We start from the raw sequence: 576,716 nt of genomic DNA, 5'->3' as shown, positions 1-576,716 counted from the left end.
AAGATTTGGAGGGATTCATTTCATGGACTTTTATGATATCAGAGATTTATGTACACTTAATATGTTTTCAGTACCAACCATTAGGCCAAAGAATTTTGCATTAGATGAAAACTCTACCTTTACACATGAAACAGCTACATTTGTTTGGGATGCAGTTCCGTCTAACTCTACCGAGTTGAAAGGAAAGTTTGATGGATATGTTGTAAGTATTAGAATAATGAAAGTTATGATTTTTTTTTTTCCATAATTAAGAAAAAGTGTAATATGCATTTAATTTGTTGATTTCATGCATCTTTAAACAAAACCTCTTCTCCCTATTTATTCTCTTTAGAGAAGTGAACAATTTTCATATACATTACCAACCAGACCCAACCTGACACCCAAGCAGTCCCTGAGACTGTACCAGAATGCAAACCTAGCAGTCCCAGCAATCTCCCTGACTGCCTTCTGGGACTGCTATGTTCACTCATGTGTGAAAAAGGTTCATGGTGACATGATAGCTCCACCCTTTCCATACTCAAAATTTGCAAATTATCTGCTGTAGTTTCGTTTACTTTCACCAGAGAGGTTAAAATGTAAAAAATTAAAGAAAAGAACAGTTTTCATTTTAAATTTTTATGCCCCGCCATGAATATGGCCGGGGCATGTAGATTGTCATGTCTGTCTTTTGTCCTCCTGTCCTTCCTTTCGTCACCCTTTACATTTAGCTCAGTTCAAAGCTCAGTTTTAAAGAAACTATTCATGATAGTATAATCAAACTTCACAAGCTGATACATACTGAAGTAAGCAATTCAAATGCATCAACATTTTTTTACCTTGACCTTTCCTTTGACCTTGACCTCACTTTTCTCAAATTAGTGTTAAGCTCAGTTTTAAGTAAACCATTCAAGATATTTTTATCAAACTTTATATACTGATACATACTGATGAGAGCTATTCAACTGCATCAACATTTTTGACCTTGAACTTTTCTTTGACCTCACTTTTCTTAAATTAGTGTTAAGCTCAGTTTTAAATAAACCATTCAAGGTATTTTTATCAAACTTCATATGCTGATACATACTTACGAGAGCTATTCAACTCCATCAACATTTTTTGACCTTGATCTTTCCTTTGACCTTGACCTCACTTTTTAGGTCACCTGAGTCACTCAGGTGACCTGTTGCTATCTGTTTTCGTCCGTCGTCGTGCGGATGTACGTCATGCGTAAACTTTTCACATTTTCGACTTCTTCTCAAGAACCACTGGGTCAATTTTCACCATACTTGCCACAAAATTTCATTGGGAAAAGGTGATTCAAATTTGTTCAAATGAAGGGCCATGCCTTCTTCCAAGGGGAGATAATTAAGAATAAGTGAAAAATTAATGGTATCTTTTAAAAATCTTCTTCTCAAGAACCACTGGACCAGGTAAGATAAAACTTATATGGAAACATCCTCAGGTAGTGTAGACTCAAGTTTGTTAAAATCATAACCCCCAGGGGTAGGATGGGGCCACAGTGGACAATCAAAGTTTTACATAGAAATACATAGAAAAAATCTTTCAAAATCTTCTTCTCCAGAACCACTGGGCCAAGAAAGATGAAACTTAAGTGGAAACATCCTCTGGTAGTGTAGATTCAAGTTTGTTCAAATCCCCCAGGGGTAGGGCGGGACCACAATGGACGATCAAAGTTTTACATGGGAATGCATTGGAAAAATCTTCTCCAGAACTACTTCTCAGAAACTTTTCTTAAATTAGTGTTTAGCTCAGTTTTAAAGAAACCATTCAAGAGAGTATAATCAAACTTCATATGCTGATACATACTGAAGTAAGCTATTCAAATGCATCAAGATTTTTTTGACCTTGACCTTTCCTTTGACCTCACTTTTCTTAAATTAGTGTTTAGCTCAGTTTGGAAAAAACATTCAAGATAGTTTTATCAAACTTCATATGCTAATGCATAGTGATGTAAGCTTTTCAACTGAATCCACATTTTTTTACCTTGACCTTTCATTTGATCTTGACTTCACTTTTCTCAAATTAGTGTTTATAGCTCAGTTTTGGATAAATCATTCAAGATATTTTTATCAAACCATAATATGCTGATATGTATTAGTAAGAGCTATTCAACTGCATCAAAAACTTTTGACCTTGAACTTTTCTGTGACCTTGATGTCACTCTTCTTAAATTTGCATTTTGCTTATAATTGAAAGAAACTATTTAAGATATTTTTTTATGTAAGCTTATGCACTTGCACATAATTTGGTGAGAAATTATGATATTTATCCAATTTTTTAGATTTCAATTTTAAAGATATTCTCATCAAACTTCAATCACTAACACAAATTTTCATGTTGCATTGCTAATATACCCTCGGAGGGGCATTCATGTCATATGGACATATTTCTAGTAATTTGTAGGGATAGTTACTGAAAAAATGGGATTTTATGTACATGTGTAAACTGCCGACTTTGGAAGCTCATAGAACATTAAAAGTCTTCAAGGGCTGTAAACTTACAGCACTTGATCTAGAATTAATCAGAAAAATTTAAGTTGTTTTGGCAGTTTAAAAAACTCAAAGTTTGCAATTCTAAAAAAAGATAAACCTGTCATCACAGTTAGATATTCAGAATGACATACTGATTTAGATTTTTTTTAATTGAAAAAGATAATATCACACTAATTAAAAAAAACATTCAATGCTATTTTTTTCCACCTTCAAAATAAATTTAATAATTAATTAAATGTCCATGATATAAAATTATTTTACCATTCTTCCATCACATAACAATGTGAAAATTCATGAATTTATTTATCAATTGATTTTTAACTTATAAACAAGTTGTTAAAAAATGTATTGATTTTAAAAAAGTAAGCATTTGAAAAATATTGGGAAAAGAGTCTTATTTATTATTGGTTTTGTGTATGATTGAGAAATAAGAACGATATTGCCTTGCCAATTAATTAAAAGCCATATACATATATATGTCGTGAAGTATCAACACCTGAGGTTCCAATCACCACTGGGCATGCTTAACAGAGAGAGTCCTTGCATTTTATTTGAGTATCATTAATTGTTACACATCACTGAACATGCTGGTTAACAATGGCACTAACTTCAATCTTCATACTGCAAATATCCTTGCTTCAATAAACGATAAAAACTTATTTCTGGATTATTTAAATTGGAAGATAATCTGAGGCTACCATATTCACTTGCTTGAATTACATTGAAATGCTTATTCTTGAAATTAGTAAAATTGTTTTCTGTTACATAATAAGATTCTACCAATAATAAAATCGGTAAGTCGGTGAAAATTATCACAGGCCTGTTTAATCTTAGGATTTCGCCATATTTTCTATGGATTTTGAGTCCAAAATACGTCTAATGTTTTCTTATTATGAAAATACGGAAATCTGTTTTGATTTTAGCAGTTAATTTTCAATATGATCTGTCCCAGTTTGACGTTTTTTTTATCACTAAAAAATGAGATAGATTTCAAACACTTCAGTGATGTCAGGTTGCCAAAATGCGGTGGTTTAAAAAATGACAGAAACCCCTCGAAAGAAAGCAAGTTATGATGTTTTTCATTATTATTAAACCATGTTTTGGTAATCAGAAATGTAGTTGTTCTCTAGTAATAGATGTAAAATCGATGGAAAGTGAAATCTTATGGGCAAATGACAAATCTCACTAACAAATCTACTAAAAATACTGAGAGACAACAGTATGGGTAAACAGGTCTGTAATCATTTATTAGTCTGCAAAATTGAATAAAGAATTTTTCACAAGCTCCAACACCAATTAAAAATGCATTCAGAGTAATATGGAAATAGGCTTTGTTTTGTAATCCTAAAACCTATTTTTAGATAATTCTGGCATTAAAATACTGTAAAACGAGATTTTAGTGCACATGCAAGTGGGAATGCATTAGCGCAAATGAATTTTAGCACTTGCGCTTGTCATTAAAATATATAAATGTCATATTTTTTTCTTTGATCCACGTCCCGTATTTGATTTTGTGGTCACTCAAGCACGCAAACACAATAGCATTGATTTCTACCTCACGTACACAGGTAAACATTCATTCACTTTTCCGTGGTGTTGCAAGCACATGGACGTGACACAATGTTGATTTTAAACTTTTTTTGATAAAAGAAAATGTAAATGTACTTCAATAAATGATTATGGGATATCCACGCATTTTTTTCATATTAAAACCATGTATGAGTTGAAGGAAAGTTACTTGGATAAATGGTAAACATAATCAGGTATTGTCTGCAAGATCGATCACCAAGTTTGCTTGCATTGTTTACCTTGAGGTGATAGATAATTGACATGGTTAGAAGCCCAACTTTGAAGGTGCTAATGATAATTACTGGGTAACAACTAACAATAGTTTAATTCATAATTCTGCAGAACTTTCTCCATAAATCCTCCAGTTTACCAGTGCAAGTGTGTATACAAAAATACCCTACAACATTACAGGTTCCGGTTTACCTATTCATAAGAATTGCTTTGAACACAAAAAAGTTAAATATTTAGAAATCTGTTAGCACACAATAAATTTTAGCGTTCGGGGCCACTCATTCCAAACCATATCATGAGATATAGAGTGTGACAGATGGACAGACAGATAGACAGACACCGGGTAAAGTGATCCTTTAGAGCTGCTCTGCTCTGCAGGCAACACAAAAAGTAGATCACTGTGACCTTCTTCTTGATAAATTTGTTTTAAGGCCCAAGATCCATCAGCTTGCAAGGTTTGATGATTCCAAACCTCTCGGTATCTGTAATAATGACCTTAAATGTTTTGAAAATGATTAGCCATAAAATTCACAAAGCAGGTCATGGTGACTTACTTTTTGTTGACACACTTTAAGGCCTCATGATACATAAACTGACAAGTTTTGATTATCATAGATTTTAAAGTGTCCAAGATATGCATCAAAATCAAATTGAAAATGAATACTAGCAAAATTCAAAAAGTAGGTCACCATGACCAACTTTTGAGGCAACATGACATGAGGTCCTAAGATGCATCAACTGACAAGATTTGATAATCATAATCCTTATAGTTAGCAAAATATTGAAATTTTAACAAATCATCATTTTTGGTCAACTTTGATGTGAACTTGAAAACAATGTTGATGAAGTTGTAGTGATAGTTCTCATCACTATGTATCAGCACATTAGGATTGGTAAAAATATCTTGAAACAAGAGGGCCTTAACGGTCACCTGAGTATAATACAACAAGTTAGAGGATCCATAGAGTATAAAATGGACTGAAAGGTGAAGCTTTGTTGCCCAAAAGCAAGAAAAGAGGGTGATCAGGATCAACAAAATAATTAGTCTAGTGTTCATTAACAGTTCATAAATTAGGTTTCAATCTGTTCCCCATTTATCACTATTACCATACAGTATATAAACAAATTATCAGTGCTTCTGTACTATTTTAATTCCTTGTTGAAATCTTTTACATTGGACTCTCTTGGTCTTTGATGAACATTGAATAAGACAAGTTATTTTTGTCTCATTTTTATTTATCTATTACTTACAAGTCTACCTGATCATTAAAACTATGAAAGTACTTTTTGTATTATACGATAAAAAATCTTGCATAATTCTCTTATTCTATTAAGCTTTCAAGTATATTATTTACAGTGACTAATTATCAAAAGTAAATGGCAAAGGGGAATAACTCCTCTCAGTAGAATACAAATTAATAGAGCCCTGGCCAGGACCAGAAAACTTGACAAAATGGTCCAGATGTTCAAAAATCTTTATTAAAACTTTCACTCTTTTTGCCTCTGATATGCCCAGGTGCAGAGAAGATTTTCAAAGAAATAATGCATTTTTTACTACAGGTTCACTACATTATCAATAGAGCCCCCCCCCCCCCCCAAAAAAAAACGAGAAATACCAGAGCCTCTCACCCTGGGACCAGAAGTTTGCTCATCGTACATTTAAGTAATCACTTTGTTTATCTGATTAACATTAAGGAACAGACAGGATTATTTAACAGAATTAATGCGTTTTCACTATATTATTAAGAGCCCCACCCTTACACCAGCACATCTGACCCAGGGGTCATGCAATTCACTACTCTGGAAGAAGCAATCATGCTCATCATAACTATACACTTAGCTTCTTTGCTTTTTAACCAGAAGCAGAAAAGAATATTTTCAAAGAAATTTTGCTTTTTCACTATATAATCAATAGAGCCCCCCCCCCCTTTTCACCAGAACTCTTGATCCTGGGGCCATCAATTTCACAATTATGGAAGAGGTGCTTTTGCTCATAATAACTATATACTTGGTTAGTTTATTTGATACCAAGGAACAGAGAAGAAGATTTTCAAAGAATTAATGCATTTTCACTATATAATCAATAGAGCCCCGCCCTTACACCAGAACCCCTGACCCTGGGGCCATAAAATTCACAATTTTGGAAGAAGCTCTCTTGCTCATCATAACTATGTACTTAGTTACTTTATTTAATACCCAGGAACAGAGAAGAAGATTTTCAAAGAATTAATGCATTTTCACTATATAATCAATAGAGCCCCACCCTAACACCAGAACCCCTGACCCTGGGGCCATAAAATCCACAATTTTGGAAGAGGCACTCTTCATCATCATAACTATGTACTTAGTTACTTTATTTAATACCCAGGAGCAGAGAAGAAGATTTTCAAAGAATTAATGCATTTTCACTATATAATCAATTGAGCCCCCCCCCCCTTTTCATCAGAACCCTTGACCCTGGGGCCATAAAAATCACAATTTTGGAAGAAACAATCTTGAGTATCATTACTATGTACTTAGTTTGTTTAAATAATACCCAGGGGCACAGAAGAAGATTTTCAAAGAATTAATGCATTTTCTCTAAATAATCAAAAGAGCCCCGCCCTAACACCAGAACCGCTGACCCTGGGGCCATCAATTTCACAATTTTGGAAGAAGCTCTCTTGCTCATCATAACTATGTACTTAGTTACTTTATTTAATACCCAGGAACAGAGAAGAAGATTTTCAAAGAATTAATGCATTTTCACTATGGGTGAATTAAAAAAAAATGAAAACCGAACTGAATTTTTTTGGCAAAATTCAACGACTTATAACATATTTTTCACTTATATCATCATATTGCCAATGCATTCTAGTTTAAAATCCTGAATGTTGCAATAGAATAGACAATTGGATTAAAAAGTTTCAGAATTGTTAAAAGTAAACTTTCTTTTGAAAAAAGAAAATATCATTACACCTTAAAAGACTTTCTAAAATACATTATCACAAGAAATTATAGTTTTTTATGCTTCAAAATGGTAGAAGGGGTATAAATGATTAAATCTAGACCGTGAATGAGTATCTTCTCTTGTACATGTGTCAAAAAGTTGGCTTTTTGATTGTTATTTTACATTATTTTTTCAATTCTGGTTTGAAAAGTTTTAATATGAAAAAAATATGAAGCAATAAAATTCCCAAAAATTCACTTTTTTGTCCGTTCAAGTCAATTCTTTAAATATAAGCCAAAAAAAATTGGTATATACGAGTTCTCTTACAAAAAATACTAGATTTTGAAGTGACCCTATGTTACATTATTATGTTGCACTCCTGACATCTGATATGTATTTTATTTAACATTGTTTCAAAAATTATAACACACAATAACCCATTCTTACTTTATAAATCAATTTGTCGTGTTGATATTTTTCATCGTTTACAGCAGGTTTTTCATATTTTGAAGACCTTAAAACATGATTATTTGCAAAGTGTAATATATATAAATTGTATTAAAATATATGTGAAATGATGAAAACTATACCCTGAATTGACTGTAAAATTTCTGTAATTTGTTGATAGACATATTGTTTTGAACATCAAATAGTATCAAGCATTTTTTTTTCAACTTATTTTTTAGTAGAGATAGTTAAAAAGCATTGGTAATTATGAAGCAGTTTTGTTGCACTCCTGACTGCAGTAAAGTTTAAAATTAAAACCATAGAACACAAACATTCATAAAGTGTTGGCAACATCAAGTGGTAATGAAATTGTGCAATACTTATAGTCCAATACTTCATAATTAAAACAGAGGAAAGTATTTAAAATTCACATTTTATCTGGAACTATACCCTATTTTATGCCCAAAAACTAGCTTAAATGTATATTTAGAAGATAAAATATATTTTAAAGCATATTTTCCTTTAGAAGACGAACAAGTAACCCACCAGAAAAATTCTACTCATCATTTTTTCTTTATTTTTATTCTTATTGGATGATTTATAATTCTAACATATTTGTTGCACTCCTGACCAAAAGCATTGGGGCCTTTAAAGTAGAATTGTGAATGAAAATTACATAAGAACTTGTTCTGTTGTTTCAGTGAAGTTGAGAAGGAATTACTTGAATTTTATGACAATGTTTTAGTGTGTTTATTTTTAACGTTCATTAAAAAAATCACAAAAAAGATAAAAACACATCTGAATTGATAAAATTGAAAAAGGAAGGATTTTAATAATAAAATTGTCAACAATTTAGCTTTAAATTATACAAAAAGATCATTATTAATTAATGAATACTTCTAAGCATGAATAGAAGTCTTTTCGTCACACAACTTGAATCTTTAAAAAAATGTGTTGCACTCCTGACCATAGAAATATGGAACTGAAGCACAGACAAATCCTGTAATTGATAAATCTATTTGGTAAAAATGTTCTTTGTGTCTTTATTTTCCAAAATAAAAATCAGAAAATCATATACAGTCAAACTTGTATTAAGCAGTCACCTTTGGGAAGCAGACAAAGTGACCTCTTAACAGAGGTGACCTTTGAATACAGACTTTGAATTTGTCAAGATAGACAACTTTTTAAACTAAATAGTTGATGCATTTTTATGGTGGCAAAGTATTGGCATATATCAAAAAATTGACAAAGTACTGTCTTATCCTTTTTGTTTAATAGCATATATTATATTTAGCCCACAATTATTATATATATACAATCATTATATACATGTATATACATATAGAGTTCATGCAATTTTGAATGTCTTTTAATTTTTGAAAAAGTCACTTATATTTGTTTGCACTCCAGATTTGCACTTAATGTAGTCCTCTGTCATCATCTCATCAATATCTACAAGTTTTTCCAAAATCTTATGCCCATGAACACTTGCATACATTTTCATTTCTTCAACATGCTCACAGAATTTTTGTCGACAGATCACAGACTCACACTCTTCACTCTCTTCTACCTCTTGTTCCTCCTCTTCCTCTTCATTCATTTCCTCGATGATTTCTGAAGCTGGCCTGTCCCAGTCCTGTTTTCTGTTGTCACATGTTTCTACGCAGGCATCTATCCTAGTTAATTCCAAGAATTCACAACCAATAATTTCTCTTGACAGCTGTAGGACAGCAAGGGGGACATCATCATCATCATCATCATCATCCACATTCACTTCTGAATTTTAAGACTATATATATTTAACTATTTTCAGATACAAATTAGCTTAGAATTATGAAACTTTGTCTGATGATGCATTTTGGGTCCTTGCAGTTTGTCAACTGAAAAGTAGGTCACCATGACCTTCTTTTGGAATTTTATGGCTATATTTAAATATTTCAGATACTATTTGGCTTAGAATCTTCAGACTTTGTCAGTTGATGTATCTTTGGTCTTCGGAGTGTGTCAACTAAAAAGTAGGTTACCATGACCTACTTTTTGGATTTTATGGCTTAGAATCGTCAAACATTGTAAGTTGATGCATTTTGGGTCCTTGGAGTATTTCAATCAAAAAGAAGGTGTGGTTGATCTACTCCTTTAATATCATGACTATAATTTAATATTTCAGATACTAATTGGCTTAGAATCAACAAACTTTATCAATTTATATATCTTGGGTCTTTAGAATGTGTTAACTAAAATGTAGGATATGGTGACCGAGCTACTTTTGGAAATTCAAGGCAATATCTAAATATTTCAAATGATAAGAATCATCAGTTAATGTGTTTTAGGGTCTCTGAGTATGTTACCAAAAAGTAGGTCATCATGACCTTCTTTTGTCATTTCATGGTGATATTTTTATATATAACATAGTAAGAAGATTAGAATCATCAAACTTTGTCAGTTGATACACCGTGAGTTTTCAGAGTTTTAACCAAAATGTAGGTCACAATGACCTACTTTTGGAATTTCAAGGCTTTATCTAAATATATAGAATACTAGGAGGCTTCTTGTACAATTCATCGGAAGAGCGATTCAAAGGCCCTTGGGCCTCTTGTTATTAAACCTTATATGCCTATACATATTGATCAGAGCTGTTCAAATGCATCAACTTTTTTTACTTTTGCCTTTCTTTTGACCTTAATATCACTTATCTTAAAATGGTTTAAGCTCATTTTCAAAGAGTTGGTGCAAAGCATCCCTGGGTAAAGAAGGGCTAAGCCTCCTTCAAAGTGGGAAATAATCAAGAAAAGGCAAATAAAGGGTTGGGTCATTACAAAATCTTCTCAAGAACAATCAGACCAGAGAAGCTGAAACTTACTTGGAAGCTTCCTGAGGTATGAGTTTTTTTCACTGACCATGAGTGGCTAATTTGATAGGATGTGAGTTGAGTTTATTTGCTCAAGCACTATTGTTTTATTTAGTCTGCATGGTGATAGTGACAAAGGAGAGAGTACAAACAAGTAAATTGATCTACTTTTTGATTTGTTACTGAGTACTAGATTATTTTGTTGATCCCTAGGCATCTTAATTCTCTTGCTTTGGGGTAATTTATCTTCTAGGGGTGCTGGTGTTGGGGAGGGGGGTATTGATTTTAAAGTGAACTACATAAAAAAAATCATAATCCAAGAAATAAAACCTCTGTGGCCTTATCTACCCTTGTTTAGATCCCTTTAATTTTTATGTGAATGAAAGCTCTTGGTACAAGGATACTCTGTGATAAAGAGCAAGAGCCACTTAGGGCCTTTTCTGGCCCTGAGAATTTCTGAAAAATTGAAACTGCTCAGTTTTGGTTGAAAATGCAGTATTTATAGCTTGGACACTTGGGGACCATATATCTATTGAACATGACGTAATTTTCTCTCTAGTCAATGCATTATGACATCATAAAATGTGTCATTTTTCCCATATCCTGTAACTTCCCTTAAAATGGCCAAAAGTTGAGGTATTTTTTCAATATTTCATATAGAGCACAACCTCTGATCCAAAATATGCAATTACATAATGAAAGATCTGTTTCTGAGAATCACAAAACATGTTTTAATTTTTGGATCGTGGGCTGTGCTCATATTTTAATTCTTTGTTGAAGGTAGTCAAATACGAATGTTTTCTGCAAAATTCAAGAACATTGCATTTTCTCAAAGCCTGTTTTCCAATACATGGATTCTCAAAAAGAAAATTTGTTATAGGAAATGAAAGTACTAAGTCTCTACTTCATTTTGATATATGAAATGGGACAGAGGGTGATAGTCAATTGATTGATATAAGGACAGGGCCATTTTATGCATGAAGTGAACCTAGCTCTTTGAAGAAGATTGGCTAAGGGGTCTTGAGAAATGGTACACAATTTTTAACAAAACCTCTAAGGAACCACTGAATTAGAAAAGGCAAAACTTATATAAATGCTTTTTTTACAGTGTAGATTTAAATTTAGTTATTTTATGGCCCACAGTGTATAATGTGACTACGATGGGGTCCGACCAAACTTTTAAGTGCCATTGTTTAGATATAGGGGAAAATCTTTATAGGTCATTTTTAGAACAGCAAAGACATGATAGACAAATTTAGGCATTCTTAATTAAGTTCAGAATGCAGGCTTTTTTAAAATCCTGGACCCCAAGGGGTTGGTGCGATGGGACTTCAATTGGGATGCAAATCTTTCACTGGAAAAATGTATAAAGAAAAAAGCATGTTTATGAATGATCAGATTACTATTAGTACAATAAAAGCATTGTTCGTAAGTGCAGATCAAGAGAGTTTAAATCAGGCCCCCTTAGGGGAGGAGGGAGGGGCAAATTTTTCATAGGAAAATTTAAGAAAAAAAAGTGTTTAATTTTTTTTTTCTCAAGAACTGATGGCTTATGTTGATTGATATGCAAGCATCCTTAGGTAGTGCAGATTTAAGCTTAATTTCAACATCGATGGCATAAAAACATAAAAATGTTCAAAGAATCTTCTCAAGAATAGCAAAGCAATGGTTGCTCAGTACGCAGCTATGTTAAGGCTGTCCGAAGGCTTAATATGCATTAAAATATACATTTCATTTTGAGCTAGATTTTAATTTCAATTTGTAATATATGTATGAATTTGCAGTCAACTTGTGATAAGAGTGTAATCAGGTATTATAATAATGCATTTTTGTGATGTAACATGACTTTGTTGATCACGTGACGGACACTTATAAATTCCTAAATGTTGCACAAAAATCACATTGGCACAAGTGCAAAACAACATTATTGAGAAAAAATTGATCTTTGGTACATATAAAGTGCTGGGGGCAAGTCTGAATTTTAATTCTTGAGAAAATATTCCACGAGAAATTCAACTTACCAACGTACAAGGGGGCATTTTCAACTCTTTTTCACATTATCTGAGAATCAATGTTTTACAAGAGAATATTTAAGGAAAAAGATGCAAAAGTATACACATGAGTATTTAAATCCCAGTACAGTATATACCGTATAACGGGTATTTTCTGCGGTTGGAAATTTTTGCGATTTAACCCCAAAAAGGTTGCAAATTAATTTCTGCGTTTTCAATTTCTGCGGTTGCACTATACCGCAAAAATTTATTTACAGGGTATGATCATGCACTAAACTGTATGAATTATCAGAATGCTGTCTTGTTTACATTTTATAAATTCATTAAGACATACTGATCAAAGGTGCATGGAAACTGGTATTTAGCTATTAGGCTTAATTAAACTACTATCTTTTAGTTAGTTTTTGTAAAAATATTTCGAGTACCAATTGAAATAAATTAATGCAGTATAAGTCCACCCAAACAACAATACAAATCTTTATTCTAACAGTTTGATGCGATCTATTAAAATACTAGTATTTAAATATGTGTAGATAATGATAATAAATACATCCAAGCCATATTCTAAAATACATTTCTAGTTAACTGCCATCAAAATTAATTTGGTGTTTATATTTCAAGCTAAAACAAACAGTTGCATAATGAAGTACCCCAAAGTTGACGGTTAACAATGACAGGTGTCATGTGCATTGAGGCGTAACTAATCCTGTCAGTCTTATGCATTAGGTGAAATTCACAAGACAATCGAGCCACATTGTGTATACAAGCAGTAATTATTGTCTCAATATAAAACACGTTTAGAAAAGAAAAGCTACCATGTGTTGTTTGCAGCTATCGGAGTTTGGACTAATAATTGCGAAATAGGTAGTACATATGTACCTATTAATTATCGATTATTAATCGATTACATTTTTCAGTAATCGTGCCCATCCCTGACAGGTACAAGTAAAGATGTTTTTGTATCAACTTATTTAATTGATATTATTTACAGCTAGGGAGGTTTTGATTCAATATGTTTTGGACAAATCCTGACATCTAAAATCTTCGAATTTCGATGAAACCCGAATTTTCTCGCTATGAGGATGTGGCCACTCATGAGTCGATGCGGACGCATCGATTTTAAAAACCTTGCATTCCAAATAATTTTGCTGTGTCCAGTACACAGGTTCTTACGTTAATGAGAACCCTGTCAGACATACGCACCACTTGTCATAATTGCATATACAAAATATCTGAATGAATATTGAAAAAAATATTTTGCGATTGTAATTTTTGCGGATTTGTCCTATCCGCAAAATTCCGCAAAAATTGGACAACGGCAGAAAATAACCGTTATACGGTAGTTATATATTATAAAGAACTGAATTTGATATCAATTATTATGCAAGCTATACTGGATTTGTACTTTTTTTGTAGATTCGTTATTGGAAAAAAACAAGTCCTGGAATTCTAAAGAGAATAGAAATACCTGCTAGAGTTCTGAGTGTTGTTGATACAAATATGATTGAAACCCAAAGGATACGGGAAACAATACATAATCTTCCAGCTTTCTCAGAACTTCAACTTGATGTATTGGTGAAGAATACCCTGTTTGAGTCAAAGCCAAGTGATTTAATTGATCTTGTCACTCCAGAAGGAGGTAATATATAGATTTACAGGCCTCTAGGTGACCTCTAAAATTTAGGCATCAGCTGGCTCCTAATAAAAAAAAATTTAATCTCCAATGCAAATTTTTAATCGCCAGGCAAATTTGGCAAAATTTTCATAGGCGCCAACTTTAGAAGCTGATATTGACGAAGTAAGCACTCATGGGCAGGGGTGTGCAATTAAAAAATTCAAGTACTAGCCCACGGGCTAGTGTCAGCAATAAAGTTACTAGCCCTAAGTAAAAAGTTACTAGCCCAAATATAGAGGCAAAAATTAAAAACTAATATTGAAAAAAAAAGTTAATTGTTGAAAAAGTCAGGGTACTAACTAAAGGTAATTCTTTTTAAAATTAAAGTTTAATTCTTGCTTGTAAAATTTAATCATATATAAATTAATGATTATGATAGAAAATGAAAAAGAATTTAAATCTTCCCTTTTTCTGATCATTGCACTAGCTCATCTAAAACGAAGCAAAATCATTTTGTTTTCATCTTAAATCATTAAATACACTGGGAATATATTTTGTTTTTAACAATCTGGAAGACAAGCCCTTGTGTTAAAATAATTGACAATCTTAAGAGAAAATTTATTTCTTCAGATTTTTTTTTGTGTTCTTGAAAAGACAGAGAAGGTGATAAAGAAAACACAATTCATGTCCAATCCTAACTTTACAACTTCTTTTCTCCTCTTCAGAAAAAAAATGGTTGGGAAAATGATTATAGTTCCAGAATCTGATGAGCACCAAGTTGATTTAAAATGGTTGCCAATTTGGGGACTATTAGAGAAATTTTATGCACCAATCAAAAATTTTAGGACCATGGCAACTAAATTAATCACCAATCAGAGCTCAGGACTCTACATTAATATTTTTTCTTGTTTGTTCATTCATACAAGTCATAAGGAAAGTTATTTGTCTGAATTTTTACTTAACATTCAAAATTTTTACCAATAATGAGTTATTTGATTACTTCAAAATATTAATGTAAAGTCTATATTTTTTTCACCAACTTTATTTTATGATAAATTTACATATAACAAATAAAACTTAGAATTTGCATCATCTCGTCCTATATACATATGTAAGGCCAGATAAAAAAATATGTGTGGTTCCGATTACCCGACCGTCCCTATTTTACATCCCCGAACCTAAACTTTTTTCGGCAATTTTCATATTTTTTCCGGAATTTTCTCCAATTTCCATCATCGGCTCCAGTATTAGTTTTAGTTTAGCAATGGCAGCCTCCTTGCAAAACATTGTTTCAACACGTAGTGCAAGTGTTTAATAGTGTTAAATATGAAGCAAGAAAGCTAGCAGGATGCTTTTTTCCAGCGTCATGGGTTTTTTTTTGTTTTTTGTTTGTTGCTAACCAAAATTAAATAAATATGCCCAACAATGGCGAGATTCACTAATAGTTGCTCAGTTTAACCAGCACATGCTGATTAGCCCCTTTGTTTAAAACACACAAAGGTGTGAAGTCAGGATAGAAAAGCACTTCTCGCTTGAACGCACACAGCAGACCAGGTAAGATGCTTTTGGGAGTTGGGAGAAGATAAACATGAGAAAACATCATTTGATTTCATTGATTACGCAAGAATTAGCCAAAAGTGTAAGATAGATTAACTTGTAAATTATTAAATAATTTATATCAGGATCGTTTCTTTGAAACCGAAAGTAAAAAAAAAAATTTGATGAGGATAAGTGACAAACAAGACTGCTGATTTTACCTGAATAAAGTCAACATACACAGTACCAATATATATATATATATATATATATATATATATATATATATATATATATATATATATATATATATATTTATATTTATATATGAGAAATGAGCTTGGAAGTATGAAGTCTTCAATGAGGCAAAAAGTGTTCATTGTAAGAATTTAAAATTTTAACAATATTAAATTTTTATAATTCTCACACATGAAAGATTCTATGTCACCTTGCTTATGTGGTTATTTTGTTTTAAATATTACTGTACAAAGTACAGGTGTCACTTTCCTCTGACAGCTCTTAGCAGCTAGCTTGCTCTATGTCCATTTTCTATTTTATTGTTCTAAATTTATTCTTGAATAAAATAAAAATTACTCTGGATAAAAGTCATTAATTTCATAAAACATGGATTTCAAAAAGGATGTTCACCTCCAACTTCTTTTTTTACCAAAAAAATAAGATTATTTGTTTTTATTATTTTTGATTTAGGGGTGCCCCTACCAATGTTGACTAGTATATTTTCATGGCACATCTAAATACCACTTGCAAAGCAGTGATAGATATCATTTAGAAAAATTTTGATTGATTGATTGTTAGTTGTTTAATGTCCCTCTCAAAAATTTTTCACTCGTATGGAGACGCCACCACTTGCCGGTGGAGGGCTACAAATTTTGACCTATACTCGACACTATGGGCCATTAAGCAGCGAGGGACCTTTTTTCTGCCAGCACCTACTGGGACACAGAACTTTGGTTTATACGGTCTCATCCGAAGGACAGGTCTCTATGACCCGCAGTGGGATTCAAACCCGAGAAGTAAGGATCAACTCCTTACTCTTCGACTCTAGAGCAGACTCTCTAACCACTGGGCCATGCAGGCAAAAAATTTAGAAAATCATTTTGTAAAAAAAAAAAAAAAAAAAAAAAAAAAAAAATCCGACCTACCTACCCTAATTTTTTTGGAGGTGTAACTGGAACCACACATATTTTTTTTGTTTGGCCTAACAAATAAAACTTAGAATTTGCATCATATGTAATGAAAGCTAAATTAAAATAATAGAAAAACAAAAAACAAAGCGAATAGGTTCAACAACAAACATTAATTTGGCTTTTTCTCTTATTTATATAACCCTAGTCAGGGGTTTTCCTGGCTTTTTTTTGGGGGGGGGGGGGGGGGGGGGGGGTTCGGACCCACTCCCAATTCAAAAAATCAGCCATATTTTCCAAATATGGAATATTTTTTTCCCAATTATGTGTTCTTGAAAAATTTTAGAGAGTGCAGAAAGAAACAAGATATTTGTTTCCCTGCAAGACTTCTGAAAATCTCAACATGTGATGTATTATTGAGCTATAAAAATAAGTGATGCAACACCATCTGGTAAATCACCGACGGTGCTTAGCAATTAGTTATTAAATCACTTTTGTGTCATTTAAGTCAACTAAATCCTATACTGATCATAAAAAAGAATTAGTTATCATGAAAGTTGTCTATGGCTTACTGTGCAACTTGCTTGCATCATCTTATGATCTAAAAATAGTAAGGATTAAACTAATATGCCTAAATGCACAAAATCTGTCATCTAACTTTTTTTTTACTCTCCCATTAACACAGGCTTATTCAAGGAAATATTTTCATTTTATTTGTTACACGTAATGTTGCTGCACATAGAAAACAAATAATTTCCAAAATATTATTATACCCCATGCAACAAGTTGCGTGAGGTATAATGTTTTTGACTAGTCCGTCGGTCAGTGTGTCACTCAGTTCGTCAGTCCTGTTTTTTTGTCAGCACAACTCCTCATAAACCGCTGCACAGAATTTCATCAAACTTTGTAGATATTTAGCACACAATATGTAGATGTGCATATTACCAGGAAATTTCGATTCCTTTATTTTTTCTGGGAATTTCGGCACTTTTCAACTTAGATTTTTGGCCATATCTTGAATATAGAGATGAACAGTTTGTTAGTGCAACTCCTCTTAAACCGCTGCACAGAATTTTGTTAAACTTTGCAGATATTTAGGACACAATGTGTAGATATGCATATTACCAGGAAATTCCGATTCCATTATTTTTGCCTCAAGAGTTTTGCCTATTATTGAAGAAACTTTCCAGCTAGGTAATAAGGAAATCCACTGGAATCAGCTTTTGTAATGAAATTTTATGTGAAATATTTTATGACCTTAAAAGACCCCTATTGATTTTGAGATCAAAATATTAATGATGTAACACACACATACACACACACACAATATTGGATCATAAACAAATTGAAAACACTGAGGAATCTAAATAACATTTTGTCAGCATAACTCCTGCACTGAATTTCCTGATACTTTGTAGGTATTTCAGACATAATGTGTAGATTTGTATATTACCAAGAAATTTTGATTCCATTATTTATCTAGAAACTTCGAAAAAGGGAGGGCATATTGATTTGCTGCTGTTTGTCGGTCTGTCTGTCTGTCTGTCCATTCACCAAAAGTTTTCGTTCATTTTCTTTGCAGAGGTTGCACATACTGAAATGAAATTTGGTATACAGATTTATCATAAAAGTATCTAGGTCAAGATCTGTTTTGGATATGATGGAGCAATTTTTGACAGAGTTATGTCCCTTGGACTTTGAAAAATTCCAATTATTTGCAGTTTCCATTCATTTTCTTTGCAAAGGTTGCACACACTGAAATGAAGTTTGGTATACAGATTCTATAAGAATATCTAGGTCAACTTCTGTTTTGGGTACAATCAAGCAATTTTTGACAGAGTTATGCCCCTTGGAAAAATTCCAATTATTTGCAGTTTCCATTCATCTTCTCTCCAGAGGTTGCACACTTTGAAATGAAATTTGGTATACAGATTTATCATAAGAACATCTAGGTCAAGTTCTGTTTTGGGTACGATGGAGCAAATTTTGACAGAGTTATGCCCCTTGTACTTTGAAAAATTGCAGTTGTTTGCAGTTTCCATTCATTTTCTTCGCAGAGGTTGCACATCCCGAAACGAAATTTGGTATACAGATTTATCATAAGAATATATAGGTTAAGTTCTTTTTTAGATAGGATCAAGCAATTTTTGACAGAGTTATGCCCCTTGGACTTAGAAAAATTCCAATTATTGGGGGGGGGGGGGGCATAAGTGTTTCACAAACATCTCTTGTTTAATTTTGTTTTTTTATTCCAGTCATGAATGTAATAAACCTAAATGATGTTTTTTCTGTATTTTTATTATTATACAATTAAAAAAAATTATGCCCACTTCAAATTTTTTCTTTACATCAGTTGTGAATGGAATAAAACTTGATAATAATATTTTTTACTGAAATTTTTCATTATCCAATTAAAAATTATCATGTCCACTTACATTTTTTTAAATCAATCATGAAATCATAGGAATAAAACTAAACAAGTTTTTTTTCTGCAATATTTTTAATTATCCAATAATTTATAATGAAATGTATGGAGATAACAAACAGTATTCAAGCTCAAAAGTCCATTAAACAATACAAATTTTGGAGCAGAGCAAACATGGACCTCTAAAACATCAGAGGTGGGATCAGTTGCCATGGAGGAGTGAGCATCCTCTGCAGACCGGTCACACCCACCGTGTGCTCCTTGTCATGATTGGGAAATAACGGAAAAATCCATGGACAATTCAGTGTGTGAATATTGGCCTAACAATTAGTATGAAAAATGTCCATCAGCATTTGACTTAGTGATAAATTGTATTTGCTGACAAGGTCATTGTATCGACCATAGTACTTACGAAATGACAACTTTAAACAAGACTGGTGATATTCTTGTTTCATCAACTTGTTTGTCAATAACTTACCTCATTTTAGAAATTGTTCATACGTAGAGCATGCTTAACTGTCTTTATATCTATCTACAGCTGCTCACTCTATTGTAACACAGAACCTTTTGCCCCCTTTATTTTAATTTATTAGAGAAAATAACGAAATTGACCCTTTTTTTTTAATTTTCCCAATTTGAACATATTTTGCGTCAATTTTCCCAATTCTACAGACCCTGGACCCAATGTATAAATGGTAGGAAAACCCCTGCTAGTGTTCTTTTGTTACAGCTTTTTTACTGGCAACATTAATAATAATAATAATAATAATACTTTATTTAAAGAAGGTAACCTGGTTAGTGCATGCACTATTCTTCCCCAGGGCCTTCTAGATATTAAGTACAGATACATATAATTATATATATACAAATATACAAATTAACATATTGCAGTCCATATGATTACAGTCTCAGAAGTATGAATACAGAGTTTGTCTTTGTCCGATAATAATTAAATATAAATAAGAAACAATCATAAACACAAGTATTTAAATATAAATACATGTAGTAAATTGAAAAGAAAAAAAAATTATTGAAATATTTGCTCAGATATTTATTCGACGGCTAACAATGTAATTTTCTACCTTGCATTTAAAAGCTTGTAGAGACTGAGAAAGCCTGATTTGTTGTGGTAGTTTATTCCACAGATGTACACCTGAGTACTGAAAAGAGGTCTTAAATATGTTTGTATGGAATTTTGGTAATCTAAGATGGTAGTTTGATTCAGATCGCAGATTATAAGAAGTTGAAGAGTGAAATTCAAATAACTTACAAAGATATTCAGGAGTCATACCATTGAATATTTTGAATAATAAAATGTATTTGTATAGATCAACTAGCTCGTAAACTGTCAGCCAGCCAAGTTTCTCAAACAATGGTTTTGAAGAAGAATCAGGACTTGCATCGAGAATAATCCTAGCGGCCCTTTTTTGTAGTTTAAATATTCTTTCAATACTGTTTTGGGGTGCATTTCCCCAAACAGTCAAACAGTAATTAATTGAAGGTAGAATATATGCATTGTAGTACAGTTTTCTGGTATGTAAGGGAAGAAATTTTTTTATCTTGCGTAATGTAAATAACTTGTAGTTTAAGGTTTTGCAAACTGAGTCTACATGAACAGAGTACTGTAATTTATCATCAATGTGTATACCTAGAAGTTTCTCAGTCTCAACCATCTCAATTATTTTGTCTGAAGCATACAGTTGTAAGTTTGGATGGATTAGTTTGGATTTTCTCTGCTGCGTGCCCATTAACATACATTTTGTTTTATCTACATTCAATACCATTTGATTTTGAGAGCACCATTTTTCAATTTCACAAATATCTGAGTTCAACACATTTTCTAGATATTTTGGATTATGATTGTTAGTATGTAGAGTTACATCATCAGCAAACATGTCAACTTTTGAGTTTTTTACATGTAATGAAAGATCATTTATGTACAATAAAAATAAAAGCGGACCCAAAATTGAACCCTGCGGCACTCCTGCTGTGACGGGTAGGATATCGGAAAGACATGTTCCAATTTTTACACGTTGCGTCCTGCTATAAAGATACGATTTAAACCACTTAATAGCCAAATGGTCAAACCTGTAATGAATTAATTTCTGTAGAAGAATGTCATGATTTACTAAATCAAAAGCTTTACTGAAATCAATAAATGTAATACCAATTAGTTCACCACGATCCATTGCATTTAGCCAACTTTCTGTTAGTTTTGTGAGTGCAGTTTGACAAGAATGGAATTCTCTAAATCCTGATTGGGATTGTGTTAATAGATCAAAGACATTAGTAAACTGTTGTATTTGCTTAGCTACATGCTTTTCTATCAATTTTGATAGCGTTGGTAAGATAGAAATCAGACGATAATTATTAGGGTCAGCTTTGTCACCCTTCTTATAAATAGGTGTTACTTTAGCTTGTTTTAGATTTGTTGGAAAAATACCATTAAGTATGCTAGCATTAATAAGATGAGTTACAGGTTTATATATATATTTAGATGATGTTTTTAAAAGGTGCGGTCCAATGAAGTCAATGCCAGCTGATTTATTGATATTGAGGGAATTCAACATGTTTAGAACTTCATTTTGATCAATTTGTTGAATACCAAAAAAGATTTCATCTCCAAGCTTAGACTTTACAAAATTTTTCAATATACTAGGATCATATTGATGTTTAGGTAATTCAGAAAGAAGCTTTTTGGATACCTCCGTAAAATGGATATTGAAAGCATTCACTATATCCTGTAAGTCATCAACAATAGCACCGTTAGAAAACACATGAGAAGGAGTTAAGTTGTTTGATTTTGAGGATAATTGATTTAGATAATTCCACATTTCTTTTGGATTTGAACTTTTCTCAATTGCCGTTTTGTAGAATGAAGATTTTGCTTTGTCTATCAGAAGACTGACTTTGTTCCGATACAGTCTATAGTTTTCCATATCCCCTTCTTTGTGATAAAAGTCGCGCAAGTGTCTAGCATCATTGATTTCTTGTGTTAGCCATTTAGGTCGGATTTCGCTCTTTACTCGTTTCGTTTTAATTTGTGCATGTTTGTCAAGAACACTGTTGAATAATTCATAAAATTCTGTAAGTATTTCATTTGGATCATGCATTTGGAGGAGGTGATTAAAATTTACATCTTTCAAGTCTTGTAGGAAGTTTTTTTCATTGTCAGATCCATGCTTATAGGTATTTTAACAACAGGCCATGCAATATCAGAATTCTGTCGTCAAAGGATGACCCATGATTATTCTCTATACTAAATATACAATTTGAAAATTATTAATATATCTGTTAATTACCACTTTAATGGTATTCTCTTATATATAGGACATAAAGTAAAAAACATCTATTAATTTTACTTTTGTAACCACAGAAATGATATGCACTGATAAATATTTGCATGTCTTACAGATAAAGAAGGGGGTGTTAAATAGCTAGTGTCATAAAAATAAAGAATGATATACCCTTTACCATATCACATCCTTTAACAGCCCACGGCACCAATATCAGCAAATAGGGCCGAAGGTCTGAGGGCTGATACAGGGTATGATGTGGAAAAGGGTATGTCTATAAAATGTTTATAACATACTTGATAATAAAATACAGGACTAATCAACTTGAAATAAAATGCCAATTTATAAGCATGTGCTGAATACTGACATGTACATGTAGCTTATTATATCAAAGAACAGTTATTTGATTAAGAGAATGTGAACAAAAAATAGGTGTATTATCACAAGAACTGTTTTTTTAGCTCACCTGAGCCGAAGGCTCAAGTGAGCTTTCCTCAATAAAGAAAGTCCGGCATCTGTCTGTCGTCTGTAAACTTTTCACATTTTTGACTTCTCAAGAACCACTGGCCCAATTTCAACCAAACTTGCCACAAAGAATCTTTGGATGAATGGGATTCAAGTTTGTTCACAGAAAGTGCCACCCCCTCTTTCAAGGGGAGATCATTAAGAATTCGTGAATATTTGGTGGCATCTTTTAAAAATCTTCACAAGAACCACTGGGCAAGAAAAGATGAAACTTATATGAAAGCTTCATTACATACTGTAAATTCAAGTTTTTTTTTCATATTATGACCCTTGGGTATAGGGCAGTGCCACAAGAGGGGGTCAAAGTTTTACATAGGAATATATAGGAAATGTCTTTAAAAATCTTGTTCTCTAGAACGGCAAAGCCATAATTAGTCATATTATAACAGAAGTATCCTCAGGTAGTGTAGATTCAAGTTTGTTCAAATCATGACCCTCAGGGATAGGGCGGGGCCACAACAGTGGGTCAAAGTTTTACATAGGAATATATAGGTGTAACAGTTAAGGGGCAGTCAAATAAAACACATCGAAGACCTCAAATAATGGAATGACCTGACAACCCTTGGAATGGACTAGCCAAACCAAAGGGTATATAAGGCAAAGCTTTGGGGAAGCTTTGTCTTGGTCATTTGTCCGGCTACCATGTATGTCTAGTATTCTCAAACACTTCGAAACTATTCGACAGATTTCATATTCACAGTGATCCAGTGGTCAAAACATGCATGATTTGCACAATCTACAACTTGCATAGTGCTTCGAACAGTTACAAAAGCAAATGCAAACATTTGTTTTAAATGCAAGAATAAAAACTTGATTAGACTTTATAAAGATTCATAATTAGGACATTTTTTCTTCAGACAGTAATTGTTACGTAGGGGGGTAGCTGTTTCTGGGAAAACACAACGCACAGGGAGTAGCAAAATAGAATCGTATGTACTTAAGGATGTTTTTATGTGGGTTTTTTTCTGCCAATATCTTTTTATTTACTCGTAGATATCTATAAATCAATGTTTGGTTCCTTTATAATTTGCAGTTACGACAAGAAAAAGATTTTTTTCTTTGGCTTCATCAGTTCCAGAAAAAAAAAATCAGCGATATACTTCTGGATTATATATCATCACAGCACAGATGCTTGGGAACAGGACCCTCCCCCTCCCAAAAAATTCATTTACAATTTCCCGGGAAATGTTTGGGGGGGGGGGTCCTGTTCCCAAACATATGTACATTGGAGTACATGATTTACTTACATCACAAAAAAATCAAAAAGATCTCGAACCCTCACTTTCAATATTGAAGGTGTCTCCATGCTGGATCTGACCTACATTTTCCAGATGAGTGACCAGGTTAAAGTTTTTGGAGCAGGTCCATTCCTAAGTAACTATAAACCCTACTTGAACCAAACTTGCATGGACGATGCATCTAGGGATAGACACTACCAGACTTGCTTTCGGATGCTGGATCTGACCTACATTGTCCAAATGAGTAACCATGACAATGTATTTGGAGTAGCTCTATAATTATATGGCCTATTATGATTTAACTTGCATAGATGGTGCATTCCAGACTTGCTTTGGATGTAGGAAATGAAAGACATTTTCTTGATTAGTGAACAGGTTAAAGTTTTTGGAGCAGGTCAATTCCCAACGAACTATAAGACCTACTTACACAGAACTTGCATGAATATTGTTTTCAGGATGCACACTAACTATGAAGAAAATATGATGTGAGATTTGCATTACTTTTACTGATAACATTCGTTGAGGTGAGCTTCGTAATCTTTGATTACCTATGTTTTAATCAGAAAAAGGCAGATCTCTGATGCACCAGACCCACCCCTTGACTTTTTGGGAGGGGGCTTTTGTAAATTTTGTTTGTTTAACTTGTATATATACTCTCAATTTGGTCTAAGGTAACATTCATAATTAAATGAAATATTTATCATATTAAGTAACACACCTCAGGGCTCGACATTAATGCTTGACCGCTTGTCCGGTACCAGTAAAAAAAAAATTACAGACAAGTGAATATTCCTTGGTACTTGTCTGATTGGACAAGTGCATTTTAATGTGAAGAAGTCTCCAAATAATAAAAAGAACAACTGTTGAATATTTAGTTTACCACTACTTTAAAGACAGAAAAAGTACATAAAAACCAAACTTCAAACCCGTTATGGATCGCTATGTAATAGAGTTCATACTCGATCGAGATCGAAGTTCACTAATTGCATACTACTGCAAAGGCATGGAACGAAGTTTAGATTCTGTTTTATGTTGACAGCATTTATGTTATCAGGACAGAGAGTCTAGATAAAATTTTGTTTTATGTGTTTGTTGTATTTATTTTATAAATAACATCACGCACATATCATGGACTTTATTTTAGTTTATCAGTTGAAAGTATTAGATCTTTATTGAAAAATTTTCGGACAAGTGAAGTTGAAGTTTGGACAAGTAAATGTCTTGGTCACTTGTCTGAATGGACAAGTAGGAATAAAAGTTAACGCCTAGCCCTGCACCTTCAAACATGAACAACTTAATATGTTAAATGAGAATATTTGGGATATATAATATTGCGTTAATATACAATATATATATAGGAAAAATGCTGAAGAAGAGACTGAACTACACACTACCTCAAGCACTGGAAATGTATGTCTGTGATAAATAAAAGGAGTATAGTGTAAATACCATAAACCCTTAAATTGAACAGAACACATACAAAAATAGTTCTTCAGTATATACACTGTATACAGTTCTTCAGTATATGATAACCCCCCCCCCCCCCCTTTCACAGTTTCGTGAACACAGAGTAGCTGGTTGTTGAACCAGGCTCAGTAGAGGAAAACAGTATGTTTCCAAATACTTATTTCAATAAAGTAAGAATTTCACACTTTTAAAACTTGTAATTTTCTTGAAACTAATGTTTTAAATGCACCAACTAAAGAAATTAATATTCAATAAGATGTCTCTGACTATATTTGTATAGTTTTCCCCCGATTATCCATGCTGCATTTTAAACTGAAAGTTGACATAAACTGAACACAATGCAGGCACAGGAAATGTTCTTTTGCAGGCACACAGATTTTGAAAGGGGGTGGCCAGTAAAAAAAAAAAAGACAACTTACCTAAAAAATTTTGACAAGCAAAAAGAAATATATATATATATTTTGGTAGGGTGGATGGAGGTTCCAACTGCATTTCACAATCACATTTTATTGATACCATGATTTAACTATTGTGGTTTCATCATTATTCGTTGAACACCAATTTTTGTGCATTTCGTTGTTGAGTCGATCCAAGAAATCAAATGTTCATCGAAGCTTGGTGCCTCCATTTTGCTTTATGATAAACCTTTAAAAAGCTTCTTTCGACTATCATTAATAAATGTGAATACCCCCTCCCCTTTTCCCTCAACAAGTTGACTTATTTTATAACTGTATTTTATCATTTTAAGAATATTTAAGAAAAAAAAAGAAATACTATTAGATAATTATCTGTCATTTTTGACTCAATATGTTTAAATATTCTGCATGGAGATAAACAAAAAGCACGTAGATCTGTCAACACAGTGCATATACCAATCAATGGTATTACCCCAAAAGTTGATAATCAGTTGTAAATGTGTTTAATTATTCTCAAACAATCTAACTGTCCAACACAAATTATCACCTGCACAATGAAAACACAAATTACCGTGAAATAAAAATTCCGGTGGAAATAATTAATTTCTCTCTGTTCATAACAGGCTAAAAATCATACACATTATAACTGATAAACACAATGAACTTGTTTAAAAACTTCTTTTTTGTGAAACATGAGATAACAGGTATGTAAGTTGCGGAAGTCCTGCCATTTTGAAACCCTTCACGGCTTGTTTATCATCCGTATTGCTTGTTTATATAAGTGTGAAGTCGTATCCAGCAAGTGTGGATGTGTTTGTTTGGAGATCTACAAACAAGGGGGTCTGGATGTCAATGAAACAACATGCTGTGCATTTGAAAATAAGTCTCTAACACTGTTTTGTAAATTTAAGTACTAAACAATTTTTGTTACTTTTAATAGATAATAATTGTCACAATTAATTATCATCCGTATGTACGCCTTAAAGATAAAATTCAAATTGTCTTAATATTTTAAGATACTTGCACACCTTTCCCCCGAAACGTTGATTAAATTAAAGTCTATTTTAAATAATTTTTAATAATCTGTTTCAGTATCTGATATTTAATTGGACCATCGAGCTCATAATCTTACAATGGAGACAGTATTAATTAATACCTTGCCCTTTATTATTATACCATGTATATATTGCGTTGTAAACAATTGAAAGTTCCGACTTTGAAAATACAGATGAGTAAACATAAGTAATAAATTAAAGAGTTTTCACCTGTTAGTAATTGTTTTTAAATTTAATGTACTCTTAACATTTTAATTGTCATGAAGGTTCCCGCTGAAGCATACGGACAGAGAAAAAATGCAAAGGTGACAACTTTTTTTTTTGTATGACCAACCACGAATTTACTTATCCTCGAAACTGTGATTTTTAGCTCTTCTGAGCCAAAGGCTCAAAGAGCTAATGCTGTGGCCATTTGTACGGTGTGCGTAAACTTTTTAGAATATGGGCCATAACTCAAGAACCCCTTGGCCAATTATTGTCAAATATGTCACAGGGTATCCTTGGCCCAAGGGCTCCATTTATACTAAAACTAGGGTTGTGACCCTTAAACAAGTGGAGATAATTAGGAAAATAGAAACAAAAGTACTGGTTGCTAAAAATTCTTCTTCTCAAGAACCACTGGACAGATTATCACCAAACTTACACAAAAGGATGAGGATATGTTGTAGATTAAAATTTGCACAGGTATTTACCCTAGAGCAAAGGGCGTGGTCTCAAGGTCACTTCAAAGTTGACCAAAAATTACATTTTATTAAAATGCTGATATTTTGCTTCCTATAAGGACTAGGATCATCAAATCTTGTCAGTTGATGCATCTAAGGACCTCATATCATGGTGACTCAAAAGTAGGTCACGGTGACCTACTTTTTAAATTTTGCAGCCATTCTTTTTCAAAATGATTTAGAGGCATATTTTGAACAATTTACGGCCTATGATCATCAAACTTTGTCAGTTGATGTATCTTGGGTCCTTGGATTATGTCAACTAAAAAGTAGGTCACCTTGACCTACTTTTTGAATTTTATGGCTAATATTTTTCAAAACAATTAAGGTCATTAATTCGAATACCGAGAGGTTTACAATCATTAAATCTTGTAAGATGATGTATCTTGGGGCCATAAAACATATTTATTAAAAAGTAGGTCACAATGACTTACTTTTTGAACTTTGCAGGCATTAGATTTCAAAGCATTTAAGAGGCATAATTTGGACATTTTAAGGCCTATGATCTTAAAACTTTGTAAGTTGATGCATCTTGGGTCCTCAAAAAATGTCAACTGAAAAGTAGGTCACCGTGACCTACTTTTCAATTTATATGACTATAATTAAATATTTCAGGTACCAATTGGCTTAGAATCATCAAACTTTGTCAGTTGATGCATCTTGGGTCCTCGGAGTACAACAACTGAAAAGTAGGTCACCATGACCTACTTTTGAAATTTTATGGCTTTAATTAAATATATCAGGTACTAATTGGCTTAGAATCATCAGACTTTGTCAGTTGATGCATCTTGGGTCCTTGGAGTACAACAACTGAAAAGTAGGTCACTTTGACCTACTTATAAAATTTTATGGTTATAATTTTAAAAAATATTTTAGGTATTAATTGGCTTAGAATCATCAAACTTTGTTGATGGGTCCTCAGAGAAGTAGGTCACCATGACCAACTCTCAGGTACTAATTGGCTTAGAATCATCTTGGGTTCTCAGAGTGTGAATTTGAATTTGAAGGGTTTATCTAAATATACAGAGGCTTCAAATAGAAGTGATAGGTTGTACAGTTTATCAGAAGAGTGATTCAAGGCCCTTGGGCCTCTTGTTTTTTCTTTGACATAAACTACCTAACGGTACTTATTTTCAAATGCTGGAATTTGTGGAATTTGCCACTGCTTGACCGTACAGAAACCATATCAAATGTATAATGTTTGAAGTATACTCATGCAATTCACAGTAAGAGAACAATTGGTACATGGGTTCATTTCTACATATTGCTTATATTGAGTTTTATACCTGTTACATTGTAATAATATATAAAATCATCAAAATAAGTATGTCAAGAAAGCATACAGTGAAAGAAAAGTTGAATGTTAAAATGATGTACAATAGTGCGACTCCCCAATGCGTTGTGTTTTCCCAGAAACAACTCCCCCCTACGTAACAATTACTTTCTGAAGAGAAAATGTCCTAATTATGAATTTTTATAGAGTCTAGTCAAGTTTTAATTCCTGCATTTAGAACATAAACATGTGCTTTTGCTGTTTTAACTGTTCAAAGCCTTATGCAAGTCGTAGATTGTGCAAATCATGCATGTTTTGACCACTGGATCGCCGTGAATATGAAATCTGTCAAATAGTTCGAAGTGTTTGAGAAATGACCAAGTCAAAGCTTAACAATTGCTATTTTCCATGAGATATTTGTTTTTTGTGAATACATCTTACAAATACCAAAAAAAGATGTGACCTACATGTCTTCTGACTCCAAAGTGGTGAAAATATACTACCCCATATGCTGAAAACGCCTCCTCCATACCTTTTAGTGACTCCCCTGCGATACCCGTTGCATACTGTGAATTCTCGTCTTTAAAGTTGCACCCTTAGATTTCTATCCCTCTGGGGGGTGTCACATAATTTATGTTCCAGGTAATTTAGCGTTCCAGCCAGACTGCTAAATACCTATAATATTGGTTCTGGGCTAATAATAAATAAATGTTCTGGCACACTTAAGTTTGGTTCCAGCCATAATATAAGTTCTGGGCATCCAAGCACCTTTTTAAAAACTTTATACACAATTACAGTAAAACTCGGTTATAACGAAGTCACTGGGACCTGTGAAATTACTTCACTATATCTGTAATTTGTTATATCCGTATATTCGTAAAATTTATTTAGCTGGGAATCCAAGAAAACTTTGCTATATCTGTGAATTCGCAATATCCGTTTGGTACTAAACGAGTTTTACTGTAATATTTATAAATGAGTTGGATTTTTTCTTTCTCTTATCGGGTTATACGATGCAGCAGGATTTAAACTAGGGATGTCAAAATATATATTTTCCTTAGTCGATTATTCATTTGCATTATTCGAACAATAGTCGAATGTTCAGAACATTTTCTGAAAATAAAATTTTATTTCAAACTTCACTGATACATGATGTATTAATAACTCAAAACCTTTTAACTAAATCTTTTTAAAAAGTAACATCAAAATCAATGCAACGTATCACATGATTACAATATGTATATGCAATAGGAAACCCAATTCTCTAAAATGTATGATTTCCCCATCAATCAAATTCATAATACATGTAGTCAGTTTTTATTTTAGTGAGTATTGCCGATATTTTTTAAAATTTAAAGGTTATTAGATTGCTTTGGCTATGAAAATGTCCTTAACAGTTTAAAATGTAAGCGAATTGTTTTAACAATTATCGAAGAGTCAAAACATGACACAGCTATGGTTTGTTCCTTTCATTTGAGCAATCTTATAACAACAAAAGATAATTGGTAAATGGTATAAGGTCAAGTCCAATTAATAATTTTACAAACAAAGCTGAGTATATTGGTGGGTTGTTTATTAGAAAAACGACAAAGGCAGTTACTGACAATTAATTCTCGCAGTAGTGAAGCACTTATAATTACTGTACTTTCTATACATACATGGAAAATCAATCGTTTTTTTGGTGAGGAAAATTATCTTATCGACTGTCTCTGAGAAAAGGCGGTTTCTCAATTTTGTGATGAGAATTTCATCACTCTTTTATTGCATTTATTTAATTTTAATAATATTCGAATGTTGTTTCATTATTTCGATCATCGGTCCATTCGACTGATAGTCGAATAGTTGACTATATTCATTGACATCCCTAATTTAAACGTGTATAAATTTAGAAGAAGTCCCAAAATAGTACAGTCTTAATACCAATGCAATAATCCATGGAATTACACATTATCATTCTGTTTCTTTTAAAAAAAAAAGAAAGAAAGAAAATGTGAAACTTGTTTACATAGAATTACCCATATACCCCATCGTGTTGTTTTACGACTCCCTTCTTTCAATACAATATGCAGTCATGCGAATCACATGTATGCCATTTCCGCAATTTTAAAAGAGTTTTAGGGGTGTGTTCCTGTTTTGCACACATTTGATAATTAGGTATAGAATAATAGGGGTGAAGCATGTTTTGATAGCAATTATAGTCTGATTTCCATCTGGAATAAAAACTGACAAAACAAAATTTGCAGGGTTTCTGCTGCACACTCAAATAAAACGGCAAATGATTAAAGCCAATTCAAGCACAATTTTTGACATGACCTAAACGATCACACAATTGGTTTGTCAACAGTAGCAATGCAGCCACTATAAATTCACTTTTTATTTCATCATATCTTCCTTTTTTTTTAAATGGAGCTGTAGAGATTGTATTATTGATTTTACAGTACCATCAGAAGTTGAAAAACTTAGAGCAGAAAAGAGAGGTGAAAACTTCTTGGAACTAGGTTGGTTTATGCCTAAAAGAGTAAATGGAAAACTAAAGGAGTTTAAAATTAAGTATCAAAAAGGTGAGTTCTAATTTTCAATACTATGAGGATTAATTTATGCAGCCAGACATTTAAGGAAACTGTAAAAGAAAAAAAATAACTTGTGAAAACCAACATTTTATCAAGAAAAAATAGAACAAATATTCAAATTTTCAAATAAGTCTCAACAACATTATAAGCTTGTGTGGAGCACTTTACAGAGATTATTCTACAGGGTGCATTACATTATACTGCTACATTTTCAAAATAGTCATTATCGCTACAAATAGTATACATTACTTTGAATCTACATTTTAAGCTCTACTGGTCAGAGACCAGAAGAGCTTATGCGATAGTAAGGTGTCCGTTCCATCTGTCTGTCTGTCCGTCTGTCTGTAAACAATTTTTCAAAATGCTACTCCTCCTACAGTTTTGTTCTGATTTCAATATAACTTGGCACACAAATAGACTACACTAAGATACATAGTTCTGTGAATCTGTTTTTGATTTGGATGAACGGTGTTGCCATGGTTACTAAGAATAGAAATTTCTGAGAAATACTTTCAAAATGCTACTCCTCCTATAGTTTTGGTCTGATTTCAATATATAACTTGGCACACAAGTAAACTACACTAACATACATAATTCTGTGTATCGGTTTTTGATTTCAATGAACGGTGTTGCCATGGTTTCTAAAAATAGAAATTTCTGTGAAATACTTTCAAAACGTTACTCCTCCTACAGTTTTGGTCTGATTTCAATATAACTTGGCACATAAGTAGACTACACTAAGATACATAGTTTTGTATATTGGTTTTTGATTTGGATGAATGGTGTTGCCATGGTTACTAAAAATAGAAATTTCTGTGAAATACTTTCAAAACGCTACTCCTCCTACAGTTTTGGTCTGATTTCAATATAACTTGGACACAAATAGATTACACTGAGATACGTAATTCTGTGTATCCATTTATTGATTTTGGTGAAGTGTTGCCATGATTACAAAAAATAGAAATTTCTTTGATATACTTTCAAAACATTACTTCACCTACATTTTGGTCTGATTTTAATATAACATGGCATTCAAGTAGACTACACTGAGATACATAATTGTCTTTGTTGTTTTTCGATTTTGATGAATGATGTTGTCATGGTAGCTAAAATCAGAATTTCTCTAAAACTCTTATAAAAGGCTAATCCTTCTACAGTTTTGGTCTGATTGTAATTCATCTTGCCATAAAAAGAGAGGAAAACAAGGATTGTTATTTATTAATTGCTGTTGCAAAGTTTCAAGTCTTAGTGCTACTTTTCTCTTAATTTGTTATAAGTACAAAGTAATAGAGCTACAGTCTCAACAGAGACTTCTGGTTAAGTATACATTTCTGCTATGTTGCAATCACTATTGAAATAATGACCACTGTTGAAATAATTATTGTAATATCAGTGGAGATTGCATTTCAAAACAAAAAAGAGTTTGCAACAATTACTGAAATAATGTTCACTACTGAAATGATTATTTCAAAAGTGGTTGAGAATGAATTTCAAAACCAAATCCAAATTGCCACCTTGAAAACAATGAAAAAAATGTCCACTATTGAAGTAATTATATGTTATTTCATTAGTGGGTAAAAATGCATTTCAAAGCCAAAAACAATGCTGAAACCACTATAAAATATCGTTCACTATTGAAATAATTATTTCAATAATGGATGTTATTTCAGTAGAAGCTACAATGTAGTATTGACTTTGAAATGCATTCTCACCAGTTATTGGAACAATTCTTTCAATGTTTGACCAGCATGGTAGCCCAGTGATAGGGTGCTCGCTTCGTGATCAGGAGCCCTGGGTTCAATTCTCATTCGCCGCACCATGATAAACCCAAGATGTAAAAATAGGTAGTGACTGTTCTTCCGCCAACCGCCCTAGAAGTGAAAGTCACGGGTCTTTTGGATGAGACCTTAAAAACCGAGGTCCTGTGTCTCGGTTAAATTGGCACGATAAAGAATGCTCACTGCCCTGAGTGCCGAGTATAGGTCTAAATTTGAAGCCCTTCATGGGCATACAGTGACATCTCTATGTGGGTGAAAAATTATCAAATGAAACATTAAACAATATACAATCAATAAAGGTTCTAATTTTCAAACTGGATGCAATGTAACATTATTTTAAAGAGTGGGTCCTGGCACTTTTTGTGTATTTTTAAAATGTTAATGATATATATTTATTGGGCAATTCTGAAAATATATAACATGTAAAAACAAGATGTTTATGGTGTTTTGTTAATTAAAAATAAGAAAATTGTAATCGGTGAAATCTTCGGCTCATTCCGTAAAACGCACCTCCAGAGATCGGATGTGACGTCGCATGAAGAACACTAGGAAAGATGGTGCGTAAATGTGTAGTTGGTGGATGCAGCAATACCAACAGTAATTCCTCTCTGTCAATCAGACGAAACTGTAAGGAAAAAGTGGGATAGATTTGTGTCATCCATTCAGAAGGACTGGAAGCGTGGCATGGATACGTCTGTCATTTGCAGTGACCGCTTCATAGCCCCATCAGATTTTGAGGGATACCAACAGTGGCGGAGTGGTTTCAAAAAAAAGTTAACACTCAGGCCCAGGGCTGTACCAACCATCCGTTCCCCCTCATTGTCAAAGCCTGAACACCACCGACGTGCTGTACAAAAGCTCAATATATCAGGGGTAAGTTTTAAAATGTTTTGTAAACAGATAAATATTCGCAAATATTCATGTCACTAGGACCTAGCTGCAGAATTGTAGCTCTCCAAAAAATAACATATTGACAGACCGGAGATCAGATCGGATTGACAGGTCTGGTCGTCCATCCCAATTTTTTCAGACCAGAGAGGTACAGATCTGCAGTTAACTAGGACCCTAATTAAGATGTCCACTTCCATGAATGGAAAATACATATGCTTTAAACAGGTCCACTACAATCTCTTGATTCAGCTATATAGCTTGAAATAGCTATATAGCTTTATTAAGCTATTCAAAATAGCTTGATTTAGCTATTTATATGCAGTTTTTCACAAAAATGTTTTTTGTAAGAAATAGACAAAAAGTCCCAAGTATTTGATTAATCATATATGTACTATAGGCTATTAAAACAACAAGCAAAACTAGATGCTGTCATGAGACAGTAATACCCACACTAAGGTGTTTGCCTCTAAATGCACACTCCTTCATATTGGGCTTACCAAGGAAAAGCCAAAATAATTCTATAATTTACACAGTACATGTATTGGTCAGATCAAGCAAAAATGCTCAGGTGACCATGTGACCTATGAGCCTCTTACAGGTATTTCCTTTACTTAATTCATTACCAGTCTGAAATAACAGAATTTAATTAACGATGTAAATTAGGTTTTGATAAAAGGGGGATATAAATTTTTGGCCCATAATTGAACTTTTTAAATTATTTTTCTCAACAACAAATAATATTATTTTAGTACAAAGCGTTTTTAATGAAATTATCAAAATGTGCAAACTTTTTTTTAGTATTTAATTAGGCTAAAACCCTCTTGAAAAGCCATACCCAATCAATTTTGCCCCCCCCCCCCCCACACACACACACACACAATTTGCCTGTTTTTGGAAATAGGCCTAGATGGCAAAGTTATGTTAAAGACATCGTTTGTTATGATAATTTAAAATTTGTTCTTGTACTGTACATGTATGTGAACACCTTTTTGAAAATTTCTTCATCACATTGGGCTTGCGTCACCCTACTAGTACTAGTTATACCATTATCATTTTTAGATTGCTCATGCATTCGGCAAACCTTGGCTGATTCCGTCACCTTCATCAAACGTTAGAACGTTAGATAAGGTATGAATCGGCCGAGGTGTGCCGAGTGATTGCACATGGTGCAGTGTGGTGAAAACATCATTACATGTATATCAGTAGGAATTAATTCATTTTGTGTTTTAATTGGATTATATTTCATGAAGTTGACAGGACCTATGACAGTCGGTAAGTACAAATTTAAGTATAGATTGGGGTAAAATAAACCAAAATGCAAATGGTTAGGTTAAAGTTTAAAAAGGATCAAAGATCATCGGATGCCACAGTAGATGAATTTCACATTCTGAAGAGTTATCTCCCGTTGTCGACATTACATTCAATTACATGCACAGATCCAGGAATTTTTTCAGGGAGGTCCACACCTCAGTCAAAAAAATTTCCAGTCCAGAATTTCCTGTGAACCAAAAAAAACAAAAACAAAAACAAACAAACAAAATAAAAACAATGATGGTGGGGTCCGTTTTTTATGGGGGGGCGTCCAGTCATTTTAAAAATTTGTATTTGCTTCTGTAAATCAGAATAATCATAGTCCTATTTAAATAACTCTGCAAAGAGGGGGGGGGGGGCAATCTCCCTAGCCGCTCCCTGTCCCTGAAATGACAAATGGCCATGTGACTCCAAAAAAGTAGAAAACTTTTCCATTTGACTATGCATAATTTTGTTTCTTGTGTTATTATGTTATGTATATCTAATGGTTTAAGGTTATGAACCCCTAGAGGTCATCCCCACTCTCTTAATGAACTGGAAATGTTCACAATATGACTACATCAAATTAAATAAAAAGTGCATCAATGATAAGATTGCTTGACATTTCATTCATGAATTTGGGTCAGCCCATGTACCCTCCTAGAATTAGGAATGAAAATCATTCAAAGAGATGGACCATTAAACTATATGTATATATTCACATTTTTTATGTCAAAACAAAGTATTAGTTTGCATACATGAACAAACAGGGGTCTGGGAAGGGCCGAGGGGAAGGAGTTATCTCATTACGTCTTAATTGTGGAAAACTCCTAAAATGAATGTTAACCTCTTATCCGACTTGTACGTCTTCATTATTTTTAAGTGGTGGTGTCTCCATATGAGTGAAAAATTCCCGAGAGGGACATTTACATGTAACAACAAACAAACAAATGACTTAAAAAACACAATATACATGTACATGTTTATTAGTCAACAGATATACTTCTGGTCATATCTCTAGTTCTCCCTTGAATCAGAAATGATGATATAAATATTTTAAGAATGATTAAGAGTTGAAAAGGTTGTGCATCTTCAAATTGACTTAACCTAAGCTCTGTGGTTGAATTAGCTATACCACTTTAGCTTATTTTGCTACTCAAAGCACCTTAACATGCTTAAGATTAATTATTTTTAATCATACTGTTTTCTAAAATGTGCAGTTTTTTCAACATGGATACAAGTCATACATTTTCAGCTTTTTAAAACAATGCATGATAAAAAGAAACTGCTTTTCAAATACTGTAACTCTTTCCAAGTACTTGTGATCATAAGTTTTTAGCTCACTTGAGTTTTTCTGGTTTTCTGATCACATTTTGTCTGTCATCCATCTGTCGCTCTGTAAACTTTTCACATTTCTGTCTTTTTCACTAGAACCACTGGGCCAATTTTAACCAACCTTGCCACAAAGCATCTTCGGGTAAAGGGGATTCAAGATTGTTCAAATGAAGGGTCACACCCTATTTCAAGGGGAGATAATCAAGAATTAGTGAAAATTTGGTAGTATCATTTAAAAAAGTTGAAACTTTCTTTTACATAGACTTATGTAGATTCAAATTTGTTCAAATTATGACCCACTGGGGTAGGGTGGGGCCACATATGGGGATCCAAAGATTTACATAGAAAAATGCAGGGGATTTTTTCCATCATAAATCTTCTTCTCAAGAACAGCAAGGGCATTATTGTCCCCCATTTTCGCGAAAGGGACCTAGGGGACATTAAATCTCATTTGTCTGTCAGTCTGTCTGTTTGTCAGTCTGTCCATCTGTCACAATAGATTTAACCTTGGTCATAACTTTTGAATAATAAGAGATAGGGCTTTCATATTTCATATGTCAGGGCTCGACATTAAAGCTTGTCCGCTTGTCCGGTACCAGTGAAAAAAAATTACGGACAAGTGAATATTGCTGGGCACTTGTCCGATTGGACAAGTGCATTTTAATGTAAAGGAGTCTCTAAATAATTAAAAAAAAACGACTGTTGAAAGTTAATCGGTAGTTTCAAGACGGAAGCTGTACATAAAAACCGGACTTCGATCCCGATAGGGATCGCTATTAATTGAGTTCACATTCGATCGTGATCGAAGTTCACTAATTGCATACTACTGAAAAGGCATGAAACTTACGAACTTAACAAAGTTTGGTTCACTTGTGGACATTTATGTTGTTGTCAGACCAGAAAGACTAGATAAAATTTCGTTTTATGTGTTTGTTGTATTTATCAATACATGTAACATCACGAATCAATCAAGCACATGTCATGTGTAATGGACTTTATTTTAGTTTTCCAGTTGACAGTATTAGATATTTATTGAAAATTTTTCGGACAAGTGAAGTTGAAGTTCGGACAAGTAAATGTCTTGTTCACTTGTCCAAATGGACAAGTAGGAAAAAAAGTTAATGTCGAGCCCTGTATGTACATAACCTACTAGAACTTTCTAAATATACAAAGATCTTTGAAACCATGACCTTGAAGTTTGACCTACTTTTCAAAAAAATTAACATTATTTTAAATTGATCATTTTGAAAGAGAAAAGATAGGGCATTCATATCATACATGTATATTAAATGTGACAAGACCTTTCTAAATATATCATGACTTTTGACTCTGTGACATTGACCTTGAAGGGTCTACTTTCAAAAAAGTGATATTTCCTTATAATTTTTGATTGAGAAGAGATAGGACTTTCATATTTGACATGTACATTACCTGTAACAAGATGTTTCCGAGCATGCTATGATTTTTTACCCCTTGACCTTGATGTTTTACCTAATTTTCAAAAATTTTAACTTTGGTGATTACTTTTGAATGACATATGATAGGGCGTGCATATTTGAAACAATATCTCATAAATAATGGCATCCCATCCACTAGGACATGGAAAGCAGGGGACCACAATTCTTTGAATTTGCTTGTTAGTCATTTTGATATGGAAACATCCTCATATAGTGTAGTTTCAAGTTTTATATGCCCCACCATGAATGTGGCCGAGGCATATAGTGTTTGTCATGTCCGTCTTCCATCTTTCCATCCTTCCGTCTGTCCTTCTGTCGCACTTTGCTTTTAGCTCAGTTCAAAGCTCAGTTTCAAAGAAACCATCCAAGATATTTTTATCAAACTTCATATGCTGATAGATATAGATAAGAGCTATGCAACTGCATCAACACTTTTTTACCTTGACCTTTCCTTTTACCTTGACTTCACTTTTCTTTAAATTATTGTTTAGCTTAGTTTTAATGAAATCATTCAATTACTGTAATAAAACTTCATATGCTGATACATACTGATGTAAGCTTTTTAACTGCATCAACCTTTTTGACCTTGGCCTTTCCTTTGACCTTGACCTCACTTTTCTTAAATTAGTGTCTAGATCAGTTTTGAATAAACAATTCAAGACATATTTATCAAACTTCATATGCTGATACATACTGCTGAGAGCTATGATTATCAACTTTTTTGACCTTGACTTTTCCTTTGACCTTGACCTCACTTTTTTAAATTATTGTTTATCTACGTTTTAAATAAACCATTTATGATATTTTAATCAAACTTCATATGCTAATAGTAAATACATACTGATGTTAGCTTTTCAACTGCATCAACATTTTGACCTCAACCTTTCCTTTGACCTTGACCTCTCTTTTTTTAAATAAGTGTTAAGCTCAGTTTTAAATAAATCATTCAAGATATTTTTATCAAACCTAATATGCTGATATGTATCATTGAGAGCTATTCAACTGCATCAAAAACTTTTCACCTTGCACTTTCCTGTGTCCTTGTCCTCCCTTCTCTTTAATTTGTATTTTTCTAAGTTTTAAAGATACAATTTAAGATATTTTTATGTAAGCATGCACTTATACATAATTTGGTGAGAATTTATCATCTATATCCAATTGTTTTTAGATTTTAGTTTCAATTTTAAAGAAACTGTTCAAGATATTCTCATCAAACTTCATACACTCATACAAATTTTCATGTTGCATTAGTAATATACATTGGGCTGGGCATTCATGTCCTATGGACATATTTCTAGTTTTCAAATCATGACCTCCAAGGGTAGGGTCAGGCCACAAGAAGTTTTATATAGGAATAAAAGGGGAAAAAATCTTCAAAATTCTTCTTTTCAAGAACAACAAGAGCATGATTAATATGGAAACATTCTCAAGAAGTGTAGATTCAAGTCTGTACACATCACAAGTAGAGCTTTTGCAAAAAGCTTACCGTCTTTAGCAACAACCTTAAATAGTAAACTGACCTAAACCTATCAGGCTGTATAATTCTTGAAAATTCCTTGGCTTTGTATTTCTTCATTAGTTTTTTTCTGACATAAGCCCTACCAAGTGAAAAGTTAACAAATGCTCGACTGTCTCCGTAAACTACAACTCTGCTGTTGAGATCATTCGGCAAACCTCGGCTGATTCCGTCACCTTTGTGATATGTAGATGAGGTACATGTACGAATCAGCCGAGGTGTTGCCGAGTGCTGCCGAGATTAGGAAGACTGTGCAAAACAAAGGGGAAAAGAATACATACAAGCTATAAAGCTTGCATGCAATAAAGATAAATTCTGTCAATAATGAAAATATAGAAACATTTTTTTTTTAGTAATTGCTATAAAAAACTAGCATGTTAATTACTGCCAATTTCCACTGTTCATTTTGTCATATTTTTTTACGATTGAAAATCTTGAAAAATTGTTAAGTCGTACGAAAATTAGAGCATCAGAAAATTATCTCCCTTGCCTTGAACAGCATTTCAACCAATGAAATATTTGAAAATTTTCTCATCATGCAATTTCTACCAATCACAAAAGAGAGGAAGTGCATAGTCCTAAGACTGTAAAATACTTCAACTCTGTATACCGTCTTCCAAGGAAGACGGTAATGACCCTATGGGTTAGGGAGGGGCCATTTTTTCCTGCCCCTATTTGCCATCCACATGGAAATGCAAATTTTGAAACCATTTTACACATCCACAGGACAAAACCAATCATCTTCCAAATGATCATGATTTAAGGCTAATGCATAAAATATCAGGGAAGTTCTGGGAATCAGGGTGTTTAAACATGTTAAATATTTAGAAAAAAAAAATTGAACCCCATTTGACCCCCAGGGTGAAAATAAAAATTCCGAAACCTTACTGCACATCTACAGGACACCACCAAACATCTCCCAAAAGATGATTAGGCTACTGTGTAAAATGTAAGAGGAGTTCAGGGAACCAGGGGCTTTTTGCATAAAAAACATCATTTTTTCGACCCCATTTGACCCCCAGGGTGAAAATGAAAATTCCGAAACCTTACTGCACATCTACATGCCACCACCAACCATCTTCCAAAAGATGATTAGGCTACTGTGTAAAATGTAAGGGGAGTTCAGGGAACCAGGGGCTTTTTGCATAAAAAACGTCATTTTTCGACCCCCATTTGACCCCCAGGGTGAAAATGAAAATTCCAAAACCTTAATGCACATCTACATGACACCACCAAACATCTCCCAAAAGATGATAAGGCTACTGTGTAAAATGTTAGAGGAGTTCAGGAAACTAGGGGCTTTTTGCATAAAAAACGTCATTTTTCGACCCCCATTTGACCCCCAGGGTGAAAATGAAAATTCCGAAACCTTACTGCACATCTACATGACACCACCAAACATCTCCCAAAAGATGATAAGGCTACTGTGTAAAATGTAAGAGGAGTTCAGGGAACTAGGGGCTTTTTGCATAAAAAACGTCATTTTTCGACCCCCATTTGACCCCCAGGGTGAAAATGAAAATTCCGAAACCTTACTGCACATCTACATGACACCACCAAACATCTCCCAAAAGATGATTAGGCTACTGTGTAAAATGTAAGAGGAGTTTGAGAAAAGAAGAGTGTGACAGACGGATGGACGGACAGACATGAGTAACAACAATATACCCGAACTTTCTTTAGAAAGTGCGGGTATAATCAAAGATAGTTTTAACATATTGCAGCTTTTGAATACTTTTAAGCAAAAGAAGAAATTCCATTGTTTGAGTAACTGTACACTACCCTGTGTGCGTTGAGGCATGGATAAGTATGATTGCTTCTCATTGTACTGAATTATTACCAATCAATTATCTTGTTGACCATAATTTGCCTTCTTTATAATTTCATTGAAGAAGTAACTGTGTGGTCACAAATCAATTGCCCCAAAACTTTTAGAACTATGATTACAAAGTCTCTCAAGGAGACACAATTTGGTGAATGATTTTTACATGCATAATTATTTTCAGAAGAATTCAAGGTTGAATATTATCACTGCACCAAGGTGCAACTTTTTGTACATGCTGAAAAAATAACACATTTAAGAAAAAAGTGTGATAAAATAGCTTAAGGAGGGATTCTTCTCATATTTCTTGTATCTAAAAATTAATGAAATTTTCATAGATTCAAGAAGACATTATACTAAGTGATGGTATCAATAAAATTAAATTTGACCGTTTTATTTTAGAAGCAAGGTCACGTCAAGATCATTATCTTTTTCCTTGACATTAAAAATGAAAAATTACTGTTGCCAATCATGCGATGCCTACTTTTATCTCAAAAGATTAAATGTTTTTTTTTTTGCATGAAAAGATATTACCATATAGGGTCTAACAGATGATACTATCAAATTGACGCAAATAATTTAACTAAAATAGATATTGGCTAATCCGAATTTCCTCTATTTTTCTTAAATTTTTAGGATATATTGGTTATTTTTATATACTTCCTATATTTAAATTTTTCTGATTTTCACTTATGGTAAAGTTGTCATATAAAGATACAAAATGATACAAAAACAAAAAGTTTTGACCGTTGACTAAGAGAGAAAAAAACACTTTTAATTGATTTTTTGCTCAAATCTATACTTAGATTGGAAGCTTTTAAAGCTAATAAAATTGTAGTTTGTTTGGAAAATCATATTTATTTGATACATTTTAAAACTTTAGTCTATTATCATTAATTTTACTTACATTTGAAAATTTCTTTAAGTCTCTGATTGTTCATTTTTTTTTAAAAACTAAATTCATTGTTCTATAGTAATTTTGAGAAGCAGAAAAGGAGACTGATTTTTTCATATGCCACTGTTCCACCAAAAATATAGTCCCTGCTAGATTTCAAAGTCAGTTTACCATTTCTATTTAAAGTTGTACAAATATGATGAGGAAAGAAAAATATCATCTTTTAAATTCCTTACATCTAAATATATAAGACATACAAGCAAATATACTTTGAATATTTCATCTAGTCAGAAACCAGACAAGAATCCCTCCTTAATCAAGCTATTCTGAATAGCTTAATGAAGCTATATAGCTAAATAAAGCCTTATAGCTAAATCAAGAGATTATACTGGACCTGTTAAAAGCGTAATGGGGGCTCATATAGGTAGAAAACTCCAATGGAGGAGCCAGAACCTTGTCATCTAAAGGAAAAGTATTTACTATTCAAGCGGCAACTTCTACAGATCTTTCAGTTTTGCCCAAGATGTCATTTTCCAGTTTGTGGTGTTGTTGATAAGAGAGTTGGAACTTGCATTCATATAGTGCAGAAGTGCTCTGCATGTAACTTTGTCAATGGTTGGGCCAGTCAACCTTATATTGGAAAAATGCCAGCTGGAAATCTTCTTTCAGGTTCCATTTTATATTCTGGTAGTCTTAGCAAGTGCCTGCTAATGTTCAAGTTGTTGAATATAGCTTGTTTTGGACGCAGTACATTTTTTAGGTGAGTATTACTTTTAAATATATTAGAAACTTGATTGGTTTATAGTAGGGATGGCAATCGATTACAGAATTGCTAATCAGTTAACTGCAAGACGTTCTGACCAATTACCGGTTAATCGTATCAAATTGCACGTTTTCTTGACTATTGTTTTTCAGGTAGCTCTGTATATATACACAAATAGACCCAACTAAGACGATAGAAGTTAAAACATTCCATTAGTCTTGATTCTGGATCAGAAAAATACGGGTACATATTTTTTATTTAAATTTCAGTAGACAAGAAAAATTGAGAAAACCATGAAAAAAGCCTAAGAAATCTGATAACTTTCCAGAGCAGATCTCCCAAAAGTTTTTTCTGCATTTTCACTATGATAATCAAAACTACATGTGAACTCTATAGCCCTTAATTTACAATGTTTGTTTAATAATTACATGTAAATTGGATTGAAAACTGAAAACATCAAACACACCAATTTGCAGTGCTCAATGATTCAATGATTATACCCAACGCAACAAGTTGCGTGAGGTGTTTTTGACCCGTCAGTCAGTCAGTGTGTCAGTCAGTCAGTCAGTTCATCAGTCCTGTTTTTATACCCCATGCAACTTGTATAATGTTTTTGACACGTCCGTCAGTCAGTCAGTCCGTCAGTCCTGTTTTTTTGTCAGCACAACTCCTCATAAACCGCTGCACAGAATTTGGTCAAACTTTGCAGATATTTAGGACACAATGTGTAGATGTGCATATTACCAGGAAATTCCGATTCCTTTATTTTTTCTGGGAATTTCGGCACTTTTCAACTTAGATTTTTGGCCCTATCTTGAAGTTGGAAGTGAAGTTTGTTAGTGCAACTCCTCTTAAACCACTGCACAGAATTTGGTCAAACTTTGCAGATATTTAGTACACAGTGTGTAAATATGCATATTACCAGGAAATTCCGATTCCGTTATTTTCTGGGAATTTTGGCACTTTTCAACTTAGATTTTTGGCCATATCTTGAATATAGAGATGTACAGTTTGTTAGTGCAACTCCTCTTAAACCGCTGCACAGAATTTGGTTAAACTTTGCAGATATTTAGTACACAGTGTACAGATGTGAATATTACCAGGAAATTCCGATTCCATTATTTTTGCCTTAAGAGCTTTGCCTATTACTGAAGAAACTTTCCAGCTAGGTAATAAGGAAATCCACTGGAATCAGCTTTTGTAATGAAAGAATTTAATGTGAAATATTTTATGACCTTAAAAGACCCCTATTGATTTTGAGATCAAATTATTAATGATTTAACACACACACACACAAAATCTGGGATAGTTCTCACCCCCCCCCCCCCCCCCCTAAATATGGGTTTTTTTCCCTTAAATAATTTCATAAGTACAGTATATAAACAAATTCATATGACTACATCATAATTTTGTTTCTAAATAACAGTTTGTCAGCATAACTCCTGCACTGAAACAATTTCCTGAAACTTTGTAGGTATTTTAGACATAATGTATAGATTTGTATATTACCAAGAAATTTTGATTCCATTAATTATCTAGAAACTTCAGCCCAATTAAATTTGTAACATACAAAGATTTGAATGTCCTTATATGCAAGAAGTTTTGATGTGATGTTTTTTTGCAAGTAATGCCCCTTTTTGAATTATACTATATATTTAAAATGCACTGTGCTATTCATTACATGTTGCATTGTTGAGTTTTGGGGGAGCGTGGGGTATGTGAGCTTGCTCACTTTTTCTTTCATTATCATTACAGGACAGTCGGGGTAACGACATGGTGTTTTCACGGTAATTAACACTACATAAACTGACCAGTTACGCAACGGTCTCAATCTTGGAGATTCATAATTACATGTACGTCCAAATTCAATCCTTTAAATTCCAAATGATTATCCTTTGTGCAGAGATTTCTTTTTTTTTAAATAATTTTTTTTTTAAATGTGTTCAATTTAACAAAATAATATTTTATTTTTTCCGATTAACCAATTACAGATTTTCTAATTGATAGCCATCGTTCCAACCGAGTAATCAGTTAACCGGTTACAAATTGCCATCCCTAGTTTATAGTCATTGTCTAATCTGGGTCATTCATCAAGGTGATTGTTGATTTATCAATTAAATGTTGGAAGGTGGGGAGTGGGTGGGGGGTTTATACTATTTCACAATCACACTTTTTTAAACAGTCCAGTTCTAAGTTGTTAGGCATATCCTTGAAGATTAAAATTTAGAAATACATAGAATTTCCTTTGTGCATGTTGGTAACTTTTACAATATTTATGAACTTTATCTTCAGGCATCAACAACAGTATGTTCTACCAACAGTTGTGCTTCATTGGAGGCAGGCACAAAGATCTATCATTGCTGACTTAATGTCCACAGAACAGAGAGTTGGTGCTTGCTGGTGATGGACGCTCGGACAGCCCTGGTCATTGTGCTAAATATGTTGCATTCACTTTCATTGAAACCTAGCTGCAATAATGTAGTCCTCTTCGATTTTTTTTTGGGGGGGGGGGGGGGAGTGGGCTACAATTCCTTAGGATCTCTGTAATGGTGCAAGTGTGGGAGAGATTCACTACCGCACAGATTTCGGCTCAAATTATCAGTAAGTGGGTATTTTATTAACATATCCTACCTGAACTCATAAAATGTAATTATGCAAGACATGAATTGATTCAAAAATATACAGAACAATCCGTATATCGGTTATTTTTCACGTATGTCAACATCACAACTTGAATTTATCTGCCATGTTTACTGACCTTGATCAATTTTATTCTGGAACAACCAAAGAGAAATTGGAATCTAGGGGAGCGGATCGTTTAGGATTTCCCTTATTTTAAAGATACACATGCTTTAACTTGCGTCAGTTAAAAATAAAGTTGGAAATTTATTTATTTTGTTTACCAAATAAAGTTACGAAAATACTGTAAATTACACAATTGAAAATGAACGCATTAAAAAGATCTCAAATTATAATTTATTTTCCTTCTTGGAAATTAATGCCTCTATTTAAATTTATGCGTCATGTGACACCGTCTCTACTTTTAGATTGATAAACAAAAATGGCATAAAGAAAACGAGCTAGGTAGGCCGTTTGGTATACAAATGACTTTTGACATTGATGGCACACATCTAATGCTTAAAGATACTTATCTTGTAAAACAACCAGTATTAACCATCTACTCTGTAATGACAGATATTAACCTTTTATACATAATCGAAGTCAAATGCAACGTACCTCGTCCTCTATGATTTCCCACGGACATGCGTGTCTGTATACTGTTTATGCACTTCCTTCATCAATATTCATGAAAAAGCTGAATTCTTAATTGCAGATCTTGCTTAATTGTTATGTAATTACAATAACTTATTTAGTAAAACTTTGCGAAAAGTAATTATTTTTTATTACACTTCATGTTTCTCAAATCATTTCATCATTTTGTTTCACATAAAAAATCGCATTTATCAGTCTAGACGAACTCCAAAAACAGCATTTCCGGAAGTAAGAAATTGAGACAGAAAAAGACTCCAAAAAAAGTTCTTGCATGCGCAGACACACAAAAAAATGGCGATTTTTCAGCAAAAAATGATGGGTCTACAAAAACTGTCCGTGCAAAGTTTTGGGAAGTATGGCAATTATACCAGTACTCAGAAATGCTAAATAAAAGGCTTTGGAAGAGATCGTATTTGTCAGATTTTAGATTCTATTTGCAAATGATGAGATATTTACCTTCAAAGTCAACGTTTCAAGTCAGATCAATTACAGAGAAAATGATACGTTTTGAGAAGTAAATATGCATAATAAAAGATATATATATATATATATATATAAAATATATATATTTATATATGTGCAATGTTTCAAGTCAGATCAATTATGAGAGAAAATTAATATATGTTTGAGAATTAATTTTGCCTTAAAAAAAGGGAAATATATTTAAAATGGAACAATATATATTTTATCTGTTAAATTTTTTTACACATTTTACACATATATTATTATTTCAGTATTTTAATTGTGTTCAACATCTGAATTGAAAGCGTGAGTTCTCATCATCGTTATTTACCTATTTTTTTTATCAAATACGAACAGATATTATCATGAAAATATTTTTAAACCATTATCTATCAATTTGAAAACTTAAAAAAATCACTCTTTTAAAAAATTATAATGTCACAACAGGTCTTCTAAAAATGAACATGTTAATATCTCTGCTCCATGGTGAAAACTGCATTTTCTGATTAAATGAATACAATTTGGGTGTATTCAAAATAAAATTTAGGCATCTTTATTGTAGGAACGACATAAATTTTAAATCAAGGAGACAATATATTAATTAAAAAAATTAATTCTTACCGGCAGTATTGAATTCTATGTCATATATCCAAAATCACTATATAATGCAAGCGTTGGAAGTGATAAATAAGTCAATATCCATTATATAATTTTATAAGTTTAATTATTCATTCAACAAAAATTAAAATAAAGTCACAATGTACTAAATACAGAAATTTAGCAGTCGTATATTTGAGGAAAGCGAATGACTATTCATTCTTTGTTTACATCGGCCGCCATTTTGCCGCAATGCATGATGGAGCCAAAGACTTTTTTTGGAGTTCACGCCAGTTTTGGAGTTTGTCTAGACTGTTTATATAGCGTAATATATATCTTTAAGCATAAATATCACTGTTTATGAAAAAAATGTCACATGGAATGCTTTTATTTATTGATCTTTAGTGATATCATACAACACAAACATTTATCAACACCGACATTTACTTTATCAAGTGATTTTAAATTTCAAGTGCAAGTCTCTGTACATCATGCGAGAACTGTCATGGCTTCTGAGGAGAACGAATGGTAAACACGCAGATTTATTTTACTTGGTTTTCGTGTATAAAGGGCTATGATGTTGATATGAATAAAAATTCTGTCTTATTGGAAGTAAATTGAATGCAAAAACCATTTATTTTGCCTGCAGTCGACCGTATCTAAAAAATATATTTGCACCGTTACGGAGATGCAGTGGAATTGTAGCCCTCTCCTGAAAATATCAGATTAAAAAAAATCGGAGAGGGCTACATTATTGCAGGTAATTGAAACCAAGATCAACAAAGTTCTAGACATTCAACAAGTGCAGGTACTTTTATATGTTATGTTGATTTCTTTTTTTATCCTTTGTTTTAGTTTAGGAGGTAAAATTTTGATATTTTGAATTTATTCTGTTTGAATTTCTTATTTATAATTAGAGTTGTTGCTTGAGAATTTTTTGGTGGCACAAACTTGACATGTCAATCCAATGCTTAAATCTTTTCAGATAAATTTTTATTTCTATTGAAAACAATACATATGCATTGAATATATTGTTTATTTAATTCTAGGAAGGGTTTCTAAAATTGTCTATCAGTGAATGACGGAATAAGAATTATTAATATATATGTACAAAAGTCTCCAATCAAATTAAAAACTTGATGGCCATAACTCACTTTCAAATATAATGTATGTGCTAAAATAGCTTCAGCATAGATTCAGTTGTTAAATTTGAAAAAATTCAAAGAATTGTTGAAATTCAATATACTATTGAGCATCGTTGATTAAACTGAATGAATTAAAACTGTCATTTCATTCTTATCCTAGTTTTGGAGGGAAGGGGGGGGGGGGATGTAAAAAGTTATTTATTCTGGCTAGTAGAGTTTTGCCATCACTAGCCTAAATGGGCTTGTCCTGAAGTTTTTGGTGCATACTGTTTGTGTTGAAGAGGTTTTGGAATGATACTTAAACCTTTGTTTTTTTCCTAGACTTGTTTTTGTTCACCTTTATTTTCTGGAACAGCTACATGTATATCTTAATCAGGTATGTTTGTCTAAGTTATGCATGATTTCCTCTTGAGTGATTTGGAAGGACTACAGAATAGTTATTGCTATTTTTTTGAATAATGTGTATTTTTAAAAGTAAAAAAAAAAAAAATCAAGTTTCCTCCATTATTCATAAAGACATAATACATATAGAAGGAAAAATTTATTGAAGGTGTATTAGAATACATGTTTGATATTTGTTCTATTTTTTCTCAGAGTAATGAAGTTCCCAATAGTTCATGATGTGAGCATGAAGGATTAAAAAGAAGTGTTAGATTTCTGAAGGATGAGGGGTTGCAGTTAGACACCCTCATTACAGACAGACACAGACAGAATAACAAGTGGATAAAGGAAAACCTTGATGGAACAAACCACTTCTATGACATCTGGCATGTTGCCAAGGGTATGTACTTATAAATGAAGAAAAATTAAAGTGAACAGTATGGATATATTTAAATATTAGACATTTTTAAAAGTGGTGTGAAATATTTACATACAGGTATTATTTAAAATTAGATCCTTTGAGTTCAACGTATGAATTAAATTTGTAGGCACATGGAAAAAAACTGGATGCTTTGGCAAAGGTCAAGGATTGTAATGTTGGTAAATGGAAGCAGTCCATCACCAATAATATGTATTGGTCAGCAGGTTCTACACCAGATAACGATGGGGATATGATTGTTGCCAAGTGGGAGTCGGTTATCCAGCATGTGCAAAACATCCACACCAACCACCCAAATGCTCTTTTCCAAAGTAATGTCTTCATGATCCCCTGGAAGAAGATGATGAGCAGGAGATAGAGTGGCTTAATCCAAGTATTAATCTAATCAAATATCAATTTTTAACGTATTTAAATCATTCTGTAAAAAATTGTGTCAGTCATCCAGAATAAATCACAAATGAAAGAAATACACATTTATATATTGGAATTTTTAGCAAGCAAAGCCTTTGAACAATTGGAAAAGATTCTCTTAAACAAGACCCTCTTAAAAGACATTTCAAGACTTTCCAGTCAGGAGTAGACATCTTCCTTGGAGGCTTTTCATAGCTTGATACTCCATTTTGCTCCCAAGAATACAGCCTTTTCTTATCTTGGAATGTTATGTCGGTGAGTAAAATGCACTAGCACATTCTACCATCTAAGTAGCCATATGATGAACATCACTGTTTTAAAGCCAACTGGCACTTTCTATTATTTTGAATTGCTTATCATTGGCCTGTACAAACCAAGATAGATACTATGTGCTTTAATTAATTTGTGATTTTTTTTCCCAAAATAACCAGACTCTACTTGGCTGGACTCCATTATGATGAGAACTCTGATCATGACCAAATGTTCAACAGACAAGGTGAAGCTTCCTTCACCATCAGATACCCAAAAGGAAGGAAAGGACAAGCTGTTGTACATCCTGACAAAACTAAGCCTACTTATGGTATGGGATCATGTTAATGAAACTTTCAGTTGATCTTAAATACATGTATTCAATGTGTCAAGAATTATTTCATATAATAATAAAGAGTCCTCATTGTTGTGTTAAGCTACTATATCACCTGATATTTAAAAAAATTCATTATTGAAAGAAATAGTAAGCTGAAAAACTCTGTATTTCAGATTACGCCATGCATCTCCAACAAGAATTGGTTGATCAATATATGCAAGGGCCAAGCCAACTACCAGATTCCATCAGTAATCTACGTGCTAGGGTACCCAACTGTCTGTCAGCAAATGCAGATCAACCGGACAAGGCAGAGGCAGTGGAGATGTTTGTGTCCAGATATAATAGATGACACTTGAAACATTTATTTGTGTCTGTTAATTGTGATTTGTACTAATCTTACTTCATTGTTACAGCCACATAAAATTGTTAACATATTTTCACATAATGAGAATTTCATAGAAACCTTTGTGCTCAAGGCATGAATAAACATCTTGTTGAGTACCAAAACCAGTATGTACATGTATTTTATGCCTTTGAGGTCTGAGTTGTAAGAAGTTGTAAGAAGATTTTGTTAGCTCTTCTGAGCCAAAGGCTCAAAGAGCTAATGCTATGGCCAATTAAGCGGTGTGCATAAACTCTTTAGAATATGGACCATAACTCAAGAACCCCTTGGCCAATTATTGTCAAATTTGTCACGGGGTATCCTTGGCCCAAGGGCTCCCGTTTATACTTAAACTAGGGATGTGACCCTTAAACAAGTGGAGATAATTAGGAAAATAGAAAAAAAGTACTGGTTGCAAAAAAATCTTCTTCTCAAGAACCACTGGGCAGATTATCACCAAACTTACACACAAGGATGAGGATATGTTGTAGATTAAAATTTGCATGGGGATTTACCCTGGGGCAAGGGGCGTGGTCTCAAGGTCACTTCAAAGTTGACCAAAAATTACATTTTATTAAAATGTTGATATTTCGCTTACTATAAGAACTAGGATCATCAAATCTTTTCAGTTGATGCATCTAGGGACCTCATATCATGTTGACTCAAAAGTAGGTCATGGTGACCTACTTTTTAAATTTTGCGGCCATTCGTTTTCAAAATGATTTAGAGGCAGATTTTGAACAATTTTAGGCCTATGATCATCAAACTTTGTCAGTTGATGTATCTTGGGTCCTCGGAGTACGTCGACTAAAAAAGTCATCAAACTTTGTCAGTTGATGCATCTTGGGTCTTTCGAGTAGGTCGACTGAAAAGTTGGTCACCGTGACCTACTTTTGAAAAATTATGGTTTTAATTAAATATTTCAGGTACTAATTAGCTTAGTATCATCAAACTTTGTCAGTTGATGCATCTTAAATTGGGTCCGCAGAGTAAGTCGACTGAAAAGGAGGTCACTGTGACCTATTTTTGAAATTTTATGGCTTTATTTAAATACATCAGGTACTTGATTGTGATTGTGACTATGACCTACTTTCGAAATTTTATGGTTATAATTTTAAAAATATTTTAGGTATTAATTGGCTTAGAATCATCAAACTTAGTTGATGCATCTTGGGTCCTCAGAGAATGACAAGTGATAAGTAGGTCACCATGACCAACTCTCAGGTACTAATTAGCTTAGAATTATCTTGGGTTCTCAGAGTGTTTCATCTAAAATGTAGGTCATGATGACCTACCTTTAGAATTTCAAGGGTTTAACTAAATATACAGGATACTTAGAGGCTTCAAATAGAGGTGATAGGTTGTACAGTTTATCAGAAGAGCGATTCAAGGCCCTTGGGCCTCTTGTTGAGAAATGCTACACTGGACAGTTTTTTTGTTTTTCTTTTTTAATTGTTAGAATGACCTTACCTAGGTTTCTAGTTATTTGGCCACTCAAAGTTTTTGTATTGTCCATCATTTGCAGGAAATGCATTTCTAATGCGTGACATTACACAGGCTGGTAAAGGAGTATGGTTGTTCTTTCCCAGGAAACCCCAACACCACTAATTGACGATAAGCCACATATCTAAACTTCCTAAAATATTACACATTTTTTGTGAAGTTTGTGCCTTAAAATATAAAATGTGTTTGATATTCAACCATGGTTGAATGTTAATTCGTAATACGTATTTCATGGTATGGTTTTATTTATTAAGACAACACTCACTGATGCTGGAGTTTCTGTATCCCCATTCTTGTCGGTAAGCATAATAAGCTGTTTTTAGAACCCATGGATCTAAAAAAAACACTTTGAAATCCAGGATGTGATGTTATACAAATAAAATCTTGATTGGTCTGTTCGTTTCCTTCATTAATTTTAGCTTTTGTTTTATCACATTCTTGACAACAAAACCTGTTGTCTGGACATTCAGTAGGTTGACATGTTCCACATGTACACCTAAAATGCATAGATATTACTGGTTTCATTGCCGTATTGGGAGAGGGGTATTTTCTCTTTTTTAGGGATGAAATAAAGTTTTTAAAAAAATGTATGCTTGGAATTGCAAGAAATAAAATATTAACCGTTTACCAATTACTGCATGTACATGTAACAGACAGGAAAGTCTGAAAACCTGTGCAATTTGGCGATAATGGTTCATTTTGATTCATTACAACATGATATTTAATTGTTATTGCTGACTGACAGTGACCAAACTGTGATGTCACCATGCCTGGGTGCCCCCCCCCCCCTTTTGAGCATCTGTCTGAGCCTTGCTTTTTGACACAACACACAAAACCAATAGATAGTCAAGAAAATATTCCTTTTAGTCAAAGACTGGAATTCTGAATATTCCTTATACGTGTACATTTGTCAGTCAAATTAGGAATAACTACCTTGATTTGCATCTTTCTCTGCAAAATGATATTACGAAATCAATTCGTCTGATTGATGCATTGCCTTTATATTTTGCCATGTGGTTTTTATCATAGGCGATTGGTTTCAGGAGGGTGTATTTTGTGTATTGTGTTTTTTCTAGATGTGTCTGAATACTCTAACTTAAAAAACAAAAATTGCTGAAATTAGCAATTTTAAAAAAATATCATATTAGTATTATGATTTTTTGTATAAAAAATTGCCAATTTCAGTGATTTTTGTTCTTTATTTAAGAAGTAATCAGACAAACCGAAAAACCCACATACAATAATGTAATACACAAAATACACCCTCCTGAAACCAAGCGCCTAGAGTTCTTGTACATGTATGTATATGTAGGACGTATGTGTAGGTTGGTTCATAAGTATGAATTTGATGCTAAACAGGGAAAAATCTGAAGCATCTGAAATTCCTCTTAAGTTACCCCCAAAATACCAAAGGGCGTACAATGGAAAGGGGGCGGGGCAAGGGATCTGATGAATCTCGGACTAAAAAGAGCAAAGATGGTAATGCCTTGTTTTAAAATGAACTACAACATCAAGTTTATGGTATTGCTAATTTATTTGCAATAAGACGTAATTTAGACAAGCGCTTAGTCACTATAAACACAAACCATGAGAGATCATCCTCCTCTCTGAGTTGGACAGTATTCGGTCCGTCCATCCTTCCATCCATCTGTCCATCTGATATCTCTTGTCCGGAGTATATCTTCTATCTCCTTGGTCCAATCTGGCTCATACTTCACCCACAGAGTGTCTAAGGGTAAAGGGTTTGCAGTGACCTTGAACCATGTTTCTAGGTCTAAGGTTAAGGTCATAACAGAATTATATGAAAAATCCTTGTCCGGAGCTTATCTTCTCTCCTCTTGGTCCAATGTGGCTCATACTTCACTCACAGAGTGTCACTGGTCAGTGGATATGCAGTGACCTTGAAGGAAATTTCTGGATGAGGGTCAAGGTCCAAAATAGCCTCTCTGTTTAAATTCTTGTCTGGAGCATGTTTTCTCTCTCCTTGGCCCATCTGGCTCATACTTCACCCACAGAGTGCCTTTGGGTAAAGGGTGTGCAGTGACCTTGAACCATGTTTCTAGGTCTAAGGTTAAGGTCATAACAGAATTATATGAAAAATCCTTGTCCGGAGCATATCTTCTCTCCCCTTGGTCCAATGTGGCTCATACTTCACTCACAGAGTGAAACTGGTTAATGGATGTGCAATGGCCTTGAACAAAGTTTGTAGTTCAAGAGTCAAGGTCAAATATAGCCTCTCTGTTTAAAATCTTTGTTCGGTGCATAATTTCTTTTTCTTAAGTCCAGTCAGCCTCAAACTTTACCAATTGACTCAGGGTATGGAACATTTGTGATTTTCCTTCCATATTTTGATAGAGGATTTGCAACAATTTTTATAAAGAATATGCAATATTCGTGATTTTTGTGCCATTTTTTGATAGAGGGTATGGAGCACTCGTGATTTTCATGCCATTTTTTATTATAACAAGGATGACATAGTAGCCCTTTCGACTCAAACAACACATCCCATAATAGTATCAGTACACAAATGTTCCTCTTCAAAATAAACCCTTTTCAGCTACCTTACATTTTTCATGTTTGTTGCTGAAAGCGGGGCCCTTTGAGATGGCCACCATCTCAATGATATCTAGTTATAGGTCTTTATAAGATGTATGTTTAATTATGAGAACATATCCAGATAAAAGCCTGTGCAGTTCAATGAAGTAAAAAAGTGCCAGGACCCGCTCTTTAATTTTTTGAATACTTTCTTAACCACTTTTGAAGAGTTATTTCAATAGTAGTTCCTGTTTCAATAGTGGTTGCAATGAAGTGTTATTTTTGAAATGAACTCTCAATCATCATTGAATAGCTATTTCAATAGTAGTCATTATTTCAACAGTGATTACAGTGTGATATTGTCTTTGAAAAGTTCTTTCAACCACTATTGAAATAATTATGTCTCCCCTTCTCTATGTCTCCCCTTCTAAGGGGAGACATATTGTTTGTTGATTTTCTTCTTCTTCTTCATCCAAATTTTGTCCAGGCTGAAACTTAAATACCCTTTGACATTAAGACTTCAAACTTGGAATATAGATAGATGACATTAAGAAGGAGTGCACACCCCCCAAAATGTTTGACCTTGACCTATTTGTAAGGTTAAGGTCAATCTTTACATCAAAATAGAGTCCAGACCATAACTTGAGATCCCTTTGATATTAGGACTTCAAACTTGTAACAGAGAAAGAAGACATTGATACAAGATGCACTGCATCAGATTTTGACCTTGACCCCTTTCTTCCTTCAAGGTCAAATAGAGAAAAAAAACATAATTTGACCTTAACTTGAGAACCCTTTGACATTAAGATTCAAACTTGGAACATGCAGAGGTTGCATGAGGGAGGGGTGCATGTCATCATTTTTTTTTACCTTGATCAATTATTATAAGGTCAAGGTCAAGCTTTTATATCTGAATAGAGTCCAGGCCATAGCTTGAATGTCCTTTGATATTAGGACTTCAAACTTGTAACATAGAAAGAAGACATTGATACAAGATGCAACACACCAAAATTTTGACCTTGACCCCTTTCTTCCTTCAAGGTCAAATTAAGAAAAACAAGACCAGACCATAACTTAAGATCCTTTTGACATGAAGACTTGAAATTTTGTACACAGATTGAGGAATTTGAGCTGAGATGCACTGCATTATTATTTTTGACCCCAATTGTATTATTGCACTCGTTAATGTTGGTTAAGAAGGGGAGACATTTTTTTTTTATAAAAATTAGGGATGGCAACGAATATTCGAACATTCGAATATTCATTCAATGAGTTGATATTCGAATATGAATTTAAGATTCGAATATTCGGTGTTTTTCAGATTTCATAAAAAAAGTACTGTGATTGATAAATTTTGATTAGAACAGTGCTTGAATTATCCCTGTTTAATTTACTAGCGATCAAATTCGATCGCCTGATTTCTTCCATTACTTTCTTATCTTATAGATCTACTAAATTGCATGTATTTTGTTTTGAGTAAGGTGTTAAAGAATTGTACAATAATGCTTTATGTATAAAAGAAAACGTACTTTTATAGTTTTTTATTTGTAAGATACGATCGGATGTGAATCGAGGACAACAAAATGAAATCTTAGAATGTCTCAAAGGCGTGAAGAGTATAAATTAATTGATCATTGAATGAATAATTAATATTGTAAAGGGCTTAATTTCAGAATAAATGTGTAAATTACTTGATTATCTCGGGTTGTACATAATCCTGAGTATTATATTCATTATCGGGAAATTAGTTAATTAACTAGGAAAAATGTCTATGGAAATATTTGTTAACATTGTATCAAAGATTATAATCATACCTCTTATTAGGCAGATAATTGTAATTTATTAGACCTATTGAAATCTGAACAGTATACGACTATCTTGCCTTTTGTAAGACGACTCGTTCCTCAGTTGGAGCTACTATAAATACATGTTTCATTTGTTAAAATTATACTTTTCTACTTTTAAATCAATTATTTATTTCAAACATTCACAAATATCAAATGGAATTTCTTATTGTACACCTACAAAAGTTTTCATACAATTTTACTTCCAATATAAGTATTCCTATGCTAAACCTTTCCTGAGAGTAGGATGATGCATATTTGAAATAAGACGAATTTTATTAATTTTATCGAATATTCGAATATTTTCGAATACTTTCATTGAATATTCGAATATGAATTATTGACAAAATTGACATCCCTAATAAAAATCAATACCCACTAGCTACAATTTATTTCAATAGTGGTTGTTATTTCAATAGTGGGTACAATGTGGTGCTGTATTTGAAGTACACTCTCAATCACTATTTAAATCATTATTTTCTATAATGGTTGTTATTTCAAAAGTGGTTGCAACAATCCATTCCAATATTTAAAAAGAACAGGTAACATTTATCAGAAAACAAACTTTTTACCAGGAATAAACAAAGTTTGAAAAACTTACAGTGTTGTGTGTGACATTTGGGGCAAATAAACATGGCACTGAAAGGAGTTGCCTATCCTGTTGGTATATACAATGAAGCGCATTGAAGTGGTAAAATTTTTCTTTTGAATGGAAAGTTTGGGTCTTCCCTATCAAACGTCAATTTTTACAAAATGTCACGCCCATTTCTTTTAAAATGAGAAAGAAATATTCGTCGTAATGCCTTAAGATACCCCACTCTCTTTGAGTAGCAACATGAGTTACACTAAAATGGAGATTTTATGAAGTTAGGGAAGAGAGTTAATAGAGGACCCGTTTCTGTAAAACATGTATTGCAATGGATATGTGTACATAATTATGAATTTATCGTTTAATGGAGTACCACATGTTTCTATTGAACACGTGTTTACTCGGAGTTTATGTAGACTGTCAGTTTGATTGGCTATTGTATTTATAAGAATACCTGTTTCACAGGTATTGGAATGAACTATTTGACCTCTTTTTTCCTTTTTAAAGAAATGGGCGTGTCATTATCTGACGATCAACATTTTAAAGAAAGCCCAAAATGTTCCATTCAAACTGAAAATTTTACCACTTCAATGTGCCTCATTGTATGTCCCTGGTTCTATTTGATGAATTCTGACTTAGGTGACAATGAAAATATCCTTTTGATAAGATTTCTCATGCATTTGAGATAGAAATGTTTGTAGAAAAAGCAAACTTAAATAGAAACTTGACGACATAAAGAAAGTGTTTATTTCATTGATTATGTAAAAGTACCATATCTCATAATACTCAAGATATTGTCATCCATGGATCTTTTGTATCAGAAGGAGTTTATCTTAAATACAAGGCATATATTATTTAATCTGAAACATTATGCTGAGAGAAAAAAATGTTATACAATTGCCTGATAGCTTTTTTTCACAATTTAAAATATGTATTTTAAAAGTTAGTAATTAAATCAACCTTTTTTATAATAGTTACTGGTGGGATGATTGAAAAGGATGTTGAAGAAATGAAAAATATTGACTCGAATGTTGCGGCAATGGAAATGATTAAACACAGAATTGAAGGATTGGAACCAAACACACTTTACAGAGTAGTTGTTTTTGCCACAACAAGAGTTGGAGCTGGAAGAAAAACGTTTCTAGATGTTATGACAGCAGACAGAGCACGTATGTATTTAAGCATTGAATCATTATTTTTTAAAGATATAGTCTCTGAACTGCAATGGTGTGTGCAGACAAATTGAGTAACGCGCATTAGCGCATTATGAAAAGTTGTTCATGCACACCGTTGAAGTTATAAGACTATATTTAAAAAAGAAATAATGATTCAATGCTTATATTATATTTTTTTAAGTTCTTGCCTTGTCTGCAAATGTGATTTATGTTTTAAAATCCCTATATTATCCTTCAAGTAAGTTACAGTTAATGGAAGAGCCATTGCAACAGCTTCTGTTCAATGTGAGCGTGAATTTTGTGTTTCGCTTATGACATTGAATTTCCATGGCATTCAACGTTTGTGACATCAAAATAAAACACAGGCTTAACCGTTTAACCCCATGTCTGTGTTATGGTGCAGTAGCTTTCCACATATTTTATAAACAAAGTACATGTGGAATGTACATAAATATAATGATGCATTTACATGTACACTATGTTAACATTTCTCAGTGTATGTTGACTGAAAAAATGATAATTACATTTAAATATAAGATAACCCCCCCTTCTTCATTTTATTTTTGTCCCACTCCTGGTTTGACTATTTTAAAATGTTTTAAATGGAGCTATTGTAAAAATGGTAGATAACTTAGCAAATGTAGCTTTAAAGCTATTGTGCTTTATTATTCTTTCATGTTAAATACTAATATCTGATTGGTTAAGATGCATTTAACAATTCATGTTATTATACTTTCATGTTAAATACTAAAATCTAATTGGTTGAGATGCATTTAACAATCCGCAGTATTACCCTCAGAGTAAGCAACATACTTGACAATTGGAAACACAACAAAAATGTCACATGCGTGTAAATCATGCGCATACCGTTCACCATAGAATTCTCAAAAAGTCATTTGTGCTTTTGAAAGAAGCCAAAAAAAAATTGACGTCAATCAAACCTGTGTCTAATTTGGTTTAATTGAAAACAACAAAAAACAGACAAAAAATCCTTGTGAGGACAAAAATAATGAAACTTTTGATGATAAAGGACTTAATATAATATCAAACAAACAATAAAGAGGTCGGTAAATCTTTTTAGAATCTTTCTTATTGAGAAAAATGGAAGTGAGGAGTTTGAAAGCTTTCTAAATGTGAACTCATGCTTATGACGGTCGACAAATTTTTTGCTGAAATCCTAAATCAATGAGACATTCAGTAGGGTGAGTTAACCATGCATTGGACACAATTAACGTAGGACGCGGGTTTGCAGACCTTTTAAAAGTGTCCGAAAACATACCATGAAAATTAGCTATATGAATCCTCTACCTTCGTTTTACATTCTCTGAAAATTTTATAAAATTCGTCTGCATTGTTTTTGTGTAATTAATCTGGTGTCATAACATTTTCAACATTATTCTATTGAATTATATAGGGAAAACGTCATTTTTGGCTCGTTTTGAGGCAAGATTTTGTTTCAGAAAATATCAATAACTTTTAAATGGTGCAGACGAAATTGTTTCCCTTTTGGTAATTTAACACAGAAATGATTTGAAATACATCTATGTGAAAAAATTAATATGTCTTCGGGTTAGTTTTCTTGTAAATTAAATGTGGATAATTGCTTTTATATCGCAAAATGTAACATTTTTAAGGACGACGTCATAAAATATCACGACGTCACGCTTTACTTTGTGAATATCGATCCGGTATACAGTGCAGAAAAACAAGAAAAATAATTTTAAAAAGAAGAAATTCACATCTGTCTGTTTTCAAATGACCCATGAATCGTATCATAATACATTCAATTCAATACCAATGAAATGATTATTAGACAAATTTCTCTTCTTTAGTTCTTTGACATCTCACATTAGTGAAAATTCTCGCAAGGGACGCAAAACAACACCCTTTTCTTTATGTGTTGTTTTCTTGCCGTTTCTTTTCTTTTTGTTTTGTTTTCTTTTTTTCGTAGATTAGAAGTATATGTATCGTAACATTTGGCTTTGTATTTTTTTTTCAGCGTGCTGGCGAAAAGCGGCATCCTCTAAATATGAAATGTTTTATTTAGCACATTCAGCAAGGCACTCAAATCTACAATAACTTGTTAATACATGAATTTCCGCCAAATATCGGCCAGGTTAAATACAATATATTTTCAGCATACATTTAAAAAAAAATTACACACCGGAAGCTAGTTCCTATATGTTTTTCTTTTTTTTATTTTATTTTCTTTAATTAGAAATATAAAATAGTTAGTTTAAGAAGTATTTTATTCACGATATACAAAGAAGTATATACAATGAATATGGAATGAACAGCAGGCAAAAGTGGCCTATATTAGTTCTCTAGTTTTCTCTAGTTATGGAGAAATATAAAATAGTTACATATCATTCTCCATTTTTTTCACATTTTTGAAGCTAAAATGGATGAATTTTTTTTTTATTCTTTAAAAGAGCTACATTTAAACATAACGCTAATCTTATAATATTTTGAAACATTTAAATGCTTGCTACATACAACTGCTGCTTTAATGTACAAATTGTTTCTGTGGTATCATCACACGTCGTCGGCGTTTCTCCACTCTGTTCGTAAATTAAAAAAAAAAAGAGTATACCAAGAACTTAATCGTGCTTTTTCTGAAAAATCACAAATTTCTACTGGATTACTGATATATTTTTTAGTCCAATTTTTTGTTCATGAATTGTTCAATATTGTCAGCATTTTTGCAAAGCCTCGTATTTAAAATGATCGATAGAATTTATCCTCTGGTGAACAATTTTTATAGATACAGAGGCACATAATTTCAACCAAACATTAATTGACAAGTATGAAAAAAGTTATCAGACATTCTTGTGCGGCTTTTTCGCTAACCAAGGGTTTCCGGTCCTGACTCCGCCTTTATGGGGAGTGGAGTGGACCGAAAAACCTTGCATGCATGGATAGCGATAGTGAAGATGTTGAGGGGTGCAACCGCAAATTAGCTTTGTTTTCTGGTGTATAGTACATACATCCCCCAGTTTTAACGGGCCTGATGCACCTTTTTCTGTAGCACAATTAAACTCTAAAAATTCCTGTAATCTTTTTTAATAACACATAAGTGCCGCTCGCCCTGCTAAATGTTGCGATTTTAGACCTTTCATTTCTTCGTCGCAGTACTTTTACTATGTTCAAATCTCTGTGGTAAACTGGTAATAAATGCAAACTGTAACATTAATTCTTGATACAAGCACATTATATGTACCTGTATTTATACATATATTTACACTGAATTCCTTACCGATATTTCTCCATTGTTGCAAATAGCCCAAGCGATTTTTTTCACATACAGACAGAGGAGAAGTCAAAAATTAATCCTGATCTTGATTTTATGTAGTATACGTATAGGAATTTAAAAAATAAATAAATAAAACAATCGAACGAGACATTTCAAGAGGGGTAAATGGGACGAGAACCTAAAAAATAATTTTATATGACCTAATCGACAGGCAGATTTTTTTTACGATTGACTTTTCAATTTATAGAACATTACTTGTTGGACGTGGAAAGCAAAGTTGCAAATAAAATCTGTAGCTAACAGCATTGTAAGCCGTTATTTACAGGAGGTCAGTGACGCTCAAAAATTGTCTTTATCTTTCATAGTACCTTAGTAGTTTTTAATTTGTGATTAACTTGTAGGCCTAGATATGTTTTAAAAATGTCCTTCTAAAAAATTAAGTGTAAACTTTTGATGTAACAGGTGTATTTGCGATTGTTTACATAATAACTTCTTTATTAATAAAACAAACTGTTAAAATACGTTCAATGGGAAAAAATGTCAGTTTAAACGTGTCCATATTGTGATACCATTTGTAATCTCAATGTGATAACAAATCAATCGCATCTTCTCGGCCCTTTCGGCAAGCTCGGAAAACAAGCGGTTGTTTTTCGGCCTGTCGGAAAAGCCCGAGAATGAATAACCATTTTCTAATACTTCCGGTGTCGATCAAGTCTTCATTATCTGTGATAACTTAGTTTGTTCCATAAATAGTATAGCTAACACCAAATTATACGTTCCAACAAAGTAATATCTAAATATTGTATCGAATATTCAAATCGTGTAAGCCTTCATTATTTGTGATAAGTTTGTTCCTTAAAGTTTGTTCCTTAAATAATATGACACTAAACTATCAATTCCAACAAAAGTTATAGCTAACTCATGATATACCGAAGAATTCAATAAAAAAAAGTCATTGCAGATTTCTTTTTCATTATTGTGACGTCATAATCAAATGTGCACAAGAAAGTTGTCCAAATCATATAAATTGCGTACCCAGTTTTAACGACGTCAGCAAACCCGCGACCTACGTTAATACCTTGCTTCGGACAACTTTAAGCAGTAAACTTTCATTGAACCCAAGTCTCCCCGTGTTTTTACTTGTTTCTGTCTTGTTTCTGTCTTAAAGGTGAAGATTTAAACTTTTTAGTGATGCCAATTTTTATTTTCATTTGTGATAAAAATACCACAAGAATGGCCTTGAAATTATGTCATATTTTGCATCGATCATCAAAGGGGAGTGACCAGAATTTTACGATTTTGTAATTTTAAGATTTGTCATTCTTTTACATAGACTTAACGGAACGAGTCAGACCGAGGTAAAATTTGTCAAAGATTGATAATTTTAGAGAAATTTTTCAAAAATTTTACTTCAATGTTTGTTTAATATTTTTTAGAGTTGTTTTTTTACTAGTATGTTTATTTCACCATACATCAGACACAAATTAACCATGCATCGGACACTTTTCGATGCCTGGGTAATATCACTCCCATTTTCATATGAAACCCAAATGACAGCTGGTTTTTTTATGGAAATAGAAAATAAAAACTAAATTTTCATTGAAAATACAAGTTATTGATATATGATGACTAGAAATTGACTCAATTTATTTCTTTAAACTAGATGATGGTAACTTTGTCACTTAAACGCCGTGTAAATATGTTATTAAATTAAAAAAAAAATGCTTTGCAGATGTATGTATTTTATAGACCATTGATTCAAAGGCAAATACCTTTTTATATTAAATTTATTTATTTACTTTCTGAGTAATTAATATTTCCATTTTGTACCTTATAATTGCACTGCGTATAAAATAGAATTGCAGTTACAGGTTTTAAAAATAGTCTAATTTTGGTATTGATATAATACCATATAACGGGTATTTTTTACGTGCTGCTAATTTTTACGAGTTTTATAAATCCATGTAATTTAAATGCGTAAAATTTCATGAAAGTAAAAAAGCGCCTCGCATAAATTTTAAACATCGTACGTATGAGAGTAATGCTAATTGACATTCAGTTCAGTCCTGGAGACTATAGAATTAGTACTGTTGGTATTTTTGAGCACTTTTAAGTTGATCATCAATTTGGATCATACAGTTAAATCTTGATTAAATTGCATAAGTTATACAAACATTGTCAATTACCTGCTTACTCTATCTTTAGTACTTTTATGAGATGCATAATTTCTGATAAAGACTTAATTATTTCAGGTCTTCCAATTATACCCATTTTTTTAAGTCTTTGACACTTTCTTCTGGTTTATGTGCTTCAAATAAAAACTTTGACTTTTTAATACATAATAATACTGTCAATTAAATCATGATTGTTTGAGTTGTCTCTCTGTTTCCAGTAAAATCAAGATGAGCACCACCCTCTACCATTGGCTCATATATTCACCTCATCTTCGCTAGCCAAGGGTTTCTGATACGCTACTCTCCTCATAAGCCCTTGGCATACGGTGTTAAAAAAAGTTGGGATTTTTTTCTCAAGTTGTGATTGGAGTTGATCGACATCGTTCAACCAATCAGCAATTGTTTTTTGTAAATGACGATATTTGCGTTCGGGATATATCTTGACTCTTTAATATCGGTAATGTAAAACGCAAGTAAACAATGATCCGTAAGATAACATGCCATTCTATGAATAGCTATATGGTGTCATCCAATATCTAAAGCTACGTGCAAAATATGTGATTAAGAATCTATACTGAAGATGTAGATTTGCATTTTTACATGTTTAAATAACAAATTAACATATCTGGATACCTTCTTGTTAATTATTCTTTAAAAACAAAATTTTTTTTAAATACGCTTTTTATTTCTGTCGATGACACAATCTGTGCATACCTGGTAAGAATCATGATCGCATGACAAAAACAATCCCGTCTTTTGTCAGCACCATATGCCAAGGGTTTATGAGGAGAGTAGCGTATCAGAAACCCTTGGCTGAGCGAAGATGATATTCACCTCTGTCGTTGGTTCGCATATATCACAATGATAAGCACAGGAAATAGTGCGTTTGTATTAATTCATTATAAATAGATCCCTGCGGTAATGTTTGTCTTTTAAGGTAGATATTTCCTAAATAGATATAGAACTATTATTTTAATTTGAAATAATCCTCGGAATATCATGTTTTCTCCTTTTTTCAAAAATTTTGATGCAAGCCCATTGCAGAGGTGTCAGAGAGAGGAATGAACAACAACTCTGCATAGGAGATTGGACGAGCACGTGTTGTGCAACAATAATGATACCTAGCAATGTGTATTATAAAAAACAGGTATAAATAAAGGGCATATGGTATATAAAGGTAAATGAACAAACATATTATAATTTAGTGAATCATTATCACAGAAACAATTTCTTTTTTTTTACATCGGGTTGCTTAGACACATTTATTTGTAACTTTGTAAACGCATTCAAAAAGCTAACAATCATTAATCTGAAATTATACCTCTGATGATTTTAATTTTTACGGACATGCTCAATTCGTAAAAATTAAATGCATAAAAATTTAAATCATGCTATTTGAACCAAAATTCATAAAAATTTACAGCAGTATTAATAACCCGTTATACGGTAAAACAGTTGAAGTATATCAATTAGGGAGTCGGCAAGATTCCAGTTCCACTCAAGCAAGCCTATTTCCCTCAGCTGTGCCTTAGAAAATAGACTTGCTCTTGGGGAACAGGAATCTTGCTGACTCCCTCAAAGATATACTTTAACTGTATATACAGTAAAACTTGTCTAATCGGGCGACCAGTGGTTCCAAATTTTTTGGCCGAATTAGACAACATCCGGATTGGAGAAAATTGAACTGTTATAGCAAGTTAATAATTACATAGATATAAACAAAGAGTGGTAAATAAATACTTTATCAAAAGTGTCAATTTTTACATTTCACTTGAAAAAAAATCGTCCATTTCCGTTTGTTTTGAACTCTGTTTGTTCTTCAGAATTTTCATTTCTGTTCAAGTTTTTTATTCAGTATCGAAATATAATATCTCTTGGTCATTTATCAAATTTGAAAATCGTTAAATGTTTTAAACACACTCCAAAACCTCATTGTAGCTGTTAATATTATTTTGTTAGGGACAGATTCCTAATTAATTTCTTTCTTTTAAAATTAATATGTTTGAATATTTAGACACTGTATTTGTTAATTTCAAATGTTATACATGTAATGAATATTGAACCAAAATCTTCTGTCGCTATGGTCGTTGTAAACTAGCGACACAAAGGGAAGTAATTCGAATTGCACATTGTGCACGCAAAACGAAAGTAGAAAGGAGGTCATGGATAAGTTGTCAAGTTTTACTACAGACATGGTACACACAACCATCACTAACACTCATTCTTTTGTGAGTTTCCTCGCCTTACTTGAGCCATTAATGATTTCTTTTTTTATCACGTTTGTTAAAATCTAATCTGTCGATACAGGATAGATCATTAACGGGACAATAATTACCCCCATGCGAGACTTCTCTAATGACCAGTGGGCACAGGTAAAAATAAGTGGCCGGATTAGAGGAGATAATTTGTACTAATTATGAGCAGTTCTTTAAATAGCGGCCGGTTTACAGAATAGGCAAGATCCGGATTGAACAACATTTATTAAACATAAATTATAAAGAAAATTCAAGGGACTAAAACATTACGCCGGACTGAACAACATGCCGGAATGCACAACATCCGGATTCAACAAGTTTCACTGTAATAAAATGAATTTGTGCTGACGTGTCGATTGACAATGGTTTTCTTTGGGGTGTCAATTTCAACTGTTACCCTCAAAAAACATGCACTTTTTATAAAATGCTTGAACTATTGTAGGTCACCAAATTTTTACACCTTATTTATGATCAAGTCAATAGGTGTAAGCAATTTTCAAATAATTTTCATTATTGTTTAATATCCTTTTAATGGCAGTCTCATAATAAATGATAAAAATGGTTAAACCGAGTGAGATTTTAGCCAAGGGTACTTTCCTATAGGACAGCCTAAGGATAATTAAACTGATCTAAAATTCCAGGTTCATATAGCCTAGGTTGATTTACCATAGAATGGCCAGAGATTTTGCATACAATCCAAATATTCTGAAAGTAAGAAAACATATAGTTTGAAAAATCAGATGATTGCTGTCTCTCTGTTCATCTATCTGTTTGTAAACTTTCACATTTTGACTTCTTCTCAAGAAGCATTGGACTGATTTCAATCAAACTTGCCGCAAAATATCCTTGGGAAGAGGGGGTTCAAGTTAGTTCAAATGAAAGGCCACTCCTCTTTCCAAATGGAGATAATAATGAGTTGTAACATCTTCTCAAGAACCACTTGGCCAGGAAAGATGAAACTTAAATGGAAACACTCTCAGGTAGTGTAGATGCAAGTTTGTTCAAAACATGATCCTCAGGGGTAGGGAAGGGTCACAATTGGCTATCAAAGTTTAACATAGGAATACATACATTGTAGGAATAATCTTTAAATATCTTTAGAAGAACAGCAAAGCCATGTTTGGTCATATCTATAATGAAGCATCCTCAGGAAGTGTTGAGGCAATGCAGTGTGTAAATAATGGCCTAACAATTTGTATGAAGAAGTCAGTCAAGCATTCACTAAAAAGGTCATTGTATCAACCATAAAAGACAAGTGCACTTAAGCAATGCTTAATGGGCCCTTTTTCAATGCCATTTTACTTCAGAATATATTACCAAATTGTTCTTTTTTGGTAATAGTTAAACACAAGTAGATATTTCTAATTAAAAACATCACCTAAATCAGCATGGATGTGAAACAAATGAAGATTTTTAAATGTCTATAGATACCCAAAATCCGAAAAAGTCGTACCGAACCTATTTTGATTTTCGTTTATTTAAATCAAGGGGAGGAGATATTTAAATTGGACACTTGAACAATCTGACGGTGATCACTGATGGGCACGTTTTCCGAATGTTACTTCTTGCGCTATTTTACCTGAGAAAAAAAAATGAATGAAGTTTTATAGATGCCCGTAGCCATAGTGATCAAACTAAGAAATTTGCACGCTTGCATTTGAAATAATACAGTAAGTATTAACATTAGTTCCTTTAAATTTTAAAATGAAAAAAAGTGTATTTAGGTAGTTTTCAATACTGGTACCATTGTCTTGCATGAATGTGAAAAATGTTTGATGTTTTTATGTATGATGGACAATTTTGAAGACACTAAACTCTCCTAACCCTCCCGTGATTATAAAACCAAATACATACAAACTTCTCTATGCGACATGATTTGATATAATGATACAAAACGTGGCTATCTTTTACAGTGAGCACCTTTGAGGAATGTTTACTTGGGTAGAACTCACATGACTACCGGTATTTTAAATAATTTATTCCACGGGTGGGTTCAACAAAGGTCATACAGGTAAAAAGCTCTCACTTGCTATAGGAAAAACATTGAATTTTTCATACATTTTTAATATTTTAAGTACAAGCCTAATCTTGTACAAATTTCCTACTTCCACACAAGTTTTGTAAATGTATAATGCGTTTTTTGTCCCCCGCTTTCACTGAAAGTGGGGGATATTAATTTGGGTGTGTCTGTCCATCCGTCTGTCTGTATTTCTGTTTGTCTGTAACACTTTCATTTCCACGTGATATCTCGAGAACCCTTTGAGCTTTTGCAATGAAATTTTGTATGGCAATTCCCTATGGCCAAAAAAAAAGACCCTATTGATTTTGAGGTCAAAGGTCAAGGTCATAAATTCTGTCTGTTTTAACACTTTCGTTTCCGCGCGATATCTCACGAATTCATTGAGCTTTTGCAATGAAATTTTACATATTAACTCCCTGTGGCCTAAGGAAGACCCCTATTGATTTTGAGGTCAAAAGTTCAAAGTTCAAGGTCATAAATTCATACATTCCATCTGTGTGTAACACTTTCATTTCCGGGCGATATCTCAAGAAGCTTTTGAGCTTTTGCAATGAAATTTTATACCATAACTCCCTAGGGCCTGTCTTGCCCCTCTCAAAGTGTCCCACCCCATTTTTTTATTATTATTATTGTATTAAAAGTCGCTTGGCACTATTTTTAGCACAGGGGCATGTGGAGAGTTATTACATATAATACAGGTTGTTGGCAGACTTTATATTCTTATTACATCTATTAGAACTGTTTAGTAAAGGCTAAATTAGACACCATGTATTGTGTAAAATTTTGACAATATTGAACATGAATATAAACATTATATGTGACCTAATGTTTGCATTTAATTTGCTCTATAATCAAGTGCTTCAGTGGTCTAGGGGTATGACTCTCACTTGTGAAAGGTGCCGGGTTCAAATAACGGACGATCCCCCTTTTTTTTTTTGAATTTTTTTGGGGGGTATTTACTACATGATAGTATTCAGCATGTGAAATGAAAAAGTAATGACGTCTGGCTTGTACAAACTCATAAAATCATTATTACAGTGTGATAAATATTCTATATAAAAAGAATCTTCTGTACACATATTAAAGAATAAGCAATCAAATAAACAATCAAAGCTTTATATCCATATTTGCATTTTTATTTGCTTCAATATACACGTAAACATTTAATAATTCTACAAATCCAAGGGGGGAGGAGTCTGACCTCCCCCCCCCCCCTTCGATCTCGAAGTTCTCTATCTCTCGAACCAAGACCTGGGTCCCGTTACACACATTTCATTGGTTTTTACTGTCTATCTCTCGAAGTTTCGATTGCACGTGTGTACACACCAATCAAGCATAAAATTAATGCAGCTTGGACTTACCTGGATAACAGTGAACGCCTGGGGCTGGCATGGAGGTGTTAATTGGGTGTTTACATAGATGACACTATACCTGTGAGCATATCCGAGTGTTGATATAATTAATTGGCTATACATGTGTAATTGGTAAATTATAAACGGATTGCTTCACATTGCTTTATTTCGACTTGACAGCGAGACGATAATTTTTAGAAAATAATTTAAGAGACGTGTCAATAATTTTCCATAGATTATGAAATTTTATTAGAGTCTACATAATCCCAGTATGACAAACATTGCATAAGAAATCCTATCTCAAGAACTGAATACCTTTTTAATATGAGAAATGTGGTGAAGGACCTAATAAAGCCCGGGGGTAGCCACACCAACGATCGCTATTCAGGTTTCATGTAATTATGAAATGGGAACAAATAAATACTAAAACTTAAAAAGATCATTTTATTTATTCAAAATACGATCATTGTTGTTGAAATCGAGTGAATTACCTCTAAAATACGAATGAAAACGTGCAATGACATTATCAGCATATACTTCTGGTATTTATAATACCGGTAGTAGAACAATGATGACCGGAACTGAAAATTCCGGATTTTATTCACTTTCTATCTCTCGAACTGCTCAATCTCTCGAACTTTTCTTGCGGTCCCTTGAACTTCGAAAGATTGAGAGTCACCTGTATATGATTAAAGATTTGTATTTGTGCATGCAGAGTCAGTATCATATATGATTAAAAATTTGTATTTGTGCATGCAGAGTCAGTATTCTGAGTTATGTATGTTGTATGAATATTTTCAGCCCTCAGTCGTCCAATTGTGTATGTAGACCAACTTCCAGAGAAAAATGGTTTTAACATATCATGGAATTCTGTCAGTCCAGTCAACACTGTCAATATGAAAATATCAGGTATTCAATGATCTGTTAATTTTAAAACATTAATATTTCATCAAGAACCTTTATAACTGTTGTATACAATTGAGAATAAGGAACTATGATTTACCAAAGATATCTTTTTGACAGCAGTAACATAAAAAATCTGTATATAAAAAGCCAGGTTCATACACCCAAGAGTGATTTCTTGGAGGACAGTCTCAATGTAATAAAATAGATATAGAATTCCAGGGTCATAAAGCCAAGGGTGTTTTACTCTAGAGCATCCTCCATTTGCCCCCAGGGTGAAAACGAAAACTTTGAAACTTTAGTTACACATCAACAGGACACCACCAATCATTTTCCAAAACAGTTGGTTACCGGAAAAAATTCAAGAGGAGTTCAGAAAACCATGTTTTTTTGAAAAACTTTTTTTTTTATCCCCAGTCATCCCAAGGTGGAAATGAAAATTCCTAAAACATATTGCACATCTTAAGGACACTCCAAAATTTGATTGAACTACTGCAAAAAATATAAGAGGAAAATCAGCTACGGTCCCTGAAACGTTCTACTTTCCCACTTGAACAATGAATAAATGGCGAGAAAAGGCTGAATGAATGCAGAGCAAACAGTGAGCGAATGCAGAGTGAACGGTGTGTGAATTCTGAAGAAAATTTGATGAACAGTTAGCAAACGCAGAACAGAAACGGTGTGCAAACATGAGTGAACGGTGAACGAATGGTGAAAGCAAGATGAATGATATATTTGGAATGTCGCTGATCTTTTCCTTAAATTTTATGTATTCTGTTTTATTCTTTTGTCAGGTACACAAAAAAAACAAAGGAAAAAAACATAAATACATCTCCTAAATAAATAAATTTTGGAGTGCGGATATTACCATACCATGTTAAAATTTAACACTTTCAGAACAAATGAATAAATAATGCATGTATGAATGAACAGTGCTCCAAGTTGGGACTAAAATTAATTTTACGACTAGAAATCAAAACCAACTCGCATTTTTAGCTCACCTCAACGAAGTCGGTGTCGGCGTCAGCGTCCCAGGTTAAGGTTTTTGGAGCAGTTTTCTTTTCAAGTAGTTCTATGGCCTATATTAGTCAGAGATGCATGGAGGATGCTTCTAGTGTGTTTTATTGTACCAGTCAAGGTTTCAGATGCTGCAATTTCAGCTAAAGAATGACCAGGTTAATGTTTTTGGAGCAGGTTAAAGTTTTTGGAGCAGGTCTCATTTCCAAGTAACTGTAAGCCCTATATCGACCAAACTGGCATGGATGATACATCTAAGGATGCACACTACCGGACTTTAATTCGGATGCTGAATCTGACCTATATTTTATGGATGAGTGACCAAGTTAAAGTTTTTGGAGCTGATGTCATTTCCAAGTAACTATAAACCCTATATTGACCAAACTTGCATGGATGATACATCTAAGGATGTACAATACTGGACTTGCTTCGGATGCTGGATCTGACCTACATTTTCCGGATGAGTAACCAGGTTAAAGTTTTTGGAGCAGGTCTCATTTCCAAGTAACTATAAGCCCTATATTGACCAAAGTTGCATGGATGATACATCTAAGGATGCACACTACTGGACTTGCTTCGGATGCTGGATTTGACTTACATTTTCCGGATGAGTGACCAGGTTAAAGTTTTTGGAGCAGATGTCATTTCCAAGTAACTATAAACCCAATATTGACCAAACTTGCATGGATGATACATCTAAGGATTCACACTACTGGACTTGCTTCGGATGCTGGATCTGACCGACATTTTCCGGATGAGTAACCAGGTTAAAGTTTTTGGAGCAGATCTCATTTTCAAGTAACTATAAGGCTATCTGAACTAAACTTGCATGGATGATGCATCAAGGGACGAACAATCTCAAAACTTGCTTCGGATGCTGGATTTGACTTGCATTTTCTGGATGAGTGACAAGTTTTAAGTTTTCAGATAAGTCTATTCCCAAGTAACTGCAAGCCCTATCAGACCAAAATTGCATAAATGTTGCATCTAGGGATGCACACTCCTAGATCTAAGTTTAGTGTGGGACTTTGCCTTACTTAAAGACAACATTCCTTGAGGTGGGCTCTGTAATCTCTGATTACCTATGTTTGTGACTGAGAAAATTTGGGCCAGTGATTGTCCATTTTTATGATTGGGATTGAGATTACTTTTTCCAAGATTCTCTATCAAGACAATTTTTGAAGACATTCCTAAAACTTTGGTAAGCATTGCAAAGACAGATTAAGTATTGTTATGACAGCATGCTGCATAGAACGGCTGCCAAATACCTTTGAAAACCCAACCTTGTTAATGGAACATTTGGTCAATATTGCTTACATATCATCATGTTTTGGCGATATTAACAGCAACTGTTTAATAGGTTAGGTACATGAAAATAGTACATGTAATAAAGTAAATAAGAGAAACAGCTGGCAAAGTCCTATCTCGAAGTTTCCACCTGATGCACACATCAGTCAAACCAATTTCATTGGATTAAACTTTAATTCTAGGATAAAATCTCTTGTGTTCTAATGCTGTGTACAACCATGTGGGTGGTTCTATGTAATAACAATATTTAAGTGGTTCCTTCAGCCTAGCAAATTGTTTAGTCACAATAATAATTAAGTAATCTTTGATTTAAAAAAGACATTATACATGTACATATATGAGTGTTTGTTCTTTGCTTTTATTAAATACTTAACGTGTTATTCACAAAATGTTTTCACCATGGCAAGTGAAATATCTGTTGATGATGACCAGAAATTCTGAAATGGCAACCAAAAAAAATTTGGGTCGCCATTTAGCAACCTGATAGTAAGTGTGACTTGGAGCACTGATGAATAAATGAATATTAAATAAGTAAATCAAGGTTCCCACATTGTTAGCTCACCTGAGCTGAAAGCTGAAGTGAGCTTTTCTGATCACCTGTTGTCCGTCATCCTTCTCTCTGTCTGTCTGTCCGTCCGTCTGTAAACTTTTCACATTTTAAACTTCTCCTCAAGAACCACTGAACCAGTTTTGACTAAAGTTGGTACAAAGTATCCTTGGATGAAGGGAAGTTTAAATTGTTAAAATGAAGGGCCAAGCCCCCTTACAAGGGGAGATAATCAAGAAAAGACAAAAATAATGTGGGGTCATTAAAAAATCTTCTTCTCAAGAACCACTGGGCCAGAAAAGCTAAAACATGGAAGCATCCTGGGGAAGTGTAGATTCTAAATTGTTCATATCACGACCCCCAGGGGTAGGGTGGAGCCACACCTTACAGAAATTTCTGATAAGTGACTTATAAGTGGTTTATTCTTTTACTTATAAGTTGTTTATACTGGACTTATACTTCACTGATACATTTAACTTATAAGTGACTGATTAGTGACTCATTAGGATTTTATATGCAAATGAGGTGCTTGACTTATAAGCCAAGTATTAGCCACTTTTGCTTTATGCAAGTATAGTCACTTATAAGTGACTTATAAGTCAAGTATTAGCCCTTTATACTTTATCAAGTATGAGTCACTTATAAGTGAAGTACAGCACTGCCTCTAAGATCTTAATTTAGAACAGAGCTTCAAATCTTGCAGGGGTTGCATGATGTTCAAAGTTTTTTTTACATATATACATATGCATCTTCACCTGAGATAAAATAATTAAGTTAACATTTTATGAAGAAAAAAAAATTCCTCATATGACATTCTTTGATGATGCAAACTTTATATATTATTTCAGTTCACAAACAAAAATGTTTGACAAAAAGAAATCAATTAAGATTTAATGACCTTGAGGTTTCTTCAAATTTATGAAATCTGAAAGCAACTGAGTCAATTGATTCAAAATTTCAGGCAAAGGAAGTTAAAATAAAAAGATAATGTGAATAGAACCTACTTGTTGAACCTGATGTAAAGGCATACTCAAAATAAATTTGAAATCTCCAACAACATCCTTTCACAGAGACTAACTTAGTTTCAAATTCTTGTTGTTTATCTCTTTAGAGACAAAGTTTCTGATTGGTTAGCTTGAATACCCACAATGCAACTCAAGAGAAGTCTAGTATAGTGTAAAAATTCTAAGTCCACACTTATTCTGGCTAATACCATACTGATCTTCACTTATAAGTGAAGTATAAGTGAAATATTCACTGATATTTGGCTAATCTTCACTTATAAGTGAAGTATTAACAAAATCTGTTCCTCACTTATACTTACTTTGACTTATAGTACACTTATAAGTAAATTTCAAAACTTATAGGTGACTTATAAATGGCTTATAAATGAAGTATAAAACACATAAGTTTCTATTGTTTTTTTTCTGTAAGGGTGCAATGGGGAATCAAAGTTTTACATTGAAATATATCGGAAAAAACTTTAAAAATCTTCTCAAGAACCACTGGGCCAGAAAAGCTGAAACTTACATGGAAGCATCCTGGGGTAGTGTAGATTCTAAATTGTTCAAATCATAACCCCTGGGGGTAGAGTGGGGCCTCAATGGAGAATCAAAGTTTTACATTGAAATATATAGGAAAAATCTTTAATAATCTTGCAAGGAAGTATCCTGGGGTAATGTAACATTTAAATTGTTCAAATCATGACCCCCTGGGGGTAGGGTTGGGCCACAGTACGTATTACGAGGGGAAAATCTGTTGAAGAACAGCAGGGCCAAAGTTACTCAGGTGAGCGTTGTGGCCCATGGGCCTCTTGTCCTAATTAAGATGATACATGCAGATTAAGTATGCATGTTAATTATGTTTCTTACAATATTTTCTGCATATATTATGCACATGTATTATATTTAAATTAAGCTTTTCAATCACAGACGATTTATAGCTGTAAAACATTATAACTGATACCAAACTCTGTTGTTAAAATAGAGAAAATTATTCTGTAAAATAAATGTTTATTCTTATCTGGACTATGAAACCATTACAAATGTTGTAGCTTTTAGAAGGGAAAGAGATGACCGACTGATGGGATCATGTATCTCCATACAAAGACTACTCTGTGTAAAATAATAAAAAAAATCCAGTTAAAAATATTTTACAAAGGTGTGTGGGTGTTTTGCATATATACACATGTATTATAAAATTTTCATGCAGTAATTTATTAAATATTATACATAAAATTTTGGTGACATTTTATTTTGATGATAAAATATTGAGCAGACTTCTATCTTAAGATACTCCCTACCCCATGATTATATTCGGACAAGATGATACAAATAGGCATTTAAATTAATTGTTATAGATTTAAAGTCATATGCTGTCATAGTTTTGTATAAATTGTCATGTATACAGAGAGAGAGATTCTGTCAAGCCCTCCCCCCCCCCCCCCACCCCCCAATGCATGTACCTGTATTAAAGAAAAATTCCTAAGTTTTATTTTATTAATATATCAGGCAGTGAAAGTAACCATTCTTCATCAGCACATTGATTTGTTTGGCAGTCATCATCAGTTTTTAGCTCTACTGGTCAGAGATCAGAAGAGCTTATGCGATAGTAAGGTGTCCGTTGTCCATCCGTCTGTCTGTCTAGCTGTCTGTCTGTCTGTAAACAATTTTTAGCTCACCTGAGCTGAAAGTTCAAGTGAGCTCTTTTGATCACCTGTTGTCCGTCCTTCTGTCTGTCCGTCCGTCTGTAAACTTTTCACATTTTCAACTTCTTCTCAAGAACTACTGGACCAATTTTAACCAAACTTGGTAAAAAGCATCCTTGGGTAAATGGGAGTTTAAATTGTTAAAATGAAGGGCCATGTCCCCTTCAAAGGGGAGATAATCAAGAAAATAAAAAAATTGGGTGGGGTCATTAAAAAATCTTCTCAAGAACCACCAGGCCAGAAAAGCTGAAACTTACGTGGAAGCATCTTGGGATAGTGTAGATTCTAAATTGTTCAAATCATGACCTCTGGGGGGTAGGGCGGGGCCACAATAGGGAATCCAAGTTTTACATTGAAATATGCAGAAAAAATCTTTAAAAATCTTCTTCACATCGAAATATGTAATAAAGTCTTCTTCTCAAGAACCACTGGGCCAGAAAAGCTGAAACTTATGTGGAAGCATCCTGGGGTAGTGTAGATTCTAAATTGTTTAAATCATGACCCCTGGGGGTAGGGTGGGGCCACAATAAGTACTACAAGGGTGGATGGGGATCAGGTGAAAAATAGCAAGACCAAAGTTACTCAGGTGAGCATTGTGGCCCATGGGCCTCTTGTTCAAAATGCTACTCCTCATACAGCTTTGGTCTGATTTCAATATAACTTGGCACACAAGTAGACTACGCTAACATAGATAATTCTGTGTATCGTTTTTGATTTCAATGAAAGGTGTTGTCATGGTTACTAAAAATAGAAATTTCTGTGAAATACTTTCAAAATGCTACTCCTCCTACAGTTTTGGTCTGATTTCAATGTAACTTGGCACACAAGTAGACTACACTAAGATACATAATTCTGTATATCGGTTTTTGATTTCAATGAAAGGTGTTGTCATGGTTACTAAAAATAGAAATTTCTGTGAAATACTTTCAAAATGCTACTCCTCCTACAGTTTTGATCTGATTTCAATATAACTTGGCACACAAGCAGACTACACTAAGATAGGTAATTCTTAATATCAGTTTTTGATTTCAATGAAAGGTGTTGTCATGGTTACTAAAAATAGAAATTTCTGTGAAATACTTTCAAAATGCTACTCCTCCTACAGTTTTGGTCTGATTTCAATGTAACTTGGCACACAAGTAGACTACACTAAGATACATAATTCTGTATATCGGTTTTTGATTTCAATGAAAGGTGTTGTCATGGTTACTAAAAATAGAAATTTCTGTGAAATACTTTCAAAATGCTACTCCTCCTACAGTTTTGGTCTGATTTCAATATAACTTGGCACACAAGCAGACTACACTAAGATAGGTAATTCTTTATATCAGTTTTTGATTTCAATGAAAGGTGTTGTCCACTAACTAAAAATAGAAATTTCTTTGAAATACTTTAGAAATGGTACTCCTCCTACAGTTTTGGTCTGATTTCAATATAACTTGGCACACAAGTAGACTACACTAAGATACATAATTCTGTGTATCGGTTTTTGATTTCAATGAAAGGTGTTGTCTGGTTACTAAAAATAGAAATTTCTGTGAAATACTTTATAAATGGTACTCCTCCTACAGTTTTGGTCTGATTTCAATATAACTTGGCACACAAGTAGACTACACTAAGATACATAATTCTGTGTATCAGTTTTTGGTTTTGATGAACGGCGATGCCATGGATTCTAAAAATAGAAATATTTGTTAAATACATTCAAAAAAATGTTACTCCTCCTACAGTTTTGGTCTGATTTCAATATAACTTGGCACACAAGTAGATTACACTGAGATACATAATTCTGTATATCAATTTTTTTATTTTGGTGAAGTGTTGCCATGGTTACAAAAGAATTGAATTTCTTTGATATACTTTCAAAACTACTATGTCGCCTACAGTTTGGTCTGATTTCAATATAACGTGGCATGCAAGTAGACTACACAGAGATACATATTTATCTTAATTGTTTTTTGATTTTGATGAATGATGTTGCCTTGGTAACTAAAATTGAAATTTCTCTAAAATTCTTTTAAAGGGCTACTCCTTCTACAGTTATAGTCTGTTTGCAATACATCTTGCCACAAAAGAGAGTAAAAGAAGGATTATTATGGAACAGCAAGTTCCAAAGTTTCAAGTCCAAGTGCTACTTTTCCTTTGTTATAAGTAAAAACAAGTAGAGCTGCAGTCTTGACAGAGACTTCTGGTTATTTTCCTGCAAGTTAACGAACTCCGCATGCTTGTCCTGTCAATCAAAATCATTTGACACTGTGCTGCTGTGAAAGTCTCTTCACGCTGAAGGTGAAGTGCTAGTGTTTCCAAGAAGTTTAAAACATTTTTTTATCATTTCTAGATCTGATTTCTTTTAAAAAATAAATGTATAAAATACCTTGGACAAATAAACACTTGGAATGATTAAGCTGCATGAATTTGATACATACTCCCTGCCAATTTCAAATACCACCACCGGCACGTGTGATTGCTAGATGACTTTCTTAGATGCATGTATGTTTTGAGACTAAAATTTTTATGTCCCAAAATGCATTGACTGTTAGTTTAATGTGAAATAAAAATTTACTGCAAATACTGACTAACTGGCTGATTTACTCATGAAAAAAGGGGGCTTGATTTTTATTATAACGAATGGCAAACATATAAAGTTACAGTGAAGGAAGGATTTTTTTCTTTCTAACCATAGATTTTGATTATATACTGAAAGGAAAAAGAAATGCAGGGTAAAATTTTGCTGTGATTTAATGATAACTTTTTGCTTTGTATTTTCCAATACTGTTTTCTAACATTTAGACACATCTTTATTCAACAAGTTGAGCAAATTTCATTTGATTTTGATGAATAATTCAAGAGAAATTGAAACTCGTTTTACGGTACCTCCACAAAAGTGAAATCAAAAAGTAGTCATTATTTCCTGTGCCTCCCTTACACATCAGTCACAGCCTTAATGCTCCTGTGCATGGAGGTTTTCTGTGCATTTATCTTTCTCATAGGGATATTATCCAACCCTTCCAGGAAGGGTTTAGCCCTGTAGCATTTAGCTGATCAAGAGGAGCTGGGATATTCAGACACCTTCTTTCTACAGTCCGACCAGTTACTAGTAGTCTCACGAATGTTCATATGGAGACAAAAGTGGATTGTACGGGCACAGTTGAGTAGGTAAACAAGATTTTTTGCTAGAAAGTCTTGATATACCCCGATTACATTGGGTTGCAGTAAACATGCTGAAAAAAATAATCATAAAGCGCTCACCTGCGCATTTGAGATGAAACCACCATAAAGTTGACAAGCTTGCGCAATCAGTTCCTTCCAGTTTTGGGATAGAAGTAAAGATTGTGATTGCCTGCTGTATAAAAAGCTGTTTTGGTAGTAAAGACATCACGATTACACAGGTGGCAGTATTGATTTCCCCGTCTTGACATGGCCTAGTTACGCTCTGTCGTTCCCTTCACCGTTGGTCGGAAACCCTTCCATTCCTTCTCTGAGGACTGATAAGATGTCTTATGGTAGAAAATCAACAACAAACTCTACACTAAGCTATTGTTGCCTTTGTTAGTTATAAGATCATGCAATTTCCAGACAAGATTGAACTTCCGTCAGCTGTACCATTTTTTGCAAGAAATCAAAATTGACTTTAAATTGCGAAAAACAGTGTGTATACCTCCAGAGTATCAAATTGTATTGCAAAATTTGTTGACAAACCTGTCATTCTCATGTGCATTTGGTTTTTTACTACTTTCCCTATGTGACGCCATATCTTTTATGATTGAGTAATTTTGAACACCAGTTTAGGTGCAATGTAACCAAAAAAACCCTCAGACAAATTTTCATAATTTTCGGTCAAGCAGTAAAATAATTATTAAGGTCAGACGAGACGTTCCTCAAATATGTGTTTTGTATATCTTCGTATTGCATGGAAAATATTCAAAATAATAATTACCTTCTGATTTCTAAACTGGTTTCTAATTGTCTTTTAAAACTTGAAACACTAAAAAATGTTATATTGGCAAATTAATTTTTTTCCAAAAGGATTTTATAGGAAACAACATCCTCTGGTATCTCACACAAATGCCTGGTAAGGTACCTCAATTTTTTGTGAGTGAACATGTTAAAGTAGCAATACTTCAATGACGAAATCTTAGAAAAAATTATATATTATTGAGGAACGTATCGTCTGTCCTTAAATATAATGTTACCCTGCACTTCTTTTTCCTTTCTGTATATATGTAAAGTAAAAAAAAAAAGATTATATCCTTTCAGCTCAGCAAAATTTTGCTTTTTTAAGTGTATTACAATTTAAATAAATATTTTTTTAACCACATTATCAATGTACATCACTCCATAGATATTTAATCTGTAATACTATCTATAATTCTCAGAACTATAGTTCTGACATGTATTTCTATTGTAACTGAAACAAAATTGAGTTAGAAATGAATATCTTTTTAATTATGCTGCAGCTGGTTAATCAATCAATTTGGATTATTATCTCTCTATCAATGATTTGTCGTCTTTGACGTAACAACAAAATGTTGCTGCACTTGAAATACACATTGTATCTGTATATTGCTGTATTTAAATTTTATCTTTCAGCCCCATTCTTAATTAATATAATTACAAAAACATTTATTATTTTAGATTAATTTAATAAATAACCTAATAGTTAAGTTAAAATAATAATAAATATATTGTAGATATTTCTTTTTCATAAAATAATGATTCTTTAAACACGATATGTTTATTAGCTCTTCTTAGCCAAAGGCAAAAAGTAGGTCACTGTGACCTACTTTTTTTTTTAATTTTGCAGGCATATGTTTTCAAATTGGACACTTTAAGGCCTTATAATCACTGTAAATAATGTATTTGAAAAGTTAATAGAATAAGAAAATTATGCAAAAAAAAAATTTATTGTATAATACAAAAAGTAATTTCATAGTTTTAATGATCAGATAGACTTTGTAAGTAATAGATACATAAAATTGAGACAAAAATAACTTATTAAATGTTCATCAAAGACCAAGAGAGGCCAGTGTGAGAGGTTACAATTTGGGGTTAAAAATAGCACTAATAGTTTGTTAATAGTCTGCATGGTGATTGTGATATAGGGGGGACAGATTAGAACTTAATTTATGAGTTATTAATGAATACTAGACTAATTATTTCATTGATCCTGATCATCCTATTTCTCTTGTTTTGGACAGCAAAGCTTCATCTATCAGTTTATTTTATATCAATGGATCCTCTAAATTGTTGTAATATACTCAGGTGACCATAAAGGCTCTTGAGCCACTTGTATATAGCACTACTAGGGTAAAAATCATCAAACTTTGTGAGTTAAGGCATTTTGAGGTCTTTGAGTATGTTTATCAGAAAGTAAGTCCCTGTGACCTACTTTTGGAATCTCATGGCTATATCTGAATTTAAGAGAGTAAGGGGCTTTGAATCATCATACTTTGTTAGTTTGATTCATCTTGGGTTGTCAGTGTTTGTACCAAAATGTAGGTCATGATGACCTAATTTTAAAATTTCAAGGCTTTATCTAAATGTACAGGATACCATATACTGTGGAATCATCATTGTTCGTGGGGGATCAATGTTCGTGGATTTCGTGGGTCACCCTTTCCCATGAATTTACATCCCCACGAACAATTTTTTTTGTCAACATACTGATTAATTAAATCCACCAAATAAACGAGCTGCCCACGAAATTACATCCCCACGAACCAATAAAATTTTGCTTGCCCACGAACATTGACCCCCACGAATTTAAATGATTCCACAGTAGCAGATTTTTTTGGTGGGTGTAAAATTTAGCGTATTGCTTGGCTAAAGGTATGCCAGTAATTTTGGCGTAATTTATATTCGCGGACACATGGTTCCAACTCTCTGCAAAATAATACTTAAAAGAACACTGAATATTTTAGTGATTAAGATTTTAGCCGACTACTACCAAAACACCAAGATAAGCTAAAATAAGCACCCTGCTAAAATAATCCGCTATACTGTACTTAGAGGCTTCAAATAGAAGTGATAGGTTGTACAATTTCTCTGAAGAGCGATTCAAGGCCTTTGTTCTTGTTATTAAATTTTAAAACCTGTTTTTTTTCCCCATAAAATAATGATTCTTTAAACACAATATATTTATTATTAAATTTTAAAACCTGTAAACCCTTACTTACACATTTTTTAAAAAGATAACTACTTTCACTTTGGAGTTTTGAATGACAATGAAACCTGAAGAGTGAGTGAACGCTGAATGCAAGGTGAACGTAAAGTGAGCGAACACTGAACTTTTTGTGAATGTGAGCGCATCATGAATTAGCGTACCATTGTCTGCGCCAAAGCCGATAAAATATGAAGCCCGCTTTTTTAAGTACACATTCAGTATATAGGAAAAATCTGTAAAAATCTTTTTCTCAAGAACCATTTGACCAGGAAAGCTGAAAGTTATATGGAAGCTTCCTGGGGTAGTGTAGAATCTAAATTGTTTAAATCATGGCCTCTGGGGTTGGGTTGGGCCATAATAAGGAATTAAAGTTTTACATTGAAATATATAGGAAAAAATCTGTAAACGTTTTCTTCTAAAAAACCATTGGACCAGGAAAGTTGAAATTTATATGGAAGTGTCCTGAAGTAGTGTAGATTTTAAATTGTTCAAATCATTGCCCCCGGGGGTTGGGTGGGGCCACAACAGAGAATCAAAGTTTTACATTGAAATACATAGAAAAAATCTTCTTCTCAAGAACCACTGGACTAGGAAAGCTGAAACTTATTTGGAAGATTTTTGAGGTAGTGTAGATTTTTAGCTCTTCTGAACCAAAGGCTCAATGAGCTAATGCTATGGCCATTTGTGCGGTGTGCGTAAACTTTATAGAATATGGGCCATAACTCAAGAACCCCTTCGCCAATTATTGTCAAATTTGTCACAGGGTATACTTGGCTTAAGGGCTCCCATTTATACTAAAACTAGGGTTGTGACCCTTAAACAAGGGGAGATAATTAGGAAAATAGAAACAAAAGTACTGGTTGCTAAAAAATCTTCTCAAGAACCACTGGGCAGATTATCACCAAATTTACACAAAAGGATGAGGATATGCTGTAGATTTAAAATTGTTCAAGGCATCACCATGGGGCAGAGGACGTGGCATCAAGGTCATTTCAACGATTTCAAAGCATTTTAGAGACATATTTTGAACAATTTAAGGCCGATGATCATCAAACTTTGTCAGTTGATATATGTTGGGTCCTCAAGGTACTTCAACTAAAAAGTAGGTCACCTTGACCTACTTTTTGAACTTTATGGGTAATCTTTTTCAAAACAATTAAGGTCATTAATTCGAATACTGAGAGGTTTAGAATCATTGAATCTTGTAAGATGATGCATCTTGGGGCCATAAAACATATTTTTTAGGTCACCTGAGTCACTCAGGTGACCTATTGCTATCTGTTTTTGTCCATCGGCTTACGTCATGCAATGTGCGTTAACATTTGAACATTAGCTTCTTCTCTGAAACCGCTTAACCAATTTCAACCAAATTTGGCATATAGCATCTATGGGTGCAGGGGAACAAAAATTGTGAATTTCATGGTCCCTGCCCAACTGGGGCCTGAGGGGTGGGGCTAAAACCACCAAAATTACTGCAATTTTTAAAAATCTTCTTCTTTACTCCTGGACATCAAGCAGTCAAACTGTTGGCATGATTGTAATAAGCATTGAGCCCATTACCAAAATTGTGAATTTCATGGCCCCAGGGTCAGGGGTTCTGGTGCTAGGGTGGGGCTATATAGATCATAGAGTGAAAGTGCATAATTTCTTTGAAAATCTTCTTCTCTGCTCCTGGGTATTAAATAAAGTAACTAAGTACATAGTTATGATGAGCAAGAGTGCCTCTTCCAAAATTGTGAATTTCAGGGTCCCAGGGTCAGGGGTTCTGGTGTTAGGGCAGGGCTCTATTGACTATATAGTGAAAATGCATTAATTCTTTGAAAATCTTCTCTGCTCCTGGGTATTAAATAAAGTAACTAAGTACATAGTTATGATGAGCAAGAGTGCCTCTTCCAAAATTGTGAATTTCATGGTCCCAGGATCAGGGGTTCTGGTGTTAGGGCAGGGCTCTATTGACTATAAAGTGAAAATGCATTAATTCTTTGAAAATCTTCTCTGCTCCTGGGTATTAAATAAAGTAACTAAGTACATAGTTATGATGAGCAAGAGTGTCTTTTCCAAAATTATGAATTTCGTGGCCCCTGGATCAGGGGTTCTGGTGTTAGGGCAGGGCTCTATTGACTATATGGTGAAATTGCATCAATTCTTTGAAAATCTACCTCTGTTCTCCTGGATATTAAATAAAGTAACTAAGTACATAGTTATGATGAGCAAGAGTGCCTCTTCCAAAATTGTGAATTTCATGGCCCCTGGATCAGGGGTTCTGGTGTTAGGTCAGGGCTCTATTGACTATATAGTGAAATTGCATTAATTCTTTGAAAATCTACCTCTGTGCTCTTGGGTATTTAATAAAGTAACTAAGTACATAGTTATGATGAGCAAGAGTGCCTCTTTCAAAATTGTGAATTTCATGGCCCCAGGATCAGGGGTTCTGGTGTTAGGATAGGGCTCTATTGATGATGTTGTAAAAATACATAAATTCTTTCAAAATCTTCTTCTCTGCTCCTGGGTATTATTCAAAAAAAGGAGGTGCATGGTTATGATAAGGAAGAGTGCCTCTTCCAAAATTGTGAATTTCATGGCTCCTGGGTCAGGGGTTCTGGTGAAGGGGGGGGGGGGGGGGGACTCTGTTGATTATATAGTGAAAATGCATAATTTCTTTCAAAATATTTTTTTTCTACTACTGGTTATAAAGCAAAGAAACAAGTGTATAGTTATGATGAGCAAGGGTGCTTCTTCAAGAATTGTGAGTTCATGGCCCCTGGGTCAGTTGTTCTGGTGTAAGTGTGGGGCTTTAATTATTTAATAATATAGTGAAAATGCATTTCTTTGAAAATCTTCCATGCTTCTGGGCATATTCGAGGCAAACAGAGTAAACGTTTTAATATGCAAAGGTATTTTTACCAGAATTTTGAACTCCCTGGACCATTTAGTCAAGTGTTCTGGTCCTGGCCAGGGCTCTATTAACTTGTATTCTGCTGAGCAAAGTTATTCCCCTTTGCTATTCACCTTTGATAATTAATTACTGTAAACAATGTATTTCAAAGGTTAATAGAATATGAGAATTATGCAAGAATATTTATCGTATAATACAAAAAGTACTTTCATAGTTTTAATGATCAGGTAGACCTGGAAATAATAGATGAATAAATATGAGACAAAAATAACTTATCTTTTTAAATGTTTTTTAAAGGTCAAGAGAGGCCAATGTGAGAAGTAATAATATGGGGTTAAAAAATAGACATTTTGTTAATAGTCTGCATGGTAATAGTGATAAATGGGGAACAGATAGATACTAGACTAATTATTTTTTTGATGCCAATCATACTATTTTTCTTGCTTTTGGGCAACAAAGCTTCATTTATCAGTTTATGGATCCTCAAAATTGTTGTATTGTACTCAGGTGACCGTTAAGGCCCTTGGGCCTCTTGTTATAAAAAGTAGGTCACAGTGACTTACTTTTTGAAGTTTGCAGGCATTTGATTTCAAAGCATTTTTGAGGCATAATTTGGACATTTTAAGGCCTATGATCATAAAACTTTGTAAGTTGATGCATCTTGGGTCCTCAAAAAACGTCTACTGAAAAGTAGGTCACCGTGACCAATGTTTATATGGCTATAAATAAATATTTCATGTACTAATTGGCTTAGAATCATCAAACTTTGTCAGTTGATGCATCTTGGGTCCTCAAAGTATGTCATCTGAAAAGTAGGTCATTGTGACCTATTTTTGAAATTTTAGGGTTATGATTTTAAAAATATTTTAGATATTAATTGGCTTAGAATCATCATATTTATTTGATGCATCTTGGGTCCTCAGAGAATGACAGGTGATAAGTAGGTCACCATGACCAACTCTCAGGTACTAATTGGCTTAGAATCATTTTTGGTTCTCAGAATGTTTCATCTAAAATGTAGGTCAAGATGACCTCCCTTTGGAATTTCAAGGGTTTATCTAAATATACAGGATACTTAGAGGCTTCAAATAGAAGTTATAGGTTATACAGTTTATCAGAAGAGCGATTCAAGGCCCTTGGGCCTCTTGTAAATTATTCAATTCCTGGCCCCTGGGAGTCAGGCAGGGCCACAATAGTGATAATATACAGAAAAAAATCTTTAAAACTCCTTAAGAACCAATCCACAATGAATCATATTAATTTAGAAGCATCCTCTGGTATTTTAGATCTATTTTTGTTCAAATCATGGCTTTTGTATGTAGGGAGGGGCCACAAAAGGTGATCAAAAATACATGTATTTTGGAAAATCTGATCCAGAACAGCAGGGCTAAAGTGACTCATGTGAGCATTGTGGCCCATGGGCCTCTTGTTTTTATTGCCATTCAGCCCCCAGGGTGAAAATAAAAATTTTCAGAATCCTTTTGCATATGGTCAAGGCACCAATAATCATATTCCAAAACATGAGTCTTTTTTATAATTAGTGTGAATTTGGGTTTTTTTTTCTTTATTTTCTTGCAGGAGGAGCCTACAATGTGGTTAAAAAAAGCAATAGTTCCCAGAACTGGGTGCTTGTGACCGAAGGTTTAGAAGTAGGAAGAACTTACATAATCACAGTTACAGCAGAAGATAACTCGAGAAAAGCTACCAGTGAAGAAATAAAAGTCATTTTTTCAAGCATCAGTGAGTAATGACTATGTAAAAGCTAATTTATGTTAATTGTTAGTTTTTAGCTCACCTGAGCTGAAAGCTCAAGTGAGTTTTTCTGATCACATTTTGTCCGTTGTCCATCTGTCTGTAAACGTTTCACATTTTTGATCTCCTCTCCAGAACCACTGGGCCAATTTCAACCAAACTTGCCACAAAGCATTCTTGGGTGAAGGGAATTCAAGTTTGTTAAAATGAAGGTCCACACCCTCTTTCAAGAGGAGATAACTAAGAATTAGTGAAAATTTGGTGGTAAATCTTCTTCTCAAGTACCACTGAACCCCAAAAGTTGAAGCTTATACAAAACCCTCCTTACATAGTGTAGATTCAAGTTTTTCAAATCATGACCCACAGAGGTAGGGTGGGGCCACAATTGGGGATCAGATTTTTACATATGAATATATAAGAAAAAACCTTAACAAAACATTTTCTCAAAAACAACAAAGCCATAATCAATCATATTGATATGGAAATATTCCCAGATAGTGTAGATTCAGGTTTGTTCAAATCATGACCCCCATAGGTAGGGTGGGGCTACAATGGGTGATCAAAGTTTTACATAGGAATACATAGGAAAAATCTTTTAAAATCTTCACACCTCTGACTTCTGGTTGGTATTTTCACACCTCTGGCTGGTCATTACATGTACTACCACTCTGGCTAATGACAGTTATAATTCTTGCAATCAAAATGTGGCCTGTATCATGAGGGGAAATTGCCTATATTTCTTACATTCTGTTCTTAGAAAAGCGTCCACTTTCCTGTTTTCAGGGGTGTCCAGTTTTATTAGAATTTATGAGTTAAGAAATGTTAAGAGTTTTACTGGAACTTATAAATTCAGTATAGGGAGAACCAGTTTTCAGGAGGGCTGGTTTGGAGAAGTTTCATTGTATAAGTAACCGGAAGGGTGAACCAAGGAGATTTAGGAAAGAATAAAATAAAGAATTTCAGTGTGTTTCAAATATACACTTTTTTCTCAATAAGTCATGGAAATTTTGAATTTACGTCATTTTCCTATGTCATATCTAACATATGATGTCATGGATGATGAAAATATTTAATGCTTTTAAGTCTGCAGATATCCCCCTGATTTAGAGCATACTGTACGTGTACATAAATTGGCGTATTCAAAATTTAGCACAATCACTGGGTATGTAGTTGTTGGCGTAATCATGAATTAGCGCTACACATGTCCGTGCTGTGTGTTGTATATATGAATTATATGAATGAATATACGACATTTTCCTGATGTCATAGCAGTATTCATAGATTAGCGCATCATTGTCTGCGCCAAAGCCGCTAAAATATGAAGCCCTCTTTTTTAAGTACACAATACAATAATTATATATTTCTCTGTCAAAGTTTGATTTTGGGGGGCAAATATTGGTCATTACCGAATATAGTCCTTTGTTTAAATCATGACCCCGGGGGGTGTAGGGTGGGGCCACAATCAGCAATCAAAGATTTACAGAGGAATTCATAGGAAAAATCTTTTAAAAAAATGTTTTTCAGCAAAGCTATGATTAGTCATATTTATATGAAAGCATCCTCAGTAGTGTAGAATCAAAGAGCTAGGTTCACTTTATGCATAAAATGGCCCTGTAGATAGACCAATTTATTCACGAACACTTTATGTCCCATTCTCAACATCATTATAAAGTAGAGACTTAGTACTTTCATTTTGTATATGAAAGTTTCCTTTAAAGCGTCCAGATACTGGAAAACAGGTGGTGTGAAATTGCAATGTTGTTGAATTTTGCAGAATACATGTGTATTTGAGAACCTTTAATATAGAATTAAAATTTGAACACACCTCTCGATCCAAAAATTAAAATTTGTTTTATAATCTTCGTAAGCAGTTCTTTGTTAATATATTTGCACATTTTGGATCGGAGGTTGTGCTGTATACGAAATATTGAAAAATAGTATCATATTTTGGCTGTTTTTGGAGAAATATTCAGGATATGTGAATAATGACGCAATTTGTGACGTCATAATGCATTGACAAGCAGGAAAATTACGTCATTATTGGTAGAAATTCAGTCACCAAAGGTTTAAGTGATATTTAATGCCTTCACGACTAAAACAATGCAGTTTCATTTTTTCAGAAATTCACAGGGCCAAAAAATGCCATCAGTGACCATTGCTCTTTGTTCAAATCATGATCCCCGGGGGTAGGGTGGAGCCACAGGTGATCAAAGTTTTACATAGGAAAAATCTTTTAAAATCTTATTTAGAACAGGAAAGCCATGATTTGTCATAATAATATAGAAGCATCCTCAGGTAATGTAGATTCAAAGGACTATATTCTGTAGTGGCCAGTATCTGCCCCCAAAATAAAACTTTGATGGAGAAATCTTTAATTATGTTCTAAACCAGGTGGATATTTGTAGACTTCAAAGCATTAAATATTTTTATCAACTATGACATCATTAGTTAGATATGACGTCAATAAAATGACGTAAATTCCAAATTGCAATGATTTTGAGAGAAAATAGTGTATTTTATGTCGGTATTTTGATTGGAAATTATCGAGCGCAAGTCTGCTCAGACTAGATCTTTTGATATAATGTGTAGAATGATAATATCAATGAAATATGTGAATATGGTACCTGAGCAAGCTTGCGCTCTATAAATACTATAGTCAAAATTGAACAAACTCTGTGCATTTTGGCCTCTTTTTTTAAAAATAACGGAAATCCAAATAGTTTGTGACGTCACAGAGACAAGAAAAGCCAACTAATTTTTCCAATTTCATAATATATTGTCTTAATTTGGATTATTTTATACAATATATACACTTTTTCTCATTTCAAGAGATTTTCAAAATTTGACTATTATGGGGGCAGGAATACGCCCATACCGTATATAGTTCTTTGTTCAAATCATGTCCCCTTTTCTTGGAGTATAGAGGGGCCATAACAGGGGGTCATAGTTATACAAAGGAATAAAAAGGATATAGCAATGAAAATTTTATTCTCAAGAACAGAAAAGCTATTATTAGTCAAATTAATTCAGAAGCATCGTCAGGTAGTGAAGATTCATGTTTGTTTAAATCTTCCCCCGTACCACTTTTACATTAAAATTTTGTGCTCTTCTGAGCCAAAGGCTCAAAGAGCTAATGCTATGGCCATTTGTGTGGTGTGCATAAACTTTATAGAATATGGGCCATAACTCAAGAACCCCTTGGCCAATTATTGTCAAATTTGTCACAGGGTATATTTGGCCCAAGGGTTCTCGTTTTTGCTAAAACTTGGTTATGACCCTTAAACAAGGGAAGATTATTAGGAAAATAGAAACAAAAGTACTGGTTGCTAAAAAATCTTCTCAAGAACCACTGGGCAGATTATCACCAAACTTACACAAAAGGATGAGGATATGTTGAAGATTAAAAATTGTTCAAGGCATCACCCTGGGGCAGAGGGCGTGGTCTCAAGGTCACTTCAAAGTTGACAAAAAATTACATTTTATTAAAATGTTGATATTTTGCTTACTATAAGGACAAGGATCATCAAATCTTGTCAGCTGATGCATCTAAGGACCTCATATCATGTTGACTCAAAAGTAGGTCATGGTGACCTACTTTTTAAATTTTGTGGCCATTCTTTTTTAAAATGCTTTAGAGGCATATTTTGAACAATTTAAGGCCTATGATCATCAGACTTTGTCAGTTGATATATCTTGGGTCCTCGGAGTACGTCAACTATAAAGTAGGTCACCTTGACCTACTTTTTAGCTCACCTGAGCCAAAGGCTCAAGTGAGCTTTTCTGATCAAAATTTGTCCGTTGTCTTTCGTTGTTGTCGTCGTTGTTGTTGTTGTAAACTTTTCACATTTTCATCTTCTTCTCAAGAACCACTGGGCCAATTTCAACCAAACTTGCCACAAAGTATCCTTGGGTAAAGGGGATTCAAGTTTGTTCAAATGAAGGGCCACGCCCTCATTCAAGGGGAGATAATTAAGAATTAGTGAAAAAATAAATGCATCATTTAAAAATCTTCTTCTCAAGAACCATAGGGCCAGGAAAGATGAAACTCAAGTGGAAGCATCTTCAGGTAGTGTACATTCAAGTTTGTTCAAATCATGACCCCGGGGGTAGGGCGGGGCCACAATGGAGGATCAAAGTTTTAGATAGAAATATATAGGAAAAACCTTTAAAAATCTTCTTCTCAAGAACAGCAAAGCCGTGATGAGTCATATTTATATGGAAGCATCCTCGGGTAGCGTAGATTCAAGTTTGTTCAAACCATGACCCCCGGGGGTAGGGCAGGACCACAATGGAGGATCAAAGTTTTACATAGAAATATATAAGAAAAATCTTTAAAAATCTCCTTCTCAAGAACAGCAATGCCACGATGAGTCATATTTATATGGAAGCATCCTCAGGTAATGTAGATTCTATTTTGTTCAAAACATGACCCCCGGGGGTAGGGCGGGGCCACAATGGAGGATCAAAGTTTTACATAGAAATGTATAGGAAAAATCTTTAAAAATCTTCTCAGGAACAACAAAGTCATGATGAGTCATATTTATATGGAAGCATCCTTAGGTAGTGTAGATTCAAGTTTGTTCAAATCATGACCCCCGGGTTAGGGCGGGGCCACAATGGAGGATCAAAGTTTTACATAGAAATGTATAGGAAAAATCTTTAAAAATCTTCTTAAGAACAGCAGATTACCCCCCGGGTAATCTTTTCAATACTGAACTGATTTGTGCTTTTGCCTAGCCAATGTGCTCAAGTGAGCGATGTGGCCCATGGGCCTCTTGTTGAATTTTATGGCTGATCTTTTTCAAAACAATTAAGGTCATTAATTTGAATACTAACAGATGTTTAGAATCATTAAATCTTGTTGGGGCCATAAAACATGTTTATTTAAAAGTAAGTCACACTGACCTACTTTTTGAACTTTGCAGGCATTCGATTTCAAAGCGTTTTAGAGTCATAATTTGGACATTTTAAGGCCTATGATCATAAAACTTTTTAAGTTGATGCATCTTGGGTCCTCAAAAAACGTCAACTGAAAAGTAGGTCACCATGACCTACTTTTCAATTTATATGACTATAATTAAATATTTCAGGTACTAATTGGCTTAGAATCATAAAACTTTGTCAGTTGATGCATCTTGGGTCTTCAGAGTAGGTCAACTGAAAAGTAGGTCACCATGACCTACTTTTGAAAATTTATGCCTTTAATTAAATATTTTGGGTACTAATTGGCTTAGAATCATCAAAGGATCATTCTCTATAAGGCCGTTTTGCGGCCTACAATGACTTCAAATTTTCAAATAGTATTTTTTCCCTTAAAAACTGCATGAGTCAGTAGGCTAATGTTCCAATTTAATGATAAATGTTGATTGGTTAATGATACAAAAGTATTTGTTATGATATAGGGTCACAAAGTAAGGTACTATCGGTCCGTATTAGCATTAGGGTAATGGGAAAACTCAAGAGGGTTGGTGTGTTAGGTAACTCCTACACATGTCATAACCACCTTTAACCAACACCAAAATTTGCATGTAAACTTCTTATGAACATAAAAAGTGACTACCAAATTATCAACTTGGTTAAAGGTGGTTATGACATGTAAATAAAAACTTTTCGCTTCATTTTTACGATATTTGCAGGAAAAGCCAACTACTTACAATGAAGGATATCAGCTTATGTAGATTATTTCTTATTATAAACTTCCACTTAGAGTACATGTTTCTATTGATTTACTAAGAATTAATATAAGCCATGCATGTTTACTCAAAAAAGGTAAACTTTTTACTTAAAAAATCTAAAATCAAAGGACTGAAATGACTGGTTGTTATGAAATTACGTGAAGACAAGTCTCATTGAACTATCTGCTAGAAATAAAGAAATTTTTTTATAGACTATAAGACATGAATATAAGTTACTTATTATAATTATATTATTTATAAGGATAGTTTAGTTTATCTATGCTACTTCTTTGTATTTGTATTTCCTTAGGAGTACTGCATATTTGTTATTAGTTCTAGAAATGATAAAAGCTATTTTTGTTGTAGCGGGAAGATGCATTTGCTATTTGTGTTATAAACTTAATTTTTCTATGGGTACACATGTAACTTTTATAGATAGAGAATTACTGATGGGATGGTTTCATAATGGAAATTCTTGCCTCGACCTTTTAGAAGGACACTTTTCCGTATGAGTGACATAGGATCCATGTATTTTGTTAACTGGGTGTTGAGAGGACTCAATCTATTCATCACACTTCTTTGGTAGTATCAATATAAGTTATGAGAACAGTAGTTCTGTCTTAGAAAATAAAACGCCAAGGAGGAAAGGGGTTCCTAAATGTCACGTGATTGATAATTGAATGTTGCTTTACGTCATTTTAGAATTTTTCACCCAGATAAAAGAGATCATCCACTTAAGGTGAAGTGTCACAATTTTGATTTATGCATGGTTTCAGTATTGACCAACACCTACCGTGGGACAGGACCTCCTTCTTTAAGATAATATCCAAGAGTCCCATGACTTTTACTTTCAATGCTGAGGACTTAGCAAAGGAACTGTCACTACCCGTGTTAAACACCTTAGTTCTTGACGCAGCACGGAAAGAGAATTTAATTCTCAGGTTTCAAGAGTGCGAAAGGAGTGTCATCTCTTACGGTCCATTTTGTACCTGGGATGTTGTAGAACTCTGTTAGTCCATGGATATACTAAAACTTCTGATATGCGTAGTGGAAGGAACTGTTGAAAATCTACTCCATTTTATGGAGTGCCGTGGGGGGGGGGGGGGGGGGGGGGCTCGACTTTTATACATACATTTGTGTATTATAGTTAAGATAGCATTTTAAATTAAATATATTGTTTTACATGCGTAATTAAATTGAATCAAATCAACTCTTACGATGTTATTTCATTTTACGTCGATATATATATTTTTAATACAACCGTTCTGAGTTTTATGTACTGACTATTAACATGTACTTGCATTAATATTTTCATCCTGTAAATTAATGAATTCTTTATTTTTTTTTTTTTTTTTTTTTTTTTTTTTTTTTTTTTTTTGCAAATGTAGACTATATTTTATAAATTACAACTTAATTTTGATTTAATCACAAACAAAATTCATTCATTGCTTTAAACATTTGACACACAACTTTTATAGTTCAAAAGAAACTTAGAAATCTCATTTCTTGCATGGGCATTTTATGCGTAAAATAGGTACCACATCTATAGAAACAATACACAAGTACAATATAAACATATATGAAATAATACTTTTAATTAAATGCTAATTAAACATTTTTCAACATCGTACGAGGTGCATTTTGTAAAGATTTACATTCAAAATATGCAAAATGTGAATGCATCAAAATTCTTGCCATAAAAAAATATCTTTAGCCTTAAATTAAACAATCTTTGCTTTTATTACTTAAGCCTGATATGTTTCCGACATAAATAAACAATTTTTGATCATTTACATCTAGAAACATGCATGAAAACTTGATGTAAATAGACCTACCCTCAATTTTTCTTTACTTGACGGCCGTTTGTGATCTTTAAATCACGCGACTTAGGTGATCGATGTTGAAAAACAAACATCAAAATCATGAAATATAATGATTAAAGTTACATAAAATCACATTTTTAAGTGATTTTATCGTAGGCCGGAAAATGGCCTTATAGAGAATCATCCTTTGTCAGTTGATGCATCCTGGGTCCTTGGAGTACGACAACTGAAAAGTAGGTCACAGTGACCTACTTTTGAAATTTTATGGGTGTATTTAATATTTTTCAGGTACCATTTGGCTTAGAATCATCAAAATTTGTCAGTTGGTATATCTTGGGTCCTTGCAGTAGGTCGACTGAAAAGTAGGTCACCATGACCTACTTTTCAATTTACATGACTATAATTAAATATTTTGGGTACTAATTGGCTTAGAATCATCAAACTTTGTCAGTTGATGCATCTTGGGTCTTTGGAGAAAGTCAACTAAAGATTAGGTCACCATTGACCTACTTGTGAATCTTTATTTTCCATTATTAGCAAGTTTATTACCATGTTCATGTATTATTATTCAATGTCTATGTCTTGACCTATTATACAAGGAGAGGGTGTGCATAGGCTTTGCCTGTTGCCTAATCCTTATTGAATTACTCAATAAAATATGTTTAAATTAAATTAATGACCTACTTTTGAAAATTTATGGCTTTAATTAAATATTTCAGGAACTTATTGGCTTAAAATCATCAAACTTTGTCGGTTGATGCATCTTGAGTCCTTAAAGTAGGACAACTGAAAAGTAGGTCAACCTGACCTACTTTTGAAATTCTATAGCTGTATTTAATATTTTTCAGGTACTATTTGGCTTAGAATCATTAAAATTTGTCAGTTGGTATATCTTGGGTCCTCGCAGTAGGTCGACTGAAAAGTAGGTTACCATGACATACTTTTCAATTTATATGACTATAATTAAATATTTTGGGTAGTAATTGGCTTAGAATCATCAGACTTTGTTAGTTGATGCATCTTGGGTCTTCAGAGTAGGTCAACATACATGTAGGTCACTCTTACCTACTTTTGAAAATTTATGGCTTTAATTTAATATTTCAGGTACTAAAAACCATCAAACTTTGTCAACTAATACATCTTGGGTCTGCAGATTTAGTGGACTGAAAAGGAGGTCTTTGATTCCTATTTTTGAAATTTTATGGCTGTATTTAATATTTTTGGGTACTTACTGGCTTAGAATGAAACTAACAACTTGGCAGTTGATGCATCTTGGGTCCTCAAAGTATGTCATCTGAAAAGTTGGTCACTGTGACCTACTTTTGAAATTTTATGGTTATAATTTAAAAATATTTTAGGTATTAATTGACTTAGAATCATCAAACTTAGTTGATGCATCTTGGGTCCTCAGAGAATGACAAGTGATAAGTAGGTCACCATGACCAAATCTCAGGTACTAATTGGCTTAGAATCATCTTGGGTTCTCAGTGTGTTTCATCTAAAATGTAGGTCATGATGACCTACCTTTAGAATTTCAAGGGTTTATCTAAATATACAGGATACTTAGAGGCTTCAAATAAAAGTGATAGGTTGTACAGTTTATCAGAAGAGCAATTCAAGGCCCTTGGGCCTCTTGTTAGCTCTTCTGAGCCAAAGGCTCAAAGAACTAATGCTATGGCCATTTGTGCAGTGTGCGTAAACTTTTTTGAATATGAGCCATAACTCAAGAACCCCTTGGCCAATTATTGTCAAATTTGCCACAGGGTATCCTTGGCCCAAGCGCTCCCGTTTATTCTAAATCTAGGGTTGTGACCCTTAAACAAGGAGAGATAATTAGGTAAATAAAACCAAAGTACTGTTTGCTAAAAAATCTTCTTCTTAAGAACCACTGGGCAGATTATCACCAAACATGCACGAAAGGATGAGGATATATTGTAGATTAAAGGTCACAATGACCTAGTTGTGAGGTCGACCTACTCTGAAGACCCAAGATGCATCAACTAACAAAGTCTGATGATTCTAAGCCAATTAGTACCCAAAATATTAAATTATAGTCATATAAATTGAAAAGTATGTCATGGTAACCTACTTTTCAGTCGACCTACTCTCAGGTACTAATTGGCTTAGAATCATTTTGGATTCTCAGAGTATTTTATCTAAAATGTAGGTCATGATGACCCACTTTTGGAATTTCAAGGCTTTATTTAAATATACAGTATACTTAGAGGCTTCAAATAGAAGTGATACTGGTTGTACAATTTATCAGAAGAGCGGTTCAAGGCCCTCGGGCCTCTTGTTCAATGCTTAACTGATTTCTGCTTTTTCTTAGCCAAATTACTCAGGTGAGCGATGGGGCCCATGGGCCTATTGTTTCAGTGTTCTCAGATCCACCACTCATAAAAAGATGAATGCACAATTTTGAATTGCCACATCTTTCTCTATATTTGATGAGAGATAATGCTGTTGGTAGCTTGCAGTTATTTTTTATTGCAGGCTATCTAGCAATCCTAGAATTCTAAAAAGAAATTCTAATTTTTTTATGCAGCATATCACAGTTGATTCCATATGAGGCAGCTGGCAGAGTTAATTATCTGCCCAAACATTACACCCTGCACTACTTTGTTTAAACTGTATGCTCTGACAGCTTCATGCAAATCTTTCATAACGTGTTAGGCTGTCTAAAGTTTATTCTACGTTTAAAGTCACGCGCACGCATAGGTTTAGGAGAAATCCGTCTATTGAAAAAACAAACAATTCAGAATTTCATATATCCGTTCCGGTTTGGTTCTACATTTAGTGACTCAATTCTGCATCCCAAAGTGAAAGAAAATGTGCTTTGATACCGCAGTTGCCCGAGTCATGTCAGTAAGTTGGCGTCTTATAACAAGAAAACGGTGATTTAAACAGTATGGGATCATAAATGTAAGTAAAAATTAGTTGATTTTTTTTAATGTTTGTTTGTTTGTATGTTGTTTAACGTCCCTCTTGAGAATTTTTCACTCGTATGGAGATGCCACCACTTGCTGGTGGAGAGCTGCAAATTTTGTCCTATACTCGGCACTTACGGCCATTGAGCAGCGAGGGATCTTTTTCGTTCCAGCACCTACTGCGACAAGGGACCTCGGTTTTTACTGTCTCATCCGAAGGACCGGTCTCCACGTCCCACAGTGGGATTCGAACCCGCGACTCTAGAACAGACGCTCTAACCACTGCGCCATGCTGGCGACTTTTTTTAATGAGGTAATGACAAAGTCTCCTTTGTAGAGTTTTTTGTCAGTCAATAATTCACAGAATTTCAGTTCATGATTATTTGGCTCAACTATTCACTGCATTTGGAGAGAATTGCAGAGCTTTTTACTGAGAGTAGAGTGTGCCAGAAACCAAAGATTTACAATATACAGTGAAATGCATCAATTCAATTTTATTAGATAGTTTCATCTTTAGATATTTTTGAAAAAAAAAATTAAGGAACAATAAGTTGATTTCATCCTAAACATAGTATTCATGTACCTATACATGGCTAAAATTTTAAGGAAAGATAATATTAGTCATTGACATTTGAACAGGGAGAAGTTGCAAAGGATGGGGCCTTTCAAATGAAAGAGAGTAAGGAAGGGAGTTGGGGTATTCCAAGAAGTAAAGAATCCTATCATGTGGTAGAAGTCAAGGTTAAATAATTTTACAACTATGGTACAGGATATATACTTTTATATAGTGTTTGCACTTCCAAAACCAAATGCTAGCACTATGAGAAAAGAAATACAACAAAGTTCAATTTCAAGATATGTATTAAGTATTGTCATGATCATGATTTTAATTATAGATATCTATTAACTATTCCCACAGAAAGAAGCATTTTCCTACAGGATACCATGTATGTGGTGATATAAATCCAATGGACATACTACTAGGCCTAGTTACAAGTCACTCTTCTGCACATTCAGTCTACATTTATTGCTCACAAGAGGGTTCAAGCCAATATGAATTATAAGGAAAAACTCTCTGCTTGGAAAATTAGACTTAGATGTCAAATCCAATACTCTTATTAGTCAATAGTGTTTTTTGTGTACTGAATAGGTTAATTTGAATAAATTCACAATTGTTTGAAATTTTTGTTTGTTTATTTTTTTCCTCCCTCCCTTGTAGGTTTTGAATTTTAGAGGTGACGTTATACATAGAATTAACTTTGGACAGCCTTAAGGACCCTCTATACACCAGTGCAAAATGTTTTTTGGTCATGAGAAAATTATATTGAATAAAATTGTAAATATTGAGTTTATCAATTTAATTTTCAATATATGGTACGTGGCATTTACCTCCAGGAAAAATGTTCAAAGACAATCAAGTATCGATGAACAGAAATCACTATTGTTTACTTCCGTGGAGAAAATACATGCGAATAAAGTGTTCAATTAATTTATCTTGGATATTTAAAATGTTATGAATGCTTGAACTGATTACAAATTGAGTAATATACTGTAAATTTCAATTTATTGGAATTTAGATCTAAGGGCAGATCACTCTAACTGAAGAAAAATACCATAGGATCAGAACTCTTTACTGTGCAGTGTAGAGAGGGTTCTTAAGTACTATCAAACATTCTTTTGATGCATTTACCTTGAAAGGCGAATGTTTATACAGTAACATGGTGAATAAACTTTCATTTTGCTCTACATCCATAAGAATTTCATTTTAAAGTACATTTCCCTTAAGGGCAAAGTTTATTCATTCATTGGTGTTATGGAAAACAACAAAAATGTTGAAGGCAAATTGAATAAGGTGACCTAAAAACCTCTCTAAAATGTCAATTTTCAAACACCTGCAATTACATTGCATTACTGCAGTTTTGATTTGTGACATCATCATCTACCATAACCAGATGTATTTATACCCATATTTAAAGGTGCTTAGACACAGATTCGAAATTAATATTTACTCAAATTTTCTGTATAATTTCATGACTTATATGTTGCTATAGCATTTCATACAAAAATTTGATAAAAATCTTATTTTATCTGGAAGTTATTGAAACTTCGAATTTCTGGACGCGTTTGATAGACACATCCTTGCACATTCACAAATTTTAACTTTATCCTAATTACTTTAGAAAAGTAACAATTTTGTTGTTTATTAATGAAAAATATTAAAACTATAATGCAGAAATTTCAGAGTAGAAATGTAGAAAGCAAAATCCTTTCACCAGTATTGTCAGTCCGTGCTCAGTGGTGTGTGCAGAGTTTAACAATTGAACACACCTGGTGAAACGTAAACATTAACAACAACAGAGCTCGTGCCCTGTTTACAAAAACAGTTTACGTTTCACGGGTGTACTCAATTTGTTAAACTCTGTACACAACTACACAACTCTGAGCACGGGGTGACAATACTTAAGTGAGTGGGTTTTGCTTTCGCACATTTTTACTCTGAATTTTCTGGATTATAGATGTAATATTATTCATTAACACACAACAAAATTGCTACTTTTCTTAAGTATTAAGGATAAAGTTAAAAATTGTGAAAGTGCAAGGATGTGTTAATCAAATGCCTCCCAAAATTCGTAGTTTCAATAATTTCCAGATTAAATAAGATTTTTATTTTATTTTCATTTGATATGTTATAGCAACATATAAGTTGTGATATTATACAGAAAATTTGAGAAAATATAAACTTCAAATCTGTGTCTATACACCTTTAAGTCCACTCATCCTTTATGCAGTGTACCTTATTTTCATTACTCCTGAACTTCTGGGAGACAAGATACTTTAATATGATAATGATTAAAGAGTCCTCATTAAAATTTTGGTCACATGAGTCCAGAAATCCTTAGGAGGTGGATTACCTTAGAAACTCATAAAACAGGTGACTATCAAGGCCCATGGGTGTCTTGTTTAATCTTGTAGATAGCAATGGCCACTCCTTCTGTATTTATCTAGGAATATATTGTAATAGTTTATATTTATTTTTATTTTACAGCGCGTAACCGTAGAGGAGATGCAATATTCCAGGCAACTTGGTTTATAATTGTTATGGTGGCCATAGCCATTTTGATTTTAGTAATCATCATTGTGTGTTTACTGTTAAAAAGAAACAGAGGAGACAAATATAATGGTAGGTACAGTGAACAAGAGAATAAATAAATATTGTTTTTAGCTCACCTGACCAAAGGCTCCAGTGAGCTGTTCTGGTTGAAGATTATCTGGCATCTATCTGTGTATTTTATGTTTTCTGTAAACTTCTCACTTTTTGACCTGCTTCTCCAGTTTTATCTGGGCATATGTACAATTTTAGCTCACCAGAGCCGAAGGCTGAAGTAAGCTTTTCTGATCAAAAGGATGATGTGCCAAAACTATATCAGCTGTCCCTTTTTCTACAATGAATTACATGTATATTTATTTTATATATTTATTTTGATTCTTTAAACATTTAGAGTGAGTGAATAAGATGCCTTTTGAATAGTTTTAGTAGTTCCCACCCTTATAATTATGGGGGTTACTGCATTGTCTTTGATTTTTAGCTCTACTGGTCAGAAACAAGAAGAGCTTATGCAATAGTAAGGTGTCCGGCATCCGTCCTCCTGTATGTCTGACCGTCTGTCTGTAAACAATTTTTCAAAATGCTACTCCTCCTACAGTTTTGTTCTGATTTCAATATTACTTGGCACACATGTAGACTACACTAAGATATATAATTTAGTGCATTGGTTTTTAAATTTGATGAACAGTGTTGCCATGGTTACTAAAAAATAGAAATTTCTATGAAATTCCTTAAAACGCTACTCCTCCTACAGTTTTAATTTGATTTCAGTATAACTTGACACACAAGTAGACTACACTAAGATACATTATTTAGTCATACTTGTCAACTTTCCCGAATTTATCGGGAGTCTACCGATTTTGAACCCTCCCTACCGCATGTCTCCCGATATTTTTTTTAATTGCCGTTTCTACCGATTTTGAAAAAATCCGGATTTTTTACCTACTTCGGTTCGTAAAATACCGACAAGTCAACACATGCAGTGTTTATCAGTAGATAATCTGTTTATTGCCACTGATAACAGGTAATCAACAAGGTGTCAACTGTGCTACCGGATGTAATTGCAGTTGTAATTGCTCTCTATTATCATTAAAAGTGTATATTATCAAAGACAGAGATGCCAGATGTGGAAATTTTGCAAAAAGGACGGTAAATAACGATATGGATATACTTGATACTTTGCTGCAAATGAGTTTACAAGTACCTAAGACAAAACAATTCCTCCATAAACTATACAGTGATCTGGAAAGATGTGAACTACAGTACTCTATATTATTAATTAAATGAGGAAAGGGAAACAATTTCATGGTAGCTAATGAAGATTCTGCAGAGGGAACTCTGCAGATTATGAGATTCACGGGCAGTGACTTGGCAAATCCTGCATCAACATCAGCATATAAAAGCCCCTGAAACTGCAGAGCAACATGACAGTACCTTTAGAAGACTTTTTTTGAATTTACGCAGCTAAACAGGGTAATAAAGTTTCTGAATTTTAAAATATAAAATTAGCATATTAGAACATGACTACAATAATGATAGAGATTTTAAGAAAAAAAAATCATAAAGTACATTATAATGAGAGTAAAAGAAAGAATAGAGGATCTGAGAATCCATGTATTTCATTCATACTAGATTACACATGTTATTTTAAAGGATGAAAGTTTTGATTACTTCCAATTATTTCAATTTCAGATCTTTAAATCCAGGACACAGCTCTCTTGCTCCTTACTAGTGAGAAAAATCCATTCATCCATCATTTAAAAGCTGGAAACTCAGACTGTCTGCAGAACCTTATTAATTTTTCTAACTGCCAAGTTAAACTATGATATTTGCCATGAATATTATTCAAATTACACTCTTATGGGCATGAATACTATACAGTGAAGAACATAATTTTTTTTTATAATTTCAAAAAATTACATTTGGAACTCATAAACAATGTATGAATAGAAAGTTGTAAATTTTATAAATAAATAATATTTAAAAAATGTTTTTAATTGTCTGTTGTTTATTTTTGTTTTATAATACAGTGAAATGTGCGATTTTTCATTTACTAAAGGTCGTCACGCATTTTCTCCCCCAAAAAATTTTGGCCATGTTTAGTGCATTGGTTTTTAATTTTGATGAAAGGTGTTGCCATGGTTACTAAAAATAGAAATTTGGATGAAATTCTTTTAAAATGCTACTCCTCCTACAGTTTTGGTCTCATTTCAATATAACTTGGCACACAAGTAGACTACACTAGGATACATAACTTAGTGCATCAATTGTTGTCATGGTTACTAAAAATAGAAATTTCTCTGAAATTCCTTTAAAACGCTACTCCTACTATAGTTTTAGTCTGATTTCAAAAGTACTCAACACACCAGTAGACTACACTGAGATACATAATTCTGTTTATTGGTTTTTAGCTCACCTGAGCCAAAGGCTCAAGTGAGCTTTTCTGATCAAAATTTGTCCGTTGTCTGTCGTCGTTTGCGGCGGCGTAGATGTCATCCTTGTTGTCGTAAACTTTTCACATTTTCATCTTCTTCTCCAGAACTACTGGGCCAATATCAATCAAACTTGGCACAAAGTATCCTTGGATGAAGGGAATTCAAGTTTGTTCAAATGAAGGGCCACGCCCTCCTCCAAGAGGAGATAATTACGAAATAGCAAAAAATTAATGGCATTATTGAAAAATCTTCTCAAGAACCAATGGGCCAGAAAAGATGAAACTCATGTGGAATTATTGTCAGGTAGTGTAGATTCAAGTTTGTTCAAATCATGACCCCCGGGGGTAGGTAGGGGCCACAATGGACAATCAAAGTTTTACATATGAATATATAGGAAAAATTTTCAAAAATCTTCTTTTCAAAAACATCAAATCAATGATTGGTAATATTTATTTGGAAGCATCCTCAGGTGGTAGTAGATTCAAGTTTGTTCAAATCATGACCCCCGGGGTAGGGTGGGGCCAGAATGAACGATCAAAGTTTTACATAGGAATATATAGTAGAAATCTTTAAAAATCTTCTCAAGAACAGCAAAGCCATGGTTTGTCATATTTATATGGAAGCATCCTCATATAGTGTAGATTCAAGTTTGTTCAAATCATGACCTCCAGGGGTAGGGTGGGGCCACAATGAAAGTTCAAACTTGTAGAGAAAAAAGTCGCAGTCAGTCAAAAAATTATGGAAGCATCCTTAGTTAGTGTAGATTTAATTTTGTTCAAATCATAACAACCCTCCCCCCCCCACTCCCTTTTAGGGGTAGGTTGGGACCACTTATGCATTTAAGCTTTACAATACTAAACTGATTTGTTCCTTTTTTCCTAGCCACAGTGCTCAGGTGAGCGATTTGGCCCCTGGGCCTCTTATTGATTTTGGTAAAGTGTTGCCATGGTTACTAAAAATACAAATTTCTGTGAAATACATTCAAAATGCTGCTCTTTCTATAGTTTTGCTTTAATTTCAATGTAACTTGGCATGCAAATAGACTACACTGAGATACATAATTGTCTTTATCAGTTTTTTTTTTATTTTGATGAATGATGTTGCCATGCTTACTTAAATCAAAATTTCTGTTAAAATCTTTCAAAAGGTTATTCTTCCTACAGTTTAGTCTGATTGCAATAAATATTGCCACAAAAAGAGACTAAACCAAGGATCATTACTCTATTTATTGCTGTTGCAAAGTTTCAAGTCCAAGTGCTACTTTTAATTTCCTTTGTTATAAGTACAAACCAGTAGAGCTACAGTCTCGTCAGACACTTCTGGTTTTTAGACCCTATGGCAGCAAAAATCATCATGGTTTGTGACAATTAGTTGTTTATGAATAAAAATGAAAATAATGTGGAGCCTTAGTGCAATAGAGGAATATACCTGTCAAGACATTGAATAGATTTGGCTTGAGACCCATTTACATAATTCATGACAACATTTTCCAGTCGAGAATCAAAGTATACCAAATATACTTAAGGGAGTTGAACACTTAAACAAAACAGTTATGTAGCTAAGTAGATAATAATTATTTTATTAAAATATACTTTTTGTTTAGTTTTATTTTTTTAAATTGTTTGAATGAGTTTGTGTGTCAGTGAAGGGGGGATTAAAGGTTAGTGTGTTTTTAGTTCTACTGGTCAGAGACCAAAGGAGCTTATGTGATAGAAAGGTGTCTGTCATCCGTCCATCTGTCTCTCTGTCCGTCTGTCTGTAAACAATTTTTCAAATGCTCCTCTTCCTACAGTTTTGGTCCGATTCAATGTAACTTTGCTCACAGGTACACTTCACTTTGATACATGATTCTGTAAATGGGTTTTTGATTTCAATGAACGGTGTTGCCATGGTTACTAAAAATAGAAATTTTTGTAAAATACTTTCAAAACACTACTCCTCCTACAGTTTTGATCTGATTTCAGTTTAACTCAGGACACTAGTAGACTACACTAAGATACATAATTTTATATATCAGTTTTTGATTTCAATGAATGGTGTTGCCATGGTTACTAAAAATAGAAGTTTTTGTGAAGTACTTTCAAAACACTACTTCTCATTCAGTTTGGTCTGATTTTGATATAACTTGGCATGCAAGTAGACTACAATGAGATATATAATTGTTTTTATCGGTTTTTGATTTTGATGAAAGGTGTTTCCATGGTTACTAAAAATAGAAGAATGAGTGCACTTTGGAGTGTCATTTGGAACCTTTTCGACCACCATTTTAATCCTTGAATTAGACTATATTGCTAAATTAATCTTTGATTTTTGTGCATACATATGCGTTTGATATTTATACTTTAAATTTTTTGTTAAACATATTTCTATAATTCCACACAGTGTCATTGAAAATAACATGTATAAGCCTTAAATTCCGGAAATTTGAACTGGACTACTTTCGAATTTAAGGTACCCACAAATAAGCAGAGATATTTAAATCGCATGGAAGTGGAATGTAAACATTTGCACATTATTTCAAGATTGATTCCACAGTATGAATTTACATGGAGGAGAGAGAGGTTGTGTAGTTTCATGATTCACACAAATAATAAATGATTCATGGCCATACATATTGACCATTTTCATGATTCGTATCCATAAATTTGCTGCCTAGCACCGAATCAGCTCAATCTCAAGTTTTCTTATATATATATATATATATATATATATATATATATATATATATATATATATATATGTATTTAAAAAATGCCCCCCTTTTTTTAGCCGGGCTTTGCTGAAAGCAAAGTCCTGGCTGTAGGCATCGTGATCGACTGCCTTACTATAAATAGCACATGTTCAGAAAAGTAAACAAAAAGCCTAACAGCGTCAAAGCAGACGCTTCCAATAAACAAAATAGTCACATTGAAAGACGATACTTAAACAAATATTTTTTACATCTCAATCTACGGAATTGTTAATTGATCAATATTTTTGTTTGAGAATTAAATTGAAAGAGGAATTAGATATTTACTTTATTAGGGTAATCGTGATATAACAATTTGTGCACATACACTACTGAATGCATATTGTAAGCGAACTATTTTCAATAAGCGCGGGCTTTTCGACAGGTTGCCTATATTTCATATCGTTTTCGTCGATGTTATGTGAGTGGTTATATTCTCTGTTTTGTCTTTCAGCAAATAAATAGATAAGTAAATTGGAGTTTAAAGAATTAATTAATGTGCGTTATGCCTGAATTAGGTCGCCTGACAATTGTACATGGTGTATCTGGTGTATCTAGTCGGCGATAAAAGTACTGTTTGTTTGAAACTTTAAGAATATCTCTAAAAATATGTGCATTTCTTTAACTATGAATTACATAAATTATTAAACCAATATAAATATAATTTTTTTAAATAAATTTCTAATTCAAATATATCTAAAGAAAAATCAGCAAACCATATGGTTCAACATTCTTTTAAAAAAAAGTTTGGCAATTGACAGACAAACATTTTTTGTAAAAAATTAATTGTTTTCTTAAAAGTTAAAATTAGTGACCTTAAATGTTTAAATTAGTGACATTAAATAAAACAAATGACTTATATATTCTCCTCACTAGCCATATGTTATTGGTAGAATTAAAAAAAATTGTATGACATTTTTTGTTCGTTTACTGATATTATAGTATAATTAGTCTGAATTTACGTCCGTGATGCATGTATAAACAGCAAGCTCACTGACAATGTCGTGATATCTGTAATTGTTTTTTTAAGATCAGTATAGCATTAAGGTGTCTTGAATGGCAAGAAATTTAATGTAATAATGAATTTTAAAAACATCGGTGGTCATTTATCAGAATGATGTAATTTGGTACGATACCGTGTTAATTTCTGCTGATATTTTCAGGGTTGATCTTGTGAAAACGGCTTAACAGGAGACAATTTATTAAATTTTTCCTTTCAAAATAATTGCAAAAAGATGATGATTTTATGATTATATTAACGGCATAAAATAACAGCGAACACCGACTACTTGCAGCAAACAAGTGCGCCGCCATTACGAATTCGTAAAACAAAGAGACAGTTACGGATACTCGTAATTTTCTGAAAAAAAAATGTGTAGGAGGTCAGTCGGGTATAACCGGAAACAAACAATTTTTTTTTAGCCTAATGATGTATGTATGTAAATATTCATGAAGATTAATCTTACAGTTGTAATACTGGTAATGCTGTAATGTTTTCAATATATTACTACTCAAATAAATAAGTTAAAATTTGAATGCGTTTAAAGAAAAGGGTTTGAAAATACGGTATTACTTCGATAACCCTGAATGCAATTAAAATAACTTTCTCCTTTCTAATAAATAATTTCGAAAAAAAATCCTTATGATGGTTAAGATCTTGTGTTTGTTTGTTTGTATGTTGTTTAACGTCCCTCTCGAGAATTTTTTCACTCATATGGAGACACTACCACTTGCCGGTGGAGAGCTCCAAATTTTGTCCTATACTCGGCACTTACGGCCATTGAGCAGTGAGGGATCTTTTTCGTGCAAGCACCTATTGCGACACGGGACCTCGGTTTACATGGTCTCCACGTCCCACAGTGGGATTCGAACCCGCGACGTAAGGATTAACTTCTTACTTCGCGACTCTAGAGCAGACGCTCTTACCACTGCGCCACGCGAGCGGCTAAGATCTTGTGTAAAGGTGATGTAAATGAAGTTCAAAACTATTTGTTTTCTTTCATAATATGAAATAAACAATGCGATTCCATTTGGTTAATATTTTAATTTAATAGTATTAATTTAAATGACTGGGATAAAGATTTATATTCTGTGAAGCATGGAATATAAATAAATAAAAATGTAAACTTTAAGATAGAAATTTCATGTGAATATGTTTATGTATAATATATAAATTATTTATACCCATTTAACAATCAATTTAGCGTCGAAAATTTTTATGCTTACAAATTCAGATCAAATTTTTAGTGAAAAGTCAATGGTATGTTTTGAATGTGAAAATTTTGTTCGAGACTTCTCACCTTGGATTCATCTCGCATGTGCTCCCAAAGCGCTTTACAGTATATTGAGCGTGCGCGCGCATTCCAAAAAAAAGGTCTTAAAACACATGCAAGCTCTCAAGGGTGCTGGGAAATAAAAATCGTTTATGTTAATATATAATTAAAAGAAAACAACATATAAAAATGTTCATTAGTCTTTATCTAAGTACAACACATTATAATTTTTCAGAAAAAGTTGGTTAGTCTTTGCTTCAAAACTTCCTGTTCAGAATGAAGAGCCATCTATGTACGAGCCATAAAGACCTGAATACATCATGATTTTCTCAGGCAATGACCATTATGGCCGAACCTGGAACTAGAACTAGACTCATATTCATGTCATAAAGATTAGATAATTATAATTTTCGTGCAGCTGGTTTCCTAGAGGACCAAAAATAAAGAATATTTCTTTTCTGATTAATACAGGCATGTAGTATCATTATAAGAAAAAAGGAGAATTGTCCAAACCCGAAAATGCTATTCCGTTGGAGAAGGAGTAGGGGTGGGCTACAACTTACTTTCACATTTCGAATTTCATTAATTCATTACCAAATTACCGTACTTTTAATATGCTACAATAAAATGATGGTACAATCTAATTAAAATTAGACTATATCCATTTTGCTTTTAGTAAATCTGTTCGTCGCTCGTGATAAATACCTGGTTTATATTACGAAGAGTGAGATGAAAGTTCCAATTTAAATTTGATTGCGAAGAGTCAATCAACCTTTCAATGTACAATGTCCATTGTAAAAGTTTATGTTTGAAAAATGGTGACACCCCTAGCTCCTCCGATACTATATATGTGCCTGTATGAATCAGCAAAACCACTCAAAGTGCACTGTTACCATGCATAACCACTGTGAGCTTAATGTTTAGAAAGGTATAAATGTATTTTCATGAAAATATATCACCAAGTCCTATCCTGGGGTCTTAACGTTGGGTTCTGGACCGTAAATTATTGGTAGATGGGTTATTGTTAATCATAATCATACAAACTCTACCTGTTAAATATCAATGGTCAGAAAGAAAGATTTTCAAATATGTACTAATTTAGGATTAGACAATACACTCAAACATATTAAAGCCCGGCTTTCAGTACTTTGATTTTACTTTAGCTTTATCATTTTTCGTTTTATATTCTGAATGCTTTTCAATTCAAAAAGTGAATGTATGTATTCACATTTACATGACTTCGATGCCACACTTCATTTAATCATAATTCACTGTACATGTAATACATAGTAATACAAACATGTGTAGTGAAACAAAGTATACATGTATTACTCACGGTGATATTATTTTATTATATGTATGTATAGATAAACAACATTCAGAAATGAAATATAAAACTTTTACTAAAAAATTTGAGTTCCTAGGTTAACTTGAAAATTCCAAGAAATACAAACTATCTGTAAAGATTATGCACTTCATGTAATGCTATTGATGATGAATTTCAATTCTTTTTACAATGTAATTGTAATATACAAGAAAGGAATATACTTATAAAAACCATGCTAGATAATTATTGTTCCTCATTCTATCTTAAATCACCCATACAGAAACTTGAATATATACTTAGTCCAACACTTGAAGTTATACCGGCTGTTTGCGCTTTTATAAAACAATCATTAGAATTAAGAAATAAAAGGTCCACATCGGAGTAACATATATTGAGTAAATTACTTAAATTATGCCTATTGTTTATAAACATTCATTGTTCTCTGTTTTTTTTTTTTTTTTTTTTTTTTTTTTTTTTTTTGTATTGTATTACCTGACCCATATGGGTGTATTATGCAATAAAGAAATTATGAATGTAATTTAAATTAACACTTGATTGACGGAACAAGTATATTCGATACTAAAAAAAACATGGTCAAAGAAAATTCTACAACGTTACTATGTCGATAATCACTCGCTTATGTCTTCAATATCTGTTTCATTTCAGCAACCCAAATATTGTCAGGTATGATATAGTGTTTAGGGATATGTCTGTAGATGCCTGCAGACCATAATACAGAGGCAACATGAGCTAACACAGCTACCTACTAATCGTGCACCTCATTTGCACTGGCAATACCAGAATTTCCTTAAAAATTCCAAACAAAAAACACAATTAAGTGAAAGAGGACAAGGTAAACTTTAAGACCCTAGTAAAATTTTCGCAAAATTCTTCAATATTTTGAAGCTGGTACACACGGCGAGATTTGTAATATTATGCAAATATTATATTTGTACATGTATTATTATACTTTCCTGTACCCACGCTTATACATGTCTTATTAGATTGTTAATAGACTTTAGGTATTTTCTACGTGTTTCCCTCGCAATATTACTCTCTCTCTCTCAATAATGGAAAATGAGGTTCCATCAGCAGTATCTGTTATAGTATTATGCACTGCATTAAAACTGAAAAAACCATCACAATGGAAACAACGGTGGAACACTCATACATGTACTTGGTGAACATAATGCATCGCTAGATGAGGTGAGATGAGATGAGGTGAAAGAGAAGACCCCAGAAGTTATAAAAACTTCTGTAGAATAGATAATTTAATGCAGCATTTGAGCAACTTTTACAATCACATGTAGTTACTCCTTTTGATCTCCTTCCCTTAAAACATGTTTACTGCTAAAGTCAACCATTATGTACCATGTGCTTTTTTTTGTTATGATAAAAATAGGTTGACCCCAATGTGAGTACTTTTGATTGGTTTAAAAATGAAAGGTAAGCTAAGACTTGTATAAGAAATAGAGCATTGCCCCATTCTTAATACAGTTTTGTAAGATTCAAAAAATCTCATGATTCACTGTATTAAAAGTCTATACATAGTAAGATTTTGTACATAAATACAAAGTTTAACATAGGAATATATAGAAAAAAAATCTTTAACAATCTTATTCTCAAGGACAACAAAGCCATGATTAGTCATATTAATATGGAATCATCCTCAGGTATTGTAGATTCAAGTTTGTACAAATCATGACTCCTTGGGGTTGGGTGGGGCCACAATGGGGAATCAAAGTTTACAAAGGCATATATAAAAAAAAAATCTTTAAAAACTTCTTCTCAAGAACAACAAAGCCAGAATTAGTCATATTGATATGGAATCATCCTCAGGTAGTGTAGATTCAAGTTTGTTCAAGGCATCCTCCTGTAGTAGGGTGGGGCCATAATGGGGGATTAAAGTTTTACAAAAGAACATATACAGGTATAGGAAAAAATCTTATTCTCAAGAACAACAAAGCCATGATTAGTCATATTGATATGGAAGCATACTCAGGTAGTGTAAATTCAAGTATGTTCAAATCATGACACCCCCCACCCCTCAGCGGCACCTGGGGGTAGGGTATGCCTAGAACAGGTGATCAAAGCTTTACATGTGAATATATAGGAGAAGAAATCTGCTGACGAAGAACAGCAGGACCATATTGACTCAGGTAAGCATTGTGGCCCATGGGCCTCTTGTTGTGTATAAAACTCAGTTTTAAAGACTTGCATAAGCTTTTTAGCTCACCTGAGCCAAAGGCTCAAGTGAGCTTTTCTGATCGAAAGAGCAAGGGCCACTTTGGGCCTTTTTTGGCCCTGTGAATTTCTGAAAAACTAAAACTCCTTTGTTTCAGTTGATAAGGCAATAAAATATCACTTGAACCCTTGGTGACTGAACATCTATGCTTTATGATGTCAGGAATTATGTCATTATTCACATGTCCTGAATATTTCTTCAAAAATGGCCAAAAGATGATGTTATTTTTCAATATTTTGTTTACAGCACAACCTCTGATCCAAAATGCAAATATATAATGAAAGAACTGCTTATGAAGATTATAAAACATATTTTTTAATTTTCCTTCCCAAGTACAGTCCCTGAAACGTTCTACTTTCCCAATTGAATGGTGAACGAATGCTGAGCAAACGCAGAGTGAATGGTGAGTGAACGAGGTGAACGGTTGGTGAATGGTGAGAGAACGCAGAACGTGAATGGAGCACAAACGCAAGCGCAAAGTGAACGCTGAACTAACGGTGAATGCAAGATGAACAATTTATTCGGAATGTCTCCGATCTTTTCTCTGCTTTGTATGCATTCTATTTTATTCTATTGTAAGGTGCAAAAACTTCAATACATTTCCTAAATAAATTAATTTTGGAGTGCCGACATTAGCATACCATGTAAAAAAAAATGTTCTGAACACTTCCAGAACAAATAAATAAATGTTCCCACATTATCGTAAGAAAATATTACATGCACATTAAGTACGCTTATTAATTGTGTTGTTACAATATTTTCTGCACATATATATTATGTTTGAATTAAGCTGTTTAGTCACAAACGATTTATCACTGTTAAACATTGTTACTAATACATAGCTGTAGTCAAAGTAGAGAAAATTACAAGGATACATGTGTTTCCATACAGAGGCATGTACCTATATCAAGCAGAACATCCTAAGTTTTATTATTTTTTTGAATTTATCAGGCAGTGAAAAAAAACTATTCTTTATCAACATATCCATTGGTGTGGCAGTCATAATCGTTTTTTTTTTTACTGCTTCAAGTTCACACGAAGTCCACGTGCTTGTCCTGTCAATCAAAATCATTTGACACTGTGCTGCTGTAAGATTTGTAACGCAGAAGGTGAAATCTAGTGTTCCCAAGGAGTTTAAAACACATTTTTGATCATTAGCCCACCGGAGCCAAAGGCTCAAGTGAGCTTTTCTGATCAAAATTTGTCCGTTGTATGTCATCGTCATTGCTGTCGTAAACCTTTCACATTTTCATCTTCTTCTCAAGAACTACTGGGTCAATTTCAACCAAACTTGGCACAGAGTATCCTTGGGTGATGGGGATTCAATTTTGTTCAACTGAAGGGACACGCCTTCTTCCAAGGGAGATAATTGCGAATTCATGAAAAATTTATGGCATCTTTCAAAAATCTTTTTCTCATGAACCACTGTGTTAGAAAATATGAAACTTATGTGGAGGCATCCTCAGGTAGTGTACATTCAAGTTTGTTCAAATCATGACCCTCAGGGGTAGGGTTGGGCCACAGTGGGCAATCAAAGTTTTACATAGGAATACATAGGGAAAATCTTTAAAAATCTTCTCAAGAACTGCAAAGCCTTGATTGGTCATATTTATTTGGAAGCATCATCAGGTAGTGAAGATTTAAGTTTGTTCAAATCATGACCCCCGGGGGTAGGGTAGGGCCACAGTGGGCAATCAATGTTTTACATAGGAATACAAAGGGTGCATCTTTAAAAACCTTCTCAAGAACAGCAAAGCTTTGATTGGTCATATTTACAAGAAAGCATCCTCAGGTAGTGTAGATTCAAGTTTGTTCAAATCATGACCCCTGGGGGTAGGGTAGGACCACAATGGATGATCAAAGTTTTACATAGGAGTATATAAGAAAAATTTCAAAAAATCTTCTCAAGAACAACAAAGCTATGATTGGTCATATTTATATGAAAGCATCCTCAGGTGGTGTAGATTCAGATTTGATCAAATCATGACCTCCGGGTAGAGGGTTGGGCCATAATGGATGATCAAAGTTTTACATAGGAATATATAGGTGAAATCTTAAAAAATCTTCTTCTCAAGAACAGCAAATCCATGAATGGTCATATTTATATGGAAGCATCCTCAAATAGTGTAGATTCAAGTTTGATCAAATCATGACCCTCAGGGGTAGGTAGGGGCCACAATGAAAGTTTAAACTTGTAGGAAAATAGTCACAGTTAGTCATAACAAATATGTAAGCATCCTTAGTGTAGATTCAATTTAGGGATAAGTCGGGACCACTTATGCATTTAAGCATTGCAATACTAAACTGATTTTTGCTTTTTTCCTAGCTACAGTGCTCAGGTGAGTAATGTGGCCCCTGGGCCTCTTGTTTCTAGATCTTATTCCAACATTGCTCAATCAATCATTCAATCAATGAATAAAGAATAAAAAATAAATAAATAATACATAAACACTTGGAATAATTAAGCCGCATGAATTTGATCCTTGCCAATTCAAATCTCACCGTCGCCACGTGTATTTTTAACCACCATTGCTTAATGACTATCGTAGATACATGAACATTTATAAACTGAAATTTTAACGTCACAAAACGCATTGACTTCCTTTTTGATGTTAATACTGAAAATACTGACTAAGTGGCAAATTCAGGAAGGGGGGGGGGGGGGCTCTTAACTATATGGAATAGTAAACATATATATAGTTACAGTGATGAAATTTTTTTTCTCTCTCTTACAATAGACTTTTACTATATTTGTAAAGAAGAAAACCTTATACTCCTTTTTTTGTATTACAATTTAAACAAGAGGCCCATGGGCCACAACGCTCACCTGAGTCAATATGGCCCTGCTGTTCTACATCAGCAGATTTCTCCTATATATTCATATATAAAGCTTTGATCGCCTGTTCTAGGCATACCCTACCCCCAGGTGCCATGTTTTGAATGAAATTGAATATAAACCTTCTGAGGATGCTTCTATATTCATATAACTAATCATGGTTTTGCTGTTCTTTAAAACGGAATTTTAAAGATGTCTAACACCCTACCCGGGGAGGGGGGGGGGGGGGGGGGGGTTGAACAAACTTGAATGTACACTACCTGAGGATGATTCCATATCAATATGACTAATTGTGGCTTTGTTGTTCTTGAGAAAAAGATTTTTTTCTATATATTCCTATATAAAACTTTGATCCCTCATTGTGGCCCCACCCTACCCCCAGGGGTCATGATTTGAACAAACTTGAAACTACACTACTTGATAATGATTCCATATCAATATGACTAATTGTGGCTTTGTTGTTCTTGAGAAGAAGATTTTTAAAGATTTTCCCTATATATTCCTATATAAAAGTTTGATCCCTCATTGTGGCCCCACCCTACCCCCAGGGGTCATGATTTGAACAAACTTACATCGACACTACCTGAGGATGATTCCATATCAATATGACTAATTGTGGCTTTGTTGTTCTTGAGAAGAAGATTTTTAAAGAAATTTCCTATATATTCCTATGTAAAACTTTGATCCCCCATTGTGGCCCCACCCTACCCCCGGGGGTCATGATTTGAACAAACTTGAATCTACACTACCTGAGGATGATTCCATATCAATATGACTAATTGTGGCTTTGTTGTTCTTGAGAAGAAGATTTTTAAAGAAATTTCCTATATATTCCTATGTAAAAATTTGATCCCCCATTGTGGCCCCACCCTACCCCCAGGGGTCATGATTTGAACAAACTTGAATCTACACTACCTGAGGATGATTCCATATCAATATGACTAATTGTGGCTTTGTTGTTCTTGAGAAGAAGATTTTTAAAGATTTTTCCCTATGTATTCTTTTGTAAAACTTTGATCCCCCATTGTGGCCCCAATCTACCCCTGGGGGGTCATGATTTGAACAAACTTGAATTTACACTATGTAATGAAGGTTTCACATAATTTTAAACTTTTCTGGCTCAATGGTTCTTGAGAAGAAGAATTTTAAAAGAAGACACCAAATTTTCACCAATTCTTAATTATCTCCCCTTGGAAGAGGATGTGGCCCTTCATTTGAACAAACTTGAACCCCCTTAACCCAAGGATGCTTTGTGGCAAGTTTGGTTGAAATTGGCCCAGTAGTTCTGGAGAAGAAGTCGAAAATGTGAAAAGTTTACAGACGGACGGACGGACAGACAGATGGACAGACAGACAACTACAGACAAAATGTGATCAGAAAAGCTCTCTTGAGCTTTCAGCTCAAGTGAGCTAAAAAGTAATTTTTTAACCACACTATCAATGTACATTGCTCTGTAGATATTTAATCCATAATACTACAGCTGTATCTATAATTCTCAGAAATACTAGTAGTTGTAACATGTACATGTATTTTTATAAAAACAAAACAAGAAAAAAACATGTTAGATATGAATATTTTGGTAATTATGTATTCAGCAGTTGGTTTTTAAAGCAACCTGGATTATCATCTTTCTATCAATGATTTGTGGTCTTTGATATAATATCAAAATGTTGCAGCGCTGTATCCGTACAGGAATGTTGCCGTATTTAGATTTAATCTTGTAGCATCATACTAAATGAATATACTTCCAACAACATTTATTTTTAAGATTAATTTAATAAATAATCAACAGTTAAGTTAAAAAATAATAATAAATATTGGAGATATTTTTTTCCAGAAAATAATGATACTTTAAACCAGTAAACCCTTACTTTCATAATCTTTTTCCCTTTAAAAAGATAAGTCCTTTCACTTTGGAGTTCCAAATGACAATGAAGTCTGAATGATGAGTAAACGCTGAACGCAAGGTGAATGCAAAGTGAACAAATGGTGAACACTAACGGTGAACGTGAGCGCACGGTGAACAGTGAACGCAAAACTGTGAACAGTGAATGAACGGTGAGCAAACAGAAAAATGGGAAGTAGAACATTTCAGGGACTGTAATTATGAGCCCTCCCTGGACCAAACTTTGATAGATGATGCATCTAGGGATGGACACTACCAGACATGCTTCAAATGCTGAATCTGACCTACATTTTCTAGATGAGTGACAAGGTTAAAGTTTTTGGAGCAGGTCCATTACCAAGTAACTATAAGTCCTACCTGGACCAAACTTTCAAGGATGATGTATCTAGGGATGGACACTACCAGACTTGCTTAGAATGCTAGATCTGACCTACATTTTCCAAATGTGTGACCTGGTTAAAGTTTTTGGAGCAGGTGCACTCCAAAGTAATTATTAGCTCTACTTGGGCCAAACTTGCATGAATGAAGCATCTAGGAATGTGCACTACCCAACCTGCCTCAGATGCTGGATCTGACCTATATTTTAGCCATACTTTAACGAACTTGACATGGATGATGTAGCTAGGGATGGACACTTCAAGACTTGTTTGGGGTGCTGAATTTTACCTATGTTTTCCAGATGAGTGAACAGCGTAATGTTTTTTGGAGTAGCTCTAATAGTATAATTATATGGTCTATTATGATTAAACTTGCATGGATAATGCATCTAAGGATGAACACTTCCAGTCTTGCATCGCATGTTGGAACTGACCTATATTTTCTTGATTAGTGAACAGATTAGAGTTTTTAGAGCAGGTCCATTTCCAATTAACTATAAGTCCTACTGAAGCCAAACTTGGATGGATATTGATCTTGGGATGCACACTAACTAGAAAAAAAATATTATGTGAGATTTGCATTACTTATAGACAACATTATTTGAGGTGAGTTTTATAATATCTGATTACCTGTTTTATCTTCTTCTGAAGAGTCACTAGACCAATTTCAACCAAACTTAGAGTAACAGTATCCTTTGGGTAAAGGGGATACAAGTTTGTTCAAACGAAGGGCCACACCCTCTTCTAAGGAGAGATAATTAAGAAATAGTAAAAATCTTCTCAAGAACCACTGGACCAGAAAAGATGAAACTTAAGTAAAAGCTTTCTTAGGTAGTGTAGAGTCAAGTTTGTTCAATTCATGATCCCCAGGGGTAGGATGGGTCCACTTTTGGGGATCAAAGTTTTACTAAGGAATACTTAGGAAAAATCTTTAAAATTCTTCTTCCTAAGAACAGTAAAATAATGATTTGAAGAGCAGAGGAAATTCTGGTCGATACAATTGAACTACTGACTATCTTTAAAAGTAAATTTCCCTTGATTTTTGTCAGTTGATCGAATTGCTGAACTTAAAAAAGAAACTTAAGAATAGTAAAATACTTTTAGGGATGCCTTTAAATTCTTCTACAATACATTTACATCAGTTACATGTATGACTCACAGTGCCAACATAATTCTAGAGACGTGGCTCTCAATTAAAGACCATATGCAGTTGTATTTATAATTTTATTAAATTTGAAATAATAGAGAGGTTAAGCAGATGACCGTGTACGTCTACGTGTACGTGTAGCTAGGGAAATCCTCTAATTTACTGCGATTTACGTCATCAGTTTTGCATACCACGTAATTCTACAAGTTGTACACAACGTGTAAATTCATAAGTACACGGAGGTAAGAACTTGTAGCCTCTTAAACTGAAATAATAGAATATAAATATTTCAGGCTGTGTTTGTTATGATGTTGAGAGTTTATTACGTACATCTATGCATCTTCTTTAATCAAAGTCATAGAATTATTTGATACAAATGGATTGTAAAGTGACTTGATGAAATGACGTTTTACACATACAGGTACACGTACAGTTTGTTTAACAGAACACAATGTTAGTTACGGGTACTTGTAAAACACTTCTAGGTTTACACGTACACATAGACGCACACGGTCAAATGCTTAACCTCTCTATTATTTAAAAATACAACTATCAGTTATACGGGTTGTGTGGATGTGTGAAAACAAATTATTTGTCTTTGTTCTTTCATGCGTAGAGTCCAGCAAGGGTCTAGGCGATAACAAATTATTGATTATGCAAGGTGAAGCAAGACTAAGTGCCCTAATTAAGAGATTATTAAGTGCTCTGCCTTAAAAATTGAAAGACAGTAGTTTCAGTTATGTTCTGATTTTCTGATTATCACAGATCATACTGTGTCACAAAAATTTTTACAGTGTCGCATGCATAAAATCTGAATCTTTACCATGTCGGAGAAAATTTTACTGTGTCAGGGCTGACACAGTAAAACAGCTCATGGAGAACCCTGTATAGTATTCATAAATATTTTCTTTAACATTTATTTGTTACTTGCAGTACAAGAGAGAGAAAATTTACATGGTATCAAAAATGAAGAAATGAAGAAACCTATACCAAAAGGAGGCTTTGATGAAAAGTGAGTTTTTATAATATATTTTCAATTTCAACAAACTGATTAATAACTTCAGCAGTGGTCTATCACTGTAAATGGGAGTATTTACAATCTATTACATAAAATTCATAAATTAGTAGTAAACATGATATGCTTGGGGGGTGGGGGGGATGGGAGGGGGGGCTGCAGCAATACAGCAAAATCTATCAGAATAATTTACTGTTGATACTGAAAAATGAATGTAAAAGGTGTTGATATGTGGGAGGATATTTACACAATTTTTTTTCTAGGGTATTAAAGGTATAATTACCCCCAAGTGTAAATTTCCACATTTACAGTAATTGTATTAAAACGGTTTATCATTCATCTTGTTTTTAATAGTTGACAAGTTTTTTAGCTCACCTCAACGAAGTTGGGGGAGCTTGTGTAATACCCTCGGTGTCAACAGTATTTGGAGCAGTTTTCTTTTCAAGTACTTCTATGCCCTATATTAATCAGAGATGCATGGAGGATGCTTGTATTGTGTTTCATTGTACCAGTCAAGGTTTCAGATGCTGCAATTTTAGGTAAAGAATGACCAGATTAATGTTTTTGGAGCAGGTTAAAGTTTTTGGAGCAGATCTCACTTCCAAGTTACTAGAAGCCCTATATTGACCAAACTTGCATGGATGATACATCTAAGGATGTACACTACTGGGCTTGCTTTGGATGCTGGATCTGACCTAATATTCCAGAGGAATGACCAGGTTAAAGTTTTTGGAGCAGATCTCATTTCCAAGTAACTAGAAGGCCTATCTGAACCAAACTTGCATGGATGATGAATCAAGGGATGAACACTCTTAAACTTTGCTTCAGATGCTGGATTTGACTTACATTTTCTGGATGCAAGATTTTTGCAAAGTTATATGCTGAGGTCACAATAGCTGTATTAGCTTCCAGGGCTCATACTGATTATTTGTTTGTTTATTGTTGTTTAACATCCCTCTTGAGAATTTTTCACTCATATGGAGATGCCACCACTTGCCGGTGGAGAGCTGCAAATTTTAACCTACACTCGGCACTCAGGGCCACAGAGCAGTGAGGGATCTTTTTTGTCCCAGCACCTACTGCGACACAGGACCTCGGTTTTTGTTGTCTCATCCGAAGGACCGGTCTCCACGTCCCACAGTGGGATTCAAACCCGCGACGTAAGGATCAACTCCTTACTCCGCGACTCTAGAGCAAATGCTCTAACCACTGGGCCATGTGGGCTCATACTGATCCTGCAGGTCTGATATGGATCTGCAGGGCTGATACAGATTTATATCACACCCCTAGTAGATTAAACCTTTAAAAAAATATTTGTGATAATACACCTATTTTTATTTTGTTCACATTCTCCTAATTTTAAATGACTGTTCTTTGATATAATAAGCTACATGTAATTGTCAGTGCATGGTAATTTATTTGTATTTTTCTCAAGTTGATGTGTGCTGTATTTTATAGTATGTAATAAAGATAATAAAACAATAACATTTTCCACACCATAACCTGTATCAGCCCTTGAGAAATATCAGCCCTTGGGCCTTTGGCCCTCAGGCTGATGGTGGTGTCTCAGGCTGATAAAGGATGTGATATGGAAAAGGGGATGTTTTATTCTCTATATATTGAGCTGATTTTAATATACAAGTCCACCTTGATAATATCGATTCTGTACCACTTTATCTTTGTTGGAATTACAAACTTTCTAGGGAACCAGATTACTGTATAGGGGGAAAATAACTCGTGGTGTTAATATTCGCTATATTCACGGTATTAATAAATCCGTGAAATCAAGAAACAGTGGATAACTAAGTTTTCAATGACCTCCATTTTTTTTTAAATTTGAGAATATACTACTATAGGTATATATATGTACATGCAGCACATGGCCATTCAGTAATTACGAATAGCAATTATCAATTAATTATTTCAATTATCATGCTTTACTTTAATTCAAATCAGCAGATAATAACCTGTAATCATTGTAAAAAAGCTGTTTTACTAGCCAACGCTAAATGTTTCATCAATCAGAACACATGGGTCATGGGTTTTGATAACCCCTGCGTAACTAACGTTACTAAGTGTATTTATTACGTGCATTATCATGCATATTACTTTTTATCAACATTTTGGCTTTAAAAATATTATTCAAATAACTATCGAAGGTATGGAAGGATATTATTTCGTCGACCTACTTTAACACATTTATTATCGTCCAGTTGTTTTTCGCTCTGATGTGATATCCCTTCGGAAATAAGATCTTGGGATGTACATGCACTCATCGTAATAGAATATAGGAAAGTCATTAAATATATCGGCACTTTGTTTAATCTTCAATTAATTACTAAATAAAATCTAAACATTTTAAATAAACCTGCCCTGTTATTGTTCGTGAAGTGAATACATAACGCTTATTAATGTCGTTCTAGCTATGATATGGATTAAACAGATAAAGACAAGGTAATTTTTATTACTGAGTATATACCAATATCGCGAATTCAACCAACTGCGATCATGTCAGAGGAGAGGAAAATGCAAAAATTACAACCCGTGAAATTAATCCTCTATACAGTATACTTGCATGTATCAGTTAGGGATTAGTATTGCATATGTGATGCTCTCATATTACTTGTTCACCTTTTAGTGGCTTGGACAGACAAAACATATACTAAATTTTGGTTAGCTTGCTAGATAAGTCTTTCATTGATATTATTTTGAGAACTCATCAACACAAGTCATTTGGACTGATTGTAAGAGAGATCCCCCAGACATTCAAATTTTCTACTGGTTTGACTGACATATTAGGAAAACTATATTCCGTTGGTTGCAAAATGAAGTTTTTTATTTAATGTGCATATGTATATATAAGTCAATAACTTTCATATATTTTAGCTCACCTGAACCAAATGTTCAATTGAGCATTTCTAATCACCTGATTTCAAGCTAATTTGTTTGTTCGTCTGTTAACTGTTCACATTTCTGGCTTCTCCAGAGCCACCAGACCAATTTCAACTAACATTTCTACAATGCATCCTTGGGTAAAGGGAGTTAAAATTTTTTTCAAATGAAAGGTCATGCCCTATTAAAATAGGGTACAGTTAAGAAAATCCAAAAACAGCATGGGTTTATGAAATTATCTTCATTTCTAGGAACAAGGACCAGAAAAGACGAAACTTGAACATGAAATTTAAAACATCCTGACATAGAGTAGATTCTAGATTATTCAGATCTTGGCCCTCGAGGGAAGGGTGGGTCCATGATAGGAAGTAAAAGTTATACATAGGAATATATAGAAGAAATCAGGGCCATGATTAGTGATATTATCTTGAGCATCCTCAGGTAGTGTAGATACAAGCATGTTCAAATACTGTTCTTTTGGGGGGGGGGGGGGCATAATAGATCAAAATTTTTCAAAATAAATAGGAAAAATCTTTGAAATCGAAGTGTAATGTACATTGATGAATATCTAATATTTGTAAACAAGACTTTAACATTAGGTTTCAATTTCACAATTATTTATTTCAATTCAGCCATATAAAGTAAAAAATTTCAAGTGCTGCACAACTGAAAATCAAAGCACAAAATCCTGCTCTGCTACTCTAAGTTGAATTTTTAGTGAGTATCAAAGAATGAGTGGACTTAAAAATCCTCAAAAGTTTAGGTTGAAGTTTAATAAGTTATTTACATATTTCCATAATACAAATCACAAATACAAAATGTATTTTAACTGTGTGTTCTCATTACATGTATGAATATGAATATAAGAAATTCTTTTCAAGGAAAACCAACAAAAAATCTAAGACAAGGAACCCAAATTTTTTAAGCTCACCTGAGCCGAAAGCTCAAATCACATTTTGTCTGCAGTTCATTTGTCCATCTGGCTGTCTGTCTATCTGTCTGTAAACTTTTCACATTTTCGACTTCTTCTCCAGAACCACTGGTCCAATTTCAACAAGACTTGCCACAAAGGATCCTTGGATGAAGGAGATTCAAGTTTCTTCAGATGAAGAGCCACACCATCTTTTAAGAAGAGTTAATTAAGAATTAAAAGAAAATTTGGTTGCATCTTTAAAAAATCTTCTTCTCAAGAACCATTGGGCCAAAAAACTTTAAACTTATTTGAAACCTTCATTACATAGTGTACATTCAATTTTTTTTCAAATCATGACCCCCAGGGGTAGAATGGGGCCACAGTGGGTGATCAAAGTTTTACAGAAGAATATATAGGAAAAAATCTTGAAAAATCTTCTTCATAAGTACAACAAAGCCATGATTAGTCATATTAATATGGAAGCATCTTCAGGTAGTGTAGATTCAAGTTTGTTTAAATCATGACCCCAAGGGTAGGGTTGGTCCACAATGGGAGATCAAAGTTTTACATAGAAATAAATAGGAAAAATCTGCTGATGAAGAAGAACAAGGCCATATTGGGTGCAGCCCACTAATTGTTTTCCCAAAGGCAGCAATGTTAACGTTTCTTCACATAGCAATGTCCCTAATTTTCGTTCAGCAGTGATTGACCCCTCAAATTAAAGCACATCAAGTTGTCTTTCCTTGGTTAAAATCTCGAGGTGGCATGTCAGATTCGTTTTCCGGCAAAATGCGTCTGTCTGCGTTAACCTCTGAAAATGAAAGTGAAAGTAGGGGAATTCCAGACTTCTCACTGGTGTTATAATACATAAAATAATTCTGCTGATCTTCTTGATAAATTACATCTGCCAAGCTTTTTTGCAAGGGAACATACTCCTTATCAACATGTATGAGACTCAGTTTAATACATTATCACAGTTTTTTTTATTCAGGTCTGCAAATTAAGGAACTTGTAATTTTTTCTGCACTACTTTCTTCCCCTACCGATTCTAAAAATAATTAGAGGTATGTACCCTATTGACTCAGGTGAGCATTGTGGACCATTGGCCTCTTGTTTTTAATATCAATAGATAATGAGGGTCACACTAATTTCTTCAATGTGTTGCTACACAGTCAGTGCATGCTTAATTGGTTGTTCCTAAGAAAACTGTAGTTGGATACATGTATTCAACAACATAATGCCATATCAAAAGGAAATGAAGTGGAAAAACTTAAGCTTATACTTTTAAATTTTTACAGAAAACATGTTCAAAACAAAGTTGTGGCTTCCATTGTTATGACTGTCAACCTTGATTTTGCTTCGATTGACCTGTTGAATATTACAGTTCATCACGTGATGTCCAGCAGCAAGTGTACTTGTGAATACAATTATTCTTAAACATTACTTCATTCTAATTCAGATCTGAAAGCATGTTTGGTTGGTCTGCCCATTTGCAGAACTCAGTAAATCTGCTGTAATAACTCTGTTATAATTTTTGTGTCCTTACAATAATTACTAGAAAAATCCTTAAAGAGAGAGAGATGTTTAAATCATGACCATCAGGGATAGGGTGGACCACAATGGACAATCAAAAGTTATGCATGGGAATACATTGAAAAAATCTTTTAATATCTACTTCTTAAGAACAACAAAACCACAATTGACAATATGGAAGCAAAGTTTTACATAGGAATACATAGGAAAAATCTTCAAAAATCTTCTTTTCAAGAACAGTAAAGCCATGATTGGTCATATCTATATGCAAGCATCCTCAGGTAGTGAAGTTCAAGTTTGTTCAAATCATGACCCCCTGGGGTACAGTGCTGCTATCCTATAAGTTGACAATCCTATCCTATCCTATCGTGAATCCTGCATCCACAATCCTATCCTGTGATTTCAGTCTAATCCTATCCTATCCTATCCTGCTACTTTCAGTTTTTTAATATTTAGGAGTTGATTTGTCAAAACGAAAAAAAAAAATAAAATGACCATCACATAAAAATCAGTTATAATTGTGGATTTTATTTAATATGTTTAAATGATAAATATAATCGAGATCGACGTCCATTAATTCCCGACACCCCGCACGAATTAATTTTCGAGTACCCAGTTAAAATGTAAACAAAGGGACTGTATTAAATCATAGGCAAGTACTGATCTAGCGAATGTGTAAAGAAGGTAAGCTTTCAAAATAATTATAGAAAAAAAAATATAATCCAACTTTATTTTGATTTAATTTCACATACTAACGATGATCGAGAGACGTCACGGTATTTGCAATTTCTTTTCGAATTTATACACTTTGATAAATAAATGGGGTTAGAGAGGGGAAATCGTGGAAAAGGGGGGGGGGGGGGTAGGGGGGGAAACGACAACTAAGACTTCAGATACTTTTCTAATGTTATGATTATTAATAAGTAGACTAAACGAACAAAATTTAAGCTCTTTAAGAGCCATTCTCTGTAACGACTTGAACTTTTATATAGAAGCTGTGGCACGCATAGTCTCAGAATTTCTCCAAACTCTCTATGATAAAAGTCTTTGATACCGTAAACTCAAATCAGGCAGAAATTGGTTGCTACGTGACATGGTTACCATGGCAACACGTCCTAAAGTTTGAAAAATGGCATTTTTCAACATGTTCAGAGTCCCACAGTTAACGTTTGCAGCAAAGCAAACAAGTGGTAATGATTGTTTCTGAAAGTTGAAGGCCTGATGTCTTAAATGCATGATAAACATGTTTGGTAAATCAACTATTACATACGTTACTATGGAAACAAAGTATTCAAAAGTAATAATTTTGCTCATTTAATTTTATAACGTCATACACTTAAGAATAAAAAAAAATTATAGGTTGAAATATAAGCAAATAATAGACAAAAGATCATTGTTACATATACCATGGAAGAAATATGATATTTCTTATAGGTTGGCAATGGTTGCCATGGTTTTTATACCAAGAAGGGATTTTAAATTTACTCTCTTAGAGATTAAATCTAATCCTATCTTTTTAAAAAGCATATTTCTATATAACTAATGATCAATTTTTAAAGATGTTCATGTGATCCTAATTCTCACATTTCAAAAAATGCAATTTCAATTCTTTAAATAGAGCGTTGCTATGGAAATAAGCTGAAAAAATATGCATAAAAATCTGAAAAATATTCTGTTTCCTTGGATACGTACCCTTGTATGTAGATTCCCAAAACTTTTATGATTGGTAATTATGAACAACTAACCTGACTTTCAATTTTGACTGCCACCCAATCTCTAACTGGATGCAAAAAGCTGGAACATAGGGTTTAATATTGATATAAAATTTACAAAATCGAACATTTTCCCTTCTTGGTTACCATAGCAACAGTGTTGTATTTTTCAACAAACGTTATCAATATATGATATTCAACTTTAGTTTTACCAGATAAGTACTATTCAAGGTGAGTCAAATAATATGTTTTTTGAATAAAAGGTAAGTAAATTCCTAAGGCAGCAAATAAATATCACTTTAAACAACTGGTACATTGTTTCCATGGTTACACTGCAAAGTAACAATTAATCCCAATTTTTCTTATGTTATCGGTGTGGCAAGGTCCTAAGGATATATATGTGCCAGTCATGAAATTTATTGTTTTTCCTGAAGAAAGTAGCATTAACCCAATCTTAGCAACACATTTTGGATGGTTACACTGTGTTACCATGGCAACCATGAAAGTTATTTTTAGAATAATATTGCCAATACCTAATTACTTAAGGTCAAATATTTTTATTGTTTTTTCTTAGGTTGTTGATTGAGTTTGATCATTTAACACCTATCATTAGTGAATATTGAGCGTTTTTCTGCATTTTTCAGCATCTAAAATGTATTCCAAATGTACCCATGGTTACCACTTACTTAGAGATAAATTCTAAATAGTTTCTTTATAGCATAAATGGCAACAAGGTGTCAGGTTTTGGGGAGAATGGTTTGTTTGTTATTCTTATTCTTTATTAAGGCTTAATAAAAATTCAAAGTAGCTGAAAATCTCAATTTTTTCAACTTTTCTGGCTGTTACCATGGCAACCAAGACACATAGCAACGAAATTTTATTTGATATATGTTTCTGGTGTCAAGTTGTAATAATGGGCAAAGTTTCATCAAAATCGGTGACCATGCGTGGCAAAGAAGTTTAAGTGGTTACAGAGAATCGCTATTAATTATGGGAATCAGACTATTAATGTCTATACCTTCATGCGGGGAAGGTACAACACTGTATAATAACCGTACCCGTTGAAAATACAATTTCTCTACACATACTAAATAATGAAAAAAGGAGGATATGTTGGATGTTTTAACAGTTATGTTTCATGTAAAATTTATGCAAAACTATTTTTTCCTAAACTGTAAACTGAGCACCATGAAAAATAATACATGTATATATACATGTACCTAACTTAGATTTGATTCATACTCATGTAAATCCAGAAAGAAGATACATGTATGACAAGACCATAAACCGAGGACAGACATTTAGAATATCTTGACTTTTATTTATTAAACATGTAAAAAATAATTTAAATGTATAATTAAAATTTGCTTTAAAAATTTGCTTTTTAAAACAAGTTATTCTTGTTTGAGATGTTAAGTTCATCATTGTTTGAATTTGAATATTTTACAAACATGCAAAAACTTTATGTTTGCTAAATAAAAATCAAGATATTCAAAATGTTAAATTTTCTTATTTCACTTCACTTTGTTTTTAGTTTATGGTCAGTTCAGTGTCATACAAATGTATCTCAATAACCATATTTTTATGAGTGAGAATTCAATTTATGTTTAACAGAAAACATTTTCATATCTTCATAGTCAGATAAATTGACAGCAATAATTATTGCAGTGAACACACACATATTCCTTCGATTTCTTTCTTATAAAACATGTATATGAATTCACAGTAGTTTCAGTATTTATAAGACATATTTAAGTAAATTTTGTTTTTGACCTTGACATTTGATCTTGAATGTTATTCAGGGTCTAAATGAGGAACAAAAATGCTTGACCAAGTTGACAATATTTATTCAGGGTAATTGCCTCTTCAGTGTTAAATATATATATTTTGGGCCAAATAAATCTCATCTACAATTTTATTTATTTATCTACAATGTATAACAATTGAATGTTCCATTATGAGACAAATTCATCAAAGTATACATGTATATCATTGCCAAGCTCACAGATACATGTACATGAAATCTGTTTAAATTTAAGTTTATCAATGTCTTTTTTCTAATTGAATGATGTTTTACATGCATATGATTTCACCTGCTTGTCTGTCACTCAAATTGAATTTTAAATGTCAAAGTTTGTGTCAAAGAGCTAGTCATAAGTAACCGAACAGTTTCAAAATTGTCAACAATGCACAGAAAACAAATACTTCACACACCGATCTCCTTAATAAAAACATCATGATTTCAGACTCTAGGGGGCTCTTGTACAGTGGTTTGAACATCTTTCATATTTATTCCAGCAGCAGATGAGATGAACTGCAATATGTACATCAGCAAATATGCAGGATCATCCTAAAAAAAAAACAAACAATTATTATCATGATTATAACAATATATATACATGTAGATTGTGCAATTTTGTCATATACATTATACATTAAAACTGTATTTTATTGTGATTATCTTTCTCATTTCATGTACGACTGGCTGAATTTTACCTTTTTTCTCTCCCAGATTAATGTATTTCAAGAAATCAAGCAAACTCGAATCTTATACTGCAACTTCACAGTCATATCTTAATTAAACAATCATAATTTACTTGTAAATTGTAATTCATTTCATCTCATCAACTTGTTAACTAGTATGAGTACATTTGTTTGTTTTTTTTTTCTCTATTTTGAATTTTTCTGCTTGTATTAATCTATTTATGTTTTTTGTTTGTTTTCTTCTTTGCTTAAAATTTGAATAAGAAAAAATTATGAAAATACATAAAACATGATGATGACCATGATGACCAGAACAATAACATATTGTTTTCAGTTTTACTCTTTTTTTTTTTAAAAGAAGAAAAATCACTTATTCAGAGAATCTACAGAAACTTCATCTCAACTCAGATAATGATCTGTATGTATTATACTGATACCCATGCATAAACACGTTAATAATCATACCTACTTTTTAAATGTAAAATCCTTTTTCCTCACAAAATATTTTGATGAGGGCAGGCAAAACCAAGTATCATTCTCTGCAATGAATAATAATGAATGATTAATTTATAATTCATAACCCAGAATAGGTCATACATACAATGTACATGTAAGTGCTGAGTTGGCTTATAATACAATTTAAACAGTAGCATAAGAAATGATTCTGTCTTTAATTTATTATAATTGCACTCAAATTAAAAAAAAAAAATTAAACCACAGTAGGGCAATAATATAGTAATAACTAACTGAAAAAGGCATAATACATCTTATTGTTTTAGAACACACTGAATCATGACAGAGTATTTGTAAATTTTTAACCCCCTCCCTTTCCTACACTACCTATTTTTCCACACCCGATTTTTGTCTATATTATAATAGAATAAAATTTTGATAGCTCAAGTCATTATAACATTGTTTAAAGGGGGGAAATGTATAAACATGCACAGATATAAAGTGTGTAGTATACTTACATGTTCTTGCACCAAACAACTGCGATATCGATCTGTTCAAGTCCGCCGTTGGCGGTTTGTGTAGAATTCTCCAGACAAACAGAGCACATTTAACACAGTTACATGTTATTGAATTTTAAAACACGTAGGAATTGGCTTAATCATCTAAACATGCTGAAGAAAATAAGATCTCTTGATGTCCGAATACATGCGAAGATTCTTCCGGTGATCGTTCACGGTTAAATCGTACGCAATGTCACTCGAAGTTAATTATTAATTTGTGTTAAAATAAACAAAATATGTTTATATTCTATCGTAATTTTATAAATATTTCTTTTGTAAACGTTTTAAAACATATTCCGTTTTTGTAATTAATTCTGAAATATGAATCAACCTTTACTCGAATCTGATTGGCTGTAGGATACAGGATAGGATAGGATAGGATTGGATTAACTACTATATGTTTCTATCGTGAATCCTCAATCCTAAATCCTATCCAAACCCATCCCATGTCAACTTGTGGGATAGCAGCACTGTAGGGTGGGGCCACAATGGGTGATCAATGTTTTACATATTAGGAATACATAGGAAAAATCTTTAAAAATCTTCTTCTCAAGAACAGCAAAGCCATGATTGGTCATATTTATATGCAAGCATCCTCAGGTAGTGTAGATTCAAATTTGTTCAAATCATTACCCCTGGGGGTAGGGTGGGGCCACAATGGGGGGATCAAAGTTTTACATAGGAAAAATCAGCAACGGCCATTTTGTGTCATATTACAGTCAATTCTCGATAAACCACCACCTTTTGTTATTTAGAAATCATGATGGTATAACTAGTTTGGCGATGAATTGAATTCTGCCATATTAGTGGAAACAGGGTTACCGTTCCTTCATACAATAGAGTTACATGTATCTTTCTTATGTTTGAAATACACAGTTACCTTACTTGAGAGAAACACTATAAAACGTGTCGTATTTCTTTATTTTCGTAACATTTTAAAAACACATGAAAGAAAAATTTAAAAGACTTTTTTTAATGATAAAAACAACCAAAATCATAAAAAAGGAGATGTACAGGCATGTAAAACGAACCATTGTCATGTCATTCAAAATAACTTTCCAGTGTAGATTGTTTTAATCTTGCGACGGTGGCCTTTAAAATGAATTCTTGAATATAAAAACATTTTTCTAACACATCTTCATTGTTGAAACCCTCACAAAAACGCGTAACAATTTCTAAAGACTCTTTTGCTTCATTGAAGTGGGAAAAGTAGAGCCACTATCGTCATCATTCGACTCGTCAGCACAGGTAGTTTCATCCGATCTAGAGATAGAATCCAAGATCATGTCATCAATTAACGTTTCGCAGCTGACAACATTCTTGTCAAGTCCCATAAACTCTGCAACTGTTCACTGCATATCATCATCAATGTCCAATCTGCGATATGCCTCAGATATCAGATCTGGAAATTCGCTGTTCTGTGAGTCGGCAGTTGTTGTTAAATTATGACCATTGTGATCGTTCTCTGTCAGTCTGCTATGACGCCAACAGTTCTGAATCGTCGTCAGGCTAACTTCACCCCAAGCTGGTTTTACGAATCGTATTGCTTTGTCAAGAGGAACTATCAGTGGTAGACCCTCATCAATACACTGCATAAGATGTTCCACATAAAGAGTAGAATTAAAATCTTTGAAACATCTAGGTTGTAAGGATTTCCCAATGACGAATGGCTTCAATTTGTCAGTTCCATCTGCATTACACATCAGAGCTATAGTTATGCGATCCTTTGCTTTTTTAGTGCCCTTCAAATGTTCACTTGTGCAGAGAGAGCGATCAGGTAACATTCGATAAAACAAACCTGTTTCATTAATGTTATAAATGTCTTTCAAATCATAATTCTGTTAAATTATAACCCCATTAGTCTTAGTAAAGATCACAATATGGGTTATGGGTTCTTCATGGGAATAAAAAGGGGAGGGGGAATAAAATGTGTAAATAATCTTCCTCTGAAGAACAGCTGGGCCATGGTGACTCAAGTGAGCACTTCAGCCATGGGCCTCTTGTTTTGTGGCAACAGATGACCTAAATGATTTATATCATCATAGATAAGACATAAAATATATACAGAAATCCATGAAAAAGGAATAAAATAAATATCAGTCAAAAGTTGGTCAGATGTCTTGCTTTGCAAAAACACTTGTCAAGTATGTAGATCAAGACTATAGCTGCTAATTATTCCACTGGCTACAGATGCTAGAGAACAGATCACTAATCTTGCTGCCAGTTTTCCCTGCGTAGCTGCTAGGCTAGGATATTTAAGATCAAAGTGATAGATTGTGCCATATACCATTAACGTAAATCTGGAAATCTTTACATGGATTTATTTTTGCAAATCTATGTCAAAAAGCTGTTAATTAATTTTTACGTTCCAAAATTTTGCGAATTGTCATTGGCACTAAAATTTCTTGATTTCAGGTTTAGCCGTACTGCTTCCACATTGTTTACCATATTCATTTGCTTCAAAAGGGAGAGTGCCCACTGCCGAGTTATTCCATTGCAACCCCCCCCCCCCCCATTTCCTGTTTACAGCGTTCTGTCTTCACTAACACAACCCCTTTTGCTATGGCATAGATTATTCGACTATTTATTATACCACCCGCATCTCTAATTTATGTCACTAACTCCTGCACTTTCTTGTCCAGGTTTCCCCGAGCATTAATGGCCGACCCTATTTTATTCTTGGAAGTTCATCAATTTCAAGATTTAATTTTCTTTTTCGGACAGAAGTGTAAGTTTTTTCCGGTTTTGAACAGTAGATTTCTTTAAATTCAATTCACGAAAATGTTTTCAAGTTTTTGGTGTTCCATGCTGGTTAGCATATTTTGCCACTTTGGCTCAAATTTCCTCACTTAGTATCATAAACGACCTTCTCCTTTGTTTCGTCAGGGTTTCCTTATACACATTAACAATCTGTTGTGCAAGGGATTCATTGTTAGACAAAACAACTGGCCTCTCTTTCTTGGAGAAATAATTTAAAAGAGACATTGCCTGTCAAACCATCGGACGATATTGAATGTAGTGAAGGCACTCTCCACACACAGATTATCGTGGGTAATTAGCTTGTAGTATAAACAGGTTTCTTAAAATGACCACTGCTTACGTTCACCAGGTAAAATTAGACACCAGCTGTTAGCAAAATTTTTGTTTACATTTTTGTTGTTGATTTATTTTTAAGAAAAATATTTTTGTGAATGCAATGCAAGCGCAAATTGGCTAAAAATATATCTACAGTAAAAAATTTCCAGATTTACGGTATTTATGAACAAATGTTGACAATAGTGTTTCAGAATCGGACGGAAAACACTATCGATTATCGAATCGAATCGGAAACACCATTTCGATTCATAATCGAAAATAATTGGACATTTCAGATTACTTATGTTTCTTTTTATTTACATAATTAAAAGCCCTGTATTATGTTTTATAGTTATAGGCACTAGTGTCTAAATATAACTGATAAGTAAAAATGTAGGCCTGTATTTAAGTTTTAATGAATCTGCTGATATTTTACTATATTTATTAAAGGAAAGAATTACACTTACTTAAATTTCAGTCCAATACAAAGGAATTTTAGTTTTATATTATTATTAAACTGATAACTATGTAAACAAAGTGCTTCATTCGTTATGACATTAATCATGTTTATACTAAACTACTGATAAGATGATAAATTAATTTGTTTAAAAATTTTGATTTTTCAAAAGATAAATTTTCTTCTTTTTTTTTTTTTAATTTATTCCTGTTTATATAAAGAACAGTTCAACAAATTGTCTATCTTCTTAATGTTAATCATATTTGAATCTATCAGTTTATTCAGAGAAATAATTTAAATTGTATACACAGCCAGGGACCTATATACTAGTATATAGGTCCCTGACACAGCATATGGGTATGCACAATAAAAATACCAATACTTCTTGTGCATTCGTTTTATAGAATAAAAAAAAAACACTAGTTTTGTGTTTCACTTCTGACTGACCTATAATTGTTTAAACTGTAAAAAAAAATAATACACAGAATGTGAGTGGAAAGTTGAAAATATCGTTTCAAGTGTGAGAGCAGAGGAAATTCAGGTTAAAAGACGATGTTTTTGAGAGTGGTGCTCTTGATAGCTTTATTTCGTCGTCAGTTCTTTCGTTGCATAAAATAATTATGCCTTGCATTAATGGAAGGGAATTTTATTTAGATTTAGTCATTATTATATTTTTCAAAGCATTTTTACGAATCATTCACTGACTCAGTTTAATGCATTGTTTAGTACAGGCGAACGGACACATTGTATGTGTGCACATGGAAGATACATAAAAATAATCAGTGTGACTTTTTTGTACAAAAGAAAAGAAAGGAAACACTACCTAAAAAGATAATATATATTAAGATTTAGCATTATGCTTAAAGTAGCTATATATATAGCGACTATCGATTTTGGTGCTATGCTATCGATTGTCGGCATCGCCAACCTTTCAACGACGATTTTTCGATCGTCGGCGACTATCGCTGAATCACTAGTTGACAACGTCACATAAACGAACATAAACAGATGAGTTACAGGGAATGCTGTAGCCACAATAGGACACTAAATTTTGATATTAAAATAATAAAACTCACATTATTTTGCGATATTGCCCTAGGCTTTAACTACCAGTGCTTTAAACAGGTGACTCTTGGAATTGAACGATACAAGTTTTGTATTTAGGTTGTTGGGTCGGCTGTTCAAATATGGGGGATTTCACCTGGAAGCATTGTTTATATTTAAACATTTTATTTTTCTTTGTTTCAATTTATTTTTTAATAGCAACTGACAAGCCCAGATCATCAAAGTGAAACTTACTTTGGAAGACCAGGAAAAAAATGCTATGGCATCCATTCTTCACCCACACACACAGTTGCTTTCTCTAAATAGTAATTTGCATTCATAAGTGAATATCACTCTTTCTTATTCTCCTTCAACTCTCCAAAATCTTCAGATTGTTCATATTCTTCAGAATTCCAATTCTCTTTCTGAGAATCCTCCTATGGAAAGAACAAGGTTCACTTAGGAGCTTTTTTGGCCCTGTGAATTTCTGAAAAATAAAAAATGCTCAGTTTTAGTTGAAAATACATTAAATTTTACTTTGACCCTTGCTGACTGCATATCTATTAGAATTGACGTAATTTTCTTGCTAATTCATACATTATGATGTCATGAATTGCATCATTATGCCCAAATCCTGAAAAATTCTTCAAAAATGGCCAAAAACTTAATCTGTTTTCAATTTTTTGCATAGACCCCAACCTCTGATTTAAAATGTTGAATTATATAATGAAAATACTGTTTCAGAAAATTATAATCCATTTTTTATTTTTTTTGATCGCAGGATGGGCTCATATTTTAATCCTTTGCAGAAGGTGCTCAGATACACCCATTTTCGTAAAAATTCAAGAATATTACAATCACAAAGTTACTGTTTCAATATTTGGATTCAGAGAGGAAACTTTTTACAGGAAATGAAAGGACTGCGTCTCTACTTTATATTGGTGCTCAAAATGGGATATTGGGACTTGGTCAGTTAATTGGTATATTGACAGGGCCATTTTGTAGAGTTAGTGAACCTAGCTCTTACTTCCATACAACTGTCTCTTGACTATTCTTTGTGAAATGGAAGAATGCCTACCCTGATTGATAATAACGGTAATGCCAGCTAGGGAAACAGTCCCTCTGGTTTTCAGAACTCTTAAAAGTTTTCTAGTTTCAGGTTGTCAATTTTTTTCTTTCTGCCACTTCTTTTCCTTTTCCACTGAACCTCTATCTAAATAGCCTTGTACAACTGAAAGGATACTATTCCAAGGAATGTTCAACTCAAGGCCTATAGCTGCATATTTTTGTCCTGACAGATATTTGTCAACTAAGATTTGTTTCACAGGAGTAGAAAATTCTTTGCATTTCCCCATGTTTACAATCACGAGACCTGATGTCATATTTTACAAATGACATTATTGCTCCATAATGGAAATTGTTATTAGAGAGGTTGAGATCTTTAATTGATAAGCAACTTTGTAATATAATTTTTTTGGAGATATTCTCAATTTCAAAGTAAATTATATGAGATTTTTATCTTATTTTAAATTTGTACGTGTATACATACTTTGACGTACACATATGCGTTTTTGTAATTTGTTGAGATTTTAATGATGTAACACGATCAGTGACTCTGTTTCAACTATTTCGTGGTCTTATGACATCAGTTTGACTTCAGTAAGTAAATTAAACATGGTTAAAATAAGTGCTTGTGAAACTAAACATCATAAATAATGTACAACAATCACATTTTCACACATAAATTGACTAATTTTTGGGAGTTGAACTACATTCAATCTCCCTTGGTCATCGCACACTTTTCAGTAATTTGTATTGATTATATAGGGGCTGTCAGTGGGGCTTTTGTGTCAACTAATTTACTCCTGTGATATTCAATAGAAATTTTTATCAACATCCGCCATTTTAACAAGGCCCAACCTACTTGGTCTGCGCATACGTTTTAACGCAGCGTTTTCCAGACGCATCATAGTACCCTTGATTGCCGTCACAATTGAATACAATAACATCACGTTTAAAATGATGTCAATTATATTTCGCTGTTCTTGCATACCTGGTAGGTCTTGATTGTGCATGTCAAAAGCTCTCTAATTCCGGCATTTCTATCAATTATTGTGTTTTCATAAATAAATGTTTTAATTGATAAGCAACTTTGTAATATAATTTTTTTGGAGATATTCTCAATTTCAAAGTAAATTATATGAGATTTTTATCTTATTTTAATTTTTGGATTGAAAAACTAAGGTAACGAAATTTCAATCTAATATTTCTAAGCTCAGAACATACAAATATATATCCAAAGCTCAAAAATATTTACTGGTCCGTTTTCATAAGTTCAAACTAGATTGGGCCTCATTTAATAATCAAATACATGTAACTTTTCTGAACTAATTTAATTTTGATAAGTGATATGTAAGTAAATGTATTGATATTGTATTTATCCTACTTTGAATATTAGATTTTGATCACATTAATATTAATATTAATATTGAATGGTATAAAATTTCGTAAAGAACCTCATTTGTAGCGCAGTACCACCTATAAACACTGAAAAGGAAACAATTCCCTTACAGAAATTTCTGATAAATGACTTATGAGTGATTTATTCTTTTACTTATAAGTTGTTTATTCTGGACTTACACTTCACTGATACATTTAACTTATAAGTGAATGATAAGTGAATCATTAAGATTTTATATGCAAATGAGGTGCTTAACCTATAAGTGTCTTATAAGCCAAGTGTTAGCCACTTTTGCTTTATGCAAGTATAGTCACTTATAAGTGACTTATAAGTCAAGTATTAGCCCTTCATACTTTATCAAGTATTTTACATATACATATGCATCTGCACTTAAGATGAAATAATCAAGTTAACATTTTATGAAAAAAGAAATTCCCTCTCATATGACATTCTTTGATGATACAAACTTTATATTAAATTATTTCAGTTCACAAACAAAAATGTTGGACAAAAAGAAATCAATTAAGATTTAATGACCTTGAGGCTTCTTCAAATTTATGAAATCTGAAAGCAACTGAGTGAATTGATTCAAAATTTCAGCCAAAGGAAGTTAAAATACAAAGATGATGTGAATAGAATCTACTTGTTGTACGTGATGTGAAAGCATACTCAAAATAAATTTGAAATCTCTAACAACATCCTTTCACAGACACTAATATACTTTCAAATTCTTGTTGTTTATCTCTGCAGAGACAAAGTTTCTGATTGATTAGCTTGAATACCCACAATGCAACTCAAAAGAAGTCCAGTATGATGTAAAAATTCTAAGTCCACACTTATTCTGGCTAATACCATACTGATCTTCACTTATAAGTGAAGTGTAAGTGAAATATTCACTGATATGTGGCTAGTGAAGTATTAACAAAATCTGTTCCTCACTTATACTTACTTTGACTTATAGTACACTTATAAGTAAATTTCAAAACTTATAGGTGATGTATACGTTGCTTATAAGTGGAATATAAAACACTTACAAGTTTCTATTGGTTTTTCTGTAAGGGAAACAACTCAGCACAAGAGCTATTGACACAGTGGTGAGAAATATCTGACTATGGTGCATTGTCTGATGTGTAGTAGCTCTCAAAGCAATTTTATTCATATTTTTGTAGACAGCAATATTTGAATGCTTTTAAACAATATTTATTTGGTAATACTGATTGAAAAATGAAAGAATATAACATGGATTTGGATATGAACTAGATGAATTTCACGCAAGCGCAGGGAATTTAATTTTTACCACTGGTGACGGAACATTTCTAATAATATACAATGAAATATCAGTATCTCGAATTTGAAGGGACTCGGACAAAACTTCGAGATATCTGGGGGTTCAAGATATCCAAATCAGTAACTTCCCGTATGTTTGTATATAGTCATGTATAACACTTGTAGTCTTTGTTGTTAAGACTCAAGCATATTTGCAATAAATTTTAAGAAAAACTATGTTGTTGTTGTCTTTATCATGTATAATCATAATATAATCATAAAACAATTTAATACACATGCCTTATTGCAGTTGTCTGTAATACAGCAACGTTGCATTATCCAGGCCATGCTTACGTGCTTTCAAACATTAGCTTGGGATTATTTAAGATACGCAAGGTTTAGAAGGTGTTAATTAATAGCCACTGCTGAGAATGAGTAAAGTCATGACACCAGGTGGGTTCAGTAGACTCGAAATTCACTTTACTTAGTAAAATTAGGACTTAAGACCTTGAATATACTTTGACATAAGCGGGGTATTCAAGATTACCGTGTTGGAGATATCGTCAGTTTTTTTTTAATAATATATATAGAGAATACGGCCTGGAACAGTGATCGACTTCGACTTAAGCAGAGTATTCGAGATATCCCATGTTCGAGATACTGATATTTACCTATATCTGATAGTTATACTGATATGTTTGCTACATTTTTATAGCAGGAAAGAATACTTTAGATATATTCCACCTCCCTTATTTTGTTTGCTTTTTTTCTTCTTTTTGATTGCATCTAGCTCTAGAGCTCAAACATCATCTAGCTGGGGTTCAATTGAAATTGCTACCAAACTTTACGCAACTGAATGTGTCAGCTTATGCATCAATAGCAGTAAATCAATTTTTTTGAAAAAGTTCACAATGAATAAAGGCTTGAAATTAAAATTGCATCAATTGTATATACAATTATTTCTAATACAAAACAAAGATACTTTGTTTTCTCACAAGAAAAAGATGGTTGTTGCAGATGAATTTTTAAAGAAAGGATGCTTCAAATGACATGAATAACTTTTCAGAAGGATAACAATTACTGGTAATGTAACACAAACAACCCAATAGGCAGTAACATAATCAAAACATGAATATGAATACTAGAAGATTAAAAAGATTGAATTTTTAAATTGCAACATTACTTTTACAATCTTATAAACAATTTTAACATTAAAACTGAAGTTATTACTGTATTTCTCCATTTAATTTCCTTCAATTCGCAATATTCTGCATATCACACCCGATCATAATTCGATCGTAGTCATAATAGAGCAGAGTCATGGTTGTAGTTGAATAGATGCACTTAAACAATGCTTAGACATTGACAATTAGAATAATATTATATAAATTCATTTAAGCCTTCATATTTCTTCAACAGACTGAAAAGAGATGAGATTGATTGTTTGATGGTGTCTAGTCAATTCGAACCCTGCTCTGTTTGGGCCATGATGTAAGGCCCCAGACTATAATTGTGACATTTTGTTTAAAACTACAATTTTCTAATATATTGACGGTGCAACAGTTAGGGCGAGCGCAGATACCTTTCAGTTTGAATTTAGATCGGGCACGTGATATTTGCTACGTCTAGACTCTGACGTCATATGACGTCCTGTATGTATGTTGCACTACCAAAACAGAGTCTGATCAGTGCTTATTTTAATCAAGAACGTTTAATCTACTATTTATCTGCTATATATCCATTAAATCAAGGTGATTTTATTTTTTGTTGAATTTTTGTTGCTACCGCGAGAACATAATTTGCCACGAGATGCAATTCGCTAAGCATTATGGGACCACAGGTAACTGCAGAAAAAATTCATTTGGATGAATGTGCAAAGTCCGAATTTTCTCTTTGCCCAGGCATTGCTTTAAGAGCTCGCAGTGACGAGCGGCGCTTTGCACCGCTCGCTGCACTCGCTATTAGCTACCCGAGTCACTAAGTTGACCTATTGCTATTTCAAATTCAAAAAGATTTTTTGAAATTATTTTTCTTGTTCGACACCATTGAAGCCTAGCTTTCAGGCTTTTGATTTTATTTTTATTTTTTTTGTAAGTACATGAAAAAATAAGTGGTTAAACTATGAACAAATCACGTTTTACCTTGTTATACTTCCAAAAGTTCACACGATTGTTCTCGAAAAATCTTAACACTAAATATTCATGAGGTTTAGGTCACCTGAGTCATCTGAGTCGTATTTATATGGAAGCATCCTCAGGTAGTGTAGATTCAAGTTTGTTCAAATCATGACCCCCAGGGGTAGGGTGGGGCCACAGTGGACAATCAAAGGTTTACATAGAAATATATACTAGGAAAAATCTTTAAAAATCTTCTTCTCTGGAACAGCAAAGCCCTGATTGGTCATATTTATTTGGAATCATCCTCAGGTAGTGTAGATTCAAGTTTGTTCAAATCATGACCCCCGGGGGGTAGGGTGGGGTCACAATGGAGGATCAAAGTCTTACAAAGGAATTTATAGTAAAATTTCATCTCAAGAACTGCAAAGCCATGATTAGTCATTTTGATATGATCGAAGTTTTACATAGAAATACATAGAAAAAAATCTTCACAAATTTTCTTCTCCAGAACCACTAGGCCAAGAAAAATGAAACTTATCTGGAAACATCCTCAGGTAGTGTAGATTCAAGTTTGTTCAAATCATGACCCCCAGGGGTAGGGCAGGTCCACAATGGATGATCAAAGTTTTACATGGGAATACATTGGAAAAATCTTCTCCAGAACCACTGGGCCAAGAAAGATGAAATGTGGAAACATCTTCCTTAGTGTAGATTCAAGTTTGTTAAAACCATGATCCCCAGGGGTAGGGTGGGCCACAATGGGCAATGAAATATTTATATTGGAATATGTAGGAAAATCTTGAAAAATTTCTTTTCTCAAGAACAGCAAAGCCATGATTGGATATATTTACATGGATACATCCTCAGGTAGTATAGATTCAAGTTCAAATCATGACTCTGGACTCTGGGGATAGGGTGGGGCCACAATGGACAATCAAAGATTTACAAAAGCTCCATCAGTTTATTTTATACTCTATGAATCTTCTATGGATTGTTGTTTTATACTCAGGTGACCGTTAAGGCCCTTGGGCCTCTTGTTGTTTTTAGTCAAATTAGAATTATTTCTATAATCACAACTTAGGCACAAAACAAAGGATAAGTGGAAAGGATATTTTTTTTGTCCTTAAAATAAGGATAAATTTTCACATTCAGTAAAAAGTGAAAACATATTTGAATGCACCACTTTTATATCATAATTTGAACAACTTAATATTCACTGCAGGTTCTTTGTTATCATGCTCTAAAATTGTATTTTATTTTCATGTATCATTGAATAATTCGCCTCATTTTCCTTTTAAACATTGGGTTTGATGCCATATGACGTTCTATAAATTTCCTTCAAGACTAATGCCCTGTTCACACGGAGAGTTTAATTCGCAGTAAATTAATTGCGAAGTGAAATGATGCGAATTAAACTAATGCGAATTAAATTGTGTTCACACGACAGCTAATGTGAAGTAAACTAATGCGAATTATAATTTTATTTCTACAACATGGCTATTCAGTGAGGCTATTATGATGTCATTTACAAATCACGTCATATTGTGCAGAACAGATACATTTGACATAATGTCATAGTGTCTGTGCACATTTTAGTGATTAACATAATTTTCCTATGTTTTCCACTCAAAAATAGCACAAGTACCTATATTTGACCATCTACATGTGGCCTTTGACTTAATTCTGCCCTTATGCATGCATCAAAATTTAAATTCAAATTAGCTTCGCTTAGCGTTCAAACGGAGCTAATGCGAAGTAATTTAATGAGCAGTAAACTAATTTGAATTAAACTAATTCGCATTAAATTCTCCGTGTGAATGCGGATCAAATTTAATTGGCAGTAAGTTACGTTTAATTCGAATTAAACTCTCCGTGTGAACAGGGCATAAAAATCATGGACTGATGAAAACAATTTGTGCTTTTTAGCTCACCTGAGCCAAAGGCTCAAGTGAGCTTTTCTGATCACATTTTGTCTGTAGTCCGTCTGTCCGTCTGTCCGTCTGTCTGTCTGTCTGTCTGTCTGTCTGTCCGTCCGTCCGTCTGTAAACTTTTCACATTTTCGACTTCTTCTCAAGAACCACTGGGCCAATTTCAACCAAACTTGCCACAAAGTATCCTTGGGTGAAGGGGATTCAAGTTTGTTCAAATGAAGGGCCACACCCTCTTTCAAGGGGAGATAATGAAGAATTAGTCAAAAATTAATAGCATCTTTAAAAAATCTTCTTCTCAAGAACCACAAAGCCAGGGAAGATGAAACTCATGTGGAAGCATCCTCAGGTAGTGTAGATTCAAGTTTGTTCAAATCATGACCCCCGGGGGTAGGGCGGGGCCACAATGGAGGATCAAAGTTTTACATAGAAATATATAGGAAAAATCTTTAAAAATCTTCTTCTCAATAACAGCAAAGCCCTAATTGGTCATATTTATATGGAAGCATCCTCAGTTAGTGTAGATTCAAGTTTGTTCAAATCATGACCCCTGGGGGTAGGGCGGGGCCACAATGGAGGATCAAAGTTTTACATAGAAATATATAGGAAAAATCTTTAAAAATCTTCTTCTCAATAACAGCAAAGCCCTGATTGATCATATTTATGTGGAAGTATCCTCAGATAGTGTAGATTCAAGTTTGTTCAAATCATGACCCCCGGGGGTAGGGCGGGGCCACAATGGAGGATCAAATTTTACATAGAAATATATAGGAAAAACCTTTAAAAATCTTCTTCTCAAGAACAGCAAAGCCATGATGAGTCATATTGATATGGAAGCATCCTCAGGTAGTGTAGATTCAAGTTTGTTCAAATCATGACCCCCCGGGTAGGGCGGGGCCACAATGGAGGATCAAAGTTTTACATAGAAATATATAGGAAAAACCTTTAAAAATCTTCTTCTCAATAACAGCAAAGCCCTAATTGGTCATATTGATATGGAAGCATCCTCAGGTAGTGTAGATTCAAATTTGTCCAAATCATGACCCCTGGGGGTAGGGCGGGGCCACAATAGAGGATCAAAGTTTTACATAGAAATATATAGGAAAAATCTTTAAAAATCTTCTTCTCAAGAACAGCAAAGCCATGATGAGTCATATTTATATGGAAGTATCCTCAGATAGTGTAGATTCAAGTTTGTTCAAATCATGACCCCCCGGGTAGGGCGGGGCCACAATGGAGGATCAAAGTTTTACATAGAAATATATAGGAAAAACCTTTAAAAATCTTCTTCTCAATAACAGCAAAGCCCTAATTGGTCATATTGATATGGAAGCATCCTCAGGTAGTGTAGATTCAAGTTTGTTCAAATCATGACCCCCCGGGTAGGGCGGGGCCACAATGGAGGATCAAAGTTTTACATAGAAATATATAGGAAAAACCTTTAAAAATCTTCTTCTCAATAACAGCAAAGCCCTAATTGGTCATATTGATATGGAAGCATCCTCAGGTAGTGTAGATTCAAATTTGTCCAAATCATGACCCCTGGGGGTAGGGCGGGGCCACAATGGAGGATCAAAGTTTTACATAGAAATATATAGGAAAAATCTTTAAAAATCTTCTCAATAACAGCAAAGCCATGATGAGTCATATTTATATGGAAGCATCCTCAGGTAGTGTAGATTCAAGTTTGTTCAAATCATGACCCCCCGGGTAGGGCGGGGCCACAGTGGAGGATCAAAATTTTACATAGAAATATATAGGAAAAACCTTTAAAAATCTTCTTTCAAGAACAGCAAAGCCTTAATTGGTCATATTTATATGAAAGCATCCTCAGGTAGTGTAGATTCAAGTTTGTTCAAATCATGACTCCCGGGGGTAGGGCGGGGCCACAGTGGAGGATCAAAGTTTTACATAGAAATATATAGGAAAAACCTTTAAAAATCTTCTTCTCAAGAACAGCAAAGCCATGATGAGTCATATGGAAGCATCCTCAGGTAGTGTAAATTCAATTTTGTTCAAATGATGACCCCCGAGGGTAGGGTGGGGCCCAATAAGGGGATCGAAAGTTTTACATAGGAACATACAGAAAAAAAATTTCTTCTCAAGAACAGAAAAGCTATTGTTTAGTCATATTGATATGGAAGCATCCTCAGGTAGTGTAGATTCAAGTTTGTTCAAATGATGACCCCTGGGATAGGGAGGAGCCACAATGGGGGATCAAATTTTAAAGAGGAATATATGGGAATTTTTTAAAAAAATCTTCTCAAGTACAACAAAGCCATTTGTTAAAACAAATTATATATTGACATGGAAGCATCATCAGGTAGTTTAAAATTCAAGCCCCCCCCCCCCCCCCCAGTAATCTTTTCAATACTGAACTGATTTGTGCTTTTGCCTTGCCAATGTGCTCAGGTGAGCGATGTGGCCCATGGGCCTCTTGTTTAATAAATTATCACAAATTATTTTCTTCCACTGAAATCAAGTTTTGATTATATAGTTCAATAATTATGTTTTATAAAAAAAAAAAATTTGAGTGCTTTGTTGCAACCACTATTGAAATAACGACCTCTGTTGCAACCACTATTAAAATAATGACCACTATTGAAATAATTATTTCAATAGTGTTTGAGAGTGCATTTCAAAATCAAACACAGGTTGTAACCACTATTGAAATAATGTTCACTATTGAAAGAATTATTTCAATAAGGGTTGAAAGTGCATTTCAAAACCAAACATAGGTTGCAACCACTATTGAAATAACCATCACTATTGAAACAATAATTTCGGTTTTGAATGCATTTCAAAACCTTATAAACCAGGTTGTAACCACTATTGAAATAATGTACACTACTGAAATAAAGATTTCAATAGTGGTTAAGAAATGATTTTAATAGTTGCTGACAATGATTTCAATACCAAAACAACATTGCAAGCCTTATTGAAATATACCCACTATAGAAAAAAAAATATAAGGATAAATTGTTCATTACGTTTTCCAACATAATAAATTGATTTATTGAATTTTAAATATGATGTGTAATTTTGTTTTGCTTTCTTTTCTTAAAGTTACTATTAATACGCAAACATCTTTGATTTAAATTCAAACAGAGTATATATGCAAATGTTATATGCAAGCTTCCGCTTAATCTTGTCGACTTGGCGAAAACCAAAAATCAATCAATATATGCAAGTTTTAAGTGATTTTGTTATATAAGGTTCATTTTTGTCATTGATGTGGAAAGGAAATGATCATAAATACAGATAGTTGTAGAAATTAGAAATTATCTACATAAGAAAGAAGAAAGAAGATTGATATTATGTGTACAAACTTTCTGATGATTATATGGTTATTTCTAATAAAAAGAATATAGAATAGCTTGAAATTAATTCTCGCTCATATTCATGGGCTTGCCTACCCTACAAATATGATATGGATAGTAAATCTAACGTCTACTCGTCAAGACATTAAAAAACAAAACTTCAGGGAAGTTAGTATAAACATTATTACAATAGTGGGTGTTATTTCAATAGTGGTTACACGTATAAAACTGCTATTGAAATAATATCCACAATTGAAATAATTATTTCAATAGTGGTTGTTATTTCAATAGTGGGTGCATTGTTGCAACCACTATTGAAATAACGACCACTATTGAAAAAAAAAATTATCTCAATAGTGGTAGTGGGAAAAAAGTATTGTAGTGCAATTTTGTTATATCATTTGGAGAACATTTTAGACTCTGTACTTAAGCAAGCATTGTATAATTAAGCTCAATGTTATTATTTCAACTTGGTCTTGTATATCGGATATGAAATACCTTTTCACTCTCTTCACTGAAAATAAAATGTGTGATTCTTATTTAAGGATTTACTGTTCATGTTTATTAACTGAACAAGTGAAAATATTGAGTTTAATTTTTGATATATAAATGTATGCTTTCTTTTCTGTTATAGATATTACACTTAAAAGTATTTAAACGGAAACCTTTCTTATTAAGTAGAAACAACACAAATTAAAAGTATGCAGCTTTATATGTAATAATGTAATTATGTACATTCCTTGTGTTTATTGGAAAACTTCAAGCTTACAGTACATATAGTTGTCATAATTATTACTTTCATCAAAAAAGAAGATGGTGGCTATGTAAACATGTTTTATAATGGTAAATAATTTTGTTTGCAATGATCAAAATGATATTGAATAGACCAAGTAAAGTATATAACTGTATATTTGAAATATAAATCACAAAAAAGAAACATTTTCCATGTTGAATTACTTGCGTTATGAAATGACATCAACATGAACTTTGCTAAAGCATAACTAAATATTAGCGCTCTTTGACATCACAATAGTAATGTTGATTGTGTAATTGTATCTAAACAATGTTATGTCAAACTGTTGAATATTGAAAATGAAACTGGTAGAATTCATTTCTATGTTGTGATTTTTAAATAAAGAAAATGCGAATATTCGTGTAGATAAAAGGATTCTAAAGACAATATTAGTTCAATAGTAGATATTATTTTAATAGCGGTAGTATTAATGCAACCACTATTGAAATAACGATCACTAATGAAACAATTCTTTCAAAAGCGGACATTATTTCAATAGCGGTTTTATACGTGTGACCGCTGTTGAAATAACACCCACTATTGTAATAATGTTTATACTAACTTCCGTAGACATTTTTTTTTTTAAGCCTTGATGAGTAGACGGATTTACTATTCATGTCATATTTGTAGGGTAGGTACATGTAAGCCCATGAATATGAGTGAGACTTAAGTTCTAATCTATATTCTTTTTATCAAAAATAACCATATTTTCATCAGAAAGTTTGTACACATAGATATCAGTCTTCTTTCTTCTTTTTAATGCAGATATTGATCCTTTCCTTTCCAAATCAATGGCAAGATGAATCTTATATAACAAAATCACTTAAAAGTTGCATATATTGATTGATGTCTGTTGGTTTTCGCCGAGTCAGCAAGATTTAGCAGAAGCTTGCATATAAAATTTGCATACTTTTGTGAATTTCAGGTACGTCAGTTAAATCAAAGATGTCTGTGTATTAACGGTAATTTCTTGAAAAGAAAGGAAAACATAAAATCACACATCATATTTTAAATTCAATAAATTTTAATATGAAATATATTATGTTGGAAAACTTAATGAACAATTCATCCTTATATCTCTTTTTAGCTCACCTGAGCTGAAAGCTCAAGTGAGCTTTTCTGATCACCCGTTGTCCGTCGTCCGTCCGTCCGTCCGTCTGTCCGTCTGTCTGGAAACTTTTCACATTTTCGACTTCTTCTCAAGAACCACTGGGCCAATTTTAACCAAACTTGGTACAAAGCATCCTTGGGTGAAGGGGAGTTTAAATTGTTAAAATAAAGGGCCAAGTCCCCTTCAAAGGGGAGATAATCAAGAAAATACAAAAATTGGGTGGGGTCATTAAAAAATCTTCTTCTCAAGAACCACTTGGCCAGAAAAGCTGAAACTTTTATGGAAGCATCCTGGGGTAGTGTAGATTGTAAATTGTTCAAATCATGACCCCCAGGGGTAGGGCGGGGCCACAATAGGGAATCCAAGTTTTACATTGAAATATGTAGTAAAAATCTTTAAAAATCGTCTTCTCAAGAACCACTGGGCCAGAAAAGCTGAAACTTAAGTGGAAGCATCCCGGGGTAGTGTAGATTCTAAATTGTTCAAATCATGACCCCCGGGGGTAGGGCAGGGCCACAATAGGGAATCCAAGTTTTACATTGAAATATGTAGTAAAAATCTTTAAAAATCGTCTTCTCAAGAACCATTGGGGCCAGAAAAGCTGAAACTTATGTGGAAGCATCCTGGGGTAGAGTAGATTGTAAATTGTTCAAATCATGCCCCCCAGGGGTAGGGCGGGGCCACAATAGGGAATCCAAGTTTTATGTTGAAATATGCAGAAAAAGTCTTTAAAAATCTTCTCAAGAACCACTGGGCCAGAAAAGCTGAAACTTATGTGGTAGCATCCCGGGGTAGTGTAGATTCTAATTGTTCAAATCATGACCCCTGGGGGTAGGGCCAGGCCACAATAAGTACTACGGGGGGGGGGGGGGGGATCAGGTGAAAAACAGCAAGGCCAAGGTTACTAAGGTGAGCGCTGTGGCCCATGGGCCTCTTGTTCAATAGATGGGTTATTTCAATAAGGCCTGCAATGTGCTTTTGGTATTGAAATCATTGTCAGAAACTATTAAAATTATTATTTCAATCACTTTTGAAATCATTATTTCAATCACTATTAAAATATTTATTTCAATAGTGTACATTATTTCAATAGTGGTTACAACCTGGTGTAGGTTTTGAAATGCATTCAAAATCTCTATTGAAATAATTATTTCAATAGTGAACATTATTTCAATAGTGGTTCAATAGTGGTCATTGAAGTGGTTGCAACACAAGTTCCAACCACTATTGAAATAATGTTCACTATTGAAACAATGATTTTGATAGAGATTTTAATAATGATTTCAATAGTGATTGAAATGATTATCTAAATAGTTGCTGACAGTGATTTCAATATCAAAACCACATTGCAAGCCTTATTGAAATAAACTCGCTAATGAAAAAAATATGCAAGGATGAATTGTTCATTACGTTTTCCAACATAATTAGTTAATTTATTGAGTTTAAAATATGATGTGTAAATTTATGTTTTCCGTACTTTTCCAGAAATTACCATTAATACACGGACATCTTTGATTTAAGTGACGTACCTTAAATTCAAACAAAGTATGCAAATGTTAATGGAAGTTTCCGTTGAATCTGGCCGACTCGGTGAAAACCTAAAGACAATCAATCAATATATGGAAGTTTTAAGTAATTTTGTTATATAAGGTTCATCTTTGCCATTAATTTGGAAAGGAAGGAATCAGAAATACAGATATTTGTAGAATATATACATTAAACAGAACAAAGAATACTGATATCTATGTGTACAAACTTTCGGATGAAAATATGGTTAATTATTATTAAAAAAAGAATAAAGAATACAACTAAATTCTTGTATGTATTCATGGGCTTGCCTACACTACAAATATTGATAATCAAAGTAACGTCTATCTGTTAAGATATTAAAACAAAACTTACAGGAAGATAGTAATAAGCATTATTAAAATAGTGGGTTTTTTTCAATAGTGGTCACACGTATAAAAACGCCATTGAAATAATGTCTGCTATTGAAATACTTATTTCATTAGTGATAACTATTTCAATAGTACTACAGTTATTGAAATAATATCTACTACTGAAATAATTTTTTCAATAGTGGTCGTTATTTCAATAGTGGTTGCAACAATGCATCCACCATTGAAATAACGATCACTATTGAAATAATTATTTCAATAGTGGATATTATTTCTATAGCGGTTTTATGTGTGTATCCACTATTAAAATAACAACCTCTAATGTTATAACACTTATACTTAGTTTTCCTACGAATAGTTGATTTTAATGTATTGACGAGTAGAAACGTTGGATATACTATCCATATTAGTAGGGTAGGCAAGCCCATGAATATAAGCAAGAATATACTTCTATTCTATATCCTTTTGATTAAAAATAACCATGTTTTCATCAGAAAATTTGTACATTTATATATCACATAGATAGCTTCTTTCTTCTTTTAGTGTTGATATTCTAATTTCTGTATTTATAATCTTTTACTTCCCCAATTAATAATAAAGATGAACCTTATATAACAAAATTACTTAAAATTACTAGATCCGTTAAATCACAGATATCCGTGTATTAATAGTTTTTTCTACTCAGAATTAAAACATAAGATGACATATCATATTTTAAACTCAAAATATTAATTTATTAAGTTGGAAAACAAATTGAAGAATTTGTCCTTAATTTTTTTTCCAATAGTGGGATTATTTCAATGAGGCTTGCAATGTGGTTTTGATATTGAAATCATTGTCAGCAACCATTGAAATAATTGTTTCAATCACTATTGAAATCATTATTTCAATCACTATTGAAATCTTTATTTCAATAGTAAACATTATTTCAATAATGGTTGCAACAACTTAGGTTTTGAAATGCATTCAAACCTCTATTAAAATCATTGTTTCAATAGTGAATATTATTAGCTCACCTGAGCCAAAGGCTCAAGTGAGCTTTTCTGATCAAAATTTGTCCGTTGTCTGTCGTCGTTGTTGTTGTCGTTGGTGTTGGCGTTGTTGCCGTAAACTTTTCACATTTTCATCTTCTTCTCCAGAACTACTGGGCCAATTTCAACCAAACTTGCCACAAAGTATCCTTGGGTGAAGGGGATTCAAGTTTGTTCAAATAAAGGGCCACGCCCTCTTTAAAGGGGAGATAATAAAGAATTGGTGAAAAATTAATAGCATCTTTTAAAAATCTTCTTCTCAAGAACCACAGGGCCAGGAAAGATGAAACTCATGTGGAAGCATCCTCAGGTAGTGTAGATTCAAGTTTGTTCAAATCATGACCCCAGGGGGTAAGGCAGGGCCACAATAGAGGATCAAAGTTTTACATAGAAATATATAGAAAAAATCCTTAAAAATCTTCTTCTCAAGAACAGCAAAGCCCTGATGAGTCATATTTATGTGGAAGCATCCTCAGGTAGTGCAGATTCAAGTTTGTTCAAATCATGACCCCCAGGGGTAGGGCAGGGCCACAATGGAGGATCAAATTTTTATATAGAAATATATAGAAAAAATCTTTAAAAAATCTTCTTCTCAAGAACAGCAAAGCCCTGATGAGTCATATTTATATGGAAGCATCCTCAGGTAGTGTAGATTCAAGTTTGTTCAAATCATGACCCCCGGGGGGTAGGGTGGGGCCACAATAGAGGATCAAAGTTTTACATAGAAATATATAGGAAAAACCTTTAAAAATCTTCTTCTCAAGAACAGCAAAGCCCTGATGAGTCATATTTATATTGAAGCATCCTCAGGTAGAGTGGATTCAAGTTTGTTCAAATCATGACCCCCGGGGGTAGGGCGGGGCCACAATGGAGGATCAAAGTTTTACAAAGAAATATATAGGAAATTTTTTTTAAAATCTTCTTCTCAAGAACAGCAAAGCCCTGATGAGTCATATTTATGTGGAAGCATCCTCAGGTAGTGTAGATTCAATTTTGTTCAAATCATGACCCCCGAGGGGTAGGGCGGGGCCACAATAGGAAATCAAAGTTTTACATAGAAATATATAGGAAAAACCTTTAAAAATCTTTTTCTCAAGAACAGCAAAGCTATGATGAGTCATATTTCTATGGAAGCATCCTCAGGTAGTGTAGATTCAAGTTTGTTCAAATCATGACCCCCGGGGGTAGGGTGGGGCCACAATAGAGGATCAAAGTTTTACATAGAAATATATAGGAAAAAATCTTTAAAAATCTTCTTCTCAAGAACAGCAAAGCCCTGATGAGTCATATTTATATGGAAGCATCCTCAGGTAGTGTAGATTCAAGTTTGTTCAAATCATGACCCCCGGGGGTAGGGAGGAGCCACAATGGGGGATCAAATTTTTACAAAGGAATATATGGGAAAATTGTTTAAAAATCTTCTCAAGTACAACAAAGCCATTTGTTATATTGACATGGAAGCATCATCAGGTAGTTTAAGATTCACCCCCCTCACCTTCCCGGTAATCTTTTTAATACTGAACTGATTTGTACTTTTGCCTACCAAATGTCCTCAGGTGAGCGATGTGGCCCATGGGCCTGTTGTTTAATTAGTGGTTGCAACTGTGTTTGGTTTTGAAATGCACTTTTAACCACTATTGAAATAATTATTTCAAAAGTGAACGTTAGTTCAATAGTAGTTGCAACCTGTGTTGGGTTTTGAAATGCACTCTCAACCACTATTGAAATAATTATTTCAGTAGTGAACGTTATTTCAATAGTGGTTGCAACAGTGCTTGTTGTCATTTTCATTAAAAATTACAAGTAACTGATCCACCAACTGTTACCACTACTGCACTCTCTCTCTCTCTCTCTCTCTCTCTCTTTGTAATTTAAAAAAAAAAATTGTCTTTTGCTATTTTACCGCTGTTGATCGAAAACGAAAGTAGACACTTTTTACAATAATTACTATTCGAAAGAAGCCTTATTATAAATATAGTTTACAGATATCATTTTTTGTAACAAGAGAAATAAGTATGAATTCTGGTGCAGGTGTTTCGGGGTTTATTTGGATCAAAAATATTAATTTACAAGTAGAGGTGATTTGGTGGGGTTAGGATGGGGAACAGTAGGGGGGCACTGTTTTACATTAAAATGTATTTGGAACAAATCTGTAAAAAAAAAAAATCAAGAACCACTGGACCAGAAAATCTGAAATGTGGGTGAAAGCTTCCAGACATAATGTAGATTCTAAATTCTTCAAATCATTGTCCCTTGCATTAGAGTGAGGCCACAATAGGGGATCAAAGTTTTACATTTGATAATGTATGAACAAATCTTTCAAAATCTTCTATAATATAAGAATAACGGAACTAGAGAATATGAAACAGGTTCAAGCTCTCTGACATAATGCAGATTTTAAATTATCAATTCTTGGCCCCCAGAAGGGTGGGACCACAACAGTGCATCAAAGTTTTATATGGGACTATTTTAGAAAAAGAAATTAAAATCTTCCCAAGAACCACAATAGAAACCATTAGTATGCAAACATTTCTAAGTTGTGTGGATTCATATTTTTTTCAAATTATAGATCCTGAGTTAAAATTGGCTACAACTTAAATTTGAATGCATGTGTACAGGGAAAAAATTCTTAAGTAGGATTACTGCTAGGCATTGTTTATCAATATTATTTTATAGCTTCTCCATGTTATGTGCATACACAGACCCCCTAAGAGTAAGGTTTTGACCATGATATGGGGTTTGTTTGTTTTTTTTTTTTTTTTTTTTTTACAGGAATATATAGGGGGAAAATCTTTTGAAAATCTGAAAAAGAATAGCAGGGCTAAAGTTTCTCAGATGAGTGTTGTGGCCTATGGGTCTTTTGTTATTCTAATTCTTTTGAAATTATTTCTAAGGTTTGGCATTGTAACACTCTGAAAATATGCAACAGTTGATTTGTACTAAAATCTTGTTAAACACATTCAATCACTAGACCCGAATCCCAGTGATATCACTTCTAACTGAATTTACAGAATGTTCAATTCAGTACTTTCAGTACTTTGATTATTATAAAAGTTACACGTTTACACTCACATGTAGATGCCACTCTACAAGTTGTAGGAACACGTAGGAAACTTTTCATCACTAAAACTGATGACATAATACTCAAGGAATTTAGGGAATTCCCCTACTAGACATACACGTATGAAATTGCAACCTCTCTATTTAAAGAAGTAAGGCACTTGTATGGTATGACTATGTAATTATGATTGATTGACTGATTGTATGTTGTTTTACATCCCTTTTGAGAATTTTTTTTATTCACATAGATACATCACCATAAACTGATAAGGGATTTGAATTTAGACCTTAACTCAGCACTTCGGGCCATTGAGCAATAAGGGATCTTTATTGTGCCAATTCCTGCCATGACATGGTGCCTTGGTTTTTAAGGTCTCATTCTAAAGATTCCCCAACTTTCACTTCAAAGTGCTGAATGCTTGGCAAAAGAACAGTTGCTTCCTACTTTTAGCTCATCTGAACCGAAAGCTCTAGTGAGCTTTTCTGATCAAAATTTGTCCATTGTCTGTCATTGTTCGTCATTATTGTTGTCATCAACTTTATACAATTTTATTTTCTTTTCCTGAACCCCTGGGCCAATTTCAACCAAAGGCACAGTGTATCCATTGGTGAAGGGTATTCAAGTTTTTACAAATAAAGGGCCACTCGCTCTTCCTTGGAGACATAATTAAGAAAAATAATAAAAGCTTTTGTATAAGCTTTATGATGTAGTGTAGATTCATGTTTGTTCAAATCATGTTCCCCAGGGGTAGGATGGGGCTCCTATAGGTGATCAAGGGTTTAAATGGTTATATACAGGAAAAAAAATCTATAAAAATCCTTCTCATGATAAACAAAACCGTGATCAGTCATATTTATATGAAAGCATTTATGGGTAGTGTAAATTCAAGCTTGTTCAAATCATGAGCCAACCCCCTGGTAGGGTATGGCCATAATGGACAATCAAAGTTTTACATAGTGTAGATTCAAATTTGTTCACATCAGGACCCCCAGGGGTAGGGTGGGGCCACAATGGGTGATCAAAGTTTTACATAGGAATATATAGGAAAAATCTTTTCAAAATGCTACTCCTTTTCTGGTTTTGAAAAGTTGATGCCTTGGATTTCCATGACAAGTGGCTAAATCTCATGGCCTGAATCTTGGTGAGATGTAAATGATAAAAGGTGTAACCCCTCTGGTGATTAGCAATCTTTATGTTGATTCTGCTTGAAATAATTTGAAAAAAAAAAAAAAAAAAAAAAAAAAAAAAAAAAAAATTTTAGGTTTATAAAAATTGAAGGTTTTGTTGTTTACTATAATTAAGATGTACAACAATAATTTTTATTATTATGTACAATTTCCGATATATATAATGTTTCTTTTTCTTGGAAGGCTTGCAAGCTGGGACTTTGATGGAATCTGAGTCAAGTAGACATCACAAAACATGGTGATTTAAACATTATTTGTTGTTAATTTGAGTTATGTTTTTATACTCTGCCAACAAAGTGAATTCAACATGTTAATTAGATTGAATGTGGAAGGAATTTCCATTCTTTTTTAACCATAAATTTTAGATGTGCATTACAAAATTTAGCACCAATCAGCTATTTTTTCAAATAAATAAGAAATACATTGAAATAAAATATTTGAAACATTCTTTATTCATTCAATAATAGTAAACAAAAGTTACCTATTAGGTCAACCTATTAGCTCATTTAAGCTGAAGACTCAAGTTTTTCTGATCAAATTTGTTGATTGTCTGTTGTCATAGTCATCATTGTCATTGTTGTAAACTTTTCACATTTTCATCTTCTGCAGAGCAAATGGGCCAATTTCAACTAAACTCACCAAAAAGCATTCTTAGGTAGAGGGAATTTAGGATTGTACAGAAGAATGATCACAACCTATTCCAAGTGGAGAAAATAAAGAAATAGTGAAAAATCATTTAAATTCATTTTCTCCATAACCACTGTACTAGCTAGACAAGTAAAATTGATGCAAAGCGGCCGCAAGAATATATTTAGCAATTTATAGTATTTCCACAAGAGTCTAATTCAAAGTAGAAGAAGTATATGATTCATTTTTTATTGCAAAACTGTATGCTTGCCTTACTTTTTTGTCATTTTTATATTTAAATTTTCAGTGATCAATTGTTAAATATTAATCAAAATAAAATAATCATGGATATGAAAATTGGACTGAGATAAATAATTGGAATGTTTTATCATCAAATACTTTGATTTAAAGACAAAGGCAACAAATATCTAAAATTATTGATTATAAATGTCTGAATGCCCTCGGCACACCTCGGCCGATTCGTACCTCATCTAACCTCTGCTGTATCATGTAAACCTCCATTGAACTGGAGCAACTTTATACGCAATATGGCTGCGCCCTACATTTACACCTGCACAGTGTGCTGAATTCGATCCATTAACAAACATGTGATTATGTAAAGATACTAAGTGCATTTTTCTCGGTTTTATTCTTAGTGTTACCTAAATGCTCTTGAAAATTTTCAAAGTGTTATGTTTTCCCTAAGCGGAAAATAGGCAGCCTTATCATAAATGTTAAGCGGAAATGCATATCAAGTTTTTCTCATTCAGCCAGTACATACGAACTTCATGTGCTGATACCCTGGATCTTTGTCACGTGATAATGCAGATCAGTGATAGATAGGTTTCACAATAAATGTAAAGTGCAGAAAAAAATATCATTGTGTTATTTGCAACTAGTGTATCCGAAATAAAATTCACTTCTTAAATTAATTCCTATTTTTCAATTATTTTAGGCACTGTAATTAATATCCGGAAACTCAATGTGTTCATTTTTATATCTTACGCACGCCTATGTTGAGGAGCAGATCATGTAACAACATTTAATAAAATCATGCATTAATAAATATCTGATGAGAAATGAAAAACAAATTGAAAAGTAATAGCAACCATTTAAACTTCTAAAGTATTAAGCAAATTTTTAAAACTTTTATTTATTACTTTTATGTGTTTTCAATTAATATTATTATTCCAATGAAAAAGTAACATCTCATTTCCCCATGTGCACTTTCTAAAACAACCTCAAATAGATTGGCCGCTCCTGCGGCTGATAATAAGATAAAAATGGTGAAAGTTTCCTAGCATAGTATAGATTCAAGTTTGAATGTATGTGAAAAAATCTTTTAAAAATCCTCTTCCAAAGAATAGCTAATACATCCTTATCCTTGATCCTTAATTCTCTCTGTGCCAGGCCTAAACATCCCTCTTCCACTGGGGCCGGTCCGAGGCTGCACAGCATGCCATGTTCCATGACTTCCAGCCTGCATCATTTTGCTCCACCTCCACCATCCGCCGCCATGTTGTCTTGGGGCGGCCTCACTTCCTTCTCCCCTCAGGTGTCCACCCAAGGGCCACAACACAGTCATCTGTTGAGTCCTTCCTTAGCACATGGCCAATCCAATTCCATCTCTTCCTTCTCACCTCAACACTAATGTTTTCTGCTCCTGCCATCTCCAGAAATGTCTTGTTTAGGATATGCTGAAGCCATCTGACCTTGAGAATCCTTCTGAGGCACTTGGTCTGAAAGATGTTGATCCTCTTTTCCTCTGTCTTGGTAAGCTTCCAAGCCTCACATCCATATAACAATATGGAGAGGACCAGGCTCTTGAAGAGGAAGACTTTGATCTTTTGACTGATGTCTGTGGCCTTCCAGATGTTGGCTGTCCTCCTGAAAGATGAGCCAGCCAATGCTATCCTCTTCCTGGTGTCAGCAGTACCTCCACTGTCCTTGGTGACATTGGCGCCAAGGTAAGTTAAGCTGTCCACCTCTTCGGCTTCACTGTTTCCGACTATCAGGCTTGATTCACTCTTTTGCTTTTTATCTTCATCACTTTGCACTTCTTGGCATTCAGCTTCATCCCAACTTTTGCTGAGCTGTTTTCAGTTTTGTTGTCTTGAACTGAAGATGGTTCATTGTTGATGACAGAAGAGCAATGTCGTCCGCAAAGTCAAGGTCTTCAAGCATAGTGGTGAAGTCCCATCGAATTCCCGTTCTCTCTTCTCTGACTGTCTGTTGCATCTCCCAGTCTATCACCAGGAGGAACAAGAAACATGACATACAGCATCCTTGTTTGACACTGGTCATAACAGGGAAAGGGGCTGTGGTCTCATTGTCGTCAATTACAGAACACTGAAAATCATCATACAGGGCTTTGACCATCTTGATCAGTTTTTTTGAGTATTCCATATTTCTTCATGATGACCCAAAGTCTGTCTCTGTGCATCGAATCGAACGCTTTCTCAAAATGCACAAAATGGATGTACAGGGTAGCATCTCACTCATTGACTTGCTCAAGGATGTTCCTGAGGATGAAGATCTGATTGACAGTCCCTCTCCTTTTCTGGAACCCTACTTGTTCTTTCCTAAGGGTGTGTTCAACTCTGGCCTGTATTCTGTTGATGAGAATTCTGCTTAGTGCTTTGCTGGCTAGGGGCAGCAATGTCACCCCCTTCAGTTGCTGTAGTCCTGTAAGTTGCCTTTCTTGGGAATTTTGCAGATCAATCCCTTGGTCCATTCTATTGGCACCTTCTCCTCCTTTAGTTCCTGACTGGGCTGATCAAGGTCTGCCTTTAGCATTTCTGCTGTTATTTGATCTACTCCAGGGGCCTTCCCATTCCTGAAGCATCTTCAGTGCAGCCCTTATTTCCTGTGTAATGGGTGGCTCAACTGAAATGTCTAGCTCCTCACCCTCTTCATGCTCATCTTGTGGTGGTGACTCTGGACTGTCCCTATCGAGCACTTCCTCAAAGTGTTCCCTCCATCTGGTAAGCCTCTTTATTCTTAAACATCTCCCCATCCTTGCTTTTCACTGCTGCTGTTTGTCTATAACTTTTTCTTGTCACCTGCTTTACGATGCTGTACAATTCCTTCTGTCTCCCTTTCTCAGCCATTTTCTGTGCTCACTCAGCTTTCTCTCCCATTCACCTCCTCTTGTCCTCTTTCACACTTTTCTTGACTGTCTTTCTCCCTGTAAGTTTCCTTCAGTCTAGTCTTGACTCTTTCTGATTTTGTACAGTCTATCTTTGTCTTGATGTCTTTTCTTTCGTCTATCACCTTCCAGGTCTTTTTGCTGATCCAAGGCTTGCTTCTGCCTTTCCTGAAGCCAAGTATTTCCTCTGCTGAATTCACATAGGCCATTCTCTGCTGCTCACACATTTTCTCAATATCTTCAGTCTCTTCCTTGTGTTCTTTTAATTTCTTTCTCACGCAGTCATTGAACTTGGTTTTTTTTTCTTTGATTTTGAGGTTTCAACTTGTTCTTGTTCTTGTGTGTCGGTCCTCACTCGGTAGTGGTCTGTTGGCATCTGCTCCCCTCTGGACTTTGGTGTCAAGAACAGATCTTCACTGCCCACTAATGAGAAGGTGGTCAGTCTAGTTTTTTGCTATTCCATTAATAGACACCCATGTTGCTTTGTCGATATCTTTATGGGGGAACAGTGTTCCTGTGATTACAAGTCTTGGTCTGACAAAATTCACACAGTCTTTCTTCATTCTCATTTTGTATATCCAGTCCATGGATACCCATAGTTCTTTCGTACCTGTTATTATCACTCCCTACCTTGGTGTTGAGATCCCTCATGATAATTATGATGTCGTTCTTGTATCCATCCAAAGTCTCCTGTAGCTCCTGATAGAGTTGGTCCTTTTCTTCCTATTCCTTTTCAGTATGTGGTGCATAAGCTTGGATCACCGACACTCTTGTGCATTTTGTATAGAATCGTACTATTATGATTCTCATGCTGATGGGTGTCCATTCCATGAGTGATTTCACTGCCTGCTGGCTGATCATTATGGCAACTCCTCCATCATGCAATTCTTCATCCCCACTGTGTATGATGGTCTGGTCCGAGGCCAGTCTCATCCTCCCAGCTCCTGTCTATCTGCATTCACCGATTTTAAGAATGTCCAGCTGGTATCCTTCCATTTCTCGCAATCTGTGCTAAAGCTCTTCCTTTGTACATAGTTCACATAATCCAGTGTCCAATGGTGAGTATTTGTTTGGGTGTCACGAGGGATCTACTTGGACGCTGGGCTTCTCTAAGGCTTTCACCCCTTGTCGTCTTACTGCCACTGTTGGCAGTCCCTGCTTCACCCGGTCTTCTTTGCTCTTTAATGTCCATTTTTTCTGTAACTTTCATTTTTTCCGGGAGGAGGTAGTTGGCCTCCTGCCCAACCCTCAAGCTTGGAGTACCAGTGATTTTGTCAGGATGTCCTTCCCTTATGCTGCGTTGGCCCACAGCACCTTCTTCAATCTATCCTGTGCACCCCTCAATAGGTGAGGGATCCACTTTCCGCCACCCGGGGGATGCGCCTCCTAGCAGTGCAACCCCAGCCAAAAGTAAGCTAAGACATGATAAGTCATATTATTATACCCAAAGTTCCCCTTCTAAGGAGGAGATTCTTCAAAATTGTGTATCAGTTTATAATACTTTTAAAATTCCCAACAATCAAAATTAATTTGAATTACTATACGTATACTGGATTCCTAAACTTCATAAAAATCCTTACAAAGATACTTAATGAGTTCCAGTAAATGCTCTACCAAGCCTCTTTCCTTACTTTTCCGTAAAAGTTAACAGCAGTAAAGGAGAAACTTCAGGAGTACTGTACAACAGCATGTTTGAGAAGTTGTGTAGATCAAAAAAAAAACTCCAAGGAACTTTAAGAAAATTTTGAAATCACATAATTAACCAAAATCAATTTTATCAAAATGTAATACTTTTCAACACTTTACACAATCATTCCCCTTGATAAATGAGTGTTTCACAAAACATGTCACAATCGTAGCACTTATGATTAATGATTATGAGCAACTTATTGGAATTCTTCTGGCTAAGATGGTGTATTTATTAAAAATGTTTGAGAGAGAGAGAGAAAGAACAAAAGAGAGATTTTTGCGAAGTAAAAAAAAATCACCATTTTTCTTAGGCTTTAAAAAGAAATAAAAGGACAATAAGTCATTAGAAAAATAGTGTACTAAAAATGATAAAAATGGAACTCTTAAATTTACTTAGTTAATTTTGTCATTGGTCATTTGCAAAATTTTTTTGTTAAAAAACATTCTGATTGTACACACAAGTACTCTGAAGTTGATAATAAAAAGATGCTTGAGTTTCTGAATGACAATATCAATGTAGTTTTTGGAGATCAGGTCTTCGAACTATCTGTTGGAATTTCCATGGGTACCAATTATGCTCCATTATTAGCAGACCTATTTTATGAAACAGAATTTCTTTAAAAAAAATTAACATGAGAAGAAGAAAACACTTGTAGTGGCTTTAACTTGACATTTAGATATATCAACAACATATTATCAATTAACATCACTTACCTCCAATCCTATGTCAACTTGATATATCCCAGTGAACTTGAAATTAAAGATACCACAGAGTCTGACACATCTCTCATATACATGTATTTGGATATTTTACTAGAAAAATATGTCAATGGTAACCTAACAACAAACTTTATGATAAATGTGACAATTTTCTATCGTCAACTTCCCTTACTTGTGTAACAATATACCCTTATCACCTGCATGCATATGGGGTTTATGTCTTCCAGTTGATTTTGATACTCAAGAGCATGCTCTACTTGGGAACAATTTCTGAAATGAGGCAAGCTATTAACAAATATGTTGATGAAACAAGAATATTAAAAGTCTTGATTATAAAGTCATTAACTCACAAGTTCTATGATCGATACAATGACCCTGTAAGCAAGTAAATCTATCATTTAGTTGAATGCTCACTGACGTTTTTCATACTTATTCTAAGACCATTATTTAAGCACTCAGTTTTCTATGGAATATATTGAAAAAATCTTTAAAAATCTTCTTCTCAGTAACCACTGGACCAGAAAAAATGGAACATGCAAACTTTGTGAGGTAATTTTGATTATTCATTGATCAAATTATGTCCCCTGGGAGTTGGGTGGGGTCACAATAGGAAATCAAAGTATTACAAGAGAAAAATCTTATTAAGAACAGCAGGGCCAAAGTGACTCAGATGAGCGTTGTGGCCCATGTGCCTCTTTTTAATAGATATGGAGACTCCAAGGGTCCAAATGTAATTTGATTTATTTTCAACTAAAACTGAGCAGTTTTGAATTTTAGCTCACCTGAGCTGAAAGCTCAAGTGAGCTTTTCTGATCACATTTGGTCCATTGCCCATCTGTCTGTCTGTCTTTCTATAAACTTTTCACATTTTGAGCTTCTTCTTAAGACCTACTGGGCCAATTTCAACCAAACTCGTTAGAAAGCATCCATGGATACAGGGATTCAAGTTTGTTCAATTGAAGGGTCATGTCCTCTTTTAAGGGAAGTAGTTAAGAATTGGTGAAAGTTTAGTGACATCTTTTCAAAAATCTTCTCAAGAAAAGCTTCATTTCAGTGGTTCTTCTTCAGAAGATTTTTAAAATATGCCACCAAATTTTCACTAATTCTGAATTATCTCCCCTTGAAAGAGGACGTGGCTCTTCATTGGAACAAACTTGAATCCCATTCACCCAAGGATATTTTGTGACAAGTTTGATTGAAATTGGCCCAGTGGCTCTGGAGAATAAGTCGAAAATGTGAGAAGTTTACAGACCAGCGGACAGACGGACTACAGACAGAATGTGATTAGAAAAGCTCACTTGAGCTTTCAGCTCAGGTAAGCTAAAAACAAAATAAATTTTGTTCAAATCATGACTCCCAGAGGTAGGGTGGAGCCACAATGGGTGATCAAAGATTTACCTAGGATTATATACAGAAAATCTTAAAAAATCTTCTCAAGAACCATAGGAGGATCTAGCACCGGAGCCTCCCATGATTCAAATAATTAACTTTACATATATAGTAACACACATTCACACACAAATGATTTTTTTAGCTCGCCTGAGCTGAAAGCTCAAGTGAGCTTTTCTGATCACCCATTGTCTGTCGTCCATCTGTTCATCTGTAAACTTTTCACATTTTCAACTTCTCAAAAACCACTGGGCCAATTTTAACCAAACTTCGTACAAAGCATCCTTGAGTGAAGGGGAGTTTAAATTGTTAAAGGGCCAAGCCCCCACAGGCACCTTATTTTTCTTTTAATAAAAAAATTATACCCCTTACCTAATAATACACAAGGTACAAATCGGGTGCCATCTTGAATTTTTCTAGGTCGGTCACATCAACTTGTATTTTCGTCTGAAACTCTGTGAAATAAATTCCCTGCAACCATATCCTTTCTGTGGTCAGTCTTTCGAGGTCTCAACTTACGGACAGTGCAACCATAAGGGCACTTCACACTTGCAATATTAAAAATCTCTCATCAAATTGCATCTACTGCTTCAACAATCCGAGAAATTGCTTCAATTCTTCAATTTTTAAAGTGAAATGAACCAAATACAAATGAATGGTAACAAATAAGAAACTGATCATTTTGCATCTTTAAAAGTTTTTGAAGAGTTATCTGTCCCAGATGAAAAGAAAAAAAAATTAATTTTGTCAAAATATCTGTGATAAATGATTCATTTTATTTTAATATTTTAATAAAGAGAGATATAATGCATATTTTCACCAAGAGATTAGTATGAAATTCAAATTACTTTTTACAATATCTTAATAAAACATGCACTGCCCATAGACTTCAATGTAAAATTCAAGGTGCAATTTATTGGACAGTAATTAAAATTTTGTAAATTCCTTTGGTGGAGTATTTTCATTTCATAACACCTTCAAAATGCTACCATGATTAATCATTTCAGACTATTCATTTATGAGGCACAAAATATTGTTGTTATACATTGAATACCTTAACATGATTCTTATCTCATTGATTGTTTCCACTACACTGGAAAGTGTTTTCCTTTACTATTTCCAGCTGTCTAGCTATCAGATGCTGACCATATGAAAAGGTGAATTAATAGTACTGAAGAGAGTAAATAAAAACCAAAAAAATAATAATAAGTTAGATGTTATTGATAAATAAAATATGAAAAACATATTTATAAATGTGAAGAGTTGAGAAATCAAATTAATCGAAAAGCCGACAAAATTGAAATATTAAACGCATTTTTTCTTCACAAACAGAGAAAACAATGTGATATTCTGGTTTAAAAAGCAATGTTTCATTATGTTTTCTAATATTAATTAAATATGTATGACAGTTAATATTATTTCTATATTTACCTCATACTTTTAATTTTATTGTTGAGATTAAAAAAAAAAAAAATACAGATGTATCTATTCACTGTCTCAAATTTTCTTCGTATCATGATTAGACATAATATGACATAATATTCATTTCTGAAAAAGTAAGAAACGCTTCTTTCTTCAAACTATTTTCCATTTGCTGTTGTTAATGAAAATCAGTGGTGGGAATTTAAAAAAAATGATGAAATTTAGAGCAGAGGGATATTTCACCTTAAAGTCGAGGAGATGAATTTCAAGAGTCAATCCAAACGAAATAACATAAAATCCTCATTTCAATTAAAAGTCAAGAAATTGAATTTCAGGTGTGTCTAAATCAAGAAAATTGGTATATTTATTGTGCATGTTAATGATTATGAAAGACAATGAATTGAATTTCAAGAGTCAATAGAATTGAAATATCAAATGTGCTTGTTAATTTCGAAAATCAAGGAGTTGAATTTCAATAGTGGATAAATCAACAAAATTGAATTATGTAATATGCAAATAAATGAAAATAAAGGAGATGAAATTTAAGAGTGCCGTCACGAGAATAGGAACATACTGATGTGCATTGAAAATGTCAAATTATTGGTACTTGTATAGAGAGTTTGTCAATTTTAGAAAGCAGTGAAAATATTCAATGTGTATATTAATGAAATACCGGTAATTCAATTTGCGATGTTTAATAATTCACTACTTGTAATACTGTTGTAGGTTGGACCTTTTAGTTTGAGATATGTTTGTAAAAAGCTCTTTTGTTGTTGTTGTTGTTGTTTTTTTTGTTTTTTTTTTTTGTTTTTTTTTTTTTGTTTGTTTGTTTGTTTGGGTTTTTTTTTCTTTTTTTTTCTTTTTGTTTTGTTTTGTTTTGGGTTTTTTTGTTTATTTAGAAGTTGCTTTATTTCTGTAATATGATTTTAAAACAGATGTGCCATTTTTCCCCATTTGAAATATCTAGTCATTTTGATATACAATATTTCTTTTAAAAGATACCAAAACCTGTTCCCAGTAGTTTTAATGATGATATTCTGTGCTGTGTAACCATTTCAATGATGGTACTCTTTATTTTTTTATTTATTATTATTATTATTTATTTATTTGTTTATTTATTTATTTTTTGTAAATTTTGTAAATAAACAAATTATTTTGAAAGCTAAATTGTCATTTTACAAAAAATCCCAAAACTTAGTAGTATTATTCGTTTTCTATGCTCAAATGTTTGATATGTGATTAATTATTATGCATTCAAGTAGATATTTAAAAGAAAAACAAACATACGTGTTAAAAATACATTGTGGAAAAGGTGCAAATGAAATGATGAAATGTTGTGTTTTCTCAAATAAAACAAAAAAAAGAGATACATGTATTTTAATATTATAGTTTTCATCATTGCACATGGCATCACAATATTAATCATATCTTGTGAGGTTGTATCTCACATAACCCAAATTTGGATTAGAGACCTCAACTCATTTTAACATGACCATCAACTTGTAGCAGTACTTTGAGTACTTTGATTTATTTATGTTTTTTAATTTATTTTATTTTATTTATTTTGCTTGTCAACAAAATGCTGACCCCCCCCCCCCCCCCCGCATCCACCACTGAGAACAGTAGCAATGAGAGCAATGTTTATATGGAAGCATCCTCAGGTAGTGGGATTCAAGTATCTTCAAATCATGACCTCCGGACCTAGGGTGGGGACACAGTGGGCGATCAAAGTTTTACATAGGAATGTATAGGAAAATTCTTTTAAAAAAATTTCTTCTCAAGAACAGCAAAGAAATGATTACTCATATTTATATGGAAGCAATGCCATGCATTGTCGTGCAACATGTACTGATGGACGACAATTTGTGCAGTGAGGATAGGTACACATTGTCACCAGCGACAAAATGAACAGGACGACAAAATGTACCGTCACAATCATGCTGCATGTAATAGCATACGAGACATGTCAGAGTGATTTACACACCAATTACATTCACATGACTACCAAAAAAAAACAACAACAAAATTTTTAAGCAGCAATGTCTTGAAGCGACAATATGTGCAGTGAAGGTAAGGAACATAACGTCGCTAGCGACAAATTGTACATGTGTAACTTTTCAGCCGCCAATATGTACCGTTGGACGAAAATGTGTGCAGTGAGGGTAGGTATATATTGTCACCGACGACAATTTGTACAAAATGACACTATGTATCATCACAGACCTTCTACTTGTCTCCTGATTCTCGATAAGGGTAGATCAATTCATCAATTTTTCGGGAAAAAATATAACAAAATAATGCTGTCTGTTGCTAAAATCTAAGTCCAGAATTTTTTTTATTTTACACATATTTTTTTAAAGTGCATTAAGTATCTCCATGGTAAAAAATGTTGATTTACACTCTTTATGCACTTTGAAAAAAAATTTCAAAGTGCGTTGATTTTGTATCAAATTTAACACACACTTTGAAAAAAAAAAATTCAAAGTGCGTCATTTTTTTTTTCAAATTGCATTGTCACAAAGCATTTATAGGCTGTGTAGATTCAAGTCTGTTTTATTCATGACTCCTAGGGTTGGGATGGAGCTACAATAGCTGATTAAAGTCTTGCATGGGAATTTGATTCTCTCTCTCACTTTGTGTGTGTGTCTCTGTATGTACAATGGCATAAATTAAAATTTGTGAGATATACATTTTATTTCAGCTCAGAAAAGCAGCCATTGGCAGAAAACTCATTTGATGACATGGAGAAAAGAGCCATGGGAAGTGATAAAGACAGCTTGGAGGAATATGGAGATGTTGATCCCTCTAAATTTAATGAAGATGGCTCATTTATTGGTCAATATGGGAATCAACAAGCCACAACACCTTCTGAAGCTGCAGTCACTTCTGCTATGCATAATTTAATATAAAATTTCATTCATAACTCTCTGCTGCACACAAACAGTCAAATAATAGTATTCATTTAATTTGCAGAATATTCCCCATAAATGTATACTCATCAGAAAACTGTAAATGTTTATAATAATGTGTGTCGTAAATTAAGCAAAGGATGACTGCACTTAGGGACATGCGAAAATTGCGACAAAATAAACTTTCTGTAGTTCTGTAGTTCAATTATTCACTCAAAACCATGTAAATATATGGTACATGAGGACAATGAAAAATATTTACAGCATATAAAAATTCAGGTCAGATGTACAAGTATATGATATACGTATTCAGGAAATGAAAGTGAACGAGGACCAAAAAAAAGAAGAAAAAAGATAAATACATGTACATATAATAGATATAATAATGGTATAAATGAGGGGAAAAATCATGAAGGACAGACTAAATCATATATTTTTAATATAAATGTACAGAGTTTTTTCAGTGTCTTAGCATCTTGTTTTGTCAACAATTGAGAACATTTAAGTATATTTGGTCAAGTAGTGTTCATTAATATACTTTTTCCTAATGTTTGACAATGCAGTGCATTCAAGTATAAAATGGAATTCATCAGCAACGTGTTTGGTTTTACAAAGTGTACATAATCTTTCATTTAATGGTATACCTGCCCATCTTCCCAGCTCAACTGGTAGACGGTGATTAGAATTTTACAAGTATTTTTCTAAACTCTCATGGCAAAATACATAAATACTTCTCACATTCAAGATTTATTTTAAAAAGTTTATACACAACATCCTTGGATGAACTATTAATGTCAGCATGCCATTTTTTTGTATAAATTGATCCTGTAATCGTTGCTTTACAACAGTGGTAACCCAATCTTGATTAAGACTTATACAAAACTGTCCATTCCAAATATTAGATAGTCCGCAAGAATCGAAAATACGATGCACACAATCATTCCATGGATTCTTACCAAATTCAGATTGTGAATTAGAGATTAAATTTTTATATAAAATACATGAAGTTTTGTTTCCGGGGCTGTTAATTAATTTACACCAGTAAGAAACAATCCTGGAATAAACCAGAACAGATAATGGAAAGCGTCCCCTTTCACCATAAACCATAAAATTTGGAGTACTACTTTTCAAGTAGAGTATATGTTTCAAAAATTTTAAATGAACACGTTCAATAAATAATGTCTAGGTTTTCAAAACCCCAGATTTCACAACGCATTTTCGATTTTCAAAACGCATTTTTCTTTTAATTGCAGGAATCGTCAACATCTAATCTACAACTTTACGTAATCACATTAAATAAAAGTATGTATTTACGAAGTACGAGGCTGTTTTCAAAGGCGGTGGTCATCACAATTTCTTGAATCTCCGTACGATAATGAGGACGCCAACTTTTCCACTGACTTTATACATAAACAGCGCATTTTTGTCTATTGTTCTCCGTTTAACAGTAGTTGTTTATATGCATTTATAATGTTTTGTCTAAAGGAGATTAATAGACACACATGCGCTCATGTTTAAAAGAGAAAAAATTGCTTCCTACATTTGCTCTCTCTGTCGTAACCAAGGGCTGTGGCATGTTGAATATTATAATTCACTACTTGATTTCTTACGTCAGGTAACTCTGTGAATACTAAATTCCGTCACGTTACTTGTAAGGTAGCATGTTTTGTGCTAACTAGAACAATGTGTTCGAACACGTTGAATTGTCAGGCATCGATTCAAAATATTCTTTACTTACATGGACGTGGTCATATTGTTAATTTCGTTTTGAAACCATTGTAAGTAATGTACTTGTGTCATACAGAATAAAGGGGGAGATGGAAAAGAGTAATCTAGCTCGTATTTTATACATGTCATTGTTATTTATCTAGTCTAATTTTAGAACCATTCTTATAATGTAAGCTCCACCTCTCATGCATACCTAATGTTTAATCAAGGGCAGGTATAAGTGTTAATTCTCTATACATGTATTTGGAAATAGTAAGGTCGAAAACATGGAATTATTTTATTGTATTGACAGTCTAAAATCATTTTAACATTTAAAAATTTGGTGCCAAATTGACAGAATTCTTTGGTAAATATACAAAATTGAAATAAGGTTAAGATATAAAGGCAACAGAAGCGATGGAAAAAGACCCAAAACCCAGCGTTAAGTGCAGTTATCCTTTGTTGCAAAAAATCATATGCGTCAGGGTTACTTCCACCTAGATAATGTATTGTTGATGCTGAATAAAATATTTACAAAGATGTTGATTTATGGAGAATATTTCATTTGTAGTGTAAGTACCTCCATGCATTAATTTCCAGTATTTGTCCTTTACATTTGGCTGTCTATACTGCCTGTAAAGGATTAATTTGTGAATAGGATCTTTTGAAACCTCACAATTTTTGTGTTTGACACAGTCTTTCAATTAGTGGGTTTAAATATAATATTTTTTAGGAATATCACTGGTACCATTTCACTAACTATCTTACAAACCATGTGTAATGATTCCGGAATCTCAAGGTACGACCATGCGGAGTTCTCAATTAGTCACTGTTTACATCACGTGACATGAACTCCGCAGTCGTTCTACGGTTATTGTTGATGGGAATCAACCAAGGAGAGGAGACGAGAGTAAGTTTAGTAAATTAATATGTTAGACGGTGTGACCGTTAGTGAGGGCGGAGCAATCAAGAGAACTTTTCAACATTTTATTGTTTAAGAATAAATCAGTATTAAAATTCAATTGTACAGTAGTCAGTGTCAGAAAATCTTAACAAAGACCTCAGTCCTTTTAAAAGAATCTCTCTTACTTCAAATACTGCTGAATCAATTATTTTTTAAGACAGGCATTTTTATAGTTTGAAATTCAGCAGCAGTTTTCATTTTAACGTCATTTTTTTATGTGTTTGAAAAAGCCGCAATGTTTTTAAGTCAGCATCCTCATTTCGTCTCTAAAGTCCTGTATAGCATATATTTTGACATCATTTGAAATGTCTGTTTCCTAGAAAGATGGTTTTCATATGAGTATTTTTTAGCTCACCTGAGCTGAAAGCTCAAGTGAGCTTTTCTAATCACATTTTGTCTGTAGTCCGTCTGTCTGTCCGTCCGTCTGTAAACTTTTCACATTTCCAACTTCTTCTCCAGAACCACTGGGCCAATTTTAACCAAACTTGCCACAAAGCATCCTTGGGTGAAGGGGATTCAAGTTAGTTCAAATGAAGGGCCACGCCCTCATTCAAGGGGAGATAATTCAGATATAGTGAAAATTTGGTAGCATATTTTAAAAATCTTCTTCTCGAAAACCAATGGCCCAAAAAAGTTGAAACTTATAGGAAACCTTTGTTATATAGTGTAGATTCAAGTTTGTACAAATCATGACCCCCGGGGGTGGGGTGGGGCCACAATGGGGGATCAAAGTTTTCTATAGGAATATATAGGAAAAAACTTTAAAAATCTTCTTCTCAAGAGCAGCAAAGCCATGATTTGTTATACTGATATGGAAGCATCCTCAGGTATTGTAGATTCAAGTTTGTTCAAAACATGACCCCCTGGGGTTGGTAGGGATCACAATGGGGGATCAAAGTTTTACATAGAAATATATAGGAAAATATCTTTAAAAATCTTCTTCTCAAGAACAGCAAAGCCATGATTTGTCATATTAATATGGAAACATCCTCAGGTATTGTAGATTCAAGTTTCTTCAAATCATGACCCCTGGGGTTAGGGTGGGGCCACAATTGGGGATCAAAGTTTTACAGAGGAATATATAGGGAAAAAAATCTTCTCAAAAACAGCAAAGCCATGATTTGTTATATTGATATGTAAGCATCCTCAGATAGTGTAGATTCAAATTTGTTCAAATCATGACCCCTGGGGGTAGGGTGGGGCCACAAGGGGGGATCAAAGTTTTACATAGAAATATAGGAAAAAAACTTTAAAAATCTTCTTCTCAAGAACAGCAAAGCTATGTTTAGTCATATTGAAATGGAAGCATTCTCATGTATTGTAGATTCAAGTTTGTTCAAATCATGACCCCCAGAGGTAGTCGGGATCATAATGGGGGATCTAAGTTTAACATAGGAATATAAAGGAAAAAATCTTTGTCTCAAGAAAAGCAAAGCCATGTTTAGTCATATTGATATGGAAGCATCATCGGGTAGTGTAAATTAAATTTTGTTCCACTGATTACCCCTGGGGGTAGGGAGGAGCCACAATGGGGTATCAAATTTTTACAAAGGAATATATAGGAAAAAATCTTTAAAAATCTTCTACTCAAGAACAACAAAGCCATTTGTTATATTGATATGAAAGCATCCTCAGGTAGTTAAAAATTCAACCCCCCCCCCCAATGTAAACTTTTCAATACTGAATTGATTTGTGCTTTTTCCTAGCCATGTGTTCAGGTGAGCGATGAGGCCCGTGGGCCTCTTGTTTTTTAGCTCACTTGAGCTGAAAGAGGTGAGCTTTTCTGTTCACCCGTTGTCCATTGTCCATCCATCCGTCTGTAAACTTTTCACATTTTCAACTTCTCAAGAACCACTGGGTCAATTTTAACCAAACTTGGAACAAAGCATCCTACGGTGAAGGGGAATTTAAATTCTTAAAGTGAAGGGCCAAGTCCCCTTCAAAGGGGAGATAATCAAGAAAAGACAAAAATTGGGCGAGGTCATTAAAAAATCTTCTTCTCAAGAACCACTGGGCCAGAAAAGCTGAAACTTATGCAGAAACATCCTGGGGTAGTGTAAATTCTAATTTTTCAAATCATGACCCCTGGGGGTAGGGCGGGGCCACAATAAGTACTACAATTGGGGGGTGGAGGGGGGTCAGGTGAAAAACAGCAAGGCCAATGTTACTCAGGTGAGTGTTGTGGCCCATGGGGCTCCTGTTCAAAATCTTATGCACTAGTATTGGTGATTTTGGAGATTTTCTGTTTGTGTTGATTAGTTCAAAACATCCATAGAACCATTTTTAGAGGGAAAAAAACTGACAACTTGTATATAGATCCCTGTTAAGATATTTCATCATGAGTTGCCAGAGCATTCAAAATTACATATATGTAGTATAAAGGGGAAAGAGAGAGTGTGCCCTGGACCAGTCAAGTATTCAACCTACCCAGGCCCAAGAACTCTATAACGTTAACTCATTATTTGTCCAACAATAGTAAACAAATTTGCCTGGGCATCATTTCATATCTTTCACGACTACATGCATATTTAAAAACATCAATCTAGAAATATCAAGTCATTTAATTCTCATCTGTTACTCTGAGTACAAGGTCAAGACATCAATTTCAAGGAGGTACAATTGCCAGGAACCAGATCAGAAGATGAACTTGGGACCCAAACTACAGACAAATTATCTACCTCCTGGGTTATCAAGACACTTGGAAACTGATCATCTGATGAACACTAAGGCTGTGTTTCTTGAGGACTAAAAGCATCAGCATCGCAAAATTTCTGTCTTCTAAACATTTTTTGCAAGCAATGCATATATGATCAGGAACATATATATATGTCCCGGACTCTCTGTTATGAGATATATATATATATATATATATATATATATATATATATATATATATATATATATATATATATACATGTATATATATATATATATATATATATATATATATATATATATATATATATATATATATATATATATATATATATATATATATATATATTACATTAATTGGTTACCCAATGATTATTTTCTTAACTTAAATGGAAAAATTTAGATTTCACAGTTGCAGCTTTTTTTTTTTTAAACAAATCTGAATTAGTCTTTAGCACCCTCTAAAACTAACAAAAAAAGCAGGGAAAAAATCTTATCTTTTTTTTTTAAATATCTGGAAAAAAAATAATTCAATAAAAGTTTTTTCCGGGGAATAAAATTTTTGCCAATTGTTTATGTGAATATTATAATTTTAAAACCCAAACTTGTGAATAATAGGGTACACTTCTGGATATAATTTAATAGAATATTTATCGATGTATTGTCCCCTCTGCATCAAAGTAATTGATGTTTTGTGACATCCCTATAGACCACACAATATTAATAAATGATCATATACGGAAGCCTTAAAAAAGAAGAAGATATTTTTAGTGCTGCCAAGAAAACATTTATTAGCATAGAAAACTTTATTGATATGCATGTCAGGTGTATAGGTATACATACATTTATAGTAATATTCAGTTTAATTGCTGCAATTTTGAAGTCGTATACCTTTGAGTACCGGTATATATCTGTGTACATATGTATTTAGTTCAATTTACGGTTACATTTAGACTGAACGGCTACCTCTCGGTCCATTATACATCGTTTAACTTTGTTTTTCTCATATGATTTTGAACTTTATATTACAATTTTGTTTTAACTTACATGTAAATACATATACATGTTATAAGATTTTTCTTTTGACGGTGATCTTCAAGAAACTGCAATTTGACACTTAAAACAAAAAATAAAAATTTTTGAAAAAAAAAAAATCACAACAACAAAAATGAGATATATATAGACCTACGCCTGCAAAATATATTCCCTTCTTGATTCCTTATAGTCCTTCAGTAAAGCTTTCCACGGAATATTTAATTTTACCAATATAAAAAAAAATTTTAATGTCCGTTTTATCGCCAAATCACCTAACCCCGTCACTACCCTAACTCTGTCACTTTCGGGAAACTCCGCGCTGTTTGTAAACGAATTCGATTGTGACGTCATTTTTACATGCTGAAAAACTACAATCAATTGCCGAAAAATTATGACAGTAAAGTTCAAGAATGCATCAAAAATAAATAGAGGATATTCAATGTATTGTAGTTGGATATGGAATTTATTTCACAAGTGGGACAGGATTTTTTGATATTTTCACAAGTGCGAAGCACGAGTGAAAATATTTCTAAAAATCCTGTCTCATGAGTGAAATAAATTCCATATCCATGAACTACAAAACATTGAATTTTCTGTTTATTACATTTTCTTTGATTTTCCCTTTGCCTCTGTCTTTTCTAAACACAGTGTCATAGGCTGTGATGTCATAATTGAGCATTTGAGACGTCATATAGCTTATAGCAGTTGTGAGATTGAATAGGTAACATGGATTTTAACAAAATATTTGGGAAGAAATTGGCAGTTTTAGTCTCTATCAAGATGGTTTAGTTACTATCTCTATCTTATGGCAGGCCAACAATTTTTTAAACTTACTTTGATATTCTTTCACACTGTGAGAGAATATCACTTTGGTATCCTTTCACACTATGAGAGAATATCAGTTTTATTCAATAAATAAATCACAGTATTTCACTGATGAAAATATAATAAATAATAATTACACGTGCTCTATTGTATCTATCATATTTTATGTGAAATCAGTAAGCACTTTTTCCTTTATGCGCTATTCCATCGATACCTTCGACATGTGCGTCAATATGCTCATTTTTTTCATGTCAGTCGTATTTATGAAGGTCTTTGACAAAGGATTAATAAGACATATCATATTGCATATGGCTTAAAATATTTTATTTTTCGTCTCAATTTGCCCTAATACGCTACACGTTGGAGATAACGTAGCGTGACGTTATTACATATAAAATACGTTATATTAACGTTATCTTTTCTGTTGTTGATACGTATACTAAAATACAATTTAATACTATTTTAAATCTTTAGAACTAATTTTCTATGTTTACAAGTTTAAGATGAAGGGGAGAAAAAACCAAACTGGAAAAAAAATTATAATCAATTCGTTGACATATTGTAGAGGTCCCTGGTGACGGAGTTAGGGTTCAATGAACGTAATGTACACGGATGTGATACGCGTTCTATTTATAGTACCCGGTAGTTTTGTATAAGCCCAATAACTGATTTTTTTAAAACAGTTCTGAAAACAATGTTTAAGTTCATTACTAAGTGTAGCAAACAAGAAACAAATCAAAAAATAATAATTGAGAGAGTAACCTGGCGTGTTTTCCGCTTATGATGACGGAGTTTGGGTAGTAGGGGATAATTGTTCAAGATGAAAATTATACAATGTCACAAAAAAATCTTATACTTCTAGCTTGTTGTGTGTTGAGAATAATCCTGAAGACATTCGTAATTAGTTAATTTTATTAACAAATAAATTGGAGTTGTTTCCACCCTACAGTCTGATGAAAGGGGCCACGAAAAGATCCGCCCCCAATAGTGCATAGTACGCAGTCTAGACAGTGACGTCACGGGAATTCGTGAAACCGTTTTTTTTTTCCTCCGCAAAACAGTATTGTTTATTAAAAGTTGTACAAATCTGTTTTAAAAAAGAGATTACGCATAAGAAATATTAATTTTCTACAGAATGTTAAAAAAAAGTCGGCGGTTGCCGCTGATTTTCGTCAATGAATGACATCACATATCGGGTCTATGACGATCGATTGTTAGTTGAAAACGAAAGTAACAAGGATATGTACTGTAAAGGTGTTTTTGATTATTGGAATTGATAAAACTTCATTAACACAAGATTGGAATTAAAATTACGATTCAGCAGCATCTCGTTTATGCGATATTTGTCGCAAGATCCAAGATGGAAAAGACTACGGACGCCATATAACGTTAGGCGACAAGGTTCTCAATTCCATAGGTATTGTAATAAAAATATAGTTTTCAATAGAATTCAATATATTTTACATACGTACGTGTTACCTATAGGGAGAGCTTTGCTCTCACGGGCCCGAAGGGCCCGTGAGAGGGCTCCGCCCTCTATAACTTTTACAGTGATTATTCCTCGCCTGTTTTACAGTTTAGTGAGAGGATTTGGAAGACCATTTGAGGTTTTCCAAACCAGTTAAGGCCTGCCACGGAAAGGTTAATCTCCAGCACTGTCCATTAGAGGGGCTAGCCATAAGTATTGTGTTTCGTCTACATTGGCTAAACAGACCGTCGTCCAGGCTGCTATACTCACTGCCCGTCCTGAATAAGGCATCCTACAGTGAGTGTAGTGATTAAAGGGCTACCACAAATGAGTCATTATCAAAAACCGCAGAAATAAAATCTCAGGAAAATGAACAAATTTTTTGCATTGAAAAGTAATTTTTTTTTAATTGTTACAGAGAAACACATATCTGAAGAACACAAAAACACTAAACTCCCACCTAGAAATTATTTGATTTCAGAGTAACAAGAGATCAAAGAACTGGTTCACCTAAAATTTTGTCCTTCCTGTTACGATAAAATAACACAAGTTTCACTGTGAAGAGGTGCAAAAATAATTATAAAATTTGTTCAAACTAGATTGTGAAAGCATGACAAATAAAGAATCAGTAATATTTTTTCAATGAAACAGAAGCAACATAATTTTTACAAAGTTTTTAGAGACAATTTTCAACACTGAACAACATTTTGTTCAATATTTTCACCATTTTACAGTCATAAAAGTTGGTATGAAAAACAGCATGCACACATTTGATAAGAAATGGCATTTTAGATATACATGTAGATCCAATCTTTATATAATCATATATAAACAATATATTTTTATAATTATAGTGCATGTAACAGGAAAGACGGGCCCATAACAGGAAAGACAGTATTTTGCAAAAGACATGTCTCTCCTGTTACAGAATCCTAATTCTGGTTTAGAAATAATTGGAAAGTAAATACTGCATCAATTTCATAGTCTGAAATCTGTTAATATACTACAAAAATATAGATAAATCTAAAACAAGTCCATAAAAATATGACAGTGAAAGTTTTTTAATCTTTAAGTTAAGAAGTATAACAGGAAAGAACAGAACATGCAACAGGAGAGAAATTTTTGTGTATCTTAATCAAATTGTTCATTTTGTTACACACTGAATTTAGAAAATCCTGAAAATTAACACCGGTGTCCCAAATTAATGGTAATACTTTAAGTACAAGTTTAAGATATGGACAAATAGAGAACAAAAATAATAAATATTGACAACTGTAACAGGAAACTCTTTTCCTAATTTCAAAGTCTTGTAACTAGTAAATAAAAATGTTACATGTAAATTAAACATAATGTGAATTATTACTGAATTACATGTACAATACAAAAAAAAAACAAACAAACAAAAATCAGGATTTACATATAGAGAAGTGCTTGCTTATGCAAATATTAGCTTTTACAACTTAAAATGAAGTAACGGGAAAGACATTTTTTAGAGTTTTAAAAAGATTGAACTTCCATTTAAAATAAAAAAAAAAATTGAATTTGGAGAGGTATCTATCTTTTGTCTGTTTTCTTTTACCTATCTCAGAAGAAAACTTGCATTTTTCGCTGTTTTTACTAAATACTGTATCTAAAATATTAGTTTTTAAATAGTGTATGTATTTTTCCAGCAAATTTAAGTCTTTCTGTTTGATAAACCCAGGAATTTTCCACTTTATTTTGGGAATGGGGCCTAGCTAGGCCCTTGGAATTGGGAATTTAATGACATTTTATTACTGATTGGGAAGTTTTTGCAATTGGGAATGGGGCCTAAATTCCACCCTACACAGAAAAAGGAAAATCCCTGAAAACTGAGTAAAACTTTTGTTTAGGGATGGAAAAATATACTGCCTAAGTAACATAATTTATTGTGTCCTTCCTGTTACACTGAATAAAGTATGTATCGATATATTTATTAAATCATATTAAACTGATATTAAAAAGACGAAAAATGATTTTTAAAAAGAAGCTGTTTTTCCTTCAAAGATTATTTAAATGTAATATATGTGCTTAAAAGAAAACAAATCTCGTAAATTGTCCATTCTGTAACAATCTCTGTCTTTCCTGTTACAAACTTATATTAAGAAATCCTTTACTTGTATAAAGAAATTTTCTTTTTATTATTGAAAAAAAGAACAAAAATAGAATGAATATTAATATGAAAATAAAATTAAATCTGACAAATTAATAAAAGACCATATTTTTTCTGATTTTAAGAAAATTTGTCCATACTGTTATAATGTGTTATGTCTTTCCTGTTACAAAATAACATTTTATGTTTTAACATACATATCTGAACCAACAAATCCTCACTCAGGGTGTATTCCTTTCACATACTACTTTATTAAAAATTGTATGAAAATTAATTGCTAGATTAACGATAAGATAGGTCTCAAATCCTCATTTTATGTAATGTTAGTCTTTCCTGTTACAAAAATTGTCTTTACTGTTACAAATTAACACGTAACAGGATGGGCAATAACAGGATAGACAATTGCTCTATATTTAATTTGGTTCTTTATTTTCCTTATTGATTACCATACAAGCTGATGATGCAGTAGTTTTGAAACAAAATTTTAAAGTTATTTTGTTAGAAAAGTTACAATTTCTTAATTCCAATGTTAATGCTTATTTTCAATGTAACAGTAAGGACGTTTTTTTTTCTACTGAGTAAATCATACTTATATTTTGGACATTTTCTTCAAACCTATCAAATTTGAATGAAATGCATCAACAACTTGGTTTCATGTAAATGAAACTGAGGCTGATAATAAGTATGGAACCCAGAAAGGTTCAGTCTAAATATTTGTATTTTCTATTTTTTCATTAGCGTAACAGGAGAGACAAAAACTCGTGGGACACACATTTTAGTCTTGATATTTAATAAGAAAAGCATATTTACAAAATTTTTAGTGTTTGTATGGCATATGTCAAGAATAGTTTAAGGCATACAAGGCAGAAAATGAGAAAAAAATTAACTGGATTTGGCTATAAAACACTTGTAAATTCAACGCAAAGGAGTGTAGGACATCGCGAAATATGCCTGTATGCACATTTATATATACTTTTTTTCTCTAAATATATCATACAGCAGTAATATTAGTATTCTTTCAACTACAGAATAATGTATTCTAAATAGTAAAGTAAAAAAATTATAATTTTTACTTTCTATACTTTTTTATTGGCTTGTGACCAAAATTTTGGCGGATTTTGATAATGACTCATATACTGTCCGTCTTGAATAAGACATCCTACAGTATATGCGGTAATCCGAGGGCGACTGGTCTCCTGTGTCATTTATTTATAGTTTGCCTCTGATTATTATAGTGATTTACCATTTGATTATTGTTAATCTAGATAAGGTTAGAACACATTTGTATATTTCGGCAGTCCGCTTAAATCATACCAATTATTTTTGTCAGAAATTAAAATCAATTGATGTTAGAACATCTCAAAACCATGCAATTGACCAGGTACGATATCCCAGTGTTTTATGTAAATACGTTACAAAAATTTGGTGGCAGCGTTGGGATCGGCTTGTCATAAATGATGAAGTCCTGTATTGGAAATGGACTGATTTAATTACAAGGCAAGATATTCTACAAGCCATTGTGCCCAGTATTGAAGGGAGAACTGTGCTAAAGCATTACCATGATTATAGATTTCACAGTGACTTTTTCGTCTGTGAAGTTTGGGGAAATTAGCCTGGTAGGATAGCTACTCGCTTTTTCTACTGTAATGCTAAATTGGCAAAGAGAAACAATTCCGATTAAAGTTGAACGATGTTTATTGTAAAGTCAGCAGATAGAAAGTGTATTTTATAAAAGTTGTTACACAAAAAAAATTATAATAAACAGGTACAAGTAATTATCGAATAAACAATGTCAGATAAGTAAATAACTTTTGAAATAACCTGTAGCGAAACCCGCTAAGAGAAGGTATGATTACTAAAACAACAAATAAAGATCGATCAGTTACGTGAAATCAGTCATGCAAAGCGCTTACCAAAGTTTTTACAGTTACAAAAGTTAAAAATCAAAAGTAGACAACAAAATCAGAAAACTTACAAACATTTGACTCCAAAGACAATGTTTACAAAACTTCGGGAAAATTTAGTTACCTTCTCTGACTAGAGAGTTCCGAACAGGGAACATAATTCATAAGCGGTAAAATTAAATTGCCAAAAATTTATACAAATAGAAAAATTCCAAAAACACTATTTCGTGAGTAATTCAACAAAGAAATGATTGCTAGTAATGTAATTATATAATTTTAAACATTATTTGAACATTAAATGAAACCAGCAATTTGAAATTAATAAAACATTTCAGATATTTAAAAATGAAGTGTAAGCCAAATGAACAAAGTAATTTATCCTAATTCCGTCTCAAGAATACTTTATAGGAAATCATTAAAACATTAATTAAAAATAACTATAATGAAATTAAATCTAATCTTTAACTTTCAAATAAAATAACACAAGCTTACCTAAATTGGCAAAGAGAAACAATTCCGATTAAAGTTGAACGATGTTTATTGTAAAGTCAGCAGATAGAAAGTGAATTTGCTAAATTCACAATCTATCCGGACTCTACATCGGAATTGAACTCTTGACCAATCAGGAAGCTTGTTACAAAAATTACTACAGGTAAGTCGGCAATTTCTTTTGATAAGCTTGACACCGATTACTTACATTATCAAAGAGCCGAAAGGTGATGAAGTCAATTAGCTAAATTTCCGTTTTGAGTTTTTAACAATAGGAAGATTAGGTGAAGCCGAAACAAAATAAACAAGATTCTAAATCGTACAATTAATTTAATACCTGTGACATAGCAGTGTGTCAAGCCAATCTCGCAAAGAATTTGCCAACAAAAAGGCCGAAATAAAAAAAGAATTTTACAGTTTATTTAGTAGATAAAATAATTGTTTTGCAATCTGTCATGAGTAAATTGATTTCCGAAAGGTGACAGATTGCTCAAATTCCACATTTAATGGATTCAAGAAAGCGTATACTTTTTTGTGATACAGAAAAAAAAATAATTGATATTATTTTAAGAAAACATAATGAAATTAAACAAAATTGAAATTAAGAAAAAAGGAATTATCTTCATAAAAATTAAAACAAATTTAAGTGGTGGAGAATCCGGGTAGGATAGCTACTCGCTTTTTCTACTGTAATGCTAAATTGGCAAAGAGAAACAATTCCGATTAAAGTTGAACGATGTTTATTGTAAAGTCAGCAGATAGAAAGTGTATTTTATAAAAGTTGTTACACAAAAAAAATTATAATAAACAGGTACAAGTAATTATCGAATAAACAATGTCAGATAAGTAAATAACTTTTGAAATAACCTGTAGCGAAACCCGCTAAGAGAAGGTATGATTACTAAAACAACAAATAAAGATCGATCAGTTACGTGAAATCAGTCATGCAAAGCGCTTACCAAAGTTTTTACAGTTACAAAAGTTAAAAATCAAAAGTAGACAACAAAATCAGAAAACTTACAAACATTTGACTCCAAAGACAATGTTTACAAAACTTCGGGAAAATTTAGTTACCTTCTCTGACTAGAGAGTTCCGAACAGGGAACATAATTCATAAGCGGTAAAATTAAATTGCCAAAAATTTATACAAATAGAAAAATTCCAAAAACACTATTTCGTGAGTAATTCAACAAAGAAATGATTGCTAGTAATGTAATTATATAATTTTAAACATTATTTGAACATTAAATGAAACCAGCAATTTGAAATTAATAAAACATTTCAGATATTTAAAAATGAAGTGTAAGCCAAATGAACAAAGTAATTTATCCTAATTCCGTCTCAAGAATACTTTATAGGAAATCATTAAAACATTAATTAAAAATAACTATAATGAAATTAAATCTAATCTTTAACTTTCAAATAAAATAACACAAGCTTACCTAAATTGGCAAAGAGAAACAATTCCGATTAAAGTTGAACGATGTTTATTGTAAAGTCAGCAGATAGAAAGTGAATTTGCTAAATTCACAATCTATCCGGACTCTACATCGGAATTGAACTCTTGACCAATCAGGAAGCTTGTTACAAAAATTACTACAGGTAAGTCGGCAATTTCTTTTGATAAGCTTGACACCGATTACTTACATTATCAAAGAGCCGAAAGGTGATGAAGTCAATTAGCTAAATTTCCGTTTTGAGTTTTTAACAATAGGAAGATTAGGTGAAGCCGAAACAAAATAAACAAGATTCTAAATCGTACAATTAATTTAATACCTGTGACATAGCAGTGTGTCAAGCCAATCTCGCAAAGAATTTGCCAACAAAAAGGCCGAAATAAAAAAAGAATTTTACAGTTTATTTAGTAGATAAAATAATTGTTTTGCAATCTGTCATGAGTAAATTGATTTCCGAAAGGTGACAGATTGCTCAAATTCCACATTTAATGGATTCAAGAAAGCGTATACTTTTTTGTGATACAGAAAAAAAAATAATTGATATTATTTTAAGAAAACATAATGAAATTAAACAAAATTGAAATTAAGAAAAAAGGAATTATCTTCATAAAAATTAAAACAAATTTAAAATGTCAAATTGTAATGAATTAAAATTCATATAATATAACCTGTTATAGTTAGTTTTAAATTCTATGAATTCTAAAACTTTAATGTAACATAGATCTGCAGGCCATCAAACACTTGCCCGAATTCGTCAATCTTATTACAGGCCTGGTCTACAAAGAGATGTACATTTCTACATTGCTGGTTGTGAAGTATGTACTAGACGGAAAGCACCTATCCCAGGTAACAAGGCCCCAATGAAGTTGGTGTATTCTGGCTATCCATTTCGGAAAAATGAGTGAATTTGAAAAAAAAAAGGAGCATTCGTTGTAATTGTGCACATCGGTTTTTGTTTTTTGATTTTTGCGTTCAAAATGGCGCTAGAGAGGGGTCAAAAATTAGGACGCTTAAAAGAGCAAAAATTTGACATATTTTCCTTTGTATCTTCTAAACTAAAAATATGTTGTTAAGACATGTAGAATAAACAGTGCATAATTACAAGAGCTTGCATTGGACATAATTTGGGGAATTAGGGATCCAGGGCCCTTGAAAGTTTTTGCTTTATTACTCAAAAACGGTAAATATTTCGATATAATAGCTTTTCCTAAGAAACTTGTTGATTTCATGAAAATTTTATTCTGTTCAAGTATTGCAAAATATGTGAGTAGAAAGCTGGACCCGTAAACAGGTAACCGCTTTCATTCGGCAAGTGAACGAGAACTCGTTGTGCGTATAACTGAAATAAACTTGCTATATATTATATACCTGATTACAATGAACGTTAATATTCTTCTAAAATAAGTCTGTTTTTTTCTTTTCTGTGATTTTCTTACAAATTATTTAGTGATAACTTTCTTTTTGATTTCTTTCTTTATGAACAAGATAAAGAGAAAGAGAGATTGATAACTTTTCTTCATGTTATTCTTCGTTTTATAGTAAAACCAACAATTTACATCAAATAAAACTTTTAAGCATAAAATAATTCACGCCGTCTTACAGCACGAAGTTTACATGCACCACCGTCAGCTTTGTGTTTACAATTTACGTAACCCAGCCCTCGTTCACACCTGGGGCTCGTTTCTCAAAAAGGCCTACGACCAGGCGTAAGCTTAGTCCGGACTAAGTCAGTGACTAAACCCCAAAATCGGACTAAGTAGCGTTTCACAAAAAGGCGCAGACTTAGTCGAGACTAAAGTTAAGCTTAAATCTAGGCCTGCTCATGAGTAGGCGTAAGTTCTTAGTCTGTACACAACTTGAAAAAAGTAGCAAGTGTTTTGATCATAAAGAGATAACAGAATAATCATTTTGTACGTAAACGATATAATACCTATTCATGTACATATATGATATTCGAAAAATCGTGAAATATACAATTATTATGTAGTTAAATAGAAAGGTAGCAAACATCCAGCAAGAATGCATATTTTTTTCCGTAAAAAGGTTTGAGGAGCTAGAAATTTGTAAGAATTTTGAATTGTGAAACTGGGTGAGATATTAAGAAGTGTCCGAGTTTTTTTTAAAAAGCAAACACGCATAGTATCGGGGAGGGGGCTGCAACCCTCCCGCTTTTTCCAGTAATGGTGTTTTTAATAAAAATTGAAACGGAATTACTAGATGTAAAAGAGAAAGATAGTGATGTTGAAATTTGTACCTTTCCCGATCTAAATGAATCTGATCTCGACTGGAAATATATTAAATGAAAATATTTCAGAAATTTATAAAAATAATAGATTGCTTGCCTTTAATATGGATTACAAGAAATTGATTAAAACTAATTAAGCTTGTGCAAACTTTTATTGAGAATGCGTGTGCTAATGAATATGTTGTATATGCGTATTTTTACATGGACTGTGTAAATTATCATATCGATATCAATGTTATATTGTACGTCCAAAGTGTGATACATGTATTATAATTCATGTATCAGCTTGAATGCCAAGAAATCTAATTCAGTTAGAATTGATTATTCTGTTATGAAATTATAAATTCAATACAACTGATAAATTTTCAAAAATCTCTTATCCATATTTTAATAATACACATGTATATGATTTCATAATTGTTAACTTTTCCACAGGTCCGCAGAACGCGGTGGGGCCAGGGGCCCCCGGCCCTCAACTTTTTCTGAGTGAAGTATTTTGCTATGTTAAATTTTCCTTCAGATGCTGGTCCACCCCCCCCCCCCCCTCCACACAACACACTTTTTGTCGCTGTTAGGTCGAGCACTGGTAAATTGCATGACTTGGGCAGTTGATTAGCTTTTTGACTTGGCAAATTCCATGACTTGGACAGTTAATTAGGTTTTTGACTTGGACAGTTAATGGAGTTTTTTGGTCACATTAATTTGGGAAGTTGCCCTTCCCCTGCAACCCCACTTTTTGGTTGTTTAGGGTTTTTTTTTTTGGCTTGTCAGATTTTTTTTGGGGGGGGGCCTTCTTTTGAAACCATTGCTAAGAACCTGTTCCAGGCCTTTGCCACTACTTTATGTGTATTTATTTCAATGTAAAACATAAGTGAAAAGACGATATGGCTTATTTTCAAAGGAAAATTACTTCAGTAAAATTCTTCATGCTTAATCTATTCCAATTTTTCGCAAGTATGTATGCTATGTACATCGTTTGGGTTTTAATGTACGGTTGTATATTATCGAAATGTCACGATGGAGTACATGCAAGTTTATGTTTTTCTAACGTAATTTGTACCTATATAGATTTTTAAAAAATTATATGAGCATAAAAAATAATTATTTAATTTTACTACTTTGACCTTGAAAATGCAGATGTGTTTGCGTAATATATCTGTTTGAAAGATGTTGAAGAGAGAAAACATGCACACGCGCTAATGCTTTCAGTGCCTTACTTCTGTATTTAGGTTTAAGTTTGATATTAATTTGATCCGCCACATGTAATTGTAGTCTCTAAACCAAATAAAATACGATCTGCGCATGCTTAGTACTAAGCGGAGAGGTCTTAGTCTTAGGCCTAGTCTTACGCCGCTTTCTGAAACGCGATTTAGGCCCGTCTAAATTTTGGCGTAACTTACTTAGTCGGACTAACTTAGTCCCAAATCTACGACTTTTTGAGAAACGAGCCCCTGGGGCTCGTTTCTCAAAAAGGCCTACGACCGGGCGTAAGCTTAGTCCAGACTAAGTCAGTGACTAAACCCAAAAATCAGACTAAGCAGCGTTTCACAAAAACGCGCAGACTTTGTCGAGACTAAAGTTAAGCTTAAATCTACGCCCGCTCATGAGTAGGCGTAAGTTCTTAGTCTGTTCACAACTTGAAAAATGTGGCAAGTGTTTTGATCATAAAGAGATAAAAGAATAATTATTTTGTACGTATACGATATAATACCCAATATACCTATTCATGTACATATATGATATGCGAAAAATATGTGAAATTTTCAATTATTATTATGTAAGTAAATAGAAATAAGTAAAAATCCAGCGAGGATGCAGGCTTTTTTTCCGTAAAAAAAGGTTTGATGAGCTGGAAATTTGTAAGTAAGAATTTTGAATTGTGAAACTGGGTAAGATATTAAGAAGTGCCCGAGTTTTAACAAAAAAAAAAAAAAAAAAAAAGAGCAGGCACGCGTAGTTTAGGGGTGGGGCTGCAACCCTCCCGGTTTTTCAGTAATGGTGTTTTCTATTAAAAATCAAGTTGTAATTTAGGCTGACCTACACTTTCAGTATTTGTTTTCTCATACTGTCAAAGTTTGCCGAATATTTTGGCTAATCAATTACTTACCCTCTTCCCCATTTCCCCCACGCACTAATAATTTTTAATTTTTGAAATGGATAATGTTTCTGAGAAAAAAAATCCTCAAACAATATACATTTAATATATTTTCGATGATAAGAAATATTCGGTAATTATGCCATCAATTAAATTAATGCACCTTTTACCTTAATTCCCCCATTAAATGAATATAAAATTTATAGAACAGAAAAATATGAATTTGTAAAATGTTCTAGTAATTAATTATCTTAATAATCGTAATACTGTTTTCCCTATTTTAAAGTATGAACTGTCATGGCGTTTAAGATGTGCAGATCGGTCTATTTTTTTTTTTTTTTTAAATAGGTACTTGTTTTTAATTAATTTACAATCTATCGTACTTTTCTCAGAGGAATTTTTTTGAGAGTGTCCTTTAATCGATTTATGAACAGATAAACACTTTATATTACAAGCATTTGAAAAGAAAGTGGTCAATAACGTGTTAAAAATTGTTTTTATATTGTAAATGAGAAACATAGTTTCAAATTTGCTGTCATTTACTGCATTTTATATATCCTCTTTTCCCATAAATCGCATATATACTCAGAAAACATATCAAGAAGAAGAAATTTTGCTTATCTAAAATAATTATGAATATGAAAATCATGACTTGTTAATATCTTTAAATCTAGATAAAATCTTCAACCAGAATAATCAATTCAAACTGAATTAGATTTCTTGGCATTCAAGCTGCAACATGTATTACACTTTGGACATACATGTACAGTATAACATTGTTATCGATATGATAATTTACACAGTCCATGTATAAATACGCATATACAACATTTCCATTAGCACATGCATTCTCAATAAAGTTTTGCAAATTATTGCTTAATTATTTTTAATCAATTTCTTGTAATCCATATTACAGGCAAGCAATCTAATATTTTTATAAATTTCTGAAATATTTTCATTTAATATATTTCCAGTCGGGATCAGATTTATTTAGATCGGGAAAGGTACAAATTTCAACATCACCATATTTTTCTTTTAAACACCCAATTTTATGTTAACGCCCCCCAAATCTACCTAATTCAAGATCAATAATATACCGCCTGTCAATCATTAAAAAAACAATAGCTTCTGATTTGATTGACGGGCCAGCTACGTGGGCTACCTGATAATCTGAGTTTGCATGTTTTGAAAACAATTACCTAGTCACGCGTCAAACGCTTTCATGTGCCGCATGAATGGTCGCTTTGTATACACTATGGTTAAAAAAATCATGTCGCTGTTATATTGGTTGTTTATTTTTAAAAAATAATTGAGAGTAGATAATTAAACAGTGACTTCGTGATTTTTTTTTCAATCTCCACTGCTGTTTTGTACTTGTTAGCGGTATGACGTCCAAAATAACTGTAGAACTGTGTCCTACATTTTATTGTCAATATATGCTATTGTTCACTTCTTCTAAAACAAGTTTGGATAAACAAAACATTTAGAATATATGTTTAGTAATTTTTGTATATTTTTCTTTGAATTATACAATAATTTTCATCAATTGATATCTTTTCAAAACCCCTGGTAACACATGCTAATTTTTTGTCTACGAACATCTGATGGTACTGTTATCTTAAATTAAGAATATCTCGAAAAATTATCAGTAGGTAAGGTACGTTGCGTATGTCCTTAAGAGATTAATTCAATAATTAATAAACATTTTACAGGTGATTGAAAATTTGACTTATAAGTCTAAGTAGTTTGTTTCATGATCCTGCGGCCTGTTATGAAATTATAAATTCAATACAACTGATAAATTTTCAAAAATCTCTTATCCATATTTTAATAATATATGATTTCATAATTGTTTATTTTCCCACAGATCCGTAAAACGCGATGGGGCCAGGGGGCCCGGCCCTCCACTTTTTCTGAGTGTAGTATTTTGCTATATTAAATTTTCCTTCAGATCCTGGTTGCCCCCCCCCCCTCCCCTCCTCCCCACACACTGTAAGGTCGAGCACTGGCAAATTCCATAATTCTATGACTTGGAGAGTTGATTACATATAAGTTTTGACTTGGCAAATTTCATGACTTGGAGAGTTAATTAGGTTTTTTGACTTGGACAGTTAATGAAGTTTTTTTTTGTCACATTATTTTGGGAGATCTCCCTACCCCCGCAACCCCCACCTTTTGGTAGTTTAGGATTTTTGGTGGGCTTGTCAGATTTTTGGGGGAGAGGGTTCTCCCCTCACTTTTGAAACCGTTGCTACGAACCTATTCCAGGCCTTTCCCACTATATTTATTTTAATGTAAAAATAAGTGAAAAGACAATATGGCTTATTTCAAAGGAAAATTACTTCAGTAAAATTCTTCATGCTCATTGAATTCCAATTTTTGCAAGTACATGTGCTATGTACATCGCTTCGGTTTTAATGTACGATTGTATATCACAATCGAGTACATGCACGTTTAAGTTTTTCTATTGTAATTTGTACCTATATAGATTTTTTGAAATTTATCTGAGCATTCAAAGATATTTTTTTAATTTTAATGCTTTGACCTTGAAAATACGGATAGGTTTGCGTAATATATCTGTTTGAAAGATGTTGAAGAGCGAAAACATGCACGCGTGCTCATGCTTCCCGTGCCTTACTTCTGTATTTAGGTTTAAGTTTGATATTACTTTGATCCGCCACATGTAACTGTAGTCTCTAAACCAAATAAAATACGATCTGCGCATGCTTAGTACTTAGAGGAGAGGTCTTCGTCTTAGGCCTAGTCTTACGCCGCTTTCTGAAGCGCGATTTAGGCCCGTCTAAATTTTGGCGTAACTTCCTTAGTCGGACTAACTTAGGCTGAAATCTACGACTTTGAAATACTCGATTGACTAATTAAGCTTTTGCAAATCTTTACTGAGAATGTGTGTGCTAATGGAAATGTTGTATATGCGTATTTTTACATGGACTGTGTAAATTATCATATCGATATCAATGTTATACTGTATGTCCAAAGTGTAATACATGTATTATAATACATGTATCAGTTTGAATGCCAAGAAATTTAATTCAGTTAGAATTGATTGTTATGAAATTATAAATTCAATACAACTAATGAATTTCCAAAAATCTCTTATTCATATTTTAATAATATATGATTTCATAATTGTTAAATTATCCACAGGTCCGTAGAACGCGGTGGGACCAGGGGGCCCCGGCCCTCCACTTTTTCTGAGTGTAGTATTTTGCTATATTAAATTTTCCTTCAAATGCTGGTGCCAACCCCTCCCCCCATCCCATTTTGTCGCTGTAAGGTCGATCACTGATAAGTTCCATAATTCCATGACTTGGACAGTTAGTTAGGTTTTTCACTTGGACAGTTAATGAAGTTTTTTTTTTTTTGGGGGGGGGGGGTGGTCCTCAACTTTTGAAACCGTTGCTACGAACCTGTTCCAGGCCTTTGCCAATACCTTATGTGTATTTATCTTAATGTAAAACATAAGTGAAAAGACAACATGGCTTATTTTCAAAGGAAATTTTTTTCAGTAAAATTCTTTATGCTAAATGTACTCCAATTTTTCGCAAGTACGTATGCTATGTACAAAGTTTGGGTTTTAATGTACGATTGTATATCACAATGGAGTACATGCATGTTTATGTTTTTCTAATGTAATTTGTACCCATAAAGATTTTTTAAAATTTATCTGAGCGTACAAAAATAGTTATTTAATTTTTATGCTGTAACCTTGAAAATATGTATACAGATTGATTTGCATAATATATACATGTATGTTTGAAAGATGGCGAATAGAGAAAACATGCACGCGCACTAGTGCTATCCGTGCCTTACTTTTGTATTTAGGTTTAAATTCAATATTAATTTGATCCGCCACATATAATTGTAGTCTCTAAACCAAATGAAATACGATCTGCGCATGCTTAGTACTTAGCGGAGAGGTCTTAGTCTTAGGCCTAGTCTTACGCCGCTTTCTGAAACGCGATTTAGGCCCGTCTAAATTTTGGCGTAACTTCCTTAGTCGGACTTACTTAGGCTGAAATCTACGACTTTTTGAGAAACGAGCCCCTGGACGCGGAGATCAGCTACCCACCGTCATGAACAAAACAATCATTGGTGTTTATCACAACGAAAAATGAAAAATTAGGTTTGAAAACATTTCGAATTTTTATGCCCCGCCATGAATATGGCCGGAGCATGTAGTGTTTGTCATGTCCATCCTTCCGTCATTCTGCCTTTCCGTCTGTCCTTCCGTCACGCTTTGCGTTTAGCTCATTTCAAACCTCAGTTTCAAAGAAACTATTCAAGATATTTTTATCAAACTTTATATGCTGATATGTATTGATGAGAGCTATTTAAATGCCTCAACATTTTTTGACTTTGACCTTTCTTTTGACCTTGATCTCACTTTCCTTAAATTCATGTTTAGCTCAGACCTTTCTGAAAGATTTTCATGATATTAAATAGAAAAGAGGGTAGGTTGATAATCACAATCTACTTAATCTTCGCCTTTGTGATAACTTATGGCGAGGATTTTAGCTTAGCAGTGACATTTTTCCAAAATCGCCCGATACGCTGGTAGAAAAGAATGTGTAATATGTCTTCTACAACGACAAACCTTTGTTTACCTTATAAGGCTATTACTATTAAAGCGCACCGAGGGAAGAACCTACCACGAACAATTGACCAATCGTTGAATAAATAGCAACGTTTACTGGACAACTACGTGCTTATATTTTACTTCGAACACGCGGTTCAGGTCAATCAGTGGACTGCAAAAAACCAATTCGAAAAAAAAAAATCTGTTTTATGAAAAAAAAAAAAAAGTACAAAGATTAGAAACTATAAAAGATCTCACGAGTGTCTGTAATTTTTAGCTCACCTGAGTTGAAGGCTCAAGTGAGCTTTTCTGATCGAAATTTGTCCGTTGTCTGTCGTCGTCGTCGTCGTTGTCGTAAACTTTTCACATTTTCATCTTCTTCTCAAGAACCACTGGGCCAACTTCAACCAAACTTGCCAAAAAGTATTCTTGGGTAAAGGGGATTCAAATTTGTTCAAAAGAAGGGCCACGCCTTCTTCCAAGGGGACATAATTATGAATTCGTGAAAAATTAATTCCATCATTTCTTCTTAAGAATCGCAAAGCCATGATTGGTCATATTTGTATTGAAGCATCCTCAGGTAGATTCAAGTTTGTTCCAATCATGACCTTCGGGAGAAGAGTGGGGCCACAATGGGCGATCAAATTTTTTTAAATGAATACATAGGAAAAATCTTCTCAAGAACAGCAAAGCCATGATTGATCATATTTATATGGAGATGATCGAAGCATCCTCAGGTAGTGTAGATTCAAGTTTGTTCAAGTCATGACCCCGGGGATAGGTTGGGACCACAATGGGCGATCAAAGTTTTACATAGAAATACATAGGAAAAATCTTTAAAAATCTTCTTAAGAACAGCAAAGCCATGATTGGTCATATTTATATTGAAGCATCCTCAGGTAGTGTAGATTCAAGTTTGTTCCAATCATGACCCTCGGGGGAAGCGTAGGGCCACAATGGGCGATCAAACTTTTTTAAATGAATACATAGGAAAAATCTTCTCAAGAACAGCAAAGCCATGATTGATCATATTTATATGGAGATGATCGAAGCATCCTCAGGTAGTGTGGATTCAAGTTTATTCCAATCATGACCGCCGGGGGTAGGGTGGGGACACAATGGGTGATTAAAGTTTTACATAGGAATACATAGCAAAAATCTTTAAAAATCTTCTCAAGAACAGCAAAGCCATGATTGGTCATATTTATATAAAAGCATCCTCAGGAAGTATTTAATATTTTGGGGTACCATTTGGCTTAGAATCATCAAAAATTGTCAGTTGATGCATCTTGGGTCCTCGGAGTATGTTGACTGAAATGTAGGTCACTGTGACCTACTTTTGAAATTTTATGGCTTAATTTAAATATTTTTAGGCTAATTGGCTTAGAATCACCAAACTTTGTCAGTTGATGCATCTTGGGTCCTCAAAGTGTGTCATCTGAAAAATAGGTCACTGTGACCTACTTTGAAATTTTATAATTATAATTAAAAAAATATTTTAGGTATTAATTGGCTTAGAATCATCAAAATTTATTGATGCGTCTTGGGTCCCCAAAGAATGACAAGTGATAAGTAGGTCACCATGACCTACTCTCAGGTACTAATTGGCTTAGAATCATCTTGGGTTCTCAGAGTGTTTCATCTAAAATGTAGGTCATGATGACCTACCTTTGGAATTTCAAGGCTTTATCTATCACTTATTACCTATCACTTCTATTTGAAGCCTCTAAGTATCCTGTATATTTTATACAGGATACTTAGAGGTTTCAAATAGAAGTGATAGCTTGTACAGTTTATCAGAAGTATACTTTATCAGAAGAGTGATTCAAGGCCCTTGGGCCTCTTGTTTGTTATGTTGTTTTAACCAGAAAATGCCAGTTAAAAACATTAGCGCTTAAAGGATGAGGAAAGCAAGCGCCATCCCCTAGACATTTAAATGGACAACATTTTTTTACATTACAATATCCATGATCACATGTGTTTTTGGCCAGGGAACCCACCTGACAATTGTATTCATCAATAGCACAACAAAGGAAAACAGACACAAACTGCTTTACAGTATGGCTTTGAGAAACCTAGGGTTTCACGTTTATTTAACAATAGAATTGTTTGTAATTGTGAGCATGGAAATGAAAATGGACAGATTGCTTTCCATCTACAAAATGCAAGGGAAAACATTTCTTTTTGCCTTTCCGTTTGCCTTTATATTTGTTTTTTTCCCCAAACTCTAAGACCGCGGAACATTAACTGGCAAAATTGGAAATATGCAGCTTACGTCATTTCCATCTGTTACAGTCAAAACAAATGAAATGGGCGGGTACAATTCGACACAGACGTCCGAGAAAACATTGGATTGAAATCCCAGTTTGAAGTTCATTTTCAATCCACCTCAGCTGTTTTCAAACCTAAAGTGTGAATGTATGATCCAAAAGACAAATAATTTCCATTCCCAAATACATGTTGTTTGAAATGCATATTTATGTGAGTTTTTTAGCCTATAATTTTAAGGACACGTAAGAGTATAGAAGGCAGTGATTTTTTTTTTTTCAGGGGACGGCCATTTGATTCTAGAAAAGGGTGGGGGGGGGGTCAAAAATTGTGAAGTCAGATCATGCCTTCACATGACAGAATATACATGTATTCTAGGATGACAGGTGTCTTTTTTTTTTTATTTTGCCTTCACAGAAAAATGTTTAACAAACAAAAAAACAGGGAGGGATTGTTCAAACTAAACGAAAACTAACTTTCTTATTTATTTCCAAGATCGTTCAGCACCCCCCTCCCCCCCCCCCCCAACACACACATACACATACCAAACAGATATCAAATATTTGTCCCTTTATATTTCTTTAAATACACTGTACAGAAAATTCTGATTTATATAAATTTCAAACTATCTCCGAAATTGAAATTTTTTGTCTTCTGGGTCAATCAGTAACACTACATGCGTTCTAGAGTAGCTGAGGTGGATTGAAAATGAATTTCAAACTGGAATTTCAATCCAATGTTTTCCCGGACGTCCGTGTCGAATATTGTACCCACCCATTTCATTGTCTATCATTAAATCTTTTCACTGTAACAGATGCAAATGACGTAAGTTGCATATTTCCAATTTTGCCAGTTAATGTTCCGCGGTTTTAGTATCCGTAGTAACCCACGATGCAATTCAACTCATTCAGCTGAAATGTCAGTTTAAGCCATACTGATATCTCATTTGCTAATCCGACGCCAAAAACATAGCCCCAGTCCCCAGGCAAGTATGTTTGTCCAGAAAGAGTAACTGCAGAATATAATGACATAAAGAATACTAATTGAAGTTTGAATGAATTCAAGAGAGATTGAAGTACATTTCTATTATACAGTATATTATACTATATTATACAGTTGTGAAAACTGAAACGCAGCATAACTTTTCTGTTTACCATGTCTCCACGTGCTAGTCACTTCCTAGCCACATTTCCGTGAATAATTTACCTTATCTCGCTGAAGTCTCGCTAAATCTCGCCAGAGCTATTGCAGAGATATAGCGAACTTCTCGGGTTTTATTATTTGCAGTACACCGAAAAAAAAAAGGTTTCGAACACATTAGAAGGGGTGATATGTAGCCCCATACAGCTTGGGGTGTTTCGAAGCACGTGTGTACATGACCGCAGCCGAATACGCACTTGTTATATGTCAAATATTTTTATAACATGGTTTTCTTAGATGCAAGGGGTATGAAAGTAATGATTTGACAGAACTAATAAGCACACCCAGTTACCGGCAACTGGGACTGCCGATACAACTGGGACGACAGACGACAAAGTTGTTTTTCGCTATGACAGAGACTTAATTTTTATCATATTTTTGACTATTTTTAACATTCATTTACTAATATATGGTGGTTTCCCGTCTTGATCATACTATAAACTATTTTCCTGTAGAATATAAAACTATGATTTCTTATTGAAATAAAATAAGAACAGAATGAAGTTAAATTTCAATCGTCGTTGAAGAAAATTTGGTCAAATTGAGCTTATATTATTAAAACTGCACTCCACGGTCACATTTCTTGTTGTATATAATAAATTTAGGCTCTTAACGACATAATTAATAAGTGTGCCCCAAGTACTTGACTTCGGTTGATCAAGATATTTTGGCTGTCATGTACGGCAGACGGGACAAACAATGACAGCAGATTCAAAACAGAATTTAGCAATCGGAAACAGTGGATACGATTTTTAATAAAATATATATTTTCTGTATTAAGCTTCAAATTTCGGAAAAAATATTTTTGTTTTTTTGCTGTAAATATTGGTCGTATATATAATAGTTGCTATACGACAGTTACTGAATCAAACTTTTTAATTATTACCAACATGAACATGTTTTAAGACGGTCCATTGGTGTTTCAAGAGTCGCAAATTTTGTTTTCCAGCGAAACGGAACGAAAAACAGATATTTGGGACTGTAAAATATGGAAACAGGTAGTGTTCAAATATAATAAAGTTATTCCAATTTTTATGCACAGGGCTTATGTCATCATAAACTTGGGCTTTTGAATTTGCTGGTTTTAGCATTTCTGAAATACTGAAACATACAATTAAGAAATGAATGCTGTAAGTTTGATTCCTGGTGACCCTCTGGAGCCCGGTTTTATAATTTCTTTTGACAAAAACTTTTGTTAAGGAGTTCATTAATTCCTAAAAAGCATATAATATCTGCAAAATAAACTAAAGGCGATAGTTCTCGGACATGACAGCTATGGATGCACCATGCAAAGCATAACCCAGCTATCGTAGACTATGTAGATTTTATGAAGAAAAAAGAGAGATTAAAATGGTACTGTTGAGATAGGTGATTTTAAAAACATTATTGTAATATGAACAAATAAAATTGTGCTAAGTATTATTAGAAAAAATATTGATTGAAAGGTTATTTAAAGACATGTACCAAAGTCAGAATAACAGTTTTTTTTAGCTCATCTGAGCCGAAGGCTCAAGTGAGCTTTTCTGATCGAAATTTGTCCTTTGTCTGGCGTCGTCGTTGTAAAGTTTTCACATTTTCATCTTCTTTTCAAGAACCACTGTGCGAATTTCAACCAAACTTTCCACAAAAGTATCCTTGGGTAAAGGGGATTAAAGTTTGTTCAAATGAAGGCTCACGCCTTCTTCCAAGGAGAGATAATTATGAATTAGTGAAAAATTAATGGCATAATTTAAAAAAACTTCTTCTTAAGAACTAGAAAATATGAAACATATGGAAGCATCTCCAGGTAGTGTAGATTCAAGTTTGTTCAAATCATGACCCCCCATCCCCCCCCCCCCCCCCGGGGGGTAGGTTGGGGACGCAATGGGCGATCAAAGTTTTACCAAGGAATGCAAAGGAAAATCTTTAAAATTTTCTTCTCAAGAAAACCAAACCCATGTTTGGTCATATTTATATGGAAGCATTCTCAAGTAGTGTAGATTAAGTTTGTACAAATCATGACCCCTGGGGGTAGGGTGGGGTCATAGTGGGTGATCAAAATTTACATAGGAATACATAGGGAAAATCTTTTAAAACCTTCTTCTCAAGAGCGGCAGAGACATGATTGGCTATATTCATATGAAAGCATCCTCAGGTAGTGTAAATTCAAGTTTGTTCAAATCATGACCCCCGGGGGTAGGGTGGGGCCACAATGGGCGATCAAAGTTTTACATTGGAATACATAGGGAAAATCTTTAAAAATCTTCTTCTCAAGAACAGGAAATACATGGTTGGTCATATTAAAATGAAAGCATCGTCAGGTAATATAGATTCAAATGTGTTCAAATCATGACTCCCCAGGAGTATAGAGGGGCCATTACAGTGGATCATAGTAAAACAAAGAAATATAAAGGATATATCAATTTTCTTCTTAAGAACAGCAAAGCCATTATTTGTCATATTAATCCAAAAGCATCCTTAGGTCGTGTAGATTCAAGTTCGTTCAAATCGTAACCCCACCCCCAACCCCGACCACGTTTTTTAATTTTGTTTTATTTAAACTTCTCAATACTGAACTGATTTCTGCCTTTTTCCTAGCCAGAGTGTTCAGGTGAGCGATGCGGCCCATGGGCCTCTTGTTAGCTCTTCTGAGCATAGCTCAAGTGAGCGTTTCTGATCAAAGGGTGTCAAGCATCCGTCTCTTATGTTATCTGTCGTCTGTATTTATTTATTTTTTTTTTTTTTACATTTTCGACTTTTTTTCAAGAAACAGTTGGTCAATTTCAGCCAAACGACTTCAAATAAAGGACCATGCCCTCTTTCAAGGGGAGATAACTAAGGATAAGTGAAAAATTAATGGCACATGTTTTAAAAATCTTCTTCTCGAGAACGACTGGGCGAGAAAAGAGGAAAGTTATGTTAATTAAGGTGGTGTGGGATACAAAACGAAACTCCTCCTACATATTTACTTACCCAAATTAGGAGGAGTTAAAATACCCCCACCTTACAATGTTGAATTGTAATTTTAATACTTTTTTTTAATATTTTCGATGAGAAATACAAAAATGATTTTTTCGTATATAATTCTTTCTTCAATTGCTTTATATTATAGGCAGGAGTTTACTAATATAAAGTCTATATAAAAACAAAATGTCATAAAATTTGTCTTGGTATTTTTTTTTTTTTAGTTTTCAACAAAAAATAAGCGTAAAAAACTGGGAAAACTTTATTTCTTGAAAACAGACGGATAACATTTCATGAAAGTCTACAATTAGATTGTATCTTAATATGTTAGCAAAGTGAAATAAACAAATTGAAATATATATATATATATATATATATATATATATATATATATATATATATATATATATATATATATATATATATATATATATATATATATATATATATATATATATATTAGGGATGTCAAATCGGTCAATATTTGATATTCGGTTACTCGGACGATTTTCCGATCGAGTACCCGGGTACTCGTTAAAATTGTAAAATACAAATGTGTTAATTTTATTGAGACCAGTTAGGTCCTGTTAAGCCCCATCGATGATTCTTTTAACGCTTTCTATGCCTTACACAAACATCGAGCCAAAAGAAAATGATTTTTTGCACTAAATTTATTTATCAAATAAACACAAAAGACAACAATTAATACATCAATGATTAGAAATGGTCTATACGTGTAGTTCTTGTTTAGGAAGATGATTTCATCAACGCAAGAGGAAGACAATCTGTTACGCAGCTTTGCAATGAATAGACAAGTGCAAGAAATTATTTTAAAGAAAGAGTCGGTGTCGAGATCGCTAGATGTATATTATTTAATAAATACATGTATGTTGGTTGTTTCCCCCATACACACTATGTTTACTTTGCACAGCTAACTTTAAACATTTTTTGAAATCTGTAATTCTTTCCTAATGTTTTTTTTTTCACTTTTAAAGTGGTAGCGGCATCTCTCTGTATTTCCGAATTCGCTACCGTATAGGAACTAAATTATTTTAGGATAATAAACCCTAAATAAACGATGTGCATTAAATACTAATCATTAAAGCCATCCAAAAAAAAAAAAAAAGATAAATAAATAAATAACGGACCACAAAGGTGATAACAGCTGTGTACCAGGTGATTGGTCACGGTAATTACTGTATTTACAAGTACACAGCCACAGACAATTATGGGTATTCACTAGTGTGGGTGACGCTAATTACTAGATAACCATGGACAATTCATTTTGAAGTTGCATTTTTTGATAAGTTTTTGATAAAATAAAATGTTTTTTTCTTTGAAATATGAACAAAAATATACATCCGAGTAACCGAGTAGCAATTTTAGTATTCGATACTCGGACGTTCGATCGAGTACCCGGTTAACCGGGTACTCGTTTACATCCCTAATATATATATATATATATATATATATATATATATATATATATATATATATATATATATATATATATATATATATATATATATATATATATATATATATATATGGAAAATATAAAATGCATAAAAAAATTTCTGAATTAAAAGATCCGAGCGGAAGAGTTATCTTCTTTATTTTCCAAGGGTTGAAAAACCCTGGGTGCTTTTTCAGAAATGATGAGCATTTTCCCCAACATAAAAAAAATCGCACTTTGTTGTGGTAGTAGTTTCCAACTTTGTTTTGAAACTGTTTTGAAAATAATGCATGGACAATCGCTTTCCAGGACGTGTCTTGTTCAGAGCAATTCCATTCATCTAAAAGTTTTGGGATTATGTACAACAGCTAGTTGTTTGTGACCAAACAGTTACTTCTTGAATTAAGTAACAAAGAAAACCAGCTCTGATTAACGTGATAATTGATTGGTCATAATTTAGCACAATGTGAAGTAATCGCACACAAGGTGCTGTAAAGTTACTCAAACAATTGAAAGTGTTCAAAAGCAGCAATGTTTAAACTATCTTTTACAGGGGTTTGCTTTTTAGCTCACCTCGACGAAGTCGAGATGAGCGTCGAGATGAGCTTATGCTATACCCCGGCGTTGGCGTCGGCGTCCCGGTTAAAGTTTTTGGAGCAGGTCCATTCTCAAGTAACTATAAGCCCTACCTGGACCAAACTTGCATGGATGATGCATCTAGAGATGGACACTACCACACTTGCTTCGAATGCTGAATCTGACCCTGATTTTCCAGATGATTGAATTTTAGCTATATTTTAATCAAGTTAGCATGGATAATGTATCTTAGGATGGACACTTTCAGACTTATTTTAGATTCTGAATCTGACCTACATTTTCCAGATGAGTGACCAGGGTAATGTTTTGGAGTAGCTTTGTAATATTATGGCATGTTATGATTAAACTTGCATGGATGGTGCATCTAAAGATGAAAACTTCCAGACCAAAATTTTCTTGATTATTAAACAGGTTAAAAGTTTGTTGAGTGGGTCTATTTCCAAGTAACTATAAGTCCTTCTTAAAACAAACTTGTATAGATATTGATATTGGGATGAACACTCACTAGAAAAAAATATGATGTGGGATTTGCCTTACTTACAGATAACCGTCGTCGAGGTGAGCTTCGTAATCTTTGATTACCTATGTTTAAATGTCTGTAATACAAATATAAGTAAATTTAGATACTTTCGATTTTTGGTGGTCTACTTTTACTTAAAATGCCGACTTGTGAGAACATGCATTGAAATAGCTTCAGAGTATTCTTTTGAACGGTGAATCTAGAAATTTTGACGCGATAATAAGCACTCATGCTAATAAAAACAATACTTCAAACTGAAATATGTCATAACGTGAAGGTATCCCATACTACCTTAAAGCTTTATTGCATAGTGTAGATTCATTTTTTTTTCAAACCACGGCCCTCGAGGCTAGGGCGGGGCCACAATCGGTGATTAGAATTTTACATTAGAATATAATTATAGAAAAATTCCTTTTAAAATCGTCTACTCACGAACAACAAATCAAAGTTAAATTAATGTATTATAAGTATTAAATTAAAATATTAGAAACAGAGTTTTAAAAATACACAATTAGATTTAGTAATGTCCGTAAAAGCCGTAACGTTTGTCTCATAGTCATAGGTCTGTCTGTCTATTTAGTAAAGCGAGTTTATATGTCTAAATCAATGTTGTGCATTTTTTGCGTTGAACACAATACAAAAAATAATTATATTTTGTTTTATTTCATTTTGTTTTATTATATTTTGCGTTGTCCTCAACGCAAAAATTAAGTAACGCAAAATGTAACAACCAAAAAGTGCATTACATTTTGCGTTAATCCCAACGCAAAATGTAACAATCCAAAAATCGTGTTATTACATTTTGTGTTATTACATTCTGCGTTGATCTCGACTCAAAATGTTAACGCAAAATATAATAATCCCAGTTTATTACATTTTGCGTTGTTATTACATTTAGCATTGTAACAGGCCTCTTATTAAATCTTGAAATGTTCCAAGCTATAATTATCCTTTAAGTGATTCAAAAATATATGGTTGCTAAGTAGAACTCAACATTTTGGTTATGAGAACATCGAAATTTAAGTTAAAAATGTTACCGATTGCCATCATCTGTCGTCAGTGTTTGCCATGTTAACATCCATCTGCTGTTCAAGACAACCAAAAGATCTTGACCCACCAAAATCAAGCGCTCGCAGCACACTTATTAAACAACACAGACTATCCACATTTTGCAGTTATGTCGTTAAGAGTTGAAATTTATTATACACAACAAGAAATGTGGAATAGCAGTTTTAATTATACAAGCTTAGTTTGACCAAATTTTCTTGAACGACGATTGAAATTTAACTTTGTTCTGTTTTTATTTTGTTTTGATAAGAAATCATATTTTTACATTCTACAGGAAAATAGTTTATGATATGGTCAAGACAAAAAACCACCATACGTTAGTAAATGAATGTTATATATAGTCAAAAATATAAAAATCAGGTCTCTGTCATAGCGAAAAACAACTTTGCCGTCTGTCGTCCCAGTTGCATCGGCAGTCCCAGTTGCCGGTAATAGGGTGTGAATAAGACTAACCCTTGTATATACTTGATCATTGTTGATCCATTTATCATACAAATACGGACACATGTATTTGTGTGTACGTGCAAGTTATAAATTCCTTTTCCCTAGATTTGTTTATCATCATTATTATAGTGTGACGTCAGTATGTAAACAGGACGGTGTTTGTGGGGCTCCGATAATGTTTTGTGTTTTTTGAGTGATTTGACAAAGGATCTTCAGGAATGAGTGGATACTGAATTTATATAAGTTATGCAACTTAAATGTAACAAATCTTGGAAGAAAAAATTATTTAAAGGCAGAGATTTTTTTACCAGGTGGTAAATTCCAGGTGAGGGAGGGGCTTACTTTGTACAGGTGTGAATGTCTTGAGGGCTAGCAGTCTTCCTGTGGTCGTTTGTCTCCAAATCCCTATAGGAAATGATTAAATATACAGTAAAATACCCAAGAAGTCGAACTTCGTCTGTGTTGGAGATTTAAATGTAACAAATCTTGGAAGAAAAAATTATTTAAAGGCAGAGATTTTTTTACCAGGTGGTAAATTCCAGGTGAGGGAGGGGCTTACTTTGTACAGGTGTGAATGTCTTGAGGGCTAGCAGTCTTCCTGTGGTCGTTTGTCTCCAAATCCCTATAGGAAATGATTAAATATACAGTAAAATACCCAAGAAGTCGAACTTCGTCTGTGTTGGAGATTTAAATGTAACAAATCTTGGAAGAAAAAATTATTTAAAGGCAGAGATTTTTTTACCAGGTGGTAAATTCCAGGTGAGGGAGGGGCTTACTTTGTACAGGTGTGAATGTCTTGAGGGCTAGCAGTCTTCCTGTGGTCGTTTGTCTCCCAATCCCTACAGGAAATGATTAAATATACAGTAAAATACCCAAGAAGTCGAACTTCGTCTGTGTTGGGGATTTCGAAACGATTTTGAATTACAATGTAGAAGTAAAAAGTTGTAAATAAAATTCATCTCAACAATTCATATCGATTTTCCTTACGTCGGGGTTCGAATCCCACTGCGGGACGTGGAGACCGGTCCTTTGGATGAGACCGTATAAACCGAGGTCCCGTGTCGCAGTAGGTGCTGGCACGAAAAAGATCCCTCACTGCTCAATGGCCGTAAGTGCCGAGTATAGGACAAAATTTGCATTTCTCCACCGGCAAGTGGTGGCGTCTCCATATGAGTGAAAAATTCTTGAGAGGGACGTTAAACAACAATCAACAACAACCATATCGATTTTCTTTTGAATGTGTGTCAAAATATACCCATCTATTAAAAAAATTATCATTATTGAAAGTATTTTTGATCCCCGATTACGACAATATTTAGAGTTACTTGCCGTTTCGATGAAAAAATAGCGTACAGCGAAAAATTCGGAAAGACGCTTGGTTCCAAAGTGTTGAAAATATTAATAATAATTTTAAAAATCTAATACTATTAATTCACATATTAAAACTAAGAGCGTTTTAGATGTGAGTATATGTGTTTCAATCCAGTAACATGTCCCACCCGGCAAGAAATGCTGTGTTACAACGCAAAATGTAATACCAACGCAAAATGGAATAAACTGTGTTTATTACATTTTGCGTTATTATATTTTGCGCCGAGATCAACGCAGAATGTAATAACGCAAAATGTAATAACACAATTTTTGGATTATTACATTTTGCGTTATTACATTTTGCGTTGGGGTTAACAGATAATGCACTTTTGAGTTGTTACATTTTGCGTTACTTAATATATGATGAAATCAGACCTAATGTAAGAATTAGAATATGTTCATTTCTCCTTTTGTTTTCCGTTTATTTTCTTCATCCACTACTCAATTGAAAATTATTCTCAACCTAACTTACCAAAAAATATGTTTTTACATTTTGCGTTGTTGCATTTTGCTTAATCGCCACGCAAAATGCAATAATCCCGGTTTATTACATTTTGCGTCGTTATTACATTGTCCTCAACGAAAAAATTAATACGTTAATTAATTAATTAATAAGTAACGCAAAACGTAACAACCAAAAAGTGCATTATTACATTTTGCGTTAATCCCAACGCAAATGTAATAATCCAAATCGTGTTATTACATTTTGCGTTGTAACGATGCTGTGTAGAAAAAAAAACGCAATAATGTGCACAGGCAAAATGGGTACCGAATCAGACTTTATCCAATCATCTCCGAGATCCCATCTTTTATAAGGAAATATAGCCTTGATAGCTGCATTAAAAAAAAAACTCATTAGGTTTATCCTAACCTTTGTCACCATGTCTAAACATGCTTAAAAAGGTGTTGCTTATGAATACTTATCCGAATTACTAAGCAAAATATCAGTGACCATGTGCACGTAATTATGATTAGAAACATTTTTAAATTCAATTACATGACATTTTATGTTTAACATATTAAAATCAATATGTACGTCTAAATTCAAGTTTGAATAATGAATCAATTATACTGTAAATCGAAATTCACTTAGAAAAAGTTATTATACCAAAGTTTGATATATAATATCATGAAGAATATATATAGGATCTCGCATGATTTGTAGTTGGATATGATTTTTATCCAACGAGTTGTGTGTTTTTTTATCCCCGAGCCTTGGCGAGGGGATAAAAACACACAACGAGTTGGATAAAAGTCATATCCAAATACAAATCATGGGAGATTCTTTTTATCCCATGTTTAATACTTCACAACCAATGTTATACACTGTTTTATACAGGACTCCACTTTATTTTACTTCATCACTCTAACGCATTGTGGAATATGAACAAATTATCCAATGAGTCATATCCACGGGATAAAGGGGTAAACATGGGATAATATAATTATATCAAATACCAAAGGGATATATAATTATGTATTTATTTATTAAACTAAAATTTTTCCAAGTAATACAACCCCTTTATAGCATGTGCGGTAAATATCAAAGGATCGAAAGTTAATTTGAAGGTCGCAAGAGTGCCAAACAAGTGCACAGAGTATACACACAGGGACTAGTAGTAAATGTCAATCAAGTTCTAACACCCAGTGATGGACCTTAATGCTTTTGATTGACAGGGGTACGCTGACCAGGTAATTTTGAAGACGGTGCTTAAAATCTATTTGTGTCAACAATTTCCAAAACTTATTTCTATGATTGAGGTATGTCGGCATTTGAACACCTACTCACTACTCACTATTCACAAGCAAGACTTTGTTAGTACTTCAAAGATTCTAAGATACTGTGTTTATACATCGTGCACATCACTGTGGCCACTGAAAATATTGAACTGAACCCAAACGAGAAGCCAGACAGGGCAGTAGCGTTTTACTCTCTGATGATCTAAGCAAAAGCAAAAAGCCTGTCATTGACTCCTGAAGCTGTAAATGCAGTGGCCCCACCCGAACGCAAACTATGAACACCAAATTTTGTATAATTAAAAGATATACACGCTATAACTTGCGTCAGTTAAAAATAAAGTTGGAAATTTATTTATTTTGTTTAACAAATAAAGTTACGAAAATATTGTAAATTACACAATTGGAAATGAACGCATTATAAAGATCTCAAATTATAATTATTTATTATCCTACTAGGAAAGTAATGCTAAATTTAAATTCATGAATCATGTGACACCGTCGCTACTTTCAGATTGATAAACAAAAATGGCGTCAAGAAAACGAGGAAGGCCGTTTGGTATACAAAAAAGCTTTTGACATGGATGGCACACGTTTTTTTGTTTAAAGATACTTATCTTTGAAAACAACCGTTATTAACCATCTACTCTGTAATGACAGATATTAAATTTTATTCAAAATCGTGGTCAAAATGCAACGTACCTCGTTGTCTATGACTTCCGCGGAAATGCCTGTCTATATACTGTTTACGCACTTCCTTCATCAATATTCATGAATAGGATGAATTCTTAATTCCAGTTCTTGCTTAATTGTTTTGTAAATACAACGACTCATTTAGTAAAACTTTGTGGAAAGTAATTATTTTTTTATTACACATGTTTCTCAAATCATTTAATAATTTTGTTTCACATCAAAAATCACGTTATATAGCGTATATATCTTTTAAGCCTAAAGTTTTTAAAACAGACAAAATTTATCTTTTTCGAGTATAAGATAATGGTACATTATATTTTCTTAATTTTATAAATCCCAGACTTCTTACAGAATGACAGTTGCCTAAAAATATAATCAGTCGAATTTACCTCTATACCCGACATTTTCAGATATCTCCGCAGTAAATTATTTGGACAGTTAGGTGAATTCGTACGAGGAATTTAAACATTATTCCCTTTAAACATCCGTTTTGCTTTTTTCAATAAACAACTTTAGGTCTTATTCTTTAAATGTTACATGAGATCTCTGGATGTCAACAATCTCTGAAAAACGTAGAATTCCTGCGTAACTCAACGAAAAAAAAAATAAATAAAAAGGAACATGTACGTAAATCAAAAAGTGATGCCTGACTACTTCCAAATATTGAAACAACAGATGAAAGGATTTAAGGGATCCTTTAAGGATTTCGAGGATCCTTCTTTGTCACGGAATGACCAGTGTCTCGTAAGCAACCCTCCTTGTGTTTTTCACCAGAGTACAAATCGCAGGGATTTTTAAAATCCTGCCAGGTTATGTGCTCAAGTGATAGCATGCATGGCATCTATTTTAGAAGCAGTTTTATAAATTTCGAGCAATAAATATTAAATAAAGAGCCACACAAACATCTGTTGATAGTAAATTAGGGACTTGTGGGTCAAAGTTCTTGCACCATTTTATGAATCTGTCAAATGCGTACCTGTATTTTTTTCGTTGTGCTTTCAGCCCTAGCTTTTAGACAGTAGGAAGGTAGAAGTTCTGCCAGTTGTTGTAGCTACGGATCAATGAAAAAAGAGCCTTCCACCACTAAACTGAAAATATATCTGCAAATCGTATAACACAAAAACACATTCATTAACTTTAAGACACCCGAATAATTTAATCCTATCTGCAGTACCATTCCACCAGGACCATATCAATAATATTCAGAATTCTTTACAAAATCAAATCTTCTCGAATTAACTTTGCTTCAATTATCAAGCATCTAAATGTCAACAGAAAATCATCAAAAATTCCATCGAGACACTCCAGTCATCATAATTTATTAATTTACTAAGATAATCAGCTTTTTCATTAGCATTTTTTTTAGCCCATTGAACGTTAACTTTAATGTTGTGTGTTTTACAAAATTGAAATATGCTAAATGCAGAAATTTCATGCTACCCGACGATATCTTAAAATGTCTTTAAATCAAAATAAAGCCTGTTCAATAGCTTTCATTTCTCTCCACGCAGAACTCCTATGAACCTCTTGTTCATTCCACATCTGGTGAAACTTATGTTCGTCTACACCTACTGTACATGCCGTTGCTACAACATTACTAGCATCTGAATAAACAATTACACTTTCTTGGTTTTTATTAGTTTTCTGCTATTATAGACTCTGTATATTCTGTGACCAAAAATTCAATTTTCTCAGTGTATTTTCTTGAAATTTCAAATCGATTCTTGCATCCCAAGTTTTTCTTAACACTATCTCTATATAACAAAATCTAGTCATGAATATGCAAATATTTTCAAAAACAGAATGCAAAGAAATAACTTTTCCCGCACCCTTTGCCAGAAATCTTGCTGAAATATAATAAAGAAATAAAACTTGAAAACGTTTCTTCTACATCTTGTATTCTTCTTTCTGCAAGAGAAATATTGAATTTTACTGAATTCCATTATACCCAGCCGTTCGATTTCTTCTGCTAATAAAATTAATAAGCAGGCCTGCATCTTCCAAGGAGTTCTGTATGAAATCTGAAATACTCTCACATTTCTCATAAGTCTCAGCCATAGCTGAACCATCATTTAAGTATAATACTACTCTAATATTACACGCTTTCCAGTATCAAACCATAGATCTAAGGCACTCTGTAAAGACAAAAGGTGCACTTTAAAGGCCAAAAGGTAGGACAAGCAAAACAATAGTACTTGTCCTTCCACTGAAAACCTAAATATGTTTGGCATTCTTTACTAATATCGACTTAAGATCAAACTTTATGCAAAAACAGTTTTTCTCAAAATATTGCAGAGCTGTTTTGTAATCCTCAAATTTGATCTGTTCTTTCTTTACATACTTGTTTAAAATACTTACATTTAGAATAAGATGCTTTTTTCTCGGTTCTCCGCTACACTCCAAAAAGCTTGAAATGCACCTGTAATGGAAAATAGCCTCTGCGGACTCATTTGTTCTTCAGATACTCCCTGGGTGGATTCTGTTCAAAATTAATTTGATTACCATGCTCAATTATTCCTAAAATGTGATTATAAGTGCCTCCAAATGACGCATATAATATAATTTCTGTTTTCTGACATCCAAAAATAATTATAGATCAATGTATAATATTAGAAAAAACAGAGATTAAGGTTGGAAGATAGTTTTAATTTTCTTCAGTAATGTGTAAACGTGAAATACTTATGACACGACACTGTATGATTTAAAAAAAATTGAATCACACAACTTAGAACTGTTTGAATACTAATTGTTTCTATTGTGGTTCTTGGGAAGATTTTAGTTTCTTTTTCTAAAGCAGTTCCCTGTAAAATTTTGGTGCACTGTTGCGGCCCTATCCTAAACCTGGGGCCATGAATTGAATAATCTGTATTATGTCAGAAAGTTTCAACATAAGTTTCATATTTTTTTTCCAGTGATTCTAAATAGGAAAATTCTATAGAAGAGTTCCAAATACAATTTTAATCTAAAACATTAATCCCATATTGTGTCCCCATCCCTATCAAATTACCTCTACTTGTAAAGTAATATTTTTCTCCTAATAAACCCTGAAACGCCTGCACCAGAGTACGTACTTATTAGTCTAATGACAAAAGTTGATGTCTGTAAACTTAATTTATAATGAGGTTTCATCCAAATCGTAATTAGCGTAAAAAAATGTTTTTCAATCAACAGCGCTGAAATAGCTAGAGAGAGAGAGAGAGAGCAGTAGTGATAGCAATTGGCGGATCCAAGTTACTTGCATTTTTTTTATAAAAAGTAATTTTTGAACTTTTTAATCAAAACATGATTTCAATGAAATTCATTAAATTTGTGACAATATTTTTAAAAAAGCGCAAAATTGTTTTCGTCAGTCCCCGATCTAAAAGGCTTGAAGGAAATTTTTATGTCATATGGCATCAAACCGATTTTTAAAAGAAAAACGGGGCTATTTGTTATTCCATGATACATGAAAATAAAAAAAAAACTTTGAGAACATTTTGACAAAGAACCTGCAGTATACAATGTACATGTATAATATACAACAGGTGTCACTTATACAAACTTGCTATCAGTTATTTTTAATGAATATTGAATTGTTCAAATATGAAATAAAAGTAGTGCATGCCAATATAAATTCACTTTTTACTGAAAGTCGAAAAAATATCCTTAAAGATAAGGATATTTTTTCGACTTTCAGTAAAAAGTGAATTTATATTGGCAAAAACAAAAATCTTTTCCTGCACTTATCTTTTGTTTTGTAAGTTGTAATTAAAGAAATAACTCTAACTTTAAAAACCAAAAACTCATGAATATTTAGCGGAAGTATAACAAGGTTGTTCATAGTTTTACCACCTCAATCCTTGTTAAAAAAAATGTTTATTCAACAAATTATACTTTTTGGCCGCTGCTCTTCCTCTCTTGTGTCCCGATAAGGACAAAATAACCAGCTTTGCACACCTCTAATATGCACCCGTGAAATCTCTTGTTTACGACAATTACATACATAACCCTAGCCCTAATTATATGTCTAACTTACAATGATGCAATCCCTTATCATAACATTTTTCCTAATCCCCTTCCTGACATCAATAGTAGTCTCAACCACTAACCCTTATTCCTAAAACTTAATGACCCTTATCCTAAGAAAAACACTAGCACTAATTATATATCCAACTTACAATGATGCAAACCCTAATCATAACACTTTCCCTAATACTCTGGACATTTACAGTAGTCCTAACCCTAATTTTATTCCTAACCTAACTGACTCTTATTCTGAGCGCAGCCTTAGCCCTAATAATATATAACAATAATGCAAACTCTTACAATAACACTTTACTTAATCTTCATTCTGAAATTAACAGTTGTCCTAACCCTAAACATTTTTCTTAACTTAACTGACTATTATCCTAAGCATAATCCTAGCCCTAATTATATGTCTAACTTACAAAAATGCAAACCTTAATCTTTATCCTTACATTTACAGTAGTTTTTACCTTACCCTTATTCCTAACCCCAACTTACTCTTATCCGAAGCATAACCCTAGCCCTAATTATATATCTAACAACTTACAATGGTGTAAGCCCTGATCATAACACTTTCCCTCATCCCCATCCTGACATTGATAGTAGTCCTAATCCTAACCCTAATTCCTACTCTTAACTGACTCTTATACTTAGCATAACCCTAGCCCTTATTATATATCTAATTACACTTTTAATCATCAGCCAGACATTAACCCTAACCCTAACCCTAACCCTTATTCCTAACCCTAACAGACTCTTATCCTAAGCAAAACCCTAGTCATCATTATATTCCTAACCCTATCTGACTCATATTCTACCCTAGCCCTTTATATATCTCTAACTTACAATAATGCAAACCCTAATCATAACACTTGCCCCAATCTTCATCCTGAAACGAACAGTTGTCCTTTCCTAACCCTAACTGACTATTATCCCAAGCACAACCCTAGCCCTTATTATATTTCTGACTGACAATGATGCAAACCCTAATCATAACACTTGCCACAATCCTCATCCTGACATAAACAGTAGTCTGTACCCTAATCTTTATTCATTACCCTAAATGCCTCTAATCTTAGTCGTAACCCTAGTCCTTATTATATATCTAACACACTTTCCCTAATCCTCATCGTGACATTAATTCTAATCTAGACAATTACAGTAGTCCTAACCTTTACCCTTGTTCATAACCCTAAATGATTCTAATTCTAAGCATAACCCTTGCCATAATTATGTCTAACTTACAATGATGCAAACCCTTATCATAGCATTTTTTCTAATACTCATCCTGACTTTTACAACAGTCTTAACCCTAATCTTAATCCTTACCCTAACTGACTCTTATGCTAAGCATAACCCTAACCCTAATAATACAATGATGCAAACTCTCATCATAACACAATCCTCACTCTGACATTGGACTTTTGCGAGAAGCGTTGACTTTTACAATCGACGACTTACTTTTACACTGGGACAATATACGACAGCTCCTTTGCGATATAAATATTTAGCTTAACAGTGAATGAAACGATAAAAATTATGCATTCCAAAGCACATATTACGTTGTCTAGGGAGGGGAAGGAGAAACACCCTCTGCTAACCCCCTCCCTTCCCATTTGACCGACTACTCCCATTCCGGATCTTTTTTTCTTCCTTTATTTGATTCCTTCATAAAATAAGATTGAAAGGAAATATTATTCCTCACGAATAAGGTATTTTAAGTTATGTTATTCTACCTCCAATCATCTCTTGTGTTGATTGCATACAAGTAAATTGTGTAAGCGCCCGTAACACCATACCTATGACCACTAGTAAGGTTTTCCAATCTAGTATCAAGTCCGTACATCCGTACATGACACATGTTTAAATGTCAAAGTAAGCCGTCTAGTGTAAAAGTCAGTGCTTCTCGCAAAAGTCCATTAGTAGTAGTCCTAACCCTAACTGACACTTATCCTAAAGTATAGCCCTAGCCCTAATAATACATCTATCCTAATAATTATCCTAATCCTCATTCCTTTCCCTAACTGACTCTTATCCGAAGAATAACCCTAGCCCTAATATTGCAAACTTTGATCATAACACTTTCCCTCATCCTCATCCTAACATTTACAGTAGTCCTAACCGTAACCTTATTCCTAACCATTACTAACTCTTATCCTAAATATAACCCTAGTCTAATTATATATTTAACTTATAATGATGCAAACCCTAATCATAACACTTTCCCTAATCCTCATTCTTACATTAACAGTAGTCCTTATCCTAATCCTTATTTCTTACCGAGCAATTCCTTCTACAGACAACTAAATTATATATTTAAGACCTTCAAAAGATTATTATGTACTCTAATTTGAAAAATATTTCATACTTTTAATTTTGGGGTATTGGCATTTTTATTTTTGCACAAATTCGTTAATTTTGAAAAATAAGACTGATATATTTGTTCCTTGGACACGGAAAACAAATGACAGAAATATCATTTGTACCTAGAAAAAATAGCCCAAGGCATATGGAAAATATCCCTAGGGATTTTGAAAACGGTTTGGCTTTTAGGAAATTCTTAGAGCAATTCTTTCTACAGACACCTAAAATATATATTTAAGACCTTCAAAAGATTATTATGTTGTACCCCAATTTAAAAAATATTTCATACTTTTAATTTTGGGGTATTGACATTTTTTATTTTTGGACAAATTCGGTAATTTTGAAAAATAGGACTGATATATTTGTTCCTTGGACACGGTATACAAATGACAGATATATCATTTGTACCTTCAATTTTTCTGTATTTCCTGCAGGAAAAAGTATTGAAAAAAATAGCCCAAGGCATATGGAAAATATCCCCAGGGATTTTGAAAACGGTTTCGCTTTTCGGAAATTCTTAGAGCAATTCCTGCTACAGACAAGTAAATTATATATATACGACCTTCAAAGGATAATTATGTACTCCAATTTGAAAAATATTTCATACTTTTAATTTTGGGGTATTGGCATTTTTTATTTTTGGACAAATTCGGTAATAATGAAAAATAGGAATGTTATTTTTGTTCCTTGGACATGGTATACAAATGACAGATAGGCATATGGAAAGCAGCCCCAGGGATTTTGAAAACGGTTTCGCTTTTCGGAAATTCATAGAGCAATTCCTTCTACAGACACCTAACTTACATATTTAAGACCTTCAAAGGATTATTATGAACTTCAATTTGAAAAATATTTCATACTTTTAATTTTGGGGTATTGGCATTTTTTATTTTTGCACAAATTCGGTAATTTTGAAAAATAGGACTGATATTTTTGTTCCTTGGACATGGTATACAACTGACAGATATATCATTTGTATCTTCAATTTTTCTGTATTTCCTGCAGGAAAAAAGTATTAAAAAAATAGCCCAAGGCAAATGGAAAATTCCTTTTAATTTTTAAGAATTGTCATTTTTTATTTTTGAAGAAATACGGTAATTTTGAAAAATGGTGGAATATATTTGTTTCTGGGACATGACACACAGGTGACAAATATCTCATTTTTACCTTCAATTTTTCTGTATTTCCTGCAGGAAAAAAAGTATTGAAAAAATAGCCCAAGGCATATGGAAAATAGCCCCAGGGATTTTGAAAACGGTTTGGCTTTTAGGAAATTCTTAGAGCAATTCTTTCTACAGACACCTAAATTATATATTTAAGGCCTTCAAAAGATTATTATGTACTCCAATTTGAAAAATATTTCATACTTTTAATTTTGGGGTATTTGCATTTTTTATTTTTGGAGAAATTAGGTAATTTTGAAAAATAGGACTGATATATTTGTTCGTTGGACATGGGTATACAATTTTTCTGTATTTCCTGCTGGAAAAAAAGTATTGAAGAAAAAATAGCCCAAGGCATATGGAAAATAGCCACAGGGATCTTGAAAGCGGTTTCGCTTCTCGGAAATTCTTAGAGCAATTCCTTCTACAGACAAGTAAATTATATATTGAAGACCTTCAAAAGATTATTATGTACTCCAATTTGAAAAATATTTCATACTTTTTATTTTGGGGTATTGGCATCTTTTATTTTTGGACAAATTCGGTAATTTTGAAAAATAGGACTGATATTTTTGTTCCTTGGACATGGTATACAAATGACAGATGTATCATTTGTACCTTAAATTTTTTCTCTATTTCCTGCAGGAAAAAAGTATGAAAAAAGAGCAAAAGGCAAATGGAAAATAGCCCCAGGGATCTTGAAAACGGTTTGACTTGCAGGAAGCTCTTAGCCAAATTTCTTGTACAGAGAACTCAATTATATATATTTCAAAACTCCCAAATATTATTAGGTATTCCCATTTAAGAAATATTTCGTAAGTTTAATTTTCAAGAATTGTCATTTTTTTATTTTTGAAGAAATACTGTAATTTTGAAAAATGGTGCAATAAATTTGTTTCTGGGACATGACACACAGGTGACAAATATCTCAATTTTACCTTCATTTTTTCTGTATTTCCTGCAGGAAAAAAGTATTGACAAAATAGCAAAAAAAACGGCAAATGGAAAATAGCCCCAGGGATTTTGAAAACGGTTTTACAGACACATAAATTATATATTTAAGACCTTCAAAAGATTATTATGTACCCCAATTTGAAAAATATTTCATACTTTTAATTTTGGGGTATTGGTATTTTTTATTTTTGGACAAATTCGGTAATTTTTAAAAATAGGACTGATATTTTTTTTTTCCTTGGACACGGTATACAAATGACAGATATATCATTTGTACCTTCAATTTTTCTGTATTTCCTGCAGGAAAAAAGTATTGAAAAAATAGCCCAAGGCAAATGGAAAATTCCTTTTAATTTTTAAGAATTGTCATTTTTTATTTTTTGAAGAAATACGGTAATTTTGAAAAATGGTGGAATATATTTGTTTCTGGGACATGACACACAGGTGACAAATATCTCATTTTTACCTTCAATTTTTCTGTATTTCCTGCAGGAAAAAAGTACTGAAAAAATAGCCCAAGGCATATGGAAAATAGCCCCAGGGATTTTGAAAACGGTTTGGCTTTTAGGAAATTCTTAGAGCAATTCTTTCTACAGACACATAAATTATATATTTAAGGCCATCAAAGGATTATTATGTACTCCAATTTGAAAAATATTTCATACTTTTAATTTTGGGGTATTGGCATTTTTTATTTTTGGACAAATTCGGTAATTTTGAAAAAAGGACTGATATAATTGTTCCTTTGACATTTAAAAGTCAGAGTGTCGTTTATCTTTTTTTTTTCACAGAAATATTGCTGTTTATATTGACTCCATAACTAGGGCGGAGAAAGAAAGAGGGGGAAATTTGGCTCTAGTGTTAGATTTCCCTTCGGGGAAAATCCTACTGTGACACTACTCGTGATTAAGAAGATAAGTTTAAATAACTGTTTTATTATTTCAATCCAAAATGGTAAGTAACAAACAAAGGTTAAGATCAAAGTCAAAAGGTACTTAAAGTCTTTCTTAACAACAAGTGTTCTCCAAATGTCTCGGAGCCAAGGATGGTAAAAGGCTGCTGATAGCAAGTGCGCACCAGGTTTTATACTGGAGGGTACAGAACGAGTGTCACATACTTGAAAGCAGGAATCAGATCACATTTTAATGAATATTTAGTTCATCTTCATTGTTCCTCCCACCAAAGCGTTCTTAGGGTAGTTTTAATAAGCATGTTATTGTCATTTCCATATCAGAGAGGATCATGTGTGATCTATGTCCAGTCCGGCCACTAGATGCATAGGAGATATCATTACCAGATGCTGGTCAGTAGGGTGGTCAGCACATTCTTGCACATTGTCCGATTAATTAGAAGTACACATTAGTGTCTACTCCTGACCCTGTCAGCGTGTAGCGGATAATTAGTATACGGTAATAGTGTCCATTACCAATTAGTATCTTAGGATGAAAGCGCACTTAAGTATCAACAGATCATAAAGATAATCCTCATAAGAAAATAAGATAAATGCATTTATGAAAGTATACTGAATATTATTTCACAATAATAATTAATAAATTTAATATTTAAATGTATACTGTCATTGTGTTACACTACTCTAGGGTACAATTTCCGGAGGGAAGACTGGCTATGGGGGAAATCCTACTCTACAACACCGGTAAAATATCTCACCAGTAAAAAATCTTTTAGAAATGAAATATGCTGGATAAAAAAAAGAATGATTTAAAAAATAACACACAGTCAAATAACAATGCATATGACGCCAAGATTCGGGGGGGGGGGGGGGGAGAGGGGGGGCGGTGTTTGAATTTTTTGTATCAGTAAAGGGTGCGACTGCAACGCTTAATGATATACTTCTATGTGTATATATATATATATGTGTATATAATTTAATTTTGTTTGTATTCTAGCCTCTGATTGGTTAATATCCAAAAAGGAACACAAATTATTTCTGTATAACATCGTTTGGTATGGGGACACACACCCCTGACAACCAACTGAATCATCTGTATGCATACAATCCTCTCATTTCCAGTCCTCGGGATTCATGGAAAATTCCAGATTTAATAAATATACCTTTAACTTCAAATAATAATTCGATCTTACCACATGTAAACAAGCTGCTAGACCTATGTATCAGTTTTTACCTCCCTTCGCTTCCCATCACTTCCGTTACTTCCGTTACTACGGTTGTATTATTGAGCGGCAAATTTGAACTAATAAAAAGCAACGAAATTTTACACCCATAGTTATTTAATGATTTTAAAATTATGTGACGATGCGATTATAACTTCCAAGAAAATACTCGTCACTACATGTTTATGGTTCTTTATTCATGATATCCAAAAAGTTACATACAACTCGCTAAAACTCTAAATTCAGACTCGAAACTAACATACACACAAATCTCATCTCTTTCCCCCAAACTCCTCCCACATTTCTAAAGATAGCCAATGAAATGGAATAAAACAGAAATTGTAACATCAAAAGAAAGATGGTTGACATTAATTTAGGCCGAATTCTCAAGACAGGAAATGCTCAACCTTTTATCTCTACGCCGAAAGTAAAACTCACAATACGTCATTGATACTGTGGGACAGGAGGGGGAGAGATGTCAAATTGATAAATATAATACAGATGCTGAAACATCAAAGTAAACGTAAAATACATAAATTCATTCCTTGACAATTAAATTATAAGGAATGACTCTAATTCTTGGCCAAATTATTCGAGTATAACCTGGTTTGGGTCAGTTTACGCTGTTTATAATCCGCTTCGCGGATTATAAAGCGTAAACTGACCCAAATTAGGTTATACTCGAATTTGGCCAAGAATTAGAGTCGTTCCTAAAATATATGTATATACATACATATATTTATATATATGTATATTATATAACATATATGTATATTATATAACATATTGTAAGATTTTATGCATATTATGTGTTCAAGTTAATGCAATATTTGTACATTATCTAATACAGCAACTTTACGCTACCTTGATCTATTATGACGTCACAATGAACTTTTGCTTTTGGACGTTACCAGGTAACCTACCTGACATTTGTATAACTGCCTGAAGAGCCTAACATGGCGAAAGCGCTTGCAGAAAATATTTTGTGATTTTTTTGGATTTTTTATTTTTAATACACCCAGCAAAACTGTACTGGTTCTTCATTTTGTTTTTGAAATTATATATTGATCGGTACATGAATCCAGGATGTCACAAACCAGAGCTAAGACGGTAGCGGAATCTAACGGAATTGAACGGATTTTAGAAGAAATTTCAGAGAAAATTTCTACTTTTTGTAGTAAGTATGAGAATCTTACTACTGCAATTAGAGATATGGAGGAACTGAATCGCATTTTTCGAGAAGAAGTCCAAATTCTATTATCTATTAGGAGTGCTGACAACGATGGAAATATTATGGCACATACAGATAATTATGCGACTTATGCACAAGATATAATTCAACAATGGAATGAGATAAATCTTGAAAAGGAAGCTTACAAGAAGAGGAAACAGCTGAAAAGGGTATGGTTTAAACTTCTTAACCGAAACAAGCGTATTGGAATGCTATCAAGAATGAAAATCTTGCAGACACCAACGAAAGCTGGAAAAATGAAGAAATTGTTTTCCCCAGGAAATTTAGGATCAAAAACATCGACTCGGAATCCAGTGAAGAAACACAAATTAGAATTAATTTAGCACTGCAACGATTTGAGACGGAAATTACATTACTTCGACTGAGAGTTTCTAAATTCAAAAATCAGTTCGAAAATTGTGATAAAAACATGGCCGAAGAAATACGAAAATGCAGTAATGGCAAAATGGAAGAAAAACTTCTAGAGTTATGGCTTAAGGATGTGTCTAGAGAAGAGGAGAAATCACAAAAATTCTTGGAATCTAAAAAAATGTGGTTAGATCAATACAAAGAAATTACGGCAATGAAATAACCAAAACTGCCAATAAATCAAAACCAAAAAACAGGTCACCATGAAAAATTTCAGTAGAAAAACGAGAGACAACCTCCCGGAAAGAACATACAACAGATTTACCAACTCTAGATCTAGATCAAAGACACCTCAACAACGTCAGACATCATATGCAGATGCTGTAAAAAATGGCAATAAGTTACCTAAGCGAAATGCCGAACACAGAATACCAAACAACACACGAGGATTTACCTCAAAAAATCAAAACAATTATGCCCCGATCAGAGGAAGATTCAACAATATGAGAACCAATCTTATTGGCGGAAGACGACAAAATGGCGGCCCTCAAAATCAGCCATCACAGGATCATGAGATTAGAGAAAGACAGAACACAGCTCAAAATGCGAATAACAGAAAATATTTTTTAGGGACCACGCCAACCTCAAAGGACACGGAAAAAACAAGTGACTTTTCGTTTCAAGAATCATTAGAAAATAAATCAACAGGTCCCAAAATTATTAATCTCTCAAAGAGAGATTTAAATGACACTGAAAAAGAGATTTTAACACGGGGATTAAAATTTACACCAATACCAAACAGGGACGAAGTGGACTTAATTGCTGATACGGACGAGTTTTGTCGCAAATTACGTTTACGAGAATATTTTCAAAATTCTTCTTATGACGATGAATCACTTGCTAGAAACAAAAAAGGATTTAGACCACCAATAAACAGAGACAAATATTTAGAAGAATTTATAACATGCCTTAAGTCCTCCGCTCACTCTAATAAAGTAGAAACAAGGACAAAAAGTAATATATCTAAATCCCAACAAAATGCTATAAAGAATTTACGGAATGATTCATCTATAATTATAAAAAAAAAGCTGATAAAGGAGGCGCTGTTGTTATTATGGACAAACTCCATTACAAGGAAATGGTGTTAAACGAGCTTCAAAACTGTCGGTTTTATAGGAAATTAACCACTAACGAGCATCGTCACACAATGCTCAAAGTTGAGAAATTAACTAAAAAAATATGCCGACAACTTAACAAAAGATGAAATTGATTTCTTAACACATTTTGAGTTGAAGTCTAGTAATTTCTACGGATTACCAAAAGTCCACAAATCAAAGGAAATCCAAGAAGCAGTGAAAAATTGCAATAACACATATATTAAAATACCTCAACCAGCTGACCTTAAAATACGTCCAATCATCGCTGGACCTGCATCAAGCACTCAAAGACTGAGTAATTTATTGGACATATTATTGAAACCTCTATGCAAACTAATACCTAGCTTCGTAAGAGATGATATGGATTTCCTTAATTATATTCCTCAAAATGTAGACCCAAACACCATTCTCGTCAGCTTTGATGTAACAAGTTTGTACACAAATATCCCACATGCTTTAGGACTGGAAGCAGTAAGTTACTGGATAGACAAACATCCGGATATTATAAATGAACGATTCTCAAAGGAATTCATTTTAGAAGGACTTAAGTTAGTTCTAGAAAATAATCATTTCCACTTCAACAATGAGTTCTATCTACAAATAAAAGGAACAGCTATGGGGATAAAAAATGCTCCTTCATATGCAACCTTGGTGATGGGATACTTAGAAGATCAATTATATGGGAAAATACCGGAACTCTTTGATGACGACTTTGGTAACTATATTAGAAATAATTGGAAACGTTACCTAAACGACTGCTTCATATTTTGGACCAAGAGTGAAGAAGACTTAAATAAATTCCATTCACTTCTTAATAACCTCCATGATTCTTTACAATAGAAAAAAGTCGTGCGGAACTTCCATTTTTAGATCTTATTATAAAGAATGGATCCTGTATAACTACAGACTTATACTGTAAACCTACGAACACGCATCAGTATTTGGATTTTAGATAGTGCCATCCATCCCACGCAAAACGTAATATCCCGTTTAATTTAGCACGAAGAATTTGTACAATGATTACAGATAGAACCCTGCGTTTGGAGGAATTAAAAATATTTCTACGACGACAAAACTATCCAATTGATTTAATCAACGCTGGAATAGACAAGGCGTCCAAAATTCCAATAGAGAACATTAGAAATCCACGTCGTGTAGATGACACCACCGATGACGGGAAAATAGCCTTTGTTGTGACCCATAACCCACGAAACAGAAATATCCTTATGGACGCTAAAAGATTCTACCCAATTTTAGAACAATCGGAAAATATGAAAAGTTTAATACAACCATATGATATAATCAATAGTCGACGACAGGCACCCAATCTTAAAAAATTGTTAACCAATGCCCGTTTTACTACACAGGAGGAAATTCCAACCATTAAGAAAAGCTGAGATCCAAGATGCGGAACGTGTACATATTTAGAAGAGGGAAATAGAATCCAACTTAAATCAGGAATGGAAATTAGAACCAATTCACCAATGAACTGTAAATCCGAAAACGTTATCTACTGTGCAATCTGTCCGACGTGCAAAGAATTCTATATTGGACAAACTATAAAACTAAATGCCCGGGTTCGTGTACACAAACAACAAATTAAAGACCCTAGTGTGCGTAATACACCATGTTGTGAACATTTTGCAAAATGCGGCAAAGGAATATTTAAGATTTTCCCTTTTTATAAACTTCCCAATGAAAATGAAAATCTACTTTTGGCAAAAGAGGACTACTTTATCAAACTCTTTAAACCAAAGTTTAATCGAAAATGATGCATTATTATATAACATATTGTAAGATTTTACGCATATTATGTGTTCAAGTTAATGCAATATTTGTACATTATCTAATACGGCAACATTACGCTACATTGATCTATTATGACGTCACAATGAACTTTTGCTTTTGGACGTTACCAGTTAACCTACCTGACATTTGTATAACTGCCTGAAGAGCCTAACATGGCGAAAGCGCTTGCAGAAAATATTTTGTGATTTTTTTGGATTTTTTGTTGCTCTGTATTTGTGACGCTTAATGATATAATTCTATCATTAAGCGGCGATTTAGCATTAGTAGTTGAGAATGTCAACTATTAATGCAATCATATAATGGCATTAAGCGTTGCAATTGCAACGCTTAATGATATTTGTATCATTAAGCGCTTAATGATATTTGTATCATTAAGCGGCGTTTTATCATTAGAGGTTGCTACATTGCTTAAAGATTTTTTTTTTTTGGTTTTGTGAATAAAATTGGAGTGTGAATCACACTAACATATCTCATATGCTATTTCATGCAGCGTGATTGTTGTCCTGTTCCTATCCTCACTGTGCATATTGTCGTCCATCAGAACATGTCGCATAGCAATGCACGGCAATGATCCATATATATATATATGACTAATCATTGCTTTGCTGTTTTTGAGAAGATAATTTTTAAAGAATTTTTCCATATATTCCGATGTAAAACTTTGATCGCCCACTGTGGCCCCACCATACCCCAAGGAGTCACTATTTGAAGATACTTGAATCTACACTACCCAAGAATACTTCCATATAAACATCACTAATCACGGGCCTACTGCTGTTCCTCAGTGGTGGATTCAGAAATTTCAGAATGGAGGGGGAAGGGGTGCGGTTCAGAATTTTTTTTTGACAAGCAAAAAAAAAGTCATGTTGCATGTAAAGTTGTCTTACTATTTATGTTAAGTAAATAATTTATTTATGAAATTTTACAGGTGGACTAAATTGAGAATATATACAAGCTAAACAATAAAAAAACAGAATTTACAAAAGCAAAATAAAAATCAAACGACTGGGCGGGATGTGGTGGTGGGTGGGGGCTGGGGGGAGGGGGCGCCGGTGCTACATCTGTCTGGATTTTTGAGAAGATTTGTTAGAATTTCTGTATATATTCCTATGTAAAATTTTGAAAACACATTGTTGCCCCAACCTACCCCTGGGGTCATGATTTTAACAAAATTGATTTTTGTTTTTGAATTACGGTATCTTGACACATCATGATAGTGATGTACATCAATCCTGGACACAATTTTCTGACCAAAAAATTTTCTCCCTACATTACTGCGAGTAATGCTGTCTGTCTTCCTCCGTGCGTGTGTGTTTGTCAATTCCTTCCTTTCTCAAGTAAAATTTTCGTCAAAACAATATATCGACATCAATATATGCCGACCTTGACTGTACACATTGTCGCCAACGACAATATGTGCTGGTGCTTGACTGTATATTTTGTCGTTCATTATGCAGGAGGCGACAATATGTACCGATGGACGACTATATGTGCATTGAGGGAAGCTACATATTGTCACCGACGACAATATGTACAAAACGACAATATTTGCCGTCACAACCCCCCCCCCCCCTCTTCTTCCCCTCCCCCGCCCGGTGGTTTGATTTTTTTTCTGCCGATGGACAATATGTGCAGGGAGGGTAGGTTCATATTGTCGTCGACGACAATATGTACAAAACAGCAATAAGTACCGTCATAGTCCCCACCCTAATAAAAAAAAAATAAATAAGTAATATAGTGTATATAGGATAAATTCATGCCCAAGTTTTATTTCATGTTGATGCCACTGAATTGAACTTTTCTTGTATCTTCGCAAAAGAATTCATTCATGTCTCAGAGTCATTATTGATTACATTCACTTTTCTTGATTCTTCAAGTAAAAATAAGTTTGCTCAATTCAGACAAGCTTTTTAACAAAAATGGTAATTCTCTTCAAAGGTCCTTGTGCATTGCATTTACATCCTGGTAATTGATGTTTAGATTTCCATCTAGGTCAAGAAATTCTTCCAGTTCATAGTGACTTTGATTCTCAAGGAGCACATGGCGGGTATGATTGGTCAGAAGGGGATGCTCACTCCTCCATGTCACCTGATCCCACCTCTGATGTTTTTGGAGGTCCGTGTTTGCTCTGCTCACGATTTGTATTGTTTTAATGGACTTTGAGCTTGAATTCTGTTCGTTATCTCCAAATTTCATTCACAATATATATCTTATAAAAGTTGAAATGACTTACCAGACTTTCAAATCTACAATGTCGAAGTGTAGGAGGAATCTATATACCAAACTAAGATAGTACAGCAAAATTAATTGCTATTTATGTACACCAGGTACACGTATTAATTTGCAAAATTTCTGTTTCTCACAGAATACACCTGTCTATTTCCAGTCAGGGATGTTCTTTTTTTAGGTTATGGGTTAAAATAACCCAAAATTTCACAAGCGTAAAATAAAATAGGGTTAATTGAAAGATCAAAAATGTGAAAAGTGGTTTAAATTTCTAAATTAATTGAAATGATTTTTTTCTTTTTTATTTATTTATTTATTTATTTTGATAAAGTTAATATACTTTCGAGCAAAAGAGAAAGAGCATGAGAAATGTTACACATAGGTATTTGTATATAGACCCTATATGACATTATTGCAGTGTACTGACATGTAAATAATTTCGCTTGTTCATAAAATAAGCCTTATTCTATGGCACGCCGATTGCTTCAAAATTATTTTCTGCACAACGATCACGATTTTATACACGAGCTTGATGAAAAATATATACGAGTAAAATAAAAATGCACGTATCGGTAAAAATTGCACATAGTTTGAAAGATTTTAACACACACATAACGAAAAATACACGAATCCGAAATTTTTTACACGATTAGTGGGTATAAAATGCATAAACGTAAAATCAAAAACTGCACGAGCAGAGGAAACTAAAAGTTACACAAACAATTTTACTGCGCATACAGCTGCGCATATCATTATTATTCACATAGAATATTCATTGTGTTCTTGGTTTTCTGTACTCTTTATCTCTTCTTGAATGCTGGGTGTAATCAAGAGAAAATGGCGTTGACGACGATATGCATGTTTGTTTGCTTCTTTATTCCTTTGCTAAAACTCGATCCGATTTCTAGCTAATGCCAATCAAACGAATGAAGTGTTTTCTTGTGAACTGTGTGAAAAAAATTAAAAAGTTATTCGGAGATATTATATTTTTCTTATATTGACCGAGATCCTGGCCAAAATATGGAGGTATTATATGATGCCGGACATAAATTGTGACAAGAAAGAAATCGCGTGTTTGTGTTATAATGCGGGGGAAAAAGTACCATTGCATATGATGCACTCGACTCTGAACTAAAAGTAATACACAGCAAACTCTAAATTCCTAACGATAAACAGATCTTGCTTTAAAAAAATGATAGAATTATTAATAACAAAACTCTACTCAAATGATCCTGGCACCGGTAAAACTAATGACATTAGTGGCGGATCTGGTTCGTGGATTGATTGAGTCGCAACATCTGAATCTATGTATTTATTAAAGTTTCAAATCGTTGGTCGATAATGACACGTCAGAAATTTTAAAACATGGTGAATTACTAAATACATCTACGTACAATGTTACAAATAAGAAAATGGGAATGGACATTGTAATAAATAGAAAGAACATAGAACGCGTTTTATCGCTCTTGAAAAATGCAAATAAATCATATTCTTTATGGAGCTCGAGGTTTGACAAAGATTTTCCATGATAACAAATTTTCTTTACATTTCGAATTTGTATGCATAAAATTTTAATTATTATCCGAACACTTGTTTTTTTTAAAATAACACTTTTTTACCCAAAGATATAGTCATTATAAAAAGAACATGACTGTATAATTATAAAATGAAAATAATCTTCAATAACATTCAAGGAACATATTTGATACAAGCTCCACTTCTTAAAAGATTATTCATGTGCATATCTTACATTTTTGAAAATTCAGATTATGAGTTAAAAAGCCTTATCTATGCAATATGAATTTTGTACGTATATATGTACAAGTAATTAAAAAGTTTGCTTTATAGCAATATTGTACATGTGTATTGATGGCATCAACCAGGTCTTGTTTTTACTTCGAGCATGACGACGAATAAATATAAGAAAACATATGATGAATATAAACTTCAAGAAATTTTTGTTTTATTACCGTGTTCAAATTTATTATTTTCAAAATCTGCATTGAAAATAAATATGCATGTGTAGCCAAGTCCCAGCTAATTAAGTTCATCTTGTACATCTTCTTGAATTTGGTCTTACAGTAGGGGCCTGCCCCCCTTTTTTCCAAACATAACCTACTTCTATTGTAAATGTCCACTGAAAAGCTGGTTCCCCCCCCCCCCCCTTGTTGTAGGATAGTTTAAATCAAAGTAATTTCAAATTGGTATTATAATGTTTCATAAAACACAACATAAAATTAAGCTTTAATTTACATAAGTAAAACGACTGTATAATTTTTCTACAGTTTCATGGAGTTTTATGAAATCACAACACGTTGGTCAAAAGTTAAGACTACATGCACTACTTTGTTACATACATATATCAAAAAGTGAGATATGCGTTTCAATATTAAAATTTCAGTTGCGCAATTATTTGCTCGATTTTCTTTACTGTTGACTTCCAAAAAGTTTTTGGTCAAATTCCACAACCAAGATGATCGCAACATTGCTTCAAAATCTTTGTATGAATTGCCAGTAATCTTTAATCAAAAGGTATTATTGGTGTGAAATAGCTATAAATCGATTAGCGTACAGGTGTCTTTCGTTCCAGAATCAGCAGGGAGGGATCTCTGTATGAAAAGGTCACGCATGCACATCCTTGATTATTACCAAAAGTACACTCAGTGGGTGGTGGAGGAGAAGAGTTTGATTTGTTGTTAACTCTCTTGTATTATATCACATGTTGTTATTATTTATTTTAATTTAGGCCTATATGTCATTGTTTTAAACTTTCAAAAGAAATTGCTATATAGAGGAATTAACATAGACTAAAAAGAATCCAACAATTAAACACACAACTATAATATGCACCCCCACCCCCTTTTTTTACGTTATCTATACATGTATTCTTTGTAGAATGTTTTTTATTCGGGAGTATTCATATACTACAAGTTTAAGATTGTGTGCCTGTCAATTTATCTACATGTATGATATATGTTGTACATATTCTTGAGAGTCTAGCGGAATTTTAAAAGAATCTTTTTTTTTAAAAGATTACTAACACGTTACTTCTCCTTTTGTATTTATAGTGTGTTTCAAGCATCCAAACCACATTGAGCTGTTCTCTAATGAATATTAATGAAATGTGCGCAATGAGGATGCGTTGCGTATTATGTCGATGTTGTATTCTCACTCGTGCAGTTTTCGTTTTTTATGTTTGTGTAATTTTCTCACTATATCGTGTAAATATTTTGTTGATTGTGCAGTTTTTCAATAGTTTGTGTAAATTTCAATAACTTCGTGTATATTTTCCTCACTTTGTGTAAGTTTTTACTTACTCGTGTAATTTTTGTTTAAGGTCGTGCAGAAAATAATTTTTAAGCAATCGGCGTGCCATATTATTCTGTGGAATAATTTATTTTTAAAGTATCATTTTTAAAATTTAAAAAAAAACAACAACTTTTCGCTAGAATGATAACAGTCTTGTAAATATTTCATATTACAGGTATATTAAACCACAAAGCAACATATTTGGTCTTCGTTCGCAAAATGTATCACTTAGTTTTGTTTTAGAAGGAAATGGGCTGTTTCAACACCCCACTCCTCTCCAAAAATACTCAGTTTGCCCCAAACTAAATTTTAAAATTCTCTTATCCCCTTCGAATTCTGTTCTATCAACAGTGAACTAATTGTTGAGATAACTACATGAACAGCATTAGTGCAAAACGAAAAATAATAAACAAGCTATCTCAATTACACATCTAACAAAAATCAATCCTGTGTATACTATCAAAAGTGAAAGTAGATCATTTCTGCTGCAGTGTTGAGATATCTGCTGCTTTAGAACTTTTCACATAATAGAAATTCGTAAGCACATAATGCCCGCTGTGATAGTGTCTTCAACGCATAAGTACGTAAACATAACGGTGTTTACATCAATATCGGTATCAATCTGATAAACCTGTGTTCTCTGTATATACCAACAATTTACATGCATTTAAACGTCATAGGAAATGATTCTAAACACTAGGATTTCACTTTTTAAACCTAAAGCTATATTTGAGTAAGTAAAATTACGAGTACATTTTTTTGGTCCTTTTTTCTACTGAAAATAAAGGTGAAAACTATTCAATTGGTTACATTTCTTACCCGCTTATCGTTCTTCGTTTTGTGGTTTTATAACGTCACAAGAGCCCACTGATGTAACAAAGCATTATACTAATGTATTTCTACCATTTTCGTCGATTGTGTCTATGTTTTCAGGTGAGTTATCAATCATTCAGTTTGAACAAGTCGTTAATAAGGCACGGCAACTCAAAACTGAAGTTTTTTATCGGAGGAGGATCCTGATGAAGATCCTATATAAAATTACACTTCAAATAAGCTGCAACTTCGATTACTTACTCTACATCAAACCTTTAGAAACAAACAAAAATTTTCCATTAATGCCAATACAAAAAGGACTTCATCGCCATATATGACACGTATGTGGGGAATATCCCTAACGTGAATCCACATGCAAAATGAACACGGGGGCCAGTGGTATTGAAGTCCATAATAAGCGCGAACCACTGAAAATGTCAGCGTCTTTGAAGTTTCGTTTTCCCAGATCCGAATCACACATATTGCTGTATAAACGATAAGAATCCCTGAGTTTCTGACGTGATCGTATTCTTCTATAAAAATAAGGCCATTCCAAGTTTTTTCTCTGTTTAGCGTCCACCCATCTTTCAAAAACCTATCTGCCTATTCGCAAAAAACACACAGGCCAAAAATAAAGCACAGACTTTACAGTATTAAAAATGACACCATTCAAAGGATTTGATTTCATGAATCTATTTTTCTCATAGATATATCTTCCGTTTGGTAAAATCAAGGTATTAAATACTTGAAATATACATAATATGACATACTAGTGAGGATATAAATAAATGATTTCATTAAAGCAACTGCCCTGGTTATGAAAAATGAATTCATTCTCACTCTCACTCTCCCTTCCGATCACTCTATTTTTCTGTCAATAGATCGAAGTGCCAACGATGAAAATGATCACATTTTGACTGATGAAACATGCATACATCTTGCAAATATACAATGGAATTTTTAAAAAGAAAAACTATCCTGTTTGAAGATCGTATACAAGGGTTTAGCCATGATTATGATGTTCTTTAAAATTAAGCCGCAAAATGACATGATACTTTGTAAACATTTGCATAGCTTTGAACAGAGACTGAGCCTTACTAACGTCATATTAGGGATCAGATAAGCAACGTTAGTCAAAGTGAATTTTCACGACTGAGTAATTTTGATCGACTGTGCTGTAGCTGTCTTGCGTAAAAAATCCAAAAAACAATTTCAGACTTATTTTACCAGCTCAGATGAACGTATGCAAAACTCAATGTGTTAAGGTATTTGTCTCCTATGACCTTTAAACGTATGTCTGATTATTAGTCCCGTTGATATGGGACTCTTATATTGTCTTAGCATGATACTGTAGTTACATGCTTACCGTATACATTGTCATAATCACCATAATACCTTCAGCCTTTCTCTACAAACTGATGAACTGACGTATCTAAGCTATTTTAGTAGCGAGTTTCCTGTCTTAAAAAATTAGGATATATGCACTATTTTTTTATTCGCAATATCTGTAAATCCATTTTCTGTCATTTTTAACTTTACTCAATTTGTTGGTTAAAACTTTTTCCCCATTTTTACAACATACTGCATTTAAACAAGAACATGCCCTTGGCGGCTGTTTGTCAGTTGTATGTATTAATGCGCAACTCGCGCTAACTATGAGGAGTTGATAAAATCAACTCCTCCACGGAGAGAGTTTTTAAAAAAAAAATCCCCGGTCTCTTATAAGATGGGCTGTTACAACGCAAAATGTAATAACAACACAAAATGTAATAAACGGGGATTTTTACATTTTGCGTTATTACATTTTGCGTCGAGATCAGCGAAAAATGTAATAATGCAGAATGTATTACCCCATTTTTGGATTATTACATTTTGCGTTATTACATTTTGTGTTGGGGTTAACGCAACGCAGTACAGTTAAGGTGCCAAATAGAAATATCGGCGAATTTTTTTTAGACAGAAAATTCCTTTTTTACAATGATGAGCGATTCTTTTTAGGCCTTTACTATTATCGGACAAATGTAATGTGGTTGAAAACTACATGTTGAGGACGTTTAGATTTGTTATTTAGATCTGTCACGTAATGTGGCAGTCACGTGATTTTAGCCAATATACCTGCAGTATTGAGGTCATCTTTAAATTCCAATATTGCAAGTTAAAAATCTAAGTTTAATTTACGATAAATTTCAACAATCTTTGTAGTTTGTGAAAGTGCTGCGAACCTATATAGATTCTTCTACATAATTGGTAAAATTACATTTGTTAGACCGTATGTTGAATATTTTGCTGGTGAAGTACATTAAATGTAGATATAATTAATTCATTTGCAAGATTTCATCAGGTTCGCAGCACTTCTGAGTTTATGTATGAAAGCTTGTTGTAATTCATTGAGGGTATAAATGCCCTTGCAATATATCGATTTATTACGACCTTTACGACCCTTCAATGAATCTGCATACAAACGTACGGCAGTTTCACTTGTCTAGGGAATGTACTGGAAGTATATGAATAAAATCATACAATAGACATCGCATCCAAGTTAATGGCCCCCTTATATATCTGCAAATAATATTTTATTTAATTACAAAATACAATTTTCATTGTATAAAATATAATTTGATCCGCCTCTCACTGATGCAAACTGCGTCAAATTTTACGATGTGACGTCACATTGACAAGTGCATTGCGATCAGTGAATTGTTTATATATTGCTTTGTGGGATTTATCCAACGATAAAATACATGCAATAGTAAGTATTGATGTAGTTTAAAGATATCCAACAGTTTAAAATAGTGTATCATTTCATTTTGTGGTAATTTGAAGAACATGTATTTTTTTGTGATGTCGTAGTAAGCATTTCCCGTAAAAATTAGGTCCCGCCTCCTTATTGCGGCACAGAGACTCAAGTTAGGATGGGTTATTAGGGAGACTTGTCTTGATGGTCAACATATACCTCGTGACGTGAACGCTATGAAAACATATACCGAATTCAATGGACGTCCTACATCCATGGATCCTTGTGATAGTTATCTCCAGATAGACCATACCCTGGAAACCTCTTTGTTCAGAACAACGAGGGATGATAACAAGCCATCCACGTCTATAGAGGATCAACGCTTTCTGGGTCTCATGGACCTTGAGGATGAGACGAGATCAGAATCACAATTGGGTTGCGCCTTTACCATTTAAACACTCTTGGCCAACCCTTCCAAATAATCGTAAGCAAGCAGTTGACCGAGCACGGAACTTTGATGTATCTCTGCGGAAGGACCCAGTAAAACGTCAACATGCCCTTGAATTCATGCAAGCTCTATTGGTTAACGGACACGCAGAGAGGGCTTCTGAACCTGAACTCAACCGAGAATATTGATACTTGCCAATATTTGGAGTATATCACCCGCAGAAGAAAGATCGCATCAGAATGGTATTCGACTCATCTGCGAAATACCAAGGCATTTTCCTGAACAACGTCCTTATGACCGGATCTAACCTCATGAACAATTTGATAGAAGTTCTTCTTAGATTCCGATTAGAGAAAATTGGAGTGATTGCTGATCTGCAACAGATGTTCTACAGTTTTCTTGTACTCTCGCCTCATAGAGACTATTTAGGTTTTGTGTGGTATGAGGACAATAACATAACGAAACCTTTGGTGGATTACAGAATGAGGGTGCATGTTTTCGGTAATGGACCAAGTCCAGCTGTGGCAACACTTGATTATTGCAGATGTCGCAGAAAAGACTGCCGGCTCAGATGTCAAGGACTACATCTATCAAAACTTTTATGTGGATGATGCACTTTCATCCCACAAATCTGCCAAGGAGGCAATAACACTTCTCAAGAAGGCTAAAAACGCTCTCTAGGAAGAGGGAAACCTGCGTCTTCACAAATTATGTTCAAATTCCAGTGAAGTGTTGGCAGCATTCGACAAGGAAGATCTTGCGAAAGATTTAAAGGAACTCGACTTTGAATGTGATGACCTCCCAATTCAGCGGAGTTTATGAGTGTGTTGGAATTTAGAAAAGGACACTTTCACATTTTGTGTGACTTAGTGAAAAACTATTCACAAGACGTGGTGTTCTATCGATAATCAACGGTCTTTATGATCCTTTAGGATTTGCAACTCCTGTGATCATTGCAGGAAAGTTATTGTTACGAAAAGCTATGGCCCAACCACTTGAATGGGACCAACCCTTACCCGAGGAAATATGCAATAAATTTCAATCATGGAGGAACGAACAGCTTGAGCTCTCTTGAAGAAGTGAATATCCCTAGAACTTACTCTTTAGAGTCATCGCCTAACCGTGACCTGTTCATCTTTACAGATGCTTCTGAACAAGCTATTGCGGCTGTGGCATATGTTGTTACCACCACTAACGACGATCAGCATCACTTTGGATTTGTGCTTGGGAAAGCCAAAGTAGCTCCGAAACACGGTCACACTATACCACGACTCAAGTTGTGCGCTGCCTTACTAGGGACAAAAATCAGTGACATTATCAGGGACGAGCTTGGGATGGAATTTCATCAAGTGAAGTACTTTACTGACAGACAGCAAGGTCGTCTTAGGTTATATTGGAAACGAGACCAAGCAGTTTTACACATACGTAAGGAACCGTGTTGACAAAATACGAAAATCCTCAAGTCCTGACCAGGTGGGATATATACCGACAACACAAAACCCCTCGGATGAGCCTACAAGATCTATTTCTGCTTGAAATCTGCAGCAACGTCTGTGGTTGAATGGTCCAAGTTGTTCGTTTTCTCGACAGATTGAAGAAAATCGGCATGAATATCTGTTAGTGAACCCAGAAGAAGACAAAGATGTGAGATCCTTGAAAACTGATTTCAAGAGCAATGTTCTAGAGGAGAACCGTCCTATGGCAGACCATTTTGCGCAGTTTTCCACATGGAAAAGCCTAACCAGAGCAATCTGCACTTTAAAAACATTCATTCGCTTACGGACTATGGCCCCAAATCAAACTCTTGTATCGTCGGAAGAGGCTGAACATGCAATTATAAGAACTGTTCAGGAGCATTTCTTTTCAAAGGAAATTGAGGCTTTAAGAGATGGACTACCTCTTCACAAATCTAGCCATATTCTGCATCTTTCGCCCTATCTGGATGATAATGGACTTCTTTGCGTTGATGGAAGCTTAAAAGAATCAAAGTTATCGATATTACAGACGAACCCTGTTATTATCCCAAAGCACCATATTTCGGTCTTGATTGTCAGACATTTTCATGAAAGGATCAGTCACTAAGGGCGCCAAATGACAGAAGCCGCAGTCAGGAGTGCAGGATTTTGGTTGATTGGTGGGCGGCGATTTGTCAACTCACGTATTCATCACTGTGTGAAATGCAGGGGACTCAGAGGCTGTCGTGAGGAACAGAAGATGGCCGACCTTCCCTTTGATCGATTAGACCCTGCACCCCCGTTTACATATATAGGGATAAATGTTTTTGGCCCATGGACCATTGCAACCCGCAAGACTCGTGGAGGAGAAGTAAACTCTAAGCGATGGGCACTTCTCTGTACATGTTTGGTTGTGCGCGCTGTACATATTAAGCTGTTAGAAAAAATGTCTTCCTGTTTTATTAATGCATTCAGATGTTTTTGTGCTATTAGAGGAGAAGTGAAAAATCATCCATTCTGATCAGGGAACAAATTTTGTCGGCTCTACTGGAGATATGAATGCAAATGTCATCAGTGTAGATGATAGACCTATACGGGAGTACCTCTCGGAACATCGCATCAACTGGGTTTTTAACCCATCCCATGCCTCACACATGGGTGGGGTATGGGAGAGAATGATAGGCGTGGTGAGACGCATACTTGGACTCGTTGCTTTTGGATGTGAAGAACCTGACGCACGATGTATTGGCTACTCTCATGGCAGAAGTCTCATCATTATCAAAGCGACCCCATGTCTTATGACCCTGAGAGTCCATGCTTACTGACACCATCTCTTTACTGTAGCTGCCCAGACACAGCCAGTTAAACCCAGGTCAAACGCAATCCAAAAGGTCCAAAGAAAAACACCAGGAATCTGGTAGATCAGTGTTGTGTTGACACAAGTGGTAAAAGGCTGTAACAAACATAAAAACAGAACTAGAGCCGAGCTCGTTGCAGAGCAACGAATAGGTCTTCCGTTGGAGCAGTAACCTTGAGTCAAGGTCATGCCATATTCTAAGATGATAAATAATCTTTTAAGGGACTATCAACTTGCAATGCTTCGCCAGTAGAAAGACAATAAAATAATGTACACTTTCTATTTTGTGACCTTGAACTTGTCCAGATGACCTTGCGTCAAGCCATGACACACTCTGGTTATGACGCAAACCTATCTGTGTTACCGACTTGACAAGTTAACACATGTTCTTTCAGACCACACATCCAGTAAAAGCATCTTGTTCTTAGTGACGTTGAACTTGAGTCAAGGCCATGACACAGTCTGTATGATACCAACAATACCCATTCTGAGTGTTTCCAACTTGACAAGTTTACACATGTTTTTTTTCATTTCGTTTCCATATAGTTGTAATTTATTACTTTTAACTCGCTGGCTTCAAATTTTATTGTATATATGTTTTATGTCCAATTTCGATATTGAAAAAGGTCGGCATCTTTGAGTACGTGTACAAGGTGCATTACGTTACCCTATCACATCATGTTTTATAACGCAGACCATACATGTATATATAGTCAGCGTTATAAAAAAAGGTTAAAAAAAAACATTTTATTCATCAAAAATCTCTGCTTAATTATCTTTGCTGATTTCTTACAGAACTAGAGTGTTCCCAGGAACGCATGTGTCGCCTGCTTTTAGCTTCATTAAAGATGTAACTAAGTCTAAAAGTTATCAGCTATTTATTTGCTAAGGCATTGAATATAGTTCATGCCAAAAAAACAAAACAAAACAAAACAATCCAGGGATAGTAAGACTGCGATAGAATCTAACAATCAAATAGAAATGCAAATCCTTAACCCCTGAAAGCTAAAATGGATATTAATGAAATTTGAATAAATTTATTATAAATAATTATATATAAATTATTTAAGTATGTGATTTCGACAATCCTTCGAAAGAGGCTTCAGTCTTTCATATCAGCAATTGTCAGTCTACACCATCCATTTTGGAATATCGATCCCGTTTATTTTCATAGTACTTAAATTTCAGTTTTTGTGGTTTCTTTATTTCATACAGTGTCAAAATACATTGTCATGAGATCATAAACATGTATAACTGTTAATTATTAAACCCTGCCTCTGTAATTTCAAAAGACATAAGTTAAATTTAACCCTCCGAAGTATATTTTACAAAATAGGTCAAAGGTCAAGGTCAAGTGAACTGTAACGCTGGTATTTTTCAAAATGTTTTATGACAAACAGTGCACATTCTAAATAGCATAGACTTACCTCATAAATATCAAAAAGAAGTTGTATATCGGCATTATTGGTTATTTTGAAAAGTAGGTCAAAGGTCAAGTTCAAGGATATCTAGGTCGGAAGCCATGGAAAAATACAAAAGCCATAGTGTCAAGCTATATGTGCAAATTATCAAACCCATACCTCTTACATTTCTCGAGATATAAGGTGTGACAGACGGACGGACAGCAAGACAGACGCCAGGTAAATTGATCGCTAAATGCTGCTCTGCTCTGCAGGCGACACAAAAATGTTTGTTTGATTGTCTGTTTGTTGTTTAACGTCCCTTGAGCTGCCAGCATTTGCCAGTGGAGGGCTGCAAATTCAGACCTATACTCGACAAGCAAGGCCATTGAGCAGTGGGGGATTTTTTTTCATGCCGGCACCTACTGCTTAACGGGACCTCGGTTTATACGGCCTCATCCGAAGGACCATACTCCACGTTCTGTAGTGAAATTGTTTGTTTGTTTGTGTGTTAACGTCCCCGTCGATATTTTTCACTCATATGGAAAAACCACCACTTGCCGGTGGAGGGCTGTAAATTCCACACTCAAGGCCATTGAGCAGTGAGGGATTTTTTTCATCCCAGCACCTACTGCTACACGGGACCTCGGTTTTTACGGTCTCATCCGAAGGACCAGTCTCCACGTCCCGTAGCGGAATAGTTTGTTTGTTTGTGTGTTGTTTAACGTCCCACTCGAGATTTTTCACTCATATGGAAACGCCACCACTTGCCGGTGGAGGGCTGCAAATTCAGACCTATACTCGACACTCAAGGCCATTGAGCAGTGAGGGGTCTCTTTCGTCCCAGCATCTACTGCTACACGGGACCTCGGTTTATACGGTCTCATGCAAAGGACCGGTCTCCACGTCCCGCAGAGAGAGTCGAACCCACGACGTAAAGATTAACTCCTTACTCCGCGACTCTAGAGCAAACACTCACACCACTGCGCCACGCGGGCGACGTGGTGGTATTCGAAACCTCAACTACGAATCGTAGGGGTAGAAACATTTTGATAAATGTATTATCATTATGAAAATCATGTTCTGACTTAAGCCTGTAGAACTCAATTTCATTTTTTTTCTGGGACGGGGCACAAACAATCAAATTTTTTTGATATCTAAGCAAAAAAAAAAAAAAATAATAAAAACATAATTGCGGGGTGGGGGGGGGGGGGGCACGACCATATAGCTTTAAGCTATATAGTGACTAAGAAGGAATAACTTGTCATTTGTCAAAGTCTTTTACCTAAACTCTTCACTTTTAATTGTCAATGACAGATTCTTGTTACAAAGTGAAAAGTATACATTTATATGTAGTACAGCTATCCATCTCATATGAATAATCTATTAAATGAATCGTTTTATCCTAAAGGGAAAGTGAAATCTCAATCAAAATTTGTCACAAATACTGGACTCACTGATTAATTATAATATACATGTAAGAACGGATCGTCAATTAGGACTGCAGGTTTGATAAATTCACAGCATGCATCTTCAGCCTTAATTAAAACGTTGTTTCGAAATATTACACTGTATCTATAAAAGCGTAAAATTAGAATTGACCTAAAGAATATTTTACACCACAGGGGAAATGCTTCCGTGGCACCAGAAGTTTACAATTTTGATTGACAGGTGTAGCGCCGTGCATGGATTTCATGTAACTATGTACAAAAAAGAAATGAAGGGATCTAAAGAAAAAAGTTATTGTGATTGACATTGTAATTAAAACAGAGACAATTAACAGTAGTTTGGCTGTGCTGGCCTTTCTGACATTTGAAGTAAAGTTTAAGAATAACTTATCATTGAAATGAAGTTGTAAAAGTGTATTATCAATTATTTTCATTTTCATCATTAGATGTGCTAATAAGTTTGTTATATTCAAGTCCATGTATATGTACTCCTTGTACATTTTTTTTTTTTGAACCGCGCGTGCAAGTGTAATTAAATTATAAAAAGTTAACATACTTCTTAAATGCATGACATTTACGTTACACAGTTCTGGACATTAGAAATAATTAAGCTTATAGTGTTGGCGAAAACGATACATATTTTATCGTATACTAAAAATATGTATTACATAAAACATGTATTTTAAAAAATTCAGCACAATATAGCCTTTCAGATACTTATACATACAAAATCAGATTACATATAATATGAAATATTTTATTGAATATTATGATCTCTACTCTGTAAACAGGTGTGTTTTGAAGAGGACATTGAAGGCGAAAAGGGGCTCGAATAGCCGCCAGTTTTTTTTTTCTTCGGAAAGCTGTACAGTTATCTTGGACGACATATCGCGTACAAGTACAGTGTACAAAACAGCAGTGAAAATAAAAATAATGAAATCAAAGTTTAATTCTCTTCTCTCAATTATTTTGTGAAACATAATTACCAACAAATATATAAGTTTTTACCAGAGTGTATACAAAGCGACTTTTCAAGCGGTACATGAAAGCGTTTGATGCGTGACCAGGTACATGTAATTGCTTTCAAAACATGCAAACTCAGACTACAGTATCAGGTAGCGCAGATTGCTGGCCTGTCAATCAAATCAGCAGCTATTGTTTTATTTTTGTATGATTTTCGGGCGGTATGTTATCGATCTTAAGCTAGGTAGATTTTGTGGGCATTAATGGAAAATTGGGTGTTTAATAAAAAGCACATGTACTTGTCATATGCTGGAGTTACAAAACTATAGTCGACAGAGTTTTTCACATAGCATGTTAAAAGTTGGTGTAATCATAAAGATAGCTATTTTAAAAAGAAAATAATGTAAAAGTGTTTAGCAATGCATCTTATTGTTTTCAAAATATATCTCTTTTGAATTCTTTGTCTACAAACCTTGTGTGTCAAGTTAGAATTATCTGCAGAATTAACCACACGCAATGAATCTCCGAAATTAAACACATAATAACACATAATTGAGAAATATACATGTATGCAGTTTAAAGATTAGGATTCATGAAATCGGGGACCTTTATACGTCCTTAATAAAATGTTTTGGATTTAAATTAAATCAAATTAAGATAAGAATAAATTATTTAATTGAATGATCCGGTATGATTTAAAAAATAATTTTCCGTAAATCATTGTGTCAGCAAAAATGAATATAGAACGACAATGTTTTGTGTATGAGCACTAATAGCTGCTTCCTCGGCTACATAATTAGGTTACATATTAATTGTAAACAAACACAAAACCCGGGTATATGTGAAACGCAGTTTAATGCAGTTAAAGACTGATTTATTTTTTGCTAACTTTTTTTTTTTAAATTTAATATAGTGTATGTTTCAACATTAAACGACGAAAATATGTTTTGTTTACGAACGCAGGTCGCTGGTTCACACGCAATGGATCTCTTGTAATTTCGGCCACAATAATTTAATAAGTATATCACCAACATGACCAACATAGAAAAGATGACATAATTTGAAAGATCCGATTTGACTAAAAAAAAAAAAAAAAATTATCCGTACATAGTTGAGTTTGCAAAATAGATTTAGAACGGCAATGCCTGTTTAGTGTATGGCCATTGATCACTGGATCTAGGTCACGCGTGATCGGGGGATGGCCGGTTACGTAATTATAAACAAAAACAAAACCCCGAGACGTATTGAAAATGTGTGACTCAATAATTTGGAATGAAACCACAGAACACGTAAAAACTTATTTTAAAGTAGTATTAGTATTTATTTTGGATAGGTTTATCATTTATAGCAAGTTTATTTCAGTTATGCGCATAAAGATTTCACCTTCACTTGTCTAATGAAATTAGTTATCTGTATATGGGTCAAGCTTCTAGCTCATTTATTAAAAAAGATTCGAACAAAATAACAAGTTCACGAGATCAATAATATGTTAAAGAACAACTTTTTTAGCGACAGCTATATCGAAATATTTACCGTTTTTGAGTTATAAAACGAAAACTTTCAAGGACCCTAGATCCCTAATTTAAGGGACCAGCCCCTTTTTGGAGGTGCCAAATGAAAGACCTTTAAATTGTGCACAACTTTTATTCAACATGTTTTAACAAAATATTTTTAGTTTAAAAGATACATAGGAAAATATGTGTAAATTTTCGCGCTTTTAGGCGTTCTAATTTTTGACCCCTATCTAGCGCCATTTTCAACACAGAAATCAAAAAACAAAAATAGATGTGCACAACTTCAATGCTTCTATTATTTAAATTCGGTAGAATTTCTACTCCAGCTTTTGTAGTCTCGGAGCCTTTATCCGGAAATGAAGAGTCCTAAATTTTCGTTTAAAGGGAGATAACTCAAAAGCGGAAGTGGATTTTTGACATGTTTGACAACATTCTGATAGAGTTTTGTAACGTCTATAAACCCTGCAAATTTGAGCAAAATCCGTTGAGAAATGAGCGAGATATGAGGCCCCAAAGTTGGCGTCTAGAAAGGAGAAGAAAAAAAAAAAGAATAATAATCTTAACCATCAGAATCAGTAGAAGGTCTTCCGTTGTGACGGAAGACCTTAATTACAAAGATGAAATACAACAAACATTACTGAACTGTGTACATGATGTACATATGCATATTGACTAATAACCAAGTATCTGTATGACTAGATGACTAATAAGATGACTTTAAACACAGTATTGCGTTTAATACATAATGAGTTATTAATAATTACTCCTGATATACAAGACTTAAGACTCAACAACGACTGACGATCGACTTCATAAAATGACATGAATTTGATATAAATGCATAATCTGTTAATCTGCACTAGGCTTATACACGAAAGAGACAAATAACTGGACAAATCCATTTAATTCTATCAAAGATAAATACAGATATTGTATGATGAGAGAATAATGAAGGAATATTGAACAATTTTTGAACAATTTTGATTCATTTTAAACTAGTTAGAAATGCATTGCTATATAACGATGAAAGTGAAATGAACCAAATTCACATGACTCATAACATATAAGAAACTGGTCACTTTACAAATTAAAAGTTTATGAAGAATTAACTGCCCTTGTTACAAAGAAGAAAATTTTATTTCATATTATATTTTGATAACAAGAGGGTGTATGCATATTTTCACCAAGAGCTTTTTTTGAATTTCAAATTACTTTTTACAATACCTTGATAACATGCATTGCCCATAGACTTCAATGTAAAATTCAAAGTGCAATTAATTTCATACAGCGACCTTGACGGGGGTTCTATTACATCACCTTTTTATTGCATCGCGGGTCACTTACGGGTATCTATTTCAAATCACCATGTAAATTAGTCGGTAATATTCCAAAACGTCAAAAATAAAAAAAAAAAGAATTATTTTCTTGTTGATTTGTTCCTGTTTATTTATTAAATTATAAAAGACACACTCTGTAATCGCACTATAAAACAGTTTTTTCAGTGACGGATCATGAAGATAAGCAAATAATGGTTTCAGGAATTTTTTGTTTGTAAATTGTCTAGTAAATATAATTATGTTATATTTTTCTACCCATGTGTAATTTTTTCAATACAAAACAATGAACATTGAATAAGTAATACTTTAACGTAGGTCTTGGGGTTGGTGACATTCTAAAATACCATGAAAATTACATATATAAATCTCCTACTTTTATTGTACATTCTCTGAAACTTTTAAAAAATTCGTCTGCATTATTTTTGCGTTATTAAATCCCGAATATCGTTGTCGTAATATTCTATAGGGAAAAGATCTTTTTTTTTTTTTTTTTACTCGTTTTCAGGAAAGTTTTCTTTTCGAAAAATCTCAGTAACGAAATTGTTTCTCTTTTGGTCACTTCATACAGAGATGATTTCAGTTCTGTGTAAAAAAATTTCACATCTCAGAAAAAAAAATATGTATCCGACTTAGTTTTCTCGCAATTTCAAAGCAAATAATTGCTTTTACATTGCAAAATGTAACACTTTTAAGAATGACGCTATGAACTATCACGACGTCAAGGTTGATGTGAATACAGTCCAGTATAAAATGCAAAAAAAAAAAGGAAGCAAGAAATTTATTTTTATATAATTATCTAACGTAAAATTTATATTTAAAATAAGCACAGATGTATGAGTTATGAACCTGGGAATTTTTCAATTGTGATATACACGTATTTTTAAAATTTCCTTTATTCAAAAATAAAGTTAAAACTTTTGATAGAACAGCTGTAGTTTAGGGATTGTTTATATATTGACGGTTTATCCGTGTAACAAACTTAATTAAAAAACGTCAAAGGAAAAAAATAAACCATGCAGTTGCCACTTGTTTAGTGATACTGTTGTGGTCTCAAAGTGATGATAAAATAAACGCTTTCTAACGCACTCGATTTTCGAATATTATAAAAAATCGTTTGAAAAAATTTCTATCTGTTGTCTTGAAGAGATTTTTCAAAATTCTTTTTATTAATAGCTTATTTTTATGCTTTTATTTTACTCTTTGTGACGTTTTACAAGAAAAGACGTCCAAATCATATAGATTGCGAACTCAGTTATAACGTCAGTAAACCCGCAACCTATATTAATCTTTTAAAATTCTACTAGTAGGTTACCAAAAAAAAAAAAAAAAAAAAAAAAAAAAAAAAAATCGATGAATTGCATTGAATATTTTTTATTGACAAAAAGTCAAAAGGATTAGACACAAGTTCAAAAACTTATATATTCCTCTCCTAATATAACATTTTGTAAAAATGCCAAAATAGAATACATATATAAAATACATATTAGTAATAGAAAGAAAATACGAATTTTTTTAATGTACAAAATATATTTGCATGTACATTGGTAAAATAATATAAGTATTGTCACTTGTCCAACATGCTGTTCTAAGAATTGTAGCGACAGACACCTTAGCTTTTGCTGCAGCACTAGTTGCTGCTGATCGTGTACTAACTAGCCACAATGCTCAGATGAGCGATGTGCCGCCCCCCCCCCCCAAAAAAAACCATAAGGTTCAAGTGATGATACATAAGTCCTGAAAGTTTCACGAAAATCCACCGAGCCGTTTTCGAGAAATCGCGTGCACAAAATCCGTAAGAAAAAAAAAACAATAAAAGTGAACAAGAAACCTAAAATTAAAAGCTTTTTTTTTTTTTTGAAAAAACAACCACATTCACAGCATGAAGTTATCTCCCCCTATCAGTCCAGGTGATATAAAAAGGTTCCAAGAGCGGAAAAGCCCGAATTATTTATAAATTCAAAAGCTGGAAAATCAAAAAAAAAAAAAAAAGAAAAAGAAAAAAAGAAAAAGAAAAGGATCTTCCGGGCAAAATCCGAGTTAAAAAATCAAAGCAACAAAAGTAAAATGTTTATTTCTGATGATCGCACCCACTCTCGACAACAAATCATAACAAGCACTATCCAAGGCACGTTACTACAAAAAAAAAAAACTCATATTGGACCAACGATGTTAAGGACACTGTGAATTCGCCAAAAATCTTAATAAATCACCTCAGTTACATTACTTGCTTCCTTCCAGAAAATGATCACGACAATGATATAGCTGCAGATCTGAAAAAAAAATTGGGATGGACAACCAGAGAGCTACACTGCCAAACGTTGAAAAAAGTGTATATTTATTGCGCACAAAAAAATAAATAGTAAAGTATTTTCCCTAAAATATCAGAAAATACTTTTAAAAGAAAAAACAAAGCAGCAATGTTTATTCTTTAAATTCAAAGTATGGTTTTAAAGTGATTTACATACACATCGTTTAATTTTCTCAACAATGAAAGCATAGTATCAATACGTGAATATATGCGTTCAACACAGACTTCTTCTCCTGTGTATGTTACAAAATCATAAAAGGGTGCCCCATTTACCAGAAACTGACCTTGGACTTGAACCAGTAATAATGTGATCTTTTTAATGTGTATTTGGAGCCAGAAATTTCTAGGAAAAAATTGTTATTCACAGGCTTCTTTAAGAGTACAATCCCTTACTGAATATGGACATTTGATTTCAAGAATACCTGTTACAGATTGTTCACAGACGTTGGAATCAGGTGATGCACCAAAAAAGGGGAAAAGGGGATTTAGCCTAACATCATGTATATGGTTCCCAGAACTGTTTTTTCGTTAGATTATCAATATGATGTTGGAGCAGATTTAAACAATTTTTTGTCAAATGTATTGTTAATGAAGTTTCATTTATCTCCTTTTTTCTATTCATGATCAGTCCAAAATTTGAAGTAGTGATTTGCCCTTTCCTTTCAAGCAAACCATATTGCACTGTTGCTCTGGTCTTTGGTGCTCCGCTCGATATCTGCACACTTTTCAAAGGATCTATATACAAAGGACGACAAGGTATGGTAACGGCCGAATCTGGCCCCTTATTTGATGTAAAGATCAGAACACAGTTAAAATTGTGATAGTTTGAAGTTGAGAAATTAAAGTGATGCTTCTTTTAAAACCAGCACTAATTTTGATTCAAAGCTTACACGGAGGCCATAAAAGGGTGCAGAAGTAGGACAATTTCCCGAATTTCCTCAATTCTGGTGGAATTTCGTCAAATTTGAGATACTTTTCACTTCAGGAAACATAGAGCACGAGCTTGCCTGAGATTTTTATACATAAGATGCATCTGATACTAGTGTGTGAAATATATAAATTTGATAGATAGGCAAGCTTGTGCTCTATGTTTTCTGAAACAAGATGTGCTGTAAAATCAATGAAAATTTGCATAAAAATGAGAAAACTCGGAAATTAACATATTTTCTGACCTTCCTGTGACCTCTGTGTATCCCATAACTTAGAACTAATACTTATTTTGTGACAGGGGTGACAACAGGTTTTTATTGATAAACTGTTGCATCTTTCTAAAAGACACCCCAAACCAGGGGCCAAAAAGGGGTCTTAGCCTATCTTGACCTTTGCAATTTATTTATTAAACCATGTTCTTTTATTTCAGTGAGCAACAGCCTTGATATATTGGCTATGGCTGCTGAGAAGAGGAAGTTGTAGGCAACTATACTGTCCCTTAAAGAGGAAAACATCATGTGAAAATAGAAAATTAGTAGATGATTTACATAAACAATGTAATATGAGATTTGATAACTTGAAAACAAATGAATTTAAATCATATAGCAACATTTAATGTTATAAACCAGTTTTTAGTTCCAGCAGATAAGCATCAGTTGAAGAAATTTCAGTATGAAGGCTCAATTGTTATTTGTTTTAAAGACCCAATTTTTGTAATGTACGGTAACCTGAAGAGAGGGTTGGTCTTAGTTGTACTGGTGTTATTTACCTGGAGAACCCCAATACTCAAGATGTCAAAAATACCTATACAAATTGTAGTACACAGGAAGTCTGTCTTTGGTGATCAGGATGAACATTACGCGTTTTTCTCTAATTTTGAGAAACACTATTGTAAAAAAATTTTATATTTGATATAAAATTGGTTAACTTAACGTTTTCATCGATATCCTTTGAAGGAAAAAAATATTTAGAAATATCTTCTTTTATTAAGAAAAAAGTAAAATGAAAATAAAATCACGAGTGAACAATATAAAGCAATCATATCAGTATTTTTTAATCGTCTGTAAAATAAATCAGCATTCAATAAGTGTAAATATTGAAATAAAGAGATTTCATTTATCGTGTGGACAATTCGACATGTGCCATAACCAGAATATTATTTATTTTTCTGGCCAACAATCGTGTCCAAAGTATTCACCACTGTAATTTCCAGGATCCATATTGTTATGCCCTGTTCACAGATTTGTATTGTTTGTAGACTTTTTTTTAAAAAGATCGATCACTGTTCGTTATATTCAACATTTTTAATATACGAATAATTAAATATGTTAGAGGAAATTCGAACAATGTAACATTTCTTTCACCGAATGGAGTAAATTGATTTGTATTTTATAATCTGTTTGACTTTAATAACAAATTTTGCTAAAAATAGAACCTCGAATATCCGCCATAGTTTTTCTTCGGAAAGTTCTACAAATGAGTTTTCTTAGACGTCTTATCGCTTACTAGTTCGAAACAACAATGGAGATTGAAAAAAGAAATCATAAAGTCAATGTTTAATTGTCTACTCTCAATTATTTTTTGAAATTTAATTACCAAACATTATTACAGCGATTTGATTTTTTTTTTTTACCAGAGTGTATACATACAAAGCGACCATGCGGTACATGAAAGCGTTTTACGCGTGAACAGATAATTGTTTCCGAAACATGCAAACTCAGATTATAAGGAAGCACAGGTAGCTGGCCTGTCAATCAAATCTGTTTTTTTAATGATTGACAGGCGGTATATTATTGATCTCAAATTAGTCAATTTCTTCTCCCCAATTGGGGCCTCTGTATCAAATGAGATGATAAGGTTACCGCGTGGTTCATAGATAAGTTAGCGTGGTACAGAGCCAGACGTGTAAAATTTGTGACAAGGATTCGAGTTTTTTGTTTTTTTTCCATGGAATATAAATATATATTATTTTTGTTATCTGTCATTGAAAAAGTGTGTCATTTCATGACATTATAGCGTATTGAACGCTGTCTTTGCGTATTGAACGCTGGTTTTGCGTATTGAACGCAGCAAGTTTTTATGCGTATTGAACGCAATTAACTATGAGTACTAACTCTGAAAACACAACTTCACCTGTCCTGACTACGGGAGAAAAAGAAGGAGGAAGTGTAGAAATGGACAATTCCTCCATGTTGTCAATGCTAAAGGACATGCAGAATAGCATCGTCTCACTAACATCCTCAGTGTCGTCCCTACAGCAAAGAGGGAAAAAGCGCAAAGCAGAAACTGAAAGTAATCAGCCTGGACCGTCTAAGGCAAAAGATTTAAGTGACATTTCTTCTGACGAAGAAGACGTTGCCAAAGATGGATTTTCAGATCTAATTGATGACCAAGATGTGGAGGAAGAGTTTGATAACGACTCCATGTTAGACGAGTTGGCTGAATGTTTCGGGTCAGAAGAAAAATGTGGAGAGCCTATACATGAAAAACTGGCTAAAGTCACTAATGAGGGAGTTAGAGCAACTTTGAATGGGGAAAAAATAAAAGAAGTAAGTAAAAAATACAACAGGCCAAAGAATGTGCAGAACTTAGTTACACCAAAAATTAACGAAGAAATTCGTGTGCACCTAGGCCGCAAAATCCGCAATCAAGACATGCGGTTTCAAAGAACACAAGCACTCGTTGCGAAAGCCATGGTGCCACAGCTCCAACAGATAAATATGCTGTTGAATTCAAAACAAAAGGGAAACACTCCTTCAGTTAAAGACTTGACAGTCTTGGCGATGGACGGCCTGAAATTAATGACATACGTCTACTGTGATTTATCCAATAGGAGACGCGAACTGATTATTCAGCCTGAAAAGAACGAGGAGTTCCGGGTACTTTGCTCCAGAGAACATCAGGTAACGGATAAACTGTTTGGGGATGAATTGGGGAAAAAGGTGGAGGAAATTGCCAAAGCGAACAAGGTCGGATCTAAGATATCAGGCCACAACAAACAGGAAAAACGGAATTTTCAAAGCCGGAAACCATATCAACAAGGGCAAAAATCTTTTTCCTACAGTCCAAACTACAGAACCCAGTCTTTTTTAGGACAACGAACGACTCAGAATTACAAGAAAAAAACGTTCAACAAACAGTCCAAGAAGTAATCCAGGACCAATCTGTGTCAAAAAATGTGAGTGAATTTCAAAATTCATCAATCAATTTTATTGCAGGAAAAATTTCAAATTATTTTGAAAATTGGAAATTGATAACAAGTGATTCAAAAATTTTAGAATATGTGAAGGGTTATTCTATTGAATTTGACGATATACCTTATCAGAAGTCGATACCTAAACAAATTCAATTCAGTGAGGGTGATACGACAATAATTGACAAAGAAATACATGAAATGTTATCGAAGGAAATAATAGAACTTGTTCCTAACTCTGACATCAATGACGATGAGTTTATTTCAAATATTTTCATTAGACTCAAAAAAAACGGGAACATTAGAATTATTCTGAACCTGAAATGTTTGAACGAATACGTTGAGTATCATCATTTTAAAATGGAAACACTAGAAGCTGCAATTAATCTGGTGACCAATGATTGTTTTTTCGCGTCAATTGACTTAAAAGATGCATACTACTCCTGCAATGTGTCCAGAAAAGACAGAAAGTATTTAAGATTTCTCTGGAGGGACAAAAAGTATCAGTTTACCTGCTTAGCCGTGGGCTTAGCATCCGCTCCTCGGATTTTTACAAAAATGTTAAAACCCGTTTTTTCTACATTACGAAAACGCGGACATGCGAATGTGGCTTACATCGATGACTCTCTACTCATAAGTAAAACGGAAATGGAATGCAGAGAAAATGTTAAAGAAACTTCAAACATTTTAGACAGTCTGGGTTTAACAATTAACTGTGAAAAATCTGTTTTTCGTCCTACAAAATCTATTCAATTTCTTGGATTTGTAATTAACTCGGAACTTATGACTGTATCTCTTACAGAAGATCGAGCTAATTCAATTAAGGAAAAGTGTCGAGAAACTCTTAATCGGCGTCAAGTGACGATAAGAGAATTCGCGCAACTAATTGGGAAATTAGTGTCAAGCGAACCAGGTGTCAGATTTGCACCTCTTTATTATAAATCGCTCGAAATTGAGAAAGATAAACAGTTAAAGCAAAATGCAGGAAATTTTGAAGCAAAGATTATTATATCAAGCTCTAATAGAGAAACTATTGCATGGTGGATTGACAATGTTGATTTGTGCCCTCGTTATATCAATCATGAGACACCTTTATTGACCATTAAGACAGATAGTTCCATGTCTGGATGGGGTGCTTTCAATGAAAATAATGGCGAGTGTCTTCAGGGGTTGTGGTCAACTGAAGAAAAAGAAAATTACTTAATTACTTGGAGCTTAAAGCTGGGCTCATTGCTATATCATCATTTTGTGAAGAAATACACAATTGTCATGTAAAACTTTTCATGGACAACACAGTTGCAGTCACATACATTTCTAAAATGGGGGGAAAAATCGAATCGTTAAACAATTTAGCAAAAACTATCTGGGAATTCTGCATATCTAGAAATATATGGCTTTCTGCGAGTCATATTGCGGGTGTAGATAATACAGAGGCAGATTTTCTATCACGTCAGAAAAATGGTGATTTAGAATGGATGTTAAATAAAGATGTTTTCAACAGAGTGCAACAAATATTTGGGAGATTCGACATTGACTTATTTGCCTCAAAGTTTAACTTTCAATTTAAACCTTATGTATCTTATATGCCCGATAAAGGTGCTCAAGTAATAGACGCGTTCAGCATGGATTGGAATAATATATTCTGCTATATATTCTGTCCTTTCAGCGTACTGGGACGTGCTCTGCAAAAGATTACGAGAGACGGGACAGAGGCAGTAATCATCGCCCCAATCTGGCCAACCCAACCTTGGTTCCCACTGCTTCTACAGATGGTGTGCGAGAACAGTTACATTCTCCCAAATTATCAGAATCTACTGACGCTGCCGAACGACCCTCAGAAACGCCACCCATTGAGGAAAATGCGGTTGGGGGCCTTCCGTGTGTCGGGAAATTTTTCGAAGATAAAGGCATATCAAAAGACACTCAAACAATATTACTCTCATCTTGGCGAGAATCGACAAAGAAACAATATCGGCCATATATCGAAAAGTGGGTGTTATTTTGTCATAAAAGAAAAATTAATATTTTTGAAACAAATGTAAACAATGTCTTAACATACTTGACCGATTTATACAATGCTGGTTTAGGATACAGTGGTCTAAATACTGCCCGTAGTGCGTTGTCATCTTTTTTGCAATTCGATAGCGAACAAAACATTGGCACTCACCCCCTTGTACGTAGATTTATGAAAGGTGTATTTGTACTTAGACCAACTTTACCTAGATATAATGTAACTTGGGATGTAAATATTGTTTTAAAGTACTTGAAATCAATGTCAACATTATCATCTTTATCATTATTGCAATTGTCGCATAAATTACTTATGTTATTAGCATTATTGTCGGGTCAGCGTGGTCAAACGCTGCATTTAATTGACATTAGGAACATTTATGTAAGCGAAGCTTGTGTTAAAATAACAATAGGAGATTTACTTAAATCATCAAATTCCAGAAAACATTTGGGAGAATTAAATTTGTCAAGTTATGAAATAGACTGTGATTTGTGTGTGGTGAAAACAATGGATCATTATCTTCAGCGGACAAAACCTTTGCGGGCCTCAGTTTCACGTTTATTCATTACATCACAAAGGCCATTCAAGCCAGTGTCCAGGGATACTATCGGACGTTGGTTGAAAACTGTTATGCAGAAATCTGGCATCGACATTAATCTGTTTAAACCGCACAGCACGAGATCAGCCTCTACCAGCGCTGCGTGTGCGCTAAGAATTCCTGTGGACACGATAATAAGAACAGTAGGCTGGACAAGTGACTCTGTTTTCCGCAAATATTATAACAAGCCTGTTAGCTTGAATGTAGATATGAGTGAAAAACTGTTGGATAATTATAAATGTCATTGATTGTATCTATAGTGACATGCATATACATGTAAATACTTATGTGGGAATGTTTATATAAAAATATGTGAAGAGAATTTAATATTTTTATTTTTTCTGTTCATAATCTTACATAAATACATGTACCATTTCACGAATACACAAATTCGGATTCTAGCTCTAAAGTCTCATTTGATACAGAGGCCCCAATTGGGGAGAAGAAATTTAAAGGTTAAACGAGACTTACCTGGAAAGTGAAGTTTGACTGTAATTTCTTCGACCCAATTGGGTGCCGAGGGATCAAATGCCCAACCCTATTAAGTTTAATTTTAGTAACTGTTTTATCCCACCCGTTGTCACATGTATATACGAATCAAAATTTTTGTGCTCTGAAGTATGAACCACGCGGTAACCTTATCATCTCATTTGATCCCTCGGCACCCAATTGGGTCGAAGAAATTACAGTCAAACTTCACCTTCCAGGTAAGTCTCGTTTAACCTTTAAATTTGGGGGCATTAACGAAAAATTGGGTGTTTAAGCTTTCACAACGAACGCATATATATAGTTCATAGGTGACGTATTAGACTTGCATGCAAACGTCTTTCCTTGGACTTGGTACATGTATAAATATATTCATAATTTCCCAGAACGTTTAACAGTTCTGTTAATAATGATGTGATATATTTGAACCTGCGATATAAAAGGAATGGTTATTTAAGGGGGTGCCCTGTCCATCTCATTATGGTTTACACAGACAAACGAGTTTCTTGTAACTCAGTGATGGCATCTCTGTCTGTGTTTGACAAAACACAATTTTCTTCTATTTCTTTATTCAAAGTCGCAGTAGGTATGTCGGAATCTGAATCGTACCCGCTTACATGTACTTCTCCCCCTGTGTACATAACAACCATGGTAACAGAAAGTTAAATAATTAAAACGAAAGTTTCCTGATTTGTTTTTTTGTATTATTTTAAAATATCCCAATGTATTTTTTATTATTTCATTTTCATGTTCCCATACATTTATTTTATATTTGAAAAAAGGAAAACAAAAATATCGCGTCATTTCCATGCAGTTTGTGCAGCTAACAAAAATATATCCTTCATCGACAAGAAAAATTAGGACATAATGGTATTCCCTGTGATTTCCATTATAATTATGGATGCTTTTGATATATTTTTTCACTGTGACAGTTTTTTTTTTTTCATCCTTTAATCATAAAAAGGCTAACTGCGTTATCTATCCTGTCGCGTTCATAAAATGCACAAGTTTTTCTTTTCAAAGTACATTTAAAAAACTAGACTAAGTACTCGAAAAAAGATTTATATGCTTGTATTATTTTTTTTTAAAATAAATCCGAAGATTAAGAAAATGGTAACGCAATACTTAATTATTTGATTAATTATTCCTGCTACATGTAGAGACAATTTACTCTTTTTTGGACTGGCAGAGTACCGTGGAAATGGCAAGGAGAACTGTACAAACCTCATTAATGAATTCTGTGAAGCGGAACTGAATATATTTGGAATAAAGGCGAACATTGAGCGTGCCCATAGGATCGGAAGATATCTCAACAACAAAACAAGACCTATTGTTGTTAAATTCTCCAACTTCAGGATCAGGGAAAGTGTCAGGACATCTGCATACAAACTTAATCAAAGTACTGAAAGTACTGAAAGCAGGGCTTTAATTATTCGAATTTATAATCTAATCCGAAATTGGTACACATTTAAAAATCTTTCTTTCTGGCCATTGATATTTTACAGGTAGAGTCTGTATGAATATGATTAACAATAACCCATCTACCAATATTAAAATTAACGGTCCAGAACCCAACGGTTTAGACCCAAGATAGGACTTAGTTGGTCATATTTTTAATGAAAATACATTTGCAATGTATACCTTTCTGAAAATTAAGCTCACAATGGGTATACATGGTGACAGAGGTTTTGCTGATTAATACAGGCACATAGTATTGGGGGGAGCTATGGGCGTCACCATTTTTCAAACATAAACTTTTACAACGGAAAATGAACATTGAAAGGTTGATTGACTCTTTGCAATCGAATTTAAATTAGATTTCTTATCTCACTCTTCGTAAATTTACCGGGTATTTGTCACGAGCGACTGACAGGTTTACTAAAAGCAAAATGGATGGTCTATCTTTAATTAGATTGTACCCTTCATTTTGCGGTAGCATATTAAAATTACGGTAATTTGGTAATGTATTAATAAAATTCGAAATGTGAACGTAAGTTGGAACCCAACCCTACCCCTTGTCGCAAGGAATAGGGCAGTTTTCCTTTTTTTTCTTCTTTAAAAACGATCTACATGCCTGTATTTATCAGTGAAAAATATTCTTTATTTCTGGACCTCTAGGAAACCAGCTGCACGGAATTGATAATTATCTATTTTTTATGACATGAATACAAGTATGAGTCTAGTTCTAGTTCCAGGTTTGGCCAAAATGGTCATTGCCTGAGAAAATCATGATATATTCATGTCTTTATGGCTTGTTCATAGTGGGCTCTTCATTCTAAACAGGAAATTTTGAAGCAAAGACTAACCAACGATTTCTAAAAATATTGTGTTATACTTAGATAAAGACTAATGAACATTTTTATAGGTTTTATTTTTTTTAATTATTTATTTACATGAACGATTCTTTTATTTCCCAGCACAATTGAGAGCTTGTATGTGTTTTTAGACACTTTTTATTGAAAAGCACGCGCACGCTCAATATACTGTTAAGTGCTCTGGGAGCACATGCGAGATAAATCCAAGTGGAGAAGTCTCCAACAAAATTTTCACAAAACAAAGCATGGAGCTTTCGTTAAAAATTTTATCAGAATTTGTAAGCAAAGAAATTTTCAATGCTAAATTGATTGACCATTTATGGATATAAATAATCAATATGTACATACACATATTCACATGAAATTTCTATATTTACATTTTTATTTATTTCATATTACATGCATGCTCACAGAATATAAATCGTTAACCCAGTCATCTAAATTAAAAGTTTTTAATAAAAATATTAACCAAATGGAACTGCTTTGTGAACTTTATTTAAATCACCTTTACACAAGATATTAACCATCATAACGATTTTTGTACGAAATTATATTTAAAAGGAGAAAGTTATGTTAATTGCATTCAGAGTTATTGAAGCAAAACCGTATTTTCAAACCCTTTTCTTTAAACACATTCAAATTTTAACTTATTTGAGTAATATATTGAAAACACTGCCAGTATTACAACTGTAAGAATAATCCTGGGAATATTTACATACAAACATCATTATAATTCTAACATAGGAAAATATTTTTTTTTTTAATTCCAATCTTTTAAAAATGTTCAAATCTAAGGAAATTCAACGTTTAGGCCTCTCCATAAAAATCTGAATTCAAAAATGAACAAGTCCAAGATTGCTCTTAATATATATCGAAATGGTTAAATGCAAGTAAATTAATTTTTGCTGCTCTTTTTTTTAAAGTGTCAGCTTTTTAAAAAGACAACTCATTCATAAGATTTAATTTACATGTTAAGAAATAATTTCATGGTAGACTTTGAAAATAAAATTTCTCTGAATTTCTTTTTAATTTAAATGTTTTAACTGAACTTTCTTACATGATCATTGTCAAGAATTTCAAAATACTAGGTAATCATTTAACATACATGTGCAGATATTTTATGATTTTAAAATTTAATAAATTATACATGTATTTCCAAGGATTTCTCGCATATTTTCTATTCAATAAGAATTTTTTCTCATAACTTATAATTGACCCAGCAATTCAGTCTTAGAATAGTTAAAGTAATGCACATATTTTTAGAGATATTCTTTTAGTTTCAAACAAACAGTACTTTTATCGCCAACTACATGTAGATACACTGATACATTGAAAAGCGACTTCAGGCATAACTCATATTAATTCTTCAAATTCCAATTCACTTATCTATTATTTTGCTAAAAAATAAAACAGAGAATAAAAAATACAATCTACAGTGTACGGGAACAATTCCCTAGAGAAATTGTCGAGAGGCGGAAAGCCTTATTGCCCGTTCTGCAGATGGCGTTAGGACAAAACAAAAGAGCAGTGATGAAATACGACAAACTTTACATCGATGGTGAACTGTACAAAGGAGAGATGGGGGAGACTGGCAGAGATGAACACGAGGATGACGAGCCCGTGGAAACACTAACGCAGGGTGCTGGAAATTGGGGAGATGAGGCCTAGGGACAATTGGAGAATGATTTTGTGAAAATTATCAGCTGGAACATAAACGGAGGGTTTTCTTCTAAATTCAGTGATAAAAATTTTCGATACTATATTGTAATATGTGAGACCTTCATGTGCTAACTCTTTATATTGTTTACAATTAATTTATTCTGGATGGGAATTTACTATAATCATAGTACATGATTCTAAAGTGATTTATTAAGCTTAAACAGCATTTATTATGTCTTATTTTAACTCGGATTTGTTTTACAATACCTGCAGTATTACCGTTCGTGTTTTGACAACTTCCCCCATTTTCGATCATTTGTTTACAAATTTTATTCTCTAAATTTCTTCGTAAATACGGTAAAACAATCGTTTTAATTAAACTGCAGCTGTTTATAATTACCAGTTGTTGATGCAAGTTCAGTACCAGCGTATTCCTTTACCTTCATCTATGTGAAATCGTCATTTTACCGCTCGCGAACTTCTTGTGTACTTTACCATGCGTTTCTCTCGTCTGACTGACCGCTTCACTACTCATCTTGTCACTTGTGATTCTGCTGCCTGATTTTTCATTATTCAACCATGTTGTACATTATTTTTATCTTGAATTATTGTAATATGATGCTGACCACTATGATGGTGAACTATTGTCTTATTTTATCGATCTCATCGGCGCACTATATTGTGAAGTCATACTTCCGTATTTACATATATCGCTGCGCGCACTACTTTAGAAGGCGCCTAGATTCGAATCTTGATTTTTATAGTAATACTACGTAGTCCTGGATATTTTCATTTATTAAACTAATTACATTATTTAGTGTCCATATAATTAAAGTAATCCGGACAAGGTCTTGTAGTGTTCATTAAATGATTATTAAGGGTTGTAATTCAGCTTGTCCGGATATCGGGAATTGTTCGGAATTTCCATAGATCCGTACAGCGTTTGGATTGGTTATAAATTTTCCGGACAAAAAGGACAAACGCTGATTGGTCATAGAAGGTTATATATAGGACCCAGCTTCAGCATCTCGACACTCACTCTTGACTCTTCATCCCTTCGGGTTGTTTGGTTAGAACTAGAGAAAGTCCAAGGTATTCAAGATGATTAATCTTGTTGTGGATGATGCTAATTTTTATAAGGACTTGCGCGTCCGGACAGGATAGTTTTAAGAGTATAGAGATTATTCCAGTCATGTAGACCAGTATTTTATTGTTTACAGTTCGAGTTATTAATTAGGACTTATGACCGGAACATTTCTATGAGTCAGTCGTTTCCAAGTTCAGAAGTTTATTTGATAGTTTATGTCACGTTTATACATTTTAATAGTTGTCCGGATCGTTTGTTCGGATATCCAGAGTAGTTCTCACAGTTAAGTTCACTTAGGTTATTCTTGTCCGGAATGGCTTATCCGGATTTGGTAGTATTTGTTCGGATTAGCTTGAGCTGAAAATAAATTCATTTTGAGAGTATACACATATTCTGAATAGTTTACGCATATTTTCTTCATAAGTTAAGTGGCATTAGAGTTTAATATTAGGCACATCTAATAGTTTAGTACAGAGATAGTTTATTTGGATTTCCCAAATAGTTAGGGACTGTCCGGATCATCGCTTGTTGAATTATTAAATTTACAATAATTTACGCAATTAATTACGCAAAGTTGTTTTACTTTGAGTTCGAGAACAAGGAGTTGTTTGCAGATACTAGTTATAACAATAAATTAACTGTGTAATGTGGTCGCAAGACAAGTTCACCCCCCCCTTTTTTTTCGGGTCACCTATTGTCTGAATGGTCAGCATCTCATTCCTTGTTATTGTTCTCGATTGTTGCCATCCTAAATAAAAACTTGCTATGCCTGACAAAGGAGTTTTTATTTTGTGACAAGGGTCCGCTCGACTTGTTACAAACTGGTGTCAGAAGTGGGATTTTACATGTTTGTAATTTCCAGGATACGAACTCTCCTCAGTTGTTTCTTCTGTGTAGGGTAATTTTTGAAGTTTTGCTATGTTCTCTCTTTTAAGTATCTTCTTGTGATTGAGATCTCTGTTTGACGCAAAATGGCATCTCCTGATAATGAAGTTGTTCTAAATATACCACAAGACCAACAGAATGAGGTCGACCAGCTATCTGAGCATGAAGATGAATTTGATCTTGACCTAGATAGACGAGGTGGAGGTGACTGGCAACCTAGACCAGGTGCGAGAGGTTTAAATCTAAAACCGGAACCGTACAATGGTAGCGACGATTGGCAAGAATATATTTCACACTTTGAAGTTTGCGCTGAATTGGGAAGATGGGGTGACCATGACAAAGTATTAGCGCTAGCTGCATATCTACGGGGCCCTGCACGCACGTTCTACATTAGTCTACCTGTTGAATCTAGGCAACCCTATGCTGTCCTAGTTGACAAGCTTGAGCAAAGATTTGGAAGTTCCCGACAACAAAATCGCTGGCTTTCCAGATTTGAATCAAGGAGACGCACACCAAACGAATCTATAGCAGCTTTAGCCGACGATTTAAGGCAGATGTCACAGAAAGCCTATCCTAACCTGGATGCCCTGGCGCAAGAGGCGCTGTCCATTAACCAGCTCTATAAAAGTATATCATTAGAAATGAAGTGCCGTTGTATAGATAAAGACTGCCAGACGATTGCAGATGCTGTAGAAGTCATTGAGCGATATGAAGCTGTCCTAGGTGATGGTGAAAAACGGAAACAACCTGTCAGAGTCATTGGTGAAGAGAAGGATATCAGAAAAAGTCAGAGTGGTGCCAATGCAGTCCAGACGGAAGTGACAGATACTTTAAAGCAGATCCTCGCCAGGCTTGAAAAGCTAGAATCCGGACGGGCAGGGAAGTTTGGTGGAAGGCTGAATTCCAACAACAGAGAATGTTACATCTGTCACGCCCCTGACCACTTCATGAGAGATTGCCCTATGAACAAACAAAACTCTGACATGAGAAACAGATCTTACAATCCTAGCTGCAAGCAACAGAGAGCAACCAGTCAGGGAAACTTCAAACCGTCAGCTTACTAGGTCGAAGCTTGACGGAAGATACACATGAAAGGCCTACAGAAAATTTAGAATGGGATGAATACATCAGATTAGGACACATTGGTAAAACTGAAAAGAAATGGGATGATGGCCTTTATGTATCGGGGTTGGTGGGTGGTTTTCAAACAAATTTTTTAGTTGACACAGGTTCAACAGCTACAATCATTTCCAAGTATGTGTTTGACAGCATAGACCCTCATGTCAAGCCAAAGCTAAGGAAGGAAGAAAGGACACTGGTTGATGTTAACAACAGAGAAATTACAGTCTATGGTCATGCAGAAATTCCAGCAGTACTTGGTCCACTGAAGTGTAACCTTCCTGTGGTTGTTTGTGATGTGCTGAATGAAGGTATCCTGGGTCAAGATTTCCTGATGAAGAATGTACAGAAACTAGATCTGGGGAGAATGGTTCTGTGTACCCATGAAGGTGATATCAAGTGCTGGCTTGGAGGTGAAGCAAGTATGGTGTGCAGGGTGTCAGTCAAGGAGACGATGATCATTCCACCTGAAACAAAAGTAATCATTCCAATTTTAATACCTCAAGCAGAGCATTTAGCAGACTTTGGACTAGTAGAAACACCAGCAGCAATTTTCCAAGACAGAAACATCTCACTTGTCCCAGGAATCATAGACACCCGATCAACCACCCAACTGGCAGTAATTCTAAATTTTAGCAGCAACCCAGTTACCCTTTATCCAAATATGAAACTCGGCACTTGTGAGTCATTCTACGAACAGCCTTCTTCTCCAGACCAGTCATGCTGCAAGATCACAGAGTCTAAGAATCCTAATGATAACAACCCTAAACTGCCAGAATACCTTCTTGACCTTCTGCAACGTAGTTCCAAGCACCTGCAAAATGAAGAAACCATAAAGTTAAAGAACCTGCTAATTAAGTACCAGGACGTCTTTTCACAATCATCAGATGACCTTGGGAGAACAGATTTGGTACAGCACAGAATCAACACTGGTCCAGCAAATCCAATTAGACAGCCTCCTAGAAGATTACCTTTTGGCAAACGTGAGGTGGAGAAACAGGAGCTAGAAAAGATGCTGAAAAGAAATGTCATTGAACCATCAAATAGCGCATGGTCATCTCCTATTGTCCTGGTTACCAAGAAAGATGGTTCTACCAGATTTTGTGTCGATTATCGGAAACTGAATGATGTGACAGTCAAAGATGCCTACCCCTTACCACGCATAGATGAATGCCTTGATTCTTTATCAGAGTCAAAATGGTTTAGCTGTATGGACCTCAACTCTGGGTTTTGGCAGATTGGGATGGATCCAGCTGATAAACATAAAACAGCCTTTTCTACCAGCCAAGGTCTCTACCAATTCACTGTGATGCCATTTGGACTTGCCAACTCCCCCTCCACTTTCGAACGCTTGATGGAAGATGTATTTCGAGGTCTCCAGTGGCGCGAATGCCTGATTTATATTGACGATATTATTGTACCTGGAAAGACAGTTGAAGATACTTTGAGTAGATTAGAACATGTTTTCATGAGACTCCAGGCTGCCAATCTCAAGCTCAAACCTTCCAAGTGCTCTCTGTTCCAAAAAGAAATTAAAGTATTAGGACATGTAGTGTCAGAAAAAGGCATCCATACAGATCCAGACAAAACAAAAGCTGTTCAAGATTGGCCTATACCAGCCAGTGTTAAAGAAGTACGAAGCTTTCTGGGGTTATGTTCCTACTATAGGAGATTTGTACAGGGTTTCGCAGCAATTGCCCGACCTCTTCATTTGGTTTGTCAAAAAGATAAGAAATTTCAGTGGAACGAGGACTGCTCCAAGGCTTTCCAAAAACTCAAAGAAGTACTTGTTTCTCCTCCTATTTTGATTTATCCAATACCTGGCCAGAGTTTTATACTGGATACCGATGCAAGTAACATGGCAGTTGGAGCAGTGTTGTCTCAAATAGAAAATGACCAGGAAAAGGTAGTTTCATATTACAGTAAGGCACTAAATAAACATGAACAGTCTTACTGTACTACTCGCAAAGAGCTGCTAGCAGTTGTGTGTGCCCTTAAACATTTTCACCCATACCTGTATGGACAACCAGTACTCCTAAGAACAGACAATGCAGCAGTCAACTGGATGAGAAACTTGAAGAATCCTACAGGGCAGGTTGCCAGATGGCTACAAGAGCTAGGAACCTATAACCTTACAGTTGTCCATCGCCCAGGAATTAAGCACAACAATGCAGACGCCTTGTCCAGAAGACCCTGTAAAGTCTGTAAACACCAGCAAGACAATGATGCAGAAAACAACTCAGAAAATGAATCTAGCAAAGAAATTGACTGTAACAACAAAGATTTAGGTCATGTTTGTATTGTTACCAGAGGACAGCATAAAAATTCAGAACCCCCTGAATTTCCAAATACAGCTCTATTGCAAGGTTGGGAGCCAGACCAAATCCGTTTACTCCAGCTGCAAGACCAGTACATCTCGCCAATCATGACACTTATAGATGATGCCTCCAACAAACCTGTCTGGAATGATATTTCTCACCTTTCAAGTTCTGCAAAAACACTATGGAGACAATGGGATAGATTACAAATACAAGGTGGCATTTTATTCAGAATCTGGGAAGCTGATGACAAAGAAACCAAAATTCAGTTAGTTGTACCTTTAACAAAGCAGTCTGAAGTTATCAAATATTACCATGACATCCCATCTGCTGGTCATCTTGGCATTGAGAAAACCCTGGAAAGAATCAAAAATAGATTTTATTGGCCCAACATTAAGGAGTCTGTAGAAAAATACATAAGAACCTGTTCTAGATGTTCTGCTAGAAAGAACCCTGTCGACAAAAGAGTTGCTCCCCTTAGACAATATCTGGTTGGTGAGCCAATGGAAAGGATTGAGATTGACATCATGGGTCCACTTCCTCTATCCCTCCAAGGCAACAAGTATATACTGGTTGTCTGCGACTGTTTCACCAAGTGGACAGAGGCCTATGCAATACCCAATCAGGAGGCAGAAACAGTTGTCAAAGTCTTAGTCAATGAATTCCTTTGTCGTTTTGGCACTCCCCTCCAGATTCACTCTGACCAAGGGCGCAACTTCGAATCTCAGCTGTTTCAACAAATGTGTCAACTATTTCATATAGACAAAACCAGAACCACAAGTATGAGGCCCCAAAGTAATGGAAATATTGAACGTTTCAACCGTACCTTAGCAACAATGCTTACCATGTATTGTGAAAAAGAACAGAACAAATGGGATGAGTATCTACCTCAAGTTATGATGGCATACCGTTCCTCAGTTCACAGTAGCACACACTTTACGCCAAACATGATGGTATTTGGTAGGAACATCACCATGCCACTTGAAGCTGTTACATGTCTTCCAACCAATGAAACAGAGTCTGACACCCATGATTATATAGCCGATCTTCAAGCAAAACTTCACTCCGTCCATGAACTTGCTAGACAGAACCTGAAAACTAGTGCAGAACATCAAAAACGTTATTATGACATTAAAGCCAGTAAAAAGTCCCTTGATATTGGCCAGCTGGTGTGGCTATACGAACCTTTACAGAAAAAGGGGATTTGCAAGAAGTTATCTTGTCCATGGAGTGGTCCCTGCATTGTCCTTGAGAAAATTGACGATACAACGTATCGCATCAAAAGAAGCCCTAGAAAAGAAGCAAAATTATATCACATAGATCGCTTATCAGTGTATAGGGGGAGGGATGTGCCAGCATGGATAAGGAGGCTGCAGAGAGAAACTCAGGTCTTTTCTGCGCAGTAATTGAGTAATGTTTCTGGAAGGAATGTTTAGTATCCATTGTACCTGTGGGAGGAATTGTGTTTCTCCGCTACCGGGGCTTTGTGTAATTCCTGTTGAGACATTACAGGGGTAGATTTGGGAGCAGATTTTTCTTTTTATAAGTTGTTGTGTTTTTATCATGATGAAGTGAGGAGGATGCTAGTGTCTATGGATGGCACTGTGTGAAGGGTCGCGCCCTTGGTTGAGGATGCACAACTGGCCTGATCACCCAGGGTGTGCTCCTGCGGTTTTTTTTTGGTGACCATGAAGAATCCTTGAAGAGGATGTTGGGTCTGTATTTTGTTTCTATTTTTATTTTGGTGATATTTGATCTACGGGATCACTTGGTGTTTCATCTCCTCTGTTGTGGTATCTGCTATCTGCCTTAGGTATGTTGTGTTGTAAAATGTTTTACTTTTCCTTGTCCCGCTGGCCATCCCGTCAATATTTTATTAGTAATAGTAGGGTAGGGGGTGGATTTTAGAATGTTTTACTAGAATTAAATATGTATCTGCAGACGGCGTTGTTCTCAGCTCAGAATAATATACTGAGCCTGACAGATATTTTTATTTACCAGTTTTCAGCATGTCTTCTGCAATCTATGCCTGCTGGTTGTGCCCTGATAAGTTTAAAACCAACAGAGATCGCAAGAACCACCTGATTGCTCGGCCTCATGAGAGGATGCGCGTGATATGCCCATTGTGCCCTGTAAAGGACGGAAAGCGGGAAAAGTCTCTTCGGAGAATGGCAGATTTGAAGGTTCATGTCCTGGAGGCACATAAACAGGAGGGGAGATGGAAGGACGTGCCAGCAGACTTCTTCTCCGAGGCCAACGGATTCTGGTTTGCCCTACATCCACAGGATTACAAAAAACTGGTCCATCCCAATCCCTGGAGGAGTGAGGCAGCCACTAGGGCAAGGACAGAAATGATCACGTGGATCAGAAACAATGGGTTGAGCAGCAGAAGACTCAGGGAATTTGAACAGGGTTGGGAGGTAGGAAGAAGCTCATCTCTCACACCGGAGGAACATTTTAAGCCAGACTACTCAGAAGACTTAGAAGAAGATCCTAGTCCAGTGGTCAAGAAGCCGAGGGGGTACTCGCCATCAAAGCCTGAACTTGATGAGAAGTTTACCATCAAGGCAATCAACATTGAAGGTGGGCTGATCAGAGTGCACGTGATGTCAGTGGAAGATGAAGTGTTCAACATTGTGATGACATCAGAGGCAAGCCGCAATCCTCAGATATTATCATCAGTCATGAGGAAGTCCCAGAACATCCGCCCGGATCCATTTTTCCAACTTCCAACTCTGTTCACACCTGTTTCCTCACCTTCTCTTCTCAAGGAAATGTCCAAGTTGCTTGGTGTAGATGTCAATTTGATAGAATCTGTCAGGAAGGGATCCTCTCCACCAGTCTACGTCCCATCTAGGCCATCCTCCTGTTCTCAGTTGGATCTTCCAAAGCAAGCCGAAATGTCAACAAGTGAGGCCGCCACAGTTACACGACCTGCTTCTAGTAACATAGGGCCTCTAATTGCCATTCCAATAGGTACAAGTGAGCCCCAGGATGCAGATGTGCCACAAGACTCTTCTTCAGTGACATCTCAGCCTCTTGTTGACTCCACCCCTCCTGTTGCTGAGACTCCCATCCCATCTATCACATCTGAATCCAAGGAGACTGTAAAGAAGCCTCTGGACTCCACATCACTCCCTGGCACTGATCTTCCTGACTTGAAGGACTCTGTACTCTGGGAGTTTGCTGATCCTGTTGCTTTGTGTGGTTCCACCCGGCCATCTGTTTCTTTGATGCTGGAAGCTGAGGGCCCCCAGTCAGTCTCCAGTGGATCCAATGAGCTTCCAGCCTCCTCTGCTACCTCCCAGGTGTCACAGCTATCCTCTTTGGTGCCTCCATCCATTTCAGAGGAGACCTCGGAACACTCTGTTGCATTTGATTTCGTAACCACAGAGAGGGCTCGTGTTCTCTTGGAGTTTGGAGTAATGCCGCTTTTGTCAGCTGCCAGGAGGAATTGGCAAGGAGTGCCTCCATTTAACATCTCGTTGGAGGAAGCCACGATTACATGGCCGCCTGCTGGGTGGGAAACCTTTACACCAGACCAGAAGCTTCAGGTGTGGGAGTTTGCTGCCCTTTCACTTGAGACAAATGGCGTCCTCTCGGCAGACAGCTTCTCTATCTCTCGATCACAACTCCTTTCCAAATTCAATATGCTGTGTCTTCCAGGATCTGCAAAACCAACCATGTTACCTAAGGATGAGGTTGATCGCAAGCTGAAATTTTATAATTACAAGAAACTTTGTGATATTGCTGTCAAGGGATCTAGGTCTGCTGATGACATTGACTTTCTGACCATGATGGAGGCAGCTTCTCTGAAAAGATCCAAGAAATATGACTCTATCATTGATCAGATTAAGAAAAGGAATGTTCCTGTAAGGTTATCTTAAATGTACATACCCTAAAATTCAGGAGAATTTTGTATTTTTTTAAGTGGGGGGTGGTGTAATATGTGAGACCTTCATGTGCTAACTCTTTATATTGTTTACAATTAATTTATTCTGGATGGGAATTTACTATAATCATAGTACATGATTCTAAAGTGATTTATTAAGCTTAAACAGCATTTATTATGTCTTATTTTAACTCGGATTTGTTTTACAATACCTGCAGTATTACCGTTCGTGTTTTGACAACTTCCCCCATTTTCGATCATTTGTTTACAAATTTTATTCTCTAAATTTCTTCGTAAATACGGTAAAACAATCGTTTTAATTAAACTGCAGCTGTTTATAATTACCAGTTGTTGATGCAAGTTCAGTACCAGCGTATTCCTTTACCTTCATCTATGTGAAATCGTCATTTTACCGCTCGCGAACTTCTTGTGTACTTTACCATGCGTTTCTCTCGTCTGACTGACCGCTTCACTACTCATCTTGTCACTTGTGATTCTGCTGCCTGATTTTTCATTATTCAACCATGTTGTACATTATTTTTATCTTGAATTATTGTAATATGATGCTGACCACTATGATGGTGAACTATTGTCTTATTTTATCGATCTCATCGGCGCACTATATTGTGAAGTCATACTTCCGTATTTACATATATCGCTGCGCGCACTACTTTAGAAGGCGCCTAGATTCGAATCTTGATTTTTATAGTAATACTACGTAGTCCTGGATATTTTCATTTATTAAACTAATTACATTATTTAGTGTCCATATAATTAAAGTAATCCGGACAAGGTCTTGTAGTGTTCATTAAATGATTATTAAGGGTTGTAATTCAGCTTGTCCGGATATCGGGAATTGTTCGGAATTTCCATAGATCCGTACAGCGTTTGGATTGGTTATAAATTTTCCGGACAAAAAGGACAAACGCTGATTGGTCATAGAAGGTTATATATAGGACCCAGCTTCAGCATCTCGACACTCACTCTTGACTCTTCATCCCTTCGGGTTGTTTGGTTAGAACTAGAGAAAGTCCAAGGTATTCAAGATGATTAATCTTGTTGTGGATGATGCTAATTTTTATAAGGATTTGCGCGTCCGGACAGGATAGTTTTAAGAGTATAGAGATTATTCCAGTCATGTAGACCAGTATTTTATTGTTTACAGTTCGAGTTATTAATTAGGACTTATGACCGGAACATTTCTATGAGTCAGTCGTTTCCAAGTTCAGAAGTTTATTTGATAGTTTATGTCACGTTTATACATTTTAATAGTTGTCCGGATCGTTTGTTCGGATATCCAGAGTAGTTCTCACAGTTAAGTTCACTTAGGTTATTCTTGTCCGGAATGGCTTATCCGGATTTGGTAGTATTTGTTCGGATTAGCTTGAGCTGAAAATAAATTCATTTTGAGAGTATACACATATTCTGAATAGTTTACGCATATTTTCTTCATAAGTTAAGTGGCATTAGAGTTTAATATTAGGCACATCTAATAGTTTAGTACAGAGATAGTTTATTTGGATTTCCCAAATAGTTAGGGACTGTCCGGATCGTCGCTTGTTGAATTATTAAATTTACAATTATTTTTACGCAATTAATTACGCAAAGTTGTTTTACTTTGAGTTCGAGAACAAGGAGTTGTTTGCAGATACTAGTTATAACAATAAATTAACTGTGTAATGTGGTCGCAAGACAAGTTCACCCCCCCCCCTTTTTTTTCGGGTCACCTATTGTCTGAATGGTCAGCATCTCATTCCTTGTTATTGTTCTCGATTGTTGCCATCCTAAATAAAAACTTGTTATGCCTGACAAAGGAGTTTTTATTTTGTGACAAGGGTCCGCTCGACTTGTTACAATATTTTCTCTTATGACATCATCCTTTTAACAGAATGCTGGACTGAAAAGGAGTTTTCTGCTGATGTGGAAGGATTCTTTAGTTTTGTTTTCCCCCGAAAATTTTCAAAATCAAAACAAGGAGGTGGTTGTATTATTCTAATTCGTAAAAAATTTAAGCACTATGTATCTTTTCTTGAAAATATGTTTGACACTATAATATGGCTTAAGCTTGATAAATGTTTATTGCAAAGCCCTGAAGATATGTCTTTGGCCTGTGTGTATATACCACCAAGCATTCAACTTTCTATACCAAACTTATGATTGTGATATATTTAGTGATCTAACAAAATTGTTGATTATATGAATTTTGGGAAAGTCATGTTGATTGGTGACACTAATGCAAGAACCGCAAACGCAAATGATTTCATAATGCATGATATATTACATGATGATGTTTTGAGAGATTTAAGTGAAGTTTTATTTTATGGTTTCAATACACATATTCAAAGTAGAACAAACCCTGATATGGTCGTCAATGATTTGGGTAACAAGCTATTATCTTTATGTAAAAGTAGCGGACTAAGAATTTTAAATGGGCGACATAACCTGGGTATGGACGAAGATTATACATTTGTTGGACCAAGGGGCGTGAGTGTCGTAGATTATTTTATAACTACTCCCGATGTATTTTCACAAACTGATCAGTTTATTGTTGCAAATTTTACTATGTATTCCGATCATGCTCCTCTTCATATTAGATTGAAATCAAAAAAACATATTATATGTAATTCAGTTATGTATGGTGATAGTGAAAACCAACTGTCTTTCCAATTCGTTTGGAACCAGGACATGTTTTATCAAGCCCGGTCAGCTTTAATTGAGAATTCCGAAGAGCTTGAGTCATGTTTCAAAAAAAAACCGTGGGAGTCCCAGTCTAATATTGACGAATCGATCGATTTGTTTACATCACGTTTGACTGACCTTATGCGACCCTATTTTGAAATTAACAAAAGGACCCCAAAACCAGTTCATAATACAGGTGGAACAAGTTCTTATTCATGTTTGAAACCACCAGACAAACCTTGGTTCAATGTAGAACTCAGAGAAAAGCATAGGATATATCGTTCAGCACTCACCCGTTTTAATAATACGAAAAACAGTGTAAATCATTTGAATTTAATCGAGGCTAAAAGAAATTACAAACGTTTAGAGGCAAGACTTAAGCTCCAGTATTTACGGAAAGGAGGCGATTTACTGGATCATCTCCGTAAAGACAACTGAAAAATATTTTATAAGCATTTTCGAAAAAGAAAACAGAAATATACATCAATTGATTTGGAACTGTTCCGAAGGCATTTCGAATATTTATCTACATCTAGTACTAATATGAATAACGATACCCCAGTGGACACAGGAAATACTGTGTTTGAAGAATTAGATATTGAAATTTCCGAAAAAGAAATATCGGATGCTATAGATAGTCTTAAACGAGATAAATCTCATGGCCTTGATTATATTTTGAATGAATACTTTATAGAATTCAAGGATATATTTTTGCCATAGTTACATATTATTTTCCAATCGTATCTTAACATCTGGTTATTTTCCAACACAATGGTCTAAAGCTGTAATAGTTCCTGTTTTTAAGAAAGGTACCCTTACGACCCCAATAATTATCGAGGTATAAGTCTTATTTGTTGCTTTTGTAAATTGTTCACCTCAATACTGAATAGAAGGCTAATACTGTGGGCATCCTCTAATAGTGTTATTACAGATGCACAGTTTGGTTTTCAACCTATGTTAGGTACTACAGAAGCAATATTTGCACTACATTCATTGTCTTGTATCGCAAGCACTCCAAACTAAGAAACGATTTTACTGTTGTTTTGTTGATTATAAGAAGGCCTTTGACTCTATCATCAGGGAAAAATTATATAGAAAATTGAAGTATTATGGTATACAAGGGAAGCTACTTACAATTATTCGTTCCATGTATTCTAGAATTAGAACCTGTGTAAAATCTGATCGTATTTCTAATTTCGTTGAAAGTCATGTTGGTCTTTTACAAGGAGAAGTTTTATCTCCCATGTTGTTTGTATTGTACGTTAATGATCTTGAAAATGAGTTCATCAAACAGGGTAACACGCCTACTGAATTGCAGTTATTAAATCTCTATCTTTTAATGTATGCAGATGACATGGTATTGTTTTCAGAATCAATTAATGAATTACAAAGCATGTTAAATACACTACAATTATATACACATGAGTGGGGTCTAGATGTAAATGTATCAAAAACTAAAGTTGTTGTGTTTAATCAGAAATGGTGGGAAAGTCCGCACAAATGAAAAATGGCTTTATAACGGTGAAAATATAGAAATAGTGGACCAGTTTGTTTATCTAGGCATTGTGTTTAATTATAATTGTAAATTTTTTACTACTCTAAAACAATTAGCGACACAAGGTCGCAAAGCTATGTTTGCTCTTAAATCAACCATGAAACAGCTTTATTTAAACCATTGTACTTTGTTTTCTATTTTTGATACTTATGTGTGTAGCATTTTAAACTATGGATGTGAAGTTTGGGGATCCCACAAAGGCCAGGACATTGAAAAGGTTCATCTTGAGTTTTTACGATATGTACTTGGTTCCGTAAAACTACAAACACAACTATGTTGTATTTTGAGACAGGACGTATACCTATGTATCTTATTCGTATTTATCGAGTGTTTAAATTCTGGTTTAAATTATTGCAGTCTGAAAATTGTATATTAAGAGCTGCTTATGATTGGTCGTATTGTATTTGTGAAAATGATAAGCAAAATTATCATAGCTGGGCAAAATTTATTAAGGAGTAATTACATTGCTTAGGACTTGGTTATATGTGGAACAACCAGAGGAATTTAAACAGTCGTATTTGTTTGCCGATTATTCGGCAAATACTTAATGACCACTTTATACAAACCTTATATAGCAAAATGCAAATAGAATCAAAATGTTATATCTACAAACATTTAGTTGATAATTTTTGCTTCCAGTATTATTTACAACAATCAATACCAAAGCTGTACAAAAAATGTATTTCCAAAATGAGATTGTCCTCGCATACTCTATTTATTGAAACGGGTAGGCATAAAAATATACCAAGAGAAAAAAGATTCTGTAAAACATGTACTGCTGAAATTGAAGATGAATATCATTTTATACTATACGGTATTACGATCAAAGTTATTGAAATTGAAGATGAATATCATTTTATACTATACGGTATTACGATCAAAGTTATTGAAAAAGTATTATTAGTGTAGGCCATCCATGTACAAATTAATACAGTTACCCTTGCGCTTAGAAATGATTTAAACATATAATGTTGTGTCAATTGCTGACCTGGCTATTTATTATTATTTTAATATGACTATTATTACTATTTTTCATTAATCTACATGTATGTGTCATTCTCCATATAATCTATAAATACTGTTAACATGGGTTTATATGTATGTATATGATATAGATTTATAAGGACTGACCGTCCATTTTCCTCTCTTTTGTTATAATCTTGTAATACTGCTAAAAGACGTATGTCTTCTGCAATAAAGAAATTCAATTGAAATTCAATTGAAATGTAGGACTGACACAAAATTCGACAGGGATTTCTGATACAATGGGTGCGTACAATCGGGGCGCTGGACCAAAGACTATATTACTACATGTATATAATATATCTCCCAAAGCTATGGAGAATTCCTTGTATTACATGTTTATGGCTTAAACGTGTCGTACATTAACTCTTCTTCACAAATAATTAATTTAAAAAAAAAAAAAATCTGTTCCATATATCAAAAGAATCAGTTTGTTTTACACTGAGCTCATGAACGATTTCATTGTGCATGTAAAACGTCAAATGACGTCATAGTGCATTTTGTGTGTTTTACTCGTAAAAGTTCCAATATTCAACAACAAATATCTCTGTAACGGATGCACGTACCTTATAATGTCCGTAATAAAAATTTTAGGGAAAATCTAAGCTTTTAGGTTATGGCATTCATTTTAATTTTATTGTAAGTTGTAATTAATAAAAGCCAATAGTCAGTCATTTATGCGTAATTTTATCAATATCCTGCCATGATATGCAATATTCAGTTCAAAAAAAGATTTAGTTTCTTCTCTAGTTTCAGAAAATATCAATTGTTTTGTTGTATCCGAATTATTTACGAAACGCCAACAGTTGAATATCTGTGATGCTGAAAATGCGTCAAAAGGCGCACTTGGCCGTTAAGGGGTTAAAAATCTTCTCTGCTCCTAGCTATGACGAACAAGGGCATCTCTTCCAAAACTATTATTATCTTGGCCCATGGGTTCTGGTGTTAGGATGGGGCTCTATTGATCATATAATGAAAATGCATTAATTCTTTAAAAATCTTCTCTCACCCTGTATATAAAGCAGATAAACTTATTGCACGGTAAATTATGGTTATAATGTTCAATGGTGCCTCTTACAAGATTATGAACTTTGTGACCCCAGGGTGAGGGGGTTCTCCGGGAAGGGGGGGGGGGCTCCATTGTTTATACAGTGAAAGTGCATTATTTCTTTTAAAATCTTCATCTTTGCTCTTAGGTATTGAGCAGATAGAACAAATATAGAGTTATGATGAGCAAGGGCGCCTCTTCCAAAATTGTGAAATTTGTGGCAGGGTCAGGGGTTCTTGTGTTACATTGTAGGGCGGGGTTCTATTGATTAAATAGTGAAAGTGCATTATTCCTTTGAAATCTACTTCTCTGTCCCTAGCTATTTAGCAGATAAACCAAGTATATAGTTATGATGAGCTAGGGCAACTCTTTTAAAATTGTTATTATCTTGGCCCCAGAGATAGGGACTTTGGTATTAGGGTGGGGCTATATTGAATTTTTTGTGAAAATGGATTATTTCCTTGAAAATCTTCTTCTCTGCTCCTGGGCATCTACATGTAGGAGGTAAATAGGGTATAGAAAGTTGTAATAAGCAGGGAAATTTTTACCAGATTAGGAAATTCTGTGCCCTTTGGTCATTTTATTAATTTCTACAGGTGCTATTCACCTATAATAGTTAATCACTGTAAATAATGTAACTTAAAAGGTCAAATGAATAACAGAATTATACAAGAAATTTTCATGATATTTAATACAAAAGTACTTTCATAGTTTTTAATGGTCAGGAAAAGATTTGAATAATAGATAAATGAAAATGGTACAAAAATACCATATCTTTGTACAATTAATAATCTTTAAATATCAACAGAGGCCAATGCGAGGGGGACTGAAATGTGTTAACTGATAGTGCTCTAGAACTATTGTTTTGTTTGGACTAAACATGATTGCATGAGGATAGTGACAAATGGGGGAAAGTACAGGCAAATAAATAGATTGAGATTTGTTATTGAGTACTAAATTAATATTTTGCTGATTATCCTATTTCTCTTGGTTGTGGGCAACATAGCTTTATTTATCAGCTTATTTTGTTTTAATCTATGGATCGTTGCATTATCGTTAAGGCCCTTGGCCTCTTGTTTCATTTGCCCGATCATGACAATGAGCGCAAGGCGGGTGTGGTCGGTCGGCGGGGGTGTTTGTTCCTCCGTGGTGTCTAGTCCCGCCTCTGATGATTTAAGGAGGTATGTGTTTGATCTTCTCCAACTTTGTATTGTTTCAATGGACTTTGAAATTGAATACTGATCGTTACCTTCATATTTCATTATTTGTGTTATGATATAAACAATTGAAGTTGTAATGCAAGGTAAGATGAAATCATAAAATGAAATTTGTACTTTCAAACATAACTACAAATGGTAGGCTGCACCAGCGGCCGATAATATTAAATATTGTTTGAAAAAAGTTTAGCAGTTAAACATTTGTGAAGAGATTACGCTTATTAACATTTAAATTCTTATCAAAATTAAAGGAAAAATGTGTTAATTAATTTTATTTATGAATCATATCTACGAATTTGTGAAATGCCAGGATAGGATACTTGAAAAATTATTGAAGGGGCACAAAAAAGAACTTTCTTTATTCTTAGTAAAGAATATACTGGCAAAATTATTTGGAGGTAAGGGGTGAGGTTGGGCGTTCCACACATCTTATGGGCCTGACCAATTAACAATAAAAACATTACTTTCACGTCTGTGCTAATCTATTACAAAGCAGATAGATGTTTGTTTGTTGTTTAACGTCCCATTTCGTAGTTGTGTGGATTCAGTTTGCTTTTAAAATTATGGATCCTAGGTTAGACTTGACTAAAAATGGGATTAAAGTTGAATGTATGTGTACAGAAAAAAATCTTCATAATTGCAAGACATTATTGTTTTTTATTTTAAAGCTCCTCATTGTTGTGTAGATTTAGAGACCCCAGAGAGTTAAGATATCGCTATTTTTGATTTATGCGGACCAGTTCATACTTCATGTAAGAAGTCACGAAAATCAAAAGAAATGGGTGGTGTCTGGTCTTTGTCCAAGATAGAGCTTCTGGTAAAATCAGCGGCATTGAGCGGCATTTGTCTAAGACAGAGCTTCTGGTAAAGTCAGCGGCATTGAGTGGCATTTGTCTAACACAGAGCTTCTGATGAAGTCAGCGGCATTGAGCGGCATTTGTCCAACACAGAGCTTCTGGTTAAGTCAGTGGAATTGAGCAGCATTTGTCCAACACAGTGTATCTGGTAAAGTCAGCGGCATTGAACGGCATTTGTCCAAGACAGAGCTTCTTGTAAAGTCAGCGGCATTGAGTGGCATTTGTCCAACACAGAGCTTCTGGTAAAGTCAGCGGCATTTGTCCAACACAGTGCCTCTGGTAAAGTCAGCGGCATTGAGCGGCTTTGACCAGGACAGAGCTTCTGGTAAAGTCAGCGGCATTGAGCGGCATTTGTCCAACACAGGGTTTCTGGTGAAGTCAGCGGCATTGAGCAGCATTTGTCCAACACAGAGCTTCTGGTGAAGTCAGCGGCATTTGTCCAAGACAGAGCTTCTGGTAAAGTCAGCGGCATTGAGCGGCATTTGTCCAACACAGTGCCTCTGGTAAAGTCAGCGGCATTGAGCGGTATTTTTCTAAGACAGAGCTTCTGGTAAAGTCAGCGGCATTGAGCGGCATTTGTCCAACACAGAGCTTCTGGTAAAGTCAGTGGCATTGAGCGGCATTTGTCCAACACAGAGCTTCTGGTAAAGTCAGCGGCATTTAGGGGGCATTTGTCCAACACAGTGCCTCTGGTAAAGTCAGCAGCATTGAGTGCCATTTTTCCATGACAGAGCTTCTGGTAAAGTCAGCGGCATTGAGCGGCATTTGTCCAACACAGATCTTCTGGTAACTTCAGCGACATTGAGCGGCATTCATCCAACACACAGCTTCTACTTAAGTCCAACACGGTGCTTCTGCTTAAGTTAGTTGCAAAGTTTAAATAACTTATATGAAAAGTTGAACTTTTCTCAAAAAAAAGTTTTTATTCACTTTTGTACAATGAAAATTCTTTTGCCTTAAAAAGATTCACAGAAGGCCTGAAAAATTAATGTGTGCATAAATTATGTTTTGTTTAGACCAAGGATAGAAGAATCTGAAATACAATTAATTTTTTTTCTACTGATAGAATTACTTATAATTGACAGAAGGTTTACCATTCTATCTATGAAAGGTACTGTAAAGATATTTGTTTTTCTTAAATGGCAAGGATTTGATCATTAATTAGCATTTATGTTTTCCCCCTTTCTTTTGATCATATTTTCATTAGTATATAGATAATACAATAATATTAGATTAAACTGACTTCACTAAATAGCATAATTCTGGCCGGTTATTAGTCAAGAAGCATGCTAATTAAGCACTACAGTAATGGCAGTCAGATACATACTTATCACCAATGTGTGATTCTGTCCCAAAATCTTTGCAAGTGTTTAAAACCCAAAGATGATTAGGCACATACTGTTAATCATCTGGCTTCAATATTCAAATTTTCTAAGAAATGTAATCATTGATATTGCTTGATTATGACTATTAACTTAAGGGCATCCCATGCATAAGTAGCAAAAATATATCTTCGATCTTTAATTTTAAAATTAAGGAAAATATGTAAAGAGTCCATAAATTGAGGTACATTAGAAAAAGCTTTACCATGAGATTTGTTTCAAAATTATCATAAAAAAATAGATGTCTAACTTAGAGTCTATGGAATAATTAATGTCCCTCATTCAATACAAGTTAAACCACAAGTAAGAATGCCCCTTCCATATAAGGTCACTACATGAAGAATACCACTCAGTTTGTATTAATTCACTTCATAAACAATGCAGCTTATATTCCGTATAAGATCATTACATGAAGAAAGCTGCTTATTCCGTATAAAATCACTTCATGAAGAATGCCACTTATTCATTTATGGTCACTACATGCTGCTTATTCTGTATAAGGTCACTACATGAAGAATGCTGCTTATTCTGTATAAGGTCATTAGATGAAGAATACTGCTTATTCCGTATAAGGTCACTACACGAAGAATGCTGCTTATTCTGTATAAGGTCACTATATGAAGAATGCTGCTTATTCCGAAAAAGGTCACTACATGAAGAATGCTGCTTATTCCGTAGAAGGTCACTACATGAAGAATGCTGCCTATTCCGTATAAGGTCACTACAAGAAGAATGCTGCTTATTCCGTATAAGGTCCCTACATGAAGAATGTTGCTTATTCTGTATAGGTGACTACATGAAGAATGCCGTGCTGCTTATTCCATAAAAGGTCACTATATGAAGAATGCTGCTTATTATGTATAAGGTCACTACATGAAGAATGCTGCCTATTCCGTATAAGGTCACTACAAGAAGAATGCTGCTTATTCCGTATAAGGTCACTACATGAAGAATGTTGCTTATTCAGTATAGGTCACTACATGAAGAATGCTGCCTATTCCGTATAAGGTCACTACAAGAAGAATGCTGCTTATTCCGTATAAGGTCACTACATGAAGAATGTTGCTTATTCAGCATAGGTCACTACATGAAGAATGCTGCATATTCCGCTTATGGTCACTACATGAAGAATGGAGCTTATGCTGTATAAAGCTACTACATGAAGAATGCTGCATATTTAGTATAACTAAGATCACTACATAAAGAAAACCACTTATTCCATGTAAGGTCACTTTATTACTAATGCCACTTATTCCATATAAGGTCTTTACATGAAGAATGCCATTTATTCCGTAAAAGGTCACTACTTGAAGAATGCTGCTTATTCCGTATAAGGTCACTGCATGAAGAATGCCGCTGTATGTATAAGTTAATACATGAAGAATGCCGCTTATTCCGTAAAAGGTCACTATATGAAGAATGCTGCCTATTCCCTAAAAGGTCACTACATGAAGAATGCCGCTCATTATGTATAAGTCAATGCGTAAAGAATGCTGCTTATTCCGCTTATGGTCACTACATGAAGAATGCAGCTCATTCCATATAAGGTCACTACATGAAGAATGCCACTTATTCTATAAAAGGTCACTACATGAAGAATGCTGCTTATTCTGTTTATGATCACTACATGAAGAATGCTGCTCATTCTGTATAAGGTCACTACATGAGGAACACTGTTTATTCTGTATAAGGTCACGACTTGAAGAATGCTGCTTATTCTGTTTAAGGTCACTACATGAAGAATGCTGTCTATTCCGTATAAGGTCACTACATGAAGAATACTGCTTATTCCATATAAGGTCATTATATGAAGAATGCTGCTTATTCCATATAAGTTCACTACATCAAGAATGCTGCCCATTTCATATAAGGTCACTACCTGAAGAATGCTGCCTATTTCGTATAAGGTCACAACCTGAAGAATGCTGCTTATTCCTTATAAGGTCACTACATGGAGAATGCTACTTATTCCATATAAAGTCACTACATGGAGAATGCTGCTTATTCCGTATATGCTAATTACATGAAAAACCTGCTCATTCTGTTTATGGTCACTACATGAAGAATGCTGCTTATTCAGTATAAGATCATCCTAGAGGAGTTCCGATCGAGTATTCGATGAAGTGGTCATTAGCAGCGAGATGCAAGCGCCCTGCTGTTATTCACCTACTTCAACATCAAACAGATTCATTTTATAAAATAGTGACAATATTATCACGTGTTCTTAACAGATTTTTTAAAATGATTTACTAAACAATGGGGGTGAAATTGTTAAATTTCGCTTTTGTGATAATTTATGGTAAAGTTTTGAGCTCAATAGCGACTATTACGCCTCAGTCGCCCCTATGTTGATCCCCTAATTCATTAAACTGCATGGTTCAAAGTAAGCAGAACACCTCTTTCAGCTAGTTTTGTTCCATGACCCTTGCTTGCGATCGACGTTCAATACACATACATGTAGGTCATGATCTCATAGCCATTTGTTTACATTTTACCCTCGCTAAAATCGTTTGGAGCGTAGGGATACTTCTTTTGTTATTCCCACTCAAGAACTTGTATTTAGTGTTTGTAAATCCATGAAAACACTAACTTATTGCTTGGAAATCAAATAAAATACATTTTTGATCTTGTTTTGTAACCGAAATTCTGATTTCAATGCATGTATTAACAGAGGACTATATTTCTTAGTGAACTGATAAAAATTAAATATTTTTTAATATTTCCAATCAATCTTGCAAGTGCTATTGTTTGTACATATCAGCAACCTATCTCTGATTTGATTCTTGCTTTTTAAGGTGTCACGCGTTAACATCAAGGGTAGTGAATTGACCCGAACAGTGAAGATAAATAAAAAATGCAAATGGTAGTGATCAGAAGGGGGGGGGGGGGCATTGAAGCTGGTCAGCAGTCTCAAAAAATTAATGTCATCTGAATATCATCATGCTTTTACTTCTTTCTTTATAATTCTTACCTACAGAGTTGTCAAAAACACTTGGCCCTGTTGGTAAGGTCGTTAAAATATCTTACAAGACAAGAGGCCCAAGGGCCTTAAAGGTCACCTGTAGTATAACACAACAATTTACAGGATCCATAGACTCTGAGAATAAAATAAACTGATAGATGAAGCTTTGTTGCCCAAAACAAGAGAAAGAGGATGATCAGGATCAGTGAAATAATAGTCTAGTATTCAGTAACAACTCATACATTGAATTCTAATCTATTCCCCATTTAGCACTATCACCATGCAGACTATAAACACATTATTAGTTCGTCTGTACTAACTTTTAACCCATATTGTGACCTCTCACATTGGCCTCTCTTGGTCTTTGAAGAACATTTAATGTTATTTTTGTCTAATTCTTATTTATTTATTAGTTACAAGTCTACCTGATCATTAAAACTATGGAAGTACTTTTTGTATTATATAACAAAATTTTCTGCATAATTCTCTTATTCTAATAACTTTCAAATACATAACTTACAGTGATTAATTATCAAAAGTGAATGGCAAAGGGGAATAACTTCTCTCAGTTGAATACAAATTAATGGAGCCCTAGCCAGGACAAGAACACTTGACCAATTGGCCCTGATGTTCAAAAATCTGCTAAAAATATCCTCGCTAATTTTAAACTTTTGTTAAATTTACCTTCAATATGCCAAGGAGCAGAGAAGATTTTCAAAGAAATAATGCATTTTCACTACAGATTCAACACAGCCCTACACTAACACCCATGTCCCAGGGTCACGAAATTCACAAATTTGGTAGAGGTACCCTCATCATCATAATTATGCACTTAGTTGAAGATTTTCAAAGAATTAACTCATTATCAATATAGCCCCCCCCCCCCCCCCAAGTCCCAAGAAACACCAAAACCTAAGGACCACAAGTTTTAAAAAAAATTTCCGTTATTTCCCCAATCATGATAAGGAGTACACGGCAGGTGTGACCCATTGACAGGGGATGCTCACTCCTCCATGACACCTGATCCCACCTCTGAAGTTTTAGAGGTCCGTGTTTGCTCTGCTCTGAAGTTTTAGAGGTCCATGTTTGCTCTGCTCTTATTTTGTAATGTTTATTGGATTTTTGAGCTCGAATACTGTTCGTTATCTCCACATATTTCATGTAAGAAGCACAACTGTTCATCATAAATATGCACTTTGTTTATATGCTCAATGCTAAGGAGCAGGCAGGATTATTTAACAGAATTAATGCATTTTCACTATATTATCAATAGAGCCCCACCCTTACATCTGACTTAGGGGCCATGAAACTCAAAAATCTGAAATAAGCACTCTTGTTCATCATAACTATACACTTAGTTTCTTTGCTTTATCACCCGGAGCAGAAAAAATATTTTCAAAAATATTATGCTTTTTTCACCTTAAATAAATAGAGCCCCCCCCCCCCCCCCCCCAACCCTGGGACCATGAATTTCACAATTTTGAAAAAAAACATCCTTGTGTATCATAACCATGCACGTAGATTGTTTAAATAATATCCAGGAGCAGAAATTTTCAAAGAATTAATGCATTTTCACTATATAATCAATAGAGCCCTGCCCCAACACCAGAACCCTGACCCAGGGGCCACGAAATTCAATATTTTGGAAAAGGCATCAATGCTTATCATGACCATGCACTTAGTTTGTTCAATAAATACCCAGGAGCAGAGAATAAGATTTTCAAAGAATTAATGCATTTTCACTATATAATCAATAGAGCCCAGCCCTTACACCAGAACCCCTGACCAAAGGGCCATGAAATTCAAAATTTTGGAAAAAGAATCAATGCTTATCATAACCATGCACTTAGTTTGTTTAAATAATACCCAGGAGCAGAGAAAAAGATTTTCAAAGAATTAATGCATTTTCACTATTTAATCAATAGAGCCCCATCCTAACACCAGAACCCCTGACACAGGGACCATGAAATTCACAATTTTGAAAAAAAAAGCATCATTGCTTTTCATTACCATGCACTTAGTTTGTTTAAATAATACCCAGGAGATAAGAAGATTTTCAAAGAAATAATGCACTTTCACTATATGATCTATATAGCCCCACCCTACCACCGGAACTCCTGATCCTGGGGTCATCAATTTCACAATTTGGGAAGAGGCAACAATGTTCATCATAACTATGTACTTAGTTTATCTAATACCCATGAGCAGAGAAGAAGATTTTTCAAAGAATTAATGCATTTTCTCTATATAATCAAAAGAGCCCTGTCCTAACACCAGAACCCCTGACCCTGGAGCCATGAAATTAACAATTTTTGGAAGAGGCACTCTTGCTCATTATAACTATGTACTTAGTTCATTTAATACCCAGAAGCAGAGAAGATTTTCAAAGAATTAATGCATTTCACGGTATAATCATTTGAGCACTGCCCTAACACCAGAACCCCAGACCCAGGGGCCATGAAATTTACACTTTGGGAAGAGGCACTCTTGCTCTTCCTTACTATGTACTTAGTTACCCAGTTTGTTTAATACCCAGGAGCAGAGAAGCAGATTTTCAAAGAATTAATGCATTTTCACTATATAATCAATATAAAATCAACACCAGAACCCCTGACCTGGGGCCATGAGTTTCACAATTTTGGTAGAGGGTCCACGAAATTCACAATTTTTGTTCCCCTTCACCCATAGATGCTATATGCCAAAATTCGTTGAAATTAATTAAGTGGCTTCAGAGAAGAAGCTGAAAATGTTCAAATTTTAACGCACGACGGACGACAAAAACGGATAGCAGTAGGTCACCTGAGTCACTCAGGTGACCTAATAAAGCCTTGAAATTCCAAAAGTAGGTCAGCAAGGCAACAAGTGACAAAGTTTGATAATTCCAAGCCAATTAGTATCTGAAATATTTAAATTTAGCCATGATGTTTAAAACAAGAGGCCCAAGGGCCTTGAATCACTCTTCTGATAAACTGTACAACCTTCACTTCTATTTGAAGCCAATCCTGTATATTTAGATAAACCCTTGAAATTCCAATTCACACTCCAAGAACCCAAGATGATTCTAAGCCAATTAGTACCTGAGAGTTGGTCATGGTGACCTACTTCTCACTTGTCATTCTCTGAGGACCCATCAACTAAGTTTGATGATTCCATATAAGCCAATTAATACCTAATATATTTTTTTAAATTATAACCACAAAATTTTATAAGAAGGTCAAAGTGACCTACTTTTCAGTTGTTGTACTCCAAGGACCCAAGATGCATCAACTGACAAAGTTTGATGATTCTAAGCCAATTAGTACCCGGAAATATTTAATTAAAACCATAAATTTTTAAAAGTTGGTCACGGTGACCTTCTTTTCAGTTGTCGTACTTCGAGGACCCAAGATACATCGACTGACAAAGTTTGATGATTCTAAGGGAATAAGTACCGAAAATATTTAACTAAAGCCATAAATTTTTTAAAAGTAGGTCATGGTGACCTACTTTTCAGTTGTTGTACTCCGAGGACCCAAGATGCATCAACTGACAAAGTTTGATGATTCTAAGCCAATTAGCACCTGAAATATTTAATTATAGTCATATAAATTGAAAAGTAGGTCATGGTGACCTACTTTTCAGTTGACCTTTTTTGAGGAACTTACAAAGTTTTATGACCAAAGGCCTTAAAATGTTCAAATTATGCCTCTAAAAACGCTTTGAAATCTAATGCCTGCAAAGTTCAAAAAGTAGGTCACTGTGACCTACTTTTTAATAAATATGTTTTATGGCCCCAAGATGCATCATCTTGCAAGATTTAATGATTCTAAACCTCTCGGTATTCGAATTAATGACCTTAATTGTTTTGAAAAAGATTAGCCATAAAGTTCAAAAAGTAAGTCAAGGTGACCTACTTTTTAGTTGACATACTTCGGGGACCCAAGATACATCAACTGACAAAGTTTGATGATCATAGGCCTTAAATTGTTCAAAATATGCCTCGAAATCATTTTGAAAAAGAATAGCCGCAAAATTTAAAAAGTAGGTCACTGTGACCTACTTTTGAGTCAACATGATATGAGGTCCTTAGATGCATCAACTGACAAGATTTGATGATCCTAGTCTTTATAGTAAGCAAAATATCAACATTTTAATAAAATGTAATTTTTGGTCAACTTTGAAGTGACCTTGAGACCATGCCTTTTGCCCCAGCGTAAATCCCTGTGCAAATTTTAATCTACAACATATCCTCATCCTTTTTTGTAAGTTTGGTGATAATCTGTCCAGTGGTTCTTGAGAAGAAGATTTGTTAGCAACCAGTACTTTTGTTTCTATTTTCCTAATTATCTCCCCTTGTTTAAGGGTCACAACCCTAGTTTTAGTATAACAGGGAGCCGTGGGCCAAGGATACCCTGTGACAAATTTGACAATAATTGGCCGAGGGGTTCTTGAGTTATGGCCCATATTCTAAAAAGTTTACGCACACAGCCTTTGGCTCAGAAAAGCTAAAAATGAAAGAAAAAGTGAGCAAGTTCACATACCCCACGCTCCCCAAAAAAATCAACACGTAATGATTCGCACAGTGCACTTTAAATACACAGTATAATTCAAAAAGGGGCATTATTTGCAAAAAATCATCACATCAAAACTTCTTGCATATAAGGACATTCAAATCTTTGTACGTTACAAATTTAATTGGGCTGAAGTTTCTAGATAAATAATGGAATCAAAATTTCTTGGTAATATACAAATCTATACATTATGTCTGAAATACCTACAAAGTTTCAGGAAATTCAGTGCAGTAGTTATGCTGACAAACTGTTATTTAAATTCCTCAGTGAATTCGATTTGTTAATGAGTGCAAGTCCATGCCGAACACATGACAATTTACACATTTATATAATTGATGGAAACAAAATTATGATGTAGTCATATGAATTTGTTTATATACTGTTCTTATGAAATTATTTAACTCAAGGCAAAGCACCAATTGGTGGTGGTGGTGGGGGGGGGGGGGATGAGAACTATCCAAGATTTTGTGTGTGTGTGTGTGCTAAATCATTAATATTTTGATCTCAAAATCAATAGGGGTCTTTTAAGGTCATAAAATATTTCACATAAGATTTCATTACAAAAGCTTATTCCAGTGGATTTCCTTATTACCTAGCTGGAAAGTTTCTTCAATAATATGCAAAACTCTTAGGGCAAAAATAATGGAATCGGAATTTCCTAGTAATATGCACATCTACGCACTGTGTACTAAATATCTGCAAAGTTTGACCAAATTCTGTGCAGCGGTTTAAGAGGAGTTGCGCTGACAAACTGTTCATCTCCATGTTCAAGATATGGCCAAAAATCTAAGTTGAAAAGTGCAGAAATTCCCAGAAAAAATAAAGGAATTGGAAATTCCTTGTAATACGCACATCTACACATTGTGTCCTAAATATCTGCAAAGTTTGACCATATTCTGTGCAGCGGTTTAAGAGGAGTTGCGCTGACAAACTGTTCATCTCTAGTTCAAGACATGGCCAACAATCTAAGTTGAAAAGTGCCGAAATTCCCAGAAAAAATAAAGGAATTGAAATTTCTTGGTAATATGAACATCTAAGCATTGTGTCCTATATATCTGCAACGTTCGACAAAATTCTGTGCAGCGGTTTATGAGGAGTTGCACTGACAAACTGTTCATCTCTATATTCAAGATAAGGCCAAAAATCTAAGTTGAAAAGTGCAGGAATTCCCAGAAAAAAAAGGAATTGGAATTTCCTGGTAATATGCAGATCTACGCATTGTGTCCTAAATATCTGAGAAGTTTGACGAAATTCTGTGCAGCAGTTTATGAGGAGTTGCGCTGACAAAAAAACAGGACTGACGGACTGACTGACTGATGGATGGGGCAAAAACATTATACCCCCCACAACTTGTTGCGTGGGGTATAAAAAGTAGGTCACAGTGCCTAAATTTTTGGTTGATACACTCCGAGTACTCAAGATGCATCAACTGACAAAACTTGATGATTTTAAGCCAATTAGTAACTGAAATAGCCATCAAATTCCAAAAGTAGGACACAGTGACCTACTTTTTGGTTGAACACTCCAAAGATTCAAGATGCATCAACTGACAAATTTTGGTGATTGTAAGCCATCTGAAATATTTAAATTAAGCCATGAAATTGCAAAAGTAGGTCAAGGTGACCTACTTTCTGGTTGACACACTCCGAGGACTAAAGATGCATCAACTGACAAAGTTTGATGATCCTAAATTTCAAAGTGTCCCAAATAAGATCGCAGAATATTAACTGGCAAAATTGGAAATATGCAGCTTATGTCATTTCCATCTATTACAGTCAAAATATTTTATGATAGGCAATGGAATGGGCATGTACAATTTGATACAGATGTCCGAGAAAACATTGGATTGAAATTCTAGTTTGAAATTCATTTTTGATTCAATTACATACCAAATATGGTTTGACAATAAGACAATGGTATTAAGTCACCCTAGTGATACAGGTGACCTGATACTTGGTGATAAAAAATTCATAATTATTTCATTTATTTGAATTATTTCAATGGTAATTGTTTTTCATATATACATTTACCTACAGACATGATGTAATTTTTCTTTAAACATATATAATTTGCACATTTACAAAAATAACGTAAAAATACACTATATCTCTCTATATTCCTAGACTACTCTGGATATATCCAATCAAGGGCTTTCATTGTAACTTCATAACCCAGGAAACATGCCTGCAATAGACAAAAAATCTTCACTGAATAATTTGAATAGGTTCCGTACAAAGTTTAAACTTCTGAACATTTTCAGAGTAATGATCGCAGCAATGCAAATGTAATAATGACCATTTTAAATAGCTGAAGACCTAATCTCTTAAATACAGGATAAACATATTTTTAAAATCTGCTATAATTGCATATGTTGATATGGAAAAATAATATTTAAAAGTAATTATTTAATTCATTTAATTTTATAAATCATACATTCAAAAATGAAAGTAATTATATGTTGAAATAAGATCCATGTAACATTTACCAAGGACTAAATGTGATATTTCTTATTGGTTGGCAATGGATGCTCTTGTTTAAATACTGCAAAGGGATTTCAAAGTTTCTCTCTGTATGTTTAAGTCTAGTTTTGAATAGCACATTTTTATATAACTGGTGCTAAATTTTTAAAGGCATTGTTACAACGCAAAATGCAATAAACTGGGATCATTGCATTTTGCATTACCGTATATACTTGCCTATAAGTGGGTTGTATTTTCTAAGCTTAAATTAGAGGGATTGACTCGCTAAAATATCAATCTTTTTTATAACTCACGTATAAGTCGGATAAAGAGTTTTGGACCAAAGTTTACTCCCCAAAAAAACCCCTTATAGGCGAGTATATACGGTATTATATTTTGCGTCAAGATCAATGCAGAATGTAATAACACACAAGAGGTCCATGGACCACAGCGCTCACTGAGCACACTGGTTAGGAAGTCGGATAAAGAGTTTTGGACCAAAGTTTACTCCCCAAACTTTAACCTTGGCAATAACTTTTGAACAATTGGTGCTAGGGCTTTAATACTTCAAATGTGGAATCCTGATAAGACCTTTCTTTGGGTACCAACAACTTTGACCCTTTGACCTTGGAGTTTGACCTACTTTTGGAAAACTTTAACCTTGGCCATCACTTTTGAACAATTGATGCTAGGGCTTTCATATTTCACATGTGTAAACCTTGTGAAAATACCTTCCTTTGGATGCCAACAACTTTGACCCTTTTGACCTTGATATTGGAGTTTGACCTACTTTTGGAAAACTTTAACCTTGGCCATAACTTTTGAACGGTTGGTGCTAGGGTTTTCATACTTCACATTTGTAATTCTTGTGACAAGACCTTTCTTTGGATTCCAACAACTTTGACCCTTTGACCTTGGAGTTTGACCTACTTTTGGAAAACTTTTACCTTGGAAATAACTTTTGAACGATTGGTGCTTCAGCTTTCTTATGTCACCTGTGTATTTCTTGGGAGAATGCCTTTCCTTGGGCATCATTAATTTTGACCATTTGTCCTTGATCTTGATGTTTAACATACTTTTGAAAAAACTTTAACCTTTTCCATATCTACTCAATGATTGCTATTGGGCTTTCATATTTCACAGGTTTATTCCTCGAGATAACACCTTACTTTGGGTACCAACATATTTGATTTGCATTTAAGTAACCTTTGCTATAAGTTGCCATACGGGGGCATCAGTGTTTCACAAACACATCTTGTTTTCTTATGTACAGTAAAACTCGGTTATAACGAAGTCCTGGGGATCTGTGATTTTAATTCGCTATATCCGTAATTTGCTATATCCGTATGACGAATTCGTATAACTATATATAGCAAATTCGCAATATATACGTTTTCCTTCAAGTATTGCTACCGAATATGTTAGGGAAGCAATTATTACAAAACATGCCTTGGATAACTAAGGTTTTATTATGAATTGAATTTCATATACAAATACTTACCAAAAATAAGTCAGTTCAATATATCAAATTTTGAGATCTTTAAAAATTTGCTATAAAAGATGTCAATTTCATTATTTTTAACCTCTACGGGACTCAAAACCAGTTTGCTATATCTGTAAATTCGTCATAAAAGAGTTTGTTATAACTATAAAATTTAACAAAGAATTTTGCTGGGGATCCCGAAAAACTTTGCTACATCTGTGAATTCGCTATATCCGTGTTCATACTAAATGAGTTTTACTGTATTCCTATGTAAAACTCTGACTGGCCATTGGCCCCACCCTACCCATCGTAAATTTGAACAAATTTGAATCTACACTACGTGTGGATGCTCCTATAATAATATGACTAATCATGGCTTTGCTGTTCTTGAGCAGCAGATTTTTTCAAGATGATTCCTATATATTCTTATGCAAAACTTTGACCCTCTGTTGTGCCCCAACCCCTTGGGGGTCATTATTTGAACAAACTTGATTGCACAATACCTAAGGTTGCTTCTGTATATATATGACTAATAATAATGGCTTAGTTGTTCTTGAGAAGAAGATTTCAAAGATATTTCCTATGTAATGTGTGTGATCATGTTCTTACAAGGGACATATATATAGGTTTTCCTTTTACTTTGTCTGAGTTAATGATTGGACAGCTATGTCTGAGGGTATATCACATAGTAATTAAATTTTCTCTTTTATCTAGAGATTGGGGACTGGGTAAGGTACTACTTGCACCGTGTTTCTCCCTAGGTTCCCATTAATAGATAAGAACCAGTTGTCTCAATCCTCTTCAGATTTACTACACCCAGAACTTAAGTACTCAACAAAGATTGCATTGAAGTCTATGGAGCAATTTTTTAAAAATAAAAATTCAAATAATAAGAATATCAATAAATACTGTAGTGAAAACATAGGCAATCAGAGAATACAGAGCTCACCTCAACAAATGTTGTCTTTAAGTAAGATAAAGTCCCACACTAAACTAATAATCTAGTTGTGTGCATCCCTAGATACATTTATGCAATTTTGGTCTGATAGGGCTTGCAGTTACTTGGGAATGGACTTATCTAAAAACTTTAAACTAGTCACTCATGCAGAAAGTGTAAGTCAAATCCAGCATCTGAAGCAAGTTTGAGAGAGTTTGTCCCTTGATGCATCATCCATGCAAGTTTGTTTCAGATAGATACATAATTAATTGGAAATGAGATCTGCTCCAAAAACTTTAACCTGGTTACTCATCCCGAAAATATAGGTCAGATCCAGCATCCAAAGCAAGTCCAATAGTGTGCATCCTTAGATGTATCATCCATGCAAGTTTGGTCAATATAGGGCTTATACTTACTTGGAAATGAGATTTGCTCCAAAAGCTTGAACCTGGTCACTCATCTGGAAAATATAGGTCAAATTCAGCATCTGAAATAAGTCCAGTAGTGTGCATCCTTAGATGTATCATCCATACAAGTTTGGTCAACATAGGGCTTATACTTACTTATAAAGGAGCTCTACTCCAAAAACTTTAATCTGGTCACTCATCTGGAAAATATAGGTCAGATCCAGCATCCAAAGCAAGTCCAGTAGTGTGCATCCTAAGATGTATCATCCATTTAAGTTTGGTCAATATAGGGCTTATACTTACTTGGAAATGAGATCTGGTCCAAAAACTTTAACCTGGTCCAAAAACCTTAACCTGCTCCAAAAACATTAACCTGGTCATTCTTTAGCAGAAACTGCAGCATCTGAAACCTTGACTGGTACAATGAAATACACTAGAAGCATCCTCCATGCATCTCTGATTGATATAGGGCATAGAAGTACTTGAAAAGAAAACTGCTCCAAAAACTTTAACCTGAGATGCCATTCTTGAGAAGATTTTAAAAGATATTTCTTATATATTCCTATGTAAAACTTTGACCCCCTCTTTTGGCCCCATCCCATCCCCAGGGGTTATGATATGAACAAATTTGAATCTAGAGTATGTAATGAAGCTTTTACGTAAGATTCATCTCAGTGGTTTTTGAGAAGAAGATTTTTAAAAGATGCCACCAAATTTTTATGAATTCTTAATTATCTCCAATTGAAAGAGGGTGTGGCACTTACTGTGAACAAACTTGAAATTGGATCAGTGGTTCTTGAAAAGAAATTGAAAATGTGAAAAATTTACAGACGACAGACAGACGCCGCACACTCTTTGATCAGAAAAGCTCACTCGAGGCTTCGGAAACTTTTTAGGCTAATTACATTTTGCATTATTACAGATTGCATTGAGATTTATGCAGAATGTATTATAATGCAAAATCAGACTTTTTTAATATGATTTTTGGATTATTACATTTTGCATCATTATATTCTACCTTGATCTTGACACAAAGTGTAATAACGCACTGTTTGATTTTTATCTTTTGCACCATTTAATTTTGTGTTGAGGAAAACATAAAATGTAATCAAAACAAAATGTAGTATCACAAATTATAATAATTTTTTTTGTAGTATGTTGAACACAAAACTGATTTTAAACATACGTTTTACATTATACAATTAATTACCCCTTATGAAGTCGACATGGTGAAAAAAGGACCCGAAACCTGGCCAATGAGATGACCTGACCTGACTGAGGCTCTGTAGCAGCCAAGGTCAGGTCAGGTCAGCGAGTGGGCCAGGTCAATGGTCCATATTCCACCATGTTAAACTCATAACGGGTAATCAATTGTTTTATTATACCGATATAAGTTAAGACAATTTTTGTAGGCTTAATTACTAAAACAATAGGCCCAAGGGTCTTGAATCACTCTTCTGATCAACTGTACAACCTACCACATCTATTTGAAGCCTCTAAGTGTCCTGTATATTTAGATAAGCCTTGAAATTCCTAATGTAGGTCATCATGACCTACATTTTAGATTAAACACTCCAAGAACCGAAGATGATTCTAAGCCAATTAGCACCTGAGAATAGGTCATGGTGACCTACTTATCACTTGTCATTCTCTGAGAACCCAATATGCATCAACTAATTAAGTTTGATGATTCTAAGCCAATTAATACCTAAATTATTTAATTATAACCATAAAATTTCAAAAGTAGGTCACAGATTTAGGTAAAGGTGACCTACTTTTTAGTTGACTTACTATGAGGACCCAAGATGCATCAGCTGACAAAATTTGATGATCATAGGCCTTAAATTGTTCAAAATATGCCTTTAAATCATTTTGAAAAAGAATGGCCGCAAAATTTAACAAGAGGCCCATGGGCCACATTGCTCACCTGAGCACATTGGCTGGGGGGGGGGGGGGCTTGAATCTTAAACTACTTGATGATGCCTCCATGTCAATATCACAAATAGCTTTGTTGTACTTGAGTAGATTTTTTAGCTCACCTGAGCATAAGGCTCAAGTGAGCTTTTCTGATCACTTTTTGTCCAGCGTCCGTCTTTCTGCCTGTAAACTAATAACATTTTCGACTTCTTCTCAAGAACTACTGGGCCAATTTCAACCAAACTTGCCACAAAGTATCCTTGGGTGAAGGGGATTTAAGTTTGTTCAAATGAAGGGCCATGCTGTCTTTTAAGGGGATATAATAAAGAATTAGTGAAAAATTAAGAGTATCTTTTAAATATCTTCTTCTCATGAACCACAAGGCCAGGAAAGATGAAACTCATGTGGAAGCATCCTCAGGTAGTGTAGATTCAATTTTGTTCAAATCATGACCCCCGGGGGGTAGGGCGGGGCCACAATAATGGATCAAAGTTTTACAAATATATAGGAAAAACCTCTAAAAATCTTCTTCTCATGAACAGCAAAGCCATGATGAGTCATATTTATATGGAAGCATCCTCAAGTAGTGTAGATTCTATTTTGTTCAAATCATAACCCCCGAGGGGTAGGGTGGGGCCACAATGGAAGATCAAAGTCTTAAATAGAAATATGTAGGAAAATACCTTCTTCTTAAGAACTGCAAAGCCATGATTAGTCATTTTGATATGGAAACAAAAAAGGCTATATTTATTCATATTGATATGGAAGCATCCTCAGGTAGTGTAGATTCAAGTTTGTTCAAATGATGACCCCTGGGATAGGGAGGAGCCACAATGGGGGATCAAATTTTTACAAAGGAATATATGGGATTTTTAAAAAAAAAATCTTCTCAAGTACAACAAAGCCATTTGTTATATCAACATGGAAGCATCAACAGGTAGTTTAAAATTCAAGCCCCCCCCCCCCCATCCCCCAGTAATCTTTTCAATACTGAACTGATTTGTGCTTTTGCCTAGCCAATGTGCTCAGGTGAGCGATGCAGTCTATGGGCCTCTTGTTTTAAAAAATTCCTATATTTTCCTTTGTAAAAATATAATCCCCCATTGTGGCTCCTCCCTATCCCAGGGGTCATCATTTGAACAAACTTGAATCTACACTACCTGAGGATGCTTCCATATCAATATGAATAAACATAGCTTTTCTGTTCTTGAGAAGAATTTTTTTCCTATATGTTCCTATGTAAAATTTTTGATCCCCCATTTTGGCTCCACCCTATCCCCAGGGATGATCATTTTAACAAACTTGAATCTACACTACCTGAGGATGCTTTCATGTAAATATGACCAATCATAGCTTTGCTGTTCTTGTGAAGAAGATATTTTCCTATATATTCCTATGTAAGACTTTGATCCCCCATTGTGGCCCCACCCTACTCCCGGGGTTCATGATTTGAACAAAATAGAATCTACACTACCTGAGGATGCTTCCACGTAAATATGACCAATCATAGCTTTGCTGTTCCTGAGGAGATTTTTCCTATATATTTCTATGTAAAACTTTGATCCTCCATTGTGATCCCACCCTACCCCCGGGGGTCATGATTTGAACAAACTTGAATCTACACTACCTAAGGATGTTTCCACATGAGTTTCCTCTTTCCTGGCCCTGTGGTTCTTGAGAAGAAGATTTTTAAAAGATGCCATTAATTTTTCACTAATTTTTAATTATCTCCCCTTGGAAGAGGGCATGGCCCTTCATTTGAACAAACTTGATTTCCCTTTACCCAAGAATACTTTGTGGCAAGTTTGGTTGAAATTGGTCCAGTGGTTCTTGAGAAAAAGTCAAAAATATGAAAATTTTACAGATAGACAGATGGACTTATGGACAGATGGATGATGGACAAAATGCAATCAGAAAAGCTCTCTTGAGCCTTCAGCTCAGATGAGCTAAAAGTAGGTCACCATGACCTACTTTTGAGTCAACATGATATGAGGTCCTTAGATGCATCAACTGACAAGATTTTATGATCCTAGTTCTTATAGTAAGCAAAATATCAATATTTCAATAAAATGTAATTTTTGGTCAACTTTGAAGTGACCTTGAGACCATGCCTTTTGCCCCAGCGTAAATCCCTGTGCAAATTTTAATCTACAACATATCCTCATCCTTTTGTGTAAGTTTGGTGATAATCTGTCATTGGTTCTTGAGAAGAAGATTTTTTAGCAACCAGTACTCTTGGTTTTATTTACCTAGTATCTTCCCTTGTTTAAGGGTCACAACCCTAGTTTTAGTATAAACGGGAGCCCTTGGGCCAAGGATACCCTGTGACAAATTTGACAATAAGGGGTTCTTGAGTTATGCCCCATATTCTAAAAAGTTTACGCACACCACACAAATGGCCATAGCATTAGCTCTTTGAGCCTTTGGCTCAGAAGAGCTAATAATCAATTGTGTATTAGGCCTACAAACTGTTTTTACCAGTTTTCCATCGGGATCGGGGTTCGTTTGTGAAGTTCTTTACTTTTCACCTGCAAGTTGTAAGTTTTTGCACTGCCAATTTATCAAAACACTCCGTGATTTGTCAGTAACATACATTTTTATAAATTCTCAAACACCATTCACGAGTACAATGACAATCTGGTGCAAACATTTACTGTATAAAAAAGCTGAGTCTGCATTCATTGAATTTGACATTGTAATGAAAGTTTCAAAAACGATAATTTTTTATGATGCATCTTAAGTTCAATTGTATTCAGTATCATAAAAAGACTATACATATATTTATAATGGCATTTTTTTTTGTAATGAACAATCATTACTATATGCATAAATTTTTAATTTGAACTGAATTTAGATCAACAGAACATTTTTAGAGGTAATTATTTATACATGTAATGACCGGGTCATTATACCCCACTTGCAATGATTCCTAGGTCATTATTGCTGTAAACAGTACTTTTTGGAGTCATTATTGAGTTTTAAAAACTTCTTACAAGCCAATCAAATTTGAGTATTCTCAAAAGAGGTACATGTATAATAATATAAAATATGAATTGGTATTGTGCTAAGGGTTGGTTAGGGGTATGTAAGGTCCTTCATATCTTTTTCCTTTGTGACAAAAACTCAAAAATGAGATAATATGTCTTCACACAATAATACAAGATAATATTTTGATGCAAAGAATCAAATCGGCCACAAACGTTCCATGTACTGATCTTATGTCACATGATGCCTATGGTTTCTGCAGGCATGAATATAATAATGATGGACATCACAATAAATATGAAGTATTTAAAATTTATTGTTTTGTAATTTGCAACTGTCATAAATTCAAAACAAAATTAAGGAGGAATATTTTCTCAATTTTTATAAATACTGTTATTTTCAAGAAACTTGCGATCATATCAAGTTGCTTTTGAACATTATACACTCCTATGCTGGGGAGCACATTTAAGATTTTTTTTTTTTTTAAAATTATAAATTTAATATTTGATTGAAATTGACAAAAATTGAAATGCATTAATAAGAATAATTAAGAGATAATATAAAACTATTTTTAAAATTACATATTCATTACTTTAATGCATGCTATCAATAAATAATTTAAATTTGGTTGCAATGCTTCGATTGGATAAAAAATTAGTGTACATATTGTATAACCTGTGTTGCCTATGTCACAATGACTTACGTCAAAAATGTATCAATCTGCTTAACATTGCGTTTAAAATGTGTACAATTTGAAGGCATTTTTGAAGGAGAAATTGTCTTATTTTATACACTTAATGATGGAAAATTAAATTATAAGTAAGGCAAATCTCACATCATATTTTTTTTCTAGTCAGTATACATCCCAAGATCAATACCCATGCAAGTTTGGTTTAAGTAGGACTTGGAGTTACTTGGAAATAGACCTGCTCAAAAAAACTTTTAGCCTTTTTACTAATCAAGAAAACTTTGGTCAGTTCCAACATCCAAAGCAAGTCTGGAAGTTTTCATCCCAAGATGCATCATCTATGGAAGTTAAATCATAACAGACCGAAATTTTATACAGCTACTGCAAAAACATTACCCTGGTCACTCATTAGGGGTGGGACAATACACAGTTCTTGCGATACAATACGTATCTCGATACATATAACACGATACCATGCATATCTCGATATTATGATAAATTATTAAACTTTCTTTAAAAAAATTAGTATTTTATTTCCTTTTTTGTCTTGACAATAAATCAGCAAATTATTCTTAGACTATATCAAATAATATGTGCTTTGAAATTAATGCCTGAAGTTCATCAATTTCATTGACTAAAAATTTACAAAAACAATATCTATAAACAAGTTGTTTAGAAATAGTTCATCCCTACATGCATTGTCTATGTTTGATCCAGGTAGGGCTTAAAGTTACTTGGGAATGGACTTGCTCCTAAAACTTTAACCTGAATGCCGACATTAACGCGGATGCTGGGGGTGTAGCATAAGCTCATCTCAACTTCGTCGAAGTGAGCTAAAAATAACACCTTATTTCCCCATGTACACTTTTTAAAACAACCAGGAATTGATTGGCCACTGCTGCGGCTGATAACGAAAGTCACATGATATGCTGGATCATGAGCTTACACTTGCTTATATCAGTATAAAAAAGTTTCCAACACCCAAGAGAGCTGGCAAACAATGGCTGCGACTGTTTGGGCCAGCTGCATGATTTTGAAGCTTGTAAATAAAGCTGCTCAAAGAATGAGCAAACTGTCTTATTATCAAATAAAACAGGCCACCTTAGAGAAACCTACAAAGGAATCATAGAGTCAGAGAGACATAATTGCTGTAACAAAAAGAAATACTTAGTATGTGTCTATGCGAGGATGGGGATTAAAGGTGGGGGGTGGGGATAGGGCTTTAAATTAAAGGTAATCAGAGAATACAGAGCTCACCTCAACAAATGTTGTCTTTAAGTAAGGTAAAGTCCCACACTAAACTAATAATCTAGTAATGTGCATCCCTAGATGCAACATTTATGCAATTTTGGTCTGATAGGGCTTGCAGTTACTTGGGAATGGACTTATTTAAAAACTTTAAACTAGTCACTCACCCAGAAAATGTAAGTCAAATCCAGCATCTGAAGCAAGTTTGAGAGTGTTCATCAACTTGATTCATCATTCATGCAAGTTTGGTTCAGAGAGGCCTTATAGTTACTTGGAAATGAGATCTGCTCCAAAAACTTTAACCTGGTCACTTATCCGTAAAATATAGGTCAGATCCAGCATCCGAAGCAAGTCCAGTAAGGTGCATCCTTAGATGTATCATCCATGCAAGTTTGGTCAATATAAGGTTTATAGTTACTTGGAAATGAGATTTGCTCAAAAAATTTTAACCTGGTCACTCCTCTGGAAAATATAGGTCAGATCTAGCATTTGAAGCAAGTCCAGTAGTGTGCATCATTAGGTGTATTATCCATGCAAGTTTGGTCAATATAGGGCCTATAGTTACTTGGAAATGAGACCTGCTTCAAAAATTTTAACCTGCACCAAAAACTTTAACCTGCTCCAAAAACATTAACCTGGTCATTTAGCTGAAATTGCAGCATCTGAGACATTGACTGGTACAATGAAACAACTACAAGCATCTCTGATTGATATAGGGCATAGAAGTACTTGAAAAGAAAACTGCTCCAAAAACTTTATCCTGGGACGCCGACACCGAGAGTATTACATAAGCTCCCCCAACTTCGTTGAGGTGAGCTAAAAATTCAGACTAAATCAATGACATATCTAGAATATACAGATAAAAGAAGGCTGGTAATAGGGCCTGTTGATATGACATGAAATTGTTTTGAATGTATCTGAATATATCTAAAACTTTCCCAAAAATAAAGTCTCTTAGTTCTGTGGATCAAAAGTTATAAATAAGGTAAAGGTTTAATTATGATAATACTTGTATATACAGAATGACACATGGTCTGACAGGACTGAGTAAACATAGGTAATCAGAGATTACAGAACTCTTCTCAACAAATGTTGTCTTTGAGTAAGGCAAAGCCCCTCACTAAACTAATAATTAGGGATGTTAATTTTATTCGGACAGCTTAGTCGAATAGTCAGAGGCTTTAGTCGAATGATAGTCGAATATTCTTTGAAATTTAAATTAATTTTTCATGTTATTTTCACTATTTGTCTTCTATAAACTAGTTTCGCAATATCTAACCTACGCTATTACCATTATACAAGGAAGTTCTGAATCGTAAACATTTACGTAGTAATATAAATACATGTACATGTTTCCAATGTACTTGATTTCAAATATAATATTTACTGCACAATTTATCTAAATACAGGATATTAAACGCTCGCATTTGTCCTTTCTTTTCATAACGCTAGTACATGAACCCATTAACTGAAGCCATTTCTATGTGTCGTGACAGACCTGTGACTGGTAAACAATTAAAGCGTGCCTCTTATGAAAACAGAGAGGGCTTGCCATAAATTTTAATTATGAGATTTTTTGCAAACGATCAATAAAATCTTAAAATGACTGTATGACATTAACATCAGAAAGAAACATCGTTTTATTACGCTTATAACTGTCCCCATATATTTACAATTTTGTAACAATTGTTTATTTATTCTTTATGAATAGTTGCATTACATCAGATCTTATGGAATTGCAGGTTGAAACTTTTTAATTTTAATCTGCAAAACCAAACAATTCTTGAATGCCCTCTCCATTTACACAAATCAGAGGTAGAAAATCCTTGATAATCATGTTTGTGATAGCAACATTTTTCTTTCCAGCTTTGCTTTTTTGGCATTATTGTGGAGAACTTACTAGGAAAGTTTAAATGTGATATGTATATATGTTTGGTGGATTAGGCATGTTCCACTGCAGAATACAAGTTCAGTTTCACACAACCTTGATAACGTACTTTTAACTGTTTTTCCATCCTGACTTCTTTTAAAGTATGCCAAAACTGTAGATTTTGGAGGCATGTTTGCCGAACATAAGTCGACATACATATAATTTCCTTTGAACAGTTAAACCTTACCCTGATTTTTACTTACGAGACCATTGATCTGTAAATGAATGAAATGGGCGGATCCAAGTTTATTACCTTGAATTTAAAATTACTATTAGGAAACACATTTCTAACGAAATAACCGACTACAGAAATTTTAGTCTATAGTCGGTATGATCGAACGATAGTCGAGTACTCAAATATTTGTTGACATCCTTACTAATAATTGAATAATTTAGTAGTGTGCAACCCTAGATACATCATTTATGCAATTTTATGTGCATCCTTAGATAAATCTTCCATGCAGGTTTGGTCAACATAGGGCTTACAGTTTCTAGGTCTTGGACCTGCTCCAAAAAGTTTAACCTGGTCACTCACCTGGAAATTGTAGGTCAGATCCAGCATCTGAAGCAAGCCTGGCAGTGTGCATCCTTAGATGTATCATACATGTAAGCTTAGTCAATATAGTTACTTGGAATGATACCTGCTCCAAAAACATTAACCTGCTCCAAAAATATTAACCTGGTCATTCTTTAGCTGAAATTGCAGCATCTGAAACCTTGACTGGTACAATGAAACATATTAGAAGCATCCTCCATGCATCTCTGATTAATATAGGGTATAGAAGTACTTGGAAGGAAATCTGCTCTAAAAAACTTTAACCTGGGATGCTGACACCAGGGGTATATATACATATAGAGGATATTCAATGCTTTGTAGATGAATATGGAATTTCTTTCGCGAGTAGGACATGATTTTTTGATATTTTCACGAGTGTGAAGCACGAGTGAAAATATCAAAAAATCATGTCTCATGAGTGAAATAAATTCCATATTCATCTACAAAACATTTAATTTTCTGTTGATTACATTTTCTTAGATTTTCCCTTTCCCTCTGTCTATTCGTAGCACAATGTCATAGGCTGTGACGTAATAGTTGAATGGTTGAGACGTCATAGCTAAGTGATTGCGAGATTGAAATGTTGTAAACATGGATTTTTAACACATATTTGGAAAAACTTTGGCAGAATAACTATTAGTCTCTGTCAGGATGGCTCATTAACTTTATCTTATAACAGGCCAGGGATTTATTTAAAAACACTCTTCGTGAAGGGAACAAAAATCTTAAGTTAATTTTGCCACACTTCTAATATTTTTACACTGTGAGAATACCATGCTTTCACACGTCAGAATATCACTTTTATTCAGTAAATAAATTACAGTATTTCACTGTTGAAAATGTAATAAATACTATTATACATAAGCTAGCCCAAACTTCTTTGAGGTGAGCAAAAAACAATATGTCCCCATCTTCATTCTCAGGGCATAAAAAGAAATAAAAAACACTTGTTCTTAAACATAATTTCTATTGTCAATACCTAAATCAGCAATTTTTAGTAAATAAAACTTACAGCATTAGCTGGAAAAGCCCTCAGCATCACAGGAGTTACTCCTTTGTACAGAGCAAAAATGCCTTCATTTCTGAGAAGATGTTTAAAGACATCTCTGATACCATTAGGGTATGTACCTTCTGGAGCTACAACAAAATTCATTTTATAAAATAATTTCATTTTTTCACACATGTTTAATGTATAAAGAGCAATAGACCATTTTTCACTCATATAAAGATGTCACCATATACCGGTGAAGGGCTTCAAAGTTTGACCTTAAAGCTCTACTGACATCATAAAATAGCCGCGAATGTAAACAAACAACCGCCATACTTCGTCAATAGACGCCATATTAGGTGGTGTTCTATTGTTATTTGCTAACTCTGTATACACCTTATTCTTCGTCACGCGTCAATGCATTTCTCCAGTGACCAAGTACATTGTGTACCTCGAAGTGCCGGTGACTGTTTGTAGCCGTTACAGACCTATCGCGAATTTTGCAAGAGATACAGTTGCAACAAGACCAGAACACATCGTTATGGCATCCAATGTAAGAGAATTTCAGTAAATATATGCACAAAACACACAAGCACAACAAATATGAATGCTCACTTCCAAACGTGACCGACACCGCATGGTCACGCATGCAAACTCTAGGTCAATGAAACGTTTGTTTACGGTCAAGCGTTTCAAAGCATTGACTGGGGAGCAGTAATTATTTGTAAAATGAAAGAAAAGTACAATATTTGCATGAAAAGTGTACTTGTTTATCAATTTCACAAGGAAACAAAGTATAATTCCCCAAATTAAAAAAAAAACATCTACCTAAATTGCATATACGCAGTTTAAAACATAATGGGAGTTGGGGGGTATAGGGGTATATATTCTCAATGCTGGCTAAAAATGCAGTCATTTTTATAAAAGAGGTCAATTTTTTTTTCAGTTAACAATTTAATTCTGAAAGAATACCAGTACCATTCCTTCATTTATTTCTATACTTGAATGTGTAGTTGTGTGCCAAGAACCCAAAAAAAAAAAAAAAATAAAAAAAAAAAAAGGTAATGACATTTCCTAATTTTTTTATCATACATATGCCACATGCATCTTAGAAGTTTTGAGGACTGTTTTACATATGAAAAATTGCCTTTTTCAATGGAAAAGTAATTACTTGGACACATTCAGTAGGTAGTTTGGCAAACTTCTTGTGCAATTAACCCTGCTGTTCAAGATCTTTGATCAGTTGATAGGAACTTTTCCTGAACTTTAGAATATAGTTTTATTCCAGCAATTAAAAAACAAATTCATAAAAAAACAGCAAATCTTTTCTCTGTAGCTTTCTTACAGAAGTAAAAAAGTATCAAAGAAACAAACAATGTGCCCAGTTTGGCAATGAAAAAAATTCTCAGCCATAAATGATGCTCACAATATTTCAAGACTATTTATTTTCATCTATAAATGAACAGTTCCCCAGAAATTGTAAAGATCATTAAAATGTTAGGTAATTGACAATAAATTGAAAACTCTTCACTTAAATAAAAAAAATTGTGATACTGTAAGTTCATAAAAATTATTCACAATTTAATTCTGAAAGTTTAATACAGAAACAAAATGAAATTTTCATGCACATCTGTTTACAAATTGATTTCATATACATATACATATATATATATATAATTCTAGACCACTGTATTTGAAAAAATAAAATTTTTCCTATGTTACCTAAATTTAAACAAGGAAATATATATATTTCAATGGTTTTGACAAATTGAAAGTTATTTTAAAAATGTATTAATAATGAAAATAATAAGTACTATATATAAATTTTAAAAGTCAAATGAACCTATGAAAAATAAGTACACTGTACATGTACATGTATTATAAAAATTTACATTTAGCAGTGCTGTCCCTGTGAAAACAGAGGCAAATGTAAAAGCTGCCCATGCAAGAGAAGAGGTTGTACCAATTGCCGAAATCCCTGCTGTCAATTCAAAGAAAACACAAGTACGCAGGAAGTAAGTATGATGGATTGTTATCCTACACATAGGAGTGTTGGCTATCTGTTAATGTTATGATGTTCACCCTTCCTCTATGATAAGGTCCTCCTAAATCAGAATTGGTATACATGTATTTCGTAGATCTCACAATAACTATTACTGTTGTAGTCTGCTCGTTACCATCCTTATGCTAGTCAGAGCACACGCAATGTCAGCAGGGGACATCTTCCTAGCAGAAATCATTTGCTGGAGGCAGCAGCAAGTCCTGAAAACAGAGAGGACAGTCAGTTGGTTTCAACATTGCAAGTATGTACCAAAAATAAGTTATGCTTATCAAATGTTTAATACTTCTTGAAATTTTTTTAAAAGGGTTAAAGAATCATAAATTATATTTTACAATGAAATTATTTTCATCTAAATATATTAACCAAATGAACATATATCTCTTATGTTTCATTTTTCTCACTCTAAATTCTTTTATTACTATACTTGTAGGATATTGTGACACAAATGGATGAAGATGAAATGCGCCAAGTTTTGAAAAGAGCTATAGAGGCAGAACCAGATTTCATAAGATCTTACATCCAAGGTTCATTACAGTATGAAAACTCCAGTTCAGAAATTGCATGGTGTTTATGTGGAGGATGCAAAGTATTTGAGGATCCTCGCATGAACCTATGCTGTTGTCAATCTCCATGCATTACCACAAAACCAGAGTTTAGAAATCTGTGTTTGCGGCATGATGTGCTAGAGATTGCCAACATTCTGAATTGGAGTTTTCATACTAATCTTGAACCTTCGTTTGCCCCCTCTACCTTCCGGAACCAGGCATATCGTAATTTTGTTTTGTGGCAGCATGGTCCTCTTGGAGCAGGAAGGAGAGTTCCAGTGCCATCTTGTGTGACTGTGGCAGTTAGGAGGAGGTTTCCCCAACTAGATGGAGCGTACAGAGGCTATCATTCAGCTAATTCAGACTCTGAATAAAATCACTAGTTTTTAAAAACTTACCACACTTTTTTCTGCTTTTCATTTCTGAAAGTAAAAGCCTTGATCCAGGATTTTCTATGCCTGATAAATTGGCAGAGATGCTGTCAAGGTCTTTGGACTGCTTACTCCTTGTGTAACCTGCACAAGGACTCCCATATATTTCCTTCATGCATGTTACAATAAGTTCTAAAATTAAATTTAGAACATTACCTTTAATAACTTCATGATCAAGAAATTTTCATCAAATAAAGTAATAGCAGTACATGTAATCAGGAAAATTGAATGTAAAAAAAATCATATGAATTTACACTCTTATCCTAAAACAAAAAATTGTTATGTGCATGTATATACATGTACAATAATTTTGTTATAGTTTCAAAACATTCTAAAGGGAAATTGAAACAACTCAAAATAATTAAAATGTATATTGCATAAAATTTAATACTTGGAATGTATGTGTATTCTTTAATTGTCTTCTTTTCATATGCAACCCACTGCTTGGTTTTCCGTGAAAAGTGGGAATACACATGTGGTAAACCACTCTCTGTTACTGCTGGTAACCTATGAAGATGGTTGTTGTGATCCATAACAGCTAACATGTTTCTAATGCTGTAGGAGTCATAGCTGTAAGACACTCTTTTAGGAACATAGTGCAGGAGAGTATGGCTAAAAAAGTTCTCTATAGCCCAAGTTTGGCGACAGTTGACATAAAATGACATGCTTCCACACCATTCTCTGTTTGTAACAATTTTCCTAAAAGATTAACATACTACTTAAAGCTCAATCAAGAATGCAATAATATGTTTAGACTTTAGAGATATAAAGAGTTATGCATAGAAAACTTCCCAAAACACACCTTAGTTCCTGAAATCCTGATGAATTCCTTCCGAGCCATTTTTCATTTGAACATGAGTTTGTAGGGTGATGGCATCTACATTAATGGAAGCGTAATAAAATTTCTTTATGTCTATTCATACAACTATCTAATTCATATACATTGAGTTGAATGTGTGAAAGGTCATATGTGTTTGTGATAGATTGGTGAGGCTTCGAGTTGTATGAATGGTGGATATTTTATAGTGAGGAGTGTGTGAGTAGTTTTACCAGTTTGGTATCAGGTGCCCATGCTTGGCATCAAATGCACTAACTAGCTCACTCCCAATTATCCAAGTGGTCAACTAATTTTGCCAAGAACTCTATATACAAATACTGTGACAGAGTATATCATATCATTTTATGATCTGCTTAATGGAAGTGATGCACAATTTAATATTTAAAGGATTTTCCAATTACCTTCCTCCAGGCCAAAAGTGTTGGTTGGTGACATGATGAAGAATGCCAAACCACCTTTTTACTAATTTTTCAACTTTCCCTTTTGAAGTGCTACAGCAGTACCAAAAATGATTCACTACAGGTCGAATCCAAGGCAAAAGATCTTTATTTGCTGCCTTTTTAGCAATTTCTCCCAACATAAAGGCTAGTTTCTTGGCTTTGTGCCAGATGTCTAAACTGTGCTGAAGATGTTTATATGGATCTGTACCTGTCAAATATGCAATATTGGTTTACATGTACTTTTAATATTTATTATTAATTATTTATGTTTATCAAGATTTCTTTTAATTTAAATACTTTGATTGTAAAATGTCTAGCCTTGTAGGGTGTATGTAAATACAGTAAAACTTGTCTAACCTGGCTGCCACTGGTTCCAAAGAAACTGGCCATATAAGAATATATTCCGGATTAGACAATTAGTGAAGGGGACTTGATGTTTAAATCATTTTAGACAAAATTTTAGAATACACATCCAGATTAGACAAGTTTTATTGTACCAGTAATATGATAAAGGTTTACAGTTACATATTTCATTGATTTATTTTATGCTTTTATAAGTAATACTTTTAAATTACTGAAAATGCACTTACGCATTAAAGAAATAATATTTCTACTCGCATCTGAAATGATTTCCCACACTACATATGGTGAAGCACTAACAATATAATTGAGACCCCTCTCAATTAGAAGCCTCTCCATTTTGGGACTGTGCCGTCCAACCTCACGAGAATCCCCAATTTCCATATGTACAATGTTTCTGGAATGTATGTCCATAAAAACTGCTGTAGACTTGCTGGCACAGAAACCTTCAAAATTTTCTTCATTGTTAGTGTGGTAAAAATTTACTCAATAAGAAATGTGGTGAAAGTATATCAATCAACATACTCAAATTAAAAAAAAAGAACAAGAAGGCAAGAAGATTACAAGTTTACATTCAAAAGACAATATATATTGCTTTGCAACTTGTGCAATATATTCATTAAACTTTTTTTACAAGCACCACATAAGCATTAAAAGATACTATACCTGGGGTGTCATATCTTACATCCACAGCCAGGCTAAGAGGAATCTCTCTCAGATTTTCTGCAACTTTTTCCATGTGCTTTTTAAAAACTTTCTGCACAGCAACCTAATTCGCAAAACTACACTGTAGTGTAATAGCATATAAAATTTATGAAAGAACTGTATTTTACTATGTCCTTGATTTCAATTCATATCCCTGCATTGACTTTACATGAAACTTAAAAATTTTATTCTTTGCTTTTGCATATAATTTTTACCAAATATAATATGCCCAATATGAAGACAAAATTTTATCAAAAATTAATGCAGAAAATATTACAATAAATGAGATTTTTTTAAATGTAGAGAAAATCCATTCAAGCATTACTGGTAATACATACTCTGTACTGAAGTTGCATTCTGTAGAATTGTCTTGCTGATCCTATTGCAAGATTAATAAATTTGGCACCCATGGTAAACTGATCCCATGATGCCCCAGAGAGAAGAACCATGAGTTGCAGCAGGATTGCAGCAGCACTTCTCCCTCCATAAAATGGTGTAGAAATCCATTTTCCTACATGACCATTCTGACATACAAATGAAGTGGAAAATGTGAAATTCTGTTAAATATTACATGAAAAAGTGTATAGTTATATATATTTCTTATATTCAATTGATGCTTCTCTCTTTGTAAACTTTCCTTTTTCAAAGTTTCCCATAAACATCATTGATACATTTTTTTTCATTCTGTCTCCTTATAATATTGAAGGCTTATAATGTAGATTGTCATTTTTTCTTAACAAATCCTTTATTTAAATCATGAATTTCACTACCTGTTTATCATTTCTTTAAAGTATTTTACTTCATTATATCAATGCAATTAATAAAAAAAAAAATATAAATATGCTAATGTAAAGTAGGATTGAAGTTAGCCTCAATACCTCTTAGTCTAAATGTTCTTTTCATTACCCTGGTAAACTTTAGAAATGAGCTTCAAACTGGTGTGCAATACTTACTCTGCAGGTAAATTTATACTTTACTCCTGCAGCTATTTTCTCTGCTTCAACAACAGAAGAGGGGAGTATTGGTCCAACACACTCTTTGCAAGTGCTCCTTTTAATAAGGTCCAATATTTCCCTCTCTCCAACAATAAATCTTCTATCTGAAAGGATATCCACCTCCTCCTTGTCATATTCATCAGTATTCCTTGAATGAAAATTTAAAATACAATTTTTTAATAAGAGAAAATAATCAAATTTAAGATTTAAATCTTTTATGTTACATGCTACAAGCAATCTGTGATTCAAAACAAACAAACAAACAAAAAACACTGCAATTTTACAAGAATATTTTTTTACATTAGGGGGAACAAATCGCTGCATCCAGTTCCTAAGAATTTGAGACATCTTAATCATGTCAAAAGACAGTAAAATTGTAAAATTATTCCACTGTGTAGTAAATTGTATAGATTACATAATGTAGTAATTGCATAAATTTAAGGAATCACTGTCTAGTTTGTTGGGTATGCCAGGGCATCAACAATAGTTGGAAACGTCGAATATAATTTGCATAAAATGTTGTCTAATAGATTTAAATTACACGAGGCCTCCCAGGTCAATTTCAATAGTTCCTGCCCACTGACGTCAGACACAAAGACAGGCGCACAAGATTTACATGCATATTAGGCCTTCTTAGCTCCTGACCTTTTGCTTGGCGAAATTTACATTCCGGTAGAATTATCAAGAAATCAAGTCACATAACTTTCAAAGAGTTATCACAGAAAAAACAAATAGAAATGGAAATACAGTCATGCATGTAAATGTAAGTGACATTTTATATCAATGATTTTTACTGTGGGGTAAAAAATGAATGTTACATATTTTTTTCCTATCTTAGTTTTTCATTTACAGCAGATGCTATTTTTAGTTATAAAAAATCCTAAATTTGTTACTTATTTTGCATTACAGTGTTTGCCTTTCACAAACCTTGATATATCTTTCCACATCCCATATTCATCTTCTTCCTCCTCTTCTTCATCACTTTCACCATTGTCATCATCTTCATCACCAGAAGATCCAAATATCTCTTTCATGATCTCATTTATTTGCTCAGTATCCTGTATGCATGCATGTTTAAAAGACAATGACAGTATATTGACATTACTGTAATATTTACTTAGATAAATTATAATGCATGAAAGGCTGGTTTCTTTTTTTAAAAAGTCTCTCTTCAACAACACAAAAACAGACAAACAAATCCCATAATTATTTCTTTTTTTCATGAAATGGTAAAATGGATTGGGTTGTGCCACAACTGAATGCATGCGTTACATGTAACACAGCACTAGTAAATATATTATATGAAGGTAGTCAAGTCAGACAATGCATCTATCGCACTTGTATTAAAGAAAATGAATAAGAAACGATAAATGAATATTACTTGCTTGAAGATTAGCAGTGCACGGAAGCTTCAATATATCACTTTTGCATTCTAGATACTACTTACATGCTGTTCTTCCATTTCTTCATCTTCACAATTATTAGCATTGTCAGAAATATCGATGTCCATATTTCTGATACTCTAAAACAATATAAAACGCTTTTATTTTACAATTCGCTAATCCATCGTCACTTTTATTCGTGAACTACAATAATAATTGCTCCCCCGTGTTTACACATGTGCTTTTGGACCTACTTTCATTTTCACTCAACATTTTCCTCTGCGCATGGGCAAAACATAATACGGTCAGTCCGTGGTGAGTGCAGACGTTTGTCGGTCTGAGGTCCACATTACATACTCTTTACATAGTAAATATATTGTTTTTATTCGTAATTGAGTTTTTGAGATGCTTTTGCATATGCTCGTTTATCTTACCTTCGTGTTGGAAATTTACAACCAGGAACTTCAGTTTTTCAGTGCATGCACATGGACTGCACAAGCACCAACTTCTGTGACCGTGTAACTGCGTGTTGTCAGAGTTGCTCAACACCAAGAATGCTTTCAAAAGTATCTCAGAACTCGAGATACTTCGGAACTTTTTATTTTATTGAAAAATTCTTAGGTGTTTTACTAATAGGCCTTGGGTAATATCCGATGCGATTGGAACCGACTGACAAAATCAGTCGTGCGTGAGCTCACAACTGGGTAGTACTTGGTTAGCAGATAGTAGGGTTATCGAAAACTAATATGGCCGACTCCGATTTGGCATTTAAAAGACTTCAGTAGAGCTTTAAATCGGCACTAAGGGCCATTGAGCAGGGAGGGATCTTTATCGTGCCAACGCCTGCCATGACACGGGGCCTCAGTTTTTAAGGTCTCATCTGAAGGACCTGCAACTTTCACTTCAAAGTGCCGAATACATGGCGAAAGAACAGTTGCTACCCATTTTTTATCGACTTAGGTCAGTCGCAGCCGAGATTCGAACTCACGACCTCCCGATCACGGAGCAAGCACTCTACCGACTGAGCTACCGTGAAAGGTAGAATTGATTAAAATGTAGTGACATAAAAAAATGAAAAAAACAAGGGCATCGCAAAGCTGAGCATCCCCTTGCAAAGTGCATATAGATCTATAAATCAACGAAGCATTCAACATCGATCCCAATGCAAATTATGTCACTTCCATTTCGCACAAGGACAAACTAACACACACACACAAGTGCATTACTATATTCCCTACAACTTCATTGTGAGGGGTTAAAAATTTACATCAAAGTGTCATTTAACATCATATTCTTGTTGTAATACAGCATTTGATTGGATAAAAATTTACTTTATATTGTATAAACTTTGTTTCCTAAGTCACAATAATTTGCCTTAAAAATGTATTGATCCGCCTGACGTTACAAATAAATTTTGTACAATTTGAAATCATCTATATTAAATGAATGCATAAGGAATGAATTTAATAGCTTCTAATTTATACAGTATACTAGAAACTGTTTTGGAGCAGTTAACACTTTTTTTTATAAACAGCTTTTTAGTTTATAAGACATTTACTGCCCTAAACAGTTTATACCGTATGAATTTGGTAGCTATGAAATAGCCTAAAATATTCTCAGCATTATATTTTTTTTAATAAACACTTTTTAAAATAAACATTAAATAAACTTTTTTAATATTTCTTAAACTTTTTGACCAAAACTATTCATTCTTTTTATACAGCCTTCAGCTTTCAGAGTATCAGTAGCATATTTCTTGACCAATAACATGCCGGCTTAAAAGACAAATTAAAACCCATGTGACATCACCAGTATAAATACCAACTGCCATACTTCAATCACTGACATTTTTCTTGGCACACATAGTGTGGGTTTCAGGTATACTTTGAAATATTTTGTTTAAATTTTGAGTTAGACGAAGTCTAAAGTTCACGTGTTTTATACACATTTATTTTTCAGTGTGCTTATTGTTTCTCAGACTTGGTCTGGGTTTTTGACATGGTACACATGAATTTCAAGTTCTGTTGTGAAACGTATCCTATATACATGTCCTCACGAGAAAAATCTGACATCCTCTCAATTATGGCAGACTTGGGTGATGAGTATTTTGAGGAGTTTGATAGCGAGGACATTAGAAAGGTGGAGAAAAGACTCGCTTCTAAAATAAAAGAGATAAGAGCATTAGAATTTAGGGAACTGCAGGTTCTGCAATACAAAATGATAATGAACAAGGGCCCTCAACGTCGATGGCGAAGCTGTCCTCGGGTTGTAAAAAAGGTAGCAAACCTAAAGAGCTGGCATAATCATGTTATTCAATTCATGAATGGATTAAGTTTGATGTACACATTAACCTCATTACCTATATAAAACTGATTTTAATGATTAAAAGCATTAAAAAAATGATAAAAAGCATCATATAGTTAGACAAGACTTAAATTGACTTATCACAGAAAGCGAATTGAATAACATGAGTACCGTAAATCTGGAAATTTTTACGTCGATTTATTTTTGCGAATCTGGGTCAAAAAGCTGTTGATTAATTTTTACGTTTCAATTTTTTGCGAATTGACATTCATTGTGCTTAAATTAAAAAGTGCTTAAAATTTTCATAGCAGTTTATAAGTTTCGCATACGCATGTACATTGTACATACAATATTAAACGATGCCAACATTCAATAATCGGATTATGTACTTTCTATAAATTACACGTGTACATACAATACTAAACAATACGAATGTTCAACAATCAGATAAAAATATTAGAATTTACGAGATAAAACATCTAAACTATTTAAAGTTTTCATAACATTTAATAAATCATGCATGTACATAAAATAGTTATGTAAAACGATGTCAGCTTTAACAAACCTTCAGATAAAACTTTTGTTCTTAAATGGCTGGCCTCTCTTAGAGAAATAATTTAAAAAGAGACATACTGCCTGTCAAATCATCCGTGAAGTGAAGGCACTCTCATGCACGGATTATCACAGGTAATTAACTTGTTAGTATAAACAGGTTTCTTAAAACGACCACTGCTTATGAACACCTGTTCATCTTGTTAAAAATAGCAATTTTTTTGTTTTCATTCTTTTGTTGTTGATTTATTTTTAAGAAATATATTTTTGCGAATGCAATGCACGCGCAAATTTGCTAAAAATTTATCTACAGCAAAAATTTCCAGATTTACGGTATATATATACAGATGCAACATTATAAACATCTCTGAAAGGGGAGATTTTGCTATTTATTTCATACCTTTTATACGATACGAACAGTTTGAACAGTGAAATCCCAATAAGTTATTTAATACTGCATTTATTCCGTAAATGGCATACAAATTAATATGTCATATATGTGATAATTTTTAGACCCAAATACTGTACAGGAGTCTTTAAATACTGGAATTTGGGTGAAAATACTATACATTGTTCATCAAAAAACTTTACAAAAAAAATGTACAAAATATCGACCAAAAATCAATGGAAGCTAGAGGTTCATTTTTTATTAATAAATTTCAGATCAACCAACAAGTGTACCACTGCATGCAGTGTTATAATATTTAATTACTCATTTCAAGGAACTTTTGCAGTTTTTAGAATTTCAGCAATCCCAATGGTCAATGCTGAATTTGGTAAAAAGACTTCCATAGTACATGTAGTGTTAAATGCACGAGTCTGGGCATCTCCAGTCATCTGCATATTTTTTTCAATGATACTATTAGCATTTCTCTGTGTTAGAATGGACAATACTTATCCTGCTTATGCCTAAGCAGAGCAAAAAGAAAAGTCATGGCTTAAACTTCGTGTTGTTGTTACACTGTTGCTCTGATTATTGTTGTTTTCTTTTTGATTTTGTTCTACTGACTAAATTTTAACTACCGTATTTGGCTGAATATAATACGCACTTTCTTCCTGGAAAATGTTTACACCACAGTAAGATTTTTATAGTTTTTTCTTTCAGGTGAAACATGGCTATTGGACATATTGTAGTATTACCTAGAGACATGGGCAATTTCTTGTTGTTTATCGCTGTATTTAGAACTTCAGAAAATTATTGTTGGAATGTAGGCTTGTTGAAAATGTTATATTTATAATCTGTTGATAATGATCATCTGTTGTTAAAAGATATTAAAAACAAGTTACAATTAATTTGAGCTGCATATTCATTGTCTACGTGTAGGCCACCATTGACGATGTTATCTATAGATGTTCACGCATCCTTTGCCACGTGCTTGCGTAATCATAGTACACACGTACCGAATCAGACACTTAGTTGGAAAAAAAATATTTGAGCAATTTTATAATGAAGTACAACAATAGGCGCAAGGGCCTTAAATCACTCTTCTGATAAACTGTACAACCTATCACTTCTATTTGAAGCCTCTTAGTATCCTGTATACATTTATTTAGATACAGCCTTGAAATTCCAAAGGTAGGTCATCATGACCTACATTTTAGATGAAACCCTCTGAGAACCCAAAATGATTCTAAGCCAATTTGTACCTGAGAGTAGGTCACAGTGACCTACTTATCACTTGTCATTCTCTGAGGAGCCAAGATGCATCAACTAAGCCAATTAATACCTAAAAAAATTTTGAAAATTATAGCCATAAAATTTCAGATGACATTCTTTGAGGACCCAAGATGCATCAACTGACAAAGTTTGATTATTCTAAGCCAATAAGTACCTGATATATTTAAATATAGCCATAAAATTTCAAAAGTAGGTCACAGTGACCTATATTTCAGTCAACTTACTCCGAGGACCCAAGATGCATCAACTGACAAAGTTTGATGATTCTAAGCTAATTAATACCTGAAATATTTCATTATAGCCATATAAATTGAAAAGTAGGTCAGGGTGACCTACTTTTCAGTAGACGTACTCAGAGGACCCAAGATGCATCAACTGACAAAGTTTAATGATTCTAAGCCAAATAGTACATGAAGTATTTAATTAAAGCCATAAATTTTCAAAAGTAGGTCACGGTGACCTACTTTTCAGTCGACCTACTCCGAGGACCCAAGATGCATCAACTGACAAATTTTGATGATTCTAAGCCAAATAGTACCTGAAAAATATTAATTATAGCCATAAAATTTCAAAAGTAGATCAAGGTGACCTACTTTTCAGTTGTCATACTCCAAGAACCAAATATGCATCAACTGACAAAGTTTGATGATTCTAAGCCAATTAGTACCTGAAATATTTAAATAAAGCCATAAATTTTCAAAAATAGGTCACAGTGACCTACTTTTCAGTCGACTTACTCTGAAGACCCAAGATGCATCAACTGACAAAGTTTGATGATTCTAAGCCAATTAGTACCTGAAATATTTAATTATAGTCATAAAAATTGAAAAGTAGGTCGTGGTGACCTACTTTTCAGTCGACCTACTCTGAGTACCCAAGATACATCAACTGATAAATTTTGATGATTTTAAGCCAAACAGTACCCTAAATATTTAAATATAGCCATAAAATTTCAAAAGTAGGTCATGGTGACCTTCTTTTCAGTTGACATTTTTGGAGGACCCAAGATGCATCAACTGACAAAGTTTTATGATCATAAGCCTTAAAATGTCCAAAATATGTCTCTAAAATGATTTGAAATCGAATACCTGCAGAGTTCAAAAAGTAGGTCACTTTGACCTACTTTTTAACAAATATGTTTTATGGCCCCAAGATGCATCATCTTACAAGATTTAATGATTCTAAACCTCTTAGTTTTCAAATTAATGACCTTAAATATAATGTAAAAGATTAGCCATAAAATTCAAAAAGTAGGTCAAGGTGACCTACTTTTAGTTGACATACTCCAAGGACCAAAGATGCATCAACTGACAAAGTTTTATGATCATAAGCCTTAAAATGTCCAAAATATGTCTCTAAAATGATTTGAAATCGAATACCTGCAGAGTTCAAAAAGTAGGTCACTTTGACCTACTTTTTAACAAATATGTTTTATGGCCCCAAGATGCATCATCTTACAAGATTTAATGATTCTAAACCTCTTAGTTTTCAAATTAATGACCTTAAATATAATGTAAAAGATTAGCCATAAAATTCAAAAAGTAGGTCAAGGTGACCTACTTTTAGTTGACATACTCCAAGGAGCAAAGATGCATCAACTGACAAAGTTTTATGATCATAAGCCTTAAAATGTCCAAAATATGTCTCTAAAATGATTTGAAATTGAATACCTGCAGAGTTCAAAAAGTAGGTCACTTTGACCTACTTTTTAACAAATATGTTTTATGGCCCCAAGATGCATCATCTTACAAGATTTAATGATTCTAAACCTCTTAGTTTTCAAATTAATGACCTTAAATATAATGTAAAAGATTAGCCATAAAATTCAAAAAGTAGGTCAAGGTGACCTACTTTTAGTTGACATACTCTAAGGACCAAAGATGCATCAACTGACAAAATTTGATGATCATAGGCCTTATATTGTTCAAAATATGCCTTTAAATCATTTTGAAAAAAGATGGCCGCAAAATTTAAAAAGTAGGTCACCGTGACCTACTTTTGAGTCACATGATATGAGGTTCTTAGGTGCATCAATTGACAAGATTTGATGATCCTAGTCCTTATGGACTTTTGCGAGAAGCACTTTTACACTCGACGGCTTACTTTGACATTTAAATGTGTGTTATGTACGGAGGTAAGGAATTGATATTAGATTAAAAACCTTGCTTGTGGTCATAGGTATGGTGTTAAGGGCACTTACATGATTTACTGGTATGCAATCAACACAAGAGATGATGGGAGGTAAAATAACTTATTTTAAATTACCTTATTTGTACAGGGCAGTATTTCCTTTCAATCTCATTTTATGAAGGAATCAATTGCAAATAAGGAAGAAAAAACATTCCTGAAGAAAAAACTTTGCAGGAGTTGGTCAATATGGAAGGGAGGGGGTTTAGTATAGGGTATTTCACATTCCCCTCCCTAGACAACATAATATGTGTGTTGAAATGCCCGATGATTATCTTTGAATTAACTGTTAAGCTAAATATTTATATCGCAAAAGAGCTGCCGTATATTGTCCCAGTGTAAAAGTAAGTCATAGATTGTAAAAGTCAGCGCTTCCCGCAAAAGTCCTACAGTAAGCAAATTATCAACATTTTAATAAAATGTAATTTTTGGTCAACTTTGAAGTGGCCTTGAGACCACGCCCTTTGCCCCAGGGTAATGCCTTGAACAATTTTAATCTACAGTATATCTTTATCCTTGTATGTAAGTTTGGTAATAATCTGCCAATTGGTTCTTGAGAAGATTTTTTAGCAACCAGTACTTTTGTTTTTATTTTCCTAATTATCTCCTCTTGTTTAAGAGTCACAACCCTAGTTTTAGTGTTTAAGTATAAACGGGAGCCCTTGGGCCAAGGATACCTTGTGACAAATTTGACAATAATTGGCCAAGGGGTTCTTGAGTTATGGCCCATATTCTAACAAGAGGCCCAAGGGCCTTAACGATCACCTGAGTATAATACAACACTGTAAAGGATCCATAGAAGTATAAAACAAAATTAACTGATAGATGAAGCAATGTTGCCCAAGAATTTCAAAAATCTAGCAAAAATATCCTTGCTTTTTGTAGCGTGCTAGACAGAGTGATCTCCTTGGGGTCATACTTGGTTTGCCCAAGCCTTTAAGGGGTGATAATGGATGTAAAATATACAAATACAATAATCACTTGCCTATTGTGTAAGATATTAAATATATGTCAGTTGTCTAGTGCTAAAATTCAGTACACAGAGACTTGGCTATATAACGTTGCTATTTGCCACTTGTCACTGATTACAACAAGTCACCCTGGCTCTTTGTGGTTCTTTGTTCATTTTGATGAAGTGTAAAACAACTTTATGCAGTCTCTTGTCAACCTGGACTTTACCTGATAATAATTCATTCATTGTCAAACAGATCCCCATAGTGTAAACATACCATTTTCAATTTTTGCTAAATATATAAATAAACTTCGTCAATCTTTTATATTGCTTTCCAGGCAAGAATCTGACTTTGAGCATGCTTTGCTCATTTAAACCATTCATTTTTATTTTGTTTTTAAATATTTAACATTCTTTCTTGTATTCTCATTCAATCAAATTACCTGTTAATCAAATTATATACAAGGACTTTTTGATTAAAACAATCTAGCAAAGGTAAGTAACTCTCATTTGCTTCACTTATTACAATTGAGTACTCCATTTGCCTCCGAGATACCCAGGAGCAAAGAAAGGCAAATTTACTTACAAGAGGCCCAGAGGCCACATCACTCACCTGAGCACTCTGGCTAGGAAAAAGAAATTCAGTTCATTCTTGAAAAAAGTTTTGATATAAAAGTGGTTCAAAGGGGGGGGGGGGGAGGGAGGGGTTGATTTGAATTTGAATCTATATTTCAAAGGGACTATGCTGTTCTTAAGAAGACAATTTTTATTGATATATCATTTGTATTTCTTTGTATAACTATGATCCCCTGTTATGGCCCTTCTATTCTCCTGGGGGGTCATGATTTGAACAAAATTTGAATCTTCATTACCCGAGGATGCTTGCATTCAAATATGACTAATTATGGCTTTGCTGTTCTTGAGAAGATTTTAAAATGCTTGCTTTTTCCTATGTATTCCTATGTAAAACTCTGATCGCCCATTGTGGCCCCACCCTACCCCTGGGGGGTCATGATTTGAACAAACTTGAATCTTCACAACCTGAGGATGCACCCATATAAAAATGACCAATCATGGCTTTGTTGTTCTTGAGAAGAAGATTTTTACAAATTTTTCCTGTGTATTATATGTAAAACTTTGATTGCCCATTGTGGCCCCACCCTACCCCTGGGGGTCATGATTGGAACAAATTTGAACCTACACTACTTGAGGATGCTTCCATATAAATATGACCAATCAGGGCTTTGTTGTTCTTGAGAAGAAGATTTTTACAGATTTGTCCTCTGTATTCTTATTTAAAACTTTGATCGCCCATTGTGGCCCCACCCTATCCCATGGGGTTATGATTGGAAAAACTTGAACCTACACTACTTGAGGATGCTTCCATATAAATATGACTCATCATGGCTTTGCTGTTCTTGAGAAGAAGATTTTTAAAGATTTTTCCTATATATTCCTATGTAAAACTTTGATGGCCCATTGTGGCCCCACCCTACCCCTGGGGATCATGATTTGAACAAACTTGAATCTACACTACCTTAGAATGCTACCATATATATATGACCAATCATGGTTTTGTTGTTCTTGAGAAGAAGATTTTTTAAGTGTTTATCTATATATTCCTATGTAAAACTTTGATTGTGGCCCCACCCTACTCCCGGGGGTCAAGATTGGAACAAACTTGAATCTATACTACCTGAGGGTGCTTCCATATCAATATGACCAATCATGGGTTTGCTGTTCTTGAGAAGAAGATTTTTAAAGAATTTTTCTATATATTCCTATGTAAAACTCTGATTGCCCATTGTGACCCCACCCTACCCCCGGGGTCATAATTTTAACAAATTTGAATCTACACTACCTGAGGATGCTTCCATATAAGTTTCATATTTTCAAGCACAGTCATTCTTGAGAAGAATTTTTGAATGAAGCCATTAATTTTTCACGAATTCATGATTATCTCCCCTTGGAAGAAGGAGTGGCACTTCATTTGAACAAACTTGAATCCCCTTTACCCAAGGATACTTTGTGGCAAGTTTGGTTGAAATTGGCCGAGTGGTTCTTGAGAAGAAGATGGAAATGAGAAAAGTTTACAACAACAACAATGACAACGACGACACAAGGGACAAATTTCGATCAGAAAAGCTCACTTGAGCATTCAGCTCTGGTGACTTAATAATAATATTTAATACATTTACATTGACATTATTACATTTAGTTTGTTTACTACGTACTCAGAGGCAGAGGAGAAGATTTTCAGAGTATTAATGCGTTTTTCCTAATTAATCAATAGAGCCCCACCAAAGCCCCTGAACCCCTGACCCTGGGGCCATTAAATTCCCAATTTTAGAAGAGGCACTCTTTCTCATCATAACTATATACTTAGTCCATCAGCTTAATACCCAGGAGCAGAGGAGAAGATTTTCAAAGAATTAATACATTTTCATTATACATGTATAACCATTAGAGCCCCTCCCTATCACCAGAACCCTTGACCCTGGGGCCATGAAATTCATAATTTTACAAGAGGCACTCTTCCTGATCATAACTATGTAGTTATTTCATCAGCTTAATACCCAGGAGCAGAGGGTAAGATTTTTGAAGAAACAATGCATTTTCACTATATAATTATTAGAGCCCCGCCCTAACACCAGAACCCCTGACCCTGGCACCATGAAATTCACAATTTTGGGAGAAGCGGTTTTCCTCATTATATCTATGTACTTAGTTCATCTGCTTAGTACCCAGGAGCAGAGGAGAAGATTTTTAAAGAATTAATGCATTCTCACTATATAATCATTACAGCCCTGCCCTAACACCAGAACTCCTCACCCAGGGGCAATGAAATTCACAATTTTGGAAGAGGCACTCTTTTTCATCATAACTATGTACTTAGTTCATTGGCTTTATACCCAGGAGCAGAGGAGAAATTTTTTTCAAAAGAGGCCCATGGGCCACAATGCTCACCTGAGTGACTTTGGCCTTGTGGCCCCGCCCTACCCCCCCCCCCCCCCCCCCCCCCCCCCGGGTCATGATTTGAAAATCTACACTACCCCAGGATGCTTCCATTTCAGTTTCAGCTTTACTGGCCAAGTGATTCTTGAGAAGAAGATTTTTAAAGATTTTTTTCTACATACAGGTAAACTTTGTTATCTCAACATCGCTGGGACCATCGGAAAATGTCGAGATATCCGAGGTGTCGAGATATCAGAGTTGAGACTTGACGTCTAAGATTTCACTGTATAGCAAAACAGACAAGCTTATTATAATTATGTACGTGACTTCAATATAGACTGTAGCTCAACATATTTCAGAATTCCCTTTATTTTTATAAAAAATCTATTAAGAAGTTATTTTAAAAATCTTGTTTATAAGACGTGTTCTGTATCGAAATCTTTCTAAATTCACAAAGATTCAGCACAAAGTTACATCATTCGCGTGTAACTTGCCTTTTTGTCAGAACAGGATACGAAATGCGCTCTATAAATTTAGAACCATATAAAGTCGACATCCAATATACAGAAAAAATTAAATGCAGATTATTTTTTTCTTAATTCATTCAGGAAGAATGTACATTAAAATTAATTTTTTAAAGAGATTTGTGTATCTAAACTAACGTAGTGATGTTACAGAAGCATGAATTACGGCTGATTCGGTCAATCGTGTCGTTAATTGGATTGTTTCCTGTTGAATACATTTTAACTACAAAATATCATTGAAAAAACCTTTTAATTCCTTAGTTTGAATTATTCAGTGTGTTAGTTATTCATTGTAATTTAGTTACCATTTTCAAATTTAAAAGTTATGTTAGGTTTCGATATAAATAACCGTCTGTACATTTACACAGAATCGTGTAGATTTACTATGATATTACCCAAGCTGAACATTATGCAATTAACTTCTCAAAGACGCCGAGGGGGCTTGGGATTCACCTACAAACACAGTCTATAGAATTAATTATGCAGCATGCAGTCAAAACATGATTGTAAAGGTGTGAAATTTTGATGACGTCGAGATACCTGGAGTCGTCCGTGCATGACGAGTGACCCTATCTGACAAACAGTTAGGTTCAGCATAGCAGAAAATTGCCGATGTCGACATATACCAGGTAAATTTTGCTCTTGGAACTGTGAAAATACGTCGAGAAAACCCGGGTTGTCGACATTACCGAGGTCGACATATCAGAGTTTTTGCAAATCATTAATATAGTAAATACTGCCGGGACCGTGGAAGGACGTCGACATATCCCAGGTTGTCGACATATCTGATGTCGAGATACCGAAGTTTACCTGTATTTCAATGTAAAACTTGGATTCCCTATTGTGGCCCCGCCCTACCCCTGGGGTCATGATTAGAACAATTTAAAATCTACACTACTCCAGGATGGTTCCATATAAGTTTCAGCTTTTCTGGCCCAGTGGTTCTTGAGAAGAAGATTTTTTAAAGATTTTTACTTAATATCATAATGTAAAACTTGGATTCCCTATTGTGGCCCCACCCTACCCCCGGGGTTCTTGATTTAATCAATTTAGAATCAACACTACCCCAGGATGCTTGCACTTAAGTTTCAGCTTTTCTGGCCCAGTGGTTCTTGAAAAGAAGATTTTTTTCTATCCATTTCAATGTAAAACTTGGATTCCCTATTGTGGCCCTGTCCTACCCCTGGGGGTCATGGTTTGAACAATTTAGAATCTACACTATCCCAGGATGCTTCCATATAAGTTTCAGCTTTTCTGGCCCAGTGGTTCTTGAGAAGAAGATTTTTCAATGACCCCTTCCTATTTTTGTCTTTTCTTGATTATCTCATCTTGGAAGAAGGAGTGGCCCTTTATTTTAACAATTTAAACTCCCCTTCACCCAAAGATGCTTTGTACCAAGTTTGGTTAAAATTGGCCTGGTGATTCTTGAGAAGAAGTTGAAAATGTGAAAAGTTTACAGACAGAGGGATGGAAGACGGACAATGGGTGATCAGAAAAGCTCACTTGAGCTTTTAGCTCAGGTGAGCTAAAAATTACTGCATTTTTACTATATAATCCTGCCGAACACCAGAACCCCTGACCCAGGGGCCATGAAATTCACAATTTCAGAAGAGGCACCTTTCCTCATCATAACTATCCTTATTGTTTGTTTGCTTAATACCCTGAGCAGAGGAAAAGATTTTTTAAGAAATAATGCATTTTCACTAAATATTCAACAGAGCACTGCCCTAGCACCAGAACCCCTGACCCTGGGGCCATAAATTTCACAATTTTGGTAGAGGGCTCAATGCTTATTACAATCATGCCAACAGTTTGTCCAGGAGTAAAGAAGATTTTTAAAGATTGCATTAATTTTAGTGGTTTTGGCCCCACTCCTCAGGCCCCAGGGGGGGTAGGGACCATGAAATTCAAAATTCTTGTTCCCCTTCACCCATAGATGCTATATACCAAAATTGGTTGAAATTGGTTGAGCAGTTTCAGAGAAGAAGCTGGAAATGTTCAAATGTTAACGCACAATGCATGACAATGGATGAAACAGATAGCAATAGGTCACCTGAGTAAACTCAGGTGGCCTAAAAAGTTTACGCAGACCACACAAATGGCCAAAGCATTAGCTCTTTGATACTTTGGCTAAGAAGAGCTAATAAAGGATTAGGACATCTTTAAAAAAAATTGTTTGCTTGCCCTTTCTCAACTCAGGATATTCTAGAAATATGTCCATAGGACATGAATGCCCGCCGAGGGTATATTAGTAATGCAACATGAAAATTGTATTAGTGTATGAAATTTGATGAGAATATCTTGAATAGTTTCTTTAAAATTAAAATCTGAAAAGTTGGATATAGATGATAAATTCTCACTAAATTATGTATACTTGTAAGTGCATATGCTTACACAAATACAAATGGTTTCTTTAAAACTAAGCAAAATGCAATTTTAAGAAAGGTGAGGTCAAGGTCACAGGAAAGTTCAAGGTCAAACATTTTTTATGCAGTTGAATAGTTCTCACAAATATATATAAGCATATTAAGTTTGATAAAAATATTTTGAATGGTTTATTTAAAACTGAGCTTAACACTTATTTAAAATAAATGAAGTTAAGGTCAAAGGAAATGTTAAGGTCAAAAAATGTTGATGCAGTTGAAAAGCTTACATCAGTATGTATAAGCATATGAAGTTTGATAAAAATATTATGAATGGTTTCTTTAAATCAAAGTTAAACAGACATTGATAAACTTGAGGTCAAGGTCAAATGAAAGGTCAAGGTCAAAAATGTTGATACAGTTTAATTGCTTACATCAGTATGTATCAGCATATGAAGTTTGACACTAATTTAAGAAAAGTGAGGTCAAGGTCAAATGAAACATCAAGGTCAAAAAATGTTGATGCAGTTTAATAGCTTTCATCAGTATGTATCAGCATACAAAGTTTGATAAAAAATATCTTGAAGAGTTTCTTTAAAACTGAGCTAAACACTAATTTAAGAAAAGTGAGGTCAAGGTCAAAGGAAAGGTCAAGATCAAAAAATGTTGATGCAGTTGAATAGCTCTCATCAGTATGTATCAACATATGAAGTTTGATTACACTATCTTAAATGGTATCTTTAAAACTGAGCTAAAAGCTAATTTAAGAAAAGTGAGGTCAAGGTCAACTAGAAACTGTCCAAAAGGGACAAATACCCCCCACTGGGTTTTTCAGAGAAGGTACCAAATCACTAATGTTTTCTAGATGTGAGAGGTGTTCACAATTTGCTTAAACATTTAGAGTGAAAATTCAATTACTCATTATATTTTTTTAATGAATGAAACTAAGGTGCAGCCTAATAAAACATCAATACTAATAATTACAGTGTTTTTTATTACATTGAAAAATAATTTGCAACTACCTGTCATCTTTGTGAGACATGACACTCTGCAAATTGATTGTTGAAAAAAAAATATCATAATTAATTACACAAAATCAAATTGATCTTAATACCTTTATATCAAATTCATTTTAAAAATAAAAGGCTGGTTCCAGTAACTATGTATTTTGACAGACATAAATTACAATTAAGAGACTTAGACAACAGAGATCTTTATTTCTTTCTGCCCAATTCCCAGGAGATATAGATGTAGTGGTTTAGATTTCTATTTCATAGCCCTCGTTTCGTAAATTATATTTTGAAAGTATTTGTTGGTATTTCAGTCTGATAATTCTATTTACCTTATGTTTTCAGTTGTTACTTACATAAAACCTCTTTATTATTTGTCTTTTATAAGTTAGGACATGTGTTGACATTCCACATGTTTTACTTTTTAAACAGGAAGTGTCATCCATGTTGGGAGTCTTCCCATAGTACTTTTGGTAGCTGTGTTCTGATTGGTTAAGTTAGTTGTAGGATCTTTGATGTTTATTGGCTTTTATTTTTGGGCCTATAGCTAGGGCATTTAAAGCCGTGTTCGTGTAGTTTTCTTCACTTGGGTTGGGGAACACAACCTCATGGTTAGTTCCTCTTTACTGTGCTAAGAAAACCTCATGGTTTATGAGTACTATTTGATTAGTACCTTAGAGTGCTAAGAAAACCTCATGGTTTAACAGTACTCTAAGTCTTAGCTAGCTTTAGTTTCACATTTTTCACAAGTTCTAGGTTTTTGTTAGGATGTAGGTTTTATAGAGTTAATTTAGTTTTCCCCTTTCCAAGTCCAACCTGGTCTAGGGATTTGTAGATAACAGATATAATTTCTAGAACCACTATTCACTATTTATTATTTATTTTTGGTGTTGTTTATTTTCTGGGTTAGATATTTTTAGAGTCCAGATTTAGCTTTATTATTTTAAGTTCAATTCTAGAGCGTTGATTAGTAGAGTTCATATTGGGTGATGTAGCTCATTTCCCTTACATTTTTCCAAATCATTGACATTTATAGCAGTTTTTAATAGGATTTTTGACCTTTTTCATAAGTATGGAAGCTCAGTTGGGACATAAGTTATTTTCATAGGTTTTTCACATTCCTCCCTTTATTCTTGTTTAAATTTTGACTATTATTTATTATTTGTTATCATTTACAAAGGTTAATTCTCACTTTATTAAATTTATAAAACTTACCACTGTGTTTTTATTTAGCGTTGATCATAGTTCAGTTAACCCCTTACCTGGGTTGACAAAACATAACTGGAGATAGTTTACTGCTTTAAGCCAAGTTGGCTATTAACTTTGTTAAGTTATTCATTAAAGAGTTCTACTTCCGGTTACATAGATAAGACCTGCTTGATAAGAGATACCCTAACAGTTTCCCACACTGAACTCATTAATTAATCTTTAAGTGGATGCATGTCCACTCATTACTCCCAATGGACAAATGGATTTACACTATCTGCTGTGTAATGTAGAAACTGTTTTTAGTATTTTGTGATTTTTTTTTAGTTCTAATGAGTAGTTTTAAGCTGTAGTTCACATTTTTGTACAGATGTTCTAGATTCTATATCTCAAGCCTTATACATAAACCCAAAATGACTAAGTCAATGAAAATGAAAAAAAAAAACACCTGTAAAATGCAGAAAAATTATCAAATAATGTTGAAAATACCAGGTGCACATCTTCATATCATAAATAATAAGTGTACAAATTTTCATAGAAATCTATGCAATAGTCTCTGGGAACAGATCCGGACAAAACCACACAATAAAAATGAAAAAAAAAAACACCTGTAAAATGCAAAAAAATTATCCAATCATAATGAAAATATCAGGTGCACACCTTCATATGGCGTATAATAAGTGTACAAATTTTCAGACAAATCCTAGAAACAGTTTCCAAGAAATGGTCCGGACAAAATCTCATCTACAGACAGACGGACATGCTGATTCCAATTTAACCCCCCTAAACTTTGTTTGCAGGGGGTATAAAAATGTTGATGCAGTTGCATAGCCCTCATCAATATCTATCAGCATATGAAATTTGATGAGAATATCTTGGATAGTTTCTTTGAAACTGAGCTTTGAACTGAGCTAAACACAAAGCGCAATGGAAGGACAGACGGAAGGATGGAAGGACGGAAGCTGGACATGACAAACACTATATGCCCCAGCCATTTTCATGGCGGGGCATAAAAAGTTGGGTAGGTATTAGGGATGTCAACGAGTACTCGGTAAAACATCAAACATCCGAGTATCGGATACTAAAATTGGTACTCTGTTCTCAAATATATATTTTTTTCATATTTCAGAGTGCATATATTTATTAGAAACTTATCAAAAATGTGATTTATATATGCATTGTCCATGTTTATACTGTAATTAACATCATCTATGCCAGTTAATACTCGTTATCGCCTGTGGCTTTGTACATGTATATACAGTAATTACCATGACCAATCACAGCACACCATACACAGCTGTTCTAACCTCTTGTGACCCTAAGTTTTGGATGGCTCTAATTCTTTCTTTTCAATGAATAACGTTTAATTATGATCTATTATTTATCCTTAAATTATTTAATTAGCATACGGTAACGTAATTGGACATACATAGAAATACTGCTACTAAATCAAAAGTGAAGAAAAATTTTAAAATAAACCGAAGATTAAAAAAAAAAGTTTAAAGTCAGCTGTGCATAGTTATTTAGTGTAAACGGGGAAACAACCATATATTTAAGGAATTATTGTCTAGTCTATTGGGTTTGCCAGGGCATTAATGGCAGTTGGAAATGTGGGATAATTGATGCATAACGGGTGAAGTTGTAAATACAGTGGTTCCCGTTTTATCGAATAGTCAAGTTGTCAGCATAGTTTTATCCGAATAGCCGAAAATTAGAATAGCCGATTGCTCCATACCGAGTCCAAAGACAGATGTATAGAGCTACATGTATTGATAATACATCGTAGCTAGCAAATTTCAAGCTTGCACTTTTGTTTTCTTTAGACATGTTTACTTAATGACTTTACTAAAAATAATTTATTTCACTTACTTATGAATTTAATATGAAATTTTTTTTCAAATAAATTGACGTATAGAATATATTCTATGATAGTTATTGCCATCTTTCTTCAGCACATGTTTACATTCCTTCTTCGACGGTCGCCATTTTGGAAACGGAAGTAGACTAAATGCTTGACTAATAACCGTAAACTATTTTTCCCTGGATAGATTGTAAATTAAAAATAAACAAAAATATTAAATATACGTAATTGTTTCCTTTTGATTTGTTTCTTTAATACGGTTACATATTTTATACTGTGTGTGAGTTTACCAGTCTCGTTCTTGTCTGCTGAAGAGAGATTTTGAGAGCCATGTGGAGAAAGATGGTATGAATTTTGAGACGTATTTTTATAGAACGAGCCATTTGTGATTTTTACCATAAATTTTGCACTGAAAAGTGAATAAATATTAAGCCAATTGACCAAGTTAAACGATTGAATAGGTTTATTTCATTATCCATGCAAATTGTCATACTCAAGCTAATCAGTTCAATAATTAAAATTTCACGCCGAAAAAATTGCAAATAATTGTCATAATTAACAAGTGCATCATTGAACCCAAGCTGATCACCACAACTGTAATCAAAACATATCTATTTACTATGCCCACTATTGACACAGGTAAGGTGCCTGTGTGCGTCCAGGCGTAACTAATCCCCTCATTATCGTACTCAAGCCAGTCAAGGTAATTGGTGTCAAACTGTGTAAACAAAGGCTTCACATACGAAGTTGGAGGTGTGAACAAGGTGCTGATTATCAAAAAACACTATGATAGTCCAAATTTTTGTATCGGATAAAACGAAATTCCAGAATTTTTTCATCAGAATATCAGGTGAAATTATTAATAAATATATAAGAAATGGTTTTGTGCTCTGATATTATATTGAAATAGCCGAAATATTCGTTAAACCGCTATCCGATAAAATGGAAGCCACTGTATTGAGAAATCAAAATACTTTCAGAGTTACCACAGAGAAAACATTTAGAAATGTAAATAATATAAGACTCGTGTCACAACAATGTCCATTACCAAAGATATTCTCCTTCACTAGTCTAATCATTACAAAGTTGCGTCCTTCTCTTCCTTTGATCAAATAGTCTTCCTAAACAAGAACTGTAAAGCATTCGTAATTATTGGTGTATTAATTGTTCATGTCTTTTTTGTTTGTTTGATGCAAAAATTAAGTATTGTAGATTCCTGAATATACGCGAGGAATTAATTATCGCGTAATTACACGAGAAGCACTACTCGCGAAATAAAATCACTCGCTTTTATTTTTATGGTGCTTTAATGTATGTAAAATCTGTAGATAAATCACCCATTCGCAAATTATTGTTCTCGTGATTTGACGCCCTTGGGCCATTTCGCGATATTAAGTACTCGCGTAAAATAAGGAATCTACAGTACCCCAAAAATCATTTTGGTTGTGTTCGATGTTTATGTACATGCTTTATACCTGAAAGAAAACATCGATGGGGTAAACAAGTCTCAATAAAATCAACAAACTTTTACATGTATACACACTTTTTCCGAGTACCCGGGTACTTGATCAGAAAATAGTCTGAGTGACCAATTATTAAATACTGACAAATTTGACATCCCTAGAAGGTATGTAGGATTTTTAATTCAAAATTACTTATGAATATGAAGTTAAAATATTTCTTAAATGGGATAACAACAAGCTAATTCAGAGAATTTGTGTCCTCCGCTTAGGGAAAAAAGAAGAGCATGTTCAGTTCTGGGGGGTGGGGGTCAGATTCCCCCCCCCCCGGGATTTGTAGAATTATTAAATGTATATTGAAGCAAATAAAAAATGCCAGTATGGATATAAAGATTTGATTGCTTATTCTTTAAAATGTGTATAGAAGATTCTTTTTATATAGAATATTTATCACACTGTAATAATGATTTTATGAGTTTGTACACGCCAGATGTCATAACTTTTTCATTTCACATGTTGAATACTATCATTTAGCTAATAAAAAAAAAGAAAATGTCATCCGATACTTGAACCCGGGTCTCTCGCTTGCTATGCCAGCATCATACACCCAGACCACGGATGCACTTGATTTTACAGCAGATTAAATGCAAACAGTAGGTCTCATATAATGTTTATATTCATGTTCAATATTGTCAAAATTTTATACAATACATGTTGTCTAATTTAGCCTTTACTAAACAGTTCTAATAGATGTAATTAGAATATAAAGTCTGCTGACAACCTGTATTATACGTAATAACTCTCCACATGCCCCTGTGCTAAAAATAGTGCCAAGCGACTTTTAATACAATAAATAAACAATAAATAAAAAAAAAAAAAACGGGCGGGACACTTTTAGAGGGGAGAGAGAGGCCATAGGGAGTTATGGTATAAAATTTCATTGCAAAAGCTTCTTGAGATATTGCACGGAAACGAAAGTGTTACACAGAAGGAATTTATAAATTAACAACCTTCAACTTTGACCTTTTGACCTCAAAATCAATAGGGGTCTTCCTTAGGCCACAGGGAGTTGTTGTGTAAAATTTCATTGCAAAAACTCAAAGAATTCGCGAGATACAGCGCGGAAATGAAAGTGTTAAAACAGACAGAATTTATGAATTTATGACCTTGATCTTTGACCTTAAAATCAATAGGCCATAGGGAGTTGCTATGCAAAATTTCATTGCGAAAGCTCAAAGGGTTCTTGAGATATCCTGCAGAAACGAAAGTGTTACAGACAGACAGAAATACAGATGAACAGACAGACCCAAATTAATATCCCCCACTTCCAGTGAAAGCGGGGGACAAACCAGAAGTCTTTGATGAGACTGTAGTTCTACTGGTTTGTACTTAAAAGTAGCACTTGGACTTGAAACTTTGCAACAGCAATACATAGAATAATGATCCTTGGTGTAGTCTCTTTTTGTTTTATTGAGATTTTTGTATCATTAAGATTTATTGCAATCAGACTAAATCTATAGGAGGATTAGTCTTTTAAAAGAATTTTACAGAAATTTCAATTTTAGTAACCATGACAACATCATTCAACAAAATCAAAAAACAATAAAGACAATTTTGTATCATAGTGTAGTCTCCTTCTGTGCCAAGTTATACTGAAATCAAAACTGTAGGAGGAGTAGCGTTTTGAAAGTATTTCAAGGAAATTTCTATTTTTAGTAACAATGGCAACACTGTTCATCGAAATCAAAAACTGATACACAGAATTATGTATCTTAGTGTAGTCTACTTGTGTGCTAAGTTATATTGAAATCGGACTAAAACTGTAGGAGGAGTGGCATTTTGAAAAATTGTTTACAGACGGATGGACAGACAGACAGAAAGACGGACGGATGACGGACACCTTACTATCGCATAAGCTCTTCTGGTCTCTGGCCAGTAGAGCTAAAAATCGGAATGAATAACAAGAGGCCCAAGGGCCTTAACGGTGACCTGAGTATCAAACAAGAATTTAGAGGATCCAGAGAAATATAAAATAAACTGATAGATAAAGCTTTGTTGCCCAATAGCAAAAGAAATAGGATGATAAAAATCAGCAGAATAATAAGTCTAGTATTCAGTAACAACTCTTAAATTAAGTTCTAATCTGTCCCCCATTTATCACTTTTACCATGCAGATTATTAACAAACTATTAGTGCTTCTATACTATTTTTAACCCCATATTATAACCTCTCACATTGGCCTCTATTTGTCTTTGAGGAACATTTAATAAGATAAGTTATTTTTGTCTCATTTCTATTTATCTATTATTAACAAGTCTATCTGATCATCAAAACTAAGAAGGTATTTTTGGTATATGAATTAAAATTTCTTGCATAATTCTCTTATTCTATTAACTTTTCAAATATATTATTTACAGTGATTAATAATCAAAAGTGAATGGCAAAGAGGGATAACTTATCTCAGTAGATTATAAAACTTAACCAAAAGGTCCAAATGTTAAAAAATCTGGTAAAGATATTATTGCTTATGAAAACTTTTACTCTGTTTGTCTCCGATATGCCCAGGAGGAAAGAAGATTTTCAAAGAAATAATGCATTTTTACTACAGATTCAATACAGCCTTACCCTAACACCAAAAACCCACGACCCAGGGTCATGAATTTCACTAATTTGGAAGATGTACCCTCATCATCATAACTATGCACTTAAAGATTTTCAAAGAATTAACACATTTTCACTATATCTTCAATAGACCCCCCCACCAACATCAAAACTCCTGACCCTGGGACAAGTTTTAAAAATTTTGTAAGAAGAACACTTGTTCATCATAACTATGAACTTTATTTATCTGCTCAACACTAAAGAGCAGACAGGATTATTTAGCAGAATAAATGCATTTTCACTATATTATCAACAGAGTCCAACAATTACACCAGAATATCTGATCCAGGGGCAGAAAAGAATATTTTCAAAGAAATTATGCTTTTTCACTATAATCAATAGAGTCCTCCTCCTTTCACCAGTTCCCCCAACCCTTGGACTATGAATTTCATAATTTTGGAAGAGGCATCCTTGCTTATCATAACAATGCACTTAGTTTGTTTAAATAACACCCAGGAGCAGAGAAGATTTTTAAAGAAATAATGCATTTTCACTATATAATCGATAGAGTCTCACCCTGCTAACACCAGAACCACTGACCCAGGGGCCATGAAATTCACAACTTTGGAAGAGGCACCCTTCCTCATCATAACTATGTACTTAATTTATCGGCTTAATACCCAGGAGCAGAGCTCCCTTACAGAAAAAAACCCAATAGAAATTTATGTGTTTTATAAGCCACTTATAAGCAACTTATAAGTCACCTATAAGTTTTGAAATTCACTTATAAGTGTACTATGAGTCAAAGTAAGTATAAGTGAGGAACAGATTTCATTAATATTTCACTTATAATGAATTAAGATAAGCCACGTACATGTCAGTGAATATTTCACTTGTTCTTCACTTATAAGTGAAAATCAGTATGGTATTAGCCAGAATAAGTGTGGACTTAGAATTTTTACATTATACAAGATTTCTCTTGAGTTGCATTGTGGGTATTCAAAGCTAACCAATCAGAAACTTTGTCTCTGCAGAGAAAAACAACAAGAATTTGAAACTGTTTGTATCTGTGAAAGGATGTTGTTGGAGATATCAATTTTTTTCTCAGTTTGCCTTCACATCAGGTACTATAAGTAGGTTCTATTTACATCATCTTTTTAACTTCCTTTGCCTGAAATTTTGAATCAATTGACTCAGTTATTTTCAAATTTCATAAATTTTAAGAAGCCTCAAGTCATTAAATCTTGATGACTTTTAATTTGTACAACATTTTCGTTTGTGAACTGAAATAACATATAAAGTTTTCATCATCAAAGAATTTCATATGAGAGGGAATTTTTTTCATATAATGTTAACCTGATTATTTCAACTTAAGTGCAGATACATACGAGGGGTTATCAAAAAGTTGGTATACTAGTGCCATAAAATTAAAACCGCTTAGGGTACATCAACAAATTTTTATAATTTTCATAAGCATCATCTTCTCTATCTATATAATAAACTATAAATCATAATTTTTTTTTTTAATTTTTTGATGTTTTTTGTAAGCAATGGTATGTCCATGTGGCATAACCTTGAAGATGGCATTTTCTTCTACCTAAGTGAAAAACTCTTTTGATTCGAGCATTTGTAATCCAAAAATCCCATCAATTCACTCATGTCATATGACACAATTATTCTGTTAAATTTGCAATTTTTACCCTATTCTGTAACTTCTATGAAAGAGGCAAGAGCCATTCAGGGCCTTTTTGGCCCTGAGAATTTCTGAAAAATGGAAACTGCTTTTGGTTGAAAATGCAGTATTTATAACATGGACCCTTGGTGACCGTGTATCTATTGAACATGACGTAATTTTCTTTCTACAGTAGTATGACATAAATGAGTTTGCAAAATGGCCGCCGTCAACGTAATTATTTAAGAAGGATAGTGAATCAGTTGCTGAATTAACGTAACCACTACTTTTAAGGACAAAATATTTGGTATGAGTTTTGGTATGACTTAATTAAAAGAGTCCATTGTTGTAAAATTGGATTATTCCCATTTGATAAACAATTATTGTCTGCTTGGAGACATGTCTCCACATGGTCAAGAATTGACTAGTAATCTAAAAAAAATAATCATACAGATGTCAAATGAAGGTCTTTCAAGCTATAAAATTGAGAATCTAACTGGAATAAACAGTCGCACCATCCAAAAATTTCTCAAGCGTGTAAGGGAAAGGGGTAATATAGAAAATTTACTGAGAAGTGGGGTGAAATGAAAAACTTCAGAGAGAGATGACAGGGTTCTTTTCCGAAGCATTAAAATCAGTCGTTGTCAGACTTTAAAAGACATTACAACCAGATTCAATGCTAGGACAGGATCTAATGCGTCACTCAGAACAGTTCACAGACGATTATCAGAGGAAGGTTACAAGAGGTGTGTAGTTTCTAAAAAAACAACTGTTTCATGCATGAATAGAGAGAAGAGAACCCGATTTTGTAGACAAAAATTGCACTGGACAGTAAACAATTATTGGTCATCCATAATATTCAGTGATGAGACTAAAATAGTTATTGGAAAAAATGATAAAGTTCATGTCTGGAGGAAGAGTGAGGAAAGAATACGTCCTGAATGTGTCGGATTGCGTGGTGATTGGGAGATGAACTGTCAGGCCTCCCTCATGTTTTGGGGCTGTATATGTTATAATGGAGTCGGCACTTAAAAACTGTGGATGGGAACATGAATAGCGAGAAATATGTTACAATTCTTGATGAGTGTCTTTGGCCTGTGGTTGCTCGTCATTTCCCAAACCAGCATTGGACTTTCAAAGAAGACAATGCCCCCTGTCATGTCTCCGCCTTCTCAAATCGTTGGAAACAGGACAACAATATTAACACTCTACATTGGCCCCCACAAAGTCCTGATCTCAATATAATTGAAAATGTCTGGAGAGTGCTCAAAATCTGTGTACAAAGGAGGACACATGAGGTCAGACACGCGAATGATCTGGAGTGAATCGTCAATGAAATATGGGGTAGCCTCCCTTTGCACTATATGCAGAGCTTATATGCAAGCATTCCCAGGAGAATTCGAAGTGTTCTACGCTCTAGAGGCCATATAACAAAGTATTAAAACAAAAAGGTAAGTGTTAATATAATTTCATTGATAAAAATAAGATTCAACAAGTTTTATGATCATAGGCCTTAAAATGTCCAAATTATGCCTCTAAAATGCTTTGAAATCGAATGCCTGCAAAGTTCAAAAAGTAGGTCACTGTGACCTACTTTTTAATACATATGTTTTATGGCCCCAAGATGCATCATCTTGCAAGATTTCATGATTCTAAACCTCTCAGTATTCGAATTATTGACCTTAATTGTTTTGTAAAAGATTAGCTATAAAATTCAAAAAGTAGGTCAAGGTGACCTACTTTCTAGTTGAGGTACTTTGAGGACCCAAGATACATCAACTGACAAAGTTTGATGATCATAGGCCTTAAATTGTTCAAAATATGCCTCTAAATCATTTTGAACAAGAGCACCGCTAAGCGGGGCATCCCCTCGCGCCAGGAACTTCACCGGTAATGGCAATGTCTCCACACGAGAAAAAAATTCTCAAGAGGGACGTAAAACAAGATACAATCATCTAGGCCTAGTAATCAAGGGTACCCTGTATTACTATACTGTATATATAAAGTTTAAAATAAGGTAAAGAAATTAAAATGTATTGCAACACTGATTAAATTTTAACAAAAGTCAAGGTGGTGGATATCATGGGGGGGGGGGGGGTCATAACAGGGTGCGTCGATTTACCCAAATGGACCCAAATGGAAATCAAATGGACTCAAATGGAATATTTAAATATAGATTATCGTATTCCCAAGTTGTTACTTATTTAAAATGATGAAAATAATAAACTTGCAAATGGAAAATTTTAATTATTCATTTCTAATATTGTATCTTAAAATACCAATTATTTTTTTTTTCTATTTGAAATAACTTTTGCATATCATTGAATACAAAATGGAAGCATTTCATATTAAAGTTTATAGATTTCATGGCCGTAATACCGAGGGGGGGTGGGGGGCACGAGAGAGACGCACTACTCCCCCCCCCCCCATAATTCTGCCGATGTATAGAAAACTATAGAAAATTAATTCGTATTTTAAACTACAATATTAGAAATGAATAATTAATATTCTCCATTTGTAAGTTCATTATTTTCATCATTTTAAATAAGTAACAACTTGATAATACGATGATATATATTTAATATTCCATTTGGTTTCCATTTGGGTTCCATTTGGGTAAATCGACGTGCCGGTCATAACAAGCATACGTGATTGGGCAGTTTCCCTTATTCCTAGCAGAAACATATCAAGTATGCTGTAAATTTCATTGATTTACCTATACCTGAGTAGCATGCAATAGGCATCAAATCTGAAAATACGCACGGAAGTAATTTTTTTTGTAGTGAAAAATGACAATATACCGGTGTTGAGATGTCAATGAAACTTGTGAAACTTTATATTTATAGCTTTCAAGAATTATGTGCGCCTCAAGATTAAATTTCACAGGCCCCTATTGTAAACACACACGTGTAGTGCATTGAAACCGCGACGTTCATCAAATTATTTCAGTTACTCAGTGACAGTGATGACACTTTTTATTCACACAAACTTTTCTCAAGATACGCAATAATATTACAATACGCGAATACAAAGTAGAACTTACCGAAGCGGCTCTATCGAAACGACCTGAATTTTAACCTGTTTAATTTACCGGAAGTGAGTATTGGCAACTCGTACATAAAATTGCAGGGTTATAAGGTAGTAAAAACGCGTTATTTTAAGAACTACATCACCGATTAACTTGAAAATGAATAGGGTTCGTCCTTTTACAATCCCACATAAGTGTGTGAAGACTGAGAAATGATAGTGCAAAGGTTCTCTTTAAATCTTGCCCACAAGCTGTAACGGACACACTAACACACACACATACGCACAGCAGCAATGCTATATCCCCTCCGCAACTAGTTGCGCGAGGGGATAAAAAGAATGGCCTCAAAATTTAAAAAGTAGGTTACCGTGACTTACTTTTAAGTCAACATGATATGAGGTCCTTAGATGCATCAACTAAGAAGATTTGATGATCCTAGTCCTTATAGTAAGAAAAATATCAACATCTTAATAAAATGTAATTTTTGGTCAACTTTGAAGTGACCTTGAGACCACGCCCTTTCCCCCAGGGTGATGCCTTGAACAACTTTTAATCTACAACATAATATAATAATCTGCCCAGTGGTTCTTAAGAAGATTTTTTTAGCAACCAGTACTTTTGTTTCGATTTTCCTAATTATCTCCCCTTGTTTGAGGGTCACAACCCTAGTTTTAGTACAAAAGGGAGCCCTTGGGCCAAGGATACCCTGTGACAAATTTGACAATAATTGGCCAAGGGGTTCTTGAGTTATGGCCCATATTCTAAAAAGTTTACGCACACCGCACAAATGGCCATAGCATTAGCTCTTTGAGCCTTTGGCTCAGAAAAGCTAAAAATGTTAATGCTACTCTACGTTGCTTTTTCCGTTACAGTCGGCCACATAACATTGAGAATAAATATTACCGGTATGTCTAAATATTATCATATTACAAAAATAAACATTTTCTTGCTTTTCTTTTCTTTGAAAAAAAATTAAAAAAAAGAGTAACCGTTTTCATCAGGTCACTGATCAAAGAGAAACAACTCTAAAAATGTAGAGGTGTATGTCTTTCCTCCCCTTAGCTGAGTTATTCCTCCTGTTTTCCAAAGAATTATGGGTTTTCTTTTCCCCTCACAAATACACATTTACAGTGTGTTGCAAGGAACACATGAACTGAAAGCCAAAGTTTATACAAATTAAAGTAAGTATCAACGGTGAAAAATTATTTACTGAAATTAATACAACGGTTGCACCCCACTGAGAAAATCTTTTACTGTAAACAGTTTCAGTTCGTATTTCCTCCAATAAAAACAAAACGATTGATACCAATGTAGATGATACCATTGTAGATGATTCAGGCACATGAGTAATTTTAATACTGATAAATAATTTACAATTTGGTACAATTGAAGTTAATATGGACAAATACATCATTTCCATTTATTGAAACGAGAAAGATACAATATCGGGGGGGGGGGGGGGGGGAACCCTCTCGTTTGAAAACAGAAATAATTTGGAAACCTATATGTACATATATTCCATGTGACATCACCAGTATAAATACCGACCGCCATGCCTCAATCACTCATATTTTTCTTGGCGCACGTTGTGCGGGCTTTAAGGTATATTGATATTTTCTGATTAAATTTGGAGTTAGACGAAGTCTAAACTTCACGTGTTGTATACACGTTTATTTTTCAGTGTTTTTTATCGTTCTCAGATGTGGTCTGAGGCTTTCACGTGGTACACGTGAATTTCAAGTTTTGTTTTGAAACTTACATGTTTGTATGTCCTCGCCAGAAAAGTCTGACGTCCTCTCAATTATGGCAGACTTGGACGATGAGTCTTTTGAGGGGTTCGATAGCGAGGACATTAGAAAGGCCGAGAAAAAACTCGCCTCTAAAATAAATGAAATAAGCGCTCTAGAAGTTAGGGCAACAGCAGGTTCTGCAATACAAAGTGCAAATGATGATAATGAACAAGGGCCTTCAACGTCGACGGCAAAGCCGTCCTCGGCATCTAAGAAAGGTAGTAAACGTAAAAGGCCAGGTAGTAATGTAACAAAAGCGAAGAAAAATAAAAAGGTTGAAATTTCTGGTAATGATATTACCAATGCTATTATGAACATGGACATTGAAAGTGTTGACAAATTCAAAGAAATGATGGGGATAAATGACATTATTGGGTGTATTTATAACCTTCAGGAAGAAAATCTGAATAATTTAGAACAAGAGAGTGTTGATCTTGATGTCAATGATAATGAGCATGAAGGCTCAAGTGTACATGGAGAAAATGATTTTGATTTTATTATGGATGACAAAGAGTCAGATAGACAGGACAAAGAGGTAGACAATGACTGGGATATTCCAGAGTGACTGGTTTTCAACAGATAAAAAGGGAAAGAATGTTGATGATAAATAAGCAAACATGGTCAACACTCTCTGTACTAAGGAGGGTGAAAGAGAGAAAATAATAGAGAGTAATCCCAGACCAGCCAATTGTACATATTTGTTAGCTCCCCGGGTAAATGCAGATATTTGGAATATTATGCCAAAATCTGCTCAAAGTAGGGACTCTGGTTTTCAAGCTGTCCAAAAAACAATTGCAACAGGGATTATTCCTTTGCTCAAAATAGCTGAAATGTCAAAATCAAATGAAAACATGAAGGAAGTTAGGAATTTGATTAAGCAGTCAGTTATTGTGTTGTGTAACTCTGTGTATCAATTATCTCAGAAAAGAAGATTTCTTTTGAGAAAGGTTTTACCAAACAAGTTTTCAGACATATGTAATGCCTCACAGCCTGTTACAGAATTGTTATTTGGTTCAGACATTCAAAAGAAAATCAAAGAATTGTCAGATTTTGACAGATACAAGAGGGATAAGTTTAGGGGTACATGTAGTTACAATAATTTAGGTAGTAGGGGAAGAAGGAATTTCTCGTACAATTATTCTTATGGAAGAGGTAGAGGAACAAATAGGCCTTTTTTAGGAGGAAGAAATGTACAGTCGAGAATGGAGGTCGTACAAAAGAGGAAGACGAGAGAGCAAATACTGAATGAGACAAACACGGTAAGTGTTGGTCAAATTAAATATCATGTATCACAATGGGAAAAGATCATTAAGGATCCATGGGTTCTGACGACAATCCAAGGTTACAGAATTGTGTTTGATGAAAAACCTTACCAATCAAAGAAACCATCTCAAATTTCTTTCAATGATCAAGAAGCTATTATTGTAAATGAAGAGATTAACGAATTACTTAGAAAAGGTGCAATAGTAGAAATAGACGAAAATGATGCTTTATTTATTTCTAATATATTTGTTGTTCCTAAGAAAAATGGAAAACTCAGACCTGTGATAAACTTATGAAGTTTAAATGAATTTGTTTCATATGAAAAATTTAAGCAAGAAAATTTAAACCAGATTTTGGGTATTTTGCAGAAAGAAGATTATTTCTGTAGTGTTGACCTTAAAGATGCTTATTTTAGTGTTCCCATTGCAAAGGAATTTCAGAGGTATTTGAGTTTTCAGTGGAATGGAAAGGTTTATTGTTTCGTGGTTTTGCCATTTGGATTGTCTTCAGCACCCAGAATTTTCACAAAGATTTTGAAACCTGTGTATGCTTATTTTAGATCCATTGGTATCAGATGTTCATTTTATCTGGACGATTCTTTAATTATGAACCAAAGCTGGGTTTCTTGTATGAAGAATACTCAATTAATAATAGACACTTTGCATTCATTAGGTTTTCATGTTAACTTTGAGAAAATCGTGACAAAACCAACTCAAGTAATTGAATTTTTTGGGTTGATAATTGATTCAAAGAGGTTCATAATATTTTTACCAAGGGACAAAATAGATAGGATAAAAAGTACTGCTCAAAATTTATTGTAAGAAGACTGTATTAGTATAAGAGAGGTGGCAACTTTCATAGGGCTCATTGTACATGCATTTAATGCAGTTTTGATAGGACCCCTTTATTACAGATCTTTAGAAAGGGACAAGGTTAAGACACTGAATGAAAATGGTGATAATTATGATGGAGGTATAATTTTATCTACTCAAAGTAAAGATGAAATCATTTGGTGGATAGAGAATATTGAAATAAAAAATGGTAAACCTATTCGTTTATTGCCCATAGATTTTTGGATAGAATCTGATGCTTCTTGTGAAGGAATGGGTGCTGTTTTTAGAACAGATTACTTTAGCAGACAGTGGTCAGAAAGAGAGAAAAAGTTCCACATCAATTATCTGGAGTTATTGGCCATATTCTTTGCTTTACAATACTTCTTTAAAAATCAAACAAATGTTCATGTTGGCATAAAATGTGATAATAAAACAGCCATATCTTATATAAATAATATGGGTGGAATGGTTTCAAAGGACATGGATTTTTTAGCAAAAGATATTTGGCAATGGTGTTGTGCAAGGAATATATGGATAACATGTCAATATCTTCCAGGGAAATTAAATGAAATAGCAGACTATTATTCTAGGGAAACTTCTACATCAGGTGAATGGAGTTTAAAATCAGAAATTTTTGATAGAATAGTTAAACAGTTTTTTTGTCCAGATGTTGATCTTTTTGCATCGGATAACAATTATAAAATACGGAAATATGTGTCTTGGTGTTTTAGTCCCAATGCATGGAAAATTGATGCTTTTTCTTTTATGTGGACAGGTTTAATGCCCTATATTTTTCCGCCTTTTCATCTATTAGGAAGAATTTTCAATAAGATTAAGGAAGATAAGGTAGAAAGAGCGATTGTGGTTTTTCCTGTGTGGCGATCTCAAACTTGGTTTCCTCTTTTATTATCGATGCTTGTTTCTGTTCCAGTTAGATTGCCAAGACATGCAGATCTTCTGACAGAAGGAAAAAGAAACCATCCCCTAAACAAGAAAATCATCCTAGCCGCTGCAGTTTTCTCTGGAAAACCTTGGAAGATAGAGGATTTTCAAAAGACATTAAGCTTATCATACTGTCTTCATGGAGAGGATCAACCCGAAAACAATATGACCTCGTGTGGCGAAAATTCATTTTTTGGTGTAATAAAAGAAACAAAAGTGTATATAAAATATCTGACAAGGACTTGATGTCTTATTTGTTTTTGTTATTTAAAGATGGAAAGTCTTACTCATGGGTTAATACTCATAAAGTAGCTGTTACTCAGACTTTATCTTTATTAGATCAAAAATGGAATAAAAATTCACCATTACTATCAAAATTTATGAAAGGTTTGTTTAACTTAAGACCAAACTTACCAAGATATGAGTTTACATGGGATGTGACTAAAGTTCTTGTTTATTTAAAGTCTCTTTTTCCTTTGGATTCATTAGATTTGAAACAACTTACTTGGAAGCTATCAGCAGCTAGGGCACAAACTCTTGTAAACTTGGATATTAAGAATATGAAGTTAAGTTCAGAGAGAGTTGTTTTTTATTTTACGTCGTTACTTAAGACATCTAGACCACGAAGGTCATTTTCTATTACCCTTAATAGATACAAGGATGAAAAACTTTATGTTGTGTGTACTTTACAGGAATATATTAAAAGAACAAGTAAATTTTGAAAGTGTGACCAACTTCTTGTCTCATTTAGGACATTCAATAAAGTTTCCACAAGTACTATAGCTAGGTGGATTAAGTGTGTTATGGAAAGTGCAGGAATAGATATAAGTACTTTTAAGGCACATTCAATTCGTGCAGAATCCTCTTCTGCAGCTTTGAAAAGTGGTGTTTCCTTAGCAAACATTTTGAAGACTGGAGATTGGTCCTCATCGAAGAACTTCAGAAAATTTTATTTTAGAGACATTCAAGATAATGATTCTAATTCTTATATGAATGGTGTATTAAACTGTGACTGATATGATGATTTTTCCAAATAAATGTTTGATTCAATTTATTGTCAATTCTTTAAACATGCTATTGATACTCTGAAAGCTGAAGGCTGTATGAAAAGAATGGGCCCCTCATCCAAGCATACCCTGGATGTGATGGATGAGGGACATTCTTGGAGTACAGCCTGAGGCTGAAGAGTATCAACTTTCCCACCCATGTGAGATTGCATGGATTAGTACATTAATTAATATACCCGCCTCTTTTTTATTTTATTCATTGACAATAAATTTGCTTTAGATTATGAGTGATTGAGGCATGGCGGTCGGTATTTATACTGGTGATGTCACATGGGTTTTAATTTATTTGAATAGCGAGCCCGCATATTATTGGTCAAGAAATATGCTATTGATACTCTTCAGCCTCAGGCTGTACTCCAAGAATGTCCCTCATCCATCACATCCAGGGTATGCTTGGATGAGGGGCCCATTTTCTTCACAAGAGAGTTGTACATACACCACTGTTGATTCACTTAAAAATAATATTCAATGCAAGTAGAAGTCATATAAAGGTTTGAAATTGCACCTGTGTGCATGAACTCCAAACCAGACACGTGGTCATAAAATCCTTAGAAAAATAGTTTTACAAAATATAAAGATAAAAAAAATAATAATATTTAGAATAACAAAAAATATTAGTAATCAATATTTAATCTGTATACACAATTGAAGGACATTACTTTAGGAGTTCAATATGCAATTATATATATTATGCAGATGTAACCTATGTTTTTTTTTTCAAGCTCGAATGTCCTGCATTGCAGAGAAGAATGGAGAGGGGGGAGGGGGTGTCTTAAAATTTCATAAATTGCTTATTCATCTTCATTTAAATGCAGATGTAAAGTTTTATAGTTGTGATAAGTATAATGTACATTACATTTTTTAAGTAAAAGATATTTTCCAGCTAGGAATTTTTATTTTGTATTTGTAGAATCATAGCATTGGTTTTGTCCCAAGTCTGAAAGATGCTTTGAGAAACGTAACTTACGGAGATAAGGGGATGAGATATTTTCCGCTATAAATTCAAAATGCGTCGTTTAAAAAATTTTCAAAAAATTCTCAAGAACAGTTTGATCATCAGTTACAAGAATTAATTATTTTTTCAAAATTAAACGACAGATTTTTTCATAAAAAGATACTTCATTTGAAAATCACGCATTTTCAATGCAAAAATGAACCATGGTTTTTCAGTTTAAATTCTTCATAATCGTTTTTCTCGAAGTGTACCTCTACAAAATCACTTTGTGTGTTTAATAGTTAAACGAACGAATCAGCAAATTTTGAAAGTTAGGCTAACCTTAAATATTTTAAAATAAGGGATTTTATAGTTAGTTGGTTGAAATTTTTTTGAACTCGTGATCAGCCAAAGGGGGGTAACTTTAGGAACTTCCTGTCCAAATTCGGCTCGAACGATTTTGACCAAAAAGTACATACACATAGTAGGTATTGTCATGTATAAAATAGACAAAAATAGCGAAAATTAAACGACAGGAAATTTTTTTAGGTAGGTGTGTTGTACATCCTTAAATGCAAAGTAACTTTTGATTTTTTTATTTATAGTAGAGACCTGATACTTGGACATGTTTATACAGCGTCTCCATTCTTTTTGTACAATAAAAATGTCATATTAAGAGGTCAAAGGTCAAATATAGTGACATCATCTACTGAATCTTTACTTTTTTTTTGCATTTGATTTATTTGAAATCATCAAAATATCTGAAACTGCTGGTTCAAATTTCCTCATTTTGACATACCGTAATTTTTTAAGTATATGTCGATGGGGTATATAGGTTGAAAGGCTCATTTTCAGCCATAATTTTTAAAAAATCCTTAGATAGGATGAATTCGGAAGATAGGACAAAGCTTTGTTTATCGATTTTCTAGAGATTCTTACGTAGATAGTATCAGAACATGTAAACCTCTTTAACTTAACCCATGATATTAACATATTGAGAAAATAAACTGGTATTTTTATGAGTACAGCATTTTAATAGTGTTTTATACAAACATAGTTAAAACTTCCTTGAATTGTGATATAACGTATTTTCTCCAACTTGCCTGTTCAATGCCATCGTGGTTTGACTCTGTCGTTAAGCACATAAATACGGTAGTATACAATAGCTATAATTAGGGAAATACCCTAAATCAAACAATAATCATTTCCATTTTAGAACATCGTGGACACATTCTTTTATTCCAGCATTATTTACCTGGGTACAATATTAGCTTCGATGACTGCCATTTTTATATTTCTTGTCCAGGGATTTGCTAAAACACGCAAATGACAATTACCGGTACATGTAACAGTGAGCAATTGAAATTAATCATATTAACATGCTATAATTTTGCTTGAGGTATTGTTGTAAAAAATAAATTTAACTGAGAGTACATTTGCAATTTAACAGTCATCATGAATTTCACAGTTTTGTTAGTTCAATGATGTATAGCACTAATACCCCTGTAACGGCACGAGGATCTGTTAATCATACCCTGCAGGTGTTTAAACCAACACAGGTGTTAACATCTTTGTGTACACAGTGTATATCCCTTTATCTGTCAGACAATTAAAATTCTATTAGAAGCCAATCTTTGTATTATTCAGTTTACCCCTTGGGATGTAAAACAAAATAGTTATGACTAGCGGTATATTTGGTAAATAATTTTAGAAATTTACTGGCAACAATTTATTTCACGCAATTTACATTTAAATAAATATCACAAGACAATGAAAAAAATATTTAGGTATACTATTTCAATTAATCGTTACAAATAAATGGTAAAAAAAAGATTACAATTGCGACTGTGAAAACTATTCCGTATTTTAAACTTTGATACTGTTGCGGTTTTATTTTTAGTAAACGATTGCGACTTCCAACTTTACAAGATGGACACAATATGTTGTAAATTATTTACTAGATGATATAATAACTAAAGTTTTTTTTGTACATCGACGGATATTTAATGGAACTAATTATTTTGTAAGAAATCAATGAAATAAATATTTAATTCTTTATTGTTTATTATTTTTTTCTTGGTAAAATTTTTTTTAAAAAATACAAAAATGGCACAGATTTGCTTTAAAATTGATGTAAATTTTACTGATTTGGGGGTATTTTTCGTAAACTTGAGCCTTAGATAGGTTGATTCATTAAATAGGATGACCCCAGCGGTTCTGAGAAAAAAAAGTATCATCCTATCTTCCAAAACTTACGGTATTTTGATCTGGGTTCCATTTCAATTATTCTGTTGATTTTTTGTAAAAATTGAATTATACATTTTCTTTAAGGAGAATTTAACGTGTGGCATATTTACATGTGAATTTTCAATCCCTGGGCTATGCATATCTATTTTTACATCATATTTTATTCAAATATACTGGTATCAAAATGTTTCACTAGATTTTAGTACAAAAAGGTTGCCTTTATAAACAGAATCACACAAGTTTGCAAAAGATCAATTGGTTAATTTTAAATAAAATGCACAATCTCAGGTCAGCTGTCTGATTTCACAATCTTCTTACAGGGGTCTGATAGGCCATATTTCAAACTACGTGGGCAAAAAATGTATGGTTGAATTTCTCTTTCATATAAAATATAAGGAGAGATTTTGTATCCTAGAACAAAATATCAAAATTTGAACAGGAAGGACAAATTTGGCTTATCTATTGTGTACTACCTTAAATCTACACTTTGTCAAGAAGCTTTATTGTAAGTTTTTATCTTTTCTGATCCAGTGGTTTTTGACAAGAGGATTTTTAAACATTTTCTCCTTTATTTTTCTTTGTTAAACTTTGATCCTTAATTAATGCCCCCCTACCCTGGGGTCCATGACTTGAATTTAAACTATATCAAGAAGCTTTCATATAAGTCTCATGTTTTCTGACTAGGTGGTTCTTGAAAAGAGGATTTTCAAATATTTTTTCCTATATATTTACATGCAAAACTTTTATCTCCTATTGTGGCCCCACCAGATCTCTGGGGTCCTAAATTAGAAGATATACATGTATTACCCTAAGAAACTTTCAAATAAACTTCATCTTTTCTGGTGCAGTGGTTCTTGAGAGTTCTCTCTGTACATTTCATTATGAAACTTTAATTCTGTATGGTGGACCCATCCTTCCCCAAAGGCCATGACTTGACCTTTCTTTAGAGTATATCTCAGAAGGCTTTCACATAAGTTTCATCTTTACAAATTATGATTAAAATTAACACAGTGGTTTGTAATAATTATAAGTCAAAGATATAGAAAGTTTATAGATGAACAGATAGATGGATGCATGACAAAGGTGTTTAGAAAAGTAAATTTGAGCTTTCTGCTATACCGATCTAAAAACTATAATCACACAAAAGAGGTAGATGACAAATAAATCTGCAGTATAGCTTATATACATATATTCTACAATGATACCATAAAATTTCTGACCTGTCTGTAACCGTGACTTCAGTACATCAGGTGCAATTGCAACCAACCAGTTAAACATTCCAGCAAATCCACCAGCTATTAGAGTCCTGCTCACACTTAAATCACTCCGACTGAAAAAAAATCCAAATTTTGATTTTAAAGTTAAAGAAATACAAAGATATAAATCTGGGACTAGACCCATTGCTTTATGTGGATGGTAATTTTGATATTTCAAACTTGAGAGGGTAAATAGAAATTTCTCTTCTTCTAAATCCTTTTAAGTCTCATTGAATAAATGAATGTGCAACAGTGCTTCTTCCAGAATTGTGATTTTCATGACCCCTGTCAGATGTTCTGGTGTAAGGGTAGGGCTCTATTGATAATATAATGAGAATGCATTAATTCTATTAAATAATCCTGTCTGCTCTTTGGTGTTGAGCAGATAAACAAAGTGCATATTTATGATGAACAAAGGTGCTTCTTACAAAATTTTTAAAACTTGTGGTCCGAGGGTCAGGGGTTCTGTTGTTTCTCCGGGGGGTGGGGGGGGGGGGGGTGGGGGGGGGTTAATTCTTTGAAAATCTTCAACTTAGTGCATAGTTATGATGATAAGGGTACCTCCTCCAAATTTGTGAATTTCCTGAACCTGGGTCATGGGTTCTGGTGTTAGGGTAGGGCTGTGTTGAATCTGTAGTGGAAATGCATTATTTCTTTGAAAATCTTCTCTGCTCCTGGACATATTGGAGGCAGAGTAAAAGTTGTAATAAGCAATGGTATTTTTATAAGATTTTTGAACATCTAGACAAATTGGTCAAGTGTTCTGGTCCTGACAAGGTTCTATCAAATTGTATTCTACTAACAGAAGTTATTCCCCTTTGCCATTCATTTTTGATTAATAATCACTGTAAATAATATATTTGTCAATGAAAGGTTAATAAAATATGAGAATTATGCAAGAATTTTTATCGTATAATATAAAAAGTACTTTCAAAGTTTTAATGATCAGGTAGACTTGTAAATAATAGAAAAAAATGACACAAAAATAACTTATTAAATGTTCTTCAAAGACCAAGAAAGGCCACTGTAAGAGGTTATAATATTGGATTTGAATAAAACAGAAGAACTAATAGTTTGTTAATAGTCTGCACTGTGACAGTGATAAGTGGGGGACAGATTAAACTTAATTTATGAGGTCTTACTGGATGCTACACTAATTATTTCATTGATCCTGATCATCCTATTTCTCTTGCTTTTGGGCAACAAAGCTTCCTCTATCAGTTTATTTTATACTTGACACCTGACCAAATGGTCCAGAAAATTAAAAAATCTGGTGAACTAGCTGAAATCTCGTGCAAGCAAAGGGAATTGAATTTATACCACTATCGACAGAAAAATTCCAATAATATATATTGTAATTTCTACTGACGGCCTACAGGCTTATGACAGGAAGAAATACTTTGTTCAAAATCCTGCATGAAGTTATACATGTACGTCTCCACCCCTTCTCCCTTTTTGTAAAAACCTGAAAAATAACAATTTCATTAATTGACGTTTATTGTGAAACCTGTTATATATTCTGGATGTTGTACTTCAGATAATAAAAGCAGCGAATTCAATATGCTTTTTTGTAGGGGGGGAGGGGAATTCACAGGTACTTTGGTCTTGGTTTATAAGTACTGCATGTACCTTATTGATATGTAAAAAATGTACTTTACTTTTTTTTACATATCAATAAGGTACATACATATTTATAAACCAAGACCCAAGTAGTTGTGTAAAAATTAATAGCTTTTAATGCCCTATGAATATGCCAAGAATTTGATACAAAAGACTGTATTTAGGAAAATAAATGAAATGTAATGATTATATATAAAAATTTTACAGCTTTAATTGTATTCACAACTTTATCAGTTATTTACCATTATTTCAATGACCATTCACACAAAAGCTTTTTTTCTGTTCATGCAGCTATAAATTAATCGCCTCGTTTTTCTTTTTAACATCGGGCTCGGTGCAATATGATGTTCTAGAAGCTTCCGTCAATATTATGATCGGTGAATGACAAAAATAATTGGCACATTTCCCTTTTTAATCGGTTTTCACAACTTATTTCTTTTATATCATCTAAATCAAGTTTTGATTGAATAATTCAGTGATGATGTTTTATGAAATAAATAAATGATTGCTTGTTGTCAATTCCATTAAAAATTGCCAGTAACTTAGATCCGCCAACTGGAAAAGCCACTGTACTCACGTTTTTGCTATTTCGTGGCTGTTTATAGAAACTGAAAGTAGTCTTTTAATTTAATGTATGATACTTACTATGCGAGTGAAATCTAAATATAGTTTACGGACATCATCTTGTATATAGTGTAATGTTAGAGGAGTAAGTAAGCACTCTGGTACACCGGTTTCGGAGTTTATTTACAAAATATATTAATTTATAAGTATAGATATTAAATTTTACTCTGCCTCTGAGATGCCCGGGTGCAGAGATGACTTTCAAAGAAAAAATACATTTTCACTATAGATTCAACACAGCCCTACCTTAACACTAAAACCTATGACCCTGGGTCATGAAATTCACAATCTTTTGAAGAGGTACTCTTGCTCATAATAACTATGCACTAAGTTGAAGATTTTCAAAAAAAATTTTCACTATATTATCAGTAGGTCCCCCCCCCCCCCCCCGAAACACCAAAACCCCTGGCCCTGGCACCACAAGTTTTAACAGGAGGCCCAAGGGCCTTAATGGTCACCTGAGTATAAAACAACAATCCATAGAGGATCCATAGAGTATAAAATAAACTGATAGAAGAAATAGGGTGATCAGGATCATTGAATTAGTCTAGTATTCAGTAATAACTAATAAATTAAGAAAAAATTAGTCTAGTATTCAGTTACAACTCATAAATTAAGTTCAAATCTGTCCTCCATTTAGATTTTTTTCCTGTAAGTTTTATTTTCTATTATGGCCCCACCCTACCCCCAGGAGTCATGATTTGAATGATCTTGAATCTTACTTCTAGTACCTGAAGATGCTTCTGTATTAATATGTCTAATCATGGCTTTGCTGTTCTTGTGAAGAAGATTTTTAAATGGTCTCTCCTATATATTCCTAACTAAAACTTTGATCACCTTTTGTGTTCCCTCCCTTCCCCTGGGGGTCATGATTTCAACAAATTTGAATTTACATTACCCAAGGATGCTTCCATATAAATAAGACAAATCATGGCTTTGCTATTCTTGAGAAGAAAATTGTCAAAGATATTTCCTATGTATTCATATGTAAATCTTTGATCATCCGTTGTGGCCCCATTTTATCCCCACAGTCATGATTTGAACAAATTTGAATCTATACTACCTGAGGATGCTTCCATGTAAATATAACCATTCATGGCTTTGTTGTTCTTGAGAAAAGAATTTTTTCAAGATTTTTCCTATGTATTTCAACATAAAATTTTCATTGTCCATTGTGGCCCCAGCCTACACCCTGGGTTCATGATTTGAACAAACTTGAATCTACACTACAGGAAGATGTTTCCACATAAGTTTCATTTTTCTTGGCCCAGTGGTTCTGGAGAAGGATTTTTCCAATGTACTCCCATGTAAAACTTTGATCATCCATTGTGGCCCCACCCTACCACTGGGAGTCATGATTTGATTAAACTTCAATCTAGACTACCTGAGGATGTTTCAACATTTTTGGAAGAGGCACCCTTGATTATAATAAACCTGCATCTAATTTATCTGCTTCATATACAGGGGGAGAGAAGAAGATTTTTAAAGAATTTATGCATTTCAATATATGATCATTAGAGCCCCACCCTAACTCCAGAACCCCTGACCCTGGGGCCATGAATTTCACCAATTTTGGTAGAGGGCTTAATGCTTTACAATTAGAACTGTCCAAAAGGGACAAATAACCCCCACTGGGGTTTTCAGAGAAGGTGCCAAATCACTAATATTTTATGGATCTAAGAGGTGTTCACAATTTGCATGAACATTTAGAGTGAAAGTATAATTGCTCATTTTATTTTTTTAATAAATGAAACTAAGGTGCAGCCTAATAAATCATCAACTGAAAAGTATGAATTTGCACTGATTAGTCTCAACATTGTCAAATTACATGTAAATTAATAATACAGGTAAAAAGCATGTTTACTGACAATAGTTATACATTAGAAAAATACATTTAATCCATTTAATAAAATTAAAAAAAATGTTAGTGTGCATGTTCATGCACACACTGCTTAACTTCCACACAACTGTAGCCTGACTGACTTTGAAAAAATGCACATGTATGTCCTCATTCATGTAATTCTGTTCCATGAAAATAAAAGTTTTCATTTACAAATATTGTAATAAGGATGGAAACCTTTTTTTAGCTCACCTGAGCTGAAAGCTCAAGTGAGCTTTTCTGATCACCTGTTGTCTGTCGTCTGTCTGTCTGTAAACTTTTCACATTTTCAACTTCTTCTCAAGAACCACTGAGCCAATTTTTACCGAAGTTGGTACAAAGCATCCTTGGTAAAGGAGAGTTTAAATTGTTAAAATGAAGGGCCAACCCCCTTTCAAGGGGAGATATTCAAAAAAAGACAAAACATAGGGTAGGGTCATTAAAATATCTTCTCAAGAACCACTGAGCCAGAAAAGCTGAAACTTATGTGGAAGCATCCTGGGGTAGTGTAGAATCTAAATTATACAAATGATGACCCACGGGGGTAAGACAGGGCCCCAGTAGGGAATCCAATTTTTACACTGAGATATATAGGAAAAATCTTTAAAAATCTTCTTAAGAACCACAGGGCCAGAAAAGCTGAAACTTACGTGGAAGCATCCTTGGGTAGTGTAGATTCTAAATTGTTCAAATCATGACCCTCGGGTGTAGGGCGGGTCCACAGTGGGGAATCCAATTTTTACATTGAAATATATAGTAAAATTCTTTAAAAATCTTTTCCTCAAGAACCCCAGGGCCAGAAAAGCTGAAATCTTATATGTAAAAGCATTCTGGGGTAGTGTAGAATCTAAATTGTTCAAATCATGACCCCCCAGGGGTAGGGTGGGGCTACAATAGGGAATCCAATTTTTACATTGAGATATATAGGAAAAATCTTTAATAATCTTCTCCTCAAGAACCACTGGGCCAGAAAAGCTGAAACTTATGTGGAAGCATCCTGGCACTACTTTCTTCCCCTACCAATTCTAAATAATTAGAGGTATGCATATATACCCAGATGCTGACTCTGAACTATATTTTCTGCATGAGTGACTAGGTTAAAGTTCTTGGAGCAGGTCTCATTTCCAAGTAACTGTAAGTCCTATGTTGACCAAACTTGCATGGATGATACATCTAAGGATGCACACTACCACACTTGCTTCAGATGTTGGATCTGACCTAAATTTTCTGGATTAGTGACCAGGCAGGTCCATTACCAAGAAACTATAAGGGCTATCTAAACCAAACTTACATGGATGATGCATCAAGGGATGAACATTCTCAAACTTGCTTCAGATGCTGGAATTGATTTACATTTTCTGGATGAGTGACTAGTTTGAAATTTTTTGATGAGTCCATTCCCAAGTAACGGCAAGCCCTATCAGATCAAAATTGCATAAATGTTGCATCTTGGGATGTACACTGTCTACTAGATAATTAGTTTAATGTGGGACTTTACCTTTCTTAAATACAACATTTGTTGAGGTGAGCTCTGTAATCTCTGATTACCTATGTTTATGTTTGTCTGTACAATTACGACTTAACACTAACGTGTTGACAATATCTCTAATGAGTGAGAATTTAATTGACAAACAATTGACCCTATCACTGGTCCAATTTATTGCATTTCACAAGTGTCGATTTTCTGGAGCCAACAATTACCCGGGCTGCTCTTGCTTCATCTGTCTACACGAGCTTTTTGTGACACAAATTATATATTCAAATGTGTGTGACTGAAAAAAAAAAAACAGGGTTACAAAGAAAATACATTGTGTTGTCCAATGCTAACTTTTAAACTTCATTTCTCATCTTCAGAAGAAAAGGTTGAAAATAATCATAGTTCCTAAATTTGACAATCGCTAAGTCAAGTTCAAATGGTCACAAAATTGGCGACATATAGAGAAATTTTTTTAAAAAATTAGGCACCATGGCAACTAAATTAGTTGCCAGTAAGAGCCCTTTGCAAGATATTTAATGGGGCTAAAATAGGCATTCAAAGTTGTACATAAAGTGTATAGAAATATAAAAAGATAAACAAAAAGAATATTAGATCCACACTTAATCATATCAAGACCTCTTTGGTCTATGTTGTGGTCAGTATATGGGCCAAAATTTTTCATGGTAGAAAAAGAGTGAGAAAAGTCATTTTAAAAAACTTTCATCTGAACAGTAGGATCCAGGTGACTCAGTTGAGTGTTGAGGCCCATGTGTTTCTTGTCAACTAATATATGGTATAATCCTGTGCTTTTTTAATCTCAAATAACTTTAGAAATTGTGATTGAATTTAATTAAACTACTTTAGGGAGAAACTTTTAATCAGCGGCCTATTTTATCAACATATTAAAACATAGGTAATCAAAGATTAATAAGCTCACCTGAACGAATGATATCTTTCAGTACTTGGCAAATCTTACATCATATTTTTTCCTAGTTAGTGTGCATCCCAAGATCAAGATCAATATCCATGCAAGTTTGGTTTATGTAGGACTTGTAGGTACTTGAGAATGGACCTGCTCCAAAAACTTTTACTTGTTCACTAATAAAGAAAATGTAGGCCAGTTCCAACATCCGCAGCAAGACTAGAAGTGTCCATCCTTAGAAGCATCATACATGCAAGCTAAGTCATAACAGGCCATATAATTATAGAGTTACTCCAAAAAAAATATCCTGTTCATTCATCTGGAAAATATAGGTCAAATTCAGCATACAAAGCAAGTCTAGAAGTGTCCCTTCCTAGATACATCATCCACGCTAATTTTGTTAAAGTATGGCCAAAATTCACTCAACTGGAAAATGTAGATCAGATCCAGCATCCGAGGCATGTCTGGTAGTGTCCATCCCTAGATGCATCATACATGCAAGTTTGGTCCAGGTTGGACTTACAGATACTTGCTGCTCCAAAACTTTAACATGGTCCCTCATCTGGAAAAGTAGGTCAGATCCAGCATCTGAAGCAAGTCTGGTAGTGTCCATCCCGAGATGCAACATCCATGCAAGTTTGGTCCAGGTAGGGCTTATATTTACTTGGGAATAGACTTGCTCCTAAAACTTTAACCAGGACGCTGGGGGTATAGCGTAAGCTCATCTCGACTTTGTCAAGGTGAGCTAAAAAGGAATACTTTTCACTTATGTAAAATATTTTATGCACAATCTTTTATAAACACGTATTGAAAAAAAAAACATTATTTACACTTCATAGTGAGTTGATGTAAAATAAATGTACAACAAATGAAATTCAGTTTCATGCTACATGTACATGTACGAATATCAAATGTTAAAAAAAGAGATGTAAAAAAAAAAAAAAAAGAGATGTAATGCAAACTACAACTTAAAAACACTACCTACTTTATTAACTGAAATTTGTGGCCATAGAAACTAAATATTAATGTTTTAGGCTAAAGGATACATGAAAGGCTTTTTTCAAGATTTTTAACAATTTTGAGATTTTTGGCTAAGAAAAAGAAGTTAATTAAAATTATGTATATAATTTATGTTTATAGAAGTTATTTTGTCTTCATGTTTTCATTCATATTGTATCAAATTTATTTTGTCACATCGTGATAATTTCCCCCTTAAAGCCCCTTTACACTCGTTATGTTACATAACTCAGCCTTGCTTTAGCATCCTTTTGTGATGTCATTGCTTATATCGAATTCATTGCTGGTGCATGCTTCCAAATATCTATGAGGGTTGTCCGGTAAAATCATAGACAAAGCGTTTTTCTCAGAAAATAATGGGCGCACTAAGCTGAAATTTTCAGGAAATGTTTATTCATCATATTTTAGTGCATCTTAAATTTTTGGATAAAATATAGACAAAAATAAAGATTTTATTATGCTTGAATGTGCACAGGGTATGGTCCTATGGCGCACGATAAAAAAACAGGGTTTCATTAGTGAATACACGAGTATTATTTCGAAATAAAAGTATTAAATAGATAAGGTTGGGGTAAAAATTATCCTATTTTTAATCCACTATCTATTATTTCATCTTTTTTAAAATATCAAGGCACTTGCTTAATTTTTGGCAGTTTCCCGAGCATTTGAAATGGAAAAGTGGTAAACGCAACACACGAAAAATGGTGACGTTTGGTGACGTTACGGTGCACCGGAGAGCAGTTCAGTTTGGTTTAGATGTAGTAATGATGCCCTAAGAAACTTTAAATGACTATAGAAGAAAAAAATTTAAAAAAAACATCACTAGATCTTTAGTATACAAGTGAAATGGGAGTTTTCTTTTGATCGGGTCCCCTGGTAGAACAAAACATACGGACAAACAGCTACTGGCATTTGCAAAAGACGCTGTCACTGTAGATCACCGATATAAGATAGTCTATTTAGTTGAATGATAGTGGGAGTACTGCCCATAACTTACTTATAAATCTTCAAAAGCTCTCATGTGTGTGCAAGATTGGTTCCTCGACTGTTAATGGAGGAATAAAGGGAAAATCAAGTTTGTGCATCAATGAAATCCCCGAATTTAAGTGGGGCTTATCTAACTTTTATTTAGCAAAGATGAAACTTGACGCTGCTTTACACACTTTGACGTTATCATCTGTGCGCCGTAAGGCTATACCACACATAACATAAAGTCTCATATTTTGTTTATTTGAGCAGATATCTATTTGAAATTTGATATATATATATATTGATGAAAAATGTACTAAAAAGTAGTGAAAGTTTTAGAACGCAGTGATGATTATTTTTCAATCTAGACAACTTGTCCACGATTTTACCCGACAACCCTCGTATTGTTTACATTTTGATTTCAAGCCTTCCGATACAGTTTTCCTTGCCTCATGATGTAGATACTTTTTACTAATGGATGTGAATGCTAATACGTATATATTGTGTGGACCTGTGTTCGTTATATGACAAAAAATTGTGTTTTATGTAACTGAAATATTTCCATTTCTTCGAAATATGGCGTCAAGACGCAGGTCAAAGAACTCAATAGATTCTACTAATCCTGCAAACTGAACAAATGCTCAGTTACAAACGGCTTTAAAAAACTTGGGAATCAACATTTCTATTCCCCTGAATAATAATCAATTGAAGAAATTGTATGAAGAAAATAGAGAGACAACCTGTGTTAGTAGAAAATAGTGCCAATGCCAGTAATCAAAGGAACAGTGAGATCTCCGCCAGTGTCGTAAATTCGAACGATGTGATTAATGCAGGAATTGTGTCACAAACAAGCTCTTCTAGTAATGAAAATCAGGAATCTATACCCACCATGCTGCCAACAACCCAATCACTACTTTGTAACTCGCGGAGTGATACATCGCTATCACAGCCAACTTCCACCCAGGGCAGTTCGCAGCCAACTTCCACCAAGGGCAGTTAGGAAGTCCTTGGAAACCATGCTAAGTTAGAGAGTGCTCTTGTCAATACGCTGCAACTCTGTCAGCAAACTTTGTTACAAGTGACTCAAAAAAGCGAGCCTACTTCCAATTTCAGTCTACAGTCCGCCATGGCAGCATGTCAGACAAAGGCTAGTGCATTTCCCCTGATGCCATACCCCGTATGTAACAGCACTGACACAACTCAGATGTCTAGGCCATCTTTCGGTGTACCAGCGACGTCGATCACCGACATCGATATTATTTCCCCAGAAGTACACCAACAGATTGTAGCAGGTAAAGATGTGAATTTAAACACTTTACTTATTCCAAATTATGAAACACCTGTTAAAAAGAAAACACAAGAGAAAGATGAGAGGTTACAAAGAGCCCTGTCCTTAGATGAGTTTATAGTGGCCTTTGGCAGATACAAAAGAATTATGTGTTCAGCATTTCTATCAAGGGCAGAAGAGCTAGATTTGTACCCTGCTCTTGTTGTTGAAACAGCTAATATTTGGCCACACAAATTTCATGAGTACCACAAAATGTTTTCAGCTAAATGTGCTACTATGCTTATCCAACACAACGTTAAAATTGATTGGTCTAAGGGCAATATTGAGTTGAAACAGAAAATTTGTGCAGGTTTCCATGTTAATTCTTGTGCCAAGTGTTACTCCACTATGCATTCTACCAACATGTGTCCATCAAAATCTCAATTGCACACAGGCCCGGGTAAAGCTGATACCCTTGGACGTGAAATCGTTCACCATAACGACCAACAAGTTTGCAATAACTTCAATTGGGTGCAAGGTTGTTCTAAGCCTTACTGCAAATATGTCCATGTCTATAGACAATGCAAGTCTAAAAATCATGGCAGAAATCAGTGTCCAACTAAAAATAAGGAGTCATCCAATACTAAACCAAAGCAACAGAATCCAAAACCAGTTACTGGTACCGAAAATCAATCATGACTAGCCTCTACTCCAATACACTATAATCAGCTGAGACTAGAATTAAAAAATCCTCCTGATAAAGAATTTTCAACACTGCTTTGTAACAGTATTCAACATAGTTTTGATATGCTAGTTTCTGAGTTTGATCTTGTTTCATTTGAATGTAAAAATGCATTATCTGCGAGGAGAGATCCAGAAACTGTTAGAAAGCTGATCAAAGATGAAATTGTCAAAGGCTTTGTAAATGGTCCGTTTGACAAACCTCCATTTCCTGTTTACAGAGTCAGTCCTATTGGTATAGCTACTCATAAATATTCAGCTAAAAAGAGACATTTTTGACCTCTCCTCCCCACATAATCAAGACAAGCATCTTAGTTTTAATGATCTTATTGATAAAGATTTATGCTCTCTGTCCTACATCAAATTAGACGATGCAATCCAAGTTATTCAAGAATATGGTCAGTACAGCATATGCTGTAAAGTAGACATCTCCATTGCTTTCAAGCAGTTGCCTGTTACTCCATCGTAATGGCATCTCTTGTTTCAAATGGGAAAACAAATACTACAATTATGTTCGATTACCATTTGGCTGCCATTCCAGTCCCAAACTTTTCGACATGTTATCTCAAAGTATTTGCTGGATTGCAAAACACAATTACAACATCAATGTAAGTTTTCATTTGCTTGATGACTTTCTGACCATAGACAAACCAGGTTATTGTGGGGAAAGAACTATTGCTCTATTAACTTTAATATTTAACAAGCTGAAAATACCTCTAATGTTTAAAAAAAAAACAGTAGGCCCTACATGTGAATTGGAATACCTTGGAGTGATATTAGACACAGTCAACATGCAAGCTCGTTTGCCAAAAGACAAAACAGTAAGAATTATTGACTTCATTAAAACAATGCTCAAAAAACCTTCTTGTACAAGAAAAGAGCTTGAATAACTTCTAGGACATTTGAACTTTGCAAGTCGTGTTATCTTACCAGGAAGAGCATTCGTTACTTACTTGTACAATTTAATGTCGACTGTAAAAGAAAGTTACCATCATGTTCACCTTAACAAAGAATGTAAAGCTGATCTGACAATGTAGTTGGAATTCCTTACTAACTGGAATGGAATTAACCTTTTTTATGACAACAAACTGACCTTAGCATCTCAAATTTCTTTGTTTACCGATGCTTCATCGTCTATTGGTTTTGGGTTTTTTTTCTCCAATAAATGGTTTTGTGACAAATGGCCCCAAGAATTACCTACAATTGAGGATTACTCAGCGTCTATGGCTTTCTTCGAACTTTATCCCATAGTTGTTGCAGCAGTTCTATGGGGAAATCAGTAAACCGGTAAAAATATCCTCTTTAAATGTGACAACATGGCTACAGTGTACATTAAAAAAGGTCGATCCAAAGAACCTTGTATCATGAAACTAATGAGACACTTAACTATGTGTGCTGCCATAAACAATTTTGCTGTCTTTAGTGAACATGTTCCCGGTGTTAAAAACTCTATAGCCGATGCTTTATCATGTTTTCAGATAAAGAAATTCCGACAACTGGTGCCGGATGCAGAGGAATTACCAACGCCATGTCCACCACTATCCAAGATTCTTTGGACTGCTCAATAGACAATCTCTGGACTCATGCTTTATCCCGTGCAACTTTAACTGCCTATGAATCAGGTATGGACTCCTACACAAAGTTTCTTCTACTTCATGGCACAACATGGGATGATGGAAGTCTTCCACCCATTACAGAAAGGCTACTTATGCACTTTGCAGCTTTTTGTGATGAACATAAACAAATTAAACATTCTACAATCAAACTTTATTTGTGTGGAATCAGATTCTATTATTTAAAGCATAGTGGTTTCAACCCCATGTTTGTAGATGGAAAACCACTTGAGTGTTTGAAAACAATCTTAGTGGGTATTAAAAAGAAACAAGGATCCACTAGTAAACGCGTTCATTTACCTATAACCATGCCCATATTGTCACAGATGTGCAATTTATTAAAAATGTCAGTATTTGGTTATTTCAATAGCATCATGTTAGAAGCTGCTTGTGTTGCAGCTTTTTTTTGGTTTTCTTAGGTGTGAAGAATTTACAGTGTTTAATCAGTTTGACTCTGATTGTCATCTACGCTTTAGTGATGTTCAAATCAGCAATGAATCTATTTTTATTACATTTAAGAAATCTAAAACTGGCCCCTTTAGGCAAGGTATAACAATTCCTTTTTATAAAACAGCTAGGTTTTTCTGTATGTCCAGTGCTTTCTATTTTTAGATATTACAGTTTAAGGCAGTCTTTGATCTCAGTAAACAGTGAAGCTTTTTTTGTAAACGAAGACAGAAAACCTTTATCTAGACAATTTTTTATTATGCACATCAAGATTCTTTAAGAGAAATTAGGTTTAACTAGTAATAGTTATAAAGGTCACTCCTTCAGAATTGGAGCAGCAACATCTGTTCATGAAGCTCGACTTGAAGACCATCTGATCCAAACCTTAGGTCAATGGTCATCAGATTGTTATGTTAGATACACATATACATACATCTCCCAACATTATCAAAGATGCTCAAATTCAACTGGCTCAGACAGACACAACACTTTATCCAGCTTGATTAGATTTGTACTGACAACAAAGGTTTTCATGGGAACCTGGGGGCTACATCTGCTCTGCATATGTATTTGGCCAATTCGTTACAAACTTTTGTACTCATCCCCCAAGTTTTTTTAAGGTTTAGTATGTATTTTTTAAGAAAGGGGGATAACTTTTAGAAAATGTTCTTTTGTATTTCATCCCCCTACTGAATTGTTACTAAAGGGGGATAACTTTTATTAAATGTACTCTGTTTCTCATCCCCCATGTTTCAACTTGTCTTTAAAAGGGGGATAACTCATATAAAATTCATAAATGCAGAACAGTTGTATGTCCCCAGTTTTCCAAATTGTATGTTTGTTAATTGTAGTGTGTAGATATTTTATTATCTTGTGTTCTTTAAAATAAATTAGTTTACTTAACCAATATCTTGTTTTGTATCAGTCTCAGCAGTCTCGATCAATGCATATCAGACAGCTATATTATGAACAATAACTAGTCTATAAAATTAAAATTATGTACATAATTTATGTTTATAGAAATTATTTTGTCTTCATGTTTTCATTCATATTTTATCAAATTTATTTTGTCACAGCCTGATAATTTCCCCCTTGAAGCCCCTTTACATCCATTATGTTACATAACTCAGCCTCGCTTTAGCATCCTTTTGTGACGTCATTGCTTATCGAATTCATTGCTGGTGCGTGCTTCCAAATATCTATTGTTTACATTTTGATTTCAACCGCCACCTTCCCCACTCTCACCTTTGTTGTCAGTGCCTTTTATAATGCATGTAAAATTCTTGGTAATTATGAAATGGTAATTATTTAACAATATAATGAAACATAAACACTACCACATGAGAATGTTCCGTTAATGAAGCTATTGATTTGATCTGTGACTGCCTGCTCATGAAAAACACAATAAATCACTGTGACCACTTGGGGAATAGCTACATAAACTCAAAATGACTAAGTCAATAAAAATGAAAAAAAAAAAAAACACCTGTAAAATGCAGAAAAATTATCCAATCAAGATGAAAGTACCAGGTGCACACCTTCAAATGGTGAACGAGTGTACAAATTTCAGACAAATCTATCCAATAGTCACTGAGAACAGGTCAGGACAAAAACCTGGTCCACAGACAGACGGACGGACAGACAGATGGACATGGTGATTCCAATATACCCCCCTAAACTTCGTTTGCAGGGGGTTTAATCATGCCAGCAGTTTGACTGCTTGATGTCCAGGAGTTTTTGTTTGTTTATTGTTTAACGTCCCTCTCGAGAATTTTTCACTCATGGAGACGCCAATACTTGATGGTGGATAGCTGCAAATTTTGACCTATACTCGACACTCAGGGCCATTGAGCAGTGGGGGATCTTTTTCAAGCCAGCACCTACTGCGACACGGGACCTTGGTTTATACGGTCTCATCTGAAGGACCGGTCTCCACATCCACAGTGAGATTCGAACCCGCGATGTAAGGATCATCTCCTTACTCCGCGACTCTAGAGCGAACGCTCTAACCACTGCGCCATGCGGGCGACAATGTCCAGGAGTAAAGAAGAAGATTTTTAAAGATAATCACTAAGGCCCAAGGGGGGGGGGGGACCACAAAATTCAAAATTTTTGTTCCCCTTCATTCATAGATGCTTTATGCCAAAATTGGTCGAAACTGGTTCAGCAGTTCCAGGAAGAAGCTGAAAATGTTCAAATGTAAAGGCATGACGGAAAACCCATAACAAACAATGCACATCAACGGATGAAAACAGATAGCAAAAGGTCACCTGAGTGACTCAGGTGACTTAAAAATCGTGACCTAAAAACCTACCTTTACTACCACCCAGCTCTCAACCAAATGCCAACACTTAAAATTGTCAAGGGAACATGTTTAAGTAAGTAAAACATTGCTGTTGACATTTCTTTCTTAAATAGCTTTTTAAAAGTTTACCTGTGACCTTTTGGTGTTAAAATGTGTTGAAGCCATTCATATGTCATGAAGTACATTCCAGATGCTGGAACATCTGAAGAGAATGAGCAAGAAAATGATAAAAAAATAAACACAAAACCCAAATTTTCATACAAATAAATAGAAACTCCTTTGATAAATATTTAAGTTTTGTGTCTACTTTACTAAAATGATGGGGAAGAATCAATTTTAAAAAGAAAACTCCATGACTTTGACATGACTGATGAGTTTTCACCTAGTGTTCAAACACAAGATTTAAAAGACAAAGATTCAAAACATCATTTAAACTGCAAATATGGGATGCATGTTTGTATATACCTGTGCCTGGCATGTGTAAACAACAAACAAGGTATAAGTACATGTATACTTCATTATAGTAAGCATTGATTTGCTACAAATTAACAACTTAAGGTGATTTCTTTTTAGATCACCTGAGCTGAAAGTTCAAGTGAGCTTTTCTGACCACCTGTTGTCCATCCATCTGTAAACTTTTCACATTTTCAAATTCTTCTCAAGAACCACTATAGGCTAATTTTAACCAAAGATGGTACAAATCATCCTTGGTAAAGGGGAGTTTAAACTGTTAAAATGAAGGATCAAGTCCCCTTACAAGGGGAGATAATCAAGAAAAGACAAAAATGGGGTGGGATCGTTAAAAAATCATCTTCTCAAGAACCACTGACCCAGAAAAGCTGAAACTTGTGTGAAAGCTTTCTGAGGTAGTGTAGATTCTAAATTGTTCAAATCATGGCCCAAGGGGGTAGGGTGGGGCCACAATAGGGAATCCAAGTATTATATTGAAATATATAGGAAAAAATCTTTAGAAATTTTCTCCTCAAGAACCACAGGGCCAGAAAAGCTGAAACTTATGTGGAAGCATCCTAAGGTAGTGTATATTCTAAATTGTTCAAATCATGACCCCCAGGGGTAGGGTGGGGCCACAATAGGTAATCATTGTTTTACATTGAAATATGAAGAAAAAATCTTTAAGAATATTCTCCTCAAGAACTACTAAGCCAGAAAAGCCGAAACATATATGGAAGCCTCCTGGAGTAGTGTAGATTTCAGTTGGCAGATCTAAATTACTGGCAATTTCTAAGGAAACAGACAACAAGCAATCATTTATTTATTTCATAAATCATTTTCATCATTAACTGATCTTAGTCTTTACTGAAATTTTTAGAACATCATATGGTACAGTTGTATCAGCCTGATGTTGAAAAGAAAAACGAGGTTATTATCACTATATAAATATATTAACAAGAGGCCCAAGGGCCTAGAAGCACTCTTCTGAAAATTGTGTAACCTATAATCTCATCTGTTTTAAGCCTCTTGGTAACCTATATTTAAGGATAAAGCCTTGAAATTCCAAAAGTAGGTCAGCATGGCAACAACTAACAAAGTTTGATAATTCCAAGCCAATTAGTATCTGATATAGCCATCAGATTCCTAAAGTAGGTCACAGTGACCAACTTTTTGGTTGACACATTCTGGGTACCCAAGAAGCATCAACTGATGAAGTTTGATAATTCCAAGCCAATTATTATCTATTCAAATTAAGCCATGAAATTGCCAAAGTAGGTCACAGTGACTTACTTTTTGGTTGATACACTCTGAGGACTCAAGATGCATCAAATGACAAAGTTTGGTGATTGTAAGCCATTTAGTATCTGAAATATCTAAATTAAGCCATGAAATTGCAAAAGTAGGTCAAGGTGACCTACTTTTTGGTTGACACATTCTGAGGACTCAAGATGCATGAACCGACAAAGTTTGATGATCCTATGCTTCAAAGTGTTCAAAATATGCCTCTAAGACAATCTGAAAATGAATGCCTGTAAAATTCCAAAAGTAGATCACTGTGTCCTATATTTAATTGATCTTTTTTTAAAGCCCCTAGGTTCATCAACTTACAAGGTTTGATGATTCTAAACCTCTTTATAATTTGAAATAATGACCTTTAATGTTTAGAAAATGATTAGCCATAAAATTTAAAAAGTAGGTCACGGTGACCTACTTTTGGGTTGACACACTTCAAGGTCCCATGATGCATAAACTAACAAGTTTTGATCATCATAGGCACCAAAATGTGCAAGATATGCATCAAAATCAAACTGAAAATGAATACCTGCAAAATTCAGGTCACTGTTACCTACTTTTGAGTCAACATGATATGAGGTCAGAAGATGCATCAACTGACAAAACTTGATGATCCTAGCCCTTACAGAAAACAATAACAACAAAAAAAAAAATTTTTAACAAAACATAATTTTTGGTCAACTTTGAAGTGACCTTGAGACCACTCCCTTTGCTCCAGGGTGATACCTTGAATAACTTTTAATCTACAACATATCCTCATCCTTGTGTGTAAGTTTAGTGATAATCTGCCCAGTCGTTCTTAATAGGATTTTTTTCTAGCAACCAGTACTTTTGTTTTTATTTTCCTAATTATCTCCCCTTGTTTAAGGGTCACATCACTAGGTTTAGTATAAACAAGAGCTCTTGGGCCAAGGATGCTCTGTGACAAATTTTACAAAAATTGGCCAAGGGGTTCTTGAGATTTGGACCATATTCTAAAAGTTTACGAACACCACATGAATGGGCATTGCATTAACTCTTGGAGCCTTTGGCTCAGAAGAGCTAATAAATTGATCAATATAAACAATATTCATTTTTATTCCTACATTGATTTGATATATCCCTTTAAACTCAAAATTAAAGACACCACAGAGTCTGACTTTATCTGTTATAGTCTGGTTCGAATTATGGAAACAAGGGGCCCATGGGCCAGAATGCTCACCAGTGTAACTTTGGCCCTGCTGTTCTTTACCAGATTTTCAACCTTGCAATACTTTTTGTGGCCCCACCCTATCCCCAGGGGGTCACAATTTGAACTATTTAGAATCTATACTACCTCAGGAAGCTTCCATATAAATTTCAATCCTCTGGCCCATTGGTTATTGGGAAGAAGATTTTCAAAGATTTTTTCCTACATACAGTTAATTCTTGATAAACTGCCACCTTTTGTAAATTAGAAATCATGGCGGTATAACGAATTTGGCGATGAATTGAATTTCCCCTTTTTAGGGAAACAAGAAATAGAGTTACCATTCTTGGAAATAAAACATTTAGCATTTATATTCTTAGTATTATATAAAAACACATTCAAAATTGGTAAATACTTCAAATAGTTGTCTTGCTTACAATAATTTTGTTTAAAAAAACACAATTATAAAATAAATACATGTACATGTTGTGTAAATCTGAACGTCTGGTATTTAAGAAAAACATGCCATGTCGATCGTCTTGATGTATTGCTGATAGTATGTAAAATGAATTAATGTAAATACTTTTGTTTATGGCATCGTCGTTGCTAAAACTTTCACAATTAATACTGTTTCATTATTTTAAAGCAAACTCTGCATTACATGAAGTAGGGATATTTGAACTAATATCGTTGTCGGCAAACTCAAGTTTTACAACAACCACTTTCATGGAGAAATCATGATTAAATCATTTTTATTAAACACAAAACAAAAATTATAATTACAGTTGATGTTAAAAATTATTGTTTATTTAATTCTTTAATTACATGTACCTTGTCTGGCTTTACAATGGTAGCGACAACCAGTAAGTCGCTTCACTGACCACATGCACCTGTGGCGGTATATCAAGATAATTGACACTTTGAAATGGACTTTAGTTGTGAAAACAGGGTAGTGGATGGCGGAATACAAATTTGGCTTTATAACGAGAATTTTATATAGTAGGAAAAACGTTCTTGAAAAATCATGGCAGTATTGCGAGAATGGCGATGAACTGAATGGCGATAATTTGAGAATTGACTGTATATCAATGTAAAACCTTGATTCCCTATTGGGGCACCATTCTACTCCTGAGGGCCATGATTTGAACAATTTAGAATCAACACTACCTCGGGATTCCACGTAAGTTTCAGCTTTTCTGGCCAAATGGTTCTTGAGATTTTTTAAAAGATATCTCCTATATATTTGAACATAAAAATCTGATTCCATATTGTGGCTCCACCCTACCCCCAGGGGCCATGATTTGAATAGTTTATAAACTACACTACCTCATGAAGCTTCCACATGTTTCAACTTTTCTGGCCCAGTTGATCTTGAGAAGAAGATTTTTAAAATATTTTTCCTATAAATTTCAATGTAAAACTTTGATTCCCTATTGTGGTCCCACCCTACCCCAAGGGGCCATGATTTGAACAATTTAGAATCTACACTACCTCAGGAGGCTTCCACATAAGTTTCAGCTTTTCTGGCCCAGTAGTTCTTGAAAAGAAGATATTTAAAGATTTTTTCCTATATATTTCAACTTTAAAAATGTGATTCCCTATTTTGGCTCCATTCTTGCCCCTGGGGCCAGGATTTGAACAATTTAGAATCTACACTACCTTAGGAAGCTTCAACATAAGTTTCAGCTTTTCTGGCCCAGTGGTTCTTGAGAAGATATTTTAATGACCACACCCTATTTTTGTCTTTTCTTGATTATCTCCCCTTGAAAGGGGCTTGGCCCTTCACTTTAACAATTAAACGCCCCTTTACCCAAGGATGGTTTGAACCAACTTTGGTTTAAACTGACTACATGGCTTTTAAGAAGTTGAAAATTAATGTGAGAAGTTTACAGATGGACGGACGGGCAGACAACACACAACAGGTGATCAGAAAAGCTCACTTGAACTTTCAGCTGAGCTAAAAAAAAAATTTTAACAGGAAATAAATTTTATTTTGTCCAGCCTGGTTTTTTAACATAATTTGAGTATGCTGATTCTGCAAAAATATGCTGGCCTTCATGAAAATTGTGTTAAACAGGTTGGAGAGAATACTTGAACTTGGGTATTATCCATGAAATCGCATATCAGGGTAATGTTGAATCCACGAAATTGGGTATCCCATTGCAACTTTTTGTAAAAGCAACAAAATAGAGCAATGGTCCATTAATTATGTCAGTTAGTATTACATGTATACCGGTGTCTTTCATTGAACCTAATTTACAGGTTAGTCTAAAGAATTCAAAATGACACGACTAACGAAGTTGGGGTAGCAAGGAAGACACCACAGCATCATTATTTTTCAATGCCATTACCAAAAATAAATGATTACATGTAATTTTACTTTATTTCCCACAAATATATTTCCCAAGTTTTATTTCTAATTTTGTGAATTATTCACCAAGTGTAAAATTTTGAAGAAAATTAACAACTCTTGGCGTGTTATTTATTTTACGAGGGTTGTCCAGTAAAATCGTGGACAAAGCATTTTTCTCGAAAAATAATGGGCGCACTTAGCTGAAATTTTCAGCAAATGTTTATTCATCATATTTTAGTGCATTTTAATTTTTTTGATAAAATATTGAGAAAAATAAATATTTTATTATGCTTGAATGTGCACAGCGTATGGTCCTACGGCGCATGATATAAAACCAGGATTTCATTAGTAATCATTAGTAATACACGAGTATTATTTCGAAATAAAAGTATTAAATAGATAAGGTTGGGGTAAAAATTATCCTATTTTTTACCCATTATCTATTATTTCATCTTCTGTGAAATATCAAGGCATTTGCTTAATTTTTGACAGTTTCTGAAGCATTTGAAATGGGAAAGTGGCAAACGCAACACACAAAAAATGGCGACATTTGGTGACGTTACGGTGCACCAGTTAGCAGTTCAGTTTGATTTAGATGTAGTAATGATCCCCTTAAAAACTTTAAATGACTGCAGAAGAAAAAAAATATAAAAATACCACTAGATCTTTAGTATACAAGTGAAATGAGAGTTTTCTAAGCGGAAGCTTTTTGATCGGGTCCCCTGGTAGAACAAAAAATATGGACAAAAACTACTGGCAACAGCGAAAGATGCCGTCATTGTAGACCGTGGATACAAGATAGCATATTTAGTTGAATGATAGTGAGAGTACTGTCCATAACTTACTAATAAATCTTCGGAAGGTCCCATGTGTGTGCGAGATTGGTTCCTCAACTGTTCATCTTAGAATAAAGGGAAATTTAAGTGGGGCTTATCAAACTTTTCAGTAGCAAAGAGGAAATGTGACGCTGCTTTAGACACTTTGACGTTATTATCCGTACGCCGTAAGGCGATACCACACATAACATAAAGTCTCATATTTTGTTTATTTGAACATAAATCTATATGAAATTTGCTATGTATATTGATGAAAAATGTACTAAAAAGTAGTGAAAATTTTAGAATGCAGTGATAATCATTTTTCACTCTAGACAACTTTTCCACGATTTTACCGGACAACCCTCGTATACCTTAAAATGTATGGAATCCCTTCCCTGCTAAAAATTAGATGATCCTAGGAACAATTTGTGATGGTTTCCTATCGATATAAAATTATACCGGGATATTTGTAAAGCAAAAAATAAAACATTTTATGCATGGACAAGTGGGTTATGTAAGATTTTAAGACACGCATATATAAAAATATAATTTTATTATAGGTGGAAGAAGCAGTAGATCTTTATACTTCAATAGAAAGAGCATGTCTAAAAACAGTTTAAGGCATCGATAGAAAACACATATTAAGTTATCAATAAAAAAAACCTATTTAAAATATTGCTTTATTCTCAGTCATAGTTTTCTCCGGGGTGGGGGGTAATTTCTCATCCGATATTCATTATGATCCCTCAAAAAGGGACTGTGTAAGATATATAATTTATGTAAATTGCCACTACATGTAATATTTTTCCATACTTCAAAATATTTACTAAAATACATACTTAGTTACATGTAATATTCCAGTAAATCAATTAATTCATCATATAATGTTCATAAATGTAAAAGCATAGCCCTCGCATTCTTTTTTTCTGAGAATATATGCTTGCTGTTAGTTATATATGACCAAAAATTTATATTCAAAGGAACCCCCCCCCCCCCCCCTTTGTTTGAGTTTCACCTATGCAGCCCATGTATTTTTTCCTATGTTATTTTTTTTATTATTATGTTCCCCAAACAAAGTTGGGGAACACATTGTTTTTACTCTGTTTCTTATTAGGTCTTCCGTTCACAACGGAAGACCTATAGTGATTGTATTGTTTCTTTTTATTATTAAGGTCTTCCATTCCAGACAGAAGACCTTATAGTGATTGTACTGTTTATTAAGGTCTTCCATTCCAGATGGAAGACCTTAATATAGTGATTGTACTGTTAATTATTATTTTCCCCCCCTTTTCTTGTCCTCCTCGATTTCTCAGAGATAGCTGGGTGGATTTACTTGAAATTTTTAGCGATGATAGAAAACAAAAATACCCCCAGACATTTTTTTTAATTTTTTCAAAATTCACTTCAAGTTGTCAGAAATGTCTGATTTTTGTTTATTTTAAAAATATTTTGTCCCAGTGATATCTCAGAAATGGTAAGAGATTAAGATACCAAACTTATATGAGTAATAGATCTTGAGGAGTAGGCAAATCCATTTGGGTTAAGAGTGTCAATCGTCACTTCCGGTTGTCACAGGAAGTGATTAAAAAAAATCAGAAATTTCAATTTTTCTTTTTTTAATTAAATCTTGCATAACATTATTGCATCTTTTTCGCAGTTTCAAAATATGTTGGCCCCATCGGAAACAAAAACGACAACTTCCGGTTACAAGAGAAAAACTACGTAATTTGAGTATTTTACTCTCCCATAAATATCTTTTACTGATGAAGTTTTTGAAATGATTTCTAAATATGTAATTCAGATTGCAAATGACTAGAGTAATGTCAAATATCTTGGTAAAATTCACTTCCAGTCGCATGTTTTAATTTCCGCAAAATGAGAACTTGTCGAGTGAGATCTCAAAAACGGTAAGAGATTAAGACAACAAACTTATATGAGTAATAGAACTTAAGAAGTAGGCGAAACCATTTGGAATAAGAGCGTCAGCCCTAACTTCCGGTTGTCACAGGAAGTGATCAAATAAATCGAAAATTTCATTTTTTCTTTTTTTAAATTAAAGCTTGCATCATATATATGTATTTCCTTCAAAGTTTCGATATGTATTGGTCTCACCGGAAACAAATAAATGACAACTTCTGGTTATAAGAGAAATACTACCTAATTTACTGGATATTTAACTTTCCCATAAATATCGCTTATAGATAAAGTTTTTTGAAATGAATTTTACATATGTTATTGAGACTGTAATTGTCTACAGTGACATCAATCATCTTATAAAAATTCAATTTCGGTCACCTGTTTTTTCTGTCCTCAAATTGAGATTTTGTCCACCAAATTGATTAGAAACACTACATGATTGAAGTCTAAAACTTTCACAGCTGACAGTCAGTCACCAGTTTATCTACATCATGTGAAAATTGTACGTTGCCGTCACTTCCGGTTGTGACAGGAAGAGATGCAAAAAAGTGAATTTTTCAAGTTTTTTTTTTTCTTTTTTACAGAAATGTTTGGCTAATGCAGATGTTAGATAGCATGTAAATTATTTTCATTGGAAGTGCAGACCAAAAAAACTGGAAGTTGTCCCAAACATGAGTAGTTTTTTCATGGAAACTTTTAGGGATGATCAGTTGTGAATAATTTAGGTGTAGAACATTTTATTTGTTTGGAGTAATTGTGATAAAGTAAAAAAAAACCCATAGAAAGTAAAGAGTTATTTCTGTTTTTTTTTCCATGACATTGACCTTTTGACCTTGGCCTTTGACCTTGGGTCAAATATAAAAGTAAGGATATGCATCCAGCTCCAGTATTAGGTTAAAACTAAGAAATTAAAGATTTGTGGTTTTTATGACCTTGACCTTTGACCTTGACCCAAAGGTCACAATCAGGCCTAAGGATGTGGAAGTAGTTACAATTCTAAGTTTAAAAGAGGCATAAAATAAATAATTCACCCCCCCCTTTTCAAAAAAAAAAATCACATCAACAGCAACATGGAATATTTCTCGGATCGACACCAAAGTTGAAAAATGTAGTATAGACCTAAGAGAAATGTTCTTGAAAGTTTTACAGTGAGTCTTATAAGTATATAGAAGTCATGAAGTTTAACGGCAAAAACTACAAGTTCTGTTGTGTTTGAAATTTAAGTGCAGGTTATTTATCTATTAAGTACAAGTCTACCTGATCATTAGAACTATGAAAGTACTTTTTGTATTATACAATAAAAATTCTTGCATAATTCTCTTATTCTATTAACCTTTCAAGTACTTTATTTACAGTGATTAATCATCAAAAGTAAATGGCAAAAGGGGAATAACTCCTCTCAGTAGAATACAAATTAATAGAGTCCAGGCAAGGACCAGAACACTTGACCAAATAGTCCAGATGTTCAAAAATCTGGTAAAAATACCCTTCCTTATTAAAACTTTTACTCTTTTTGCCTCTGATATGCCCAGGTGCAGAGAAGACTTTTAAAGAAATAATGCATTTTTACTCCAGATTCACTATATTATCAATAGAGCCCCCCCCCCCCCCCAAACAAGAAACACCAGGGCCTCTGACCCTGGGACCAGAAGTTTGTTCATCATAAGTAATCACTTTGTTTATCTGCTTAACACTAAGGAGCAGACAGGATTATTTAATAGAATTAATGCATTTTCACTATATTATCAAGAGCCCCACCCTTAAACCAGCACATCTGACCCTGGGGTCATGCAATTCACTACTCTGGAAAAAGCACTCTTGCTCATCATAACTATACACTTAGCTTCTTTGCTTTTTAACCAGATGCAGAAAAGAATATTTTAAAAGAAATTTTGCTTTTTCACTATATAATCAATAGAGCTCCCCCTCTTTTCACCAGAACCCTTGGCCCTGGGGCCATGAAATTCACAATTTTGGAAGAGGTATCCTTGTGTATCATAACAATTTACATAGTTTGTTTAAAAAATACCCAGGGGCAGAGAAGAAGATTTTCAAAGAAATGATTCACCTTTACTATAGGATCTATATAGCCCAGGCCTAGCACCAGAATCCCTGTCCCTGGGGCCTTGAATTTCACAATTTTGGAAGAGGCATCCTTGCTTATCATAACTATATACTTAGTATGTTTAAATAATACCCAGGAGCAGAAAAAAAAGAATTAATGTATTTTCACTATATAATAAATAGAGCCCCGTCCTAGCACCAGAACCCCTGACCCTGGGGCCATGAATTTCAAAATTTTGGTAGAGTCACCCTTGCTTATCATAACTATGTATTCAATTTGTTTCAATAATATCCAGGAGTAGAGAAGAAGATTTTCAAAGAAATAATGCACTTTCACTATATGATCTATATAGCCCCACCCTAGCACCAGAACCCCTGACCCTGGGGCCTTGAATTTCACAATTTTGGTAGAGTCACCCTTGCATATCATAACTATGTATTCAATTTGTTTCAATAATACCCAGGAGTAGAGAAGAAGATTTTCAAAGAAATAATGCACTTTCACTATATGATCTATATAGCCCCACCCTAGTACCAGAACCCCTGACCCTAGGGCCTTGAATTTCAAAATTTTGGTAGAGAGCTTAATGCTTATTACAATCATGCCAACAGTTTGACTGCTTGCTGTCCAGGAGTAAAGAAGAAGATTTTTAAAGGTTGCATTAATTTTGGTGGTTTTAGCCCCACCCCTCAGGCCCCAGGGGGGCAGGGACCATGAAATTCGTAATTTTTGTTCCCCTTCACCCATAGATGCTATTTGCCAAAATTGGTTGAAATTGGTTGAGTGGTTTCAGAGAAGAAGCTGAAAATGTTCAAATGTTAACGCACGAAGACGAACAAAAACGGATAGCAATAGGTCATCTGAGTCACTCAGGTGACCTAAAAATTGAGCATGCTCACAATATTGATGAATCAGGCTACAGTCCACTAATACATTTTCATTAGGCGACAGTGTTAACATTTCTCACGCAGCCTGTCCATTCTTATTTTATACACTGCTTGCAAGTTCAGGAACTATTTCCTTTTACAGCACTTCTTTCTTCCCCTACCGATTCTAAAAATACTTGCATTTATTCTAGTCCTAAACAATTTAACTTTTTAATGTTATCGGAATGCGTACCCTAATGGTTAGTGCACCTGTCTTTCAAACCAAGGGTTTTGAGTTCCATCCCTGCTAGAGGAACATTTTTTCCCCCCCAAACTTTTTGCATTTTTCTTCTTTTTTTCAACCCAATTGACATGGAAACACTTCAAAAGGTGGAAAGGCCTCTAACTGTTCATGGAACAAATAGTTTACTAGTTGTTATCTGTATTTATATATCAGCGGAAGCCTTGAGATTACTTTTGTTAATCATTTAGAGTAATCTTATTGACAAGATTTTGGTTTTTTTTTTTCAAAGAATCAAGAAAACGAAAGACTTTTTATTGCCTAGGCAATAAGTATCTAGTTATTATGTCACCCCGAATGAAGTCGGGTGACATATTGCTATTGTACGCCCAAAAAACCTTGTCCGGGGATTTTTTCGCAGATGTCTGGGACAATCTTCCTGAAACTTTCCCCAAAAAACAATCACTAGTTGTACTTGTGCAGGGCGACTTTCAATTTCAAAATGACTACCGTTGCCATGGAAATGTGTGAAAAGTGAGGAAGTTTGTCTGGGAGTGTTCTCTCTGGTCCCTTGAACATTCATAATGAAACTTTACAGAAATGAAGATCAGTAATTGTAATTGTGTGATTCGCATTTAAAATTTTCAAACTGTCATGGAAACAGAGGAAAAGTGAAAATTCTTTTACTTCCATTTTCTCAGTAACTACTCAAGCAATCTTTTTGAAACTTTAATGGATGATTCCTTGCATTGTGTCAAAGTGATTTCTATTTAAAAACAAAATGGAATTGGCCACACACAGTTACCATAGAAACAAAACAAAAAAAGGTATTATGCTCACATATGTTCTCAGAGGTGGCTTGGACAATCTTGATGAAACTTTACAGAAATTATTTTCCGCATAAAAAATTGGAGCAGGTCCATCGTTTCAGCCACCGGAACGAAGTCGTATTTTGGTTCACCTTTGTTTTGTTCTTGTAGATGGCTTTCAAAATCTTCATGAAACTTTACAGCAATAAAAATCACTGACCCTAGTTGTGCATGCAATATTTCATTTTTTCAAAGTTTGTTGCTGAAGCCAGGTAAGAAACAAATGATTTAAGAAAAGTCACGGTCACATGACCATTGTATGCTATCAGATATTTCTTTTAAAAAATCATTTTCCAAATTTTTTCTCCAACATTTTTGTTATTGAATATATTTTTGTGAGATTTATAGAGCTATAAGTCTATCTACAGATTTTATACAAATATTTGCAGGTTCTTAATATGAATGTCCAAAAACGTACATACATTTATTTCTGATTTAAAAAAAAAAAAAAAAAATTATAAATTATTCACGTTATGTTTATTATTAAATAGATGTTGTCAAGTTACAGTAAATGTGCTATTGTAATACATATTTGATATGAGTGCAGAATGAACCTCTTTGATGAGGAAATATGACTGTTTATTTCTATCCTGTACGTTAAACACTACAAATCATTCACTTTTATTTTCATTTAGGCCAAAGTTTTTTTTTCACTTGGTTTACGATTCCGCCGACCCTAATTTTCACAAATCATGAAAATAAAAATAACGTCTTTTTCCGACATATTTTTCCGGATTTTTGTCAGCTGAACTGGTGGGTTTTAAATTTTAGAATGCATCTTAGTCAAATAAGCGCTTACAAATATATGAGACCTTTACAAACATTTAGGTGACCGTAAATAAACACATGTGCTAACCAAAAATGGCGGCTCTGTCATGTAACAAGGTAATTCCTCACTGAAAGCAATGACACACACTTAAAGAACTTTTTCTGCATGTAAAAGTGAATAAAATCTTGGATAAATGATCCCTTTCTCCAATTGCAATGTCTCAATTGGCTAAATTCATACCGTAATATTGGAGAGTGTATGCCCAACCCTGATCGACCTAGCAGACACGGATACACCTATAGATAATAAGGATTTATCAGTGCCTTCTCAGGGGCCGAAGTTCGGCCCATTCCCAATTGAAAATGAGTTCACTTTTTCCTAATTTGGCAGTATTTTTTCTCAATTGGTGAACAATGCTTTTATTTTTAATTATCTTGGGAAAACACTAAGTAAAATTGTCAGATTGTCTGTAATTTTAACTCATTTAGCAAAGCTGGAGTCATAACACATGTTTAAAAACACTGTAAAAACATCGCCAACTTTTAATCCGAATTTCCTCTGTTTTTCTAAAAATGATGATATTGTGTAATTATATAGATTTATTAAGTTATTTCCACCTACTCATTTGATCTGCGAGTTAATGGTAAGGACTTAAGGCATTATTTCAGTTATAGAAAAATATATTTTCAATGCATTAATACATATTAAAAGAGGACTTTCAGAAAATGCGTACTTAGTATAATTTTTTGCAGGAGGTTTATAATCTCCAGAAACAGATACTATAATGATCTAAATTGAAATCTCATACACACATGTACATGTACTACCCAAGTTGTATAAATGCTTTATACTCATTGAAGTCCATTTTACTTTTATTAGTCTATTATTCATAATTGATTTTGTACGAATAAGATGGATCGTATTTAATTGTCATTTGGTTGCCCAAATTAGAGTTCGTGCTGAAATGTTAAATGAATTACCCCTGAGTACATGATTTAAGCAACATTTTAAAAAAAATTTGCAATTTCATCAAACAGCCGATAATTTTTTCCCAATTCCCCCAAAATGGTGTTTCCCAAAATAGGCTGATAAATCCATGGATAATAGTTAGGCCAGTTTAGTGTTGAGAGATACATCTTAATAGTTGAAGCAACGTTGACTGGTATTTCACTGGATAAATTCAAATGTGTATAAAACATTTGTTAGTTTATAGAAGTAAATTCAATATACAAATCTTTGCAAATTTCATACTCAATTGAGATTAAAGTCCTTTGAATTACTAATAAATAATGAGCATTGCCTACTGTACAGGTACATAACAAACATTTAAAGAAGGACTTGATTGAGAAATTATTAGGCTTTTTTGCCGCAGGTTGAACATTAAATTTGATAGCTGCATGATCAAATTATTATAACCTTTATTTCAACGTCAATTACTTTTAATATTGTTAAACACTTCAATTGTATTTTTCTTCAATCTAAATTTAACTTGAATTTGGATCCTTATTTTTAGTTTGTGGGGATACCAAGGTTTATAACACATCACATATCACTGAAGAGCACAAAATGTTGAACATCATGAACCAAGCACTGATTGACAAACAAAAATCAGAACTATATGTAAATGAAAATGACATTCAGTCTAAAGTTAGAAATGAATTAAAATTAAATAAAAAGAGTTATGTGATCTAGACAATAAAACTTAAAAGTACTATTGACGTGTATTATTTATATTAAAATAAAAATTGCTGTTATTTTATAATGAAATTGTTGAATCCAAAATTATTTTTAAGGTCTTCCGTTTCAGTCGGAAGACCTTATAGTGATTGTACTGTTTATTATTATTATTATTATTATTTTTTTCCCATTTTTTGTCCAAGCGATTTCTCAGAGATGGCTCGATGGATTTTCTTGAAACTTTCAGGGATTATGTAGAATTAAATAAACTAAAAACATTTTTGAGGATTTTGCAAAATTCACTTCCGGTCGTCAGATATGTTCGATTTCCGTTTTTTCAAAAGAGTTCATGTCCGGACGTTTTCTCAGTAACGGTAAAAGATTAAGACACCAAACTTTGAGAGATTATAGACCATGACAAGTAGGTTTGTGGAATATCTTTAAATCCGTCAGCCGTCACTTCCGGTCGTCACAGGAAGTGATCAAAGAAATCGAAAATTTCAACTTTTCTTATTTTAATTAAATCTTGCATCACATTATTGCATCTGTTTCGCAGTTTCGAAATATGTTGGTCCCACCGGAAACAGAAACGTCAACTTCCGCTTATAAGCGAAAAACTACATAATTTGAGTATTTTACTTTCCCATAAATATCGCTTATAGATGAAGTATTTGAAATGATTTTTAGATATGTTATTTAGACTGCTAATGTCTAGAGTAACGTCAAATATCTTGGTAAAATTCACTTCCGGTCGCGTGTTTTACTGTCCGCAAAATAAGAACTTGTCAAAGTGAGATCTCAAAAACGGTAAGAGATTAAGACATCAAACTTATATGAGTAATAGAACTTAATGAGTAGGCAAAACCCTTTGGGTTAAGAGCGTCAGCCGTAACTTCCGGTCGTCACAGGAAGTGATCAAAGAAATCAAAAATTTTATCTTTTATCTTTTGAAATAAAACTTGCATCATATAATTGAATCTCTTTCACAGTTTCTATATGTGTTGGTCTCACTGGAAACAAAAAACGACAACTTCCGGTTATAAGAGAAAACTATGTAATTGGGATTTTTAACTTTCCCAAAAATATTGCTTATATATAAAGTCTTTGAAATGGTTTTCATATATTTTATTGAGACTGCAATTACCTAGTGTGACGATAACCATCTTATGAAAATGCACTTCCGGTCGCGTGTTTTTCTGTCCTCAAATTGAGATTTTGTTCACCAAATTGCACAGAAACAGTACATTGCTGAAGTCTAAAACTTTCAGAACTAATAGTCAGTCCTCAGTTTATCTACATCATGTAAAAATCGTACGTTGCCGTCACTTCCGGTAGTGACAGGAAGCGATGAAAAAGTGAATTTTTAAAGTTTTTTCTTCTTTTTACAGAAATGTTTGGCTAATGCAAATGTTAGGTAGACCATAACCATGCAAATTATTTTCACCGGAAGTGCCAACCGAAAACCCGGAAGTTGTCTCAAACATGAGTAGTTTTTCATGGAAACTTTTAAGGATGATCAGTTGTGAATAATTTAGGTGTAGAATGAACATTTTATTCGTTTGGAGCACTTTCGTTCACGACGAAGTACATAAAGAAAACAGGAAAGTAATTCCGTTTGTTTTTACTTGTATTTACATATCTTTGGAAGCCTTGAGATAACTTTTGTTAATTATTTAGAGTAATCTTATTGAGAAGATTCTGTTTGTTTTTCAAAGAAGTCAAGAAAACGGAAGACCTGTTATTGCCTAGGCAATAAGTATCTAGTTATTTTTATTTTTCGACCACCCAATGCATTTTTTTGAGACAGAAAATCGTAAACCAAAAAAAATAAAAACTTTGGCTTTATATTCATCAGAACTGTTGATTTAGTGGAAAGCAGTGACAGAGTTAACACGGAGTGTGATTCATGTGCTAAATAAGCCTCCGAAGGAGGTTAAGAGGATGGAATACCTTCTTGGTGTCATTGAAGGAAATTTATAGAAAAAAAAAACCTTTGGTTGTATATTTAGCAAACCAGTGTTCTTTTTCTCTTTCTAATAAGAAGTACATGTATGTTTTTGATAAGTGTTGTTTTTCAAATAAAATTCTGTTAACTAATAAATGTAAAATCAAGAAAGTTATTGTACAGTTTTACTACCCTCCCATCCCCTAAACACACACATGCGCCTATCCCAGAATAACAACATAAAATATTTTTCTTAACCTGAAATCGACCTCTGATCGACTTTAAATCTACTAATAAAAGACCCAAAATAAATTTTCTTAAAAGATTGTTTGCCTTTGACTCAATTAGTTAATCGGCAAATTTCTGTACAGATGAATAGAGATATATAATTTACTTTTTGTCTTAAAGTTATTCTGATATTTATGAATAAATCAAGTTTCCCTAATATATGAGTTTATATTCTCCTGCCATGATGCTTTTTCTGTTTACTGTTTACTGTTTACTCTGATTATTTATGATTACTTCATCTTAATATAAACCACTTGTATTAGTTAAATTATTTCCGGTATCAGTAGTGACTAAAAACTAGCAATATTATTCCTTCAATACAATCCAATTCTCCTGATATGATATGATATGTTAGTTTTAGTTACATGCATGTATAAACATCTGTGTTCTGATGTATTTCATGTTCACTCAATCAGAAATAGAATGAAAAAAAAGAGGTTTTTCAGGAAATCCAAATTTTTATTAATCATCAATCCTGCCTGTCAAAATTATTATCTTCACACAACTAATAATCCACAATCCAAGAGTCGGTAGTCCAATCCCAGCAATTGGACCATGTGTTTAACATTCTTTTTCTTAAAAAACAAAAACAAAACAAAAAAAAAAACCCAGAACAAAACACTTTTAGACCATTTCTAATAAAGCCAGTCCGGGGTAACATACGCTATTGCTTGCAATAGCAGACTTTTTAGTTAAGGTCTTTCGACTTCCTTTGGAAGACCTTATTGTTTTCCATCTGTTTTCTATTATTAAGGTCTTCCGTCTTCAAGGAAGACCTTATAGTGATTCTACTGTTTCTTAATAAGGTCTTCCGTCTTCACAGAAGACCTTATGGTGATTCTACTGTTTCTTATTAGGTCTTCCGTTTTCAACGGAAGACCTATAGTGATTCTACTGTTTCTTATTATTAAGGTCTTCCGTTTAGTCGGAAGACCTTATAGTGATTCTACTGTTTCTTTTTATTAAGGTCTTCTGTTTCAGTGGGAAGACCTTATAGTGATTCTACTGTATTTTTTAAGGTCTTCCGTCTCCAACGGAAGACCTTATTGTTTTCGTTCAGTTTCTTTTTCCCTATTATTATTATTAATAAGGCCTTCCGTCTCCAACGGAAGACCTAATTGTTTTCGTTCAGTTTCTTTTTCCCTATTATTATTATTAAGGTCTTCCGTCTCCAAAGGAAGACCTTATTATTTTTGTTCGGTTTCTTTTTCCCTATTATTATTCTTTTTTTTCTTATCAATTTTGTGTATGCGAGTTCTCGGAAATGCCTCAGTCGATTTTCACCAATCTTTCAGATCTGATAAATATTCATATGAACCTTCTTGGAAATTTTCATTGTCAATGTCATCATTTCCAATCGTGAGATATTGACAATTTTCTTATTTTTAGAGGGTCGGCTTGTCCTGGAAACTTCTCCGAAACCATTTAAGATATTGAGTCAATATTTTCAGTGAAAGTAGAGGGAGGTTTGTAGATGTGCATATGGGTGTCCAAATCTTTCTAGCACAAAAGGCGCCAAAGCTCAATAGGGCTCAAAAAAATGACTCGGAAACATCTCACAAAATTTGGCACGTTTTCTTTTATATCTTTTTACCTGTAAATATTTTGTTTAAACGTATATAACAATAGATGTGCAAAATGATAAGAACTTTCATTTGATATCAAGAAAAAGGGGATGACCCCTCAAATTAGGGGCTGAAAGGGGCCAAAAATCTTTCATCTATAACTCTTTAACTATCAATATATTTTTTATTAATAACTGAAGCAAAAAATGTTCACCTTAACAATTTGCAACTATATATTATAAAATTTAGATCATATATTGCGTAATGAGGGGCCAAAAGGGGTCAGAATGCTAAATCTTTGACACTTTATATCTCGTCAAGGGGAAATAATTTGATAAGCAATATTGAAAAAAAGATGCTCAGAATAATGTTCTGAATTATATGCATCCTTTAATTTTTGCAAAACGGCCCCATGAAGGACTTGAAGGGTTGGCCCCTAAATATTCCTATTCTACATATCTTGAAAATGAAAAGAAACTTCTGAATAGTTGTCGAACAAAAAATGTTTAAAATCACAAGACATTTCATTTGATATGAAGAAAAAGGGGCTGACCCCTCAAATTAGGGGCTGAGAGGGGCCAAAAATCTTTCATCTTTAACTCTTTAACGATAAATAATTTGTAATACATTACTAAAGCAAAGATGTTTATCTTAACGATTTACAACAATATATGATAAGATTCTGATCATATGTTACACAATAAGGGGTCACAAGGGGCCAGAATGCTATATCTTTGACGCTTTATATCTCGAAAAGGGGGAATATTTTGATATGCAATACTGAACAAAAGATGGTCAAAATAATATTCTAAACAATATGCACTCTTTCAATTTTTGTCAAATGGCCCCATTGAGGACTTGGGGGGTGGCCCCTAAATATTTCCATTCAGCATATCTCCACAATGAAAAGAAATCTCTGAATAGTTGTTGAACGAAACGTTTTCAAAATCACAAGATCTTTCAATTGATATCAAGAAATAGGGGCGAACCCTTCAAACTAAGAGCTCAGAGGGGCCAAAAGCATGTCATCTATAGCTCTTTGATAATGTTATATAAATCAAAAGAATGGAATCTAATTAGGGAAGTCTATATATTATTATCTTTTAACAAAGATCATAGTCAAAATCATATCTCATCTTATCTAAAAATCGGATGGAAGACCCACTCGTTGCTCGCAACGACATCTCATCTAGTTATTTAGGTCTTCCGTCTTCATGGAAGACCTTACAGTGATTCTACTGTTTCTTCTTCTTCTTATTATTTTTCATTTTTATTTTTTTGACCTTTTCAAATCGCGATATCTCAAAAACTACTCAATCATTTTCAGCCAAATTTTCAGGAATGATGTGTTATCTCATGCCATTTTGAAATATTGAAAAAGTTTGGAAAAAGTTACTTCCGGTCAGGAATTATTACGATTTTTCAATTTTTCCACTAAAAATCTAGTCCGTGAATGTTCTCAGAAACTGTTAAAGGTAGGAATCTGAAACTTTCAGGTATGATAGAATTTGGTTTGTAGATGTGTGATGGAAACATTTTGTGTGTCGTCATCACTTCTGGTCGTCACAGGAAGTTTAAAAAGGGTAATTTTTTTTAACTTTTTTGTTTTTTATTATTTTTTTCATGATATTGATAGGCTAAATAAAGAGTCTTACAAGAATGCTAAATATGTAATTTGTTTAAAAATTGATTATCCTATACTCTAAATATTTATCATTTGATAGCGTAATGGTTAGCATGTTGAATTTTCACGTGGGCGATCCGGATTCAATCCAAAGAATGTCCGATTTATTTCTCACTTTTTTGGGCTCAAATATAAGATTTTATCTTTTGGGGGGGGGGGGGGGCGCTATGTCGTTCGACGTCAGAGCAGCAGTGTTTGACGGCACAATATCCACGTGTCTTTTTACTCCCTCATAAAGAGTTTTGCAGTTGAATTTTGCACTAATTAATGTGCATAGATGCAATTGTGATATGACAAAACGAGGTAAACATGTTGGTACAAATGTATATGTAGCTAAATACCTATGTAATTGTATCACAAATTGGAGATTTGCCGAATTGTATTTTGAAAGTGGAATTTGTTACTTTCTCATGTTGATTGAATAACATAAAGCAATTTCAAATGAGAGAAAAATAAACTTCAATGATATAATTATTTCAGAGCAAGATCTGTAAGTAAGAGCTCAAAGCAGTTTTGCTCATAAAGGTATGGTTAATTAATGATATGCAGTGCATATACACAATAAAACTACTCGAAACATTAAGTGAAAAAAATATGCTTTCACGTAATACATGGGTAAATTGTCAATCAATTTCTTATGCGTGTGTGGTGCGGAATCGGAAAGGGGGGGGGGGGTGTAGCCAAATGCATGAAATCAGGTAGAATGAAACAAGTCAAAGTACATAGTCCTTGAAATAAAAAAAAAGACTTATTTTATCATGATTTTATATAGATGTATATAATTTACACAATTAACTGTGACAATATCAAAGTTTTAAAAATTCACACAAAGACGTTTTGGACATAGCCTCCCCCCCCCCCCCCCCAAAAAAAAATGATGTCTCGTATTTTTTTTTACGTTCCAGTTTAATGCAAAACATAACAAAAGTTGCTTTGTCAGGAATCAGCTTCCCTGATGACAGAGAAGGGATGAAAGACCTTCTTGTTGCCATGGCAACAAGGTTTCTAGTTAAGGTCTTCCGTTTCAGTCGGAAGACCTTATAGTGATTCTACTGTTTATTAAGGTCTTCCGTCTTCACGGAAGACCTTATAGTGATTCTACTGTTTCTTATTATTATTCTTATTTTTTAGACAAATTTTGTGCACGCAATATCTCGAGAACTATTCAGTGGTTTTTCATCAATCTTTCAGGGATAATGCGCTTTAAAATGCCATTGTTACATTTGAAAGAATTTCGGAGAAATTCGCTTCCGGTTCCAAGTTATGAACATTTTTCTGATTTTGAAATGACATTTTATCCGCGCGAGATCTAAAGAACGGCTAAAGATATGAACTGGAGACTTGTTGGAGAGCATAGAACATGACTTCTAGATATGCGGGTTTGCCTTTTCGTGCGTCGTGAGTACTTCCGGTCGCTACCGGAAGCGAATTTAAAAAGTCAATTTTTTCAACTTTTACATTTTTCAATATTTTTCTTTGATTTTAATAGGGTTAATAGAGACTCTTATTGTAATGCTTAACATATAATTTGTTTTTAAAATTGTCTACCAGAATACATTTAGAAAATAGATTTTTTAGACAAATCTTGTGCACGCAATATCTCGAGAACTATTCAGTGATTTTCAATCAAACTTTTAGGGATAATGCGCTATAAAATGCCATTGTTACATTTGAAAGAATTTTGGAAAAATTCGTTTCCGGTTCCAAGTTATGGACATTTTCTGATTTTGAAATGAAATTTTATCCGCGCGAGATCTAAAGAACGGCCAAAGATATGAATTGGAGAATTGTTGGAGAGCATTGAACATGACTTCTAAATATGCGGGTTTGCCTTTTCGTGCATCGTGAGTACTTCCGGTCGCTACTGGAAGCGAATTAAAAAAGTCAATTTTTTCAACTTGTACGTTTTTCAATATTTTTCTTTGATTTTAGTAGGGTTATATTCCTTTTTAGATGTAAGTTACTGAACATAATAGGTATCAGATTCCTGGAGCGTCATATGGTGTTTTGTTGCAAAACATTCAGGACTTTTCATTAATGTGTTACTAATTGGAATAGTCCACTTTGGGGGTTAAGAGGAATATAAAATGTGTAAGAAAACTTAGCGCTGCCTTTATGTTACTTGCCCGTATACGATATGTTATATGTACAGTGTGATAAATAAACATTCTTGGGCTCGAAAATCAGGCTATATCAACATATATTTTTTTTTAAATTTCCTTGAAGTTATCACGTACATTTATTCAATTGAAGACACATTTCAAAGAAAAGGTGCGAAGATTTACTCGTGACGTTTGGCGCGAAATAATGTATCTTGACCCGCCTTTCACAAGTGGTCTGATGCAGTAGTGTAGAAGTACAGAAAAAGATTACACGGACATGTCTGTATTTGGAATTGCATAGAATAGAAAGCTGAATGCATAAACAATAAAGGAAGTAAACACAATAGTTTTTTTTAGTTTTTATCAGTAAGAGATTGTTTTCTCTGCTATCAGTTATTGTTAAAACTCAAGTAACAAATCCGATGTAAATCTACTAGCACTTGCACAAAATTTAGCTGGCTAGTTTTCATCCTATAATTCCGCACTATAAGAAAAAAATAATAATCTGCCTGACACTCGTTACTTCAGGGAATGAGTGCAAGGTAAACATCGATGATGGCTGGTACATTGCGCTAGTGTAGTGGTTTCAATATTAAAGAACAAGGTTCACTTAAGGCCTTTTTTGGCCCTCTGAATTTCAGAAAAACTGAAACTGCTTGGTTTTAGTTGACGATGCATTAAATATCATTTAGACCTTTGATGACTGCGTATCTATCAAAAATGACGTAATTTTCTGGCTAGCCTATGCATTAAGACGTCATGAAATGCGTCATTTTCCTCGTATCCTGAAAATTTCTACAAAACAGCCAATTTTTAAAGCTATTTTTCGATATTTAATATAGGACGTAACCTCTGATCTTAAATATGCAACTATTAAATGATAGAAGTATTTCTGAGGATTTCAAAACCTGTTTTATTTTTTTAGATCAGAGGATGCGCTCATATTATTTCTCTTCTTTTTTTTAAACTAAAACTTGCATCACTTTATTGCATCTCTTTCGCTGTTTTAAAATATGTTAGATTCCACCGGAATTAATCGTCAACTTCCGGTCTATTGCTCGGCAACAGTAAACGACTGAAGTCTAAAACTTTCAGGACTGATAGTCAGTCATCAGTTTATTTGAATCGTGTCAAAATCTTGTATCGCCGTTACTTCCGATCGTGAAAGAAAGTGATGCAAAAAAGTGAATAGTTAATGGTTAGCACGTTGGATTTTCAGGCTGACGACCAGGGTTAAATCTCCAGAGTGTCTGAATTTCTCTTATCACTTTTCAGCTTGAGTTTTTTTTTTTTCAGAATCGGACGGAAGACCTCTCATTGCTCGCAATGAGTTTCTAGTTATTATTATTATTTTTTCCCCATTTTTTGTCCAAGCGATTTCTCAGAGCTGACTCAATGGATTTTCTTGAAACTTTCAGGGATTATGAAAAATAAAATAAACTAAAAACATGTTTAAGGATTTTCCAAAATAGACTTCTGGTCGTCAGATATGTCCGATTTCCGTTTTTTCAAAAGAGTTCATGTCCAGACGTTTTCTCAGAAACGGTAAAAGATTAAGTCACTAAACTTTCAGGGATTATAGATCATGACAAGAAGGTTTGCAGAATATGTTTAAATCCGGCAGCCGTCACTTCCGATCGTCACAGGAAGTGATCAAAGAAATCAAAAATTTCAACTTTTCTTTTTTGGATTTAATCTTGCATGACATTATTGTATCTGTTTCGCAGATTCGAAATATGTTGGTCCCACTGGAAACAAAAACGTCAACTTCCGGTTATAAGCGAAAAACTACATAATTTGAGCATTTTACTTTCCCATAAATATCGCTTATAAATTAAGTGTTTGAAATGGTTTTTTAATATGTTATTGAGACTGCAAATGTCTAGAGTAACATCAAATATCTTGGTAAAATTCACTTCCGGTCGCGTGTTTTACTGTCCGCAAAATAAGAATTTGTGCAAGTGAGATCTCAAAAACAGTAAGAGATTAAGACACCAAACTTATAGGAGTAATAGAACTTAAGGAGTAGGCAAAACCATTTGGGTTAATAGCGTCAGCCGTCACTTCCGGTCGTCACAGGAAGTGATCAAAGAAATCAAAAATTTCAACTTTTCTCTTTTGAAATAAAACTTGCATCATATAATTGAATCTCTTTCACAGTTTCTATATGTGTTGACCTCACTGGAAACAAAAAATGACAACTTCCGGTTATAAGAGAAAACTATGTAATTGGGATATTTAACTTTCCTAAAGGTATCACTTATAGATAAAGTTTTTTGAAATGATTTTTATATATGTTATTGAGATTGCAATTGTCTAGTGTGACGTTAACCATCTTAGGAAAATGCACTTCCGGTCGCGTGTTTTTCTGTCCTCAAGTTGAGATTTTGTTCACCGAATTGCTCAGAAACAGTACACTACTGAAGTCTAAAACTTTCAAAACTGATAGTCAGTCCTCAGTTTATCTACATCATGTAAAAATCGTACGTTGTCGTCACTTCCGGTCGTGACAGGAAGCAATGCAGAAAAGTGAATTGTTACAGTTTTTTTTTTCTTTTTACAGAAATGTTTGGCATATGTTAGATAGACTATAACCATGCAATTTATTATCACCGGAAGTGCAAACCGAAAAACCGGAAGTTGTCTCAAACATGAGTAGTTTTTCGTGGAAACTTTTAGGGAGGATCAGTTGTGAATAATTAAGGTGTTGAATGAACATTTTTTCGTTTGGAGCACTTTCTTTCATGACGAAGTACATAAAGAAAACAAGAAAGTAATTCCGTTTGTTTTTATTTGTATTTACATATCTTTGGAAGCCTTGAGATAACTTTTGTTAATTATTTAGAGTAATCCTATTGGCAAGATTGTGATTTTTTTTTTGGAAGAAGTCAAGAAACGGAAGACCTGTTATTGCCTAGGCAATAAGTATCTAGTTATTATAATTATTCTAACCAATTTTGTGCACGCGAGTTCTCAGTAACGACTTGGCTGATTTTCATGAAACTTTCAGATCCGATAGGTATTGATCTGAACCTTATTGGAAATTTTTTTCGTTTATGACGTCACTTTCCATCTTGAGATATTTAGGATTTTCTGATTTTCAGACGGTCGGCTTGTCCTGGAAACTCCTCCGAAATGACGTAAGATATTGAGTCAAGATTTTCAGTGAAGGTAAGGGAAGGTTTGTAGATTTGCAGGCAGGTGTCCAAATCTCTCTAGCGCAAAAGGCTCAAAAAATGTCTCAGAAACATCTCACAAAATTTTACACCTTTTCTTTCATACCTTCATACATGTTAAGAATTTGTAAAAACATATAGAAGAAAAGTTGTGCAGAATGATACGACATTTCATTTGATATCAAGAAAAAGGGGCTGACCCCTCAAATTAGGGGTTGAGAGGGATCAAAAATATTTCATCTTTAACGATCATTAATTTGTAATATATTACTGAAACAAAGATGTTTATCTTAACGATTTACAACAATATATGATAAGATTCTGATCATATGTTACGTAATAAGGGGTCACAAGGGGCCAGAATGCTAAATCTTTGATGCTTTATATCTCGAAAAGGGGGAATATTTTGATATGCAATACTGAACAAAAGATGGTCAGAATAATGTTCTAATCAATATGCACCCTTTCAATTTTTGTCAAACGGCCCCATTAAGGACTTGGAGGGGTGGTCCCTAAATGTTTCCATTCAGCATATCTCCACAACCAAAAGAAATCTCTGAATAGTTGTTGAACAAAAAGTCTTCAAAATCACAAGACCTTTCATATGATATCAAGAAAAAGGGGCTGACCCTTCAAATTAGGGGCTGAGAGGGGCCAAAAGTCTTTTATCTATAACTCTATATCGATCAATAATTTGTAATACATTAATGAAGCAAAAATGTTTATCTTAACGATTTACAACAATATATGATAAGATTACGATCATATATTATGTAATAAGGGGTCCAAAGGGCCAGAATGCTAAATCTTTGACGCTTTATATCTCGAAAAGGGGGAATATTTTGATAAGCAATACTGAACAAAAGATGGTCAGAATAAACAATATGCACCCTTTCAGTTTTTATCAAACAACCCCATTAATGACTTGGAGGGGTGGCCCCCTAAATATTTCCATTCAGCATATCTCCACAATGAAAGGAAATCTCTGAATATTTCTTGAACAAAACGTTTTCAAAATCACAAGACCTTTCAATTGATATCAAGAAAAAGGGGCTGACCCCTCAAACTAGGGGATCAGAAGGGCCAAAAGCATGTCATTTATAGCTCCTTGATAATGTTATATAAATCAAAAGAATGAAATCTATTTAGCGAAGTCTATATATTATTATTTTTTAACAAAGATCATAGTCAAAATCATATCTCATATGCTGATCGACCTTTATTTTTCGTCGTTCGTACTTCCGGTCGCGAACGGAAGTGAATTCAAAAAGTCTAATTTTTCAACTTTTTTGTTTTTCAACATTTTTCTATGAAATTTACATGGTTAATAAAGAGTCTCAAAAGAAGATTGAATATATAATTTGTTATAAGATTGATCAACTCATACTCTAGATATTCGTCATTTTTCACTTCGAAGCAGTGGTCCTTGCTAGCGCAATGGTTAGAATGTTGGATTTCACACAGACGACATCGTTAAATTCTCAGAATGTCCATACTAATTTATTTTTTCAGCTTAGATATAACACATTATCTTAAAAATGATGTCTGGTATTTATTCTGTTCGAATTTTGTGATATTTGATCAATGTAACATTTGATTACATTTCATGTAAGAATACAGCTACAGATACTGGGAATACATAAAGTAAAACTGTTACCTTTTGAGAAAGGTGTCAACTTCTCTGATGACATGATATGGCTGATTCAAACTGAAGGCAAATATTTTTTTCATTTCCTTCCTCTTTTTTCAATTAAAATGACATTTATTTTTTGTACTTTTCACTGACGTTTAAAAGGTTTGTTTTTACGAACTTTACTGGAAAAAACTTGTAATAATGATGGTTCATTCTTGAAAACCTGTAGTACTTGAATACATAAGAAAATCTGAAATTAAGGTATGTTTCCAATGAAATATTGCAGCATATTTTTTTAGTGAAGAATCGGTCGGAAGACCACTTGTTGCCTTAGCAACAAGCACACATCTAGTTATTATTTTTCTTCCAACCGATTTTGTGCATGCGATTTCTCAGAAATGGCGGGGCCGATTTACACCAAACTTTCAGATGTAAAAGATATTCTATTGATCTTGATAGGTTTTTTTGTTTTTTATCACATCACTTCCGGTCGTGAGATATTGACGATTTTCTGATTTTCAGAGGTCGGCTTGTCCTGGAAACTCCTCCTAAACGACTAAAGATATTGCGTTAAGATTTTCAGTGAAGATAGAGGAAAGATTGTAGATGTGCAATTGGGCATCTATATCTTTCCAGCTCAAATGGCGCCGAAGCTCGCCTGGGCTCAAAAAATAGGCTCACAAGCATCTTGCAAAATTTGACACGTTTTCTTTTATATCTTTTTACCTGTAAATGTTTTGTTAAAACATATATGACAAAAGATGTGCAAAATGATAAAACCTTTCATTTGGTATCAAGAAAAAAGGGCTGATCCCTCAAATTAGGGGCTCAAAGGGGCCAAAAGTCTTTTAAAGTATAACTCTTAAACGATCAATATTTTGTTATAAATTACTCAAGCAAAAATGTTCATCTTAAAGATTTGCAACTATATGTTTTAAAATTTTGATCATATGTTACATAATAAGGGCCAAAAGGGGCTGGAATGCTAAATCTTTGATGCTTTATATCTCAAAAAGGGGGAATATTTTGATAAGCAATCTTGAACAAAAGATGTTCAGAATAATGTTCTAAACAAATACGCAACATTTCAATTTTTGCAAAACGGCTCCATTAAGGACTTGAAGGGCTGGCCCCTAAATATTTCAATTCAGCATATCTCAAAAATGAAAATAAATTTTTGAATAGTTGTTGAACAAAAAGTCTTCAAAATCACTAGACCTTTCATTTGATATCAAGAAAAAGGGGCTGACCCTTCAAATTAGGGGTTCAGAGGGGCCAAAAGTCTTTTATCTATAACTCTTTAACTATCAATATTTTGTTATCAATTAATGAAGAAAAATGCTCATCTTAACGATCTGCCAGTATATATTATAAAATTAAGATGTGATGCGTAGTAAGGGGCAACAGGGGCCAGAATGCTATATATTTGACACTTTACTTCTAAACAAGGGGAAATATTTTGATATGCAATACTGAACAAAAGACGGTCAGAATAATGTTCTAAACAATATGCACTCTTTCAATTTTTGTCAAATGGCCCCATTAAGGACTTGGAGGGGTGGTCCCTAAATATTTCAATTCAGTATATCTCGAAAACGACAATAAATTTCTGAATAGTTGTTGAACAAAAAGTCTTTGAAATCACAAGACCTTTTGGTATCATTTGGTATCAAGAAAAAAGGACTGGCCCTTCAAATTAGGGGCTTAGAGGGGCCAAAAGACAAAATGTAACTCTTCAATGATCAAGAATTTGTTATAAATTACTGAAGCAAAATGGTTAATGTAACAATATGCAACAATATCTTGTAAAATTTTGATTCTCTATTGCGTAATTAGGGGCCATAAGTGGCCAAAATACTAAATCTCTTATGCTTCATATCTCAAAATGGGGAAACAATTTGAAAAGCAATATTGAACGAAAGATGTTCAAGTTTATGTTATATTAATCAAAAGAATGAAATCTAAGGAGGGAAATATTTATCTCATTATCTTTTAACAAAAACGTAATCAAAATCACATCTCATCTCATTGAAAAATCGGACGGAAGACCTACTCGTTGCTCGCAACGAGATCTCATCTAGTTAAGGTCTTCCGTCTTCACGGAAGACCTTATAGTGATTCTACTGTTTCTTCTTCTTCTTCTTATTTTTCCGCCCATCTTATTTTGTGCATGTGATTTTTCGAAGACTACTGAATGGATTTACATGAAATTTGCAGGAACAATGTGTTGTAAACTGAAGTTATTTTATCCGAGAGAAAATCTGGAATCTTACTTCCGGTGCCAAGTTACGGACCATTTTTTGAATTTAAAAATGACATTTTGTCCGCGGATAATCTCAAGAACGATAAAAGATGTCAATGTGAAACTTTCAGGGATTATAGATCGTGATAAATACTTGCCAGGACGTGACTTTTCGTTCGTCGTCATTACTTCCGGTCGTGACCAGATGCGAATTTAAAAAGTTGATTTTTTAAAACTTTTTTGATTTTCAATATTTTTCTTTGATAGCAGTAGTGTTAATAGAGGCATTTTTGAAAATGCTTAAGATATAATTTGTTTTCAAATTGATCAATCTTAACTCTAGATATTCGCATTTTAAAATTTGAAGTGGGTCCAAAATGGCGGCTGTCTTCGCAAACTCCGACGAGCAGGTCGGCACTCGGAGCTCCTCGGTTGGCTTGTTCCTCGCACACTAACCTTGGACGTTAATTGTCTTCTACCATGTTGCTGATACAGTCATGTGATCTTATTTGAAATTCCTCCAAATGTAATACCTTTTAAGTCTGAGTTACTTTCAAGCACGCCCAACACTATGTTTTGCTTTCAAAGACTACTTACATGATGTTGTGATCAAAACCAATATCCAATGAAGAATTAGACAAGAGAAAAAAATGTTTGAAGAACTTTATGCAGAGTAAAATATGAAATGAGTTACAAGGCAGTTTCCGGCAGAGAAATGTAATCGATATGATGCATATTTCTCCACCAATCACTTCAGAGGTTTGTATTGAGCGTGGCGGAGTCAGTCGAGGATTGCCGATTGGCAAGTCGGAGTTTACGGAAACAGCCGAGTGTCTTGTTGAACGAAACTACCATAAGGATCAATGAAATATGAAGGAATTGTTGGATCTTTCAGATTATGAAATGGATAATCTGTCTTTGAAAACATAAATACTCTGACCTCCAAATGCAATAAAATGAGTTATTTGTACGGTACATACAATAATATATATGAGAATGGAGACTATTCAATAGAACATAGATTTCAAAGAAAATGCGCGAAGATTTCCTCGTGACGTAATGTATCGTGACTCTTCTTTCATAGTAGAAAAATGGTCTGATGCAGAAGTGCAGAAAAAGATTACACGGACACGTTTGTATGAAATAAAGGTATATGGAATTGCATGGAATAAAAAGTTGAATACACAACGAATAAAGGAAGTAAAACATCAGTTCATCAGTAATGGTTTATTTGTTATTGTTTAAACTCAAGTAACGAATTCCGATGTGAATCTGCTTGCACAAAATTTGGCTAGCTAGCTCTCATTCTATAATTCCGCACTATATAAAAAAACTTTTAACCTCCCTGACACTTGTTACTTCAGGCAATGATACAAAGTAAGCATTGATGATGGCTGGTAAAATTGCGCTGGTGTAGTGGCTTCCATATTGAATTTTCACGAAGACGATCTGGGTTTAATCCCGAATTTGTTTGCTTAAATTTTACGTTTTCAACTTTATAAATGATGTTGAGTTTTTTTGTTTTTTTTGTTAGAGATGATAGAACATGATTTCTAGATTGGCGAAGGGACCTTTTCATGTGTCGTCGTTAGTTCCGGTCGCTTCCAGAAGTGAATTTAAAAAATCGATTTTTTCAACTTCAATATTTTTCTGTAATATTTGTAGGGTTAAGGACCCTCTCTACACTCCACCCTAATTTCAGGGTACTTTTGTGTAGTTAGACTGACCAATCATTTGATATAGAAATAGAATAAATCTGCACTTTATGACATAATTTAAAATAAATCCAAGTATTCTAAACATTATATTAGACCAAGATGGAGTAGTTGAAAACTTTATTTGCATGTATTTTCTCGATTTGAGTAGGCAAAAGCGAATTTTATTTATAATTACTTCATTATCTTTAAGATTTTTCCTGGATAAAAAAGGCACGCTCCCTATATTAAAAATGAATTAGTTAATTTCAAAATATCCTCCTTTACACTATATAATTTTCTCAAAGTTCAAAAAAACATTTTTCGTCAGTGTATAGAGGGTCCTTAAGAGAGCCTCTTTTCAAAATACTAAATATATAATTTGTTTTCGAATTCAGAAATCCAAACTCTTGATATCTGTCAAATTCACTTTGAAGTGGGAGTTGAAATGACATAATGGTTAGCACGTTGGATTCTCAGGCTGACGACCAGGGTTAAATCTCCAGAGTGTCACTTTATCAGCTTGAATTTACATTTTTATCTTCAAAATCGGACGGAAGACCTCTCATTGCTCGCAATGAGTTTCTAGTTCTTCTTCTTATTTTTTTTTCCCTTTTCTTGTCAGCAGGATTTCTCAGAGATGGCTAGACGGATTTTCTTGAAATTTTCAGGGATGATAGAGAATGAAAATACCCCCAGATATTTTTTTCATTTTTTCAAAATTTACAAGCCGTCGTCAGATATTTCTGATTTCCATTTTTTCAAAAATATTTTGTTCGAGTCATATCTCAGAAACGGTAAGAGATTAAGACACCAAACTTATAGGAGTAATAGATCTTAATTAGTAGGGAAATCCATTTGGGTTAAGAGCATCAACCGTCACTTCTGGTCGTCATAGGAGGTGAAGAAATCGAAATTTTCAACTTTTCTTTTTTGAATATTTTCTTGATCACATTGTTGCATCTCATTTGTAGTTTCAAAATATGTTGGTCCAACTGGAAACAAAAACCACAACTTCCGGTTATAAGAGAAAAACTACATGATTTAATATTTTTCTTTCCCATTAATATCCTTTGTAGATAAAGTATTTGAAATGAATTTAAATATGTTATTTAGACTGCAAATATCTAGAGTAATGTCAAATATCTTTGTAAAATTCACTTCCGGTTGCGTGTTTTCCTGTCCTCAAAATGAGAAGTTGTCTGAGCAAGATCTCAGAAACAGTGAGCGATTTAGACACCAAACTTATATGAGCAACAGACCTTAAGATTTAGGCAAAACCATTTGGGTTCAAAGCATCAGCCGTCACTTCCAGTTGTCACAGGAAGTGATCAAAGAAATCAAAAATTTCAACTTTTCTTTTTTTAATTAAATATTGCATCACTTTATTGCATCTATTTTGCAGATTTGAAAGATGTTCGTCCTACCGGAAACAAAAACAACAACAACTTCCGGTTATAAGAGAAATACTACATAATTTGAGTATTTCACTTTCCCATCAATATTTTTTTCTAGATAAAGTATTTGAAATGAATTCTAAATATGTTATTCAGACTGCAAATGTCTAGAGTAATCTTAAATATCTTTCAAAAATTCACTTCCAGTCGCCTGTTTTCCTGTCCTCAAAATGTGAAGTTGTCTGAGCGAGATCTCAAAACCAGGTAAAAGATTAAAACACCAAATTTATATGAGTAATAGACCTTGAAGAGTAGGCAAAACCATTTGGGTTAAACGCGTCAGTCGTCACTTCCGCTTGTCACAGTAAGTGATCAAAGAAATCTAAAAAAAAATTATTTTTTCTTTTTTAAATTAATGCTTGCATCACTTTATTGCATCTCTTTCGCTGTTTTGAAATATGTTAGATTCCACCGGAAACAAAAACATCAACTTCCGGTTTTAGGAGATAAACTACTTTATTTTCATATTTAACTTTCTCATAAATATTGCTCATCGATAAAGTACTTGAAATGACTTTAGGTATGTTGTATATACTGCAAATGTCCAGAGAAAAGTCAGAGATTTTTATAAAATTCACTTCCGGTCTCGTGTTTACCTGTCCTCAAAATTAGAATTTGATCTCACAATATTGCTTGGCAACAGTAAACGACTGAAGTCTAAAACTTTCAGGACTGATTGTCAGTCATCAGTTTATTTGAATTGTGAGAAAATTTTGTATCACCGTTACTTCCGGTACTTCCGTGATGTAAACAAGAGGCCCATGGGCCACATCGCTTCAATGCAGCCCCCAGACCCACTGCCTCTACTCCCACCCCGTTACGAAATTCCTGGATTTACACTACCTGAGGATGCTTCCATATCAAAATGACTAAACATGATTTTCAGTTCTTGAGAAGAAGATATTTTCCTATATGTTCCTATGTAAAATATTCAATCCCCCATTGGGCCCCACCCTACCCCCGGAGGTCATCATTTGAACAAAATTGAATTTACACTATACCTGAGGATGCTTCCATATCAAAATGACTTATCATGGCTTTGCAGTTCTTCTGAAGAAGATATTTTCCTATATATTTCTATTTAAGACTTTGATCCTCCATTGTGGCCCCACCCTACCCCCCGGGGGTCATGATTTGAACAAAATAGAATCTACACTACCTGAGGATGCTTCCAAATAAATATGACCCATCATGGCTTTGTGTTCCTGAGAAGATTTTTTTTAAAGATTTTTCCTTTACATTTCTAAGTAAAACTTTGATCCTCCATTGTGGCCCCGCCCTACCCCCAGGGGTCATGATTTGAACAAACTTGAATCTACACTACCTGAGGATGCTTCCATCTAAATATGACTCATCATGGCTTTGCTATTCTTGAGAAAAAGATTTTTAAAGATTTTTCCTATATATTTCTTTGTAAAACTTTGATCTTCCATTGTGGCCCCACCCTACCCCCGGGGGTCATTATTTGAACAAAATAGAATCTACACTACCTGAGTATGCTTCCATATAAATATGACTCATCATGGCTTTGCTATTCTTGAGAAGAAATTTTTAAAGATTTTTCCTATATATTGCTATGTAAAACTTTGATCCTCCATTGTGGCCCCGCCCTACTCCCGGGGGTCATGATTTGAACGAACTTGAATCTACACTACCTGAGGATGCTTCCATATAAATATGACTCATCATGGCTTTGCTGTTCTTGAGAAGAAGATTTTTAAAGATTTTTCCTATATATTTCTATGTTAAACTTTGATCCCCCATTGTGGCCCCGCCCTACCCCCGGGGGTCATGATTTGAACAAACTTGAATCTACACTACCTGAGGATGCTTCCATATAAATATGACTCATCATGGCTTTGCTGTTCTTGAGAAGAAGATTTTTAAAGGTTTTTCCTATATATTTCTGTTAAACTTTGATCCCCCATTGTGGCCCCGCCCTACCCCCGGGGGTCATGATTTGAACAAACTTGAATCTACACTACCTGAGGATGCTTCCACATGAGTTTCATCTTTCCTGGCTCTGTGGTTCTTGAGAAGAAGATTTTTAAAAGATGCTATTAATTTTTCACCAATTCTCTATTATCTCCCCTTGAAAGAGGGCATGGCCCTTCATTTGAACAAACTTGAATCCCCTTCAGCCATGGATGCTTTGTGGCAAGTTTGGCTGAAATTGGCCCAGTGGTTCTGGAGAAGAAGATGAAATTGTGAAAAGTTTACAACGACGACGACGACAATGCCAACGACAGACAACAGACAAATTTTGATCAGAAAAGCTCACTTGAACTACAAGAACTTTCCCATTAATATCTTTTGTAGATAAAGTATTTGAAATGAATTTTGAATATGTTATTTAAACTGCAAATGTCTAGAGTAACGTCAAATATCTTTGTAAAATTCACTTCTGGTTGTGTGCTGAGCAAGATCTCGGAAACGGTAAGAGATTAAGACACCAAACTTTTATGAGCAACAGACCTTAAGATGTAGGCAAAACCATTTGGGTTCAGAGCATCAGCAATCACTTCTGGTCATCACAGGAAGTGATCAAAAAAATCTTAAAATTTCAACTTTTTTTAAAATTAAAAATTGCATCACTTTATTGCATCTTTTTCGCAGATTCGAAAGATGTTGGTCCCACTGAAAACAAAAAGGACAACTTCTGGTTATCAGAGAAAAACTAAATAATTTGAGTATTTTACTTTCCCATAAATATTTTTTATAGATAAAGTATTTGAAATGAATTTTAAATATGTTATTCAGAGTGCAAAATGTCTAGAGTAACCTTAAATATCTTTCAAAAATTCACTTCCGGTCACATGTTTTCCTGTCCTCAAAATGAGAAGTTGTCTGAGCGAGATCTCAGAAACAGGTAAAAGATTAAAACACCAAACTTTTATGAGTAATAGACCTTGAGGAGTAGGCGAAACCATTTGGGTTAAACACGTCAGTCATCACTTCAAATTGTCATAGGAAGTAATCAAAGAAATCAAAAAATTAAACTTTTTTTTTTTTAATTAAAACTTGCATCACTTTATTTCATCTCTTTCGCTGTTTTGAAATATGTTAAATTCCACCGGAAACAAAAACGTCAACTTCCGATTTTAGGATATAATTACGTTATTTTGATATTTAACTTTCTCATAAATATCACTTATTGACAAAGTACTTGAAATAATTTTATGTATGTTGTAAATACTGCAAATGTCTAGAGAAAAGTCAGAGATTTTCATAAAATTCACTTCTGGTCGCGTGTTTACCTGTCCTCGAAATTAGAATTTGTTCTCACAATATTGCTCAGCAACAGTAAACGACTGAAGTCTAAAACTTTCAGGACTGATAGTCAGTCATCAGTTTATTTGAATTGTGAGAAAATCTTGCATCGCTGTTACCTCCGGTCGTGAAAGGAAGTGATGTAAAAAAGTGAATGATTAGCACGTTGGATTTTCATGCTGACGACTAGGGTTAAATCTCAAGAGTGTCTGAATTTCTTTTATCACTTTTTCAGCTTGAATTTTCATTCTTATTTTCAGAATCGGACGGAAGACCTCTCATTGCTTGCAAAGAGTTTCTAGTTCTACTTCCATTTCCAAAATGGTGACCATCAAAAAAAAAAAAAAGAAGGAATGTAAACATGTGATGAATAAAGATGCAATAACTATCAAAGAATATATTTCATACGTCAAATTTATTTGAAAAATGTTATCATATCATAAGTAAGACTAGTGAAATAATTTATTTTTGGAAAGTCACCGAGTAAACTAATCAAACGAAAATAAAAGTGCAAGTTTGAAATTTGCTACGATGTATTTTCAACACATGTAACTCTATACATCTTTCGTTAGACTCGGTATGGAGCAATCTATTATTCTAATAATAGGCTATTCTGATAAAATTAGACTGACAACTTGACTACTGGATAAAACGGGACCCACTGTACTGGTTTTGATAATCCTTAATCATGTTCATAAATATTACATTCAAATTTATGATATGATTTAATAATTTCTAGCTCTCTGATTGGTTGTGATCCAACATTGTAAAAATCATACTATGTAAAGTTGCTTTAGACCTTCCAGGTGAACATTAATATTTATTTTTTTCTACACTGTACTAAAAATAGATCAAAAAATTCCAACAAGATGATTTAGCAACCTTCAAAGTACAATATCCACCATTTGGGCTCGGGGAATACTGCTCTTCAGGCAGCCTGATCATCAAATTGTCTTCTAAACAGCAATTACTGTATAATATTGATATCTTTTTATATTGAGAAGATGATGAAACAGGTAAAAGGTAAAGTTCTTGGTCTATGTCAAAAGTTTGTCCTAATAATAGAAGTCATAAAACAAAAACCCATGTCATAAAACCATAAGTCATTAACAACAATGTCTTAAAAGTTTTATTGAATATTTAAACAATATTTTATTAATTCTATAGTGTAAACTGTAGTTTATTTTCTTTTATTTTCAGCAAAATGACTCGGAATTTAAAGCAGTTTGAGTATTTTTAGAAATTCACGCATTCATCATTTTGAGATAATTAACACAACTTTCAAATGAAACAGTTAAATTTTATGGATTAAAGTTCTATTATTATTTTTAAAGTTGCATTATGCTCATTAAGATATTCACACATTTTTTACTTCTATTTGAACAACATTCAGAAACAAGAGGCCCAGGGGCCACATCGCTCACCTGAGCACTCTGGCAAGGAAAAAAACAGAAATCAGTTCAGTCTGAAAAGTTTAAATATATAACTGGTTGGGGGGGGGGGGGGGGGTTAACTAACTTGAATCATTCTTCATAGGGATGCTTTTGAATTAATATGATAAATAATGGCTTTGCTGTTCTTAAGAAGAAAATTTTTATTGATATATCCTTTGTATTCCTTTGTATAACTGTGATCCCCTGTTATGGCCCCCCTATTCTCCTGGGATCACGATTTCAACAAATTTGAAGCTACATTACCTGAGGATGCTTCCATTTAAATATGACTCATAATGGCTTCGCTGTTCTTGAGAAGTTTTATAAAGATTTTTCCTATGTATTCCTATGTAAAACTTTGATCCCCCATTGTGGCCCCACCCTACCCCCGGGGTCATGGTTTGAACAAACTTGAATCTACACTACCTGAGGATGTTTCCATATACTGTAAACCAACTTTTATTCGCGACGACTTTATTTCACGATTTACCGGGGATAAACTAGTTCGCGACGATTAATTTTCGCGATCAAGCCTTTTTTGGATCTGTTGTTAATAGAAAAAGAGACTTTAAGGACCGGTTCGCTGCGAGAAATATTCGCGATGACGAGGCTCTTGCGAACCTCGCAAAAATCTCTCGCACGCGAATAAAAGTTGGTTTACAGTAAATATGACCAATCATGGCTTTGCAGTTCTTGAGAAGATTTTTCCTATATATTTCTATGTAAAACTTTCATCGTCCATTGTGGCCCTACCCTTCCCTTGGGAGTCATGATTTGAACAAACTTGAATCTACACTACCCGAGGATACTTCCATATAAGTTTCCAGGGATTTATCAGAACCCTCTAAGGGGCCAAAATTCAGCCGATTCCCAATTGAAAATGAGTTCAATTTTTCCCAATTTGGTTACAATTTTTCCCAATTGGTGAACAATGCTTATTTTGTAAAAACACCGAGTAAAACTGTCAGATTGGCTGTAATTTTCCTCTTTTAACTCATCTAGCAAAGCTACAGTCATAACAGATTTTTAAAAACACTGTAAACATCACCGACTTTTATCCCGAATTTCCTCTGTTTTTTCTGAGAACGGTGATATTGTGTAGTATTATTGATTTATTAAGTTATTTTCACCTACTCAATTTATCTACAAGTGAATGGTAAGAGCTGTAGGCATTATTTCAGATAGAAAAATATATTTTCAATGCATTTTCACTTATTAAAAGGGGACTTTGAGAATATGACCTAAATTGGATTCTCATACAAATTAACATGCACTACCCTAAGTTACATTCATTGAAGTAACTTTTGGTTTTCTTAGTTTGTTATTCATAATTGATCTTGTATGATGAAGATGGATCATATTTAATTGTCTGTTTGGTTGCCCAATTAGAATTTATGCTGAAATATTAATTAAATGATCTACACATAAATACATGATAAAGAAAGATTTTTTATATTTTTCCCAATTTCATGAAATTGCTGATAAGTTTTTCCCAATTCCCCCAAAATGGTGTTTCCCAAAATAGGCTGATAAATCCCTGGTTTCATATTTTCAAGCACAGTGGTTCTTGAGAAGAAGATTTTTAAATGATGCCATTAATTTTTCACAAATTGAAAATTATCTCCCCTTGGAAGCATTTGAACAAACTTGAATCCCCTTTACCTAAGATACTTTGTGGCAAGTTTGGTTGAAATTGGCCTAGTGGTTCTTTAGAGGAAGATGAAAATGTGAAAAGTTTACAACAATGACGTTGACAACAAGGAAGATGACGACAACAGACAACGGACAAATTTGGATCAAAAAAGCTCACTTGAGCCTTTGGCTCAGGTGAGTTAATAATTAGAAAAATTGGATGTCCGCCATTTTGACCTTGTTAACGTCATTTTATGAAAGCCAGCATATTTTTTTGGATTCAGCATACTCGATATAGGTTAAAAAACTATGTTGGACCAAATAATAATTATTTGCAATTAAAACGCTATTTCTAGCCTTTGACCTTTTCAAAGATCAGGACCAGACTACAGTAAAACTCGGTTACAGCAAAGTCCTGGGGACCTGTGAATTTACTTCATTATATCCATAATTTGTTATATCCATATCATGAATTTGTATCAGTATATAGAGCAAATTCGCAATATACACGTTTTCCTTCAAGTATTTTTACAGAATATGTTTGGGAAGCAATTATTACAAAATATACCTTTGATAACTTATGTTTTATTATGAACTGAATTTTATATACAAATACTTAACGAAAATAATGTCAGTTCAATAAATCAAATTTTGTGATCTTTGAAAATAAAAGATGTAAATTTCATAATTTTTAACCTCTACAGGACTCAAAATCAGTTCACTATGGCCAAAGTTTTTATTTTTTTTGGTTTACGATTTTCTGTCTCAAAAAAATGCATTGGGTGGTCGAAAAATAAAAATAAAAATAATTTTGGATTCAACAATTTCATTATAAAATAACAGCAATTTTTATTTTAATATAAATAATACACGTCAATAGTACTTTTAAGTTTTATTGTCTAGATCACATAACTCTTTTTATTTAATTTTAATTCATTTCTAACTTTAGACTGAATGTCATTTTCATTTACATATAGTTCTGATTTTTGTTTGTCAATCAGTGCTTGGTTCATGATGTTCAACATTTTGTGCTCTTCAGTGATATGTGATGTGTTATAAACCTTGGTATCCCCACAAACTAAAAATAAGGATCCAAATTCAAGTTAAATTTAGATTGAAGAAAAATACAATTGAAGTGTTTAACAATATTAAAAGTAATTGACGTTGAAATAAAGGTTATAATAATTTGATCATGCTGCTATCAAATTTAATGTTCAACCTGCGGCAAAAAAGCCTAATAATTTCTCAATCAAGTCCTTCTTTAAATGTTTGTTATGTACCTGTACAGTAGGCAATGCTCATTATTTATTAGTAATTCAAAGGACTTTAATCTCAATTGAGTATGAAATTTGCAAAGATTTGTATATTGAATTTACTTCTATAAACTAACAAATGTTTTATACACATTTGAATTTATCCAGTGAAATACCAGTCAACGTTGCTTCAACTATTAAGATGTATCTCTCAACACTAAACTGGCCTAACTATTATCCATGGATTTATCAGCCTATTTTGGGAAACACCATTTTGGGGGAATTGGGAAAAAATTATCGGCTGTTTGATGAAATTGCAAATTTTTTTTAAAATGTTGCTTAAATCATGTACTCAGGGGTAATTCATTTAACATTTCAGCACGAACTCTAATTTGGGCAACCAAATGACAATTAAATACGATCCATCTTATTCGTACAAAATCAATTATGAATAATAGACTAATAAAAGTAAAATGGACTTCAATGAGTATAAAGCATTTATACAACTTGGGTAGTACATGTACATGTGTGTATGAGATTTCAATTTAGATCATTATAGTATCTGTTTCTGGAGATTATAAACCTCCTGCAAAAAATTATACTAAGTACGCATTTTCTAAAAGTCCTCTTTTAATATGTATTAATGCATTGAAAATATATTTTTCTATAACTGAAATAATGCCTTAAGTCCTTACCATTAACTCGCAGATCAAATGAGTAGGTGGAAATAACTTAATAAATCTATATAATTACACAATATCATCATTTTTAGAAAAACAGAGGAAATTCGGATTAAAAGTTGGCGATGTTTTTACAGTGTTTTTAAACATGTGTTATGACTCCAGCTTTGCTAAATGAGTTAAAATTACAGACAATCTGACAATTTTACTTAGTGTTTTCCCAAGATAATTAAAAATAAAAGCATTGTTCACCAATTGAGAAAAAATACTGCCAAATTAGGAAAAAGTGAACTCATTTTCAATTGGGAATGGGCCGAACTTCGGCCCCTGAGAAGGCACTGATAAATCCTTATTATCTATAGGTGTATCCGTGTCTGCTAGGTCGATCAGGGTTGGGCATACACTCTCCAATATTACGGTATGAATTTAGCCAATTGAGACATTGCAATTGGAGAAAGGGATCATTTATCCAAGATTTTATTCACTTTTACATGCAGAAAAAGTTCTTTAAGTGTGTGTCATTGCTTTCAGTGAGGAATTACCTTGTTACATGACAGAGCCGCCATTTTTGGTTAGCACATGTGTTTATTTACGGTCACCTAAATGTTTGTAAAGGTCTCATATATTTGTAAGCGCTTATTTGACTAAGATGCATTCTAAAATTTAAAACCCACCAGTTCAGCTGACAAAAATCCGGAAAAATATGTCGGAAAAGACGTTATTTTTATTTTCATGATTTGTGAAAATTAGGGTCAGCGGAATCGTAAACCAAGTGAAAAAAAAACTTTGGCCTATATATAATTATAAAATTTTACAAAGAATTTTTATGAATTTTGCCAGGGACCACAAAAAACTTCACTATATCAGTGAATTTGCTATATCCTTGTTCGTACTAAATGAGTTTTGCTGTATTATATTTTTTCGATATTTACTAAGAAAAACAAGATGTGTTTGTGAAACACTGATGCCCCCTTATGGCAACTTATAGCATAGTTTTAACTTTCTCAAATGCAAATCAAATATGTTGGTACCCAAAGTAAGGTCTTGTTTCGAGGAATATACCTGTGAAATATGAAAGCCCTAGCAGCAATCATTGAATAGATATGGAAAAGGTTAAAGTTTTTTCAAAAGTATGTCAAACATCAAGGTCAAGGTCAAATGTCAAAATTAATGGTGCCCAAGAAAAGATCTTTTCCCAAGAAATAGACAGGTGAAACATGAAAGCCAAAGCACCAATCCTTCAAAAGTTATGACCAAGGTTAAAGTTTTTCAAAAGTACATTAAACTCCAAGGTCAAGGTCAATGAATTACAATTGTTGGTATCCAAAGAAAGGTCTTATCACAAGGATTACACATGTGAAGTATGAAAGCCCTAGCACCAACCATTCAAAAGTTATGGCCATGGTTGAAGTTTTTCAAAAGTGGGTCAAACTCCAAGGTCAAAGTTGTTGGTATTCAAAGAAAGGTCTTATCACAAGGATTATATACCATATGTGAAATATGAAAGCCCTAGCACCAATTGTTCAAAAGTAATGGCCAATGTTAAAGTTTTCCAAAAGTAGATCAAACTCCAAGGTTAAGGTCAGAGGGTCAAAGTTGTTGGTATCCAAAGAAAGGTCTTGTCACAAGGATTACATATGTGAAATATGAAAGCCCTAGCACCAATTGTTACAAAGTTATGGCCAAGGTTAAAGTTTTCCAAAAGTAGATCAAACTTCAAGGTCAAGGGGTCAAAGTTGTTGGTATCCAAAGAAAGGTCTTGTCACAAGGATAACATATGTAAAGTATGAAAGCCCTAGCACCAACTGTTCAAAAGTAATGGCCAAGGTTAAAGTTTTCCAAAAGTAGATCAAACTCCAAGGTCAAGGTCAAAGGGTCAAAGTTGTTGGTATCCAAAGGAAGGTCTTGTCACAAGGATTACATATGTGAAGTATGACAGCCCTAGCACCATTCATTTGAAAGTTATGGCCAAGGTTAAAGTTTTCCAAAAGTAGGTCAAACTCCAAGGACAAAGGGTCAAAGTTGTTGGTATCCAAAGAAAGGTGTTGTCACAAAGATTACACATGTGAAGTAAGAAAGCCCTAGCACCAACCATTTAAAAGTTATGGCCAAGGTTAAAGTTTTTCAAAAGTAGGTCAGACTCCAAGGTCAAGGTCAAAAGGTCAGAGTTATTGGTATCCAAAGAAAGGTCTTGTCACAAGCATTACACATGTGAAATATGAAAGCCCTACACCAATTGTTAAAAAGTTATGGCAAAGGTTAAAGTTGGGTAAAATTTTGCAAAACTGGGTCAAACTCCAAGGTCAAGGTCAAAAGATCAAATATGGTGGTACCCAAATAAAGGTCTTGTTACAAGGAATACACATGTGAAATATGAAAGCCATAGCTCCAACCAATCAAAAACTATGGGCAAGGTTAAAGTTTTTGTGGACAAACAGACAGACAGACAGGGCAACAACTATATACCCCCGAAATTTCGATACGGGGGCATAATTAATGGTAACCTTACAACAAAAATTTATGACAAATGTGATGACTTCAACCTTTCTAATCTCATCTTCCCTAATTTATGTAGCATTGCACCATTATCACCTGCATATGGAGCTTATGTCTCCCAGCTAATTCAATCAGCAGGAGAATGCTCTATGACAAGAAGCATGTGTAATCTGTCAACAAGGGGATCTTACTCCTCTTTGGCACCTGATGCCACCTCTGATATTTTTAGAGGTCTGGTTTACCCTGCTCTCAATTTGTTCCAATTGACTTAAAAGCTTAATTACTGTTCATTACTTTCATATTTCATCATGAATGTGAAATAAATATAACAACTCAACCAAATTTGACATACACTGTAAATTAAAAGATCTATTTTGGTTTAAAATCTGGTCAAAGTTGATATTTTTGAAATTAATTGGTTTACCTCTAAGTAAAGTGGCAGCTGTTCCTCTGTAAATACTCCGAATACCCCCTTCTCTGTATAGTTGCTTTGCACAATCAACAGGGCCTGCATATTTTTTAACTTTAGCATCAGCCTGAATCTGTTATACAAAAATATTGATTAACTTGATGAAAAACAATCCTAGGGATTATAATCTGCAGATCATCAAGACAAACTTAAGGCCGTGTAGCTCTTTTCACAAAAATCTTAAGTTATTGCATGAGATTTTAGCTTAAGGAGGAGCAGGATCTTGAGCCAAAAAAATCCTGTCAATGAATTTTTTTTCATTTTTGTATATTACTATTTTAGAGTCCCCTACGTATCTTAAGGCAGTTATTTCAACAGATTTCGTGACTTGTTTAAGCACAAAATCACTCCGTATTGGATCTGTATGAAGTTTTGATTTTTTATGTTTATGGGGTACATTACTGAGTTCATAACGTGGTTCTGCTAAATATCCAGGGGCAAAGAAGAAGATTTTCAAAGAATTGATAAAGTTTCACAAAATAATCAATAAAGCCCATCCTTAAAACCAGAACCCCTGACCCAGGGGCCAAGATATTCACAATTTTGGAAGAGGCACCCTTGCTCATCATAACTTCATACCTGGTTTATCTGCTAAATATCCAGGAGCAGAGAAGAAGAATTTCTAAGAAATATGCACTTTCACTATGTAATCAATAGAGCCCCCACTCCTGCAGAACCCCTCACCTTGGGGCCAAAAATTTCACAATTTGAAAGAGGCATCCTTGCTCATCATAACTATAAACTTGGATTATCTGCTAAATACCTAGGAGCAGAGAAGAAGAAATAATGCATTTTAACTATATAATCAATAGAGCCCCCCCCCCCCCTCTTGCAGAACCTCTCAACCAGGGCCAAAAATTTCACAACTTTTGGAAAAGACACCCTTAATCATCATAACCATACACCTTATTTATCTCTTTATGTACAGGGGGAGAGAAGATTTTTAAAGAATTTATGCATTTTTACTATAAGATCATTAGAGCCCCACCCTAACTCCAGAACCCCTGACCCTGGGGCCAAAAAAAATCATGATTTTGGTAAAGGGCTCAATGCTTATATCATGTCAACAGTTTGACTGCTTGATGTCCAGGATTTTATTATACCGAATGTCTTACATGTATTGATTAGGATGTCAGCAAAAAAAAAAAAAAAAAAAAAAAAAAAAAAAAAAAAAAAAAAAATGGGTGAGTTAAAAAAAATGCCCACCAAACTGAAATTTTTTGGGAAAATTCAACTAGTTCTAACATATTTTTTTCACTTATATCATCATATTGCACATGCATTCTAGTTTAAAATCCTGAAGTGGCAATAGAATAGACAATTGGATTAAAAAGTTTCAGAATTTTTATTAGTAAAATTTCTTTTGAAAAAAGAAAATATCATTATACCTTAAAAGACTTTCTAAAATACAAAATCACAAGATATTATAGTTTTTTATGCTTCCAAATGGTAAAAGGGGTATAAATGATTAAATCTAGACCTTGATTGAGTATCTTCTCTTGTACTAGATGAAATCCAGTGCAAGCGTGGGGAATTGAATATATACCACTACCGACAGAAAAATTCCAATAATAAATATATTGTAGTTTCTACCGACAGCCTATAGGCTTATAGCAGGAAGAAATACTTTGTTCAAAATCCTGCATGGAGTAGATGTACGTATCCACCCCACCCACCCCCTTTTTGTAAAAACTTGATAATAACAATTTTATTAATTGATGTTTATTTTGAAACCTGTTATACTGAGTTATGGATATTGTACTTATGCTCTTATTTCATTTCCGTCAAGGATAAAAGCACCGCATATGCACATTTTACTGATAAATTGAGGGGGGGGGGGTAAAAATTCACATGCAGGTACTTTGGTCTTGGTTTCTAAATATGTATGTACCTTATTGATATGTAAAATATGTAATTTACTCGTTTTTACATATCAATAAGGTCCAAATACCTGTGTAAAAATTAGCTTATAACGCCCTATGAATAGGCCGGGTGACTGTAGTCAGAAAAAAAACTGAAATGTAGCATAAAATTTTACAGCTTTAATTATATTTGAACAATACCTTATTCATTAATTTTCTCTTTTCATGTAAGCAAGTTTATTATGAAGTACAAATTGTACTTCGGGTTCGTGACCACGATTCTCTCAGGATTTCCAAGAAATGGTCCGAACAAAATCTCGTCTACAGACAGACAGACAGACAGACGGACAGACGGATGGACATGCTGATTCCAATATATCCCCCTAAACTTTGTTTGAGGGGGGTATAATTATACAAAAAGATCATTATTAATCAATGAATACTTCTAAGTATGAATAGAAGTGTTTACGTCACACAACTATAATCTTTAAAAAAATGTGTTGCACTCCTGACCATAGAAATATAGATCTGAAGCACAGACAGATCTGGTAATTGATAGATCTATTTGGTAAAAATGTTCTTTGTATCTTTATTCTCCAAAATAAAAATCAGAAAATCATATAATGATAATAGTTTTTATACCCGCACTTTCTAAAGAAAGTTCGGGTATATTGTTGTTACTCATGTCTGTTCGTCTGTCCGTCCGTCTGTCACACTCTTCTTTCTCAAACTCCTCTTACATTTTACACAGTAGCCTAATCATCTTTTGGGAGATGGTTGGTGGTGTCATGTAGATGTGCAGTAAGGTTTCGGAATTTTCATTTTCACCCTGGGGATCAAATGGGGGTCAAAAAATGACGTTTGTTATGCAAAAAGGCCCCTGGTTCCCTCAACTCCTCTTACATTTTACACAGTAGCCTAATCATCTTTTAGGAGGTGGTTAGTGGTGTACTGTAGTTGTGCAATAAGGTTTCGGAATTTTCATTTTCACCCTGGGGGTCAAATGGGGGTCGAAAAATGATGTTTTTTTTATACATAAAGACCCTGGTTTCCAGAACTCCTCCTACATTTTACACAACAGCCTAATCATCTTTTGAATTGATTATGATTGATTATTATTGTTAACACAGAGTAGGCAATATTTCAGTCATTTTTCAGTGATCAAATGAAGTGTATATTCCCATTGATGAATTTTGACAGAACTTTAAGAAAAGTGAGGTCAAGGTCAAAGGAAAGGTCAAGGTCAAAAATTTTGATGCAGTTGAATAGCTCTCATTAGTATGTATCAGCATATGAAGTTTGATTTAAATATCTTGAATGATTTCATTAAAACTGAGCTAAACACTAATTTAAGAAAAGTGAGGTCAAGGTCAAAGGAAAGGTCAAGGTCAAAAATGTTGATTCAGTTCAATATCTTACTTCAGTATGTATCAACATATGAAGTTTGATTACCCTTTCTTGAATGTTATCTTTAAAAGTGAGCTAAACACTAATTTAAGAAAAGTGAGGTCAAGGTCAAAGGAAATGTCAAGGTCAAAAAATATTGATGCAGTTGATATCTCTCTCATTAGTATGTATCAGCATATGAAGTTTGATAAAAATATTTTGAATGATTTCATTAAAACTGAGCTAAACACTAATTCAAGAAAAGTGAGGTCAAGGTCAAAGGAAAGGTAAAGGTCAAAAAATGTTGATGGAGTTGAATAGCTTACATCAGTATGTATCAATGCAAGAAGTTTAATTATACTATCTTGAATGGTATCTTTAAAACTTAGCTAAACACTAATTTAAGAAAAGTGAGGTCAAGGTCAAAGGAAAAGTGAAGGTCAAAAAATGTTGACGCAGTTACATAGGTCTCATCAATATCTATCAGCATATGAAGTTTGATAAAAATATCTTTGATAGTTTCTTTGAAACTGAGCTTTGAACAGAGCTAAACGTAAAGCGTGATGGAAAGACAGAAAGACAGAAGGATGAAAGGACGGAAGATGGACATGGCAAACACTATATGCACCAGCCATATTCATGGCTGGGCATAAAAACAAGGTAAAAAATTTTGTTTGCATGCACCCTTTCTCCATACCACCTCTCCATGTTCCAAGATTGAAGTTTTAATGTCAAAAGGTTCTTAAGTTATGGTTTGGAGGTGTTTTTCTCAATTTGACCTTGAATGAAGAAAGGAGTCAAGGTCAAAATTTTAGTGCAGTGCATCTTTTGTAAATGTCTTTTTTTTATGTTACATATTTGAAATTTTAATCTCAAAGGGTTCTCAGGTTATAGCCTGGACTATATTTTTATGTAAAGATTGACCTTGACCTTATTGAAAGGTCAAGGTAAAAAAAGTTTGGTGGCCTCAACCCAAATTCCATACCACCTCTCCATGTTTCAAGTTTGAAGTTTTAATGTCAAAGGGTTGTTAAGGCTCGGACAAAATTTGATTGAAGAAGAAAACTGACAAAAACAATATGTAGACTAGTATAGTCTACTTGTTGCATCAAACCTGTAGGAGGAGTAGTTTTGAAAGAACAAATTTGTTTCTACATTATGGAATGAAACTTTCACATAAGATTCAACTTTTCTTGCCTAGTGGTTCTTGAGGAGGAATTTTTTTTCTTTTACAGTAAAGCATGCTTATAGCGAAACAAGCCTATAATGAATTGATACTTACAGCAAAGCGATTTTCATTCCCTGTGACTTTAAAATATATTGTAAACTTAATGGATATAAGCAATTACACTTATAACAAAGCAAAATCGTCCGTCCCAGGCACTTTGTTATAAGCGTGTTTTACTGAACATTCCCATGTTTACAAAACTTTGATCCCCTATTGTGGCCGCACCCTACCCCTGAAGGTCATGATTTGGACAAAGTTGAATCTACACTAAGTAATGAAGTTTCACATAATTTTAAACTTTTCTGGCCCAGTGGTTCTTCATTAGAACATTTTTGAAATAACATTAAATTTTCACTCATTCTTATCTCCCCTTAAAAGAAGGTTTGGCCCTTCATTTGAACAATTGTTTTACACAAAAAAGAATATTTTGCATGAGAAATAAAACTCTTTGTGTTTCTAAATATTTCATCACACCTCTAGTGTGTTTCTTCCTATTTTAACTAAGATAATGATGAATTAATTATGACTTCAATTTTGCACAGGCCTTTGTATGATAATTATACCCTGAGGGGTATGTTTATCTGTCTTCAACAAGTCAGGTAGATTGTTCACAGTGAGTACTTTTCAAGCATAATTGATCAAGTTCATTTCTGCCTACTGAAAATACTGATCTTGAGCAAATTAATAGGAGTTCCAAGTGAAATTTGTAACAAACCATGTTAAAAGACTTCTCGCTGTGTCCTTTTGTAATTATAGATATAGATCAAAGACAAGACAGTGAGCAAACTCATTTTTATCTGGGAGGGATAACATTCTTGCTGCAATATGAATTAGTGTAAAATCCTAAAAAGTCATCAATTAAAAAAAATTGTCTTATAATTCCACTTTAATTCTGACTCAAGTAGATGTTAGAGAGAGAGAGAGAGAGAGAGAGAGCTATTACTCCAGGTATATAGCCCCATGCAAAATATATATATCTGTGATAGCAAATTCTCAGGAGACAATTTTTGAAAAGCAATTTTCCTTCATGCATTGTTTTCAGAAAACTCAAGGCTGAAAATTTAAAATTTATACCCATGTCAACATAGTGCAACTTTTATCTATAGTGATAAAAATGTACATTAAAAAAGTATGATTAAATAGCTAAATCAAAGTGTTTTGAATAGCAAAACCAAGCTATACCAGTATAGCTAATTCAACTACAGAGCTTAATCAATTTTGAGAGATTGTGCAAGACCTGTTTTAATTCTTAATCATTCTTCAAATATTTATATCACCATTCCTGATTCAAGGGAGAGCTAGGCATATGACCAAAAAAGAGGCCCAAGGGCCTTGAATCACTCTTCTGATAAACTGTAAAACCTATCACTTCTATTTGAAGCCTCTAAGTATCCTGTATATTTAGATAAACCCTTGAAATTCCAATTCACATTCTGAGAACCAAAGATGATTTTAAGCCAACTAGTACCTGAGAGTTGGTCATGGTGACCTACTTATCACTTGTCATTCTCTGAGGACCCATCAACTAAGTTTGATGATTCTAAGCCAATTAGTACCCAAAATATTTAATTAAAGCCATAAATTTTCAAAAATAGGTCATGGTGACCTAATTTTCAGTCAACCTACTCCCAGGACCCAAAATGCATCAACTGACAAATTTTGACAATTCTTAGGGAAATAGTACCCGAAAAATATTAAATACAGCCATAAAATTTCAAAAGTAGGTCACCGTTACCTACTTTTCAGTTGTCGTACTCCAAGGACCCAAGATGCATCAACTGACAAAGTTTGATGATTGTAAGCCAATAAGTACCCAAAATATTAAATTAAAGTCATAAATTTTCAAAAGTAGGTCACGTTGACCTACTTTTTAGTCAACCTACTCCGAAGACCCAAGATGCATCAACTGACAAAGTTTGATGATTCAAAGCCAATTAGTACCTGAAATATTTAATTATAGTCATATAAATTGAAAAGTAGGTCAAGGTGACCTACTTTTCAGTTAACCTTTTTTGAGGACCCAAGATGCATTAACTTACAAAGTTTTATGATCATAGGCCTTAAAATGTCCAAATTATGCCTCTAAAACGCTTTGAAATTGAATGCCTGCAAAGTTCAAAAAGTAGGTCACTGTGACCTACTTTTTAATGAATATGTTTTATTGCCCCAAGATGCATCATCTTACAAGATTTAATGATTCTAAACCTTTCGGTATTCAAATTAATATCCTTAATTATTTTGAAAAAGATTAGCCATAAAGTTCAAAAAGTAGGTCAAGGTGACCTACTTTTTTGTCGACGTACTTCAAGGACCCAAAATACATCAACTGACAAAGTTTGATGCTCGAACTATTCAAAATATGCCTCTAAATCATTTTGAAAAAGAATGGCCGCAAAATTTAACAAGAGGCCCATGGGCCACATCGCTCACCTGAGCACATTAGCTAGACACAAATCAGTTCAGTATTGAAAAGATTACTGGGGGTTGGGGGGTTGAATTTTAAACTACCTGATGATGCTTCCATGTCAATATAACAAATGGCTTTGTTGTACATGAGAAGATTTTAAAAAAAAAATTCCCATATATTCCTTTGTAAAATTTTGATCCCCCATTGTGGCTCCTCCCTATCCCAGAGGTCATCATTTGAACAAACTTGAATCTACACTACCCGAGGATGCTTCCATATCAATATGACTAAACAAAGCTTTTCTGTTCTTGAGAAGAAATATTTTTTCTATGTGTTCTTATGTAAAACGATCGATCCCCATTGGGCCCCAACCTACCCCTGGGGGTTATCATTTGAAAAAAAAATTGAATTTACACTACCTGAGGATGCTTCCATATCAAAATGACTAAACATGATTTTCATTTCTTGAGAAGAAGATATTTTCCAATATGTTCCTATGTAAAAAAAAATTTGATCCCCCATTGTGGCCCATCCCTAGCCCCGGGGGTCATCATTTTAACAAACTTCTACACTACCTGAGGATGCTTCCATATCAAAATGACTAATCATGGCTTTGCAGTTCTTCATCAGAAGATACCTTCCTATATATTTCTATTTCAGACATTGATCCTCCATTGTGGCCCCGCCCTACCCCAGGGGGTCATGATTTGAACAAACTTAAATCTACACTACCTGAGGATACTTCCACATAAATATGATCAATCAGGGCTTTGCTCTTCCTGAGAAGAAGATTTTTAAAGATTTTTCCTATATATTTCTATGTAAAACTTTAATCCTCCATTGTGGACCTGCCGTATCCCCTGGGGTCATGATTTAAACAAACTTGAATCTACACTACCTGAGGATGCTTCCATATAAATATGACTCATCATGGCTTTGCTGTTCTTGAGAAGAAGATTTTTGAAGGTTTTTCCTATATATTTCTATGTAAAACTTCGATCCTCCATTGTGGCCCCGCCCTACCCCCGGGGGTCATGATTTGAACAAATTTCAATCTACACTACCTGAGGATGCTTCCACATGAGTTTCAATTTCCCTGGCTTTGTGGTTCTTGAGAAGAAGATTTTTAAAAGATCCTATTAATTTTTCACTAATTCTTTATCATCTCCCCTTGAAAGAGGGCGTGGCCCTTCATTTGAACAAACTTGAATCCCCTTCACCCAAGGATACTCTGTACCAAGTTTGGATGAAATTGGCCCAGTTGTTCTGGAGAAGAAGTTGAAATTGTGAAAAGTTTACGCCAACAACGACAACAGACAACGGACAAATTTTGATCAGAAAAGCTCACTTGAGCCTTTGGCTCAGGTGAGCTAAAAAGTAGGTCACTGTTAACATGATATGAGGTCCTTATATGCATCAACTGACAAGACTTGATGATCCTATTCCTTATAGTAAACACAATATCAACAGTTTAATAAAATGTAATTTTTGGTCAACTTTGAAGTGACCTTGAGACCACGCCCTTTGCCCCAGGGTGATGCCTTGAATAATTTTTAATCTACAACATATCCTCATCCTTTTGTGTAAGTTTGGTGATAATCTGCTCAGTGGTTCTTGAGAAAAAGATTTTTTAGCAACCAGTACTTTTGTTTCTATTTTCCTAATTATCTCCCCTTGTTTAAGGGTCACAACCCTAGTTTTAGTATAAAAGGGAGCCCTTGGGCCAAGGATACCCTGTGACAAATTTGACAATAATTGACCAAGGGGTTCTTGAGTTATGGCCTATATTCTAAAAAGTTTATGCACACTGCACAAATGGCCATAGCATTAGCTAAAAAGTCCATGATCTATTGATTTAATAAAGACACATGTATGTTGTGGGAAGATCAGTAAATAATGATGACAAGTGGGAAACGACCGGGTTAATATTCACAAAGAATGAATCCTCATAACACTGCTTTCTCGCCCCTTTTATGCAGAATTTTACCTTTTCAAATCAGAACATTGTTATATTATAGCTAAAGTCTTCAAGCATAGTCTGTGTAGATACTCATAAAAGATTTTTTGGAGAGAAAGACTTTCAATATATACAGTCATTATATCGATTAAATAAAATCGTATACTTCACTGTAAAATCCCGGTTTCACCATTACAGCTATGTAGGTCATTGTATTATTTGAATGAGAAGGCGGAGCGTCTCTGAAGCGTGCGATTAGTATATGAATACATTAGCATGTGTTCGAGGTGTACTAAGTTTTACGATTAACTGACACCTAAAAAGCCTTTTTCATGCTAGAGACCAACAAAATATAAGCATACATTTTTAATTTGGCTGGCTTAACTTTGATTTCTTTTCTGCTTAACTTACGAGACGTCACAGGGTCACGTGATCGCTATCTAATTAACTTAGATTTTTAATTCAGGGGTTTTCATTTGAGTCAATAATTGGTCAATTACCGCGGTTTATCCGCAGTAAAAACACAAAATTTATAAACTGTGGTCATAAGGAACGTTTTACGCTTTTAATTTCAAATAATTTAGAAACATGCGATAAGTCCTTTAAGCTTATTACGTACATAATTAGAAATTGTTCATACATATATATAATTTTGCAAAATCCGAGTGCTACAACAAATACACGTAGGCGGTTGAATTATGATATAAAACTACACTCGGTGTATACAAAAATATTAAGAAAGTGATTTAAGCGTCAATTAGGGCGGGTACACACGATAAGGCTTGCCTCATAAGTCATAGAACTTAAGTTCTTGCCTTACCGTGTATACACCCTTAATACACGGTTTTTCGAGCCTTATAAGTCTGCAGGCATGCTATCGAAGACATCTTATAATTAGGACTAAGACATATCTTAAGAGATATCTTAGTCCTAAGTGAGGCCATTGAATCTGTCCTAACTAAAGACATATCTTAGGATTTCTCCTAAAGTTAAGACATTGCAAGACCCGTCCTAACATGAACTTAGGAGACTCCAAACTTTGTGCAATCGTTCATTTCTTATCAGACATGTAGTATTTTTTTGGGGGGGGGGGGGGGGGGGAAGGTGGGTCCTCCTATTACTTTCCCCCCAAAAACCTTTTACAAAAAAGTTTCTTATCTAACCCCCCCCCCCCCCCAATAAATATATCGAGTTTAGAGATTTTCCTTTTTTTTGTGTCTCTCAGAGTTAATCAGGAACTTTTTCTTTTTGTTTGTTTGTACGTTTATTATACGGTTGTACATTTTAGTTACAATATGTTGCTCTGCCCACCTCTTTCCCTCCAACTTTGAAAAACACTGAGTGCTTCGTTACCTATGCATAAATATTTGTCCAATTGTAAATTGCCGTACTATTATGATATTGCTTTGATGTTTCTTTATATGCGTTAAAACCATAAGCTATACTAGTTATTATTCACTCGAGGATCACGAATGAATGAGAATAGCACTAACCAACACGGGATTAGCGGGACACAGTAACTTGAAGAGGTCACTTCCAAGGGCTATTCATGCTCGCTGTACCTTATATGAAATGGAGGAGGTTCTATACCGCGTCAAAAGCTATCTTACTATAATCGAGGCAGTATTTCCCTGCCTAGACTCTGTCCGCTACATTGCTTGCTCAAGCTAAGTTAATACCCGACGGGTTTATTTCTTAGTTTGTTAATTATATAAAATTTATTAAACTAATTTGCTTTGCAAGTATTAATATTGAAATGTGAATTTGTACAAACTTAACTTTTAAACTTTTTCAAAATGTATGTTTTCATATTTTCTTCATTATTTATTTATTTATTTATTTATTTATTTATTTATTTATTTAGAGAGAGAATGAGAGAGTTGTCCCTTTAATAAATTTATTAATTAAAATAAGAAAGCGTTTTTAGAAGTAGACAATTGTTCTATGACTACTTCTCTCTAATTTAACTTTTTACAAGTTATTAAAAAAATTGTAAGTCCCAATAATTTTTTTTTATTTTATTATATAACTATAATTATTATAAACATTTTCTGTGATGTTACAATATTTAAGATTTGTCTAAAGAATCTCGTAAGTCTATCCTAGTTAGGACATTCTTAAGAGAGCTTCTATGTCGATCTTAAGAACTCTCTTAGGGCCATCCTAAGTTTTGTCCTAAGATATCTCTTAAGTCATATCTTAGGACTATTCTTATGACACTTTCAATAGCATACCCGCTGACTTACAAATAGAACACTGCTCCATCTCTTAATACAAGACTTAGCTGAAACGTTCTTCTCAACCAATAAAAATCATTCGCCCAAATGTCATTCTATTTTTATCAAACCATACACGTGGGTATACTGAAGTGAACACAAAGTATTTTCGAATAAGCTAATGAAAATATTCACAAATGCTTCAATTCAACCTCCTCCTCTTTTTTAAAGACGTGTGAAGGTACTTGTTGGTATAATTATTACAAAGCCTAGTAATCTATTCTTCTATTTTAATGTCCGAATGCACTATTTATGGCTGGAATACACGTGGGATTTATGGAAATGTTGTAATAATATTGTAAGTCTTGCCTTAACGTGTGGACACTAGATCCGTACGTCCTGCAAAACGTAAGGTTTTAGACTTATAAGGCAAGCATTATCGTGTGTACCGGCCCTTAAACGTCAGTATCATCGCTGGTGGATAAAGAAACATAAGTGTCAGTGTACTTTGTACAGTCCAAATTGCATTGTTTCAAAAAATCCTGTTTATTCATCCCAGACAAGTTGAATATGATCTTCCTCATTTAGGAATTCATTAATTGTCGAAATCCACTCCTGTGTACTTTTTACGGAAGCGTAATAGGGCCACAGCAGTATCTTTTATTAATTTGTTTTAACAAATTACTAATTTGTTATAACAAATTATCAATCTGTTATAATAAATTATCAATTTGTTAAAACAGATTACTAATTTGTTATAACAGATTACTAATTTGTTATAACAACTTACTAATTTGTTATAACAAATTATCAATTTGTTATAACAAATTATTAATCTGTTATAACAAATTACTAATTTGTTATAACAAATTATCAATTTGTTATAACAAATTATCAATTTGTTATAACAGATTACTAATTTGTTATAACAACTTACTAATTTGTTATAACAAATTATCAATTTGTTATAACAAATTATCAATTTGTTATAACAAATTATTAATTTGTTATAACAGATTACTAATTTGTTATAACAGATTACTAATTTGTTATAACAGATTACTAATTTGTTAAAACAAATTATCAATTTGAAATAACAAATTATTAATTTGTTATAACAAATTAGTAATTTGTTATAACAAATTAATAATTTGATATAACAAATTATTTATTTGATATAACAAATTAGTAATTTGTTATAAAAAATTAGTAATTTTTTATAACAAATTAGTAATTTGATTTAAAAAATTATTATTTTACAAAATATGAAGGTGAATACAGATCTGTGGAAGCCAGATCCGATCAGAAATCTTATTTTAAATTGGTTTTATGAAAACGTAAAGCATAAGCTTTGGAGAGCTTTTGATCAATATGTTAATGTGGATTTAGATGAATTAGCAACTTAGATTAAAGCACTTTAATTTTTGTTTAATTGCAGGTTTTTTTTTTAAATTTTTGTTTTGTTTCGTTGTTGTTTGTTTGTTTGTTTGTTTTTTTTTGAGTCAGTTCCTTGGAATAGATTTCTCTGTTAGACAATTAAAAGAATAGCTGCATCCCAGGGATTATGTAGAAGAAATACAGAATGTTGGATCCTTCGAGAAAAATTCGAAGTTCCGGACAATTAAATATGATTTCAACGTCGTCCATTCAAATCAACACTTTTTTCAATGTCAACACGGTGTGTTCCCATTTTGCACACATTTGATAATTAGGTATAAAACAATGGGTGTGAAATATGTTTTGATAGCAATTATAGTCTGATCTCCTTCTGGAATCTACCTGGAATTACCTGTATTTTACCAATGCATTACATTAAATATCAAAGGGAACACATTAGGAAAATTTTACTTATCCAACCGAAGATGAAGTTGATAGTTTAGACAAATATCCCTATCGCAGTTCACCCTGTTTCTTTATTTCATAAAGATAAAATGAATAAGTAAATGAATTCAATCTTAATTAATAAACATAGGTAATCAGAGATTACAGAGCTCACCTCAACGAATGTTGTCTTTAAGTAAGGCAAAGTCCCACACTAAACTAATAATCTAGGAGTGTGCATCCCTAGATGCAACATTTATGCAATTTTGGTCTGATAGGGCTTGCAGTTACTTGGGAATGGACTTATCTGAAAACTTAAAACTAGACACTCATTCAGAAAATGTAAGTCAAATCCAGCATCCGAAGCAAGTTTTGAGATTGTTCGTCCCTTGATGCATCATCCATGCAAGTTTGGTTCGTAGGCCTTATAGTTACTTGGAAATGAGATCTGCTCCAAAAACTTTAATCTGGTCACTCATCCGGAAAATATAGGTCAGATCCAGCATCTGAAGCAAGTCCAGTAGTGTGAATCCTAAGATGTATCATCCATGCAAGTTTGGTCAATATAGGGTTTATAGTTACTTGGAAATGACATCTGCTCCAAAAACTTTAACCTGGTCACTCATCCGGAAAATATAGGTCAGATTCAGCATCTGAAGCAAGTTCAGTAGTGTGCATCCTTAAATGTATCATCCATGCAAGTTTGGTCAATATAGGGCTTTTAGTTACTTGGAAATGGGATCTGCTCCAAAAACTTTAATCTGGTCACTCATCCGGAAAATATAGGTCAGATCCAGCATCCAAAGCAAGTCCAGTAGTGTGCATCCTTAAATGTATCATCCATGCAAGTTTGGTCAATATAGGGCTTTTAGTTACTTGGAAATGAGATCTGCTCCAAAAACTTTAACCTGGTCACTCATCCGGAAAATATAGGTCAGATCCAGCATCTGAAGCAAGTCCAGTAGTGTGCATCCTTAGATGTATCATCCTTGCAAGTTTGGTCAATATAGGGCTTATAGTTACTTGGAAATGAGATCTACTCCAAAAACCTTAACCTAGTCACTCATCCGGAAAATGTAGGTCAGATCCAGCATCCGAAGCAAGTTCAGTAGTGTGCATCCTTAGATGTATCATCCATGCAAGTTTGGTCAATATAGGGCTTATAGTTACTTGGAAATGAGACCTGCTCCAAAAACTTTAACCTGCTCCAAAAACTTTAACTTGTACCAAAAACATTAACCTGGTCATTCTTTAGCTGAAATTGCAGCATCTGAAACCTTGACTGGTACGATGAAACACACTAGAAGCATCCTCCATGCATCTCTGACTAATATAGGCCATAGAAGTACTTGAAAAGAAAACTGCTCCAAAAACCTTAACCTGGAACGCCGACGCCGACACCGACGCCGAGGGTATTACATAAGCTCCCCCAACTTTGTTGAGGTGAGCTAAAAAAAATAATAACCCATCCAGTTAGTATCATGTGAATATAATTATAGTTTTAATTTGTTTCTTTTAAATTTTTTATGTTTTAAAATAATTTTTTCAAAAAATACCTAAGTCAAAATATCAAGTGAAAAATTAACATTTTTTCTTCTATTCTTTCCATAGAATCTCTTACTCCAAATTCACAACTGTAATATAGACTATAGCAATTAAGTAATTATCTTACCTGGACAAATTTCCGTTTTGCACACATTTTTTCACTACCTAAAATTCAAATGTGTGCAAAACGGGAACAAACCGTCAACACAGGGGTCATAAGGGGAGAAGACCTATTTTTTCCTTCTTTACACATGTGTAATATTTTGTGTGTATTGTTATAACAAATTATATTGCTTAACGATTTCTTGTAAAATATATGAGTAGTCCTATATGAGACAACCAGGATACAAATTAGAAATGAATTTGAAGAAACAACTGTCAAAGTTTTCAGCCAATAATAAGTTATGAAGGCTTTAGTGGGACTTCGAGGGCTTTTCCAAAAGGCACGTATTTTGATTATAAAAATTACATACATATATGAAAATAATTTCACGGTATCTAAATTCAAATTTTACGAAGTACTACCCACTCAAGAATATTGTTTACTTTCGTTTTCAGAAAAGGTTATTACAGAGTGTTTATCAATTTTTCTATGATAATTTATCTACAAATTCATTTTTTATCAATGTTGCCTTTATTGCACCCAGGATAAATTGGGGCCAAGGAGGTTCACCAGAGGAGCAGATTCAGGTTTATGCATTAGGAACGGCGGTTTAGTTTAAAATATATTTTATTCATGATACAAAAACTGGATTGAACAGTAGGCATAAATCATTTGGTACATGTATAGAATGAATCGAGAGAGAGAGGGAGGGTGGGGAGTAAAATGAAATAAAATAAAAGACATATTGAAAAAAAAAAATATTATAATGAACATGTTGATTCAGGGTGGGAAAAATTCCCTCTCCAAATAACATGTCTTTGATAAGATATTTTTTCCTAGCATACGAACGGGGATGCAATGACCTGGTAGATGGGAGTCAAGGACGGAGCCCTGGTGGGGGAGGAGGACAAAATTCAAATAGAACTCCTAAGAATAAGTAAATAGGAACCAAAGAATTTGATGCATTGTATCTTTATAACAATAATGTTTGACAGTGAAAACTCTAAATGCTAAAAGATGTAAATCCAGATTAACATATTGGTCAAAAGCTGTAGCTGCAGAGCTTGCACATTTATTATTTTCACAAATCCAACTTATAAAAGATTTCTGATCTCATCTGGCTTCCATAGATCTGTATACACTTTCACTTTATCAAAATTATTAATTTGTTATAACAAATTACCAATTTGTTATAACAAATTAATAATTTGTTATAACAAATTATTAATTTGTTATATCAAATTGATAATTTGTTATATCAAATTAGTAATCTGTTATAACAAATTAGTAATCTGTTATAACAAATTAGTAATTTGTTTTAACAAATTAGTAATTTGTTTTAACAAATTGATAATTTGTTATAACAAATTAGTATTTTGTTTTAACAAATTAGTAATCTGTTATAACAAATTAGTAATCTGTTATAACAATTTAGTAATCTGTTAAAACAAATTAATAAAAGATACTGCTGCGGCCCTAATACGCTTCTGTAACTTTTTGATTTTAACAAACTCTCTGTGAAATTTTGTGCCGATGTAAAAAGTTATAGCATTTGCTTCAGAAGAAACCTGAAGCTTCCTTCTATTCAAATTAGGGGTGCTTTTTGTGCAAATGTATTCATCCAGTGACTTTTCATCCGATACACAGGTTTTTTGAGCGCTACATATTTCAATTCCTTTCCATGAAGGTTTCTTCTATTGGAAGTATGCATTTGTGCACTTGTAACAAACAATTCATTTTTCTAAAGATATGATGAATTGGTGTTTTTCAAATAACGGTCTATAAAATTAAAGACAGTTTTAACTGAAAAAAAAAAACAAACTTTCATATCTTCCAAGGCAATGAACGGAGCACGGATGTATATTTAGGAACAAGGGCAAATGTATAATATATACCCACAGTAATTTAAATTTTAAAATTCTGTATTTATGAGACACAAGCAGTAAGTGCAAGCTATATGCTACAGGACTTCAATAAAAATTGATAGATACCGAAAAAAATCAAACAAAATCGACAGAAAATCTTAACACATCTTAATCATAAAAAAGTTTTCTCCCAGAAATTTAATTATATATACCCATCTGAAAAATGATTTGACCATCGATAGCTCGCAGACACAAGACACAATGTTGCATAGGTGTGCTCAAAGTGTGGAAGTGAATACATTGAATCACGTGTTCAGTGCTTTGTTATTCATGAGGTCAAAGACGTGTTGAAATTTGTAAACAAGGTGCCTTTACTATGGAGACAAGCAGCCATGATTTTGCACCTTTTTGGAAAATAACAAATGAGCGCAAGACTGTTTCAATTTCTTTCATGAATGTTAATGACTAGTATAACTCTTTACATTGACCGTATTTACGACAACTTGAAACATCCATGCGCTCATGTAAAAAATGGGCTTGCAAAATGGGGGCGTGGCCTAAAGTCTATGAGAAATCGATGTAAACAACAAACCCCTGCTATATTTAATTACATAAATACCTAATTACAGCGCAAGGAAGTAAAAATTGAAATTGAAATTAATAAACTACAATGTTTGATGGGAAAATTGAGGCAAAAATATTTAGAAAATCTTTAATTTAATTTTTTGTAAATTATCGGGGGGCCAGATTTGGACATTTAAACGATTCATTCTTTTAGGAGTTTTCAACATTTAAGACCATGTAGACATAACTCCTTCCCCTTTTCCCCCTTCCCAGCCCCAGGCTCATTTATTTATACAAATTATTTATAACTTGTTTTAGTATAAAATAAATTGTGAATAATACAACAAGAGGCCCATGGGCCACATCACTCACCTGAGTTACTTTGGCCATGCTGTTCTTTACCAGATTTCCCCCTTTGTAAAACCTATTGTGGCCCCACCCTACCCCCAGCGGTCATGATTTGAACAATTGAGAATCTACACTACCCCAGGATGCTTCCACATAAGTTTCAGCTTTTCGTCAATGGTTCTTGAGAAGAAGATTTTTAAAGATTTTTCCTATATATTTCAATGTAAAACTTGGATTCCCTATTGTGGCCCCAACCTACCCCCAGGAGTCCTGATTTAACAATTTAGGATCTACACTACCCCAGGATGCTTCCACGTAAGTTTCAACTTTTTTGGCCCAGCAGTTCTTGAGAAGAAGATTTTTAAAGGTTTTTCCTATATATTTCAATGTAAAACTTGGAATCCCTATTGTGGCCCCGCCCTTCCCCCGGGGGTCCTGATTTTAATAATTTAGAATCTAAACTACCCCAGGATGCTTCCATATAAGTTTCAGCTTTTCTGGTCAAGTGGTTCTTGAGAAGATTTTTAAAGATTTTTCCTATATATTTCAATGTAAAACTTGGAATCCCTATTGTGGACCCGCCCTACCCCCGGGGGTCCTGATTTTAACAATTTAGAATCTACACTATCCCAGGATGCTTCCACACAAATTTCAGCTTTTCTGGTCCAACGGTTCTTGAGAAGAAGATTTTTTAAAAGATTTTTCCTATATATTTCAATGTAAAACTTGGATTCCCCATTGTGGCCCCACCCTACCCCCGGGGGTCCTGATTTTAACAATTTAGAATCTACACTACCCCAGGATGCTTCCACATAAGTTTCAGCTCTTCTGGTCAAGTGGTTCTTGAGGAGAAGATTTTTAAAGATTTTTCCTATATATTTCAATGTTAAAACTTGGAATCCCTATTGTGGCCCCGCCCTACCCCCGGGGGTCCTGGTTTTAACAATTTAGAATCTACACTACCCCAGGATGCTTCCACATAAGTTTCAGCTTTTCTGGTCCAGTGGTTCTTGAGAAGAAGATTTTTAAAGATTTTTCCTATATATTTCAATGTTAAACTTGGAATCCCTATTGTGGCCCCGCCCTACCCCCGGGGGTCCTGATTTTAACAATTTAGAATCTACACTATCCCAGGATGCTTTCACATAAGTTTCAGCCTTTCTGGCCCAGTGGTTCTTGAGAAGAAGATTTTTTAATGACCCCACGATATTTTTGTCTTTTCTTGATTATCTCCCCTTGTAAGGGGACTTGGCCCTTTATTTTAACAATTTAAACTCCCCTTCACCCAAGGATTCTTTGTACCAAGTTTGGTTCTTCATTGGTTCTTGAGAAGAAGTTGAAAATGTGAAAAGTTTACAGACGGACGGACGGACAGACGACGGACAATGGGTGATCAGAAAAGATCACTTGAGCTTTCAGCTCAGGTGAGCTAAAAATGTACATGTACACAAAGTATAATGGCGGGTCTCTGAATGATTTTCATTTTCTAATTCTAGGAGGGTGGACTGACCCTAAGGGGTCCTGAATAAAATGTCAAGCAGATTATCACTAACACAATTTTTGACGCAGGTCATATAATGATCATTTCCAGTTTCAAGATGAGGATGACTTCAAGGGGTCATAACCTTTATACCATTTAATGCATAATGACTCGAGGGACAATATTATATATGGTTAAGGGGAGAGTTTTCAACCATTTTCAAGATATAATGTATATGATCATTTGAAGTTTTAGGGGTTGGGAATGACCTCTGGGGGTCATGACCCCATATATCCTATTTAGTGTGTTATAATACAAAGATGACTTAGGGGCTTTTACTCTAATGAAAGCTATTTTATTGTTTCCGGTTCCAAAGATCGAGTGGAATGACCCCAAGGACTTGCCTCATTGTATAATTTGTATAATTGTGGCATTCCAATGATCTTTGACCCTTTTCCACCTATAGGCCCCTAACCATTTTCATTTCCGATTATTTTACCCTGTTCTAGTCGCCTGTGTGGGGCAGTGGTTAGAACGTCTTCTCTAGAGTCGTGGAGTAAGAAGTTGATCCTTAAGTTGCGGGTTCGAATCCACTGCGGGACGTGGAGACCAGTTCTTCGGATGAGACTGTATAAACCGAGGTCCCGTGTTGCAGTAGTTGTTGGCACAAAAAAAGATCCCTCACTGCTCAATGGCCCTAAGTGTCGACCATAGGTTAAAATTTGCAGCCCTCCACCGGCAAGTGGTGGCGTCTTCATATGAGTGAAAAATTCTCGAGAAGGACGTTAAACAACAAACAAACCCTGTTCTATACTTAACGTTTAAAATAATATATTCATAATGTACTTACCGCCTGTTATTGGTACTGTTAACTTGATAGAATAATAAATCCATTTAAAACACAAACTAAATATTAATAATCCCAGTGGTTATAATGATGTACATACACCATGTGCAAAACAATAATGATAACAGTAAGAGAAGTGCTCGCAGTGTGACATAATTCCATGCAAGAGTTTAGAAATGTTCCAAAAAGGTGTACATTTGTAAAATTATATTATAATTACATACAATTTTTTTTTCATGAGTTTGTGTTATGTATTCTAAATATGACAGGAAAACGGGTGAATCGTGGGTGGGGGTGGATTTTTGACAAAGTTGATTGGGTCAAGATTTGGAAAGGGGTTCACCGAGTCCTACCCAAATACTGATAAAAATTTACAAGTTGTCATTTTGGCATCTAATTTTTTTAAGTTCATCAAAAAAGCTATGCACTAATAAAAATAATAATATTTGCTGTTTTGACAATAAATTCAAGAAGTTCCAATTATGGGTAGAAAATGAACCACCCCCTTTTTTTTAAACAAATCTTTCAAAAATTCTCTCTTTATCAGAATTTACGTTATTAGGTAATATCATACTGGTAATGAAATATTTACATGCGCGGATCTAGAGGGGGGAGGGGGGTCCGGAACCTATATATGAAATCTATATACAAAAGCAACTAAAAGTGACCTTGGAAACCCCCCCCCCCCCCAGAAAACACGGACCCCTGTTAAGTAGGTATGAAAAGTTATACATATGAAGCTTAAAAAGTGAGCGGCTAAACCCCCCTCTTCCCCACCACCACCATGAAATAGGTTTTCACATTTGGGAGAGGAGTTTAAGTGTTTTTTTTTTGGTCTCGTCAAGAAATTTCTGGGTTGGATCCCCCTGGAAAAAATTCCTGGATCCGCACCTGATTTACATAAGAGGCCCACATGGGCCGCATGTTCACCTGAGCATTTTATGCTTGATTTAAATGTGTGCTTCTTCCCTGGTTACCAGAATTTGAAGGAGAGCAGTCAGAGTACATTTCAGGGACGTAGCAACGTTTTCGAAAAGGGGGGGGGGGCAGCCGGAGAAAAAAATATCAACTTACCTGAAAAAAACTTGACAAGCCATAATTTTTTTTTTCAAAACTCAAAAATCCTATTTTGTGGGGTGGGGTGGGGGTGGGTTCCAACTTCTTTTAGTACCCCAATTTTATATATACACTACTTCATTACCTTTATTTGACTAAAAGTGGGGGGGGGGGGGGGGCAACCACCCTTTCATGAACATTTTCAATAGTAAAAAGTTATGTTTCAAAAAAAAGGGGGGGGGCAGGCCCCCTCTTCCCCCCCCCCCCAATGCTACATGCCTGCATTTAGAGGCAAACACATTAGTGCGGGTATTACTGTCTTGTGACATCATCTAGTTTCATGCTTGGGAGCAAAACATCAAATGTTGCACTCCTGACATTATTGGGTATGCACATATAATTGACTCTAATTAATGCTTCTTGTGATTGATATAACATTTTTAAGTTTTAAAATGTATATCAGTTATTGTTTTTCACTTCGAAAATTCTTTTTTGTCTTAATTTTCTTTCAGAATTTTACAATTGATGTTTTTTTTTTTTTGGCAACACTACATTTTTCCTGTTGTACTCCTGACATGGTATAACATTTTTTTAAACATCAGCCATGACCACAACTTGATTAAACAAAAGTTACTACAGCCCATATTTAAAGCTCAATACTTTGAATATTATCAGGAAAGTCTTTATTTTCCACATAAAGCATTATTATTTATTTCACAGATCTTCAAAAAAATATTGAAAATTCAAAATGTCACAAAAAGGTGTTGCACTCCTGACAATTTTAGCATCATTTTTGGGCATAACATTTTTCTTAATTGAGATATCAACGAGATATTTGGCAGGTATTTAGACACTATCTAAAGAGATATGCTGAGAGATAGAAATCTATTTTTTTCGCCTGTATTTTTAGTGTGGGTTGATAAATACGTGTTTGGTCACTTTTTTTTAATTCACCCATTTGGAGATCGGTGTAAAGTTCACATTTAGAAATTTTCAAACTCCCCACTAGAACTGTTTTTCTCAATAAGAAAGCTTCAAAAAAGATTTACTGACCTCTTTATTGTTTGTTTGATAATCAGAGTCCTTTATTATCAAAAGTTTCATCATTTCTGCACTCGCAAGCATTTTTCATCAGTATAGTTTGTTGTTTTCAATCAAGCTATATAAGATGCAATCTTTTGATAGACATCAAGTTTATTTGGCTTCTTTCAAACGCACAACTGTCGTTTTGAGAATTCTACTGTGAACCGTAAGCACATAATTTACACACATGTAATTATCATTGTTCTACCCATTGTTAAATGTGTTACTAAAGCTGAGGGTAACATTACATTTAAATGCGTCTAAACCAATCAGATTTTATTTTTTAACATGAATGTATAATTATGTCATTATACCATTACTACCGTAAAGTCGCTTGTATATTGGCCTCACTTTTTTTCTTCAGAAAATTGTTTAAGATTAGGGATGCGCTTAATACATCGGAACAAAATAAAACCCCCTTTTTTTCAAGGTCACTTTCTCAGTGCCGAGGACCATTTTCCCGGTGCATTTGAATTGATTACTCTTTGTAACCTAGTTAGAATATTTGTAACCAATTACGTCAAAGTTTATTACTATTACTCTAATTTCAGAGTCATATACGTCAGCCCTACCTGTTGTAGTCATATACATCTGATTTTATTTGTGAAACGACTATCTTTTTTTCAACAGGTACGGTAACCTGTTGAAAAAAAGATAGTTGTTTCATAAATAAAATCATAAAAAACGATCTTTGTTTTTGTTTTATTTCCATTGCGTATTGCGCCATTTTGAACTAGGGTGAATTCAAAAAAAATGACCAAACACATATTTATCAACCCACACTAAAAATACAGGCAATGAAAATAGATTTCTACGTCTCAGCATATGTCTTTAGATAGTGTCTAAATACCTGCCAAATATCTCGTTGATATCTCAATTAACAAAAAAGTTATGCCCAGAAATGATGCTAAAATTGTCAGGAGTGCAACACCTTTTTGTGACATTTTGAAATTTCAATATTTTTTGGAGATCTGTGAAATAAAAAATAATGCTTCATGTTGAAAATAAAGACTTTCCTGATAATATTCAAAGTATTGAGCTTTAAATGTGGACTGTTGAAACTTTTGTTTAATCAAGTTGTGGTCATGGCTGATGTTTAAAAAAATGTTATACCATGTCAGGAGTGCAACAGAAAAAATGTAGTGTTGCCAAAAAAACATCGATTGTAAAATTCTGATAGAAAATTAAGACAAAAAAGAATTTTGGAAGTGTAAAATAATAACTGATATACATTTTAAAACTTAAAAATGTTATATAAATCACAAGCAGCATTAATGAGAGTCAAGTATATGTGCATACCCAAAAATGTCAGGAGTGCAACATTTGATGTTTTGCTTCCAAGCATGAAAAAACTATTATCATTATATGATTTTCTGATTTTTATTTTGGAAAATAAAGACACAAAGAACATTTTTACCAAATAGATTTATCAATTACCGGATCTGTCTGTGCTTCAGATCCATATTTCTATGGTCAGGAGTGCAACACATTTTTTTGAAGATTCAAGTTCTGTGACGAAAAGACTTCTATTCATGCTTAGAAGTATTCATTAATTAATAATGATCTTTTTGTATAATTTAATGCTATATTATTGACAGTTTTATTATCAAAATCCTTCCTTTTTCAATTTTATCAATTCAGATGTGTTTTTATCTTTTTGTGATTTTTTTTAATGAACGTTAAAAATAAACACACTAAAACATTGTCATAAAATTCAAGTAATTCCTCCTCAACTTCACTGAAACAACAGAACAAGTTCTTATGTAATTTTCACTTCACAATTCTACTTTAAAGGCCCCAATGCTTTTGGTCAGGAGTGCAACAAATATGTTAGAATTATAAATCATCCAATAAGAATAAAAATAAAGAACAAGAGGCCCATGGGCCACATCGCTCACCTGAGTAACTTTGGCCATGCTGTTCTTTACCAGATTTCCCCCTTCTAATACTTATTGTGGCCCCGCCCTACCCCTTGGGGTCATGATTTTAACAATTAAAAATCTACACTATCCCAGGATGCTTCCACATAATTTTCAGTTTTTCTGGCCCAGTTGTTCTTGAGAAGAAGATTTTTCTTACATAATTCAATGTAAAATTGGATTCCCTATTGTGGCCCCGCCCTACCCCCAGGGGTCATGATTTTTACAATTTAGTATCTACACTACCCCAGGATGCTTCCACATAAGTTTCAGTTTTTCTGGCCCAGTTGTTCTTGAGAAGAAGATTTTTCAAGATTTTTCTTACATATTTCAATGTAAAACTTGGATTCCCTATTGTGGCCCCGCCCTACCCCCGGGGGTCATGATTTTTACAATTTAGCATCTACACTACCCCAGGATGCTTCCACATTAGTTTCAGCTTTTCTGGCCCAGTTGTTCTTGAAAAGAAGATTTTAAAAGATTTTTCCTATTTATTTCAATGTAAAACTTGGATTCCCTATTGTGGCCCCGCCCTATCCCCGGGGGTCATGATTTGAATAATTTAGAATCTACACTACCCCAGGATACTTCCACATAAGTTTCAGCTTTTCTTGCCTAATGGTTCTTGAGAAGAAGATTTTTCAAGATTTTTCTTACATATTTCAATGTAAAACTTGGATTCCCTATTGTGGCCCTGCCCTACCCCGGGGTCATGATTTTTACAATTTAGCATCTACACTATCCCAGTATGCTTCCACATAAGTTTCAGCTTTTCTGGCCCAGTTGTTCTTGAGAAGAATATCTTAAAAGAAATTTCCTATTTATTTCAATGTAAAACTTGGATTCCCTATTGTGGCCCCGCCCTATCCCCGGGGGTCATGATTTGAATAATTTAGAATCTACACTACCCAAGGATACTTCCACATAAGTTTCAGCTTTTCTGGCCTAGTGGTTCTTGAGAAGAAGATTTTTAAAAATTTTTCCTATATATTTCAATGTAAAACATGGATTCCCTATTGTGGCCCCGCCCTACCCCCGGGGGTCATGATTTTAAAATTTATAATCTACACTATCCCAGGATGCTTCCACATAAGTTTCAGGTTTTTTGGCCCAGTGGCTCTTGAGAAGAAGATTTTTCAAGATTTTTCCTATATATTTCAATGTAAAACTTGGATTCCCTATTGTGGCCCCGCCCTACCCCCAGGGGTCATGATTTTAACAATTTAAAATCTACACTATCCCAGGATGCTTCCACATAAGTTTCAGCTTTTTTGGCCCAGTGGTTCTTGAGAAGAAGATTTTTAAAGATTTTTCCTATATATTTCAATGTAAAACATGGATTCCCTATTGTGGCCCCGCCCTACCCCCGGGGGTCATGATTTTAACAATTTAAAATCTACACTATCCCAGGATGCTTCCACATAAGTTTCAGCTTTTTTGGCCCAGTGGTTCTTGAGAAGAAGATTTTTAAAGATTTTTCCTTTATATTTCTATGTAAAACATTGATTCCACATTGTGGCCCCGCCCTACCCCCGGGGGTCATGATTTGAACAATTTAGAATCTATACTACCCCAGGATGCTTCCATATAAGTTTCAGCTTTACTGGCCCTGTGGTTCTTGAGAAGAAGATTTTTTAATGACCCCACCCTATTTTTGTCTTCTCTTGATTATCTCCCCTTGTGAGGGGACTTGGCCCTTCATTTTAACAATTTAAATTCCCCTTCACCCAAGGATGCTTTGTACCAAGTTTGGTCAAAATTGGCCCAGTGGTTGTTGAGAAGAAGTCAAAAATGTGAAAAGTTTACAGACGGACGGACAGACAGACAGACAGACGGACAGACGGACGGACGGACGACGGACAAAATGTGATCAGAAAAGCTCACTTGAGCCTTCGGCTCAGGTGAGCTAAAAAATGATGAGTAGAATTTTTCTGGTGGGTTACTGTGTTTGTCTTCTAAAGGAAAATATGCTTTAAAATATATTTTATCTTCTAAATATACATTTAAGCTAGTTTTTTGGCATAAAATAGGGTATAATTCCAGATAAAATGCGAATTTTAAATACTTTCATCTGTTTTAATTATGAAGTATTGGACTATAAGTATTGCACAATTTCATTACCACTTGATGTTGCCAACACTTTATGAATTTTTGTGTTCTATGGTTTTAATTTTAAACTTTACTGCAGTCAGGAGTGCAACAAAACTGCTTCATAATTACCGATGCTTTTTAACTATCTTTTCTAAAAAAATAAGTTGAAAAAAAAAATGCTTGATACTATTTGATGTTCAAAACACTATGTCTATCAACAAATTACAGAAATTCTACAGTCAATTCAGGGAATAGTTTTCATCATATCACATATATTTTAAATACAATTTATATATATTACACTTTGCAAATAATCATGTTTTAAGGTCTTCAAAATATGAAAAACCTGCTGTAAACGATGAAAAATATCAACACGACAAAGTAAGAATGAGTTATTGTGTGTTATAATTTTTAAAACAATGTTAAATAAAATACATATCATATGTCAGGAGTGCAACACAATAATGTAACATAGGGTGACTTCAAAATCTAGTATTTTTTGTAAGAGAACTCGTATATAACAATTCTTTTTTGGCTTAGATTTAAAGAATTGACTTGAACAGACAAACAAGAGGCCCATGGGCCACATCGCTCACCTGAGCACATTGGCTAGGCAAAAGCACGAGTTCAGTATTGAAAAGATTACCACCGCGGGGGGGGGGGGGGGGGGGGGGGGGGGGGGGGGGGGCTTGAATTTTAAACTACCTGATGATGCTTCCATGTCAATATAACAAATGGCTTTCTTGTACTTGAGATGTTCAAAAAAAATTTCCCATATATTCCTTTGTAAAAATTTTATCCCCCATTGTGGCTCCTCCCTATCCCAGGGGTCATCATTTGAACAAATTTGAATCTACACTACCTGAGGATGCTTCTAAGATATTATCCTATATATTTCTATTTAAGACTTTGATCCTCCATTGTGGCCCCACCCTACCCCCGGGGGTCATGATTTGAACAAAATAAAATCTACACTACCTGAGGATGCTTCCACATAAATATGATCAATCAGGGCTTTGCTGTTCCTGAGAAGATTTTAAAAATTTTTCCTAAATATTTCTATGTAAAACTTTGATAGTCAATCATGGCCCCGCCCTACCCCCGGGGGGTCATGATTTGAACAAACTTGAATCTACACTATCTGAGGATGCTTCCAAAAAAATATGACTGATCATGGCTTTGCTGTTCTTGAGAAGAAGATTTTTAAAGGTTTTTCCTATATATTTCCATGTAAAACTTTGATCCTCCATTGTGGCCCCGCCCTACCCCCGGGGGTCATGATTTGAACAAATTTGAATCTACACTACCTGAGGATGCTTCTATATTAATATGACTCATTATGGCTTTGCTGTTCTTGAGAAGAAGATTTTTAAAGGTTTTTCCTATATATTTCTATGTAAAACTTTGATCCTCCATTGTGGCCCCGCCCTACCCCCGGGGGTCATGATTTGAACAAACTTGAATCTACACTACCTGAGGATGCTTCCATATAAATATGACCAATCATGGCTTTGCTGTTCTTGAGAAGAAGATTTTTAAAGGTTTTTCCTATATATTTCTATGTAAAACTTTGATCCTCCATTGTGGCCCCGCCCTACCCCCGGGGGTCATGATTTGAACAAACTTGAATCTACACTACCTGAGGATGCTTCCATATAAATATGACTCAACATGTCTTTGCTGTTCTTGAGAAGAAGATTTTTAAAGGTTTTTCCTATATATTTCTATGTAACACTTTGATCCTCCATTGTGGCCCCGCCCTACCCCCGGGGGTCATGATTTGAACAAACTTGAATCTACACTACCTGAGGATGCTTCCCCTTGAGTTTCATCTTTCCTGGGCCTGTGGTTCTTGAGAAGAAGATTTTTAAAAGATGCTATTAATTTTTCACTAATTCTTTATTATCTCCCCTTGAAAAAGGGCGTGGCCCTTCATTTTAACAAACTTGAATCCCCTTCACCCAAGGATACTTTGTGGCAAGTTTGGTTGAAATTGGCCCAGTGGTTCTTGAGAAGAAGTCGAAAATGTTAAAAGTTTACAGACAGACAGACAGACAGACGGACAGACAGACAGACGGACGCCGGACAAAAAGTGATCAGAAAAGCTCACTTGAGCCTTCGGCTCAGGTGAGCTAAAAAGTGAATTTTGGGGAATTTTATTGCTTCATATTTTTTTCATATTAAAACTTTTCAAACCAGAATTGAAAAAATAATGTAAAATAACAATCAAAAAGCCAATTTTTTGTCACATGTACAAGAGAAGATACTCATTAAAGGTCTAGATTTAATCATTTATACCCCTTTTACCATTTTGAAGCATAAAAACTATAATTTCTTGTGATTATGTATTTTAGAAAGTCTTTTAAGGTGTAATGATATTTTCTTTTTTCAAAAGAAATTTTACTAATAAAAATTCTGAAACTTTTTAATCCAATTGTCTATTCTATTGCCACTTCAGGATTTTAAACTAAAATGCATTTGCAATATGATGATATAAGTGAAAAATATGTTATAAGTAGTTGAATTTTGCCAAAAAAATTCAGTTTGGTGGTCATTTTTTTTTAATTCACTCACTACCGTCGCTTATATCACATACAGGTTGGTTGGATCCAGTTGTTAAGAATCATTACTATAGACTTCTTAGAGAGTACAATATATTAAGAAAATTTAAGCGAAAAAATTTCCAAAACTCCATTCTAAATCAACTTGATGCACTTCAAAATACACAACCAAAACAATATTGGAAATTAATTAATTATTAATTAATGACCTAAAAGATGATAATAAAGACAATTCTGCCCAAAGCAGAGATTCTGAAACGTGGGTAAATCATTTTCGCAACCTTCATTCTGTTTGTGATATAACTCTTTTAAATCAAGGATACAAGAGCTAGATTTAATTTTGGCTGACATGGAGAAAAATCCATCTTTTAATGAACTGGATTTCAAGATTTCACATGAGGAAATTGTAGATGCAATAGCAAATTCAAAATCTGGAAAAGCCAAGGGGCTTGACTTGATATCTAATGAAATGTTAAAACATAGTCAGTCCTATTTACTCTCCTGTATACATAAGCTCTTTAATAGTTGTTTCACATATGGTATTTATCCTCAAGCTTGGAGTAACGGGTACATAAGTCCAATTTTTAAGTCTAAGGATCCAAACAACCCTGCAAATAATAGGGGTATCACAATTACAAGCACACTTGGCAAGTTATTCAACAGCATTCTGAACTCTAGATTAGATAAATTTCTTAAAGAACATAATCTAATTCACCAATCTCAAATGGGTTTTACCAAAGATGCAAGAACATCTATTTGTGCTAAGGTGTTTAATTGATAAATACTGTAGCTTAAAAGAAGGAAGACTATATGCTTGTTTTATTGACTTTCATAAAACTTTTGACAGTGTTATCCACACAGGATTAAAGCTCAAATTACTTCACATGAATGTTGGATCTAAATTGTATAATATTATAAGTAATATATATAAGAATAGTCAGGCATGTGTGAAAATCGGAAGGTTCTTTTCGGATCCATTTCCAATAGCTATAGGTGTCCGTCATGGGGATAACTTGGGCCCTTCTTTATTTAAAATATTTATGAATGATTTTCCATCATATTTAGATTCATGTATTGATGAAGTATCACTTCAAACAAAAACTGTTAACTGTTTAATGTATGTAGATGATATTGTTATTTTATAATCATCAGCTAAAGGTATAGAAGCAAGACTTTCTAAACTTGAAAAGTATTGCTCTGATTGGTGTTTAAAGGTAAACATTCAAAAAACTAAAGTCATGATCTTTAATAAAGCTGGTTGTAATTTTATGCAAAAACTAATGTTTCAAAATAATAGGATAGACTGTGTTTCTAGGTACAAATATCTTGGAGTCCACCCAACTGCATCTGTAAGTTTTCATGTAGCAAGATCAGAGCTTTATAAAGAGGCATTAAAAGCATATTATAAATTAAGAAATGATTTTATTAATTTGAATCCTGGGATTAAAACGAGTATACATGTATTTGACTCTACTATTAAAACCAATTCTTTTGTATAATGCAGAGGTGTGGGGTGCATGTAATATCAATACTAAGATTCCTAAAATGCGAAAAGTTAGAAGTTGAAGACTGTTTCAGAAATCTACTTTGTGAAAGAATACACCTTAAATTCTGTAAATATATTCTTGGTGTTCATAAGAAAAGTACAAATTTTGCAGTATTGTCTGAATTGGGAAGGTTCCCCCTGCATTATGATATTGTCAAATTGTTAATCAAAAGTTGGTATAGATTTGAAAATATGTCCACAGAATTTCCTTTACTTAAAGATGCATATGAATGTCGTAAAAAACTTTTTGTACATGACAAGAACTCATGGTTCGCATTTATACAGAAATTAAGAAATATACTGAATATCAAAGATGAAGTAATTTGTTATGGGAAGCATAAATTTAAGTCACTCTGTCATAAAACCTTATTAGACTATTATGTAAAAAAATTGGTATACAAGTCAACAGTTATACCGATGGTAAATTAAGCACATATGTAAAACTCAAACAAAATTGGGGTTATGAGAATTATTTATCAGTAGTTAAAAATTTTCATCACAGAAAATCTCTGTAAATTAAGAATTTCTTGTCACAGATTGCAAATTGAGTGGGAAGATTTACCAACATCCCTCGAGAAGATTGATTATGCAATAGATGTAATTCTAACAGTGTAGATGATGAAACTCATTTTTTGATAACATGTAAAAAATATGATCATCAAAGAAAAGAAATTTTTCAGTCAAGTAAATTTCCAAATTTCTTGGCATTAGATGATGAACAAAAACTGTTTTGGTTACTCAATACTGAAGAAAAAGAAACTCTTAATTCTGTGGGCAAATTCATAGATGATAACATGTTGTAGTAGCCATACACTTTTATATATAGTATTCCCTTTAACTGAAATAGTACAATATTATTGTTGAAATGAGCAATGTCATTTACAAATTGTTATACTATCCATTGGCGTATCTTTTCTTTATTATTGTTATAATTTAATACTAGTCTGTTATGGGCTCTAAATTTGAAAATAAATGTTCTGTTCTGTTCATACAAGAACTGCATGTCGCTTAAGACATAGATATATTAATACCTATAAATGAGTCAACAACTATATAATCTTTGTGATATATTCTGAATTATCCTTAATTATTTATCTTATTTTTATTTTTTTAAATTTCAGATAATTATGCAATTAGAGGTGCAAATCGTTAGGGATTCTATTGTCGCGTCATTGCTATATATAACTTTAGTCTATGTTGTCACCATGGTCACGTAGGATATATAACAATTATCAGCTCAACACCTGCAATGAAAGCAACAGGTTTTTAAAAGAACTTTATTAAAACAATATATTTCAGTCGGAAGCACATATAAATAAATGTATTTGTAAAATACAATCAAGCAACATTCAAGAAAATATTCATAGGACATAACCATTAAAATGTTCAGGTAGCACGTCATCATAGTCACAGCACTGATTGTTAATTGCACTAGCTTACTAAAATAATTATCGAAGGATACCAAGAACTGTTTAATTACTCCAAAGCCAAACCTTTGACACTAATATCGCTTGGGTATGATTTTTGTTTAAATACCGACACGCGCTTGTTATGCATTATACCGGTAAGCATAACTTCATAACATGCTTGGAATTAATTTTATTAATTTAAAGGTATTCAATGTATAAAGAAGGAATTTTGAACAATTTTGAATCATCTAAAACTAGTTAAAAATACATTGCTAGATAACGATGAAAGGGAAATGAGCCAAATTCACATGACAGATAACAAATAAGAAGCTGATCATTTTGCACCTGAAAAGTTTTTGAAGAGTTATCAGCCCTTGATGAAAAGAAGAAATTTTTTATTTTGTCAAAATATCTGTGGTAAATGATTCATTTTATTTCATATCTTAATAAAAAGAGAGTTTACTCATATTTTCACCAAGAGATTTGTATGAAATTCACATTACTTTTTACAATATCTTAATATAACATGCACTGCCCATAGACGTCAATGTAAAATTTAATGTGCAATTAATTGTACAGTAATTAAAATTTTGTAAATTCATTTGGTGGGGTATGTTTATTGCGTAACACCTTCAAAATGTTACCATGATTAATCGTTTCGGACCATTCACTTATTAGATACAAAATATGGTCGTTATACATTGAATACCTTAAAAGAAAATAATCAGGTATTTCTTTTATTATCTCTGGTTAGATAATTATTAAAAAGATTAAATTTAAATGTTCACACATGCACATAATACGTAAAAAAGCTGACTTGCTACTTTTGTTTGAGATTCGTAAATTTTCCTACTTTTATCTTTAGTTACTTTACTAGAAAAATTAAACTCACATCCATTTTATGCATTTTTTTGGATGCGCATTTTACATAGGAACTGCATTTTTTCAGGATTTTCACCCCAACTTTGGGGGTGCATCTTTTACACCATTGCGGCCAATACACGCGACTTTACGGTAATGTTATTTGATATTTTAGGTCAAGATCTAGTAAATGTCTCTAGACTGTCTATTTTGGTGCTAGACCCATTTTGATGTCATAATGAATTTAAACTTTCTTTTTCCCGTACTTTACGACTCTAATAGATAAAAATTTGCCTGATGAATATACAGATTTCATTCCAAATTTCCTCCGTTCTTACATATTAGTCTATTGAGCTCGCACCGCTTGCTATAAAAAAAAAAACAAATCTGGTTATCCCAGAAGGACTACTATTCGTGCAAAGTTGAGGAAAGTAGCAGAGATCTTAAGCAGCTTGTCAAACTTACTAAGAACCTCATGGGATAACACCAGCAATCTCTTCTATCAACTACTTTTGCGGATGTTCATCTTGTGGAGGCCTTTCCAGACTTCTTCATAAGGCCAGAGGTTTTTTTTTAATTTCAGTTTAACGGGAAGCGCCAACCGATTTTTTTCAAAATACCAAAAAAAAAAAATAAATAAATAAAATAAAATAAAAGAGGCCAATCTCAATTATTGACGGTTTGAATAAAATCGGGTTTGTTGTACACCATATTTTTAATAAATCATGTAAACGTTTGACATAGTTTGTGTTAATCAAATTCTTTTACAAGTGTCTTACTGATTACGATATTGTAACCAGTTTAAAGAACTAGTTTATCACACTTTCGCGGGTTCTGTCAACAAGCAAAAATGTCATTTCGAGACATTTATAGATAAGAATGACGGGATAGTAATATCAAATCCATTGATGATCAAGACAAAAAAGATCCCAATGGTTAACATTTTTTTATACATTTTTTTTCTTTTAAAGACGTTTACATTGTATATTTAATTTAATCACATAACAAATTGAGGTAAAATTTGCAGTAAAATTTAATTTTACAATGAATGGTGTTTAACTTTATCAGGGACATAAAATGACGATTAAAATATTTTAGATACAAGTCCATGTCTGCTTGGTTGAATTAGATGAGGCCAGGATTTCAACAAAATTATGAGAGTTGGAGAAGAATATTTAAAACTAACACTGACAAATGACACCTAATTGGAGTTGCACACATTATCCTGTAGACAGGTAGTGATAGAAAGCATTAAGTCGACAAATTGTCCAATTTGATATCAATGCAAATTGAACAAAGAACAAAATTATTATATTTACTATATAAGAAATGTGTTATCAAAAACTTTCTTAAAAATGTTCTGTATCTTGATTAAAAAAAATAATCTCATGTAAATACTGTTTTTTGTCTTCTACATGTATTTGATTATATTAATAAAGTATCTTAAGGAACAATGCAATTTTTGTGCAGTTTGATTTCTTGGTGGAGACCCAACCATTTGTGAAGCGTTCAGAAGACTTCCAAGATGACTTTGCTGTTGTTCATCAAATAATTTCAGCTGAAATTTTCCATTCTGAACCTCAAGAATGTGCTAGCCCTATACTAGGAAAACATTGTCAAGTTAGCTATCAACCCAATCTCTTTCTCAAAACTTCTGTTTAATATATGTAGCTTAAAACATTTCTTATCATTACTTTTATAAGTTTTATACAGTAGGAGGTGACCACCAGAAGACATCTAAAAAATTTTAAGCAGTCTGGATTTTTCTATTATCCATGTATCCAACATTATATATATATATATATATATATATATATATATATATATATATATATATATATATATATATATATATATATATATATGCTATATGATAATTTAAACTACATGTATAAGATTTTATTATTTTGCTTTCATACAAGAATTTACAAGTGTAATTATATAACCACAGTAGGATGACACATGCATATAGTTAGGAGTTGTACATGTATCTTTTTATCCATATTTGAAATCCAAATAAGTGATAAACAAAATTTATTGATTTCTTTCATTTTTCAACATTTTATATGTATAAAAAAAAAATTCATACCATTTTTGGGTTTTATTTTTTTAATGGTCCCGAAATTTTGAACTTTTTATCTTTATTTTATTTCGTCCCCTTGACCCAACTTTTTCTTAAAAATTCCCATTAAACAGAAAATTAAAAAAACTCTGGCCTAAGCTCTCATCTGAAGGGCTGGTCTCCACATCCTGCAATGGATTCAAACCCATGAGGTAAGGATCAGCTCCTTACTCCGTGACTAGAGCAGCCGCTGAAGCCACTGTACTTATAAAAAAGAAAAGAAAAGTAGCACTTGGACTTGAAACTTTGTAACAGCAATAAATAGAATAATTATTCTTGTTTTTTGTTTTTTTGTTGTTGTTGTTTTTGTGGGAAGATTTATTGCTAGACTAAAAATGTAGGAGGAGTGGTGTTTTAAAAAATTTCACAGAAATTTCTATTTTAGTAACCATGGCAACAATTTCATCAAAATCAAAAACTGATACAGAGAATTATGTATGTTAGTGTAGTCTACTTGTGTGCCAAGTAATATTGAAAGCATACCAAAACTTTAGAAGGAGTAGCAATTTGAAAGTATTTTAAGGAAATTTCTTATTTTACTAACCATGGTAACATCATTCTTAATAAACAAAATCGATAAACAGAATTATGTACCTTTAATAGTGTAGTCTACTTGTGTGATACATTATAGGGAAATCAGACCAAAACTGTAGGAGAAGTAGCGTTTAGAAAGAATTTCATAGAAATTTCTATTTTTAGTGACATGGCAACATCGTTCATCAAGATCAAAAACGAATAGTTACACAGAACTATGTATCTAGGTGTAGTCTATTTATGGCCAAGTTATATTGAAATTGGGTCAAAACTGTACAAGGAGTAATGTTTTGAAAGTATTTCACAGAAATTTCTATTTTTATTAACCATGGCAGCAATGTACATCAAAATCAAAACCGATATATAGAATTATGTGTCTTAGTGTAGTCTACTTGTGTGTAAAGTTGTATTGAAACAGGGATTTTCCACTGCCCAATGTAGGGCCGAATTGCAAAAACCCTCCCTTTCCCCCCAAAAATGAATGAATTGTGTGTTATGGTCAAAGTTGAAAATCAATGGAATGACTAAAGTTAAGGGAAACCTTGTTCTGTTGATGACTGACAGTTTGTTTATTAGTCTTTTTTTTGGACTGAAAGTTCTGAATAATTAAATAAAATCTTAAATTTATTCATCGTTAATGTTTATTTCTTGAAAATTGTCCTGGTATATAATTTCCCAAATAGTAATAAAATATTCTCAAATTCCCAATTCCAAGGGCCCAGGCCCCATTCCCAAAATGTAGTGGAAATTCCCTGTGAAATCAAATCAAAACTGAAGGAGAAGTAGTGTTTTGAAAGTACTTCACAGAGATTTATATTTTTAGTAACCATGTTCATTGAAATTAAAAAGCTATAAATAGATTTATGCATCTTAGTGTAGTCTACTTTTGTGCCAATTTATATTCATTTGAAATCAAATCAAAACTGAAGGAGGAGTAGCATATTGAAAAATTGTTTACAGACGGATGACGGACATAAGCTCTTTTGTTCTCTGACCAGTAGAGTTAAAAACAAAGTGTATGTTAATGGGAACACAACAAAAGAAATCAAAATTAGAAAAAGCTAATCTTCATCTACAACTTTCCGGTCATCCCCTTAAAAGCAAAACAATAAAATCTTATAGTTGAAAAAATGGAAAAATTATCAGGTGTTCACATTGATCATACTCTTCAATATACTTGTGATGTAGATGCAGTTTGCGAAACTTTGACACATAAATTATTTACTTTACAAAAAAACATAGGTTATCAAAAATTACGAAGCTCACCTCGACGAATGTTATCTTTAAGTAAGCCAAATTTCACATCATATTCTTTTTTTAGTTAGTGTACATCCCAAGTTCAATATCAATGCAAGTTTGGTTTAAGTATGACTTATAGTTACTTGAAAATAGACTTGTTCAAAAAACGTTTCTCCTGTTTACTAATCAAGAAAATTTTGGTCAGTTGCAACATCCAAAGTAAGTCTGGAAGTTTTCATCCTTAGATGCACCATCTATGCAAGTTTAATCATAACAGGCCATAATGTTATATAGCTAATCCAAAAATTATCCTGGTCACTCATCTGGAAAATGTAGGTCAGATTCAGAATCCAAAGCAAGTCTGGAAGTGACCATCCCTAACTACATCATCCATGCTAATACGGTTAAAATATGGCTAAAATTCACTCATGTTGAGAATCTAGGTCGAATCCAGCATCTGAAGCAGGTTGGTTAGCGTACATCCCAAGATGCATCATCCATGCAAGTTTGGTCAAGGTAGGACTTATAGTTACTTGGGAATGGACCTGCTCCAAATACTTTAACCTGGTCACTCAACTGGAAAATCTAAGTCAGATCCAGCATCCGAAGCAAGTGTGGTAGTGTCCATCAATGGATGCATCATCCATGCAAGTTTGGTCAAGGTAGTGCTTATTGTTACTTGGCGATGGACCTGCTCCAAAAACTTTAACCTGGTCACTCAACTGGAAAATCTAGGTCAGATCCAGCATCCGAAGCAAGTGTGGTAGTGTCCATCCCTAGATGCATCATCCATGCAAGTTTGTTCATGGTAGAGCTAATAGTTACTTGGGAATGGACCTGCTCCAAATACTTTAACCTGGTCACTCATCTGAAAAATCTAGGTCAGATCCAGCATCTGTAGCAAGTGTGGTAGTGTCCATCCCTAGATGCATCATCCATGCAAGTTTGGTCAAGGTAGGGCTTATTGTTACTTGGCGATGGACCTGCTCCAAAAACTTTAACCTGGTCACTCAACTGGAAAATCTAAGTCAGATCCAGCATCCGAAGCAAGTGTGGTAGTGTCCATCAATGGATGCATCATCCATGCAAGTTTGGTCAAGGTAGTGCTTATTGTTACTTGGCGATGGACCTGCTCCAAAAACTTTAACCTGGTCACTCAACTGGAAAATCTAGGTCAGATCCAGCATCCGAAGCAAGTGTGGTAGTGTCCATCCCTAGATGCATCATCCATGCAAGTTTGTTCATGGTAGAGCTAATAGTTACTTGGGAATGGACCTGCTCCAAATACTTTAACCTGGTCACTCATCTGAAAAATCTAGGTCAGATCCAGCATCTGTAGCAAGTGTGGTAGTGTCCATCCCTAGATGCATCATCCATGCAAGTTTGGTCAAGGTAGGGCTTATTGTTACTTGGCGATGGACCTGCTCCAAAAACTTTAACCTGGTCACTCAACTGGAAAATCTATGTTAGATTCAGCATCCAAAGCAAGTGTGGTAGTGTCCATCCCTAGATGTAATCAACCATGCAAGTTTGGTCCAGTTAGGGCTAATAGTTACTTGGGTATGAACCTGCTCCAAAAACTTTAACCTGGTCACTCATCTGGAAAATCTAGGTCATATCCAGCATCCGAAGCGGTAGTGTCCATCCCTAGATGCTTCATCCATGCAAGTTTGGTCCAGGTAAGGCTTATAGTTACTTGGGAATGGACTTGCTCCCTAAAATTTTAACCGGGACGCCGACACTAAAGCCAACGCCGACACAGACGCCGGGGGTACAGCATAAGCTCATCTTGACTTCGTCGAGGTGAGCTAATATAAAAAAATTCCTTTCATTGCATACTAGAAAGCTATTTTATAATGCTTTTATTTTACCATCAATTTTATATTGTCTATCCATTTGGGGTAACTCTCCGCAAATGCACATGAATAGAATCTAGAGACTTCAAATACAAGCAGCTAGCATTATTTTAAAAGAAAATATGATGCACCTTCAATACCCTTATTTAACCTGTTAGGCTGGTTTACAGTTTATGAACTACTATATTTACAAAAAAACATTCTAATGTTCAAAACATTTCAGGGTATGACCCCTGATTATATGCATGATTGTTTTGAATTTCAAACTTCTGAATCATACACAATTTGCTCAGAGACAAATTCAGAACTTCATTTACCAAAATTTAAAAAAAAAATTTAAATTCTTTACAATATTCAGGGGTTAATGGGTTACATGTATTATCTTGAATGGCCTATTAAGAGATCCCAATCCCTTGCAATTTTAAAAAGTAATGTTGAAAAATTTTTACTAAGGAAATATACTGGTTCTGCATGAAAATATGTTACATTTTGTTTTTCCTTTCTACATCTTTAATGAAATTATGATGTTTTATTTATTCTGTTGTATTTTACTGTTGATATTTAACTGTCTCATATCATGATTTGTGTTTATATTGTATACATACATTGTATATGTGTTATAAAGAAGGCCCCGATTAAGACTAGTGCTTGCACTTAATCTGGTTACTACTAAGTATTATTGTTATCATTAGTAGATGTAGTATAATGCATAAGCATTAAGGTTTTATGATCTTTTTCTTTGAAATTGAGATAATCACTTACTTAATAAAGTGAGATCAAGGTCAAAGAAAAGGTTAAGGTCAATAAATGTTAATGAAGTTAAATAGTTCTCATTAGTATGTATCAGCATATAAGATTTGCTGAAAATTCTTTGAAACTGAGCAAAACACAAAGTGTGGTGGAAGGACAGAAGGATGGAAGATGAATATGACTAAAACTATATGCCCCAGCCATATACTTGTTGGAGCATAAAAATAATGAATATTGGTATTTATTTATTTGTTTTACTCAAGCCCTAGAGGGACTTGAGTTATCTAAAACAATGCTAGGTAATCGATTAACTCAGTTTAATAACACAAACATAGGTAATCAAAGATTATGAAGCTCACCTCGACGAATGTTATCTTTAAGTAAGCCAAATTTCACATCATATTTTTTTTTCTAGTTAGTGTTCATCCCAAGATTGATATCCAAGCAAGTTTGGTGTAGGACTTATAGTAACTTGGAAAAAGACCTGCTCAAAAAAACTTTTAACCTTGTACTTATCAAGAAAATTTTGCTCAGTTACAACATCCAAAGCAGGTCTGGAAGTTTTCATCCTTAGATGCACCATCTATTCAAGTTTAATCATAACAGTCCATAATAATAAGCTCTCCAAAAGAGAAAATTACCCTGGTTACTCATCTGGAAAATTAGGTCAAATTCAGAAACGAAAGCAAGTCTGGAAGTATCCATCCCTAGAAACATCATTTGGTTAAAATATGGCTAAAATTCAATCATGTGGAAAATATAGCTCAGATCAAGCATCCAAACAGGTTGGTTAGTGTACATCCCTAGATGCATCACCCATGCAAGTTTGGTCCAGGTAGAGCTAATAGTTATTTGGGAATGGACCTGCTCCTTTAACCTGGTCACTCATCTAGAAAATCTAGGTCAGATCCAGCATCCGAAGCAAGTGTGGTAGTGTCCGTCCCTAGATGCATCATCCATGCAAGTTTGGTTCAGGTAGGGCTTATAATTACTTGGGAACGGACCTGCTCCAAAAACTTTAACCTGGTCACTAATCTGGAAAATCAAGGTCAGATCCAGCATCCAAAGCAAGTGTGGTAGTGTCCATCCATAGATTTGAAAGTTTGAGAGTGTTCATCCCATGATGTCTCATCCATGCAACTTTGGTTTAGATAGCCCTAATAGTTTCTTGGTAATTGACCTGCTCCAAAAACTTTAACCTGGTCACTTATCCAGAAAATGTAGGTCAGATCCAGCATTTGAAGCAAGTACAGTAGTGTGCATCTTTAGATGTATCATCGATGCAAGTTTGGTCAATATAGGGCTTATAGTTAATTGGAAATGAGATCTGCTCCAAAAACTTTAACCCAATCACTCATCCAGAAAATGTAGGTCATATTCAGCATCCGAAGCAAGCCTGGTAGTGTGCATCCTTAGATGTAACATGAATGCAATTTTTTTTTTTGTCACCCACATGTTGCAGTGGTTAGAGCGTCTGCTCTAGAGTCGCTGAGTAAGGAGTTGATCCTTACGTTGCGGGTTCAATTCCCACTGCGGGACATGGAGACCGGTCCTTCGGATGAAACCGTATTAAACCGAGGTCCCATGTGGCAGTAGGTGCTGGCACGAAAACGATCCCTCACTGCTCAATAGCCCTGAGTGTCGAGTATAGGTCAAAATTTGTAGCCCTCCACTGGCAAGTGGTGGCATCTTCATATGAGTGAAAATTTTCAAGAGGGACGTTAAACAACAATCAATCAATCACCATGCAATTTTGGTCAATATAGGGCTCATAGTTTCTTGGAAATGAGACCTGCTCCAAAAATTTAACCCTATCACTCAGCTGGAAAATGTACATCAGATCCAGGGTCCGAAGCAAGCCTGGTAGGTGCATCCTTAGCTGTAACATCCATGCAAGTTTGGTCAATATAGGGCTTATAGTTACTTGGAAAAGAGACCTGCTCCAAAAATTTTAACCTGCCTTAACCTTGTCATTCTTTAACTGAAATTGTAGCATCTGAAACCTTGACTGGTACAGTGAAACATACTAGAAGCATCCTCTATGCATCTCTGATTGATATAGGGACTAGAAGTACTTGAAAAGAAATCTGCTCCAACAAATTTAACCTGGGACACTGACATTGATGCCAAGGGTTTTACATAAACTCCCCCCAACTTCGTTGAGGTGAGCTAAAAATCTGGTAAAAATACACTTGTTTATTGTAACATGAGAGACCTGAGCAATCTCCTTGGGATCATACTTACAAGGATACTTACAAGGATAATACTGAATGCAAAATATACAAATACAATGGACACTTACCTAGTGTGTAAGGTATTTAATATATACAGATATGTTTCTGTCACTTGCCTAGTGCTACAATTAAGTACGCAAAGAGAAAATGCCTATACATTTACTTGAGGTGATGCCTCTTGGCTACACAAACAACTTAGTTGCTTGCCACTTGGTAACACTTGATACCAACACCTGCCTCTTGGGAATACAAACAAATTGGTAATGCTGGTTTCCAGCACTCACAACTTGGCTATACAACGTGGCAATTTGCCAATTGTCAAAAACTATGATATGTCCCCTAGTCAGCCTGGCTCTCTGTGACTTTTGGTCACTGATGAGGCATAAAACAACTTAGAGCAGGACTTCACAAACTAGTCTATGGTTTGTAAAACTTTCCCTGATAATCAATCATTAATCAGTACACTACAGTATACTCATACTCTTAACATATGGATTTTTTGCTACATGAATTATCTTTATGTCAATCTTCTATATTGCTTTACAGACAAGATTCCAACTTTGAGCATGCTTTTCTGATTTAAACCATTCATTCATTTTTATTTTGTTTCTACATATATATAAAACATTCTTTCTTGTATATAACCTATTAATTAAATTATATACAAGGGTTTCTTAATTAATACAATTAAGCAAAGGGGAGTAACTCTCATTTGCTTCACTTAATAATACAATTTTGAACTCTGATTGCCTCCTAGATACCCAGGAGCAGAGAGGAGGCATATTTATTAATATTTATACATTTACATTTATTTTATTGCATTGAGTTTGTTTGCTTAATACTCAGGAGCAGAGAATAAGATTTTCATAAAATTGATGCATTTCCACTATATAATCAATAGAGCCCCCCAAAATCCCTCACCCTGGGGTCACATCTTTCACAATTTAAGAAGAGAAACCCTTCCTCATCAAAGCTATGCACTTATGCTTAATACTCAGGAGCAGAGGAGAAGATTTTCAAAGAATTGATGCATTTTCACTATATAATTATTAGAGCCCTGCCCTAGCAGCAGAACCCCTGACCAAGGGGCCATGAAATTCACAATTTTGGAAGAGGCACTCTTGCTCATCATAACTATTTACTTAGTTAGTTTGTTTCATACCCACGAGCAGAGAAGAAGATTTTCAAAGAATTAATGCATTTTCACTATATATAATTAGAGCCCTGCCCTAACAGCAGAACCCCTGACCAAGGGGCCATGAAATTCACAATTTTGGAAGAGGCATTTTTCCTCATCAAAGCAAAGCATTCAGATTGTTTGATTAATACCCAGGAGCAGAGGAGAAGATTTTTAAAGAATTGATTCATTTTCACTATATATTCAACAGAGCCCCACCCTAGCACCAGAACCCTGACCCTGGTGCCATGAATTTCATAATTTCAGTAGAGGTTCAAAGCTTATTACATTCATGGCAACAGTATGACTTCTTGATGTTCAGGAGTAAAGAAGAAGATTTTTAAAGATTGCATTAATTATGATGGTTTTAGCCCCGCCCCTAAGGCCCCTGGGGGGCAGGGGCCATGAATTTCACAATTTTGTTTACCTTCACCAAAATTGGTTGAAATTAGTTCAGTGGTTCCAGAGAAGAAGCTGAAAATGTTCAAAAGTTTATGACTGATGGACGATGAATGACAACAGATGAAAACAGATAGCAGTAAGTCCCCTGAGTGACTCAGGTGACCTAAAAATGAAGCATATCTTGAAAATGTCTGTATATTAAAAGATATTGTTTAATGTCAGATTATATTCTATGATGAAGGAATAATGAATGATGCTCCACATCTGCAACATTTTCCATACAGAGATTTCGCGCTTTTGTTTGCATAGGAATCTCAGGTAAGTTTTGCAACGACTGCTTGGACGAGTTCATTGGTTACTCTGAAAGGTGACACAGGTTAAGCCTTTGTTAGCGATCTGACTTCTTTAAAGGACTTATCGCATGATTTTTCAAAAATCTTAATTTTATGAAAAATATTATCTACAACCTTGTTTATTAAAATTCTGAATACAATAAACGTTGTTGAAAGCATATTTTAAGAGATATTGAGAGTTGAAATTCAAATACGGCAATATGCATATTTCAGTCGGATTTCGGCGAAATACTGCTCTGACGTCATAGGCGACAATTCAGTGATAGAGAGATGAGAAGTTTCACACTATTTACGAAGTTATCAACGACAAATGCAGCTTAATTATGAAAAATGCTGAAAAAGTTAATTCCTACCGTGATTTTCAATTACTATAGAAACATTAACTAGTCCTAAGGTATAAGAATTTTGAGATATTTTCGTTTTTTATTCCAAACATTTAGAATCTGTAGGTCTGATTACGGCAATGTTTCGTGATCGGAAAATTATTTTTCAAGACCGCCATCCTTTACAAAACATATGAAAGCATACTTGCATGAATTAATATTATGTTAAAAACGAAGAATAACAAAGTTATGTAATATTAAATTTGTGAATCAAATAAGTTAATACATGAGATAAAATGACAAATCAAATTGTGTTGTGATGGCGAGTTTCTTCGTCTTCGCCACGTCTCCCTCGCTATCGTCGCTGCTATTTTTACAATGTTAACGGATTTTTCAGATTATTTCTTGCTGACAATTCTAAAATATAAGGTTGGATATGAAATTTCATATCGATAAAATCAGTGATTTGGTCGTCCATAACGCAGAAAATCCAGGTTGTATCGCGTATATTTTAGTAACATTTACGTGAAGAGCTGATCAGCCATTGTCGCCTTTGACGTCACAGGGTCACGTGATCGCTATCTAATTAACTTAGATTTTTAATTCAGGGGTTTTCATCTGAGTCAATAATTGGTTAATTACCGCGGTTTATCAGCAGTAAAAACACAAAATTTATAAACTGTGGTCATAAGGAACGTTTTACGCTTTTAATTTCAAATAATTTAGAAACATGCGATAAGTCCTTTAACTGAAAAAATTGTTTGTTTAAAAAAAATTGGGCTATTTTCAATAACCCATGAGGGCTGGGACTTGACACATCTGTTTTGGATTTATACAGAAGACTCTATCATTGGAAAGATTAGATGGTACACTGTACCATCTAATCTTTCCAATGATAGAATCTTCACTGCATGTAGCACAGATCTGTAATACGCTGGATTTTTTCGGAGGCTTCACCCCCCCTTCCCCCTCCACTTGGCAAGGCCTGTAGCAAGCTATTTGGATTGCTGTACATGTATATCAAATTTTGTGATGTTGTTTAGGAAATAGTAATACAAATAAAGCATGCAATACATTTATATGGACAAAGTCTCTTCTTTTTGTTTATGGGAATGGATTTTTATTACATTTTAAAGCATACATTGTAAAATAATTTAAATATAAAGCAAACAACCACCAAACTCGTCAAATTCTCAGAAATAAGGCCGATTGGGGCATGTGTTGATTTATACAATGTAATCATACTAAGATAAGGAGTATAAACATTACTAACAACAAATCTTGAATTATTTTTTGACAGATAAATAAAAGTTTTGTTTAGAAATATTTCATAGCAGTAAGAGATATGTTATTTTATAATTGACTTATGAAATCCCACAGCTTATGAAATATTGTGAGACTTGCGAAAGTTGCCTATCCTGTTAGTATATATGTCCCTCTTATAACTACCTGCAATAAACACTTAATTCTTTCTCCTGGAGTCATAATAGCTGTAGTAAAAACACCTGCCAACATTCCAGCATTAAAGAACTGTAGATATCTAAAAAAAAAAAAAAAAAATTACTCAATTAGCTTGGATCTGACTTGGCTCATTTCTTTTTCTAAGTTTTGTTTGTTTGTTTTTGTTTTTCTCTAAATAAAAAAACAAGAGGCCCACAGGCCTTATAGGTCACCTGAGTATCATGCAACAACTTTGCCACAATTAAATTGGATTCATGTTTAAAACCAGAGGCCATGAAATTCACAATTTCGAAAGAGGCACACTTACTCATCATAACTTTACATTTAGTAAGCTTACTTAATACCCAGAAAGAGAGCAGAGGATTATCAAAGAATTAACACATTTTCACTATGTAATCATTAGAGCCCTGCCCTTACACCAGAACCCTGACCCAGGGGCCATAAAATTCACATTTTTGGAAGAGGCACCCTTACATATCATAACTATACTCTTAGTTCATCGGCTTAATACCCAGGAGAAAAGGAGCAGATTTTCAAAGAATTATTGCATTTTTACTATGTAATCATTAGAGCCCCACCCTATTACCAGAACCCCTGACTCAGGGGCCATGAAATTCATAATTTTAGAAGAGGCACCTTTACTCATCATAACTATGCATTCAGTTTGATTGCTAAATACCCAGGATCAAAGAAAAACATTTTTTAAAAGAAATAATGCATTTTCACCATATATTCAACAGAGACCCCCTTACACCAGAACCCCTGACCCAGGGGCCATGAATTTCATAATTTTGAAAGAGGCACCTTACATATCATAACTATACTCTTACTTCATCGCCTTAATACCCAGGAGAGAGGGAGAAGATTGTCAAAAAATGATTGCTTTTTTACTATGTAATCATTAAAGCCCCACCTTAAAACCAGAACCCATGACCAGGGGCCAGGAAATTCACAATATAGGAAGAAGAGGCACCCTTACTCATCATAACTATGCATTCAGTTTGTCTGCCCTGGATCAGAGAAGATTTTTAAAGAAATAATGCAATTTTACTATATATTCAACAGAGCCCTGCCCTAACACCGGATCCCCTGACCAAGGGGCCATGAAATTCACAATTTTAGAAGAGGCACCTTTCATCATCATAACATGTAAATATTTTGTTTGTATAATATCCAAGAGCAGAGAAGAAGCTTTTTAAAGAAATAATGCATTTTCAGTATATATTCAACAGAGCCCTGCCCTAGCACCAGAACCCCTGACCCTGGGGCCAAGAATTTCACAATTTATGTAAAGGGCTCAATGCTCATTACATTCAGGCCAACAGTTTGCCTGTTCGATGTCCAGGAGTAAATAAGATTTTTAAAGATTGCATTAATTTTGATGGATTTAGCCCCAACGCTCAGGCCCGGGGGGGGGGGGGGGGGGGGGGGGGTGGTCATGAATTTCACAATTTTTACTCCCCTTCACACACAGATGCTATATGCCAAAGGATCAGTGCACTTAAGCTATGAGAGTTGGGTCCTGGTGCTTTGTCAAAAATAAATTTCCAAAACTTATAAACTTTTTGAATCAGAATTATTAAACGATATCTTAAGAGCAGGATTTGATATATTAATATTCTATTCTTATATACAATCATGTGCCGATATAATCAGTGTTGGTGTTGACATTTTTAGATCACCTGACCTTGAAATTCAAGTGAGCTTTTCTGATCATATTTTGTCTCACCGTCCCTCCGTCTGTAAACTTTTTACAATTTTAGCTTCTTCTCAAGAACTACTGGGTCAGTTTCAACCAAACTTGCCACAAAACATCCGTGGATAAAGGATATTCAAGTTTGTTCAAATGAAGGGCCATGCCCTCTTTCAAGGGAAGTACTGTATTTGGCTGAATATAATACGCATTGGTGTAAAATACGCAGCCCCTTTTTTGGCTTGAAAATTTGGGAAAAAACACAGTTCGTTTGTATTATATGCTGTCAAAAAATTGACCAATCAGTAATGTTGTCTTTTTTACATTGCGGTAATTTTAATTTAAAATCTTTGTGGAAATAATGTATTGAGAATTTAAGCACAGTAACTTTTCATATGCGACCTTGTTTTTTGAGCTTAGGGTACTCCTGATTTTAAGCATGGCGGTATTATTCATAGAAATAATTAAATTTTACATTATAAATCATTTTTTAAGCTACTGGCAATGTTGTTTTTAAAAATCGCGATATAATTTTATTCATTTTATCAAAGCACAAAATGTCGTCCCATTAAATTTATATCAGGCTAAATATATAAATCTTGCACTTAAACATTGCTGTTTAAATCTTCATGTGGTAATGATTTTAATCAAGAAAGCACGAAATATTATTGCATTTTATTTTATTTTTAGCTAACGGCAATCGTGACATTACACGTTGTCTTTATCCTTGCAGAAATATTTTTATTTCAACAAAACATGAAATACTGTTGAATTTTAGTTTGAACAGATCAACACGGTATAAATCATGTCTTTATACATTGAGGTAATCTTTGCAGATATCTTATTTTCTACCGAGCACGAGTAATTATAACACTTAAGTTTTAACAGACTTCATATTTCCTTTTTAAACTCTTAATTAATTTAACAAGAGGCTGATAAATATAAGATAATTAAAGTAAAATTACATTTAACAAGCGTGTAACTGTTTATTGTGTCATAATCAACACAAGTTCATACGAAAGGTAATGTACAACGGCTAAAAATCGACCCCTGAATTTTAATAAAGAAAACAATCAAAGCCATTAATAAGGGCAGTAAATAATAATTGCTCTAACTGTAAAAACAATGCTTAGGAGCTGGTAGACAATTTATTTGCCTGAAGGGGTGTTGAGATCAAGTGACAAGCGCATGTGTTCACAACATAGGTTTCAACTGGGACATATAGTATACAGTGGTGTAGTGGGGTGTTTATGTTGAAATGAATTTTCACCGTGTTATTTGAAACCCCAATTAAATGTCGATTTCATTATAAAATTGCTCAATTATTTTTTTTTCCAACCGAGTGTCTGATTAGGTACATGTTTACTATGATTACGCAAGCACGTGGCAAAGGAATGTGTGAACGTCTATAAATAACATCGTCAATGGCAGCCTACATGGAGATGATGAATATGCAGCTCAAATTAATTGTAACTTGTTTTTAATATCATTTTACAACATATTATCAATATCAACAGATAATAAATATAACAATTTCAACAAGCCTACACAGGGTTTGACACTAACGGTGGACCTGCGGCCCGAGTCCACCAAAAAATTGGAAGGTCCACCAAATGTTCTGGACTAGGTATAAAAGTTAGTGTCGAACCCTGCTACGTTCCAACAATAATTTTCCGAAGTTTTAAATACAGCGATAAACAACAAGAAATTGCCCATGTCTCTAGGTAATACTACGATATGTCCGTATGATAGCCGTGTTTCACCTAAAAGAAAAACATAGGTAATCAGAGATTACAGAGCTCATCTCAATGAATGTTGTCTTTAAGTAAGGCAAAGTCCCACAACTAAACTAATAATCTAGGAGTGTGCATCCCTAGATGCAACATTTATGCAATTTTGGTCTGATAGGGCTTGCAGTTACTTGGGAATAGACTTATCTGAAAACTTAACACTAGTCTCTCATCCAGAAAATGTAAGTGAAATCCAGCATCCGAAGCAAGTTTTGAGATTGTTCATCCCTTGATGCATCATCCATGCAAGTTTGGTTCAGATAGGCCTTATAGTTACTTGGAAATGACATCTGCTCCAAAAACTTTTACCTGGTTACTCATCTGGAAAATGTAGGTCAGATCCAGCATCCGAAGCAAGTCCAGTAGTGTGAATCCTTAGATGTATCATCCATGCAAGTTTGGTCAATATAGGGTTTATAGTTACTTGGAAATGACATCTGCTCCAAAAACTTTAACCTAGTCACTCATCCGGAAAATGTAGGTCAGATCCAGCATCCGAAGCAAGTTCAGTAGTGTACATCCTTAGATGTATCACCCATGCAAGTTTGGTCAATATAGGGCTTATAGTTACTTGGAAATGAGACCTGCTCCAAAAACTTTAACCTGCTCCAAAAACTTTAACCTGCTCCAAAAACATTAACCTGCTACCAAAAACATTAACCTGGTCATTCTTTAGCTGAAATTGCAGCATCTGAAACCTTGACTGGTACAATAAAACACACTAGTAGAATCCTCCATGCATCTCTGACTAATATAGGCCATAGAAGTACTTGAAAAGAAAACTGCTCCAAAAACCTTAACCTGGGACACCGACACTGAGGGTATTACATAAGCTCCCCCAACTTCGTTGAGGTGAGCTAAAAACTATCAAAATTCTATTGTGGTGCAAAATACGCATCCATTTCTCACAAAAACATTTTCTAGGGAAAAAGTGTGTATTATATTCAGCCAAATACGGTAGATAAGAATTAGTGAAAATTTAGTGCCATCTTTTAAAAATCTTCATAAGAACCACTGTGTCAGAAAAGTTGAAACTTATGTGAAAGCTTCATTATGAAGTGTAGATTCAGTTTTATTCAGATCATATCCATTGGGGGAAGGGTGTAACTACAAAAGGTGATCAAAGTTTTTCATAGAATATTTTGAAAAAATTCTTTCAATTTTTTTTTTTAGGAACTACTTGGTTAGAGGAGATGATACTTATGTGAAAGCTACATTCAATTTTGATGTGCTAGCTGGCATAAAAAGATCCCCAACTGCTCAATGACCCTAAGTGCCAAGTATAGGTCTTAATTTGGAGCCCTCCACTGGCAAATGATGATGTCTACATATGAATGAAAAATTCTTGAGATGGACATTATAACAACAAACAAACACAAAAAACAAACAAAATCAATTTTGTTCAAAGCATGAACCCAGGGATGGGGGGGGGGGGGGGCACAAAAATTAGTAGTTTTTCTTGCTCTAAATTTTACATAAAAAGGGACGATTTTACGATGCACTGATGCAGTTATCAATCATCATACAGACTTACAGAGTACAAGATGGGTAAAGAGAGACAAAGCTACACTGCATAAAAAAAACTAAAAGTCATCAAGTATGCAGAGATACATGGTAACCGTGGCACTGAAAGAGAGTTCAACGTGAATGAATCCAGCGTCAGAGGCATGGAGACTGAAGAAACAAAGACTACAGGTGCTTCCAAAGAAGAAAATGGCAGAGCGAGGAAAAGAAAGCATCCAGTTCTTGAAGAGGAATTACTAACCTGGGTCAATGACATTCGGCAGCAAGGAGTCAGCGTTTCCATGGCAGAACTAAAGTTAAAGGCAAAGATGATAGCCAAAAGCAGGAAGATACAAGGATTCGGCATATCCCAGGGGCGGATCTACAGATTCTTCAAAAGGCACAACTTTATATCCATAAGGCGGCAGACCCACATAGCACAGAGGTTGCCAGAGGACTACGAAGACAAAGTCACAGATTTTCAGAGATTCATCATAATGCAGGAGAAGAGACGTGACTTCACCCTAGACCAGATAGGAAATGCTGACCAAATGCCGCAGACATTCGACATACCATACACTAGGACGATCAACACCAAAGGATCAAAGACTGTGAACATAAAACAACAGGAAATGAAAAGAACGGCTTCACGGTGCTGCTAGCGTGTACTACGGATGGGGGAAAACTACTGCCCTTCATTATCTTCAAGAGGAAGACTATGTCTAAAGAAAATTTCCCTCGAGAAGTAATTGTTAGGACTCACGAGAAAGGATGGATGGATGAAGACCTGACTAGACTGGATGAAGACCTTGTGGGGGAAACAGCCAGGCTCCAGTAACCAAAGTCTTCTAGGTTGGATGCTTTTCAGTGCCATAAGACAGAAAAGACCAAGAGGACACTTAAAGAAAACGACATTAGCGAGCATCCCTGGTGGCATGACGAGCATCCTTCAACCACTACACATCAGCATTAATAAACCGATAAAGGCCAGTCTGCGAAGAAAATGGAATAAATGGATGGTCAGTGGAGAACAACACACCTATACCATGAGTAGTCTTAGAAGAAAACCCGAATTGTGTACCATTTGCCAATGGATTCTGGAAGCATGGACAGAACTACCTTGAGGGATTATCATGAAAGCCTTCAAGAAATGTGGCATTTCAAATGCGATGGACGGTACAGAAGATGACCTTCTATGGGAAGATAGAGTGAAGAAGAAAAAGAACAGGACGAGGATGAGCTCTACTATGCTGACATTGACTTCCGATGGACCGAGGAAGAGTACGCTAATCTGTTTAATAGTGACAGCGAGGAGGAAGAATTCCATGATTTTGAGGAAGAGGATGTTAACTTGAACATTCATCGCGAGTGAATTACTATAAAGCTATTGCAATGAACAATCAGTGCTGTGACCATGATGACATGCTAAATGACCATTTTAATATTTATGTTTAATATTTATGTCTTATGAATATTTTCTTGAATGTGCTTGTTTGTATTTTACAAATATGTTTTCATATGTTGTTGTGACTGAAATAAAATGTTGCTAATAAAGTTCTTTTTAAAAAAAGTAATGTGTTGCTTTCATTACAGGTGTTGAGGTGATAATTGTTAAATTTACAATGGTCATATCCTACGTGACAAGATAATAGACAGAAGTTAAATATAGCAATGACGTGACAATACAATCCCTAACGATTTGACCTCTAACTGCATGTCAGAGATTTTAAAAAATAAAAATAAGATATAAAATTATGGATAATTCAGAATCTATCACAAAGATTATAAAATTTGACTCATTTATAAGTATTAATATATCTATGTCTTAAGCAACGGTAGGTATTAAATAAATATATCTATGTCTTAATTAGCGACATGCAGTTTGTGTTATGATATAAGCGATGGTAGTTCAGAATGGCGGAATACGCAGTGGAAATAAAAACATAGGTAATCAAAGATTACGAAGCTCACCTCGATAAAGGTTATCTAGAAGTAAGGTAAATCTCACATTATATTTTTTCTAGTTAGTGTTCATCCCAAGATCAATATCCATACAAGTTTGGTTTAAGAAAGACTTATAGTTACTTGGAAATAGACCTGCTCAAAAAACTTTTAACCTGTTTACTAATCAAGAAAATTTTGGTCAGTTCCAACATCCAAAGCAAGTCTTGAAATTTTCATCCTTAGATGCACCATCCATGCAAGTTTAATCATAACATGCCATAATATTATATAGCTATTCCAAAAACATTACCCTGGTCACTTGCCTGGAAAATGTAGGTCAGATTCAGAATCCGAAACAAGTCCGTATTTAGTGTTCATCCTCAGATACATCATCCATGCTAATTTGTTTAAAATATGGCTAAAATTCACTCATCTGGAAAATCTAAGTCAGATTCAGCATCCGAAGCAAGTGTGGTAGTGTCCATCCCTAGATGCATCATCCATGCAAGTTTGGTCTAGGTAGGTCTTATTACTTGGGAATGGACCTGCTCCAAAAACTTTAACCTGGTCACTCATCTGGAAAATCAAGGTCAGATCCAGCATCCGAAGCAAGTGTGGTAGTGTCCATCCCTAGATGCATCATCCATGCAAGTTTGGTCCAGGTAGGGCTTATAGTTACTTGGGAATTGACCTGCTCCAAAAACTTTAACCTGGTCACTCATCTGAAAAATCTAGGTCAGATCCAGCATCCAAAGCAAATGTGGTAGTGTCCATCCCTAGATGCATCATCCATGCAAGTTTGGTCCAAGTAGGGCTTATAGTTACTTGGGAATGGACTTGCTTCTAAAACTTTAACCGGAAATGACGTTAACGCTGACGCCAAGGACGGGGGTATAGCATAAGCTCATCTCGACTTCGTCGAGGTAAGCTAAAAAAACAAAGTTCATTTTTCATAATGATTTTATTTATGAAACGATTATCTTTCTTTCAACAGATAGGGTAGATGTACATGACTACAACAGGTAGGGTTGACATAAATGACTCTCTGAAATTAGAGTAATAATAATAAACTTTGACGTAACTGGTTACAAAGAGTAATCAATTCAAATGGATCGGGAAAATGGTCCTCAGCACTGAGAAAGTGACCTGAAAAAAAGGGGGTTGTATTTTGTTCCTATGTTTTAAGCGCACCCCTACTTTTGAACAATTTTCTGACAAAAAAAGTGCGTCCAATACAGGTGGCTTTACAGTAATTTATTTTTCTTTCTTTTTTTCTCCTTTCTTTGTAATTGAAATGCACAAGTCTTGGAGCATTGACACATAATCAGTGTTGTTATGATTTTGAATAAGGCTGGTAAATATTTTATGTTCGTTTGAGATTGTTCGAATAAAAACATAAAAATGCATCATTTTATATCAATAGAAAAGTGTCTGACCCAATGTCAAATGTGTCCAAAATTCTATTACATCTGAATGCATTTTGAGGTAAAATACCGAAGTAATCCAATTAAGGAAATATACGTCACTTGTGAAATTAGTTATATCAAGGATTTTTTGAGAAGTATATTTTAGACAAGTACTCATATAGCATGATTCAAAATTGCAAAGAAAATTGTGGGCCAGTGTGCTTCTTACTGAACAATTAACTTGACCTTTTTTGCACTTAAATTGTAACTCTTAGGTTAATCACTTTTAATTAATCTTTATTATATTTTATCGGATCTAATCATGGCAATAAATATAATCTTATTTTACGTAAAATAGTTTGAATAATATGTATCATTGAGCAAATCATGCAAATTTATGCACGTAAATTATTTTGTGACCTTTTTGCACTAAAAAAGTATCATATTTGGGGGCAAATAAAATATATTGTATCAAGCTTTTTATGACTTTAGCGCTAATCGGTTGGAAGTACCATGTAGTTCAAAATATTGAAAGAAAAAGATGTGGTCAGTGATGTAAATTTTGTGATACAATTGGTCAAAATATGCAATTTTCAGGCAAAAAACTGTCTAAATTGTATGTTGACTTTATATATATTTTCATTTCATGGCAAAGTCTCTTGAGTGAATGTGTAAAATTTGTTCTAAAAATATACATTGGCATCTATATTTAATATTCGTAGCATATAACAACAGAAAATATTCTCTAAGTAAAAATATTTTGGGTTAAAGTTCCAAGATATTAAATGTAACAAATGTGTAGATTTGAAGAATTTTCTACAAAAAATAGTCCCCCATAAATTTTGTTTCTTTATGACTTTGTGAGCAGTTTTTAAATTGAATATTGTGTAATTTGCATTGTTTAATTCAAATACTGTTGCCGAGGCCCTATGTTCCACCAGGAACCAAAAAGGAACCATGATAATTCAAATATATTTTCAAAATTGAATTAAAATAAAGCTTTTGAAATATGAATAGTCCAGGACATACTTTGTTTGTCAATCCATATGATACACTACCTATTTTAATACTACAATAAATGCAAAAATGGGACATTTGGTGGGGGGGGGGGGGGGGTAGAAAATGCCCTTCACTAAGATTTGTAGTTAAGCTGGTTTTGCTTCAATTATAAAAAAAAAAAATGTGGCAAGGTGGTAATTCAAATCGAGGAGCAGGAGTAGAAGAGCAGCAATCAAAATGTTTATTTAATCAAATAAAAAAGTAGAGGAAGGGGTCCAAACATAACATAATTTGACCCTGCCCCTTTCCCGGGCTCTAACTCTTCTGACTGTGCACCTTTTATTGTGTGATTTTAAATGATAATATTTTTTATAAACACATGAAACACATATTGAAGACAAGGCAACAATCATTTACTGATGTAAATACTTAAACTGTTGAACAATATAACATTAAAGAATAAATAAAGGCGTTGTTTCTTATGCAGTACTCTCTAATGTATGTGTTTCAAAATGAAAACGCATCCCCCAAAAGGAATAAATATTAAATACTAAATCAAAAAAGAAACATAATTCTGCTCTTAAGGCCATATATCTGATAGGGGGATAAAAACTAAATTCAAATACATGTAATTAGGGGAGGGGGTAAAGAATGATTTTGTTGTCTAACATCGATAATTATTGTACATGAAACTCTAAATGTTTATATGAATCAACAAAAGAACGGTACCATTTATTTACAGTATATAAATAATAGTACATGATAATTAAATTTCAATCAACTCAGTTTTTGTTGAAAACTAAATGAACATTAGCGATACATTCAATTGGTTTAATATAATTCGTCAAAACGCACATATGAATTGGAAATAAGTCCCTCACACTCACAAAGTACTCTCCTCTGATAACTCTATTTTAATTTAATTAGAATAAGATGTTAAATAGTCTCAGATTCTTGTTAAGAAACGGATTTGACAATCTCCGCACTGGACGTCACTTTCTATTGAAAATATGTGTTTGCATTTATATTTCTATCCAGTTCAGATAAAGCTTTCCAGAATTTATTACATCAGAAATTAATATAGAATATAGCAGTAAGTCATACCTCTATAGTACATTAGATACAGTTGAACTTCGTTATCTCGAACACCGATATCTCTTGGATATGTCAAAGTGATTTGGAAGTCCCAACCACTTATTCTTAAAGTATTTTATCCTCGATATCTCAAATCCTCGGATATGTTGAAGTTTTTTCTCGGTCCTATGCAGTTTGAGATAATGAGGTTTGACTGTACTTAAATACATAACTAGGACTATTACAGCGCTCATGTGTACAAAGATGAGCAGATACTGTAGAATGTTCCTTCTTTAAATGATACCCAGTCTTGCATGGGAACAGAGATTATTCTTACATGTACTAATTAAAGGATATAATGTAATCAGTTTACACCCGTGCGCAGTTATTGCATAAATTGCAATATGAAGTCAACACCTATCTTTTTTCAAAATATAATATATACATTTGTTGTAGCTCTTTATTATAAAAATATACAGAGAGCAAATATCTTTATACCTGTATGAAGTTTTTCGAAGGTCATAGGTCATTACGTGACCTAATCACAAGCGCAGTAATATCTATATAACAAGACTTACTCTACTTAGCAATATAGCATGTTTTTTATGCATAAAAATGTACAAAATACGCAAGTAAAATAATAATCATTTTATTCACAATGTAAACAAGTATTTAATACAGTTCTCAATCTATTTTACATAGAGAATAGAAAACTTCGTGTTATAAGTTTCATGTTTGAGCTGCATAGTCTTAACGTCCTTACCCTTATTTTTCTCGTAGACCTCTGAATGCTTTAATTTTTTTTTCATTAAACTTTACTCACAATAAATTTGAAAATATGTTGGAAAATATCAATGTAATGCAATCACGCCACAAACAGCTAACAAACACTGTATTTCGGAAGTTCGGTAGGCACACCTCATCATCGAGATCATTGTCTTAACAATGCAAAAACTGCAATATGAAGTCAACACCTATCTTTTTTCAAAATATATTGGTAAACTGATTATGATGCTGATTTTATTCTTCTCTATTCAAATTTTAAGTTTTTAAAATGTGTTCATATAATTGCAATGGAAATTTTTTTTATGACATTATGTTGTAACGTAATGACATTAAATTTTCCTCATGCAAATTTTAATCAAAACAATGCCATACTGTAAAATCTGTTCTTGAAAAAGTATGATATCTAAAAAAAGAAAAAAGGTATTGAAAAGCTTAAAGTCTACACCATCTTTATTGAAATCCTCATTAATCTTTGAGTTAAGGCACATTTCGATGATTTGTGGCTCTAGCTCTTTGAAAATCTCAAATCACCAAATATCCAATAGATTTTTATGTTTGTTTGTTGTTTAAAGTCCCTTTAAGAATTTTTCACTCATATTGAGTGGCAACTACTTGTGGAGAGCTTCATATTTAGAACTGTTCTTGGCTCCTAAGGCCTTTGCGCAGTGAGGGATCTTTTTCGTGCCAAACTTACTGTGACATGGGACTTCAGTTTATATGGTCTCATCAGAAGGACCAGTCTCCATGTCCCACAGTGGGATTCGAACCTGCGATGTAAGGATCAACTCCTTACTCCACATACTGTAAACCAACTTTTATTCGTGTGCGAGAAATTTTCGTGAGGTTCGCAAGAGCCTCGTCATCGCGAATATTTCTCGCCGCGAACCGATCCTTAAAGTCTCTCTTTCTATTAACAACAGATAAAAAAAGGCTTGATCACGAAAATTAATCGTCGCAAACAAGTTTATTCCCGGTAAATCGTGAAATAAAGTCGTCGCGAATAAAAGTTGGTTTACAGTATCTGGAGCACTGCACCACATGTGACACAAATAGAACCAGGGGTCAAAATTTGGACAAACTTGAATCTACATTAACTGAGAATGCTCTCATATCAATATGATTGATCTTAGTTTTGTTGTTCTTGAGAAGAAACTTCAAAGATTTTTTTCTTGTATTTATTCAAATGTTAAAGGGTTTTTATCACGTCTCAAAATTTTTTGGTATGACAAAGTTTAAATGCTATTAAAATCATATATTTAAAAATCTTTGCTAGAAAATTAATATTTTTGATGTTTCAGTGATTCAAAGTTTGAATTTCTCAATATGCATATTTTGATCGCCGATGTTACGCACCATTGCTCTGACGTCATAGGTGTCAATCCTGGTCAAGCGCAGTACTTATTGTGTATACAAAAGGGCTCATTTGTTCTGTCTATTAAACCTGTTAGAAAATAATTAAGTGATAATTGGATAATTGACAGCTAGTAAGGTATAATTTATGGTGTTAGGATGCACAAACGTACACAAGAAAGGTTTTAGGAAGAATTTTTTCCCACACTTCGTGGACTTGTTTGAGAGATGAAAGGGGGGCCTTTTTCTGCAATTCGTTTATGCCCAATCAATCACGAATTATTTTTTCTGTCCTATAAAATATTTTAAGGAAAGCTACCTTGAAAAAATAAATGACAAACTCATATTTTTTTTAAAAGTCGCACAGAATCTAGTAGGAACTAGAAATCTGACCAGTCAGCAAGGGCCCCGCCGAGGGTTAGAAATATAAGGGTGCAGAATAGGGGATGAGAATTTTAGTTGATTCCAAAAAATTTCAAAATATATAAAGAATACGCAACAGCAACTGCTAAATATCCAACAATCTGTAAATAGTATCCTTGTTTAAATACATAAGGCAGTAAAAAACATCATATCTATAGTAACTCAATTAAATGTATATTTAAAAATGAATGAAGCATGCATTTTCTAAAATGCCAGCCTTCAGTGAATGCAAATATCACCCAGGCTTGACCTTAACTTCAAAACAAATATAAGTTGCAGACAAAGGTGTTAATTAATCTTAAAGTGACAGAAAGATAACCCTCTAAAATATTCTGCAAACCAGCAAGATAATCAAACCCACGGGATTAATTATACTGCTCTCTCAACCTTTTCTTCTAAGTTTACAATAAGAACTTTTTCAGCAATGATAGAATGAGGTTATTATCTGAATACCTGTTAAAATAATTAGTATTTTTTAATTTACATATGGCAGAAAAAAAGAAAATAATAATAACAAGAGGCTCGGGGGCCACATCGCTCACCTGAGCACTATGGCTAGGAAAAAGCAGAAATCAGTTCAGTCTAGAAAGGTTGAAAAGTTTAAAAAAAAAAATGGTTCGGGGGGGGGGGGGGGGGGGGGGGGGGTCATGAATTGAACAAATTTGAATCTACATTATCTGAGGATGCTTCCACATAAATATGACCAATCATGGCTTTGCTGTTCTTGAGTAGAAGATTTTTAAAGATTTAACCTATGTATTCCTATGTTAAACTTTGATCGCCCATTGTGGCCCCGTCCGACCCCCGGGGGTCATGATTTGAACAAACTTGAACCTACACTACCTGAGGATGCTTCCACATAAATATGACCAATCATGGCTTTGGTGTTCTTGAGAAGAAGATTTTTAAAGATTTTTCCTATATATTCCTATGTAAAACTTTGATCGCCCATTGTGGCCCCACCCGACCCCCGGGGGTCATGATTTGAACAAATTTGAATCTACACTATCTGAGGATGCTACCATATAAATATGACCAATCATGGCTTTGCTGTTCTTGACAAGAAGATTTTTTAAAGATTTTTCCTTTATATTCCTAAGTAAAACTTTGATCGCCCATTGTGGCCCCGTCCGACCCCCGGGGGTCATGATTTGAACAAACTTGAATCTACATTATCTGAGGATGCTTCCACGTAAATATGACCAATCATGGCTTTCCTGTTCTTGAGAAGAAGATTTTTAAAGATTTTTCCTATATATTCCTATGTAAAACTTTGATCGCCCATTGTGGCCCCACCCGACCCCCGGGGGTCATGATTTGAACAAACTGAATCTACACTATCTGAGGATGCTTCCATATAAATATGACCAATCATGGCTTTGCTGTTCTTGACAAGAAGATTTTTCCTATATATTCCCATGTAAAACTTTGATCACCCATTGTGGCCCCACCCGACCCCCGGGGGTCATGATTTGAACAAACTTGAATCTACACTATCTGAGGATGCTTCCATGTAAATATGACCAATCATGGCTTTGCTGTTCTTGAGAAGAAGATTTTTAAAGATTTTTCCTATATATTCCTATGTAAAACTTTGATCGCCCATTGTGGCCCCACCCGACCCCCAGGGGTCATGATTTGAACAAATTTGAATCTACACTACCTGAGGATGCTTCCACATAAGTTTCATATTTTCAAGCACTGGTTCTTGAGAAGAAGATTTTTTAATGATGCCATTAATTTTTCACGAATTCTTAATTATCTCCCCTTGGAAGAAGGCGTGGCCCTTCATTTGAACAAACTTGAATCCCCTTTACCCAAGGATAGTCTGTGCCAAGTTTGGTTGAAATTGGCCCAGTAGTTCTGGAGAAGAAGATGAAATTGTGAAAAATTTACAACGCCGACGGACAACGGACAAATTTTGATCAAAAAAGTTCACATGAGCCTTCGGCTCAGGTGAGCTAAAAACGATATCTTTATCTATATCTTGTTTTTAGAATTCAACAAAATCATAACTCATTGTATATTTTAACAAAATAAAGTATGAACATTATTTAAATCCACATTTCAGAGAATGTAAACATCATTCAGAATTGACTTTAACTTCAAAATAAACTTCATTTGCAGACAGAGGTGTTAATTAATCTCAGTGTGGCAGATAAAGATAAATGCTTTGGATTTTCTTCAAGAGGAAAGTTAACTAATCCCAAGAGACTCATTGCAGCCTTTCATAGTTTACAATAGGAACATTCTCAGCAGTTATCTCTCTTTGCCCATTCACTCTTATATAAAGTTAAGGAATATACCCCACCACCCCAGCTCCAAACCAGATGACATAGAGAACCAAACTTAGCATCAAAATATGTCTTACTGCCTATTCAACCAACATACCAAATTTGAACTTAATTGGTGGACCCTAAAAAAAGTTATTAGAAAAAAACAGAAAATTTGTGGACGGAAGAATGACAGACAGACAGACAGACAGATGGACAGACAGACAGACAGACAGAGTGATTACTATAGGGCACCCGCAAATCCTTGCAGGGCCCTAATTATGTTGTGAACTTCGTAATGGCGTACGGCGCCATTGAACATGTTGAAGAAGTGTCATTTCTAGTACATGATATTCACTTCTAGGACAGATAGATGATATACAGGATTTATTTATATATAATTAATTAAAATAATAATGAAGGAGAATTTAAAATTCCCATATTTATAAATTTTACGAAGGTAAACTTTAGTAATTCCTTCTATTTAGTCAAGTCCCGAGTTGTCAACAGCTTCGTCTCTCCAATATTGTCGGCATATTTTCTGGTTATTTTTCTCTGCTAGATGTTCATACAAAAGATTGACCATTCATAACGAAAGGAATATAGTCAATGTCAAAATTTCAACCGGCCATATTGTGTATTCTATTTATTTAGCGTAAAAATTTATTCAATATATTTTTTCTTACAATAAGCTTTACGAGTTCTATTGACCATGACACCTATGACGTTTCAGTACCACGTGACCCCTATCTAATTAGTGGAGATTTTCACTCCGAGGACCCTATATTTCGGGTGTTTTATCGTCTAATTACGGCTCTTTTCAACATTATTTCAGAATTAAACGATAATTATATGTTCCAAGAATATAATAGTGTTTGAATTTTTAAGAAATTTAGATAAGTGATAAAAACCTTTTAAGTTCTAATGCCCTATTGTGGCCTCATCTTAGACCCAGGGGTCTTGATTTGAAAAAAAATAGGAAACTGGCCAGTCAGCAAGGGCCCCACCATGGCATAGAAATATAAGGGTACAGCTTACGGAATGAGAATTTTACTTAAAAATTACAAAAATTAAGAAATATATGAAGAAGAATAAGCAACTGTATAAAATTTCAAGATAATTCCTAAATATCCAACAAACTATAAATAGTATCCTTGCATTTTACATAAGGCAATAAAATACATTTTATCTTTGATAACTCAATTAAATGTATATTAAAACAAGAATAAAGCATGTGTTTCATAAAATGCTAGCCTTCAGTAGAATGCAAATATCACACAGGCTTGACCTTAACTTCAAAACAAACATAAATTGCAGACAAAGGTGTTAATCTTAAAATGACAGATAAAGACAAGCTCTAAAATTTTTTGCAGCTGGCAAGATAATTAATCCCAGGAGATTAATTGTACTGCTGCTCTCTCATCCATATCTTCTAAGTTTATAATAAGAACTTTTTCAGCAATGAGAATGAGGTTATTATTTGACTACCTGTTAAAATTAATAGTATTTTGAATTTACATAGCAGCAAAAAAAGTTAAAAAAAAAAATAATAAAAAAAGATATCTTTATCTATACCTTGTTTTTAGAATTCAATAAAACCACAACTCATTGTGCATTTTACCAAAATAAAGTATAAACATTAGGCCAGCATTTTTTTAGAAAATGATTTACAGGAGCGCCGACTGCAATTTTAGCTAAAAGCAAATAAAAATAAAAGTCCCTGTTGTTGATTCTATTTTTAAATTTCCTGCCGATCGTCAATGCAAGGCACTAAGAAAATAAAATTATGCGCAAATAAGTCGGCATTTCTGATTGGCTGCTTTATTGAAAGCCATTATTATCATCCAATCAATTTACGTTTGTTATCAACTGTTTTGAAAGTCTAAAAAATGTGCCAACATGGATGCAGAAATGTCAAATTTTACAAAAGTTCAGAATACTTTGTACTTATACACGATAGTTTTTCCAAGTCAACCATAGCTAACAGGAAAATCAATTAGAGTATGTCCGATAACGAAGTTAAGTTGCAGTTAAAAAGAAATTAAAGAAATGATCAGCCTAATTTTGCTAGAGGATGTGTTGACACTGACAGGACTGTCACTTTCGCTGTGGGTACCGTACTATACTATACAGTAGTTCTCTTTTACAATTTTGATACCTTTGATGAACTTGATAAAAGAATGGAAATCGAATTTTGTGAAGAATAAAATGTGACGTATCTAACTTGCATGTGTATCCAAGAAACGTTTTTAAACTTGTAACATTCTAAAAAGATCATATGCAGCACTGTACAGACTAGAAATTCACAAGTATTTTGTTGTGTATTAAATAGATAAACAGACACTGCAAACAAAATGGTATTTAATGTGTTAATACTTTCAAGCTTTCAGATGTTTGTAAATATGAATAAACATTATATGCTGTATTGAAAAAAATATAGGTTTAAATCATGATTCTGGGTTTTATATTATATTGAGATTCTCTTCATAACAATATTTTCCATTTTTGAATTGTTGGTTCATGATTTTTTCAGTACTTTGAGGATAGTGAGTTTCTCATCATAAACTTTTTTTTCTTTGGTCATCTTGTTATGGTCATGATGAATATTTTAATCAATTCCTTAGATTTTCCCCATTTCTCATAAGGGTTTAATAGTCTACTTTAATTTTTGTATTGCGGTTATTATATTTTAAGCTCCACACTGTATATGTGGCAATTTTTATTGAATAATTGAAAATTAAAAAATCGGACACTTTTTCCAATTTTATTATTATTTTTTTAGTCAACTGCGTAATATATGGAATTTTATTTTAAATTTATTTTTATTCCCCCCCCCCCCCCCCCCCCGACCCAATTTTAAAAAAAAATTCCCGTAAATCATTTAATAAAAAAAATGTTGGCCTTATTTAAATCCACATTTCAGAGAATGTAAACATCATTCAGAATTGACTTTAACTTCAAAACAAACTTCATTTGTAGACAGATGTGTTAATTTATTTCAATGTGACAGACACAGATAATGCTTTGGATTTTCTTCAAGAGGAAAGTTAATTAATCCCACAAGACTCATTGCAGCTTTCAGAGTTTACAACAGGAACATTCTCAGCAGTTATCTCTCTTTGCCCATTAATTCTTATATAAAGTTAAGGAATCTACCCCACCATTCCAGCTCCAAACCAGATGACATGGAGAACCAAACTTAGCATCAAAATATGTCTTATTGCTTATTCAACCAACCTACCAAATTTGAACTCATTTGGTGGACCATAAAAAAAGTTATTAGAAAAAAAAACAGAAAATTTGTGGATGGAAGAATGACAGATGGACAGACAGACAGAGTGATTACTATAGGACACCTGCAAATCCTTGTGGGCTCGAATTAAAGTTACACTGTTTCAGGAAGCTTTCTGTCATTTCCATATTCTCAAAATTTTTGATATCTTTTTGAGACACCCACCTAATTTTTACCTTTTCTTGATCATATCCCATCAACATGGTTTCAAATATCATTAATTGCTATACCATGACACCCAAGTTTACATGATAATAAGATCCCACAAAAACTGGAACAACTATTTTAAACAACTTGAAAATTGCTAGCAGGATATAGGTACCTGGATGTCGAATAATCTTCTTAAATTAAACCAGGACAAAACCGAATTGATAATTTTTACAACAAAATTCCAATCCAAAAAAGTGCCAGTTTTACAATTTAAGTACAGGTCCAGGTAAGAATCAGGCAAAATCAAATTTTCGTGATAAGTCAGTGTTTGAGAATTGACTTAAAACTTCACATGGTTATGCATCAGGACATATGTATTACATATGTTCAATGATTTGGAAATATTCAGGCTTGTTCTAATTTAATAGGCAATATATTGAGAAAATATTATGAACATGAGTAGTACAAATCTATACAATGGTACAAATATTGAAACCTTAAAAAATTAAAACAGCAATCGTTATGAGTAGGGGTGGGAAGATATACTGATACACCGATACATACTGATATTTTCTGCTAAGATACGGTTTATGATACATGCATTGAAATATCGGTACGAAAGGATACACGAATGACCTATCAAAAAATATAAAATGAAAGTAGTTGTCTTGGAAAATGGCGGCTTGTAAAAAGATATTGATATTGAAAACACGCTTTAGAACTAATAAGTCATAGATAAGGGGTAAAATATTTTCACTTTTAAGCATCTTCGGAAGATGGGACAAGAAAAGTTCAGTATGTAAAGAGTGTTATATACAGAAAGTATCGTTTCCAGAACAGTTGATATTATTAATTATTGGTCCATCAGGCACTAACAGCTCATAACAAAGCATGGATTCTCTAATTTCATTAAAAAGAATCTGAAATTTTGAAACAAATTGTGGATTAATGTTGCTTTTTTTTGTAAACTCAACTTGGTTACAGACTTTCAACAATTAATAATAATTAATATACATGTGATGATTTTTTTAAATTGATTTTTAGTCAGTGTTCTTGATGAATTACACAACTATTTGAAAACTTGCGTATAAAGATATTTGGCAATACGTACATGTAATACTATATTTGTAATTTTTTAGTCATTGACATTTATGAACTTCAAGTATTGATTTTAAAACACATATGATTTTATATAGAATAGTTTAAATTCATATTTGTTATTGTCAAGAAGACAAACAAGAGACCCATGGGCCACATCGCTCACCTGAGCACACTGGCTAGGCAAAAGCACAAATCAGTTCAGTATTGAAAGGATTACCAGGGGGGGGGGGTTGAATTTTGAATTTTTAACTACCTGATGATGCTTCCATGTCAATGTAACAAATGGCTTTGTTGTACTTGAGAAGATTTTTTAAAAAAAATTCCATATATTCCTTTGTAAAAATTTGATCCCCCATTGTGGCTCCTCCCTATCCCACGGGTCATCATTTGAACAAACTTGAATCTACACTACCTGAGGATGCTTCCATATCAATATGACTAAACAGAGCATTTCTGTTCTTGAGAAGAAATATTTTTTCTATATGTTCTTATGTAAAACTTTTGATCCCCCATTGTGGCCCCACCCTACCCTCGGGGGTCATCATTTGAACAAACTTGAATCTACACTACCTGAGGATGCTTCCATATCAATATGACTAAACATAGTTTTTCTGTTCTTGAGAAGAAATATTTTTTCTATATGTTCTTATGTAAAACTTTCGATTCCCCTACTGGGCCTCACCCTACCCCGGGGGTCATCATTTGAACAAAATCACAGGCACTTGGGGTATGAACCCCCCCCCCCCCCTTTTCCAATTTTTTTCTTTTTAAATCTGGGGTCGAGTCACCTTTTTCCTATTTTTATATTCTAATATGCACTGTATGTTATCAATAATGTAACTCTTTTGTCTCTATATGCTGTTTTTAAATATACCGTTTTCGACTGATACATAAAAGAGAGAAGGCTTGCAACTCTTTTCTCGTCGTCTGCCTCACCTCGCTTAAACTTCGCCTGATTATTTATCTAAAGCATAAGAACACATGGGATATGCATACATCAATAAATTTCTTACACATTCTTCTTCCTTTTCATATTTCCATTTAATTTTTATGTGCCCCCGATTTGTAAATATTTCGATTAAATCAACTGCATCAGGGTAAATTTCGTTGATGTGCACTAGCTGGGACGGAAGTGTCCGGTATTTTCAGGCGTCATCATTAAGTGTAATGTCATTCGGAACATTAAATGCAAGAGGGAAAAATCTCGAATTTTCTCTTCATATTAAATGTAACGGTAAGTTCTGTGTATAACAAGATAACTCTAACTAGCAGATTCTAATGGATGAAGATTAACATTTAACATACGACCTAGACAACAAATTTCTCAATATTTTTTTATTACAAAGCTTGGAATTTTTATTTAATGCAGAACATTTGTAAAGTTAGAGTTACCGTTATTGCACTTCCGTCCGAGCTAGTTCACATCAACAAAATTTACCCTAGATGCGGTTGATTTAATCGAAATATTTACAAATCGGGGGCACATAAAAATTAAATGGAAATATGAAAAGGAAGAAGAATGTGTAAGAAATTTATTGATGTATGCATATCCCATGTGTTCTTATGCTTTAGATAAATAATCAGGCATTGTTAAGTATGCTGATGCCGAAAAACAGAATCAAATTGATTAAACATCGAATTTGGCATTTTATTTTGGTTTAATTAATCTACTGAAAATTAATGAATGTCTAACTTCAAAATAAACATCTTTTTCCTTGAAACCTAGCAATACAGTGGGTGTCAAATTTGATTGGGTTCAGGTTGCTCGAAACTTGTCTGTTGTCATGCGGATTTGGGCAGAATTAATATAGTTTTACAGTTTGACTGCGTTATCAAAGATGCACAAGAGTTTATAACAGACTTCAAAGAAAATCGGTCTTCGCATTACACAACGCACTTTAAACAATCATTGCTTAATAGCAGTTTTATTGAAACTCTAAATCATAAAGTCATGTTGGCGAGGAAATGCAGACTTACTTGAGTCATGCGACATTAGATTTGAGAACAACAACATAGCCTATGTAACACTTGATTGCGGTTATTTCAAGACACAATTATATATTTTAACATTTATGGATTTATTTCCCAAAATCCTGCTGAAATATGGAAATTATCTTCTCACAAAAAAAGAGTTCATGTGATGCAACATGTGCAGGTAAGTAGGCCTAGTTTTTAAACTAACAATGAGGAAAACCCTTTTGATGTCAACCAAAAATAATAAGCAAGCTTTTTTCCATTAAGCTTTAAGTGCCTTAATTTTTTATCTTTTTCAAAATTATTTCAAAGTTGGGTGTAATTTTTTTTTCTTCTTGGAAATCCTTCCTATAAATTAGGAGAGCCCCATTTTATAAAATGGGTATAGATATTTATTTTATTTTAAACTACCAATTATAACAAGAGGCCCATGGGCCACATCGCTCACCTGAGCACATTGGCTAGGAAAAAAAGCAAAAATCAGTTCAGTATTGAAAAGTTAACAGGGGAGAGAGGGGGGGGGGGGGGATGGGGGAATTTAAACTACCTAACAATGCTTTCATATCAATATAACAAATGACTTTGCTGTTCTTGAGCAGAAGATTTTAGGCCCCACCCTACCCCTGGGGGCGCTCATTTCAACAAATTTGATTTTATACTACCCAACGATGCTTCCATATCAATTTGACTAATCATGGCTTTTCTGTTCTTGACAGAAAAATTTTTCCGATATATTCCTCTGTAAACTTTGATCACCCATTGTGGCCCCACCCTACCTCTGGGGGTCATGATTTGAACAAACTTGAATCTACACTACCTGAGGATGCTTCCATATAAATATGACCAATCATGTCTTTGCTTATCTTGAGAAGAAGATTTTTAAAGTTTTTTTCTATATACTCTTATGAAAAACTTTGACCCCCCCCCCCCATTGTGGTCCCACCCTACCCCCATTGGTCATGATTTGAACAAGCTTGAATCTACACTACCTGAGGATGCTTCCATATAAATATGACCCATCATGGCTTTGCTTATCTTGAGAAGAAGATTTTCAAAGTTTTTTTCTATATACTCTTAAGAAAAACTTTGAACCCCCCCCCATTGTGGCCCCACCCTACCCTCGGGGGTCATCATTTGAACAAATTTGAATCTACACTACCTGAGGATGCTTCCATATAAATATGACCAATCATGGCTTTGCTGTTCTTAAGAAGAAGATTTTTAAAGATATTTTCCTATATATTTCTATGTAAAACTTTGATCCCCCATTGTGGCCTCACCCTACCCCCGGGGGTCATTATTTGAACAAACTTGAATCTACACTACCTGAGGATGCTTCCATATAAATATGACCAATCATGGCTTTGCTGTTCTTAAGAAGAAGATTTTTAAAATAATTTTCCTATATATTTCTATGTAAAACTTTGATCCCCCATTGTGGCCCCACCCTACCTCCGGGGGTCATGATTAGAACAAACTTGAATCTACACTACCTGAGGATGCTTCCATATAATTATGACCAATCAGGGCTTTGCTGTTCTTAAGAAGAAGATTTTTAAAGATATTTTCCTATATATTTCTATGTAAAACTTTGATCCCCCATTGTGGCCCCACCCTACCCCCAGGGGTCATGATTTGAACAAACTTGAATCTACACTACCTGAGGATGCTTCCATATAAATATGAACAATCAGGGCTTTGCTGTTCTTAAGAAGAAGATTTTTAAAGATATTTTCCCATATATTTCTATGTAAAACTTTGATCCCCCATTGTGGCCCCACCCTACCCCCTGGGGTCATGATTTGAACAAACCTGAATCTACACTACCTGAGGATGTTTCCACATAAGTTTCATCTTTCCTGGCCCAGTGGTTCTTGAGAAGAAGATTTTTAAATGATGCCATTATTTTTTCACTAATTCCTAATCATCTCCCCTTGAAAGAGGGCGTGGCCCTTCATTTGAACAAACGAATCCCCTTCACCCAAGGATACTTTGTGGAAGTTTGGTTAAATTTGGCCCAGTGGTTCTTGAAAAGAAGATGAAAATGTGAAAAGTTTACAACAACAACAACAACGACAACAACAACGACAGACAACGGACAAATTTTGATCAGAAAAGCTCACTTGAGCCTTTGGCTCAGGTGAGCTAAAAACAAAAAATATCTTGCTTAAAACTTTAAAAATGTCTTTTAGAGATAAGTAATTAAATTGTTTCTTAATATTGAATTTTATGCTTATTCAGAGTTTAAAATACTGGGTAATATGCCACTGCATTAAATTATTCAGATAAGTTCAAGTTGCAGAAGAGTTCTTTGGCCTTCTCAAACAGTCGAGGTTTTCTTCTCCTGTCCAAACTTCAAAATTTAGTGAAAAATGAGGAAAACCTTTACGAATGAAAGAATTTTCTAAAATCACATCAAGCAGTGAATCTGGTGTCTTTTGTTGTGTTTTACCATCATAAAAGCTAGTGACAGTAGTGTAGGTAGAACTTTAGTCCTACATTGCTCATTAACTTTTGGAATGATAATCTTAAAGAACTGATATTGTAACAACTTTTCTTCTACAAATTTTGATCTTTGTATAATGTACAATGTAATTTATAAATTGTTAACATTTAATAAACATGTTAAACCTTTTTGCAAATTGGTCATTGTTGATTTCTAAAGAATAAACTTGGAAATTTTCATATTAAAACATTTAGTTTAGTATCTTGAACATGACATATTTGTTAAATATGCAATTAAAAATATCATATTGGTACAGGAAATCAAATGTTGCAGCTGCATCATTTTCTGCATTTGAACAAAATCCTTTACATTCCTTTCATATAATATGATTTAGAAGGAGTCAAAGAACTTAATGAACTTATAATTTTATCTATAAAAGTTGACAGTTTTAGGACATTGCTAGAAGAGACTTGCAATATACTCCGACTTGTTTATAAATAATAATTATGTCTTCATGTAGCATAATGTTTTCTCTGTTGTTATATGTAAGTTAGTATTTGACAAACAGTAAAAGCTGAAAAACTAAATGAAAAAAAAATGCTTATATAAGAAGAATCACCCAAATAGATAGTGATTGCTCATCATGTTTACCATATGAAAAAAGTAATACAAGAAAACTGGATGCGCTTGCTTACCCATAATGAAAAATACAAGAAAAAAAATACTAAAATAATACAAAAAAAGTATATTTTTAATGACCAAATTTGGAACCCTCTAAATCTTGGTTCCAATTTAGGTAAAAAATATAGACTTTTTAAAAGCCAAGCACAGAAAAATATATTTTTAATACACTTTATTTTTTCGAAATAATACAGAAATGATACAAACAACCTGTAAAAATGTATTGTTTTTGTACTTTTGTATTATTTCTCTATTTTCCTCTCCAAAGTATGAAAATAATACAGTCCATAGAAAAGTATGGAAAAAATACAGAATGTATTAATTTTGTTTTAGCATATATTATTTTTGTATTTTTTCACCTTTAAGAATTAAAATACAAAAAAAATATAGAATATATCAATTTTGTATCACAAATGACATATATTATTTTTGTATTTTTTCATCTGGAACAATTAAAAGTACAAAAAAGATATAAAATATATTCATATAAAATATGAAAATAATACAGTACATGAAAAAGTATGAAAAAAATATAGAATGTATTAATTTTGTATTAATATGTATTGTTTTTGTATTTTTATCAGCATGAAGGATTGTATTTCAAAAATATCAAAAAGTACAAGAATGATAGACAAAAAATACATTTAAATGCTTAAAATAATACAAAACAGAGTTTTAAAAACTACAAAAATGATCATGGGCAAAAATTGTCATTTGAAGAAAAGGGGTTAAAGATCGAGGTTCTTAACAGCATCTATTGATTGTTATTCAAAAAATTTTTATTTATTCGAAATATTTGTTAAATAACAATTTTAGTAACTCAGTCAGATTACATTAAATGTACAAATAGCTAATTAAAAAGTAATTAATGTGGCCAGTTTACTGATTCAGCTACCAATTTAATTGTAGTCTTGATCTTTCTTTTTACATATAACCTTTTCATTAAAAACTGCTAATTGATTTTTCCACACTTTTTTAAACTGGAAAACTAATAATGAGCAGTTGTTTTATTTTTCCATGTGCAATAAGCTACATAATGTGTTTGCTGTTTTTAATAATACTGTTTTAAATTCACAATGTTTGTGACATCCAAAATGTCTTGACAGACATGTAATTACAATGGTTACTATGGATACGACCTAGATATCAACTCCATGACAACTAATACAAGAAGGATACAGACTCCTCTCAAATTAAAATAGGGTTAGATAATTCATGAAAAACAACAACACTTGTTACTTCTGTACTGAACTTCCTCTTGTTTGGTTGACATTTTGGCCCATAAATGCCCGAATCTATTTATAGTAACATATCACAGCCTGGATGTGCCTTTCTGGAAAAATCATGATTTATTTTAATTACTACTGTATCAAGTAATAATATGAAAAAATATGGCCAATTATGAAGGATTCGATTTATCACCGAATGCCTGATTCTTACGTGAACCTGTACTTAAAGTTGGAGAGAGCATCATCAACTTTTACAGTGTAACATCTAGGCATCCATCTTGACAAGTTTCTCACCATGGAAAAGCAAGTAGCATTCGTCATTAAAACATATGATTATCATCTACGCTACTCCGCAACATTGAAAGGATTAGGAGTTTCATCTCAACAGATGCATGCAAGACTCTCGTGAATTCCCTAGTTACTTCAAGATTGGACTACAGGAATAGTGTACTACAGTCCCTGAAACGTTCTACTTTCCCACTTGAACGGTGAGCGAACGCTGAACGAACGGTGAACGAACGCTGAACGAACGCAGAGCGAACGGTGAGTGAACGATGTGTGAACGCTGAACGCAACTTGGTGAACGATGTGTGAACGGTGAACGGTGAGCGAACGCAGAACGCGAACGGAGCGCAAACGCGAACGCAAAGTGAACGGTGAACGAACGGTGAACGCAAGATGAACGATATATTCGGAATGCCTCTGATCTTTTCCTTGCATTGAAACTATTTTATTGTTTTATAATGTCAGGTGCAAAAAAAAATAAATCAATCAATAATAAATAAGTAAACCAATAAATGAATGAATAAATAAGTCAATAAAATAAATTTTCCAAAATTGTCCTGAGAAAGACGATGCATGCACATTAAGTTTTTAATCACACGATTTTTATCGCATTAAAACATTGCAATTGTTGCCGAACGCTGAAGTATAAGAGATATTTTTTCTTAGTTGGAAAATAAAAATGTTTATTCTTATTTGATAACAAATCAGAGAAAACTTCTGACTTAAAAAATGAATTAAAGTGGTTGTAACATCCATTCCTATATCTCCGTGTTAAAGCGATTTCGTGTAAAGTAATGAAAAAAAAATAATTACAAAGGTCAGTGGACGTTTTTTTTATTGCGGGGGGCACAAGCATATAGTATCTATGTTTACTATAGTAATCTATATATCGGCAAAATTATTGGGGAGGGAGGGGGCACGCCCCCCCCCTTGCCCCCCCCCCCCCGGTTCCAACGGCCAGTCTGCTCAACGTTTATTGAGCAGACTTCTACATCTATCTGTAGATGGCCGTGATTATACTCGGACAAGATAATACAAAGATACATATTCATATTATTTGTTATAAATTCATTTTTTAGAACTTGATATTCAAGTAATATGCTGTTATAGTTTTTATTAAACAGCCAAATGAGAGAGAGAGAGAGAGAGAGAGAGATATTCCGTTTTAACCCCCCCTCCCAATTTCAGGCTTCACTAAATGTTTGTACCTATATCAAACAAAAACTCTGAAATTTTTTTTCTAAATATATCAGACAGTGAAAGTAACTTTTTTTTAATCAACAAATCATATCCATTTGTTTGACAGTCATACTCGTTTTTATTTTCCTGCTTCAAGTTCACACGAAGTCCACGTGCTTGTCCTGTCAATCAAAATCATTCGACACTGTGCAGGTGTGAAAGTTTCGTCACATCGAAGACGAAGTGCGAGTATTTCCAACAAGTTATAACATCTATTTTTATCATTTCTAGATTTGATTCCAACATTTGAATAATAATTGAATAAAATACATTGGGCATTAACACTTGAAATCGAAACATACTCTCTGCCAATTCCAAATACCACCGCCGACACGTATACATTTTGAACTACTATTGTTTTGTGACTTTTTTAGATGCATGTTTGTTTTGAGACTGAAATTTTTGTTCTAAAAAAGACCTTAACCTTTTTTTTAAAATGTTAATTAAAATATTCTGGAAATACAATACTGACTAAGTAACCGATTTAGGGGGAAAAAGGGGGGGGGGGGTATTAATCATATCGAATGGCAAACATATAAATTTACGGTGAAGAAAGATTTTTTTCTCTGTAACTATAGACTTTACATATTATAGTAGAGAAAATTCTGTAGTGCATTACATTTTAAATAAATATTTCCTTTAACCACACTATCAATTTAATTCGCTTCAAAAATAATAAATTAACACGATATCCGCAGTACTATGTATAACTCTCAGAACTAGTTCTATCATATTTTCTGTAGTAATTGAAAAAAAAAGTGTTAGAAATAAATATTTTCGTAATTTTGCTGCGTAATTATTTGACTTGGGTAATTATATCTCCATTAACGATTTGTCGTCTTTAACAAAACAACAAAAATGTTGCAGTGTTTGAAGTATTTGCACATTGTCCTTAGTTAAATTTAATATTCCAGCATCGTTCTACATAGCTACAGAATGTGCTTATAACAACATTTATTTTCCAGATTAATTTAATAAATAACCTAACAGCTAAGTTAGAATAATAAAAATATATATCGTAGATATTTTTCCCCATGAAATAATGATTCTTCAAACACGATATGTTAGTTATTAAATTAAAAAACCTGTAACTCCTAACCTACAAAAAGATAAGTCCTTTCACTTCGGAGTTCCGAATGACAATGAAAACTGAACGATAGGTGAACGCTGAACGCAAGGTGAACGCAAAGTGAACGGAACGAAGAGCGAACGCTGAACGCTTTGTGAACGGTGAACGCGAGCGCACGGTGAACGGTGAACGCAAAACTGTGAACGGAGAGCGAACGGTGAACGCACGGTGAACGAACGGTGAACGCACGCTGAACGAACGGTGAACGAACGGTGAGCGAACGGAAAAATGGGAAAGTAGAACGTTTCAGGGACTGTATTTGGCATTCACAAAAGTTCTGTGGAAAGATTACAAAAAATCCAAAACACTGCAGCTCAACTTATCACAAAAAATAAAAAAAAGAGATCACATCACTCCGATTCTTGCAGACCTGCACTGGCTTCCAGTAGAATTCTGTCCTAAATATAAAATCCTAGTATACACCTACCTAGCAGTGTATGGATTTGCTCCAATATATTTACAGGAACTGATGACTATCTGTAAAACTAACCGTACTCTACGATCAGACGGTAGTCTGCAACTCAATTTACCGAGGGTGCACACTGGAACGTATGGCGAAAGACAATTTAACCATACTGCTGCCCATCTGTGGATTGCACCCCCCCTTCTACGGACCTGTATGTTCAATATACTTCTGTATCATGTAATAAATTTCAACGACACGAGCAACAATATTCTTTTGATTTTTGACAAAGGCCAGAGAATAAATCTTTATTTTTTTTAACGATCACCCCTCCGGTGCGCATTGGACAAGCCAAATCCATTCAGTGTTTTAAAAGACAACTGCAGACCTATTTTTATAAAATAGCTTTTGATTAACTTTTTAGATTTATCTATCTTGTGATTTTTAAAAATATTTTTACTACTAGACTTTTAATCAACCATATATTTTTATTATTATTTTTTGCAATAGTTTCAATATCAGGCTAATTTTATTTTTAAAGTAATCTATGCAATGTTTTATGTACATTCTATGTAAAGCACCTTAGGGTGATAGTTTTATTATATAGGGTACTATAGAAATTATTTATTATTATATTATTATCATCCCCTTTCAAGAGAATATAGCCCTTAAGGCGGCTCTCTACAATGTCACAACATGGCGTACTTCCATTTGAAACGCCATTTTGGTCCGAAATGAGCTGATTCTGTCCTAAACAAATTCACAGAACACTGATAAATCACTGGGTATAACACAACTTGCAAGATGTATACTAGCTCTATTTTGAATGGAATCTAAGACTATCCCATAGAGGCAACGAGAGTGGCCAATGTAGCCTTTCATTAAACATGAATTGTTTGTCAATATATTCAGGTTCACTTTTTTTATTCATAAACAATATAATTTATTAAAATAAATTATAAGTAATAAAGAGTTACCGTATTTGGCTGAATATAATATGCACTTTTTTCCTAGAAAATGTTTTTGTGAGAAAGGGGTGCGTATTTTACCCCACAATAGGATTTTGATAGTTTTTTCTTTCAGGTGAAACACGGCTATCATACGGACATATCGTAGTATTACCTAGAGATATGGGCAATAGCTTGTTGTTTATCGCTGTATTTAAAACTTCGGAAAAATATTGTTGGAACGTAGTCTTGTTGAAAAAGTTATACAGTACATTTCATTTTTTATCATACTGGTTTTATATCAAACTTCTTTTTTTATCATAGATATTTGAAACACAAAACCATTTCTTAATAATTCATTGTAAATTTCGTCTGTTATTATCATAGGTAAAAGTATACACTTCGCTTACTATAAAAGAAAATTTTCGTCCGTAAAATTTTTTTCATACCTTTTCACTCTTGGGACAATCATAAAAACAAAAGATAACACCTATCTACACCTGTGGTTCATGCACTGTCGCTTCTCTATAACACAATAGCTTGATTTTCACTTTGAAATTTGCCGATAGTGAAAGACTGGGGAGATTAGTCACACTTCAGTGCACTTACCTGAGCGATTTACAAGAAGTCTGTTTACTTCATGAAGTACATGACAGGAAAACAAGAACTTTTTAAGTCTTCCGTTCACAACGGAAGACTTATAGTGATTGTATTGTTTCTTTTTATTATTATTAAGTCTTCCGTTCACAACGGAAGACTTATAGTGATTGTATTGTTTCTTTTTATTATTAAGTCTTCCGTTCACAACGGAAGACTTATAGTGATTGTATTGTTTCTTTTTATTAAGTCTTCCGTTCACAACGGAAGACTTTTAGTGATTGTATTGTTTCTTTTTATTATTAAGGTCTTCCGTTTCAGACGGAAGACCTTATAGTGATTCTACTGTTTATTAAGGTCTTCCGACTTCAGCGGAAGACCTTACTGTTATTCTTAGGTTTCTTTTCCACTATTTTTATTATTGTTTTTTTTTCCTACCGATTTTGTGCACGCGATTTCTCGGAAACGGCTTGCCCGATTTTCATGAAACTTTCAGGTCTGATAGAGAATTAAAAAATCTAGATATATATTTTTTTATTTTGATGACGTCACTTCCGGTCCGGAGATTTTCGAGATTTGGTGATTTCCGAGGGTTAGTTTGTCCGGGCATTTTCAAGAAAAGCGCTTAACACAGAAACGTGAGATTTTCAGTGATGATAGAGCAACATATGTAGATTTGTACTTGGATGTTCATTTTTACCCGAAATACCAAACATCAACGTCCGCAACAGCCCAAATTTTTATCTTCTTTTTCCTACTTGTTAACTTTGATGCCTCTTATCTTGCTTATGTCTCAAGGGATTTTAATCAAAATTTCAGAGTTTATGGACGTTACAAAACTCTATCAGAATAATATAATATTTTTCCAAAATCCACTTCCGCTTTCGAGTTATTTCCCTTTAACTGAAAATTTAGGGTCTTTAATTTCCAGACAAATATTCCGAGACTACAAAAGTTGGAACATAAATACTACTGAATATAAGAAACAGAAGCAATGAAATTGTGAACATTGGTTTTTGTTTTTTGATTTCTGCGTTCAAACTGCCGCTAGATAGGGTCAAAAATTAGGACGCATGAAAGAGCAAAAATTGACACATGTTTTCCTTTGTATCTTTTAAATAAGAAATATTTTATTAAGACATGTAGAATTAAAGTTGTGTACAATTTAATTACCTTTTATTTGACACCACTAAAAAGGAGCTGGCCCCTTAAATTAGGGATCTAGGGCCCTTGAAAGTTTTTGCTTTATAGCTCAAAAACGAGAAAATATTTCGATATGGTTGTCGATAAAAAGTTGTTCCTTTATACCTTCTTTGTCTCATGAAAGTATTATTTTGTTCGAGTCTTGTGCATGGTAGGGAAAAAAAGCTAGACCCGTAACAAGGACCCGTTTTCATTTGGCTAGTGAAGAAGAACTCTTTATGCGTATAACTGAAATAAACTTGCCATAAATAATATATCTTTCAATGCTTTATCCTAATTTTTTTTTAAATTAGGGTTTAAAAGTGCTCTTTGGTTCCTATTCAGATTATTCGGTGACAACTTTCTCTTTTTATTGTGTTTTAAAATAAAGAACCTTCCAGGAGAGAAAGAGAGAGAAACAGAAAAAAGTACAAGTATCTTTTCTTTGTTTAGATATGAAAGCAAACAATATAAACGCGAAAAAACTTTTAAGAGTCAAAGAATTCACAATCATTAACTGCGTGATTCTTACATTCACCTGAACCCCAGATTCTATTCTGTTTACCGTTACGTAACCCATCCCTCGATCACGCGCGGCCGAGAAGATCTAAAGCGATCCACCGCGTGTGAACCATTGACCCACAGGCGTAAACAAAATAAAAATCGGCAGTATTAAGTCTATTTTGTAAACACGACAATAAATGGACAATTATTAATATCGAATATTTGAGATTATGTTGGTTTATCTTTGTTTTAAATTTAATCATGATATGTAGCCTTAATCCAAAACGTCTAGCCAGGTTTTGTGTTTGTTTACAATTACGCAACCATTAACCATTCCTTCGATCGCTTGTGGTCAAAGCAGTCCATCGTGTGCATGTAAACCAGTTCGCAGTCATCAAACATTGTTGTTCTAAATCTAATATTTACAAACACAACGACTTAGGGGAAAATATTATTTTCTTTAAGTAAATCGAATCTTTCAAATAAATGATCTTAAGTTAATATCTTAGATTTAATTTAAGTACAAAACGCTTAGGTTTTAATCAGTCTTAAATTTTAAATGTTCGTTATCTCCATATTTCAATTGTTTTAACGTTACCAACAATTTATTTCCCAACCGTGTGTAATTTTACTTTTAATTTGGTGATTCATTGCGTATGGACTAGCGATCTGCGGTTACTTTAATTTAACCATTAAACGCACAAGCTTTGCGCTTTCTCTACGTTTTGAAATAGTAAATTAATCCGTTTTCAACACAAATATTTCCAGTCATATTTTTTTATCACAGGTTTTTATCATGATTATACCAACTTTAAACTTTTAAAGAGAATCTTTCGAATCATAAGGGTGACCAGTCTTACTTTAAAAATGATTCGTTATTTTATTGAAAAGTAAACAATGAAATGGATTAAACATTGATAAGTAACTCCGTCACGTGGCCAAGGTCTGAACTTCATAAGCGACTTCTAGTGTTGCACTATGCCTCTTTATATTACAGGGTTGATAGTAAAGTTTTAATAAAATACCTCAAGATTTTAACGCAATGAATTTTGTTTTTATAATTAATTCAAAACCCGTAAATGATCTTTTTTTAAGTATAGTATGCTTACATCATAATTTTGTTGTGGGATTAAATATCGGTAGCGGGTTATACATGTAGATAACAATAAACCTATATCGTATGTCCAGAACTGTAAATTTCAGAATGCACATAACATATTTTTTTTAAAATATCAATTGGGGCGGAAAAGGTATAACCGGGAAAATTTTAGTATCACTTGAATATCTAACTGCAGAACTGTACATGTAGCTTTCCGAGAAAAAAAATAATTTATTGACGGACCGGAGTCTCTGGTCATCCATCCCATTTTTTTTTTCAGACCAGTGAACTTCAGTGCAGCTACTGAATATCACAAATTTATCATTCTTAATTAATACACTTTGACAACTTTATTTCAATTATTAAAATTATAATCGGCAGCCTTTGTATCATAAACTATTAAACTATTTGTATCGTTTACCGTATAGAATTGAATATTTTCTTTCAAATAATTGACTTGTAACTTACGTACATTACTTTTCTGGGTTAGTTTTTAAAAATACGATCGAGAGAGAGAGAGAGAGACTCATTTGCTCATGTACATATATACCAGGTAGTTCCTGTATCAAATATTGTTCAATTTTCTTAATTTTATTTACAATATCATAATCTCTATTTTCTGTAAATCCATTTGTTGATTATTTTCAACTTCAATCACAATATGTAGTACTAAAATGAAGTCCATGCACGGGTGCTTTTGTACACCTGGAAATATTTTTTATTTAATCCTTCGTCCATGCCTTCCTCCTTCACGGAAAAAAGATAAATTAACAAATTAACCGAACGAGGTTGAAAAAATGCCGGACTATTTTTTTTTTTCTCAAATTAACTGGATTGAATATACTTTTTTCATTTCACTGTACACGTGTCCTGAATAAAACTGCGTGGTTTGGGTTTGTCAAAGTGTTTTTAGACCAAGATAAGTCTGTCGCAACTTCTCGGGCCTTTCCAACTAACGGAAAAAAACTTCGAACGTATTACGTAGACCCCCCCCCCCCTTTCCCAAACTTTGAAATAAATGACTATAAAAGATCTGAGGGAAGATATTTTATCTGTTGAGTATTGAGTTTAACTTTATTGAATTTAAAGATATTACCTAAAATATACTAATTAGCTAGAGGGGACTTTCAACTCCGTCTATCCTTAATAAATAGGAAGCGACTTCATCTTGTATAAAATTTTAACATCCGGTAATGTTAAAACATTCGGGGTTGTTTTTCCGACCTCTGACGGAAACGCCCGAGATGATGCGATTGCGGAATCAGGATTTTTAAACATCTTTATTGGCCAGTTTCGCTTATTTTGCACTCCGGGGTTTTTGAAAAAAAAAATGTGTTGATCGACATCCGAATGAAATGGTAATTAAATAGAGTGCCAAATATATCATGGGCGAAAATTTGTTTTATAAAAAGTGGTTCTTACAAATATATCTTTATAAGGAGATAACCCTAAATAGCTAAAAATTTATTAGTTTTGTCTATAGCAAATGTTAATTTAGTTCTTAGCTGACATTAACTTACGTGTATAAATAAATATAAAAGCCATGTAATTGTAACCAAATATTCCGAAGCAATCATTCATATTTATAGGACTGATAGTTGATTAAATTTCCTCTCATCAGTAAACGTATATCCCCCCCCCCCCCCCCCCGGAAATAGATAAAATGCTTCCCTTCAGGGGCGAAGTTTTCAATCATTTTGGGGGGGGGGGGGGCGTCAAAACGTCGATCGTAAAAAAAATTGACTATATAAAAATAATTGCAATTTTTGATCAGTACCCCATCTCTCATGCCAAAGGCTGAGTAAGATTTTCTGCTCATAATTTGTTTGTTCTCTGACTTCGTTGTTGGCTTTCTCGGTATAAGCATAATCGACGTTGTCGCTGTAAACCTGGTACTTGTAATTTTTTTTCTCATTCTTATCTTTTCAAGAATCACTGGGTCAATATCAATCAAACGTTGTTGATCAAATGAATGACCACATTCTCTTCCAACAGAAGATAATTAAGAAATACAAGTAGTAAAAATTGGAAAGGTCATTTGAAAAAATTATTCTCTAGAAACCTGTGGGCCGGAATGAAAAAACATACTTATCTCCCTGAAATAGTGAAGATTTAATTTTTTTCAAATCAGAATGGGTGTTCAAAATTTAACATAGGAATTTATATCCCCCGCAAACGAAGTGTCTGGACCGGGGGGAGGGGAAGAATCATATTGTCCGTCTGTCTGTCTGCTTGTCTAGCTGCCCGTCCGTCCCTCCATGTTTGCCCAGGCTATGACTTTTTGGATTAACGGGAAGCTCATACTTGGTACAAAGATTGCCAATGATCCTAGGGTGTGTCATGGTCTTGATCCAAGGTCATTCCAGCAAATTCAAGGTCAGTGGAGAAAGAATAAATGTTTTGTCCGAGCCATTTATTTGTAGTTGTGAATCACTGGAAGCTCATACTTGATACAGAAATTGCTTGTGACAAAAAGGTTTGCTTCGACTTTGACAAAGAAAATTGTATTATTACGATCTAGGCTGTAATTTTTTATGTTCGCACTTGGTACAAAGATTGCTTATGGTCCGCCGGTTTTAGATGACTTAAAATAAGGTTATTTCAACAAATTTAGGGTCACTGGCAGAAAAAGTTGTAAAATGCCTGTCTGGGATATGAATTTCTAAGGGGGAATAACTAGAACCTCTTTCTTAAAACAGAGGTTGTTTGAGATTGAGGGTTTGTCTTGACACCGACCCAAGGTTATTCCGTCAAGTTCAAGGATACTGACAGAAAAAAATTAATTTCTATTTCATGCTATGATTTAGTAATAGAAAATCACTGGAAGCTCTTACTTGAAACAGAGATTGCTTATGAACGGAGGCTGTGTCACGACCTTGATCAAAGGTCTTTCTGGCAAGTTCAAGGTGACTTCCAGAGAAAAAAAAAAAAAACATGTCCAGGCATTATTCTATTATTGCTTTTTTTTTCCTACCGATTTTGTGCACGCGAGTTCTCGGAAACGGGTTGTTTGATTTTCAGGAAACTTTCAGGTCTGGTAGAAAATAAAAAAAATCTAGATATATTTTTTATTTTGATGACGTCACTTCCGGTCCGGAGATTTCTGCGATTAGGTGATTTTTAGAGGGTCACTTTGTCCGCTCGTTTTCCAAAAAAAAAAAAAACCCACTTAAAATAGGAACTTGATATTTTCAACAATGATAGAGCAATTTTCATAAATATGTATTAAGTAGTTCATTTTTCCCGGAAGTGCCGCACTTTGACGCTTGGTATGCTCCGAAAATAGTCTTATTGAGAATATCAAAATTTTTAGCATTTTTTCAAGAATATCTCTTTACTTGTAAATATTTTGTTAAAACATATAGAACAAAAGTTGTGCAGAATGGCAAGCTGTTTCATTTGATATCAACAATTAGGGGCTGACCCCTAAAATAAGGGATCTACAGGGGCTGAAATTTTTTTTCTCAATATCTCCAAAACTATTGAGAATTTGTGATACATCAAAGAAGCAAAATTGTTCAAAATAACAAGTAGAAGTGAATAAGATTGTCGAAAGTCGTCAAATAACGTCACTTCCGGCCAAAACGGAAGTAGTCAGAAATGCATATTTTTGCCGTTTTCGACATGTTATTAGTTAATTTATGTAACCGAAAGCGTCCAACCAAATTTATCATCCCTCAAGATCACTTCCGGTCAAACCGGAAGTAGCCAGAAATAGCTTATTTTGCAGGTTTTGATGCAAAATTGTAATTTTAAAGTTACTGAAGACGTCTAAACTCATTCCTTTCTCTTGTTGACGTCACTTCCGGTCAAAACAGGACGGAAGACCTACTCGTTGCTTTGCAACGAGCTTTGCTCTAGTTATTATTATTATTTTTTTCCCATTTTTTGTCCAAGCGATTTCTCAGAGATGGCTAGATGGATTTTCTTGAAACTTTCAGGGATTATGACAAATAAAATAAACTAAAAACATTTTTAAGGATTTTGCAAAATTCACTTCCGGTCGTTAGATATGTCCGATTTCCGTTTTTTTAAAAGAGATCATGTCCGGACGATATCTCAGAAACGGTAAAAGATTAAGACCTCAAACTTTCAGGGATTATAGATCATGACAAGTAAGTTTGCAGAATATGTTTAAATTTGTCAGCCGTCACTTTCGGTCGTCACAGGAAGTGATCAAAAAAATCGAAAATTTCAACTTTTCTTATTTTAATTAAATCTTGCATCACATTATTGCATCTGTTTCGCAGTTTCGAAATATGTTGGTCCCACCGGAAACAGAAACGTCAACTTCTGGTTATTAGCGAAAAACTACATAATTTGAGTATTTTACTTTCCCATAAATATCGCTTATAGATGAAGTTTTTGAAATGATTTTTAGATATGTTATTTAGACTGCAAATGTCTAGAGTTGTGTCAAATATCTTGGTAAAATTCACTTCCGGTCGCGTGTTTTACTGTCCGCAAAATAAGAACTTGTCAAAGTGAAATCTCAGAAACGGTAAGAGATTAAGACATCAAACTTATATGAGTAATAGAACTTAATGAGTAGGCAAAACCCTCTGGGTTAATAGCGTCAGCCGTCACTTCCGGTTGTTACAGGAAGTGATCAAAGAAATCAAAAATTTAAACTTTTCTCTTTTGAAATAAATCTTTCATCATAAAATTGAGTCTCTTTCTCAGTTTCTATATGTGTTGATCTCACTGGAAACAAAAAACGACAACTTCCGGTTATAGGAGAGAAACTATGTAATTGGTATTTTTAACTTTCCCAATAATATCACTTATTGATAAAGTTTTTGAAATGATTTTTACATATGTTATTGAGACTGCAATTGTCTAGTGTGAAGTCAACCATCTTAGCAAAATGCACTTCCGGTCACGTGTTTTTTCTGTCCTCAAATTGAGATTTTGTTCACCTTATTGCTCAAAAACAGTACATAACTGAAGTATAAAACTTTCAGAACTGATAGTCAGTCACCAGTTTATCTACATCATGTAAAAATCGTACGTTGCCGTCATTTCCGGTCGTGAAGGAAGCGATGCAAAAAAGTGAATTTTTAAAGTTTTTTTCTTTTTACAGAAATGTTTGGCTAATGCAGATGTTAGATAGATCATGACCATGCAAATTATTTTCATCGGAAGTGCCAACCGAAAAACAAGAAGTTGTCTCAAACATGAGTAGTTTTTCATGGAAACTTTTAGGGATGATCAGTTGTGAATAATTTAGGTGTAGAATGAACATTTTATTCGTTTGGAGCACTTTCGTTCATGACGAAGTACATAAAGAAAACAGAAAAGTAATTCCGTTTGTTTTTATCTGTATTTACATATCTTTGGAAGCCTTGTGATAACTTTTGTTAATTATTTAGAGTAATCTTATTGAGAAGATTGTTTTTTTTTTTCAAAGAAGTCAAGAAAACGGAAGACCTGTTATTGCCTTGGCAATAAGTATCTAGTTATTATTATTATTATTCCTCCCAAATTTTGTGAGCGCGATTACTCAGAGATGGTTGGATAGATTTTCACAATTTTTCACATGATAGTAGGCTGATATATGAAGTTTATATAAAATTCCGTTTTTTGAAAAATTCACTTCCGGTCCGAAGTTACGGCCGAATTTCCAATTTTTAAATGGACTTTTGTCCGGAATTTTTCTCGGAAACGGTTTGAGGTAAAGATGTGAAATTTACAGGAGTATTAGATCATGACATTCTCTTTGTTTCGAAGTTGTTTTCGTGTGTTTCCGGTACTTCCTGTCCGAACCGGAAGTGAACTTGTGTTTGGTCAATTTTCAACTTTTTTGTATTTTAATATTTTTTTAAGATATTATTATGTATAACAGAGGTTATTCTACAAATACGAAATATATAATTTGTTTTAAAATTGGATTGCACATTTTCTAGATTTTAGGTACCGTCATTTTCCCCATTTACCTAGTGTGTATACAATGGGCAAAGAAAGATAACTCTGACTTGTAAGTGAGAATAGAACTTTCGAGATAAAGGCGGAAATAGTATCGATGACGTCAGAGACATATACACTCTCCATATCAAAAATATTTAGACGTTCCATATGCACTCTTCTAAATGTAAGAGTACGTTGGTTACCGCTTCCAGTGCATGTATAGTTTAAAGTTGCCAGTGTAGTGTAAGTCTGTATTGACAGTTAATTTATTTACACATGAATATATCTAAAAAAAAAATTAATATATATGCTAGGTACCTAATTCAAGTAAATATATTATGAGCACTGAATATACATTTATAGTGATGGACAGGCATGCAATTTTATCTATCTCGTATAGTAAGTTCAGAATACGAAAGTTATAAGCCTTCTATAATGTAGACGATTTATTATTCTCTATGATTTGAATGCGAAATTATCCCGATTTCCGAGTTTTATTTTCGATATTAAAAAATATTACATACATTCAAAAAGGAATTGAGCGATAAAAAATTGTAATACAGTACTGTTTTAAAGTCTTTATAAATAAATTGATATCTGCCACTTAAAAGAAAGAAAATCAATCTATAGATTAGATTTAGTTATTACATGTATATTTGATAAAAAAGTTAAATTATTTATGACACATGATCTATACTCTATATACCCAAGGAATTATAAAAGATGTGAAAAGACGATTCTTGGATTCTTGTGAAATACTCAAAGAGTTAAAAAAAATATGTGAAAACGCGATTCTGTGTGAAATAATGGTACCCTATATGTTTCTTTTGAAAAAAAAAAACCATAATAAAAAAAATTGCACAGGTCTGTTGATATGTGGGATAAGTATACCTGAATGAACACAATTTTATGCAATGATATATAATTATGTACATGCAACTGACGTCCGTACTTTTCCTTATAATTCATAAAACATAAAACTATCTAATTCCTTTGAAGCCTCCCCCCCCCCCCCCCCGTTTTGATTAATATTTGGAGACGTTCGTGCAGCTAGGCATTTGAATTATATATTCGTTTTAGATTTAAATCTGGAACATGTGAATATAATTACCATTTACATGTATACAGAATTTCATATTCTATAATGGTAGATTTGTCATTATGAAATGTTCAATTTACGTCTGTGTGAGAGAGAGAGAGAGAGAGAGAGAGAGATTCCCTCTTAATCCCGATCCTCCTATCCATTTACATAGACCAAAAATTAGTTCTATATCGGTCACACCCATTCTTTATTAAATGTTTTCTGATTTCATAGTCAGTCATGGTCACATCCTGTATATTTTTCAGCTTAAAAAGTATCACACGAAGTGCACGTGTGTTGATCTGTCAATCAAAATCACTTGACGCTGTATGCACTGCAGTTAAGTAGCCTGAGTTCGAAATGATATTGAAGTATGATCTTTAAGTAAATCTGATGCAACAAACTTGTGAAAAAAATAGAATAAAATAAAAAATAAAATATCTCGGTATTATGAACTTGGATTGTGGGACGTGGAGACCGGTCCTTTGGATGAGATCGTATAAATCGAGGTCCCTTATCGCAGAAGGTGCTGGCATAAAAAAGATTCCTCACTGCTCAATTGCGATAAGTGCCAAAGCATAGGACAAAAATTTGCAGTTTCCACCGGCGAGTGGTGGCGTCTCCATGTGAGTGAAAAATTCTGGAGAGGGACGTTAAACAACATACGTATAATCAATCAATCAATCAATCGATTGCTGAAGAATTACTGTAATTGAATAATCTGTCTTATAGGTATGCTGTCAAATCTTGATATTATAACTTTACAAAACTCAGTGACTTTACGTTTAATGTGATACTAACTTAATTCATTATATTTTTTTTATAACACCAACACAATTATGCCAAGACATACACACAGTGAAGTTTATGATAGTACGCTGTTCGTTCGTCTGTTTGTTTGTCTTAGAAATGATTGCAAACAATTTTTTTTTAAATTGGTAATGATATACTTATATCTCTTATAGGTGGCAAATGTATTATACAAGATTGATAATGAAAATCAAAGTACCTTAAGTACTGAAAGGATTTTTTTCCCAGTTTTTTTTTCTTTCACAGTAAATATGATATGTATGTTTTTTACACAGAAAAAAGCAAATTCTCACAGATTTAGAAGAACGGAAGACTTTTTTGTTGCCATGGCAACAAGAGTCTAGTTATTATTATTATTATTCCTCCCAAATTTTGTGAGCGCGATTTCTCAGAGATGGTTGGATAGATTTTCACAATTTTTCACATGATAGTAGGCTGATATATGAAGTTTATATAAAATTCCGTTTTTTGAAAAATTCACTTCCGGTCCGAAGTTACGGCCGAATTTCCAATTTTTAAATGGACTTTTGTCCGGAATTTTTCTCGGAAACGGTTTGAGATAAAGATGTGAAATTTACAGGAGTATTAGATCATGACATTCTCTTTGTTTCGAAGTTGTTTTCATTTGTTTCCGGTACTTCCTGTCCGAACCAGAAGTGAATTTGTTTTTGGTCAATTTTCAACTTTTTTGTTTTTTAATATTTTTTCAAGATGTTATTATGTATAACAGAGGTTATTCTACAAATACTAAATATATAATTTGTTTTGAAATCAGATTCCACATTTTGCAGATTTTCGGTACCCTCATTTTCCCCATTTACCTAGTGTGTAAACAATGGGCAAAGAAAGATAACTCTGACTTGTAAGTGAGAATAGAACTTTCGAGATAAAGGCGGAAATAGTAGCGATGACATCAGACATATACACTCTCCATATCAAAATATTTAGACGTTCCATATTCACTCTTCTAAATGTAAGAGTACGTTGGTTACCGCTTCCTGTGCATGTAAAGTTTAAAGTTGCCAGTGTAGTGTAAGTCTGTATTGACAGTTAATTTATTTACACATGAATATATCTAAAAAAAAATTAATATATATGCTAGGTACCTAATTCAAGTAAATATATTATAAGCACTGAATATACATTTACAGTGATGGACAGGCATTCAATCTTATCTATCTCGTATAGTAAGTTGTTCAGAATACGATAGTTATAAGCCTTCTATAATGAGACGATTTATTATTCTCTATGATTTGAATGCGAAATTATCCCGATTTCCGAGTTTTATTTTCGATATTAAAAAATATTACATACACTCAAAAAGGAATTGAACGATAGAAAATTGTAATACAGTACTGTTTTAAAGCCTTTATAAATAAATTGATATCTGCCACTTAAAAGAAAGAAAATCAATCTATAGATTAGATTTGGTTACTGTGGAATCATTTAAATTCGTGGGGGTCAATGTTCGTGGGCAAGCAAGATTTTATTGGTTCGTGGGGATGTAATTTCGTGGGCTGCTCGTTTATTTGGTAGATTCAATAAATCAATATGTTGACAAAATAATTGTTCGAGGGGATGTAAATTCGTGGGTAAGGGTAACCAACGAAATCCACGAACATTGATCCCCCACGAACAATGATGATTCCACAGTATTACATGTATATTTGATAAAAAAGTTAAATTATTTATGACACATGATCTTTACTCTATATACCCAAGGAATTATAAAAGATGTGAAAAGACGATTCCTGGATTCTTGTGAAATACTCAAAGAGTAAAAAAAAAAATTGTGAAAACGCGATTCTGTGTGAAATAATGGTACCCTATATGTTTCTTTTGAAAAAAAAAAACGAAAAAAAATTGTACAGGTCTGTTGATATGTGGGATAAGTATACCTGAATGAACACAATTTTATGCAGTGATATATAATTATGTACATGCAACTGACGTCCGTACTTTTCCTTATAATTCATAAAACATAAAACTATCTAATTCCTTTGAAGCCCCCCCCCCCCCCCCCCCGTCTTGATTAATATTTGGAAACGTTCGTGCAGCCAGGCATTTGAATTATATATTCGTTTTAGATTTAAATCTGGAACATGTGAATATAATTACCATTTACATGTATACAGAATTTCATATTCTATAATGGTAGATTTGTCATTATGAAATGTTCAATTTACGTCTGAGAGAGAGAGAGATGGAGAGAGAGATTCCCTCTTAATCCCGATCCTCCTATCCATTTACATAGACCAAAAATTAGTTCTATGTCGGTCACACCCATTCTTTATTAAATGTTTTCTGATTTCATAGTCAGGCATGGTCACATCCTGTATATTTTTCAGCTTAAAAAATATCACACGAAGTGCACGTGTGTTGACCTGTCAATCAAAATCACTTGACGCTGTATGCACTGCAATTAAGTAGCCTGAGTTCGAAATGATCTTGAAGTATGATCTTTAAGTAAATCTGATGCAACAAACTTGTGAAAAAATAGAGTAAAACAAAAAATAAAATATCTCGGTATTGTGAACTTCGATTGTGGGACGTGGAGACCGGTCCTTTGGATGAGATCGTATAAATCGAGGTCCCTTGTCACAGAAGGTGCTGGCATAAAAAAGATTCCCCACTGCTCAATTGCGATAAGTGCTAAATTTGCAGTTTCCACCGGCGAGTGGTGGCGTCTCCATGTGAGTGAAAAAATTCTCGAGAGGGACGTTAAACAACATACGTATAATCAATCAATCAATCAATCGATTGCCGAAGAATTACTGTAATTGAATAATTTGTCTCATAGGTATGCTGTCAAATCTTGATATTTTAACTTTACAAAACTCAATGACGTTACTAACTTAATTCATTATATTTTTTTATAACACCATCACAATTATGCCAAAACACACACATAGTGAAGTTTATGATAGTACGGTGTTCGTTCGTCTGTTTGTTTGTCTTAGAAATGATTGCAAACAATTTTTTTAATTGCTAATGATATACGTATATCTCTTATAGGTGCCAAATATATTATAGAAGATTGATAATGAAAATCAAAGTACCTTAAGTACTGAAAGAACTTTTGTCTAGTTATTTTTTTTTCTTTCACAGTAAATATGATATATATGTTTTTTACACAGAAAAAAGCAAATTCTTACAGATTTAGAAGAACGGAAGACTTTTTTGTTGCCATGGCAACAAGAGTCTAGTTATTATTATTATTATTCCTCCCAAATTTTGTGAGCGCGATTACTCAGAGATGGTTGGATAGATTTTCACAATTTTTCACATGATAGTAGGCTGATATATGAAGTTTATATAAAATTCCGTTTTTTGAAAAATTCACTTCCGGTCCGAAGTTACGGCCGAATTTCCAATTTTTAAATGGACTTTTGTCCGGAATTTTTCTCGGAAACGGTTTGAGGTAAAGATGTGAAATTTACAGGAGTATTAGATCATGACATTCTCTTTGTTTCGAAGTTGTTTTCGTGTGTTTCCGGTACTTCCTGTCCGAACCGGAAGTGAACTTGTGTTTGGTCAATTTTCAACTTTTTTGTTTTTTAATATTTTTTCAAGATATTATTATGTATAACAGAGGTTATTCTACAAATACTAAATATATAATTTGTTTTGAAATCAGATTCCACATTTTGCAGATTTTCGGTACCCTCATTTTCCCTATTTACCTAGTGTGTAGACAATGGGCAAAGAAAGATAACTCTGACTTGTAAGTGAGAATAGAACTTTCGAGATAAAGGCGGAAATAGTAGCGATGACGTTAGAGACATATACACTCTCCATATCAAAATATTTAGACGTTCTATATTCACTCTTCTAAATGTAAGAGGACGTTGGTTACCGCTTCCAGTGCATGTAAAGTTTGAAGTTGCCAGTGTAGTGTAAGTCTGTATTGACAGTTAGTTAATTTACACATGAATATATCTAAAAAAAAATTAATATATATATATATGCTAGGTAGCTAATTCAAGTAAATATATTATAAGCACTGAATATACATTTATAGTGATGGACAGGCATGCAATTTATCTATCTCGTATAGTAAGTTCGGAATAAGATAGTTACTAAGCCTTCTATAATGCAGACGATTTATTATTCTCTATGATTTGAATGCGAAATTATCCCGATTTCCGAGTTTTATTTTTGATATTAAAAAATATTAAGTACACTTAAAAAGGAACTGAGCGATAGAAATTTGTAATACAGACTGTATTAAAGCCTTTGGAAATAAATTGATATTTGTCACTTAAAAGAAAGAAAATCAGTATATACATGTAGATTAGATTTGGTTATTACATGTATTTTTGATAAAAAGTTAAATTATTTATGTCACATGATCTATATTTTATATACCCAAGGAGTTATAAAAGATGTGAAAAGGCGATTCTTGGATTTTTGTTAAATACTCCAGAGTTAAAAAAAAATATGTGAAAATGCGATTCTGTGTGAAATAATGCTACTCTGTATGTTTCTTTTGAGAAAAAAAAACATGATAAAAAAATTGCACAGGTCCTGTTGATATGTGGGATAAGTATATACATGTACCTGAATGAACACAATTTTATGCAGTGATATATAATTATGTACATGCAACTGACGTCCGTACTTTTCCTTATAATTCATAAAACATAAAACTATCTAATTCCTTTGAAGCCCCCCCCCCCCCCCCCCCCCCCCCCCCGTCTTGATTAATATTTGGAAACGTTCGTGCAGCTAGGCATTTGAATTATATATTCGTTTTAGATTTAAATCTGGAACATGTGAATATAATTACCATTTACATGTATACAGAATTTCATATTCTATAATGGTAGATTTGTCATTATGAAATGTTCAATTTACGTCTGAGAGAGAGAGAGGGGGAGAGAGATTCCCTCTTAATCCCGATCCTCCTATCTATTTACATAGACCAAAAATTAGTTCTATATCAGTCACACCCATTCTTTATTAAATGTTTTCTGATTTCATAGTCAGTCATGGTCACATTCTGTATATTTTTCTGCTTAAGGACCCTCTCTACACTGCACCCTATTTTCAGGGTACTTTTGTGTAATTAGACTGACCTACCATTTGATATACAAGTAGAATAAATTGTAATCTGAACCAAATCACATAATTTGAAATAAATCCAAGTATTCTTAACATTATATTAGACCAAGATAGAGTATTTGAAAACTTTGTTAGCATGTATTTTATCCATCTGAGTAAGTGAAGGCAATTTTTCTTTGCTATTACTACATTGTCTTTGAAGATTTTTCCTGAATAAAAAAGGCACGCTCCCTATATTAACTAGAAATATGTCCATAGGACATGAATGCCCCGCCGAGGGTATATTAGTAATGCAACATTTTAACACAAATTGAGAAAAGTGAGGTCAAGGTCAAAGGAAAGGTCAAGGTGAAAAAATATTCATGCAGTTGAATAGCTTACATTAGTATGTATCAGCATATGAAGTTTGACATAAATTTAAGAAAAGTGAGGTCAAGGTCAAATGAAAGGTCAAGGTCAAAAAAATGTTGATGCAGTTGAATAGCTCTCATCAGTATGTATCAGCATATGAAGTTTGATAACACTATCTTGATGGTATCTTTAAAACTGAGCTAAAAACTTATTTAAGAAAAGTGAGGTCAAGGTCAAAAGAAAGGTCAAGGTCAAAAAATATTGATGCAGTTGAATAGCTCTCATTAGTATGTATCAGCATATAAAGTCTGACACTAATTTAAGAAAAGTGAGGTCTAGGTCAAAGGAAAGGTCAAGGTCCAAAAAAAATGTTGATGCAGTTGAATAGCTCTCATCAGTATGTATCAGCAAATGAAGTTTGGTAACACTATCTTGAATAGTATCTTTAAAACTGAGCTAAAAACTTATTTAAGAAAAGTGAGGTCAAGGTCAAAGGAAAGGTCAAGGTCAAAAAATATTGATGCAGTTGAATAGCTCTCATCAGTATGTATCAGCATATGAAGTTTGATAACACTATCTTGAATAGTATCTTTAAAACTGAGCTAAAAACTTATTTAAGAAAAGTGAGGTCAAGGTCAAAAGAAAGGTCAAGGTCAAAAAATGTTGATGTAGTTGAATAACTTACATCAGTATGTATCAACATATGAAGTTTGATTACACTATCTTGAATGGTATCTTTAAAACTGAGCTAAATACTAATTCAAGAAAAGTGAGGTCGGTCAAAAGAAAGGTCAAGGTCAAAAAATGCTGATGCAGTTGAATAGCATACATTAGTATGTATCAACATATGAAGTTTGATTACACTATCTTGAATGGTATCTTTAAAACTGAGCTAAACACTAATTTAAGAAAAGTGAGGTCAAGGTCAAAGGAAAGGTCAAGGTCAAAAAATGTTGATGCAGTTGCATAGCTCTCATCAATATCTATCAGCATATGAAGTTTGATAAAAATATCTTGGATAGTTTCTTTGAAACTGAGCTTTGAAGAGAGCTAAACGCAAAGTGTGACGGAAGGACAGACGGAAGGACAGAAGGACGGAAGGACGGAAGGACGGAAGACGGACATGACAAACACTATATGCCCCGGCCATATTCATGGCGGGGCATAAAAATGAGTTAGTTAATTTCAAAATATTCTCCTTTATGCTAAATAATTTTCTCAAATTCCCAAAAACATTTTTCAACAGTGTATAGAGGGTCCTTAAAAAGTATCACACGAAGTGCACGTGTGTTGACCTGTCAATCAAGATCACCCGCGCTATAAAATAGCCTGATTAATCTGAACTAATCTGAACTAATCTAATTTTTGGTCTATAAAATAGCCTGAGTTCGAAATGATCTTGAAGTATGATCTTTAAGTAAATCCAATGCAACAAACTTGTGAAAAAATAAAATGAAATAAAATAAATAAAATATCTCGGTATTATAAACTTCAATTGTGGGACGTGGAGACCGGTCCTTTGGATCCTTTAAATCGAGGTCCCGTGACGCAGAAGGTGCTGGCACAAAAAAGATTCCTCACTGATCAATGGCGATAAATGCCAAAGTATAGGACAAAAATTTGCAGTCTCCACCAGCGAGTGCTGGCGTCTCCATGTGAGTGATAAATTCTCGAGAGGGACGTTAAAGAACAAACAAACAAACAAAAAAATCAAATTTGAGAATTTATCATATATACACCCGTAGTTGGTGCATCACTTTTATTTAAACTTTGGAAGGATGACCAAGAAAAATTTAATCAGAAATTTTAATGAACTAAGCAAACAACCTACTCATTGTTAACACTTTGACCTGTTTCAAAGAAAGTGGGTCCCAACAGTAACGCACTAAAATCACTTGACTCTGACACAGATTTAGTGTTTCGGTGGTGCAATACGAGGCTTATATTAGAATTTTAAATAGGTAATTAATTAGCTGTGAATTTGCCATCATCGGAAAGACGTGTTACTGACTAAACATTTAATACAAGTATGAAAACGGGCATCTCCAGCATACGTTTGAATTCTACATATCATTCACATGAATAGAATGGATTGATCATAACACGAGAGCGTTTGATTATCTAATACGCTAAATGTTTTTCTTGTCATATAATGTGAGGATTTGACCAGTGTGATAAATGGGCCAAATGATTCTAAGAGAAGAAGATGAATAGTCAATCAATCAATCAATCGATTGCTGAATAATTACCGTAATTGAATAATCTTTCTTATAGGTATGCTGTCAAATCTTAATATTATATTATATTCAAAACTCAGTGACTTTACGTTTAATTTGATACTAACTTAATTCATTATATTTTTTTATAACACCATCACAATTATGCCAGAACATATACACAGTAAAGTTTATGATAGTACGGTGTTCGTTCGTCTGTTTGTTTGTCTTAGAATTGATTGCAAACATTTTTTTTAAATGCTAATTATCCTTGCTCTATGATATACGTAAATATCTCATAGGTGCCAAATGCATTATACAAGATTGATCATGAAAATCAAAGTACCTTAAGTACTGAAAGGACTTTCCTCCAGTTATTTATTTCTTTCACAGTAAATATGATATGTATGTTTTTTACACAGAAAAAAGCAAATTCTTACAGATTTAGTAGAACGGAAGACTTTTTTGTTGCCATGGCAACAAGAGTCTAGTTTTTCTTATTTTCTTCTTATGTTAACCCTGAATTGTATGTTCATAATGAATGTGTTTTACCAAATGTGTTGAAACTAAATTTAGTGTCAATTAACCCAAGCTGTTTCGTACACTTGGTGTCTGAATCAATGTTCATAGTTAATTACATTTACAAAACTACCCGATCAATTAAGAAATAATTAAGTGAAATTAACTCTTTCATCAGTCTGTCCAAGCGGCTTTGAATTTATATGCTCATCAGTGTATCAATTAATTTTAATCATACGGCGACATTAAGTGTATTTTGGTTATTTTTTTATGTTTACTTTGGATGAATAAAAGAAACAATTTGAATGCATGCTCTCTTGCTGTGTTAATTGATTTAATATGTGACATTAAAAAAAAACAAACAAAAAAAAAAAACGAAACATTGGTAGTTTGAATTGACCATAAATAAAAAATGAAAGTAGATCAAAATACACAAGATGGATGCCAAAGGGATCTAGAAGATTGAGTTTGAAGAGTATTAAGCTTTATTTAAGTGAATTTCTTTATAATAAAAAGTTGAAACAGTAAGTAAATATTGTGAAATGATAAATTAGTTCACTTAATTGTATTTCAAATAAACCTAAAATATTGAAATTATATGTAACGTAACATGTATAATACATCCAATAATTAGCACAAACGTCGTTTCATGTCAGACGTCCGACATGGATTTCAGCCGACTATGGTTATTATAATAGTCACTTATTATAAAGTTTTGACCTGACAAGTAAACTATGATAATAAACGAATTGTACTGTATGTATAATCTGTTGATAATGATAATCTGTTGTTAAATGATATTAAAAACAAGTTACAATTAATTTGAGCTGCATATTCATCGTTTCCATGTAGGCCGCCATTGACGATGTTATTTATAGACGTTCACGCATTCATGTGCTTGTGTAATCATAGTCCACATGTACTTAATCAGACACTCGGTTGGGAAGAAAAATAATTGAACAATTTTATAATGAAATACAATAAATCAACATTTATTTGGGGTTTTAAATAACGCGGTGAAAATTCATTTCAACACAAACACCCCACTATACCACTGTATACTATATGTCTCAATCAAAGCCAATGTTGTGAACACGTGCGCTTGTCACTTGATCTCAACACCCCTCCAGGCAAATAAATTGTCTACCAACTCCTAAGCATTGTTTTTACAGTTAGAGCACTGATTATTTACTGCCCTTATTAATGGCTTTGATCGTTTTCTTTGTGAAAATTTGGGGGTCGATTTTTACCATTCGTAAATTATTTTTCGTATAAACTTGTGTTGATTATGAAACATTTAACAGTTAAACGCTTCTTAAATGTAATTTTACTTTAATTATCTTATATTTATCGGCCTCTTGTTAAATTAATTAAGAGTTTAAAAAGGAAATATGAAGTCTGTTAAAACTTGAGTGTTATAATTACTCGTGCTCTCGATCTGTTCAAACTGAAATACAACAGTATTTTGTGCTTTGTTGAAATAAAATTATTTCTGGAAGGATAAAGATAACATGTAATGTCATGATTGCCGTTAGCTAAAAATAAAATAAAATTTAATAATATTTTGTGCTTTCTTGAATAAAATCATTACCACGTACGCGAAGATTTAAAGACTCATTGCTGCAACGTTTAAAAGTGCAAGATTTATATATTTAGCCTGACATAAATTTAATAGGACAACATTTTGTGCTTTGTTAAAATTAATCAAATTATACAACGACTTTTAAAGACAACATTGCCGTTAGCTTGATTTATAGTGCAAAATTTAATTATTCCTATGAATAATACCGCCATGCTTAAAATCAGGAGTATCGTAAGCTCAAAAAAAGAGTCCATGTATGAAAAGTTACCGTGCTTAATTTTTCAATACATTATTTCCACAAAGACTTTAAGTTCAAATTACAGCGATGTAAAAAAGACAAAATTACTGCTTGGTCAATTTTTTGACAGCGTATAATACAACCGAACTGCGTTTTTTCCCAAATTTTCTAGCCAAAAAAGGGGGTGCATGTTTTACACCAATGCGTATTATATTCAGCCAAATACGGTTATATGATAAACCAAAGCCTTGTCACCATGATATTTGATCATTGCGTGTCAATCCCACTCATATGTTTCCATAAAGTCCTAAATTGATGCTTCTCTCCAAAAGCATATGCTTTCCAGCAAAATACATGTATATCCAAAAATGAAAATTTAAACAGATAAAGCATATGTATCACCTTCCCATCGCCTAGAGGAGACACTCTGTTCCCAACAAGTATACACCCCACATGTGTGAAATTGAAACTTTTCATGAAATCACCAAAATGCTTTGATAATAAGTGGAATTATATCAACTCAAACGTTTGATCAACATCGATTGTCAGCTGTTTTGTATCGAAAATGTGCAGATTTGAAACAGAGTAGGAATTTCGTTATACGAATTTCTTTAACTCGCTTTTGACCATTTACGTATCATGTCATCCGTAGCACAGGATAATACATGTACACACAAGCTGGATGAAAACGGTAAGTAAATCAACCTTTCTCAATACTATGAATTCCCTTTACATGTTTTCACTAGAAATGTGTGGGTCTTCGCTTAAATTCATTCAAAAACAATACAATACAAACTTCTTTCGATGTCCTAGTTTGGCATGTACCTATTAATTCCTTTTTTCAACACCTGTGCAAGTTTTAGAAGAATAAGATTAAATATATTTGAGCCCACTCTCTAAACGGATCTTTGACACCTAAATTTTTGTGATGATTAAAATTTTCGTTAATATTTCAATTTCATTCAATTTCTTTTTTTCATCCTTTTAACCCTTTGATATATATTTATTTTCAGATTTTGCATGAAATCCTACCAGTTCTTCTCATGAAAATGCTGTTTTAGTTTTTCTTTTGTCTATTATTGTAAATTCAAATAAAAATTATGTAGATTTCATGTATAACTTTGTTGGTTTCTTTCAAGATTTTATAAAATTAAACTTTGAATAGAAAATTAAAGCATAAGGCTTTTAAAAATAAAGAATCAACGGGTTTCTACAAAATAAATTAAATATTTTATATATTTCCAAAAAATAAAGTTAAATACTTTGGAGCTTTACTTTATTGGATATTGAGTCTATTATTAGAAACAAATGCATGAAACAAAATCATTTATACTTCATAGGTGTAGAGATCCTCCTTAATTTGAACAAATTTGATTAAATATTTTTTGGTTAAATATATTTTTTTCCTGGTTCTGGAGAAGACTAAGTCAAAATGCAAGTTGACAGATACACACAAGGAGGGACAGTCAATGGACAACAGGTGATCAGAAAAGCTCACTTCACGACTTGAATCTTTGAGAGAGAGAGAGAGAGCTTAAAAATCAATGTTTACTTTGAAATCTGAAATTTACTTACGTAAGCTCATCATTAGGACTCTTCTGTTGTAGAGATTTCCCAATACCAAAGCCCAAGAAACATATTGCAAACATAGGTGTTACACCAGCCACAGGAGCAGCCATTCCCTTGTACAGTCCAAAGAAACCCTGTCAGAGAACAATGCACTGATTACATAATTAGAATTCTATATAAATTAATTCATTACACCCTTAAAGCTGAACACAACTCCTAAATAGGCATATGCCATATTAAACTTCCTGTCTATAATCTCAGCACTGGGCAGGGATGGGGTTATTGAAAAAAAAAGTACTGTAGATTCCTTATTTTACATGAGTGCTTAATATCGCGAAATGGTTCTTAGGCATCCAATCGCGAGAACAATAATTCCCGAGTGGACAATTGGCCAAAAGACTTTATATGGATTTAAGCTCCATAAAAATAAAAACAACTAATTTTATTTTGTGAGAGAATTGAGCGATAATTAATTCCTCACATATATTTATAGGAATCTACAGTAATTGCCTCTCAGACTATATATACCCCGAAATGCAAAATACTGAAATTTTGAAAATACAAATTTGTTTATATGGGTGAATTAAAAAAAAATGACCACCAAACTGAAATTTTTTGGAAAAATTCAACTACTTGTAACATATTTTTCACTTATATCATCATATTGCACATGCATTCTAGTTTAAAATCCTGAAGTGGCAATATAGAATAGACAATTGGATTAAAAAGTTTCAGAATTTTTATTAGTAAAATTTCTTTTGAAAAAAGAAAATATCATTATACCTTAAAAGACTTTCTAAAATACATAATCACAGAAATTATAGTTTTTTTTTATGCTTCAAAATGGTAAAAGGGGTATAAATGATATTAAATCTAGACCTTGATTGAGTATCTCCTCTTGTATATGTGACAAAAAATTGGCTTTTTGATTGTTATCATACATTATTTTTTCAATTCTGGTTTGAAAAGTTTTAATATGAAAAAAAATGAAGCAATAAAATTCCTCGAAATTCACGTTCTCGTCAATTCTTTAAATCTAAGCCAAAAAAGAGTTTTTATAAACGAGTTCTCTTACAAAAAATACTAGATTTTGAAGTGACCCCATGTTACATTATTGTGTTGCACTCCTGACATATGATATGTATTTTATTTAACATATCCTTGTTTTACAAATTATAACACACAATAACCCATTCTTACTTTGTAAATCAATTTGTCGTTCTGATATTTTTCATTGTTTACGACAGGTTTTTCATATTTTGAAGACCTTAAAACATGATTATTTGCAAAGTGTAATACATGTATATATAAATTGTAGTTAAAAATATAAATATGTGAAAGGATGAAAACTATTCCCTGAATTGACTGTAAAATTTCTGTAATTTGTTGATAGACATAGTGTTTTGAACATCAAATAGTATCAAACATTTTTTTTCAACTTATTTTTTAGTAAAGATAGTTAAAAAGGATTAGTAATTATAAAGCAGTTTTGTTGCACTCCTGACTGCAATAAAATTTAAAATTAAAACCATAGAACACAAAAATTCATAAAGTGTTGGCAACATCAAGTGGTAATGAAATTGTGCAATATTTATAGTCCAATACTTCATAATTAAAACAGATGAAAGTATTTAAAATTTGCATTTTATCTGGAATTATTCCCTTATGTCCAAAAAACTAGCTTAAATGTATATTTAGAACATAAAAAATATTTTATATAGCATATTTTCCTTTGGAGGACAAACACAGTAAACCCACTAGAAAAATTCTACTCATCATTTTTTCTTTATTTTTATTCTTAGTGGATGATTTATAATTCTAAGATATTTGTTGCACTCCTGACCAAAAGCATTGGGGCCTTTAAAGTAGAATTGTGAAGTGAAAATTACATAAGAACTTGTTCTGTTGTTTCAGTGAAGTTGAGGAGGAATTACTTGAATTTTATGACAATTTTTTTAGTGTGTTTATTTTTAACATTCATTTAAAAAAATCACAAAAAGATAAAAACACATCTGAATTGGTAAAATTAAAAAAGGAAGGATTTTAATAATAAAACTGTCAATAATTTAGTATTAAATTCTACAAAAAGATCATTATTAATTAATGAATACTTCTAAGCATGAATAGAAGTGTTTTCGTCACACAACTTGAATCTTAAAAAAAATGTGTTGCACTCCTGACCATAGAAATATAGATCTGCCTGTAATTGATAAATCTCTTTGGTAAAAATGTTCTTTGTGTCTTTATTTTCCAAAATAAAGATCAGAAAATCAAATAATGATAATAGTTTTTTCATGCTTGGGAGCAAAACAACAAATGTTGCACTCCTTACATTATTGGGTATGCACATATACTTGACTCTCATTAATGCTGCTTGTGATTTATATAACATTATTAAGTTTTAAAATGTATATCAGTTATTGTTTTACACTTTGAAAATTCTTTTTTGTCTTAATTTTCTTTCAGAATTTTACAATTGATGTTTTTTGGCAACCCTACATTTTTTCTGTCATGGTATAACAATTTTTTAAACATCAGCCATGACCACAACTTGATTAAACAAAAGTTACTACAGTCCACATTTAAGGTAAGGTTTGCAACTCCCTCCAAATTTTATTTATTAAAAATTGTACATATGTCATATGTCTATTTACTTGGGAAGAGTATATCTTCATTATTTAACACGATTTCAACAGATATTGCCCGTCCCGTTTTTTGTGTAAAAGACGCCAAAATTTTTTATTAAAATGTTTTTGGCAGAAAATTGATCACAATATCACTCATTCTATGCTACTAAAAAATCAGTTCATGGAAATTCTCTTGGTATACATGTCCTACTTAAAGCACCTTTACAATATACTATTGATGAAATAGTCAATGGAATTATGTTTCAACACATTTTAGAAACACATGTATAAAATTTATAAACATGATTGAGGTGTATACATGTACATGTATTTGTTCATCGTGGTTTCTTAGTATGCTGCTGTTGGAAAACCAGTTTTAGTAAACCAATAAAACCTTTTTTGACCTCATGTTGATTTTTAAATCATTCCAAAGGATTTCAACTACATGTATTAATTTCTAGACATCCTTAGCTAATGTCTTTACCCATCTATGACTAGTGAGGCTAAGTTACATGCTATCATTTGAGTGAAATTTTGTAGGCATTGTATCTAGTAGGTAGCTGCTATCTTAAAACAGTAAGTTAACATATATCTACATATCAATCAATTTATTAGTCTGTTTATTTGTTTGTTTAATATCTCTACAAGAATTTTTCACTCATATTGAGACGCCACCCCTTACCAGTGGAGGGCTACAAATATAGACCCGTACTCGACACTTATGGCCTTTGAGCAGTGAGGGATCTTTTTCGTGCCAGCAAATACTGTGATACAGGACTTTGGTTTATATGGTCTCATCCAAAGGACTGGTCTCCAAGTCCCACAGTGGGATAAAAACCCACAATGCAAGGATCAACTCCTTACTCCGTGATTCTAGAGCAAATGCTCTAACCACTGCACCATGAGGGCGACTTTGATCAGTCCCAGGTTCTTGATAAATGCAGCTGTATGTAAGAAGAAAATAACATTGGATTCCAAGTTACAAATTCATATTTTAATGAGTTTACAGTGCAAGTACTTCAGATTTCAGTCAAATTGTAAAATTCTGCAAAGTTGAATATTGGACAAGAATAGGAAAAAAAAATAACAATGCCATAATGACACAGATATTCTGTCCATTATCTATGGATATTTTGCTACAACAATTTACATGAAATTTTACAAACACTTTTTGAATGCTACATTGTCATAGAAACTTGTCATTAAAGCAGACATATGCCACATTCAATTAATACCTCTGTTGCATACATTTATTTTACTGAATATAAGTTCAAAGATGGAGAAGCAATGTACTGTAATCATCTCATACTCTGATTTTTTTCTAAATATAAGGAAAACAGCTTGTAGATATAATGTTATTGTGCAATCATTGTTTCCATGGATAACATTTATTGGGTAACCATTCTCCTCCAAATCCTGGGCCACTGGTATTGGAATATCAGGTTCCATACTTTGCTTGATCCATCCAACTTTCTTGAACATTCAGGAGCTGGAATATAATGGTCTTTACTATAATAGATGGCACAGATCTTCTAAGCAAGAACTGAAGTACTTTTTCTGATTCTTTTCCAATCAATGATCCATAATCTGAAATTGTGTGTTCATTTTCATATAATGAAAGGAATGAAAAAAAACCAAATGAAATGAATGAATTTCCAACATACTCACTTTATAACAAATAATGGTACTACATGTATTATAAAAATTAATGTATACATTTCTATAGATTGAATTAGATGAATGCAATCATAAAAGCTTGATGAGTGAATTTTCTAAAACACACCCTAAGATTATTCATAAATAGTCATGCATAATCTGGATCTCTTTTTATTTAAAAAATGAGATACTGTACTAATAAAAAATAGAACTTCATTTACAGAAAGTATTCCCAGGCCCTCATTAAGACCATTCAATCTAAATTAAATCTATCCGCATGCCCCCCCCCCCCCCCCCCCAATTTTGACGATATATAGAATACTAAAGAAAACATAGCTATTATATGCTTGTGCCCCCTCAATAATGTCTGATGACTTTTTTTTGTCAAGGAATTTTTTAATTATTGGTAGTGCCCATCTAAACTGAAAATGTTTGGTTTTCCTGGTGCCCCCCCCCCCCCCTTCTATCCAAACTGAAATTGCTTCCCACGGGCCTGATCCACATTATACTAATGTATCATTTGGTAAGGAAAACATAAATACAAACTGTACTTTAGAAAAGCTCACCTGTATTATGTCATAATTCCAACCTGTGCCAGTTGTCTCTATAAGCCCCCATTAAAGGTTACTTCAAACTGCGAAAAAAAAAATATCAATAAAATTAAATTTATAAAAAAAAAAACAAAAAAACTTATATTTACATGTACCAACTAAACATGTATTTATTTTGAGAGAACCAAAATTTACCTCTGTCAGAGTAGGACAATCAACTGAGCTTAGCAATCAGTAAAACTTAAACAATACTGGAACATATACAGCCAGTGCATAGAAGTAAAATAGGAAAAGTACCGTAAACCAACTTTTTTTATTCGCATCATCTTTTATTTACAATTCGTCAGTTTTAAATCAATCTGCAGCGATTATTTATCTCAACTTAGGAAACATTCTCTACAAATACAAAGCAAAATAAATGGTTCGTGGTGATAAATATTATTGAATTAAAATATGTCGCGAAAGTTGGTTTACAGTATTGAAAAAGTCTTGATACCGAGTCCCAGACTTTATGACTTTTAGTTTAAATCCCCCTCTTTTTAACCTACTTTTAATTCCTTTTTGAGATAATCATATCAAAGTTTATGATAAAATATTTAAATTCATACTAAAATCTATCTTGGGAGAAAATCCATGTGCAGCACATTAAATATCACTTTGTATCTTTTGACTAAAAGAGTTAGAACATTTATTTGTTAACTGCATTCAAGATTGAATTTGATATATTTTTTAAATGGATTTGGGCTCCAGACCTTTTTTTTCATTGAGAACTAATTTTCAGTGAGAAATACACTAGATATGAATAAGTGTCAATCAATAATTTAAACTATTTCATAAAAAAAAATGATGAAAATGCTTTCCTGATTGTATTAAAAAATGAGAGAGAGGGAGGGAGAGAGAGAGATTTAAAAAAAAGTTGGATGACAACTTTTTCTGCATTGCAGGGTTTTAGTCACATGCAACTAATCCGAGATTCGCTGCACATGTCATACTGCATGTAGTAGAGTGTAACATTGAAAATTTTCACCCAAGAAACCATTGTCAACCGAGGCGCATAATACAGACAGATAAAAGCAGGGGTTAGAGTCAGAGGAATCTCGGATTAACGTGCACCCTGATCTGTTCATTCATTACTGTTTATATCCGTTTAGGTAGCTGACAACTTTCCGTAATTCGAAGTTGTAATACCGAATATGAACTACAAATACTTAAAAATTAACAGTTTAATAATTACCTGTCTGATGCAACTAAATCAAACTGTCAAATGCTCCGTGCCTTCACTTCCCTGTTCGGAGTGTATAGAGCATGTAGAGAGTAACAGGATGCTCCCACATCTATTCTTTCATTCGTTCATGATGTCATTTAACATGTTTAAGTGAAGTGGTGAAGTGCATGATTTACAATACATCTGATTCTTTGCTCCTGCTGACTTGAAACTTGCGCAGTTCCGTATTGAAAATAAACTTACTAGTCCTCTTTTATTGGGTCATCAATCGTGCATCACGCTAAACGTCTTTCATATGTCCGAAAAATTCTTCCGAGATTCCAGCACTTTAAATTGTTATGCGATTTTCTACTGGAAATGTCCTTTGTTTGTTCCCATCATCATGTTCATGGTTTGACAGACGAAATTCATTAGTGATTGAATGCTTAGTATCGCTGGTTTAAATTCCCCCGGTTTCAAACGCTTAAGTGACTTATAAGAGTTATCTCCCTGTAATCGCAAACCTTACCTTAAAGCTCAATACTTTGAATATTATCAGGAAAGTCTTTATTTTCAACATAAAGCATTATTATTTATTTCACAGATCTCCAAAAAATATTGAAATTTCAAAATGTCACAAAAAGGTGTTGCACTCCTGACAATTTTAGCATCATTTTTGGGCATAACTTTTTTGTTAATTGAGATATCAACGAGATATTTGGCAGGTATTTAGATGCTATCTAAAGACATATGCTGGGACATAGAAATCTATTTTCATTGCCTGTATTTTTAGTGTGGGTTGATAAATATGTGTTTGGTCATTTTTTTTAATTCACCCATATATAAGAATATTAAAATATAATTAGTCAGCTTTGATACACGAAATGGAATAGAAACCTGTTAAGAAACCATATTTAATCATTGTTTTGCATGAATTATTATAAAGATTTGCACTTTGGTAGGCTTGCGTATCAAAATTTAGCACGAGAAAATATGCTTCACAGGACAATCTCGGTCATTTTCAAATATTTTATGGACTCAATCTTCGAAAATTTGCTTTCTTTTTACTTAATAACATCTAAGAAAAAGAAAAAGCTAAAATAAAAAAATTATATGTTGACACATTACTTTTCATGATATGAGCTCTGCACTAAAGGTACTCCCATGAAATTTCTCTTCCAAAAGTAATATATTGCCACATTTTAACATACGATTATACAGTTAAAGTTTGGGTGAACACGTATTTACAAAGTTGTACATATTTAAAACAATAATAATGCACACCAAATACCTACTGTCCCTAAAATTTATGTTTTACATAAAAAAAAAAGAACAAAAAAAAATACCACTTGTCAGTAAATTAGAGACAATGATTGACGGATTTTCACAAACTGGCCATGGATGATCTGATTAAAGAAATTAAGTGTGCTGCAAGTGAATCAACTATTTTCATATTCTAAAATTCTAAAGATAATTTTGCATTGTGATTAAATGTGATGGGTTTACTGGGGGGGGGGGGGGGGGGGGCAGGTGTATGCTTCTAATATGATAATAATTATTCAAGACAAATATTGAAATGTATGAAATAATAAAATTTGTCACTGTAAATTGTAAAAACTCCGTTCTTGTGAGTTGTGAACTATCAGTGTTAGCTTCAACTTGTCCGCCGACAATAGTCTGTCTGTCACATCAATTATATAGCATACATGTGGTCCATGTTACTGGCATATTCTCATCCACAGAGAAGTTGTTTATATTATATCTTTATTACCTAATCGTCTCTCTGTCAACCGAAAGTTATTTCAAGCCTTCCCTGTTTTATAATTTCTCCTTAAATTGTATATGCAATGTTTGTAAGTTTGTTGACGCCACCAGATATTTAAAACGCCAAGTAAAAGTCAAACCAATATAGTTCAAAAATCACATCTCGGAAATAAGAAGTTTGGTTCCCGTTTTACTATTCGTTAGTTACGTGCGAGTATTGGTCTACTTTAATAGGGAAATATTTCCATTACAGATACATTTTACAGTTATTACTATTCATTTAAAACATCCTCAGCCCTTTTGTTTTTCAAATTCTTAAACTTTTTTACATCTTCATAAGGGTGAATTTAAAAAAAAATGACCGAACACATATTTATCAATTCACACTAAAAATACAGGCAACGAAAATAGATTTCTATGTCTCAGCATATGTCTTTAGATAGTGTCTAAATACCTGCCAAATATCTCGTTTATATCTCAATTTAAGAAAAAGTTATGTCCGAAACTGATGCTAAAATTGTCAGGAGTGCAACACCTTTCTGTGACATTTTGAATTTCAGTTGACTTACTCCCAAGACCCAACATGCATCAACTGACAAAGTTTGATGATTCTAAGCCAATTAGTACTCAAAATATTTAATTATAGTCATATAAATTGAAAAATAGGTCAAGGTGATATTTTTCAGTCGACCTACTCAGAGGACCCAACATGCATCAACTGACAAAGTTTGATGATTCTAAGCCAATTAGTATTTGAAATATTTAATTAAAGCCATAAATTTTCAAAAGTATGTCATGGTGACCTACTTTCCAGATGTTGTACTCCAAAGACCCAAGATGCATCAACTGACAAAGTTTGATGATTCTAAGCCAATTAGTACCTGAAATATTTAATTAAAGCCATAAATTTTCAAAAGTAGGTCACAGTGACCTAATTTTTAGTTGACCTACTCCGAAGAACCAAGATGCATCAACTGACAAAGTTTGATGATTCTAAGCCAATTAGTACCTAAAATATTTAATTATAGTCATATAAATTAAAAAAGTAGGTCACGGTGACCTACTTTTCAGTCGACCTACTCAGAGGACCCAAGATGCTGACAAAGTTTGATGATTCTAAGCCAATTACAGTACAGGCAACGCGGATCCCGTATTTCCCGCGCCCCGTCGCGGTATAAACACAACGCAGGATTTGGCCAGGTGAGACAGGTAAACTGCGTTCCCTCTGCGGGAAATTCATCACCTACCTGTCCCCGCCGCGGTTAAATCATCGATCAACTAGTATCGTAAACAAACGGGAGTTATCTCCCCGAACAGGAATTTTGCGAAATTTCCTCTTAAAATAAAAATAATAAAAACCCGCAGTGTGTGTATACTTATGAAAGTATTTTCTTTTATCTTGCAACAGTTAGGTGAAAATAATGAACAAAAAAATGTAAAGCAAAATATATTTAATCGTTTTTTATTTTATTTATCATTATTTATTTTTGTTAAGTTATATATCAATACTAAAGCGACATATTTTGTTTTAAATAGTATCAAGAAAATTATTTATAAGCTGTGTCATTTGAGAGTTTAACCTGACAAATTTTAATGTCGGAAATATAAGTTTTAATAACTTCTCTTTTCAAATTATATGCGAACTGCAATTTTACATACACGTGCTAAACAATAGTTAGTCCGAGTTCCGATTAACAGTTTTCAGCATTCCTGTGAGGAAAAAAATACATCTATATACTGTTCATGTTTTTGTATTTTTACCAAATTTAGAACAGTATAATTCATTTAAATAATTTCACTTTACTGTAGTAATATGCAAGCATTTCCCTGAAATTGTCGAATGACCGGAAAGCTGTAATATTCGATGGTGAGCGTTTGCAGTGAGTGGGCAAGTGAATGTTATAAAAGATATCAATAAGATATAACAATTTTCCCCTCGATATTTACTTCTTTTGTAAACAGTGGTTTGTTTTTAATTTAATTATTTCTCCAATTACAGAAGTTGGAATGTGCATGGTGATGAATCACAAAACAATTAAAACGGAGGGGGAGGGGGTATATCACTAAAACTTATTATTCTCAATAATACTCAAGAAAAAAAAAATCAAATGCTAAGTTTACTTGAATATATTCTGTTTCTTTGTGTATTAAGTATTAGTCGCGATCATTTCCTGTGTATAGGGATTAGCAGAGCAATTAAGAGCAGGAAACGGCATGCCCTGAGGGTTTCACACCTGTCGTAGTGTACATGTACCAGGGGTAAATTTCTCTGCATGTGCAAGGCGTTGTCTAGCCATACAACACAGAAGTCCCTTCAATGTTTCATTATTACTTCATTTTCAAATGAAACTACAACCATGAAAGTTACGCGAGTCAATATGTACTTGCTATTTTTTTTTTTTTTTTTTTTTTTTTTTTTTACACTGAGTGTTTATTAAAAGGAAAAAGATCAATCATACTTTTAAAATAAATTGATAGAGTTTAAATGAAATAAAATAAATCGAATCATATTGTTTTATTACTATTATTTTAAATGCCGACGGGCTTGGTATTTATGTTTCTGTTTAATATACATGTATATGTACATGTGCATGTATTATGCAAGTAGAATGTAAAATAATAATTAAAAAACAACAACAACAACAAAAAACGTACAGAATGTTGGTATCTCGTTGGGGTATTGGCCAGTTACACAGACACCTGAAAACTCGTAGCCTATCGCTATGACACATTTTGTCTCTGAAAATAATAATTTTTTCAGGGCACCAAATCAGCTGGTAAAAGAGGATCTTTCCGATTTGACGATGCGTGTACATGTAAATGAAAATACTGATGAGCATGATCATATTAATTTCAAGAAAATGGGAAAAACTAGTTATGAAATTATCCTGAATAGATAGGGTGTTATGATTTTATAAACAATTATAAACAGTAGTAAAAAAAAAATGATATGTGGATGTTACTTTAATTTACAGTCTTACATGTTTAGCGCATAATATTAGCAGTTAACTGGTTAATGGTGCAACATATTCCTAAATGTACACGTGTTTAATACTGTTAACATCTCTATCATCGTTTTTCATTCTAATAATATCCGATATATATATATATATATATATATACAAAGGCATATTTTTTTTAAAAGAAACCAAAGACTGTGATCGAATCTCGCAGAAAAATAAACGCATTAGCTACATGTACATGTAACTAAGAACGCAACTGCACGGGCTAATCGTGGACCCCGCATTTTAATGCATTAGGAAACGATGGCATTAAAAAAATGTAATGCTACTGTTATAAGGTGAATTATTTAGCAATTTCAAAATAATTTATGTTGGAATGATTGATTTTAAATAAATATATAGCATTATATACGGTAAATGAGCTGAGGATATTTCATCCAATTTTACCGCACGCACTAGCTATTTTTTTTTTTAAGTTGGAGAAATAACTGATTTTGAGTGACTATTGATAAAATACATAGGAAATAAATAATTATTGTACAATTTGTTATTACTTAAGATGAAATCAAAAATTCATTTAATGGTATTTATGCTATAATGTAAGCCATGATCTTTAATAAATTAACCCCCCCCCCCTTTTTTTTCGTCGGGATTAAAAATCGAAAACACTTTAAAGGTAACAACTCTAAGCTGAAGAAAAACGGTAGCTGGCCCCGCCGCGGTGTAAACACGGTCGCAGGTAGTACCGCGATCAAAACCCACGACGGTGTAACGCGGAAAGGATTAACACACCGCCGAGGGGACGCGGTATAATACGGGATCCGCGTTGCCTGTACTGTAGTACCCGAAATATTTAATTAAAGCCATAAATTTTCAAAAGTAGGTCTCGGTGACCTACTTTTCAGTTGTTGCACTCCAAGCACCCAAGATGCATCAACTGACAAAGTTTGATGATTCTAAGTCAATTAGTACCTGAAATATTTGATTAAAACCATAAATATTTAAAAGTAGGTCACGGTTACCTACTTTATAGTCGACGTACTCTGAGGACCCAAGATACATCAACTGACAAAGTTTGATGATCATAGGCCTTAAACTGTTCAAAATACGCCTCTAAATTATTTTGAAAAAGAATAGCCGCAAAATTTAAAAAGTAGGTCACTGTGACCTACTTTTGAGTCAACATGATATGAGGTCCTTAGATGCATCAACTGACAAGATTTGATGATCCTAGTCCTTATAGTAAGCAAAATATCAACATTTTAATAAAATGTAATTTTTGGTCAACTTTGAAGTGACCTTGAGACCACACCCTTTGCCCCAGGGTAAATCCCCGTGCAAATTTTGATCTACAACATATCCTCATCCATTTTTGTAAGTTTGGTGATAATCTGCCCAGTGGTTCTTGAGAAGAAGATTTTTTAGCAACCAGTACTTTTGTTTCTATTTTCCTAATTATCTCCCCTTGTTTAAGGGTCACAACCCTAGTTTTAGTAAAAACGGGAGCCCTTGGGCCAAGGATACCCTGTGACAAATTTGACAATAATTTGCCGAGGGGTTCTTGAGTTATGGCCCATATTCTAAAAAGTTTACGCACACCGCACAAATGGTCATAGCATTAGCTCTTTGAGCCTTTGGCTCAGAAGAGCTAAAAATTAGGGACGGCAATTAGTAACCGTTACTCTGTACGAACAATTGTAATTGTTATAAAATCTGTAATTGATTAGTCGGTAAAAAATTAAGATGTGCATATTTGAACACAATTTCAAAAACTATATGTCAAATTCTTTGAAAAGAAGGGGGGAAAAACAAACTTTTATCCTTTCTAAGGTAGGGTTTGAGATACCTAATTCAGTTAATTTGGAGATGAGTAATGTTGATTGTTGCCTGAGAGTTTTTAAACACCCTTGCAATTTATATATATATATATATATATATATATATATATATATATATATATATATATATATATATATATATATATATATATATATAAAGCAAGGTAGCTAGCATTCAAACTTCTTGTAATTTGGTTATCTTAAAAAAGCAGAAAATAATCTGACCAGGGATAGACATTAACTTTCAGATTCACTTGAGCTTCGGGCAAATGATCTCAAACTTTGACTTGTCTGAATGCATAACTTGGTTGCCCAAAATTAGGAAAGAAGAATATTATGTTATGATAAGGAAAAATGTGACCAAATACATACTGTCAATTTTGCAAGTTGAGCTACATGAAAACCAGAAGTCTCTGATGAGACTGTAGCTCTCCTGGTTTGTACTTAAAAGTAGCACTTGGACTTGAAACTTTGCAACAGCAATACAAAGAATGATGATCCTTGGTGTAGTCTCTTTTTGTTTAATTGAGATTTTTGTGTTATTAAGATTTATTGCAATCAGACTAAATCTGTAGGAGGAGTAGCCTTTTAAAAGAATTTTACAGAAATTTCAATTTTAGTAACCATGACAACATCATTCAACCAATCAAAAACAAGACAGACAATTTTGTATCTTAGTGTAGTCTACCTGTGTGCCAAGTTATACTGAAATCAGATCAAAACAGTAGGAGGAGTAGCATTTTGAAAGTATTTCAAGGAAATTGCTATTTTTAGTAACAATGGCTACACTGTTCATTGAAATCAAAAATCAATATACAGAATTATGTATCATAGTCTAGTCTACTTGTGTGCCAAGTAATACTGAAATCAGGCCAAAACTGTAGGAGGAGTAGAGTTTTAAAAGAATTTCACAGAAATTTCTATTTTTAGTAACCATGGCAACACCATTCATTGAAATCAAAAACTAATACACAGAATTATGTATCTAAGTGTAGTCTACTTGTGTGCAAAGTTTTATTGAAATGAGACCAAAACTGTAGGAGAAGTAGCGTTTTGAAATTACTTCCTAGAAATCCCTACTGTTAGTAACCATAGCAACACAGTTCATTGAAATCAAAAACCGATACACAGAATTATGTATCTTAGTGTAGTCTACTTGTGTGCCAAGTTATATTCAAATCGCCATGCAGCAATAACCCTCTGTTTCCTTTTAATGAAATTCATATTTTTAAAAAATCATTTTTGGTATGATCCTTTTGTGAATCATGCTTTTCAGAGATAACTGTGAAGATAGGCTAAAGGAAGATAGTTGCTACAAAACAAACATATCTTGATCAGGATACATCGTGCTACTTATATTCTGTGAGTGGATAAATAATCTAATTTCCTAATAAGTTAAAGCTGAACACAACTCGTAAATAGGCATACGCCATTTTCAATATTATTATCTACGATATCAACACCAGGGTATACTCTTCGCATTCGTTACACCTGATTGCTTAATTGACACGTGTATCGGAATGGAATGGCAGCCCATGTTCATGCTGGTTATCTTGCATTACCTTTGTTTACATTTTATTGCAGTTACATGTACCAGTGTTTGTTTGTATACTGCACTGACCTGTACAACTATTGCAAGTTTATTTGATATCTTACTTTCCTGCATTAGAAGAAGTATTACAGTTATTTTTGTCGCTACCGAGTGCTGTATAGAATACGTCTGTCTATGCCGGTGTCGACTGATTACACTGAACAGTGACTAAGTCAGGCCCTTTATATAGGGGTACTCAGATATAGCGAGAGTCCGATTGAAAATGGCGGACACATTCTTTTTACGAATCGTGTTCAGCTTTAACAAAGTTGTTAGATGTATAGGTTGTATTTACCACGAAAGAATAAAGAACCCAATATTTAAATGGACAGTATTATCTAGAAACGCTACCAAGGAATTCTGAATGCAAATCAAATATGTCGGGGCCAGGTACCTGGCGAAAATCAAGTGTTAAATTTATTGTTTTATTTATAAATTAATGTAAACTAAATAGATATGTACATTTCTATGAGAAAAATTCACTTGCCCAATTGGACAGGCACGTCAACAGTTTCACTTGCCAGAACTGAGAATTTACTTGTTCCGGGCAATCGGACAACTGTTAATGTCTATCCCTGCTGACTTTAGTTTGAATGCCAGCTTGCACTTCATAAATATACAAGATAGAATTTGAATTTTATTTCCACTGAATACTTACAAATAAAATAGCTAGATTTTTTTTATTCTGCTACTATGAAGTGTACTTTAATTTCTTAAATTGTACACAGTAAAATCTCTTACTTGGAAAACTGTTATGTCAAACTTTTTTTACAACATTCTACATTTTGGTTTCCTGAGGTGTAACTCTCAATCCACTATCAGGAACATAAAAAAAAATGTCTATTCTTAAAATTGTTTCTTGCCTTACCAATGAAAACCATACCAATGAAAAGTTAAACAGATGGACGTCAGATGCTATTCCATTGTGCATGCTTTCTAATCTTCAGTTTCCTTTCTGAAGCTGTATTCAATATGTGGAACAGTAAGTTCACAGACGCTCTCATCAAACTTATGATAAATTGGCCCTTAAAAATTTATCTTACTTCTTTCCTTACTGTCTGCACTGCACAATCCCAAGTTCCTTTATAAAGTGGTGCTTGTCCTGGCTTTGTATGAGGCATTGTCTGTAGTCGAACCTGTAAGTAAATGAAAAATTAAAGAATAGTAATCAATCTCAGAAAGTCTATAAACAAACAAATATGTGAAAAGGGCATAAAACAGAGACCCCCAGAAATTACGGAAGTGGGATTAGGTGTTTAGAAGGAGATTGCATCCCCTGTTGACTGGTCACAACCACTGTGGGCCCTATGTTTTGATCACATAGACAAAATATTCTATAGTCAAATTAAGTTAAACGAGGCCCATGGGCCACAATACTCACTTGAGTCACTTTTTTCAGGTGAGCTAAAATGGATCTACACTACCAGAACATGCTTCGACATTATTACGATTCACCATGGATATGCTCTTGAGGAGTTTCAAGGATTTTTCCCTATATAATCCCAATTATAGCCCCACCTGATCCCAGGGCCATGATATGAAAATTTATAATCTATACAAGTAAAAGCTTTTCAAAAAGCTTGCCTGACTAATCAATCAATATCTATGGAACGTATACGCAAGAGAGGTGCTTAACATTTCCATCATCAAGGAGTGACATAGTTGTGATACTTCATTACACAAGATGTACAATTGACTTTCTCAAATGTCATAACCAAATACTACAGATTAACAAATATCTAAGACATGCCACTATTTGGTCATTTATTAGTTAGCCCACTGGCTGACTAATTATGTTGGGATAAAACTGCAAGTGCGCTAGTGTAGATTATAATCAAAGGCCAAAGGCGGATCCAGCACCAGCGTGCCCCCCCCCCCCCCCCCCCCCCCGCTTGAATTTTTTGTATTTAGAACTTATATGTTCATTATCCTAAAATCAAGGAAAAAAACCTCTTACCCCCATCAGGGCTTTGCCCTGGACCCACTGGGGTTCAATACAGCCCCAGACCCCCTGCCTTCTACTGCGCCCTCCCGTATAAAATTCCTGGATCTGCCTCTGATAATTCTGGGAAAAATAGTTAGATGATTCTTTTTAAGAAATTCATATTACATGTACCCTCTTACTATAGAGGGCGCGCTTCATGCACACTCGACGACGAAGTAAATTATGAACAGTTTTAACTGGGAAAGTTGTCTTGAAGTGTTTGAGACAAAAATGCTTCAATGCTGTTCTAGAAATCACAGTAAATGACCTGTACACTTTAGAGCTAGTGCAAAACAAGATACTAATAACACTTCCCCCCCTTCCCCTGGACAAAACTCTAGCCATGATGATCTTACCATATATTACATGTACATGTATTATAAATGAATTTAAAATACGTCTTTATATACAGTTTTGAAATTGTTTAGTTTTTCTTTTCAACCGATTTCAGGACCTTTCTCATAATTATAATAACCTGCTTTTTTATGAAATGAAAACCAGTACTGATCATGATGTCTTCTTCATTTTGTCAATTCTTTACTTATAACCTTACGGGAGTGAAGCCCATTCCTCTAAGGGTACTGACCTACACTCTTGTCACTGTATTAAAAGGAAACCCTTGTTCATCACAAAGCATGAAATAATATGCTACTCGCTGACTTTCTAAGCTTTCTTAAAAACCTAAACTTGTAACGTACATTATTAATGAATGTAATATTGAGAGAAAGGCTAGGTGGAAAACAGACTGAATCAAGAAGGGATGTCCCATTTACTAGGTGGAGGGAGTTTGTTTATGATTAGACTAGTCCACTTACGGGATAAATAGTAAGAATAATCAGCAAATCCATTGCTTTAGTGTTGCCTGTCCATATACAATGTGTTCTCTTAAAAAAATGAGATAAAATTTACTGTTAATAAAAAATCTGGAGCCTAAGAATCGTGTTAAAAGAATAAACTTTATTTATTTCCATAGAAGTTATCACACCCATTCAATAGAACAACCCAAAAAAAAGGTGCGAAGATAATTTACGTGACATTTGGCGCGAAATGATTGTGTCACCCCTTTCGTAGAAGGCAAATGGACTGATCCAGAAGTTTAGAAACGCAGAAAAAATGTTACACGGACATGTCCGTACAAAGAAACGCAAAGAATAAACATGTGCATGCAAAAAACTGAAGGATTTAAACACATCATTATTTTACATGTTATATGATTCTTTCTCCTGCAAACTGTATTAATGTTTAAATGCAGGTAACAAATTCCGATGTAAATCAGCTTGCACAAAATCTAGTTCATTAAGAATGATCGCTTGGTTTCGGATCCCTGAAAAATTAATCCTTATACTGCCTGACGCACGTGGCGTCAGGCAATTACATGTACTACAGGAAGCTTCCACATAAGTTTCAGCTTTCCTGGTCCAGTGGTTCTTGAGAAGATTTTTAAAGATTTTTTCTTTATATTGAAATGTAAAACTTTGATTCCCTGTCATAGCCTCATCCTACCTCTGGGGGCCAAATATTGAACAATTTACAATCTTCACTACCTCAGGATGATTCTCCATAAGTTTCAGATTTCCTGGTCCAGTGGTTCCTGAGAAGAAGATTTTTACAGATTTTTCCTATATATTTCAATGTAAAACTTGATTCCCTATTGTGGCCCCACCCTACCCCTGAGGGCCATGATTTGAACAATTTATAATCCACTCTACCTAAGGAAGCTTCCATATAAGTTTCAGCTTCCATGGTCCAGTGGTTCTTGAGAAGAATAATTTTTAATGACCCAACCCTATTTTTGCCTTTTTTATTATCTCCCCTTTGAAGGGGACTTGGCCCTTCAATTTTATAATTTAGAATCCCCTTAACCCAGGGATGCTTAGAATAAACTTTAATTAGAATTGGCCTTGTGGTTCTTGAGAAGAAGTTGAAAATGTGAAAAGTTTACAGAGGGACAGGACAGATAGACAGACTGATGGACATGGAACACCAGGAAAACAGGGAACAAAAAATTGCATCTGTAAGTCTTACATATATGTTTTGGTTGATTTTTTATTTAATATTCAATGTACACATGTTTAAGTGCATCTTTCGGCCACTTTCAGGGGCACTGAAATTGATTCACAAACCGCTGTTAGGCAAACTTTCCTCTTCAGTCGTCATGGCGCATGTGACAGTGAAGTGTGTATTCCAAACCCGATCAATTTTAAAACCAAAGGTACAAAAGTTAAGGTATTTTTTCATGAATAAAACCAATTTATAGGGTTTTTATCGATATTTTACACAGTTTGCAGTCATTTGATTTTTTTTTGGGGGGGTATTTCTTTTAATTTATATTGGTCAGTAAAAAGAAACTGGAAAAGTGCATTTTATTTTCTTTCCATAAGTCAAAAAATTTAGTCAGCAGATCTGTAATCCAACTCATAAAAAAACGTTTACCTTAATGAATCCCCTTTACTTTATTAAAGTTGAGGAATTTAAGGAAGCTTTAATGCCAGAATTTAATGATACATTAAATATGATCAGCTTTAATCATTCATCAAATATTGATACAACCGAATCCTGGTGTTCCGTGTCCATCAGTCTGTCTATCTGCCCTGTCCCTCTGTAAACTTTTCACATTTTCAACTTCTTCTCAAGAACCACACAGCTAATTTTTATTAAAGTTGATTCTAAGCATCCCTGGGTTAAGGAGATTCTAAATTATAAAATTGAAGGGCCAAGCCCCCTTCCATGGGGAGATAATAAAAAGGCAAAAATAGGGTTGGGTCATTAAAAAATATTCATCTCAAGAACCACTGGACCATAGAAGCTAAACTTATATGGAAGCTTCCTTAGGTAGAGTGGATTCTAAATTGTTCAAATCATGGCCCTCAGGGGTAGGGTGGGGCCACAAATGGGAATCAAGTGTTACATTGAAATATATAGGAAAAATCTGTAAAAATCTTCTCAGGAACCACTGGACCAGGAAAGCTGAAACTCTTTTGATAACTGGTTTGTTGTCACACATGTGGATGTGTCGTGCAATGTACAGTGATAAGGTAAGTTACCGAGAATCGCGAAACATGGGGTGAATCGGAAAGTAACTAAATCAGGACTTGTGCGTTTTTAAATTAATTTTTACATGCTGACCTTAGGGCCATGAAATTCACAATTTTGGAAGAGGCACTCATCATAACTATTTACTTATTTAGTTTGTTCCATACCCAGGAGCAGAGAAGATTTTCAAAGAATCAATGCATTTGAACTATATAATCAATAGAGCCTCATCCTAACACCAGAACCCCTATCCCAGGGGCCATGAAATTCACAATTTAGGAAGAGGCAGCCTTTTTCAACATAACTATGTACTTAGTCAGCTTATTTAATACCCAGGAGCAGAGAAGAAGATTTTCAAAGAAATTATGCACTTTCACTATATGATCTATGTAGCCCCATCCTAGCACAAGACCCTGACCCTGGGGCTATGAATTTCACAATTTTGGTAGAGGGCTCATTGCTTATTACAATCATGTCAACAGTTTGACTGCTTAATATCCAGGGGTACAGACTAGAAGATTTTTAAAGACTGCATTAATTTTGTTGGTTTTAGCCCTATCCCTCAGGCCCCAGGGGGGCAGGGACCATGAAATTCAAAATTTTTGTTCCCCTTCACCCATAGATGCTATATGCCAAAATTGGTTGAAATTGGTTCAGCAGTTCAAGAGAAGAAGCTGAAAATGTTCATATGTTAACGGACGACACGACGACAGACAAAAACGGATAACAGTGAGTGACTCAGGTGACCTAACAATGTGTGATGGACAGAGAAGTAGCCATTCAGTCTACCTGTACTATACACAAACTGATATGACTTCAATGTTGCAGCAATTAAACTGCATACTTTAAATGTATATATACCAATACCTATTAATAAAGTTTTCTATATACTTATGTTTTCTTGCTTAAAAAAAAAAGAACAGCAAATACAGAATCTTCATTTGACATTACCCATGGTAATCAATATAAATAGGTCAATGTTGTTGAGCAGTATTAAAAATATCTTTTTTTTAAACCTTCCATATATGATCCTTTTAGTAATAATTTTAATTGTGTGGTGAATAGGGATATCACGAAACATCAATTACTGTGACGCAGAGAGGTCAATACATCGATAAATATTCTAATCAATACTTCCCAGAAGTGTACCCTATTATTCACACTTTTGGTTTAAAAATTATAGTGTTGGCATAAACAATTTTAATATCTGGAAAAAAAAGAACTTTTATTGAGTAAAATTTGTTTTTCCAGATACCAAAAAAAAAAAAAGATTTTTACCTTGTTTTTTATATTAGTTTTAGAAAGCACTAAAGACTATTTGAATCAGATTTCTTTCTTTAAAAAAATGTTGAAATGTTTTAAAAATTTAATCTACATTTTTCCATTAAAATTAAGAAAATAATTAATGGGAAACCAATTAGTGTAAAAAAAAAATGAAATATCATAAATGCATTGCAATATTTTTCTCACAGATTTTGCAATGCTGATACTTTTAGCACTCACAGCCCTAGTGTTGGTCAGATGATCAGTTTCCAAGTGTCCTGATAACTCAGGAGGCAGATCATTTGTCTGCAGTTTTGGTCCCAAGTTCGTCTTCTGATGTGTCCATGACAATTGTCCTGATTTGTATATGATGTGCATGTAGTTGTGAAAGATAAAGAAATGATACAGATACATAGGTAAAAGAGTTAACATTTAAGAGTTCCAGAGTTGTGGAAAACTGACGTGTACATGCCAGCAAAACTGGTTAAAAATGAATGTGACCGGTAGAAACGCCATCAAGGTTTTTATTTTTCCTGTTATCATCAGCACACTTTCCAGCCCAATTACCGTAGAAAATATAAAGTGCAATTGCACAATACTTTTTCTTTACACGAGATTGAGGCTAATGAAAGTGAAACCAGCATGGCCTCATGGCTGCCCTTTGAATTTACAACTGGGGCAAAACCAGGTAAAAAACATGAAGTGACAGATGAAGACAAAGCTAAACAATGATTTTTCTACACCCAAGTTACGTCCGAATATCGGCCCTTTCCCCTATAAAAAATTACCGATTTTTTCCCAATTTCAATTGCATTTTTCCCAAAATAAAACCGATGTTGTTTTTGTTATATTGAATTTTTAAGTACAACTTATATAAAATGGAACGCTATTATTCTCGGTCATTCAGACTCTTAAAATAATAGTGAGGAAGAGCAGATTATTTTGTGCGTTTACAAGACATAGAAAAACATATGGATCGTGTCAAACGTCAAACTTGTGTGTAAATACATCGTAAGAAAGTGTAAGATGCATGTGAACCAGTGAAACATAGCTTTATTTGTAAATCCAAGTACTAGAAATTCTACAACAAGCATCCCTTATTTAACAAAAATCAAATTTCCTACACTCGGCAGATGCAACTAATATTGCAGGGTAATTGCAGAAATATGATTAGGGTGATTTAGAAAGCTTTAATAATGAGTTAGAAAAAACGATTTGTCAGATTATTCCATCTTCAATGCCTATTATGAGTAGGATATTCTTTTATGTCTACCATTATGGTAAAAAAAAAAAAAAAGGAAATACATGTATTGGACAGTCACAATGACAACTTTCAAAGATTAAAAAAAAAAGTTAAAAATGTAGAACTGTGTCTAATTTGTTATTTTGTGGTAAATATTTTTCATAAATGATCTTACATTTACGGTAACCTATATATTTTATTTTACCTGTCAATTAAGGTTAATTTCAATCTTATTGATTTTTCCCAATTTGACACAAATGTCGATGATTTTTCCCAATTGTAAAGGCTCAGGCTCCATTTAAAAAATGAAGAAAAATCACTGCTACATACGAAAAATCATGACAGAAAGAATTCAAACACAGTTGGGGAAAGAGGTAAATCTAGTACGTACTACCAACTGTCCCATATTTTCATTTTTCATTGATCATGTTGATATCTTTATCATCTTTGCACAGAATTTCTTCAAATTTATCAGATACATTTTCTAGGTTGATAAAAATTCCAAAAAGCAAAATTGTTTCAACAAAATTACGTATACTAATAGTAACTATGCTGATTTTGCATTGTCACATGCCAAAAAGAGGTAAATCTAGTACTATGTTATAAATGCAAACAAGAGGCCCAGGGGCCACATCGCTCACCTGAGCACACTGGCTAGGAAAAAGCAGAAATCAGTTCAGTCTTGAAAAGTTTAAATATAAAACTGGTTTGGGGGGGGGGGGGTGTATTTGAACTAACTTGAATCTTAACTTCATAGGGATGCTTTTGAATTAATATGACAAATAATGGCTTTGCTGTTCTTAAGAAGAAAATTTTGATTGATATATCCTTTGTATTCCTTTATATGATCCCCTGTCATAGCCCCTCTATCTTCCATGGGATCATGATTTGTACAAATTTGAATTTACATTACCTGATGATGCTTCCATTTAAATATGACTAATCATGGCTTTGCTGTTCTTGAAAAGAAGATTTTTAAAGATGTTCCCTATATATTCCTATGTAAAACTTTGATCACCCATTGTGCCCCCACCCTACCCCTGGGGGTCATGATTTGAACAAACTTGAATCTACACTTCCTGAGGATGCTTCCACATAAATATGACCAATCATGGCTTTGCTGTTCTTGAGAAGAAGATTTTTAAAGATTTTTCCTATGTTTTCTTATGTAAAACTTTGATCGCCCATTCTGGCCCCACCTTACCCCCGGGGGTCATGACTGGAACAAATTTGAATCTACACTACCTGAGGATGCTTCCGTATAAATATGACCTAACATGGCTTTTGCGTTCTTGAGAAGAAGATTTTTAAAGATTTTTCCTATGTTTTCTTCTGTAAAACTTTGATCCCCAATTGTGGCCCTACCCTACCCCCGGGGTTCATGACTGGAGCAAACTTGAATCTACACTACCTGAGGATGCTTCCATATAAATATGACCCATCATGGCTTTGCTGTTCTTGAGAAGAAGATTTTTAAAGATTTTTCCTATGTATTCCTATGTAAAACTTTGATACCCCATTGTGGCCCCACCCTACCCCCGGGGGTCATGATTTGAACAAACTTGAATCTACACTACCTGAGGATGCTTCCACATAAGTTTCATATTTTCAAGCACAGTGGTTTTTGAGAAGAGGATTTTTAAATGATGCCATTAATTTTTCATGAATTCATAATTATCTCCCCTTGGAAGAAGGTGTGGCCCTTCATTTGAACAAACTTGAATCCCCTTTACCCAAGGATACTTAGTGGCAAGTTTGGTTGAAATTGACCCAGTGGTTCTTGAGAAGAAGATGAAAATGTGAAAAGTTTACGACAACGACAACAGACAACGGACAAATTTCAATCAGAAAAGCTCACTTGAGCCTTCGGCTCAGGTGAGCTAAAAATGAAAACGGACAAAGACGTAGAAATGGAGACTGAGTAAATGCTGTATTATTATGAAGTAAAAAGATGTGTAATGAAGTAGTAGATAAATTTTACATTTGGGGGGGGGGATATTTTTGCGACCAAGATTTCTGACTGGTAAAATCACTTGGGACTGGCTTATTTTGTCTTCTTGTCAGTCCGAATGACTAGCTATCTGAAAAAGTTTTCCACAACTCTGAAGTTCTTGGACCTGGGTAGGTTGAATCCTTGACTGGTCCAGTGCACCCTCTTTCCACGTTATGCTACTTGATTTTGAGTGCTCTGGCTAGGCAACTCATGATGAAATATCTTAGTGAAAGTGTTCTAGATTTATTAAACCAAATACCCTTAAATTTCATTATTTGAATGAAAAATATTTGAGATAAGAGAAGGGATTCTTTTTAAAAGGAGTGAGGTCTTTGTTATGATTTTCTGACACTTGATTGCAATTGGATTTCAACACTGAATTATCATTAAGCAATAAAATGTAGAAATGTTTTCTTGATGGCTCCACCCTCACCAACAGTCACACCATCCTCACAATGTCAGGGGTCCTGAGTCAAACGTTGCCGTTGGACCCCTAACATATTTCATTCTTTATCTTGCGGGCTGACTGCAGCGACATCGTTCAGGAACATAACAAATCTTTATTGTTTTTCTTATCTTTCAACCAATCACATTAAGCCCTTGGGTGATAAACTATGGGTAATGTGCATTTTGGGGCGTCAACTGATTCCTTTCCGTTTATATTATCTGTTTACTTCAATTTGATTGGTGCCTCTCAATGAGAGGAGCAAGCCCAGGGATATCTATTGAAATTTGTCAGGGGTCCAATGGAAACGTGTTGACTCAGGACCCCTGACATTGTGAGGATAGCAATGCGAAAGCTCGCTAGGTGGCACTGTCGATTGTAAATAAGATAATTGCGCAATCCTGACCTCGGTTTACATCGTTTGTATTACGGGGTTTTTTCCTATGAAAACGACAGAGGTGTCCGAATGTACCAGCTTTTTTTAGTGGGAAATCTTTTCTGCATGACGTACTGTAGATTCCTTATTTTACGCGAGTACTTAATATCGTGAAATGGCCCAAGGGCGTCAAATCGCGAGAACAATAATTCACGAATGGGTGATTTATCTAGAGATTTTACATACATTAAAGCACCATAAAAATAAAAGCGAGTAATTTTATTTCGCGAGTGGTGCTTCTCGCGTAATTACGCGATAATTTATTCCTCGCGTATATTTAGGAATCTACAGTATTTGGTAAAAATTTTCCCAGGCTTTGTCAAGAAGTAAGTATAAAACCTCTCCGAATTTTTTATTGATGTTTTTATTTTACTTGAAAGGAAAATACACACATGTAATGCATATCAAAATGTTGTTTACATACATAAGTGAACATATCAAAACAAGTTTGTCTTAGAATGAAGCGTAATAGTGGGGAAAATAGACTTTTTTGTGCTGCCACGGAAATTCCAAGAACAATAACTCCATCCTGGCAGCTGATAACAATAAAATATGTGTCAAAAAATGATTGCAAACAATTAAGAAGTGATATAAAAGTGGAAATGACAATATTTTAACTAACTTGAACAATTCAAGGCAGTACGTTATACAATTATATTATAGTTTACACATGAATTTATCACAGCTGAAGTCAATTTTAAATTAATTTTTAGTGGACAAATATTTTCGGATACAGAGGAGAGTGAGACTGATTCACAGTTAGTTTAATGAAATTGTTCTGTAGAGTTCTTTGTAGTTAATTATTCAGGATATACTCCAATATTTTTGTTTGGCAAAGTCAAGTCCTTTTTTATGTGTAAGGATCTTCAGTTAAAAAAGCCTTAGTGTTTTACATTTGTTTTACTATTGCATGTTCTCACAGGTAGTGAATTTTTATAGCATGTCCTCTCAGAAGACAAGTTTTTGTGACTAAAAATCTATAATTTACATCTTCAGACAGAGAAAATTTACATCAAACACAAGAGTGTCTACTGTTCCCTCTTCATTTTTATATGGCTAATTTATTATAAAGTCAATAATATGATTTATTTACATATTTTTTCATTTAATTAAAAATTCTAATATTTGTTCTAATATATTATTGTTATGTCAATAATGAGATATCTAATTGTTTAAAATTAAAATTCTATGTGGAAATATAAAAATAAAAATATATATTGACTGCATATTTAATGAAATTTGATCCATACAAAATTTCCTTTTTATTTTAAGTAATAACATTTTTTTTTTTACTTGTAGGTTCCATAAGTTTTCCATGATAGAAGATATCTATAGATACATTTCTGGTTTCCTCCATAATTTTAGAATTACCTTGACTTGGTAAGTATTAAAAAAAATAATTTTATTATTAAAAAATTGCTATTGTTTGTATTTGTTTTTATTATACTTCTTTTGAGAATTACAAGAAATTAATTAGTATTGCACTTTTTATACAGGAAATTAATTAGCATTGCACTTTTAATTGTATGAATTGAGGTTGTGTATTAAAAGGAAAATGTTTAATGCCCTGTTCACACGGAGAGTTTAATTCGAATTAAACGTAAGTTACTGCGAATTAAATTTGATCCGCGTACACACGGAGAATTTAATGCGAATTAGTTTAATTCAAATTAGTTTTCTGCGCATTAAATTACTTCGCATTAGCTCCATGTGAACGCTGAGCGAAGCTAATTTGAATTAAATTTTGATGCATGCATAAGGGCAGAATTAAGTCATATGCCACATGTCGGTGGTCAACTATAGGTATTTGTGCTATTTTTGAGTGGAAAACAAAGGAAAACTATGTTAATCACTAAAAACTGTACAGACACTATGAAATTATGTCAAATGTATATCTGCTGTACATAAGGTGACGTGATTTGCAAATGACGTCATAATAGCCTTACTGAATAGCCTTACAGTAGAAATAAAATTTTAATTCGCATTAGTTTACTTCGCATTAGCTGTCGTGTGAACGCAATTTAATTTGCATTAGTTTACAGGGATTTATCAGTACCTTCTCGGGGGCCGAAATTCGGCCCCATTCCCAATTGAAAATGAGTTCAGTTTTTCCCAATTTGGCAGTATTTTTTCCCAATTGGTGAACAATGCTTTTATATTTAATTATCTTGGAAAAACACAAGGAAAATTGTCAGATTGTAATTTTCATTTATTTAAGTCATTTAGCAAAGCTACAGTCATAACACGTTTAAAAACACTGTAAAAACATCGCCAACTTTTAATCCGAATTTCCTCCGTTTTTCTAAAAATCGTGATATTGTGTAATTATATAGATTTATTAAGTTATTTCTACATACTCAATTGATCTACGAGTAAATGGTAAGGACTGTAGGCATTATTTCAAATAGAAAAATATATTTTCAATGCATTAATACATATTAAAGAGGACTTTGAGAAAATATATACTTGCAGAAGGTTTCTATTTTCCAGAAACAGATTCTGTAATGACCTAAATTGGAATCTCATACACACATGTACTACCCTAAGTTGTATAAACACTTAATACTCATTGAAGTCAATTTTACTTTTATTAGTCTGTTATTCATAATTGATCTTGTATGAAGTTGGATCATATATAATTGTCTGTTTGGTTGCCCAAATTAGAGTTCATGCTGAAATATTAAATGAATTACACCTGAATACATGAATTAAGCAAGATTTTTAATTTTTCCCAATTTCATCAAAAAGCCGATAATTTTTTCCCAATTCCCCAAAAATGGCATTTCCCAAAATAGGCTGATAAATCCCTGGTTTAATTCGCATCATTTTACTTCGCATTAATTTACTGCGAATTAAACTCTCCGTGTGAACAGGGCATTACACTAAGTATCATTAATGTTTTAGAAAGAAGATTCAAGTTCCATTGACTGATTTTGGGAAAACAAAATATAAGTGGCAGATTTTCTTGATGAAGCATCAGCTAATTAGCTTAATTATGTCATTTATAGACTGTAAATTCATACTTTATTAGTTTTTTCTTTGAGCTTATAATCTATTGAAGAAATCCTGAAATTTTGAAGAAGAAACATCAATAAATAAAAAAGTTTTAGACATTGGTTACTTTTTCTTCCTTTCTAAATCGAGCCTAAAATTGGTTACAAATATTTCAAATGTTCACATACCCATAACTTTGTCAATTTTGAAGTTATTAAGTTCAAATAAACTGTAATAAGTTTTATTTGATCAACTAATGAAAGAAACATGCAGAAAAACTGTTTTAGAAAAGGTAAAAAAATTCATGTGGCATTGCTAGTGAGGATGCGGTCGTACCGTCTAACATATTATACATGTAGCTATGGAACATGATTTTTAAAAGCACTTCTTAATTTAAAAAGCAACACTTTATATTTAAGAGCCTTCAAAACCATTTCCAAAACAGTTTCATTTTTTGAAATTGGTTGAAAAATAAAAAAGTTATGATTATTTTTTGTTTTCATTTTTTCACATCTTGAAACAAAAAGTGTTGCCATTTTTTAAAAAAATCAAAGAGACAAAACCTACTTAGCTACAATTCTTTATTTAATGCAAAGTGCTTTAAGACAATTATATAAACAAAAAATATATATTTAAATTGTTTTCCAGTGTATATAATCTCATGAAAAACAAATATTACATGGTTGCCAGAATTCGAAATGTGGTAACACTTTATCTTTTTCATTCTTTGCTTGATAAAAAGTATGAGAAATATCAATATCAAAAACTTAATATTTCTCCAGCTAGATTTCTTTGTAAATTCAGCATCAGAATTGCCAAAATAAATTTTTTTCTTAAAAATATCCCCCCCCCCCCATCCCGAAAAAGGGAGGGGGTACATACACAATAAAAAATTAGGAATAGAATTCTTACTAGGGGGAACAAGATGTTTTTCACAAATAATGATTACTTTGATAAAGCAAAAGGATTAGGTTTAAAGTTATGAAACTTAATATATCATGATCAGAAATTCTGTAAGTGCATCATAATTAAGCCTCAGCAAGTAAAATAGAAGTTAATAAATCCACAAATTTTTTACATACACATCAAACTCGCACACATTTTATTTTAGTATTAGAAAGTTACAAGAAAAGCTAAACTGGCTATACATAATAATTATTCAAGAGAGTATTGCATGAGGCACAAAATGAAGATATGTTTTATCGTCATCCATAAATTTATGTATTGGAATATTTATGTTAAAGAAGTTAAATGACCCAATTCTCAATCCCATAATTTCTCACTTAACCTACTTATACATTACAGATGTTGTTTCTTTCAGTAAGATGTGATGTACAAAGTTCTGCTTGATTTCTTTTGGTTTCTCTAAATTTTATTTGAAGTATTGATGAATTATTTTTATGAAGTAAAACAAATTGATCTAGTTACAGATAACTTAAGGGTTGTTGAGTTGGCTTGGCTTGAAGGGGGAGGGGGTTAATGATAAATGGAACTACCAAGTAAGTTATAGGCCATTTCTGTGAGTGTACCGGTGTATTTAGAAACTTTCAATCTCCAATTTTTAATACAATTATTTTAGCTTGTGAAAAGCAGACGGCACTGAAATGTGACGCTGAATATGACCCTCATCGTCGTACATCACCTTACAAAGTCAAAATAAACTAAATTGTTGAAAGCAAGATATTCACATGATGTTATGACCATTTGGCACCTCGCAATTTACTAAAATCCTACAAACCCCTCATGCTTTCGTTTTCCTTAATGACAGCAAAGGGCAAATAACCCTGTCAGGCAAAAATAGTCCATGTGATCAAACGTGATTTGGTGTTGAATACAAGGATTTAAAATTATTTTTAGATTGAATTCTCATAGAAAGTACTTTTCTGTTTTATTATAATCAGGTTTTCTTGGTGTATATTCTGAAATTCAATTTTTTCTCTTGAAACGAATATTTCATTATTATTTTTTTCCCACCGAATTGATGCAAATTATTTATTTTCATCGATATACACTTGCAGTAATACTTCAAGAAGGTTTCCGAAAAACTTTTGCGACTGTACATTTCATCGTCTTACTGTATCAGTCCGTAACACACGACCACCCGATCGTTTATTTTTCACGCCATTTTTTGACAACACAAATTTAGCAAATATTAGAGTTATCGCCCGTTGCTTTTCCGTCGCTACATATTATTAAAGGCAAGCTTGTTTATATTTGATACGACAAGAGTTACCGTTCTTGTGCATTGCATGATGGGACGGAAAAACCCCTCGTCTGAGGGTATACTCCTGTTTGAGTATTCGACCAGACTGCTAACTTCGAACTTTGTACCTGACAGTGTTTGTTTCCAAGAGAAAGACAGGTTATATCTTTAAGCAGTAAGAAATTACCTTGATAGTATCTAGCGGATGTCCAGCAACAACCAAGCAAACTCCACCGACTCCACCCGACACAAAATCTTTATATGGATTTGTTTTACCCATATCCGTATTCGTCTGCAAAATGCACAGGGCAAGAAGTACGCCTTGCGGAATACAGGAAACCGAAATATGCTACTGTTATCTAGAACCGAGTCCACACATCATTTATTTCCGAATAAGTAGAAAAGGAGTAGATCTAGGAAAGGTATAATGCCCTGATAGTATAATGCCCTGATTGACCTGATTATATATATATAATGAAATAAAGAGTTTTTATGTGCACAAACAATATTATTTTTATTGGAAATGATGAATATTATCATTCTCTATTAGAATCATGAAGAAAATGCTAAATAAAAATATTTTATGTTTTATTTGAAAGAGAAAATTGACAGTGGTATAATGTCCTGATTTTGGGGTATAATGACCTGATTGTATAAAAACTGCTAATAAACCCAATTCAGCATAATTTAAATATTACAATTTGATTAAATATCTTTTAAGGATGATATATGAAAGTAGTTTAATTAAGTGTGGGAGAAAATATCTACTATATTTTGTTCAGAATCACTTTTGAAGTTTCAAGGGGTATAATGTCCCGATTCCTGAATGCCCTAATTGACATGACTTACATGTAAATGTGTGTGAATGCTTGATTGAATTACTTGCTTCAATGAAAATCTTAAGTTATATAACCTTACCTTAGATATTATAAAAAATAATATATTGAAAAACAATATATTTCTGAGAAAATGTAGGCCTATATAAAGAAGCATATTGATATCATGTAAAACATGCATGCATATGATTATAAATTAAATATACAGAACAATCTTTAAAGACCTGATGATAAAAATCACATATAACTTAAGCTTTATATTTTATTTGGGGAATTATTGATTACGTATATTTGATGATTCTATACTTGTACTTATAGTACTTATATGTACACTTTTAGAGGATATGATTCTTAGCATTTTATTATAATAGTAAAATAAATGGATGACCTAGCTGATATTTTGAAATGACCCAATACCTAATCTGATGACCTGATAATTTGGAATTACTTGATTGTTTAATATCTTTTAAAACAATTTAAGTTCGTATTTATATAAATAAAGCATATCTGAATATTTGAAAATCATTATTGGCAACAATGGAAGAAAAATTTGCAATATATAATAACTTGATCTCATTTTCCACACATCCAAAACCCTGATATTTTTAAAAAAAAAAAAAAAAAAAAAAAACTTTTTTTTATTTTCTATGGAATTCCATATACGACAGCCAACTGCTTACTGCCAACTGCTTACTGCTTACTGCCAACTGCCACACATATTTGAATAATTTTTCATATTTATATTGATATTTATGTGAATTTTCATAAAACCAGGCGCGGATCCAGGATTTTTTTTACAGGAGGGGTCCACCCCAGTAAAAAAAAAAATCCAACCCAGAAATTTCTTGACAAAAAAAACAAAAAACAAAAACGTAAACTCCTTTCCTAAACGTAAAAAACCTCTTTCTGTGGGGGGGGGGGGGGTTAGGGGTTGACATCTTATGCTTTATATCTATGACTTTTCATATCAACTTAACACGGATCCACGTTTTCTAGGGGGGGGGGGGGTCCAAGGTCATCGTGGCTTTTAGTTGGTTTAGTATATACATTAAATAACTCTACAAATTCCAGGGGGTGGTCCGGACACCCACCCACCCCCTCCCACCGACCCCCCTCCTCCCCTCTAGATCCATGTGAAAACGAAGAGATATAGATCTTTAATTTGAGAAAATATTTCACTATAGAAATTAACGGAAAATAGAAATTTATTTTCAAAACATTTTCCCCCGCGAAACAACAGATCCTTTTTCAGTTTTATTCATTCCAAAGGTTTTGTTGTCTCACGGAGGGGGGGGGTGTTTTTGAAGATTAAAAACAGGAAAATAGTCATTTTATTACCAAGAAAATGAAAATCCCGAAAGATATTACTCGATATTTTAAACTACGCAAAAGTTATTTGTTATTATATCTTTCAGTAATATTTCTATTACAAATACACATACCAACAAATGTTACTCAAGACCCTTTTTAAAGTTTGTTCTTTTGTCGTATGTGACCCCCCCCCCCCCTTTTACCCGCATCAAAAAAAGCTATCAAATTATTTGCCTGCAGCAAAATGCAGAAATTAAATGTTTTATTTTTAAGAGGAAACACCCCCTTCTTCCGATTTACTCCTTCCTCGCCTTTACAGTTTAAAAATTCCTAAATCCAACAAATTTATTATTATTGTAAGAACTACGCACACTAACTCTCGATTCCCGCCTACATTTTTCATCAATTTAATTCAATATAAATGGCAATTTGGACATAAAAACTTGTTTGAATGCAACGGAAAGTTCATTAGTATTATGTACTAATTTTAAAAACCAGTGACAAAAAGTTAATTGCTCTTATTTACAACTCCTTTCATAAGGGGGTAGAAAATTTTATCAATTGAAATCAGGCTGAAAACATCACCATTTTCAAATACTCATGAAAATGGATAAATGACTCTTAAATCTCACCGTATGTTTTAACTTATGTAAAATTTAACATATGAGATTGTTAAAGTGAAAAAGTACAATTTTTATTTGTGATCTCATGCATTTAAAATTTGTAATATAAAATGACTATTTTCCTGTTTTTAATCTTTAAACACGTGCCCCCCCCCCCCCCGGTGAGACAACAAAACCTTTGGAATGAATAAAAACTGAAAGAAAGGATCTGTTGTTTCGCGGGGGAAGATGTTTTGAAAATAAATTTCCATTTTCCGTTAATTTTTATAGTGAAATATTTTTTTCAAATTAAAGATTTATATCTCTTTATTTTCCCAAATAAGTTATGTTTAACATACATGGATCTAGAGGGGGGGATCGTTGGGAGAGGGGGGGTTCCGGACCACCCCCTGGAATTTGTAGAGTTATTTAATGTATAGACCTATACTAAACCAACTAAAAGTGACCTTGGACTCCCCCCCCCCCCCCCAGAAAACGCGGATCCGTGTTAAGTTGATATGAAAAGTCATAGATATGAAGCATAAGATGTTAACCTCCCCCTCCTGGATCCGCGCCTGGTTTTATGGAAATTCACATAAATATCAATATAAATATGAAAATTTATTCAAATATGTGTGGCAGTTGGCAGTAAGCAGTGAACAGTTGGCAGTAAGCAGTGAGCAGTTGGCAGTAAGCAGTTGGCTGTCGTATATGGAATTCCATAATTTTCAAATGATCTCATATGTTTTCACAACATTATTTTTTTTTCTTCCATAAAACAACCTTAATTATTACATGTAATTTAAGGACCCTCTATACACTGATGAAAAATGTTTTTTGGACTTTGAGAAAATTATTTAGCATAAATGAGGATATTTTGAAATTAACTAACTCATTTTTAATATAGGGAGCGTGCCTTTTTTATTCAGGAAAAATCTTCAAAGACAATGAAGTAATAGAAAAGAAAAATTGCCTTCACTTACTCAAATGGATAAAATACATGCAAATAAAGTTTTCAAATACTCTATCTTGGTCTAATATAATGTTTAGAATACTTGTATTTATTTCAAATTATGTGATTTAGTTCAGATTATAATTTATTCTACTTGTATGTCAAATGGTAGGTCAGTCTAATTACACAAAAGTACCCTAAAAATAGGGTGCAGTGTAGAGAGAGTCCTCAATACATAAATATTTGCAACAATCCTAGAATTAATTTAGTTTGAAATGACCTGATATTTGGACTAATTAAAGTTTTACCCTACTTTATATTTCGATCGACCTGATGATTTTAAGTGACCTGAGATATTTTAAATTTTTTTTACAGGTATAAAACAAGTTTGAATAATATATGACATGCATTCATTTAATTGACCTGATAGTTAGTTTATAATGAGGATCTGATATTGTAAAAGAATTTGATTTTTTTAACGGTCTTTCAAATGACCCGGTATATATTTTTATATTTTGTTTACATGAATTAAACAAAAGTTAATGTGTCTAGGATATCTTCTTATAGATAATAAGATAATAGTTTAACAACAATATTTTACAGAAATAATTTTTTATGTGATATATAGCATTCAAATAGGAAACATATATCGCATTCAAATAGGAAACGTCATGTTTAAATAAGAATTGATATTTGTGAATACATGATTACACCTGCTTACTTAAAGATTTATCTAAAATATTTTCATTTTTTCACAAATAAACAAGTTAAAACAATGTTCAAATATGCCTTAGAGAAAAAAATTAAAAAGTTTATTAGGTTGTTTAGCACCTTATTCAATAGTTTGAGATGGATTCAAAAACTTCAATATAAGTATATAAATTCAAATGTATAATAAATTAATAAATAATATTGTCTCTAATATAATGTGTAATAATTAAATCAGAGAAATTAGATTCTATCTGGTGTGTTTATGAAAAATGCGGTCAGCAGAACATGGTTGGGGATTACACAGGTGACAATTACAGAAGCCATATATGGGATGTACGTAGTAAACAGGATATATATGGTCTATGCCCCCTTGACACTATCAGACATAATAAACAAGCAATGTATAATTAGCCAAACAGTGTTTTTTTTTTTTTTTTTCCTTCAATTGATCGATTTATTTTGCTGTACTGTCTGTACCTTGCCGTAGAATTGCATAAATATTGCCGCATATAGCTGTTCATTTTTTTTAAATCCTACTTAAAATTATATCCTTAGAGACGTCATTCATTCGACATTTTATTTAATATGAAAGAAACACATCTGATCAACAAAACTGAATTTGTTTAAAGTATTAAGTTACCTCAGGGCATATTTAAAATATCTGCAATTTTTTTTTAATACTTTTGTAGATTAAAAATAATGTTTTGGCTGTACCACAGCCTGTTTATCAATTTTGTTCATTAATAAGCATATCTAATCAATTTCTCTAAAACTATCAAAGTTACTTCTAAGATTTTAGATTGTTTTGATAAATCATAACACAATATAATAAAATGAATGGAAAAGAGTTCTACAATAAAATGCATGTGTATTATACATATTGCATCAACTTAAAAAATATTAATAGAATTAAGAAAATATAAGAAATTAATAAATTCAAACGAAAATAAACTCATAAGGGAATTCTTCACATTTTCATTAGTTTCAATGCATGAGTATTTTATTCCCCGAACGTCTACTCGCTAAAACAACTATTTGATTATCACACTCAATTAAGGAAGAGATTGCAAGGGTCCATGAAAAAAATCCGCTCAATTAATTTTTCTCATTTTTACATATAATTTGCCTTGCGCTAATGGTATCATAATATGAAAATGTCAACCATGGTCATCAGGGTTATAAGGAAGATATGGTTGCCATGATAACCACTGTTTTTCAATAATTTGATATTTATGTGGTGAAATTTTAAGTATGTCATACAGGTATCAAAACTGAAACAAAATTAAATCATTTTCACCAGATATTAAATAATATGCTTTATATTCATTGAAAATAAAAAATTGTATCGGAAACTATTGATAGATGTAGTAATGCCACAGTTGCTTTGGGGAGTAGTCATTGTAAATATGCAGTAATACTTTCACCCCAAGAGCAGTTTTCAACGTCTTGACAAAAAAATGCCCAATGAATTTTCCTAAAATCAATGTATTTTGTAACAATCATTATAAGTGACTTATGGTTAAAATATGAAGTGGGGTCATCACATTCTTTTTTACGCTACATGCATTTCAATAATCCCCCCCTTCCTAAAATATTAAAAGATTTCATAAATTTTAATCTGATGGTTTGTTGCTGAACCTTTAATATGCATAATCTGTTTAAAAACTATAGAAAATACGTATGGATTAATAAATATTTTTTTCCTGAAAATCTTGCGGTGGTTGCTCATTTTATACGTAGAGCAGAATGATAAAAGTATCATGTACACAAAAAACAACAATATGCATACTTTTTTCCCCATCTCCAAAATATTCATTCCGTTATTAGATTAATATAAATATAAATATATTAATATAACTATATACATTCTTAACCAGTGCACAGTGGTCCAAGGGCCAAATTGTTCATGCTCTGAACATTCGTCGAGTTCTCTGCACTGTGACTTGGAATCGGAAAAGGGGGGGGGGGGGGAGTCACTTGAACACATTGAATGAATAGGTTATTTCAGAGAACTTGTACCTACAATATATACCGTATATAAAAATCCTAGCTATTATCTTATTTAGCAAATTTGAGTGATTCACTATTTAATATTTACATTTGCAAATATTTTTCCTTCAGATTCATTGCAAGTTAGAAAACAATTCATTTTCTCATGAACTAGGTAAGCCTACATATCTCCATTGTGACGTCATAATGCCACACTTGACGTCAAAACTATAGTGCAAACTGTTTTGTTTCAAGAATAATTATTGTTGAATGACATTTATAAATTTGCGCTTCATGCTCACGCGGTTCATGAAATATGCTGAGGTGAAGTGTCTTTGTTCATGACCTTGTGAATTTAAAAAAAATAAATTCATTTTTCAAATATATTCCCGTCAGCATGATGAGTTGAATTTTTTTTTTAAATGTATAACGTATACTCAAAAAAATTTTCTCTCTCTGGTATACCAGGCCCTAAGACCATAAACTGAGAATAGACTTAAGCAAAAATTTCAAACTAATATAACTTTTGAAACAATTTTGATATGGAAACAAAATTTTCATCTTATATTTGAATTTAAATTTTAGGTAGCTAAAAGGGAGCGTAATGGTGGCTTATAGGTGCTTAATGGTACCTTCTAGACAATCTTTAAGTCACCATTAAGCCAAGCTTATAGGTGCTTAATGTCCAAACTCCATTAAGCTACCATTAAACCACCTTTAAGGTATGTCACTCGTCAACCTTTTAGAAAATTTCAGTCAGAACCTCTTACTTAAAAACTATTTATTACAATTCAATCTTTATAACATATTTAAATTAAACAATGTAAAATGTTAAACATTGAGTCAATAGGCCATAGTCTATTTTAACAAAGGGCGCAGCAAGCCCCAGAAAAAAAATATTTCAAGACAACAAAGTATTGACTACGAAAATACATGTAACTGTAAACAGTGGTAAAATGTGGATCCACACATCGCATTCAGGCACGTAGTGTCAGGACTGATTTAACAGAATGCAATTGTTTTGTAAAACACATTTCGATTAGCTAACGGGGGGGGGGGGCTGTTGTTTGGAGCAGTTAATTAAACATATTCCAGTGCGGATCCAGAAGTTCCCGGGGGGGGGGGTAGTGCCGAAAGGGGGGGCATGGGAGGGGGTGTCCCCCTCCCATAGGTGGGGGTTCGGGTTCTCCCCCCGAGAAATTGTCTTTAAAAATGGCTCTAAATGGTGCATTTCCCAGCATTTTATATTGAATTATATAGTTTTTAGCCACTTTATTTCTAGTTGTTTTTCAAGACCGACCTACCCAAATTTTAGAGAATTTGAACCAAAAATTAAAATTTGGGATTATTTTTAACTTACATGTAAATATGAAAAATAAGACTTTTCTAAAAAAAAATTAAATGCAAAATCTGATAAAATTAGAAATATCGCCATTGATATTATAATAGTATCCAATTCTTCATTTAAAAATGCAGGTCCAATGTGTCGCATGTGAAGCTCTAACTACCAAAATACAACTGATGTGCAATTTCCCAACACTTAGAAAATTTGGATTCTGTGTAGAAACCATAATTACTCTTTTCAACTACTTGACTATACTGTTCATATAATTTGCAGTATATAAACAAATAATGATATCTCATGTTGAAAAATAAATACAAATTATTTTGGTAAATTGTTTTAAATATTGCTTATTCATTGGGGGGGGGGGTAATTATATGCACTCTTTAATTCTTTTCTTTTTTGTTCACCCACTTACCAGCCTAATGTTTGAAAAAAAAAGTCTTTGGGAAATTGTTGGAATTATTGCTTATTCATTGGTGGTGGTGGGGAGGGGGGTTTAATTATATGCACTCTTTAATTCTATTTATTTTTTACCCAGTTACCAGCCCAGTGTTTGAAAAAAAAAGTCTTGAAAAACAATCAATAAAGTAAGTAAGTAAGTAAGTAAATTATTTATTATAGTGACATGTGTATTATACAGTTATACAGTGTATTTTACAACAATATACTTAGTTTTTTACACCCGGCCCAAAGGACCTATATGTCACTGTTTATATGTTAACAATATACATATATACAGCCACATAAATGAAGATAAGTTATATTAGAATGTTCTTTTTGTGAAATTCTGACGAGTTTTAAAAGCATCGAATATAAAGTTTGCAGAATGTCTGGGAAATTTACATAAAATATCTGAAAAGAATGTATCGTCTAAAGACAAATTTGACAAATTTTTAAAACCTGTTTTACGGGAGAAGTCTATCCTTTTAATTTCATATAATTTACAGTGTGATAAAAAATGTTTTTCATTTTCAATTTCGTTATTTTCGCAAAACTGGCAAATTCTGTCTTGGGGTGGCTCAGATTTCCAGTCCAGTTTCAATTCGAAGTGGTAATACACCGCAACGAAACATTGCCATAACTGATCGGACAGGTTTCGGTAAATCCATACTGACGTACTGCTCCAGTTCATATTGATTTTTAAAAAGACGATAAGTTCTTAGTTTGGGAATTTTTTGTAAATCTTCAATCCATTGTCTTTTAATTTTCTGACATTGGTCTGTTCAACTTGCGGTTGCTTTTTAACAATTCTACCATTTGCTGTAATTCGAAATTGCTTGCCATGTGGCATTTCGTTTAAGATCGTGCGTGCATTAAGTTCGATAAGTCTTTCAGTATGGGTTTTACTCGATCTGAGAAAGACGGTTTTGAACTTTTCTATTTCTCGGAGTTTACACTTTTCCCGTAACACTGCCTTTTTTTCAGTAAGAGAGGATACTGAAATCTTTACAAGGCCTGGTCTGTTGCCTCTGCTTTTCAAGCGACATGCGGCCACGACGTTTACATTCTCGTCAAGATGACCTATAATTTCTCGAGCAACATCAAGAATATCCTCCTCTCTATCGCATTTGACGTTAGTTGCAATAAGTGTTACACTGGGATCCTTTTTATGAACAAAACCAAGTCTCTCAATGGTACTTACAAGTCTTGAATATGGTAAAGACACTTCTAAAAGCCAGAAAACTCCATCGAAAACGCAGCAAAATTCTGAACACAATCCATCTTCACGCATGCGCTCATCATTGTCAATAAAAAAGTGGCCAATTCTTGGTTTCACAGGACCTCTACCTTATACATGTACATATCTGTTTTACCACAATTCATTATACAAAGTTGTATCCCTTAGATGTTTTTTTTTTTTTTTTTTTTTTTTAAAAAAACATCATTCAACTGCAATTAAAAACAGATCTTTTGCCTTTTAAAATTGTATTGAAACTTCCATCTTTAAAAGGAACACTTTCAATGTGCTTTTTGGTACAGGTCACAACGTTAACAACTGGTAATTCGTTATTACTCGAAGTGTCTACTTTCCCAGTAGTAAAAACAACCTGATTATGTCATGAAAATATTGTATTAATTGATTTTTTCTAAATAATGATAATAATAATCACAGTTTATTCACGTAGTTCAATAAACACTGACAAAGTAACATTCAATGAAATTCTTGAAAGTATATTACTTTAGCAATTCTAAAAACCGTAATAACTATGTGCAGTTTTGGTTGTTAGTATGTGTAATCACTAGCTGCACGGGCTATCATGATCTCTTTACCTGTGTGTGCGCTAAGCGGAATTTCAAAGGGATTTCATCTCTTTGTGTAAAACAGTGGACTTGGATGGAGTCTCATTTATGAAATATATTGTTAAAATGACACTTGTAAAAAAAAAATTGATTGGGCTTGGGGGGGGGGGTGTTCACGAACCCCCCAAACCCCCCTGAATCCGCCACTGTATTCTAAATGCAATTGCTATGTAAAATCATTTTTATTGGCTAATGGACAAGCGTCGCAGGTAAAACTAGTCTTCAACCAATCTGCTCGTCGGAGTTTACGGAGACAGCCGCGTAAAGACTTCAAGACATTTACTGGGGCTTTGGATTGGGTCTAATTTAGTCAAAAATCTGGATTTCAAAATTGAGTTCGCATATATAATGCTAACAAGTGAAATTGCAAGCTGTTAATTGGGCAGCTCTCTGTTTTTCACGAATTTCACTCAATCCGAAACATAGAAAATATATATTTACAAAAATCAATTCAAGACAAAACCTACAAAACCTGCAAAAAAGGAGGGGGGGGGGGTCTTTTCGATCTTTTAACTGCGTGTGTGTGTGTGTGTTTTAAGATTCGTATGACATGTACATGATGTATATTTTGAAAATAATTAAGGAAATTGGGACGAAAACAAAATTAGCTGATAAATGAAGCTATGTTGTCCAAACGCAAGAGAAATAGGATGATCAGGGATCAGCAGAATATTCATTTATTACACAATAACAAATCTTAAAGTTGATCTATTTATTTGCCTGTTTTCCCCCCTTTTGTCACCATCCTCATGCCGACCAAACAAAACAATAGTTCTACAGCACTATTTAAAGTCAACACATTTCATTACCTCTCACAATTAATAGCCTCTTTTAGTCTCTCTTAGTCCTTGAAGATTATATAATGTACAACGATACAGTATTTTTGTCCCATTTCATCTATCTACTATTTAAAAGTCTGTAGTAGTGGTCTTTTGTGAATAATATAACACACGTCGCCACTTATGGGTTCATCATTTGTTTAGTATTGATGGAACAAAATACACACACACACACACACACACACACACATATACATATATATATATATATATATATATATATATATAGAGAGAGAGAGAGAGAGAGAGAGAGTAGTAGTAGTAGTAGTAGTAGTTGTTATTGTAATAGTAGTTAAGCCCTGTAATAGGAATAAACAATATTAAGCATAAAAAATTCAACAATAAACAATTGCTTATTACAAGAAAAATAACTCTTGCTATCTTCATAAAGTTTAAAGTGCTTTACAAGTTATTCCCCTTGACTGCATAAAAATATTTTGAAAAAACATTAATTCTGGAAGTGAATATTATGCATATACAGCATTACTGAATAATATACATTTCAATGCAACTATTTCACGTACCATTTATCTATGATAAAAACATTATATTTCATATGATAATCAAGTAATTACCTGTTTATGGAACAAGGCTAACTCAATAAAGCCGCATGAACACCACCCCCACTTTTTTCCAAAGACTTTTTTACTATTTGAAATGTTAATTGAAAGGCCGGTTGCCTCATCCCCTTTTTGTTGTAGTATATAGTCAAAAAAGGGTTTTGTAGTAGTGTATGAATAAAATTTGGTACTGAAAGAAGTTAACCTAACCACCCTCCCCCCTTTTTTTTTTGCTTGTCAAGTTTTTTTTTTTTCAGGTAAGTTGAATATTTTTCTCTGACAACCCCCCCCCCCCCTTTCAAAAACGATGCTACGTCCCTGGAATTTACTTATGAATGATAGAAAATGCATAAATTAGATAATTTACAAAAATATTAAATAAGATATTAATCAAGATAATAAAATATAGAGTGCACTTACTGTCAGTACATCTTTCACGTCAGTCAGAATAATATAGCAGACTTCACATTAGATACAGTCAACTTAACACATATGCACTGTTTAGAATTTACCTCTAAGGAATCCAACTTTCTAATGAACAAAGGCAGTTCACCAAAAGCGGGAAAAAATATAAAGTAAATCTATTGGTTCTTCAAACCACATGCCACACATGTCTGAAAATGACCACACAGGTAAAATAGCCATAGGCTTACTCATTTTGCAAGTGATATGGAGAATGATATAAGAAATGAATGGGGATGTCATGTTGTAAATTTTGAATTTACCGGGTGGTAATAAATACAAAATTTACAACATGACATTTTGTATTTACTGCCACCGGGTAAATTCAAAATTTACAATATGACAGAGATAGGAGGCATATTTTAATTCATTTTTATCAAAGTCATGAGGTGTAGGTATATTTTTGAATAATAATTTTGAGCACAAGGTTCATAATAAAATATCTGATGATGCAGGGAATCTTTTGGCTCTAGATTTGACAACTGAAAACAAGCGTCTGAGTTCAACTACAATATATGGACCAAATGAGAATACACCCCTGTTTTATGAAAGACTATCAGATATTAAGAAGTGAAGTTCTAGATATCATTTCTGATATACTTGGCGTAAACCCTCTCCATGTAAACAAGCAAGATTAGACTTTTTTCCATCTTTTTAGAGAAGGTCCAAAATTAAAGAATTTAAGGGCTTTATCAATAAAATTCCATGAAACTGTGTCAAAAGCTTTTTCAAAATCAATCATTAACAACAATCCGGGGATATTTCTTTCTTCTCTATAATGCATTAAATCATAAATTAACCTAGTATTTTCACCTAGTATCTTCCGGGTACAAAACCTGACTGGTCTGAACTTATAATTGTGTTCAAGATATTTTTCATTCGACTTGCTATACAACCAGAATCTATTTTATAGACAACATTTGTAAAGATATTGAGTGCCAGCTTTTTATAAAAAAAAAAATAAATAAATAAAAAATATATATATATGCTTTCCTTCTTTAGATATACAAGTGATAATTCCCTGTTTTTGTGATACAGAAAGCTCTACTTTTTTGTAACCATAATTCATTGATCTACTATAAAATTACCTAGCTGTTTCCAAAAATCCTGTTGTAAAACCATCACTTCCAGGACTTTTATCATTTCATAACTCTTGAATATATAAAGCATTACATATTTCTCCCATAATACTAGTAGTCATAAAAAATATTCAAGATTAAAAACATATAAATCTCAATCTCACCATTCTATGGGAATAGGCTTTCTCACAAAATTGTTATAATATACAAATGTCAATATGGATGGTGATCTGTAATTTAATACGTTATTTAAAAATACTATCTCTTTAAAAATATATCAATTACTCACTTTGAACAATATCATCCAATATATCTTTGATCATCATAAAAACATATAATCTGATTAATATCAAATTACTTCTGTCAAATACTTAAATAAATATTGATCTTGTAATCAATAATAAATATACATCATAAAATAACTTTCTTTCAAATTCATTCATTCTCTTTAGTACATGTAAGTGCAAATGGAAATGGCTTTTGCATACTATATGATGAACATTTAAAATATGAAATTAATATTAGTAACTTAGCAGAGAAGGAAATCTGTCTCAAGTCAAAATGTCTTTTGTGAATATATAGTCTGGCCTGATCAACCACTGAACAAAGACTAGTCATAATAAAGCATGAAAGCTCCAACCCAGTCAATAAAACCAATGAAATCAGACCTTTCAAATCAATAACAAATAAAAACCAAAATAACAATGACCACTTCAAAACACCTGACCAATGCCCTTAGGTATATATATAAGTATGTACAGGTAAGGGAGAACTAAGGGATGGATTTAGGTTTTGAATAACAAATGTAAATAAAAGTTAAAATATATATTCTGGCAAGTTCTATAACTTTATTTTGTACAAATCCAACACTATTGCAATCTCCCCCCGATCGCGGAATGACGTCCACGTCATTCAAAAGGGAAACTATAATCCTGAAATATAAAGCATAAAATTACATAATATATAATTAAAACATTACTTGGATGATGCTGAGACCGGATTTAATAAAGCCAACTGGCAAACACTAAAGTCCACATTCTGTAGAGTTCCTTGTTTCATCAACGTTTTTATGTAGTTTGCTGTCTGTAACCAGTCTGGCTGTGTCTTACTCTGGCTCATCATTATGAAATCCTTTGTCCATGGTGGCTTACTCTTGTTTCTTGTTGATCTTCTTGGTGCTGGTACCGGTACTTGGGTGCTGTCTTGTGTAGAAAGCTCATGCTCCTGATGAGCAGTATCATCAGCATGTGAAGGCATATCATCATCAATATCATCGTCAACTTCATCATCATTATGCTCTTCATCCTCTTCAGCATGGTTCACGACTCATCCTGGTGGAGAACGTCCTCCCCTGAAGCCATAACCGAAGCTTCCTCAGCCAAGGAATGGTCGTCACCATCTTGACTGGGGATGTCTTGATGTGAATTTTCTGACTGCCTTATAGGGTAACCTATAAAAGAAAATTCCCTATCTGAATCTGATAAATTCTCATTAGAAATTATTGTTTCTATTGGAAATTCTCTTCTTGTTGCCTTCTTCTTACATCTTGGTGGTTTTGATGGAGGAGGTGTAGACTTCTGTATTTTAGAACCTATTGGAAGCAATAAATTTCTATGTAGAACTTTACATCTTCCTTCACCATCCTCTCTTCTTACTTTATAAACTGGTATGTCTTTATTGGATTGAGCAACATCTACATAAGGCTCATCTTCCCACTTGTCAGCGATCTTATGCTTTTCATCATACGATACAATTTTCACCAATACTCTTTCTCCGACCTGTACAGTAGCCGCTCTTGCCCTTAAGTTGTAGTTTTCCTTCTGCCTTTGTTGAGAATGCTTGATTGCTGCATTAACTAGCTTATATGCATCTTGTAGTCGTTGTTTCAATCTATCAATGTATTTAGTATTGCATTTTTCTTCATCTGACTGCTGAAGAAATCCAAAGATGATATCAACTGGTAATTTAGGCTCTCTCCCAAACATTAAGTAAAATGCCGAGAATCCTGTTGAATAATTTGTTGTGGCATTGTATGCATGAACCAAAGAATTAATGTGGCTTTTCCAACCAGGCTTTTGGGAGTTTTCTAAAGTTCTAAACATGGAAAGAAGAGTTCTGTTAAAGCGTTCTGTTATACCATTACCCATCGGATGGTAGGGGGTTGTTCTTGATTTGGAGATTCCTAAAAGAGTACCGTACATAATTCTTTAATGATATTGCTGCAGAAGTTTGTTCCTTGATCTCAATTTATTTTTTGCTGGAATTCCGTAATGCAAAATGATATGATTGAAGATAGCTTCAGCAGTTGTTTTGGCTGTCTCGTTTCGAGTTAGTATTGCCACAGCAAATCAGGTAAAATGGTCTGTAATGACTAAGATGTTTTGTATTCCTCCCTTTGCTGGTTCCAATGTCAGGATATCCATGCATACAAGTTCCAGTGGCTGGGATGTTTGGATATTTACTAATTCAACTCTCTGGTCACTTGCCTTGGTCTTCATTCATCTTTCACAGCAATCAATCCAATCGATGATATCTTTTTGCATCTTTGGCCAATAAAATCGTCGTCGCACCAATGAAATTGTCTCTGCCCGAGTGTCCCATCTTATTGTGCAGGTGATGCAACACAGTTGGAATGGTTGACATAGGAATGACAGACTCACTATCCTCTGATTTCACTTCTCTTATTAGGATGTTTTCTTTGACTTTGGAAAAATTCCTGTAGAAAATTAAGTCATTTTCGGTATTTAGAGAATCCCTATCTGGTCTGGTTCCTAATTCTACTTGGATTTTTCTTAGGGTCTTTATCTTGTAGAGCTGATTTATCCAGATGATCCGCTATTTCTAAACTTGGCTACATCAGCTGGCTAATAGCATCATCTATGGCTTTAGTCAGCATAAGGTTGTCCAATTTGGCATATAGCTTTAATAGAGTCGCTGTTGATGGTTTCTGTGTTGTTGAGTCTGGAAAGTCTATCTGCATCTGTGTTTGATTTTCCTGGTCTGTATAAAATTTTGAAGTTGAAGGAGGCCAAAGCAGAAATCCATCAATGTCCAGTAGAATCTAATTTTGCAGTACTAAGAACATAGGTAAGTGGGTTATTATCCATGTAGACAGTAAATTCCTTTCCTTGTAGATAGTCGGAAAATTTTTCAGTTATCGCCCACTTCAATGACAAAAATTCAAGCTTGTGAGTTGGATAGTTCTTTTCAGACTTGCTTAACCCTCTGCTTGCATAAGCAATGACTCTGTCTTTTCCTTCCTGTTCTTGATATAATACTGCACCAAGACCTGTCTGGCAAGCATCCATGTGTAACTTAAATGGTTTTGTGAAATCTGGATAGCCTAGAACAGGTGTTGAAGTAAGCTTGTCCTTAAGTAAAGTAAATGCCTCCTGTTGTTCTTGTTCCCATTTCCATTTTGGGTCTGGTTTCTGCTTTCCTTTAGACTTCTTTCCAACAGCCATAATGTCAATTAATGGTCTAGCAATTTTTGCAAAGTCCTGTATAAATTTACGGTAATATCCCGCAAAACCTAAAAATTGCCTAACTTCCTTTGCGTTTGTTGGAACTAGCCAGTTTCTGACTTTCGACAACTTGTCTGGGTCTGGCTCAACCCCATCTTCAGACACAATGTGTCCAACATATCTAACTTTCTTCATGAAGAGTGAACACTTCTTGGGGGAAAGTTTAAGCCCGTATTCCCTGATGCGCTGGAAAACTAACTGCAATCTGTTGATATGTTCCCTGAAAGATTTTGAAAAAATAATTAAGTCGCCTAAATATATAAAACAAATTTTAAGATGTAAATCACCTAAGCGTTGCTCTTGTAAACGTTGGTAAGTTGCAGGTGCATTGGCTAAGCCAAAACTCATTTTATTGAATTCATAAAATCCAAGAGGGCCCACAGTAAATGCAGTTTGTTCTTTATGCCGCTCATCTATCTCTATTTGGTGGTACCCTGATTTCATATCGAGAACACTGAAATAGGTGTTTCCTGATAGTGAGTCCAGTATCTCCTCAATTCTAGGCAAGCCATAGTTGTCTTTTACAATTCTTGAATTCAACTGTCGATAATCTATGCAGAGTCATAGAGATCCATCACTCCTTACCAGTACAATATTGGAGGAGAAAGGTGAGTGTGAAGGTCTAATAATTCCTGCTGCCAACAACTCTTTAATATGTGACCTGAATTCATCTATCATAGCAGGTGGAATTCGTCTGTACTTTTGCTTAAATGGTGTTGAGTCAGCAAGTTCAATTCTGTGTTTCACTTTGTCTGTTGTTCCAATGTCTGTGGCACCTGTTGAAAATATATTCTGGTATGACTCCACTAATTCTCTGAATGCTTGTTGTTCTTCATCTGATATATCCTCTGGCAGGTGGATTTTGGATAAAATGTCTTCTAATTCTGGTGACACTGATGAAGAAGATTCACTAGATGATGGTCCTGTATCCTGAATTCCTACTGGCTAAATCTCACAAATGATGCTCTTTGGTGAAACCAGGATGGTTCTAGTTGTGACGCTGTTGATGGTTACAGGCATTATCTGATGATCCTCACACAGATAAGGATGGAGAGTTGCCTCAATATCAACAACACTTGGAATACAGGATTTGTTAGATTCATGCATCATAACAATACATCTGTGGTAAGGAATCTTCTTGTCAATGTACCCATTTGATGGTAATGTTGCTGTTTGGAGGAATGATCACGCTGGATGTCTCCGCATTTTCACTAAGCCTACTGAATACCCATTCCTACTTAATTCCTTCTCTCTGATAGCAATACAGGGGAAGGCTAAGTACCAGGGTGTCGTTAAAGCTGCTTCTTGAAGAAATCTGGATCTATATTCCTCCTTTGTGACATCTATAAGACTCTGAGTTATGTTGATTCAAATAAGCACAGGAACATACATATTGTAGTTGCTATTTGCAACATCAAGGAATAAACAATCCTGGAGTCTGTCCAATGTTGGAATACCAAATGGCATTAACACATACATAACCACTATATGGCATCAGTTGTCCATCTGCACATTCTATATTAATGGCCTCTTCAATGGGATGTAACTCTACATCTTCAAGGTATTGATCATAAAATGATTGGCTAATGGTAGATACAGTGGTACCAGTATCTAGAAGAGCAGTATACTGAATGTCGTTTATGGCAACTGTAATCTCATTTGGTTTTCCTTAGGGGTGCAATGATACACAAACCTCACGATATGATACGTATCACAGCATTCAGTTCATGATACGATATGTATCATGATACATGACAAGGTAAAGAAGTCTTTCAAGTTTGTCATCATATTTTGTAAAACTCGACAGGGTTATATCAAATGTTCATATTTTTTGATAATTAAAATATCAATTTGTTAACTTTATTTGGATTGATAGGTAGATTTTTGAGTTGTAACAATATTCTAAACCAATAAAGAACATTTACATGGAACTACGGTAGCCTGATATGATTTATTTATAGAAGGGAGCCTTTCCTCATAAACTTCCTATTAAATTGGAATGAAAAAGAAAGACATTCATTCTTTTATTCCTTTTATTTACGTAGAAAACCAGTTGTCATATTTCTCGTGTTATCACATTCTAGTCCACAAGTTGGATATACACTCGTGATGAGATACCGTGTATTACCATAGAATACGTTTAGATCTAAAGGGTTTATCACTTGTCTTAACATCTATAATTTTTAATCACATTAGGAATGAGATAAAGTCCATCACCCTGTTAAATCTGAGGTCTGAAAGATGTTGGAGATGGGTTTAATTGCAGTTACTGCATTATCGTAGACCTCATGTTTTGCGCAGAAGTCATTTTGAAATTGTAAACAAGGAAACAAAACAGACAATTCGGATAATTCTGGACCGATTGAACCGAACCATGATATCAGTTTAGCATATCATGAATTGAACCATGAAAAAATATACCGCGATATACCGTCAAATGGTTTATGGTTGCAATCTTAGTTTTCCTACCTCTTTGATAGGATGGTCTAGATGCACTGAATGTTTGTGGTAATCGTCTGTTGTAAGTGTACTGACGATCCTTAAATCCTTGCATTGCAGTGGTCAGTTGATTAATCTTTGCCTCAAGATCATCAAGTCTATCAGTCGACTACTCAACAGGTATGCAGCTTTTGCAGTTGCTGATTTCTTCTTCTTGATTTGAGTTTGATGCTCTATCTCTACTTTTCTCACTGCCAATCTGAGCTCATCAAAGTTGAGAGTCTTGTCAAAGAGATGTCCACAAATATCTTTCAGTGATGGCCTTTTGAAGAACATTGTCCGTAGCATCTTGTTGGACTGTGACTGTGCAATAAGTCCTTTCTGTATGGCTTTGCGTAGAATGTCCTCTAATCTGCAACTCCACCTTGCACATTCCTCATCATCCTTTTGTCTAGCACTATAGAACTTGGATAGGATGTCCTCTTTCTCAGCTACAGTACCATAGATGCTATCTAGTTTCTTGATGATAACTTGCGTGGATGCTCCTGGTCCAAGATGCACTATCACACGACTCACTTCTCCCTTCAACAAACATCTAATGGCATGATGGATGGTGTCTGGATGATATGATTCATTGATGAGACATTCAACTTCATACTTCCAAACATCATAAGTAACATCACTCTTATATCTCCTGAGAAAGTAGATATCCGTGGGAACGGAGTGTAAGGCAAAGGTTTCCCTGAAGATGGTGAAGGTTGAGCTGTGTTACTGGAAGCTGTGGTGCTTGGAGATACAGCTGTTTCTTTAAGTTCTTCCTTAATAAATGTAGATGTCATCCAGTCTATGAAGTCCTGTGGGGTATCAGCCTTAAGCTTCAACTTCATTGCCTTCCAGGCTATAAGCATGTTCTTCACCTCCTCGTTTGTCACCGCTACTCAGGGACAAACCTAGACCCAAAATTTAGGGAGACTTCACTTCTCCCTCAGAGAAATGTGGGGAGAAGTTTTGAATTCTAGGGAGACTTCTTGGCGCATGTGGCGCACATTGATATTATTAAACTTTTTAAAAATAAAAACATTTCATTGTTTATTACTTAAATACATTTCAATAATTTTCAATAATTTTTTTTCTGTATTATTTAAACATCCTAAAAATAATTTAAAAAGAAAAAAAAAAGATTCTTTAAAAAAATAAACTTTATATTTTTCCAATTACAAGGTATATAAATATCTAGCAAAATAAATAAAACAATTACAATGTAAAAGTTTCTATTTGATAAACTTGTTTATCACATTTTTTTTTCATTTCTTGCATAGTATGCACAATTAACTTTTAAATGATTCACACGTTTTTCTCTCCTCTCAGGGGTTAGATTTTCAGGCTCTTGGCATAGTCATAATTTTGTTATTTTCTCTTCAAAATTCGTTTTCAATATTAAATTCTTTTTCTAAAAAAAAAGTTTTCATGCACTACTGCATGCCGATTGAACTACTTATGTTTATCAGACATGTGTAATTTCTTAGACAGTTAATAACTCCACAATTTAACAGTAAAAATATGTCTGTATTCACAGCATGTATTAATTATTTGACAATAAAAATATCTCAAATCATCTCCAACACCTTTGGCACGACATTGATAGCTGTCCAGCTGTTTTGTGTCTTGTGTATAACTTGTAACAATGGACTTTTTCATACATGGAAGTGTAAAATCTAGAGGAGTTCCGACAGATGATTTGATACATTGGTCATAAGAAGCCAAACAGGTGCAAGTGCCCTGCTGTTTCTGAGACAATCCGGGAAAAGTTATTCCGATACAAGCGGTATTTTAGTCATGTTTCCGCTAGATGGCATTGTTGGCCAAGGGTATAAATACAAGTGAAGCGGCAGAGCTGTGTAAATTGCGAAGTTGATGCTGAAGTGGCAACACAAGCGGCGAACCATTAATGACCAGAGGTAACTTTTAGTTAATGATAATAAATAAATATTTAAAGCGTTAGACGTGACTGAACAAGTCTTTCCTGGCTTTAAATATTATTTATTACCAAGAAAGCTACCGAGGGAGCCAGTAAGAGCCGAGCTGTAAGAGCCGGTTATCATAAGAGCTGAGCTGTAAGAGCCAGTAACCAAAAGAGCCGAGCTGTAAGAGCCGATCGCTCAAGAGCCAGCATAACTTTAATTTATTGTATATAATTGATTAAAGACAGGTAGTCTCAACATTTATCTGTATATATTGCTTGATCATATATTTGTATATTTTGAACCTGCCAGGTCCTCAGAAAGTTAACTGGGGGAATTCAGCCGCCTCTGTTATTTTTAATTACATTATAAGGTTTCACGCTACATTTCACTTACTTCAGCAGTAATAAAACCACATTTATAAAATAGTGATGATACCACCACGTTTCTTAATAGATTTTTTATGATTTTCAATAAAGGGGTTGAAAATGTTAAGGCGACTTAAACTTCTCTTTCATGATAGTTTACGGCGAAGTCTGGAGCTCAAAAGTGACTATTTGGCCTCAGTCGACCCCTAGGTTGGTCCTTGGCTACTTCTTCAGCCATGATTGTCGATTGATTGAATGGTAGCAAAAATAATAGTACAAAATATTTACAATGCTGCAGAACAAAAGGACCAAGGGCCTTGAATAGCTTTTCTGAATTAATTGTACAACCTAACACTTCTACTTGAAGCCTCTTAGTATCCTGTATTTTTAGATAAAGCCTTGAAATTCTTAAGGCAAGTCATCATGACCTACATTTTAGATGAAACACTCTGAGAACCCAAGATGATTCTAAGCCAATTAGTACCTGAAATATTTAATTAAAGCCATAAATTTTCAAAAGTAGGTCATGGTGACCCACTTTTCAGTTGTTATACTCCGAGGAATCAAGATGCATCAACTGGCAAAGGATCATTCTCTTTAAGGCCGTTTTGCGGCCTACAATGACTTTAAATTTTCAAATAGTACTTTTTCCCTTAAAATCTGCATGAATCAGTAGGCGAATGTTCCAATTTATTGGATCATGTTGATTGGTTAAAGATACAATAGTATTTGTTATGATATAGGGTCACAAAGTAAGGTACTTATCGGTCCGTATTAGCATTAGGGTAATGGGAAAACTCAAGAGTGTGGGTGTGTAAGGTAACTCCTACACATGTCATAACCAACTTTAACCAACACCAAAATTTGTTTGTAAACTTCTAATAAACGTAAAAAGTGACTACCAAATTATGAACTTGGTTAAAGGTGGTTATGACATGTAAATGAAAACTTTTCGCTTCATTTTTACGATATTTGCAGGAAAAGCTAACTACTCATAAATAAAGGATATTAGCTTATGTAGATTATTTCTTATAAACTTTCACTTAAAGTACATATTTCTATTGATTTACTAAGAATTGTTATAAGCCATGCATGTTTTCTCAAAAAATGTCAACTTTTTACATTAAAAAATCTAAAATCAAAGGACTGAAATGACTGGATGTAATGAAATTACACGTGAAGACAAGTCTCATTGAATTATCTGCTAGAAATTAAAAACGAAAAAAACCCCCAACTTTTTTTTAGACTATAAGGCGTGAATGTAAGTTATTTATTATAATTATTTATAATGATACTTTAGTTTATCTATGCTACTTTTCCTTAGGGGTACCGCATATTTGTTAGTTCTAGAAATGATAAAAGCTATCTTTGTTGTAGCGAGAAGATTCATTTGCTATTTGTGTTATAAACTTATTTTTCTATGGGTACACATGTAACTTATATAGATAGGGAATTTCCGATGGGATGGTTTCATAATGGGAATTTTCGCCTCGACCTTTTACAAGGACACTTTTCCGTATGAGTGGCATGGGATCCATGTATTTTGTTAACTGGGTGATGAGAGGACTCAGTCTTTTTACTACACATCTTTGGTATCATCAATATAAGTTACGAGAACAGCTGTTCTGTCTTAGAAAATAAAATTCCAAGGAGGAGAGGGGTTCCTAAATGTAACATGTGATTGAAAACTGAATGTTGCTTTACGCCATTTTAGAATTATTCACTCAGATAAAGAGATCATCCACTTAAGGTGAAGTATCAAATTCTGATTTATGCATGGTTTCATTAATTGACCAACGCTTACTGTGGGACGGGACCTCCTTTTTAAAGATGATTTACTTTAAATGCTGAGGATTTAGCAAAGGAACTGTCACTACCCGTGTTGAACACTTTAGTTTTTGACGCGGCACTGGGAAAAGGAAATTTAACACTTAAGTTTCAAGGGTGCGAAAGGAGCGTCAAACCCTTAGGGCCCATTTTGTACCTGGGACGTGTAGAATTTTGTTAGTCCAAGGATATATATACTAAAACTTCTGATATGCGTAGTGGAATTGGGAACTGTAGAAAATCTACTCCATTTTTTGGAGTGCCGTTAGAAAATGGGGGGGGGGGGGGCTCGACTTTTATACATACATTTATGTATGTATGTTTAGATAGCTTTTTTTAATTAAATATATCATTTTACATGTGCAATTAAATGAAATCAAAGCAATTCTTATGATGCTATTTCATTTTACGTCGATATATATATTGAGTAGAGTTTTGTTATAATTTCATCTGGACAAATTCTAAGTAACAAAACACAAAACCGCATGTACATAAAGCACATAAAGTATATATATTTTACCTTTATCTGGTCCTTTTTATTAAAACTGAAAACATTTATCAAGTAATCGCCATTACGAATGAGGGTAACGCTTACCCTTAAGAATGTCTTGTTTTTTATTGAGTAGTTTATGACTGAAAATATACGATATCAATGAAGGAAATCATAAGATATCCAACCAAAATGGATATCCTCATATTTTATAAGTATCGATACATGTCCATGTATAATTAGAAATAAAATATTTTGTAATGTTTGACTTTAAATACATACTGTGTATATCTAAGGTCTGGTTATCCCCACTATTTAAGCTTTTTGGGGAAAAAAATATATCCAGCCAACTGAATAATTTCCTATTCCTAAATGAAAAAAAATCTTCCCAAATGAATCCATAATTAGTACAAATGAAAAGTACCAAAATAAATTCTACAATTTAATGATTATAACCAGCAATAATTCTGTCACCATTTTCATGAAGAAACCATATTGTTAATCGTTTTATTATGCATGTGTGAATTTTTTTTTATACGAGTGCTTTCCGTTAAAGTTGTATCTATAAGTTAGAGAATTCTCAAAGGCCATAGAGCGTTTATAAAAAAACAAAACAAAACAAAACAAACAAACAAACAAAACAAAACACACACACACACACACACACACACCTAAATAGGGTACACATGTGTAATTCTATCATTTTTTTTGAGAATCAAGATCATAGTCAGCTGTACTGTTTATCGTTAGGAATTTAGAGTTTGCTGTGTTTTGTCTTTGAATATTACTTTTAGTTCGGAGTCGAGTGCATCATATTATACTTTTTCACCCTGTATTATAGCACAAACATGCGATTCCTTTCTTGTCACAATTTATGTCCGGCATCATATAATATACCTCCTTATTTTGGCTAGAATCTCGGCCAATATAAAACATAATTAATATCTCCGAACAGCTATTAAATTTTTCTCACACACTTCACAACCCCCCCCCCCCCCCAAAAAAAAAAAAAAAAAAAACCAAACCACTTCATTCGTTCGATTCGCATTATATCTAGAAATCGGATCGAGTTTTAGCAAAGAAATAAAGAAGCAAACAAATATATGCATGTCATCGCCATGCCATTTTCTCTCGATTACATCCATCATTCATGAAGAGATAAGAGTACAGAAAACAAAGAACACAATGATATGGCACGCCAAATTCACAAAAATGAGCTAAACCTAGTTTCACAGTCGATAAACTCGGTTTATCGGCTGTAAACTATAGTTTACGGATTGTAAACTATACTTAACGACGTAAGTCTATATTTCACATCTGTAAACCATAGTTAACACGATAATCTATGTTTCAGAAGCGTAAACTATAATTGGCACCGAAAACAATCATTAGCAATTGCAAAACATAGTTTATCTAATAAATACGGTTTCACAATTTGTAAACTATGGTTTACAACTCTTAACTATAGTTAACGAATGTTAATTATAGTTTACGATTGTAAACTGTAGTTAACGGATATTTAAGGTGCAGAATTCACAAAATTGTGATAAATATAGTTTTACATTTGAGAAACACAGTTTACAAACAGAATCTCATATTTTGTATCGGAGATGCATAATTTTCTGTGAAACTATATTTCACAACTCTAAACTATAGTTTACGATTAAAACTATAGTTAACAATATTTTTTTTGTAAATTATAGATCGGCTAATCCTAATTACAGCATTATAAGATTTTGCTATGTAACGACAATTACATGCATATCTTATATTAATCTGTAAATATCTATAGACATAACACAGTGCATGTAACATTGCAGGCGCGGAATTTATTTTTCAACAACCGAATTTTCTTCATACATAAATAAAAGTGGCCTTTTACGGAACACTTACTTTTAATTAGTAAAAACACAACAAATATTTGGGACTTCTCTCTCTCTCTCACACACACAAATTCAAAGGAGGACGTTGAAACCCCCATAACCCCATCTAGATCCGCCACTGCATTTCCTCTTTTTCAGTTTCTTTGTTTTGGTGATGAGATGTGGCGGGAAAACGCTTCACCCTCCTCTCCTTGAGCAAAAATCTCGTAATATTCTGTCTTTTAAGATTACTAGACTTTGACCCGTGCGTGCACGGGTTGACATTGTTATGAATGCATCCATGTGCAAATCGGACATTTACGAAATAGATACGACACATTCATATTGTAAGGTACTTGTGAAATAAACAATGTATGTGAATATAATTCTGGTTTTTTTTTGGTTTATATTTTGTTATGTTTTGATTTATTTAAAAAATTGTTGCGTAACGGTCTAGCGCAGAATGGGTTTGACCACCAGTTAGGTATACATCAAGTCATGAGTTCGAATCACGTCGGAGGTTACATTAATTTCACCTTTCCAAACAAATTGAATAAAAGAAATTATGGATATTTATTGAAAATATGACAACAACAATAAAGAGTTGAGCACTGCTGATACATATCAAGCAAAGTAAAGAAAATGAAGAAATGTGCTAAGCTGGTATTTTTACACAATCAGTTATTTAACTAAAGGTTTAAAAGATTTTGTAATAATTTTAACACTGCGGGTCTCAAGTTGTTCAAAATATGACTCAACAATAAAAGAGTTAAGCACTGGTAATACATATACTTTATATGTATACACAGGTTATAGACATGTATATAACCTGTAAAAGCAGAAATGAAAATGGACAAATGTGCTATACTGGTTTTTTTTACACAATTTAGCAAATGTGAAGCAGAACAGATTATCTTGCAAATACTCCCCCCCCCCCCCAACCCCAAAGAAAACCTACTGGTTGTTCATGAGATCATAATAAAAATTAAGAATATCAAATGTACTTTATATATGATATAAGAAAATGCTCTCACGACTGTCTGTTTTGATAAAAATTAATGTAATATCCTTGAATTAGTACATGTAGATAGAAAAAGTAATAAAAATAAAAATAGTAACATTTTTCAGTTCAAAACTTCTTTGTAAACAATGTTTTCAGTTGTGTATTGTCCATTGGAAGATGATCTCTTTGTTAAAAGAATTGTGACTGCCTGAAAAGAATGAACCCTTGACAAAGCTATATACAACTGACCATGAGAAAAAACCGGGTCTGAAAGATTTAGTCCTACATAGTCAAGAGTTTGGCCTTGGGCTTTGTTAATGGTCATAGCAAAAGCAGGACGCACTGGAAATTGTCTACGTTTAAGATCAAATGGTAAACCGGAGTCGGATGGAATGACGGTGATTCTTGGTAGAAAAACAGAATTTCCTGAATGCTGACCTGTTACAATTTTGGCTTCAATTACTCTCTTTCCCAAGTGAATAATGGAGAGTCTGATTCCGTTCAGTAGTCCTTCTATTGGATTAATGTTACGTAAAAAGAATTACTGGAGCATTTGTTTTCAAGTACAGTCTGTGTGGTGGCATTCCAGAAGGTGTTAGTGAGTTGAGAAACTCAATTGGGTATAAGCCTTGTTGTTCTTCATCAGGTACACTGTCAGCACTTAAATATGTTCTTGTATTTTCTGGCAAAGCAGGAAGTTCGTCCATTACCAATTTGTTTATTTTGTCAACATTTTCATTTGTTGTTGTCAATATTGCTCTTCCGAAGTAGGACTTGTCTTGTTCATTAAACATTTGTAAATTTGGATATACAGAATGTATTAACTGTTGAAGTCCATCTTCATTGGGATCCAAGCAAATTTCTTTTGGGAGTTTAATAACGGACATTCCATTTTCTACAATTTGGTTTGCTCCATTTCCAACATCCAAAACAAATTTTTCAAATGTATCATTTGTATACGATGCACGTTTTTGTACCCGCATGTTAATTGTTAAATGTAAAGTTTTCACAAAGGACCATAAAAAAGACCTTTTAAGAGTACTTTCAATGATATCGGCTTATCCACCATGTCTTATCACTGTCTGAAGTCACCACCTAGTAAGATGACTTTACCTCCAAAGGGATCTTCACAGTCCATGATATCACAGAGAGTTCTGTTAACACATTCTAAAACATACTTGTGAATCATAGGAGCTTCATCCCAGATGATAATAGATGCATCATGTATCAACTTTGCAGCATTAGTTTGCTTTCCTACATTGCATGTACTCGTTTCCTGTATTGGAATAGGTATTTTAAACATTGAATGTGCAGTTCTTCCAACAGCTAGCAACTCTGCAGCTATTCCAGAAGATGCCACTGCTATGGCTATTTTTCTTTGAGAGAGAATACGTGCTAGAATTGTGTTATACAAAAATGTTTTTCCAGAGCCACCTGGCCCATCAACAAAAAACGTCCTTTGTTTTGAAAATCCACGAACTGCATCAATAATGGTGTTGTAAACAAAAATTTGGTCTTTGTTTAAAAGTGACTCATTTTTTCTGCTAACTGTAACTGTTCATCGAGATTGAATTGAACATGACAGGAAAGGGTAGATGTATGTGACGGTCGCGGTATTCCGGGGAAGTCTTGCAACGATTTTCCATGATGATTTAGTTGTTGATCTAAACTATAGAGGAGCAGATTAGTAACATATCCTTCTTTGAAATGGTCAGGAATGTCTTTTGCTTGATACAAAAAATCTTCTGACATGTGTGTATTGAATTTTTCCCAAAGTAGAACATGATTGGCTGGCTCACAAAATATAAGTATAGTAATAAAAAGAGATCGCAGTTGTGATGGTGTGGCTGTAAAAGTTGCTTCCTGTAGACAGTCTATCAATTCTTGGTCATCCTGTATGAATCCATGTTTAAGGGCTGCTTCCTTAAATGATGTGCAGATTGTACCATTATCTAAAGTTCTCAAATCATCAAAAGATTTACATCCAGGTATATGGTGCAAAAGAAGTCTCAAGTAAAATCTTTCTCCTTCAGTGGGATTTACTTGGTAAAGTCTACCTTAGCATTACCCTTTTCCCGATGTTTCCATTTCGATACAGTTGAATCCCATGTAAAGTGTTCAGGAAAATTGTGGTATAAGATTCCTCTTGCAGATGGGTCATGTGCATTTATTTCGAACCATGCAGTAAGTGTGGAGTTCTTTGCATGTTCCAAAGACTGAAGTGCATTGCCAACCTTGTATACAACAGTTTCTTGATTAGGAAGATGAATGGCAAGACGCTTAATGGCAGGTGATCTGCTGTGCAATTTATAGTGAAATATGCGCCAGCAGGCTTCTGATGCAGATATGTATCTTGCATCAATAAAATTACTGATTTCATTTATTAGGGTGTTAGATTCATCTTGTACAATACTGGCCATGACTCGATCTGGTCCTTTATAAAAATATTTATAAAGATATTTAACTGCAGAAACGCTGGTACAAATTTCAACGTTAATATGTGCTGTATATTTAGATAAAAGGAATGGATTATAAGGTACAACCCATCTGTTGTCTAGGATAACACCATTCTTTTCCACTGTAATTCCATTGTCTCTGCGACTGTATTTTGGATATCCATCAGCTGACTGAAATGTACGCTCACAGAATTGTTTTGGGAACCTTTTAGAGCATTTGTTGTCTTGCATGCAAGGAGAATTATTGTTAGCTTCACCACATGGTCCATGAATCATGTGAGATGTTACTAAGGAATGCAGAAGGGGTAATTTACTTGCATCAAGAATTTCAGCAGACACAAACTTGTCATAATCATCGGGTGACAATGGTTTACTGTTGTTATTCAGAATTATAAGGATGTGGCAATGTGGTAATCCACGTTTCTGGAATTCAATAACATACACATATGCTAGAGGTTTCCCAAACACTTCTTTTTCAACAATGTCATGTAAAAGTTCTTTTAATTTTTGATGGAATACACGTGCTGTCAAATCAGGACGGTCTGCTGGGGATTGTCCATCAAAAAGCGCAGACTTTATTTCTGGCCAGTTAGGATTGCATGTGAATGTTATGAACAGATCTGGTTTTCCAAACTTTCTTACTATGGACATAGCATCTTGATAGAGCTGGTGCATACAACGCGGACTACCAGTAAATGAAGATGGCAGAATAATTTTTCGGCCTACTATTGCTCCATTAGCATCTCCAGAAGACACAGCATCAGCCAGTCCTTGATACAGCTCGGCTCTTAACTCATGTTGATGCAGAAGACAAAAGTTTAATCTTTCTTCTTCTATTTTAGCATACATATCAACAACGTATTGATGAAGTAACCGTCCGCTCTTCAAAATAAGATTAAATCCAGTTCTTTGCATTAAGCGGTATGAGTAAAATTCCATCATCGTCACATTTTTGTCACAGTTAAAGTTGTTCTTCTGAATGCCAATACTCCACCCATCTTCTCCATGTGGAAATAATAAAACATAATGCAAAGAATCATACTTTCGATGAGTTTCATTGATATGCATTATTTCATGGTGTTGGGGATCATTAGTTGAATGTTTATACAACACAATATCTCGATTTGAAGGTTGCATTGAGTTATTTCCAGGAATTATAACAGATATTTCTGATGTAGTTGGCAGATTGTATCTTCTGGAATCTTTGTTGGTGTCCGCACAAATTATCATTTTTGCATTTTGATCTGTTTTTATAATTTCAGCAGCATGTTTAAAACTGTCAATAAATGGATTACAACTATGCATCATTTTCTGTAGACCATTCAGAACCTCCAGGTCTAAAGCTTTATTCCACTGTATTCTATTGTGTAGCTCATTTTCAGTGTCATAAATGTAAATTTGAGCAAACTTTGGACTTTTCCCTTCAGATGTAAATAAATGTCCTATCCTGTGATATACTGATCCAGAAATGCGGAATGTATAAGGTCCATGTGACTGAAGCAAATCTTCTTTTACTCCTAGAGAAGCAAAAGCGAGACTGGAATTAAATCCACGTATATTTTTTTTGAAATGTTTTGCTTGTGGAGAATCATCTGTTAAAAATTTCTTGAGGATATCTGATGGTTCATGTAGAGGTGGTAAGACTATCTTGCCTTGCAGGCAGCATGTAGAAAATGTAGCATTAATACCAAGGGATCCATTGTGCAGTTCATGTTTCCACATCAGAGAAGAACAGTTAAAACAAATATATTCCATTTTACCAATGTCACTGTGTGCAGGCAAAGTTGACTTAGTCAAATAAAAGTCATTGAGAGATCCATATGCGATGGAGGTTTTTCTTTTTTTCGGTACAGGGAGTTCATCTTGGGGATGTTTCCTTTTGTTAGTTTTGTTTTGTTTGTATCTTTTTCTCTGATCCAATTTGGTTCTGGGTGATTTCTTTCTTAGAGGCATACCCTGAAGAAGAAAAAAATATTTAAAAATTTTAAATATCAAACATGATGCTGGTGTTCATTTGAAAAAAAAGAGAAATGTTTTTAAATGTAATGTATATACTAAAAAAAATCATTTTAAGGAGGTCGACTTGGGTTTTATTGTGGAAAAACTACAATTTATCAAAACTCTTAATTTTTATACCATGTTTAACAAATATTGACTTGAAAGTGTGACCGTCTCATAATATCCTCTAACCTTTCAGCTTGGAAATTGCTTAAATTAAGGAGTATTTTTTTTTTAATTGAAAATTTGTTATAATTTTTTATATTTGATAAAATAATGCAAAAAATACTTATTAAAGTGTAAATATGTTATATTTTACATTGCTGCGCTAAACACTGCACAATGAAAAACCAAAGTCGGCCACCTTAAATTTAATATGGAAAAGATAGATGCATAGATTACATATATTCATAAAAATGTGCATGTAAGTCCTGAAGAACAAATCAACTTATCAACAATCATATAACATTATTTAGCTGCATACCTAAAATTCAGTTGCATTTGGAATTGCATTTTAGTAATAATGCAGACTGTAATGGACATTTTCATCAGAAATCTCTAATCATAGGAGTAAACTCTGTATTCTCCTCCCCCTCCTTTTATTTAATGTGCTTAATTAAGAACCTTCTCTACACTGCAAACTAAAGAGTTCTGATTCTATGGTATTTTTATGTAGTTAGAGTGATCTGCCCTTAGATGTAAATTGTAAAAAAAGAAATTTACAGTATATTACTCAATTTGTAATTAATTCAAGTATTCTTAACATTTGAAAAGGCCAAGATAAATAAATTGAACATGTTATTTACATGTATTGTCTCTATGGAAGTAAACATCAGTGATTTCTGTTCAATGATACTGTGTTGTGTTTGAACATTTTTCTTGGAGGTAAATTCCATGTACCATATAGTAAAAATTAAATAGATAAGCTCAATATTAACACCTTTACACAATATATTTTTCTCAATGTCCAAAAAACATTTTGCACTGGTGTAGAGAGGGTCCTTAAACAAATTACATTATGAATTCATGTTATCAGAAGGTCAAATAATATTGGTTTGAAATTATAATTTATCTTTTTATACTTTTCAGTTTAGTTGCATTTTAACTTTAAAATATAAAAGAAGTATATTGAGATTGGATCGATTAAAGTGTCACATGGAACAGAATATGATAATTAAAATTAATATATAATCATATGTAATCACAAAGCAATATTGAGATTAAATTAATGAAACAATCATGATATATTGAAAATAATATTTACATTAGCTTATGTAATTTGGCTAACAATAGTGTTATTCAAATCAAATTTAAAATACACATGTATTGTTTATTGAGTTATTTTAGTTTACCGTTATTTCAAAATTTATTGTCTAACTGAAGCCAAAGGACTTTCTATTTCGATGAATGCCACACATTAAAGCTGTCAATATTTGGTGAAAAAAAAATCTCATATGATTTAATTAGCTCTAAAATTCCATCATTTTGTTATATCTTTAAATGGAGCTCTTCTTCTACAGAAGATCAAAATAGTCTAAAAATAGCCACAACCCTCCAGCCATCTTAATTGAAACAAAATTAATGTTTTTTAATGATGCAGCATGGATATGACTATAATGTAAGACTGTTTTCAAGATGTTATATGTCCTAGAAATATTACAATTCAAGTGAAATACCAACAAAATGATTCAAAACATATTACAATTAATGAATAATGCTAGATGTTTTCTGGAATTATGCTCTATCTTATGAAACCATGCACCATGCTTTAAGCACCAGCCTTACATTTGTATGAGTCTATGTAGGCTTGGGAAGGATTTAACTTTATAAGACCATGCACACAGAGAGAGAGAGAGAGAGAAAGGGAGAGATAGAGAGAATAGGCTATAATATGTAGTGTGTATATAACATTTAATAGAATAAACAATATTTGTAAAGATCTAAGAATACTTGACAACTTTTTTAGTGTTGAGAAAAAGGACATTACTATCTATACATATATATAAAATTGTAATTATTGTAAATATCTGCACTTTAATATTACACACCTTAATCTTATTACAGGCTCTGCTCAAAAAAATTTCACAAAACTGTTTGTCATCAAATTACAACATAATGTTCTTCAGTATCTTTGGAAATCTTCAATATCTTTGAAGATAAGTTCACAAAAAAGGCAAAAAGGCATTCTGATCAAAATGCAACTGCATTCTTAAATCAAACACAAAGTTATCCCACAGTTTGACTGCATGAATTTAAAAGTCTTCCGAATTTTTTTCATCAGTTTCGGATTCCAATTGTCCTTTGGGCTCTGAAATCATCTCTGCTTCAATGTCTTTGAAGTTGAGTTCATCAACTTGCTGCTGTAGACTTTCACATTGTTTGTTTTTGTCCTTTATTTCTTGTTCTAGATGAGCAACTTTAGTTTGCAATTCTCTGAGTTTGTTGTGTAGAATTGAGGATTCTGCTTTTGCAGTACTTTCTAGTTTGATTTTGGAGTTTAATTCAATTTCAATAAGTCTGTGAAGCTCGACCGTTTCTTCTTTAATTTCATTTTTCTTGTTGGTGTTTTCCCAGATCTCTAATGCTAAAGCACTCTTGTTAACATTGTGTCTAAATCTGTGTAGAGCGTTTATAACTTTTTGTAATTGGCACTGTATTGGAAGGACATCTCTTGATTCCTCATGTGACATCTAAATTAATACAAAAATAAAATTTATTTAGCAAAATTAAATTATTATTGCCATTCGGTGAAATCTATGTCAACCATATATACTGACATCATATGGTCATCATTTTGCTATTTTTAAATAAGCTCAATGACATGATACTGTATGGATACAGAATTAACATCAGACCAGCCTGTGCAACTTGTTGACCATGTGTGCATGATCATAGCATTATAAAGAAATATGTAAATACAGTTGTATTAGGGCTAGGGCTGTGTACTGAGCAAAAAAATTCGATACGATACTATACAATATTTTATAATGCGATATCTGATATATTGGATTTTTTAACAGGTCTATCAAAAAAGTCTAATAAATCATTTAATGCATGAATTTTATAAAAACTAAGTGTTTTGTAACCCATTTCGAAGTTTTTGTCTCACTATGATCACAAATTAAATTTCAAATTCAAACTTTTAATGACTGTGAAATCAACATGTTAAAATAAAGTTGTCTATGTATTTTGTATTATTTATCTACGATGTGCTATCTGCTTAATGATTATATCACTGTTGATCAATTTTGATTCAAAACAGTGGAAATATAACCTTTGGTGATGGAAATTTCCAATTTTTTTTTACAGAATTATAAGGAAATCTACCTGTATAATACGTATAGGAAGTTATTTTTTTTTTGATACGATACATTCTTAAATATCAATACGTATCGATATGTTGATACAGCCCTAATTAGGGCTGCCACGAATCAGAAATATTTTGAATCAATTCGATTAAAACAAAAACCTCGGATTTCAGTGTGCGAAACTAATATAGAGAATGAAATAGCCCAATGGTCTATCTCATTTTAAATTGGGATAGACCGTAGACAAATGATTTTATTTTGAAAATTCGAAATAAATAGTAACCAATTTGAAAGTTTTTCCATCTTTTATGATTCAACAAATGTAATGTGTTTTACTTTTAGCTCACCTGAGCTGTAAGCTCAAGTGAGCTTTTCTCATCACATTTTGTCTGTTGTCAGTCTGTCCGTCTGTCTGTTTGTAAACTTTTCACATTTTCGACTTCTTCTCCAAAACCACTGGGTCAATTTCAAGCAAACTTGGCACAAAGCATATCCTTGTGTGAAGGGGATTCAAAATTGTTAATTATGAGGGATCACACCCTTTTTGAAGGGGAGATAATTAAGAAATATTGAAATTTGTAGGTAAATCTTTAAAAATCTTCTTCTCAAGAACCATTTGGCCAGGAAAGTTGAAACTAATGAGGAAGCATCCTCGGGTAACGTAGATTCTAAATTGTTAAAATCATGAACCCCAGGGGTAAGGTGGGGTCTCAATGGGGGGGGGTTGAAAATTTACATAGTAATATATAGGGATTTTTTAAAAAAAAATCTTCTTCTCAAGAACCTTTTGGCCAGGAATGTTGAAACTTATGTGGAAGCATTCTCAATTTTGTTTAAATCTTATCATGACCTTTCATGACCCTTGGGGGTAGGGTGGGGCCAAAATGGGGGAAGGGTATCCATGGGAGTATTAATAGGAAATTTTTTTTATGAATTTTCTTTTCCAAAACTTTTTGACCAGAGAGGATTTCTGAAATGTAAATTCATATAATGTACATTCAAATTTGATGATGATGATCACAGGGGGTCATGATAGGGTACAACCAAAATGGGAGAGGAGGGGAACAAAATATTTACTGTAAATTTTACATATGAAAATCTTTTGAGAGAAATCTCAAAGTTAGAATATGTTTGAAAAATTTAATATAAAAATACTAAATTTGTACAGATATTTTTGATTTGTTAAAGCTGTTTGGGTTCTATACAGTAGTTGACCATAGTTGCTCAGGTGAGCGGTGTGGCCCAATGGCCTCTTGTTTATACTAAGTATAATATATATGGGAAACATAAATTATCATTATCTTAGATAAGCCAAGCAACGGTATCCTAAGTAGGAAAGTAGGAACTTGAAAGTACTTCTTGCTGCAATAATGAATGAAACCTTTTCCGGTTGGGGGGGGGGCTCTTTTTGTATCATAGAATATCATATTTCTATCATAGAAAGTTTACTGACCTTTACCGATTTTTTTTTGGGACGGCCAATGAGAATTTGGGAGCGGATCTTAAACTGAATATGGGAATTTTTCTTATTTCATACATAAATAACCATAAATAATGCAGCAAAAAAAACCTCTTTTTGTATCATAGAATATCATTTCCATTTTTTAATTGAAATCATACAATGTAATCAGAAACATTTTAAAATAAATGCCTTTCTGATGTAATTATTCAGAGCATAATTTTTTCCAAAATATATTTAGTAAAGTCTGAGTTTACCACGAACTATAAAGTTTACTGACCTTGACCGATTTTATTTTGGGATGGCCAATGAGAATTTGGAGCGGATCTTGAACTGAATATGGGAATTTTTCTTACTTCATATATAAATAATGCAGCAAAAATAAAATACATACCTCATAAACATTTATATATCTGTTTAGTGATAACAAAAATTAATCTACTGCAGTATTAAACGTTTTCAATCAGAAGTCATTGCACCACATGAGAACTGTCATGGCTGCTGAAGAAGACAATTTGTTTTCACGCTGGTATATTTTTTCTTGTGGCAATTTGATAAAACGTTAGTTTGTTTGCTACGATTAAATATAATTCATTTCATCAATAAATAAATATTTTTTATGATCTTAATTTTGTCCCACCTCGTTGCCCACGTGGCGCAGTGGTTAGAACGTCTGCTCTAGAGTCGTGAAGTAAGGAGTTGATCCTTACGTCGCGAGTTCGAATCACACTGCGGGACGTGGAGACCGGTCCTTCGGATGAGACCGTATAAACCGAGGTCCCGTGTCGCAGTAGGTGCTGGCACGAAAAAGATCCCTCACTGTTCAATGGCCCTGAGTGCCGAGTATAGATCAAAATTTGTAGCCCTCCACCGGCAAGTGGTGGCGTCTCCATATGAGTGAAAAAATTCTCAAGAGGGACGTTAAACAACAATCAATCAATTTGTCCCACCTCATAGTTTTGAGATTTACTATGTATGGATTATATTTTACAAACAATCGATATTTTAGCAGCATTGACAGAATGAACTGTACCGGCTGCAAATGCTGACTTCAGACTACCTATCAAGCGTCATATTTAGAAGAACAGACTGTCCCTTCTATATAGCGTACTGAAGATCAATAACAATAATTTACATATTTCACCCTTATTTTTTTGAAAGTTAATGAAAGTTTTGTAGGTGAATTTAAATATAAACAATAAAATGCTTTCTTTGATGGTTTATGTGGGAAATGCACGGTGCAAGCATTGCACAGAAAAAATTTACCTAATCCGCTAATACGGGTTACATGTTTTTTTTCTGCAATGCTACTTTTATGCTAGTGTTCTCACAAGAACTGCTTAAGAAAGCATTTCAAAATTTAAATAACAACTACGAATGCATGGTACATATGCATGAACATACACGCGAGTAAACAGGCAGGAAAATAAACACAAAGGCATACATAAAAGGGCTAATTGGATTCGGCGCGTTTACAACATGACTATAGGATTTGACTGGTTATACCTGGGCCCCAGGTAACTCAGGGGGTGTTCATCGTATTGTTGACAGACCAGGGTCAGAGAACATTACATGTATTTACATAACAAAGCTATAAGTCTAAAATAATGCTATTAATTTCACTACACTCTCCATGAATCCTCCCATATTGATCTCCCCTTCTCTAGACCATGGATGCTGAGGTTCAAACAGGGAAGCCAGAGTGGACGTGACCTCACTTAGTTAGAAGAATCTAACTATGTCTCGGGACAGGCCCTCACCACAGTTATATTGCATCCCATATACCCGTAATGTAGCAGAAAATTGCAGAATCGCTCCGAAACGATTTTGGAGAAAATTAATGAAGTTGCATTGAAAATTACAATCAAACTAATCGTAACAAACATTTTCAAGACTGTAAATACCTTTCATTTAAAAATTTTAATCCATATAATGGATAATAATTCAACACTTTTTCACCAAAGGAGTTTTTTACTCGTTTCAAATTTACACACCATGTTGACATTCGGAACTCGAGTTAGAGTTACCTCCCGTATTTTCTTTGCTATTGTCACGGAACGCATTCTATCGTTAAACTGGGTCCGTAGGACATTTATCATTTTAACGATATAACATTCTATCTACACTCTCCTAAGAAATATAATGTGAATTTTTTGCATGGAATCAAATATTTCTTTGCCCTTAGTTTAAGTTTCCACAATATCACATTTGCATGGATAAACTCAGAAACGATAATACAAATACATGTAAATTTTCATTGGAAATTTGCTATATATTCTGTTCATATATATTTATGATTTCTTATGAGAGAAATTATAAAATAACAAATATAAATCAACTTAGTATTTACTTTTGTCTTCTCTGGTTTAACTTTAAAAAGCACCGTGATGAGCCTCCCGTGATTTAGCGTGAATGTAATGCGCACGCGCAAGATTGTAAAATCCAAAAAATCCCGATGATTTTCGGAATTTTTTGAGGAATTTTCGTTGATTATTAATTAGCGAAGCTTAATTGAGAAAAAATAAAAACAAATTGGTAATCTTCAAGTACCAATGATGTTTAAAATATATAAAACAAAAGACAGTACTCTTCCGATTTATCGGTATTAAAGGCCAAAATTTCGAGTCTATTATTTTAATATAGTAGTATAGATAAGTTTATCATATTTTTAAAAATTTCCCATAGGAAATATATATATATACACGACATTTTAAAACAAATACAATTAATCCTGTTTAAATAGAGAAAGTAATATTATTATATATAAACTATTATATATAACTCGGTCTTTGCTTTAGATAATGCCCAACACTTGTCCTTAATCTCCGCACTGATAAAACCTTTCGCGATTGGTGCCGCGAAATTTTGAATTGAAAACTATGATCGTTAACAGGTGTTTAGATTGATAAACTATATTTAACACCTCTTAATTATAGTTTACGAGTGTGAATTATAGTTTATGACGATAAACTATGATTGGCAAATGTGAATCATAGTTTAGCTCTCAAAACTATAGTTTACGATCGATAAGTATAGTTTACGTCTGTTAAATATAGTTTTTGAGTATAAATAACAGTTAACTATAGTTTACGACCGAAATCTATAGTTAACGAATGTAAAACATATTTTATCTGATAAATATAGTTTCACGATTTGTAAGACTTTGATTAACAACTCTTAACTATGGTTAACAAATGCAAATTATAGTTTACATATGAGAATCTATATTTATCAGCAAAATCTATTGTTAACGTTTATTTACAGACAGATAAACATAGATTAGCATTCGTAAACTACTCTATACAACCGTTAAATATAGTTTTACAAATGCAAACTACAGTTAACGAATCGTTAACTATAGTTTACAGTTCGTAAACTATAGTTTACAATCAATAAACCTAGTTTATCAGCTGTTAAACTAGGTTTATCTAATTTTTGTGAATTTGGCGTGCCATACAATGAATATTCTATGTGCATAATAATGATATGCGCAGCTGTATGCGCAGTAAAATTGTTTGTGTAATTTTTAGTTTCCTCTGCTCGTGCAATTTTTGATTTTACGTTTGTGCATTTCATACCCCTTAACCGTGTAAAAAATTTCGGATTCGTGTATTTTTCGGTATATTTGTGTTAAAATCTTTCAAACTATGTGCAATTTTTACCGATACGTGCATTTTTATTTTACTCGTGTATATCGTGTATAAAATCGTGATCGTTGTGTAGAAAATAATTTTGATGCAATCGGCGTGCCATAACTTGTCATTAAATAAACATTACAAAAATATTGTAAGAATTGAATTCAATAGCTACCAAAGTTATTGCTTTCAATCATTTTGATGTATTGTGACCATTTCCAGTTTAAGGGGGAATGACTGGTCTTCATGGGCTATGACCTACATACTGGTAAAAGTGTTATGACTCAAGAGATGCAAACAATATTGTATATATATGCATACAGTATAATTTGTCCAAACCGGACACCAACGGTTCCATAAAAAATGTTGATTTTGTATTTATGTGTAACTAAGAAATATGTTGTCAAACTCCTGAAGATTGAAAATGAAACCGGTAGAGTTTATTTCGGTGTTGTGATTTTTATATATATATTGTATTTCTAATTGGTCCTGGGTATAGCTTTTAACGGTTTTTGAGATATTTGGCCATTTTCAGTTGGTGGTGGTTGGGGGGTGGGGGTGGGGGTTGACCTCCAGTGGTCATGACCTGTATTATGTTTCATGCCACAAAGAACAAGATTATATATGGTTTAGAGTAAAGCTTAAATATTTTATATTTCACCTAAGCTGAAAGCCCAAGTGAGCTTTTCTGATCACATTTTGCCTGTAGTCCGTCTGTCCGTCCGTAAACTTTTCAAATTTTCGATTTCTTCTCCAGAGCCACAGGGCAAATTTCAACCAAACTTGCCACAAAGCATTCTTGGGTGCGAGGGGTTCAAATTTGTTCAAATAAAGGGCCACGCCCTCTTCCAACGGAAGATAATTAAGAATTGGTAAAATTTTGGTGTCATCTTTAAAAAATCTTCTTCTCAAGAATCATACCTTCACGGTAGCTCAGTTGGTAGAGCGCTCGCTCCGTGATCGGAAGGCCGTGAGTTCGAATCTCGGCCGCGACTGACCTAATACGATAAAAAATAGGTAGCAACTGTTTCTTCGCCAGGCGCTCGTATGGAACGCCGCAGCTGCCTTATGTGGAGAACATTCATTATATGCTGATAGTTTGCCATAAAATGCTGATACTTTAACATTATATGCTGATACTTCAACATTATATGCTGATACTTTAACATTATATGCTGATACTTTGTCATTATATGCTGATACTTCAACATTATATATTGATACTTTAACATTATATCCTGATACTTCACTATACGGTGCTTTAAAAAGCAAGTTAAACATCGGGATCGTCATTCTTTGACTAGAAGATTGATTGTTGTTGTTTAACGCCGAGTCGGCAATATTTTAGCCATATTTCGGCGGCTAAAGAGAAAAAATCTTTTAAAAAAATTGTTTTCAATTGCATAGATTAATTTTAATTTTAGTTTAAGAAGTATTTTATTCACGATATACATAGAAGTATATACATTGAATATGGATTGAACAGCAGGCAAAAATAGCCTATATTAGTTCTCGCCATCAATTGCATAGTTTTAGTATATAAATATGTACATGTATTGGTGTATATATATGTACATGTATTGGCAAATTGATAGGACGAAAGGGGGAAGGGAGCACGTGTAAGCAGTCTTGAAATTACTGGTTTATTTGGAAAGGGGTAGAGAGTAAATATATAATAAAAGAGTGAACTGAACAAAGATAGACTTGCAAAAAGCGCGTGTACCGCCGAAAAATTTTAAGATATTTTGGAAGTTCAGGAACTCTTCATGGTAGCTGTTTTTTTTAATCAATGATGGTACAGGACATCAAAACAGAATAAGACACTTTAGGGGACACACATTTGATTCGTTTGGGGTGCAATTTTTTCCCCAGTCAGATTATTTATTTTCATGTCACTACGTGAATGATATATTATTCATTTTGTAGATGACCAGGTACAGATTATTTATTTTCACACACACTGAACAAAAAAGTCGAAACTCGAAAACTCCATTTCTTTGGGGAGAAGGGTGGCCGGGTGGGGTTACCATCACGCCAAAGTCATCCCAGTGGAGGACATACTGATTTATTTTCAGCATTTTCAAGGACAGATTATTAATTTCAATAAGATGATATTATGATAGCCCCCCCCCCCCCCCCATATTGCATGGTCGTTCCGGCCTCAGAACCACGCTTCAGCACTTAAGTTCTTGATAGCTCTGCACTATTATATGTAAAATTGGAAATTGGAAGGAAGGGGGTTGTTGTTCAGAGATTTCATTGTTATGACACCTACATAGTAATTCAGGCTACTAATGACTAAAAACCTTTTCCAGAATCTAGCTGCCATTGCGTTTTTAACTGGACTATTTAAGCTGGTCTATACATCCAATGCCATGCAAGCAATCATTCTGGAAAACTGTAAAATCACCGAGACTGAGCTTACGAAGTTAGTTAGAACTTTGTGAATATTTAACGTAGTTTCAATCTTGCCAACCAACCCCAACCTCCCTCCCAAAACTTTTTAAAAAAATTATAAACCAAAAAAAAAAAAAAAAAAAAAAAAAAAAAAAAAATTCAAACATCAAACAACTAATATAATATTTCACTAAAATTTCAATTAAATTATTCCTCATGCAGTTCATCTAAAACAATCATATAAGATACAAGTATTTACTTGTATTTATTAATTTTTTTGCAATAATACATATGATTATCTAACTTGTAAGCCAGTAAAACATTCCAGAGGCGTATACAGGATTTCAAGAGGGGGGGGGGGGAGGGGTGATATTAATGACACCATAAACTCAAAATACTTGTAGTAAAGATGAGTATATAAGAGCAAAGGGTTTCTCAAGATTCAGGTTTTCTATATTGAATATCAAAAATTTTAAAGTTTTCTAAAAATTTTTCTTTCTTTCATCCTTACTTTTTTCTTCTTTTTTTTTTTGGGGGGGGGGGGGGGCACCTCTCACACATATATCTGCCACTGTCCTTAGGACTGCTTAAAATTACCAACTTTTTTTTACATAGACACACTTTATACTTTTATTCATAACATTAGGTTCAAGGATCTACTAAACTTTTATCAAAAGAATTAATACAAAATATTAATGCACTGTTCAAAGCATCCTATAAAGATTTTCACATTACACATACATATTTTAAGATACAACGTCAGCTTTCCGTGAAATGATGAATATGAACAACGATCGAAAAGTCTATATCCACTTGAATCTTAAAAATCTGGCCAAAGAGACCTGTTTAGCTGAGAAAAGGCGTGGATACGTCGAACAACCTGCAATATATAATATTCCATCTGATTTGATGTAATTGTCTAAGATCGTATTCTCACACGGTCTGTTACATGCGTTTTGGACGATTTTGGTATCACGATCCCGATGTTTAACCTATTTTAAAGCACCATATAGTGAAGTATCATCATATATTGTTAAAGTATCAGCATATAATGTTGAAGTATCAGTATATAATGTTGAAGTATCAGCATATAAAGACAAACTATCAGCATATAATGACAAAATATCATCATATAATGTTAAAGTATCAGCATATAATGTTGAAGTATCAGCATATAATGTTGAAGTATCAGCATACAAAGACAAACTATCAGCATATAATGTCAAAGTATCATCATATAATGTTAAAGTATCATCATATAATGAATTTTCTCCACATAAGGCAGCTGAGGCGTTCCATACGCTCGGCACTTTGAAGTGAAAGTTGCGGGTCCTTCGGACGAGACCTTAAAAACCGAGGCTCCGTGTCACGGTAGACGTTGGAACGATAAAGAACCCTCACTGCTCAATGGACCTGAGTGCCGAGTAAAGGTGTAAATTTGAAGCCCTTCACCGGTATATGATGACGTCTCTGTAAGAGTGAAAAATTCTCGAATTGGGCGTAAAACAACATACAATCAATCTCAGGACCATTGAGCCAGAAAAGTTGAAACTTATGTGAAACCTTCATTACATGGTGTAGATTCAAGATTGCTCAAATCATGACCCCCAGGGTAGGGTGGGGCCACAATGGGGGGTCAAAGTTTTACATAGGCATATATAGGAAAATTCTTAAAAATCTTCTCAAAAACAACAAAGCCACAATTAGTCATATTGATATGGAAGCATCCTAAGGTAGTGTAGATTCAAGTTTATTCAAATCATGACCCCTGGGGTAGGGTGGGGTCACAATGGGGGATCAAAGTTTTACATAGGAATATACTGAATAAAAAATCTTGAAAATGTTCTTCTCAAGAACAATAGCAACAATTTGTCCTATTTCTATGGAATCATCCTCAGTTAGTGTAGATTCAAGTTTGTTCAAGGCATCCTCCAGTAGTATGGTGGGGCCATAATAGGGTATCAAAGTATATATAGGAAATATCTTTAAAAATCTTCTTCTCAAGAACAACAAAGCCATGACTGGTCATATTGATATGGAAGCATCCTCAGGTAGTGTAGATTCAAGTTTGTTCAAATTATGATCCCCCCCCCCCGGGGGGACATCTTTAAAATTCCGTTTTCAAGAACAGCAAAGCCATGATTAGTTATATGAATATAGAAGCATCCTCAGAAAGTTAAGATTCAATTCAATTCAAAACATGGCACCTGGGGGTAGGGTATGCTTAGAACAGGCGATCAAAATATGAATATAAAGAAGAAATCTGCTGACGAAGAACAGCAGGGCCATATTGGCTCCGGTGAGCGTTGTGGCCCATGGACCTGTTGTTGAGATATTAGACCATTTCCAGTTTCAGCAGGTGGGAATAACCTTCAGGGGTCATGATTTATGCACCATTTTATGTGTCATGACACAAGATTAAATATTTGGTTTAGGGATTTCATTTGAGATACATACCTGTATTCAGTCTTCCATGCAAAGTTATCATTCCTTCCTCTCTCAAACATGCAGTGAATGTATACCTGTACCTTATGGTAGAGCATGACTTTCTGTTGTCAGCTAGTGTTGTGTATCTGTGTAACAATCCGGATTGCCCTTTCGATGACCCAGTATACAGTATACCAGTATACGGCATATAGATTGTATATCTGCTACTTTGTATGTTATTCCGGAAAAGACCTGGTTCTGTAATTTAGTTTTGACGTGATAATAAAAATGACACGTGTTTCAAGCTGTGCTTCGTTTTTATAAATTAATGAAGATTGTGTCACGGATGACAGTGATACAACACTAGCCAGTCCATAAATATATTTAAATCCATTCAAAACATGATACAAATTAACACCAGTTAACACTAATTAACCCCACAAAATAGCTTGCCAATATGAAATTATTCCATCATAAACACCACATGCAAATCTAAGAGTTTGGTAAAACTAATACCACTGCTGGTACTTGTAACTATTGGAGATTGCAAACATAGGTATTCAAAGATTACTAAGCTCATCTCGACGAATGTTATCTATAAGTAAGGCAAATCTCACATCATATTTTTTTCCTAGTACATCCAAAGATCAATATCCATCAATATGAGATTCAGAATCAAAAGCAAGTCTGAAAGTGTCCATCCATAGATACATCATAATCCATGCTAATTTGGTTAAAATATGGCTAAAATTCACTCATGTGGAACATCTAGATCATATCCAGAATCCGAAGCAGGTTAGTTAGTGTACATCCCTAGATGCATCATCCATGCAAGTTTGGTCCAGGTAGGGCTTATTACTTGGAAATAGACCTGCTCCAAAAACTTTAACCTGGTCACTCATCTGGAAAATCTAGGTCAGATCCAGCATCCGAAGCAAGTGTGGTAGTGTAATTCCCTATATGCACAATCCATGCAAGTTTGGTCCAGGTAGGGCTTATAGTTACTTGAGAATGGACTTGCTCCTAAAACTTTAAGCGGGACGCCGACGCCAACGCCGGGGGTATAGCATAAGCTCATCTCGACTTCGTTGAGGTGAGCTAAAAACGTCATCTTGAAATTTTCCAGAGGGTATTTGGAATGTTTGGAATGTGTATTTGGGCGAGGTAAACTGGGGTCACCCAGGTTGGTTTAGAATGTACCCCCCCCCCCCCCCCCCAATTATATACAGATTTTTTTCTTCAAAAAATAGTATTCATTTGGCAACTCAAATTTTCAATTTTATCAAAATTGTCACATACTTAAGTTTTATTTTCTGTTTGCAACAACATGAACAGATTCATCAACTCCAAACATAAACTGTTTTTTTTAATTAAAAAAATCCCAAAAAATCTTTCTTAAAAAGAACTCTTAAACAGACAGGTAAATTTAAAGAATTTATTATTGAAATACAGTGTCCTAACACAAGAGCCCTATTGGCCACATGCTCAACTGTGTATTTTTCCCTCGATTGAATGCATGAATATACCGGGTATTTCATGTAGGTTAAAAAAAAATATAGAATAACTATTGTGCATTCTTCATTACTCAGGTAGAGGTGGGAGTGAGAGTTTAGAGGCAAACACTATGTGCGGGTATTACTGTCTTATGACAGCATCTAGTTTTGTTTGAACTTGAATACAGACCATGATATTTCTTTCAGGTTATTTAATCTTCGATATAAAGTACAACTATTCCTAAAATGAGCCAAGCTATTGACAAAAATGTTAATGAAACAAGAATATCAAAATCCTCGTTTAAAGGCATCATTTCGCAAGTTCTTTGGTCGATACAGTGACCATGTCAGTAAATACAAACTATCATTAAATCAAATGCTGACTTTTTCATACTAAATGTAAGGTCATTATTTACACACTGAATTGTCTACGGATTTTTTCGTTTTTCTCGATCATGGCAAGGAGCACACGGCCGGAGTGACTGGACGGCAGGGGAAGCTCAGTCCTCCACGGCACCTGGTCCCACCTATGATGTTTTAGAGATCCGTGTTAGTGTAATAATTCCGGGATTTTAAGGTACGACCATACTAAGTTCTCAATTAGTCACTGTTAACATCACATGACTTTAATTATGTATACCGGTATATACGGAGACTCCGCAGTCGTCTACAGTTCACCCCTACTAATGTTATTGTGATTTAAATTCAAGACACGTGGTGCAGTTGACCCATTCAAAGGTTATAGGGTAGAACCGGTTTTATAAATAAAATTGGCAGTAAACAGGAAATTTGTTATAGTCTGTTTCTTATGAAAAATGTGTTTCCAGGCCTCTCTGAGAGATTTTCATGATTTTAAATAGACAGGGGCGGGGGTGGAGGTGGGGGAGGGGTATTAAAATCACAATCTACTTAATCTTCGCTTTTGTGATAATTTACGGCGAAAATTGGAGCTCAGTAGTGACAATTTTTCCAAAGTCGCCCAATAAGCTGGTAAAAATAATGTGTAATATCTTCTACAATGAACCTTTGTTTACCTTATATGGCTATTGTTATTAATGCGCACAGAGGATCTTACCACGAACAATTGACCAATCGTTGAATGAATAACAACGTTTACTGGACAACTACATGTTTACATTTTACTTCGAACACGTGGTTCAGGTCAATCTACGATCGATATTAAATGGACTGTAAAAACCAATTCAAAAAATTGTTTTTATGAAAAAAATACAATGATTAGAAATTATGACAGTTTTCACGGGCGTTTGCAATTTGTTGTTACGTTGTTAACTAGAAAATGTATATAATAAAATGTAGTCTGTGCCACGTTCAGAACACCTGCACTTTCAATGTTAAGGAAAACGAGGCATCTAAATAGTTAAATGGACAACAAAGTTTTTTTTTTACATTACGATACTCGTGATCACATGTGTTTTTGGCCAGGGAACCCACCTGACAATTGCATTCACCAATAGTACAACAAAGGAATACAGACGCTTACAGTTTGGTTTTAAGAAAGGCAGAATCCCACGTTCCTTTAACAAATGTTTGTAATTGTGAGCAATAATAAATAATTGTGGGAATAATGGAATAAAAATGGACAGATTACTTTCCATCTACGAAATGCATGGAAAAATTTATTTGTGTGTTTCCGATCGCCTGTAGATTTTGGTTTTTTCCCAAGCGTAAAATTCCTGTTAGTATCCGTAGTAACCCACAATGCAATTCAACTCATTCAGTTTATTTTTCAATTAAAGCCATATTGGTACCTCATTTGTTAATCTTACGCCAAAAATATATAGTTCCATGCAAGTATTTTTGTCCAAAAAGGAATTTTAATACATAACTGCAGAAAATAATTTCATTAGGAATACTTATTGAAGCTTGAATGCGTTCAAGAGAGACTGAAGTACATACATTTCTTCAGATATTATACAGTGGTGAAAACTGAAACGCAACATAACTTTTCTGTTTACATGTCTCCATGTGGAAGTCACTTCCTAGCCACATTTCCGTGAATAATTTACCTCATCTCGCTGTAGTCTCGCTAAATCTCGCCAGAGCTACTTTCAGAGCTACTCTGAACTCCTCGAGTTTTATAATTTGGAGAACATCGAAAAATAAAAGGTTCCGAACACATTAGTAGGGGTGCAGTTGTTCTTCGGATGCAGCCAAGGTCAGAAGACGAGTGTAGTGAATAAAGTATTCACGTTTAATATTCCTCGCCTGTTTTACAGTTAGAGAGAGAATTTGAAGAAGGCCAAACCAGTTAAGGCCTGCCACAAACAAGGTTGACCTCCAATATGGAGGCTAGCCATAGTTTGTTTGATCTCGTCTGCATTGGTTGACCAGTCTGTCCAGGCTGCTATACTCATTGTCCATCCTGAATAAGGCATCCTACAGTATATGCGGTAGTCCGAGGGCGACTGGGCTTTTGTTTTAGTATTAGGTTAGGACTACCAGATAATTAATTGTTGCTTGCCTCCGATTGTTATATTGATTATTGTTTACCTAGATAAGGTTAGGACATATTTGTATATTTCGGCAGTCCACTTAAATCCTACCAATCAGTTTTTAATCAGTTAATGTTGAACACCCCAAACCCTGGAATTGACCAGGTACGACCCCTGTGTTTAATGTAAATACATTACATTAGCTCTGCTCCTGACTTGTTTTGTTCGAGCTTGAATACTGAATCGATCTATAGCATTTGTATACATGGTTACACAATATATAATTTACTTCTTTTAGTTCAGAAATATGTTTATTTATACTTACCTATATTTAAAAATCAATGCATTTAAAAACAATCGCAATATTTTTTTTCTTCAAAAAAAAAAAAAAAAATAAATTAAAAAAAAAAATAAACGACATCAGAAGTTGTGTACGTCAAAAGTAACGTAAGTATCAACTAATGTAACGTATTTCGGTAACTATCAATTCATTGTTTGAATACTTCATATGAATAAGTTTAAATACCATTTTGAAAATCCAGACTATAACTGAATCAGAATATAAGAACAAATGATAAAATATTACATTATTGTCGTAACGTAAAAACCGATATATAGTGACTAACGATGGTAAGAAATTTTATAATGATTTGTTGGATTAAAGTTTATATTAAAATCTTGCATATTGTTGTGTTTATTTTTTATGATATAAAACAATCAAATTGTATTTGTACCCTTATCATTAATTTTGGTCATCTATTAAAATAATCTGGGGGACAAAACAGATCAAAGATTTTGTAATGAGTAAAAGGAGTATTAGGTACGTAAATAATAAAGTTTATGAGATTAACTATCATTTAAAAAGTTACATTTACTGTCAACTTAATTCTCAATAAAAAAAAACAACCCATAATTTATTTCAAACTAAAAATATGATAGAGGCTCAGTTAATACATACGTTACCGAATGTAACGTAGGTATCAGAAAATGTCAGAACTCTTTAAGATTTATTGATATACATGTACTACATTGATATTGATTAAATATCTGTATATCTGTATTTAGAACCATGATTTTCTGACTTTAAATATTAAGTAATGGGGTACATCATGTGGTTAAAATACAAGAATATGCGTGATATTCTTTTCATAACGTAAGAATTGGTAATGTGTGTACATGTGTATTTTTCGGTAAGTAAATAAACTGTGCATTTTTAAGATGTTGTGAGTGATCTGCAGATTTGTATGCAATAAAAAAGATGAACATTTTCGAAGCATATGAGCATAACTGATAGGGCCTAACACATTTATATAGTTTTAGAAATACGTATAACGTACTTATTGGCAAAAATACAATCAAGTTTTATAATGCATATGAGTCGTTTGAAAATATTTCAATGAAATTAAATATCAGATCCATTTAACAAGGTTGTACAAGTTGTCTACTGTCTGTTTTGCTTGGAAATGTAAATATATTTGCATAAATATATTATACGAGCTCAGTTATATGATGGCCTACACCAGCATGCTAGAGGTTCACGGTGAGATACTTTTGCCTTGGCGCCGCGTAACCTCTAGCATCCATTGTAAAAAACCTCGCCGCTGAAACCCCAAGTGGAAATAAATTGTTTAATTAAAAATGCAGGCTTTAAACTTTAAAGAATGACACGAAATAATAGAATTTACACTATTTGCGATAAAACTTACATACGAAACAAAGGTAATTTCTCGTATTAGCGATAATTCCATTATTTTTACAAGAGACCCAAGGGCCTTGAATCGCTCTTCTGATAAACTGTACAACCTATCACTTCTATTTGAAGCCTCTAAGTATCCTGTTTATTTAGATGAACCCTTAAAATTCCAATTCACATTCTGAGAACCCAAGATGATTCTAAGCCAATTAGTACCTGAGAGTTGGTCATGGTGACCTACTTATCACTTGTCATTCTCTGAGGATCCATCAACTAAGTTTGATGATTCTAAGCCAATTAATACCTAAAATATTTTTTTAAAATTATAACCATAAAATTTTATAAGTAGGTCAAAGTGACCTACTTTTCAGTTGTTGTACTCCAAGGACCCAAGATGCATCAACTGACAAAGTTTGATGATTCTAAGCCAATTATAACCCAAAATATTTAATCAAAGCCATAAATTTTCAAAAGTAGGTCATGGTAACCTACTTTTCAGTTGTACTCCAAGGACCCAAGATGAATCAACTGACAAAGTTTAATGATTCTAAGCCAATTAGTACCCGAAATATTTAATTAAAGCCATAAATTTTCAAAAGTAGGTCACGGTGACCTACTTTTCAGTTGACCTACTCCGAAGACCCAAGATGTTTCAACTGACAAAGTTTGATGATTCTAAGCCAATTAGTATCTGAAATATTTCATTATAGTCATATAAATTGAAAATTAGGTCACGGTGACCTACTTTTCAGTTGACGGTTTTTGAGGACCCAAGATGCTTTTAGTTTAAGTGCTACGTATCGAGGACATTTTGGCTTACTGCATGTTTTATACGGCAAGTTTAAATCGGCAGACGACTGGAGGGAGTTATTCAATCATTTTTGAAGCTAGATTTTACCCAACACCGGTAGAAAAAATGAAGATATTGATTAAAATCAAGTGTGAACCGAGGCAACCCCTGATATCTAAAATGGCAACTGTCGTACCTTTGCGGTTTTTATATACAGTTATATGATATTTTTAAAGCGTGCTAATTTCAGCGATTTTTTATTTTCATTTTAACGAATTATTCTGACACATCTAGAAAAACACATTATACACAAAATATACCCTCCAGAAACCAAGCGCCTCAAGATGATATCAACTTCACAGCATTTTAGAGTAATTCTAGTCTTATATTTAGCGCTGTATAAATTTCGTATAATAATATAAAAATTTCTAAGTAAGATAAAGTACAAAAAATGACGATTTACAGGACCCCTTTATCGTCTACTTCATCCTACGTCTATTGTGATTTACAGCTAACTAACTGTAAACCTAGGATAGTTTTGTATGGGTTAAGTTCTCCCAAAATCTTGGCAACAATTTTATGTTCATCTTTTCGACGCAGATTATTTATTTCAATTGCCATGCCTTCTTAGAACATAATATTCATTTCCTAGGTGTCCAGGGACAGAATACTTAGTTTCCTTACTAGAGTATGTGCTATGCATACCTCAGAAATGGCGTAAATCAGATGTGACTTCTCAACAAGAGGCCCAAGGTCCTTGAATTACTCTTCTGATAAATTGTACAACCTATAACTTCTATTTGAAGCTTATACGAATCCTGGATCAAGTCTTGAAATTCCAAAAGTAGATCATTATGACCTACATTTTGGTTAAAACATTCTAAGAACCCAAGATAAATTAACTGACAAAAATTGATGGTTTTAAGTCTTTTAATATTTAAAAATATTTAGATAATGCCTTGAACTTCCAAATGTAGGTCATGATGACCTACTTTTCAGTTGAGCTACTCCGAGGACTCAAGATGCATCAACTGACAAAATTTGATGATTCTAAGCCAACTAGTACCTGAAATATTTAAATATAAGCATAAAATTTCAAAAGTTGGTCACGGTGACCTATTTATCAGTTGACATTCTCCGAGGAATCAAGATGCATCAACTGACAAGGTTTGATGATTGTAAGCCAATTGGTACCTGAAATATTTAAATATAGCTATAAAATTTTTAATGTAGTTCACAGTGACCTACTTTTCAGTTGAACTTCTCCAAGGACCCAAAATACATCAACTGACAAAGTTTATCGATTCCGTGCCAATTGGTACCTGAAATAGGTATAAAAATTCAGAAGTAGGTCAGTTTGACATACTTTTAGTAAATATACTTTAAGGACTCAAGATGAATCAACTGACACAGTTTGATAATTCTAAAACAATTAGTAACTGAAAATATTTAAATATTGCCATAAAATTTTAAAAGTAGGTCACAGTGACTTTTCAGTTGACGTATGTTCTCCAAGGACTCAAGATGCATGAACTGACAAAGTTTGATGATTCTTAGCTAAACAGTACATGAAATAGTTAAATACATTGAGAAGCCATAAATTTTCAAAAGAAGGTCGTGGTGCCCAACTTTTCAGTTGAAATTCCCCGAGGACCCAAGATACATCAGCAGACAAAGTTTGATGATTCTAAGCCATTTAGTATATGAAATATTTGAATATAGCCATACTTTTCAAAAATAGGTCACTGTGACCTACTTTTCAGTTGACCTTCTCCAAGGACCTAAGATGAATCAACTGATAAAGTTTGATGATCGTAGGCCCAAAAGTGTCCAAAATATACTTCTGAAGCAATTTGAAAACAAATGCCTGCAAAATTCAAAAAGTAGGTCACGGTGACCTACATTTTAATAAATATGTTTTAAAGTCCCAAGATGCATCAACTTACAAGGTTTGATGATTCTAAACCTCACAGTACCTGAAATAATTACCTCAAATGTTTTGGAAAAGATTAGCCATAAAATTCAGAAAGTAGGTCAAGGTGACCTACCTTTCAGTTGATATACTTCAAAGACCCAAGATGCATCAGTTGACAAAGTTTGATGAACAT

General features: G+C 33.7%; 5 protein-coding genes, 1 long non-coding RNA gene and 1 pseudogene across 8 annotated transcripts in view; 5 read left to right on the top strand and 2 right to left on the bottom strand.

Annotated features, from left to right (window-relative positions):
• LOC133195808 (neuroglian-like) overlaps positions 1-168,500 on the top strand; it is a 594,903-nt gene extending 426,403 nt beyond the window's left edge. The window contains exons 16-25 of one of the 2 annotated variants that reach the window (XM_061331758.1): positions 72-202; positions 13,945-14,167; positions 31,680-31,802; positions 58,680-58,874; positions 70,736-70,843; positions 87,054-87,215; positions 100,699-100,833; positions 118,966-119,044; positions 154,527-154,581; positions 166,040-166,170. In XM_061331758.1, coding sequence (XP_061187742.1) covers positions 72-202; positions 13,945-14,167; positions 31,680-31,802; positions 58,680-58,874; positions 70,736-70,843; positions 87,054-87,215; positions 100,699-100,833; positions 118,966-119,044; positions 154,527-154,557 — 1,187 coding nt within the window. In that variant the 3' untranslated portion in view covers positions 154,558-154,581; positions 166,040-166,170. Of the gene's footprint in view, positions 1-71; positions 203-13,944; positions 14,168-31,679; positions 31,803-58,679; positions 58,875-70,735; positions 70,844-87,053; positions 87,216-100,698; positions 100,834-118,965; positions 119,045-154,526; positions 154,582-166,039 lie in introns of both variants that reach the window. The other variant, XM_061331757.1, reaches the window with a different exon arrangement.
• On the top strand, positions 48,590-51,165 carry LOC133194730 (uncharacterized). Its single transcript, XR_009722168.1, has 7 exons — positions 48,590-48,698; positions 49,357-49,411; positions 49,630-49,816; positions 49,965-50,228; positions 50,350-50,521; positions 50,698-50,846; positions 51,026-51,165. It is a non-coding gene; the product is annotated as an uncharacterized LOC133194730 (long non-coding RNA).
• A 75,144-nt stretch (positions 168,501-243,644) lies between the features above and the next one.
• Positions 243,645-247,554, top strand: LOC133195204 (uncharacterized). The gene is made up of 2 exons (XM_061331062.1): positions 243,645-244,720; positions 246,402-247,554. The coding sequence occupies exon 1, from the start codon at positions 243,645-243,647 to the stop codon at positions 244,692-244,694; it is 1,050 nt and encodes a 349-aa protein (XP_061187046.1). The 3' UTR covers positions 244,695-244,720; positions 246,402-247,554.
• Positions 247,555-280,475: 32,921 nt separating this feature from the next.
• Positions 280,476-524,369, bottom strand: LOC133195819 (mitochondrial carnitine/acylcarnitine carrier protein-like). 2 transcript variants are annotated; one of them, XM_061331772.1, is made up of 9 exons: positions 524,226-524,369; positions 509,488-509,580; positions 494,257-494,384; positions 441,403-441,493; positions 396,764-396,881; positions 353,430-353,502; positions 338,384-338,493; positions 294,001-294,125; positions 280,476-280,562 (listed from the first exon to the last, which is right to left on the bottom strand). In XM_061331772.1, exons 1-9 carry the CDS (start codon positions 524,316-524,318, stop codon positions 280,503-280,505), a joined length of 891 nt encoding a protein of 296 aa, XP_061187756.1. In that variant the 5' UTR covers positions 524,319-524,369; the 3' UTR covers positions 280,476-280,502. The 2 variants fall into 2 exon arrangements, with proteins under 2 accessions (XP_061187756.1, XP_061187757.1); XM_061331773.1 differs by lacking the exon at positions 294,001-294,125.
• On the bottom strand, positions 295,596-302,523 carry LOC133195811 (uncharacterized). Its single transcript, XM_061331762.1, has 11 exons — positions 301,800-302,523; positions 301,280-301,410; positions 300,311-300,500; positions 299,696-299,881; positions 299,319-299,421; positions 298,883-299,098; positions 298,254-298,500; positions 297,817-297,891; positions 297,406-297,713; positions 296,982-297,146; positions 295,596-296,238 (listed from the first exon to the last, which is right to left on the bottom strand). The coding sequence occupies exons 1-11, from the start codon at positions 301,860-301,862 to the stop codon at positions 296,213-296,215; spliced, it is 1,710 nt and encodes a 569-aa protein (XP_061187746.1). The 5' UTR covers positions 301,863-302,523; the 3' UTR covers positions 295,596-296,212.
• On the top strand, positions 296,148-296,957 carry LOC133195823 (P2X purinoceptor 7-like). Its single transcript, XM_061331777.1, has 2 exons — positions 296,148-296,279; positions 296,469-296,957. The coding sequence occupies exon 2, from the start codon at positions 296,484-296,486 to the stop codon at positions 296,955-296,957; it is 474 nt and encodes a 157-aa protein (XP_061187761.1). The 5' UTR covers positions 296,148-296,279; positions 296,469-296,483.
• LOC133195816 (uncharacterized) lies at positions 329,855-332,671 on the top strand (annotated as a pseudogene).
• Positions 524,370-576,716: the final 52,347 nt, after the last annotated feature.

Source organism: Saccostrea echinata, unplaced genomic scaffold, assembly GCF_033153115.1.
Source record: "Saccostrea echinata isolate AGI-Se365-2 ecotype Australia unplaced genomic scaffold, CSIRO_AGI_Sech_v1 ptg000029l, whole genome shotgun sequence".
In the NCBI taxonomy this organism is placed as follows: domain Eukaryota; kingdom Metazoa; phylum Mollusca; class Bivalvia; order Ostreida; family Ostreidae; genus Saccostrea; species Saccostrea echinata.
This window is presented reverse-complemented; position numbering and strand designations above follow the sequence as displayed.

Bases quoted from the DNA above. Each gene is read 5' to 3' on its own strand.
- LOC133195204 (XM_061331062.1), top strand. From the start codon at position 243,645: ATGAGTACTAACTCTGAAAACACAACTTCACCTGTCCTGACTACGGGA.
- LOC133195811 (XM_061331762.1), bottom strand. From the start codon at position 301,862: ATGGACATCGATATTTCTGACAATGCTAATAATTGTGAAGATGAAGAA. The intron at 298,501-298,882 runs GTAAGTGCATTT...CATATTTGACAG, and splicing joins AAATATTATTTCTTTAATGC to GTACAGATCCATATAAACAT. The intron at 297,892-298,253 runs GTAATTGGAAAA...CCATTAATGTAG, and splicing joins CACTTTTGGCCTGGAGGAAG to ATGCCATCACCCTACAAACT.
- LOC133195823 (XM_061331777.1), top strand. From the start codon at position 296,484: ATGGATGAAGATGAAATGCGCCAAGTTTTGAAAAGAGCTATAGAGGCA.
- LOC133195819 (XM_061331772.1), bottom strand. From the start codon at position 524,318: ATGGGTAAAACAAATCCATATAAAGATTTTGTGTCGGGTGGAGTCGGT. The intron at 396,882-441,402 runs GTAGTTATAAGA...TTTGTATAACAG, and splicing joins GAATTAAGTGTTTATTGCAG to ATTCAGGCTGATGCTAAAGT. The intron at 280,563-294,000 runs GTAAGTTTTATT...TGTCTATTGCAG, and splicing joins GGGCTTTTCCAGCTAATGCT to GCATGTTTCCTGGGTTATGA.